The sequence below is a fragment of the Dromiciops gliroides genome, chromosome 2 (genome assembly GCF_019393635.1).
Source record: "Dromiciops gliroides isolate mDroGli1 chromosome 2, mDroGli1.pri, whole genome shotgun sequence".
In the NCBI taxonomy this organism is placed as follows: domain Eukaryota; kingdom Metazoa; phylum Chordata; class Mammalia; order Microbiotheria; family Microbiotheriidae; genus Dromiciops; species Dromiciops gliroides.
The window spans coordinates 295,591,555-296,079,141 of record NC_057862.1 but is presented as its reverse complement, the minus strand read 5'-3'; the positions used below and the strand labels follow the sequence as shown (position 1 = coordinate 296,079,141).

The window sequence follows — 487,587 nt, the reverse complement described above, 5'->3', positions numbered from 1 at the left end:
GACTATTATACTTCAAGGGGAAGGCTAGGATACATGTATGCTCACCGTCTGTAATCTTAAAGTACCACTGTCTGACCCAACAGGGTCTCCTGTGGAACATGCTGTCAACAATGCCTTTGGAACCCCCACAGGCCTGGGTCACTGGGGTGGATGGAGCCAGCCCAGGGGATGAGAGTATCATTGTAAACCTAAATCAAATGCCACTGCCACTATGGAGCCTTTAATGATGCCCCAGGGCAATAATGACCTTTCTCCTCAGGTCTAACTTAGCACTAGCAATAGTGTGTCAAAACCTGTGGTTTTGTTTAACTTGTCCATGAGGGTAGAAACCATGTCTAAACTAAACTTGGGAGTTCCCCCAGTGGTTGATATGATGGTCTGCATATTTGTTGTTGTTCAGTAGTTTCAGTCACACCCAATTCTTCATGACCCCAGTTGAGAGTTTTCTTGGCAAAGATACTGGAATGGTTTGTCATTTCCTTCTCCAGCTCATTTTACAGATGAAGGACTGAGACAAACAGGGTTAGGTGACTTGCCCAGGGTCACACAGCTAGTAAGTGTCTGAGGCCAGATTTGAACTCAGGAAAGAGTCTTTAGGCCCCCAGCACTCAGCTAGCTGCATATAGTAGATGCTTAATAAACATTTGTAGAATGAACAAGTCTTTGTCTACCTCCTGAACCCAGTGTTCAGAATTCCCATCCCCACCCTGCCTTTGGGCTCAGTTTTCTCTCTGCATTCATTGGGAAGCAACTCTTTCCTTTCCTGCCCACCCCATCCCACACAGTGGTATGTCTCTCCCCACTTAGTCTTCATTGTTGTTTTTGAGGGGAAGAAGTAATTCCATATCCCTGGGATAAGGCCAAAAACCAGACATCTCAAACTATGTCCACCAGTTTCTTTTATTAAGTAATGCAAAATACAGTACTAATTGGGACACTGCATGCATCATGGACGATATAAACGCAAGCCTACAGAAAATAGGTGACAAAGAACACCTCAATTATGCTTGAGGTAGTAGACAACTGAGAATAGGAAAGCAGAAACACGATGGGCTGGGAGAACAAAATACCTGCCTCACTTTGTGAAGTCAGGTTTCACTCAGAAATAGAATATATGAAAGACCTTGGGGCTTGTCTCTTATATACTTTTAAAAATAGACTCTCCCCTCCCCCCTGCCCTGCCCCTTTTCAATTCCCTTTCCTTTCAAGTTTTACTCAGGACAGTTCCTGGGATTGCTTTGTTCTGTGGTTTGTGGAATTTTCTATCGTGTGTGTGTGTGTGTGTGTGTGTGTGTGTGTGTGTGTGTTTCTCTACTGCAGTGGCTCCATCCTTTCCATCCAAGAGGTAGGCACAAATGGCCCTCATGCAGAAAAATAAAGGAGATTTTTGTTTGAAAATGCACTCAAAGGGAAAAGACAGCTCACTGTCCAGAGAGCTGGAGGCTGTGTATTAATAAATACCACTTTTCTTTATAAAAATAGTTTAGATCTATAAAAGGGGGTTCATCTCATAGGTGGAAAAGATGTTTGTGTGAAAAAAATGCTCTTGGTGCTGCAAACATTATCCCCAGGGGCAAATGGGTGGGAGTGGGGAACTGGAGGAAATGTTCACTCCCTTTCTCTTTCTCTCTTCTCTCTCACTCTCTCTCTCTCACTTGCTGCACTCTGGTATAGGTTGGCCCAAGCATTCCATATGTGATCCTTATTGCATTCTGGGGGAGGCTCAATTGAGGAGGGTCCCATAGAACTGTGCTTTGGTCAGACTGTCCTTCCGGCTGAGGCCGGTGCTCGGAGTCCGTTGGAACTGTTGCTGTTTGCTGTGGATGGATGAGTGGAGGCCTGGCTCCTTGGAAGACAGGTGGATTTCTGGGGATGCTTCCATGGAACTTGGCTCGAGGGAGCCAGCTGAGCTTGCGGGGCTCACATTGGCATAGCTGCCCCCCAGTCTGGGACTTCCCTCAGGGACGGGGCTTACCCTGCCATCCCCACACATCTGAACTGTGAGCCTCTCACTACTGGCCTCACTGGGCGCATAGGCAGGGAGTTGGTCTGGTGGGCGGCCAGGGCTTATGTTCAGATTCATGTTGCTGTCCTCAGGCAGGAAGCAGGAGTCTACCAGCTGGTTCTGGGAGAGGTCATCTCCCTCTGAGAAACTGTCTGTCTTATAACTTGGGTAGATGGGGCTGGCCCGGCTATCTGCCTTTTTGCCAGGACTGCCAGCAAAGTACTGCTCAGGGAAGCTGTGGGGGGAGATGCGGCCAGCCTCGGGGTAGGAGTAGGCACCGATGTCTTCGACGGTCAGAGGCCTCCACCGGCCTGGCAGCTCTTCATCTGAGCGGTGGGCACCACGGCTTTCGCTCCGAAGCTTCTGGGCCACCAGGGCTTGCTGGGCCTCCAGGGTGGCAGGGAAGCGGTAGGGATCCCCGGCGTATGGGGACATCGTCCTGACAAAAGGGGGTGTGGCCTGACCCTCTGGGCCCAGTTCCACGTGCTGCGGCGGCTGCACTGTGGCAAAGCAGGGGCTGCAGGGCCGCTCATAGGCAGCGCTGGCCTGGCGGTTGAAGATCTCATCCCGGCTATTCAGATAGATTGCCTGTTGAGATGCTGTTAGCGTGCTGGCCTGGGCGTGCTCCTTCTCCTCCGAGGTCACGCTGAAGCTGGAATAGGAGCTGGAGGTGGGCAGGGAGGCCACATACTCAGGGAAGGCCTCATGGGAGAAGCTCGAGTGGAAACCATCTTCCTCGGCCGTGCTGTCGGTGGAGTGCTGGGACCGGAGAAAGCCCACATCCTTCACCTGCATGTCCATGCTCGGCCGACGGTCCCTCCGGCGTTCCTCGGGGCAGTACAGGGCTGTGTCGCTGCAGTAGATGTCTGACTTGAACTGGGTTCGAGGGCTGGCTTTGTCGGCCGCGTCCCGGAAGGCCAGGTCCCTGGCGGAGGCATTGGACAGGTGGGAGGACAGGCTACTAGGGTCGGGCTTCTCCAGGACCTGGGAAATGACGCACGTGGGGATGGTGTCGGCAAAGGACGGGTGGCAGAGGGGGGCCGGCAGGCCGCAGCCATGTTTTTCCATGTGGAGGCTGACCCGCTCCTGAAAGTCAGAAGGCAGCTGGAACACAGGGAGGGGAGGCAGGGAGGGGAAAGAGGGGGTAAGACAAGAGGTAAAGTCAGCCTCGGCTTCCAACATGGCCACCATATAAACTGGCAGGTGGTGCTCATAAAGCAGCATGGGGTCACGCTGAGGATCGTTGGGGAGTACAATCTAAAACAAAAGCCTTCGGAGATTTCTGGGGGCTCTGGAACTAGACCTAGATTTCAAGAAAAAAGTTCTTCTCTACCCCTTTGTCTCCTTTTCGCCCCCTACTTCCCCAACTATGACAGAGGAGTCTAACCTTCACCAACAGCATGGGAGTATTTAAAAATAAAACAAAGAACCGCAGGGAGCTCTTTTAGGGTTTTCAGGCAGGAACATAAATGTCAGGAGTCAGGAGACCTGGGCTCTTCCAGGGATTTGCTGGAAAACCTTGTTTCTTCCCTTCTCCAGGTCTTAGTTTTGCTATTTTAAAATGACAGGGTCGAACTGGATGATCTCTAAGACCCTTTCCAACACTGATTTATTTTCTATGATTCGAAGGGCCTTTTTTGACTTAAACTTCTATTAATGTACAAAATCTAGTCATTATCCACAGCACTTAGCTAGGTGCTTGTCAGATAAGTGCTTAATAAATGATTTTTATTCCTTCATTCACCTTCCCACCTCTTTCTCTGCTCCAGTAGAACTGGAGCATCTATAGCAGAATTCCAGACCAAAAGACTAGCCAAGAGAAGGCTTTCTGCCTTTCCAAACACAGAACCCTCTGAGAGTCCCCTCTACTCACTACCCCCAGCTCTTTTCTAGACACACCTCATCCCCTGACTCTCAGGCCAAACTCCCATCCCATCCCTACTTCCCCTATTCCCCTCCCTCAATCACCTCCACCTGAAATAAGGCAGGTAATATTGCTGACACCACAGCCAGGAGGCAGGCTCTGCCGGCAGCAATATTAAATACAGCAACTACAGATGCAACAAAGATTGAAGGCAAGCGAAATGAGACTGAGGGCTTCACCACCAAGGACAAAATTAAGAGAACTGTGCCTGCGACACCCCAGGGGAGTGTGTGTGTGTGTGTGTGAGACACAGAGAGAGAGAGAGAGAGAGAGACTGATTGATTTGGGGCAGGCACACTGCAATCATCACACTACTGTTTGATCTATTTGTCTGTGCTTTGGGCATGCTCCTTCCCAGATATCCCAAACATCTTGATTTATCAGAAAGAACACTAGGTCGTGGCATCAGGGTTTGAATCCTGGGCCTACTGTGTACTAGCTGCAAAATGGGCACCACCCTGCCCCGCAGAGTTGTTCTGAAGAAAGTACTTCATAAAACTGAAAGTGTTAAGAGAAGTGTGAGCCATTGCTGTTTAATACTTCAAGGACTGACACAGATTGCAACTTATCCAAGTGATAGTTAAGAGTTGCCTTGGTGAAAAAAAAATGTTGACTGCTCTTCTGGTGATGAAGACTAGTGAATGGATCTGTGATATCACTTGTACAGTGAACTCCCAGGTGAGGGAATTCCCTCTACCAGTGCAAGTTAGTTCTTTTTCTGCAAGTGATATAGTCTTAAGAGAATCACCTGGAGTACTGAGAGGTTAAGAGATTTGCTTAAAGTCACACAGCCAGTATGTGTCAGAGGCAGGACCCGAACCCAGGTCTTTCTGGCTTCGAAGGCCAATTCTCTATCTACTATGTCATGATGTCTCTCTGATGATGAGGATCATAAGAACAGTAATAATGATGAAAAGTTTAAAAAGGTATGAATTATGTTGACTACAGCAACCTCTATAGTTGTTATTTGTCCTTCCTTCTCTAAGAGGATTGTGACATTGGGGGCGATGTTATGACTTGCACTGAATTGGATTTAAGTGAGAGAGGGCTGTGCAAAGTCACCAACCTCCTTCTCTTCTCCAGAGCCATCTAGGTCCAGTGGAAAGATATACATCAGGATGACCAGAGACTGCCCTGGATGTTTAAGGCAATTGGGGTTAACTAACTTGCCCTGGGGTCATACCAGCTAGTAAGTGTCTGAGGTGAGATTTGAACTCTAGTGTTCTATCTACTGTACCACCTAGCTGCCCCTTCAGGACATTGTGATCTGTGTCAGCAGCAAAGAATGAATGGGGGGGGGGCGGTCCAGACAAAGTCTTGAAGTATTAATGTGTGTGTATATATAAACATATGGTATACATATGTGTATATACACTTACAATATATGTGTGTATATGTTAATATATACACACTTACATATACATACTATATGTGTGTATATGTTAATATGTACACACTCACATATACATACTATGTGTGTGTATCTAAACTGTTTTTCTGCCTTTCTTTGTATCCTCAGCACTTAGCACAGTGACTGACACATAGTAGGTACTTAATAAATGTTGGCTTCCTTATTGACTGAGAAATTTGAATAGTTCCACTGTCATAGCCTTCAGGGGCCCAGGAATACCTCCACACCACAGACTGAGGCATCTGAGGAGGACTTTAATTATTTTGGGTATTTCTGGTAGTTTGTCCTCTCTTAGACCAATGATATCAAACTCTAATAGAAATGGTCCCTGCTGGCCACATATTGACTTATAAAACTACAATTATCTATGTTGTATTTTGATTTATTTTGTTAAACATTTCCCAATTACATTTTAATGTGGCTTTGGCCACTCTCAGTAGCCTGCTATGAATTTTGACACATCTGTTCTAGACCATTAATAATGATAATAATGAAATACTTATAATAAAAATAACAAATGGTTACCAACATCAGGGTCTGTCCACCCTAGCCTTGGTTATTTGAGGCCAACTGGATTAGGAATTTAATACTCCTAGGTGGAAGAAGGATTTTACAGGAAGTTTGATTTCAGGGGAAGGCTTAGCCCCTTTATAGGGCCAATAAAGGTCTTTTAAGAAACCTGGAATTTTACCTAGGCCTTGACTTCCCCCGTTTTCCCTTTCTTTAGGGTATTGGTGTCTATTAAGGAAAAGGAGAATCAGGACCCTCAAAGCTTCATCTCTGACAGGTTCTCTGCCCCGATCCCCAAACCCCCTCCCCACCATGGCAGTCTGCTCTCTCTAAACTCCCCTCTCATACCCCCCACCTTCACCAGATGCCAGGTCTGGCTGGGGTAAGATCCCAGGGAGGTACCACACAGTGCCCACAGCCCAGGCAACACGGTTTCTTGGCAAAGGCACGAAGGTTGTTCACGTTACCTCTGACACCGTGTGGGACCTGTCGTAGGTCTTGCTGCACTGAAGCAGCTGAGCAGCTAGATTGCAGTCCTTCCTATAGAGTTCCTAAAAAAACAAGAGAAGGCTGATTGGCATGTGGGGCTCAAGATGGCCCACTGTTGGTAGTGACCAATGAGAGCAAGGCTCCTGGGTAGGAAACAGCCCATGCTGCATTTCCTCTGCTCTTGGGCTCAGCACTAGAACCTGGCTTTCCCAGAACAGAGAAATTCTTTGTAATAGAAAAAAAAATTTAAAAAGAAAGCAACATGATTAATAATTAGAAGGTTTTTACATGGAAAAAATATAACCACTTTTATTTTCTGCTAAATATGTGTGACCTTGGGCAAGCCCTTGTCCTTCCCATGTCTTTATTCATTTTGTCCAATGAAGTAGCTGTGCTAGCTAATGTCTAAGTCTCCTTTAAGCTCTATTATTTTATGTTCTGAAGTCCCTTTGAACTTTGATGTTCTAAAGTTCCTTTGAACTCTGAACTTATATGTTCTGAAAAGGATTCAGGAAGAATTTTTATCTTATGATTTAGAACTACAAGAGATCTCAGAAGTCATGTGGTCCAGTCTCATTTTATAGATGAGGAAACTGAGGCTAAGGAAGGGGAAATGCCCAAGGTTATACAGGGAGGAAGACTGGGATTTGAGCCCAGGTCCTCTGATGCCAAGTCCAGTGCACTTCCCACTATACCTCACTGGCTCCCACAGGATGGTTAAATAAGGTGAGGACCAGGAGAGCCAGGAGAGCCAGGAGAGCCACTGCATTGCAGTAACAGTATTATCAGAGACATAGAGGCAGGAGGAGTGTATCGTGGGGACAGGGGAAGCAGGCCATTCCAGTATCTGACACCAAGGGTCAGTTTAGGAATGTCTCCTGGAATCCCTTGTAGACTGAGATTTGTGCCTTTCTGGTCTTCTTGGGGTTGAGGCACTGCGCCCAAAGAAGTCTCCATTCCTCCCTGGGTGCCCATGACCTTCTAGGTCAAGCTGGCAGGGTCTGTTCCAGGCCCCTCCCTTGCTCAAGTACAGGCTACAGAGGCCTAAACCCCGGCTTTTAAAGGCCCTGTCATGGGCCACCAAAGCAGCATTTCCTCTTCCCAAACTTTCATCTCTCAGACTCACAAAATCTCAGATTTGGAAGTAACTTCAGAGGTTCTCTCTCCAGTCTAATTTCTGAGCAGAGTTTCTCTCTATAACATCCCTGTGCCACGCCAGCCCAGCTACCAGGATTCCCAAGAAGGAGCTGCTTTCTCGTCCTTGGTTCTTGTGGGAGGTAGGGTAGAGAATGTGGATATTTCCAAATTCTTCTGGGCTCTTTCTAAATGTTTTCCTAAAATTTCCTAGAAATTTCCAAAAATTCTAAAAAAAAAAGAAAATAATCAGCAGAAGCCACAAGGGAAGGGAAAAGAGCCAGATGTATTTGTGTTTCTCTGAGAGAAACCTCTCCTGTTCTCTCTGGGGCTTAGGAGTGTCATTACTGGGCTGAGTGAAGGGTCACTCTCTATTCATGTCTTATACTCCTCTATGCCAAGAAAGTTGCATCCTAGGAGTTAGTGGTAAAGGGGGAAGAACATTGGATTTGGACTTAGATTCAGAAGGCCATGGATTCAAGTCCTGACAATGATATTTGCTTACCATAAATAACTTTGGGTAAGTCAATACCTCTCTGAGTCTCTATTTGCTCCTCTGTAAAATGGATGAAATAAATACTTGGACAACCTGCTAGACCTGTGCCTGACAGATCTGTTGTGGGGAAAGCATTCTTTATACAGGGAAGTGCTATAGAAAGATATGAGCTATTATTTTATTTCTATTATTATTATTTTATTGTTATTATATAAAAGTGACAGATGAGAATATTGGGGAGGAAATGAAAAAGGGAAAAACTGATTTTAATGCCACCCAGATCTAAGCCAGTGAACCTATATGTTACTATCAGCCTTCTGGGTGCTGGGAAAACAGATGCAAACAGTAGGAACACCAACAATTAAATTTATAGATAGATTTTTAAAATCTCTGTTGCATGTGCACATAGTTTTGGCTGTTACCCTCACATAGCTGTTTGATGGGCTTGGATGGAGATCCACCCCTGGTGATGTCACGACCCCCACCCCCACATAGTTGCTAGGAAATGAACTCCATCCAAAGCTTATTCCTTATTTCAAGGCTTGATGGTCCCAGTATAGTCCAGAGGGCACCAGACTTGGTATTCCAGATTTGGCCTTTGGACAATAAGGGCATCCATCACGTAGTAGCACTATCCCTTGGAAATATCACCAAGAAGCCCCATTGGTGTCTTGAGGCCACCTCACCTGTCCTATGTTCCTTTTGCCTGCTCCCTTCCCCCCACGTAGCTGGTGAAACTTGACCTCTTTGCCCACTATTACATCCACCCCCATTTTGATCCAAATCTGCTACTAGATCCTTCATGTATGATCAAATATCAAAAACTGAAAAGAGATTACCATAGGTTTCTCCAAAGATATGATGATATGGTGAAAAGGGAATTGGATCTGGACCCAGAGAACCTAAGTTCAATGTACTTCTGATTCCTTTCTATAAAACAGAACTAGATCAACTCTAATATCCTTTCTGTCTCTAACATTTCATGAACTTCCTTCACATCCTAGGAATATGACATAGAACTTCTCCGTAACACGTGTCTAAGTCTTCAGTTAAAAGGATGAAACCTTAATGGCAGATCTTTGGGCACCTGCTGATAGGTAGGGAGAGATTTTCTTGGCTATCAGGACATTGCTGGTGTCCCTGAAATCATTCCATAGATAGATACCTGTCTATTCTACCCACGGGCAAGGCCAGCTCTGATTTAGAGCAATGGGGTAACTCTTTTGCAATTAGAAAAAAATTGTTCTATCTCAGTAAATATTTTTTTTCTAAATGTGAAACTTAAAAAAAAATTTCCCTCATTTTTGGGTCTGGCCCAGTATAACCTCCCCAAAACCAAGAATAGCTATAATGAGAACATTTTCTTCCATGTTCTAGATGTGCTCTTGGAACTGTCCTGTGCTAGTTAGCTCTTTTATGTCTCCCGAGTAGCCATGGAACTTTACCAAATGAGAATTTCCTCAGTGTCCTTGAGAGTTAGAAACTTCCTCCCATGGCCCAAATCCTGAGTTCCCTTCCCTGAACATCCTCACCTTGCAAGGATTGGGCAGATTTAGATAATCAACCATGAATGAGTATCTGTGTGGGGAAGGAGTAGATACAATGACTGGCTGTCCCCACAGCTACCTTGGGTACTTGGGGAAGGGTTTCCAAATCAATACTTACATTGTCCTCTGACAACTTATCTATTGTCACCTTGGCTTCTAGGAGGTGGTTGTTGAGGGCTACAATCTCATGGCTCAGGGCCCTTTTCTCCTCTTCGTAGTGTTGACCCTGGGCACAGAAAGGGAGCAATGGTCAGTGGGGATGCTCCAGGAGAGAGGCTGCTGCTGAGGGCTCCTTCCTGCCTGAGGGAAACTGTGGGAGAAAAGTGCTATCTGTGCCCAGGGCCTCATTGCTTATGGTGAAACAATACCAAGATCATGTTTTCCAAGATGTTGAGGGAATCTCGGGAGGTCACCTTGCTCAGTCCCCAGCTGAAATGCAGAATGGCCTAGACACAGATAGGCAAATTTGCAGAGTACACAAATCTGGAAGGGATGGACAACATGTTGTTAGATGAAATAATCAGGTTCCAAAAAGTTATGGCCAAGCCATAACTGGTTAGGGATAAAAGATGAAATCTTGCAGATGTACATGTAAATTCTGAGGAGCAACTGACCCAGAAGGCCAGCTCAGTCAAGGTTACCTGAGTTGAACACATACTGGCTAGGTGACCTTCCTAAGGAAAAAGATTATAAGTTATAGGACAGTTGCCCATATGTACCAATAGAGGGAATTTAATGAATTATTATAGTAAGGAAAGACACAACAGAACATTTCCTACATGAACCTAGAGTAGATTTTCCCTCAAATGCACATACCACCAGTGGGCCAAATAGACACGGGCACATCCACAGAAGAACACACACTTAGGAAACACATGTGGCCAGGGAATACAGATAGAGAATACATGTGGCCAACGTGCATAGGTGGAGACTTTGGTATGATAGGGCCAGGGAAGTCTCTGGGCCATGTTCTTATTCTGGTTTCACTGGGCCTGTTCCCCACTGGTCTCTGCCAGATGGTAGTCTCTGTTGGGTGAGGGCATGGAGTCCAGTTTCTGTTGGGCATTGTTCCATACTGGTCTCCTGAGGCCCCTGTTTGACCATGCTCTGCTGGTCTGTGGTCACTGCTGGAGGATGCCAAGTATGTTTTCACTGGGGAAATTATTTCTAGATTCTAGTTCCAGCTGGACTCAACAGTTGAGATACAGTCTCTTCCCCATAATAGAAATAGTTGGCTCTTCCATCTTTCTTTTTTTCACTGTTAAAAAAAAATTTTAAATTAAAAAAATTCTTTTTAATAGTATTTTATTTTTTTTCAATTACATATAAAGATAGTTTCCAACATTCATTTTTTTAAGTTTTTAAGTTCCAAATTTTTCTCCCTCCCTCCCCACTCCTGAAGCCAGCAAGCAATCTGATATAGGCTATTTATTACAATGCTGTTAAACATATTTCCACATCAGTCATGTTGTGAGAGAAGAATCAGAAGAAAAGGGAAAAATCACAAGAAGAAACAAAAATCCAACATCAACAAAAGTGAAAATAGTATGCTTCAATCTGCAGTCAGACTCCATACTTATTTTTCTGGATGTGGAGAGCATTTTCCATCAAGAGTCTTTTGGAATTGTCTTAGATCATTGTATTGAGGAGAAAAGCTAGGTCTATCACAGTTGATCATCACACAGTGTTGCTGTTACTGTGTACAATGTTCTCCTGGTTCTGCTCACTTCACTTAGCGTTATTCTACTTAAGTCTTTCCAGGTTTTTCTGAAATCTGCTTGCTCATCATTTCTTATGGTCCAGTAGTATTCCATTACATTCATATACCACAGCTTGTTCAGCCATTCTCCAATTGATGAGCATCTCCTCAATTTCCAATTCTTCACCACTACAAAAAGAGCAGCTATAAAGGTTTTTGTACATGTGGGTCCTTTTCCTTTTTTAATGATTTCTTTGGGATATAGATCTAGTAGTGGTATTGCTGGGTCAAAGGGTATAGACAGTTTCATAAGTCTTTGTGGCATAGTTCCAAATTGCTCTCCCAAATGGTTGAATCAGTTCACAACTCCATCAACAATACATTAGTGTTCCAATTTTCCCATATATCCAACATCTGGGGGCAGTTAGGTGGTACAGTGGATAAAGCACTGGCCCTGAAGTCAGGAGCACCTGAGTTCAAATCTGACCTCAGACACTAACTGTGTCACCCTAGGCAAGTCACTTAAGCCCAATTGCCTTAAACATCCAGGGCCATCTCTAGTTGTCCTGATGTTTATCTTGCCACTGGATCCAGATGGCTCTGGAGCAAAGAGTGAGGTTGCTGACTTTGCCTCCCTCACTTAAATCCAATTTACTGCAAGTCATGACATCACCCAGAACCTATGGTCCTCTTTGAGAATGAAGGACAAACATATATCTCCAATATTTATCATTTTCCTTTTTTGTCATATTAGCCAATCTGATACCCGTGAGGTGGTACCTCAGAGTGGTTTTAATGTGTATTTCTCTAATCAATAATGATTGAGAATATTTTTTTCATATGGCCATAGATAGCTTTAATTTCTTCACCTGAAAATTGCCTATTCATACCCTCTATCTTTCAGTTGGGGAATGACTTGTATTCTTTTAAATTTGATTCAGTTCTCTATATATTTGAGAAAGGAGGCCTTTATCAGAAACACTGGCTTTAAAGATTGTTCCCCAGCTTTCTGCTTTCCTTCTCATCTTGGTTTCTGCCATCTTTCTTTTAGCTCAAAGTTCATAGGCTCTAGGGATACCTCTCTTTTGGAAAGGCAACGACCTCACATGCTTTGTCAGTAGACTTGAGAAAAATTGTTAGTAGATTAGCTTTTTCTCCTTTGGTTTATAAAGAATCTGTTAGTTCTCACAGCCATCATTGTAATAGACATTTCTTCTCCAACCACCAAAAAAACTCCATCCTTCTCAGGAATCAGGCTCACAGAACACAGAATAACCACCAAGAGAGGTAGAACCCTCAGACTTTAGTCTATTTTTTAAGCCCAACTTCCTGCTTACCAAAGACAAGGTGTCTGTCAGAAGCATCAATCTGACTTGGTTTTAGACATTCCTTGTAGCTCCTAATTGCTCATATTCTGCATGGTTCAAGGCCCTTTACTTTGAGACAGAGTAAAGGAAACTGACCTCATATGAACCCAGATTCTGGGTTCATATGAGGTCAGTTTCCTTTACTCTGTCTCAAAGTAAATAAAACTCAAATAAATAAAAACTCTAGAAAATAAAAGATAAATCTCTGAAACAAAACTTACATATGGCTCACAATTAAGGTGTCCCCAAATGTGATCCCCACCACAGCATATGTATTCAGTGTTCAATATGAGTTATCAAGTATGGGGTAGCTTGTATTTCATTCACCACCAAAAAAAAAAAAAAAGCCTATGATGCTAAGGTCTCAGAGAAGCCCACAAACTAATACAGGAGCACAGAGTCCTCAAATGGTTCCCTCTCTCTTCTCCAGGAAGAGAACTGGGGATGCTCTCAGGGTGATCTTCTACCATTGAAGTTAGTCCCTCTCTACCCCACAGACTCCTTAAACGTTGGTCAGAACTATCCTGTGGTTTAGATTCATTGGCAAGGTAAACACACTTTGAAGCTTGCTGAGCAAATAAATCCCTTCTCATTGAAAACTTGCACCATATGCATAACATACTGGCTTTACTTGGAAAATGGGGTACTCTACAAAAACCAAATGGACTATTATCCTCCAACAAGTGTGGCCATTTTGTAGAAACTTTGCAAAGCATTCCACCTGCTGCTGGAAACATGAATTTATTCCCTCAAGAAAAGTTATTTTTGCTAAGACACTGTAGTTCTCACTGCCCTGGCACTCCTACAACCTCTATAGAGTCTTCAGACAATTTTTATTTTCTAACACCATTGAAATGATTTCATTCTTGAGCATCTGTCCTATATTTTCCTATATTTTTTGCAGTCCAGAAATCCAAATCTTATTGTCAGGTATCACCTTCTTAGCCAACTGTTCAAAGCCTGAATTCATTTTTCTTTTCTAGATCTCTTGCCTTTTTTTAAAAAATGGTATTCCCCCTCCAATTATATGTAAAGACAATTTTTAGCATTCATTTAAAAAAAATCGAGTTCCAAATTTTGATCTCTTGCCTTTAATGGGCAGTAGTGAGGGGAAAAGACAACAACCTGTAGCCCTGTGGTCTTCAGGTTCTTGTCTAAAACTTTGTCATTTTGGGGGGGCAGAACAATGAGGGTTAAGTGATTTGCCCAGGGTCACACAGCTAGTGTGTCAAATGTCTGAGGCCGGATTTGAATGCAGGTCCTCCTTAATCCAGGGTTGGTGCTTTATCCACTGCACCACATAGCTGCCTCTGACTTAATCATTTTTGTCAATACTTTCTGGATTCCTTCTGTCACTATCACATGTGATCACACAAATCAAAGAAGTGGATACTAGTTAGCCATGTTGGCAAGTCTTAGGAGGGTCTGTCCCACCCTGACTAACTGTCTTAGCTATATAAGCTAGGAAAACAATACCTCTACTTTCATCAGGTGGACATATAGGTGGTACCTCAGGACCTCTAAGCAGGGAGTCCCTAATCAATCCTATTATTACCCTTACTTGATGAACTTATCACTTCTGTGGTTCTACTATGTCATTCCTTGAAGGATGAATAACTCCTTCTACCTCCGGGTTCATTTCCTGCTCTTCAAGAAGAGCCTCAAATTTATTATGTGAAAGAGAGATGCGACTCATTCTGCTTGGCTCCAGAGGACAGAACTGGGCACCACGGATGTGAGTTTTAGGGAGGAAAAGTTTCCTCAAGGTGGAAGGGGCTGCCTTGGCAGGCAGTTGGCTCCCTCTTCCTGAAGGCCTTCAAGTTGAAGCCAGATATATTGAAGAAGATATTCATATCAGGGCATGGTCTGGACAAATAGCCTCTGAGATAACTTCCAACTCTCAGATTCTGTATGCCAAGGATTGGGAGAGTAATTAAAGGTTTATCACAGCAACTTTGCCTTAGAAATCTTGTTTACAGCAATTTACCCTCTCCCAAATGCCAAAGCCACAGGCAATGCTACTGTCTGCACAGCCCAAGCTGGAGAATTTATGAGCATAAAATATACACATTTCTTTCAAAGCTTGGAAGACATAATTTGATAATCAGCTTTTGGCCAGAGGGCCCTTTCTGCTTTGAATAGAGAATTTGCTATTCTTCAGGCTGCTGAGTTCCCTGTCACAGGAATCATATGCAAAAAATAATAATAATAATTAAATTAAATAAATACAATTAAAACTGGAAGGTACAACACCATGTAGTTCACCACTCACTTGACAGAGGAACCTGAGACCCAAAGGCCTGGAATCAATTGCAGATATTCACCCATCGAGTTTTTGACAGAGCTGAGACTTGAACCCTGATCTGTTAACCCTTGTCCAGGGCTCCTTCCCCGACACTACACTGAAGAGAGGAGAAACCTATAAGAGGCAGAGATACCGGAGGTTGCCAGGCTGAGTATTTGTCTTATTAGGGAAATAGAACCTTGGTTCATGTAAGCTCAGTTAAAAAAAAAAAAAAGTCCAACCTCTTCTGTTCTTCCCCACCAGGTTCACAGGACCTAGAGCCCCAGGGGGACTTTAGAGCTCACCCAATCCAATCCCCTCATTTTATAGACAAGGAAAGGGAGGCCCAGAGCAGAAGTTAAATAACTTGTCCAAGGTCATACAAATGGGAAGAGACAAAGCTAGGGTTTCAATTCAGGTCTTCTGACCTTTTTTCCACACTGTACCATACTCATTTCCTCCAAAGCACTTTAAAACCAGAGTTCCAAGACCCCAGCTCTGTACTCCTGGTGCCCAGGGAGCTGCTTCAATCAATCACGACTGTTTTTCTTGCTGAGAATGGCCAAATCAGGTGGCAGGTCTGTACTGAGCTTTGTATGGAGCTGCGTCCCTGTCCTGTGTACGATAGGAAATGCTGAGACACGCTAGAGAGAGTGCTTGCCCTGGGGGGGCTCTGAGGGTGTCATGAAGACATGACTGCCTGCTATAGGAGAAAGAACATTGGGTCAGGAACTAGGGACATTTTGATTTACAGCCCAGACCTGTGCCTCATTTCCTATATGGCTCTGACCAAGGTACTCTGATTCTTTGGGCCTCAGTTCCCTCCTCTGTCAAATGAGGGAGTTGGGCCAGTTTTATTTTTATTTTTGTTTGCAGGGCAATGAGGGTTAAGTGACTTGCCCAGGGTCACACAGCTAGTACGTGTCAAGTGTCTGAGGCCGGATTTGAACTCAGGTCCTCCTGAATCCAGGGCTGGTGCTTTATCTACTGTGCCACCTAGCTGTCCCCTGGGCCAGTCTTTTAAAGACTGCTCTCCCAGCTAGTGCTAAACCCATAACAGGAGTTAAAAATTACTCTTATTAATTTTATTCTACATATAATTATTGTGTGTTTGGCACAACAGGAAATACCAAAAATGATTATGTATTTTTCTCCCCTCAGGGAGGTAACAGTCTAGCCCCTGAAGATAAGGCAAGTACATGGATAACTACAATACAATAATCAAACATAAGTGCAGAAGAGAGGTAAAGAGCACTGGGGGTGGGGTTCTCATCTTCCTTGGTTGGGGTGTGAGGGATCACTTTTTTTGTCATCTCTGTTTTCTTTTCTTTTCTTTTTTTGGTTAAACATTACCCATCATATTTTAATCTGGCTCAGGCTGCAGGGTGAGTATGGGGGGGGCACATATTCTACCTCTCAGAGCTTCTTCATCCTGGATGAGGGATCACTTCTTATTTGGGGTAGGTATAATCAGAACAACAGAATGTTACAGGTGGAGGAGCATTAGATTGTAGATTTAGGGCTGGAAGAGACCGTAGAGATAATTTAATCCCATGCCCTCCCCTTTTACAGATGAAAAAATCAAAGCCTAAAAAAGAAATTGCTCAAGTTTACACAAACTGAACGACTTAAACCTAGGATTTAGTACCTTGTCATCTGACTCCAAACCTAGCCTTCTTTCTGCTGTTTGGCACTGGGGAAGCTCAGACCCGGGTAGCGCTGGGCCTAAGATGTCCCCAGGGGCCTATGAAAAGCCAGCCTTGCTTTCAGACTCCGACTCAGCAGAGAATGCTCTGACAACTGGTGCCCTGATGTTCCCATGGAAACTGATAAGCATCGGAAGAGAGCGAGGGTGGGTGGGAACCTTGTGTGAAAGAACAGAGGTTCCCAGCAGGGGTACCTCTTCTCTGCCTTCCCCTACTGTCTTCAGTCAGTGGGACCTACACGGCACTGGAGGCACAGGCCACCGCTAAAAGGAACTAGCAGCTTTACATGCTTCAGTTCCCTGCCCATCCCTCCTCCTCCTCCTTCTTTCAGGGGTAGCACTAAGCATCAATCTAGGCTTCTGTGTTAGACATTTTCAGTTACAGGTCTAGGCACCACAGAGAAGTCTTTGCAGTGTGCAGGGATGAGCCAGAAGGCCAGGCTTTGTGACCTTAGGTAAACTACTTCCCCTCTCCGGGCATTTCCTTACCTATAAAATGTGAAAAATGATACCTAAATTATCTCCCTCCCATTGTGAGGATGGAATGAAGTTAAGAGGTGGCAAGCCCTTTGTGAAGTGGAATTATAGCATTCCAAGCTGGGAGGGGTCTAAAAGGGCTTAGCATAGCACCTGGCAAATAATAGGTACTTAATAAATGCTTGTTGACATGACTTCAGAAGTCATCTGGGGCAACCTATATCTGAAGAGAAATCTATAAAGAGATGTTAGAGGCCATCTAATCCGGGGCTTTTTAAACTCTTCTCACTCATGGCCCCTTTTTACCGGAGAAATTATTATGCAACCCCAGGTATATAGGTCTATCAAATAGGTATACATACATAACCTTTTACTGGTGCCAAATTTTTCATGACCCCCACATTCAGCTATGTGACCCCATATGGGATTGCAATACACAATTTAAGAAGCTTTGATCTAATCCAACCATTCTATAGATTGAGAAAATGAGACTCAAGGAGATTAAGTGACCTGCTCAAGGTCTGGACAATGAGTTTCAGAGATGATATTTGAACCCATATCCTCTTACTCCAGAGTCAATGTTATTTCCCCATACTCTGCTGCTCTCCCTCACTGACAAGGGGTCATCTATCTCTACCTCTATATCTACCCTCCAATGACAGGAATCTCACTCTCTCCCAATTTACTCAATTTCAATTATATACAGCTCTGATTGTTAGGAAGTTTTTCCTTTAATACTAATTCAGAATTTCTCATACCAAAGTTTCCCCCACGGTTCCAATGCCTGTCCTCTGTAGACAAGCCAAACCTGTTTAGATCCACTTCCGTGCTACAGACCCTTTTAAATAGTCATAAACTTAAAGGTGGTGACCATATCCTCCCTAAGTCTTTCCTTCGACAAGTTAAAAAACAGTTCTAGTTCCTACAACCAATCCATGCATGTCATGGCTTCTACTTTCCTCCCCTTCTTGGTCCAGCTTCATTTTGTTAATTTCCTTCCTAAAATGCGGCATCTAAAAAAGAACACGATTTTCCAGATTGTGGTTTGGACACAGCAGAAAACCACAGACCTCTTATACCTCTTGGTGGGGCCACTAATGAAGTCTAGAAAAGATTTAGTTTGGATTTGAAGGACGCTTGCTCCCTCACATTGGCTCCAGCCTCTCCCCTTCCAATCTGCTTTTTACACAGTTTCAAGGTGAAATTTCCCTAAATAACACACTTCACCACTTTAGCCTTGGCCCAAGAACATATTATGGCTCACTATTTTCTATCACATCAAGTCTAAATTTTTCTGCCTGGTTTTCAAAGCTGCCTATTTGGCACCACCCAACCTCTCCCAATTCCTCCGGCCTTCTTTTGTGTGTGTGTGTGGTTTTTAAAAAAAATCATATTCCCTCCACACCAGCTGGGCCACTAAGCTTCCACCACCCCACATTTGCTCCATACTTAACAAACATTTGAAATGTCCCCTCCCCTTCCTTCCTTTCTCTTCTCCCATTGGCTCCCATCCTCTCTCCTTTGTTCTCCTTCTTTCCCTTCCCCTTCCCTCTGTTCTCCTCTCCTCTCCTCTCCTCTCCCCTCCCTTCCCCTCCCTAACCCTCCTGTCCCCTCCCCTCCCCTCCTCCCCTCCCCTCTCCTCCTCCCCTCCTCTCCTCTCCCCTCCCCTCCCCTCCCCTCTCCTCCCCCCTCCCCTCTCCTCCCCTCCCTCCTCCCCTCCCCTCCCCCCCTCCCCTCCCCTCCTCCCCTCCTCTCCTCCCCTCTCCTCTCCTCCCCTCCCCTCTCCTCTCCTCAACTCTCCTCTCCTCTCTTCTCCTCTCCTCTCCTCTCCTCTCCTCTCCTCTCCTCTCCTCTCCTCTCCCCTTCCCTCTGTATATCCAAATACTGCACAGACTAATTGCAGGCTGCTAAGTGGCACAGTGAATAGATCACTGGGCCTGAAGTCAGGAAGAATTGAGTTCAAATCTATCCTCATACATTTCCTAGCTGGGTGACCTTGGACAAGTGACTTAACCTCTTTCTGCCCCAGTTTCCCTATCATAAAATGGGGATAAAAATAGCATTACCCCTACAGAGTTGTTGTGAGGACCAAGTGAAATAATATTTGTAAAGTGCTTAACACAGGGTCTGACATGGCAGAGGTCCTTAATAAATACCTATTCTCTCCCTTCCTCCCATCCTTCCAAGCTCAGCTAAAGTTACACCCCTTTCAAGAAACCCTTTGTGATTACCTCAGCCTGATGTGATCTCTCCTCCCACTCCACCTTTCTATACTACTTACTCTTTGTACCCCACTACCCAGCACGCCATCATATTGTATTGTTCTGTGTTTCCCAGGTATCAAACTTGTGAATTCAGTGGGTTTATTCTTCCTTCTGTCTTCCCTACAACACAGTCACCTAACACCTAACTGTGTAAACAGGGTATTGTTGTTCAGTCATTTCAGTAGTGTCTGACTCTTCATGATCCCATTTGGGGTTTTCTTGGCAGAGATACTGGAGTGGTTTGCCATTTCCTTCTCCAGTTCATTTTATGGATGAGGAAACTGAGGGAAACAGGCGTAAGTGACTTGCCCAGGGTCACATAGCCTGTAAGTGTCTGAGGCTGGATTTGAACTCCAGGCCTGGCATTCTACTGTGCCACCTAACACCATCCCACTCCCCCTACCAGGGAATAGCCTATAAATATTTGTCAAATAACTGACAGATCAATGTGATAGAAGCTAAAATACTTGGCTCACCTATGATAAGCTTTGTGGGAAAAAGAGCAATGTCATCTGGAAGCAGCTGGCATCACAAAGTCATTGGTGACTTCTTTTCCTATATGGGAACTCTTGTACTAATGTGTACAGATCCGAGTTGTGTCATATTCTGGAGGACCCTGGAAAAGGTGCTTTAAGGGTTATTATATGTGGTCTCTGTGTGAACCTTTCTGGGTGGGACTATCTATGTGTGTGTGTGTGCCTGTGTTGTATATGTGAATCTTGTTCTTGGTGTATTTGTATATGTGGGTGAACATGTGCATTACTCTGCAAATCCAAGTCTCTGTGCCGCTGTCTCTATGTGTATGGGAATGTGTAGGTGAGTCTGAGACACCCTGGGTATGCTGATGATGGAGAGGGAGAGAGGGAGGGGGAGAATAAAAGGAAGGGAGGGAGAAAGGAAATAATAGAGGGGAGAGAGGGAAGAAAAGAAGAAAGAGTGGGGGAGGGGAAGGGAAGAGAACAAAAATGGGGGAAGGGAAGGAGAAAAGAGAGGGAGGGTGGGAGAGAAAGAAAGGAGAAAGGGAGGTAGAAATTGAGAGGGGGAAGGGGAAGATAGGAGAGGAGAGGAAGATAGGAAGAAAGGGAAGGGAGGGGAGAAGGAAGGAAAGGGGGTAAGGGAGGGAAAGAGGGAATAAAAGGGGGAGAAGAGGGAGAAAGTAAAGGGAATGAAGTGGAAAGATAAAGAGAGGAAGAGGGTGTGTGTGTATACACATGAATACGTACAGGGGAATGGGGAGAAGTGCTTTCCATAGTTATGCTTTTTCAGGGGAAAAAAAAAAAAGCATTCAAAACATCAGCTAGTCTCAGACGCCCAAGGTGCCATTCTCTCTCTACCTGCCCCTCACAGCTTTTCTTAATGAATGATCCTTTTTAGAAATGACATTTAAAGTTGACAATATGTTTAATAAATTAGCTCCCATTTCTTAAGCAATTTATGGCTTACACTGGTGCTTTCCTCATAACTGTGAGGTACCACACTGTCAGGTTGGCGGGACAAGTACTGTTTCATCATCCCTATTTCCAGATGAAGAAGTAGAGACTCAGGGGTGAAAGTGCATTGCCCAGGAGGACTGATTGGCTAGTAAAGATCAGGACTGAGACTTACACTTAGTTAGTCAGTCAACAACCGTTTATTAAATGCTTATTGTACGCCACAGGTTTCCAGGCTCTAAGACTGTTGTTGCCATGCTTGATTTGGTAGCAGAATAGAGGTGAGTTGGGGAGGGTTAAAGTGAGAAAGAAACGTCAGAGGTGACTGAGGAATCCAGACTAAGTGACTAGGGGGATGGTAGTACCATTGACAGAGAAAGATAATTAGAACACAGAACCTTCAAGTTTGAGAGTTAGACCTTAGAGGCCATCTGGTCATTTTACAAATGGGAAACTGAGGCATAGAGAAAGTATCAACCTTGGTTCAAGGTGACACATGGAGTCCAAGACAGAACCAGATGAAGAACACTCACTCCCAGGCCAACTTCCTACCCGCCCCTCCCCACTATTTCAAGCTATTCTCTAAGAGAAGAAATCTGAGACTGAATCCCAGTTCTCACCACACTAGGGCACATTAAAGATTAAATCACCCATCTAGCTCCTGAAAGGCTCTGTCCCAGCCCAGGAAAAGGATTTCAGGCACCTCTGAACAAGAAGGAATCCGTTTAGTGGCCCGTTTAGGGCCACTGAACTACACAGCCCATGGAAGCCAGGCCCTCTTCATCCCTGAGATGCTTTGGAGAACCCTAGGGCATAGGACAATTAGCTACCTCTACTGGGACAGTCCTGGCATCTGTGTTAGGAAGCTTAAGACTGCGAGGGGCAGGGATATGGAAATGTCAGCTCATTACTGTCAAGCCTTTTGAAAGAGGAAGGATGTGTAAGCTGGGAATAGCTGGCACAGCAGCTCAGCCTTACGGAGATGTTTGCATAGGGAAAGAGGAAGCTCATTGGGAAGCCTTAGGCAGGTTGTTTTCCATCTCTGGGCTACAGTTTTCCCATGTGTAAAATGAGAGGATTGGATCAGATGATTTCAAAGGGTTCTCCAGCTCTGACATTCTATGTTCTAGGATCCCAAGGCCCCTCCAAGCTCTAACTTTCTTCATTCTAGGATCCTGCTCTCACATTCTGTGTTCTAAGATTCCAAGACCCCTTTCATCTCTGACATTCTGAGGCCCTAGGAGAGAGGCCACAGCCTAGCTCAGCTGAATTTTAATAGCTGTGTTATTAATATGAATCAGAAGCCAGTTGACATGCAAATATAGCAGGCACGTATAATTAGCTTCAGGTAGAAGAGTTAAGGTCAGACTCCTCCTCAAACACATTCTTTTTAAAAGAGCAGTGAGGATGTTCCTTCTTTCCTGTAATCCCAAATTCCCTGCTTCTCAAATGAGCATGCTCCTTGGCTGGTTATTTTTAGTTGCAACTGAGAACCTTTTGAGAAAACAGTCTATTTCTCCTACAACGAGCACATCTTCCAAACAGGGAAACTAATAGTCAGCCAACATGCTCAGTGGGAAGCCTGGGCATCACCTCACCTGGGCAGGCCAGGCCAGGCCAATGTCTTTCCTGCATTACTGTTTGAGTGGGGGAGGGAGAAAGGGGAGAGAAAAGGAGAGGAGATGAGCAGAGAGGCCTTTCCAAGGTAGAAAGGAGGACTTGCAATTTCCCTAGGCCCTGTACTACCTTGGGACCAGGTAGTTGGAGATGGTCAGGTACTCAGGGAGGCAACAGGTGATTTACAGGTGGACTTGCTTTTCTGAAGCTTTGCTTACTGAAGGCCTACCTAGAGCTGGGGGAGGCTCTAGACTAGAGCCAAGAACTCATAAATCCTTAGACTGTAAGAGCCGAAAGGGATCTTAGAGTTCATCTAGTCATTTGACAAATGAGAAAATGAAGGCTCAGAGAGGTCAAGTCAAGGAGCAGTTGTTAAGTTCTACTATGTTCCAGGCACTGTGCTAAGTGCTTGGTGATACAAAAAGAGGCAAAAGGCAGCCCTTGCCCCCAAGGAGCTCACAATCCTTACAAACAAGCTATAGACAGGATAAACAGGGAATAATTAACAGAGGAAAGGCACTTCCTGTAGAAGGTAGGATTTTAGTTAAGGAAGGTGGGAAAGTCAGTAGGTAAAGCTGAGGAATGAGAGAGGGTTCTAGGAACAGGGAACAGCACTTTAAAACCTCAAAAGAGTTATAGAAATGTGAGTTGTTATACAAGACACTCCATATGCTGACTGAGTGTTTTCATTAGCTGTCCCCCATGCCTGGAATTCTCTTCCTCCTGGCACTTAATATATGCTTATTGATTGACACAAACCTGTTGAAGTATAAGTGTTATGAGCCCCATTTTATTAGATGAAGTGCCAGACCTGGAGTTGGGAAGATCAGAATCTTTCTCAGATACTAGCTTAGTGACCTTTGGCAAATCACTCAACCTTTGCTTGCCTCAATTTCTTCTGTAAAATGGAGATAATAATAGCACCTGCCTTCCAGGGTTGTGGTAAAGAAACCTTACAGCACTACATGTTAACTATTGTTATAATAATAATAATAATAATATTTTTGCAGGGCAATGAGGGTTAGGTGACTTGCCCAGGGTCACACAGCTAGTAAGCGTCAAGTGTCTGAGGCCAGATTTTAACTCAGGTCCTCCTGAATCAAGGGCTGATGCTTTATCCATTGCACCACCTAGCTGCCCCAATTATTATTATTAAGAAACCAAAACTCAATGAGATTAAACGATTTGACTTAGATCACACAGCTAGTAATTGTAGGAACTGAGGTTTAAACCCAGGACTCTTGACTCCAGGTCCAGTACTGTTTTTATCTCATAGCTTCTTATAATGTTCATGTGTTATGAAGAGAGATATACAGTATGCATCTCCCACAAATCTACTTTCTCTTCCCTGGGTCTCCTATTTCTTCCTGTCATATATCTATCTCTATCTTTAGATATTACACAGAATAATCTCTAAGCTCATCTGCCATGGTGACTTTCTGTGATTCTCCTTTCACAAAGCTACAGATATTAGAGGCCAGCAGGTACAAAACTAGACAATACAGCCCTGGGCAATGACAATTCAGATGCATGAGGCACTTAACATGCCTGACCTCACTGATGTCTTACAACAGCGCTGTGATGGAGGAAGTACATTAACCCACTTGAGCCACTCAAACAGGGGAAGTGATTTGCCCAATGTCACACAGCTAATTAAGTGTTGTATAATGGATAGAGTGCTGTATTCAGGAGTCAGGAGACCTGGGTTACAACTCATCTCTGACATTTGCCAGATGTGTGACCCTGGGTCACCCTAATGTCTCTGAGCATGAGTGCCTCTCAGTGAAAGGAAAATGAGTTGGTCTAGACGGCTCCTCAGTTCGTTTCGGCTCTAAATCTATGATGTTGTAAGTCTCCTGATTCCAGGCCTGGTTCTTCTTCCCATCATTCTTTGCTGTGTGGTGGCTGATATTTAAAAAGCTTCTGGTTTGATGAGGCTGAACAACATGAAGGTCAGGAGAACTGGGTTCTCTTCCAAGTTCCGTCATCGATGTTCTATCATCTTATGCAAGTCAATTCTCTTCTGTGCTTTAGTTTTTTAATCTGTAAACTGGGGAACAAGACCATCTGCCTCACACATAGAGTGTGAAGGTTGATAGTACATGAGTGAAACACTTCAGTGTTGTAAATAAACTCCAGGGTGGCAGTCAGCCTTGATCAAAATATTCCCTCAACACTCCCATTCTTGCATGGCTAGAAGGGAGAAAGAAGTGGCAGGTTGGAGAGTGGGTTGTTCAGACACTGTTTCTGCCAAGGTCCAGATCATACATGTCTACTTTATCCTTACCTAAGACTGGATGGAAGGACTTTTTCCTGAATGTAGAACCAGCTCAGTTCTACTGGTCACACTAGCTTCTTTGGTTTGAAATGCTGTTAGAATTGATAGGGCAGCTAAGTGGTGCTGTGGATAGAGTACCAGGCCTGGAGTCAGGAAGACCTGAGTTCAAATCCAGCCTCAGACACTTATTAGCTCTGTGACCCTGGGCAAGTCATTTGCCCCTATTTGCCTCAGTTTCTTCATCTATAAAATGAACTGGATAAGGAATTGGCAAACTACCCTAGTATCTTTGCCAATAACCCAAATGGGGTCACGAAGAATTGGACATGAGTGATCAACTAAACAACAACAAAGCTGTTAGAATTGAAGAGCTTCAGAGTCACAAGCTATAATCAAGACTAAAACATCCTGGTATTGTCTCTTGAGGAAGGAAGAGATGGCTCTGGTTCCAGAATGTGCCCAGAGGAGGGCGACCAAGATGGCAGGAGGAGTGAAGATTAAATCTAAAAGAACTTGTAATGTTGAGTCTGGAGAAGACATACTGGTATGGTATAAAGAGGACTGCATTTGGAGTCACAGGCATCAGCAGGATACTAAGGGAAGCATTGTGGTATGGAGAGAAATGCTGAACATGGAGTCATAGGACCTGGGCTTCATCTTCCTGTTATCTGCCTGTTTGACCATGGGCAACTCATCTTCTGTCTCTGGGCCTCAGCTATCTCATCTATAAAACGAGGAGGTTGGACAAGATGATTGGTCCAAGGCCCCTTCCTGCTTTGAATATCTCTGATCCTATGTCCTATATTCAATTCTCAGCTCTTCTAGTTATTACCTGTGTGATAACCCAAAAGGCACTTAGTCTCTCTGATTCTATTTCCTTGTCTGTAAAATGAGGGGGAGAGGGAAGTCCCTTCCAAATTTGTATTTATATGACCCTGTTAGGCTTGGGAGATAGTGGACTTCTTCCTCTCTGGCTCCCTCTTCCATAACCTCCTTGACAGCTGCCTTAATGTTCCATAAGTACCTATTCCTTCTTCAATTCTCTCTTCCTACTTCCCAGTTCATAGGATCATAGATCTGGAGCTGAAAGAGAACTCAGGGGTTGAATTCAACTCCCTCATTTTATAGATGGTCTTGAGAGGTTAAGTGACCTGCCCAGGATCCCATGGCTAGTGTCTGAAGTTGGATTTGAACTTAGGTCTTCCCAACTTCAAAGTCCAGTCACCTGTTTCTGAAACCAAGATCCATTCAGCTGTCACTGGACTTGGATGGGGTATATCAACCTCGTCCCTGATGATATTCCTGCCAGGTACTCCTCCCTGGCCACCACTATCCTGTACATGGTCTCCCTTAATAGAAGATAAACTCTTTGAGAGCACAATTATCTTTGCTGTTTGTATCTGTACTTCCAATGTTTAGCTTGGTGCATAACAAATGTTTTATAAATGCTATTCATTCATTCATTCATTCATCCACTTGCTTCAGAGGAAAGAACCAAGAACAGTTGATGACTTGCAAGAGAAGTAGCTTTCAGTTCTATATTATGAAAAACTTCCTGTCAAAGCTGTCCAAAAGTAGAATGAGGTATCATGTTGGGGTCTCCATAACTAGAAGTCTTCAATGATCTCATTACTCTAGCTCTTCTATGAGGCAGCTAGGTGGTACAATGAATACCAGGTGAATAGAGCACTGGACCTAGAGTCAAGAAGTCCTGAGTTCAAATTCAGCCTCAGGCACTTACTTTCTATGTGACCCTATGCTAGCTATTACTGTGACCCCGTGCTACCTTCTATTACTATTATAATTATTTGAGCAAAGATAAGATGGCCACTTGTCAGGGATACTGTAGAGAGCATTCCGCCCAGGTCAAGCTGAACATGATAATATCTGATGTCCCTTTCACCTGAAATTCTGTGATTAGAAGCAGAGAACCTAGTTAGGGGGGCTCTTGGAGCAGCCCAGGTTTGAGAGGTGTTGTGACCCTTATAATAGGATCATGACAGTGGGAATAGAGAAAAGAACAGGGACACCATGGAGGTGGTTCTGACATTGTGGAGGTGGTACTGACAGGAGTTTGTGATTGGTTAGATGTGAGGGTGAGGGAATAGTCAAAGCCTATAGCAAGATTTTCAATCTCTATGACTTGGAGTATGGTGCTTGCCATCAGCTGCAATGGGGATGCCAAGAGGTGTGTGGGCTTAGCAAAGTGAGAAGAGGAGCGCGGTTCTTAGATGTGCTGAGTCTGAGGTTCTGACAGGACAGTCTTCCTGTCAAGCAGGTGATTTACAATTTGAGTCTGGAGTCTGGGATAGTCATCAGAGTGGGAAAGTTAGAGATTTGGGAATGAGAGACAAAACACGGTGGGAAGGAAATGGGGCACAGTGGGAAGACTCCTGGTCTTGGAGGCAGGAGATCTGGGTGTGAGTATCATCTGTCTTTGTCATTTAGTGATTGTAGATAAGGTATGTCAGCAGTCTGAACTTTTTACTTCCCTTATCTGTAAAATGGAATAATAACACCTGTACACTGACAGGGAGCATGGCCTAGGGCAAAGCTTCTTAAACTGTGGGTAGTGACCCCATATGGGGTCATGTAACTGAATGTGGGAGTCACGAAAAATTTGGCAACAGAAAAAGGTTATATATACCTATTTTATATACCTGTATACCTGGGGTCACGTAAATATTTCTCAGGCAAAAAGGGGTGGAGAGTGGAAAAAGTTTAAGAAGCTCTGGCCTAGGCTACAGAGGTGGTCTCAGTGTCAGAAAGACTTGGGTTCAAGTCTAATTTCTGCTCCATACTAGTTGTGGGGCCCTGGGCAAGTCACTGAACTTCTTGGTAGTACCAGGCAATTCTCTAAGAGGCTAAGTTGCCAAGAAGATGCTGATCTGCATTGGCTGAGCAAATTTCTCCCCAGGAGCCACCAACAGTCTTGTTGAAATTAGAAGTCCAGTCCAAAAAAACCAAAACAAAACAAGTAAAAAAACCACTTGCACTCCCTACCTAACAAGGCTGTTTTTAGGGAAAGTCCTTGTTAACCCTTAAAGCACTATGACCAGGGCAGGTGTCTGCCCTTTGGAATACTCCAACTGCCCATGGGGCAGTGGGTTTTGTAACTGATATCATTCCATCAAGCAACAACACCCTATCCCCAACAATGGGGAGCCCCTGAAGACTCCTGAGCATGGATTCTTTTGGCATCTCTGTGGAGGGCATCTTAGAAAGGAGAGAAGCTGAAAGTGGGTAAGTGGTTGCCATAGGATAGGTAAAAGATGATGATGAGAGCCTAAACTAGGGGTTAGTTTGGTGAGGAAAAAATGGATGCAAAAGATATTGTGAAAAGTAGAAGTGCGAAGACTTGATGTTCTAGGCAGATGGGTGGTGCAATGGATAGAGTCAGGAAGACACATGTTCAAAGCCAGCCTCACACACTTCCTAGCTGTGGGATCCCAGGCAAGTCACTTCATTTAACTTCTGTTTGCCTCAGTTTCTGTAAAATGGGGATAATAATAGCACCTGCCTCACAGAGTTGTTGTGAGAATCAAATGAATTAATGATTGTAAAGCACTTACACAGTGCTTGGCACATACTAAGTGTTCTATAAATGTTAACTATTATTATTAATTATCCTTAGACAACTGATTGGAGATGGGAGGTGAGGGACATGGAAGAGTGGAAGTGAATCTAGGATCCTGGAAGAAGGGTGCTCCATAGAAACAGGGAAGTTGGGAAGGGGGGGTGGCATCTGGAAACAAGATACAGAATTCTGTTTTGGACATGTTTATTTTGAGATGCCTACAAGGGTAACCAGATGGAGACATCCAATAAGCAGCGGATAATTTAGGATGAGCACTCCGAAGAAACACTGAGACTAACTCATCTACTTAGTTTGGTAACCGGAGTTGGGATTTTCAGCATGGGAGCCAATGAGATCACTGAGAGAGGGAGGGAAAGGGAGGGGAGGGGAGAGGAGGGAAGGGAAGAAAAGAGGGCTTAGGACAGAGTCTTAGGAGATACTCATGGCAGGAGATGGATGAAGATGCAGCAAGTGAGACTGGGAAGTAATGGTCAGAGAGATAGGAGAAGAACCAGGAGAAAGCAGAGTCAGAAAAACCCAGGGCAGTGAGAGCAGTAGGATTGGAGGGTAATTAACAATGTTAAATGCTGCAGAGAGGTCAGGAAGGATAAGGACTGAGAAGAGGTCACTGGATTTACCTACTGAGAGAGAGCAGTTTCAGTTGAGTAGTGAGGTCAGAAGTCAGGTTGCAGCAGGTTGAGAAGTGGGTTTTATTGGATTGTAAATTCAATATGAGTCAGCACTAAACTGTGGGAGTCAAAAATGCAAATGTGATTCTGAGCTTCATTGAGAAGCATAGCTTCAAGGAATAAGAAGGCAATAGTCCCTCTGTCCTATGCCTTAGGGGGCAGCTAGATGGTGCAATGGATAGAGTGCTGGGAATGGATTCAGGAAGACCTGAGTTCAAGTGTGATCTCAGACACTTCCTAGCTTTGTGACCCTAGGCAAGTCACTTAACCCTGTTTGCCTCAGCTTCCACATCTGTAAAATGAGCTGGAGAAGGAAATGCCAAGAAAAAACAACTGAGCAACAACACTCTGCCTTAGTTAGACTACATGTGGATAATGTGTTCAGTTCTAGACACCACAGACTAAGAAGCAGAGCATCCGGAGGAAAGTATCCAAGATGGTGAAGGGGCCTTGAGTCCACGTCACATAAAGATCAGTTAAAGGAACTACAAATGCTTAGACCAGAGAAGAGAAGAATTGGTTGGGGAAGAGAGAAGAATTGTGTTCAAGTATTTGAAGGGTTAGAAGAATTAGAGGAACTGAAAGCGAGGCATCATGGTATGATGGAAAGAGTACTGGTTCTGGAGCCAGAGGACCTAGATTCAAATCCTGTTTCTGAAACATACAACCTTTGTGACCTTGGGCACAACTGTAAAATGAGCGAATTGGACTAGCTGAGTTCTCAAGTCCTTTCTAGCTCTAGATCTGTGACTGGACATGTTTTGCTTGGGTTCAGCATGCAGAATGAGTAGAAATTTTGTTTTTCAGTCATTTCAGTTGTGTCTGATTCTTCGTGACCCCATTTGGGGTTTTCTTGGAAAAGATACTAGAATGACTTGCCATTTCCTTCTCCAGCTCATTTGACAGATGAGGAAACTGAGGCAGAGTAAAGTGATTTGCCTAGGGTAGTAAGTATCTGAGGCTGAATTTGAACTCAGACTTTCCTGACTCCGGGCCTGCCACTCTATCCACCGCACCACCTAGATGCAAAGAGATATTGCTAATATTAGGCTTGATATCAGGAAGAACTTCCTAATAATTAGAGCTGTGCAAAAACAGAATGAGGTGCCTCAAGAGGTTGGGGGTTTCTTCTCTTTGGAGGTATTCAGACAAAGGATAGGTGAACATTTGTCAGGTATGTCACAGTGGAGATTTCTTTTACATATGGGTTGGAAAAGATGGTCACTGAAGTCCCTTCCTTCAATTCCATGATCTTGAGTCACAGTAGATGGAGGCAACAAGTGTAGATAGCTCTCCTAGGAGTTTGGCTGTGAAAGGAAGGTGAGATATAGGACAATAACTTGAGGACTCAAGAGTAGGTTTGTTAAGGAAGGGCAACACGTGGGCAGCAAAGAAAGGTCCAGTTGATAGGAGGAGACCGAAAATTAGAGAGAAAGGGGATGACCAAAGAAGCGTAGTCCCTCAGGTCACAAGAGGGAAGAAGGCTAAGAAGAGAGCCTTGGCAGAGCCTAGAGAAGAGGAAGAGAGAATAGTGAATGACAGAGCAGGATGGTTCTAATGCTCTTCTCTCTCCCATCAGGAGCACAACTGGCTTCTATTAAATGACTCTTGTGTGTCAGGCACTGTGCTAAATGAGGACACAAAGAAAGGCAAAATCAAAATTAACCTTTTCTGTGCCCTCACCCCCCATTCTCCAACAACTAAGATGCTAAATTGCCAGGAAGATGCTGATCTGCATTGACAGGGCAAGTTCCTCCCTGGGAACTCACAACACTCTTATTGAAATTAGAAGTGCCATCCAAAAAACCCCAAAACAACAACAACAACAACAAACTTGTACTCCCTGGCTCACGAGGCTGTTTTAAGGGAAGTCCTTGATAAGCCTTAAAGCACTATGACCAGGGCAGTTATCTGCCCTTTGGAATATTCCAGCTGCCCATGGGGCAATGGGTTGCTTTGGGGTTTCTATCATTCTAGCAAGCAACAACAAGCATGTTCCCTCTTCTCTCCCTTCCAACTATAGGAAGCCCCTGTAGGCTCCAAGGCAACAAACCCAAAGAGAAGAAGGGAACCACCATGTAGGCCTGCAGATTAATTCCTCCATTTACCTTGCTTCATTTCCCTCCTTGCTTGTTGTTCCATGCTGGTGTATCCATGGGGTTAGGAACAGAGAGAAGCCTTGCTAACTCTTCCCCTAAAACCTTCACAGGGGAGCCATCTGAAATTTTAGGGGTCTTACTGTAGATTGCTAAACTCCAGGTGGGTTGCAGTGAATCCTATGGGCTGTGCATCTGAGCCCCTTGCTCTTGCTGTAAGACTGGCCCATTTCCTTTTCTGGGCACATACTGCTTAGATAATAACTCTTACTCCAGTTATTGCTATTGATAGGATGCTGTAGCCTATTGTGCCCAACCACATAGCTCTGCACTTTTCTTTGAGTGACCCACAATTGTGTTTCTTCAGAGTATGCTAAAATTGGCAGCCATAAAGCATCCCCAAAAAGATATGTTTGGGTTCTATTCTTCTCCTGGGAGATGGGCTTGGGCAAACATTTATAGACATTATTTTATCACACTAACTGCGAAGTAGAGTGTAAGGTAATGTCAACCCCCTTTAAAAAAACAACCTGAGGTTCAGAGAGGTAACCAGAAGGAAGAAGGAAGCTGAAGCTGAATGGAAGGATGGCTCAAAGATTCTCCTTGGAAGAGTAAGTAAAATATTTAGCAGTTGGTCTTTATCATCTGCTTGAAGGCAGCTAGATGGCATGGTGTCACCCTGGAGTACCCGCCCTGGAGTCAGGAAGACCTGAGTTCAAATCCAGCCTCAGATGCTTGCTAGCTGTATGACCTTGGGCAAGTCTCACTTAACCCTGTTTGCCTCAGTTTCCTCATCTGTAAAATCAGCTGGAGAAGGAAATGGCAAACCACTCCAGTATCTTTGCCAAGAAGACCCCAAATGGTTTCAAAAAGAGTCAGATACAACTGAACTACAACAACAAAGGCAACAAGAAACATCATTTCATGAGACATCTTGTTCTAGAAAGCATTCTCCTTGGTGGTCATCTATTTGGTAAGCAAATCAGGTGTTTAAGGTTTTTTAAGGCTCTCTTTGCCTCCTTGTTTTGTCAATTGATTTATATCAGTTTGCACTTCTGTACAGAATTAATACCAATTGATGTTGATGTCCTCCATCCTTTTCTCATTTTCTGAAGTCAATATCTCATTTAAACAGGTTAGGTTGGAGTTGTTAACTGTATATCAGACTTTTTCTCATTTTAATTCTTTCTGATAGCCTACTAATTTTTGTCTTTGACCTAACAAAGTGGCCAGGCTGAATAAACAAATAGCTAATTCAGGCATGACTTTCATCAATAATGAACTCTTTCCTATCCATTAAAACATAATCAATTGTATTTTTTTTTGTGGAGCAATGAGGGTTAAGTGACTTGCCCAGAGTCACACAGCTAGTAAATGTCAAGCATCTGAGGCTGGATTTGAACTCAGGTTCTCCTGAATCCAGGGCCGGTGCTTTATCCACTGTGCCACCTAGCTGCCCCCATCAATTGTATTTTTGTTGAAGTTATTTGATTTCCATGCCCAGTATCTTCTTATTATTTTGTCAAAACACTTGTGATATCCAGGATGTCCCACAAGTCTCAAGAGCAGTTTTTAGCCTCTCTAAGACTTTTGGGACACCCTGTATGAGTCTGTTGTGTGGTATATGCAATTTTGGATTCTCTCATTTCTTATTCATTTAAAACAATATTTTCCAAAACATGAGGAAAATGAGCTCAGGGAATAAAAGTTTCCCGTCTCAAGGTTTCACAGGTAGCTAATAATAAAGCCAGGATATGAGCCAAAGTATCCTTGTCTTAGTATCCCAAGGCTTTCCCACCACGATACACTCGATCGACTGCTTCTCCATGTCAGTTCCCTCTCCACTGTCACAGTTGTGTTGTGACAGTCTTGGGTGCATTTAATAGACACTGTTATGATAAGGAGAGGACATAGCTCAGCAATTAGCTGAAAATCTTTCTCTGGAAGCCAATATTGATCTGGAGGTTCATCAAAGATGTGAGGTTGACTTTCACTTTCATGAAAGGAACCAGCTGAATTATGGATTCTCTAAATGTTCCCATTAGTGGGCAACTTAATCCAACAGCTGTTTATTCCAACAGCTCCAATTAGGTTGTGGGAGCCCCGAAGACAGTTTCTAATCCTCTCTGTAGAGAGTGTTGCTGTCACACTGATGTGATGAGCTATTCTGCTGCTTGGAAAGTTCCCCACCAGCCATTGGAATTCTTGGCCATTTCTCTCGGTTCTCCAAATAGGAAGGCCCATTAGTTCCAACGAATTACTACTGTGCCTGACCAGTGGGCAGAGCTTCAAGAGACCAGACATCTGGGGATTTGACAGTGATTCCATCACAATTGAGGGAAGACAGGGTGAAGTCAGGAGCTTGGATGAAGGAGAGTTGGGAGGGCACCATATTTTTTTCTCCCACCCATTTAATTGGAGGCAAATTCATACAATGTTAGTGCTAGAAGGATACCTTAGGACACAGAATGTTAGAATTATAGGACAGAGAATGTCAGATATAGAAGAAACCTTACATTCATAGAACCAGAGAATGTCAGAGCTGGAAAGGAATTTAGGATCAAAGAACAAAGAATGTTAGAGGAGACTTTAAAATCATAGAGCATAGAATATGAAGGCTGGGGCTTTAGACACCTTCTAAGGCTTTGTCCTCTCAAAATACCTTATGGTTTGCTTTTTATTTGTATTTATTCTGCATCTACCTATATATGTACCTGTTGTCTCCCCCTATAGAACACAGGCTCCATGTGAGTGGGGATTGTTTCATTTGATATATTTGTATGCTCAGAATCTAGCACAATGCCCAATCCATAACAGGTGTTTAACAAATATTGGTTGATTGATTTTACAGGTGGGGAAAGTGAGGCCCAGGGAATTAAAGTAACTTGACCAAGTTCAGAGAATAAGTTAACAATGGAGCCAGGCCCAGACTTAAGGTGTCCTAATGCCTAATTCAATGCCCTTTTCACTATATAATTCATAGGAACATATTATTATGCCATCTAGAGCTAGAATGAGGGTTTATAATTCAACAGTTTTGGCTTATAGGCAAGGCAGCCAAGGCCTAGAGAGGCAAGTGATTTCCCTTTGGTCACAGGAATTTGAAACCAGGTCCTCTGACTCTAAATTCAGTGTTGCTTTCATTCTATCAAGCTCCCGACTCTTTTTTTTTTTTGGGTGGGGGCAATGAAGTTTAAGTGACTTGCCCAAGGTGTCAAGTGTCTGAGGCCGGATTTGAACTCAGGTCCTTCTGAATCCAGAGCTGGTGCTTTATCCACTGTGCCACCTAGCTGCCCCCCAAGTTCCTGATTCTTAAAGGATGACCAATCCTAGGATGGGAGATAGTTACAAATAGGCCTATTTCAGAAGGAAGGGTTAAAAAAAAATCCCAACCTTCCATCCTGATGGATATTAAGAAGCTATACTGGGAACCCCCAGGGCCATGAAAATAGATACAAAGTATTACAGGTGCTCTAGATGGCACCATAGTTCACAGAGTGCCAGGCCTAGAGTCAAGAAGACCAGAGTTCAAATCCAACCTCAGACACTAGCTGTGTGACCCTGGGCAATTCACTTAATGCTGTTTGCCTTAGTTTTCTCATCTGTAAAATGACCTGGAGAAGGAAATGTCAAACCATTCCAGTATATCTGCCAAGAAAAACCCCAAACGTAGTCACAAAGAGTAGGCTATGACTGAAAATGACTAAACCACAAAAATACAGGTGCCCTCTTCACTTTTTTAAAAAAACTTAAATATGAATGAGAAAAGAAAAAAAAAACAATGTTGCCATGTACACAGCAGAACATAGAAGAGGAGTCATTATAAAACCATAAATTTCCATTTCAAGAAAACCTATGTAATAATGACTACACATTGTTTTCAAATCTGCCCAGCTTTTCTTTGCTTCCTTGTTGGTGTTCTTTTGTTCTCTGCTGTGTACTTCTTACTTTGTTATTTTTTCCCCTTCCCTCCCCTTTTCAGGTTCTAACAACACAGCGGGTAATAATCTTTCCAACAATGGCAGAACAATAACTGTTCCCCTGGTTACTCTATCCCTTTGGACCTAAGTTTCCTCTTTTGTAAATGAGGGTATTGGACAAAATGTGCTCTACTGTCCCTTCCATCTTGGACATCCTATGAGCCCAGGTCACTGAGCTTTGAAATGGATGGGGCTATGCTAGAGAAGCATTGGGGAAGAACATAAGCAATGATCGAAGCCTGAAAAATAGCATCATTTGGAAAAATTTAAGGAAATTTGATTTGCTTGGTTCAGGAAAGGTTGAAGGCTACAAGCACAGGAGATTGTGTTTTGTGTGTGGGTGGGTGGGGAGGTAGAAGGTGTAGCAAAACAGACAGGGGTGCAATGGATCTAGGGTGAGAGGATTTGGGTTTATGTCCTGGTTCTGTTTGTTTACTAGCTATATCACCTTGGAAAAAAATAATTGCATTTCTCTGGCCCACAGTTTCTTCATCTGTAGAATGGGGATAACCTATATATGACATACAATCTCAAAGGGTTTTGGTAAACCAAACACTTTTTGAACATTTATTGCCACAACAATGTGAGTTATTATTTTATAAAGGGAGTGTTTATCACATGCCCAGTAGGAAGGGAAATGAAAGCAGGAAATATAGCAAATATGGCAGGAAAGTAAGACAAATATAAGGAACGATTTTGTGATAATCACTAAGGAATGCTATGAAATCTCCAGAAGATCCTGAAGGATGATGTCGACAATGACCAATTTTGGATAGTTCGTTGAGACATTCAACTATTTAAGGCAAGAGGATGGGTTAGGTTACCTCTTTTGTTTTTGTTTTTGTTTTTGTTTTGTTTTTTTGGTGAGGCAATTGGGGTTAAGTGACTTGCCCAGGGTCACACAGCTAGTAAGTATCAAGTGTCTGAGGCCGGATTTGAACTCAGGTCCTCCTGAATCCAGGGCTGGTGCTCTATCCACTATACCACCTAGCTGCCCCTTAGGTTACCTCTTTTAAAAATTATTTGTTCAATAAATAAAAATCTACCTTTTCTCTGCCTCCCCTCACCAATAAGAAAAAGAAGAAAAACCATACCCCCATAACAAAAATGCGCAGCCAAGCAAAAAATAAAAATCTGTATTGACTTTATTAAAAAAAATTAGATGTTTCAAAATTTACCCAGAGTCCACAATCTTTCTGTCAGGAGGTGGGTTGCGTGAGTCCTCTGGAATTGTGATTGCTCATTGCACCCATTAGAGTTCTTAAGTCTTTCAAAGGTGTTTGTTTTTACAATGTTGTTATTCTATAAAGTGTTTTCCTGATTCTCATTTCACTCTGCATCAGTTCATACAAGTCTTCTCAGGTTTCTCTGAAACCATCCCCTTCCCCGTTTCTTACAGCCCAATAGTATTTCATCACACTCATATACCATAACTTGTTCCATTATTCCCTACCTTATGGGCACCTCCTCAGTTTCCAGGTCTTTGCCACCAAAAAAAAGACCTGCTATCAATCTAGATTACCTTATCAGATTCCCCTAGGCTCTAGAATTATAGAGGGGTCAGTTCTTTTATCTAAATTTGGCAATGGTAAAAAGAGAATGAGGATAGCCAACATGGAGAACTTTTTTGTTTGTTTTGCCTGCAGTCAAAGCTGAATTTGCAGCTTATAGCTGGTGTGATTTTGAAGGCAACTCACTTCACCTCTGTGGATCTGTTTTCTTCTCCAAAAACAAGGCAGTTGGATGAAACTGTCTCTCAGGTTCCTCCCAGCACTAACATTGTATTATAATCCTATGACTGTCTGGCTGTTCACATTCCCATTTTCTAGCCAAAGGAAGAGAAGGATTTCCTAGCAACATTTCTTCTCTGGTTCAGGATCCTTCTGGCCTGAAAGGAAGTAGCCAATCTGTAGCTACCTCTACCAGCATCAGAGACCAAGTCTGCAATCCTTCAGAGTCAGCAAACATCCCAAGTCCCAGCAGCAGAACCTGCTCAGGGAAGCTCAGCTTTCTATGAACTCCCCTCCTTCCCACACTAAGCCTGAGGGGATTAGCTGGGAAGGGGAATCATGGCAGCCTCAGGTGTCTGAAAACTTGTTCTGACATCTGTGCAGGAGCCAATTCAAGTTAACAAAGGCTTTTCAGGTGCATCCTTACTGCCTGTAGAATCCTATGCCAGCTACTTGGGGAGACAGATAGAGAGCTAAGATCACGGAGCTAACATTCTACTGAGGGGATATGGCACATACCCACATAACCACAATACAAAACAATACCCTCAGTACCTCTTTCCTGGAATTTTGCAATACCCTCCTAATTGATCTCTCTGCTTCAAATTTCTCCGCTCCCTAATACCTCCCCTACACAGCTGTCAGGGTAATATTTCTAAAGCATCAGTCTGACCATGTCTCTCTTCATTCAATAAACTTCAGCGGCTCCCTAATTACCTCTAGGATAAAAGAAAAAATTCCCCTGGCCTTAAAAGCCCTTCACAACCTGACTCCAACTTACATTTCCACCCTTGTTATTTTTTATTCCCCTCTTCATGCAATCTATATTCAGCAAAACTAGTATTCCTTTTTCTTTTCTTTTCTTTTCTTTTTTGGCAGGGCAATGAGGGTTAAGTGACTTGCCTAGGGTCACACAGCTAGTGAGTGTCAAATGTCTGAGGCCAGATTTGAACTCAGGTCCTCCTGAATCCAGGACTGGTGCTTTATCTACCAAACTAGTATTTCTTATGCAAGATACTCCATTTCCCATCCCTGTCCCTGTATAGTGGCTAACCTCATGCCTAGAATGCATTCTCTCCTCACCTCTGCGCTTGGAATTCCCTGTTTTCTTCAAAGCTCAGCTCAAGGGCCACATAAATCTCATCGGGTCACACTAGCTTCTAGTACCCCACCCCCTCTTACCTTATATTTATCAGATGTATATTTTGGATATGCTCCAAACAGACCCATTTCTGCCTCCTGATACAATGTAATCTTCCTGAAGGCAGGGACCATTACATTTTTTTGTCTTGGTTTTTCTAGCACCGTGCACAGTCCTTGACACACAGCAGGAACTGAATATTGATTGACTATAAACATACAAAGAAAGTTCTATTTGAAGGCCGGTAGGGGAAAGGCCATTACCCACTGAGAGAATCAGACATGGCTTCTTGGGGAAGATAGCATTTGAGCTGGGCTTGGAAGGATGGGTAGAAATTTACCAAGTAAAGAGGGGAAGGGAAGGCATCCCAGGCCCAGGGAACAGCTTAGACAAAGACACGGAAGCAGGAAAGTACAGGGGACACATTCACTTTGGATAGAGAATGGAATATCCAGGGGAACATACTGAACAATGTCAGATTATATCATATTTTAGGCAAAGGAGAATGAAAATTATTTGTTTAGACATTCATGAGTCAGTGTACGTTTCTGAGCAGGGGACTGAAAGATTTACCAATAAGGAAGGTTAGTCTGGATTACAGAGAGGAGAGAATGGAAAGATGTCATGAAGATGAATTCCTTAACTAACTCAGGCTTTTAAGCATTTTACACATTTACTTTTCTTGGGGTGGGGGGAGAGGAATGTCAAGATATGGAGTGGAGAAAAGACATCTTGGCTCTAATATTAATTCAGCAAATATTTTCCGAACACCTACTAGGTTTAAGGTCATGTGCTTGGCACAGGCTATGTTCAAATGTGGTCCTTGTTGTTGGGCAATTGAATTCATTAGGCTGTTCTGACTGGTCCTGTATAAGTTTATCAAGATCACCTTGGAGACAGGGTGCCCTAGAAAGACAAGCACTGGGTTTGGAGTCTGGAGACCTGTAATCAACTACTGGCTCTCATAGCTGCGTGACTTGGGGTCATGTTGCTTCTCTCTGAACCTCAGTTTCCTCATCTTTAGAATGGGGATTATAACACTTGCATGACCTAATTCACAGGGTTGTTTTCAGGAGTTTTTTTTTTAAAGGTAAATATGAGCCATGATTATTAATTGAATAACATGCTGTTTTACCTGTTTGTGACAGGGAGGCAGGAGACTACAAAGACAGAATACTGTCTAGACTGTCAGATGCAGCCACTCTATCAGGTGTTTTTGCTTAACTGTTTTATCCCAAGGGAGGGTTCGGTATGTATCAGGAGTAGTGATGTAAATATAAAAAAACATCAAAATACATTTAAAATATATATTAAAACAATTACAGTCTTACATCTTCAAAGCACTTATAAATTTCATCTAACCCTTCACAATGCCATTGAGTGGGGCTGGTGATTATTCCCATTTGGCAGATGTGAAAATGGAGACCTACAGCAGGATCTCTGTTCCCTCTGAGTGGCTACATCCAACAATCTAGACAATATTCAGTCTTCAGGGTCTCCTGCCTTTTTGATGTGAAGGGGTAAAATGATAATGCTATTCAATCAGTGAGGGGGATGGCTCATGATCAGTGAGATTCCTTTCATTGTCACTCTTGAGTCAGTGGCAGAGGAAGGATGAAGTCTACCACCTCCTACGAGAAGCCTTCCTTGATACCCCTTTTTAGTAAAAACACTGTCAGACCTCACATAGTAGTATTGTGCATGCAACTGATTAATAAATCATTGCATTTGTTTTCTAGTCATCTGAGTCTGTTGTTTTTCCTCTTCTACACTGAAAACTCCATGAGGGCAGGGATCATGTCTTATGAGTATTTTCTCTCTCCCAGAGGGCCCAGTAAAGGGGTCTGTGCACGGTAGACCAATATAAACATTTACCTCATTCACTCCTCAGCAAGTGCATTTTCTACTTCTCTGGCCTCTGGCATTAACTACTGATTAATAAGAACTCACATTTCTATACAATTAGCAAAGTACTTTACACCCATTATCTCATCTCATTTCATTTTCACAATCATCCTGGGAGAGTGTCTGCTATTATTACTGAGGGTGCAAAGTGATATGGTGGAGAAAGAATACCAAGCCCAGAGTCAGGAGAGACCCAGATTCAAATTCCAGCTCTGACTCAAGCTTCCTACCCACCAAATCCCTTAACCCTTTGAGCCTGTTTCCTCATCTGTAGTGGGAATAATTGTGCTTGTGAAAGTCAGGGTTGGGAGGAAAACACTGTGTAGATGGTGAGTCACTATACACATGAGTGATTGCCCCCATTTAAGGGATAAGAACTGGGCCCATGATTTCACTGGAATTGGGAACTTGGTGAATTAGCAAACTTCCTCTGCCTGTACAGGGTGCCTCTTTGATCTGCTGCTGCAGACAACTGGCCTCTTGTGAGGAAACTCCCTTAATCAACCCAATTAACCTAATTGACCCTACTAAAACCTATCAATAATCAAGCTGGTATGAGCCCCTCTTTCTTTGGTAACTCAGTATTCTCTTGGAGGGTATACCTCTCTATAATTGGCATAATTAGGGCAGGATAGTCTGCCCCCTTACAGTAGCCTTCACATTTGTGAAATTCCTTGTTCCCATAGTTATTTCCCATAGTTATTCACTGGTAGGAAGCTCGTATGTGAAGTTTCATGCTGGATGCCAAGACAGAAGTGAATTTGGGGCACCCATATTTATACCTCCATCTAAGTCATTTCTATGGACAATGGCTTTCCTTTTCTTCTACTTATAATTGCTTAGTACAGAGATAAAAAAATATTAATTTGGGGGAACAGCAGGGGAATGAAATCTTAAATGATCATCTAGGCCAAGGCAAAGGGGAATAACTTTTGCAGAGTACAAATTATTCATCAAGTAGAGACCAAATGGCATTTCTCATTTTTTGTTTGGTCACTTGACAGTCCAGAGCAAGGTTAAGCCTATACATGGGAAGATGTCTGGAGGGATATAAAGGACTTTGGGAAGCTCTCTTCTCTTCTCTAACAGAAGACAAATCTCATTTATATTGAGGTCTGAAATTCCATTATTAGAAATTTGAGTTAATCATTATTTGAAGTAATCATCACACTGTCCCTGTGGTTCTCTTTAAAAAGAAAACAACCACCCACTCCATCCGCATCAGCTAAGAGAGGGAGCATGACTGAGTTACAACTCAGTGTGTGTGAATTTGTAATAAGGTATTTCCTTCATAATCAGAGAGACATGGGATGGCACAAATATCCTTGCAATAGGAATTGAGAGATCAGGGAAAAGCCTGAAGAAACTGGGATATGGGTAAGCCAGGGACACCAAAGACAACTTCCAGCTTCCCAATATAGTCTTGCCCTTGAGGAAGAAAGGAAGGAAATGGGCAGCATTCATTAAGTACCAAGTATCTCCTAAGCATTTTAAAAATATGATCTCCTTTGATCCTCACAACCACCTCTGGGATGTAGGGACTATTATTATCCAAATCTTACAGTTGAGGAAACTGAGGCAAACAGGTTAAATGACTTATCTAGTATCACACAGCTATCAAGTGTCTGAGGATGGGTTTGAACTTGGGTCTTCCTGACTCCAGGTCCAGTGTTCTAATCTAGTGTGCCACCCAGCTGCCTCCCATTATAATACATCTATTCCAGGCCTCTACATTTGTGCTTGGTTTTGGTTCAGATCTGTAATTTCACAGCTGTGAGGAATGCCTCATGTGGAAACTTCTCTACTGATGGATATTAGCAGCTCTTCTATAATGTCTAGGTTTAGAAAGGGGATAAGTGATTTGCCCATGGTCACAGAGCTATTAAAATGATAGAGACAGGACTAGAAATCAGGATTGCCCAACTCTAAGGCCATCCTTCTTTCCCCTACACTACACACACTCTCTCTCTCTACCCTATTCTGCCAATGAAAAAGGTTTCATTTTTAAGCCACCAACACCAAATAGTGGTCTGGTACTTTGTTGGTCTCCTTGTGTGCTGAATTCTATAAGAGAAGGAGCTCATAGACCATGAATGAGGAGGCACCACTCCCCTTCCCCTGCCTTGATGCCAGCCCCTCCTTACTTATAAGGAGAACAATGATACTATCATGAACATAGCAGGTTGACCCCTTGACTCATGTCAGCTACTAAATACTATGTAGTACAAGGCTCATTCTTCCATTTATTTATTTATTTATTTGTTTGTTTGTTTGTTTATTTATTTGTGTATGTATGTATGTATTTATTTATTTACTTATTTATTTATTTATTTATTTATTTACTTACTTACTTATTTATTTATTTACTTACTTACTTATTTATTTATTTATTTATTTATTTATTTATTTATTTATTAATTATTTTATGAATTAGAACAGTGAGAGAACTAGTAACTTGAATGCTCATTTCCTTGTGAGTTTATCCAGGTCAAAGCCATATTTAGAATAATCCTTCCTTTTAAAAACTGTGTTGGTTTCTTTCTGTTTGGGAACCATCTAGACTCCAGCTGCATCCAAAGACAGGAGGGTGATAATATAATTCAGCACTGTCATTACTAAAAATGTTATCACACAGCTAGTTTCCCCAGAGGAAAAAATTTATTTGTACATACACATGCAGAGAGACACATTTGCAGAATCATACAAAATCACAGAGTCCCATCAGTCATTTAGATTAATCTGTGCTTGTCTAATCATCTGTTCTAAAACATACCTGACAAATGGTCATCCAGTCAGACCCTTTCCTACCTTACCAGTCTTCTTAAACTTTAGTCCCTTCAACACACTTTATAATTTAGCTATACTAGTCTATTTGCTGTTTCTTATACATGACACTTCATCTGCCATTTTCATTCCTTGGACCTAGCTATATACCACATCCCTAGCATATTTTTCCCCTTCTCACCCCTCCCTTAGTCAATGGCCTTCTTCAGGATTCAGGTTGGCTGCCACCTTCTGCAGGAAGCCTCTCCCTATTCCTCCAGCTGTTAGGGACTTTTATCTACTTTCTATGTATCACATAGTTACTGATTTGCATTTTGCCTGCCCATTAGAACCTAAGTTCAAGGGCTGTTTTTACCTTTATATCTTCAGCACTTAGGACAGTGCCTGGAGGAGTGAGCCCTAGCCTTTTTTTTTTCTTGATGGGGCTTAAGTTATAAAGACTCCATAGGTATTTGGGTAGGTGGGAAAGTGGCCCAGGAGGAGGTGTAGAGGGTCATCTCTTGGGCTCTGAGATGAGTCTTTTCATTGACTTTTACTGTATAAATAAAACTATTTCATATTTTTGAAGCCTTGTGAACCTGAATGCTTATAAGGGAAACTCATGGCTATTCCTGGGGGTATACCAGATGCTCAAGTTTCCATTGTAGCAAGGCCATTCATATTATGATGGAATCTCAGAGAAAATGATTACCTATAAGTGAATTCTTGAATTATCACAGAAGAGGCACTTAATAAATTCTTGTTGATTAACAATGAGTCACATGTCTATAGAACTTTGGGCTTTACAAGATGCTCAAATGAGTAACTGAATAAAGGAAAGAATGGTATGTAGCCTTTATTTTGATTTTGCCAGGCTCATCTTTACCCTCCCCTCCCTTCTTTTTCCTGGAGTGTTTGGGGTCTGAAAGAAGGAAATTTTGCAGCTGTCAGACTATGAAACAAGTTCATTTCAGCAAATCTGGCCATGTTCATTCACAAGGCGCCTCCAGTTTTGACAGTTAGTTCTTGGTTCTCAGCTTTTAGGTGTTAGACAGCTTTTAGGTGTTAGACTAATAATAGTCATCCCTCACATTCATATAATAATCCCTCATTAATTTACAGTTTACAAGGTACTTTCTCATTCATTATTTCCTTTGATCCTCAACAGTTGTTTGAGGGAGGAAAGGAAGGGATTATTTTGCCCATTTTACAAAGGAGAAAACTGAGTTTCCACACTTAACTTGGTCACAGAGCCAGGATCACTACGATGGATCTCTAACATAGAACCACAAATCATTAATTTCTTCAAGAAACCCAAATCAATGCATGAATTGTGTCTCTGATTTCTAGTTCTAGAACTCTGGGCTTCCAGCTCTGAGATCTCCACTGCTATGGGTGTCTTCAATTTCATTCTAATATTTGTTCATTTGAGGGCAATGACATTCCAAGTGGGTTCCTTCCTCCCGATGTAGTGATCCCTTAAGTATCTGAATCTTGTTGGTTTGTGAACCCCTTAACTTGTAAATAACTCATTAAAAAAGAAAACTCAACCACCCTCCAAGAAAACAGCATTCTATCAATTTGGCAATGGTCTAATAGGAAGTGACTGCAGCATAAAAAACACCTCCATGTTACAGGCAGGACACATGGGTCCCAGTCTCGGCTCTGCCATTAAATCTTTGTGTTATCTGGGGCAAATGACTTCCTATCTTTGACCATCAGCTTCCTCACATGTAAAATGAGAGAACTGAACTACATAATTTCCAAGGTCTATCTTAGTGCCCCCAGGGGCAGGCAAGCAGCCTAGCTGAAACGCCAAAGATTCCTGACAAAAAGACAGGAAGTGGCATGGGCCAGATGGGTAAAACCACCAATGCCACCTTGACCAACACTTTCCCTTAAACCCTGGTAAAGACAGGTGAAGACTGGAGCTCCAGAAATAATGAATGGTTTTCCCTAGACCACCTTTCCTACCTTTGGCCTGTGCCCTGTAGCCAAGGCTTCAGGGGAAGAAATGCAGGGAGAAGGGAACCACCATCCCAGCCACCACCAGTAACTTCCCTACTAACTGCTACCAATAGGTAGGCATGCCAACTTAGCTGAAGCATCCTGAGGGACAGATATGAGGTGGCATGTGCCAGATGAGACAATGCGGCAGCACCACCTTCCCTTGGATCCTAGTGGTCAGCTGAGAATATAGGGCCCCAAAGCCTTGGGAATGGCAGTACCTCCATGACCACTGGTTCTGCTTGCAGTCCCCCCCTCCCCCACCCGGCCACAATGGCCTTCAACCCTTGTTTGTTTTGTTTTGTTTTTTTGGTGAGTCAGTTGGGGTTAAGTGACTTGCCCAGGGTCACACAGCTAGTAAGTGTCAAGTGACTGAGACTGGATTTGAACTCAGGTCCTCTTGACTCCAGGGCTGGTGCTCTATCCACTGTACCACCTAGCTGCCCCTCAATGCTTGTTGAGATGTGAGCAGGTAACCACTTATGCAGGTTAACTTCCAGGGCTCTGGTGTTTATCTATCTGTTGGTAGCAAATGGTCAGTCACTCTGTCAATAAATACTTATTCAAGTGGCCTGGCACTGTGCTAAGTACTGGGAATAAGAAGAAAGGCAAACAACAGTCCCTTCTCTCAAGGAGCTTAAAGTCTAATGGAAGAGACAACATATAAATAGCAATTTAAGAACCAGATATAGGCAGGATACATTGGACATAGTTTTAGAGGGAAGGCGGTACCAGCCTCAAGGGGATCAGGAGAGGCTTCTTGTGGAAAGTGAAATTTTAGCTGGGTTGCACACACCATCGGCTTCTGAGGCAACCTGCCTTTGCTGCTCCCAGCTTGGGGGCAAGGGAGAGGAAGCCCCTTCCCCTATTTCTTGCTGCAAGGTACAAAGAGCAAGTTCTCAAGAGCTGCACTACTTCCATTGTGCTTTCACAGGACACTTCCTGAGCAGCTGCTCCTCAGTAAACCAATTGGAAGTTCCCTGTGCCCCATCACCTTGACTGGGGACTCTCCTGATTCATCCTCTGTAATATTCTTCCCCCAGTCAAGTACTTGCTTCTTTGAACAAGTCAGATGAGAGTGCTTTGGAGGACATTAGTCCATATCCCCAATTCTAGAAAAGTTTCCTGATGACTTGGGATGGATGGAGCAGGGATCATAGACTCTGTGCCCTCAGTAGCCACAACTACTGAAGAGCAGGAAAAGGAAGTTCTTACCACCAAAGTCCTTGGCACTCTCAAATGGTTCACCACAAGAAAGAGTTTTCTCAGTGGAAGTAACATGAAAGAAGATGCATTACCACAGTTCTCCAGGAGTAAGTACAAAACACTCTGGCATTCAAAGCCCTTCATGCCCCACCCCCTTCTTTCCTTTCTGGCCTTTTTACACCTTACCCCCAGCACATACTCTCTGATCCAGTGACACTGGCCTCCCGGCTGTTCCACAAGCAGGAGACTGTCTCGCTTTTCTGGGCATTGTCTCTGGCTGTCCTTCATATCTGGAACATTCTCCCTTCTCCTCTCTGACTACTGACCTCCCCGGCTTCCTTTAAATCCCAACTAAAATCTCATCTTCTACAGAAAGCCTTTCCTAACCTCTCTTGATTCCAGTGCCCTCCCTCTGTCAATTATTTCTTACTTATCCTGTTTATAGCTTGCTTTGAATATATTTGTTTGCATGTTCTCTCCCGTTAGATTGTAAACTCCTTGAGACCAGGGACTGTCTTTTGATTCTTTTGTTTTGTTTTTGGTATACCTGGTGCTTAGCAAAATGCCTGGCGCATAGTAGGTGCTTAATAAATGTTGACTGTTGATTGATTGCTTTGCTATGGGATCTTTCCCTCTGACTTCTTGGAGACCCCTCCTATGTGTGTTGATTCTCCCATTAGAATGTGGGCTTCTAAAAGCAGCAGCATCTTACTTTCTAATTTGTATCCCTGTTCATTAGCACAGTTCCTTGACGTAGTAAGTGCCTAATAAATGTTTTTTTTTTAATTTTCAGTTATATATTCTACCGTTTCCTTCTCTATAAAATGAGAGGGGGATTGGGCTAGATGAATTCTATCTCCTCCAGTTTCAAGTTTTATGATCTTTTGGGAACTCTTTACTATTTAAATAAAGTTCAAACCTCAAAAGTTCAAGTGCTACTTTCCCAGCATTTGAAGCCTTCTGCAAGCTAGTTGTGCCATTTTTTGCTAGTTTTATGGGGCAGGCACTAAGGGGGAGACGGGAGGCAGTGTGCACTAGGCAAGTCAAACTACCATCACCACTTTGACCACCATCTCCCCTTAGACCTTGATAGAGACAGCTGAGGACCCTGGACTCAACAGCCTTTGGATTGACAATGCTTGCAGATCAGTACCTTCATCCATCATCTCAGGAAGTACCTCCTGTATAGGTGCAGCCTGACATCTGCTCCTATAGGTGCTGAAGTTACTGAAGACCCAGAAAAATTTAATCCTTGCTATCAATATTTGTAGTACCATTAAAATGGTTTCACATTAAAAACCTATGTGACTTTTATCAGTGGAAATAATAATAATAATAGCTGACATTTATATAGTGCTTACTATGTTCCATGTCTCTGATAAGTGCTTTACAATTATTTCATTTGATTCTCTCAACAATCCTGCAAGGTAGGTGCTATTATTACCCCTATTTTACATATGAAGAAATTAAGGCAAACAGGAATTAAATGCTGAGGGTCACACAGCTAATAAGTGCCTTAGGCTGGATTTGAACTCAGGGCATACCTGAAATGACATTAAAGAAGAGCTATTCCCACCTACTTTGCTCCTGCACCCTAAGGACCACAGGACTTTTCCATCTGATTTGCATCTTAAACCTTCTCTATGTGTTGTCTCCCTCATTAAAATATGAGCTCAGGGCAGCTATGTGGCATAGTGCACCGGACCTGGAGTCAGGAGGACCTGAGTTCAAATCCGACCTCAGACACTTGACACTTACTAGCTGCGTGACTCTGGGCAAGTCACTTAACCCCAACTGCCTCACCAACCCCCCCCCCCAAACAAAACAAAACAAAAACAAAACATGAGCTCTTTGAGAGTAAGGACTGTCTTACTTTTCTATTAGTATCCTCAGCACTTAGCACAGTGCTTTGCACTTAGAAAGACTTTATTAAATTCTTCATTCACGCATGCATTCATGCATCCATCCATCCATATTACTCTCTTGCACACATTCTACTTTGTAGCCAAAACTCTTCCCTCCAAACATATCTTGCATGTTTCTGCCCCTACCTTTGCCTCATGCTCTGTTTCTTTCCAGCTGGAGACCTAGGCTCCCACTTTCCATCAGTGTTCAGCCACAGAAAGTCAGCACTTTATGTCTCGGAATACTAGCTAGACATACACTAGACTCCTTACTGCCAAGGAAGAAACTGGAGGAAATTTGGTGAGGAGCTTCTTCTTGTTTTCCATTTGCTTTTTGGATAATTATAAAAGTTATTTATTAACCCCACACTTGTGGAGCCGGCTAATCCTCCCCAAGGAACTCACTTTGAATGCACCAATCACTTTTTGGATAATGGGGTGATACTTATCCCCATGGAGCATGTAATGAAATCAAATGCACTCATTCATTCCCTCGTGCTCCCTCCCACAAGGTTCAGAAGAGAAGAGCCAGATCGGTCTCCTCCCCTCAAACAGATTACAATTCTACCATTAAAAACAACAGCCTGGAGACCTGGGGCTGCCTCTGATTCGCTGCATTCCTTTTGGGAGTTAAATTGATGTTTATTAAGGACTATTATAGGTAAGATTTGAAATTGTAGAAGACAGTCCATATTCAGAGCTTACAGTGCAGCAGGCTTCTCTGGGTCTCACTTTCCCCACCCATAAAAATAAGGGGGTTGGACTAGATGACCTCTAACATTCCTTCCAGCTCGGACATTCTATTTTATGTTTTCTTAGTCTAAGATCTTTTCCAGCTCTGGCATCCAATGTTGTATGATTCTAAGGACCCTTCCAGCTCTGACCTTCGATGTTCTATGATTCTACAGTCCTATCCCCACTCTAACATGATATATTCTACAATTCTAAGGTCTCGTTCAGTTTTGCTGGAATCCAATATTCTGGGTAACTAAAGATATAGTTTCTAAAGTAGTGGATTTCCACACTAGAGAAAATGTCCTCAGAGCTGTCCTGCTACCTCCATCGTGAGTTTATTTATGGCTCTTTCACTGCTCATGAGATCCTCATGGACAAGATGGTGAGATGTAGAGTTGATGATAGAGCAGTCTGGTGGATTTATGGCTGTTTGGACAAACATCCTGATTAATGGAAGGTTTTTTTTTTTTTTAACAGTGACTATGCACTGTGTTCTTGGCCCTGTTGTGTGTTCAGCATTTTAAATCACTGACTTAGATGAAAGGGACAAGCATGCTTATTAAATTTGTGAATAAGACAAAGATGGGAGAGATAAGTAGCTAACCCACTGAGCAACAAATCAAGGATCCAAAATTATTGCAAGAGCTATCTAATTTTTTTTTCCTGTTCAATGCCCCACAGGCTCATTCCATTCCCCATGAACCCTGTTGTATCTATTCTCCCCAAGTTCACAATCAACAGGCTAGAGAACCTGGCAATTTTACAAAAGACAAAAACAAAAACCAACACTGGATTCAGAATTACCTTTGGATTCCTTCCCATGATTTTCTCTCTTCTCAATGGAGCATTGCTCCATCAGTCATTTTTCCTTCCTTCTCTCTACACCATTTTAAAATTAACATACCCCATGCCCCAGTTTGATTTCTGGTCATTCTAAGAAGGCTCTGCACTCAGCCATTACTTAGTCAATAACTCAATTCAATTTCAGGAACATTTATCTTCTTTCAAGGCTTGGCTCCAGGCCCATATCATCCATAGAACTTTTTGCTGATCCTCTAAGGTGTGAGTATTCATTCCCCTTTAAGTCACCATCTAGCAAACTCATCTACATATGTGTTGGATCCCCTAGTAGAATGTAAACTCATTGAGGGCAGGGCCTTTTTTTTTTTTTTTGCTTGTGTCTTTGTATCCTCAGTCCCTCGGTTGCTTAAAGTAGGTACTAAATCAAGTTTGTGGAACTGAACATTCACCAAAAGCATGACAAGGTGCTTAGCACTAAGGATGTAAAGATGAAAAATAGCACAGTGTCTGTCCTCAAGCTGCTTACTCCCTCCTCATGGAGGGAGATGCCACGAGGCAGTAAGTATGATTTAAGGTAGATGTGATAGGGGCAAAGGAGAGATCCAGACAAGGTGCTCCAAGAAAATTCAGGTAAGGAGAGATTAGTAAAATGAGGAGGCTAGATCAAATGGGCCCTTTTAACTCTAAACCCTTTGATTTCATGACTTACTACCTAGGCAGTTGGGTGACATAGTGGATAGAGCACTAAGCTGGGAGTCAGGAGGACCTGAGTTCAAATCTGCCCTCAGACACTTAGTAGCTGTGTGACCCTGGGCAAGTCACTTAACTCTGTTTGCCTCCAAAACAAAAACCTAATATAATGGAAGAGACAACACTACCTCTTTCCCTAAGAGGCAGTGTACTTATCTGTAAAATGAGAGAGTTGGACTAAGATCCCTTCCTATGGGATTCGTATGGGATCTGTGATTCCATGATCTTATCATTTAATGCCTTAAGCAGATTTTGCTTAGAGAAAAGGTTATATGGCATAACATACAGGATGCTGGACTTGAAGTCAAGAAGACTGGGCTGAAGACTTTGCCTCTGATGTTATGTGGCTATGAGCACCTCCCTCACCTTTCTTTTTCTTTTTCTTTTCTTTTCTTTTTTTTTTTGTGTGTGGGGCAATGAGGGTTAAGTGACTTGCCCAGGGTCACACAGCTAGTGTTTAGTGTTTGAGGCTGGACTTGAACTCAGGTCCTCCTGAATCCAGGGCTGGTGCTTTATCTACTGTGCCACCTAGCTGCCCCCTCCCTTAACTTTCTAAGTTTGAATTTTGATCACCTGTAAAATGGGAATAATACATCTGGGGCTTATACTTGCAGGCTTGCTATGAAGCACAAAAGGTTATCATTATCATGTGTGTAAGATGCGTTGTGAAATTTAAAGTGCTATGTAAGGGCAAAGTCACTGACAGAAAGTGGTAGGACACCATAGTCTATTTGGGTGGGAACACTAGGTATGTGGCAGAGGGCTGCGCTAAAAACCTGACAATCTCCCATGGCCCTACTATGTGCGAAGTTTTGTGCAGGGAAATGTGGAAGCCAGATGTATGAGTGAGATACAATCTTTGCTCCCAAGGACTTCATAGTCTAACGAGGGAGAATAGGGCAGACATAAGGCAGACAGATGACATCAATGTAAGGCTGGACCACTAAGGGCCAAATCAGGTGTACATATAGTAGGTGAGTGCTGTAGGAAGTGAGATGAGGAAGTCCACCTTATGCAGGAAGGCTGCACAGCAGTCAGGGAAAGCCTTATGGAGAACTGATAGTTACTGGTCTTGAAAATGGGTAGAGTTTGTATGGAAGGAGAGGAGGGTAAGAGAGAGAATTCAAAAGGAAGTTGCTGGCTGGAGACAGGCCAAGACAAGCCCTGGGTGTCATTCAGGGCCATAGATGGAGAGTTGGGAGGGACCTTAGGCTCTACCCTCACTTCTCATCCCCATTTGACAGAAGAGGAAGCTAAGACCCAGAGGAGTGAATTTATTCAACCAAGATCACCCAGGTAGTAAAAGAAGAGCTGAGACTTGAAAGCATGTGCTCTGATTACAGATCTATCATTCTTTTTTTTGGGGGGGGGGAGGGGGAGGTAATTGGGCTTAAGTGACTTTCTTACAGTCACATAGCTAGTAAGTGTCTGAGGCAGGATTTGAACTCAGATCTTCCTGACTCCAGGGATAGTGCTCCATCCATTGCATCACCTAGCTGCCCCAAGATCCATCATTGTTGCCACTACATCTTCACACTCCCTCAATTTGGTCAAGCATGTATCCCCCATGGGGGCTATGTCTGGTTGAAGCTTATGCCTACTTTAACTGTCTGTGGCGTGGACTTGTGAATCAGATGTACTACTCATCCCAATAAATCTTCATTATAGTAGAAGGAGCTCATAAGCTCATATAGTAAATATTGTAGCCAATGAGATATAGGTGGGGCCCAGGCTATAGAAGGCCTTGAATGGAAAGTTAAGGAGTAAAATGAGGAGTTGCCATGGGTCTTGGATTCAGGAAATGACAAAATCATAACTGTGCTTTAGGAAGATTAATGACTGTGTTTGAAGGTAGATGGAGGGGAAGAAACTGGAGGCAAACAGATCAGCAGCAGGGTATTCCAGTAGTTAAGGAGAGAGGGTACAAAGGACCTGGGTGGCCCTGGGGACACAGAGGAAGGGATAGATGGATGTGTTGGTTGGCTAGACAGAAGGATTGAAAACAATCTTATTTTCCCAATTAACTGTACAGGCACTACCTCATCCTTTTTCATTACATAGGATTTGTACCTAATCTGCTTGGTCTGAGGACAGAGGGAAAAGAATTCTCCATCTTTTCCTAAGTCATCTATCTCTTTCAGATCTGTCCTCATCCTCTCTGCCCTGACTTCCAGGCAGAAGATGTTTCTTATCTGTTTCTAATGAGAGGAACTAACTGGCTTGGCTAACCTTGCCTCCAGCTGGGTTGGCAGCAGGATGCCAGCCTGAGTTGATAGGTCCTTTCATAGAGCTCCCCTCTCCATGGGCAGCTTCTTGGCTCATTAGCTAGGTTGTTCTGTAGAGCAAGCTTGCACTGACCTCATGCCTTGCACTCCCATATTGGGTGGCTCTGTGGAAATAGAGACAATGGCTTTGCATCTTCTACCAGGGCCAAAGGGATGAGGTCTGGTCTTGAAGAAGCCTGATTTCAATATCAGGGGCAGAATCTTTCCTGAGTTACCTGTATTCATCATTCATTCTTTCAACCAACATTTAGGATCATAAGATTTTAGGGTTGGAAGAGACCTCAGAGATTATAGGATTATATATAGACTATGAGCTGGAAGAGACCCTTGGAGCTCATCTAATCCAACCCTCTTATTTTACAGATGAGGGAAATGAGTTCTACAAAATGGAGCCTGTGACTTACCCAAGGTAGGATGTATCAAAGTTGGGATTTGAACCATGTTCCTCTGATTTCAATCCCAGTGCTGTGGTTTACTTCCCACTTGAAGCCCCTGAGTGGAACACATCCTGGGACTGACTCCACTCCCTGTAGGAACCATAAAAAGAGGCACTTTCCTCCTTCATTGTAAAACGACGGAGGCTAACTAGATGTCTTCTAAGGTCCCTTCTGGGCCTAGATCTATGATTCCATCATCTTTTAATTTAATATCTGAAGTAGGTTCTGCTTAGAGAATAGTATGGCATAGCAGTTGCATAAAAATCTTGCCTCTGACACTTTATAGCTATGTGCCCACGGGCAAATCACTTAGCCTTTCCAAGTCTTAATTTTTAGCACCTATAAAATGGGAATAGTAGCTCTAGTACTTATCTTGAAGGCTAGTTATGAAGCTCAAGTGTGATAATGTATGTAAAATGCTTCCTGAAATGCAAAGTACTATATAAGCAGCAGTTATTTTGGTTTCAAGATTTCATTCTCTATCTGAGCTGTTTGCTTAGTTTCTTGCCCCCTTTCCTTGCCTTGATACCCAACATTTGTGTATAGTTATCCCTTCCACATCACAGGGATTAGGAGAGTGGTGCCCCCTGTGATCTGGAAAATCCAAGTAAATATTTTTGGCCCTCCCTTTGTACCAGAGAAGTCTGAATTTTTTCTTTTTCTTTGATGGAGGTGTTTACAGTGTTAGGAGATAAAATATGTTGATATTATACAAAATGATACATATATTTTGTGTGTTTCTCAGTTTCTAAACTTCTTCTATGTCATCTGCTGGCTTTCACGTGCCATTTGCAGCTTTCACAAAACTCCCCCAAAATTTCCATTTAATTTCTTCTGCTTAACCTATAATACATTAAAACTGCAATGGGGAAAATTGAGAAGTGGAAGGGATAATTGTATTATTCATTCCTGTTTCTAGTTGACTGATGGCTTTGCCTAGATCTGTTGGTGCAGAACCCTCAACTCTCGGGGTCCCTGACTCCTGCTATTCCATGGGGATGCTTCTCTGGCTGCAGTCCCATTTAGGCTCTCAGGCTACCTCCTGGCTACATTGGGTACCACAAAGAAGAGATATGGGATAGAACCATGTCAGTGTCATTCCGTAAGGCTTCTTATATTCTGTGATGGAAGAAAGAATGTGGGATTTGTGTTTTGACTCTATGGACTTGTGTCCTCATTCAAAGCACAGGGAAGTGAATTCCTTTTTCTGAACCTCAGTTTTCTAACAGTAAAATAGGGTTAATCAGGGGGCAGCTAGGTAGCACAGTAGATAAAGCACTAGCCCTGGATTCAGGAGGACCTGAGTTCAAATCTGGCCTCAGACACTTGACACTTACTAGCTGTGTAGCCCTGGGCAAGTCACCTAAACCTCATTGCCCCGCAAAAAATAAGTAAATAAATAAATAAAAGAGGGTTCATTATATCTGTCTCAAAGGGTTCTTGTAAGGAAATCACTTTGTAAACTTAAAATGAAATAAAAATATGTTATTATAGTCAACTAGCCATACCGAAAAGTCAACAATATTTTTCTAAGAATGAAGAGAGGAAATAGTTCAAAAACATTTCGTAGGCAGTTCCTGAAGGCTGCTATCTAGTCAACAATTCAGTGTCATTGGGTGGGGCTAAAGAGGGAACAAAACCCCAAAGTAGTTATTGAAATATTTCCCTTTAGGCCTCAAAGGGAGAAGAGCAATCAATGGTTTTCAAGCATTCTTCAATCTGTGACACATAGGAACTTGATAAGAGGAAGACAACAAAGGGCATCAACATAGGCAATGGTATATGTTATAGACAAGGGGAATTAAAAATGAGTCTGGCCTGTGCAGGGGACAGAGGAGACTGGCTCTGGATAGAGTGGAGGGTCAAGCTTGATGGGTTTGCCTACTAAGAAATGAGACCTCTTCACTTCCTAGCTTCATTGATTGAGGGCTGCAAGGGGGGGGGGTTCTCTCTTTCTACAAATAAGGAAATTGAGGCCAGGGAGATTAATGTATCTGGCTGAAGTCACAGGACTGAGGCCACAGAACCAGGACTCTTGTGCCTTCTGTCCCACCATGCTTCTTGTCCAGGTTCCTCAGCTCCTAAGGGTTGTAAAACCCCATCTATCTTTGCAGCCCTCTCTCTGGCCTCCGCTTTACCTTCCAAATATTTGAGTCAGTTGTCACCAGCACTGTTAAATCCCAGACTCCGTCTCCATCTTCCTTTAAACACCCTCCTCCTACTGACTGCTAAGGAGCCTCAGGTGGAAAAAGCACTCCATGAAAACCTTCAGTGTCATTTTGCCTAGACCACAATAACATCCTCTAGGCTCATGTAGGCTCAGGAAGACTTATAGGACCTGAGGCAAAGTGAAGTAAACAGAACAAGGAAAACGACATACACGCTGGCCACAATGTAAATGCAAAGAACAACAATAGCCAAACAATTGAAACTGAACGGGGTGAGAGCATGATGACCAAAGTTAGCCCCAAAGAAGAGTTAGAATAAGGAGACACCTCTCTTCTTTGCAGAAGGCTGGGACGGTGAGTGTAGGACATCAGACTTGGTTTATGTGTTGGTTAGTTTTTCTCTCTTTTTTATTTTTTGCTATAAGGGATGGATCTCCAGAGAGGGAATATATAAGGAAAAATATATATGATACAAAGACAAAAGAAATGAACAGTTTTTAAAATTTAAATTAAAAAAAATCTGTGTTTTGGAACAATTGTTCCTAAGGTTGTTTAACTTCTGATTTAAACATACTCTAGTCATTCATTTATGCATTCATTCAGCACACTGCGAATTCTCCATGTGACCACCTAAATATGACTTAATTCCCTTGACTTTTGTTTCCTGTTTTGTAAAATGAGGAGGATGAGTTCTCAAAGGTACTTTCCGTCTCTGAAGTTTTGTGTCCTAAGATTCTAAGATCCCTTGAAGCTCTAGCATTCTTAATTTCATTCAAATGTCGCATCTAGCTCCAACATTCTGTGTTCTATGATTCTAAGGCCCTGGGTAGCTCTAATGCTTTTATCTTCTATGACTTAAAGGCCTTCTGCAGCTCTAATATTCTATGTTCTATAATTTTTTTCTTTTTCCCTTTTAAATAATATTTATTTTTTCTAATTACATGTAAAGAGAATTTTAACAATTCATTTTTTATAAAATTTTGTGTTCCAAATTTTTCCCCTCTCTCCTTCCCCTCCCACCTCCCTAAGATGGTAAGCAATTTGATATAAGCAATTATATATGTACAATCACATAAATATATAATATAATTTTAAGGTATTCTTGCAGCTCAGGCATTCTATATTCTATGATTCTAAAGTCACTCTCAGCTCTAACATTCTTTGGTTTTGTCACTCAGAGGGTGACAGTTATGGCTGATTAAAAAGAAGGACTTCTAACAGAACTGTCCAGGCATGAAAAGAGATGCTACTATAGGTAATGAGCCTGCTGTCACTGTAGGAATTCAGCTATCAGCAGAGGCTCTCAAAGGCCAGGCTAAGAAATCTTCATTGGTGATCAAAGGTACAGAGAGCTGCCATGAGTTGCTTCCTGTTCCTAGATGAATTTTGAATGGTATAGCCACAAAGACACCACCTGAAGTGATTTCTAGATTTCTAAATACCAAGTTCTATTTGGTCTACTCTGACATTGCCTTGGGGAAAAAAAAGGAGACTATTTCCCCTCCTAGAGTCTTTCTTGGCCAGGTTTACAAAGGACTCAGAGAGCTGTCTAATAAGGCATAAGAGGGCAGTGCTGTCCAGTCATGTAGAAGGGTGAACAATGGCAACTCCTCTGAGGTAGGATGGGCCACCTTCCTATTCATCCTTACCCGGCCATCTAAAGCCCACAATCATAAGATCATCCAGGTAGGGCCTGGCTGAGAACTTACCATTCGATATAACTTGTCTTCCAGCTCCTGGTTAATCCTCTGTAAGGCTAAGTAGTTGTTTTGTATTCTGAAAGGAGAGAATAAATATGATGTCATTGGGATAACTGGCCCCTCACAAGGGTCTGAGGATGGGGAAGGAGGCAAGTTAAAGATCACTGCTGCAGTTTCAGACTTCAAAGTCCTGCAGACCCATGTTATGACTCATAATGTTCTCTTTCAGGAAGGCTTCCAAGATCATGCCCATGTCACCCTGCTCACCTTTGTACCTAAAAGGCTTTTGATCACTCATTCAAAAAATTCTCCATTTCCCCAAACACAAAGTGTTTGGCATGGCTCAAGGCACCAGGAGAGGGAGGGGAAATCCAGAATTATACAGCACCTTTTGTGCCATCCATCTGTACTAGGTGTTCATGCACCCCAAGAATGTAGCTGACCCTTTTTTTTAATTTAAAAAAATTTTTAAATTTATTATTTTTTTTTCTGCAGCTGACCCTTTCCCACTGTGAATTCATGTGCCACTTGTGTATGTCATAGTTTAATGGCAAGAGAGATGAACCTTGGAGTTGAGATATGGGTTGGAATCTGGGCTCCAACCCTAACTAGTTGTGTGATATGGGCCAAGTCATGCTATCTCTCTGAAGCTTTCTTGAATTTCTGGTAAATAGGGAAAATTAGGCTTGTACTATGTACCTCAGAGGGTTGTCACCAGAAATATACCTCATAAACTCAGATACAGGTAAATGGAAGAGTGGAGAGAGCACTGGACTTTGAGTCAAGAAGACATGAGTTCAGATCTGGCCTCAGACACTTACTAGATGTGTGACCCTGGGAAAATCATTTAAACTCAGTCTGCCTCAGTTTCTTCATCTATAAAATGGGGATAATAATAGCACCTACCTCATAGGGTTGTTGTGAGGATCAAATCTAAAGTGCTTAGCACAGTGTTTGGCACATAGTAGGAACTTAATAAATATTTATTTCCTTCCGCCTTGAAAGTGCCATGGGAGTGGGAACTATAATCATTGTTGCTGTTCTTATTATACAAGAGTTCACATGGGCAGCCCTCTTGCCTTGCATGGAATGTACTCTTTCATGTGAATTTCTCAGAATCCTCAGCTTTGTTCAAGGTCCAGCTCAGGTGTCATCTCCTATATAAAGCCTCTCCCAGTTACCCCAGTTCTCAGTGTTCTCTCCCTTCTCTTACCTAGAGTTTCCTTATTTGTGTACGTCATATGCTCCAACTAAGCCCCAGTAGGACATAATCTCCCTGAGAGCAGGAACTGGTTCGGTGCTTTGCTTTATAGCCCCAGTGTTCAGGCTAGTTGAATGGAATGACATTTTCTGAATTCCTACAGTGACAGCAGGCTCATTACCTACAGTGGCATCTCTTTTCATGCCTGGACAGTTCTGTTAGAAGTCCTTCCTTTTAATCAGCCATAACTGATCTCCTTGTAACACCTCCCCAGTGGTCCTATCTCTGCCTTCTGCTTCTGCCTGCTGATGCTGTTAACTCAACTACAGAAAAACAGCTGAAAGTTAAGAAGGTAGGAAGAAAGGCTCTGAATATTCCTGATCACTGTTACAAAGCCTATAAACTGAAGCTTGTGAACTTCACTCATAGAAGCTCCTTTGCTGTCACTCAGAGCCTATTGATTCCTTTTTCACACATATTTTTAACAAGCTTGGTTACCTAGTTTCCCAGCTCATGGAAATTTAGAAGTAGAAAATCATAAGGAGGAAGGGGACTGCTAGAAGTAGTTACATTGAGAGTAGCTGGTCACTTCTCAGATGCGCCTTGCTCTTCTCAATTCTTTCCCTTTGATGTATAACAGTGATTGACTAAGCAAATGAGACCATCTTCTGCCTCATTTCTTACCTTGCCTTAAATCACTGAATAGGTGTTGCCTCAAACAAACTGAGACCTGGGAAAGACCTTAGCTTAAAAAGGCCAAGGTCTCCCACTGCATCTGGGACCTGAGTTCAAATCTCACCTCAGATACTTACTAGCTGTGTGACCCTAAGCAAGTCACTTGACCCTAATTGCCTTAAACATCCAGGGCCATCTCCAATCATCATGATATATATCTTACAACTGGACCCAGATGGCTCTGGAAGAGAATGAGGTAGGTGACCTTGCACAGCCCTGCCTCATTTAAATCCAATTCAGTGCAAGTCATGACATCACCCCCGTGTCAGGGTCCTCTTCAAGGATGAAGGACAAACAACAACTTTGGATTCAACACTAAACAAGGTTAAATTGCACATGTTTTATTTAAGATAGTAGGGAAATGTGTGACCTATTTCACAGATATTGTTATCTACATCAGTAACATTTTAAAATTTTGCTGTCTAAAGGTTTAAATCAGGACTTTTTAACCTGAGGTTCACAAACTTATTTTTAAAAATATGCTGATAACTATACTTCAATATAATTGCCTTCCTTTGTAATTCTATGTATTTTATCTTAAGAATTTAAAAACATTATTCTGAGGAGTCCTTAAGCTTCACCAGACTGCCAAAAGTATCCACAATACAAAAAAAAAAAAGTTAAAATCCCCCTATTTAAATTCTCACATTGGAAATGCCATTCTTTGAGGGTTCTTGGTTATAGGTGTGTGGAAAAGGGGACAGGGGCTCACTGTACTGTACCTAGCACACCTGGCAGGATGCATCAAATCAAGTTTGCCAATTTTCTTAGTACCCAGGTTTTTTCCCTTTCCTCAGAGACACAAATGACAACACTTTTTGAAAAGCATCATCTCAGAAGAGTTTGTTTTTGTTTCCTGGTCAAATTCAGAACACCTGAACTCACTGATGAAAACATGTCTCCCTCCAAGTAGCATGTATGTAGAACTGTAATCCCTCCTAACCAATTACCAGTGATGACAATTCCTATTTCCAAGGGGAATTAAGGGTCAAGTGCTTTTCTCACCCATAGTCCTGGGAGCTAAGTGACAATTATTTCATGATTCCCCTACTGTGGGGATGCCCTTCACCAGTCCAAGTCACAACTCCTTTCTGAGAGTTGAGGTGGCCAAAAAATTCATTATCATTTGGCCAAATGGGTGGTGAGAATCAACGGACTCAGCTAGGTTGGTGCTAGGACAAGAGACAGCAGTCAGTCAGTATGCATTTGGTAAATACCTACTACTATGTGCCAGACAGTGTGCTAAGCACTGGGGATTAAAAAAAGAAAAAGACAAGAAACTGTCCCTGCTCTCAAAGAGCTCATAATCTAATTGGGGAGATAGCATGCAAATCACTATGTACAAACAAGATCTAGACAGGATAAATTGGAGATAACCAATAGAAGAAAGGCACTAGCATTAAGGGGAATCAGGAAAGGTTTCATGATTTTAGCTGGGACTTGAAGGGAGCCAGAAAAGCCTGAAGGAAGAGATGAAGAGAGATCTTGCTCCAAGCATGGGGAATGGAGAGTAAAAAAAGACAGGAGTGTGGAGTTAGAGTGTGCTGTGTGAAGAGCAGCGAGGGGCTCAGTGTCGCTGGAATGCAGGGTATTGGGGATGAGCAGAGTAAGGTGTAAGAAGACTTTGTCACACAGAGGATTTTATATTTGATCCTGGAGGTGATATTTAAAGCTGAGGTTTGTTGGGCTATTTTTTTAATTTCTGTTTTTTAACGGTATTTTATTTTTTCCAATTACATGTAGAGACAATTTTTAACATTCATTTTTTAATAAGATTTTGAGTTCCAATTTTTTCCCCCTCCTTCTCTTCCCTCCCTCTTCCCTAAGACAGGAAGCAATTTGATATGGGTTGTATATGTGCAGTCATGTAAAACATATTTCCATATTAGTTGTATTGTGAAAGAAGAAACAGAATGAAAGGAAAAAGCTATGAAAAAAAATAAAGAAGGTGAAAATAGTATGCTTTGATCTGCATTCAGGGTCCATTAATTCTTTCTCTGGATGTGGATTTGCTGGGCTATTTGGCTTCAGATCAAAAACACTTCAGAAGTTTATAAAAACAAAACTCTGGTCAAACACAATGGTAAATATTAGCAACATGCTACCAATATTAAAGGATACCTCCCTTTATTCTGCTAAAAATGATTAACAAATTTTTTGGTGGGGGGGAGCTTCTTTGGACGTTTGTTGGTCATTATGAGTCAAAACAAATGACCAATAAGTAAACAAAAAGTTTATGCAACCAGAGACTGCACAGTCCACTTAGGGTCTAAAACCCAACTGAATGAGTCATAGAGTAGGGTTATAGAGTGGCTTCTGCAAACAAGAGCTGATAGTTTTTATAGACTAAAAGTTTAGTATCAATTCCTATTAACTGTATTAGCATTATTTAGTATTAACAATACTAATCACTAGTGTGATGTAGCAGCTAAAAACCCATCTCAACCGCAAGCTGCATTAATAGACTTGCAGTCCAAGGCCTAGAATGAAGCAGGCAGTTGGTTCCACTGTCCTCTGTGCTAGTTAGACTACCTCTGTGGTACTATTTTCAGTTCTTGGTACCCCCATTTTAGGAAAGTCAGCGACAACTCAGAGAACACCCAGGGGGAACCATGTCATCATAAGAATCAGTTTTGGAACAGTGGTTATTTTAACCTTATGAACAGAAGACTATAGGAGTGGAGAGAGGAGGGTAAGGGACATGGTGGGGATCATGACTGCTATCTTTAAATATCTAAAGGGGTATTGTTCTTCTTGGTCAAACAGAGCAGGAATACCAACAATGGGGTAGCAGTTGCAGAGAGGCCAATTTTAGCTTGGTATAAAGAAAAAAAACACTTCCCAACAATTAGAGCTATCCAAAAATGGAATGGACTGCTTTGGTATGTAATGTTTCCCATCACTGGAGGCCTTCAAACAGAGGCTGCATGACCACACTTTACAGGGACACTGTAAAGGAGATTCGGGCTTCAGGAAGCTGTTGTGACAGATTACAGAACCTCAGCATCTCAGAGGTAGAAGGAAGAAGCTGTCTGGTTCAACTTGTAGGGTAATTGCACCCCTCCCCAAATATCAGTGAGATGTGGTGGGAGATAACCACCTCCCCCAGGCAGTGCATTCCATTGTCTGGGCCAGCTTTAATTCATCAGGTTTATCCTGAGCCTAAATCAATTCTTTGCAGCTTCCAAACACTGCTTCTTGTTTTGCTCTCTGGGGCCAAACTGAGCAAATCTAACCCTTCTTACCTGCTCCAATGCTCAAAGACAAGTTACCAGGCCTCCTCAAGAAACAACATATCCATTTCCTTCATCTGGTCCTGGTTTCCCTATTAGCTTGGCCACCCACCCTGAGGCACACTGCAGACTGCCAACCTCCTTCCTTAGTGTGGTACCCAGTTCTGAACATAATTCTACCGATGAGGTCTGATCAAGGCAGAATACAGTGGGATGTTCTGGACACCATACCTAAAAAATACTCCTAGCTTTTTTAGGCCGCCATATTATAGTGTTAACTCCTATTGTTAAGTGATATTTATCTTGTGTTTTCTGTCTCCCCTCCACCTACCCCTCAATGTAAACTCAGTTTATGATTTCCATTTTGGTCTTACTATTCCTATAGCCTGACACAGCACGTGGCATGTAGCAATGTGACACAGTGGAAAGGTTAGGTGCCAGGTTAGGATTTGGTGGACCTGGGGTTCAAATCCTGACTCAACTCCTTACTACCTGTGTGATTTTGGGCAAGTCACTTAACCTCTATGGGCCTTCTCTGTAAAATGAGCTGGCTGGATTAGATTGCTTTTAAGATGCCTTGTCACATCAAATGGGATATCTGTAAAGCACTTAGCACAGTGCCTAGAACATAATAGGTACTAAATAAATGCTGTCCCTTTCCCCTTCTGGCTCTAAATTTATGATTCTATGAGTTTGATTCCATTAAAATCTCTAGTTTTAAAAATTAAAAATGGTGTTTTGAGTCACTTTTTCTTCTTTTTTTTTTTTTTTTTGCAGGGCAATGGAGGTTAAGTGACTTGCCCAGGGTCAGACAGCTGGTAAGTGTCTGAGGCCGGATTTGAACTCAGGTACTCCTGAATCCAGGGCTGGTGCTTTATCCACTGCGCCACCTAGCCGCCCCCTTGAGTCACTTTTAGCACCTTGTAGTTAGGAAGTGATTTTGGGGAACCACCTCTATAGTTCCTTCCACCCCTGGGATTCTATGGTACATGTGCTTCTGAGTCTCTAGCCCTGCTCACTACAAGGTGGAATTTGGTACAATGTGGGTCTATCAGGAACGATGTCAAAGGCTGGTCAGTGACTGAAGTCATGGAAGGCCTTTGTTTAAGGCGGTGGTCATGTGGCCTGGAGCTCAAGGACTGTGTCACAACAGGAGTCCAGTGGAGTTGTGCTATGGTCACTGAGCCAAAGCGGACAGTCAAAACCCAATGTATCTGGACATTTCTAACATGAGCAGCAGATGCCAAGCAGGAGAAGGAGCAGTGAGCTGAGAGTGGTGACCTGGGTTTAGATCCAAGGTCCTGTGTTAGTGTGGTTGATTCAGTTCAAGATACATTTGCTAAGTATCTACTAAACATATTTAAGGGCTCTGCAGTGGGCCCTAGAGACTTCAAGAGAAAAATAAAACATTGTCTGACTTTAAGGAATATATCCTTATGAGTAAACAATTCTGTTGCCTATCAGACATGTGGCCTTGGGTAAGTCATTTCACTTCCTCAGAAGTAAACTGGGGATATTTATACTTGTTCTACCTATTTTTTTTAAATAAAGGAGCTCTATATAAATGCAAAGTATTATTATTGTGACCCAGTGTGTGTTAAGTAACAAAAGAGCATTTATTAAGAACTATGTGGCAGGCACTAGAGACACAAATACAAACAAGCAAGGCAAGTCCCTGCCCTCAAAGAGCTTATATTTTAATAGGGGAAGATAACACAGGGAAGGGGGTGGGAGAGAAGAGCATACTGTCATGGTGTCAGGCATGGTGCCAAGGTGGGAAGATGGCTGAGAAGAAGCATGGAAATATCTATCTTTGCATGATGGAGGGGGAACTAGCCTATTTGAAGCAGTGGAGCCCGGTGATGGAATCCAAGGTGGTGGTGGTACAGGAAGATAAGGATGATGGCCTGAGTGTAGGCAGCACAATGAGGAGTGGTTTGGGAAGAAATGATACTGAAACCTGGATTCGTTACTTACTAGCTAAATGATTGCACATAAATCACTTCCATTTCCTCATCTATAAAAGGAGGAAAACTATATTTGCTCTACCCATCTCACAGGATCACTATAAGGAACAAATGAAATGATATGCATAAAGCACTGTGTCAGCAAGGCAGCCAGTTATAAGCATTTATTAGGCACTTTCTGTAAACCTTAAAGCACTGTCACAGAGCCTCAGAATCAAAGAGTTGGAAGGGACCACAGTCATTATATGGTCCAACCCATCCGTACTCAAACAAAAGTCCCCTTTCCAACAGAATTAACAAAAGGTCACTCAGCCTCTAGGGTCCTGAAAGCAAGTCAACCTCTCCTTTTGGATGACTAAAATTGTTAGGATGTTTTTTGTTATGTGAATTCTAAATTTGGCTCACTATGACTTGTACATACTTTCTTGCTTTTGCATCCAGGATCAAATGGAATGTTCAAATACTTGAAGTGAGCTGTCATGTCTCTCATACTAAGTCTTTTCTTCTCCAGGTGAGATATCCAGTTTCTTCCAATGAGTCGTCCATGGCATGATCTCAAATGTCTTCCCTATTCTAGATCCTGACCTGAAAACACTCTTACTTATCGATGTCTTTCCTAAAATGATGTGCAGAACTGTACACAATACTCCAGTTGTAGCCTGACCCAGGGCAGAGTGGGGGGAGAGGGGGATGATGATCACTTTCCTAGTTCTGGACACTGTACCTTCCTTAATGCAGCTTAAGACTAAATGACCTTTGTTGACTGCCATATTAACACACTCCTGATTCATATTGAGCTTACCATCTACTAAAACTCTTTAGATCTTCTCTCTCTCTCTCTCTCCCTCTACTCTCTTTTTCTTAAATGAACTGTGGTACAATCACATCTCCCTCCATCTGGTACTTGTGATGTTAAAACCTAGGCATAAGATATGACTTCTATCCCTATTAAATTTCTTCTTATCAAGATTGGTTGTTCAGATGTTCCAGGATATCAGTATTCTCTGGCCTTTGTAAACTGTAAATGACTTTGTAAACCAAGGTCCTTTGTCATTTACAAAGGGCTTTACAATTCACAAAGGATTGTAAAGTTGACAAATCCCTATAAAATTCATAAATTCTTTTGTGTAATTAATAAAGCTGAGTCTAACCCTGCCTGGGGCCATGGCAGTTGGTAGTCTCTTAGCCTGGCTCCTTTCCTAGCTGATTCATCCCCTTCTTCTGATCAGTGTTCATGATTTCCCACTGGAGCTAATGGGGTAAGACTGTGGCTTCCTCTTAACCTGGTTTAACTATGCTGATACAGCCAAGATAACATATACCAAGTGCTTTGCAAACTGTAATGTGCTATAAAAATGTCAGTTATTATTGGAATTATGATTTCCTCAAGGACTATAGCCTAGGCAGACCTAGGATGTCTAACTTTTACCTGGCAAGTTATGAGGCAATCCTGTCCCATTCATTAAATATGGCAGCTCCAGGATTTCTATGGGGATACAGTAAGAGTAGTAGCTGGCTAACAGGCTTCTAGATTGGTAAAGCTTCAATAAAATTTCCAGAATCATGGAAATCTCCAGTGTGCAGAAACCTACCTACCAAGTCAGCCTGTTTTACTTTTGGATGACTCTAATTGTTAGGAGGGTTTTAGTTTTTTTTACATTATCCCAGGGGGCAGCTAGGTGGTGCAGTGTATAAAGCACTGGCCCTGGATTCAGGAGGACCTGAGTTCAAATCTGCCCTCAGACGATTGACACTAGCTGTGAGACCCAGGGCAAGTCACTTAACTCTCATTGTCCTGCCCCCCCCCAAATTATCCCAGAAGGGAATTTCAAAGATCTTTTGCCTTCCCCTTTTGCTAACCCTCTGTAAGCATAGGAAGAAACTGGGATCTCAGGAGTGGAAATAACTTAAGTATTTTCAGTGTCACATAATCAATGTGCAGTACCTGAGTTGGGACCTACAGAGTATCATGGATTGAGAAATGGAGTCATGTGTTCTAACCCCTGATAGAAATGATTATTTCCTTTTTACATCAATAACCAATTAATATGGGGGTGGGGAAGGAATCCAGTTTTTTTTCCCCTTTCACTTTCCTCATTCAAAGTCCAGCTTCTCAAAGGCATTTATTTCTGAGCCTGCTCAAAGAATTCACCCCACCCAGAACATCTTATCTAGGTGGAATTCTTACCCCACCATTGTTCATTGACTGGGTGGGGAGGATGGATCCTTTCTTATAGCGGTAGGAATGGTCTGGCTTGAGATGAGCCTCTCTTTGTCCACGTGACATGAGTGACATGATCAGAGTTGAACTCAGCCCCTCATCAGAAATGATTTCTATCCGTTGGGAACAAGCATTGAGTGGCCTCTCTGATTTGTCTTTGAGAGAAAGCCAAATGGCCATCATTTTATTAATTATCTGCTAGCCATAATTAATAAAATTGAATATTAATTACCCAGAAATTATGTGTCTCGGACTTTTCATTTGTCACACCCCTTATTTGGCAGATGTAGAAACAAGAGTCTCAAAGAGGTTAAAGACCTTGACCAAGGTCACACAGGGCTGGAATCTGAATCTAGATCCTCACTATTTCTAAACCCAGCATGAATTCCTCTTACTCTGCCCTGCCTCCAGGTGTCTGAACATCCAGGACAGAGGACCTGCCACTATTTCCCATTGAGCCCTGGATGTCTAAGAAGGAGGAAGCCTCCTTCTTTTTGCTCTGTAAGCATTTTCCTGGGTGATAGGAGCTACATTTGAAAAAAAGACCTGCTGTAGGGTCTTGGCCCTTACTCAGCTTATGGCTCTACATTTCTGAAAAGCAGAGCTCAAGTCTTTGGTATATGACAACTTGGAATTGGTCTCTCAGTTTCTGCTGTTCTCTTGGAATAAGGATCGGCAGTGCATGTCAAGTGGGAAAAGTAGAGCGAATCATCCATGAAATACACACTGTCATAGAGAAGTGGGCGTATGATGATAATAACCACTCCTCTCATTTTGTTAATGCTATAAAGGTTTACAAAGCCCTTTTCTCACAACAAGCCTGTGAAGCAGAGTGGAAGTATTATTATGCCCATTCTAAATACCCTCACCCGCACAATGACCCAGCTGAAATGCCACCTGCTTACATAGCCTCTCCTCCCAGTCTGAAAGGATGATAATGATAGCTGACATTTATATCCTGCTTGAAGGTTTGCAAAAAGCACATTATATTTATTCAGGATCTAATCTTAGCCTCACAACAGCCCTGCAAAGTATGGGTATTATTATTTCCATTTTACAGATAAGAAAACTGAGGTCTGTATGGGGAAAGTGATTTACCTGTAGTCATATGGCCACTAAGTGCCAGAGATGGGATTCAAACCCACATCACTTCCAAATCGTGGTCCCACATTCTTTCTACTACACCCAGTTGACTAATCTGAAAGATGATGTTTCTTTCCTCAGACTTCACATAACTGGTTTTTGTTCTCTTCTTACTGGAGACTCTTCTATATTATAGTTATCCACATATTGAGCCCCTTATTAAAGAATAAGTCCCCTAAATAGACTGTCATCTTTTTATCCCTTCTAGAACCCTGCAGAGTACTTTGTATGCATAAGTCACATAATAAATGTTTGTTGATTTCAATAAATCCTCAGGTAACTGGACTGCTTGGGTAATGGAAAGTTTTAGCAGTTAGGTGACTTTCACCCATCTGAGCCTCATGATGGTCCTGTGAAGATGGCAGGGCAGTGCTTACTCTCTCCACCTTATAACTGGGGAAAATGGAGGCCCAAAGAAGTGACTTTTACAAAGGCATAAGGCCAATAAGTGGTAGAGATGAGTCTTAAAGTCAGGTCTCTCAACTCCCAGGCCAGTGGTTTTTCATCCCAAACTGCAGTAGCTACAGAGGGAGTAGGGCATGTATTCCATTGCCATAGATGGATGCTGTGAAGTCCAAGGAGAAAGGTCTTTTTTGATAGAGGGTTTCAGAAAAGGTTTCTTGGAAGAGGGGGCACACTGAGATTTTACAAAAGCATTTGATAAACTATCCCATAACATTCTTATGAATAAGATGAATGCATTCAAATTAACCAGACTCAAAAGAGTTGCTGTGAATGGTTCAAAGTCAACTTGGCAGGTCTCTATTGTCCCATGGACCTATGCTTGGCACTTTGATGCTGAAGATTTTTTCTTTTTTTTTTTTTTTATGCTGAAGATTTTTTAATCAGTAACTTGGATAAAGACATAGATGAAATGCTTATAAAAATCTATAAATGAATATTGAAAGGAAGGATAGATAACACAATGGACGTAGTTGTTCTTATGTCGAGCTGAATCAAATTAGGTGAAATTCAATAGGGTTAACTTACATTTGAGTTAGAAAAACCACCTTAAAAATATGGGATGGGAGAAGTCTGGCTAGACAGCAGCTTATCTGAAAAAGAACTGGTGGTCTTAGGTGTCTATTGTGGTAAAATATGAAAGTTTTTAACAGTCGGTTAGGATAACTGAAAGACGCCAGTTTTTCAAGGACCACTCTTTTGGGGAGGAGATGAACAGTCCGCCTGCTGCGCATGTCAGACTGCCTGCCGGGTACAGTCCGCCTGCTGCGCAGGTCAGACTGCCTGCCGGGTTTTTTTTTGACTTCCGGGGTGGAGAGAACGAGAGTAGGCCTTTTGCCTGCTTGGCGGGACTCCTGACGGCGCGGCACAGACTCTCTCTCTCCAAAGGTGGCCTTTTCGGTTTGGTGAGTTTTTATAAGGAATATAGACTAAGCTTAGACTTAAGACGATTTGTATTGTGTTTCTACTTTCCTATCCTTCTAATCAACATCACCTTGTGACTATCATAACTATAAATAAAAAGGTCTATCTAGAAAACCAAAAGCTTCTTCCATTTACTAGTTTGGGAGATAAATTAAGGGAAAGGTTAAGTAGGGGAGATTTATGATCTAATATCCAATTTTAAATCTCACACTATAAATTCAACAGGGGTTCCCAGTGGAATGCAGCAGCCCAAAAGGCTCTTTCTGTCTTGGTTGCATTGAGAAGCATAGCTCCTGGAATATGGAAATCACACAGAAGTCACTGTATTCTTCTCTGGTCAAGCCCCATCTGGAGTACCGGGTTTAGTTCTAGATGCCGTAGGTTAGGGAGGTCACCTGATAAGCTAGATTCAGAGGAAGACAACCAGGATGGTGAAGGGTATTGGGTTCATATCATCTGAGGATCTGTTCAAGGAGCTGGAAATGTCTGGCCTGGAGAAGGGGATGTTCAGATGGGACACTAGAACTGTGTCCTGGGGTCTGAAGGGCTGTCATGTAGATGAAGGATTGATTACACTTGGTATACTGGGCCCCAGTGGGCAGAACCTGAAAGCAGCAGGAAGGAGTTATAGAGAAGTTAATTGAGGTTTGATGACAGGAAAAACTTCCTAAATAATTAGAGTTTTCTCAAAGTGGAATGGGAGTTCTCCTTGGAGTTCTCCGAATAGAGGCTGTGCGACTGCTTTTCAGGTATGGTACAATAGGTACTCTTTTTGGACTTGGCTTGATCAAGATGGCCTGTTACGAGGCCCTTCCAAGTCTAATATTCTGTAATTCTGCCTCAGAATTCAACAGGTATAGATGGGAAGGGAGGGAATTATTTTTTTGGCTGATGGAGTACCTTAAGCAAAAGCAAGGAAACAGGAGAGCAACATTTGTATTCTGGAGGCAAAGAGTTACCTGGTTTGTTTAGAGAAGAGTGTATGAAGGGGACTAACATGAGAAAAAAGTCAGAGACTGAGGAGTTGGGCTAATGCCAAATTCTAGGGGGCCTTGAAAGACAAGCAAAAAAAAAAATGAACTTTATTCAGCAAGCAATAGGGGGCTAATGAAAATTCTTGAGCAGAGGAGTAACTGACAGATCTATAGATTAAAAACATTCTGGTAGCAGTGGGAAGACCAGTTTGATGATAGAGGTAAAAAAAAAAACCCAACCAACCAAACAACCAAAACCCCTCAAACCTGTAAGGAGGCTATTGGAACAGTCCAACCAGATAGTAATGAGGAAAGAGAGAGGGAAGAGGCATGGCTTGCCTTGAGGAATATGGAAGATAAACTAAATAGTTGTGCCAATGATGGAAAGAGTGATATATAAAGAGAAAGGAAAAAATAAATAGCTCACTTTGGTTGTACTGAGTATAAATTGCTGGTGGGACATCTAGGGAGAGATGTTTTCTACCTAAAGAACATTTTCAGGCAGCTGAAAACATGAGTGTGAGTTTAGAAGAATTCAGGAATGAAGACATAAAAATATCCACGGTAAAAGGACACATCTAGGGGCAGCTAGATGGCACAATGGTTAAAGCGCTGGCCCTGGATTCAGGAGTACCTGAGTTCAAATCCAGCCTCAGACACTTAACACTTACTAGCTGTGTGACCCTGGGCAAGTCACTTAACCCCCATTGCCCCGCAAAAAAAAAAAAAAAAGGACACATCTAAGAATGAAGAGCCAGAAGAGAATTGGTTATAGGAATAGGACAAAGAACCAGGAGTGTGATGTCTGTGAAGTTGAGATAAAGGTAGGAAGTAGGAAGGGCAAAGCCTGTGTGTGTGTGTTTGTGTATGTGTATGTGTCTAAATCTCATGTTATCTTTACAACATGACGAAATGAATGGTGTGAGTATTATTATTATCTTTATTGTTGTTGTTTCTCCTTTGTTCTTCGGGAGGACCAGTGACATCACGAGGGTGATGTCATGACTTACACCAAATTGGATTTAAGTAAGGAAGGGCTGTGCAAAGTCACCAACCTCACTCTCTCTTCCAGAGCCATCTGGGTCCAGTGACAAGATACATATCAGGATGGCTGGAGATGGCCTCAGATGCAGTGGGAGACCTTGGCCTTTTAAGCTAAGGCCTCATGCAAGCTGAGACCTATTATCTTTATTTGCTGGTGAAGACTCAGAAAGATGGAAAAGCTAAGCATCTTAAGCATTCAAACCAAGCTCTTTCCTGACTCTAAGTACAGAGCTTCTCCTACTGAACAGAGATCACAATAAAAGCAAAGTTTGGTGTGAGTTAGGGAGTAGGAGAAGGATAGGGCATTGTGGAAGTTTTGAGTTCTTTAGATGGTATCATTCTGAGATCAAAGGTGTGACTTGTGTTGGTCTGCAGCTGAAGTAGAACAGAGAAGGAGGTCCTAGAGTGGGGATGGCAGAGGGATTGAGAAATCAGGTTCTTAGAGGAGTGGTCAACATGAATACTATTACTAGCATGAGATGGGCTGGAGATTGTGAGTCTGGTTCTAAAGCTGATGGAAAAGTTAGAAGAATGACCTGGAGGCCGGTGGGTATTGGCAACAAGGATGTTAAAAGGTTAGTATAGAAAAACTGGATGTCAAAAAATGAGGGGTAATGGAAGGATGCTCTCCTGCCTCCCATGCTTGAGAACACACTCTCTCTGTCTTTGTTTCTGTCTGTCTGTCTGTCTGTCTGTCTCATTCTCAGGCCTGGGACTCACCTTCTCAGTTTCTCAGTAACTTTCTCCAGCTCCTCCTGAGCCCGCCGCAATTCTATTTCCAAGTAGTGCCGTGTGGAATCAAATTCAGTTTCAAGTTTCTCCAGCTTGTGGGTGGTGTAGGAGAGACGTTTCCGCAATTCTCCCTTCTGCTCTTGTAGAGTGCTGAGAGGGACCACAAAAAACAGAGAATCAGCTTTGAGCCCTTGGGAAGAGTTTTTGTGGCTAGTTTCAAGGTACTGCTCCAATGGGAGGGGTGGGGTGCTGTGTTTACTTATTTTCTGAAGGCAATATGACACTTAATAAAGAGTCAGATGAAAGGATGTGCTGGAGCCAACTCTTACCTTCTCTTACTAAATTTTCAGCCCAGAAAAGCTATGAATCAGAGATTGATTTGTTGAATTGTTGACTGTCTAGACTTGTGAAAGTAATGGAGAAAATATTAATTTTAATTAATTAAATTTAAAAGTGTGTTGTGCATTTTGGGGGAACCAGTTGTTAAACATTAACCAATTTACTCCCAGGTCAGACTTCATAGAATGTCAGAGGTGGAAAGGACCTTAGAATCAAAGATGTCAGAATTTGAAAGGGGCCTTAAAATGTCCACACCCAAACCTCTCACTTTACAGAGGAGAAAAGAGGATGAAAAGTGACTTGCTGAGTCATTCAGTGAGTTATTAGTACCTCTGGGACCACACTTCTAGAAACAGAGGCAGGTGCTCTTTTTCTGGGCTGAATGGTAAGTACTTTGAAGGGGGGGAGGGCGTTGCTTCTGTAGAACTTTGAAGAGATTAATTCATGAGCTCCAGCACTTACTGACTTAATCCTTTTACTAGAGCAAATGACAAGAACCCTTAGGAACCGGTGTGTGGCCTCTTTTTCCTTCTGCCTACCAAATTAATCACAGACTCTCAGAAGGAGAATTTCTCTACTTCAATCCAGAACTAAGTAGGAGTCTCCTCTGTGACATCCCAGTCATTCAGCTTTCACTTAAAGAACTCCAGGGATGAGACAGCCCATTTTGGACAGCTCTCACAGTCAGGCAGGTTCCCCTTATTCTGGCTGAAGTCGACTTTTCTGCAGCAGCTAAAAGAAATCTACATGCTACCTTTTCAGCTTCCTTTTGGGTTTGTCTATACTTATAAAAGAAATCTACATGTGACCTTTTTTTTCCTTTCAGATTCCTTAGAGGGAACTGAAATGCTATTAAGAACTGTAAAGATTAAGTTAATACTCTCTTTGAACAGACACCAAAAACTTAGCTCAGTTTGACAATGTTTGCTGCAGGAGAGGTTGACTGTTGGTTGGGTCAGAACTTTAGCTGAGTCACCCCTCTTATTGATGGGCTGCAATTTGGGGAAACCGTTCTGAGACCCATTCATAATTCAAGGGCTGCTTTTCTAGGAAATGGAGTCATCCTGACTCCCTGGGCTATTCTTCATCTCTTCCCTTGGCCATTGGCCACTGGACACTCCACTGTTTGTCAATCTTTCCTCAAGTTGTCTTTTTCATTTCTCGGGGAAAAGAGAGTACTGGCATATTTTCCTGAAACAAATAAGATTCAGTACCTGCCCTCTGGGGCCTGGCAGAATAATTTTGAACTCTTCCCAATAGGACAAACTCTTCAAATTCTTTCTTTTTCTTTCTTTCTTTTTTTTTTTTTTTTTTTTTGCTGGGCACTGAGGGTTAAGTGACTTGCCCAGGATCACACAACTAATAAGTGTCAAGTGTCTGAGGCCGGATTTGAACTCAGGTCCTCCTGAATTCAGGGCCAATGCTTTATCCACTGTGCCACCTAGCTGCTCCCAACTCTTCAAATTCTTGAAGAAAGCTTTGCATTCTCCCCTAGCTCTTCCCTTAAGGCAGTTTAGGTGGCACAGTGGATAGAGCATTGGCTTTGAAGTTAGGATGACCTGAGTTTAAATCTCACTTCAGACACTTACCAGCTGTGTGACCCTGGGCAAGTCACTTAACCTCTATTGCCTTAAACATCTGGGGTCATCTTTAGTTGTCCTGATATGTATCTTGCCACTGGATTCAGATGGCTCTAGAGGAGAGTATGAGGCTGGTGACTTTGCATAGCCCTGCCTCACTTAAATCCAATTCAAAGCAAGTCATGACATCGCCTTCCAATGTCATGGTCCTCTTCAAAAAATGAAAGACATGGGACAGCTAGGTGGCACAGTGGATAAAGCATCAGCCCTGGATTCAGGAGGACCTGAGTTCAAATCCAGCCTCAGACACTTGACATTTACTAGCTGTGTGACCCTGGGCAAGTCACTTAACCCTCATTGCCCCACCAAAAAAAAAACCAAAATGAAGGATATACAATAACAACATCAACAGCTCTTCCCTACTCCAGGTTAAACATCCCTGTTTCCTTCAAGAGGTTTGGCACAATCTCATGTCTTCTCACTGTTCTAATCATTTTCCTTTAGGGAACATTTTAGTTTGTCAATGTCCTTCCTAAAATGTTATATCCATTACTGGACAGAACACTTCACTTACGATCTGACCCTGTTCAATTGAAAAAATGCATTTATATGTCAGGAGAACAGACAAGGTGATAACTTCACCCATCCTGGTCACTATGTCTCTATTAATGCAGCCTAAGATGTTACTGGATTTTTTTGGCTTCCATATCACTTCTTATTCAGATTGAGCCTGTGGGATATTAAAATACTCTGATATTTTTCTGAAGAAACGCTCTCTAGCCTTTCCTGTCCCATCACATATTTGGGTAGATGCTTTTTTTAAGTCCAAGTGCTGGGCTTTACACACATCCTTGTCAGTTCAATTATATAAATATCTATCTATTCAGTGACTGCTGTGCTGAACCAGCACTCAACACGGTGACACACACAGTAGGTGCTTTATAAATGCTTGTTGACTGAGTACTGGAGAACACAAAGTGCAGATAATTGAATCCTTGAGCCTATGTGGTCTTGGATCATCTTCCAATTGTTTCATGCTCATATGCTTTGTCACCCTAATGAAACTGTAAACTCCTTTAGCTAACAGCAGCTATAATAATAACTAGCAATTACATAGCACTTTAAAGTTTACAAAGCACTTTACAAATGGTGTTCACAACACCTCTGAGAAGTAAGGGCTACTATTATATCCCCATTTTGCAGATGAGGAAACTGAAGAACAGAGAGGTTAAATGACATATGTAGGGATCACACAGATAGAAATGTGTCTGAGGTTGACAAAAGTCACGTTAGGAAATTCTACCCAATTAAAATGGCTGAAGTATGACATTAGCTGATCTCGAGTCAGGGGCATTCCTTTAGTTAGTTTTTTCCAGATCAATGACTCCTGAGTATGATGACATCTCCTTGCTGTATCCATCAAGCAAGTCCTATCAAGATACCCAGATGTACACACAGGCTCAATAACTTCTTTCAGCTGAGTTTTTCCATAAAAGAACAATGATAACTCAAGACTTTATTTCCCCAGATATATTTTCATCTTTGGAAAAACAAAAACAAACACAAACACAATGCTATCTCTGCTTTTTAAGGTCCAAACTTGTGTGTGCAATTTGGCCTAATATGTGAAGATTATGATATTTGTGTCTTTGAGTGACCAAAGAACAGAGGAAACTGGGTAGACAAGGCTCCATTGTTTAAAACTGAGCAGCTTTGCCACTAAACTGTAAGAAATCAGTCTATTTCATATTTATTTTAATGGCTATGCTAATCTCACCTGTCTCTCCGCCTCACCATTCCCTTTCCCTATTTCAATGAAATTCATTATGAGTCAAGAGTGGGACATGAAAGTCAGAAAAACTTATTTGATTTCAGGATGTACTAATGCATCCAAAAGAAGAAAGGCAACAATTTCTTTGTGTTCTGCCCTATTCAGACATCTGGAACACTGAGTTCATTTCTGGGTTCCAGATTTTAAGTGGGGCATCTAGAAGCCAGGATTAATACAAAGGAGGGTAGCCTGGATGGTGAAGGGGTATGTCATCCAAGGATCTGCTGACAGATTAGGGATGGTATAACCAGGAGAAAAGGAAGCCTGGGAGAGCAAGATAACTGCTTTAGAATATTAGAAGGGTTGTAGCATGTGTTAAAGGTGGGGTCCTGCTTCATGCTAGTCCACAAACAGAAGTGTTCAGGGAGGCAGATTTTGGCTCAATTGACTAACCATTAGAGCTGACTAGGAATGGAATGGGGCTGCTTTGTGGAGCTAGTGAGCTCCCTGATCATTGAAAATAGAAACACAGACAATGACTACTTGGTGAAGGGGCTGTGGAATGGATTTGTGCTTCAGGCACCAATTGGACTCGATGACTTCTAAAATCCCTTCCAATTCTAAGATTCCATGATTTGATTTGATTTGATTTTGATTCCATGGTTTTATGATTTGAACTAGGATTAATTCAATTTAGTTCCATTTGATAAGTATTTATTAAGTACAAACTGTATTCCAGGTGCCCTGCTAGGCAGTGAGGATTCAAAGGCAAAAAGAAAAAATAAATGACACCATCCCTACCCTCAAGGACCTTATTTTCCATGCAAAGATTTTAAAATTCTAGGCAACTTGGTGTGGTGGATAGAGCACTGGGCCTGGAGCCAGGAAGACCTGAGTTCAAATCCTACCTCAAACACGTTCTAGCTGTGTGACCTGGGTAAGTCACTTAACTCCTGTCTGTTTCTATTTTCTTATCTGCAAAATAGGGATAATAATAGTATATTCCTCTCAGGGATTTTGTGAGGGTAAGATAAGATAGTTAATTGTGAAGGGCTTTGCAAACCTTAAAATGCTATATAAATGCCACCCCTTATTATTAATATCAATATTAACTTAATTGTCATAAGTTAATATAGATACTAATGATTTAAACTATAAACAAAATAATTTACTGAGGAAGGGTATTACTATTTGGGAGGATTGGAATAAATTTCCTATAGATGGTGTTTCTCAGGCTGAGCTTTATATGGAAACCAGAATTCTATGAGAGAGAGAGAGAGAGAGAGAGAGAGAGAGAGAGAATATTGTAGGCATGGGGGATAGCCTACACAAAGGTAAGAGATGGGAGATGGAATGTTAGAGGGAAGAGTAAACAGACCAATTTGGCTGAGTTGTAAAGTATGGGGAGAGTAATGTGTATCTCTCCTACAAAGCTAGGCTTTGGGCAGATTGTGAAGACTTTAAAAGCCAAACAGAGAAGTTCATATTTTATCTTGAAAGGAAGGAGTAACCACTGGAGTTTCTTGGGCAGGATAGTGACATGGCCAGATTTATGTTTTAAGAACGGCAACTATGGAAGATGGATTGTAGAGGGTTGATAATGGAGGCAGGGAGACCACTTAGGAGGCTACTGTAATGTCTAAGCAAGAGGTGATAAAGTCATGAGCCCTGGAGGCGGCCCTGGGAATAGAGATAGACATGAGGATATGTTGTGATGGTAAGATTAACATGACTTGGCAACTGATTGGATATGAGGAATAAGGGAGTAAGAAGAGTTAAATATGATTCCAAAGTTTTAAATCTGACTAACTGGAAGGACTTCTTCCTCCACAGGAAGAAGATATAGATTGGGGGAAAAGATTGAAGTTACAGGAAGACTGATTTTAGCTGCTCAATTAAAACAAAATACTATTCAATAGATAATCAGTATACACTGTGTACAGAGCACTGTGCTAAGAAGTATACTGGAAAAGGTCAGGGGATACAATATTTAGATAAGACATACTTCCAGTTAGTTTTGTTCAATCATGGAATGGAGGGAATCTTCAAGTGAAGGATTACTTGTCAGAGATATTTTAGAGGAGACTTAAGAGATAAAAGTTGAACAAAAGGCCCTCTGGGGTCCCTTCCCACTCTGGGGATGCTAGGATCAATGGGTGGAAAATCCTGGGAAATAGATTTAGTGATCAGAGTTGTCAAAATGTGGAGTAGGATGATTCTCCCATCGATATGAATCAAGTAGAAACTGTGAGACCTTCATCAGAGATGGGGTAGAGGCAGAATTCCTGCATGGGTTGGGAGGTTGGACAAGGTAGTGGCAGAAATGAACAGTTTCTAGCAGAGACTTCAGACACTGGGGCTGCTGCTGTCTAGTTCTTTCCACAGAGAAAATTGGGCCCTGGGGCAAAATTGTTGTCCTTTGGTTGAGAACCCAGAGACTGTGATTAATCTGCCTACAAACATACACCATGAAGCTATTCTAAGTAATTCATCATCAAATGGAAGTATATGTGTATAAAGGGGGAGAGGAAGAGGGTGGGAAAGGAAGACGGAGTCCTTGGGCCCAGTCATTTTTCACACTTAGAGCGGCACAGCTTGACAGCAGACAACAGTGGAGTTTTCCTCCCTGTCCCCATTGAGATATATTTCCCTGATTTACCAAATTCACTTGCAAGGAGAACAAGGAACATAAAGACAGGAAAGGGATGCCATGGGGGCAAGGAAATGAGAAAGGATTCTTTGCTCTCCTATTTCTTCTATTCAGTAACATTAACATGTCTGCATCAACAGCTCTCTCTAACAACTAGACAAAAAACTCCCAAGCAGGGGTGCAGATAGCTCCTAAGCACACAGGAATCAGTCCAAAGATTCCCTCAAGCCTTCTCTGCTGTCTATTTTCACAGCAAAACCTCAGGGAAGGAAGGGACTAGGACACATTGTATAATCACAATTTAAGAATACTAGAAAGTCAGATCTGGAAGGGATCTCTAAATTATAAAACAGAACATCAGAGTACAAAGGGACTTTAAATCCTAGAATGTAGAATGTCAGAAGGAACCTTAAAATGTCCTCGGCCATCTCCAAGATTGTTCAGATGGGAAAAGTGAAAAATAATGGTGGGATTTGAGGCATGTGAACTCATTTAAACAGTCATGCTGTCTGTCAGGATTGGTTGTAAAGTGAATTGAAGGAAGTCTTTCTACATTTTTTTTGGAGGGGCTGGCTCCCACTCTTGGAATGTGTGCGGGTTAGAATTTCCTAGCCACTTCTTTTCTCCTTTCATAAGGATGGCTCTACTCCTTAGTCATCACTCATTCCACCCCTAAGGAGAGATGTCCTCTGAATATACTAGGGATGGAGTAAAACCAATGAGAAGGACATCTTGACTCAATATCTCCCATATCCTTTATCTGACAAATAATTAATGATTCTCTCTTTGAATAAATGAAAAACAAACCCAGGACAGCTTTGGGCCATTTATAAAAATTAATAAATCAGAATAATTTTCTCTCATTTAGCTGCTGAGCTCCCAGTTTGGTGAAGAATTAAGTGAAGAGGAATTAAGAAGCCTCTTGATGAGGGTCAAAGAGGAGAGTGTAAAAGCTAGCTTGAAATTTAACATAAAAAACAAAACAAAAGAAAAGACAATTAAGATCTCAGAAACTAAGGCAGCTAGGTGGCACAGCGGATAAAGCACCAGCATTGAATTCAGGAGTACCTGAGTTCAAATCTGGCCTCAGACACTTGACACTTACTAGCTGTGTGACCCTGGGCAAGTCACTTAACCCTCATTGCCCTGCAAAAAAAAAAAAAAAAGATCTCAGAAACTAGTCCCATCAATTCTTGGCAAATTGAGGGAGAAGAAAAGGAAGCAGTGTTCAATTTTAGATGGTGACTGCTGCCATGAAATTAAAATTATCTTGCTCCTTGGAGGCAAAGCTATGGCAAATCTGGACAGTGTACCAAAAAGCAGAGACATCACCTTGTTGACAAAGGTCCATATAGCAAAATTAAGGTTGGATTAAAAGCATTCAATCAATGCTTTTGAATTATAGTGCTGGAGGAGACTTTTGAGAGTCCCTTGGACAGCAAGGAGATCACATCAGTCTAAAAAATTAATTCATTGGAAAAGATCCTGATGTTGGGAAAGATTGAAGGAAAAAGGAAAAGGGGACAGCAGAAGATGAGATGGATAGATGGTGTCATGGAAACAATGAACATGAACTTGGACAAACTTTGAGGGATAATGAAGGACAGAAAGGCCTGGCATGCTACGGTCAGTGCATGGGGTCACAAAGGGTTGGGCATAGCTGAACAACAAAACCCCAACTCTGATGTGGTGCAGGAAGAACTCCCCTTTCCTACTTTTCTTTCAGACAAAAGCATCTGTTCTCTGTCACTCTTTTTTTTTTTTTTTTTTTGCAGTGAGGCAATTGGGGTTAAGTGACTTGCCCAGGGTCACACAGCTAGTAAGTGTCAAGTGTCTGAGGCCGGATTTGAACTCAGGTACTCCTGAATCCAGGGCCAGTGCTCTATCCACTGTGCCACCTAGCTGCCCCCGTCACTCTTAATATAGAAATACTAAACATTATTTTTCCCTTTTGCAACCCCCTTGTTCACAAATGAGGAAACACAGATAAAAGCAGTAATGATTCATTATAATTTTATGACTGGTAAGCCATCTTGAAAATACTAATCCAATTAGGAATTATGTACAATCTTAAAGAACACATACACTTTGGAATAAAAGTTTGCTATTATAGAATCATACATATAGTTAAAATGTCTTACAAACCCTAAAGCATTATATAAATTTTAGCTATGATTCTAAGTAGTAGATTCTTAACAGTTTAGTAGATTGATCCCCACAAAGGTCTAAATATAATGAAATTCCAAGCAAAGCTTTCAAACTTTCCACACTCAGCTGTTTCCCTTCAAGTTTCAATTTAGATCTTATAAGACAGTCCTTCTCTCATTTTCCCTTATCCCCTAGAATAGGGTTAGGCATTAATTTTGAAGCTTTAAATAAATGTTACCATTTTTTGGTCCTTTGTTCTCCAAGAGGACCAAGACATTGGGAAATGTCATAACTTACAGTGAATTGGATTTAAGTGAGGGAGGGCTGTGCAATGTCACCAAGCTCACTCTCTCCTCCAGAGCCATTTGGGTCTAGTGGCAAGTTACTATGTGCCTCAGTTTCCCTAACTCATTGTGTAACCTTGGGTATGTAACTTCTGTTTTCTAGTCCTTAGGTTCCTCATCTGTAAAATGAAGAGTTTGGAGTAGTTCAGGATTTCTTAACCTTTTTTTGTGTATCATAGACCTTTTTCACAGTCTGATGGAGCCCATGAACACCTTGCCTGAATAATGTTTTCAGATAATTGAAGGTAATGCTAAATTTTGGATGTAGGTTAATGAAAATAAAGGTGTAACTTTTTCCCATCCGAGCTCATAGACCCCTCTGAAATCTACTCATATCGGGGTGGGGGGTGTCTGTGGACTCCAAGATTTTCTGGGTTAGACACTATCCCAGGCCCTTTCTAATAATAACATTCTGTATTCTGTGTTTCTAGATCCTTCAGGCCTCTAATTGTTTGGGTTTTTTCTTGATAATGATGATGAAGAAGATGATGATGATAGTTATTTCATATACATTATCTATTCAATCCTCACAAAACTGTTGTGAGGATTGGGATTGTGTTAAATGAGATCAAATATGTGAAGGGTCTATGATAACCAACAGGAAAGCATCCTGTGAAGTGGTTAGCACAAGGAGGATTATCCCTATTAATAGGTGAAGGGACTTACCCATGGTCACACAACTATAAGGAGTACACAATAGGCCTAGAATTCAGGTTATTTGCCTCCAAGTTCAAGGCTCTTTTCACGACATGACACTGTCTTTTAGCTCATCTCAGGCAATCAAGTGATGGAAACTGCATGATGATTTTGTGTTGGGGAGAGAGGGTGGTAGAAGAAAGAGTGGGAAACAAGTAATAAATGGGCCACAGGCGGCAAAGCCCTCATTACAATCCTGTGTGTCCAGTTTTTACCAGTCATGTCCCCAAAAGCACCGTCCAGCTGGGTGTGTGAACAGCTGGAGCAGATGTGCTCATAAGACCAAATATAGCTTAACCCAGCCATTCTTGCAGAGGATGCACTATCCCTCTGCTCATCAATTCTTCAGGAAATGAAAAGTGGGGAAAAAACAACTATTGTAAAATACCCCAAAACAAACAGGAGCCAGGCATATGAATGTTGGAGACTGAGGTACTGGGCATTTACTAGCTAATGAATAATATCAAGGCACAAGCTCAGGAAGGCCTAGCTATCAAATCTGACAGTGGAGGCAAAGCTTTGCCTATAATGGTCTGAGTAGAGGGGCAAGGGAGGGGGACTACAGCATACTGGAAATACTTGAGGTATTTAAACCTTCTGCTTGGTCTTGGAGAAATAGTCCCAGGGCTAAGATTTGGGAGACCCGGGTTCTATGTTCCAGATTTTCCACCAAAAGACAATTCCATCAATTCTCTCAAGTTTTTAATATAAAATGGAGATAACACCACCTGCCTATCAAAACACACGGGTGATTTGAAAATCAAATAGATGACATACAAAATGAGATGAAAAACACCAGCTCACCCTCGTATAGAACTTTAAAGTTCACAAAGTACCCTGGGGGCAGTTACAAGAGTATTACTATCCCTCTTTTTGTAGATGAGGAAACTGAGGTTAATAGAAAGAAAAAGACATGTGCTAATGTTAAGCCAGGTCCTTGGGACTCAAAGACAAGTTCTTTTTTCTACCACATCCCATCTCCTCATAGGAACAGCCATAGGGATGCTGTAAGGCTCAAATGAGGTAATGAAGGCAAGGGTGTAGGTCTTCTACCCCTTCTCTTCCTTCTTTATTCAAGTTTTAATTAATGCCATTTGTCTGTCTAGCCTAGTGCTAGATGTATAACACAATAGGGACCCGTCTTTAAATAGGTGAGAGAAGGGGACTGTTTAGAGAAGAAAAGAAAAATCTAAAGGGCTCTAGTGGGGGAGAGGGATTAGCCTGTGTTTGTTTGGCTCAGGAGGGCAAAACCAAAGGAAAAAAGGTCAAAATTCTAGGCAGGCCAATTTTGACCTAATACAAAGAAAGACTCAGAGCTGTCCAGCAATGAAAACCTTAAAAGAAAGTACGCTCCCTGTCACTGAAAGTGTCCAAACAAAGGCTAGAGGCTCACCTGATATGACACTGTAGACGGGGTTTGAACTAGGTTATCTTCAAGGTACTTTCTAGTCCTGAAATTCTATGTAAAATTATCAAGCACCACAAGAAAAATTCTGCTGAGACCCTATGACTTTGCATGCATAGTAATGCATTGACCCAGTCTATTAAGGTGACTCCTTCTTGGGTCCAAGGGTCTGTGTTCTATGATTCTAATATCTTTAGCATTTTGGACCTTCCCATATTTCTATAATTCTAAGGTACCTTCCAGTTCTAACATTCTTTAAGTCTACTAGCCCCTCCTTAGGAGGTGATACTAGTCATTTAGATTCATGGGGCTCTAGGAAAACAGGAACCAAACAGAAATATAGTGAATTTTGCATACTTTTCAACATTAATCTTAAACTATAGCTAGGGTAAGAATGTTTAACCAAACAAGAGATAGGGGTGAACATAAAGGACAAAACAGACAATTTTTTATTACATAAATGTATTTATTTTTTTTTTTGCGGGGCAAAGGGGGTTAAGTGACTTGCCCAGGGTCACACAGCTATTAAGTATCAAGTGTCTGAGGCTGGATTTGAACTCAGGTACTCCTGAATCCAGGGCCAGTGCTTTATCCACTGCACCACCTAGCTGCCCCTACATAAAATTTTTCAAGCTTTTTTACATGAGCAAAATCAAGGCACTTAGATTAATAAAAGAAACTGTTGATTGGGAAAAAAATCATATTGAATATTTCTGATATTTAAGAGATATACAGATTTGATCCAAATATTTAAGAACAAGAATCACTCCTTAAGAATCAATTGTTGGGGCAGCTAGGTGACACAGTGACTAGCTTTGTGACCCTGGGCAAATCACTTAACTCCAATTGCCTCACTACCCCCCCTCCCCCAAATAAAAAAAGACTCAATTGTCAAATGATATGAACAGGTGGCTTTCAAAATACTAAATCCAACTTCAATGACTATATGAAAAAGGTGCTCTAAATCCATTCAAAATGTATAGAATGAAACAAATGTGGGCACTTTGGAGGTTGAAGTTTTAGATATCTAAAAAAAGTCACTCATGTAGAATAGTTCATTCCCAGAGCAGGCAAGATAAATGTGTTGTCACCATGTGTCTGCTCTCTGCATTAAGGTTATCCATCTGTGTTGATTAAAGTATTGTGATTGCTTCCTAAATACACATAGTCCTGATGGGAATGATTTGATTTCACTAATTATACTGCATTTTACAATGGAAAAAAAGAATGCTCCAAATCACTAATAATAAGAGAAATGCAAATTGAACAATTCTGAGGTTTTACCTCATATTCATCAGATTGACAAAGGTCACAAAAGATGAGAATGGTAAATGGTGCAGACTACAAAAAGGCACTGTTGACAGGACTGCAAATTGGCCCAACCATCCTGGAAAACAATTAGGAACTATACTAGAAAACCTTTTGATTCGGTAATTCCACAGCTGGGCATATAACCCTAAGAAAGTCAAAGACCCAGGAAAAGGTCTCAAATATATAGAAAACATTTATAACTAAACTCTTTCTAGTAGAAAGACCTAGAAACAAAATAAGTGTCCATTGGTTGGGGGAAGACTGTACAAATTATAGTAGATAAAACTATAACGAAAACTAATTGTATTGTAAGAATTGATCAATATGAAGAATTTAGATAAATGTAGGAAAATATGTGAATGGATGCAGAGCAAAGTAAGCAGAGCATGGAGAACAATATGTACATTGACTGTAACAATATCAATGAAAACAGCATTGAAAGGCTGTGGAATTCTGATTAATACAATTTCCAGTCTTGACTTTAGAGGACTGGCACAGAGAAGGATGTCCCAATGAGGTATGTGTTTTTGAATCATAATTTTTTATTATAAGGGAGGGTCCTAAGGGGGGGAAGGATCATTTTGAAGTGATAGTGATATAGAAAAAATTTTTAAAAGGGTTAATCTTCCTAAAGTTCAGTTCTGATCCTGAAACTTCCATGTTCAAGAATTTCCCATTGCGAAAATCAAGGCCCAGTTCCTTATCCTGGCATTTAATGTCTCCCAAAATCTGATTCTAATTGACCAATCAGCCAGACATTACACTGTTTTCTTTACTGGTAGGTGGTACAGTGGATAGAGTGCTGGATATGAAATCAGAAAGACCACCATTAAAATTCAACCTTAGACTCTTTGTAGTTGTATAACCCTGGTCAATTCACTTAATATCTACCTCAGTTTCCTGGTCTGTAACGAAGTGATAATAGTATCACGTACTTCTCAGGGTTGTGGTGAAGATCTGAATGAGATGAAATCAGTGAAGCACTTTGCAAATTTTAAAATGCCAGCCATTAAAATGCTACTTATTAACTATTATTACACAAACCCTACATGTAACCAACTTGGACAATTCAATGTCCACCAAACACATCTTGTAATTCTCTGTCTTTGTGCCTTTTCCCTAACTTATTCTCTCCTTTTAAAAATTAGACCCATCTTTTTTTTTAAGTCCAACTCAGATACCACCTCCTCCAGGAAGTCTTTCCTGATCCTCCCAAACAAAAACGAACCTCAGAGTACCTTTTCTGATCCTTATCATATTCAGCCATGTAGGCATACAATAGGCACTTAATAAATGTTTGGTGATTTAATGTGGACATGTCTAGTTTCCCTGCTAGAACGTAAGTTCCTTGAGGGCAGGAAATGTGTTGTATTTATCTGTTTCTCTCCTAGTGCCCAGCATAGGTCCTGAACATAGCAGCTGCTCAGGAAATATTTGCTAAAAGTTTGAATCTGTCCCTCAACCCTATGCAAGGTGCTGTGGGGGACAAAGTACTGTCAAAGTCTTTGAGCAACTCAGAGTGATGTTGAATGAAGACAGGATGCATAGAACAATCACATAATTCTCTAAGTGCCCAATGTAATCAGATACCAAAAGGGGACAATGCATGGAGTAGACATTATAGATAGATGGGAATGTGAGAGAACATGATGGGCTGTGGAAGTCAGGGAAGGCTACCTCGAGTTGGTGGGGATGTGAGATGGGCTCTGAAGGACAGGATGACATTTAAGCTGAAAATATGGAGGTATCTAGGTGGTGCAGTGGAGAGAGTGCCAGGTCTGGCGTCTCAGGAAAACTCTTCCTGAGTTCAAATCTGGCCTCAGACACTTACCAGCTGTTTACCTAAGAAAGTCACTTAACGCTGTTTACCTTAGTTTCCTCATCTTTAAAATGAGCTGGAGAAGGAATGTCAAATCACTCCAATATCTTTGCCAAGAAAATCCCAAATAGGGTCACAAAGAGTCAGACATGACTGAAACCACAACAAAAATCTCTCAGTAGTGGGACCAGTAGGAGGAAACAACCTAATCTTGTTTTTCTCAAAGTCATTCATTCAAAAAACCTTGACTAAGCCTTTGCTATATGCAAGGTCCTCCCTATGCTGAGGTTACAAAGATTAAAAATGACACATTCCTTTCCCACAGGGAGTTTATAATCTAATGAGGGGATATGCTATATACATAAATATATATATGGTACAAAGTAGTATGTGACAAAGGCAAAGATTATTTGTGCTCTAGGAAAATCTGAGAAGGGGAAAGATTACTTGCTAATGTCCTTTTTCACCAATGTCAGGGAGCATTGGCCCCACACTTTTTTGAAGTTGTGAAATTAAAAAAAAAGTGATTCCTTTTCCCAATACAAACCTGGGCAGGAGTCCAAGAATTCTTAATTGAGGTTCTCGCTCAGAACGTGTAAGAAATAATGAGGGTGATTTATTCACAAAGCAGAGGCCTAAAAATAGCTTGGTCGATTGAGCGTGGAGGGCAGCCCAGGGCTTTGTTGGGATACATGCGCCTGGATGCCCTGATTAACTCCAGAACGCAGCTGACTGTAAGAATGCCAGAGGAAGAGACGGCTGGCTCCCCTCCCCCTGCCCCACACTATCCACTGAGATCTTTGTCTAAGCTTGGTCTTCAGAGGGGGCACAGAGATGGACAGACACATTTGGCTTTTTGCTGGGGGGAAGGTGACTTTTTGGAATGGCTGAGTCAGGTGCAAAGCCTTCTCTGATCCTAGACAGCCCACAATGGCCTCTCCCTTTTCTAACCCTAAGAGCACTTAGCATATTAGGTAACTACTTGCATTTCCACAGTATTAGAAAGTTCATGAAGTTCTTTTCTCATTCTTTATTCCAGCAAGATAGGCTATGTATTCTCATCATCCCCAATCAATAGGCAAAGATACTGAGTCTCAGAGAGATAGTTACTTGTCCAATGTCAGACAGCTAATTACCTTGGGAGGTAGGATGGCAGACAGCTAGTTACCTTAGGAGGCAGGATGGCAGACAGCCAGTTCTCTTGGGAGGTGGGATGGCAGACAGCTAGTTACCATGGGAGGTGGGGTGTCAGACAGCCAGTTTACCTTGTGAGTCTGGGTCTTGTCTTCCCAACTAAAAGCTACTTGAAGGCTTCTCCTGTTGTCAGTCCCTAGCAAAGATTTATCTGAACACAAATGAAGGAATGGAATCTTATGGAGGGTTAAAAGAAGTATGTCTGGAATCTTTCAGACAGAACTTTTATCCTCATGAAGCATTTTCCCTAGAGTAGCTGCAGAAATTCAAACCTCCCCAGAGGGCAGCTAGGTGGCACAGTGGATAGAATGTTGAGCCTGGAGTAAGGAAGACCTGAATTCAGATCTGGCTTCAGACACTTAGTAGCTGTGTGTCCTTGGGTAGGGCACTTAACCTCTGTTTGCTCAGTTTCCTCATCTGTAAAATGGAGGTAATAATAGCACTTACCCCCCAGGGTTATTGTGAGGATCAAATGAGATAATTAAAAAGCACTTATCATGGTACCTGACACATAGTAAGTGCTACATAAATGTTAGCTACTATTATCTAACTCATCTTTACTGATCATATGAGTATCTGTACCTTTATATTTTCTTCCTTCCTATGTACCAAAGGGAAGATACCTAGGAGTGAATCACTGAAGAAATAGTCACCGGGACCTTCTAGGATTGTGGCTTTACTCTCTTGTTAAAAGGTACTTGTGTTTTAATAAAAATCAGTGCCTAAGTCCCCTCCACTGCCCACTGTGCAGCACTGGAAATTAATCCTGTTGGAAGTAAATCAATATTTAGTTAAAGTGAATTGATCGTCAAGTGTTAAATGGAATTTTCATCAAGCATTCCCCCTTACAGTTGAATCCTATGAAGGGAGGAAGGTCTGAAATCCCACAGAGAGAAAAGAGATGGGGCAGGATTCCCATGGAGGGTGAAGAAGATGAGCCTGGGAATCTTAATGATGGAGAAGGTTAACCTGGAAACCTTTTTGAAGGTGAAGAAAACAAGTTAGGAATCCCACAGAGTCACAGTCTCAGAATTAGAATCTTATCTTTGTGGCAATTATCCATGCAGGTGTTCTGACCCCCTTCCATCCCCAGTCCTTCATTGCAGAGATAGACTTCCTACCAGAGACCATGGGAAGGCCCTTCCTCCTTCCTTTGCTCTTTGGAATTGGAAATGAAATGAACTAAACCTTTCATTTCCAGGGCCCAGTTTGGGCTTAAATCACAAATCCCCTTGGGAGAGGGATCCTAGAGAATTGAATTCAATCAAGTATTTTCTCTAACATAAACAGGGGAAAGAGCCTGAGGATTTTAATAGTTTGGTGGGTGGTGGTGGTGGAAGCTAAGAGAATGGACATCTGGATTTTGAGAGTAATGTGCAGAGGACAGTAACATCCGACTTCATGACTTTGTCAAGTGCTTGGTAGGGTAGCTCGAGAGAAAGAGTACTTAGAATCACAGAAACTTACGGTTGAAAGGTTCCTTAGCAGTTATCTGATGGAGATGAGGAAACTGAGCCTCAGAAGAGAAGATTTCATTCTTTAAATTTGTGACCTCAGTGCCTAGCACAGTGCCTAACACACATTAAGCACTTAATAAATGCCTGTTTGGTTTTTTGTTGTTGTTGTTTGTTTGTTTTGGGGGGCTTTTCTTGGTGAGGCAATGAGTGTTAAGTGACTTGCCCAGGGTCACACAGCTAATAAGTATCAAGTGTCTGAGGCCAAATTTGAACTCAGGTCCTCCTGAATCCAGGGCCGGTGCTTTATCCACTGCACCACCTAGCTGCCCCATGCCTGTTGTTTTTGGCAGAGCTCAGACTAGAATCTGGGTCTCCTGAATCTTATTCTGATGTTCATTTCACATTAGCTTACCAGAAAACGCAAGTTCAAGTCTCAACTCTCCTGTTTCCTATGTAACCTTTTGTCAATCATTTCCTTTCTCTGAACCTCAGTTTTCTCTTCTGTAAAATGGGGATAAATATTTTTGCTACCTACTTCACAGAGTAATGTAATTATTATTATTAAGACACATGCTGATAGCTAAAAAGAATGGGTAGTTGGGCTCTTATGCCATCTGTCTGGACCCAGGAAAACAATTATGTTATTGCCACAAATGGAGGACATTCTTTCTAGTATCAAATTCCGGCAATTAATATTTTAATTGAAAGTGGTGAAGTTGTGGTTATTTATTAGATGCAAGAAAAGCTGGAGAACAAATAAATGCATGGATTTGTATTCAATTTCTGCATGTTAGACACAGTCTTGCTGAATTAGGGCTCAATGACAAGGCATTCCTGAACACATCTGCAATATCATATGAGACCAAGGCTTTCCTTTAGACCTCGAAGCTGTTCCAGGCCTCCAATGATTTGGAACCGTTTTTTGGAATGACAGGTAGATTTCTTTCTGACTTTATGCCTCCCCTAGAATGCTGGAAAGGTTTTTTGTGGTCAATGGTATTTGGTGGTACCTGTCTCTAGGGAACTAGAAATCCTTTCCAAACCTTCCTTTGTCTTTTATCACAGCAGAAACCCCAAGACAGGGAGAATGAAGTGTTCCTTGGGGGGAAAAATGAAAGAAAGTCATGAAAGGAAAAACTATGAAGAAAAAGGATCTGAACAGAATGCTGACCTACATCAGGAAGTGAGAGGGTAAAAAAAAATGATGCTGAGGAGAAAGGGAAGAAAAAAAGATTACCAAACACTTGAAGCTAAGTAATAGAAATAATGTTCTTATTATAAAGTGATGGGGGTAGGGAGTGTGGATAGGGTGGAGGGGGAGTTAGTCCCTTTGAGGAAGAAGTAGCTGCTTGTATTCCAAGGTATGATGAATGTGTATCTCCTGCTAGCAGAGGGAAAATCCAGGGAGGGTGTGAGAAAGAAAAAAATCATGGTGGTTGGTGACTCCCTGTTGAGGGGTACCAAGGCAACTATTTGTCAACTTGACATTAGCAATAAAGAGATCTGCTGTATTTCTAGGACCTACATATTGAGGATGTGATGGAAAGTCTCCTAAGGACTTGTCAAAAATGATGACAACTACTTACTTTTGATGATTCATGTGAGGACAAATGAGATTGCCAGAAAGAACTTAAGAAGCATTGTTAGGGCTGAGGAAATCCTCAGTGGAAAAAGTGAAGGCTTTAGGGGTACTAGTGGTATTTTATTTGTTCCTCTACAGCCAATTTAAGGGAGGGGATTCAGAAGAGAAAGGTGAATAGAAGTCAGCAGTTGGATAACGCGATGCTGTCTGAGAAGAAAATTCAGATTTCTGCAACGGAAATGTTTAAAATGTAGGAATGATGAGCTCTTCTTGGCTAGGGAAGGAGTGAACCTAATGAGGGATGGTAAAAAATATACTTGCCTAGAGTCTCGAAAATCTTATTAAGAAGGTTTCAATCTGAAAAGAAGAAGAGAAAAACTGCCTGTGTATATTTCCCAAGCTAGGTATGATATAGACTAGGAACTATATAACAAGGGAAAAAGCATCTCAATAGAATTGGGCAGTAATTTATAAGAGAAAAAAAATCCAAAAAGGGGACCAGTGATAAAACCCATGGATTCAGATGTTTTTCAACAAAAGTACAATGAATGGGAAGTAAGCAATAGAGGACCTAACACAGAGATTGAATCTCTACTCACTACACTACGCTACAACTTGTAACTGTAGCATAGTGTAGTGAGTAGAGATTCAGTTAACAAGTCTAGAAGACCTGAGTTCAGGTACTAGTGAACACACAGTGCAACCCTGGATTTCCCTAAATTGTCTCCAAGCTACTTTAGGAGATTAAGTTGCAGGACAGCTATTTATCTGCTTTGGTGGCGAGGTTTCTCTACTCAGAGTTTCTTATCCTGATGAAATTACTAGTCTTAGATTTGCCCCAAGATGGTGTACAAGAAAGGGAGAAAAAGAAACATATGCCTGGAATACAGTTCTGGGAAGTTTATACCTTACTTAAAAGGAACAGAATAGATTTGAAAAGTGTGTGTTTTGGGGGAAGAGAGTAATAGCACTGTGAATTAAGACAATGGACTCATAAGGGAAACAGAGGGAGAAAGCATGGTAGAGAATACTGGATGGAGGGGCAGCCAGGTGGTGCAGTGGATAGAGCACCGGCCCTGGATTCAGGAGGAGCTGAGTTCAAATCCGGCCTCAGACACTTGACACTTACTAGCTGTGTGACCCTGGGCAAGTCACTTAACCCAATTGCCTCACCAAAAAAATAAAAGAGAATATTGGATGGAGATTAACAAAGGGAGAAACAAATTATATTGTCACTTGGTTAGGAGGAGGCAATAAATAAAGAATTCAGATACCAATCTAATCCAATGGATAGCTATTAAGCACCTACTATGTTCCAGGCACTGTGCTAACCACTACAATGAATAAAAGGACAGTCCCTGTCCTCAAGGAGTTTACAATCTTAAGGGGGGAGACAACATATAAAAGGAGACAGGAAAGGGAGGGGGGGGCAGGGAGTACTCCCTACAGGGGCATCATGTTCCTGGAGCTGAAACCAGGCATAGCAGCAGGTGCAAACTGGAGTCAGCTGAGTCCAGTCTCTGCTCTCTATAAAGGAAGGCATTAGGAAAAGTTTGGTACTATGCCTCCCAGTCCTCCAATAAAAGGGGAGAGGAGGCTGAAGGAGGTAGTGGCAATGTATGTTTGAGTTAGGAGCAGGGTGATCAGATTAGAAGTGTCCTGGGAGGGACATCTTGTTCCACAGAGTTGCAATCAGGAAGAGCAACAGCAGATACAAAGTGGAGTGACAAATCAAAATTCTGGCCCAGATATGGTAGTGATAGGGGACTTCAATTCTCTGGCCATTGGTTGGACTTCTCTCTCTGCTAAAAAGGGTGGGTGGGGGGAAAGGCTAACTTTTTTTTGGCTTGCCTTAAAGATGATTCTGGCTTTTAAAAGGCAAAGGATGTACTTCCAACTTTTGAGTGGAATCTGCTCTTTTGGAGTAGATTATGGCTAACAAGGGTGAACTGGTTGAAAAAAGAATAGATAGGAACCTTGGATAGAAGTGGTCACTTTAATATGGACTTTTAAAAAGAGGTAGAGAGGAAATATGAACTTAAATTCAATTACTAGAAAAATTCTAGAACATGTTAAAGGGATGCTTAGTGAGCATTTGGAAAAGGAAGTAGCAATCAAGCAGAGCCAGCATGGCTTCATTAAGAATAGGCTATGCCAAACTAATTGTATTATCATTTTTTTATAGTTACTACATTAATAAAACAGACGAATGCCATACACAGTTTATCTAGATTTCAGCAGAACATTTGAGAGTCTGTGGTGGAAGGAAGGAAACAAGCATTTATTAAATGCCTATTATGTGCCAGGCATTGTGCTAAACATCTTGCAAATATTATCTCATTTGATCTTCACAACAACCCTGGGAGTTAGATGCTATTATTATTCAAATTTTATAGTTGAGGAAACTGAGACAGGCAAAGGTTAAATGACTCACCTGGGGTCATACAACTAGTAAATGCCTGAGGCTGGATTTGAACTAAGGTCTTCCTGACTCCAGGTTTAACACTGTCTACCATGGCATTTAGCTGTCCCTGTTATCTTTACGGACAAAGGGGAAAGATGTACACTAGATCATATTATCATTAAGTGTATGGTAAAAAGGGAGATGCAAAGAGCAGTCATAGGGATCATTCTGATGGTCTTGTCTTAGTTCTTTTTGGGTCTACCTGCTGCATTTGACACTGTTGATCATCTTCTCTTTGACACTTTCTCCTTTCTAGGTTTTTATGATATCACTCCTTCCTGGTTCTCCTCCTACTCTGACCACTCCCTTTTGGTCTCCTTTGCTGGCTATCATCCATATCATGCTACCTAACTATGGGTCTTTTCCAAGGCTCTGTTCTAGGTGTTATCTGTCTGTCTCTCTCAACTCAGCTCTGGGGGCTTTAATTATCATCTCCATGACAATGACTCTGATCCATACATATATGCATAATCTTTCCCTTGAGCTTCAGTCCCATATCACCAATCACCTGGTGATATTTCAAACTACATTTGGTGGGACAATGAGGGTTAAGTGACTTGCCCAGTGTCACAGAGCTAGTAAGTGTCAAGTGTCTGAGGCCAGATTTGAACTCAGGTCCTTCTGAATCCAAGGCTGGTACTTTATCCACTGCGCTACCTAGCTGCCCCATGAAACAATATTTGTAAAGAACTTTGCAAACCTTAAAATGCTATAAAAATGCTGGTTATTATTGTTATTTTTAATTACTTGTTTTTCATATACTTATGTACTTGTCCTACCCATTAGAAAGTAAGTAGACTCCTTGAGAGTAGGAATTATTTAATTCTTTATATTTGTACCCACAGCAGTTACTTGGCACATAGTAGGTGCTTAATAAATGCCTGCTGATTTGGCCGATTGAATGAATGACAACTTGGAAAGAGGTCTACTGTGTAGCTTCCAGGGATCTAAGGTTGGCTTTGTGCTGCTTAATGTTTTAATTAATGACTTGAAGATGGTAATCTGTCAAATTTGTAAATGATACAAAGCTTGGAAAGAGAGCTAACACACTGGCTATTAAAGTAATGATCCAAAGATTTTTATTGGCTAGAATTGGCTTCAGTCAAATAAGATGAAATTTAGTAGGATGAATGTAAAGCCTTACACTTGGGTTAAAAAAATTAATTTCACAAGTACCATACCTTGCCTTGGTTAGACCATGTTATATTCGGTTCTGGCTGCCCTATTTTAAGGATGAAATTGACAAGCTGAAGGGCATCCAGAGGAAGGTGATAAGAATCAAGAATCGTAAGACAACTAGAAATCACTCCATCTGAGGACCAGTTGAAAGAAAAAAGGCTGTTTAGTTAGAAGGCTGGGGTGGGGGGAAGGGTGTGTGGCTATTAGCTAACTTCAAGGATCTATCATGTGGAAGGAGGTTTATGATTGTTCTTTTGGCCTCAGAATACAGGAGCAGCAACAGGTTGAAATTGCATGAAAGTGATTAACCTCATTCCATTTTGCATCTATTGTAAAGGAAAAAGTCACTCCTCCCAGGATAAATTCATCACTTCTAAATTCACCATCATGCCCTGGTTGACCCCATCACCCTCAGCTTCCTCTCCTCTCAGATTGGAAGGCAGGAGGGTACCAAACTTCTCCAAATGCTTTCCTTTATAGAGAGAATAATCTGGAATCTCTCAGCTCATTCCAATCACATCAGCTGCTCTGTCTGTTTTCAATTCCACAGAACAAGGTCCTTCCCCCATCACCCCTTCCCAACACTCCCTGGTGTCTCATTTCTCACCTTTCCTCCTCATTTTGCACATTGTCTCCCCTTTTAGACTGTAAGTACTTTGAGGACAGAGATTATTTTTCTTTTTTATTAATTGTATTCTGGTGCTCAGTACAATGCCAGGAACGTATGAGGAATTTAATATTTATACTGGGTTAGAAGCAAATTTAGGCTTAACGTAAGGAATAATTTCCTTAAGAACAAAGCTCTTCAAAAGTGGAATGTGTAGTCTTGGGGGAGTTACGGGGCTCCCCTTCACTTCAGGGAGGATTTCTAGCAAAAGCTAAATAACCACAAGTACTGGGGATGCTGTTGAAACAGTTTTTGATTAGATCTTGCTTGGCCCCTGAGAACTATGTGATTCAATGTCACAGATTGATGAAACAAAGAATACCAGAATTGAGAAGTACCTCAGGATTATAGAATAGAGCCAGGTGTGGTGACACATGGCTCTAATCATAACTATTGGGGAAGCTGAGGATCTCATGGGCTTCAGAGTTCTGAGTTGCTATGGGATATGCCGATTAGATTTCTGTATTAAGTTAGGCATCCATATCTGATGAGTCCCTGGGAGAGTGTCTATGTATGTATCAGACTGCCCAAAGGAGGGAGAAAATACCCACTTGGAAAGGGAGCAGGTCAAATCTTCCATGATGATCAGTAGTGGGATTGGGTCCATGAGTGGCCCTAGCATTCCAGCCTAGGCAAGATGGTGAGACCCAGTCTTTTTTTTTTTTTTTGTATGGTCTGCAATGTGTTGATCTTTATGAGGGTCAGAAAGTTTCTTAGTAGTCAGCTAATATAATAACCCCTACTAGAAGCTTAAGTTTCATCTATACAACATCTTGAAACAAGTGATCATCTATTGTCTCCTTGAAAATCTCCAGTAAGAGATAACTCGTTATTCTTAGGAGGCAGCATACTGTGTTTCTAGAAAGCTCAAATTATTAAGAAGTTCTTCATTTTGTGGAGCTAACAAAAAGTCTCTTTACTCATCACTCTTTACTCTTAGTTCTCCCCTCTAGGACCAAGCAGAAAAAGACTCCTCCACTGGACCATCCTTCAAATATGTTCAGATAGCTCATCATGTCTATCTGCTTAAGCCTTCTCATCACCAGCTGAATTTTCCCTGACTGAATGTACTATTATTTAGCCTGTATCTCTTCATCTCATCCAAAAGAATATTGTGACTTTGTCAAATGGCTCATGGAAATTCAGAAATACAATCCTCACAGCACTGCTGGACAACTGCTTCTGAAGTTCTTCCTTACAATGAGCCGAAATCTTCCTCCCTGTTAACGATCCCCTCCCTCCTCACCCCCCTCCCCCAGTTCCTACTTCTTCATTCTAAGGGCCAATGGAAAAAACCCTGCTCTTTGTTCCTCATGACCTTCAGATAATGGAAAACAGCTTGTCCTGGAAACCATACCAATTTTTTTTTTTCCTTGGGAGATTAAAAGAAATAGATGTCAAAGGGAGATGGAAGGAAGACGGAACACAGAAGGGAAGATGCCTGGAATGTATATATGTCTGAAGCATCCTGATGAAGTGGATAGAACCCTGAAAGAGAACACTGGGGGACCTGGGCTCTTGTCCTGGCTTTGCCACCAACTCTTGTATTCTGGGGAAAGTGATTTCCTTTCTATGGTCTTAGTTCTCTGTGCATTTTTATTCCCTAGGGGCTCTCAAAGACTCAATGGAGTCAAACTATAAATCTAGAAAGATGAGTAATGGTGGGATTCATATTTCTTAGGTGGGGATCCTATATCAAATAGGAGATCATCTATCATGAGGTTGTGGGAAAACCCCGTTCTTAGAGCATGGAGACCTGGATCTTAGTTCTAGCTCCATCATTAACTCAATGTGTGACCTTGGGCAAGTCTTTCCTCCCACTTTGGGCTTTAATTTCATCTTCTAGAAGATAAGAGAGGTTGGAGTAGACCAGGGATTCTTAACCTTTATCTTTAATGGACCCCCATCTCAGAAGAATATTTTAAAATCCATAAAATAAAATTAATGGATTACAAAAGAAAATATATTGAAATTGTTATTAAATATTTTTGTTGTTGTTTCATTTTTGTGTGTGTGTTTTGTTTTGGTGGGGCAATGAGGGTTGAGTGACTTGCCCAGGGTCACACAGCTACTAAGTGTCAAGTATCTGAGGCCAGATTTGAACTCAGGTCCTTATGTATCCAGGGCCGGCGCATTAAATCTTTTTAAAACAAATGTCATGTCCCCCAGGTTAAGAACTCCTAAATTGGATGGCGTTTATGACCCTTTCTGCTCTCAAATTCATTAGTTCTAAGGTCCCATCAAGCTTGGAACTTCTATGGTTCTCAGGTCTATTTTAACTTTATACTGGAAATTCTATCAAACCTACCTCTGGTTCTTGAAGCAGACATTTGGGGGGCAGTTTGGAGGGGACTTATAGACGAGATGGAATGGAAAAGAGAAAAAAAAAGGTGGGAATGGAGGGGTCCAAGGAGAGCAAACGTCAAGGGTTTATTACCTGTCCCAGAGAGCGGGGGAGGACTTGGCCAGCCTGCCCTGGAGAATTCGAGGCTGCCACAGACAAGCGGGTACCCAGGAATTGCGCACCCTGCAGTATGAATAGAGGACAAACTGAGGCTCAGAGAGTTGAAGTGACCTCCACAAGGTCACTTATTAGCCTATTGAGCTAATATCTGCCTTGGGGTAAGGTTAGTAGTCATGAGTCAGTGAGAGCCCTGTGTATATTTTGGGGGTAGGCCAACAGGCTTGGGTTGTGTCACCAAGGAATAGTACAGTGGGGTTGGCCCAAGCCACCCTGCTAAGGTTCCTCAGAAACTCCCACTCCCAATCCAGTTCTCCTAATCCAAGCCTAAACTCATTAGGGAACACAGCTCTGAGACTCTGTCACACATCCCTGAAGGGTACCTCAAAGCAGCACCAAGGCCTAACACAACACCAGAAAACTCAATAAAGAACTGGGTTTCTGAGGAAAATCCTTTCCATCCCAGTGACTCTAGATACAGCCTGATACTTTGAGGAACAAAGTATTTGCTATTGAGGATCAAAAGTAAGAGGTAAAAACTGACCCTAGGCATAAAGAAAGACAGGCACCAATCAGTGACTGGTGATAAGAACAGCTCCAAGCCATATACCACATTTCTGAGCCATCTAAGACCATGGAGAGGGGAGAATTGGTGATTTCCTATCCCCTGGATGGCACTAGTTCCCATCATTGACAGAAGATGACATGGGTGAAGAAAGTAGCCCACACAATCTGCCCCAACATTTCATGTATGTCTCTCTACATAAATTATGTGTCTCTATGTGTATATGTATCTCTGTGGGTCTGGTTTTAAAAAAAATTAACCAACTAAGAAACTTGACTGAGCATCAGTTTTAAATGCCAAACACATAACAAATGCACCAAGCAACTGATTAATGGAATTCTGATTAATTCTCCTCTGAAGGAGTGGGTGGTGGCAGCGATGAATTGGGGGAAGGATGACAGGACAAATCAAATAAGATAATGCATGTGAAGTGCTTAGCAAACCTTAAAACACATAATATTTGGAGCCAACCTATGTTCTCTGATGACAGTCCCCAGCCATCTTTGGACAAGGATGCTATTTCTTTAGCTCTATAAGAGTAGGAATCATGATTTCCTACTCTTCGGATCTTTCACTATCTAATGCCCAGCACAGGACCCTGCACATATGTTCAGACTTTAATAGCCAGCTGTGGGGGTGTACCTTGCAGTCTCTGCTAATGGGAAAGGTAAGACTGGTAGATCACTTGAGTTCTGAGCTGCAGTAGAGCTAAGCCTATCAGGTGTCTACACTAAGTCTGGCATCAATATGATGAGCCTCCAGGAGTGGGGAGCAACTATGCCACCTAAAAAAGGACGAACTAAGCAGAGCAAATTAAAGCTTATGTGTCAATCAATATTGGAATTGGGATTATGAGTGGCTGTTGTACTTCTGGCCTGGGCAGGATAGAAGACCCAGCCTCAAAAAGAAAAGCTGAAACCTCCTCAAAAGTTTAATGGACTTGTGAGCTCATCCATGTAGGCATTCCCTCCTTTAGCACAGACTGCAATTCAGCCACGTCTGCTCACCCTATATGACTCTTTTTTTTGGGGTGGGGAGGTGATCTGGGTTAAATGACTTGCCCACACAGCTACTTAGTGTCTGAGGTTGAATTTGAACTCAGTTCTTTCTGACTCCAGGGCTGTGCTCCATCTCCTACCCTATGTGATTCTTATCCATGTTCTCTCACAGGTTGTCTATGAAGGATCTATAATAGTATGAGAAGTCTTCTCTTCCTCTATATATTTTTACTTTTTTATGGGCACTGTTACTGTTAGATGTCCTTCTCTTATCGTTGCTTTTCCCACATGAGTGACCAACCTCCTTTTAAAAAAATCATTTATTTATTTATTTATTCATTCATTCATTCATTCATTCATTCATTCATTTATTTGTTTGCTTGTTTATTTATTTATTTATTTATTTATTTATTTATTTATTTATTTTGCGCAGGGCAATGGGGGTCCTCCTGAATCCAGGGCCCGTGCTTTATCCACTGCGCCACCTAGCTGCCTCCCAACCTCCTTTTTATCAAATATTTTCTTGCTGATTTTCCTTACAATATTTCTTGTGCTCAAATTATCTTTGGAAATGTATTGCAGCTGACTTGCAACCAACATACACCTCTCCATTACCCCTGAGGTCACCTACAACTCTGATTCTTTTTTAGATGGAGGCTTGCTTTCTTTCTTAGATGGTGACTTCACAGCATCACTGGGAGAACTTTCATGTTAAAAAGGATTTCAGTGCCAGAAATCTGCTTAGGACTGCTGAAATCACAGAACAATTTCTCAAATGCAATTCAGCTTGCTCTCTTTCCCCTCTTCAATTCTGAGCTTAATTTGTTTAAACTGATGCGATATGAAATAAGCAGAACCAAGAGAACATTATACGCAATAATTAAAACAACACAAACGAAAAGACCACAGAAAGAAAACCAGATTGAGTGATGCTCTTGGAGAAGAGACAATAAAGAATAACTCCTTCCCATCCCTGAGAGACAAAGGACCACTGGCAAATAATGGTTGGATGTGGTCACTGTAGTCATTATTTTAGTTCAGTTGTTTTCCTTTGTTAAAAAAGAAAGTTTGATGAGAGATAGTAGTGTAGGGAATGGGGCAGGTTTTCCTCCACAAATAATTGATACAATGCTAAAGGCACCAATAAAAAATACTTTAAAAAATAAGAAATTCTGGGTCCAACTTCTGGTTCATCTTTATTGCTTATCTTAAACATATGTACTGAAGTGAAAACTCAGTGGACAGACCATCTAACTGCACTGTCATATAAGCTAGAGTCCAGGGATTGGCAAACCATTGGCCCAAGGGCCAAAGCTGGCCTGTTGCCTGTTTTTGTACCCCAAGGAGATAAAATGTTTTTTTTTTTTATAAATTAAAATAAATTTTATTGTATTAAAAATGGAAAAACCACAATCAAGCATGACTTGAAAGAAGAGATATGAGAGGATACTCTCAATCCATCCCTTTGTGGAGATAGGAGGTCCAGAGTTTGGATATTGCACATTTTTCTGACTTTTTCCATTCATTAGTCAGTTATTCTGATTTTTCTTTCTTTTCTTTTTAAAAAATATTATTTGTTATATGGGATGGCTCTCTGAGAGGTATGGGGGGAATCACAATTATGTAAAAAACAAAGACATCAATAAAAACTTTTTTTGAAAAAAGAAAAAAATGGATTCAGGCATGGATTTCCTCAGTAAGTACCTGGGCCAGTTCAGATATTTTTTCTAATTTGATTGCCAAGTGCCACTGCCACTTCCTAACATATATCACAATGGGGCTAGAGGTATTAGAGTCTAAGGGTGGTGTTCTACTGTCCTTAATGAAGCAAACAGATCTTAGATCTGTTCCAATTTCCATCCATTTGTTAGACCTGTCTATTTCATGTATGGATGATTTTATCTTGGGATAGTGTGATTCATGTGAGTCTAATGTCAAGTTTTCTGAAAACTTTTGACTTCTACTGGTTTTTATTATTTTATTAGGAGATACTATTTATAACCTTATTCCATTCTTTTCCACAGTGTAAAATTGCATTTGTATTCTAAACTTGTGTTGTCTTTAGCTGCCATCTGCCTATGATTGGCAGGCACAAGTATTTGCTGACACTTTTTGGCCTCCTTGTTGTAGTGACTGCCATATATCAGGTAAACTTTTGTAGAAAATGGTGATTTTATTTTCTCAATGTCTTTTTCCACTTGCCTTTTTTTTTTGGTGTGTGTGTGTGTGTGTGTGTGTGTGTGGGAAAGGAACAATGATTTATTTAAACAGATCATGCTTCAGTTGGTGCAATTATACACAATGTTTTCTCTTTTAAAAAAATTGGAGTTAATTTGGACATTGCTTCATTGTGTGACTTCACATGAATAGTGGATGGTAGTAGGATGACCTCATGAGAAATCATTTCCTGTCAAAATATAATCTATTTCATTTTTTTGGGAGGTCATATGGTGTTTACCATGTCTAGTGTTCTTGGACATTTTCCTAGCAGAAAATTATGACGTAAAAGTATAGGGCTTCTAAGTAGTCCATTAGTCTCTTCTTTCTTAAACCTGAGTCATATTATCCAACATTCTTTTTGCCATCCTCCCATAAGCCCACCTTCACACTGAGCTCAACAAGTATCAGAGTGTATATGTAACCTTGGACGATCTTGCCAAATCCTTTCTAGAATTTATCTCCTTCATTTGTCTGTACTGGTTCTTCATGCACAAGCTTCAATTATCTTTATATTTGTATTCTATTTATCAGGATCACTGTAAAATGGGATAATCATTAAATGTTTCTTTCTGTCTTTGTGTATATGAATCACACATCTCAGATTTGGAGCTGGAAGGGACCTTAGAGGTCATATAATCTAATCTAATCTAATTTTTCAGATGATGCAACTGAGGCACAGAGAGTTTAAATGACTTGTCCTAGGTTACCTGGACAGAATTTGAACTCAAGTCCTCTGCCTCCAAATCCAGCCCTCTTTGCACTGTGCCACACTGTAGAAACTCCTCTGCCTTTTCTAGGAGAGACTTTTAGTTATCCTTCCATTTAGCTGTGACTCCCTTTGTCTTTTAGTTTTATTTGTTGCAAGAATATCAATATAATGTGGTTCTTTTTTCAACAGTGCATTGATTTGTTGGTCATGCGACAAAGATCTCACATTTACAAACACTAATAATTATGTTAATGCTTATAGAGGATCTGAGAATTGTAATTCTTCACAACAACTGACCTCTCCCTCTTTCCTCTACCAATATTGCCAATGGTAGCTAGGTGGCACAGTGGATAGAGCACTGGCCCTGTAGGCAGGAGGAATTGAATTCAAATCTGTCCTCAGACACATACTAGCTGTGTGACCCTGGGCAAGTCACTTAATCCTGATTACCGGAAGGAAGGAAGGAAGGAAAGAAAGAAGGAAAGAAAGATTAGAATTGTTGGGCAGCCAGGTGGTGAAGTGTAGGAGCACTGGCCCTGAAGTTGGGAGGACCTGAGTTCAAATCTTACCATAGACATTTACTAGCTATGTGGCCCTGAGTAAGTCACTTAACTCCAATTGCCTTAAACATCTGGGGCCATCTCCAGTCATCCTGATAATATATCTTGCCACTGGACCCAGGAGGCTCTGGAGGAGAGTATGAGGCTGATGACTTTGCACAGCTCTTCCTCACTTAAATCCAAGTCATGACATCTGTCATGGTCCTCTCTGAGAACAAAGGACAAACAACAACCACCACCAACATCAATGAAATGGTAGGGGGCCACACAAGATTGAGGTATATTTAAACTTTTTTTTTCTTGGGTTGCTAGAGTTAAGGAAGTAATCATCTAAGACATTCCATACTTAGCTAGGCTGGTCTTTGGGGATGGAAGCTATTTTGAACCAGATTCTGGATAACTGGTGTCCAGCAAAATAGACTTTACAAAATAGACATGAACTTTTTGACATAGCATTTGAGAACCCAAGGTCACTTCCATGCCATGATGAGGAATCAGAGTAGGATTTTGTGAGGGAAAACAAGCATATATTAGTTGAACAAAATTTGATTAGCAGAAAAATTGCTGGATTGGGAATTGGAGAAAATGGGCTTAAATCCTGAGTCTATCATTCACTACCTCTGTAACCTTAGGTAATTTATTCAACCCTATGTGGACCTCAGCTTCCTGATCTTTAAAATGAAGGAAGTGGACTAGGTGAGATAACCTCCAAAGTCTCTTATGGTTTTAAACACATGATGTTATGAATCTGGGAAAGCTCACTAGATCCAGTGAGCTTTGCCTTCTTTTCTTGATCAATTCAGGCCTGAGCTCTGTGACTAAAAGACCCTGAGATGACTTACAAGTCCTTTTGACCTTTCCCTGTTAGACTTTCATAAGAAAACTAAAAATCCTGCCATGGGTATAGCAGGTCTTAGGCTACTGGTCTCTGATACACAAGTGGGTCCCACTGTTTTGGCTGTGCTGAACTCCTTGCCCAAGGATGGTCTCTCCCTTCCAATCCATCCATCCTTTAAAGTCTAATTCAAATCCTTTCTCCTCCATGAAACCTTTCCTGACTGCCCAGGCTCCAAGGAGATATCTCTTTCCTGAACTCCTTCCTATAGGGTTTATTTTTCTGGGGCAAATCATATGGGCATTTGTTCCTATAATCTCTTATATTAGAGGCAGAGAATAATGTTTCCAGCACATAGGAGATACTCAATAAATGTCTGTTGTTTTGTATGCATTTATTTTTTTCTCTTCATGGGGAGAGTTCGCATCTTGTCTCATAGGGGAGTAAAAAGATTACTAGGATACAAGGGATCAGACTTATAATTCTTTGAAAGAAAGGAATAGTTTCACCTATATCAAAAACATTTTTGGGGGAAGAGGGAAAGAAGCATAAGGAGGGGCAACGTAGGGGATTGGGGTTGCACTGAGGGTACAAACTGGCAGAGACCTATGGGGCACCGTTTCTCCAGGCACAAGGGTATCCAGAGTTTGTGTCTCTTGTCAGACTATCTTCTATACTGGGGAGATTTGGGAAGAGGGCAGGGAGAGAGAAGCAGGTCCCAGAAGAATAGCACCATAGACACAGGATCCTTCCTGATGGAGGGGAGGATGGTCTGGCAGCTGAGTGAAGAAGTGGGTTTCTGGACCACAAGGAAGGAGCTTCTGTTCTATTCTGGGGGGAAGTGTGACGACTGGGGCAAAACCCCAGTCAACTCACCATAGTTATATCTTTGCTAGGAGCATAGGCTCTATCTAGTCCCACTCTATTACTTACTAGTTTTGTGTACTGTTTTTCTCTTCTGAAAAAGGAGGAAGCTGGACCAAAGGATTTCTTAAAGTTCCTTCCATTTCTGGAAGCCTATGATATTAAGTTCCCTTTGAGGGTGCTGCTACATGGCACCATAGTGCATGGAGTGCCAGAACTGGAGTCAGGAAGTCCTGAGTTCAAATCTGACCTCAAGACACTTACTAGTAACCCTGGACAAATCACTTAACACAGTTTGCTTCAGTCTCCCCATCTGCAAAATGGGCTGGAAAAGGAAATGACTAACCACTCCAGTATCTTTTGGCAAAAAAACTCCAAATGGGCTCATGAAGAGCTGGACATAACTAGAATGACTGAACAATAACAACAAAGAACAGAATTCTAAAAGTCTACTGTCCCACTATTGAAAACCTTAGAACACGTTTTGGGTTTTTTTGTTTTTGTTTTTGTTTTTGTTTTTAGTGAGAATAAGGTGGTAGTTTATTGAGGAACAAGGGAAGGAAAGGGTGGGGGGAGGGAAACCATGAAAGAAATCCTTGGACTTTTTTCATGGGGAGATTGCGTAATTTCCTCTTTCTAAAACCAGCTGATGGTACCACACAGAGGAAATTGGATTTGGAGTAAGTGGGCCCGAATTAAAATCCTGTTTTCCTGTGTGATCTCAAGACAAATTCATAAAGCACGTGGCAAAACTTAAAGTGACATATAAGAACCAACTAATATCAACAACAACAACAACATCTCTATAATGATGTCTAGCTTCAAGATTCTATTCCTAAGGAACTAGATCAGTTGTGGGCTCACAGTAAGGGTCCATGATCTTTTTCTATGGAACTGTTTGATTCAGCACCAGTAAGAACACTAAGGGAACTCTTCGGAATGGATTATCTCAGACTATAGGTTGTCAGTATAATATACAAACCAGACATGACTCAGAATGTAATAAGCCTCCCGCTCGATATGATTCCCCCAAACTGCACAGAGCCATTGAAAATGTGGCAATCCCTCCTCAGGGGCAGCCCTGGAACTGACAGCCCAAATGAGGGCTCCCGTTTCAACGTTCTGAGTGACTCTGAAAAGCATCCAAACTGGGGACTGTGCCAGATCTCAAATCACCACCTGAAATGGACCCATTTGCCTTTCAGCTTCTCTCTCTCCTTTCCCCAACCTCCACTAATGTCATAAGCATTATAAACTGCCAAAATAATAGGAAAAGGTACTAGCAAGTGCCAGATTTTAGGTTCAAGAATCTCAGATGTAGAAGGGACTTCCAAGGGCATCTAGTCCAAACTCTACCTGAATGGGAATCCCTTCTACCGTATCCCCCCAAGTGGACATGCAGATTTTAGCTCAACACCTCCAGGGATGGGAAATCACTTCCAGAGCCAGCTCATTTCACTTTGGGATCACTCTTAATTGTTAGGAAGCCTTTTCTTATAATGGACCTAAATTTGTGTCCAGATCCCTTGTCCTAATCCAGTCCCTTATCATGTGAAAGGGCTTTATCAATATGGTATATATGACTTCTCAATGGGTTGGGGAGAGAGAATTTGGAACTTAAAAGTGAATTAAAAATATGCTATATAAATATAAACTGTTATGTATTATTATAATAGACTCCAAATCTATTCTTTCCCCTCCAACTCATTCTATTATATATGTTAATTGTTATTATTACATATGTTAATTGTTTTCCTCATGTTTTAAATAAATAACTTCCTTGCTCAGAAATCTTACAGAGGATAAAGTCCAAACCCCTTAGCCTGACATTGAAGGCCATATAGATCATGGAGGGCCTACCTTCCCAGGATCCTCTCTCCCTATATCCATCTCATGTTGTTGTTGTTTGTCCTTTCTGGAAGAGGACCATGATATTGGGAAGGTGATATCATGACTTTTAGTGAATTGGATTTAAGTGAGGCAGGGCTGATCCCTCTCATGTAAACTGCGTGAACCAAATTGGACTAGTTGACATCCCCAAACACATTCCCTGCTGTCTCACTTTTGTATCATTCCTCCTCCTCTTTTTTTTTTTTGTATATAATATTCCAAACTTTCCTTTCTTCTATTTGCTACACAGTCTTATGTGATCCTGACTCTGGTTCCTAGGTATTTGATTTGTTTATTCCTGGCTGTTTGTAGTCGTTTTTTTTCTTTACTCTGGAAGTTCTGGCATTTGGTAAATCATGTTTTGAAGTATGTTAAATTTAGGATTTCTTCAGGTAGTGATCTGTGAACTCTCTTTTCACTTTGTTCCCTAGAAGTTGTCTTTTATAATTTCTTGAAATATGGTATCCAGGGTTGGTTTTTTTTGTTTTGTTTCATTATAGTGTTTCAGCAAGGTTAGTGACTATTTTTTGTTTTGTTGTAGAATAAAGACCATCTCTAGGTTGGCAAGGCAGACTGCTCAAAGTCTTTTTTAGGTAACTGGACAGTTGAAGGCCTGTCCCTTTAGAAGACTGACCCAATGACTTGTTTGGGGTATCATCATACATCAATAAAAAAAGAAAAGAGAAAACAAAGAATGTGTATATGTGTGTGTGTGTATGGAGATATAGTTTTTTGGGTTTTTTTGGTGAGGCAATTGGGGTTAAGTGACTTGCCCAGGGTCACACAGCTAGTAAGTGTTAAGTGTCTGAGGCCGGATTTGAACTCAGGTACTCCTGACTCCAGGGCTGGTGCTCTATCCACTGTGCCACCTATCTGCCCCAAGATATAGTTCTTTTAGTTGCAAAGATAACTTTTCTAGTTCAGAGTTTCCTGAGTTATCAAAATTGGCACATCTTGGGAGAAAATAAAGAACAAATTGTTTTTGAAGCACTTAAGGGTCACCTAATGATCATTTAGACAGCTTCTATGGTGGGTAACACTGATCCCAGAAAAGAGAAACAATTTATGGCCACTACAGAAAAATCAAACAAATTCCAGTTATAGAGAAATGGAGAAAAACTAGAGTACATGCTCCCTGGTTTCAAGCCTAACGGAGGTCAGTTTTCAAAACTGGAAGTACTTGAATCAAACTGTTTTCTAGGGTTTTTATTATGAATTTAAACATAAAAAACAAATATTTCAACATGCAAACAACAGAAAATAGGATTATATATGAATCTGTGAACCTTTATTACAACTTTAAAAATATTAAATTTGATATAACAAAACTCTCCTGCTTGTCTGTTTCTTTGTGAACTTGCTCCTGCTTTTAGATATTTTTAAAATGTTTCACTTAAGTACTTTTATTTTTCTTTTTAAAAATCACTAACACTATCCAACTCTTTCCCATGTTTCCACTTTCCCCAATAGCTTCCTTGTTAGAAATAAGTATAGTCAAGCAAAATAAACCCATACATTGTCCATGTTTGAAAGTGTATGTCTATTTTTGCTGCTTTAGTCCATTTATCTTTCTGACAAGAGGTAGAAAACATGCTTCATCATTAGTCTTCTGAAGTCATGATTGCTTATTTCAACCATCAGAAGTCCTTAAGTCTTTGAAAGTTGTTTTCCCTTTACATTATGGTAGTCATTGAATAGATTATTCTCTAGGCTCTGTTCAATTCATGTAACATCAGTTCATATAGGTCTTTCCATGTTTCTTTGAATCCATCATATTCACCACTTCCTATAGTACAACAATATTCCATTGCATTCCATTCACACATCATGAGTTGTCTGGTTACCCTCTAATTGCTGGGCACCCACTTGTTTCCAGTTTTTTGCTAGAACAAGAGTACTGCTATAAATATTTTTGTACATATGAGTCCTTTGCCTTTGCCTTTGACTGTCTGGGGTCAAATGATTCTTAAATCATCTCTCTGTGTCCTATTTTCCAGGTCAGTTGTCTGCTACTTGGAAGAATAAACAGCTTAGAACAGAAACTGAAAAATCTCACCCAAGTTTTTTTCTTTTTCTTCAAGAGCTCTAATGTCATTCTTTATCATTTGCTTCAACTCTTCTTTCATTTCTTTTAGGAGGCCTTCCATCCACTCTTCAAGTTCTTGTGGCCAATCCATCCCTCCTCCCCAAACTAGGGTTCTATTTATAATTAGTATGGAATTATTTTCTTCTTCTGGAACTTTATCTTGGGGTTTTCTTAGCCCATATTTTTTCTTCTTCACTGTAGTACTTTTCTTTTGTAAGGTCATTCCTTCAGTCTTTCTACTAGGAATGGCTGGAAGTGGTTACTTGATATTTCTTATAAACTTATTTTTTCTCTGTAATTTTGGGGGTTATCATTATGGGATTTAGGTTCAAAGAGTCCCATTGAGCTCTCAGGGTTCAGTGCAGAGTAAAGCAGCCAGCAAGCCTGGATGAAAATGGCTTCTTGGTCATATACCCTTTCTTTGACTGGGATGATGTGGTGGAGATGGTGGTCTTAAGTGGGGAAGCTACACCTGGATAATTAATCCCCATGCTCTCTCTGTCCTTGAGTCCTTGGTGAGGTAGTTGAGCCGAGAGTTCTGTGGTCTATAGGCTATGTCCCTTGCCAAGAATGGTGCCCCCATTTCCTCTAAGATTCTTGGGTGGGGCTGCCTTGTTTATACTCTGCTTCCTCCCATAGTTCTAGAGATAGGCTTCCTGATCATCTTGAAGCTTCTTCAGAGGGTGGGGCAGTTGGGCATGGAGCCCTTTGAGATGGAGACCACAAAGCAGAGATCCTCATCTCTGGGGCCTGCCTCTTCCCAAGGTTCTGCATCAGTCTGTGTAAAGGGAGACTACTCCTCTTGACTCAAATCTGGATTTTATAGTGTGGTCCCTTCTTTTTGTGCCTTAAAAAAATTTTCTTTTTGGTGTGAATTATCTCAGTCTGAGTCATCTATTCTTTTGAAAGTGCTTAAATCTGCTTCCCTGGGCCCATGCCTGCCAAAATTCTTTGAGCCTACAAAAGCCAAGACCTCTGTTAAAGTAATCCTCTAAGGCCTCCAACTGGCATGAAGGTGACCCTGGATTCTCCAAAGCTACACTTGGGAAGCACAGTTTGTGTCAGGTTCTACCAAGTTAGAAAGATTTTTAATACAGGCCCAGTGGTGGAATATATCTCTGTCATCTGAGAAATAGTCTTCTAAATATGGAGAGATTCGTTACCAGAGGAATGGGCATCAGGGGATGACCAACTTTGGCCATTGCAACTCATCTAGTCAGCTATTGGTGTGAAATCTATACTGGGGGAAGGAGGACCCCAGAATAAAGAAAGGATGGATTTTAGAACTGAAATAAGTAAAGGGGTGAAAATGCAAGGGAAAACCAAGTAGCTCCACACTGTATCGTTTCTCTGGGCTATCTTGTTGTCTATTGCTAAGAAGTTTGGCATCATTAATTACCCATAAGTAAGTTAAACTTCAAAGAAGGGACCAAGCCCTGTTCCCAAGGGAACAAAGGCCAAATCAGAGGGACATCATAAGGGTCACTGGTAGGCACTCTGGCCAGCTGAATGCTGACCAGCGGAGAGAGCAGAGACTACATTTATCTCTTGGTCTGTGAGCTGTGACTTGAACACAAACTCAGCTGACAAGGACAAATTTCTGTGAGAGAGGACAAAAGAGGGGAAGAAAGAAAGTTGGGAAAGAAGAAGACACCCATTTGAATTCTCCCACCATGAAATTCTTTCAAGGTGTAGTTGATATGATACAATACCTCTAAGAGGCTGCCTTGGATTACTCCAGCCCACTCTGCTCTCTCACCCCTCAGAATTCTTAAGTCAGGATAAGATATTTTAGTACTTGAATACTCTCTGCTCTGTGTGTGTGTGTGTGTGTGTGTGTGTGTGAGAGAGAGAGAGAGAGAGAGAGAGAGAGAGAGAGAGAGAGATAATCTTTTTTCCCAATAAAACTGTGAACATCTCCAGGCCAGAGATCATGGATGAATATGTCTTCTATAGCCCTCAATACCCCTAGCAGAAAGCTGGCCACACAAAGCACTCTGTAAACCTGAAAGAGCTATGTAAATATGAGTAGTGATAATTGCTGATGCTCAATACAAACTTTTTGATTAGTGCTGGTAATATCTTCCAGGAGGCGCAGAAAACAGAATCTCCAGCTTTCTGGAGGCTTTTGGGAAGCAACCCTCCCTGGAGCAGGGGAGGACTTAACCCCTCCCCCTCCAGAGCTTGCTCCCCACACAATTCCATGTCTTCCCCCCATGAGGTGAATGTCTGCCCAAAGTACAGTAGTTCCTGCAGTTTGATTTCTCCACTTCTGCTATAATCTGACTGCCAAGTGTCACAGTTGAGCTTGTGGAGCGGAAAACTGCTTTGGAAATCTCCCAGCATCACACTACTGCTTGTCTCCTCCCCTCCTCTTCTGGCTCTTATCTCTCCCTTGCAGGAGAGCTGGCCTGGCCCCTTATATCAGGTTCACCCCATCCCATCCCCTTGATAAAATTGGGAGGTCCTAGAAGTTTATCTTCAGGGTCTCATACTCCTCTCATCTTTCCTCCCCTCCCCGTTCTTCTCATCATTTTCCCCCATACCTTGCCATCCCCATAATGACTCCTGTTCCCCTAACCAGTGTTTTAACTGGCTGTCCCACTTGCTTGGAACTCCTTCCCTCCTTATAGCTGCCTCCTAGATTCCCGGGCTTCACCCACTTTCTGTAAGAAGTCTTTCCACAGTCCTCCTTAATCTTAGTGCCTTCCTCCTAAGACCACCCCCAATTTATCTGGTATATATCTGTACATAAATGTTTGCATGTTGTATCCTCCATTAGCCTGAGGAACTTGAGATCGGGGACTGGTTTGGGGTTTTGTTTTAGGCCTTTCTTTGTATTCCTAGCACTTAGCACAGTGGATAGCACATGGCAGGTGCTTAATCAACGCCAATTGACTCTAATCTCTCTCTCTCTCTCTCTCTCTCTCTCTCTCTCTCTCTCTCTCTCTCTCTCTCAGTTCTCCAAGTATAATATATAGTATGTATGCATACATGTCCTATATGTTATACTACACACACACACACACACACACACACACACATATGTTTATACATATATTACACTACACTCAAGGACAGACAGAGAAGCCATACCTAATCACAATACAAAGTAAAGTATTCTAAGGGCTATAAGAGAGGTATAGACAAAATGCTATAAAGGAACCAGAGGGAGGGAAGATCCCTTCTGGCTGTGAGTGGGGAGTGATTGGAGGAGCTTAGGGAAGTCTTTAGGAAGGCAATTTATACAAGATAGGTAGGATTTCAACAACCACCGAGGAAAGTGTATGGAATATTTTCAGAAGGGCAAATAGTTCCCTTTAGCTGAAACAGAAAGTTGAGGAGGAATAAAGTTAAATCAAATTGGGTACAAGGAAAGATTCAGGGGATTTGGAGGTCATATCAGGAAATGACTGTGCTATAAAAAAACCCAAAAGGCATCAATAAAACTTTTTAAAAGTATAAAAAAAAATCTAAGCTGGGTCAATGAAAAATAAAAGAGGCAGCTGCCAAAGCTGGCTTTGAACAAGTCACTCAATGTCTCTGTGCTCCAGGCTAGTCTCCAACTGATGAGTTGCCTTTTGCATTAATGCAGGGGGTTTCCATACTAGGAATTCCCTATACCCATGAAATCATAGGTCTAGACTGAAAACTAAAACATAATCATAATTTTTAAGAAACCTGAAGAAATGTGGGCAGGATTCAGGTCATGAAAGGCCTTGAATTCAAAAGTTAAATGGCTCATATTTTATCTTGTTGACCACAGCTGTGAACCACTGAAGATTCATGGGGCAGAAAAATGAAAGGTTCTGATCTATTCTTTGGTAAGTAAGATGAATCCAGAAGAATGTGCCAGAGTGGGAGGGGCTGTTAGTGGTGAGGAAGGGAAAGCAGACAAGAGGAGCTCCTCTTGGAGTTAGCCGTCTAACTGGGGAGAGGAGCCTAATAAATACACTGACCCCACAAAGTCATATGTGCCAAGGGGCACCTGAGGGCTACAGACAATAACTGCTATGAGGCCTCAGAGAAGATGCTTACCACCGTGGATGGGAGCATTCTGAGAAGACATGGAGGACATGTGATTTGAGAGGGAGAATTGAACTATGCATAAGACTAGAGTCAATAAGGGGAGAGCCTTCCCTTTGGGGCTATTTGGGAACAGGGAATGTTTGGGAAATGCTGATCTCCTGATCAGTGTGGATGCAGCAAAGGAGTCACAGAGCTTAGAGCTGGTAGGGACCTTTGAGATCACCTCATCTGACCCCATTCATCTTACAAATGAGGAAACTGAGGCCCAGAGAAGTACAGTGATTTGTCCATGGTCACACAGTTTGTAAGAAAGCAGATTTAGTATTCAGACCCGGATCCTGTGAGTGCAGATTCACTCCTGAGACTACAAACCAACAGCCTGTTCTCAGAGGAGATAAGGTTGCTAAGTTCATGGTGTGTGTTCTTCTGGAAGGAGGTGAGCCAATAATTAGACACGGTTAGCTAAGAACCCTAGTAATAATGGCTCACATTTCTATGGTACTTTATAGAGTACTTCTCTCCCAATGAACCCTAGGAGATTAACAATGTGGGACTTATTAATCCCATTTTAAAGGTGAGGAAACTGAGGATGTAATAAAAGGCAAAGTGATCCATCCAATGTCATTTAACCAATCCATGGCAGAACCTAGATACATGACCCAGATCTTCTGAGTCTGGTGAGTTCCCACAACACCACAGTGGCTATCAACCTACACCAAGTAAAAGCAGCTTGAAAAGCTTCATCCTAGCCCCAATGGGTCACCTCTCTCTAGTTCCCTGATGAGTTCAGTGAGTCCAAGCCTGGCTCTGCTTTCTGCTTATCTGTTTTTTGGCCTGAGAACAGCTAAAGTTAGAACTGATCCTGTCTACTTGATCTCAAAGCTTGGGAGTACCAGTATTAGCTCTGAGTGTCTGAAAGGTTTCTGATTTTCATAAGATGAATGTTATAAAAAAAACACACCGAATCCAAACTAAAACTACCTAGTCCAGTGCAACAGGAGCAGGATTATCAAATCCTGAAGCTGGAGGGAACTTTGGAGATCATTCGAGTCATTTCAGCAACTATTAAAAAATGCTGAGTACCTACTGTGTGCAAGGCACTGCACTAGGGGCTGGGACGGGGTTCAAAAAGCTAAAACTAAATAGTTCCTGCCTTCAGGAAACTTCCATGGAGAAGAAGTAGAGATGAGTCATCTTGTCCAACCCCGCCCCGCCCCGCCAATATTATGAATGAGACAACTTGAGGCCCAAAGTTTAAGTTGAACCATCTGAAGTGAAGAATAAGTGTCAGAGCTAGAACTTTGAAAATTTTTATCCAAGAGACTTTCATAAAGGGCCTACTTTGTACAAGGGGTCTGAAGATGAGCCAGAAACACCCCACTACCACCACCAAGGTATAAGAGTTGCATGGCCAGACTCCAACATTGATTATTGTTTTTTTCCTCAAATTCAACTCTCAAAATGCCTCCTCTTCTTGGGAGGTTGCCAAACTGATTAAAGGAAAACCAACTACCAACATAGCAACATATGGAACTCCCATGCCAACCCCTTCCTCCACCGTCAATGACTCACCCCCAGAAGTATGTACTGACCCTTGGCACAAATATATGCATTACCTATTCAGGGGTTGTTTTTGATCTGAAGCCAACTCTAGAGTTCCCAAAATACCTTTACTTTATCCTGATCCTTGCCTCTCCAAATTCCACACATCTTTCTTTTTTTGTTTGTTTGTTAGTTTTTTGCGGGGCAATGGAGGTTAAGTGACTTACCCAGGGTCACACAGCTAGTAAGTGTCAAGTGTCTGAGGCCAGATTTGAACTCAGGTACTCCTGAATCCAGGACCGGTGCTTTATCCACTGCACTACCTAGCTGCCCTGCCACACATCTTTCAAAGACTGGCTCAGGTCTTACTTCCTCAAGAAAGCCATCCCAGCCCACAGTGATCTCTACTGCCTCTGACTTGACTTGGAATCAGGAAAACCTGAGTTGACATCTGGCCTCAGATACTTACTAGCTGTGTGACCCTGGGCAAGTCACTTAACTTCTGCTGCCTCAATTTCCTCATCTGTAAAATGGAAATAATACTAGAAATGAGATAATATTTGCAGAATGATAATGTGGGTTAATTTTGCTCCTCTAATAAGAGAGGCATTGTGTTACAGTGGAAGGAGATAATAGGTATCTTCATACCTAGATCCTTGGATAATAATCACTAGGCTTGGTATGATCTGTTGGAATTTATGCTCTGTTGGCAGAGTCTTTGAGAATTCATGGTCCCCTCCATGTCACAATGAATGGAGAATACACTTAGAATATAATCAATAAATATTTGTTGACATGAATAAGCTTAACTGAGGCTTGTTTGCCATGATAAGCATGAGATCTAGAATGCCAGCCTCTTGATCAAACACATGTGAGAGTCACTATATTCTGTAAAGTAGAGCTAGAACAAGGAATGTTGTTCCTTTCTGACAGATGAGGAGACTAGAGCCATTTTTATATCTAATCTAATAATTTAATCAAAATAAAAGGCTCACGCTTGGATTCAAAGGAATCAACTTCATAGTACAAGATGGGAGAATTGATGGTCAAAATAGCAGTTTGTCTAGAAAGGTTTGGGGGCTTTTAGCAGACTACAAATTCAATATGAATAAACAGTGTGATTAAAAAACAAAAAGCTACAAAATATTTAGAAAATAAAAAGCTAAGGCAATAGTAAACTGCATTAAGATAGAGCATACAGGATTAGGCCCACTACACTCTGCTCTGATCAGATCACATCCAGAATGTTATGTTCATTTTCGGGTGCCATGTTATAGGAGGGACATTGATGGGCCAGACAATGGCCAGGGAAGGGCAACCAGGTTGATGAAAGGCTTCGAATTCTTGCCATGTGAGGATTGGTGGGAAAAACTGTGGATGTTCAGCTTGGAGCACAGAAGACTTAGGGGACAAATGGTAACTGCCTTTAGGTAGTTGAAGGGCTGACATGAAGAAGAGATTTTTTTTTTAACTTGGCCAATAGGCCTATTTGCAGGTTCCGCCCATTTGTTCCTAGTTCAGTTCCATAGTTTCTTTCTTTCTTCTTTCTTTCTTTTTTTTTGTGGGGCAATGAGGGTTAAGTGACTTGCCCAGGGTCACACAGCTAGTAAGTGTCAAGTGTCTGAAGCTGGATTTGAACTCAGGTCCTCCTGAATCCAAGGCCAGTGCTTTATCCACCGTGCCACCTAGCTGCCCCCAGTTCCATAGTTTCTTACTATGGAAGGAAAAAAATTCCTAATAATTAGAGCTGCCCCGAAGTGGTGTAGGCTGCCCTAGGACGTAGTGAGTTCTCCCTCAATGGAGGTCTTAAAGCAAAGACTATTTCAAGGGTGGACGTAGAGAGGATTCTCCTTAAGGTCCTTCCCAGTTCTGGGAACCTGACATTCTAAGATGGGATAGCGGGAAAAGAACTCAATTTGGACTCATAGCTGATAACCTGGTTTTGAACTTTAAAAGTGTTGATTATCAGCTGTATGACTGGGCAAATGGCTCCTTCTCTCTGGGCACCATCCATAGAACAAGAGGGTGGATGATTTCTGAGGCCTCTTTCAGCTCTACATTCTAGAGTCATTGGATTTTGAGCCACTTTGGGGAGGGTAATCCTTACAAATTAAAAATATATCAGTCATGACCAGTTTGAAGGAGTTTGTTTTGCTTGACTATCCATATTTGTCACAAAGACTTTGTGTTTTTTGTCTTTATTGGGGGGAATTGTAGGGGAAAGTGGGAGGAAGGAAAGGCAGATTTTGATTAATTGGAAAAAAACCTAATTAAAATATATATACAAATACACGTGTGATATGTGCACATAAATGTGTATAGTATATATCCATATATACCACACACAGATATATACATACCTATTATATGTGTACATATACATATATTATATGCACACACATACATGCATGCACATCAGATCCCTTCATTTACATTCTAAAATGTAAATTAATATTACATTTATATTCAAATATATGCATATTTGTACTCAGCACCTTTGCTTTATAGAGCTCCAAGTTAAGAGGAAAAAAATTTCCCATTTTATTTCTTGCCATCTGCCTTGACACACACATTGTGAAGAAGGGAGAGAAAACAATTACCTTCAATCCCTGGACACTGGCCTGTTCTGTGTACTCAAATAAACCAAGCTATCAAACCTTGAACATTTCCAGCTCAGATGACCTTTGCAACAACATCTGAATGGGACCAGCATCTGAATGAGAACATTTTGTGATTTAAAACACTTCATGCCCATCCTTCCCTTTTCTGGAACAAAGTCAGATGAGGCCTCATAGGGACTTGTCAGCTTCCATTCCATTCTACAGAGTGTAGTGAGCTGAACTTGGAGCCAGAAGATGAGTTCAAATCTTGCTCCTGACAGTTTTTGGCAGTCACCTTAGGCAAGTAATTTAGCAGCTGGAAGCCTCACGTCTTTCCATCTGCAAAATGGGTATTTTGGAGGTGAAAGGAAACTAGAAGAATACCTAGTACAATCCCTTCATTTTTCAGATGAGGAATCTGAGGCTATGAGTGATTTGTTCAAGGTCATACTTTCCCTGGAAAAGACCTGCTGTTCAATCTGACATCCAGAACATCCCCTATATGGCCCTACCCGAGCTCTCTGATATTTTTTCTACCATTCCCTGCAGAGATCCTTTGATCTAGTTAAACTGGATTCTTGCACACATTCCTATGTCTGTGCTTGTGCTCATGCGGATTCTGAAACCCTGTGACCCTTCCTGAATTGCTCCTTTCCCAGATGTAGTGCAGCCTGCTGAAGTCCCCCTCCACCCTGAAGTCTTCCCTGACTATCCAAACCCAGAGTCCCTATGGTCCTTGCCTTCTGGTTTTGGCAGTGGTGAATTAGAATGTTCATAATATAAACATCTCTCTCCTAGGGTGGTTGTGAGAATCAAATATAATTAGTATGATTAAGGCAATCTATGTAGGGCATTCATTGTTGGTTGTAGCATTAGGGACCTTGTACAAGGTACTTTTCCTCTCTGGGTCTATTTACTCCTTGGCAACATGAGGGTATTGGATTAGGTTATTGCATTAGTCCCTTCCAGCTCTAACATGCAACAACTCTAAGATTCTCAGGTTTCTTCCAAATCTGAAATGCTAGAATTCTGGGAAACCTAGCATTTCAGAACTGCAAGGCACCCAAGAAGTCCCTAGTTCAATCCATACCACAGTCGGGTGAACAACACACACAATGGCTACAACGTAAATGGAAATAACAGAGCCACATGTGAAAGTAAATGAATGTTGTAAAGTTACAAAGGACAAGCCCTGACCCCAAAGAAGACCCGTTGCTCAGGTGGGAGTTCCACAAGGGTGGTGCATCGTACATATCATCAGATATTCTCACTATTGATCGACTGTACTGATCTTTCTTCTTTTTTGTCTTTAAGATAATTTTTATATGGGATGATTCTCTGGGAGAGGAAAAGATACTGAGGGGAAATTGCTGTGATGTGAAAAAAAAAAGACACGAAGAAAGATTAAAAAAAGAAAGAAAGAAAGGAATTCCTCTTCATAATGTCTGTTACAAATGGTCTTGCTCTCTACTCAAATATGTCTATGATGGGGAATTCTTTATGTTCTGAATAGCTCATTCCACTTTTGTTTGAATCAGTAGGAAGCTTTTTATTATATTAAGCTAAAAAAATTCACAAAAACAATACCAACACAACACCAACAAACCCAAACACTGTAATGTCCACTCACTTTACTCTGGGCCCAAGGGAACAAGTCTAATCCCTCATTTATTTATTTATTTAGTCATTTTTCTAAAAGTCCCATTCCCCTACCAAATACCAATCTCCAAAGGGGCAGGGACTATGTTATTTTTTTCTTTTCATTCTCCACAGGGCTCATAGCAAAGTCTTAAAAATACTAATTGATGAATATCTAGTATGTGCCTTATCTCCCTGTCACCATGAACATCTGGAGGGCAGGGCTCTCTTAGTCTTCCCTAATGTTTCCCACAGCATTTCTCACATTTTATGAAAAATAAAAAGTTATCTAGTCTGTCCCTTTCCTTTAAATGGCCACAAGAGAATACATACTGGAATGAACAGGTGTGGCACATTCTCCAATTAAAGACTTCTATTTTTTTCATTCATTCTGGCTGGAAATGAGCTGCTGTTTATTTAACTAATTGGACCAAACCACTCCAGCTTACAATTGTAAACAGAGGTGGGCAAATGGAATTAATTTCAACAATGTGAGTGCGGCCTTTCTGGCTTAGCCAAGGATCATAAAGTTAATGTGGAATAACAGGATGATTAAGGCATCCAACCCCTTCATGAAGGGTAATTATACTCCCTCATTGCTGGCGCCTGGGAGAATTCATTCAGGTGTATAGGCAATTGTCTGCAGGGGAAGAGGGACACATCTGGAGAGAAAGCAGAACCATCCTTTCTCCAGTAAATCTGTGCAAATGTTTCTGTTTCTATCACCTAACAGTGGTCTTTGGGAATTAACTATGTTTTTTTTTCTTATTAAAATGTATATGTATAGAGATATATAGATATAACCTATATCAGATTACCTGCTGTCTAGGGGAGGGGGGAGGGAGGGAGAAAAATCTGAAATTGTAAAGCTTGTATAAACAAAAGTTGAGAACTATCTTTACATGTAATGGAAAAAATAAAATACCTTATACATTAAAAATTTTTTAAAAAAGAATAAAAAAAAATGAGATAGGTAGTGCAACCAACCACAATACCACTCAAGTCTTATGTTAATGTCTCATCATGGTCCCTCAAAGGCTGTACCAGAGGAGTGTCAGGTCTTACTAGACCAAATTGGAAAAGTTTTCTTCCCTCTGGTCCATATGATTCTCCCCACAACACAGAATGTTAGCTTGGACTCCCAGGTCTGCAATTCTCCCTCCCTTGAATTTCCTACAACACCACATTCTGTACCCAACTTTCGGCACACCATCACATACTGCTTATGACACATCTCTTATGTTATTGCTATTCAACTCTGGTATAGTTAATTAACTTTTCATGTGTTGATGTCTTGTTTCCCAACGTCTGTGAGAAGGGGGACTGTGTGGGATTTCTATCTGTCTCTCTCCAGTTGGCACCCAGAACAGGGCCCTCACACAGAAGGTGCTCAGTACATAGACACTAAATGATAAGTAAGTCATTCTTTGTGTGCCTTTCTCTGGTCTCTGCCCTCTGTCAAATCACAATGGTGTTGCCTACATCTTCAAGATAATAAGACACCAAGGATGATTTGAGTGCCTGCTGTGTGATATTTGACAAATTTGTTTTCATGTAATTTCCTATAATTTCACGAGAAATTACAGATACTTGAAATGTTGAAATATTGTTTTCCTCACTGGAGTAAACAAGAATCTTGGTTTGATGGGTAGTACCATGATGATTGGTACAGCTAAACAGGAGAGGCAACCCCTACTTATGGTTAACCAGAGAGGAGAGAACAGAACGTGTTTCACTCATTGGCATTTCCTGTAACATAGAATCACAGAACATTAGAGCTGGGACAGACTTTACTGTTTATCTGGACCAATGCCCTCATTTTAGAGAAGAGGAAACTGAGTCCTAGTGAAGGACTTATAATGTAATTTGGCTGGTCTGTGACCAGAGATAAGCAGTGACTCATGGGACTTTCAAGAAATCTCACTCATTCTCTATTCTTTTTTTCCTACCAACTATTACTCACCACTCCTCCCCTCAAAACCCAAGCTGGCATCCAAACCACTTGAGATATATAAATGCTACTCATACTTTTCAAGAGGTACCAGCACAGCAGAATAACAGGGGTCAGATATCCCTATCACTCTAAGCAGAGGCTAGATGACTATGTAGTCACTATATGACTATGACTATGACTATCCCTCTAATTCTCTCCTCCCCACAGCCATGGGCTTAGCATTTACAACTATTTGTGGGAGTTATCAGAGAGCAGGGGCTCATAACTTTAAGTACACAACTCACCAAGGGGTCCTTGGATAGATTTCAAGGTGGGGTGCATGAGCTTGGAACTTTTAATATTTTGACAACTGTATTTCAGTAAGATTAATTACCTTTATAATCCTAAATATTTTATTTTATGCATTATAAAACATTATTTTGAGAAGAAATCCATAGGTTTCATCAGATTGCCAAAGGGATCTATACTACACAAAGGTAAGGAACCCCTGTTAAGGAGGTAGACCTGTTTCAGGTAGAGATCTAAGGAGATGATACTAAAGTCTTTTCCAACTCTGAGATTTTATTATTTTAAGGGTTTTTGAATGTGACTCCTGAAAGGTTTCCACCTTCTGGAAATATACCACCTCACCTTAGAAAAACTAAACTTTTAGGCAACTGTGCCCATAAGTAATACAGCCAAGGGCTAGAATGAAAGCAAACAAAACTCCCAAAGATATTAACAGGCAATGACAGGATCATTGCTCTAGAGGTGGTAGGAACCTCAGAGGCCACTAGCTGCTCCCTTTCAAGGCTGTTTATCCCTCTTCTGAATAGTCCTACTTCTTCAGTGCTTTTTCCTTATCTAAAGAAAGCCTAAATATGCCTCTCTGCAACTTCTATCCATTATCATGAGCTCCATCCTCTGGGCTAAGGCAAACTAATCTGAGTCCAACCCTCTTCCATACGATTTGCAAGACTGTCCCCATTAAATCTTCTCCTCCTCAAACTAAACAAGCCCAGCTCCTTCAAACTGGCACAGTCTCTAGGTAAGTCATTCTCCTACTTACCCTTTCAACTGGACACTAGCAATTTTTTCGGTGACTGGGATGAAGGCTTAGAAAGCATTCTTGTCTAACTTGAAGATGGTACAAAGCAGGGAGAAGCAGCTAACAGAAATAGCTGACAGGGCTGTAGGTAGATCTCTGAGGTACTAAATCCCTTTCTTTAAGCTTAAAGTCTTTAATGACTACTCTCTGAATCCCCTTATTCAACAGGTTCAAAATACATTTAACTATAATAGGCCACGTGTCTTCATCTTTTCCAACCAGATAGCCTGAGAGATTTTGTCCAATGCTCTGCTGAAATCCTAGTATACTAAGTCTATGGTATTCCCCTGATTTACCAGTCTAGCAAACCTGTCAAAAGAGAAATAAGGTTAGCCTGATGTGATTTATTCTTGTTTAAGTAATGTTAGTGCTCTTTGTGATCTTTCATGCCCAGTAAAATTTAAAGGGGTGGTTTCTGAACATCTAGAAAAGGAAGAGGTGATCATTACTGCTCCAGTGTAAGCTATACCTTACAAACTCTACCCTTCTTCCTTTTCTTAAAACTGGAACAATATTTGCCCTCTTCCCAGTCCTACAACATTTCTTCATGATTTCTAAGCCATGCACTGTCAGTGACTCAATAATCACATATACGAGTTACTACCATACCCTAGATTTCATTTGGTCTGTTCTCAACGAGGAACTCATTGAGAGCATCAAGGTACTCTCTTATGATCTCCTCACATACCCTTTTTTTCAATCTCCATATAAACCACTTAGTTTCTCTCCTCTCACTCTTCAAAACCGTATATGATCTAACTTCTGGACTCATTATTCAAGTGCAGTGACTCTCCCCAGAGTTACTAGCATCTTTTAATTAATTTCCAGATCTAATGGACTCTTCTCAGTCCTCACTTTCTTGACCTCTCTGCAGCACTCTTAATCACCCTCACTTCTTGCATACTCTTTCCTTTCTGGGTTTGTGACAATGCTCTGTCCTTGTTCTCTGCTAACCTAATTGCTACTTCTCAATCTTCTTCGATGGATCACTATCCCTTTCATTCATACTAACTGTAGATTTACTCCAAGACTGTACTGCCTTCTTTTTTTTTCTCCTGAAACTCTCTTGTTTGTTGACCTCATCAGTTCCCACTGATTCAGTTACCATCTCTATGCCAGTGACTCCTAAATCTATATTTTCATGTTTAATCTCTCCCCTGATTTCCAGTCCCACATGATAACTGCCTATTTAACAAACTGAACTTAATGTCTGGTAGGCATTTCAAACTCAACATGTCCAGAACATAGCTCATCATTCCCCCATGCCATGCCATGCCATGCCATGCCACAATGACATCATTGCCCAACACACCCTTCTTCCAAATAGCTCTATTACTGTTGAAGGCACACCATCCTTTTAAGTTACATGGATTCACAATCTCAGTGTCATCTTTGACTTCTCACTGACATACCCAACATATCCAATCAATTGCCAAACCCTATCATGTCTGTGTCCACATCTTTATATTGAGGATATAAATCCTCTCCTCGCCACATACACAGTCATTGTCCCAATTCAAGTCCTCATCACTTCTTGGCTGGATTATTGTAGCTCTTTCCACTGTACCATGATACTTCCTATTTGCTCTGAATTGTTTCTCTTTGTGTTTTCAGAATTTCATTTTTAAAATTTTGAACTTAACTCTAAATAAAATGAGCATTTCCACATATGTTGTAGAAGAGACTGTACATGAAACTGAGATTCTCTACATATTAGAATGCACTTGCTTTTCTTTTTAAGTATAATATAGTTAATTTATAACTTTCAAAGCTATATTGCTTGTCTGGGGTTCCTTCTGGCATTCCTTCTATTCTCTTCTCAGTTTGGGTGGGAGTTCTATTCCTTTTCCATTTCTTCCTCTCACCTCCTCCTCCCTTTCCAAGAAGAAAAGAAAAGAAAAGAAAAACCTTTGTAACAAATATGCATAGTAAAGCAAAACAAATATCCACACTGGTCATTTTCAAAAAATATATATCCGGGGCAGCTAGGTGGTGCAGTGGATAAAGCACCGGCCCTGGAGTCAGAAGTACCTGAGTTCAAATCCGGCCTCAGACACTTAACACTTACTAGCTGTGTGACCCTGGGCAAGTCACTTAACCCCAATTGCCTCACTAAAAAAACCCAAAAAAACCCAAAAAACCCTATATATCTGGTTTCGGACCTTGTGTTCATTACCTCTCTGTCAAGAGGCACTTCACATACTTCATCATTTATCCTCTGAGATCATGAATGGTTGTTACATTGATTAGAGTTCTTAAGTTCAAAGGTTTTTTCTTTACATTATTGTTGTTATAAAATTTCATTCTTGAAACCTTCCCATCCCTTCCTAGTTAACTTTTATGTGGAATTCTAGGGCATAACATCTTTTACCTATGCATTCTTTTTTTTTTTTTTTGTGAGGCAATTGGGGTTAAGTGACTTGCCCAGGGTCACACAGCTAATAAGTGTTAAGTGTCTGAGGCTGGATTTGAACTCAGGTCCTCCTGAATCCAGGGCCGGTGTTCTATCCATTGCACCACCTAGCTGCCCCTACCTAGGTATTCTTTAAAAAAAACACATTTTTTTTCTTTTCTTAATTAACAATTTTCTCTCCCTCCAACCACCCCCACTTTGAAAAAGACAAAAAAAGAAAAACTAAACCCCTTAACAAATATGCAAAGTTAAGAAAAACAAATCTCCATTTTGGCCATATCCAAAAATGTATTTCCCATTCTGCATCTTGAGTCCATCACTTCTCTATGCAGAGGTGGACCATAGCATACCTCCTCAGTGGTCTTCTATCTATCCTTTTTAAAGAACCTTTTGAAATTCATTCTCTCAACAATCCATGGTACATATCAGACTATGAATGGCCTTTATCTCCTTTATCAAGGATTCTAAGGTGAGTGGTTATTTTCTGTTCTAAAGGTTCTATTATTTCTACTTCAGAAACTATTTTTTCCTTGTTGGTCCAAATCAGGCCCAGAATAACACTGCCCTTATTACCTAGGGTTTTTCTATATAAAGAATTACTCACTAGTTCCAAAGGCATTTGATAAGGCAGTCTACTCTATTTCCCACTTGGGGAACATCAAAGAGTCACTCTTGTAAGTCACAAGGTGAATTAAACTCCCATTCAAGGTAATGGTGTTAAATATAGTTCTTTACAAGATCTGGAGATCAGAAGATGTGAACATAAGTGCTGGCACCAACACTTAAGCCAGAAATTCAGGCAAGTTACTTTTACTATTTGGGATTCAAGTTTCCATAACTATAACCTTTGACATTCCTAATAATCTGTGATTTCATCGATACTTGTATTCCCTCCACCAATACAGATCATATGGCCTCCCACTTCTTAATGATTCCATTAGCGTTCCTGTGACTAAATTGCTAATGGCCAACCCTTTGATGGTGAGACTTTGCACACTTAACCAGAATGGTTTTTAAGCAACAAAGCCTATTTCTAGGCTCATACTCAAAATTTGAAACCATTTCTATCTTATAGGAACCTACTAGGGCTTGCACTTTTCCAGTTGAAAAACCTAAGGCTGCCTCAATGCTACAATGACATAATTGAAAAGGATTTTGTTCCTCATCTATAAAATGCGGATGATACTGTTTCTATACCTGTTTCACAGGACCATTTTTGAAGGACAGTGTAAGTGTCTGAGGCTATACTTGAACTCAGACCTTTCTGACTCCAAGCCCAGCACTCTACCTACCGAGCCACTTTAGCTACCTGATGGTTGGACTGGAAAACCTTTAAATCAACAAGCATTTATTAAGCCTTACCCTGTGCCAAACACTGTGCTAAATATTGGGGATACAAAGAAATTTGAACAAGGAGTTCAAAATCAAATAGGAGAGACAACATTCAAGTAATGATGCACAAATAATATAAATTGGGGATAGTCTCAGAGGGAAAACATTAAGAAGGAATAGGAAAGACTTCTTGCAGGTGAGATTTTACCTAAGATTTGAAGGTAGCCAAAAGGTAGAGAAAAGGAGGGAGAGCATTGTAGGCATGGGAGACAGCCAGTGAAAGTACGTGGAGATGGGAGATGGAATGTTTTGTCTGATGAACAGCATGAAAGACAGGGTCATGGAATTGTGGAATAAGTGGAAGGGAGTAGAGTATAGCGGTAAAGAAGGCACTCCAAAGTCCCTTCAAGTTTTAAATCTGCAATCCTACTAAAATCACTTTTTAAGCACATGTGAACTTTTGGTTGTTGAGTCATTGACCACATTTGGGATTTTCTTGGCAAAGACACTGGAGGGGTTTGCCATTTCCTTCTCCAGCTCACTTTACAAATGAGAAAACCGAGGCAAACAGGATTAAATGACTAGCCCAGGGTTACACAGATAGTAAGTGTCTGATACCGATTTTGAACTCAGGTCCTCCTGACTCCAGACCTGCTACTCTTATCCACTGAGCTGCCTAACAGCCCTACATGGGAATTATCTGTCTTCTTTTCAGGCTTCATCTTATAGTTGTCAGTGCTGGCCATGACTACAAGGACTGTGTTAGGAATTTCCATATTCCATTTTTTTCTTTTCTTTAAAAAATTTTCTTTCTATCCCATTTTTCTTACAGCTTGAACCAAACTGAAATCTTGGGGATTGCTTCTTTATGCCTTTACAATATGATGATGATGATAATAATAATAATGCTTATTCAAAGCAGTTTCCTCAACCATTCTATAAGGGAAGTATATGTACAGGCATCATCATCCCCTTCCTTCCCCATTTCCAAGATGAAGAAACTGAGGCTCAAGGAGTTTAAATCATTTGCTTAAGTCCACATACTTAGTAAATGTTAGAAACCTGAAGCACTTGAACTTGTGTACAGATTCACAGCCCAGCCCTCTTTCCATTATATCACTACTCCCTCTAACATCACTGTTTGTACCTTGAGAAAATTAACACAAAAGCAAGACTATAGGATCAAAGATTTAGAGCTGTGGGGGCATCATCCAATCCAGTGGTTCTCAAACTTTTGGGTCTCAAGACCCCTTTACCCTCTTAAAAAATAATATTGAAGACCTCTATCATAAGACCTTTTGTTGATGTGGATTATATCAATTGATACTTACCATATTAGAAATTGCTATTTACCATATTGGAAATTGATCATATTAGAAAACATCTTTGTATATGAAAATAACTTTGACATGGTAGACCTCCTAAAAGGGTTCCCAAGATTCCTTGGACTATGATTTCAGAACCACTTATCTAATTTACTCTCTCTCTCTTTTATTTTATTTTATTTTTGCAGGGCAATGAGGGTTAAGTGACTTGCTCAGGGTCACACAGCTAGGAAGTGTCAAGTGTCTGAGGCCAGATTTGAACTCAGGTCCTCCTGAATCCAGGGCTGGTTCTCTATCCACTGCGCCACCTAGCTGCCCCCTAATTTAATCTCTTTTTACTGAAGAGAAAATTGAAGCCCCCCAAAAGGAAGAGACTTGGCTCAAGGTCACCCAGGTGATCTGAATATGGGGCCTGAGACTTCAAATCTGTTATTATTTCCACTATACATGTCAACACATACTGTAAATAAAGTTACTCCAAAACCTAGGAAAATCTAGGAAACAAGGCCTACAACCCTTTCTTTGAAGGCCAATAATTCCCTCTGGCAATGTAGCCATTCACACATGAAACCTTTGCAGACATTAGCATTTCATAGACATAGTTCCTTCAAAGACTTCCTGACTGTGATCCCACTCTCAGGGGAAGAAGGGAAAAATATGACCCTGGTCTTTCTTCATGGGAACTCTATACCCAGTACTTACTGCTAACCCCAACTCTCTGGTTTTGCCATGGGGCTAAACAGATGGCTCTGATATGCAGCCTGGAGGAAATTATTGTTCAATGGAAGTTGAAGAAGAAAGCATTCAAGACTTCAGAGCCAGAAAGCTTTGAGTTGGAAGGGACCAAAGAGGCCACCTACTTGAACATCCTATCTGATCAGGAATTCCCTTTACCAACATTAGGACTACTAAAACTAGCTTTTCCTTCAAGGAGATTGCTATCATTATTTACCTTGGGACAGTTTGTCCCACATCTTATACATATCTTGTGCTTAATAAATGCCTTTTGGGTTGGCCTGGATCAATCAAGGGTCTTAAGACAGTGCTATAAGATGATGTGTTGAAATAACTGGAAATATTTAATTTGGAGAAGAAAAGGGTGAGGCATGGGGAAGAATAGGAGAGTTGTTGGAAGGGCTTTCCCTTGTTAGTGGGATTAGCTTCATTTTCTCATTGTCCCAGAGGGCAAAACTAAGAATATCCAGTGGAACTTTCAAAGAGGCAAATTTTGGCTTGATGGAAGGAAAAACTTCCCCCAGGTGAGAGCTATCCAGAAGTAGAATGGACTATCATGGGAGATGGTGGATTTACCCTCGCTAGAAGTCCTAGGAAAAGCTACCACTTGTTGGATATTTTATAGAGGAGATTCTTGATGGAGTATAGACTGGACTAGATGACCTCTGAGGTCCTTCCCAACTCCGAAATGATGTGATTTTGTGACGAACAGGAAGTAGTTAACAAGATATTATGATCTCTTTGTAGAAGCATATTTAATGCTTTAAGAATCATCTGTTTCCATAAAATCTCACAATCGAATGAAGAAAAATAGAAATAGTAAACACATCCTTTTCAGATTATAAGGCAATAAAAATTACATTCAATAATGGACAATTGAAAGAAATATTACAAATGATTTGGAAGTTAAATAATTTGGTCCTAAAAAACAAGTGGGTCAAAGAACAAATCATAGAAACAATTGATAATTTCATTAAAGAAAATAACAATGAGACAACATATCAAAAATGTATGGGATGCAGCCAAAGTGGTACTTAGGGGAAGATTTATATCCCTAACTGCTTACATCAATAAAATAGAGAAAAAGCAGGTCAATGAATTGGGCATGCAACTAAAGAAAAACTAAAAAATGAACAAATCAAAAATTCCCAATTAAATACCAAATTGGAAATCCTGAAAATCAAAGGACAGATTAATAAAATTGAACACAAAAATCAATAATTTCATCAATGTGAGTCCATTCAGAGTTCAACCTTACCATGGCCTTCATATTTGTGGTTTTGTTTGTGGCCAGAAAAATGCATTGGCCACAGACAAAATTTCTGGCAACAAGCTATGGTCTTTCAGGGACCAATATATAAGCCTTCATTGGACTGACCCATTCATAAAACTTCCCTTGCTTGATAATGCCTGCTAGTACTCTTATTCTGTGGGCATAGCCTTTGAGAGTCTACTACCATTTCTGTGCTAAAATGAGACACTGGGGGGAGATGTCAATGGAGAGTAGATTTCAGTTCTTCAATGGATCCACAATGCCAAGCACGATCTTTCCATGCTTTCACATCCTGTACAGTCCTGGTTTGTATGATCCCATAATTCCCCCTCCCCAACCCTCTCCATATGAGGTAACTGAAAAACTTGGTCACTCAATGCTTGAAACTCTTCCCTTCCAGCAAAGATGTGTTCTGGGCATGCATGGTCTGGTCCAGATAATCTTTTAGTTTCATCATCTTTACAATCTCTTCCACTTCCTCATATATCATGCATTCGGGATCGACAAACCGAGTCCAAATTTGCTATTTCCACTGCCACTTATGATGAGACTAGATTGCTATATAAATGATGGCAAATCTGTTCCATTTTTTAAAAAATCTGCCATTCTCCTTCCAGTTTGTTATTAAATTCTCCTAGGATCACCTGATTTAGTTGGGTCTTATATCAAGCTTTCTGTAGTTTCTCTTCTTTACCAAACTTTGCTATTTTAAAAAATGATACTGCTCATAAGATTTCACCATTCTCTTCCATGTTTTACAAATGTGTTTATAACCTAAACAAATGCTGACCATGACTACTCAAATTCTTGCCAAGCAGAGGCAACTATCTGCTTATTGAGGTGGTTTGGGGGCTCCTTTGCCCTCCCCCTTTCGTGTCAGCTGCTTTACATCAATTACTTATGTAAAAATGGTGATAACATGAGTTAATGTCCCTTTCTTCATCTGTTTCCTATTTTTACAGTCATCATTAGCTTGTTGGGTTAATTATACACACTATCTTCTTTTTTTTTTTAATTGTTTCCCAGCTTTCTGCCTCCCTTCTAATTTTGGATGCATTGCTTCTGTTTGTACAAAAATTTTTTAATTTAATGTAATCAAAACCATCCATTTTGCATTTTATAATATACTCTAACTCTTGTTTGGTCATAAACTGTTTTCCTTTCCAAAGATCTGATAGGTAGACTATTCTTTTCTCTCCTAATTTACCTATGGTATCACCTCTTATGTCTAAATTGTGTAACCATTTTGACCTTGTTTTAGTATAAGGTGTCTATGCCTAATTTCTGCCATACTATCTTCCAGTTTTCCCAGCAGTTTTTACACACTATCTTCTTACCTTTTATCCTTTCTTGAGATTTAGTCTCAATTAAAATCTGATGTAACTAGTCACTGGTCTAACTGTGTACAGAGAGCCAATTCAGAAACATAGCAACAACTAGTCCTTCCCTGTCTAGAATGATAGTCAATTTCCTTTTTTACGATGTTGTTTGGGGCTCACTACACTCGGTGCCTTTAAAGTCTCTTTTTGAATTAAGCATTTATGACACATGGGCATGAACTTGTGAGTAGACCACAATGTTTTGTCCTCTTTCTTTTCTTAATCTCAAAACATATTTTAAAATATAGCTTTTTGTCATGCTTCCCTGCATCCACATTTGCCCTGAAATTGCCAAGTATCAAAATATATTTGGACTTGGTTGGGAATATCCTGTCAAGTTCTTCCTAGAATACCTATATAGAGGAAGCATGGTATAGTGGGAAAAAACCACTGTCTCTGGAGTCAGGATCTGGATTCAAATTCTGATTCTGTTATTTACTAGCTGAATGATCTTGAGTAAATCACAATCTTTGGGGGTGGGGGGAAGAAAGCTCAGTTTCCTTGTTTGTAAAATAAGAGGTTTGGATTAGTTCTAGTTCTCTGTGTCAATTTAGACCTGATCTAACTGAAGTATATACACATACATGGAAAAGTATCTACATCTAGAGAGAAATCATACATATTGGATCATCTATACAATATGATATATGTATATTTCATGTATATCTACATCACACACATGTACACACATGACATCCTGCATGTGGATATCACACACATATACATAGTATATATCATAGGGATATATCATATATATGAACCAATATATATTTTCTTTTTCTCTGATATATGAGAGGATTGGATTATTTCTAATACTTTGTGTCAATTTAGACCTGATCTAACTGAAGTACATATACATGCATACATACATAGATACATGGAGAAGTATCTACATATCTAGAGAGAGATCACATATACTGGATCATATATACAATATGATATATGTATATTTCATGTATAGCTACATCACACATGAAATCATATATGTGGATAATCACATTATATATGTGTGTGCACATGTGTGTGTATATATGCATATATAAAAAATAGAGATTTATCATATATATATGTGAGCCTATATAAGATATATATTTTTTGGGGGGCAGGGCAATGAGGGTTAAGTGACTTGCCCAGGGTCACACAGCTAGTATGTGTCGAGTGTCTGAGGTTGGATTTGAACTCAGGTCCTCCTGGATCCGGGGCCGGTGCTTTATCCACTGCACCACCTAGCTGCCAACCAATATATATTCTTTCTTTCTCTGATACAAGAGGATTGGATTAGTTCTAATACTGTGTCATTTTAGACCTGATCTAACTGAAGTACACACACACACACACACACACACACACACACACAGAAGTATCTATATATCTAGAGACGTATTGGATCATGTATGTGTATATACACACATATATGTGTGATGTTATATATAGGAATATACCATATATCTATGAGCTAATATATGTGATCTCTCTAGGTATGTACATGTGTGTATGTATATATGTATACATGTATATGTGTATACACGTATATACATATACATACACATACACACATTTTGTGTGTGTGTGTGTGTGTGTTTGTGTTTATTCCAAGACCTTTTCATTTTCCTGCCACACTTCTTTGGCTAATAAGCTATAATTATCTTCCTAATGATCTTTTTGATTATATTCATCATGAACCCGATAGTGAAGAATAACCAGTGTCCTATCAAATGATGGTTCTTATTTGCCTTCTTTAATTCCTGCATTTCCTCTCCAAGGTGAACTTTTGAATCATCCTTCTTTTGAGCTGCAAACTTCTCTCTGGTCTTCTGGTTTTATTTATTTATATCCACCTGTGAAATAGTCTGCCAGACTTTAGGTATAAAGGATTAGTGGGACAGTAACTTGTCCTCCTGGTGTTTCTATCTGAACCCCATTAAAGAAACAAAGATGAGAATAACAAGTCAGAAACTGCAACAATACCTCCCATTCCTCCCATGCTTTAAAGTTTATGTAGCACCTTCTTCATAATAACTCTGTGAGTGAAAATGCTATTTAGATCTATTTTACAGGTCAGGCACCTAAGGTTCAGGGGTGTCATGCCTTGTCAGGTTGCTGCTGGTAAGCGTCAGGGGGGAATTCAAACTGAGATCTGCTGATTCCTAATATGGTGCACTTCCTACTATACTATGCTAACTTGCAAGATGCTACATATTACACCTATAAGCTGCTGCTGTTTTCCTGATAACACCTACACTTAAGCCTACCTCTGATGCTTTGTCATGGAGTGAAGGGGACCCTAGGTTCTCCAAGGCTGTGCCAACAGAGTGGTGACTTAAGCCAGAATAATGACTGTCTGCTTAAAGACTAGCACAAGTATGGCAAACCTCCTCCCCCTTCCCTCCCCCTCCCCCACCCCCGACTCCCCTCCCCACCCCACCCATATGTTGACTAATAAGTGAGGGATTCTCGGTCCATGGAGAAAAATACAGGTTGTGGAAGCACTTTTTTGTCTGCATTAACAGGGTAACAGTGGTTAAGGGGATGTGGGTGAGGGGAGAAAGGCCTAAGAACCACTTAGGTTTTAGATCATTTATCAACATTCATTAAGCTTGGTACTTTAAATCTGTGTTCAACAACCGGGACCTAAATGTTCTTGTTTGCAGGTAACTTTGTGCTCATTAGTCTCTGAGTAGTGTTGGGCCTCATCAGGAACATGTAAAGCCACTATGGCTGCTGGACTCTAAGGGAGAAAGAAGTGGTTTTAGCTTCTGCTTCTGACATTGGTTAGCTGTGTGACCATGCTTGGGTCAATTAATCTCTCTGAGTTCATATGCTGCTGAAGAAATTGGGCCATACCAATATTGATAGTATCACCACAAAGATTCATCTTCCTGATTTCAAATCTGGTCTTAGATACTTACTAGCTATGTGACCCTGGCCAAGTCACTTAATCCTGTTTGCCTCAGTTTCCTCATCTGTAAAATGAGCTAGAGAAGAAAATGGCAAACCACTCCAGTATCTCTGCCAAGCAAACCCCAAATGACATAAGCACAAGAGTTGGCCATAACTGAAAAATGGCTGAACATCCTATATGGTTTATTTTCTGAATTCTCAAGAATGTTTGGGGGAGGGGTTTGCATTTGTAATACTGGGATTTGTCCTATGTAACTTTAATTTAATTTAATTTAATTAATGAATTAATTTATTTTTGGTGGGGCAATGAGGGTTAAGTGACTTGCCCAGGGTCATACAGCTAGTAAGTGTCAAATGTCTGAGGCCAGATTTGAACTCAGGTCCTCCTGAATCCAGGGCCAGTGCTTTATCCACTGTACCACCTAGCTGCCCCCCTATGTAATTTTAGAAAGCATAGCAAGCTTCTAGGCTACCATTTTAACCACTGGTCTTGTTTTTCTACATCTCCAGGAGATGCTAAATTTTTGCACCCTGCAGCGATAGGTTACACAGTTTGCAGCACTTTGATGCATAATCTGTATTGATCAATAATTAGTGCAGGGGGGCAGCTAGGTGGCACAGTGGATAAAGCACCGGCCCTGGATTCAGGAGTACCTGAGTTCAAATCCAGCCTCAGACACTTGACACTAACTAGCTGTGTGACCCTGTGCAAGTCCCTTAATCTCCATTGCCTCACAAAAAAAAAAATAGGTGGGGAATAATTAGTGCAGGTTCCTTAAGGATAAGCTTTCTGCAATTTCTAGTGGCAATGACCTGACCCTGAATCACTGTAATGAACTCCTCTATCTCCATAACCAAAGCTGTATGGTGGCCTTTTGTTCGATGCCCCCAGTTCTCGTGGACATCACCTATGAAGTGCCTTTGGATTCTATGCCTGGATCTTAGTGGTTTCATAGGCTCTTTCTGAAGATAAACTACTTTCATTTCATTAGACAATTTCATCCATGTTACCAGCATTTACTACTGCTTTATGAAGCGAGGTTTGTTTGTTCTAAAAGTACTTCTTATAAAATGTTAACCTGTTTTTAGGGTGCTCTGAAAATATCTATCAATTGCCTTTGTCCTTTCTCAGGCAGAAGTATTAATTTTTTCTATAGTTGCCCTGGAGTGATGAGCTCTGTTTTTAATGAACATTTTATGGCTTTTTGTTTGTACACCTTCTAGATGTACTGTTTTTCATTTTACCATTCCAAAATTATACATTACACCCATATGGCAAGATGTCAATTCCTCTAAAGATGTTCTTTCTATTCGGTTTTGACTTTAAGATCCTAGTCAGTTTCTTAACATGCCTGGAGAAGAGTAAGGTACTTTTAAGTATCATTTCCATGCATTGCTTCAATTTGATCTCTGGATTCAAGCTCAAGGCATTCAGATTCTAATCTTTCCTGGCACACACTAAGAAGTTTTTCACTTATTAAGTCCAAATGACATTTTGATAATGTTGAAGAAGGTTTCCAGAGAATAAAGATGTCTAATGTGCTTTTCAATACAACCACATAATTTGATTTCATACAAGTACATCAAGCAGTTAATACAATATTGATGAAACCTTCCAATGTATTTCTACACATCTTTAATGGTTTTCTCAAGCCACTTCTGCTGTGATATTTAATTGCTGTCCTTTTAATATTCCTCCATAGCACACCTTCCTAAGGCAGCAACAGCAGCATCTGCATTCACTTTCAGATATGGGAGAATGTATTTGTTCATGACAGTTATAGCAGATTTTAGCTTTTTGGAATTACTCTGGTTTGGTATAATTGGTTTACTGGTTGGAATAATGAAAAGGGGCTTTTGGAAATGTCATTTCTAAGTCTTCCCACCTGCTTTTCAAAACCATTTGAGACACCAGCATTACTTTCCTTCTCTGTTTCATTTTGAGGTAGCACTTCTGGAGTTTGTGTTAAGTTTAGTGTTTGAACATTTTCAGGTTCTTCAGTATGTTCCTCTTCTTATCCACATTCATTTACCACCATTTTCAGTAATTTCATTAATGGAGGTTTAGGAATGAAGTCATTATTGCCTGAGATCTATCTACAAGAGGTTGTTATGAAGCTTGGGGCTGAAAGGATCAGCCAAAAGGATCACTGACCAAAAGCAGAATGAAGTCCTTGCCTATATTTTTTCCCGTCTTGTTAGGATGTAGTATTGGTGCATGACAGAAATATTCCTACCTTGAGTCTACTTCATGTACATCTGTGATTTGCTAGCTTTACTGCTGGGCACTATCTTCATTAGCGTGTATTTCCTACTTTTTCCAATCCAGGGCACCAGAACGGGAAGGGATGCCACTCATTCTGCTGGCTTCTACATTAAACTGGTCATCACAATGGTTCTGGTTGCAGCCCTGTGTCACCTCATCTATTTCTTAGAATCATGGGAGCAGTTACATCCTACTGGCTGGGGTGCTACCCCAAGCATAGGTAGCACCAGATGCCAATTGATTGGAATTTTAGGATTCCTGCTAGGTCTTCACAGATATCATAATAATCTCAGGGTGCACCAAGTCCCCAGTATCTATTAACCTGGCTGGCATGCTCATTGCCATTGTATATACCAACTCATGACATAAGTGAGGGATTGGACTTCAAGGGGGTTATTATCATAATCATTATTGATTTCAATTTTTATTATTGTTTCAGTTATGAAGCACTTTAAATTTGTGTTATCATTTAATTAATTATCTCTCTCTCTCTCTCTCTCTCTCTCTCTCTCTCTCTCTCTCTCTCGGCAGTCACACAACTAGTAAGTGTCAAGTGCCTGAGACTGTATTTGAACTCAGGTCCTCCTGACTCCAGGGCTGGTGCTCTATCCATTGTGCCACTTAGCTTCCCATTTAATTCTCTTAGCTTCCTAGAATGGCAGGCAGGGCACTTACTATTATCTTTATATTAAAAATGTCTCAGGAAAAGTGACTTGTCCAAGGTCACACATCAAATCAGTGGCAGGACTGAGACTAAAACTCAGGTCTCCTGACTCTTTTCTAGCTCAGTCCTTTTTCTACTCCATTACAATAACTCTATTGCACCAGCGGATATAATCAGTGTTAGAAGAGTTGAGAATCAAAGTAGAAAGTAGGAGAAACTGAGGCAAGAAGAAAAAATGAAATTGTCTAGCCATGATGACTTTCTTCAAAGTATGAATTCTGTGATTAAAGCCACTCCTCTCCTAATTCACCAAATAAGCAAATAAATGAACAAATAGATAGATAAATAACTAGACAAACAAATATAAATAAATAGCTCAATGATGATCAGGTATACAAAGCCTCATGGTCAGCACTGGAGACCAAGAGGAGTAAGAGAAAGCCCTTGTATTCAAAGAATCTATAGTATAGTGTTAAAACAGGCTACAAATAACTATCATACAAAGAAAAGTGTGACATAATCCTTCAAATCCTCATTACCTTTCATGTGAATTGCTATGATAACCTAATTTGTCTCACCTCCTTCTAATTTCTCTTGTCTCACCCATACTCTTCCTAAAGCACAAGTTTGCCCATACCTCTTCCCCCTTCTCAAGAAGCTTCAGCATAAATTCCCCAGATTGGTCATTAAGTTCCATCACAGCCTCTCTCCAACCATCCTTTCTCACCTTCTTTTGTTCTAATTTCTCACATGTATTCTAAGTTCCACGTGTCCTTTGAACTTGACATCTTCTCCCATCTAAAAACACTTGTATGTTTGGCCTCACCAGGGCTAAAACATACTTATTTTCATCTCAGTCGACTACAGTTTCATCTATTACTCACTTTCATCTATTAAAACTTTTCTCATCCTTAGAGGCCATTTTCCCCATGAAGCCTTCCCTGATACATCCAATTGAAAGTGACCTCTCCTCAAATTTACCTCAAGCATTGCACCTGGATTTCTGGTTATCTTTAGAACACCCTAGATTTGCTTATATGTAACTATGTACATGTTGTCCTCTTTGGTGAATTACCAAGCTTCTTGAGAACAGAGACAATGTCGTGATTTATCTTTGTGTCACGAGCATGAGCACAAGGACTTGCACAGAACTGGTACTTTATCAATGTGTGCTGAATTGCATATAAGAAATACAAAGAGTGACAACAGGTATGAGGAAGGAAAGATTATTTCTGACTGAGGGCATCCGGAAGTCTTTACAGAGGAGGTGGTATTGGACCGGGGTCTTGAATGAGGGTTAGGATTTCAACATTTAGAGCTGAGATTGGAATGGGGACGTGGGGGACATATTCCAGATATAAGGAACAATGATAATTATAGTAACCATTTTAATAATATTAACAACTCACATTTCTATTCTGTTTTCAGGTTTACAAAGCCCTTTCTTCACAATAACTTTGTATGGTAAGTAGGGGAAGTATTATTATTCCTTTTTGTAGATGAGGAAAGTGAGGCTCAGATAAGTGACCTCTCATGATTTTCAGTCAGTAGTTGTTGAGGCTAGAATTCAGAGCAGTGTGAACAAAAGCCCCAAGCACCCTTCTTCTTCCTCCTTGTCATCTCAATACCAATATTAGGCACATATCCCAAAGAGAACAGACAGAGAAAAAAATCTTCATATTTCCTGAAATATTTATAGTAGCACTTTATGTTGTGGCTAAGTGGGTTTGGAAACAAAGTGGATGATTATCAATTGGGGAATTACTGGGATATGAGTATAATTGAATATTATTATGCCCCAAGAGATGATGAAAGGGATGGATCTGAGAAACCAGGAAAACCCAAATGAATTAATACAAGGTGAAGGGGAAAGAGCCAGGACACCAATTTAAACAACAACATTATATAGAAAAACAACTCAGAATGACTTTGACTAAGGCAGTTATCAAATGAAACTCCAAAGGAGAGATGACGAATTGGGATTTGCAATTACTAACAGGGAGGTGATGGATCAGAGGTACAGGAAGAGACACAGAAGCAGAAATGATCATCATGAAGATTTCTTTACTTTACTCTTCTTCTTAGTTACAAGTGAAGGCCATTGGGGGTGTGGTGGGGAAGAGTTATGGAAGGGAATGAGTAGGTGGTTCAAAGAGAAAAGTCAATAAAATATCAGAAAATACACAGAAAAGAACAAAAGGAAGTTCAGAAGGGAACAGAGAAAAGCAGAGCAGTGTTGGTACATTAGACTGAACAGAATACAGAGACTGGTCCTGAGATTGTGGGTAGGACAGGTGGGTACACAGGATGTCATCAAAGAAATGCACAAGCAAGCAAGATGGACCAGTGAATGAGGGGTGTGAGGGAGAGCATGCACTCAACTGGCATCTTGTGATGACAAGAGGAGTCAAAGAAGGCCCCTGATATGATGGGTAGTCTACTTGTGAAGAATTTACAGAAACAGGAATTGCCAGCATGTGTATCAGTGGATGGGTTGTGACTTAATGTTCCCTGTTGGAGGGAATACTCCCATCAATGACACGGATTCATGAGAATCTGAGTATAATTGTGTTTGAAAATTTACAGTGATAGGGTAGAAATTCAGGCAATCTTAGTGTCATTAAATTTCAGTTCATGAAGGGGGTCTTAGAGATCTCATAGTGCATAACTTTACACATGAGGAAACTGAGGCCCAGGGTGATGAAGTGAATTGTCCAAGGTCACACAGCAAGTTAGTGGGAGAGCTTGCACTGGAACCCTTGCCAGCTCTCATATTTTCTGGGGAAATCCATCTCTGATGCTCTACAGTTCTATGGTGTTAAAGCCATTTCCAGGCTTAGCATTTAATGTTTTATGATTCTAAAGGTCTCTTCCAGTTCTGATATTTTATGTTCCATAAATCTCCCAATTCCCAAAGTAGGACTCTCTACACTGCATCACGCCACCTCCCTAGAGGGGACAGCTGCCAGGGAGCTCTCAAGCTTTCCCCATTCAGAATTTCACAAGGGCCAGAAAGATCTCCTATTCTAGGTGGTGGTAGGAAATACTTTGCAGATGCTCTGATTCTGGTATCACTTGAAACATACGGTTTCATCCAACAAGATCTTGCTTTAATTTGCAGAGGCAAAAAAATGAGATAAACAGTGAGAAGGGAGAGGGGAGAGGGGAAAAGGGAGAGAGAGGAGAGAGAGGAGAGAAAAGAGAAAGGAGAAAGGATATAGAAAGGAAAGAGACAGACAGAGACAGAGAGGGATAGACAGACTGGGAGACAAGGGAGAGAGAGACAAACACAGAGACAGAGACATAGAGATACCTAATGACAGAGACTGAGGGGAAAGGCAGAATTTTTCATCTGTGGCCATAATTTAAGCAAAGTTATACTAAATATTCCTTCCTTACTTTTTCTGTTTTCCAGATCAAACTGTAAGCTGAAAGTTACAATCCCACATTCAGCTGTTAAGCAACTGAGTGACCATAGCAGTGGGGCTTTCTTATAGCTGTTAACTGTGTGTTTTGAGCCAATGGATAAATCATCTTGATTCAAAACTAAGCAACCCCTAGAGCCAGAGGAACCTATAAAAGTGGGATCTTTATGACTTCAATTAGCCAGGAGTGCTGTGGTTTTAGATAGTCAGGGAGGGGAGATACACTAAGGCATTATTCATTTATCTTGCATAATATTATGAAAAAAATGATTAACTTAAGAGGTAAAGTTCACTCAGAAGAGAACTAAATTTCTTTCCTACAGGCTAAGGAAAGGTGGCCTCCATTCCCCTCAGCCCTATGGGATCTTGGCTGTTTACAACAAGGTCAACCCTCAACAAAATGGCAATGTATTTATTCCCTTTCTTCTCTCTCCAGTGAGGCAAAGGATGTCAAAGCTGGATGGGACCTCAGTGATCCTCTGACAAAATTACCACTTAACATCATCATATAAGCTTTACGGTCACATTGCTATTGTCTGCTTCGAAACCTACAGCAGGGAGGGAGGCAGGACAAGCATTATTGCAATTCTTTTATTGATGAAGAAACAGAGGCCTTGGAGACATGTCCAACATCAGACTCTTAAGAAAGGGGCCAAGCCAGTCTCCTCGCTCCAAGTCTAGTGCCCCTTTCACTATATCTACCATCATCCAAGTACAACTCATGTTACTTACCTAAATTAGGGGTCAAGGCTACTGAAGGTAATCAGATAAACTAATTCTTTCTAGGGTGTTAAAGCTTTGCAGTGGCTAAAAGTGATAGACTTGGAGTCAGAAGATGATTGTTAGGAGAGGAGAGAGGCATTAAAGACTCATGGAAGACGAACAGTATTTGGAGTCAGATAGCCTGGCTTCAAATCCTACCGCTGCCACTTACGCCCATGTGAATTGGTGTAAGTCCCTTAATCTCTGTAGGCCTCAGCTTCCCTATCTGGGAAATATGGCAGGTTGACTTAGATGGCTTCTGAGGTCCCTTATAGCTCCAGCATGATGATATATGATATGACCTCTGAGATTACTTCAGGCTCTAAACCTTTTAGTCTCTAAAAATTGTTGGAAAGCTCTAAGAATTTGAGTTCTATAAAACTGTACTTATTGGCCAATGAATGGCTTCTAAAGGCATTAAGTTCTCCTTCACTGGAGGTCTTTAAGCAAAGAATAGATGTCCACGTCTTAGGAATATTCTAGAGGGGACCCAGTCCATTGTGAACAAGCTCAGAGAATCTCAGTGATGGGAGAAATCCCAGAGATTATCTGGTTGTTGTTGAGTCATTTAGTTGTGTCCAACTCTCCATGACCCCATTTGGGGTTTTCTTGGCAAAGATGCTGGAGTGGTTTGACATTTCCTTCTCCTGCTTATTTTACAGGTGAGGAAACTGAGGCAAAAAGGGGTTAAGTGAGTTGCCTAGGATCACACCACTAGGAAGTATCTGAGGCCAGATTTGAACTCAGGAAGATGAGTCTTCCTGACTCCAGGCCTGGGACTCGCTTCACCATGCCACCTTTATCTAGTACAACCTAAATGGAAACAACAATTCTTTTATGACATACCTGACTAGAACTCAGATTGAACGTCATTGCCAGTTATAAGATTATCTGGTTCTGTGATTTTAAGAGGAAATCCACCTCTGCTATTCCAAGGCTTCAATGGGAGTAGGAACCCAGTAGCTTTCAAGACAGCCCATTCTGTTTTGTAAAAATAGCTCTAGGAGCAGCTAGGTGGTGCAGTGGATAGAGCACCAGCCCTGGAGTCATGAGGACCTGAGTTCAAATCCGGCCTCAGTCACTTGACACTTACTAGCTGTGTGACTCTGGGCAAGTCACTTAACCCCAGTTGCCTCACCAAAAGAAGAAAAAAAAAAGAAAAAAGAAAAATAGATTTAATCATCAAGTCTAATTTGCTTCTTCATAATTTCTACTAGTTCTTTGACTTCTTCCCTGTAGGGTCAATAAGGACCCATCCAAACTCTTCCATATGATAGCCTTTTAAATACTTGAAGGTAGCTGTTATATTCCTCTTTGAGTCTTTTCTCTGGCCCAAACATTCTCATTTCCTTCAATTGATCCTCAGGCAGCCAGTCATCATGGTGAATAGAGGACTGGACTTGGAGTGAGGAAGACATGAATTCAAATCCTGCCTCAGACACTTCTTAGCTCTTACCCTGGGTGAGTCATGTAACTTCTCTTATCCTCAGTTTACTCATCTGTAAAATGGGGAAATTAGCCCCTGCCTCATAGGGCTGTGGTGAGGATATGTAAAGCATTTTGCAAACTTTAAAGCACTATGTAAATGTTAGCTATATGGCATGATCTCAAGTCCCTTTTGTATTCTGGCTGTCCTAGCCTGGATCTTCTCCAGCTTCTCAATGTGATTCCTAAGACTTGGCATCTAGAACTGAACACAAAACTACAGGTGTGGTCTGACCAGGGCAAAACAAGATGAAATGATCATTTTCCTAGTCCTGGATTTGATGCCTTTCTTAATGAATTCCAAGACTTCTTTATTGCCATATCCCACTGTTAACTTAGACAGAGTTTACTAAAATCTCAAAATTCTCTTCAGACAAACTGCTATCGAGGTCCACTTCTTGTGAAATTGATTTTTTGAACCTAGGTAGCGAGGTGGTACAATGGATAGAGCACTGGACTTGGAATGAGGAAGACTCATCTTCCTGAGTTCAAATCCCACTTCAAAAATTACTAGCTGTGTGACCCTGGCTAAATCCTTTAACCCTGTTTGCTTCAGTTTCCTCATCAATAAAATGATCTGGAGAAGGAAATGGCAAAGAACTATAGTGTCTTTGCCAAGAAAACTCAAATGGGATCATAAAGAGTCAGATCCAACTGAAACAACTCAACAAAAGAAGACTTGACATTAAAAAAAATCCCTATGTAATTTAATCCCATTAGATTCAGTTTAATGTTCTGGGTTTTCACTGTAATCCATCCACTGACCTGGAAATCCCTCTCAGCTTTCTTATATTTGAAAAACTTAACAGCACACTTGGTCTTTACCTAAATTATCAACAAAATGATGGAGATAGGGATTGGACCTGTGATTTCATTTGGCATAAGCAACTACTGAGTGAAGAAACTCTCAACAATGCAGATTTATATCTTTTCTGTAATTTATAGTCTTCAAGATAAACCTGGAGAAGTGGTTTCCATTTAGTGGCGTTTAAGACTGTGGTCTAAAGGGTTCAAGCTAAAAATTATTTAATGATACTTGAAGCAGTAAATAATTGAAGAAAATTATGAGTAACATATTAAATTATGGGGAAGGGAATTAAAATATTTTTGCTGTTATTGTTAAAAAAGGTTCATAGAGCAAAAATTACTGATTACCACTGGCCTAGGGTGAGGTTAAGTGACTTTTCAAGGGTCACATAGACATGTATGTGTGAGATGTGGGCTTGAACCCTATTTTTTGGCTCCAAAGCCAACACTATGTAATATGCCGCACTTCCTCTCCATTAATAAAAATATTCGATAAAATGGGGCTAAGCACAGATCCCTGGGGCTCTTCCCTGGAGACCTCCTGCCAAGCCAACACTGAATCATTAACTACTGTCCTTTGTATCCAACTTCTGATTAGTTCTGAATCTCCTATCATTGTACCATTGTCTAACACATCATCTATTCACACAAAAAAAAATGTAGGAGAAACAATCAATTGCCAAGTTTGAATCTTGGTAAATGATTTGGACAATATTCCTCTGACTTCATCTAGGAACCCTGTTCTTTTAAAAAAAAATAGTAAAGGAAGCTACCCTGGCATAACCTTTTCTTCATGAAGCCATGCTGGTTGTTTGTGGTTACTGCATCCTTTTCTAAAACAGTGATATCCAAAGTGGGTCTTGGAGACCCCTGAAAGTGCCACAGGCTTTGCCCAGGGAACATGTGGACTGACAAGAAGGGGTGTGTGATCAATTAATTGGAGAATGGGAAGACAGATCACATTCCACATTTCATTGCAATGGTGAGTTGGTGGCTTATCCCCAACACAAGTACAACTACCCTGATCCTTCAACACCTCCAAGCCATTACTTTTCCATTCCTGAATCCAGAGCTGGCTACTTGGGCATCATTGGGGAAAATCTACTTCTGTTCTCTCTCCTCCAGAGTGTTTTCTGGATGGGTTGGGCCTCCTGGGAAGGGGAGGTTCTGTGCCCAGGGCAGTGCCTGGTGACTAAGAATCCTGCCCTTCATGACCCCCTTCCATTTTGGGTGAGACAGTGAGGCACACGTGATGAGCAGGCATGGATGGATCGTTATCTACACTGGAGATATCATTATATTATCTAGAATCCCCCCTCTACTTCCCTTATCTGCCTCTTTTCCAAAATTGCTATTACTGGTAAGGGCACAACCATCCTTTTAGTATCCTGGATTCTCACAATCTCGGTGTCATCTTGAACTCCTAATGCTCCATTATTTCCAATAGCCAATCTTATTGCTCTAACTACCTATCTTTCATATCCATCACCTCCTCATATAGCCACCATCCAAGTTCTGGTCCCATTTCTTCTTGCCTAGCCTACCTCAGTAGCCTCCTATTTGGCCTGTCTTTAGCCTCTCTTGCCTCCAATCCAGCCTCCACAAGTCTGCCAAATCATTTCTTAAGTGCAGATCTGACCATATCACTCCCTGACTCAAATACTAGTGACTCCCTATTGATTCTAGGACCAACTATTATTTTAGCTTTAGGTCATCTTCAAAAATTTCTATTTTCATGTAAATGTATGTAATTATTAGCACCATAACACATATTTATAGTTTAGAAATAAAAATAAGTAGTCATTGCTTTAGTGATGGGTTCTAGAATTTTACTAAGAATCAAAGTCAAGCTCACTGGCTCATAGTTTATCATTCACTGCCCTTTTTTTGAAGATCAGAACAGCATTTGTCCTCTGATCTTACAACCCCCCCCCCATTTCTCTGTGATCTTTTAGAGACTACCAAAGAAATTTCCATTTAAAATGGCAGCATGAAAGGTTGCAGAGGAGCCCAGTTCTCCCATATGTACTCACCAAAGATATGAAACTAGCACCCAACCGACTGCACAAATGATCAAGACATCCAAAGAGAAACTACTCCAAGGGCTGTCACATGCCTGAGGAGTGTATAAAAAGAAAGCCAGAAGTTTATAGGACCACTCCCTCAGGGAAGCCAGCTTGAGAGGTGCTACAGGGGCACCTGAAACCATCAGTGTTCAATACCTAGAGGGCAGGAAGCCCAGAGACAATGAATGGGAACACTTTGGGGATTTGGAAACCCCAAACACTCTGACAACAGATTCTGATGAGGGAGTAGGAGGAGGCAGCACGCAGATCATGAATACGATCATGAATTATGGTCTGGGATATTTCAGAGGTACCTTCTGCCTGCAGTGTTCTGTTGGGAGATGGTGGTGAGACCTGGGATGCTATGATAGAGAAGTCTCAGGTGGGATCAAAACCCACAGCATTCTGCCTGTGCAATACCACCATAATCTGATCTGTTGATGCTATAGAGGGTCCTAGAACCAGAACATTCCTAGAGGACCTGGAACCTGCCAGCACTCTGAGTGAAAACATACCAAGGGAAATGGAAGCTAGTATCAGGAGCCCAGAACCCCAAAGGACCATCCCATCTGAGACAGGAGAAGATGGAGCCCAGTCCTGAAATGAGGTTTCAGATGAAAGACTGAGACTGGATACATGAGAAAGCAAAAGAAGATGCTGAATACCATATAGGTCAAGAGATGCCTGCAAGTAAACCCAAGAGAAAACCAGTATTAAATATGTAAAAGAATTATTTATATGAATTACATATAGTAAAGAAACCCTAAGCCAGTAGAAACAGGATGTCCATTTTTTTTTTACCACTTTTGCAGGATATGGTTCTAGAAATGCTAGCTATAGCAACAAAACAACCAAAAAAAGGAGATTGAGAAAATGAGCACAAAGGAAACAAATGATCGATTTTTGCTGATGACATGATGATATAATTAAAGAATCATAGGGATTCAACTAAAAACTTTCACTTTTTTTCCCCTCTCCTCCAGTTTGACTGGATGGCAACCCTCCCATCAAGGCAAGAGGTTTCAACACAACACCTTTCACTTTTTTTTTTTAATATTTTTTTCAACTAAAAACTTAGGAGAACATAATTTCAGCAAAGTGGCAGGATATAAAATGAACTCTCATAAATCACCAGCTTTTCTAAATATTACTAACAATACCCAGGAGGAAGAGAAAAAGAAATCTCATTTAAAATAATAGCAGGAGGGGGCAGCTAGGTGGAGCAGTGGATAAAGTACTGACCCTGGATTCAGGAAGACCTGAGTTCAAATTTGGCCTCAAACACTTGAAACTTACTAGCTGTGTGACCCTGGGCAGGTCACTTAACCCTTATTGCCCCACAAATAAATAAAAAAACAAACAAATGAATGAATAAATAAATAAACAGACAAATAAACACATAGATAAATGAATGAATAAATAAATAAATAAAAATAATAGCAGCATATATGAAATACTTGAAAGTTCATCTGAAAAGAAACACATAGGAACTATATGAATCCATCTAAAAACACTTTAAAGGAATAAACACGAGCAAATAATTAGGTAAATATTAATTACTAATGTTCAGGTCATGTCAATGTGATAAAAATGACAATGTTACTTAAGTTCATTTACTTATTTTTTGCCATAGCAATAAATCCATCAAAAGGTTGCTTTATAGAACTAGAAAAAAAATAAGATTTATCTTTATAAAGAAAAAGTTAAATATCTCCAGGGAATTACTGAAATGAAGTAAGAAAGAAAGGAGCCTGGCAGGAACTGATATCAAACTATGCCACAAAGCAGTAATCATCAATAAAACTAATTGGTTCTGGTTAAAAAAAATAGAAAAATCAATAAGTGAAATAGATTAAGTACATAACAAATAAAAGCAAAGGAAGATAGTAGCCTGGTGTGCAATAAACCCAAAGACTTCAATACCTGGGGCAAGGACTGAATTATTCAAAATAGAAAAACTAGAAAGCAGATTAGTAGAAATTAGGAGTAGAAGAACATCTCTCCATATTATACAATAAGCTCCAAATAGATACAGGACTTAGATATAAAAGTTTACCTAACATACAAATTAGAGGAGAAGGGATAGAAATACCTTTCACAATTATGGGTAAAGGAAGTAATTTTAACAAACAAGGGATAGTGAGGATCTTAAGAGAGAAAACAGACAATTTTGATTACATAAAATTGCAAAGCTTTTATACAAACTGAATCAATGCAATTAAAATTAGAATGGAAACAGTTAACTGGTGGGAAAAAAAACAACAAACCTCTGTGGCAAGTTTTCCTGAGAAATGTCTGATAACCAAGATAGGAAAATTATTCAAATATATAAGAACAGGAGCTCAATAGATGAATTGTCAAAGGATATGAACAGTAAGTTCTCAAGGGAAAGAAACTCAAGTTATCAAGGACTGTATGAAAAAAGCTCTAAATCACAAATGATGCAAATTAAATGTAAAATGTAAATAATGCAAATTAAAACAACTCTGAGGTTCCACCTCAAAGTGGAATTAGATTGGCAAAGATAACAAAAGTGGGAAAACGGCAATTGTGGGAGGAAACTTAGGAAAGCAGACACACTAAAGCACCTTTGATAAAGCTGTGACTTGATTCCACCATTCTGGAAAGCAATTTAGAATCATACAGCCAAAGTCACTACATCGTGCATATGCTCATCCCCAAGAGGTCAAAGAAAGAGGGAAAGACCGAAATGAACAAAAATATTCAGAACATCAATTTTTGTTTTAGCAAAATATCAGAATCTGGGGAAGCATTCCTTCATCATTTGAGGAAGGGCTGAACAAATTGTGGTACACAAACATAATGGAATATTATTGTAATGTAAGAAATGATGATTTGGAGAACCTTTCGAAGACTTGTATGAAATAATGCAGAGTGAAGTGAGCAGAACCAGGAGAACTATTTTTTTGTTGTTGTTGTTGGCGGGGCAATGAGGATTAAGTGACTTGCCCAGGGTCACACAGCTAGTAAGTGTCAAGTGTTTGAGGTCACATTTGAACTCAGGTCCTCCTGAATCCAAGGTTGGTGCTTTATTCACTGCGCCACCTAGCTGCCCCCAGGAGAACTACTTTTTACAATGACTACACTGCTGTTGGTTTTTAAAATTTATTTATTTTGTTAAATATTTCCCAAGTATTTGTAAAAATTTAACATTCATTTTTAAAAAAATTGAGTTCCAAATTCTTTCCTTCCTTCTTGCCCCTCCCCCTCCTTGAGAAGGCAAGCAATTCAATAGCAATCATACATGTGAAGTCATACAAAACATATTTCCATATTAGCCATGTTGAAAAAACCCCACAAAAATGGAGAAAAATATAGTAAAAAAAAAAAAAGTATTCTTCGATCTGAATTCAGAGTTTATCAGTTCTCTCTCTGGAGGTGGATACCATTTTTCATCATGGGTCCTTTCTGGAATTGGATGACAACAACATTGTAAAGATAAAGAGTTTTGATAGACTTAAGAATTCTGACCAATGTAATCATCAGCCACAACTCTGTGGGTCCAATGATGAGTTTAACTATCCAACCCATCTCCTAATGGAGAAGGGACAGTCTACAAAGTGCAAAAGGAGACACACATTTTTGGACACAGCCTATATGTAGTTTGTTTGGCTTGACCATACTTATCTATTAAAAGGGAGGGTTTAAAAAAAAATTCAGGGGGCAGTGGTTAGAGCACTGACCCTGGATTCAGGAGGGCCTGAGTTCAAATCCAGCCTCAGACACTTAACACTTAACTAGCTGTGTGACCCTGAGAAAGTCACTTAACCCCAATTGCCTCACCAAAACAAAACAAAACACAAAAAACCAAAAATTCAGAAGGAAGGGAAGAACTGGAAGAAATGGATCAGTGATAAGACTGCAAAAAACAAAAAGAAAGCATTGTCACTGAAACATTTTGGAAATTCCAAGAGAGGGAGGCAGACGTGTCTCCTTGGTGGACAAAACAGAAGAAAAGTAAGAGAGGAGCAACTTGGCTTTTGTTCCCTCATCTGCTATCAATGTTCCATCCATCCTAAGCAGCAGGCTGATCCTTCTTTGATCTTCCCCTTTTCCCTAATGTAGATTAAAAAGACCCAAAACTCTTTGTTATCCCCAGTTTCCCTGCTACAGCCTAAGTTTACTCTGAGATTGAACATACTTGACACTTTCTTAGCGAACCCAGCTATGTATGCTTTGTATTCATTGTGCTTTCTCTTTTGCTTCTTCTTCTGTATCTTACATTTTAAAAAGTCTTTTAATTATTATCTTTTGCTTTTTACATCACCTACATTTCCCAACGTATCCTTCCCTTCTCTCCCTCCTAAAGGGCCATATAACAAAGAATAAAAAACAGGGAGGAGGGGGATAGTTCAGCAAGTCTAACCAAAACAGTACCCAATTCTGATATAATATGCATCTAGTATTCCACACCCATGACTACCCCCTTCTGCCCCCAAAGAAAGGAGGGAGGTAAAGACTTATAGCTTTTCTTCAGGTCAAGCTTAGTCCTTATAATTCCACAACACTCAATTTTCATTACTGGCTGTTAAAATCTAAGTTGGCTGATGGAGTCACCCTGTCTGTATACATTGGTCTCTTGGCACAACTAAATTGTTTCTTTGTCAGAATTTTTTCTTGTTGTTTCTTAAGAATTGAGAATTTACTCTCTCTCCTGAGCTAGTTTCTTCCAGAGAATTTTTTTCAACCCTGTCCTCCCCCCACTCCCATCCCCAATGGAGATAATTTATTATACAAGTACTATACACAGCTAGGTGGCACAGTGGATAGAGTCCCTGGAGTCAGGAAGGCCTAAGTTCAAATCCAGCCTTAGACACTTACTGCCTGTGTGACCTTGGGTAAGTCACTTAACTCTGTTTGCCTCAGGTTCCTCATCTGTAAAATGAGCTGGAGAAGGCAATGGCAAACCACTCCAGTATTTCTGCCAATGGGGTCAAAGAGACTCAGACATGACTGAAATGACTCAACAACAATAACAATGCTCAGCAAAAAAGAAAACAATCAGCCAAGAAAGCATAGAGGGTCCATAGCATATAACTTAAGTGAATAGATTTCAGGAAGGTAGACTTTGCATTAATAAATGGAATATCTGTTGTCATGGAGTAGTTAAGAGATGTTTGTGTTGTTGTTGTTGTTCAGTTGTTCTCAGTTGTGCCTGATTCTTCATAACCCCACTTGGGCATTTCTTGGCAAAGATACTATAGTGGTCTGCCATTTCCTTTTCTAGTTCATTTTACGTATGAGGAAACTGAGTCAAACAGGGGTAAGTGACTTGCTCAGGGGGTCATACTTCTAGTAAATGTCTGAGGCTGGATTTGAACTCAGGAAGTGAACTCTTCCTGACTCCAGGCCAGGCGCTCTATCCTCTTCGCCACCACACATGTTAGAGAGAAGAGTTCTAGATTAGGTGGGACAGAGCTGGTACCATCCTTCACAGAGAGATATCTCTGCCAAGTGTGACTGGGAGTCTGCCACTTCATACTTCTGTTCTTGGGACCTCTGTGGTCAACACAGTGAGGCTACCTGGGCCTGCCTCATCTTTCTCCTCTTGCACTTCAGTCTGTCTGTTAGCTTCTTCCTCCACTTGGTCCTCTTGGCAGAGTGGATATGGAACAAGACGGCAGTAGGACCAAGGGTCCCAATGGAATTTTGTTATATAGGATCCTCTATCTCCTTTCTCTGAGCCTACTCTCCTCAAAGCTAGGATAAAAATCTAGATGGCCTCTGAGTTCCCTCAAACTCTGGGATTCTACAGCTCCCTGGCTAGGGTCTCACCCCCAGCCAGGCTGCTTACTTTGTGACCTTGAACAAAGGTCCTTTTCTCTTCTCTGGATCTGTTTCCTCATCTATAATGTGGGAGGATTAGACTGACTATGAAAGCACACATGCTTTTCATGCTGTGATTCTAAATGTGCTCCCTCTCGCTAGGTGATTTTTGTCTTTCCAAAGGGGTCCTCTATGCTTTAAACTAGAGGTCCTTAACCTGTCTTAGATTGGTTTTAAAAATGTTTTGATAGCTCTATTTCAATAAAATTGATTTCCTTTGCAATCATACCATATTTTATTTTATGCATTTAAAAACATTACTCCAAGAAGAGATCCACAGGCTTTACCAGACTGACCAAAAATAGTTAAGAATCCTTGTCTTAAACCAAAGAAATGACTAATAGAAGGAAAAGAACCCAGGGCTGGGAGTTAGGAGATTTGGGTTTTAATTCTGGCTCTGCACATATTATCTGTTTGACTGTGGGCAAGTCACTTTCTCACTGTAGACCTCAGCTTCCTCCTATGTAAAATGAAGAGCCTAGACTAGATAGTAGCTACCAGTTAATGCTTCTAGATTTGTAAAGCCTCTCACACACATTATCTCCTTTGATCCTGATAACAACCCTGAGAGGTAGGTACTCTTCTTATCCACATTTTACAAGAGAGGAAACTGAGGCCGAGATAGGTCAATTGACTTGCCCAGGGTCATCTGGCTAGTAAATGTCTAGATCATCTGAAAGGTATCTTTCAGCTCTGGAGTTCTGTACTGTCATTCTAGGTGCTGACATTCTCTGTAATTAGATTCTTTCCAGGCATGGTAGTGAGCTAGTGGTAGAGATATCTTTGGATGAGCTTCCTTTTTTATTTTTCCCTGAGAAGTAGGATCAAATCCTATGAAATGAAAGGTTTCAGCACCCAATAGTCACAGTGGCCTCAAATCCATGACCTCATTGCCCTCCACAATACTTGTGGCCATTAATAAGCGTTTGCCAGTTCAAGAACTATTGATACTGTTATATCAGCAAGAGGTCTCCCTGCAATCAATGACAAGAGTTTTTAAAAAAAAAAAAAATAGGAGCCCGGGGGAGCTCTTCTGCAGGCCAGCTCCTTTGGAAGATGAGCATCAGAACACAGCCTGCACCCTGCTAATAATTCCAGCTCGGTCCCCTGGGGTTCTCCCATATTTCTGGAATTCATTGAGAAGTCTGAAGAAAATTTTTATTTCTCCGATGTCATTGGCTTTGAAGATTCAAAAGAAAGAATGACCCAGGGAGAGATTTAATCTCATGGGAACCCAAATTATTCAGGAGGCAACATTGAGAAATGCAACAGCATGTTAACAGCAGAGCCAGCTGTAGGATACCAGAGTCTAATTAGCAAATTCTCAAAATGACACTTCATTATTCAGACCAGTGAGGTGGAGACGATGCAGGCACAGAATCAGATTTTTGAGATCTTAGGACAGAGGCCCTGGCTCTGCAGAATCAACTGTTTTATAGTTTGGGGGAAGGGACCCAAGCAGTCCTATTCCCAGACGCTTTGAAACATTGCACTTAGCCATGACCGGGTGAAAACAGTCTATGTCTTTCCTTAAGGATCCCCAAAGAAATCCATGACCTCTCTTGGTTACAATCAGACAACAACCGCAGCAGCAGCAACAACTTGCATTTACATATGAATTTAAGGTTCACAAAGCACTTTACAAACATTAGTTCATCTTATCCTTACAATACCCCTGGGATGTAGGTACTATATTATCATCACCATTTTACAGATGAGGATAACAAATTATCACATGTGAGGAAACTGAGGCAAGCTGAGCTTAAGTGATTTGCCCAGATTCACACAGCTATTAAGTGTCTGAGGTAGGATTTGAATTTAGGGTTTTTTATTTTTGTATTTATCTATTGTGCCACCCAGCTGCCTTTATTTGGCAGAAGTACAGATTTGGAAGAGAATCAAAGACAAAGTAGTCCAACCCATAGCTGCAAATTTCTTTTTTATTTATTTGTTTATTTATTTTTTGCATTGTCTCCAACAAAAGATCATCTTGCTTTTGCATGAAGACCTCTGGTGCGGAGGAAGTCATAGCCTTGTGAAGTCCCTCCATTCCATTTTTGGATAGCTCCTATTATTAGAAAGTTTTTCCTTAAATTGAATTGAAATCTGCCTCTGCAATTTCTACCCATTTCTCCTAGATGTAACTTAGAGGGCAAAGTAAAAGTTTGACTTTTGTCTTTCTATCCCCAGCATATATGCATTTGCTAAGATGAACTAAAAATGAAAAAGGTGAATGTGATTTTATCATAAGGTGTTAACATTGACCTCAGAATACCTCTGGGACTTAGTGGAAAGTTCTTCATGACTAGAATATGATTCTGCCAAGGTATTACATATTCAAAGGGAATGAATTAAACAAAAAGAATTAAACAACTATACATTAAGAAATGATTTTCCTATGAAGACATCCCTCAATTAGAGTTAGCAGCATGGTAAAAAGCATTTGGGTATAAGAATCATTGCAGACAAATATTGTGGTGTTAATGTACTATAGACCCACCTGACTAGAAGGAGAACAGAGATGATGAAATCCTGAGAAGCTAGGATAGAAATAAGGTCTGGGAGATTTAATTACACGGACATATGCACTACTTTTCTTTCTGTCAAAGGAAGAATAGCTAGTGCATTCTTAATTTCCTTAAATGATTCAAAGCCCTCTCATTGAGATCTGTTACTGATACAGCTTTGTGAATCTGAGCAAGTCACATTCCCTCTGACCAACAATATTTTCATCCATAAAATGACAATAATAGCACCTTCATTATTTCAAAAGTTTCTTGAAAAGAAAGTGGTTTATAAACTTTAAATTACTACGGAATCATTTTTCCTTCCCCTTCAACTGGGATTTCATTGGCATGGAGAACCCCCAATGTGGAAAACTCCTTCCACTGATGTAGATTGGCTGCTCATTTATAACTTAGGGTCTTAGAATATCAATTGAAGCTCTGAAGGGTTAAGTGACTTTTCCTTGGTTACATAGCCAGCATATGTCAGAGGCAGGAACTGACCCCAGGTCTTCTAAATTCCTCTATCCATTATATGAACTGCATCTCATAGAAATGTTAGTGGTTATGATATGCAAGCATCCCTTCTTCCTGTCTCTGGGTCTCCATTTTTCACATTTGTAAAATGAGCAGCTGGAATAAATTCTTACTAAGGCCTCTTTCAGTTCTAAAATGAAAAGTCTATGATTCTAATTCAATGCTTCAACCAAATCCTGATGCAGACACCAGGGGCCACCTCCTTGGAGACAAGAGGCAAATGAGAAAAACAAGTAGCTATCCTGAGAATGTTAACCCCGAATGCTCCAAGTTCAGAAGAGCTATTCCTACATTAGCACAAGCTCAACCTTGTCTATGAGAAAGGGACAATCTGGGTTTTAAACAGCTTCACCTCCTGACTCTGGAGTGCTGGAAATAAGGGTAGGGAGTGGGTCAGGAAATGGGGAGTGTAATTTCTCTAGAGTTTGTTGGAACCTTCGAGAGAGAAGCATATTCATCGGTGCCAGGTGATATCTTTACCAAGAGTACAGTGGTGGGGTATGGCCCTGCCTGGATAGGAATAATGATTAGACAATCACATCAAGATAATCATTCTACTTTTGACAGAAAGAAAAGTAGTACATATGTCTGTGTAACTAACTCTCCCATAACCTGTTTCCACCCAAGCTTTTCAGGATTTCCTCATCCAAGTTCTCCTCATCACCACAATGTTTGTCTACAATGATTCTTATATCCAAATGCTTTTTTGCTATGCTGTTAACTCTAGTTGAGGGACTTCTTGATATGAAAATAATTTCTTAATGTGATTAACTAATGACAATAGCAATGACAACCATAACAATGTACCTGAGTATGGGGAACTAGGAGGAGCTCTCAGAACAGAGGAGATGACTAATGGGGAACAAGGGATGGAGCTGGACATGAGAGTTCTCTTCAAGTATTTGAAGAGATGCCATTTGGAAGAGTGATCCATTTTCTTTTATTTGATCCAAGAGTCCAGAATGAGGACAATAAGTGAAAGTCAGAGGGGGGCTAGTGTTGGTTTATTATAAGGGAGATAGTCCCTATTTGCAGAGCTATCACAGAATAGAATGGACTGCTCAAGAGCAGTTCTCCCTCTTTGGAGATGGGAGGAACAAGACTGTGAACAAATAAAAGGTCATGACTAAGCCTAATTCTCTTTCATCCCCTCAAAACAACAACAAAGCACAATGTACAACCAAAATGAAGAGAGAAAAGGAAAGAAGTCCTCACAGGGAAAACTAAAAGTGAAGAAATACAGGAAGATGTTTGTATTTGTCAAAAACTGCTGGGAAAATTCAAAAGCAATTTGGCAGTAATTGGGTTGTGGCCAACATTTTACACAATATATCAAAAATAAGTTCAAGGGGCAGCTAAGTGGCACAATGGATAGAGCACCAGCCTTGGAGTCAGGAGTACCTGAGTTCAAATCTGGCCTCAGACATTTAACACTTACTAGCTGTGTGACCCTGGGCAAGTCACTTAACCCCAATTGCCTCACTTAAAAAAATAAAATAAAAAAAAATAAGTTCAAAATGGATATGCAATTTGAATTAAATGTAGGTCACATCACCCCCCCCCCCCATGCAAGGTACCTTTCATAGCTATGGCTAGGGGGAATAGACCTTTAAGAGAGGGAAGTCATCAACCACAAAAAATAAAATAGATGATTTTGTCCTGGAAGGTAGGGACTGTCTCCTCCTCCTTATTATCTTCCTCCTCCTCCTCCTTCCTCTTCCTCTTCTTCTTCTTCCTCTTCTTCTCCTTCTCCTCCTCCTCCTCCTTCTTTTCTCCCACTCCCTAGGACTTAGCCCAGTGCCTTAGCACAATGTAGGTACTTAATAAATATCAATTGACTGATTATGTGATATTGAAATGCATGTGAAATTGACATTACTAATTGAAGAAGAAACCCTATGCATCAGATATCTCTGATAAGGGTCTGATATCCAAAATGTATAGTAAACCAAAACAAATATGAGACCCAGAGTCCTTCCTCAAAGTGTAAGGGGTCAAAGGATCGACATAAATAGCTCTTAAAAGAATTATAAACCCATACCAATCCAATGACCAAAGAATTATTTTATAGAAATAGAAAAAATATCAAAATTAATCTGAAAGAATTAAAGGTAAAAAATATCAATGAAATAAATGCAAAACAAAGGTGAAGGAAGGTACCAGATTTTAAATTATATTACAAAGTAGTATTTATGAGAACATTCTGGTACTGGCTAATAAACAGAGTGGTGGATTAGTGGAATGTATTGGGGTAGGTATGCACACACGCACACACACACTATATATATGTAAAAGTCTATAGTGATCTAGTGTTTAATAAACCTAAAGATACAAGCTTTGGGGGGTAAAAACTCACCATTTGCCGAAAACTGGAAAGTAGTTTGAAAGAAACTAGGCATAGACCAACATTTCACATTGTATACCAAGATAGAGTCAAAATAGATATATGATTTAAACACAATGGGTGATATCATAAGTAAATTACAGGAGTGTGGGAAAATGTATCTATTAGATCTATGGATAAGGGAAAAGTTTATGACCAAACAAGAGAGAGAGAGAGAGAGAGAGAGAGAGATCATTAAAGGAAGTAAAATGGATAATTTTGATAACCCTAAATGAAACAGGTTTTGTACAAACAAAACTAATGCAGCCAAAATTAGAAGGAAATCAGCAAACTGGGGAAAATTTTTTTTGAGCAAGTTTCTCTGATAAAGGTCTCATTTCTCAAATATATAGGAAACTGAGCCAAATTTATCAAAATATAAGTCATTTCACAATTGATAAATGGTCAAAGAATATAAGCAGGCTGTTTTCAAAAGAAGAAATAAAAGCCATCTATAATCACATAAAAATGCTCTAAACTACTATTGATTAGAAAAATGTAAATTGAAACAACTGAAATATCACCTCATACCTATCAGATTTGCTAAAATGACACAAAAGTAAAATGACAAATGCTGGAAGAATTGTGAAAAAATTGGAACACTAATGCACTATTGGTTGAGTTGTGAACTAGTCCAGCCACTCTGAAGAACAATTTGGAACTATACCCAAAGGGCTATAAAACTGTGTGTCCCCTTTGATGGAGCAATATCACTACAGGGTTTATACCCTAAAGAGATTTTTCAAAAAAGACAAAAGGACCTATTTGAACAAAAATATTCATAGAAATTATTTTTGTTGTGGCAAAGAATTGGAAATTGAGGGGATGTCCATCAACTGGGGAATGGCTGAACAAGTTGTGGTATATGATTGTGATGGAATACTATTGTGCTATAAGAAATGATGAGAGGGATGGTTTCAGAAAAAGGTGGGAAGATTTATATGAACTGCTGCAAAAAGAAGTGAGCAGAACCACGAAATACTGTATACAGTAACAGTAGTATTGTAACAAAGATCACTGTGAAAGACTTTGGTACTTTGATAATGACAATGATCCAAGATGGTTCCAAAGGTGAAAATGCTGGAAATAATGTCATTATGAAAAAAGCTATTCAATTCCAGAGAGAGAACTGTTGAATGAATGAATTGAAACACACCCTTAAAAAAAAACAAACAAAACACCAAAACTTTATTTTTCTTGTTTGTGTGTGTATGTTTTCTTTTGCAACATGGCTAATATAGAAATCTGTTTTGCATGACTTCACATGTATAATCAATCTATTGTTTGCCTTCTTAAGAGGTGGGGGAGGGAAGGAGAGAATTTTGAACTTAACATTTTAAAAAATTAATAATAAATTTTTTTATGTAACTGGGAAATATTTAATGAAATAAAATGTATTAAAAAGATTTGTAAACTATCAATCATATGAAAGATTGCTACAAATCACTAATAAGAGAAAAGAAAAGCAAAACAATTCAGGTTTTACCTAAAGTCCAGCAAATTTCTGGTGATGACAAAAGATGGAAATAATCATTATTGGAAGGCCTCGGAGGAACACTGAATAGCTGGAAGCTGTGACATGCATGGCCTGACCATTCTTGAAAGCAATTTGGACTCATCCTGAGAAATTGACTAAAATGTCTTTACTCTTCCACTAGGAGATCCCACTGCTAGGAACATAAAGGAAGTCAAAGTCATAAAGGTTCCATGTACACCAAAATATTCATTGTTCAGTTATTTCAGTCATATCTAACTCAAAGTAGGACTTTTTCTTGTGGTCGCAATGAATTAGAAATAAAGTAGATGCCAATCAAATGGAGAACATCTAGATAGATTATAATAAATTAATATAATAAATATTATCATACTTTAAGAGAATATGGAGAAATATGAACTTAGGTGAACAGATGGATATAAAGTAAGGTAAGCCGAACCAGGAAAACAATATACACAGCTATAACAATGTAAACAGAAACAATAACAACAAAAATGAAACTGGATGCCGTGTAATTATAATTTACAAGCTTGGGATCAACCAAAAAAAATATACCTCTCTCCCTTTTTTGCTGAGGTAAAGGATCATGAATTTGGAACACTGTCAAACTGAGCAGTTTTGCACAGTTGAGTTTCTTTTTTCTTTTTATAAGAGCTGGTCTCTTGGTAGGGAGTAAAAAGGAACATATTTAAAAATGAAGGTAATAGGAAAAGAGAAAATTCAATAAATTTTAGAAAATATAAAATAGAGATTCCCTATACAATGATTAAACACTATGTGGTAAAATAAAGTGAGAAATCTCCAGAAGGAAAAATAAGTTGGTAACAAAAACAATTAGGTCCCTGGAAAAAAAAAAAAAAGGACATTGATACAGTAAGAACCAACAGCATGTTTCAGAAATTCCATACAAGCTATAAAGGATGGAAATACGATGCTTGAATTAACTTTGAAAGAATTCAGGAAGATAAATGAGAATTGGCAGCTTGGAAAAGACCATGGAAAAACTCAAGAGTTGACTCCTTAAAGAATAGAATCAATCACTAAAATACTCAATGGCTCAATAGGAGATTGAATGATCAGTTGGTGGGGATAGTGCAGATTGGAGAACCCTATTTAGGTATGAGTTAAACTAAATGGCTTTTGAGCTCACTTCCAAGTATAAAATCTGTGATTCTGTGAGGGCAGAATGCTCAAGGACAGAGTAAAACAGAACACTAATATTCCAGGATTTTTAAAGCACCATCCCTTCAGAACTGTGTTTACAAAGGCATTCTGAGAAAAAAAAAAAAAGGAAACTGTGTGGCCTTGACCAAGTCACTTATTTATTCTGGGCCTCAGTTTCCTAATCTGGCAAATGAGATGTTGATGATCTCTAAGACCCTTCCAGGTCTGTTACCCTATGGTTCTGTTAGTCAAAGGCCCCTTCCAGCTCTAACACCTCATGGTCATATTTGCAACAAACAGAGTAGACTTTCCTTAGACAGTGTGAAAACAATTGTGGTTACAGGATAAAATCCAAACTGCCTTGCTCATTCCCCCTGTGCCTTTGTGAAGCTAGACAAATTTTATTTTCTGCTTCCATTTAATGGGGTGTGCTCACTTTGCAGCTGATTTCAGCCTTGACAGAAAGTACAATCATTCTGAAAGCATACTCCAGTGTCTCTAAATAAAAAGGTTTCTCTGAAAATGTGTACTGGGGGCAGAAGGATTTTTATGATTTTAAAAATAAGGACGCCGTTACCAGTGATCTTTACTGTTACCTCCTCTGGAGAAAATAGCACTCAATCTCACTCTGGGCTTGACCAGAGAGTTAGCTGTTTGTTCCTCTAAGAAGGTCTGATTTTGGGGAACAAAGATAGGTACCTCACCCTAACCCTAAATATGCCCCCAATTTTTCTTTCACCACCTTGTGATAATATTCCTGTAATTTAAGGATCCTGTGAATCCCCGAGTATTTACTGCATGCCAACCCTGGGCAGTCAAGAAACAGGGAAGGCTGAGGCCTATCCTCACAGAGCTCAAATTCACACTCAGAGAATCTCTGAGTTGAAAGAGACCTCACAGACTACCTGGCTCAACTAATGCCTAATCAAGAATATCCTCTACAACATTCCCTACTCACGGTCATCCTGTCTTTACTTTAAGACTTGCAGTGAGCAGTATCCTACTGCCTCCTAAAGTAACCATTCCATTTGGGGGCATGTTGAGTTGGGAAGCTTTCCTCACATCAGGCTACATTTTTCCACTCTGTTACTTATAGCTACTTCTTTCTGCCTTCTTCCATTTGATAATTTTTCAAATATATAACTATCACGTTTCTCCTAAGTCTTCTCTTTTCCAGGCTAAAGAACCTTTGATGTATCCTCATATAGTAAGTATGGTACCTTCACCATCCAGGTTTCCCTTCTCTGAAAGTTCTTCATATTATCAAATGCTTTTCTAAAATAGGGTGCTTAGAATTGAATCTGCTATTTCAGGTACGGTTTGGCCAGAGCAGAATACAATGAGACCATCTCCTCCCTAGCTCCAGATGTTAGACCTCTCTTAACTTGGCCTAAGACTGGATTAAATTTTTTAGCTGCTACCTTACACAATTGACCTATATTGATCTTAGAATCTACTAAAACGTCCAGATCTATTAAAATTATCTACTATATGAAGTTTATTTTTTTGAACCCCAATGTAAGACTTTATCCCTACTCAATTCCATCTGTTTGTATTTGGCTTGGCCCAATGTTCTAGGTCAGGAGTCAGCAAACTACAGCCCAAGGGCCTGACTCCTGCTGATCTCCTGTTTTTATATGGCCTGTGAACTATGAATGGGTTTTATATTTTTTAACTTAAATAATTTATATTTTACAATATTTTCATTTAGAAAATGTAAAAGCCATTCTTAACTCGAGGGTCATCCAAAAATGGGCAACCAGGACAATGTGGTCCATAGATTGCCAACACCTTTTCTAGAGTGTCAGGTTTATTTTTATCCTAACAGTTGTACAGTGTATAAGTTAGCCCTCCTAGATTTTCTGTTATCTGCAAATATGCTAAGTATGTCATCTATATTTTATTCAAATCATTGATAAAATGTTAAATAGCTCAGCATCAAATACAGATTCCTAGGGCATTCTACTGGAGGCCTCCTTCCAAGATGACATCAAATCATTAATCTGGATGGAGTTACTCAACCAGTTCTGAATCTATTTAATTGTACCATCATTTAACCCATATGCTCTTCATTTTCCTGCAAGAATAGCACAACAAAATCTGTCAATTCTTTGTGAAAATATAGGTAAATTCTACCTACTGTATTCCCCAGTCTATTAACCCTGCCAAAAACAAACAAACAAAAAAACCATCAGTCTGGCATAACCTCTCCTTGGTGAAGCCATGCTAACTGCCTGTTGGTGAACATGTCTTTGTGATCAACCATCATCAGTCTACTTGGAAGAAAGATGAAGATGGAAGTTTGCACTTCAAGTATAGGAGATAGTATAAGCTAAGGTATGGAAGCATGAACAGTACAGCTTAACTGGAATAGAAGATATGTAAAGGGGAATAGCAATAGATAAGTTACCCTGAGGGACAGAAATTATTCTGTACATAGTAAGAGCCATGGAAGAGTCATAAAATTGGTGCTGTTTATAAGTAAGACTATCAGCATGTATAGAATAGAGTGGAGGGATAGACAGTAGAGATAGAAAGACCAGTGATGTACCCAGCCAATTGATTTGTGATAGTCTATTGGTAAAGATATGAGGTCTTGAATATAGTTGGAGAAAGAGAGAAAGATGAAAAAGATATGTAAAATCTCTAAGTAGAGACCAGATAACCACTTGCTGAGCATATTTTAAACACACACACATGCATTTATACATACACATAAATAAAACACATTATATATCATATATAATTTGTACTTTAGGTAGAGATTGGACTGGTTGGAATTTTAACATTCTATGATGACCAAGCTCAGCTCCCCAAAAAGAGTAATGAGGATGTATTTCCCTCCTTTTATTGTAGAAGTTGATGAATATGGCATATCATGTCAGATTTGGTTGTGTTAGTTTTGCTGAAAAATTTTCTCTCTTTTGGGATATATTTGGATAAATGTAAAAACCAAACATATCTATAAAAATTTAAAAATGGATGCAAGAAAAATGAAACAAAAAAAGATTCTATGATTCTAAAATGAGGATACTAGAGTAAGGAAGGGATCCCTAAGGTCCTCTTGCACTCTAATGGAATGATATAGTGGGAAGAGGACTGGATTTGGAGTCGAGATCTAGGCTAAAGTCCTGACTCTAGAGCTTATGGGCTGTGTGAGCTGAGCGAATTATTTCTCTGAAATTCAGTTTCTGGCTGTAAGATGGGCTGGGAGTAGGGAGACAGGTAGTAATAATAATTGAACCACCAAAGGTTTTATAAAGCTCAAAGCAAGTGCAAACTCTCATCGAATTAGATGACAATAAGTTCTGTACAATTTAAAAGGAGTAAGTGATGGCATAAAGAAAAGGCTTCCTGGAGAAATGTGGGATTTGAGCCTTGAAGGATGGGTGGAGTTTTTAAAGGCAGAGAAGAGCAGGGATAGCTAAGGGATGCTGTAAACAGAGGGTTGAACTTGGAGTTAGGAAGACCTGAATTTGAATCAAGCTGCAACCACTTACCAGATATGTATCTCTGGGCAAGTCAATTAACTTCTCTCAACCTCAATTTCCTTTTCTGTAAAACAGGGTTAATAAAAGTATTTATCTCCCATGGTTGTTTGGAGGATCAAATGAGATAACATATATAGAGTGATATATATATAAATGCTATTTATCAGGCAGATTTCAGAAAAAAACCCTGGAAAGACTTAAGTGGACATGCTGAACCAGGAGGACATTGTACACAGTAACAGCAACATTGTGTGATGATCAACTGTGATAGACTTGGCTCTTCTCAGCAGTGTAATGATCCAAGACAATTCGAAAGAACTCATGATAGAAAATGTTCTCCACATGCAGAAAAAAGAACTGTGGATTCTGAATGCAGATTGAACCATACTATTTCTACTTTTTGGCTGTTTTTTTTCTTTTTGAGGTTTTTCCCTTGTGTTCTGATTCTTTTTTCACAATATGACTAATGCAGAAATATGTTTAATGTGATTGTAAATAAATAACCTATATCAAATTGCTTTCTGTCTTGGGGAGGGGAGTGGGAAGGGAGGGAGAGAGAAAAATTTGAAACTAGAAATCTTATGAAAACGAATGTTTAAAACTATCTTTATATGTAACTGGAAAATAATAAAATACTTTTATGATAAAAAATTTTAAATGCTATTTATATAGCTACAATTATTAGTTGGAGAAAACAGCAAAAATGAAGGTATGAATATTGTCTTTGGAGTATGCTACAGACCACCAGGACAGAAAGAAGAGGGAGATGAAGAGTATGAGAAACAAATCACAAGCTTGATATTATATAGCTGTAATAGAAGAGTTTAATTATTTAGGCATCTACTGGAGCTCTCCATCTGCCCCAAACCGAACAACTAATAAATTATTTACTCCCCCAAGTAATCATTTCACCCTTTAAAAGGTGGAGGAACCAACAAAGGGAAATTCAATTCTGGATCTGATTTTTGGTAATGGGAATGAACTGGATGTTAGGGTAGAAACGAAGAGAACCCTGAAGGGAGGGAATGGGCACACTGTCCATAGAACCTAGATTTTAAGAAAGCAGATTTCAAAGGATTCAGAGGAAAGATAGGATCTTATGGAGTGAAATGCTTTGAGTAAGTCATCTCAAGAAGGATAGAGGAATGCTCAAGAATGAAAAATTTTAAGGCACAAAGGGAAACAATCCCATTGAGGAGGAAAAGTGGTATTTCTTTTTTCTGAAGAGGCTGTTGTAGATGCATGGGGAACTTAGATTTTAAAAAGAAATATACAGAAGATGGAAGCAAAGCTGGGTAACAGGATGAATGTAAGAGTGTGGCACAGTTCTGTAAAAATAATGTCAGATATGCTAAAGCTCAAAATGAGCTGAGGCTATTGAAGGAAGCTAAGAACAACAAAAAAGGTTTGTTTTTTAGATGTGCTGGGAGAAAAAGGAGGATAAAAGGGATAGGACCTTAGCTTGGGGGTGGAAAGATGACAACTGACAACAGAGAAGGTAGAGCAGCTTAAATCTTGCTTCTATTTTCTCTGCAGAAGAGAAAAACCTTTACAATGGAAAGGGTAGAACAAAAATGTCTAAGAAACTGATACCCAGGATAAGTAAAGAGATTGTAAGAGGGCACCCACCTGCCCTTGATCAGTTGAAGTCACTTGACCCAGATGAACTATATCCTGGGTCCTAAAAGAACCTTGTGATTGCTGAGCCACTGTCAGCAGATTTTAAAAGATTGTGGAAAATAGGAGAGGTACCAGAATACTGTAGAAGGGCAAATGTTGTCCTGATTTAAAAACAAAAAAGAGAGAGAGAGAACAGTCAGCAAACTATAGGCCAGGGGGCTTGACTTCAATTCCTGGGAAGTTCTAGAATGGATCATTAAAGAGTTGGTTGATGAATATTTAGGAAGGGAAATAGTGATTACAAAGAGTTAGCATGATTCTACCAAGAGCAGGTCATGCTAGGCTAACCTCATTTCCTTTTTTGACAGGATTATTAAACTAATAGATGAAGGGAATATTGTGGATATAGTTTACCTTGATTTTAGTGATTTTTTTTGGATAAAGTATCTCATACTATTCTTGTGGAGAAGATGAAGAGATACAGTTTATACAATAATGCAATCAGATGGATTCAAAACTGCTTGGATGGCCAGGTTCAAAGTAGTTGTTAATGGTTTGATGCTAACATGGCAGGAGGTCTCCAGAAGAATGTTCTAGGGCTATGTCCTTGGCCCTGTGCTCTTTAATATTTTTATCAATGAATTGGAGAAAGGCATAGATAATGTCTCATCAAATAACACCAGCTAAACATTGGGCTGAATCTATTAAGATTCAACAGGGATACATGTAAAGCCTTGCACATGGGTACCAAAAAAACCATCTTCTCAAGTTTAAGATGGGGGAGGCATGGTTAGACCATTGTTCTAAAAAAGATCTGAGGGGTGTTTTTTTTTTTCCATTGGATCACAAGTTCTGAATGAGTCAGTGGCATTACGTGATAGCCAAAATAGCTAATGTGATCTTGGGGACAGTTTCCAGGAATATGAAAGCAATCATCTCAATGTACTCTGACCTTGTCAGACCTCACATGGAATATAGTATTCAAATCTGGGGAACATGGTCTAAAAAAGATACTAATAATCTGGTGTGTGTCCAAAGGGACTGGCATGGTGAAGGGCTTTGGTCCATGTTATAAAAGAATTAGTCTGAAGCAACTTGGACTAACCTAGGGGAGACATGATATCTATCTTCAAGTTATAAAGGTTATCATGTGGAAGAATGACTCCACTTGTTTAGTTGGGCTCTAGAGGGCAAAACCAGGAGGAGTGGGTGGAAGTTTCCGAGAAGCAAATTTAATGTCAGGAAAAGCTTCTTAACAATTAGAGATGTTTAAACAAAGAATGGTCTGCCTCAAGACGGAGTGCATTCCCTAATTGGAAGTGTTAACAAGAAGCTGACTATTTGTCAGGTATGTTGTAGTAGGGATTCTTTTCATGTATGACTTTCAATAGTCTGCTGCCAAAGTCCCTCCCATCTCTTAAATTCTGTGATCCTGTGAACGAGCTGGTCTAACGGGCCAAGGGGTTATCATTGCAGAAAACAAACAAACAAACAAACAAAAAAACTTCTCGATTTTCCTGGCTCCATAAGGCAGGAAGCTGGGACTCTCTCAAGGGCACATGGGGAATTTTCGTTTAAATCTGGAAATAGTGAGCTACTTGGAGAGAAGTATCAGGTTTCTGGAACTTCAAAGGAATGAACTCATTAAACTGGGTTCTGGTCCATGGCTTATTAAAGCCTTTGTCCAACTTGGGGCTATGGAACAAGACAGCCCTGGAAGGGGTCCAAGAGAGAGCCATCAGCATTATTAGAGGATGGAAAATGAGGACAAAAGAATTAGGAGCCAGGAAGAGAAGATGGTGAATGAAAAAGCCAGAGAAAACAAGGCTACTGCAACTTCACAATGGCCCTTCGAGTTCACCAAATGCTTTCTCTTTACAAGCATCCACTAAGATGCATGTATTATTATATGGATATCCACATTTTACAGATGCGGTCCTGAAGGTCCAGAAAGGATAAGTTACTTGCCTAGAGTCACACAGTAAATACCTTAAGAGAGAGAACATTCAGGCATTCTGATTCCAAGTTCTGGAATCTTTTCATTACTACTAATAGCTAACATTTATGTAGTGCTTATTATGGGGCAGGTACTTTAAAAATGTTATCTCATTTTTATCTTCACAAAAACCCAAGGAAGTAGGTGCTATGATCATCCCCATTTTACAGATGAGGAAACTGAGGTAGACAAAGGCTAAGTGATTTGCCAGGGTCACCTGGCTAGTAAGTATCTGATCTGAGACGAGATTTGAACTCAGGCTTTCCTGACCCCATGCCCTGTGCTCTATCTACTGCACCCCCTGGCTGCCCTACAGCAACCTGCCTATTCCATGACCCAATGGAATTACAGAATCTCAGAGATAAAGGGGATCTCAGAAACATTTTCTCTAGCCTATACTCGAGCAGTAATCCTTTATCTATATCATCATGCCCAAGTGGTCCCATCTCTATGGAGATGAAAGACATACAGAGGGTCATCCTTTTGTCTTCTCATAAGATTCTCTATGTGCTTAACTTTTTTTTTTTGAGGCAATTGGGGTTAAGTGACTTTCTCAGGGTCACACAGCCAGTAAGTGTCAAATGTCTGAGGCCTGATTTGAACTCAGGTCCTCCTGAATTCAGGGCCAGTGCTTTATCCACTGCACCACCTAGCTGCCCCTGTGCTTAACTTTTGACACACTGGGAGAGCATCTTTATGAAGATGGGCTGATGGAGTTGGGGATGGATAGTCTGCAAAAGAGGAGCCTTAGTAGTGAATATGGCAGCCATATTCAAGCTTGCAAAATTCTGTGGCAGAGAGGTTTGACTTGTTCCACCTGACCCCACACAGGAGGACCTGAAGCAGTGGGTGGGTGGAACAGGAAGGCAGATTTGAAGATCAGTGTAAACAAAGATTTCCTAACAATGAAAACTTCCTAAAAGTGAAATAGGCTAATTTGAATGGTAAGGGGGCTCTCCCTCCTTGGAGGTCTTGAAGAAAAGGTTGAGTGATCTACTGTCAGGTAATTGGTAGAAAACCTTCTTGTGCAGGTGCCAGCTGCACTAGATGGCATGCAAGGTCCCATCCAAATCTGATATTCTGTGACTTTTAATAAGTGTCTGTACGTGCACAGGGGTTTATTAGAAGTCAAAGGGACAGCCATCTGCTCTTCATCTGCACAGGGGAAACTGGGTGGCTGCCAGGAAAAGTCCTTTGACTAAGGGCTACAGGGAAGGCTTATCAGGAAGGCTGCTGACTTTCCGGATTTGGCACGACCTTCGTCGACAATTAACTTCCAAGCATCAGCAATGACATTAGTTAACTTTGTGCCACTAAGCGAGGTATTTTTCTTCTCTGGGCCTCAGTTCCATCATCTGTCAAATGGGGATAATACCTGATCCTACTTACCACTCTATTGTTCAAATGAACCAATTATGGGAAGTTGCTTTGTAAACCATAAATCATTCATTCAAAATTCAAATATGACAGGAATTTCTTAAGCAAGGCACCATGTATTGAGTGCTGGGGACACCAAATCAGAAAAAAAAAGAATTCCAGGTCTCACATATTCTTCCCAGGGGTGTAGGAGGGGATACAACATTACATAAATGAGCATAACCAAAGGTAGTCTGAGGAGGAAAGATCAGGGAAAACTTCAAGGCAGCTACTGAGCAGATAATTGAAGAAAGGAAAGGATTCTAAAAGGAAGAAATGAAGAAGGCTGCATTCCAGGCATGGGGAGCAGAATTTGGGGAATGAGATCGAATGAGAAGTGTGTTATGGTAGTCTTTGATCTTACATTTTCCTCTTCTGCTCAAGAACGATAATAATGTTTGTACAATCTTCCTAACAAGGCAATTGTGAGGAAAATGTGTTGTAAACCTTAAATGCTACAGAAATAGGTTATGTTTATAATAGAAAGGATAGAGATTGGATGGGGGTGTCAAGTGTAGCTTTCAAAGGAAAAGAAATCTAAGTCAGTTGGATGTTCTTTAAACAGAGAGAAGGTGGATAGTAGGGGCAGTGTGGTGAAGTGGAGAGAGCACTGGCTTTTGGGCCAGAGGACCTGAGTTTGAAGATTAGTTCTGTCGCTACCTTTGGAAAGTTGGGCAAGTTGTTGAACCTTTCTGGACCTCAAGTTCTTCATGTGAAAAATGAGGGGGGCAGCTAGGTGGTACAGTGGATAGAGCACCGGCCCTGGAGTCAGGAGTACCTGAGTTCAAATCCGGCCTCAGACACTTAACACTTACTAGCTGTGTGACCCTGGGCAAGTCACTTAACCCCAATTGCCACACTAAAAAACAAACAAACAAAACAAAACAAAAAGAAAAAAAAAGAAAAATGAGGGCATTGAGTCAGATCATCTCTTAGGTCCTTCCAGCTCTAAATCTATGGTCCTACATGATCCCAGTGTTGCCCAAATAAACTCTCCTAAAGTACCCACTAAATGTTTTGATTCATTAAATATTATTACAGTGTGCCACATGAGGCCTGACTCAATCTTCTAAGCAGCACCAGGCACAAATCAGCAAGGGATGTATTGGTTCTGCATTGGAAGCACAGGCTGCTGAATGATAGGGACCATTGGTAGTAGGGAACCTGGGTTCCAAACACGTTTCTATCACTAATATGCCACATCATCTTAAACAATCACCTTCTCACTCCTGTCTTAGTCTTATGAATGGATAATAATTTCTCTACCTCACCCTGGACATCATGAGGATCAGAATGAAAACATGTTGAAAAAATGAGCATTATAAAAATTCAAGCTATAATCTACCCATTCAGAAGTCAGACTTTGGGTAACTTCAATCCTTAGGAAAACATCCCTGAATATGAAGGGAAAAGTCCTCTGAGCACCTGAGAGAGTTGTTACAAAGTCAAAGCACTAAATTGCAGAATCTAGGAAGCTAGAGACCTCTAAGGTCATTTAGTTCAGTATGACAAGAATCTTTTCTATAATTCTTATCCTTGATAAGAGGTCATCCAGTAATGAGAATTCTACCATCTCCTGAGGCAGATCATTCTACTTCTTCTGTTGTTTAGTCATTTTTCAGTCATTTCTGACTCTTTGTGACCCCATTTGGAGTCTTCTTGGCAAAGATACTGGAGTGGTTTGCCATTTCTTCCTCCTTTTACAGATTAGGAGACGAAGGCAAACATGGTTAAGTGACTTCCCCAGGGTCACACAGTATCTGAGGTCAGATTTGAACTTAGGTCTTCATGCCTCTACTATGATTTCACTTCGTTAGGGAGCTCTTCTTTATACTAAGCAAATACCTGCATACTTCCAACTGTTTCTGGTTTTGCCTTTCAGGGTTATAAATGCCAAGTTTCAACCCTCTTTCACATGAGGTCCCTCCAAATACTTGAAAGGAGTAATAATGCCCCCTTCTAAACCTTCTCTTCTCCAGGCTAAAGATTCCCAGTTCCTTCTTCCATTTCTCATATGGCAATGACTTTGAATTCATTCACCAGAGCATACTCACAAGAATATTTTTGACAGCACTTTTTATGGTAGCAAGGAATGGGGAACAAAGTGCATGCCCACTGGTTGGGGAATGGCTAAATAAATCATGGTATGTGAATGTAATAGAATATTTTAAGTGGAAAGAACAATCATTTTAGTCGGAGGTCCTGGGTTCAAAATCTGCTCAGTCACTTACTACCTATATGACCTTGGGCAAATTACTTTCTGAGCTTTGGTTTGCTCATCTATAAAATAAAAGGATTAGACTAAAAGAAGATCTATTCTAAGTCATTGATCCTGTTTTTATTGTGCCACAGTAAACAACCAATATGAAGAATTTAAAGAAACTCTGGATGACATATGAATTGATACAGGGCAAAATAAGGAGAACCAGGATATAATAATGTAAAGGAAAACAACACTGAAGGACAACTACTTATATCCATGTAATGACTAATCTTGACTTCAAAGACCTGCCTTCCCTCTTCTAGTCAGAAAAACGGTGGATTCTAAGTGCAGAATGAGGCATATGTTGTCAGACAAGGCCAATGTCCCACCTGGTTGCTCACCTGGACTTCATCATTTTCACAGACCACATCAATTTTGAAACTTTCTCAATGCCCCCTTCCCCTTGGGTCCCTTAGAGAAGTGGAGGGTGGACATTAGAGTCTTCCTTCCAGACTCTCCTCTCCCTCATCTTCCTTTTATGTGCTATCTTTCCCCATTAGATTATAAGCTTCTCAAGGGCAGGGCCTGTCTTTTGCCTTTCTTAATATCTCTAGCACTTAGTACATGTTAATAAATGTTTATTGACTGACTAGCCAACATGTTGGTTTATTTTCCCTAACTATAGCTCTTTGTTGCAAGTAAGAGGCTAGGGGAGAGGGGATATGCACTAAGAAGTGATGGCAAGGTGAAAAAATTGCTCGGTAAAAGATTTAATTTTTTTAAAAGCAAGAAAATCAGTGGTGGGGGAGGAGGTTGGGAGCCAACCTGAGACACATATTCCACATATAATCAAGAAGAGAGGGCACTGAGATGATCACATCTCTCATTCTGAATATTGTCTATGATTTCATTAGCTTTTGGGGCTGCTATGTCATCCTGCCAGGCACTTCATTCTTGAGCTCTCACTCAGCATGATTGACTCCTACTCAACACACAATTCTAGTCAACTCAGTTACTGGCTCACATGACCACAGCAGATTAGAAGCCATAAAAGACTAAAGAACATGGGATCTATGAGAGGCTAACACCATGAAAACTGCCTCATATCTCTGAATCAGAGAGGGGGAAAAAATTTAAAAGACAGAGAAATACATTATTTACAATAAAACAATAGACATTTGTAATCATGACCTGAGTCATCAAGAAAAAGGTTAAATTATGAATCTTCCACTTGGGAAGTCTGGGATAAGTACAGCCCATTTTTAGAAAAGTTTCCATCCCAAATGCTTAAATATTAAATTAAAACAACAACAAACAAACAAGTTTTGGCACTGGAAGAGATAAGCTGCAGTGGTATGATCCACTACCAGAATCAGAGACATGGAAGCAATCTCAGGGATCCAACCTGCCCCTTCCGCATCTCTCCTACCTTTTTTACATATCAAAAAAAAAACAAAAACAAAAATAAAAAACCTGGTACCTGGAGAAGTGAAGAGGCATTCCTGAGGTGATGGTAGAAAGAGTACTTGACTGGCAGTAAGGAAACCTAGGTTGTGCTCTCAGGTGTTTTTTTTTTTTTTTTTGTGAGGCAATGAGGGTCAAGTGACTTGCCCAGGGTCACACAGCTAGTAAGTGTAAAGTATCTGAGGCTGGATTTGAACTCAGGTACTCCTGAATCCAGGGCCAGTGCTCTATCCACTGTGCCATCTAGCTGCCCCCATGTGCTCTCAGTTCTGATGCAAGCTAATGTGTGTGATCCTGGATGGGTTAATTCCCCTCTCCCTTTCAGCCCTGACATTCTAGGCTCCTATGATTTTCGGGAAAACTAATACCCTCCTTATTTAACACAAGCACATATCCTGTGTGAGAAAGGGCACAGAAACAGTCCCACTGAATCGGTTCTGCTGAGTCAGAGACAGAGAGAGACAGAGAGACAGAGAGAGAGATAGGAGAGGGGAGCACAGAATACAGCCTAAAGTCACCCACAAATGGAAAGGAAACTCCCACAGGTTACTCTTTAGAGCCCACAGCTCACACCTGGAGATAGAAGGAAATCCAGCAACGAGGGGGAGACCCTGGAGGTCAGATCCTCCAGGAAACTGGTCTGAATCCCAAGTCCCATAAGGACACATGCCACATTCTCCAGCACCTGAGGGCAGTTTCAGCTGTTGCCAAGCAGCAAAATAGTCATTTAGAGATGGAAACGTCAGAATGGAGATGCCTTATGTGCCGAGTGGTTTTCTCATCGGGAGTTTAGAGAACCCACCAACAAGAGAATCAGTCCTGAGCCAGAGCTTACTAAATGTTCTCCTGGTCTTGTGACTTACTAAACCCAGGTCAGCCTGGATGGATGGAAAATGGCCAGCCTAGTAAAATGGTGGAAAGGAGAAGATTTAGAAGGGGGATGGAAAGGCATAGTAAGAGAGTGAGGTGAATGAGAGTGGGTGGGAAAGAATGAATGGTTGTCTGAGGTTTGTAAGCTATTAGGAGGGGTGGGGGATATATTTCAGTAACTCTATTAAACATAACGTACCTGCACTGTAGTGCTTTCGAACAGCGATGGTGATACAAAGGGGATGTGTAAGGAAAGGAAAAACAAAAATTAGATCATAGATTTGGAATGTCAGAGCTGGGAGGGGCCTTAGGATCATAAAATACAGAATGTCAGAGAAGAATCATAGAACACAGAACGTCAGAGAAGGAAGGGCCTTAGAATCATAGAACACAGAATGTCAGAGAAGGAAGGACCTTAGAATCATAGAACACAGAATGTCAGAGAAGAATCATAGAACACAGAACGTCAGAGAAGGAAGGGCCTTAGAATCATAGAACACAGAATGTCAGAGAAGGAATCTACATGAAATCTACCTTCCCATAAGCTCTCCTCATATGTAACCTTAAAGGTTACGAAGTTGAATTACCTTATTTTATAGGTTCCATTCCCAGGCAATCTCCCACACTTGCTGACCATGGAGGCGTACATTTGCTATGATCTTCTGGCTTGGCTCAGTAGAAGGATTGGACTGTGTTTCTAGGTTCTAAGCTTGGCTCTGTTACTAATTCACTAAAACACTTCTGTTTTCCTGGGCATCAGTTGCCTCATCTGTAAAATGAGAGGTCAAAAATGTATGATCTCCATGATCCCTTCCAGCTCTGACATTCCAGGATTCACTGTTTGAATATTTACTAAATGTTCTCATTTTGCTGCCTATGAGTCCCAACAAGTTTATCAGTTGGTCTCTCTCTTCTCTGACTTTTTAACAGATGCTCTCACATGCAATGGGGCACTTACCATGATGTCTCCTCCACCAATCTTTCCCTCCCTGTGTAATCCCATACAGGAGTCTGCCCAGCTGGGGCAGACTGCCCTCTTCCTCTGTCTCTCTAAATGTCACCTATAGGGGGCAGCTAGGTGGCGCAGTGGATAAAGCACCAGCCCTGGATTCAGGAGGACCTGAGTTCAAATCCAGCCTCAGACACTTGACACTCACTAGCTGTGTGACCCTGGGCAAGTCACTTAACCCCCATTGCCCCACAAACAAACAAAAAAAGAGTATTGAAAACTAAATGTCACTTATTCTTCAACCCCAACCCACAAATTCTTCCACAAAATTCTCCCTGATGAAATGCTTCAACCAACCATGATCTCTCTTCATAGATGTTCATACAGTCTTCAAGTTGGAAGGCACCCAGTAGGTCATATCTAGTCCAGCTTAATACTTGACATCTACTACAACAGTGACAATAAGTGACCATTTGGCCTCTTTTTGAGTGCATGAAGTGACAGGGAAGTTCACTACCTACTGAAACTGCCCATTTTTATTCTCTCATGTCTCTGAGATAAAATGAAAATCCTTCACATTTAAAAGCCCTCTACAAAGGGCAGCTAGGTAGATGGAGCACTGACCCTGGAGTCAGGAGGACCTGAGTTCAAAGCCAGCCTCAGACACTTACTAGCTGTGTGACCCTGGTCAAGTCACTTAACCCCTCTACAATCTAAAAAGCCCTCTACAATCTAGCTATTCCCCTTCTCCCCAACACTTCCCTCTTAGGCTGGGGTAGTTCTATGATTTCTCTAGTAGGAGGAACTCTCTGGGGAGGAAATTCCTTCTATTGAAGTCTCAGAGAAAGCAGTGTCAATGCTTTCTCTGAAACTTCTATTCTTAGAAAGTTGTCTTGATCACTGAGATACTAAGTGACTTGCCCTGCACAGCCAGTGCCTTTCAGAGACAGGACTTGAACTCACATCTCTCTGGCTTTGAGGTTGGCTTTCTGTCTGTTAGTCTGTGCTCCCTCTCATTTCCTCTCAACTTCCTTTTCCAAGATTATTTCAAACCGCTCCCCTTCCTCTGCTCTGTCTGGCACGGTATCCCAACTGCTCCCTGAATCTGACGTTTCATCTTTCAACTCTGTCCTTTCATGCCTAGGTCACAATTCCCTTTCACTTCTGCCTTTAAATCCTTCAAAGGCTTAGAACTTTCTATTCAAATTCTTTATTTCTCCAAGTTGTTAGAGCTCTTGCCTCTTCAAATGACCTAGTTCTTACTTATCTGTGTACATGTGCTATCTACACCCACCAGTAGAAGGAATATAAGATCCTTGAGGGCAGGGGGCTATTTTTTAATCTTTGTATACCTGGTGCCCCCTACCACCACAGTAGGCACATAATAAATGTTTGTTCAGTTGGATTCCAGTCAGACAGCTTAAATTTAGAGGACTGTCCTAATTGGGGACCTCAGCCTCTGCTGGAAGGGCCTCTACAATTTTTACTTCTACATAGATTCAAAGGAACCTTAGTGGTTATCTAATTAAAACCCTTCATTTTACTGAGGAACAAACTGAAACCTAAAGATATTAAATGCCTTGACTCCGGTCATTGGGCCAGCAGGTACTGGAGTATCATGAAAATCCAGTGCCTTTTCAGGGAATTACCAAAGCTGAGCCACAAAGAACCTAGGAATCCATGAACTCAAGAGATCATCTAATATGTAACCCTCATTTTACCCAAGAGGAAGCTGGGGGCTCCACAACTGTATCTAGACCTCTATTTATATAAAAGTCTTATATCCACTCGTGCATGTAAATGACCTTACAAAACAACAATGACTCATACCGCCAAGCCTCTCATTTCTCACAATAAAGTAGAGAAGTTAGTAAAAATATTATCCTCCTCACTTTGCAGAGGAGAAAGGCTCAGAAGAAGGCTTCCTCCCAGTAATTATTATTATTATTGTTATTATTAATTATTAATATTAGAGACACCACTGGGAAACAAACAGAACACTGGGTCTGGATTCAGAGGAACAGGTTTGATTTCTGGCTTTATTGATTATTTATTGCCCACCTATCCATGTGAACTCAGGCACTTTCTGAGTCTCAGCTTCTTCGTTTATGAAATGAGGTTTTGACTGGATAACCTCAGAGGTCTCCATTCATACTCCTATGAAGGGTCAAAGTCTGGACCCAGATGCAGGCTGTTAAATGCAAATCTGGCTCTTCTATCTACTATAAGCCAAGCTGCCCAAATGAATCAGGCACAGTCTGACCACAGCATGGAAAACCCTATGGAAAAAAACTCCATGCTGAAGATACTTCATTCACATTAGGAGTCCTTGTATGGGGGTGTGATCTCAATGGGAGATTACAAGGCTCCCTGCAAAGCTTGGAAGTCCTGCCAGGAAGGAAAGCAATTTTTTTTCCCAAAGAGCTACACAATAAAAAATTTACACATGGATTTTATACTTTTTATCTGCATGTGTAGACATGGCCTTTAACCAAGAACATTCACTCACAAAATTGTAGCTACTATTGCCATTATCTAACTTTTTAGAAGAGACATTTTGTTAAATACCAGGATAGAAGGAGGAACACAAAAGCAATCAGTGGAGGCGACAAAAAAAAAAATTACAGCAATGGACAGTACATAGTCAGACACGACTGAAAAGCAACTGAACAACAAGACTTCCTGCCAAGATGCTCAGAGCTTGAAAGGATCTCAAGAGATTATCTGATGGAATATAAAGGATACTGGATTTGGGAGTCAGAGGCCCTGAATTCAAATCCCAGCTCTATTATCAAGCACCAACTTGATACTGGGCAAGAGAGTCAGCATGACTTAGAAGATAGGGAGTATGTGGATTCAAATACAATCTCAGGTTATTCATCAGTTATGTCCCCTCTCCATGCCTCAGTTTCCTTATCTGCAAAGTGGTAAGGGGTATATACTTGATGACCTTTAAGGTCCCTTCTGGAGCTAAATCTACAAACTCATAATAAGTCATACAACTGTGCTGGACTTCATTTTCCTCAATTCAACTCAACAAGGGTTTATTATACTTTCATTTCATGTAAAATTCTATGTTAGTCACTAGTGACACTAAGATAAAAAAAGGAAAATAGTCCTGGCCTTCAAGGAATTCACCTGTCAAACCAAGAGGTTAAACTATCAGAGATTCTCAACATGGAGTACATGATGTTGGGTTTTGGTTTTTTTTGCTTTGTTTTGTTTTGTTTTGGTTTTTTGGTGAGGCAATTGGGGTTAAGTGACTTGCCTAGGGTCACCCAGCTAGTAAGTGTCAAGTGTCTGAGGCAGGATTTGAACTCAGGTCCTCCTGACTCCAGAGCTGGTGCTCTATCCACTGTGCCACCTAGCTGCCTCAGTACATGATGTTTTTTTAAAAAAATATTTTGATAACTTATTTCAAAATAATTGGCTTTTTTTTGGTTATTGTTCAGTTGTGTTTGACCCAGAGTGATCTCCATTCCATTATAATGATCAACTAATGCCAATCAACATGTCTCTAATATGATTAGGTTAACAAAGCATGTTGTTCACAAAGATCCCGTGAGGTAGGTAGTGCAAATGTTAGTTCCTATTTTATAATGGGAAAACTGAGAATCAAAGAGGAGAGGGCACTTGCCAGGGTCACCCAGAGAGGAAGGGATACAGCAGAAGGTGGGTGTCATTGGTAGCCTTGTATACAGTAAAGACTAAGTGAACGTTCATTGAACTGAACTGAGCCCTAGGGATAGCCTGACTCAGTTTTAGAGGAGCCCCAGGTCCCATGTTAAGGATAGTAACTGAGAGGAAAGAATTCCCATCAGAAAAGCAGGCTGTCTTGCTTGAAAGACAGCTGAAAATGAGAGTGTCTTCTGAAAGAGTCAGCTAAGGCCTGCTCAGCAGAGCTGGGCATCTGTCCTCAAGGAGAAAAATAATCAATGGAAAATAGGAGAAGAACCAGGAGAGATGCCAATGAGAGTATACAGGTTTAATTAAGGCCATGTAGGAAGCTCTCATATCTAAGGCCAGTGAAAACCCAGATGGACCTAACGCTTCAAGGAGTTAAAAGCACAGCTCTTCAAAAGAATCATGAAAAGTCTGGGGGTGGGGAGAAGCTTCAAAAGAGGAAGTAAATCAGACAATGAAGGATGTAAATTCGACTGGAAGAGTGAACTCATCTTCAAGATGTGCCTTTCATCAACTCTAAAGGGCAAGAAGTGATCAGCTCAGCATTGATTTAAGAGACCCCACATATACTGCAAGGCCCAAGGCAGTGGCACATTTCCCTGTGAGGAGAATTTACTTACATTGGTATCTTTTGAAAACCATTCAACAAATTAGGTATTAAATATACAATCCATCTGGGGGCAGCTAGGTGGCACAGTGAATAGAGCACTGGGCTCAGAACCAAGACTCATCTTCATGAGTTCAAATCGAGCTTCAGACACTTACTAGCCATGTGACTCTAGGCAAGTCACTTAACCCTGTTTGCCTCATCTGTAAAATGAGGGAAAAGGCAAACCACTCCAGTATCTCTGCCAACCCAATGCTACCCAATGGGATCACGAAGAGTCGGATACTTCTGAAACAAGTGAACAGCAGCAAAAATATGATCAATCAATTTTTTAAAAGATTCCTTCTGTATGACGTTGAACAAGTGACCTGATCTCTCTGGACCTTAGTGCCCTCATAAGTAAACTGAGGAGAAAGCCTCACATGGAAGCAGTATGTAAGCATTGGCTCAGATCTCAGAGGGTGGAGGTTCAAATCCTGTGTTAGGTCTCACTTTCTAGTGGTGCAAAACTCCCCTCCCCAGTCCCCACTTCCCTTGCTCTCCCAATCTTTCCGGTCTGTTTTTTTTTTTTTCCCTAAGTCAAAGGGATTTTAAATGTTATCAGGTCTAATCTACTCATTTTACAGGGGAGGAATATAAAGGCCAGGAGATGTAACAACAACAAAACATTTATATAGTACTGTGTGCCAGGAACAAACAGAAATAAGTGGCCCAGGGTCACCTAGCTAGGAAGTGTCTGATGTTGGATTTGAACTCAGATCTTCCTGACTTGAGGCCTGGTGCTCTTTTGATTGTACTACTTACCTGCCCTAACACACATGTAAGTGGCAAAACTGGGGCTCTAACACAACCTACTGATTCCAAATTGAGCACACAATGATTCTTTATGGCTCCATGATTTTATACTACACACCTAGCCCTCTCAACCCTTGAGGAGATAAAGAAGTTAGAAAGCAAAGTTCTCACCTTTAATTAGCTTGGGGAGTGGGTAGGGAGACAAGAATAATACTTCTGAAATAATTAGAGAACAATTAAAGTATTTAAGTGTATTTTATTGATTTCAAGAGCAAGCTGAGGTCAGAGAGAAGGGAGTGAATGAACTGGGTTGGTATGGTCACCAAAGCTGGGACCCGAAAGAGATGAATAGGATTTGGAAAGACACTGGGGGAAGGACACAGGAACAAATGGAAGAGTAGGGAGGTGAATTCTAGGCAGGGAAATCATGGATCACATTTCTATAGTGCCTTAATGTTTATGAGACATTTTACCTCTGAGGTATATATTATTATTGTTCCCATTTTGCGGATAAGGAAACTGATGGAAAGCGAGAACAAGTGACACTTGTTCAAGGTCACAGAGCTAGTAAGGGTCTGAGACCTGATACAGGGTCCAGCCCTCTATCCATTCAACAGCAGAACACAATGAAGAAACCAGGCTGTATAAATAGGAAGGTGGGTGCTGGAAGTGTTGCAGAATAAAGCTGGATGGATAATAGATGTAGGGTGGCACATAATGGAGAGTGTGTTGGGATTCAGGTAGATCAAGGCTTAAAGACCAGCTCAGATACTTAGTTGCTGTGTAACTTTGGCCAAGTCAACATTGGATGAGACAATCTCTCAGTTTCCTTATTCCTAAAATGCAGGGGGTTGGACTCAATGACCTCAACATTGCCTTCTAATTTTAATTCTACGGTTCCATGGTTCCATGATAATAAAATATCCGTAGAATGCTTTGACATGTACAAAGCATTTTGTTTATACTTTTCTTTTCTTTGTGCCTCTCTACAACCTTGTGAGGTAGGTACTTCTTATGTGATTTAGATAATAAGGCTCCTGGAGGGTGAGTGACTTACCATAAAGCAGGTAAGTACACTTCTAAAGCAGAATTTACACCCAGGTCTTTCTGATTCTAGGTCACACGGCACCACATTCACTGCCTCTCCCAGGACATAGAAAGGCACTAATAACAGAGGGCTTTGAAAGCCAAAGAGAAGAGTTTATATGAGGAAAGCAATACAGAAGGAGCCACTAACTGGGAGCCAGGAGACTCAGCTCTGGCTTTTCCAGTAGCTGCATTTCTGGCTTTTAACAAGTCATTTGTCCCTTTGGGGTCCTCAGTTTTTTCACTGGAGCAATGAAGGGTTTTGAGTTAATTTGTCCCTGAGGTACTTTTCAGCTCCATAATTCAATGGACTGAGTTTCCTCCAGTTCTAACATTTAATAGGATCATATATAGAGGATCAAAGGTGACTTTAGAAGCCATTTAGTACAACCCCCCCAATACTATCATTAAAGATGCTGTTTATCCTTTTCTTCTTAAAGAGGACCAATGACATGGGGAAGGTGGTGTCTTGACTTGTAAGTGAATTGGATTTAAGTGAAGCAGGGCTGTGCAAAGTCATCAGCTACACTCTTTCCTCCAGAGTCATCAGAGTGCAGTGGCAGAACATAGGTCAGGATGACTGGCGATGACCCAGGATGCAGTGAGAGACCTTGGCCTTTTGAAGCTAGGATCTTTCCCAGGTCTCAGTTTGTCTGAAGTAATCCCCATTCAGTAATTAAAGGTTAGGTAAGAATTGAGGCAAAAGATAGCCTAGTTTGCCTTCTCAAAAGCATCAATCTGGGAGGAGAAGACCCTCAGATTTTTTGGCCAGAACAGAAAAAACTGCTATTTACCCTTGCTCTGAGCCATCAAAACCCAAACATTGAGCAAGTAAGGCTTGGGCTGGGACCTATTATTGAAAGGAATAGGGTAGTTAAGAGACTTGCTCAGTTAGCTACCAAGTCTCTGAGCCAAGATTAGAACTCAGGTCTTTCTGAATCCACTACCTTATCCACTAACTATATACCACGCTACCTACCTCTCACTGTTAGTTTACGAATGTATCTTTATACTTGCAGGTGAACCAGGCACTAGATAAGACTCTGTTGTTTGGAATAAGTAGCAGAAGTTCGTGGCTGAAAATCTCAGGCTGAATTCAGTAGAAAACTGACAAAGGGGTAATGGAGGGTGGGGGTGGGAGGGAGAAGATTAAAGGGAATGAAAGGATTGATTTGGGGAGGATTAATGACACTGACACAGCTCACTGCCAGGCTAAGAAATAAGCAAATAGATACAGGGATATCTACAAATATTTGAGAGTTGTAAGAGTTATTTAAGCAGACATGGAGGGCAAGAGAACTTTGGGGCAGAAGATAAATTCAACAAAAGAAAAGGTAGAGGATCAAAACAATTCAACCCTCAAGTAGGTACCTACCTATGATGTGTCTAGTTGGCCTTGCAGGATGCAAAAGGGTTAGTGGTCACTTAAATTTCTGGAAATATTTGCCTATGAACCATGAATATCAAGGGTTCTCTTGCTTACCCTACCATGCTCAGAGCATTGGTAGACAGCTTACGAGAGTGGAAAGAAAACTGGGTTTTGAGTCAGAGGACCTGGTTCTGACCTTTGCTACCTCTGCTGGACCTTGGTTTAGGGCTGAAGTGGCAGCTGGTAGCATTGGTAGAGGCAGCTAGTGGTACTGTGGATAGAGTAATAGGCCTGGAGTCAGGAAGACTTGAGTTCAAATGTGACCTCAGACCTTGGCTTGCTATGTGACCCTGGGTAAGTCACTTAACCTCTATATTTCTCAGTTTCCTCAATTGTAAAATGAGCATAATAATAGCACCTATCTCCCATGGCTGTTGTGAGGATCAAATGAATGAGATAATATTTGTAAAAAGCACTTAGCATAGTGACTGCCACATAGTATACATATATACATACACCTATACATACACACACAAATATATATATGTACACATACATACATACACATATTCTTTCCCTCCCTATATTAGAAAAAGTCCTGGATTTTGAGTCCAGGTAACTATGTTTGACTCTTAGCTCTGCCACTTATGTCTCTGTGACCCTGGGAAAGTCATTTAGACTCTCTGGGGCTCAGTTTCCACATTTGTAAAATGAGTAGGTTTGATGTGATAACCTCTTCTAGATCTAAGACACTAATTCCTTTATTCCTCTGATTAGATTATACAACCCGGGGAGGGGGTGGTGGAAGGGGGTGGGGTCCTCTCTGAACCAAGGTTTCTAAGTAAGTTTTGTGCTTTGCTTCAATAGCCTTCAAGGCTTTATAGCCTCAAGTGCTCTCTATGCTTAACAACTGCTTGTTGGTGGAATCCACTCCTCAAGGAGCATTACAGAACTGCTTCTGCTCTGAGCTGCTCTCCTGGAGTCACTAGGCTATCTGGGGCAACTCTGGTCATAAATGGAACCAAGTTCTTCTGGTTTCAAGTCTAGTTTTCTTGCTGTCTCTGATAAACTCCTAATGACTTTAGAAGCATTTGAGGGTGAGAAGGAAGGCCATAAGAAGAGTCCTGCGCCGTAAGGACATTTCTCAGAGCAAGAAGGCACATCCCCATTCTTGCTGGCACAATGGAATTTCTAACAACTGGTGGTCAAGAGCTTCATTCTAAAAAAATATCCCTTGGGGGCAGCTAGGTGGCACAGTGGATAGAGCACCAGCCTTGGATTCAGGAGGACCTAAGTTCAAATCCCATCTCAGACACTTGACACTTACTAGCTATGTGACCCTGGACAAGTCATTTAACCCTCATTGCACCACAAAAAAAACAAAAACCAAAAAACCAAAAATCCCAACCAACCAACCAAAAAATGTCTCATGTCACAATGCCTGGCACATAGTAAATGCTTAACAAATCCTTCATTTCCTGTTTCCTTGCTTACAAAATGAGGAAGTTGGATCAGATTATGGCTATGTAAAGGGATTTTGTCCCAGAAATACTTTGGAGGGCATGTAAAATTTGAGCACCAGGGAACAATGCCCCTCCCCTCAACCCCATTGCTTACTTGGGGATTGGCCTCAGTTCAGTGACTAGTGTGATCGCTCTGAGATTACCTCTTCCATGAAGCCTTCTCAGAAGAGGCAAGTTGAAAGGGATGTCTTTCTTCTCAAATTGCTCACAGTGCTTTGCCTGGATCCTTCTTGTGCACTCATTCTCCCTTCCCTCATAGTTATCTGTATACATGTCTTTAGATATGCTTCTCCAGAGCAATAGAAACCCCACAGTGGAGAGGTGGGCAACATGGGTTTGAGTACAAAGAGTGGCATTTATTTATTTGCAGGGAATGTGACCTTGGACAACCTTTCCAAATGTGTTTACTCATCTATAAAGGAAGACACTGGCACTAGATCTCTGAGGTTCCTTACCACTCCAACAACGTTCTGTAGTTTTGTAAGTGGAAGGCCCTTGCCAGCTCTGAAATCCCATAGCTCTAAGATGCCAAGGCCTGAGTTTAAAGTATTTTAATATCTCTTATACAAAGCCAAGCATGAATCCAACCCAATAAATATTTGTTGAATATTATTATTGATATATTTGATATTATTGATCCTGCTCAAGGGAGGGAGACCACTCTGGGACCCTAACAACTCCTGTTCACAGTTGGAATTTCCTTACAACCTCTAAGCACTTACTCTAGGAGTCTTCTATCTGAGTGAGTGGGTGGGTGTGGAGAGGGTGGAAAGGGGGAACTATGAATATTTAAATCAGCCTGATCCTAAGACTGAAAAAATGAGCTAAGTATATATTATAGTTCGCTGAAAGCTATGCATTCAAGGGCTGGGTTTAACACGGAGGGCTCTGAAAAGTCTCCCAACCTCTACACCAGGTATTTCCTCAGACACTTCCAATATCCCACGGGCCTTTACAAACCTCGCAGAAGTTCCCCACAGCAATTTAAGTAGAACAGTTATTGAGCTTATTATTATGGGGAAAGCACAAGAGGACACAAAAGGGGGGGGGGAGGAGAGGACACACAATCTTTGCCTTGTAGCTTACAATCTACTGATGTGTGTGGAGGCGATGTAGGTATACTGAAATGTGAGGGGCAGATGCATGCAAAGATATTTAAGAAAACTTTAGGAGGGGAATAAGATCGCTTCCAGCTGGGATGTTGGGTGGTAGGAATCAGGGAAGCTTCAGGGGGGAAACGGCACCTGAGCTGGGGCTGGATGGAAGAGAAAGATGTGAATGAGGGAGTAGAGGATAGTGCATTCCTGGGACAGAAGGGAGTGGGGTAGGGCTGGCTGTGTGAAAGCAAGGAGGCAGAAACGGCACAATGAGATGGGAAACAGCTCTGGATGGAGCGCCGAGTGAATGGAGGGAGAACCCACACTTGGGCATCAGACCACATAAACTCAGACGCCCACCAAAATAGCAACAACTTTGCTTCATGCAAAACCTGGGCTGGCAGATCCGAAGAGCTATCGCAGGATTTCAGAAAAGCAGAGAGAACTGGAGCTCCGAAGAGCTCCTAGGCGGGCGACGCGCTGCCCCTGCCTGGCCGAAACGACTCCCACCCCTTTACAATTCCCGAATGTCCGCAAATCCAAGGGCCTGGAGCAACTGCGGGCTCCTTCGGGTCTCATAAACCTAGCTCGTGGGGAGCCAGAAGCTGGGGAGGGGAGCACTGTTCCACATCCGCCACCATGGGCTGTGTAGACCCGCCCAATGGAGTGTGCAAAAGCCATACTCAGTAATAGCACCAGGGAAATTGGCTATTGTCTTCGGAGACCCCGAAGGTTCTCCCTCTCCCTCTCCCTCCCCGGGCATTGGCCCGCGCCCCCGGGAGATGCACTGTCCCCCTCCCCGGCCCTTGCCCTCTGCCCACCGAGGGCTCCCAGGAACACCGTAGTCTGTCCAAGAAATCTGGAACGACAAGAAGGCTGTGCAGCTTACCTGATTTTCTCCATGTCTGCGGCAGAGGCCTAGGAGGGAGAAACCAAACAAGAGCTTCAAGAGCAGGAAGGCTAGGGCTCAGCCCGCGGCGCGCGGCACGGGCTCAGCCCGGGCGCCGGGCTCCCGAGCAGGTGTGCCCGGCGCGCGGGGGAAGCCCTGCGGCTCAGCGGCCGCATCCCGACAAGCAGCCGCCGCCCCGCGCGCGGCTCTGCGGCCGGCCGGGGGAAGCCGGGGAGGGAGGCTGCAGGCGGGCGCTCGCTCGCTCGCTAGACCGCTCGCTCAGCCCACCCGACCGCCCGCCTCCCCTCCGGAGCCCCGCGCTACCGAATGACTCAGTGGGAGCGCCCGGGAGGGCCCGGCCAGAGCAAGTAACAGGTGACCGCGCTGATTGGCTCCCGGACAAAAAGTTGAAAGGCTTGGGCCGCCCGGGACGGGGAGACCCGCCCGCTGCCCCCAGCCCCCAGCCCCAGGTGCCAGGTAGAGGGGGGTTACTGAATTCTAAAGGGAATTGGAGGCTCGGTTCGCCACGGGGGAGGGGGGCGGGGGGGCGGGAGGCGGGGGGGATTTCGAGGCAAGGGTGTGACTAATGAGACAGTCACATAACAGAGGCAAGGCGCATACACCGGCACAGGAAGAGGCACACACCGACGGACGGACACACACACACACACACACACACACACACACACACACACACACACACACACACACACACACACACACACAGAGGCACGCACTCAGAGACACGCAAAGAGAGAGACACACGGAGGTAGAGAGATACAACTGCACAGAGAGAGAGAGTCAGAGACACGCAGGGCGAGACAGAGAGATAAGACTGAGGGAGATGGGCACCCGATGACAAAGGGAGAAAGACAGAAAAAGTGACTGACACACACACACAGAAAGACAGAGACACCCACAGAGCAAGAGTCGGGGATACACACAGAGGGACACAGAAAAAGCAAGAGGCAGAGGCGTAAGGAACAGCAAAACACCCAACAACAGAGAGGGATGCCAGGGGCTTGGGCTAAAAGCACCCACAGAAGCTCTGGACCGGGATCTGCTTCTTTGAGTGCTGCTGAGTCCTCTCTCCAGACCTCGCCCCAAAGGCGGCCAGCCTCTGTTTAACGTTTAACCCCTTCCCTACCATCCACGCGCTCTAACAGGCCCCGAAATGGGAGTGGAGGCTCTGGATTGTAGTCAACTGGGAAGCTGCGCCCCATTAACCCTTTACCAGCCGCTCTTTCCCAGCTCTAGTGTCTTCTATTCTGCGAATAAGGGTGGGGTTGGGGTGTGTGGTTATTAACTCTTCAGAGACTGGGTTATTTCCCCGGGGAAGGGACCATGTCTCCAAGGGTCTTAAAATCCCAGAGCCTCTGGGGTCCATCCCTCATCCTCTCCCACTCCTGCCTCCTTCCTCCCCTACCTTCCCAGATCACTGTCAGTCACTGGAGAAAGGGAAACCTTGACCTAGAATCACAAAATTTTAACACTGGAAGGGGGGGGGGCTTAGAACCTTAGAACCCTAATCATAAATTATTAGAAGTAGAAGGAGCCATAACTTTAATTTTTGTCTTTGCAAAGAGGTGTAAGGATCTTGGATCTGGAAAGGACCTTAAAGATCCCACCTTCCAAACCCAAATATTTTTGAGGAAACTAAGACTTGAAAGACAAAGTTACTTGCCAAAGGTTGTTATTCTTTAGTCTTTTTCATCGTGTCCGACTGTTCATGACCTTATTTGGGATTTTCTTGGCAAAGATACTGGAGTGGGGGCAGCTAGGTGGAGTACTGGATAAAGCACTGGCCTTGGATTCAAGAGGACCTGAGTTCAAATCCTGCCTCAGATACTTGACACTAGCCGTGTGACCTTGGGCAAGTCACTTAACCCTTTTTGTCCCACCAAAAAAAAAAGAAAGAAAAAGAAAGAAAAAAGATACTGGAGTGGTTTGCTATTTCTTTTTCCAACTCATTTTACAGATGAGGAAACTGAGGCAAACAGGGTGAAGTGACTTGCCCAGGGTCACACAGCTAGTAAATGTCTGAGGCCAGATCTGAATTCAGGAAGATGATTTTCCTGACTCCAGGCCTGGTACTCTATCTACTTCAGCTGCCCAATGCCTATTTTTATAGGTAAGGAAAATGAGGTTTGAAAAGGATTCAAGGACCTGCTTCAAGTCACAGTAAGTGGGGGGGCTGGAATTCAAATCCAGGTATACTCATTCCAAGGCCAATGTTCTTTCCACTCCAGTAAAGTAGCTAAGAATTACCAGGAAAGTCTTTAAAATATGAAATTCTGGAACTACTCAATCATTGCCAAAGGGCAGAAGTCATGGTCCTTAGAGGGGAGGGAGACCTCCCTTAAATTTCTGGCTTCCCTTAATAACCTGCAGTGACTGGGCTGCCCACACATTTATCTAAAATTAATTAGGGTGTATTAAGATTTCATGAATAATCTCAAATGAATTATTCATCTGGAATAGGCAGGCTCTGCCCAAAGACAACTGGAAGGGCAGTTTCTTAGATTCCTGTCCTCCCTGTTTCTCCAAAGTGCCTCTTGAGGTATGAGGCAGGAGGAGGAAAGGGGAAAGGGAAGAGTACAGAGAGTAGAGGAGAAAGTCAGGAGTGGAGAGGTTTTATGTAGCTTTTATTGGTTGACTAGTAGAGAATCAGGTGGGTTTTGAGAGTGGAAAGATTATTGGAATTAGAGTCAGAAGATCTGGACAATACATTTTCTGATTCCTTAGGGGAAGTCATTTGCCCAATCTGAGTCTTAGTTTCCTCATCTGTGAAATGGGGAGAGAGCTATATTGAATATGAAATGAACTAATGGATGGGAAGATGAATTTTAACTGCAAAGCATGATAAAATAGGGGATATTATTCATTCATATTATTTAAATAATGCTGGCTCCTTTGGCAGTTTGTAGTTTACAAAAGGCTCTGCAAATGATGGACCTGTGGGATAGCATAGTGTAGTGGAAAGATGCATGTGAGTTCTAGCTCAAGTACTTAGTAGCTGTATGCTTTTGCCTGTCACTTCCCCTCCCAGTTTCCTCATCTATAAAATAAAGGAATTTGTTCCACCCCTAAACATATGATTCTAGGTATGTGGTGAAAGTATTATTTCAATCTTATAGTTGAGGAAACAGACCCAGAGAGACATAAAATTACTACCTACCTCATGGAATGATTATCTGGAGAGTGGTTTTCAAACTGGAATATGGAAATATGTGCTGTTATTATAGACCATGGGATTTAGAACTAGACTGAACCTTGAAGGCAATCTCATATCCCTCCCCCCTTTATTTTACATATAAAAGAAAATGAGACTTCAGAAAGTATCTCCCATCATAGTGATTTCCTGATAGAACTAGGATGAGAACTTCCCCTGAACCACAGCCCAGTCCTCTTTCCACTCCTCTGATAGGTAATGGGGAGCCACTATAGGTTTTTGAGAGAGTGACATGATGAAGCTGGTATTTTTTTTTACAGCCAGTATCAATTGCATCTATGCCTCAAACCCACATCTCCCAATACCTAGATCAATGTTCTTTCTAGTACACTGTGCTCACTCTACCTGCTTCTCTAAATACTGACAAGGGATCCAAGATTTATCCACCTATGGAGCCATGTGTGTTGTCTCCTCCTCCCTTGCCATGGGAAACAGGGCAGTGCTGGGAAAATGGAGATTAGCCCTGTGCTGCCAGCTATGGGAGGCTACAAAAGATTGATTCCTTCTTTCCCAGAGCTCTGAGTTCAATGAGGGGATCCCTCTTTTTTCCATAATATTTTAAGATTTAGAAAACATTCTCATCACAACAGTCCTGTGGAAGTATTGCTTAGTCACTTAGGCAACTAAGTGGTATGGTCGATAGAGTGTTGGATCAGAGTCAAAAAGACCTGAATCAAAAGCCTGTCTCAGATACTTAAAAGCTGAATGGCTCTGGAAAATCACTTAACCTCACCATGCCTCAGTTTCCCCACCTGTAAAATAAGGATAATAGCAGGATTATTGTAAGAATGAATGAGATAACATGTAAAATGTTTTACAAACCTTCAAGTGCAATATTAATGCAATTATAATTATATTAAATTGTATTCTTATATAAGAAAAATATTACTATTGTATTGAAATGGAGACTCAGAGCAGTTAAATAACTTGCCCTAGGGTCACATAGTTTTTAAGTAGGGGGCAGCTAGGTGGTGCAGTGGATAAAGCACTGGCCCTGGAGTCAGGCGGACCTGAGTTCAAATCCAGCTTCAGACACTTGACACTTACTTGCTGTGTGACCCCGGGCAAGTCACTTAACCCCCATTGCCCTGCAAAAACCAAAAAAAACCCAAACAAACCCAAAACCCATAGTTATTAAGTGTCAGAGCCAGCATTCAAACCCAGTTCTTTTATATTTAAATTCATTGCCCTTTCCACTATACCATGTTTCCTTGGTTGAATGACTGGTATTTGATTGCCTCATGGTATTAGCATAGGGTGTTAGGACCCCTGAGCCTGGCCACCTTTTTTCTGCCCAACAGGAATTTTACCATCATCAGTAACCCCACCAACAAAGAATTTGCCCAGGCCCTATGAATACCCTCTTGGTGAACTCACTTGGTCCAGGTTGAAAAATCATAGGTCAGTATGATATGGTGATACCATCATAATGAGGATGATACCATCATGATGTCCTGATATCATAATATCATCATCATAATGACCATCTTGGTAGTGTCCTTCCAGGTTTACAAAGCCTTCTCCACACGCATACCCTCTCCTTTGGGCCTTGCCACAACCTTGTGCTTTAGGCAGTAAGGGCATCTTCATGGTGATTGTTCAGCCATTTCAGTCATGTGCCCATTTTACAGATGAGGAAACTCAGAGATGATCAATGATTCATCCATGGACACAAAGCTAATAATTGTCAGAGGCCAAATCTGAACTCAGATCTTTTTGACTTAAAGATCAACACTCTAGCCGCTATACTACACTATACTCTGCAGGATAAGATAGTTTAAAAATGGTGGATTTGAAATCAGACGACTGGATTCTAATCCTGGCTCTATTACGGACCAGTAATTATTGGTTTCTGAATAATTACTTATTGGTGTAACCTTAGGCAAGTTACTCAGATTCTTTGGACCTCCTTATTAGAAAATGAAGGAGTCAGACTATGTGATTTCAAAAGTTCCTTCCAGTTCTTGATCATATAAGTAGCCTGTGTTTACATGACTTTTTAGATGGGAGTTGTTTTTTGGGGTTTGTGGGTTTTGGGGGGGGCAGGGCAATGAGGGTTAAGTAACTTTCCCAGGATCACACAGCTAGTAAGTGTCAAGGGTCTGAGGCTGGATTTGAACTCAGGTCCTCCTGAATCCAGGACTGGTGCTTTATCTACTGCACCACCTAGCCACCCCTCTACATGACTTTTTAAAAATTGTGTGTGTGTGTGTGTGTGTGTGTGTGTGTGTGTGTGTGTGTGATATGAAAATCTGTAATTTTGTTGGCATAGTGAATAGAGTTCTGGACTTGAGGTCAGGAAGATTTGGATTCTAATACTGCCTCGGGCACTTCCTTGGATTTGTGACCCTCTTTTACCCTGAGTTTCCTCATCTATAAAGGATTTTTAATATAATTTAATTCCCAGCATTATGATGTCACTAGATGGCACCATAGTGCATAGAGTGCCAGGCCTGGAGTCAGGAAGACTCATTTTCCTGAGTTCGAATCCAGCCTCAGGCACTTACTAGCTGTGTGATACCAGGCAAGTCACTTAATCCTGATTGCCTTAGTTTCCTCATCTGTCAAATGAGTTGGAGAAGGAAATAGCAAATCATTTGCCAAGAAAATGCCGAATGGGGTTGAGTAGAGTTTGATAGAACTGAACAACTCTCAGGGTTGTAGTGAGGACACAATAAGTTATTGCAGAATAAAGCAGTTTTAGTACTTCACAAACTTCAACTACTCTTATGAGAGATACTAAAGAGACCATTATATTTAAATCAATCCTTAAACAGCTAAAGAGGCAGCTTGGCTGGTCTCTGGAGAGGAGAACCTGAGTTCAGGTTCTAACTCGGATAAACACAGGGCTCTGTGATCCTTGGCACATCCCTTAGTGCAGAAGGCAGCTCTCCAAGGTTTTGACCGCCATTGTTAGAGGAAAGTACCTTACTGGCTGCTCCTTATCCCAGTTAAACCACAGATTTACTCTTTAGCTCTTAAATGTCTAGTCATCCTCTTTGAGAGGGAGACTTTTGTTGAGTCATTTCCATCCTTTGGCTTTTTCTTCATTTAAAAGTGGTAGGCAAGGGGGCAGCTAGGTGGCGCAGTGGATGCAGCACTGGCCCTGGATTCAGCAGGACCTGAGTTCAGGTCTGACCTCAGACACGTGACACTTATTGGCTGTGTGACATTGGGCAAGTCACTTAACCCTCATTGTCCCACAAAATATATATATATTTTTAAATGGTAGGCAAGTGGTTTGGACTTAATGAGCTCCAAGATTCTATGTACTATAAGTCTAAGGTCTCTACCTGGCCTTGGCAGTGTATATTGAAACGTAAGTACTTGTTGATCTTTAAGAATTCCACCAAATAGTAAGTTCTTGTAGGGGGTCTAATGATGATGGTGATGGTGATGGTGGTAATCAGAGTGATGATGATAAGCTTCAAGTTTCCATGATTTGACCAGTCTGGTCAAATGTATAGATGTATAGACTCTCTATGCTTCAGTTGTTGATCTTTGAGAATTACCGTGGCCTAAAATGTATACCTTATGGTCAACTTTTGTACCTTTCTGCACTTAATTTGACAAGTTCTTGAAGGACAGGCACACAGTTCATTGACAGGCTCTTACTTGAAGACTTTTGGGTTTGGTATCATCTACTAATATTACATTCTGATGCCCCTCACTGGGTACCTAACCCATATTGAAGGAGTTGTTGGGGACTAAAGCCCACAAAATCAGCTAAGCAGCTCTAGGCTGGATCAGCGACAGTTTCATTGTTGATCCCTCCTTCATTCTACACTCTGGGACATAAAAAAGTATCATCACCTTGGACTACCATAGACCACAGATACCTCTAAAAGCCCTGAGCTTGCAGCAATGAAGACTCAAGTAGAAAAAAACCAAAATCACCTTCCCCACTGCAATGCCTCTTACTCCTAAGCCTTGCATGGCCTTTCTGCCTTTACTCACACCATATACTTAGTCTGAACAATGATATTCCAGCTCTGTCTCCTCTAAATACCCCAGCAAAAGTTCCAGTGTTATTATTGAGGCCTCTAGGAAAGAAAGAAGGAAGTAAGCAATTAGAAAACATTTATTATGTGTTGGGCACTGTGCTAATCATTTTACAAGTATTATCTCATTTGATCTTTACAACAATTTTAGGAGGTAGGTTCTGTTATTCTTATTTTACATTTGATGAAACTGAGGCAGCAAAGGTGAAGTGACTTGCCCAAGGTCACAGAGCTAGTATTTAAGGTTCTATTTGAACTCAGGTTTTCCTGACTTTGGACCCAAGGTGCCTAGGTGGCCCAGGGCATAGAACACTGGACCTGTGTGACCTCCAAATCCAATTCCAAATTAAACAATTTTACTCCCAATCTAATCTCACCATATCAGAATCTATCAAACTTCCCTTTCTGCAGTACAGCTGATCCATCTGCACTTCTATGTGTTGGTGTGGAGCTCAAGGATTTAGAAATGAAGGTATTGTACTCTGGACTCCAAGAACCCTTCCAGACCTTATTTTATAATCTTCTTCAGCATTATCTCCTGCCATTTTGCTGCCCAAGCATGTCTCCCTTCCCCCTCCCCACCCTCCAACCTCCAATATCAGTTGATCTATCTAATATTCCTTGTCACCTATACAGGATAAGGAAGGTACTGACTCCAAGTCTTTGTTTCCATTCCCACAGCCTGGATCCACCTCTACAAAGCTGGCTTTATGGCAGCTCCCTCCAGGAAGCCTTCTCTGACTAGTCCAGTCCAGCACATAGTGAACCCTTCTAACTCTTATGGTCTGCACCTCTCATTGCACACTGATTGAGTAATAATATTTCAGTGCTAGGCAAATGTCCTAGGACCCATGATTTCATCAGTGTAGCTCTTCCCTTCACCGATAGAGATAGTAACCCCTCCATTTTTTGGTAAAGAGTATCATTAATTGCTGTGGGTAAAAAAAAAAACAACATTCCCCTGGTGGCCAGTGCTTTCCGGATGAGCTTCTCTGAATTGGCCTCAGACAACCAAACCACAAACCATCTTTGGACATAATATCTGAAGTCCTTGATACCTTTCAGAATCCATGCTCTAGGAGCACAGCCTTTGAAAACCCAGGGTCATCCCCTTTCCCCCTCCCTTTCCACCCCAGGATGCCAGGAGGCATCAGAAGAGGCTGTAACTGTAATATCATCTCCCATTTTCAGGGCACTTTAAAGTTTACCATAAGCTTTCTCCATACCAACCCTGAGAGGCAGGGAGCTTTGAGTGTTATCCCCATTTTACAGGAGAGGAAACTGAGGCAGAGAGGTGAAGGAACTTGCCCTGAGTCACACAGCTGGTCAACTAGTACTTCAGTACTCTTCCCACTATATCAAATCACCTTCCTTTTATTGTCTTAAAATTTAAATTATCCTTTATGCGTATATGACATACTGCTCCTAAAAAATTAGCCTACATTTCTATAAAGGTTTGTAAAGCACTTCTTTATGGATATCCTATGAGGTAGGGAATATAAGGGTTATTAACCCCATTTTATAGGTAAACAAATTGGGATACTGAGAGGTTTTTTGTTTTGTTTTGTTTTTTTTTGCGGGGCATTGGGGGTTAAGTGACTTGCCCAGGGTCATACAGCTAGTCAGAGTCAAGTGTCTGAGGCCAGATTTGAACTCATGTACTCCTGAATCCAGGGCCGGTGCTCTATCCACTGTGCCACCTAGCTGCCCTGAGAGGTTTTATCATATAACCTAATAAGTACCAGAGCTAGGACTTGAACCCAGATCTCTCAACCTCAAGACCAATGTTCTTTCCATTATATTGTTTTTCCTACTAGACTATAAGTTTTCTTGGGGGTAGACAAACTATATTTAGTATCTTGGTATCTAGTAGATGCTCAGATGAATGCAAAACAGAAAATATGATATGATTTTATTACTTGGTGGAAGGGTAGGGTCTGAGGGATAGGGGAAGGGATGAAAAGGAAAAAAAAAAAGATCCTGTCAAAATTACTTTTCAAATGAAACAGAGCTCAGACTTTAGTCAATAGGCCAATGGAGTCACACAGAGGCTCAAGGCAAAGTGTCTTATTAGGAACCAGCCCACTTTAAGAAGTCTAGGCATTTCTTAATTGCCCAAACTTAGTCTTCCCCAAGGTCTGAAGGAGACCATTAGGGCTCTGGAGACCTATTCAGTTCCTGTAATAAAGTCTAAAAGATTACCTGGATACATACTTAGAAAACCGCTGAGTACCATCAAGACCAATAGAAATGCTTTTCTTCTCCCCCTCATCTCTTGGGTTCTTCTCAGGAGGTGAACAATCTAGCTGAGCTTGGTTTCAAGAACTGAAGGGTAATCACTTATCAGTCCATGCTCACTGTGTCCAGCTTAGATGAGACGACACGGATTTGCAAAATCACACAGTTTCCAAGGTGAAAGCTAAGGGGTGTGTGTGTGTGTGTGTGTGTGTGTGTGTGTGTGTGTGTGAGAGAGAGAGAGAGAGAGAGAGAGAGAGAGAGAGAGAGAGAGAGAGATCCTGTTTCCCAAAGATGGATAATTTCCTCCATGTGGGGATGGGGGGGTGGCACCCTTTAAGGACTCTAGGGGCAGGGGATGCTTTGGATGGCAATCAGACTTAAAAGGGTCTGGAGCGAAGGCATCATTGCCTCCTCAAGCCAAGGACTCAAGGAATTAGGAAACTCGGTTGAAACAGAGAAACTTGGAGTCTGGCTTCATTTTGCCTACTTACTCATTCAGGGACTTTGGGCAAGTCATCTTCCTTTTTTAAGCCTCGGTTCCCTCATTCATTCATTCATTCATTCATTCATTCATTCATTCATTCATTCATTCATTCATCTATCCATTTATTTATTTAATAATTCATTCATGCATGCATTCACTCACTTATTTATTGATTTATCTATGTATCTATTCATCTATATTTATCCATTTATCTATTTATTCATTCATCTATCAGTCTATTCATTTGTTTGTTCATTCCTTCCTTCATTCATTTATTTATAAGTGTCAAGTGTCTGAGGCCAGATTTCAACTCAGATCCTCCTGAATCCAGGATAGGTGATTTATCCACTGTACCACCTAGCTGCCCCTGTTTCCCTCATTTTTAAAATCAAGGGGCTCTGTGCTATATTATTTCCAAAGCCCATGAGGGCAGCTAGGTGGCACAGTAGATAAAGCACTGGCCCTGGATTCAGTAGGACCTGAGTTCAAATCCCATCTCAGACACTTGACACTTACTAGCTGTGTGACCCTGGGCAAGTCATTTAACCCTCATTGCCCTACAAAACAAAAACAAAACAAAGCCCATTCTATCTTGGATATGCTATATTTCTATATGTTTATTGTTTCTGTCACTTGAATCCAATTATGAGACTATGCAGTGGTTAGAAGTAAGGATCCGTTTAATGGAATTTTGGTTTCACTAAGACCTAAGGAGAAGCTTCATTCCATTGCAGATCTTACTAATAACAGTGGTTGGGGGGGGTCAGAAGACCTAAAACTTGGGGTTTCACACTCTCTATGTAAGCCATAAATATAAAGGTCATTGGACTTAGAACTAAGAGAATACTTAAAAGTCATCTAGTTCAGTCCCACCATATTACAGATAAAGAAACTAAGGCTCAGAGAAGGAAATTATATAGCACACATCCCATGTCCTCTGACTGGAAATCCAGATCTCTTTTCACTAGAAATGCTACCTTCCTGACAAGCCACAACCCCTTGGGGCCTTGGTTTCTTAATTTGTAAAATGGATATAATAATACTTGCTTATTGTTTTAAGAAAAGGGATCTATAAACTTGAAGCAGTATAGAAATGTGATTAGTAATCTTATAAATTCATTAGGGCATATGTGTGTCTGTGTGTGGTGTTGCACATGCACTCAGGATAGCAAATGCAGTCTCTGTTGCAGAGCAAGTGTTTTGGTTGGAGGGGGGTTTCCTGTGACAGGGGGGATATTTAACAGTCAACAAAACATCATCCCTGTATCCTAGGTGTTGTACAGTCTTGGGGAGCTAGGTGCTATTAGTTTAAAAACACATCAATTCCACCCTGCCTTTCTTTATTCTATTTCTCTCCCCATCTCTTATCTGTCATCTTTTCTCTGCTCCTGTCTTCTATTTTCCCTTTTCTTCCCTTCTTTCTTCTCTCTTCCTTTCTCTTTCCTTCTTCCCTTTTCTCCTTCCTCTCCCCTCCATTCAATGGGGTGGTAGAATGCCCATTTTCTGGCCCAGTTTTCCCAACATTTATCTCTTTCTCATAAAGAGAGCTGTGTCTGGAGTTAGACATGCAACAGTGAACTGGGTTGCCTTGTGAGGCAGCATAGTACAGTGGAAAGAGTGTTGGACTTGGAGTCAGGAGAGACCTCGGTTCAAATCCTGCCTCAAACACTTACTAGCTGTGTGACCTTGGGCAAGTTGCTTAGCCTCTCTGAGCCTCAGTTCCCTCATCTGTAAAATGGGGATAATAATACCGGTTGTACTTACTCCACAAAATACTGTGAGGTAAGTACTACAGGTATTATGCATCAAGTGATATAATGCATGGAAAGCTTCACAGACCTTCAAAGGCTGGAATGTTGATTATTTATTATTATTATTATTATTATGAGTATGAGTATGATTCTATTCTGAGGCTGGCTAACCCCCCAGGGATGAAGTTAAGGAGATCCTTGCAATGGAATGATCCTTTCCAGCTTTGGGATTTTATAAAATATCTATGTTTTACTTCATACACCCACTCATTTTAAGCAATGAGGGAGAGTCTCTTTGCAGACCCACCCTTAAGTTCAGAGGTTCAAGTTTAAGGGTTCAGCCTCCCTCGCTGGGACTGACAGGGGAGAGGAAAGGCTATGGGTCACAGTTGCTGTTGCAAATTTGGGGATCCTGATGATTTGAAGTTTATAAAGGCCAACTAGCAGCAGGAAGTATCAGAGTGGGACCTGAGAGATGGCTGCCTGGTTGCTGCTGTTTCCTGGGGATGGGGGCAGATGGATTGTAATGGGAACAGGCTTTGGTACAAAAGAATGCAGAACACTTCTGGGATCTGGGGCTTAGAAGATTACAGTTTTCAAAGGGAATGAGGGTAAACAGAGTGAGGCCTCCAGCTGTTCCTACATCATCCCTAGAGCCCATCAGTCTTGGATTTAGGGCCCATTTCAGGCAGTGAGTATGGGGATGGAAGGGACGCTGAGACTCTGCTGCACAGAAGACTTTACAGATGGGGGCTCAAGCTTTAGGAGGGACATTTCCCAGATACAAGACATACCTACCACATAGTAAAATGTCATCCCAACATCCAAACTGCTCCATAACGTGGTTCCTGCTCACTTCTACATAGATATCTCCCACTACTCCCTGACATGCATTTTCCCTACTCCACTCAGGCTAGTCTCCTACATAATATAGTCTGTTGTTGTTCAGTCCTGTCTGACCCTTTGTGACCCCATTTGAGGTTTTCTTGGCAAAATACTGGAGTGGTTTGCCATTTCCTTCTCCAGCTCATTTTACAGATGAGGCAAAAAGGGTTAAGTGACTTGCCCAGGGTCACACAGCTATATGAGTGTCTGAGGCACAGTGGATAGAGTGCTGGATCTATAGTTAGAAAGACTTTTCTTCCCAAGTTTAAATCTTGCCTCAGACAATAACAGTTATATAGCACTTTGTTTGCAAAGTGTTTTATATTCATTATCTCACTTGACCCCAACAACAACCCTGTGAGTTAGGTGTTATTGACATATCTGTTTTGTGGATTAGGAAACTAATGCTCAGAGACATTAGTTGACTTACTCAGAGTACATATCTAGTAAGGGTCAGAGGTGAGATTGAAGGGTTGTTCTATAGAAGGAGAGGGGTTAACCTTGTTCTATTTAGCCCAGGATTTAGAAGGAGGAACAATGAAAGTTACAGAAGGGAACTAAATGTATGAGATGTCAAGGAATAGAAACAAAGTCATGTACCAAAGAAATTCAACTCTAGGGTTTGTTGTTAATATACACAGACTAAAAAATTTGCAGAATTTTAAAACTGGAAGGGATCTCAGTGGTAAGGTTATGGAGTCCAACTCATACCCCAAAGGAATCACTATTTTGACATACCCAACAAAAGGTAATCTGGTTTCTGCTCTAAGACCTCTAGAACATGGGAATTTGCCACCTCAGGTAGCCTATTCTACCTTTGGAGGGCCATAATTTTCAGGAATTTTTCTTGCTATCAAGCTTAAATTTGCATTTTGGGAAGAGGAAGAGAAGGTAATAAGCATTTATGTATCGCTTACTATGTTCTTCTAGGTACTGTGCTAAGCATTTTAAACATATCTCATCTGACCCCACAAGAACTTTTCAACAGGTAGATGCTGTTATAGCCCCATTTTCTAGTTGAGGACACAGGCAAATAGAAATTTAATGACTTGCCCAAGGTCACAGAGTATGTGCCTGAGGCTATAATTTAATTCAATAATTACAGGCTACTACTAATGAATTCCTACACTACTGAATTCCTGACTACAGGCTCTACCCAGTGCACCACATAGGTGCCTCTAAGTCCCTTTTACCCATTATTGATGGTTCTTTATTCTGGAACCTAAGAGGATGAAAGTCTGGTTCCTCTTCTACAGGACAGTCCTTCAAATATTTGAAGGCAGCAACCATGTCCATCATGAGTCTTCTCTTCTTCAGGCTAACTCCCCCCGCCCCCCAAGTTCCTATTCTTGACTTTTATATGGCACGTACTCAAAGTCCTTTACTATACTATTTACTTGCCTCTGAATACCCCAGCTTATCAACATTCTACTTAAACTGTGCACCCATCACTGACCACAGTACTCCAGTTAGTCTTAATAGGGAAGAGTACAGAAGAACTCTCATCTCCTTATTCTCAGAAACTATGCTTCTCTTAATGCAATCCAAGATCATATTAAATTTTGGCTTCCTCATGATTCCTGTGTTAGCTTGGTTAGCTTGTAGTGCACAAAAAGCCCTACATCTTATTTAGACAAACTTCTTGTGAAGTTGAGTTTTTGAACCCAAGTATGTGTTTGCATTTATCTCTCTTAATCTCATCTGATTAGGATCATCCCAGTACTCAACCCTGTCAAGCTCATTTTGGATCTTGGGCTAGATGACTATCATCCAGTATATTAGCTTTCCCTCCCAGTTTTGTGTCATTTACAACATTAATAAGTGTGCCATATATGCTATTATTCAAGTCTTTGATTAGAAAAATGATAACATAAGACTAAGCACAGATCCCTGGGGCTTGCCACTTTGCCAGCTTGATTGAATGATTGACAACTACAGTTTGAGTCCTGTTATTCAATTACTTCAGAATCTATATAATGGCATAATTTTTTAGCCTATGTCTCTTCATATTTTCAACAAGAGTAATGTAAGATGCATGATCAAATGCTTTGATAAAAATCCAAGTAATCTAAATCCACAGCATTCCTCTGATGGTAATCCTGTCAAAAATGGAATAAGGTTAATCTGGCATGACCTGTTCCTGCTGAAGCCATGATTGTCCTTCATAATCACACTTTCTTAAATGTTCACTAGCCATCTCTTAAATGATCTTTTCTTCATAAGAACCAGTCAAGCTCACTGACACACAATTTGCAGATTTTGTTCTCTTTGTTTTCCTTCAAAATGGAGACATTTGCCCTTTCTCTTTCTCCAGTCTTTCAAATATCACTGACAGTGACTTAGCAACCATATCTATCAATTCTTTTGGTATCCAAGAATATTGTTTACTTGGGCTTGGTAACTTGAATTTAACAAGGGTAGCTAGGGGCCCTCTCATTATCTTCTTGTTTATTTTTGGCATCAACTTTTGTTTTTTTGCTCATCTTGGTTCTTTCCTTTCAAGAGCAGAAGTCATTCTCTTTGGCAGAGGAAGCAGAAGCACAATAAAAATTGGACAACTTTTGCTTTCTCTGTTTTCAATTATCCTTTCTTTTTTGTGTGTTCTTTTGTTTTCAGTTACTCTATCCTCCTCAGACAGTGGTCCTATCCCTTCTTTCCTCTTTATCTTTGCACTAATATAGCTAAAAATCCATTTTTTATTGTTCTTACCTTTTCTCACTATTCTCTGTTCATTCTGAATTTTAGCATTCCTGACACTACTTTTACAGGCGAGGAGCTCTGATATCTATTTTTTATTCCCTGTCCTTGCTTCCACCTTCTGAACATTGCTTCTAAAAATTAAACTTGGCTGGTGAGTTCTTTGTGTAATCACATCAGTTTCTTCAGGGAAATTCTAACTTTCTTCTTTATTAGAACTAATTCCCTTTGCGTCTTCAAATTTTCATTCTTTAGAGTTTCCCATCCCTCCCAGGACCAACTTTTTCTGTAGAATTTTAGTCCATAGGATTGTACCTATCATTCTCCTAGGAAATTTGCTTTCCCAAAATATAGGGCATCAAACTATATCTGACTTTGCTCTTCTCAAGGACTCTGGCGGGGGGGGAGTTGCCATCTCCTCCTATCATTTGGGGGAACATTCCTCCCAAATGTTTCCATCGTCTCCATTTTAACCTTGTTAGTAAGAATCAGATCTAGACTAGAATTTCTCCTTTTTGAATGTTAGTCTTTATAAGGAGGAAATTATAGTGTAGGCAAGTCAAGAAACTATTGGCTGTTCTGCTTTTAGCTACACACACACACACACACACACACACACACACACACACAACAGATGTCTGGATAACTGAGGTACCATATCACTATTATATAACATCTCTGTGTCAGGCTTGTGATTTCTTTCCCTAACTCCACATCTATCTCCTTTTCCTGGCTAGGTGGTCTATAGTATACACCAATGACAAAACTGCTTCTTGTTTTACTTCCATTTGTCTTCATACAAATGCTTTCAAACATGCTTTTCTCTTCTTGTTCCCAGATCTCCTTAAATCACTATACCTTCTTAATATTTTTCCTGTTTTCCTTCAGGGTTAGAGAGATTATACCTTCTTAATATTCAGGGGTACCTCACTTCCTTTTACCTATTCTGTTTCTTTTTAATAAGTTTGCCCAGTCAGAATCATATTGTAGTAGGATTTCATTCCACAATTTCAGTGATACCTTTGAGATGTAATTTCCCTCCATGAGTTAGGACCTCTACTTCTTGCCTGTTTAAACTTTTGACACTTGTATATAGGTATTTGAATCCAGAGGTTTTTACTTTTGACTCCTCTATTGGATTTTAAACTATCAATGGTACATACAAAAAGATTAAAAGATACATAAACAATTTAGATCCATTAACCACTTGTTTTCTTAGCTTTCTCTTTTTGTTTCTGAAAGGTAAAGTAGCATGTGTGGTTTCAGGAAACCCTATTGATAGCTATAATATAAGTGATATCAGAACAGCAGAATTAGTCAGTTGTTTTATACTCAGAAAAGCAAAGGGAGTTGGAACATTTTTCAAATGTACCAAGAGATAGCAGGTATTTTTGTAAATATACCAATCATGAATAAGGATGTACACAAGGGTTGATGGAGTTCCTTTGGTGTTATATGGTGGGGGTGGAGAGTGATGAATGTATCACCCAATCCATCTGCTTTTGTCTACCCATTTCTACCTCCCTTTTGGAGGAGAGGGTACAATCTGTAGAATTTTATTTTTTTGGTGAGGCAATTGGGGTTAAGTGACTTGCCCAAGGTCACACAGCTAGTAAGTGTCAAGTGTCTGAGGCCAAATTTGAACTCAGGTCCTCCTGACTCCAGGGCCTGTGCTCTATCCACTGCACCACCTAGCTGCCCCAGAGCACAATCTGTATAGCTGGCATGAGACATATTTCAAGGAGTTGAATAGGCTACCCTCATACATAATAATATGCATACAAATAATACTAACAATTACAGTTAATGCTAATATAGTCCTTTAAAATTTGCAAAATGCTTTACTTGTGTACTCTCACTTTGAACTTCATAATGGATGCTATTATTGTTGTTCTTCTTGTTGTTATCCTTATTTACAGAAAGGTAAAATGAGGTTGAAAGATTAAATGATTTATCCAAAGTCACAAAACTAGATAGTTTCTAATGGGATGTTTTGAATTCAGGTTTTCCCGACTCAAACTCCATCATTTTATTCACTAAGCAACTGGAGTTGGATAACTACTTGTTAGGGATAGTTTAGAGTGGATTCCTGGTTGAGACACAGGGTGGACTAGATTATCCTCGAAGTTCCATCCATCCCCAAGATTCTATGATTCTATTATAGCACCCATACTCTTGTCTACCAGCTGGTGGGGGAAACACAAAACTCACTATGCCAGGGGTGAAAAACACAAATTCAGGGGATACTTTGGTGGTGGGAATTCTTGGAGAACTGAGTCAAGCAAGGGCCTTTTAACTGGTATAAACATAATTTCAATAATATTAGCTCATCATCCTCAAGAGAGCTATTGTAGATAATATGAACTGGTCATTACAGTCAGCACTTATATTCATGGTAGATGGAACCCCAGCTCAATGTTAGTAGTTAACAATATTAACAGCCACGCTAGGGGAAATGAGGATTTGTTGGAAAATGAACAGTTTGTTTAGTGTAGAGGAAAGGGCACTGAACTTGGAAGGAGAAAAGCTGGGATTAAGTTCCAGCTATGTTACCAGTCTTGAACACATCACTTAGTTTCCTTATCTAAAAGAGAAAAGTAATGGCTTTTGTATGCCCTGCCTCGCAGAATTTCGTATGGAAAGCACTGTGCCAACCTTACACTGCTAGATAAATGTGAACATTTCCTATTATTTTCCCAAGGCTCATCAATATAGCTGAGGGATATTAAGGGAGCTAAGTCAGCACCATGGCTAGCGGTTTGCTCCTGGGCAACTCTGATGACATTTAGAGTTCAACATTACAAAAAATGTCCCTAAGAAAAGCTGAGCTTTCCCATAATGGAACAGCTGTCTTGGAAGTTAGGAAAGTTCTGATCTCTGGATATATTAAGTGAAGATGACTAATCACTTGTTGGGGATATTGTAGAAAGAATTCCCATTTTAGGGAATGGGTTGAGCTAGATGACTTCTGAGATCCCTTCCAGTTCTTAAGAATTTGTAATTCTTGAGCATGATAAATTCAGGATAATTTGCAAAGGTGTAACAATCTTAGCCTTCTTATTATGACTCCTTTTCTTGGTGTAATGGGAATAGTTGGACTGTTTTAAATTAGATACGTGAGCAGTCATTTAACCACTCTGAAACTTTCAGAGATACTTCCTCATCTCTCAAATGGGAACATGAATATTTGTACCATCTTCCTGATAGGGTTGCTTCGGGTTAAGTGATTTGCGAACCATAGAGCACTCTTCTGCCACAAACCTGCACTGGCTTGCAGAATGTCAAAGATGGCAATCCCCCCTATAGCATACCTAAAAAGTGATCATTTAGCTCCTGACTGAATAACTCCACTGGAAGAGAACCCATGACCTCATTATCATCATGGAGTAAAGTTCAAACTCCATTGCCAACCTCATTGCCTATTCCTCTCACATGATCTATGCTCCAAGCAAACTGGTCTACTTGCCATTTCCTGGATATGTAGGATACCTTCCTGCCTCCATGCCTTTGCTTATCTGATTCCCATTTCCTGGATATTATAAAAATGAAGGAATAGGAAGAGATGTCTAAAGTCTCTTTCAGTTTAACGCCATGTGATTATAAGCTTCAAGATCAAACATTTTATATTTCTGTGATTCTAAATCCCTTCAGGTTATAATGTTCAATGAATCATTGAGTAGGATAGGGCTAGATTAGGGAAGGCATTGAATATCAGGACAGAAATGCCAACCATGACCTTTTGAAATTTTCCTAATCTTGAGTACACTTGTAATTTTGGCTGTTTCCTATTTCCACAGTACTGAACTTTATTTTTTAACCTCTAATTTTTAACACAGCCCCAAGAGTTTATTGAAATGGCTCACCTGCTTCTTGCACCAAGTTCCCAAGCACCATTTGGGTTATATGCTTTTTTCTCTCCCCAGGTGGAAAGCTAATTAAATGCACTAATTACTTTCACTGTGGGTTTCACTGGATTACAGACTGTCAGGGAAGTCAGGCTACTATTTAAAAAATTATCCTCTAGCTGACCCTCTCTTCAACATCAGAATCTTGGCCCTGATACTTCCTCTTTGTAGGATCCTAGGAAAGTCACTTTCTACGCCATCCCCCCCACACCCCATGAGCCTCATCATCATCATCTATAAAATAAGAGGTTTGACCAGATGACTGCCAGCCATAAATCCTATAATCCTGTGGTCAGTCCCTACCATCACCTTGCATCTTTGCTAGCAATTGATTTTAATCTTCTTGGTAGATTTGAAAGTCTGTGTCCAAAATAAATTCATAAAGCAATCTCTGAGCACCTAATGAGATCATTTTAATAGCCTTCCAAGCATTCCAAGTCAGAGCAATATTGAACAAAAATGTAATCAATCCAAAGAATCATCCCTGTAACTCCCTGGAACATTCTTATGGAGATTACTTAGGCAGAAAAAAACACTTCCATAAAAATGGTTTCATTAATCTGTCCCCAAGCTGTAGTCAAGTACCACCAGCCTTTTATCAAGTTTTTTTTGGTAGTCTTTATTGAAACATTTCATCTTCTGTTGATCAAAATCAGATCTCACCTATTAGTGGGTTGGTCCGAGTTGGTCCCATTGGGAGTGGGGTTTATTTTGTATTTTGTTGATGCTGTTGTGAGTGTCAGATTGTGGATAGCTATTGGACAGGACAGGAAATGAGTAGCTGGGATCAAGGGGATGAAAGCTTATGTCTAGCAAACACTTATTCAAGTGCTATTTGAGATCTGAGGAGTTTATTACCTTCCAAAGGGAGGGAGCAAGGACAGCTTCATGGAGAAAGTAAGATCTCAGTTTGGCTTTAAAGGATATTTTAGATACAAAGAAGGAAGGAAGGAAACAAGGAACAACTTGTCCAGAGTCACATAGCTAGTAAGTGTCTGAGGCTTAATTTGAACTCAAGTCTTCCTTTCTCCAGACAGAGAACACTATACACTGTGTCACCTAGATGCAGAACAGTGTAAATAGACAAGGGAACCAATTTGCAGGGAAGAGCATAGTACCCTTTGGGTGTACCTTAGAGCGGTTGTATTGGAATAATATAAGGGGGCCAGAAAGGAATGACAGTAATAGGTAGTGGAAGGCTTTGATTTATTGGAAAATCAGCTGGAACTTTACTTGATAAACAAAAGAGTGTCACTGAAGATTTCTGAGCAAAGAAGTGACATGAACAGATTTGTGTCTAAGAAGGATTGTTCAAGCACTAGTATGAAGGATCTATTGAAGAAGGGCGGTAATAGACCTACTGCTCTTGGCCATAGTCCAAGTTGATGGTAATAAAGGCTTGTGATGGAAATAGAGAAAAGGGAACAATTTTTGTGTTTTTTTCCTAAACCTGTAATTTCAGTGGTATAAGGAACTCTGGGTAAGAAATCCTTTTTAGGCAATGCAGGTTTCCATCTGCTCTGCAACACAGTTGGCTGGCACACTGAGAGGTTCAGTGATTGTCCCAGCATCACATGACCAGCATATCTCAAAAGCAGGACTTGAGCTGAAGTCTCCCCAACTCTAAGGCTGGCTCACTATCCATGATACCATCTGACTGGGGACAAATGGAGAAATTCTGTAAAGGTAGACTCAACAATAATGGGTAACTTTTGAATAATGGAGGAAAAAAGAAAAACAACACACCAAAACTATGAACATAGAAGAATGAGCTAATGGTGGTACAGCAGGCATAAATAATGGAATTAGAATGAGAAGCATATTTAAGGGTAAAGATAAGCTCAGTTTAGGACATGTTCACTTTGAAGTGTCGATGGAAGATTGAGGTAAAGATGTCCTGTAGGCAGTCAGAAATGCTTAGAGTCTCTTCCAGTGTAAGAGCCTATGTCCCTATATAGTTATATGAGATGATAGATGTGAAAGCCTTTTTGCAAAAATGAAGTGAGCAGAACCATGAGAACATTGTACACAGTAACAGCAACACTGTACAACAATCAACTATGAATGACTTAGCTCTTCTCAGCAATACTAATCTAAGACAATTCCAAAGGGCTCATGATGACAAATGCTATCCACCTCCAGAGGAAGAACTGTTGAAGTCTAAATGCAGATTGAAACATACTATTTTCACTTTATTTTTTCATGGTGTTTTTCTTTTGGTCTGTTTCTTCTTTCACAACATGACTAATATGGAAATGTTTTATATGATTGCACATATGTGACCTACATCCAATTGCTTGCCATCTTAAGAAGGATGGAAGGGAGGAAAGGAGGGAGACAATTCGGAACTCAAAATTTAAAAAGAATGAATGTTAAAATTTATCTTTACATGTAATTATAAAAAATAAAATACTATTTAAAAAGAACTAAACTAAACAAAAAAAGCCTTTTGCATATTGTAAGGTACTACACACATTTGAAGGACCATCATTGTGATTATTCTTAACCATCACTGAGCTTAATTCCCAATTAAAAAAAAAAACAAGTTCAATATGCTGTCAAAGATGGCCTTAGGTATAGTTTACCACTCCTGTGGCAGAAAGTGAAGAGAAATTAAGAAGCCTCTTGATGAGGGTGAAAGAGATGAGTGTAAAAACTGAATTAAAGCTTAACCTTAAGAAATGGAGATCTTGGCAACTAGTCCCATCATTTCCTGGCAAATAGAGGGAGAATACATGGAAGCAGTATCAGATTCTATATTCAAAGCTCACTACAGATGGCAACTGTAGATGCAGCCATGAAATTAAAAGACACTTGCTCCTTGGAAGGAAAGCTATGAAAAATTTGGACAGCATACTAAAAAGTAGAGACATCACCTTACCAACAAAGATTCATATCCTCAAAGCTATGTTTTTTCCACTAGCAATGTGTGACTGTGAGAGCTGGACTATAAAAAAGCTGATTGTACAGAATTGATGCATTTGAATTGTGGTGCTGGAGAAGACTTTTGAGAGTCCCTTGAACAGCAAGGAGATCAAATATTAAATTAATTATGCTATTCACTGGAAGGTCAAATACTGAAGCTGTAGCTTAAATACTTTGGCCACATGATGAGAAGATGAGACTCATTGGAAAAGAACCTGATGCTGGGGAAGATTGAAGGCAAAAGGAAAAGAGGATGGTAGAGGATGAGATGGATAGATAGTATCATGGAAACAACAAATGTGGACTTTGAGAGATAGTAGATGATAGAGGGGCCTGGTGTGCTATGGTCCATGGGGTCATGAAAAGTTGGACATGACTGAACAACTGGACAATAACAATCATATTATAGGTTCTTCTCCCCACCTTACCCCCACATAAATATTTTCATCCTTTCATTGATGTTAGAAAGCCCTTTAAGAAGAGACAGAACCAAACTGGGAAACAATTATAGCAAGTTTCTCTGAGAAAGTCCCCATTTCTCAAATATATGGAGAACTGAGCCAAATTAGTTAGAATACAAGTCATTCCCCAATTGATAAATGGCCAAAGGATGTGAACAGGCAGTTTTCAGAAGTCAAAGCTATCTATAGTCATATAAAATGCTCTAAATAACTATTGATTAGAAAAATGTAAATTAAAATAACTTTGAGCTACCATCTCACACCTATCAGATTAGCTAATACGACATAAAAGGAAAATGACAAATGTTGGGGGTGGGGTAGAAAAATCTGTAGAGTAATGCATTATTGGTGGAGTTGTGACCTGATTCAACCTTTCTGGAGAGTAGTTTGGAACTATGCCCAAAGAGCTATAAAATTGTGCATGCCCTTTAACCCAGCAATACCACTATTAGGTCTGTAGCACAGAGAAAAGAAAGTTCAAAGGAAAGGACTTGTATGTACAAAAATATCCATAACAGCTTTTTTGTAGTGGCAAAGAATTGGAGATTGAAAGGATGCCCATACATTGGGGAATGGCTGAACAAGTTGTGATATATGATTGTGATGGAATACTATTGTGCTATAAGAAATGATGAGAGGGATGGTTTCAGAAATGTTTTGCATGACTGCACATGTATAATCTATATAAAATTACCTTCTCAAGGAGGGGTGAGGGGGATAGGGAGAGAGAATTTAGAACTTAAAGTTTTTAAAAAATGAATGTTAGGGGCAGCTAGGCAGCACAGCGGATAAACCACTGGCCCTGGATTCAGGAAGACCTGAGTTCAAATTTGGCCTCAGACACTTGACACTTACTAGCTGTGTGACCTTGGGCAAGTCACTTAATCCCAATTGCCCCACAAAAACAAAAACAAAAAAAGAATGTTAAAAATGTTGTTTACATGTAATTGAGAAAAAATAAATTTAAAGAAGGGACGGAACCTTCCATTCTACCAGTAGAGATAATAGCTGAACATGTAGATGATGTTTTGGATGACTCCAGTTCACTCAAACTAATGAATAATTGGCCCATAGGCTTTTAGAGCTGAAAGGACCCATGGATACCGTTTAGACTCGAAACAAAAACTCTCTCTACAGCTTACCTAAACTCCATTGTAATATTTCCAGTGATGGGGACCTCACTCTCTCTAGAGGCAGCTCATCCTATTTGAGGAAAGCTCTAAAAATCAGCAAATTGAACATGAATATATTAATGGATGTAAAAAACACATCAGAATGACTCCACGTTTTGATGAAGGTGAAGATTATAGGAGGGTAGTTGGCAGCTGGAGTGGTACTTAAGAAAAAGGGGGTAGGAACTTAAGGAAGAGAATCATAGAACCATGGAATATTAGAATTGAAGCACTCTCTGAGTTGCATTCCAGACTACCTCTACTATGCCACAGAATTGGCTACTCACCCCCACTCCCTTTCAGCTAGAACTAGAATCCAGATCTGACCTCTAGTCTGCTGCTCTATGATTTGTTGGAAAACCATTCTTCATTTGAAAAAAATAAATTCTATTTTGATCTCCTGATAGCAAGCCCTGTCTTTGAAAATGTAGACTGTCACTAGCTATGGAGGAAGAAGAAACTACAAAAATCAAATTAATGCATTATTTGTGTCAAGGCAACAAAAGGGTATAGTGGAGAACTGGATTTGGAGTAAGAGGACTGAAGGGACTAGAGACCATGGTCTATGAGAATTAGCTAAAGGAACTAGTGGCATAGTGGGTAGGCTAGACTTTGGAGTCAGGAAAATCTGAGTTCAAATTCTGCCACAGACACTAGTGGGGTGACCCTGAGCAAGTTACCTAACCTCTCTCAGTCTCAGTTTCCTCATATGCAGAATGGAGATAATTACAGCATCTAGAACATGGTTATTGGACAATGGGTGAATGGTGATATAACAGACATAAATAATGAAATGAGAAACAGATTTAAGGTTAAAGATAAGCTCAGTTTTAGACATTTTTAGTTTGAAGTGTCAATAAGAAATCAAGGTCAAGATGTCCTGTAGGCTCCTTGAAATGCTCAGTTCCTTCCAGGGTTACGAGCCTATGTCCCCATAGCCTATATATGAGAATTGAATGAAATAACTTATGCATAGCACTTTGCAAACCTTAAAGTGCTGGACAAATGCTAGTGAAGTGGATGGGTATTTGGGTTAAAGAAGAAAAGACTTAGGGAGGGCATGACCAAAGTCTTCAAGTGTATGAAGGCCAATTTCAGCTTAACATAAAAAGAAAAAAAATGTCTTCACTATTAGAGTTGTCCCAGAATAGAATGGGCTGCCTCAAGGATCCATGATTTTTCTCCATCACTGAAGGTTTTCAAACAGAGGCTGGAAACAATCGTTGTTGTGGCCATTGTCACAGATAATTTCTGTTCAAGTCTTGGCTGGACTACATGCCTTCATGGGTCCCTCCAATTTTGAGATTCTGGATCAAGTCACATAACCACATCGACTGGGTCCATAACAAATTGATGCTATCCAATCCCAATTGGGTCCTTGTCACTCCATGGCAATCTTTGTACTCTTCCCTGACTGATCTTCATTCTGCTACCCATAGAATTTAACAAATCTTTTTCTCTCTTTCTTTGCTTCCACTTCATCACATCCTACTCTCCTCTCCCTTGCAGTCTGGCTTCTGACCCTATCACTCAGTTGAAATGATCCTCTGACCCACATGTACAAAAATATTTATAGCTGCTCTTTTTGTGGTAGCAAAGAATTGGAAATTGAGGGCATGCCCATTAATTGGGGAATGAATGAACAAGTTGTGGTATATAAATGTAATGGAATACTATTGTGCTGTAAGAAACGTTGAGCAGGAAGAGTTCAGAGAAACCTGGAAGGACTTACTTACATGAACTGATGCTGAGTGAGTTGAGCAGAACTAGGAGAACATTGTACACAGTATCAACAACATTGTGTGGTGATCAACTGTGATAGACTGGCTCTTCTCAGCAATACAAAAGTTCAAGATAATTCTTTTTTGGGGGGTGGTGGTGGTGTAATGGGGGTTAAGTGACTTGCCCAGGGTCAAACAGCTAGTAAGTGTCAAGTGTCTGAGGTCAGATTTGAACTCAGGCCCTCCTGAATCCAGGGCCAGTGCTTTATCCACTGCGCCACCTAACTGCCTAGTCCAAGATAATTCTAAAGGACTCATGATGGAAAATGCTCTCCACGTCCAGAAAAAAGAACTGTGGAATCTGAATATGCATTGAACCATACTGTTTCTACTTTTTTTGGAGGTTTTTCCCTTTTGTTCTTATTCTTCTTTCACAACATGACTAATGCAGAAATATGTTTAATGTGATTATACATATATAACCTATATCAGATTGCTTGCTGTTTTGGGGAGGGGAGAGGGAAGGAAGGGAGGGAGAAAAATTGGAACTAAAAGTCTTATAAAAACAAATTTTGAAAACTATCTCTGCATGTAACTAGAAAATAATAAAATACTTTTTATGATAAAAAAATGAAAAAAAGAGAAATGATCCTCTGCCAGGTTATCAATGATTTTCTTGACGCTAAATTCAATGATCTTTTCTCATTTTTCATTCTTTTTGATGTTTATGTAACTATTGACCACTTCTACCTTGTAGACTCTCCATCCTCCCTGAGTTTATTCCATGCTGTACTTTCATGGCTCTCCCTTCAGTTGTCTGACCATTTCTTTTCCATTCCCTTGGATATGTTATCAGTCAGGTCAAGTCCCACGCTCTTTGAATGGATATATATATATATATACATATATGTATGTATGTATGTATGTATGTATGTATGTATGTATGTATGCTCCCCTAGGCTCAGTCACCATACATACCCATCCCTCATCCTCACCCTGAGCTACAATCCCTCATTACCAAGTGCTTGTAAATATCAATCTGGATAAGCATATCATAAGCATATAAAAAATGCTAGTTGTTTGGTATATCTAAAACAAAACATTCATTATCTTCCTTCTCCTTCCAAAACTGTCCCTTTCCTTAACTTTACTACTTCTTTCAAGGGTACCACTATTCTTCTAGTCACCTGGGTTTATAACCTCAGAGATGTCCTCTATTGATTCTGCCTACACAGACATCTCTCATATATGTCTCCCTTTTCACTCACAGAGCCACTGCCATAATTCACCTCTCACCTGGGCTATTGCAATAACCTCCTAATTGGTCACCAAGCCTCCAGGCTTTATTCACTCCCAATCCATCCTCCCCATGGCTGCACCACACTGGTATTCCTAAAGCACAAGGGCAGGGAAGTGGGGAAGAAGAAAAGCACTTATCAAGCAGCTACTATGATGTGCCAAGCTCTGTGAAAAGCGCTTTAATCAGGGGTAGCTAGGTTGCGCAGTGCGGGGGTGGGGGGGCAGCTAGGTTGTGCAGTGTATAAAGCATTGGCCCTAGATTCAGGAGAACCTGAGTTCAAATCCAGCCTCAGACACTTGACATTTACTATCTTTGTGACCTTGGGCAAGTCACTTAGCCATCATTGCCCTGCAAAAACAAACAAAAAGAAACCAAAACAAATAAAAAACAAACAAAAAAGTGCTTTAATCATCTCATTTGATTCACAACAACCCTATGAGGGATAGATACTATTATTATTAGGTACTGTTATTATATGGGCAGCTAGGTGGTGCAGTAAATAGAGCACTGGCCCTGGTGTCAGGAAGACCTCATTTCAAATCCAGCCCCAGACACTTACTAGCTGTGTAATCCTGTTTGCCTCAGTTTCCTCATCTGTAAAATGAGCTAGAGAAGGATATGGCAAACCACTCTAGTATCTTTGCCAAGAACAAACCAAACAGGATCACAGTCAGACACAATTGAAACTACTGATCAACAATAACAACTATTATTATAATTAAGTATTATTGCTTGTGAGATAGGTACTATTATTGTCCCCATTTTCCAATCAAGGAAACTTAGAAAGAGATTAAGTTATTTGCCCAGTGATTGTGTTTGAAGCCAGTCTTCCTGATTCCAGCCCCAGTATTCTGGCCATTGTGCTACCTAGCATAGGCCTGACCATTTTACTCCATGCTCAGACCTCTCTGGTGGATCCCTATCATCTCTAGGACAAAGTGCAAACTTGTCCATTTGATTAAAAAAACCTCTTCACCATCTATTTTTCTAGATGGATCCCACACTCTTCTCCTTTATGCAGTTCTAGGGAAATTGACTTATTATTGTTCTTTATACATGACATTCTCTGTCCCGTCCCCTTTGCAAAGATGCCCTCCCCCATGCCTTTAATGCTCCCCTTCTTCACTTTGGTCTTGTATAGCCCCTAGCTTCTTTCAAAGCACAGTTAAGGTATCACATCCTGCAAGAAGCTTTTCTGACCACCTCCTAAATTATTAATGCTTTTTCCCAAATTATTTCATATTTATTTTGTATCCTCTTGTATATACTTATTTGAATACATGCCATTTCCCTGCAGTAGATGTAACTTCCCTGAGGAGAGACATTTTTTAAAAATTCCATTTCCTAGAAACATCACTGTCCCACTCAGAGACTCACTTTCTCCTTCCGTAAAATGAGGAGGTCGGAATAATTCATCTTTTTTTTTATAATTCATCTTTAAGATATCTTCTTACTCTCAATCCTCTGATTCCGTGAGTGAGACTGTGCTTCTGAGTAGCCTGCATGATAAATGAACTAACCCATTAACACAGAAACAGAACATTTGTTGGCAAAATGGGCAAATAAAGATATGAGGTAATGAGCATGCTTAGAATACCAGAGCCTCAGAATTTTCCATTCTCTCAAAGGACTCAGGATAGGTTAATAGCCAACCTTCAACTTTTTCCCTCCCAGCTGCACCACTACCCAGAAATCTATTGTAACCCTCCTTCTTAAGCTTAATAACAGTCTTCAAGTCTTTGAAGGGTTATTAAATAGAGGGTGGCGACCAGCTGTTTTCCATCTCTATGGAGATCTGAAAAGGAAGGAGGAGGCTTAAGAAACAGTGTGAAGGAGTTAGGCTGGACACAATGAAGGACTTCCTGACTGGGGCAGGGATAGGGGAGGGATGAGAGTTTAGAATCCCTTCCCCAGCAGGCCTTTTTAACAAAAGGACTAGATTTCCATCTCTACCTGCTGCTGCCATAGTATTCTGCCATCCAAGGAAACACATGCTCAGACCAGAACAGTGGGATCTCAGGATCTCAGATTTGGAAGAGATCTCAGAGGTGAACTTTTCCAACCCATATGGACACAAGCATCCCATCTATGCGATCCCCAGCAAGTATTATTTAATATTTTTTCGAAGGCCTCCAGGAATGGGGAACCCACTTAATTCTACTTATGGATAACTCTTGCCTAGTGGTGAAAGTATTTGCATCAAACCAAAATTTGCCTCCTAACAACTTTTATATGTTGAGATTCTCTCCTCCAAGGACAAGCAGAACTGGTCTAATCCTTCTTGAAAACTACTACGACTATGACGATGATGATGACAACAACAACGATGACGAGGACGACTGATGGTGGTGGTGATGATTCTGCTGCTGATGCTGATTAATCACATTTCTCTAGCACTTCTATTTAACTGGGTCCTACAAAATCATAGAATCTCAAGAATTAAAAGGGATTTCAAAGCTCATTGAGCCCAACTAGGGCAAAGCATTTTCTTCATAAGAATGCTGTGAGGTGGGGCAGCTAGGTGGTGCAGTGGATAAAGCACTGGCCCTGGATTCAGGAGGACCTGAGTTGAAATCCGGCCTCAGACACTTGACACTTACTAGCTGTGTGACCTTGGGAAAATCACTTAACCCCCATTGCCCCACAAAAACAAACAAAAAACTATACAGTCATTCATTTGGGCAGCTAGGTGGCGCAGTGGATAGAGCACCGGCCCTGGATTCAGGAGTACCTGAGTTCAAATCCTGCTTCAGACACTTAACACTTACTAGCTGTGTGACCTTGGGCAAGTCACTTAACCCTAATTGCCTCACTAAAAAAGAAAAAAAAAAGAATGCTGTGAGGTGGGTAGTAAGAAGATGATTACTTTCATTTTAAAGATGAGGAGACAGATTTTGTCAATCGAAGTAACTTGCTACACAGTAAGGAGCAGAAATGAGATTTAGTCCCAGTTCCTCTGACTGCAAATCCAACACTCTTTCCATGACAGCAGAGGCATCAAACCTTTGGCCTGCCAGGTACATGAAGCCTGCCATACTCCCAAGCATGGCCTGAACCAGATTAAAATGTAAAGAGGAAATATTTAACAAGATTAAAATAAAATTAAACATAGATAATATATTGCATTTTATAACTAAGTCAATATGTAGCCTATGGTTTCTTTATAAACAAATTAATTGGCCTCCATTTCTATTTGAATTTTACATCACTATACTATATTATCTCTGTGAATCAGTTGATTCTTGGATGCAAATGAGTGGTGGCAAAGACTCCCCAGTAGCTTGGGAGTTAAAGCCCTGGTTCTGCCACCTTCCTACAGCATCTCTGGTTTTCTGTTTCCTCATCTGCAGAATAGGGGAAGGGCATCTGTTTTGCATGCCTCACAAGAGTGCTATCAGGATAAAATGAGATAATGGATGGGCACCTTTATAAATCCTTTGATTCAAATGATTCTGAGTCATTGAGAAAAGGCTGGATTAGGTTCGTTATTCTCTGTTTATGAAAGCAGGGAATTGTGTGCTCCATCTCAGAAAGATTTCTATTCAAAGAAAAGTGAAAAAGTTTACTTACTTAAAGGGGTAAACATTTCTAGCTTGTTTGAGCCAGCAGCTATAACTAGAGCAGGGGTTGGGGGAAAAAGCATGGTTCGCACAAGGGACTTCCAGTGAAACAAATTGTCTCCTCTACAGACCAACCCCCAGTAGCTCTGCCTGGCTTCCTAGTTCTCTGCTCCTGCTCTGTTCTTGTCTTGTCCCCTCATGACTGCTTATTTTAAACATCAGCCGCATCCTGGTGACAGCTTGTTTATATGGTTTACAATCACAGTTTGTGTCTGAGGATCTTATAATAATAAGACCATAATGGATATTATAGATTATTACAGAATCATAGATATTGAACTAGAAGGGGTTTGAGGGGCCATTGAATCTAAACTCATTTTACATGTGGAGAAGCTGAGGCATAGTGTGCCTAATGTCCTCTGACTTCAAATCCAGAGCTCCTTCTTCCACCTTGCCCCCCCTTTCACTCACACACACACACACAGACACACACACACACACACACCTGCCCCCATTATCTCCTCTCTCCTGTCCCTGAAGAAAAGAAAAGGGGTCTGTCCTTGCTAAGGAAGACCCCTCTATATATGTCCTTCTTGATACATGCTCTCCCACTTGAGAGGCTTGTCCCCACTATTAAACCCATTCTATCTTTAACTTCTATCTACTGGCTCTTTCCTTGTCATTTATAAATACATCCATATCTTCCTTTAAAAATCCTCACTTTATCTAATGATTTCTCTGTTGTCCAAAACCATCTCTCTGCTTCTTTGCTAAACTCTTTGAAAAATCATTTACATCAGATGTTTTCACTTCCTCTCTTCTTCCTCCCTTCTAAACCCTTTGCACTTTGGCTTCTATCTTCATCATTCAACTGAAACTGCCCTCTCTGAGCCACCAATAATCTTTTTTTTATTCTGAATAGAATTTTATTTTCCAAAATATATGTAAAAACAAAATTTTAGCATCAATTTAAAAAAAACTTTGTGTTCCAATTTCTTTTTCCCCCTCCATTCAAGCATTTGTGATGAAAAGACACCAATAATCTTAACATCCAAATCTAATAGCCTTTTACTCTACCTTAATTTTTCTTGACCTATTTGAAGTTCTTGACATTGTTTGATTACCATATCTTCCTCTTATATACTCTCTCCTCTTTAGGTTTTCATGATACAGTTCTTTCCTGGGTATCCTCCTAGAGAGGTTGGAAGATTTATCCAAGGTCTCAGGTTGTGAGTGGCTAAGCTGTAATTTGAACCTAGGTCTGCTGATTCCAAGGCTAACACTCTTTCTAATGTACCATAAGGAGATGTGGTTCTAGCCCTGGTTCTATTAACTTGCTGTGGGCATCGATTTTCCATTTATAAAATGAGGTGGTTAGATTAGGGTTCTTTCTCTGATGTTCTTTGGTTTATAATATGACACCACATTTGTACAATGTTTTGTGGTCTGAAAATTGAATTTCCAAACAAGAAAACTAAGATTCATAGATATTAAGCAATTTCCCCAAGATCAGGTAATTAGTGTCAGAAGCAGAATTTGAATACAGGTCTCTCCAAACTTTAAGTCTAGTACTCCTTCAACCATGCCATGGAAAGCTTCTATATTTCTAAGACCTCTTCTGGCTTTGACAATCTGTGATTCCAGGACATATTTTTGTTCCTTCAGTATTACTAGAACATCAGCTAATATATTTCTCATCTTGAGTGCTAAAGAGCTGTGCAGGGACTTGCAAGGGCTGATGTCCTTTTTTTGAAAGAACACAGAATTACATAATTCTGGAATTCAAAGGGAGCTAGGAGATCATTTGAGTCTAACCTCTTCTCAGGGTATGGATTCTGTCTACAACATTTCTGATAAGTGCTTATTTACCCTCTACTGAAAGACCTCCAGGGATAGAGAACTCACTACCATGCAAAGTGTGCATCCCACTTTGGGACAGCTAAAATAATTTGGATGCTTCCTTATATTTAACCAAAATATGTTTCCCTATAAGTTATATGCATTGGTCCTAATTCTGCCTTTGGGACCAAGCAGAACAAGAACTTTTCCCTCTGATAACTTTTTTTAAAAAGTGAGACAATTGGGGTTAAGTGACTTGCCCAGGGTCACACAGCTAGTAAGTGTTAAGTGTCTGAGGCTGGATTTGAACTCAGGTACTCCTGACTCCAGGGCCAGTGCTCCATCCACTTCGCCACCTAGCTGCCCCTCCCTCTGATAACTTTTTAAATACTTGAAGACAGCATTCATGTTTAAGTCCCATTTTCTCTAGAATAAAGATCTTCATTTTCTACAGCCTCATTTTGCTTCCCCTCACAATCCTGGGTACTCTTCCTTTTGGGCATATGCAATTTGTTAGTGTCTTTTAAAAAATACGGTGCCTAGAACTGGACAGAAACTCTGGATGTAATATGACTAAGGCAAAGGGTTTTCAAGCTATTGCTTCCCTCATTCTAGACCACTAAACTTCAAATAATGCAATACAAAGAACCATCCTTTTTTGACTATCATTTTCATGATGTGGACTCATATTGAACTTGCAGACCACTAAGAAATCCATGTCCTTTTCGTATGAACCATTGTCTAACCTTACTTTACCGAACCTATACTTGTAGAGTTGATTTTTTTAAACTCAAGAGTAGGATTTACATTTATCTCTATTAGATTTAATCTTATTATTCCTTTACTAGGCATATGCCCCAAGAGAGCCATTGATGAGAAGGAAGTTCCCATATATAGTAAAATATCTAGAGTATTACTTTTAATAGCAAAGAATTATAGAAAAGAAAACAAAGTAGTTGCTCATCAGTTGTGGAATGTATAAACAAACTCTAGTGTATTGATGTAATATGATATAAGAAATGGTAAATATGAGGAATATAGAGAAGTATGAAAAGATCTACATGAACTGATAAAGAATGAATTAAACAAATCCAAGGAAATAATATATGCAATAATCACAATGTAAAAATCAAAAATCAAAAATGAATTTTGCAAAATTATAAAGAATAAACATGTCTTGAAAGAAGAGACATGAGAAGGCACTCACAGCCCTTCCTTTGCATAAGTGGGAGGCCTTCAAGTATTGCACATTATACATATTTGAAGACTTTTTCAATGTATTGATCAGATATACTGAACTTTCTCTTCTCTTTCTTTTTTTGCCTTTAAAAATATTATTTGGGATTATATGGCATGGCTCTCTGAGAGAGGGAGATGGAGAGGTAAAGATGGTTGGTGACATAAAAGAAATACAAAATATTTCAATAAAACTTATTTTCAAGAGGAAAAATAGTGTTATTAACTTTAAACCTTTGCTATAGCTTGTTGAAGTCCTTTTGGATGCTGGCTGTCATCCAATGTGTTAGCTAACTCTTCCCATTTTGTATTGTCCAATGCCTTCTTTGATGTCATTGAAAAAAAATTTAAATAGATAGATCCCCATGGTGGTCCACTAGAAATCTCCATACAATTTAACATTGATCCATTAAAAAACAGTAATTGAATGTATTCATTCAATGATATTTGAGCCCACCAAATTCTACTATCACACAGTCTACAACTCTCAAAACTATTCATAAAAGTGTATTGAGATACTCAACAACCTTGCCACAATCTATAAATATAACATTAATTCCCTGAACTAATTGTCCAGGGGCCCTGGGGGAAAAAGAAGTTAGTTTGTTAAGACCTGCTTTTGATAAACATATTCTGATTCTTAGTGATCACCTTTATGTGCTCAGAAGATGTCTCTCTAATAATACATTTTGAAATTCTACCAGGAATAAATTTTCAAACTCACTGATAAATAATGTAAAGTAGTCACCTTGATCCCATTTTGAAAATGGATACATCCGCCCATCTCTGGTCCCATAGTACCTCTCCTGTTCTCCACATTTTTTCAGTGATCATCAGTGGTAGCTCAGCAATCACACCAGCCATTTCTTTTAGTAGCCTGAGATATAGTTTGATTGGGTCTGGTGACTAGATCTCACTGAAGACAGACAGCTGCCCTCTTACCATCCCCTCCCTTTTCTTAAGTTTCTATTCTTAATGATTTCCTGTCCCTCCCAGTCTAAGTTCACTGTTAGAAGCCAATTCAGCAAGCAGAACCTGACCCAGAGATGAACTGAAAAGCAGTAGCTAAACTAGAAGAATACTAGTCTATATTAAATTATGACAACCTGTTGAATTCAGCCCAATGGCCATTTTGGAGAACCTTTGTGATTCTTCACAATTTATCTGCTGGAACTTTTCATTTTCCAACTGAATGTTGTGGCATCCCAAAGACACAACCTGAAGTGAAGTGAGTCAAGCTTCATGGATGATGATCTGAATGGGGCTAAGCTCTGTTCAGGGGCAGACAAGTGTGTTTGGTTGGAGCTGTGGCAAGGAACCTACTTGGGAGGTCTGTGGGGGAATGCTAGGGAAAAAAATCATGATTCAGACCAGGTCTGTGAGTTATAAAGGAGAAGCTGCTAATGTGATATGTAGAGGGACAGAAGTCACCTAAGGAATTCTGGAATACATATTCCTGAGCCATAGATTCAATAGAAATGTTGAAGGGGCCGTTAGCTTTTGTCTCCTTAATGTTATAAACATTGAAAATGAGGCCCAGAGGGGCAGCTAGGTGGCGCAGTGGATAAAACACCAGCCCTGGATTCAGGAGTACCTGAGTTCAAATCCAGCCTCAGACACTTGACACTTACTAGCTGTGTGACCCTGGGCAAGTCACTTAACCTCCATTGCCCTGCAAAAAACAAACAAAAAAGAAAATGAGGCCCAGAGAGATTAAGTGACTTGCTAGATCGCCAAATTCTACCCCTGTGTATGTACCTCCCAAAAGTTCTGCTCTTGGTCCACTCCTCTCCATTCTTTCTCAGTGACCTCATTCATTTTGATGGGTTCAATTACCTCCACGCTGCTAATTGCCAGATCTATACACCTTGCTCTAGGCTCTCTTCCAAACTCCTGTTCTTCATCACCAATAGTCCATTAGACATTTTGAACTGGATGTCCTATATGCCTCTCAGACATATCCAAAACAGAATTCATTGTCTTTCCCCCATAACCAACCCTATTTCAAACATCTCTATTCTTGTAAAGGTCATCACCATCCTTTTAGTCACATAAGTTCACAACCTTGGTATTATCCTCAATACCTCACTCTCACTTGCCTCACTTGTCTAATCACCTTCCAATTTCTACTGATTTGATATCCATAAACTGGTTTCATTTCAGTCCCTTTCTCTCCACTCACAGAGTTATTGCCTTGACTCAGGTTTATCACCTCCACAGTCACTGCCATAATCAATAGATATCTCTGCCGAAGGGATATTCTTAAAGCACAGTTCTCACCATATTATTCCCCTGCTCCATAAACCCAGGTGCTCCCTATTACCTGGGGAATCAGATAAAAACATCTTTATTTGGCATTTAAATCCCTGGCTCCAACCCATCTCCTTTCTAAACTCTGCAGCCCAACCAAAGGAGATTCCTTTAGGCAGCTGGTTAGGCAGTAGAGAAGGCACTGGACCTGGAGTTAGGAAGACCTGAGTTCAAGTATGATCTCAGACAGGTACTAACTGTGGGATCTTTGCCAAGTCAAATGCTTATTCCCATCCCCCTGCTTCTTGCTGATCTTCACACATAATATTCTATTCCCCAGCTACTAAAGCCTAGCTCTTCAAAATCTTCCTGTCATTTCTTATAAAAGTACATGTTGTTTCTTCTTTGGTATATGAGATCCTCAATGGGAGGGACCGTGTTATTTTGGTCTGATTCCCCAGTGCCTAGCTCATCGCAGGTGATCAATTAAGTGCTTGTTGATTGATCGCCCAAGACTACAAAGCTTGTCAGTGGGAGCATCAGGACATCAACTTAGCACCTCTGACTCCAAATCCAGCATTCTTTCTACTGCACCAAGATAAGCCTTTGGGTTACGGAGAACAGTCAGTAAGTACAGGACAGGTTCCTTGTGTCAGAATCGGTAGGGAGAATCTTGGGAGATGGAGACCAGAGGCAGCCTGGGTTAGAAATCAGAGTATGTTAGTTGGAAGGTATGAAACAGAAGCACGTATGATCATAAAAACAAAGGGGAGAACAGAATTCTGAGCCTTTTAGCACACTCAAGAAACTGAGCTATGGAAGCAGGAAGACTGGAGTTATGAGCAAAAGCCTTAACAAAGTCACAGGGAGCAGATAAAAGCACAAAGAGCCAGAACCTCTGGTTTTGTCACACTTGCCCTTCCTACTAGTGTAACAGATCTGAGATAATGAGCCAGAGGGCTTCAAGTCTGAGCAGTATCATTGGTTGGGAGGAGAGGAGGGATAGAGAGATCCTGAGTGGTTCTCCGTGTGTGTGTGTGTGTGTGTGTGTGTGTGTATGTGTGTGTGTGTGTGTGTGTGTGTGTGTGTGTGTGTTTGTTTTCCCCTATGTTCTATGTGTCCCTGGGGAAGTCTTTTGCATTAGGCCATGCTGTGAACTGCTGAAGGGTTTGCCATTGCTGATTTGGTTTCACAATAGCTGTGTCTTTGATAATACATCCTTTGAGAATGTTTCAGGACCTCAGCAGAGCCAAGCTAGTGCTGTAGGAAATGGAAATCACGATGGACCGACTAATTAAAAGGAAGCTGAGCTCTGAGGGACTGCAAAATCAATACTGGTCCCAGAGGACAGATAATGAGATATGATTCCCTCATCTCAGGAGAGAGGCGGGGGACTACAGGGCAGAATGGTGGATATACTATCAGATAGTGCTTTTGCTCAACCCTGTTGTTGTTGTTGTGTGCCTGTTACAAGGGAGGGTTCACGACCATATTGGTCATCTCTAGAAATGATGGTTATATAAACACAAAAAGCAACAACAATGTGCTTTCCCCGCAAATGGACACAGATGAATTTTGAATGATTGCCAGTTAAATGGATCGGGGAAAAGCTAGACTCAGAGGAAGGACTAGTACTGTGAGCTCCTGGAGGGCAGGGCTGTGGTTTTGCTTTTTTGTTACATCCCCAACCTTCAGTGCAGTGGCTGGCACACAGTAGGTGTGCCTCATAAATGCTTGAGGATGATATTAATGTTGCTATAGTAGCTAGCTGGTGCAGTGGATAGAGCTTTGGTTCTGGAGCCCTTGAGTTCAAATCCAGCCTCAGATACTTACTAGTTTTGTGACCTTGGACAAGCCATTTATGTTTGGCTCAGTTCCTCATCTATAGACTGAGCTAGAGAAGGAAATGGCAAACCAGTCCAGTATCTTTGCCAAGAAAACCTCAAATGGGGTAATGGAGAGTTGGACTCAACCACAACAACCTGATTTTGTGTGGGAAATGACCAATCTTCTCTGCAGGGGAGTAAAGAACCTACATGCTAATCCCAGGGAGGTGACATTAGAGCTACCAAGCCAGGTTGGCAACAGAGGTGAGGAAACTTTCTGATGGGTGGCTTCTATTTGGTCTTCTAGGAATAAAATGTCTTCCCAAATTTTAATCAGATTTACTGAAGTTTGTGTTATGTGGTGCAAAAAATGTTTTAATAGTAACAATACTAGCTAGTATTTATATAGTACCTTAAGGCCTGCAGAGTACTTTAGGTACATTCTTTTGTTTGACACAACAATTCTGTAAGGTAGTTGCTGTGATTATTCCCATTTTACAAATGACTTAGGCAGAGAGAGTTAAATGACTTTCTTGGGGTCACATAACTAGGAAGTGTTTGAAACAGGATTTGAACTCAAATTTTCCTGACTCAAGGTCTGAGATGGCATAGATTCCATATAGAAAGAGAGGAGGAGGGAGAATAGCCCAGGAAAAGGGAAGGTGTCAGAGCAGTTGCAGATGCTGAGCAAAAGGACAGAGGTGGATGTGGTCAAGTCTGCTATGTTCTGTTGTTCTTGTTCAGTTGTTTCAGTCCTGTCCCACTCTTTGTGACCCCATTTGGGGTTTTTTGGGCAAAGATACTAGAGTAGTTTGCCCTTTCCTTTCTTCAGCTCATTTTACAGATGAGGAAACTGAAGCTAACAGGGTTAAGTGACTTTTCCAGGGCCACACAGTTAGCAAGTGTCTAAGGCCCTATTTGAACTTAGGTCTTCCTGACTCCAGGCCCAGCTCTCTTTCCACTGTACCACCTAGCTGCCAACAGTCAAGTACCTGACTATGTACAATTCAATCCTGCTAGTGAATAGACAAGCAGGTGAGTCAAATCTTCCAGGGGACTTCTCTATGTGGCTGACCCTTGTACCTAATTGGATTAACTCCCTGAAAACCCTACTTGGGCTTGTCACTCACCTCTAGGATTATGAAATTGTCCTGAGGTTGTTTGCCTCCCTTGAAGTCCAACTCCAGTGACTCATTGGAGCATAGAGGTGACCTTGGGCTCAACCAGGCTATGCCAGGGGAACACCAGCTTTGGCAAGTCCTCCCAAGTTGGAAAGGCTTGGAGTGCAGGCTTGGCAAAGGACTCCATGTCTTCCATATGTGGGCTCTTCACCAGCAGCTAGGCCACAAGGACACCATTTTTGTCCCTTCCTCCCTCCCTTCCTTCCTTCCTTCCTTCCTTCCTTCCTTCCTTCCTTCCTTCCTTCCTTCCTTCCTTCCTTCCTCCCTCCCTCCCTCCCTCCCTCCCTCCCTCCCTCCCTCCCTCCCTCCCTCCCTCCCTTCCTTCCTTCCTTCCTTCCTTCCTTCCTTCCTTCCTTCCTTCCTTTCCTCCTTCCTCCCTCCCTCCTTCTCTCCTTCCCTCCCTCTTTCTTTCCTTCCTTCCTTCTTTTTTTTCTTATCCACAGCAACTTTAAAAGTTCATCTATGAAAACCTTAGGATCTGGGCTAGTGGAGGGAGACCACACTGCTAACATCAGAGATGATTTGAAGACCTAAAACTTTATCTCCTTTCTGTTTGTTTCATGCTTCATAGGTGTGGATCTTTGGTAAAGGGCTCTGATTTCTGGACAACAACCAGAAACCATAACAGCATGTTCCTCTCAGCTTCCTTACCAGCCCCTAGGCAGAGATACTGCTGCTTCCACCCAACCTTAGCAATTACTGAACTGGAATTCCCAGGCCCCAGTAGCACTTCCCTCTCTGACTTGCCCCTGAGGCCCTGAACCAGACAGGAGCTGAAAAGACAAGACATATTTAGGGGATGATGAGGAGACCAGTCTGGCTAGTATAGATGTTTTAGTTCTAAGCAGTATTGGGTTTTTTTTGGGGGGGGAGGGGCAGTGTTTCAGAGAAAACCTTTGCATCAATACCCTATAGTCCAGGGTTTCTTAGCTTGGGATCTGTGAAGTTGGTGGGTGTTTTTAATTTGTTTAAATATTTTTATAACAGTATTTAAATATAATAGGTTTCCTCTGTAATCCACGTGTTTTATTTTGTGAATTTAATAATATTCTGATAAGAGGGCCTTAGGCTTGACCAGACTGCCAATGGAGTTCATGAGACAAAAAGATTAAAATCCTGCTCTAGCTCTAGCTAGGAAGTCATTCTTGGCCTGGAATCGGGAGGGAAGTAGGAGAGGGAACAACAGCAAAACATTTAGTACAGGGAGCAGCTAGGTGGTGCAGTGGATAAAGCACTGACCCTGGATTCAGGAGGACCTGAGTTCAAATCTGACCCCAGACACTTGACACTTACTAGCTGTGTGACCCCGGGCAAGTTATTTAACCTTCATTGCCCCACCCCCCAAAAAATTAGTACAAGTGTATACAATTGGAATAAATTCAATGTATTTAATGAAATGCTAAAATAGCTTCAAGTGTGCTATCTATAGCTGAAGCTCACAGGATAGAAGTCACCCATCACAAAAGGCACTTATCATAGAAGCCACCCATCACAAAAGGCACTTATTTCTGAGGATTTCTTCCCCATTGTACTCATGTGGACATTCCCATCCCCCCATACTTATCAATTGACACAGCATTTTGAAGCCAAGAATAAGACTACATTTTTAAGGGAATACACACAGACATATAATCCATCCATCCATCCATCCATCCATCCATCCATCCATCCATCCATCCATTCATCCTTACACACACATTTAAAATCAATGAAATTCACAACTAGTTGGTTGTCTTATTTCCCTCTCTTCTTCCTGGACTGGTCTTCTTACAATTTCCCTAATATGCTGTGGTTTTCACATATAATACCTTTTGCATACTTCTCTGGGCCTCAATTTCCTCTTTTGTAAAATAAGGCTGTTGAATTAGAAGGACTTTGAGATCCTTTACAGCTCTGACATCTATGGTTCTATATGTCCACCACTATTGTGGGTGGAGTATGCCATAGACTAAATCATCACCTTCAAAGGACTAAACATTGAGATTCACTTCTCTGCTCATCATCTTCTGCTACTTCTCCTACTGTCTTACTCCTTCTCAACCTTCATGTTACCCATTGTGTTACCTGATCTCTTGATCCATCACTTGGTTTTCCAGGTCAATAACCTCTGTTCAGATTTCACTTCCTTCCCTTCACAGCCTTGACTCTATATGAAGCCATTTAATTGGCATACCATCTTCCATCTTTGAATCCCCTGGCCTCTCTGTCTTGCCATTCCCATCCTGCTAATTTGCAAATTTGGGCCACACTTGCAGGCAATTGGGGTTAAGTGACTTGCCCAGGGTCACACAGCTAGTAGGTGTTAAGTGTCTGAGGCCGAATTTGAACTCGGGTCCTCCCGAATTCTGGGCCAGTGCTCTATCCACTGTGCCACCTAGCTGCCCCGCCCCTACCTTTTTTGTTCTTTCTTGAGTCATCCAATTTTTCTTGAGGAATGTTAAAAATCCATGTGGATTAGGTCAACTACAAATTCATATATTCATTCTATCAAACCTCAACTGGGCATTTGCCACAGCATGGCAACTGACTGACTCCCTATTTACTCCTCACAGTGACTACTCTAAATTTTTTCCTCCAGATTACAGTCCTTCTCTTTAAGCGAATGACCTTCCCTCCTACTTAATTGAGAAGGTTGAGACCATCAGTGGCAGGGTTCAATAGAAAGAGCTCTATCTCTTTCTATAGAAGACCTGGATTCAAATTCTACCTCTAATGCTAATTACTTGTGTATCCTTGGCTAAATCACAACTTCTTTGGGCCTCAATTTACTCACCTATAGAATTTGAGGGATCGATAAGATGTCTTCAGAGTTCTCTTCCAGCTCTAGGTATATGATACTATGACACCCTACTTGCTCCACATCTCTAAATTTTATTTAAATCATATTCACCTATCTTCAGCTTCCCTAGTCTCAGAGGGTGAGGCTGCCATCTTCCTTGCCAAGGCGAACCCTTGTGCATATGCCCATTCTTCTCAGACTATTCCATCAATCTATCAAACCATCTTCAATCTTTTCCCTTCTACTGTATCCTTCTCCTTTATCTCCAAAATGCTTCTTTGACCGATACTCTGCATATATCATCTTCTTTCTTTCTTCCCCCCTTCATTGCTATTTCCGTCACTTCACTTCTCACATCTCTAGCTCCTAGTTCCTGGCTCTAATACTTGACTAAAACTGTTCCTTTTTATGGTCAGTGAGTCAAGAAGCATTTATCAATTGTCTCCCATGTGCCATACACTGTGCTAAACATAGTCACCAATAGCCTCGACTGCCAAATCCAATTGCTTTCTTTCATTTCTCACACTCCTTGAACTTTCTATAGAATTTGATACCATCAATCACTCTCTCCTTCAACAAATCAACAAACATTTTATTAAGCTTCTATTTTCAAGGTTCACTGTGCTGGCTGTTACAGATACAAAAAGAAAAAAAAAACGAAAAAAGTCCCTGTCCTTCAAGAAATATTGATTAATTCTACTGAATATCCTCTCTGATACTCTTACCTTCTTCATGCTCTTTAACATCCCTCTCTCCTGGTTCTCCTCTTCTCTGACAAGTCTTTCTTAGTTTATGTTATTGGGTCAGCTTCCTGATCCCACTTTCTAAATGATTTTGTTTTCCAGGGCTCTATCCTGACCCCTTTTCTTTCTATACACTTTCCCTTTTGATGACTTAGGCAATAGAAGCACTGTTACTATCTTGGTGACTTTGGTCAAGTCATTTCCCTCCTTCCAGCACAGTTTTCTCCCCTATAAAAGATCTGCATTTACTGATTTCTCAGGTCCCTTCCAGCCCTTAATCCTATAATCCTCTGGAAATGGAACTACAGTAGAATGATTTGCTTTATGAAGTTGCCATAGCGGGAATATTTAGCAGAGGTCACTTACTAGGCTAGTTCTTTTCCTTAAAAGGTACTGAAAGCATCCTGGAGACTTAATTGGCTCAGGGGACTAAAGGTTTAGGCTGCTGTGGCTTCCTGGTTGATGTAGTACAAAAAAACAAGAGAAGCTCAAGCTCCTTCCTGATGCTCAACTTGCAGACAACTATGGCAACCACAGAGGCATGTTATTCATGTCTGGATGAATATTCTTGTTGAATATTTTTCCCCTGGCATGGACCTGGTTTGCAACCAGTCTAGCTACTGCTAGCCATGTTAGCTTGGGCAAGGTACTTTCCCTTTATAAACCTTGGTTTCCTTGTCTGAAAAACAAGGGGATGATAATATTTGCACTCCTACCCCACAGGGATATTGGGAGGGAAGTAATCATTAAAGCACTATAATAATCTCACATATAATAATGATAATTATAATAATAGCTAACACTTAAAGTGGTTACTATGTGGCAAGCATTTTACAATTATTATCTCATTTGTTTCTCACAATAATGTTGTGAGGTAGGTGTTATTATTATCTTCATCTTACGTATGAAGAAACTGAAGCAAAAAGGGGTTAAGTGACTTGCCCAGGGTCAGAGCTAGTAAGTGTCTGAGGCTGGATTTGAACTCAGGTCTTCCTGACTTTAGGCTTGAGTTCTATCCACTGTGGCCACCTAGCTGCCACAAGTTGCTAAGCATTTTAATATTTGCAATGCATTTTACATCTATGATCTCATTTGTTTCTCACAACAATCTTCTGAAGTCCCTATTACTATCCTCATTTGACAGATAAGGAAACTGAGGTTGAGAGGTTAAGTGACTTGCCCAGGGTCATACAATTAGCAAGTTACTGAGGCAGGATTTTAATTCAGATCTGTATTACAATTCCAGTGCTAAGCTATTATTATTAATTTTATGCTTCACAAAGCTTTGATCGATACTGTATATAAGAATAAAATGTATGACTGATTCAATACAGTGTTGGTGGTAATTTGATTTGAATTTCAACTTCTTAAGGGCAGGAATTGCTTTGTTCCCCCTGTATATCTCCCCTCTCTCCCTCCCAGTTCCTAGTACAAGCCTTCTATATGGTAGACAATTGCTAATTGAATTCCATCCTGAGGCTGATTCAATAATTGGTGAGTCCCTGACTGGAACCACAATAGCATGAGAAGACCTAGCCATGCTATTCACTCTTCACTCCTGGCTCACTGTCTAGACCTTCATACCCCCTGCCCCACTCATCCCAATTTTTGGTTCCCCTTTAAGTTTTGTTTCCCTCTCTAGAATTAAGTTTGTTGAGCATTGGGATTGCCTTGTTTCTTTGTCTATGTATCCCCAGAAGTTGGCACTATACCTGGAACATAGTTTCTCTCTCTCTCTCTCTCTCTCTCTCTCTCTCTCTCTCTCTCTCTCTCTCTCTCTCTGTCTCTGTCTCTGTCTCTGTCTCTCTTTCTCTCATCTATCTAATCTATCTAGCCCAAGGGTAGAAATGTAACTGCCTTTTGTTTCTTTGTTCCTATAGGAAAGTCAGATTCAACTTGCATCGTTTTGTCTCACAAGACCTTTCCAAAGAACATGTCACTAAGTTCAAGGACTGCCTGTAACCAGCTCAAAGAAGACCTCCAGATTCTCCTGCAGCTAAGCTATGGTTCTTGCCTTCTGTTCACTGTGCTAACAAGTTACCCTATCAGTGAACGACAACTGCACAACTGTTTTACCTACTGTACAGGCAAATTAGTTCTTTTGGAAAATGAAACAGGAAAATCTTTTCTTGCCAGAGGATGACCGTGATTATGTATGTAAGGGTGGGAGGAAGAATTTCCTTAGGTAAAATTAAGGCTGGGCTGTGGCCCATTTCACTAACCAACAAAATCAAAACAAATCTATAAAACAATGTGGACCAAAAGAAGTTATTTATTATTCAGTACAAATTCAACTCCCCAATTTGGCATTTCATTAACATTTTACATATATGCTTTTTAATTAATGCAATTAAGACATACACCCTGGCTACTTGTATAGGGCTCAAGAGAACATGACTGTTCTGGAAGTATGAAAGAGGTTGGCATCCATGCCTTCCTGGCAGCTACAGGCCTGGCATGCTTTCTCAGTCATCATAGCTCAGCTATCCCCCTCCTAGTACCTTCACAGCCCTGGGCCTCACTCATTTTATCTCCTTAGTCTGTCTGTCAAGGCACATTCTCTCTCTCTCTCTCTCTGCAGGGCTATGAGTGTTAAATGACTTGCCCAAGGTCACACAGCTAGTAAGTGTCAAGTATCTGAGGCAGGATTTGAACTCAGATCATCCTGAATCCAGGGCCAATGCTTTATCCACTTCACCACCTAGGTGCCCTGGCTTTCTCTCTGTCTTGTCCCCACTCTTACTTGCAGAACCATATCAACCTAGTGTAAAGAGCTATTGTACTTGAACTCAGTTCTGGCCAGTTCCAGGACACTCTGCCCAATCCCTGTGAGGAAAAAAAAAGGGTGTTTTTTCTTTCTTTCTTTTTTTTTTTTACAAACATGGGGGACTAATGGATGGAATGTTGGATATATTATCAAACTCAGTTGATGTGCTGATCAGTCACGTTGAAATCTCTGCCCCCCCTTTCTTCTTTACATTTTGTTATAAGGAATGGCTTGCTGGTTAGGAAAGTGGGTACAAGATATGTTTAGAAATAATGTTGATATAAAAACAAAAGATAGGGGCAGCTAGGTGGCACAGTGGATAGAGCCCCGGCCCTGGATTCAGGAGGACCTGAGTTCAAATCTGGGCCTCAGACACTTTACACTTACTAGCTGTGTGACCCTAGGCAAGTCAACCCCAATTGCCTCACAAAAAAGAAAAAAAAAGATATCAATAAAAATTAAAGAAACAAAAAATAAATAGTTAGTTGGACTAAATATTTTCCAAGGCCATTCTAGCTCTAAACATTATAAAACTATGACTGAACAGAGTACAGGCCAAACAGGTCTAGTGTCAGAGCCGGGAAGGGAATGGTGCACATAGAGAAAGGTCTGGAAATGCCATAGGAGAAGGCAAAGGTATTAGGTATCAGCCTTCCAGGGCAAAAGCACATCTGCCACACCCCTCCCTTCTTAGCTAGGTCTACCTGGCTGACTTTTTATATCATTCCAGGCAAATCAGTTCACTTCTCAGCCATCATTTTTCTCATTATTATTGATTATTTTATTAATGTGAATAACAGTCCCAATTAGCAATAAGACAATGTAGACAGGCAACCTGGGTACAAGTTCCACCTTTAATGCATACTGATTGTATGACCCTTAGCAAGTCAATTCACATCTCAGTGCAATACTCTGAGTCAGGGGTTCTTAACCTTTTTTTTTTTTTTTTTGTGGCACAGACCCCTTCAGAAACAATCTGATAAATCCAAGGGCCCCATTTCAGAACAATGTTTCTAAGTGCATAAAATAAAACACATAAGACTCCTCTCACTCACTCTCTCTCTCCATTCACACACACACACACACACATATAATATGTCTATAGAGTCTCTCCATATGTCTGTCTGTATGTTTGTCTCTCTCTGTCTCCCCAATTTCCAGGTTCTCAGACTCTAAATCTAAAAGTTGCAGATCTTCATTGGTAAAGAGTATTTCCTTATTGGGAGTGCCTGGCACTGAAGAAATCACAGGTGCACACAAAACAATATTAATCTTGATGATGATGAATCTGTAAAGCCATTCTGAAGAGTTTGGAATTAGTAACTGATGGGTGAAATGGACCATTTTGTTTCCTGTTTTCCTTTTTTTTTTTTTTTTGGTGAGGCAATTGGGGTTAAGTGACTTGCCCAGGGTCACACAGCTAGTAAGTGTTAAGTGTATGAGGCCAGATTTGAACCCAGGTCCTCCTGAATCCAGGGCCGGTGCTTTATTCACTGCACCACCTAGCTGCCCCTCTTATTTTCCTTTGTAAAAATCTGGGGAGAGGGGCTACTGATTTCTGGAGTCACAGCTTCTAAGCATTTTCCCCTTTTCTGGGAAAGGCTTCCTACCATTTCCCTTAGTTGTTCTTTTTTATAATAATGTTTTCCACCTTTGCTATGTTTGCCTCAAGCTGACACTAGCTCATGCTGGGTAATCCCATGGCCTCTGGCTCTATCAGGATAGATGCACGCTCTACACCATTAAGGGCCTGAGAATTCAGCTCCTTCCCTTTCCCCAGACACTGATCAAAGTCTTGGCTGCTCACAGTTGGTCCGGATCTCTGGATGGTCCTCATAATAGCATGGATTTCTTTCTGAAAAGACCCATGGGAAATAAATAGCCACTAAGATTTATAGAAGGATTTTCATCTATTATTTCATTTGTCGAGAAGTTGTGTGGCAAAGCGGGGCAGCTAGGTGATACAGTGGATAGAGAGCCAGGTCTGGAGTCAGGAAGACTCATCTTCATGAATTCAAATCCAGCCTCATACACTAACTATGTGACCCTGGGCAAGTCACTTACCACTGTTGGCCTTGGTTTCCTCATCTGTAAAATGATCTGGAGAAGGAAATGGCAAACCACTCCAGTTTTTTGCCAAGATAACCCCAAAAGGGGTCATGAAGAATCAGACTTGACTGAACAACAACTGAACAAACAAGCCAGTAACAATTGCACAAGTTTTCTCTTATCCAACCAACTTTTCACAACAAGGAATGTAAATAAGCTACCCTAGATACCAGCAACTTGAGGCATTAGGGGTAGAAAGCCATTAAATTCTGAGTAAGAGGACCCCCACGGGTTGACTACTTACTGACCCTACTAACTACCCACATGACCCTCATCCTTTACAAACTCCAGTCTCCACATCTATCAAAATGAAGAGGTTGGGGGCAGCTAGGTGGCGCAGTGGATAGAGCACTGGCCCTGGATTCAGGAGTACCTGAGTTCAAAATCCGGCCTCAGACACTTGACACTTACTAGCTGTGTGACCCTGGGCAAGTCACTTAACCCCCATTGCCCCGCAAAAAAAAAAAAAATGAAGAGGTTGGACATCATGACTTTTAAAGTCCCCTTCATCCAGCAATCTGCTCTTTCCATTCTGTGTAGACAAACACTGTCATTTATGAGCGGAGATGAGGTACTTTTGTGATTTGTACTGTAAGTCTGTGAAAGCCACGCCACAGGCTATTAAAATGGTCCCAAAATTAAATAGACCATTTCTCCATTACTGAATCACACCATCAGGACAAAAAGAGATGGTTAAGCCTAGAATTTGCTCTCTAGGGGAAAGGACACTAAACTAGGAACCGGGGGTAAGGGTCTGAGCTTCAGCTTTGCCACTAACTTACACTGTGGTTTTTTGAGCTTGATTGCTATTTGTCCTTTGTTCTTGGAGCGGACCATGACATTGGGGTGATGTCATGACTTGCACTGAATTGGATTTAAGTGAGGCAGGGCTGTCCAAGGTCACCAACCTCACTCTATCCTCCAGAGTCATTGGGATCCAGTGACAAGATACATATCAGGACTGGAGATGGCCCGGATGTTTAAGGGAATTGGGGTTAAGGGACTTGCCTAGGTTTACACAGTAAGTGGCTGAGGTGAGATTTGAACTCAGGTCCTCCTAACTTCAGGGCCAGTACTCTATCCACTGTGCCATCTAGCTGTCCACTATGTCTTTAAGGAAGTCATTTAACTCTCTTGGAGTTACGATTTGCCGTGATGGAGAGGATAAAGATGAGCTCACTGGTCCACAGAAGTACTGCCCATCAATTCAGAAATGGCTGAACAAGTTGTGGTATATGAGTGTGATGGAATACTGTTATGCTATAAGAAATGATGAGCTCAATGATCTTAAAAACATGAACAAAGTTGCATGAAATAATGAAGAGTGAATGAGCTGAACCAAGAGAACATTGTATACAATAACTGCAATATTGTTTAAGAGCAACTTTGATTGACAATGTCATTTTACCTACTATAAATACCCAAATTAACTACAAAGGACCTATGAAGGAAGACACAATCTCTATCCATAGAAAGAACTGATAAATATAAGTATGTTTAGAATGATTTTACATATAGATGTATATACATTTATATATGTATGTGTGTGTATACACACACACACATATACTTATTTGTATCTAATGGTGGTCATCTGGGGGTAGGGGAGAACAAAAAGAAATTTACATGATAACTATTATATATTTAAAAGGAATAGCAAGTTGCACATAATATATTTTCAGTTTCATGTGCAGTCATTTAACAAATAGTTATGGAAATGCTTGTTTTATTCCATTAATTAAAATGAAAAGAAACAACCCCCCACAATATGGAAATGTGTTTTTTTAAATCTTTTCTATATACGCAGTCATTTGCTAGGTCTGAGAAAGATATAAAGATGGACAACTGATTGTCCTATGATCTCATCTTGCCCTCTTGCCTTGCTCCAACCTACCTTTCTAACCTTATTTTATACTCTCTCCTATATTCATTCTATATTCTAGCTACTACTGGCTACTTCCTGATTTCCTTTACATCTCTGTGCTTTCACATACATGATCACTTATGTTTGGAACACATAAAAGAAAAGAGGAACCTCTTTTCTTTCTGCTGAAATCCTTCTCTTTTCTCAAGGCTCAGCTTAGAAGCTTCCTCTTTCATGAAACCTTCCTTGATGTTCTCAACTACAAGTGAAGTCTTTCTCCACCAAATTTTCTAGAGTATTTTTTTCTGGATATCTCCTTTGCTTTACTTTGTACTTATATGCATATGTGGGGGTGGGTTTGGCTACTCTCTACCTCCATCCTCATCTATGACAACTTATAGAGGTCATGTATGTATGTATGTAAGTATATAGGTATAGGTCCTTGACCAGTAGGAGAGAGAGAGAGAGAGAGAGAGAGAGAGAGAGAGAGAGAGAGAGAGAGAGAGAGAGAGAGAGAGAGAGAACACAAAGCAGTTTAGCAGCTTTGTATTCAAGTGAGAATTAGTCCTGGCAGCGAGGAGTCAAAATGCAGAGAAGATCAGGCTCAGGTAGCCTAGGTGAGCACCCTACAGCGTGGGGGCATCCTAGGAAGGCAAGGGATATTGGAGTCCTGCAGTACAGAGGTATGAGGTACTTTGGCAACAACATATGTTCCTCATTCCCAGTGTATTTTAGATTTGTGTCCATTCTTCCCATTGATGCTGGGCGTGTTTGTGGGAGAGAGCATCCCAGGTTTATGGGGGGAATATTTTGTAACTACTGTTCTTTTCCTTTGCCTTGAGCTATGTCTACTAACTGACTATTAAAGGTAAACATACTGGTGGGAGCTCATAAGCTATAGTTTTAGGAGTGCAGATCCTTAGTGTAATCTTGAATTAGAAGTGGTAGCCTCCCTCTGGAAGACCCAACCGATTAGTGTGAGCTCAAGTTGGGGGTGTGGTAGTCCATTATGCTGTACATGTCATATCTTTCCTATTAGATTGTAAGCAACCTGAGGCTAGAAACTAACATTTTTTATCTTTGTGCCCTTATTACCCAGACAAGGCTTTAGACATAATGATGTTGTTGTTGTTTTAAAACCAATCCTGTCATTCCATTAGGTTAGGAATCTCCTGGTGGGGAACTTCATCTACCATTGAATTTCAGCACCTTCTCTGCAATTTTAATCTCAGAAAGTAATCTGGGGCATTGAAAGGTTAGGAATTGGACTTCCAATTTCACTCCACTTTCCAACTGCAGCTCTGCTTGGTTTCAGATCTACAGAACAAGATGTTCCTGAGCTAGGTATTCCCTAGTATCTCCCTGCACCCCCCTCCCTGAAACTGGCTTTCCAGTTTCCAGCTTCTCAACTTTCCAGCTTTGTGTGTTGTCTTCTGCCATAAGATTGTAAGCTCTTTGAAGGCAGGGACTATCTTTCCTTTTCTTATATGTATCTCTGGTGCTTAGCACAGTGCCTGAAACACAGTAGGTATGTAGTAAATGTTTATTGAAATGCATTAAAAATAACCTCCCAAGTTTCACTTTTTTGTTGTTTCCTTCTTGTGGTTTTCCCCTTTTGTTCTGATTCTTCTCTCACAACACGACTAATGTGGAAATATGTTTAACATGATTGTAATGTATAACCAATATGACATTGCTTGCTATCCAAGGGAGGTGTGGAGGGAAAGGAGGAAGGGAGAAAAATATGGAACTCAATATGTTACCAAAATAAATGTTAAAAAGTGTCTTCGGGGGCAGCTAGGTGGTGCAGTGGATAAAGCACTGGCCCTGGATTCAGGAGGACCTGAGTTCAAATCCATCCTCAGATACTTGACACTTACTAGCTGTGTGACTCTGGGCAAGTCACTTAACCTTCAATGCCTCACAAAAAAGTATCTTCACATATAATTGGAATAAAATAAAAGAAAATACTATTAAAGACAAAAATGACCTCCCCAGGGTCGCTGAGCCCTGAAACCATGCTTCCCCTCCATGTTATAGATATCCAATAAATGTTTGTTGAATTGAATTGAATCAAAATTTGATTCTTGTTCTTAAGGAGTTTGAAGCCTAATAAAGGAGATAAAAGTATGAGGAACAATCAAAAGATATCAGAAGAGCCAAGTTTCAGTCCTAGGATATGATTCTGAAGTCTCTTCTAGCTCTGACATTCTATGGTTTTACGATTCTAAGGTCCCATCTGGTTCTGACTTTCTATTATATTTCTATATTCTCTTCAAGTGACTATAATACAAGGTTGAATGTTGGAGCACAATAACAGAAGTTCAAAGTGCTATGGGATTCAGAGAAGGGAGAAATAAAATGATAATAACTGCCTGCATTATACCATCAAAGTGTTGTGAAGATCAAATGAGATAATGGTTTGGAAAGCCCTGTAAAAAGTATAAAAGGCTATCCATATGCCAGGGATCATAATTAAGGCACACAACTGACCTGGTTTTGTCCAAATGTAAGAGAACCTCACCTGTAAAATAACCATCATCCACAGTGCACTTGCAGTCAAAGCCAACCTACCAACAGCACATTTACATGAAACCCATTCAGAAACAGGTAAAGAGGTGGCATCCTATCCTAGAGCCCACCCCCCAGCACTTGAAATCTGAAGATTTGTGACCTTGGTTAAGTCACTTAACATCTCTGGGCCTCAGTTTCTTCATCTGTTAAATGAGATGTCCTGCGAGATTCCTTCCGGCTCTACTTCCTGTGACTCCATCTTTTATATCCATTGGCTGTATAACTCTTAGAGGGTCACTTCCATCAGCCTTAGCCCCTTCATCTGTTACATGGGGACACTGACAATTGTTTGACTTAACTCACAGGAGTGGTTGTGAAGAAAACATTTTGTAAACCTTGATGCACTTATGGAAATGTGAGTTATTATTATTATATACCTCACAGAGTGGTTGTGAGGAGGGCACTTTGTCAGCCTGAAGGGCTGTTGGGTGTAAGAGAAGGTCAGACTTATTCTGGATAGCTTAAAGGACAGAATTAGGATTGAAGGATGGAGATGACAAGCAGGTGAATTTTAGTCCAGAGGAAGAACTTCCCAAAGATTACAGCTATCTGAAATTGGAATGTGTCTAGTGGAATATCGAGTTCTCCATCCCTGCAGTTGTTTAAGGGGAGCTGAATGAATACTTGTCACTATGATGGAATCAGAATTTAGGGTTCAGAGAGACCTCGGGGAATCTTCAGGAAGGCTATTGAGTTTGATGACCTCTGAGGTCCCTTCCAACTCTGAAAGTTCACGATGTCACAAAATTGTTTGATAAGAGGCAGCTAGAAGTCACAGTGTATATGGCATTGAGCTTGGAGTCAAGAAGACTTGAATTAAAATTCAACCTCAGATACTCAGATAGCTGTGTGACCCAGTACCAAATCACTTAACTACTGTCTGCCTCAGTTTCCTCAACTGTAAAATGGATCATAACATATAGATACTTAATAAATGTTTATTCCCTTTATTCCCCTCTAAGAGTCCCCCCCCCCCCGCCGATTTTTTTTCCTCTTTTTTCTCTCTCTTTTTTTTTGCGGGACAATGAGGGTTAACTGACTTGCCCAGGGTCACACAGCTAGTAGGTGTCAAGTGTACGAAGCTGGATTTGAACTCAGGTCCTCCTGAATCCAAGGCCAGTGCTTTATCCACTGCACCACCTAGCTGCACGCCCCCCCCTCCATAGATTTTTCAAGTTCAGACCTCTGATTCTTGTAGCATCCCAGTTGGGCATAATTTTAAAAAATAGATTGCTTACTTCCAACAACAGCAAGATTCTCAAAAGAAGCCACACTGTAAAAATATTCAAGTCATTTCCCCCTTCATTTTCTGCCTTGTAATCAGAGTAGTTACTTGGACAAATCTAATTAGGAGGACATAGCATCATCCCTATTTATTGTAATTTAAAATAAAACTCCAAACAAGACAAAACAGGGTTTGTTACTATCAAAAGGATGTTAACTGTGGGATTTCACTGGAAAGAAGGTTAAAAACCTGACAGGGTTAAAGTAGGGTCAGCCCTCAATAAAATGGTGATGGATGCATTGTTTGTCTCTAGTCTTTCCAGGTTCCCCTTATTGTGAGGCTTTGGGGGCTTCCCCTTGTCCATCTTCCTGCTTCTGTTACCTCAATCAGGACATCAGGGAGACCAATCTGTGGGGTAGGAAGGCAACAGACACTGAGAAGGGCAATCTCTCTTCTTTTCTGAGCCGGCCATATAAAAATGGAGGAAGCCCAAGCTTCTGGGCTGGTATTTTAAAGTTGGCCCTCCTACCTACTGTAGAGCTGACATGATCGACAGAATGGGAAGGCCAAGAGTCAATGAGCCCTGTTTGTGGAATAATAATATGACTATGAGGGCTTGGGTTACCAATGTGGCTTTCTCTGTGTGTCCCTGTGTTGTGTCTGGCCCTAGGGAAAGGTTGTTTGTTTGTTTCTTTTTTTTTTTAAGTCAGGCAATTGGGGTTAAGTGACTTGCCCAGGGTCACACAGCTAGTAAGTGTTAAATGTCTGAGGCCGGATTTGAACTCAGGTCCTCCTGACTCCAAGGCCAGTGCTTATCCACTTCGCCACCTAGCTGCCCCTTGTTTGTTTCTTTTCCACAGTGGGCTGTGCCACAAACTACTGGAGCTCTTAAGACAACATGCTCCTCAGGGCCGAGCATTAAGGAAATGCATGTAATAATGTAAGTAACAGCTGCACTCGTGGTCACAATCTCACCCTTTTCTAGTCTTTCAGACAGGTCTGTATGTGGTCTTTACTATTAATATAGTCATGAAACCCTTACGGTTTCACACTCAGTGATATCATCGTGATTCCTTAAGAAACAGAAAATCCCATTACACCAAAAGGTGACCTCTCCTCTATTAGGAGAATGAGCTCCATTGTCCCTTGACATAAAGTCTTTATTATCAGTCATGGATGAAAACCAGCCCTTTGAAGATTCAGCCTGGTGTAGTGGATGAGGGACTGAATTTGGAAGCAGGAAGACCTAGCTTTAAATCCCACCTCAGACAGTTACTAGCTGTGTGACCCTGGCTGAGTCACTAAATCTTTCTGTGCTTCATTTTGTAAAATAAGACTGAGGTCCTTTCAGGAAAACTGGAAACTTTTGTGGTGGCAAAAAAATCTTATGATTCTAAGAGCTGTACAGATGGAATATTGCAGATTTAGGATGAAGATAGTACTCCAGGCAGCACTCCTAACTCTCTGGACTTTTCCTATTAGATTACAGAAACACTGCAGAAACCTCTTAACTCTGGAAGTTCATTTTATCCCTGCACTTCTCACATTGGAAGTGCCTTTGGCTCCTTTACCCTCTTCCCTCTGTGAAGCTCCAAGAACCAGGGCTGGGTGTCTTCATCTCCTCCTCCATCTCCAACCCCATGCCCACTCCCAAGTCACTTCACCCTTTTCAGCTCCCTTTTATGTGTTATCTTTCTCCATTAGGATGTAAGCTCCTTGAAGGCAGGGACTGTCTTTCCACTTGCATTTGTATTCTCAGCTCTTAGGAAATCACTGCCATATAGTAAGCACTTAGTAAATGCTTGTTGACTTGACTCAACTGTTCTTGAAATGGAAATTCTCTGGAGTTTCTGTCACTGGCCTTTACAGACTCACAGTGATTATTTTCAGGGTCCAACAGTCTAATGAAAGCAAAACAAATCATAGGATCATGGATTTAAAACCAAAAGGTATTTTAAAAGTAATTTGCATCTAACATCCCTTCTCCTGACTTAGAGATGGGGAAAGTGAATCCTAGAGAAGTTAAGTGACTTGCCCATAGTCACACAGGTAAAAGCTAGAATTTAAAACCTTTTGGATTTGAATTCAAATTTTTATGGATTTCAAATTCAGTGTTCTTTCTGTTATACAAGAGGTGTCAAATATCCAACCTGCTCTACTCCAGAGTACTGCCCAAACCAGATTAAAATGTCATTTGGAAATATTTAAGAAAATAAATAAAAATACAATATAATATAGAGAATGTTAATATATGTTTTTCTAAGTCAATATGTGGTCTTCAGAGATTCATATATATACACTTGTACATATATACACATACATATATATATACACATACACACAAATATATATATATATATATATATTAGTGACCCCATTTCTTTTTGAGTTGGACACCACTGTACTAAGCAGCAGTGGAGCAAACAAGTCTACATTTTGCCCAGGGAAGGGCAGGGAGAAACAATCACTGAGTCTCGGAGTCAGAAGGAACCTCAGAAGCAATACAGTCCAACTCCTTTCTGAACAAGGATCTGTTTTTACAATGTAGCTTGACAAGTGGTCATTGGCTGAAGCCCTCCAGTTTGGGGGAGCCCTCTTTTCTCCTAAGGTAGCCCATCCTACTTTGTGAAAGCTCTAATCCTTTGGAGGTTTTCCTCATATCAAGCCTCAACGTGTACTTTGGCTGTTCTTAGGTCGGCCTGCCAGGGCCAAGCAGAACTAGTTTAATCCCATTTCTATATGAGCCTTTCAAATATTGTAAGACTGCTATCTTTTCTTTTTTTTTAGTGAGGCAATTGGGGTTAAGTGACTTGCCCAGGGTCACACAGCTAGTAAGTGTTAAGTGTCTGAGGCTGGATTTGAACTCAGGTACTCCTGACTCCAGGGCCGGTGCTCTATCCACTGCGCCACCTAGCTGCCCAAGCCTGCGATCTTGTTCCTTTATAAGTCTTCTATTCCTCCAGAGAAACATCCTTGGTTCCTTCAATGGATCCTGACCTGGGGGTTGGGAAACTGGCCAGCTAGCTATCAGGATGGACATACCTAAGAAGTAAGGGAGATAAACCCATTAGGCATGGCTGCTGCCTGATCAGGCACTAAGGGACAGAGATAACTCCAGAAGCCAGGACCACCACACTACTCAAGCTTTCCCCACCCCCACCATCCGTCCTCGATAAAGGCTTTGGCCTCCCTTCCTGTCCAGGAGAAATGCGACTCAGAGAATGTGATCTCTAAGCCATTTTCTCCTCTTGAGGGAAGTCTTTGATTTCTCTCTTGGTGACTTTCTCTAGTGCCCAAATAAAAGACTATTTTAATCTAACTGGATAGTGTATGAGAGAGTGTAATTCTTTACCTAAGGACTCCCACCACCTATTTTCCCCTTGACAATATGATTTCTAATCTCCTTGATTGCCCTCCTTGGGACACTCTTCAGCTAAATGTCTTTCCTAATATGTGGTGTCCAGAACTGAACACAATATTCTAGACATGGTCTGACAGGGGTGGAGTGCATGGAATGATTACCTCCTACTCCTGGAATTTTCCATCTGGAGTAGTTACCTAGGAAACTACAGTCAATTCTCCCTGGTCCAGCTCCATCAATCTGAATGGCAACCAGGCCCAGGAGGAACATTACTAGACTGGTAAACCAGGGGAATGCCAGATATACCTCAATTTCAGTGAACCATTTAACAAAGTCTCTTGTGCCCATGCTTTTGGATAAGATGGAGGGATGTGGATTAGATGATAATGTAGTTATATGGATTTGGAATTGGTTGAATGATCAGACGATGAATTGATTGATGTAAACCTTTTCTATCTTTGACTCTGTGATATTCCACATGTTATTAATGACTGGAATGAAGGCATACTTGTCAAGTCTGAAAATTATATAGGTTGGGAAGGAGAGATGACATACTTGTTGGCAAAATCAGGATCCCTCTTATAAAACACATGTTGAAAACTATCTCTACATGTAACTAGAAAATAATAAAATACTTTTATTAAAAAAAATCAGGATTGGGGCAGCTAGATAGCGCAGTGGATAAGCACCGGCCCTGGATTCAGGAGTACCTGAGTTCAAATCCGGCCTCAGACACTTACTAGCTGTGTGACCCTGGGCAAGTCACTTAACCCCAATTGCCTCACCAAAAAAAAGCAAAAAAAAAAAAAACCAACCAACCAAACAAACAAACAAAAAAAATCAGGATCCCTAAAAATCTTAATAAGTTGAAGTCTGAAGGAAGCAAGTTGGGAACCAATATGACACAGTGGAAGGAACTAAATTTGGAGCTGGTGGACTTTAATTCCAATCTTAGCTCTCTTATTTATTACCTGTGTGATATTGGCAAGTCACTTCACCTCTTTAGGCCTATTCCTGATTTGCAAAAGAGAGGGGTTGAACAAGATGATGTCTGAGGTCCCTTCTAGATCCAAATCAATGACCTTTAGATGAAAATGAATAGGTTCAAATATAAAATCTTATACTTGGACTTCCACTGTAGAAGTAGATGGATGACTAGACCATGACAAAGACCTTGGTGTTTTGCTGAGCTACAAATTCAAATTGGTTAATAGTATGACTGGGGAGCTAAAAAGAAATAATGTCGGGGGCGGCTAGGTGGCACAGTGGATAAAGCACCGGCCCTGGATTCAGGAGTACCTGAGTTCAAATCCGGCCTCAGACACTTGGCATTTAACTAGCTGTGTGACCCTGGGCAAGTCACTTAACCCCCATTGCCCCGCAAAAAAAGAGAAAGAAATAATGTCATTTTAGACTGCATTAACAGAAATATAGAGTCCAGAGCAAGGCAAAGGATATTCCCCTGTACCTTCCCCTGGTCACACCACAGCTAGAGAGCTGTATTCCAATGTGGTGACTATACTTTGGAAGGGCATTGAAAAGCTGGAGAATTCAGAGAGAGGTAAGCATTTCAATGAAAAGGTTAAAAATCATACTACATGAGGATTGGTTAACTGGCTAAAGGAACTTGGGTTGTTTAGGCTGGAGAAGAGAAGATACAATGTGTGTGTGTTTGTGAGAGACACACACACAGACAGAGCAAGAGAAACAGAGAGACAGAGATAGAGAGAGGCAGAGAGAGAATAGATCTCTTCTACTATATTAAGAGCTTCACGTGGAAGAAGGGTTAGACTTGATTTGCTTTGACCTTGTTGGCCATAACCAGGAGTGTTAGGTGTGAGTAGCTCATAAGCAGATACAGGTTCCAATATAGGAAAAATCTTCCTAAAAATGTGTTGTTCTTGTTCAGTTACTTCAGTAGTATCCAACTCTTCATGACCCCATTTGGGGTTTTCTTGACAGAGACAGTGGAGTGGTTTGCCATTTCCTTCTCCAGCTCATTTTGCAGATGAGGAAACTGAGGTAAGCAGGGTTAAGTGACTTGCCCAAGGTCCTACACTTAGTACTTGTCTGAGGCTGAATTTGAAATCAGATCTTCCTGAGTCCAGGCCTGATGCTCTATCCCACCTAGCTGCCCTAACAATTAGAGCTATCCAAAAGTGGAATGGACTGCCACGAGAGAGAGTGAGTGCCCCTGCTCTGTAAGTCTTCAAGCAATGGCCGAATAACCATTTATCAGCTTCTGTCAATGAAATTCCTTCTCACATCTGGGTTGGAGGTGGTGATCTCAGAGGTCCCTTCCAGAGAGACAGCATCGGGCTCCAGGGTCAGAGACCCTTAACATTTACTACCTGTGTTACTGAAGGAAAAGGGCCTCGGTTTCCTCACCTGCAAAATGAGGGGATTGGACTAGGTGGCCTCTGAGAGGTTTTATACCATGAAGCCTTCCTTGACTAGGACCTAACTAGAATACTTGTTGATTCATACAACCACATAATGCCAGGGATGAAAAAGACTACAATCCAACTCCCTCTGAGAGGGAGATAAATCAGATAGTAGGGAAGGCATTGTCAGCAGACAATAAGGGGTGGCATCTTGGTTATTTTGTTTATGTGACAATGGGCAGATCACCTCCCCACTCTGAGCTCAGTTATTCATCGGTAAAAAGGAAAAGATGTGACCCAATGACTTCTCAGGGACCTTCCAGCTTGAAATTCTATGGATCCTATGACTTTCTAAAGGTCACACAGTTTGTAGATAAGGTAGATAAGGACTCTTAACTCTCAAGTCAATGATCTTTCTGTTTATCCCAATTCTAGCTATGCCAGAATCTAAGGTGTAATACACCACACATGTGAAGGGTTTCAAGTTGGGTCTTCTGTCCTGAAATCTCTTCAGTACCTGAATCCACACCTTCCACCATTAGAGTCATTCCTCTGGCTCTTAAAGACCACTTAATCTTTCTAAATTGTTCATATAACTTAAACTTTATGCACTGATATTTTAGTGGAAGAAGTTGATGGTCAATTGAGAAATAGATCCTGGGGGAATGAGTGCCAGCAAGGAATCTGGGGGTGTAGGAGGCAGAGGAATATAGAAAAGGGAAGGTGGAAGGGCACCCCAAACAGGTTTTATTTCACTTCATTACCCTGGCTTATAGTAAAATCTGGGCTTGTCCCCCCTCACACCATTCTACCTGTTTTCATATTATAGGGAATTAAAAGTGAGCTATGTAGGTTTGGAGTTAAGACTCACCGAAGGAATGGACAGGTACAAGGAAGTTTTTGAGTCTCCCTGAAAATTGCTGGCTTGGAAAATGCTGGTTTGCTTTGCTGAGGTGGACTCCATGCCACACAAAGGGACAACAGCATCCTCCAGGAGGAAGGGAGGCTCAGGATCGGCAGCATAGTACTTAAACCTTTCCCTTTTGACCACCAGGCTCTTTTCATCTTTCCCAGTCACTATGCCAGCTTGGCCTCTGCCAGTTCCCTTTTGTCTCATTGCAGGTTCAGGGCTGTGTTGGCTTTCCAGGTAGTATCTTGGGGCTTGGGAAGAGGTCTTTGTTTTGGATATCCTGAATGCTTCAAGGCTCTGGGGATCCAGCACTTGGAAAGTGACTTCATCCAGGAACTGGGAGAATTGCTGCTTGGCTTTCTGTCTCTTGTCCATAATTGTAAAGGAGGGTTGGCTCGTCATGCTCAGATCTGAGGTGGATGAGTCTGTCCTCTTCAGAGCCTCTCCTGGAGGCCCCCAGCCCTGCTTGTCTCCTCTGATGGGATGTGACACAAGACGTTCCAAGCTCTTTGATCTGAAACTCCTTCTGGGACTACGTTTATGGGGACGGGGTAGCCTCCAGCTTTCACCTTCCTTCCTGCTTTGCAGCAAACTCTGAACTCCTACTCCGGGGCTTGGTGGGGAGTCATCATCATTCTTGCTAGAGCTGTCAGATTTTGAAAACAATCTCCATGACAAAACCCCAGAAAGGACCCTTCGAAGACTATAGAAGCTCTTCTCACTTCCTGCCTCCGAGGACCATGAAAATGGAGGAGAGCAATAAGATCTTTGCTCAGCCATTCTCTTGCTTCCCTCTACCCCTGCCAGGGGCATGAGCCTTCCCACCAGATGAGGCAGACCTTGGCTTAAATCCCAGCTCACATATCTTCAATGTCTTTCTGTCCACCACCTCCAGTGTGCAGGAATGAGTAGCACTCAGAACCACAGGACAGCCTCTCACTTCCACAAGGTCACTGGAGCCCAGTTAGAAACCTTCACTCGTTGGCATTGCAGGGTTAGGCACAACTCTTTGGCCCTGACCCTGCCCCCTTCTCATTGGATCAATCCCACATCCTCATTAACCAGGCTGAATGGCTAAATCCTGAGGATAAATCCATTGGCTAGGGTGGCAGAGGCCCTGCAGAGCTCCACATGCCCCCATCAATACTGATGAGCTAATAGTGAACTGGGTGGATGACCTCTGGCAATTCAGATCAATTTTCACTAAGCAGGACCTTGGTTTCTGAACAACTAGAAAAAAACCCAACAACTTCCACTAGATATCAGGGGTTGTGTGTCATTGCTACTATTCCAATGTGTTGAGGATTCAATTCAATTTAATACATATTTATCAAAAATCTACCATGTGGAAGGGTCTGTAATTGCTATGAGCTACCCCAGGACACTAACCTTTTCTCCATATGAAGAACAACTTAATAAAGTAGCCCCAAAATTTATTTTTGAGGCTGCCTCTAGTGATGGTGGGTTCTCTATCACCAGAAATTTTTAAGACTGGATGACCACTTGTTAAGGATGCCATAGAAGGGATTCCTATTCATAAAAGGTTGGATTAGATGGCCTCAGATCCTCCTGTCCAGCTCTAAGAATTTGTGATTCCAGCCTTGTTTTTCCTCCTACTCGTCTACTCCCAGCCATCGATCTGTAGCGCCAATAAGCTGTGTGTGTGTGTGTGTGTGTGTGTGTGTGTGTGTGTGTGAGACAATCAGTCAATAAACATTAAGTTCCTACTATATCACCAGGCACAGTGCTAAGCACCAGGCAGATACAAAGTGCAAAAGACAGTCTCTGTCCTCTGTCCACAGTCCAATGAGGGAGGTCATGTGAAAATGAGTATGTATTGGATTAACTGAATAAGGCATTAGCATTAAAAGCCATAGGGAAAGGCTTCATGTAAAAAATGGGATTTCAACCAGGAGGTGGAGGAATGTATATGTGTGTGTGTGTGTGTGTGTGTGTATGTGTGTGTGTGTGTGTTGATAGATTAACCCAATGATTGGCTGCCTACTCAGCTAGATATCATAATTTAGACAAAAAAATTATTCACTAAATCAAGGCCATTCCATGGCTTCCCTTCCCCTTCCTTCCCACTAGACTGCTATACACAAATGATCTGAACCACACAATTTGGGATCAGGTTGTGCATTGACCCACAATGCTCTCTAGTTTTTCCGCATGTGACCTTGGTCTCCCCAGCTAGAATGGAAGCTTTCTGAGGCAGTTGGTATGTGGCCTCTCCCCCAGTGTCACATGAAGCATCATGTACAGGGCTCAGTTCACTACAGGTATTCGATGAAGATTTCCTGATGTGGCTCAACATAAAGAATTTTATAGGAGGCCGTAAGGAATTTTGTTGTTTTTGTCTCTGTGTCTCTAGCACCTTACATGGTACCTTCCACGTAGCAGACACCAAAAGATGCTTGCTTACTGGACTAAATTCTTGACAAGCTACTCTGTTCAACAAAGAAGTGGAGAGCTCCAGATCATGGAGACTTGGCTGGTCTGGTTCTGGGAGGAACTAACCAATCAGAGGGAGAGGCCTCAGGGTGAAGAATATTTCCAATGTGAGAAGTTCAGGAGTGAGGTAAAGAAGTGAGGATACAGGACAAATAATTTAAGCTCTCAGTGATCTAGGCAACACTCTACAAATGTAAGTTGCTAAGAGGGTGTTGACTTGCATTTAATTATAGAGAAAGTTTCCCCAACTTGCAGTTTCCTATATCAACAAAATTATGACTCTAGTTCCTATTCCCATATAAGATAATGGATTTAGACCTGGAAAGGATCTTGGTGATCATTTTGTTCAACTTCCTTATTTAGAAATGAGGAAACATCAATCAATGGTACAGTGGATAGATCTCTGGGCCCAGAGTCAGGAGGACCTGAGTTCAAATCTGGCCTCAGGAACTTACTAGCTTATGGACCCTTGGTAGGTCACTTAACTCTCTTTGCATTAGTTTCCTCATCTATAAAATGAGCTAGAGAAAGAAATGGCAAACAGCTCCAGTATCCTTGCCAAAAAACCTCAAATGGGGTCACAGAGAGATGAGTTGGATACAACTGAAATGCCCTAACAATAATTACCTAATAATATGGGTCAGGTACTAGGAGAGAAGCTAAGGATTCCAAGATAAAAAAATGATATGGTCCCTACTCTCAAGGATCACACATTCTATTGGGGGAGACCCCCCCCACATACATATGATTATGCATACAAGGTGATTTTGGAGAGGGGAAACTAGCATCTGGGTTGAGGGGAGGGTCAGGATAGGCTTCATATAGGAGGTACCCACTTAAGCTGAGTTTGGAAGGAAATATCTGTCTGAACCTCTCCACTGATAGGGAGCTAGCTCGCCAATCAGTGAAGCATCTCATTCTATCTTTAGATGTATTTGTTCATTAATTCATCCAACAAAGCTGTGTCGAGTACCTGTTGTGTACCCAACCCTGTGCTGTATGAAAGACTGAAGGAGAAGGCATACTTCCACTCATTTAATAACAGAGAGCTTCCTCTGTGCAAGGTGTTGTAACTGAGAATTCTCCCTTGGCATCCAACCCGGAGCTGTGAATAGCTGGTCTCCAAGTTCTCCCTGAGTGTGAATATTCTTGGCAGTAAGATCTCTGACCAGAAAATAAGCACCTCTTCTGGAGATTCCTACTTTATCGGAAGCTTCCAGCTGTCACAATATCCCACTCATTCCTGCAGCCTGCATGGATAGGTCCCAATGATCTCTGGATGCTGTTAACAGCCAATGAAACCTTTCCAAAGCTCATAGCCTGAATGTGAGTTAGCAAGTAAGGGATGCTCACTTATGGTCTCTGGGCTACCTAAGTCTTCATGCATGGAAAAATTCAATTCACCAAGTATATTTTCATTGCCTACTATGTAGAAGGTACTGTCGTAGACACTGGGGTGGGATTGCAAAGAGAAAATTAAAATCAATACTTGATCTCAAGAAGTTGACATTATACTGGGGGTGGGGGAGGGAAACACCTCCTATGCAAATAAATTACAGGAAGGAGACATCCCTCACAATTAGGGATCAGGAAAGGCTTCCTGGAAGAAGTGGCCCCTGTAACAGATCTTTAAAAGAAACTAAAGATCCTAAGATGTAGAAAAAGTGAGGTTTCTCATACTCAGAGGTACATTCCAGGCATGGAAAATAATCTCTGCAAAGGTACCAAGGTGGGAGACGGAATACCAAGTCAAGAGAACAGAAAATTGATTCTTTTGCCCTGAAAGGAAAAGAATATTTTAGTCCAAACACAGAATGGAATAATTGAAATGAATCTGGAAAGTCAGGCCTGAACCCAACTGTGAAAGGGTTTAAATGCTAAGCTGAGAGCTTTGTATTTCATCTTCGGGGCAATGGGGAAATCACCAAAGGTTTCTGTTTTGGGGACTCACATGATCTCATCTGAGCTTCAGGGAGATTATTTGTTAACTGTCTTGAAGGTGGACAGAAAGAAGAAAGACTGACAGAAAGAGAAACCAATTAGGAGGCAATCGAAATAATTCAGGGGAGAGGTGTTTTGTTGTTATTCAGTTATTTTCAGTTGTGTTCAACTCTTCATGACACTAATTGGCTCTCTAGCTCATTTTACAGATGAGGAAACTGAAGCAAACAGGGTTAATTGACTTACCCAGGGTCACAGAGCTAGTAAGTGTCTGAGGTCAGATTTGAATTTAGGAAGATGAATCTTCCTGACTCCAAGACTGGCACTCCATCCACTGTTCCACATAGCTGTCCAGGAGAGGAGATAAGGGCCTGGATTAGGGTGTTTGCTATGTAAGTGAAGAAAAGGATGGATGAAAGATACATGAGTGGCTGGGAAAAGAGGTGGGTTGGTCATGTAACAAGAATGAGGGACAACACATAGACAGCACAAATGATACCCTAGTGCAGCAAAGATTGCTGGCCTTGTTGAGGGCATTAGACCTAGCTCCAAACCCCGACTCTCATATTGGCCAGCTGTGTGACCTTGGATAAATCTCTCTACTTCTCTAAACCTCAATTTCCTCATCTATAGAATGAGAACAATGACACTATTTTACACAGTTGTTATGAGGAAGGTGCGCTAAAACCGTAAAGAATGATAATGATGGATGATATTATATAGACTTTAAAGTTTTCCAAGTACTTTCCAGACATTTTATCCTTACAACAATATGTCTGTAAATTATTATTATCTCTAAACTATTAAAAATACTAGGAGGCTTCCAATATATCTTCTCTTAAGGATTTCTGGGAAAATGGACAAGAAACAAGGATAAGAGGGTGAGGATGGGTTCAATTCATTTCAATTCAACGCAACAAACATTTATCAAGCTCCTGCTGCATAAAGAGTATTGTACTAAAGTCTGGGAGGAATACAAAACTTGGATTACATACATTAAGTCCCTCTCCTCATAGAGTTTATAATCTAGAAGGGAGATAAAGTACAGAGATCATTGTAATATATAATATTAGATAAATGTATCCAAAAGGGTAAAAGAAAATACTACATGTGGTCTGCAAAGAGGACCCCCATTAAAGAAATTATAGGGGCAGCTAGATGACGTAGTGGATAGAGCACCAGCCCTGAAGTCAGGAGGACCTGAGTTCAGATCTGGCCTCAGACACTTAACACTTACTAGCTGTGTGACCCTAGGTAAGTCACTTAACCCCAATTGCCTCACCCCCCCAAAAAAAAAAGAAAGAAAGAAATTATAGATCTTTCAAATATTCATAGAACTATTGAATCTCTCTCTTCTATTTTTTCTAGCACTTTCCCTCAGTCTCTTCTGTATACTCCTCACTCTTCCTTGTATCAGTGATTTTTTAATATGTCTTTCCCCCCATTAGATTGTAAACTCTTGGAGAGTAGAGAATAAATACTATGTCATCAGTCTTGCAGACAGACTTCCATATGGCATGTGATTAATAACTATTTGTTGGATTGAATTGTTGGATCGAAGGGACCACTAAGGCCATTTAGTCTACCCTGAACCTGGACAGGGATGCATTTTACAACAATGACTATACCCATCCACTTTCTGAAAGATCCATAGGCATAGCCATAGCCATAAGAAAATTAGTGGTCATGGAAAAAATTACCTTTCAAATCTAAGAATAGGAAAAGAGTTCATGACCAAAAAAGAGACAGAGAGACTCATGGGAGGTAAAATAGATAATTTAAAAGTTTTTTCCTAAATAAAAGCAATACAGCCAAAATTAGAAGAAAAGCAGAAAATGGGGACAATAATCTTTGCAGCAAATTTCTGTAATAAAGGTTTCACTTCTAAGATATATATGGAATTGAGTCAAATTTACAAGAACAAAGAGCCATTCCCCAATTGACCGATGGTCAAAGGGGTATAAATAGGCATTTTTATAGGAAGAAATCCAAGTTATTAATAGCCATAAGAAAAATGCTCTTAATCACTAATAATTAGATAAATGAAAATAATAATTCTGAGATATCTCATACCCATAGGATTGGTTAACATGACAAAAAGGAAAATAAATGTTGGAGGGGATGTGGGAAAACAGGTACACTAATTCATCATTGATGGAGCTGTGAACTAGTTCAACTATTCTGGAAAGCAATTTGGAACTATTCCCCCAGAGCCATTAAACTGTGCATACCCTTTGACCTAGATCAAAATGTTTATAGCAGGGTTTTTGTTGTAGTGACAAAAATTTAAAAATGGAGAGGGTGTCCATCAACTAAACAATGACTAAACAAGTTTTGGTATATGTATCTGATGGAATACTATGTTACTATAATAAATGAAAGGGATAGTTTTAAAAAAAACCTGGGAAGACATATGAACTGATGATGAGATTAAGTGGGCAGATCAATTTATACAATGATAACAATAATAACAATAAAAGTATAAAGATAATGAACTTTGGAAGACTTTTAATTTGATTTAATTAAGAAAATGACAAACAACAATTCCAAAAAAACTCATAATGAAATGAGCTGTACACTTCCAGAGAGAGAGAATTGACTCAAGAGTACAAATTGAAACATATTTTCTGTCTTTCTTTTTTCTTGGACATAACGGGGGACTATTTATTGGACTGAATTGTTGTATTGAAGGGATCACTAAAGCCCTAATGGGGGAATTTGTTTTGCCTGACTACACATATTTGTAATGGATTTTGCTTTTGTTGCCTTCCCAATAGGTGGGAGAGGGGGAGAAAAGAGAAAGAATTTGGAACTGAAAATAAAATAAAACTGAATTTTAAAAAAATCTATAGGAATGGAGAACTGATTACCACCTCTAAATCAGCTCAGGTCATTTATAGGTTTATATAGGATTTAGAACTGGAAGACATCTTAGAAACTAGCTTCTTAAACTGTGGGTCTCGAGTAACTGAATGTGGGAGTTGTGAAAAATTTGGCAACAGTAAAAGGTTATGTATGCCTATTTTATATACCTATATATGTGGGGTTGCATAAAAATTTCTTGGGTGAAAAGGGGTTGCAATTGGAAACAATTTAAGAAGCCCTGCCTTAGAGGATCATCTAGTTCAGGGGTTTTTAACCTGGGCTCTATCCATGGATAGATTTAAGGGGTCTGTGTTCTTGTTTTTTAGAAAAAAGATTTTTACATAATTGCATTTCAGTGTAATTGGTTTCCTTTTTAATCCTATATATTTTATTCTAAGAAGGGATCCATTGGCTTCACCAAATGGTCAAGGGGTACATGGTATAAAAAAGTCAAGAACCCCAGATCCAACCTTCTCTTTTTACAGATGGGAAAGCTGGGGATTAGAGAATTAAATCATACAGGGAGTAGAATGAAGATTCACTCTATGCTAAAAATCTCTTCTCCCCCATTTCCACCTATTGAAATATCCCTTCAAGGCTCTACAGAAATATCATCCTTTCTGTGAAGCCTCCACCTTTGACTGGAATCTAAGTATATGAAAGTAGTACAGTGTGCTACTCAATAGATTGTACGCTCCTTTGAGGGAGGGAGACTTTTATCTATTTTTTCTCTCTTCCAGGGCTGTATCATTAGAGAGCAGCTCTTTTGCAAGTTCGTTAGTATATTGGTATAAGACTGGTTGATCTTAAACAGGTTATCTTGGTAAAGGATGGAGGTTTCAAGTAAGAATGAGCTCAGTTTAGCTTGTAGAATTCTAATAGGGAGTGTTCTTTCTGAGTCCTCTTTCTGCTGGATCTAGAAGACAGCAGTCTAATAAAACCCTCTCATTTTTCAGAACCTAAAGTCTTGAGAAGGGAAATGAAACTGGAACCCTTCCAGAAGTGGGAAAGCAGGATGGTGGGAAGACTAAAGACCACATCTTATGAGAAACTATTAAAACAACAACAACAAACCTGATGATATTTAGCCTGGAGAAGAAAAGATCTAGGGAGATGTGAAAACCAGTAACATAGAAGGATAAAAATTCAGTTTGGCCTCAGAGAACAGATCCAGAACTTATAAAGGAGGACTTTGGAGAGAGATAGAGAATTTTCAGCTCCATGTAAAACAAATCCTAAAAATTAGAGGTATCCAAAGGTGTAATGGGTTAAGTGGTGGTGAGTTGCCTTCCCTAAAGGTCTTGAAGCAACAGCAGGTTGATCCCTCACTGGGAATTCCTTTTCAGGAGGCAGCTAGGTGGAGCAGTGGATAAAGCACCAGCCCTGGAGTGAGGAGGACCTGAGTTCAAATCCAGCCTCGGACGCTTGACACTTATTAGCTGTGTGACCCTGGGCAAGTCACTTAACCCTCATTGCCCTCCGAAAAACAAACAAAAAAAACCCCGACCCAGAATTCCTTTTCAGTAATGGGTGGGATTTTGAGATCTTTCCCTCCTCTGAGATTCTATGACTTGCCAAGGTCTCAAAACTAATCCTTTTCAACTTTCTAGATCTGGAATATAGGCCTCCTTCACTAAGCCTTCTCTGACTATACCAGCCCACACTGTCCTCCCCACTTATCTGCTCTTCTACAGCACTTATGGTCTGTATCCCAGTTTATCACCATCATATACTGCTCTCTAATCATCTTCTCTAGATGAGTCTTGTTTCTTTAACTGCTCTCTAGGCTCTCTGAGGAGCCCATGCTTTATAAGCCTATCTCTCCCAGAGAGCCAGCCCAGCCCAGAGCCCAGCATGGTCTTGGCACCTGGTATAGATGTGATAATTAGATGATTGGTTCTGACAGAAAATCGTTAATTGTTAACATAGTGACAGAAAATTACTAATACCAAATGTAGTGCTACTAGCCACTCCCTTAAATGATTCTAAAAATGTCAGCATTTTCGTCATGGGATTACATTCCTACTCTTAATATATTTATTCTCAATTAGGTTGAGGTGAACCATGCCCTAAGTCCCCCACACCCTGGGATTTTACCTTGTAGAGGAACCTAGCTTAAGCTGGATCTCAGCTTCTCATGTCCTTGCCCCGCTCCATTGGGATTCATGGCATGAAGGGCAAAACAGCCAGAATAAAATGGTTTTCCTTGCTTGGATTGCCAAGGGGGGCTGGCATCTCATGACCAGACCTTGCTACCTTATACTACTTCCTCCCTCTTTTCTTCAAAGAGTGTAAGAATCCTTTTCATGGGTCTCTGGGTTGGAAGATTCATTTTGCTGTGCAGACACTCATGGGACATTTTTTTTGCTACCCCATTATCTCAATTAAAAATGCTTTATTCCTCAGCTGATGACTTTGATTTATTTCAGGACTTGACAGTTCTCTATCTCCTTTCTCACCCACCACCACCATTCTCCAGCCAACATTTGAGCTGAAGGTGCTGTCCCTTAGGGGAAAGTTTATTTTTGTAAAGAAGGCTCCAGGTCATTCCAACCAGCCACTCCATTGGAGGAAAAACCTTTGCTTTTTTTAAAAAATAAAGATAGTAAACATTTACAAAAACAACCAGATAAACATATAAGATGAAGGGCTTTATTTTTGGAGGATAAGGAACCTTCAATGACAAACCTAGGATTTTATTTATGCAGGAAACTTTTGGTGTGAAGGCTGCCTCTCTTCATACAAACTGGCAAAAATCAGTGTCAGAAGCAGGATTTGAATACAGGTCAACCTGACTTCAAGACCAGCCTTCTATCCATTATGTCACAGTTCTTCTAAAACTCTTAGGTTTTCTGGGTTTTTTCCTGTTTTTTTTTTTAACAAAAAGTGGCATACCTCACAGAGAAATATTTATTTGGGGATCTTATAATTGATTATCAGATAAGGTGGTTTCTTTCTCCCCCAATTGTAAATGTTTCTAATTAAATTTTGGTGTATGCTTACTCAATTAGCAAGCACTGCCAACTATGGCAAATTACCCAGCTCAATACTCCACAGCTGCTCAGTGTGCTGATTTGAGCCCAAAGCCAGTAGAGAAAGAACTGTCTTCCAGAAGGGATCTCCCTTGGTAGTGGGGAGGCCCTACTTGGGCCCCACATCTTTTGTTTTTTTTTTGGGGGGGGCAATGGGGGTTAAGTGACTTGCCCAGGGTCACACAGCTAGTAAGTATCAAGTGTCTGAGGCCGGATTTGAACTCAGGTACTCCTGAATCCAGGGCCAGTGCTTTACCCACTGTGCCACCTAGCTGCCCCTGGCCCCACATCTTGAAGCAGACAAGGTGCCATCCAGAACTGGAGGTGGGGAAGAGGAATTGGAAGAGCCAAGGCAGGTTCATCCTATTATCTCTAGAAAAGCCAAAGGCTTAACATTCTCTTCAGGTCCCTGTCAACTCAAACGATGCCACACTTTCCTTGGGGTAAGTTATTTGTTATTAATTTGCAAGACTAATGATGTGTGTGCTCTTTAAGATGAGCAAAACACCTTCCTGGCAAAAACTTTGCAAGATAGATAATACAAGACAATTTATAGATGAGAAAACAGAGATCTGGGCAAGTGAAGTGACTTTCCCAATAAATTGGTAGAGTCAAGAATCAGCCTAGATCCTCTGCCTCTTGAGATTGGTGTCCTTTTCACTATACCACACTTAGACAAAAGCCTACACTACCCAACTATTTTATCAGACACCCCAGGGGTCAAAATGAAGGGAGAAGAGAGAGCTTGCTATACAATCTCAGGTAATAAAATTAGTAACAATTAGTGAGTCAATTCCAGAATTGAAAATAACCACACAATCATAGAATATCTGAAGAGGCCTTAGAATGACCAAATTTCTAGGTGGGAACTTAAAGCCCATTTTACAGATAAGAGAACTGAGGACCAAAGAAGTAAAATACTTGACTGAACTCACACAACTAGTGAATTAATTGCATGGCTGAGACTAACAATTCTTACAAAACAGAACAAAAATACTTTAAAGGTCAGTTTCTAATATCTGTTCAAACTCAAGTCTTCTGGCTTCCAACCCTATGCTGCGTCCACCATAAAACACCTTGGATTTCTATAGGGTTTTAAAACCAAAAAGAACTTTACCCACAAGTGATGCAGAGTACTAGTTGTGAAATGAGAGAGACCTGAGTTTAAATCCTACCCCAGATACTTATTAGTTGTGTGACCCTTAGGCACATAGATAGGTCACTTAACCTTTCTGTGCCTCAGTTTCTTCATCTGTCGATTGAAGTGGTTGGACTTCATAGCATCTAAGGTCCCCTCTGTCTCTAAATCTAGGCTCCTTTGAACCACATGAGGTACTTAGTATCATTATTCCTACTTTAAAAGACTTTGGCAGAGTCACAGAGGTACCGTAACATCAAGGGTTCAAATTTAGGTCTCTGGATCTAGCAATCTTTGTACCAAAAACTGTGCTATTTCATGTGGCTCAGGAATCTACAAGTCTTCTTTGGGATCCCAGTAGAGAGCCACTATCCCACTAGAACTCCATCAACTAAAACCAAGGCAAGTGGCTGTGACAGCAAACCACCAGCATGTAATGTATATCTCATGCCCTGGCTTTTATGCTGGAATCGTTAACTCCTTCCAAGGAGGATATAGAATTATAGGGGCAACCAGGTGGTGCAGTGGATAGAGCACTGGCCCTGAAGCAGGGAGGACCCAAATTAAAATTTGACCTCAGACACTTACTAGCTATGTGACCCTGGGCAAGTCACTTAACCCCAATTGCCTTAAACATCTGGGGCCATCTCCAGTCATCCTGATGAATATCTTGCCACTGGACCCAGATGCCTCTGGAGGAGAGAAAGAGGTTGGTGACTTTGCACAGTCCTCCCTCACTTAAATCCAATTCAGTGCAAATCATGACATCACCCCAATGTCATGATCCCATTCAAGAACAAAGGACAAACAGCTGCTGATAGAAAAGGGGCTTAGAAATCACTGCTGTGCCTTGTGTCTCTCTGCCTTTGATAGAGACTGAAAACTGTCTGTGGTTTGTGTGGGAGGCTTGCTTTTTCCCCAGTATGTGTGTGGCCTGGTTTACTTCTCTGGGTTATGAGTCCCTGCCCTAGAGAAACCTGCCCTTAAAACCCTCTCAGAGAAAAATAATAACACAACAACTCCTTACATTCAGAGGGCATTTTAAGCCTTGTAAAGTGCTTTCCTTGCAACATTTTCTGTTAGGTAAATTATCATCACACTTACTTTATAGAAGAGGAAATGGAGGTTCTGAGAGGGTGGAAGAATCACTGTATTTGGTGCCAGAAGAGATCATCTACACTAATTCCTGAATTTAAAAAATGTGGAAACTAATGCGCAAGGCGACTTGAGAGACTTGCCCAAGATCACACAGGTAATGGAAACCAGGTTTCTGATTCCAAATTCAGTGTTTTCTCTTCCAATTAGCTAATGCCTCTTTCCCAAAAGTGGAATGGGCTTCCTTAAGGGGTGGATAGCTCCCCTTCCTTCATGGTCTCCAATGAGAGAATGGATGCCCAGTCAGGCATATTATACTGAGGATTTTTTTGAGGTATGGGTTAGACTAAATGACCTCTAAGGACCCTTCTAACTCAAATTTTATGATCCTATGACCTCCAGCAGTAACGGAAAACCCCATGGAGTTCCTAAGTGAGTTCCACTGGCCAAGCTGATAAAAGTGCCCCCAGTGCTGAGGCCTTGGGAGTGATGCTAAAATGAGAATGCAAAAGCAAGAGGAACCAAGAGCATTTTTATAATTTGGGGTAAAATGATATTCCAAATATCAGGCATCATAGCAACCAAGCCCCCCTAGATTTTTCTATCAATGCTATAAGTGACCCACTCATTCTACCTCCATGTAGGGCTGGTCCAGTAATGGTGAATGCATTGCAGAGGCTCTTGGAGTATGCAGAGCTATTGGGGAAGCTAGATGGCACAGTGGATAGAACACTGGCCCTGAAATTGGGAGGACCTGAGTTCGAATCTCACCTCAGACACTTACTAGTTGTGTGACCCTGGGCAAGTCCCTTAAACTCAGTTGCCTTAAACATCCAGGGCCATCTCCAGTCGTCCTGAAGTATATCTTGTCACTGGACCCATATGGCTCTGGAGGAGAGAGTGAGGCTGGTGACCCTGCACAGCCCTACTTCACTTAAATCCAATTCACTGAAAATCATGACATCACCTGATGTCATGATCTCTCCAAGAACAAAGGACAAACACAATGACTCAGAGCTATTTCAAACTCTTCCTTTGTCAATGTTGCTCCCAGAAACATATTAATCTTCTAATAGAGAAGAGGCAACACATACAAGTAGCCACATTTGACATGACTGGAATGCAGGAAGGATTGTAGTTTTAGGACAAAATTGAGGTATTTGAGTACCACGGAGATCCTGGGATGCAAAAGTAGGTCTGGTTCCAAATCTCCGATCTTTATTCCACCTCCTATTCAATTCCCTCCTCCAGCCCACAGCCATTCCACAGGCAACCCCTTTCAGATGCATCTATTATTGTACTGTTCTGACACAGGCAGGGTATGGGAAGAGATAAGACATAGAAGTTAGTTCCTAGGGGAAAAAAGTGTTGTGGTACAGTGGAAAGAACACAGTGCTAGAATTTAAAAGACCTGGGTTCTGCTCCTGGTTTTGCCTCTAATTCCACTAATAATCTGCCACCGATGCCACTAATAATTGCTAATTGTCATTAATTTGCCACTGACTTTGCAAATTTTCCCCCTTCTTTGAACCTGTATTTTTTTTTTGGGGGGGGGTGAGGCAATTGGGGTTAAGTGACTTGCCCAGGGTCACACAGCTAGTAAGTGTCAAGGATCTGAGGCCGGATTTGAACTCAGGTCCTCCTGAATCCAGGGCCGGTGCTCTATCCACTGTGCCACCCAGCTGCCCCTGAACCTGTATTTTCAATCTGTCAGATAAAGAAGTGGGGTAGAAGTGATCTCCAAAGCCCCTTCTAGCACTAATAGTATATGGTCCTATGGTTGATGGCATTGTATCTATCCACCTCTGTATTCTATGATTCAGTATTTAGCAGTTTCACTTTCTGGTCCTTAATGGGTGTGATCCACATTTCTCATTAGTAAGTGTGTGATACAGGTTCTCCCACCTGGGTAACAGGTTTGAAAATGAAAGTTGAAAGTAGAAGGCCTGACCTTATATAGGACTCCCTGGAGTAACCAGGAAGGAATTAGACCCCAAATCTCTGAGAAAGCCTTCTCCACATAACCTCAAACTACAATCCTGCTTCCTGTTTCTTGACACTACTTTGGGAAGGGACACTCAATTAGAAAGCTGCTTCCGATGCAAATCCAGTTGAAAAAGGGAAACAGAACTAAATTCTTTCACACTTTGATTATCAGGAAGAGAGCATTGGATATGAACTTCATGTCTGTCTTGGCAATGTGTCCCTCCCTCCCTAAAGCATCTCTGGAGGGCATATATGCTCCTCAGGGGCCCACCTTTTGCTTGGTTGGCTCCAATCATCTGCACTCCAAGTGAGGGAGCTATTAAGGTAAGAGGGGGACTGGTACCCTTCTCAGCTCACATTGCTTTCATGAGCAATCATTCCTCAGCTTCACAGACAGGACTGTGGCCCAAACCCTGAATCCCTGGAAGAAACAATTCCTTGTTTACAAGTTGAGCATCTTTAGAAGTTGCACTGATACTTCTGTGGTATAAGGTTTTACATCTCTGAATCTGGTGTGACTCCTGCTGGATTGGACAGCTCAATATTCTGAAAACATGATTTGTCCACAATCCCATCTCTTCAAATTTGTCCATGCTATCCCCTCCTCATGGAATATTCCCCTCCTCCATGTGTGTTTATTGATAACCAACCCATCCTTCAAGGCCTATTAAGATCCTAACTCCTCCAGGAAGCCTTCCCTGATCTGTCCAGCTAGAAGTGAACTTTCTGCCTCCTGCCCTGAAAGACCTTTGCCTGAACTGCTGCTTCTCCTTTTTAAAATCCCAACTCTTTTGAATGATAATTATGTGTTTGGGTATCACAGCTAGGTGGTAAAGTGGATAGAGTGCCAGGCCTAGAGTCAGGCAGACTCATCTTTTGAGTTCAAATCTTGTTTCTGACACTTAACTAGTTGTTTGACTCTAAGCAAGTCATTTAACCCTGTTTGCCTCAGTTTTCTCATCTGTAAAATGAGCTGGGGGGGGCAGCTAGGTGGTGCAGTGGATAAAGCACTGGCCCGGGATTCAGGAGGACCTGAGTTCAAATCCAGCCTCAGACACTTGACACTTATTAGCTGTGTGACTCTGGGCAAGTCGCTTAACCCTCATTGCCCTGCAAAAAACAAAAAACAAAAACAAAAAAATGAGCTGGAGAGGAAAATGGCAAACCACACCAGTATCTTTGCCAAGAAACCCCCAGATAGGGTCACAAAGTCATACATTACTGAAACAATTGAACAACAACCAAAAACCCCTTACCTTCCTCTCCTAGAGAGTGAACTCCTTGAAAGCAAGGGGTGGTATTTTATTAGTATCTATCCCTGGCCACAGTGCTCAGTAGTGGGTTTTGAACATAGCAAGTGCTCAGAGAATATTTGTCAAGTGAAGGATAATAATAATAATAGATGACATCTACACAGCTTGTTACAAAGCTTTTTGCATCCAATATCATATTCAGTTCTCAAAAACACCCTCTCACCTCCCCCCCAATAAGATTGGTCGTGCAAGGTACTGTGAGCCCCATTTTACAAAGAAGGAAACTGAGGTTCAAATATGGAAGGTGACTTAAATGACTCACCCAAGGTCATATAGCTAGGGCTTATCAGAGAGCAGACTGGAACCCATCCCCGTCTCCAAATCCTATTACAGCTCAGTTGAATAGAGTCATGCCTTCTTTGGGCAAAGAGCCCAGAAGCCCACTCAGTATTCCAGGGGTGAACAAGGGTTTTGCCAGTGGACTTAATACTCCAAACACCAATCTATAAATAGCCCCGTGAAAATAGCTCCTGAGGCTTAAGCAATGCTCCCTCTCACTCCTCACACAGCCTGCTGTGCAGTCCAAGGGGAGAGGAGCCCATATGTATTCCCTAACAGATTCTTCCCCCCTCTCCCCAGCACTGCTTGATTATAGTAATATTCAGGCAAATTGGAGGTTTTAAAGACAAAGCAAAGTCCTACTTGCATCTCCTCTCAGACTAGTTCAGGAGCTAAATTCGAAACTAGAGGTCTCTGAAGTGTGCCTCCATCAGTGTTAATATTACCTCCAAGGTGCCCAGAATCTGCCCACCCATCATCTCCTTCAGGAGGTCCCTGGGGCGGAGGAAGTAAGGGCAGGGATTGTCAGCTCCATTTCATTGATGGGGAACCATCCAAAGGAAGGAAAGGATTCTCCCAACACCCAAGGTATCAGGGAACCCAGTGGAACATTGCTAAAATTCAGGGCCAATGAGAACTGATGTCACGCTCCTCCTGAAGGGAAGCCCAAGATATGCTGGATGACCAATTTGGAAACAAAGGCCCTCAGTTCAAATCCTTGCTTTATTGTTTACCTAAGTGATATTGGTAAAGTCACTTAACTTTAATAGGCCTTAGTTTTCCCACTTTTTAAAGAAGGGGATTAGACTAGATGATCTCTTTGACCCCATAGTTGTTCTAAATTCTATGTTCTTCTTAATCTCTGTTGCTTTATCTTGGATAATCATCTCAAAGTACCAGGAACTAGAACACTATTATTACTAGCGGCTAATCATAGAATTGGTCTTGCTCTTCCTTTTCCTCTTATTCTGCCATTGGGGCCCTCCATAGGGAGCCCCATTCAGCCCATCCGATTTCACAACCTCCTCTGGCCCAGCGTGTAATCTTTTTCTCCAACCAGACACATTTTCTCATCCTCCAGTAGAAATTTTATTTATCCTTCAAGAGCTACTCTTCCTCAGCACAAATGTCACCTTCTCCAGGAAGTCTTCCCTGATAACTCCTGGCTTTAATGGTTTTCTTTAAAACCCATAGTATTGAGCAGCACTGGACAAGTAGATCACCATAGAATTCTGAAACCAGAAGGGACAATGCAACCAGCACCCAAATAGGGAATCTCATCCCCAACATACCTGACAAGTGCTCATTTAGCCTCTGCCTGAAGACTTCCTGTGATCTGGAGGGAATCTAATGTTTCCTGAGGCAATTTGTTGCATTTGTGGAATTTGTTATAAAGCTCCCCTCCCCACCTTATATTACCTTTCTGAACTTGTTCTTCCCTCTGCCTTTTGGTACCCAAGCAGAACAACAGTGGAAAGAGCTCTGCCTCTGGGATCAGAGAACTGGGTTCAGATCCTACCTCTGTGACCTTGGGCAAGTTCCTTAACTTATCTGGTCCTAGGTTTTCTCTTCTATAAAATGGGGGTGGAGGCCAACTACATGGTTTCTGAGGTCAAAGAGACCTATAAGATTTAGAGCTAAAAGATAGCTGTTAAGTCTGTTAACTCCTGATACTATAATCTCTTTTCCATATAACTATGATGTATAAAAGATTCGAGAGATGTAATTTCTGGGTAATTAATCATTTTTATTAATTATGGCTAGTGAATAATTAATAAAATGATGTTATTTGGTGTCTTCTGTAAACCAAAGACCCCTTCTGGATGCTTCTTGACACTTATATACTCTTGGAAGAGTGGGTGGTCCCAACAGGTCACAATCAACTGTGATTGCTTAACAACCCTGATTGCTTAACAATTAATGAAAGAATGAATATTATAACAAGAGGTAGATGTATTCTAATGAGGGACTGGGGAACATGACTTCGGTCTAGGACAAAGATTTATCTCTACTTAGACCACCCCCGACCGGACAATCTAGACAGAAGAGGTCCAGCTCCACTCAGACCTGTCTGACTAGAACACAATGTGCCAGAATTCACCTAGACTAGCCTTTTCATCAGATCTAAGCTTTCCTGGTTGGGTCTCACCCAAGATTTCATCTCATCATCAGCCCTGTCCCTCAGAGAACTAAGTTTTGACCTAATCTCCAAATGTGGAAATAAGAAGGGAAAAAAGTCCTGAATTTCTTTAATGTTAACAGTTGGTTATTTAATAATAATTTCTTTCATAACAGCCCTTCATATATGTGAAGACATCAATAATACTGTCCTAAGTCTTCTCTTTTCCAGGATAAATAGTCCTAGTTTCTGCAATCAATCCTTTGCTATATGGTCCCTTCACTGTCACAATCATTTCTCTTGATGCTCTTTAGTTTGTCAATATCAGTACAAAAATGTGCCCCCTCACTCCAGACTGAACATAGTGGTCTGACTGGAGTAGGGCCACTTATTGGAGCTATTATGGAGGGGATTTGGGTAGGAACTGGACTAGACAGCTTGGCTAATATCTGTTCTGAGCCTAAACGCAACTAGAATTTATTTAATGCCTACTTAAGCACTTAGTTTAGTGCTGAGGCAAATGAAGATGAAAGAGACAGGGGCACCTTGAGGTCCGGAACCTTAATCTCTTGCCGGCATGGTATGAGAGAATTGAGCCAAATGATCTGGGTGGAATCTTGGCTTTACTCCATCATATCTGTGGGTATGATGAGTCCCCTTTGGACCTCAGTTTCCTCATCTGTATAAAAGTGAAGCATCACTTGAATCACAGTGAGGAGAGCAGAAAGCATTGGAAAAATGTGAGCTGCTACTCTGAGAGTTACCTTGGGCCTCTGCCCCAGGGTTCTCCTTTCCTTCAGTGCTGAAAAACCGGCTGTTCCCCAGAGGCTCTTTCAGCATGGAAGTGGGGGCGGGGGACTGTCACATGGTGCAGTAACTGAATTGGAGCCACCAGCAGGGGCAGAGGATGGGGAAGCACAGGTTTTACTAAACAGGCTTTACTGCGACCTGGCTCAGCTGTTCTAGCTCCAGGGACTCCCTCCCTCCCTCCCTCCCTTCCTCCTTTCTGGACCTCCAGGGCTCACTTAAGGTAGCAGCATCTGCCTGCTTGAAACACTGACCCTCTGCTTCCTTCTGAACCCAAGACCACGTCCAGTGAAGTGCAAAGGGAGTTGGGAGCTGAAGTGCAAAGAACACTGGAATGGGAGTTGGGAGATAGGATTTCCGAGTGCTGATACTGCCATCAGTTACCTGGCTGTGTGACCTTAGTCAAATCCCTTTCTCTTTCTGGGCCTCAGTTTCCTTCTCTGTAAAATGATGAATGAGATTGGAGGAGATGGTCAATAAGGTTCCTCCAAGTTCTGACAGTCTATGATTGTGACCTGGGGGCAGGAGAGGAAGGTGGCAACCCTCAAACCAAAGTGGGTGGGAGATGAATGCCTGGTGATTGCCCTTGATTAGGGAGTCTGCCTCTAAGCATGTACGGGGGAATCCCGAAACTAAGGAGGCATTTAACTGAAGGTTGAGGCATGCATACTCTCCAGACCGAAAGCAGTCGGGGAGGGGAAAACATATATCCCATCCCTCCCCCTGCAAAAGCACAACTGCAGTTGTCTTCCCAGGGCTTTTCACGCACGCAGTGACCAGGGAAGACCCGGGGCGCCACTCCCGGGCCAGGGAGCCAGGAAAGAAATCAGGCGGAGGCGTTATTCAGTTAATGCGTCCATATGGCCGGTCTTTGGAAATCATCCCCGAATCGCCTCTATCCCAAGCCCGAGCACTCTTGTCAGACTACCCTAACTGGGGCTTTTCAGAAGGGAGATTCTCTAGGCTGGGGCTGGTGCTGGTGCGAACCGAGGGCGGCGTCCCGAGGGGAAGCCCTGCAGTCGCCGGGGGCTGGACAGCTCCTGTGGCGGGTTCCTTCTCCCTCCCTCCCTCCGCAGTCCCCCAAGACCACTGCGGGCGCACAGCAGAAGCTGGGGTGGGAGAAGTGGGTTGGGAGAGAAGGGGGTGAGGTAGGGAAAGGAGGAGGGAGGGGAGGAAGGGGGAGGGGAGAAGCGAGGGAGGGAAGGCAGGCTGGAAGGCAGGCGAGAAGGGGGAGGAAGAGCAGGGAGGGGGTGACGGGGAGCGGGAGGAGAAAGGAGGGGACGAGGAGGTACTCACGGCGCGGGGGAGCCGGCCGGCCCTTCGCCTGCCGCCGCCGCTGCTCCACATGGTGACCCGCGGGGACGAGGCGCGGCGGCTGGGGCGGCTCTGCTCCGGCGGCGGGGAGCGAGGCGGCCAAGCAGGCGCGCACGGGGCTGGCGCCGCGGCCCCGGCTCGGCCAGGCTGGGAGGCGCCCGCGCGGACTCCTCATGACGGAGCAGGCGAGAGGCTGGACCACCGCCCCACCCCCACCCCACCCCTGGCTCCCTTTCCACACACGCCCCCTCTCTGGTCCCCGACCCCTGGGGTGCGGCACGTTGGAGGCCAGCAGGGCGGAGAAACAACTAGGAGGAAACGCTGTGACAGGAGTTCGAGTCTCAGCCGCGATCCTCTAGAACTTGAGCCTCTGGGACTTCCCTCCATAAGCCTCAGTTTCCCCGTGTGTAATTGAGCCGGTGGGGCTAGCTGGCTTCTAAGGTCCCTTCCAGTCTGACATATAGGGTATGCACTCCTTCACCTGCACCTCAGAATCCTTAGATTTCTCTCCCTCCTAGGCTCCGGTCAAAGCTTCCTCCTCCACGAGGCCTTTCCTCATCCTCCAGTTGTGAGTGTTTCTCCTCCATTATTGTATACAGGCTTATTCGTATACTCAGTATTTTCTCCTAATAGAATATAAACTCTTTAAGGGAAGAGACTTTCTTTTGTCTTTTCTTTTTTTGTACCTTGCCTGGCTTCATTTTGCTTACTGAGACCCGTGAGTTCATTGGCATGTTCAAACTTCTGGTGAGGAAGTTTCTACTGTCAAGCATATCTGCAACTTTAAAACAACAAAAAAATATGGTCTCAGGGAGCTGCCTGGAAAAGGGAGAGATTACACGACTTGCCCAAGAGAAGTCTTAGTTTGGGGACAGAGGCAGAATTTTAACTCAGTTCTTCCTGAGTCCAAAGCCAGCCATTACTCTATGTTGCTTGGTGCAAATGAGATACCCAATAAAGGCTTGTTGAGTTAAATTGAATATTATATTTCTAAAAAGTAAGTTCATGACTTTTAGTCAGGTAGTTTGTAGGAACTTGTGGTTAGAGTAAGAATGATTAGGCCTAGGTGGAATTTAGGGAGGGAAAAAGCCTGAAATCCTAAATTCTTAGCCTGAGAGCCAAGGGAGGAAGGAGTCAGCTGGGATCTCCTGGTTCAATTGGGTCACACAATATTTATTATGACTCATTTTTCTATTGCGCCACTTTATTTGCAAAAAGCCCAGGTTCGTAGGTAATTCAAACATGATTATCCCTGATGTACAGATAAGGAAATGGAGCCTTGGACATTTGAAATGACTGACCTAAGGTGACACAAAAAGATGTCAGAGCTAAACCAGAAGCCTAGTCCAGTGACTTTTCTTTTACTATGTTGTATCTGAATGCAGAAGACCTGGGTTCAAATTATGACTCCGACATTATCTGAGTGCTTTCAGTCATTCTAATTTGATCTACCAATAAGCCTGGAAGGTAAGCAATGTTAGTGTTAACAGATGAGACAGCCCTTCCTCACTTAAATCCAACTCAATGCAAGTCATGATAGCTCTCTGATGTCATGGTTCTCTTTGAGAAGAAAGGACAAATAACAACAAAAAATGAGAAAACTAAAAATGGGAGAAATGAAAGGTTTGCTCAAGGTCACCCAGTTACCCAGTGGCAGAGGACTCACACTCAGCTTTCCTGTTGCCCTCCAGAACTCCATGTGCTAAGATACATGGTCTCCCAGCAATGAGGCAAGAAAGTAATTTCTATAAGTTCACAGGGCAAGCACATTGCTCCCATCCTGACACCAGCAGAAGCCTCCAGCGTTGGTCCCTGGTTGTCCTTGTTGACTTACATTCTTCCCATCTACATACTCTAATGGAAAGAGCCCTGGATTTGAAATGAGAAAACTTGGCTTCAGGTTTGAGCCCTGCTACATACTACCTATATCACCTAGGGAGCACCTTGCCTTCTTTGGGCCTTAATTTTATTAACTGTGTGGCTCATATAGATGCTGGGATTCCTTATCCCAACTCCCACTTCTAGAGTTGATTCTCTAGAGCAAAGCTTCTTAAACTGTGGGTCGCAACCCCATCTGGGGTCATATAACTGAATCATGTGGGGTTTATGAAAAATTTGGCAACAGTAAAAGGTTATGTATAGCTATTGTATATACCTATATACCTGGGTTGCATAAAAATGTCTCAGGTAAAAGGGGGTTGTGAATGGAAAAAGTTTAAGAAGCCCTGCTCTAGAGGGATTTCCACATTTCCCCTTCAAAGTTATAGGGGGAACATTGAAGGGTTGGAATATCTTTCTAATGCTATTCAAACCCCCAAACACTGTGTTTACCCCTCTCCCAATATCACCAGTGATTATCACTCCAATATCAGTTAACCAATCAAAATCAATGAACTTTTTTTGGGGGGTGTAGGGCAATGAGAATTAAGTGACTTGCCCAGGGTTACACAGCTAGTAAGTGTCAAGTGTTTGAGGCCAAATTTGAACTCAGGTCCTCCTGAATTCAGGGCCGGTGCTTTATCCACTGTGCCCCCCATCAAGGAACTTTTATAGACATATGTACTAAAAAAAATTAGCAAGAACCGAGATACCTCTGAACCTAGGACCATCTTTCCTTCTCTACATACCCCTCCATCCCAAACTTAAAGCAGCGGCTATAACACATTTCCACCAGTGAATTCATTTCTGAGTGTGGCATTGACAAGAAGTGTCCCTTGTGTACAGGACATAACTTTTCTACTGCCTGGTTGATCCACTGGTAGATGATTAAAGCAGGTCATTACTCGATGCTGGTTCCTTCTTGTCAGCTGCTTAACCTCTGGTGGTTCTTCCCACTTTTCAAAGCCCCAAAGGGTAAAACCTGGTCTCTTCTGTATTCAGTATTCATTCACTTAAGACCAAGAAAGAAGAAACACAAAAAAACCAGAGGTGCCAGATGTTTACAGCTAGTTATCTGCCCTGGTGGGGAGGATAGTCTGCTTGCTGGCTCTACCTCTTTTACTCTTCTGAAGTCTTACAGAAGTTCTTGTCTTGCTTGCTGCCAGAGAAAAGAGGGTTTCTCCATTGGAGGTTTTTTGTATGCAGTCTCATATCTTGTACAACAGCCACATAAAAGGATTTTCATGACACCACAGTAAATGGACAGGAAATATTTACTGAATACTTTGACGATAAGCACCGGGACCCTCCATTATAAGTTTTCAGGTGCTTATGGAGGCAAACTCCCCAAACTCATCATGTGGGTTAACAGTGGGAAGACCACTTGCCACACACCTAACTCACACACACCTAAATCCCACACATCTAAGTCCCACACACCTAACTCCCACACCTGCTCTGATGACTGAACACCCATTAGCCAGTGCCCTCATTACATCTCTTAAAATGAAGGGTTTGAACTAGATGCTTTCTCTGGTTCCTTTCTTAAAATATTATATCGACTCATAATAACTGGGGACTGGTTCTGAATATGTTTCTGACTTTTCCTACTGGACTTTGTTTATGTTGAATTTGCTTGCTTTCTACCTCAAATATGTTAGACCAAAGATTATAGAGCTAGCAAATCACAGATTCACAGAGTTATAATGGAGCTCAAAGGACATCAAATCATTCCTGTACAATTATCCTCCTACAATTTCACTTTAATTCAACAAACATTCCTAAGCATTTACTATATGATATGCTAGGTCCTTTGGATAGAGAGACTAAAAAATGAGAGAGAGAGAGAGAGAGAGAGAAGAAGAAGAAGAAGAAGAAGAAGAAGAAGAAGAAGAAGAAGAAGAAGAAGAAGAAGAAGAAGAAGAAGAAGAAGGAGGAGGAGGAGGAGGAGGAGGAGGAGGAGGAGGAGGAGGAGGAGGAGGAGGAGGAGGAGGAGGAGAAGGAGAAGGAGAAGGAGAGAGGAGGAAAGGGAGGAAGAGAGAGAGAGGGAGAGAGTCTCTGATCTCAAGGAGTTTATATTCTACTGGGCATGGCATTTATGCCAATAAGATAAATGCAAGATAATTTGAGGAGGGAGAGAGCATGATCAGCTGGAGGTATTGGAAAAGTTTTCAAGGAAGATGAACCACTCTAGTTGAGCCTTGAATAAAGAGAAAGATTCCAAGAAGCTAGACATGAGAAGGGAATCCATTCCAGGTATGGGTGAAAGCTTTGTGCTTATGCACAGAGGCAAAAATGAACTGTTCATTTTGGCTGGAATGAATAGTGTCCGAAGAGGAATAATGTGTGGCTGAAGAGTTGGTCCTTTATTCTAGTGGGAGTAGGGAGAAAAGAACAAGAATATTTACATAGAATGTACTATGTGCCAGGTATTGTGCTAAGCATTTTATTATTTCATTTGATCCTCACAACAACCCTGGGAGGTAGGCACTATTATTATCCAGAGTGACATAGTGAGAACAATGTCACTGGAAAATGATTTTGGCAGCAACATGGAGGATAGGTGAGAAAGGGGGAAACTGGAAACAGGACAAGCAACTAGGAAGATATTACTAAAGTGCTGGTGAGAAGTGATGAAGGTAGGTATGTTGGTGGTACCTATGTGAGTGGAGAGGAAGAAAAGATGTCATGGAATTGCAATTGGCAACTGACTGGCTAGGCAGAGTGAGACACAGATAAGAGCCATGGATTGCTCTGAGGTTGTTAATCTGGGTGATTGAGAAGAGGGTGATGCCCCCGACAGAAAAAGGAAGTTTAAGGGCAGAAACTAGTGAATATTTCCATCCAGCTTCTAGTCTGACAGAGCAAAATACAAAGAGATTGATTCTAAGTATATCTTTCCTGGCTCCCTTGGATAAATTCCATTCATTCCTTCTCATTTTCTTCACCACATGGTCCCCTCCTTGACATGCAGTCACCCCTAGTATCCCATACTGTGCAGAAGTCATCACAAACCTAAACATGTACACACACATGTACACACAAACAGACACCTCTCCTCCCAAACTTGAGAAACCCCAGAGGGGGCCCAGGTGTGAAGAGTTCACTTCCTTCTCTTGCCTGCACCTGTTCCAAGGCAGACAATGCCATTGTCAAAATGTTTTCCCAGGGTTGTTGGCAGGGAAAGCATTTTGTAAACCTTAAAGCAGTATGTAAACTGGTGATATTGTGATAAAAATAGCTAACATTTATACAACTCTTCAAATTCTGAAAGAGCTTTATGGATATTAGCTCATTTTATCCTTACAACCATCCTGGGAAGTAGGCACGATTATCACCCCCATTTTACAAATGAAGAGACAGATGCAGACAGAGATTAAGTAACTTGTCCAGGTTCACACAGCTAGCAAGATGTGAGGGAAGTGGAGGGGAGGGAGGAGATATACAATGTGTACATCAAGAAGTAGCTACAATGTAGATACTAAGCAATTTCATGAGAGACAAAGCCCCAAACAATTCAGTATCAGGAACTGTCTTGTGGTTCTTAAGAATCCCTGACTTCCCACACAGTCCAGAGCAGGTGCTGTTTCTCCAAAACTGAAGTGTTACAGAGTGTTCTCGCTTGGAAATACTTCAGAACTCAAGTCTTCCTCATTTCAAGTCCAGCACTCTAACCATTATTAAATGGCCTCTTAAAATCACCAAGGTCATCGTCATTGTCGTCTTCTTCTTCTTCTTCTTCTGGAACAGTAAAGAACTTGAAGATAGGTTTCATCAGGACCAAAGGCTGACCCTGTAATGGTCACTTTAAAATGCCTGCAAACTTATCTAAAAGTTATTATGATTATACATATGTTACATTTCCCCTATTAGACTATAAATACGTTGAGGACAGTTAGGTAGCTCAATGAATAGAGAGCCAGGCCTGGAGACAGGAAGACCTGAATTCAAATTCAGCCTCAGACACTTACTAGCTGTGTGACCCTTGGCAAGTCACTTAACTATGTTTGCTTCAGTTTCCTCATCTGTAAAATGATCTGGAGAAGGAAATGGCAAACCACTCCAGTATCTTTGCTAAGAAAACCCCAAATGAAGGGTTGGACTGAACAGGGGACAGCTAGGTGGCGCAGTGGATAAAGCACTGGCCTTGAATTCAGGAGGACCTGAGTTCAAATCCAGTCTCAAACACTTGACATTTAGTAAATGTGTGATCCTGGGCAAGTCACTTAACCTTCATTGTCCTGCAAAAGGAAAAAAAGGAAGGAAAAAAGAAAAATGACTGAGAAACAAAAAAACCTTAAAGGTCAGAGACAACATTATTTCCCTCATAGGGCATGCTGGAGTGACAGAGGCCTCTGACATTTCAACATTGGCTCCTAGGGACAAGCATCGTGTGTGTTGTCCACATGCTGACTCTCAGAACACTACAAATCTGTTTCCTTCAGTCCACTCACACAGCATCTAGCCTGTTTATCACTGTCTCTCACCTAGGCTATTCCAAGTACATCCCAATTCTCATTTCTCCCTTCTCTGATCCATCTTCCTTCACAGAGCTATGAAATTGGTATTCCTAAAACACATATTTGATCATGCCACTCTCTACTTAAACCATTCAATGACTTCCTATAGCATCTAGAATAAAACAGAAAATCTTCCACCTGGTATTTTAGGCTCTCTCTAGTTTGCCTTCTAGTTGGACCTTCCCAGTCTTTTACTCTCTATTCAAGTCAAACTGACCTGCTAGTGGTTCCCCATACATATATTGTCTCCCTCCTCCACGTCTTTTGTTTTTGTCAGCTCATTTTTAGAATGCACAGCCACCTCATCCCTGCCTCTTGGAATCCTTGACTTCTTATCCAGGGCAGTTTGGTGTCATGTCCTTCACAAGACTGTTCCTAGTACCTGAATTGATTACTGTTCTCTGTCTCTCTTGAGAAATGGTTTGGTACCTACTTTGTAGCCACTTCCCTGTGTATGTGTTGTATCTCTCCTCCCTCCCCTATCCCTCCTGTCCTGTCCTCTCCCCTCCCATCCCCTTTGGTTTTGTCTTTTCAGTCTCTAGCACAGTGCCTGGCACATAGGTGCTTAATGTTAAATTGACATTTAAACAGATTGTTAAATTGAAGTGAGGTGTTCCTGAAATATTTTCTGAATAGAAGAATGAAAAAGCATGTGTAACAACACCTCAGAAGACAGGCTTTAGAGAGGTGGGGACTAGGTTTATTTCTTCTAGTACTTTTTTTTTTTTTTAGTGAGGCAGTTGGGGTTAAGTGACTTGCCCAAGCTCACACAGCTAGTAAGAGTCAAGTGTCTGAGGCCGGATTTGAACTCAGGTACTCCTGATTCCAGGGCCGGTGCTCTATCCACTGCGCCACCTAGCTGGCCCTCTTCTAGTACTTTTAACAGAACCATTATCTTTATTTCCCATAGTACTTTCTACTGGGACACATACATAGTAGGTACTTAGGAGCTATTTGTTGAATAACTGAATGAACAAATGAAAGAAAGAATGAATGAATGGATGAATGAATGAGTGAGTGAATGAGTGAAGAATGAGAGTGAATACAAAACCCCTTTAGAGTATAGTCTCTAGTAGGCAGAGACTGTGTTGTAAGGTCCCCACAGCTGGGGAAAGGAACTTGTACACAGCCGATTTTCAGGAAATGTTTGTGAAACAGAAGAATGAATGAGTGTTATAGATGTACGGTGTGTGTAACACCACTTTAGACTAAAGGTTCTGCAGAGGAAGTGATTCTGCCCTGTAGTCTCTAGAGTAACCATCCCAGCTTCTCTCATCACCAACAGCCCCCTCATATTGCAAGGATGGAAGATTTAACAAGCCCACTCCAGAAATATCTGAGATCAGCAGCTAGTGGCTTTCAGTAGGGAGATTGTAAATGCTATGTAAGGCCTCCCTCCCTTCCTCTCCTGCCCAATATATATGTAGTGGAGGGGGTCAGGGGCAAAACCCACACAAGGAAAGGTTCCTAAGAACACTGGAGATGGAGTCAAAAGCCCTGGATGCAAATCCTTGCTCTTGCTGTGTGCCCTTGGGAAGTCACATAAATTCATTGGGCATCATTTTCAGGAACTGCAAAATGAAGGGCTGAGAAGAGATGATTTCTGAGGTCCTTTTCAGCTCTAAATCTGATGATCTTTTAAATACACACCAACTCCTTCCTCTCTGCTTAGGGAGAGGACATTTTGGGAGAGGGAAGGGAGAGAAACAAGGATAATACAACCACATTCCCCCAGATGGGTCCCTAGCAAAGCTCAGCTCCACTTGTTTTCTTAATAAAGTATTTGCTGGAGGAATTTCATTCTCTGCCGGAGGCTCTGGCTTTGAGTCATCGCTCTCATAAAGAGGCGGGTGGCTTCTGAAAGCTGGGAAACCTGCCTTCTGTGGAATGATGGAGAGGAACCATTTGGCTTCCATTTCCCAGGAAGCCATGGCCCCAGACAAAGGCCCCATCAAACATTCTCCTCTATTCTGTACCAAACTGAACCTCAGCTGAGTGAGGAGGGAGATTTTATGTTAAAAACACAAGCTTTAGAGCTAGAAAGGGGGCATTGGCAGTAATCTTGTTTAACCCTCTCATTTTGCAAATGAGGAAACTGAGGCCCATAGAGAAACTTTTTTTTTTTTTTTTTACCAAGGTCTACACAGAATCTAAAGCCTAGTAGAAAACTGTGTAATTTAGAATCAAAACATAATGAAGCACAAAGCCAACCGGTAAAGTGGAAATAATGCTGAATTGAGTCTAAAGAATCCCGACTGATAGTTGAAGGCTCAGATATGAGCTTGTTCTGTGTGTTTTGGGATTCAATAACACTTGTTCTATATTTGACATCTTGTTAGCTTGAATGCTTGCAAAAGAGCCCAGGACCACTTTGGGGAGGACCAAAGGAGTCTGATAAAGAGTCAGGTTTTTCCTAGATGAGGACACAAGCCAGAGAGATGTGGTGAGAGTGCTGACTCTCCCCAACTCCCTCAAAATTGTGCCTGAGTATATTGGGTCAGGGGCTAAGGATCAGCTTTGTTTCTCCCCTAACACCTCAGATAGGACTTTGCTCACAGTAAATGCTTAATAAATATTTGTTGAGTTTAATTCACTGGTCTTGCCCAGTGGCTCCCAGCAGCAATCATGTACTAATTAGAATCCCAGCAGTTGCCTGTGAGGTTTCCTAGCCTGGATCACATTCCATTCAGCCAGTAGGGAGGCCTTTGGCTCTGCCCAGTTTTCATTTCCTGGCATTTAGCCCATTAGAAGGCACCCATTTAATATTACGGACAAATAGGAAGCCACTTCAACATGGAGTGGTTATGAAGTTCCTCCCTATCCTATGTGATCAATAGTCTATAAATAAAGTACATGCCACCCAAAGATTAATGCAGTCACCCTCCAATGTCACCCACTGCAAAGCTCCTAAATACATCCTGTTCCTTCACAAATACAAATCCACATCAAAAGATCAACCATTATAAGACAACTTACAAGGTTTAATACAAACTATAGGGTGTCAGAGCTGGACAGGGCAGTAGAATTTTCTGGTTCAAATCTCCCATTTTACTGGTAGGGAAATTGAGGCCCACTAAGGGAAATAACTTGGCTTCTTGCCTTTCAGAACAGACCTCTTTCTACTGCTCTACAGTGTCAGTCTTATGACTAGTAGGTGAATCTATTAGTCTGTTCTCATCTGTTTCTGGAAGTCTAAGGAGAAAATCCAGAAAAGTCCAAACTTTGACTTTCCTTCTTTATTGAGTTTGGAAAACCCCAAACAACACTCAGAGTCAGGTGGAGAGCCCCACCTCCACCTCAACACACAAAGAAACACATGAAATACTCTAAGTAGAGATAGATAATTAAGGACTGATCTGTTAGCATTCAATCCTAATCTTCTCTCTACAGAGCATCACTATTTACAGCTAGAATGTGCTTTATCCCAGAAGTCCAGTGGTCCTTCTGCCTGTCCTTAAAATGTTAGCTGCTGCTGAACTCAGAGTTAAAACACAAATCCAGAGCTCTGCTCTGGAGGACAGAATCAAGATGGCAGTGTGAAAGGAAGCATTTTTGCTTAGCTCACTTAGCATATCTCCTCCACAACAAGCTAGAAAATGTACCAGACTGAATTTTGATTGGGGAAGCCAAGAAGAAGTTACAGTGAGTCATTTTTTCCCAGCCCAGAGGAGCTTATGAAGATAGAGGGGTCTAGGGATAGCGGTTAGGGAACAGGCCAGGAGCACAGCTGGTGTGGGACAAGAGCATTCCAATGCTCATAGAAGGAAGGGAAATAGAGATGGAGCACCACAATAGGAAGCACTGAGCAGAAAGAGATTCCTGAACTAGTACTGGGATCAGGAACAGATGCCATATGGCAACTCTGTTGCCCATTGCCCAGTTCACACATCCAGAGTGAAGAGGTACAGTCATGAGCAAATAGGGTACCTAGGTGAGTAGTGAACACCGAACAAGTCCTGGAAATGTAGCTATGTGGCTCTGAGTCTAGGAGCAGAGCAGTTCTAACCTTTAGTCCATCATATAAGATTGAAGTGAAATAACCAGAGTAGGAGACCAAGACTAAGGGTTCAGTCACTCTGAAATTGCAGAACTTCCCATGGGACTGAGTTCAGCAGCAGTCTGTGGAAACTCAACTGTGAATGATTGTATCAGACCCATACCTTTAGTCTTGAACTTGGCAAGCTCAGACTAGGAGGACAGTCTATTGACTTCTTTCCACATCATATCACTTTGGGGTCATTGAAAATGTTCAGGCCCCCAAACTGAGCTATAAAAGCAGCAGAAGAATGTGAAAGGACCAGTGCTCAGAACAGGCATTCCCACCCCTCCACTCCCAGAAGTGAGTAGAGCCCAACCCTAATACAAAGTCCAAAGTCAAAAAGTAGACTGGAAAAGTGAACACTCAAAAAAAGAGAGAGGGGGGGCAGCTAGGTGGCACAGTGGATAGAGCATCGGCCCTGGAGTCAGGAGTACCTGCGTTCAAATCCGGCCTCAGAAACTTAACATTTACTAGCTGTGTGACTCTGAGCAAGTCACTTAACCCCAATTGCCTCACTAAAAAAAAAAGAGAGAGAGAGAGAGAGAAAGAGAAAAGAATACAACCATAGACAGTTACTATAGTGATAGGAAAGCTCAGGACACAAGCACACCAGAAGATAATAACTTGAAAATGTCTACAAGCAAAGTCTCAAAGAAAAAGGCAGATGGATGCAAACCCAACAAGAACTTCTAAAAGACTTAAAGAGATTTTTTTAAAAAGAGCAATTAAAAAAAAAACAAATAAGAGGGGCAGCTAGGTGGCGCAGTGGATAGAGCACCGGCCCTGGAGTCAGGAGTACCTGAGTTCAAATCCGGCCTCAGACACTTAACACTTACTAGCTGTGTGCCCCTGGGCAAGTCACTTAACCCCAATTGCCTCACTTTAAAAAAAAAACACAAATAAGAACAACAAAGGAAAAAATGGGAAAAGAAATGGGAGCTATGCAAAAAAGTTATGGAAAGAGAGTTAACGGCTGCAAAAGGTCCAAAACGTTGCTAAAGAAAATAAGTGTGAAAATTAGAATCAGTCAAATGAAAACTAATGACTCTTTGAAACATAAAGAAATAATAAAATAAAGTCAAATAACTCTAGTCAATCTTACTGTCAAACTGATCTTCCTAAAGTACAGTTCTGATCATAACACTACCTCATCCCCATTAAATCAATTATAGTGACTTCCTACTACCTCTAGGACCAGATGTAAAATCATCTATTTGACTTCTGGCCTGTTCTTACCTATGAAGTCTTATGAAACCTAACTCCCTCCTCCCCACCCTTCTTCCCCATGTATTCTGTGGTCTAGTAATCCTGGCTCTTCTCATAAAATATTATCTATACACTCTGAACATTTTTCTCTGACTGTCCCCCATCCCTGGAAGTTTCTTCCTCCTCAGATACACCTTTTGACTTCTCTAGCTTCCTTCAAGTCTCAGCTAAAATCCTACCTTCTACAAGAGCCTTTCCCAGTCCTAATTAATATCTTAGTGTTTTCTCTCTGAGATTATCTCCAATTCATCTCATATATATTTTGTTTGTGCATAATTGTTTGCATGTTCTCTCCTCTATTAGACTGTGACCTCCATAAGGACAAGGATTGCCTTTTGCCTTTTTTTTTTTTTTTTTTTTTTTAGTGAGGCAATTGGGGTTAAGTGACTTGCCCAGGGTCACACAGCCAGTAAGTGTTAAGTGTCTGAGGCTGGATTTGAACTCAGGTACTCCTGACTCCAGGACCGGTGCTCTATGCCACCTAGCTGCCCCTTGCCTTTGTTTTTTAAGCACTTAACACAATGACTGGTACAGAGTCAACATTTAATAAATGCTTGTTCTTTTCCTCTTGCCTGCCTAGCTGAAGCCGCAAGTCAGGTTGATTTGGCTTGAATTGACTTGGTATGAATGTAAGTTGTAGACACAGAATATAAGAATAAGAAGGTAACAGTGATCATTTAGCCTATGCCCCTCATTTTACATATGTGGAAACTGATATGCAGAGAGGGAAATTTCTTGCCCATTGACATACAGTCCAAGTCTTCTTAAGTCCAAATTCAGAAATCGTACTATACCGTGGTGCTTGAATAATCAGTGATTCTAACCTAGCCTCCAAAGCTATAATCCTGTGGAAACCCTTGTGAAAAAGGGGCAAGACATTCCCACCAGCTGCTGACCAACTACTACTTATGGAGAGAGGGAGTCAGCCCAGCTAAAGCAATGAGATGCCCTCAGGTAGAGACCAGTGAGGCAAACCTTGACCATCATCTCCAATTACTGACCAAATGCCACCAATGGGCAAATGCTACAGTCCCTGCCTTCTCAGTAGTTTTATCTACTAGAGACCTGCAAAAGAAAGTTCTTGCCAACAAAGTCTTTGTCATTGTCAAATGGTTCAACATCAGAAATGTATATGATTTTTATCAGTGGAAATTGCGTTAAAGAAGATACATCACCAGGCAGCTAGATGGCACACTGGCCCTGGATTCAGGAGGACCTGAGTTCAAATCTGATCTCAAATACTTGACAGTAACTAGCTGTATGGCCTTGGGCAAGTCACTTAACCATCATTGCCCCCCCCTCCCCTCCAAAAAAAAGATACATCACAATCTGCTTTGCCTTCAAGCCCTAAGGACTAAGGGACCTTTCCATCTGATTTGCAGCTGAATGTTTTATGTATATTTTTTTCCCCTTTCAAATGTGACCTCCTAGAGCTTAGAGGTTTTCTATTTTTCTCTCCAGAGATTAGTACAGTGTTTTGCACATAGTATACACTTAATAAATACCTTTTATTTAATTCAGTTATTCAGTGTAGAATTTACTTAATTAAACATTTACTGAGCATCTACTGAATGTCAAAATTATGCTAAACCCTGGAGATACCAAGATAGATATAGGAAATATCTTGCTCTCAAGATGTTTACAATCTAATTATGGGAGGATGGTATGGAAAATGAGGTAAAGTAGGTCTACAAGTTAGAACTATATAGATGAACTATATAGAACTATATAGCCTATATATATAGAACTATATAGCCTAGACTCTCTCCTGAGCCTTCATGCTATAACACCATTGTTTATTGAACATTTTAACCTAGATGGTCCAGAAACATCTCCAAATCAATATCTCCAAAATAGGACCCTCTCTCTCCTCTGCCCCTTCCAAACTTTCCTTTATCTCTTGGGAGCATGACCATCCTTCTAGGCTCCCAGGTTCATAACCCCAGAATGATCCTCAACTCCTCTGTCTCTATCACCCCTAAATAGCCAATTCGTTACCCAACCTCATCATGTCTTCAGCCATTGCATTCTCACTATTCACAAGCTCATTATAAGGTGACAGTCTCTTAGAATTCATCCTCTTTGGCATGACCTATTCTTGCAACAACCTCCTAATTGGTCTCCCTGCCTCAGGTCTCTCCTCTTCAGTCCATCCTCCATGAAGCTACTATAGTGATTTTACTAAAGTCTAGTTCTGACCATATTACTCCCCTGTTCAGTAAAGTGTCTTCTTATTGACCCTAGAATCAAATACAGACTTCTGTGTTTGACATTTAAAGCCCTTCACAATCTGCCTTTCTAGGGTTATTATACCATACTCTCTTTCACCCACTCAATGGTGCAGACAAATTGGCTTTTTTGCTATTCTTCACACAGAATACCCTATCTCTTCTCTCCATGCCTTTGCACAGTCACTCCATGCCCGCAAGGCAATCCCTTCTTGCCTCTTAGAATTCCTAACTTTCTTCACAGCTCAGTTCCAGTATAAGACTTTCTTGATCTCTCCCCAAGCTTCTAGCACCTTCTCCACATACATCCCCCCAATTAATCTATAGAAACATACATCTACACATATTCATATACATATAATATATGTATGTGTGTATAGACATACTCATACATATGTACATATACTTACATGTATATACCTACATATATATGTGCGTGTGTGTGTGTGTGTGTGTGTGTGTGTATTCCCCACCCCCTAATAGAATATAAACTCCTTGGTGACAGTAACTATTTCATTTTTGTCTTTGCATCCCCAGCCTTTAGCACAAATGTCTAGGTCATAGTAGGTACTTAACAAATGCTTATTGATTGATGAGTTGACAAAAGACTAAGTGGAAGTAGAAGAATTCACCCTGTGAGGTAGATGGAGCTGAGCAGTCATACAGGGATAAAACTCAACTCTTGCCTTCCTCAAATTGAACACACACAACAAAGAGCGGTGTATTTGTTAATATTTCCATTCACTCTTCCCTGCCCTTCCACATTACAAGGTTTCCTTTCAGATGGTGCTGGAACATTCACAGCCTCTGTTTCATCTCTGGCTGCCAAAGCAGCAGATGGTTGGTGAGATGGTGGGGGTGGGGAGGAGGGAGGGACACAGGGGAGGGAGTTGAGGGGAACGGTTTTGACTGAGTTCTACTGGTTCAGACCATGTCCCATGTACTGTAGGGTTGTTCTGTATTTATAGAAGAATGACATTGCAGGCCTTCCATTAATAGCCCAGGATCAAAATGAATTGCTCCTTCTCTTGTGTCTCCAGTAACCAATCAGTCATCCACACCTGCTGATTCTAGAGATGCTGGTCCCAGACTTTAGTTAATGACTTTGCCACTAGCTTGCTGTGTGACCTTGGACAAGTTACCTCCCTTCAGTTTCCTAGTCTATAAAAAAGATCTGGTAGAACTCCGTCAGAAAAGTTCCTTCTAGCTCTGATGGTCTAATGATTCTAAAACAACAACATGAATCTTTACCACAAGGGCAGTCCCTGGTTTCCTTCAAGTATTATCTTAACCCCCATGTCCTTCTGGTCTTGCCCTTCAGGGTCTTTCCAGCTAATACTGCCTTTCCATCCAAGCACCTTGCTTTGCTTTATATGCATCTGGCTATGTGTCTGTGTGCATATGTGGTCTCTCTTATTAGAATGTAAGCTCCTTGAGGTCAGAAAATGACTTGGGTTTCTCTCTTCATCTTCAAAATTTGGTCTAGTGCCTGGCCCTGGGTAGCTATGTGGCACAGTGGATAGAGTTCCAGACCTGGAGTCAGGAAGATTCATCTTCTTGAGTTCAAATCTGGTCCCAGACACATTACTTGCCGTGTTGCCCTGGGAAATCTACATAACCCTGTTTGCCTCAATTTCCTCAACCATAAAATGAGCTGAAGAGGGAAATGGCAAACCACTCCAGTATCTTTGCCAAGAAAAACCCATGTGGGGGTCACAAAAAGTTAGAAATGACTGAACCTGGGGCAGCTAGATGACACAGTGGATAGAGCACCAGCCCTGGATTCAGAAGGACCTGAGTTCAAATCTGGCCATAGACACTTGACTCTTACCAGCTGTGTGACCCTGGGCAAGTCACTTAACCCCAATTGCCTCACCAAAAAAAAAAAAAAGAAAAGAAAAAAGAAATGACCGAACCCTTTAACATTCCTTACATTATGCTTTTTTAATATACATGTTGTATGAATGTTAATTTCCTTGAGGGCAGGCACCTCTTCATTTTTGTCTTTGTATCCTTAGCACCTTGCACAATATTTTATATATAATATATACTTGTTCAATGTATATTAGGCTGAGTGGAGAGAATCTATGATATAAAAATAGACCCCAGCAGGAAGTGAACTACAGGAACATAACATGTCTGTGGAATTGGGGAATAGAAGACCCACTGGAAAGGGGAAGTCAAGTCTAGGCTTGATTATGTTGGTTTGGGTATGAGTCCTTTCTACCTTATACCTGGATGACTGTAAACCTCCTAAATGGTATACTTTTCCTAGGTTTCTCCCCACTTCCATTCATGCCATACACTATTACTCAATAGGGTAGTTTCATGGTGGTGTGGTCACTCTTCCACCCTTATTCCTAAACTCTACCTTTGTTTATTTGAATGCTATCCAGCATGTGTCTCCTCCTCCACTGGTCATCAGTCCAAATTCTTTCTATCCTTAGCTCAAATTGCATGTCCTCTGTAGAGCCTTTCTTGAGACCTGCAGTGAGCCTTCAGCCTTTGAAAATCTTTGCCACGTGGGTACAGTTAAATGAACATTATTTTTTTCTCCCTTGGATAGTAACCTAATTTTATGTCTATTAGTTTAATTTCCTCAACTGGAATATAAACAATGCTTCTGTATATAGCTCCACACTTCCATCTTCATCACTTAACCCACTTCTGGAAACATATTGGGTGCCCAGGAAATGCTCACTGAGGCCGCGCTGACAGAAATGTATTCTATTCAGGGCAATGAAACTGAGAAACTGAGTAGGTAATATTAATAATAATATTAACACGAATATAGCACCTCCCATGTGCCAGGCTCAATGCTAAACACTTTAAAAATATCTCATTTGATTCTCACAACAGCTCTGGGAAGTAGGTGCTATCTATTATGATCCCCATTTTAAAGTTGAAGAAACTGAGGCAAAAAGTGACTTGCCTAAGGTCACACATATAATATGTATCTGGGGTTAGATTTGAACTTAGGTCTCCCTGACTGCCTGCCTGGCACTCAATCCATTGCACGATTTATCTGCCTCCTAACTAAAATAAAAAAGATAGTTCCTCAAGCTAAGTCTTTGAAGAGACTGTCCTTATTGTTATGGGGGAGCCTAAGATTTTAAATAGGCAATTAATGTATGTCATGGATAAATATTCACTTTTGAAGCCTGGAAAATCCCCTTCATCTCCTGTTGAGTTCAGTGATGAGGATGGCAGGAAGCCTTTAAAGCCAATGAGAACAATTTAAGCAAAGGTTTGCCCCCAGGAAAGTATCAGGCATAATAAAAGTAAGCTCTTTGGCTGGAACACTCAGTATGTAGACAGGAGCAATGCTTGATAAAGTTGGAGAGGTAAGCTAGAGCAAGATTTTTCTTTCTGCTGGTAATTGAGAGCCATTGAAAGTTCTTAAGTGAGAATGTGACATACTAGTTTATGTTTATCTAGCACTTTATCATTTACAATCTGTAAAATTAGGGGTTGGAGTAAATAATCATGAAGGTGCCTTCCAGTTCAAAATCTCTGATCCTGTGTGACCTTATTTGAGTCTCAAAATGGCCTCATAAGATATTCCTTTTTTTCAGGGCACCGAGGATTAAATGACTTGTCTAGGGTCACACAGCTAGTAAGTGTCAAGTGTCTGAGGTTGGATTTGAACTCAGGTCCTCTTGAATCCAGGGCTGGCGCTTTATCCACTGCATTACCTAGCTGTCCTGGCCTCATAAGATATTACAACTATTTTTTTTACTTTATGAATGAGCAAACTGGGGTGCAGAATAGTAAAGTGACTTGCCTAAGGTACTAAAGTGAAAAAGAGTCTGAGCCAACATTTGAACCCAGGTCTTCTGGCTCTGTATCCAATGCTGTTTCCCCTGATGTCTGTGTTTCAGGACACTTTGTCAGACAAAAGCTACAGGATAAAAGAGGGACTGGAGGGGGAAACTGTTCCAGTTGTGCTGGCAAGAGGCAATAAGGACTGAAGCAGGATGGTGATTGTGAGTGTGGAAGAGGGGATGGATGCTAGGGATATTTTGGGGGCAGAATCAATAGGACTTGATGACTGATTAGATGTTGGGGGTGAAGGAGAGGGAGTCAGCGATGACTCAGAGGTTGAGTCTGGGTGACTAGAAGAATGTTATTCACAGCAACAGGAAATTCAGAAGGAGAGGTCTTGGTGGGGAAGATGAGGCATTCTAATATATTGCATTTCAAGGGCTGGTGGGACATCTATGTAGGAGTGGATGTCAGGATCACAGTGGAGATGTGGAACTGAAGCTTGGGAGATAGCTCAAGGCTAGGGATTTGGGAACAAGCTACACAGAGGTGATACTTTAAAGTCTGGGAGTGAGATCTAGAGAGTATGTAGGGAGAAGAAGGCCAAGGATAGACCCTTAAGAAATACCCACTCACAGAGGGCAGGAGGAGGCTGAGGGAACCAAAGGAACATTCAGGCTTAGAAAGCTTATCAGGGAAGCCTTCTCTATCTTTGCCTGGCAGCTTAATTAATGTTGGTAGAAAATCTCTGGAGCAGAGAAGCATGAAGTATGATTAGTAGGGAAGGTACCTGCCATCACTCAGATGTATTTATTCCCTCTTTGACAAGGCACTAATGGGTTGACCCTCAATGGCGTGAATTTTCCAGAAAGGTCACCCCTCTTCATAAATGAAATATCTTCCTTTCAATCAAGTTTTCTCCCTGACAGGGACAGACAGGTGACCTATTACACCAACACCAGCTAAAGCTACTCTGTTCAATGTAATGAAACATTTTCTTCCTCTCTCCTCTTTTTAAAAACAGAAGCATGCAGAATAAAATCCCATCCATTAGTGTTAACGCAGACAGGCACTACCATACTCTTTTTTGGAATAGCATTTTGACTGATTGAAGTTTGCTTTTTTTTGCCCCCCCCCCCCCAGCCAAGGGGATTTTTCAGAACAGGTTGTCAATCTGATTTCTTAATTCATTTCAAAGCGAAGCTTTCTGGAAGGGTTAGTGGGAGTGACAAAACTTGACAATTGTCTGCACCTGGACAAGAGGGCCACATGTCTGGAGTGCGCAGAGGAGAAAAGACCGAGTTTGGGTTAGGCTTATTTTAGATAATTAATACGTACCTCAAAAGATCATAGGTTTTTAGAGCTAGAAAGACCTTCGGTGATTGTCTACTCCAACCTCACCATTTTACAGATAAAGAAACAAACTCAGAGAGGAGAAAGTCACTTCCTCGAGGTTCTCTTGGCTCAGTGATAGAACATGGACTTGAATCTAGTTTTCCCCCTATATATCTAAGGTTTTTTGAATTTATTTATTGAATGGGATCCCAAATGGTGGGTAGTAAATATTTTTTTTTTTACCATATTCCTATTTTCACAATGTTGTTTTCCTGCTGAAGAAACCCCTATGGCCTTTTGTTTTATTAATCCCAAAATCTCATATTAGGCCATCAGGACTTTCTATAGTCTGGCCTGGCCCTTCCAGAATGTTTTCTGCACCAGCCAGACCCATCTATTCACTGACCTCAAATATCATGCTTACCTCCTGAGGTGATACTTGCTTAGGAAGGCTTCAGATATGACAGTGAGTTTCCCATCACTAGAGCTATTGAAGCAATAGCTAGATATATACTTGTCAGGGATGTTTTCTATGGGTCTCATAATTTATGTAGAGGTTATGGACTAGATTTTCAACATTAACTAGTTGCATGATCTTTGACAAGTCACTTTATTTCTGACCCCAGTTTTCTTATATGTAAAAAAGTGACAATAGTCACACCTCCCTTACAGAGTTAGGAATTTAATAAAGTTAAATGGAGTTGCCCACACTCTCTTGTATCTTACCTTCAATATGCTACTTGACTCATTCCCTCATTTAATCTTATCATTCTAAGTTCTGGAACAATCCATGGACCTGTTTGGATATTTTCTCATTGGTTTTAATTGTAATAGCTCTCAATCAATTACAACTAATCTGAGCACCCCCACCTCAGTTCAAATATTATTAATTTAATAAACAGGAGAAATTGCCTTTCTTGTAAATAGGGGCTCATATCTATAGATTATAAACCCTAATCTCCTAGTATTGGCTTCTTAAAGAGATGATAACTGTTTTAGTAACTCTGTAGCAGAGACTTTTGAAATGGAAAGTTACATTTCTCACCATCACCAAAAATTTTCAATGCCCTGAAAAAATTGTTGAGTATGTCAATTCCACATTAATATTAAATGCAACAGACCTATAATACAAAGCACTACTTGGTAGCCTGATTTAAATATGGAAAGAAACAATTCAGCACTAGTGCTATTCAAATGTATCGGTGATCTCACTGATCTCATAGATATAAAAACCCATCCATTATGGGGCAGCTAGGTGGCGCAGTGGATAGAACACAGGCCCTGGAGTCAGGAGTACCTGAGTTCAAATCTGGCCTCCGACACTTAACACTCACTAGCTGTGTGACCCTGGGCAAGTCACTTAACCCCAATTGCCTCACTAAAAAAACAAAAACAAAACCCATCCATTTCTGCCCACACTTGTATGATGCCTTCCATGTCTTCTCAAATATTTACCTTAGGGGGTGCCACCCAAAATACTTCCAAGGAATACATCCTTACTTTCTCTAGATTAGCACTAGAAATGGTGATAATACAGATAGTTAAGTGTATAAGATAATAACAGTAATACATAATCCATTGAAAAGTACAAAACAGTATTGTGTATAATTCAGCAAAGAATTATACATGGCTTAAGGAATAACTACTTCTCCCGTAATATCACAATCTTATCTATTTGATTTAAAATGCGTTTTGGCCATATTGATCTTTCTATTATTTGTATCTAAGTGCGTTGATAAAATAGGCTCACTACCAGTATTTTTAACTTTTGTGGCCTGTTTCTTTACCCTAAGGGACTCTACAGCTGAAGTTCCAGGCATAAAAGGTATTACTGCTGTGTTCATTACTCCCCCCAACCCTCCTTGGTCCTGCTTAGTCTTAGGCAAAGTTATTTGGTTTCATTATGTGGTTTCTACTTTCCTCCAAGCAATGCTTTTCTCAGCAATTTTCTGTGCTGACTGAGAAGTGAGTTGGGGCATCCCCAGTCTTTATTAGCTGTTTCAATTTAGCATTTTCTTTTTAAGCATATTTTAATAATTCTTTTGTATCAAGGCTTACTTTATTTTTTACAAATGAAAGCCTTTCTGATTTCTTTTTCAAATGAAGTACCTTTGGCTCAATTTTTTTAAAACTTGCCCATCAAATCTGTTACATGTATTTCAAATTTCTTTAATATTCTCCAAATACCAAAGAATTTCAGCAGAACTTTTCATAATGCTTCAATTCTTGATAAATTCAGGCTTTTTACTGGCGCTTATTTCTCAATACTGTTTTGTTGGTCACCAGCTTCCTCTGAATGAAATGATAATTCTCTTGAGTGTATTTGACATATTTATAGCCATCGAGCCCACGGTTACAACAGAAAACATTTCTGCTTTCCCCATTGGTATTCTTGTATTAATTTTTTTAATCCAACAGATGATGATGTCATTTTAACCATTTTCCTTGTCTGAGATGACTGCCTCCTTGGCCTCATCTTTATTTCCTGAAGTTGATTTGCTTTGTAAAACTTAAGGTGTTATACAAATATTAACTCATGTTTCTTTTTGTAAACTAAATTTTATTTTTTCAATCAGAAAAAATCTACTTTCTGTCCTCACCCCTTTCCCAATTGAGAAAGAAAGAAAAATAAAGCCCTTGTATAAACATGCATTATTAAGAAAAAAAAATTCTACACTGGCTATGTCCAAAACAAAACAAAAATCACGTTTTTCATTCTGAATCTTTCATCTTTCTATCAGGAGATGGATAGTATGTTTCAGTGGGCAGCTAGGTAGTGCAATGGATAGAATTCCAGGCTTGGAGTCAAGAAAACTCATCTTGCATTCAAATCTGGCCACAGACATTTACTAGCTATGTGACCCTGAGCAAGTCACTTAACCTTATTTGCCTCAGTTTCTTCATCTGTATAATGAGGTGGAGAAGGAAATGTCAAACCACTCTCTGACAAGAAGACCCCAAATAGCTTCACAGAGTGTTGGATATGACTGAAAATGACTGAACAACAAAAGTATGTTTCAGTCCTCTGGAATCGTGACTGGTCATAATGCTGATCGGAGATTTCTAAGTCTTACAAAGTTGTTCAGCTTTACAATAGTGGTGTCTTTGTATGAATTGTTCTCTGGGTTCTTTCCTCTTCACTCTGCATAATTCATATCGTTCTTTCTACGTTTCTCTGAAACCATCCCATCCATCATTTCTGTTTTTTTCTTTTGCAGGGCAATGAGGGTTAAGTGACTTGCCCAGGGTCACACAGCTAGTAAGTGTCAAGTGTCTAAGGCTGGATTTGAATTCAGGACCTCCTGAATCCAGGGACAGTGTGCCACCTAGCCACCTGGCTGCCCCTCCATCATTTCTTACTGCACATTTGTGTCCCATAATTTGTTCAGCCATGCCACAATTGATAAACACTCTCAGTTTCCAATTCTTTGCCACCATAAAAGATGTTATAAGTATTTTTATATTTCCTTAGTTAGAGTTTGTTTCCCCCCCTTAGAATTAATTCCTTCCTCAATCTACCCTCTCTCTAATTTCCTTCTCTCCTTTCCCTCCCACTTCCCTGTAGAGTGAAAAGTATTTTGTGCATGTGTATGTGTGTGTTCTTCCCTCCTTTGACCCCAACTCACATTTGTACAGCATATGTTCTCAATAATTCTGTGAGCTAAGTAGTATAAAGAGCTGAGATGCAAAGAGATTGAAGAACTTGCTTGGGTTCATCCAGCAATTAAATATTGGAGCTGGGATTCAAACCTGGATCTCCTGACTCTAGTATTTTATATTATACTCTGTAAGATGCAATAACTCTTATTTGTCATTATTATTCAAAATCTAAGATTTCATAATTCCTACTTTAGACTTCCAGTTCATCTTATATTCCCTTTCTTCTTCTTTCCATCTCATGGAAATCCCATTTATCTTTCAATGTCTAGCTTAAACTTCATTTTTTCCTTCCTACCTGACTCTTCTAGCTCAGAATGAATACCCTCTTCTTTGGTTTCATCTCACTTAGTACCACCGAGTTTAAGCCCAAATCGTGTTATGACTATATCTTCACTTTCCAGTGAAATCTCCTGTAGGGCAAGGGGCCAAGTCTATTGTTATGTCATTTACTGCACCTAGTAGAGATCTGGGTATGCTGGAGACACTGAATGATATCTGGTTAAACCGGATGGCAACATCAAAGCTGGGTACTTTTTACAGGTGACAATTTGAATGAATCTTCACCAATTGGTCTGGCAAGACCTTGTGCCAACCTATTAAAGATTATTTCCTTGTCCAGGACCATAAGTATTGGTAAGGATTTATACTTGATATTGTTGGGTACATATAGACCTTAGGACATATCTCTTCATTTTTTGTTTTTAAGCAAACTCTCATTCAAAATCCATGAATAAAAGTAGTAAAAATGAAAACAAAAATAAAAACAAACAAATCAATCAGAAAAAGACAACAATTCTAGAGGAATCTTTTAGTTAATTGAAATAGTGTTTGTTGTTGTTCAGTCATTGCAGTCATGTTTGACTCTCCATGACTTCATTTGGGGTTTTCTTGGCAACGATACCAGAGTGGTTTTTGCCATTTCCTTCTCCAGCTCATTTTATAGATGAGCAAAAAGATTAGGTGACTTGCCCAGGGTTACATGGCTAGTAAGTGTCTGAGGCTAAATTTGAACTCAGGAAGATGTATCTGCTCTATCTCCTATGCCACCTAGCTGCCTTGCTGAAGCAGTGTATTCCTGGCGTAAAGCCCTAGCATGGGCATCAGGAGAGACTGGGATCCAGTCCCAGCTTGCTGTGTGACCTGGAGTTGGTTGTCCTTTATCCTCAAAAAGGACCAAAATGACAACACTATGTTGGAATCAAGTTATAGTATGTCATGTCTGACTGTGTCTGTTCAGGTCAATATGAGCTCGGAAGGCTCTACCACAGGTTGGGCACAAATAGTGCCCACATTTCACATTTCTTTTGAGCTACTGCAATTCTGTTTTACACATGGAGAATAAGAACCTTCTCTGATGCAGGCACACCATGCTGGGTGGCCTTTTGCCAGAGAGACCTTGAGAGTATCTTGGTATTGCTTTTTCTGACTTCCAAGTGAGCACTTGCCTTGTGTGAGTTCTCTGTAAAATAATCTTTGTACATTTGGCATTCAAACAGCCCATCAGAGTTTCACTATGAAATAGAGTTTGAATGCTTGGCAGTTTAGCTGAAGAAAGGACCTCAGTGTCTGGTACCTTATCTTGCCAGGTGGTCTTCTGAATCTTCCTAAGACAATGCAAATGGAAGCAATTCAGTTTCCTGGCATGGTGCTGGTAGACTGTTCCGGTTACATGGGCATACAGCAATGAGGTCAGCACAGTAGCTCTGTAGACCTTCGGTTTGGTAAGCTGCCCAATACCTCTTCTCTCCCACTCTTTCCTTCAGAGCCTCCCAAAACTGAGGTAGCTCTGGCAGTGTGCACCTCAACCTTATCATCTAGGTGTACATCCCTGGAGAATAGACTGCCAAGGGAAGTGAACTTATCCACAGCATTAAAAATGTCTTCATTGGCTGTAATCTACGGTTCCATGTATGGATGGCCTTGTGCTGACTGATGGAGAAGCTGTTTTCTTAGTGTTAATTGTTAGACCAAAATTAGCACAAGAAGCAGAGTATCGATGTTAACAAATAATCGATGATAGCAAATGTTTTGTTGCATCTTAGTTTCAGAGGCTGCATTGAATGCACAATCATCTGGAGACAAAGAGTCATGCACCAACTCTCCTTCTTGGAGTAACCCTCATCTGGGTGAGTTGTTTGGATATGTCACTCACTAGGGTTCCCACTAGTTCTCCCATGGATCACAGTTTATTGACGAAAGAAAGGTAGGGGCCAGAGCAGGAGAAGGACTAGTTTCTTCTTGCTATATTTAAACCTCTGAAGGCACGAATTGCCTTTTTTACACAACCCTCTCAAACTCCCTAGTCTAACCCTTGCCTCTTGCTCCCTCCATGATGGTGGATGAGAAAGAATTAAGGATCTTTGATACAGAGCTATAAGGAGCTTTAGAAGCTACCTAGTCCAATCCACTCATTTTATACATGAGGAAACTGAGGCCCAGCAAGTTTGTGAAGTGTTGGAAATCACTCAGGTAGTAACTGTTAGGAAGGGAGTCAGGTATGTGTGTGTGTGTGTGTGTGTGTGTGTGTGTGTGTGTGTGTGTGTGTGTACTTTGGATCCTCAGTCCTATTGCCTAAAAGCTTGAAAGCAGAGCACAACCTGAGTTCAAATCTGCCCTTCATCACTTGATACTTACTAGCTGTGTGACACTGGGCAGTCACTTAACCCTCATTACCCTGGAAAAAAAGATTCACGTGCCATCTCTTGGGGGCAGCTAGGTGGCACAGTGGATCAAGCACTGGCCCTGGATTCAGGAGGACCTGAGTTCAAATCCAACCTCAGACACTTGACACATACTAGCTGTGACCCTGAGCAAATCACTTAACCCTCATTGCTCTGCCAAAAAAAGAGAATGTATTACCCTGGGCAAGTCACTTAACTCTCATTGCCCTGTAAAAATATACAAACAAATAAATAAATTTCTTTTAAAAGAAAGAAAGCAGAGCAGGAGCTCTAAGGAGGGCTTAGGAAAACAAACAAAAAATAACAAACATGGTAAAAATCCCCTCACAAGGTTCTTCTAAGGCTGGCTATAGGCAATCCTTAAAGTGTAGAATCTTTAAATCCTAGTGTATACTTCATTATTATTGTTACTGACAAAAGTGGCTTATATTTCTACATCATTTGAAGCATGATGACATTTTCCTCATAACATCTGTAAAATGTGAATGAAGTGACTTCAAACTGGGGTATTCTAAGTCTTGTGTCTTTCCCACTATACAGCATCCACAATCCGACTTCCATCCTCTTGCACAGTGCAAAATCTCTTCTAAGTACTTGACAAGTGATAGATCACTGAGGCTCTAATTGAACTCTTTCAGGGCTTATTAGCTCACATTATATATAACAAACCAGCCCATTCCACTGCTGGACAGTTCTTCTTTATGTTGAAGATTCTCTAGCTGCTACTCTCTTGTCCTAGGTCTTCAAACCATTCGAATAAAAATTGGTTAAGGAGAGTTGTATGCTGGGAACTGAAGTATAAATACAACATGGTACCTGCCCTCAGGGAGCTCATAGTTGGGATGTGGCATATCCATATATAACCATAATGCAAATGAATACACAGCAAATGCATCACAGATACAAAATACTATTTGACATCTGCAGGCAGCAAAAATCAAGAAAGGTTTCACCAAGGACATGAAGGTAGAATATGAGAGTGAGAGCAAGAGCAAGAGCATTCAGAAAACTCAGGTTTTCTGACTCAAAATGTCTTTCTCCTATACCATAATTCCTGTTGAGATCTGGGTTCAATTCTCAGCTCTGGCATTAACTAGTTGTGTGACTCTGGCCAAGTTAACTTCCTGTCTCTGAAACTCAGTTTCCTCTTCTGTTTATATGGGAATAATGACAACCCAATAGGGTTGTTGGGGGAAAGTACCGTGGAAGCTATAAAATGCAATGGCAATGGTGACACTTATACTCTTATCTTCCTAGTTCTAACACTGGAAAAAGGCAAACCTGGAATTCTCTCCTTCATTGACTTGGCACAGTGCCTGACACCTAGTGGGCACTTAATAAATGTTTATTGAATGAATTTATTGGTGTGCGCGCGCGTGTGTGTGTGTGTGTGTGTGTGTGTGTGTGTGTGTGTGATCAGATGTCCATAATATAGATATAGCCCAAGATAGCTTGTCCTCCCAAATCATTCTGGGAGAACTTCTGGAAACATCTTTAACTCTTTTCTGAAGATTTCCCTGCCCATTCTTGTGTTTCCTTCCTCAAAGACCAGGGGTGCCCAAGGGTTCCCTCCCTCTCTTATCCCAAGCCCTTAAGGGGAAAATCAACCAAAAACTGTTATCCATAATGGTCTGGTCAGTGCTAGAACAGTGTTGTGGGTGTGAAAAGAAGACCACATAGTCCTTGGGCTCAAGGAATTTCTCTATAGAAAGGAGAGGCTAAAAACATACATCAGAGGGAATGTAGCATAGTGGAAAAGGGCAGCTATGTGGTACAGTCCTGGAGCTAGGAAGACCTGAGTTCCAATCCAACCTCAGACATTTACTAACTGTGACCCTGAGAAAGTCACTTAACCCTGTTTGCCTTAGTTTCTTCATCTGTAAAATGAGCCAAAGAAGGAAATGGCAAACTACTTCACTATCTTTGCCAAGATACTGAGGATAAAAACCCCAAATGGGGTTGTGAAGAGTCAGACACGACTAAAATGACTGGACGACAATGGCATATTGGAAAGAATGCCAAATTTGCAATCAGAGATGGTAGGTTCAACTTGTTATCTGTGTGACCTTGGACAAAGTACTTCTGTTCTCTAGGTTTCTTTCCCCTGTAAAATGAGGGGCTAACATTAGAGGATCTTTGAGGTCCCATTGCCCTCTAAAATTCTATAATTAGAATCACCTACCAGTTTTCTCTAGGTCTGGCTGATTTGAGAGCACTGGAGGCATTTTACACCCTGGAGCCAATTTATAATTTACTTGGCTGTCTTATCTTACTTTTCCTTTCACTTAAAAAGTTTGCCCTGTGCTCTTAGTCACCTCCCTTAATCCTATATCTAAGAAAGCCAATCTCCCTAAAGCTAGACATCAGCTAAGCAGACCTAAGGGGGAGTGTTCAGAAGTAAGATAAACAGTCATAGCACTACAAATTTAGGAATTTAGGAGTTTTCCATGGAAAGTCTTAAAAAGTGTTACATAATCAGACAGTTTGGCTAGAACTTGCCAGGAAAGAACTACGGTGGCAGTTTAGGAACCTACCCCATAGCTTAAAGCAGGGGCTATCTTTCTTTCTTTCTTTTTTGCAGGCAATGGGGGTTAAGTGACTTGCCCAGGGTCACACAGCTAGTAAATGGCAAGTGTCTGAGGCCGGATTTGAACTCAGGTACTCCTGAATCCAGGGCAGGTGCTTTAACCACTGCACCATCCAGCTGCCCCTGCAGGGGCTATTTTTCAATAAGCTTCCCTAGATAATTGTGATCTGGGACTGTCCCAGATAGAAAGGGGGAGGAAGAGGAATTAATCCTCTATTGACTCCTATCAACTAGTGGACTAGTGTGAAGGGCTCAAGGCCATCCATTGGATCTCATAAGGGTCCCTTTCCCCAATCCACACCAGCATCCCAGCAACAGCCTTAGAGAAGGTGAAGAATGACAGGAGAACAGTCTGGAAAGATGATAGGAGATTAGGAAATCTTTTTTCCTGAGGAAGTCTGGGTAGTTTATAGGCTTATTATAGAGAAACTGAGAGCTGGGAAAGACCTGAACTTAAAAAGGCCAAGGTCTCCCATTACCTCCAGGGCCATCACTAGTCACCCAGACCCGTGTCTTGCCACTGGACCCAGATGGTCTTGGAGGAGAGGGTGAGACTGGTGATTTTGCACAGTCCTCCCTCACTTAAATCCAATTCACCACAAGTCATGACATCACCTCCCGATGTCCTGGTCCTCTTTGAGAACAAAGGACAAACAACAACAATAACCACATATCTATAAATATACCTATGCACGAATCTGGTTACATCACTCCCCTACTCAAAAATCTTCTGTGTGGGGGCAGCTAGGTGGCGCAGTGGATAAAGCACCAGCCCTGGATTCAGGAGGATCTGAGTTCAAATCCAGCCTCAGACGCTTGACACTTACTAGCTTTGTGACCCTGGGCAAGTCACTTAACCCTCATTGCCCTACCAAAAAAGAAAAAGAAAGAAAGAAAAAATCTTCCGTGTTACAGAAGATGCCTCCACATTCTCATATCTAGATCCTTGGTTCAGAGGCTTCTCCATGTGCCTTCCCCCCTCCCCCCAACTCCACCCCTTCTTCCATTTACTGGGGACTCAGAACAATTGTGTCTGTTCTATCTGTCAAGTTTTGTCATCACAGTCCCTGTTGCTACCAACAGGGTCGGGGGTAATTGGCTACAGTCCCAGAACTATTAATCACTGGGACAGCTACTCAGGCAGAATTCAAAGCTTCTCCCCCGCCCCAACCAACCCCCGCTTCCCCACTCCCCCGAGCCCACCTTTTATGGCCTCTTTAGTGCTGGCTAGGCACCTGAGACTTATCCAGGGGTTCCCTATAGCAATAGAACTACAGGTCCAGTCCCTTTCCCTCTATAATACTCCATAGTAGCCAAAGGTTAAACAGTCCTCTAAATTTACCCAGGGATCTGAAGGTGGATGTATTTAGAAACATATTCATTACTTCCTTTTTTTTTTTTTTTTTTTGGTGTGGGGCAATGAGGGTTAAGTGACTTGATCAGGGTCACACAGTTAGTAAGTGTCAAGTGTCTGAAGCCAGATTTGAATTCAGGTACTCCTGAATCCAGGGCAGGTGCTCTATCCACTGCACCACCTAGCTGCCCCAATACTCATGACTTCCAATGACACACTTTCATGCTCCTTTTGGTTTTCAGTCCTTTCAGTCATGTCTGACTCTTCATGACCCCCTTTGGGGTTTTCTTGGCAGATACTGGAGAAGTTTGCAATTTCCTTCTCTGGCTCATTTTGCAGATAAGGAAACTGAGGCAAACAGGATGAAGTGACTTACTCAGGGTGACACAGCTAGTAAGTGTCCAAGGCCAAACTTGAACTCAGGAAGATGAGTCTACCTGATTCCAGGCCTGGCACTCTATCCACTGTGCCACCTAGCTGCTCTGAGGCTGTGTATCTTACCCAAAGTGCTTTGATCATGGTAGACATTTAATAAATGGTTGTAGAGTGGAATGTATAAGCCTCACAATTTCCTAAATACCAACTGCATGACATAGAGACTTAGTAAATACTAGTTGACTGAACTACTGCTACTTTCTCACTTCTAAGATGTATAGTGCCAAGAAAAGCTGAGAAATATGCCTCTCAAATAGCCCTAGGGTTTTTAAATAGATACATCCATAATTGAGCCACCTTACACTAAGGTCTTTGATCTTCAGTTTTTAGTTTCTGCCACTTAATCTTAGGCCAAGCAATTTCCCCAAATTAACTCTTTATTGTGATAGCTGGTGTCAGGGACATTTTCCTTAACACACGTTTATTGAATACCGACTGCATACAAGACCCTATTTGGGAATACAGAGATGACTCAGACAGTCTCTTACCTCAGGGTTTTTCTCACAGTACACGTGTGCTCACAATTATGCCTAGAAATCAAAAAGGAATAGGTTATTAGTGAGGCAACGAAATACTTTGAGGGTACAAAAAAGGTCAGTAAGAACAGGGTACATCTAAAAATAGGGACAATATGCATGTAAGTTGGATGTCAGACTGAACTTCTGAAATAAGGGCTAGCTAATATGTATATAGAGGCTGGTTTGCAAAGAAAGTACTTCCATATGTTCTCTCATTTGGTCCTCACAACAACTCTGTGAAGAAGGTGCTCTTGTTGTTCAGTCATGTCCAACTCCTCATGACCCCTTTTGGATTTTCTTGGCAGAGATACCAGAGTGGTTTGCCATTTTCTTCTCTGGCTTGTTTTACAGATGAGGAAACTGAGGCAAACAGGGTGAAGTGACTTGCTCAGGGTCACACAGCTAGTAAGTGTATAAGGCCAAGTTTGAACTCATGAGGATGAGTCTTTCTGGCTTCAGGCCTGGCACTCTATCCACTGAGCCAGATGAGGAAACTCATGCTGAGAGGGGTTAGGCCCAAAGTCACACAGCTGGTAGGTGTCTGAAATAGGATTTGAACACCAGTCTACTCAGGGTTGTGCTGATAAATATTTAGCAGTTGGCTCTCTGAAAAAAAAATATATATTCTTACCATACTTTTAAGTTGAATCTGCATGATTAACATTTCCTCCATCACTTTCTCAAGTGTAGGCAGTCAACAAAGCAATAAATCAAGCCATGATTTGTAGCATTTGCAGATTTCTGAGGTGTAAATGATCCCACTGAACATTTAACAACTGGATGAAGAGCTGTGATTAGCTCCAGGACATCCCTGGGATCTTCCTGATTCCAAGTCTAACATTCTATCGAAGGTGCCATCTAGCTGATAGACCCACTTTAATCTTGGGGATTTTACATAATATCTATTATTGTTCAGCTTACCTTCACCCACTGGGGAACATCGATGTCTAATTTCTTTCTTTTTTTTTTTTTTTGGTGGGCAATAAGGGTTAAGTGACTTGCCCAGGGTCACATAGCTAGTAATGTGAAGTATCTGAGGTCAAATTTGAACTCAGGTCCCTCTGAATTCATGGCCAGTGCTTTATCTACTGTCCCACCTAGCTGCCCCCTGGGAACATCATTGTAATGGGCCTAGGGGTAGGGCTGACTAATGAGGGCCCTGTTCCTTTTAAAAAATTAATTCTATTTTTAATTTATGGAATAAAATAAGCATTTTGATAACAATAAAATAAAAAGATGATTGCACATGAAACTGCAAATCTATTATGTACAACTTGCTATTCCTTTTAAATATTTAATAAAGTTATCATGAAAATTTCTTTTTCCTTTTTTTCCTTTTCTTCCCTTGCCCCTGCCCTAGAGATAGCAACCATTAGACACAAATAGGTGTGTGTGTGTATACACACACATATGCATATATATCATCTATCTATCTATCTATCTATCTATCTATCTATCTATCTATCTATCTATCTATCTATCTATCTATCTATCTACTATACATACCTCTATTTATCAGTCTTTTCTCTGGATACAGATAGCATCTTTCTTCATACGTCCTTTAGCTCAGGGCTTCTTAAACTTTTTCCACTTGCAACCCCTTTTCACCCAAGAATTTTTTTCTATGACCCCAGGTATATAGGTATATATAACCTTTTACTGTTGCCAAATTTTTCATGACCCCCACATTCAGGTACATAACCCACAGTTCAAGAAGCTAGGTTTTAGAGAATGTATAATGTGTTCTGCCTAGTACCATCCCACATGGAAGCTTGAGCAAGCTTGATTCTAGATAAACGAATGTAGCTTCTCTCTAAAAGATCCCCAGAAAGCACAAAGGCTTACAAGAGCCTTAACCAATGAACAGGTTTATCAAAGACAGGAAGGACAGAGAAGGACTTCTATCCATGCCTCTTCAACAAAGCCATATTTGCAGGGCTCACCAGAAAGTGGAGTTCAGTTTCCCTTCCCTGGGGTTCAGTCAAAGTTTCTGCAGAAACTCATTCGAACACTTAATAGAATTCCAGATACAGGATGAAGGACTTCAGGACAGCCCTCAAGTCTCAGTCCTTCTTTGTTTTCCTCTGGAGTCTTTCCCTTCATTTGGGCTGGAGTCCTTTACCATATCCTGGGTCTCTAGATCACAGCATTTTCCCAGCACTCTGCCTGTTACCACACTGGTGTTCATCTGAGTGTGATCACTTCCCCCAGCTATCTCTGTTCATAATCACTTCCTGTTTGGGACCAGCATTTTCTTTTTTTGCCATCACCCTTCTTCTGTTAAGGGAAGAAGATGCTTAAATCTGAATGGAATAAATTTGATTAGCCTGAGTCCTCTCAGTTTGATAGCTGCATTTAAATTTCATAGATAGAGCTAGTGCAGTGGCTAGGGTGGGTCAGCTTGGACTTTGCCCTGGGATGCCAAGCTTGGAGACTTTTGATAGTGTGTATAACCTTTCAGGAGTCTCTAATTAACAAGGTTAATTAGTTAAAATTAGTTAGTATACAAGTTACATATACCAGACCATGTACCAGATGATGTCTAGTGACAATTCTTCCTTCTCTTTTCTTTTAGTAGTCACTTAATAGATGTTTATTTATTGATTGATTCCCTCCCTTAACAGCCTTGTGCTGCCTCCCTCATGCTCCCTGTGCCCCATTCCCCCCAACATGCTTCATACCATTTGCCCTAGACATAAATGGTCTCTGATAGGATACTGATGGTGGTACCATCAGATGATTTATCATCAGAAATGGTATGGTTTTATCAGAGGAAATAACATTAAGAAGATACATTACCATTTGTTTTGTTGCTGTATCCTAAGGACCATGGAACTTTCCAACCTGACTTGTAGTGGAGAGTGCGAGTTCCTTGAGAGCAAGAAATGTCTTACCTATCTATCTATTAGCCCGGCACCTGACACGATAAATTATTAGTAAAAGCTTTTTCATTCATTCATTCATTCATTCATTCATTCATTCATTCATTCATTCATTCAGAAATGAGACCAAAGATTTTGTTCGGTTTGTTACCTAAGGGATGTCTCTTACCTCTAAGAGCTCCAATTCAGTGCCCACTCCCCCAAGATCATGACTTCAGAAAGCAGATTTGGTATAATTAAAATAATTATGGGTTTAGATTCCAGTTCTGACACTAGCCTTTTCACCTATAAGAAATATTTTGCTCTCTGAGCCTCAGTTTTCTCACCTGTAAGATGGGCATATACTTCTACTATTTACCTCACAGGATAGATATGGAGCAAGTTTTAAATTACTATAGAAATTATAAATTGTACCAATAATATACATTATATAGAGAAATTATTAACATAGAAATGAGAATTGGGGAGAATGACAAAATAAAAGTTACTCACAAAGACTCTGTATTATGTTCTTATCAAGACCTCTGTGCTGTTCTCCAATTTAAATATTTGGGGCCATCTTCAAAGGGCTAGTTCAGTCCTTCTCCCTAGCACCTACCTCTCTAGCACCTACCTCCCAGGGTTGTGGTGAGGATCAAATTTGAGTGCTTAGAACAGTGCCTAGCACATAGTAGGTTTTTTAAAAAATATTCCCTTCCCTCTTCTCTCTCCAGCTGATACCCTTATTTTGCTGCCTCCAGACAGTTTGAAGTATCATTAAGGACATGCATAGTACTTTAGTCATGAATAGCTAAAAGATCTGGAAACAAAAGAGCCCAGGGAATTACTGGACAGTGTCTAAAAGAAAGATACAAAAACACTTCTACAAAACAAATTAAATTCATTTGCTTATCAAATGAATATGAATAAACTCCAAGTAGAACACAAACAAGTGTGTCTAAAAGCCTATTTCTACATCAATCAACTGTGTTAGACTTGTTTTTGGTTTTTTTCTAAATCTATTCTAAGCCTCAAATTTATTAAAATATGTTGGTTTCTCAGTATAACAGAGAGATTTGGCATGTAGTAGTAGTAATAATAACAACAACAATAATTAACATTTATACAGCACTTTAAGCTTTGTAAATATTATCTCATTTGATCCTCACAAAGACTCTGGAAGGTAGCTGCTATTATTATATCCATTTTATAGATAAGGAAACTGAGGCAGACATTAGTTAATTGACTTGTTCAGGGTCAAACAGCTAGTAAATGTCTTAGGCTGATTTCAACTTGGGTCTTCCTGATTGTAGGTCCAGTGCACTATTGACTAGGCCACCTAACTCATCGATAGAGTTAGGAAGACTTGATTTATGTCCTTTATGACATTGGAGGATTGTATGTCCATGGGCAAGTTGCACAACCTTTCAGTGTTTTGGGAAACTGTCAAAAACACCCAATTAAAGATATTTTTCTGACCTGAATTAGCAGAGGGAGTTTTAATACTAAGATTTCCCTATGCTGATGAAATCATTTGTCCAGAATAAAAAAAAAGAGGCAGAGCTAGAAAGAGTGTTAAAACATTAAATGTTAACCTTGGGAGAGATCTTAGAATATTGAATATCAGAGCAGGGAGAAGCTTTCAAATCATAGCACCATAGGTGGTCAGAGATGCAAAGGACTTTCCAGATATTCTTGTCCGACATCTTTACATTACAGGTAAGGAAAGTAGGGCTTATAGAGGTCAAATAACATTTTTAAGGTCACATATCTACTAAGTACTAATGTAGAGACTAAAATGAAGTCCAGCCTTCTTTCTATAGACTAGAACACTTTGTTACTTGCTAAGTGGCTAAGAGCCACAGCTTAAGCTCTTAGCCCAACTTACTAAAGCTAACTTTGACTTTCAAAGCTTGAGATCATTTAAGATCTCCAAACCTGCTTGGTTTAAGTTGTCCTTGTGTGATAATAACTAGCCTCTTCAAAGTCCTGCCCTCATGGGATCTTCCCTGCTAGGCAAGACCTCTAAGAACAACAACTTTCCCTTCAGGTGCAAGACTAGAACAAGTCTCCTATCTGAATGTCTGGGAGGCCTTTTATATTGGAGGTCCCAGCTGCAAGCAATTAACTCCCTTTGGTTGTCATTGGGTGAATGACTCAACAATGTATATATGTGTGTGTGTGTGTGTGTGTGTGTGTGTGTGTATGTTTAGAGGGGCTAGACTCTTACCCTACAATCAACAGTTAAATACACTTAAGTTAAATACATTTAAACCATTTAACACAACAACTGGAAGTTAAACATAAACACTCTTTTTCCACAGCCACACCTGCCACATTTTAGTCACATATCCCTTCCCATAAACACTCTTTACCACCACATGTGCTAGTTAGTTCATCTGATGATTTGTTTTAGCAACAGGAAAGGCCCCTGGAGAAGGGGTCAATAGGGAAGGATCGTGAGATGAAGAAGTTCTGAGGGGCAGGCAGTATGACTCTGGAGTCACAGGTTTAAATCTTATCTCAGATGCTCATTATCTGTGTGATCTTGGGCAAGTTATCTACCTTCTCTACATCCTAGTTTCCTCATCTGTAAAACAAGGACAGGATAGGACTAGATGTCACCTTGCTGACAAAGGTCCACGTAGTCAGAGCTATGGTTTTTCCAGTAGCAATGCATGACTGTGAGAGTCGGACCATAAGGAAATCTGAGTGCTGCAGAATCAATGCTTTTGAGTTGTGGTTCTGGAGAAGACTTTTGATTATCTCTTGGACAGCAAGGAGATCAAATCAGTCAATACTTAAAGAGATGAATTTCGGCTATTTACTGGAAAGTAAAATACTGAAGCTTAAATATTTTGGCCACATGAGAAGATGGGACTCATTGGAAAAGACTCTGATGTTGGGAAAGATTGAAGGCAAAAGGAGAAGGGGATGGCAGGGGATGAGATGGATAGATGGAGATAGTGGAGGATAGAAGGGCCTGGTCTTCTATGTTTGGTCCAAGGGATAGGATACGATTGAACGAAAGAAAAAAACAACAAGGACTGGATGACCTCTGAGATTTCTTTTGACTAAGGATCTATGATCTTAATCTTTCTAAACCTCAGTTTCCTTAGGTAAAAAATGGGGGTAATAGAAGTGTACTTCACAGGGAAGTTGTGGAGATGCAATGGAAACAATGAACATTAACTTGGGCAGACTTTCAGGAGAAAGTGGAGTAGAGGGGGAGCTAGGTGGAGCAGTGGATAAAGCACCGGCCCTGGATTCAGGAGTACCTGAGTTCAAATCCGGCCTCAGACACTTGACACTTACTAGCTGTGTGACCCTGGGCAAGTCACTTAACCCCCATTGCCCCAAAAAACAAAAAAACCCCCAAACAAACAAAAGTGGAGTAGACTGAAGTCGGGGAGGTAATGGGTTCCCCCTTCTTGAAGGTCTCCAGGCAGAAGCTGTATAACAGATGTTTGTCTGTTATAGTAAGCATTCTTTTCATGGATGAAATGTCTGCTGAGATCCCTCCCAACTCTCAAACTCTGCAATTCTGTAATGTATTCATAAAAGGAAAAATTGCCCTCAGGTCCCCAGATTTTAGGGACACTAAGATCCATCTCACAATAAAATGATGATTTAAATTGATTTATTATTTATAGTAGGCTCTTCAAGTTTTCCCTGAGTTGGTATGAAGACATTGGATGCTAAAGGTTGGAGTTAGTCCAAAAAGGAGGAAAAATAAGTGTCAAAATCCAACTTGAGGAACTGAATTTTTCCAAGAGTGAGTTGGCCCAACCTATTAAAGCTAACTTTCTCCTTCAGAGCTTAAGGATAAGGTGATGGCCTCCATCTGTGGACATAGTACGGGAATTCTAGTCTTGGCTTTGTCATGAATCAATTATGGGACATAAGACAAGTCATTTTCCCTTTCTGAGCCCAGATTTTTTTCCATTTGTAAAATGAGACAATTGTACCAGAAGATCTCTAAGACGCTCGTCTCTAGCACATCTCAAGTGTCTTTGCTTGTACAAGCAATAGTTGCCTGCCAAGGATTCAAGCTGTCCACCTTCCAATGTTTATTCAGCAGATGTTTTGTGCATCTGGGACTGTGAGGATTACTCATCCATGAGCAAGCTTAGTGATTTGCTGTGAATATAATTGGCAAGTCTGATCTTAGCAGTTGAGCCATAGTCCCCATTCAGTAGATGCTGAAGCTTCTCCAGTCTTGAATGTGAACCTGTGTCGACAACAGGCATGGGATGTTTATCATGGCTAAGGGATTGAATCGTGGATGTAGTGGACCCTGTCTTAGAAGATGGAAGATGCAAACTCAGAGTTAGAAGAGCCTTTACAAGCATGAAGCCATGGAATATCAAAACTAGAAGGGGGCTGTAGCTCATTAAACATAAAGATTATTAGCTGGAATTATATGGTGCTTTTGAGGGTAATTAGGTGGTGAAGTGGTTAGAGTGTCAGGCCTGGAGTCAGGAAGACTCATCTTCTCGAGTTCAGATCTGGCCTCAGATACTTCCTGGATGTGTGATCCTGGGTGAATCACTTTACACTGTTTGTCTCAGTTTCCCTCATCTGTAAAATGATCTGGAGAAGGAAATGGCAAAACACTCCAGGATCTTTGCCAAGAAAACCCCAAATGGAGTCATGAAGAATTGCACATGACTGAAATGACTGAACAACAAAAAGGACTTTAAGGCCCCACCCAGATCTGATATTCTATATTTCAATTATCTGAAGGCCGTTTCCAGGTCTTACAATGTATGAGCCTATAGAAAGGCTATTTCGATTCTTCTCCTTAATATGATAGCTGATGATTTCCCATAGCACTTTACAGTTAAGAAGACAGTTTCTTCATAATCCCCCTGTAAAAAAAGAGGCAGAATGGAAATTTTTACCCACATTTTTTTTTTAAATGAGGCAATTGGGGTTAAGTGACTTGCCCAGGGTCACACAGCTAGTAAGTGTCAAGTGTCTGAGGCCGGATTTGAACTCAGGTCCTCCTGAATCCAGGGCCGGTGCTCTATCCACTGCACCACCTAGCTGCCCCCTTTTTACCCACATTTTTACAAATGCAGAAACAAAAGTTTAGAATAGGGTATAATTTATCCCAACCACATGGCTAATAAATCTCTATGCTAGAAATGGAACCCAGGTATTTCAAGTTTTTTGGAGGTAGCTAGGAGGCACAGTGGATAGAGTGCTGGACCTGGAAGCAGGAATACCTGAGTTAGAATCTCGCCTTACACACTTAGTGGCTGTATAATTTGGGATAAGCCAATTAACCTCTGTCAGTTTCTATATATGCAAAATTGGCATAATAATATGATAGCATCTACTTCACAGGGTGCTTATGAGTATCAAATAAGATAATATATGTAAAAGTGCTTTGCCAACCTTAAAGCACTGTATGAATATTATCTGATATTATTATTTGATAGCCTCAGAGGACAAAATGCTAGAATTAATGTGTTATAAGTTATAGAAAGAACAATAATAGGGGCATGGAGGTACAGGTTTAAGTTTCAGCTTTGTCACTCCATGTATATACTTGGGTCACATTTTTTCCCTTTGTGGACTTCAATTTCCTCAATTTGTAAAACAAGGGCATTATAGTAAGGTACCTTTCAGCTATAACCTATTATTCTAAAACTATGATTTTAAAGATGAGGAAATTAAGGCTCAGAAAGAAGGACATATTGTGCAAGGTAATGCAGCAATTTCATGGGAAAAGTGTCTAGAATGGAGGTTTTTTAACTTTTAGTTTTGTGTTCTCTTTTTTACTTTGCATCTTGTCTCTACTATTGGAGGGAGAAGAGTCCGGAGGGGACTCTGAATGTTCTGTACTGTTGTTGGCTGGCAACATCTCTGCCTTACTCACTCTGTAGTGAACCAAGAAAATTTTGGGTAGTGCAAGTCTGATGTAGCTTGTGGGATGGCTTATGCTCCTGATGGGGCCCAACGACCTTCAAGTGTTTTTGGTGGGGTATTCTTACCCAATTCCTATGATAATGAACTCCAGCAAATTATGGAGTACTAAGAGGAAGGAGGTAAAAATGATTGGGAAGGGAGGTGGGGAAAGGGAGAATGAAATAAAAAAAAGAGGAAAGGGAGGAAGGAAGAAAAAGAATAGAAAGGAGAGAAAGAGAAGATGGGCTAAAGAGAAGGAGAAAGAAGAAATGAGAGTAAAAGGGAGAGAAAAATTATTGGATTTTAGTATTGAGCGGTACCTCAGTGGCTATTTAGTCCCACTCACACACAAAGAGGAATCCCCTCTATAACATACCAAAGGAGTGACTATCCAGCCTCTGCTTGAAGATTTCCAGTGAGGCGAAAGGAGAGAAAGAAGGATTAAAAAAAAAAAAGGAAAAAGAGAGGAGACAGGAAATCAAGAGAGAAGAAAAAAAGGAAGGAGAGCAGAGACACCATCATCTCTGGACTATTATATTCAGTTCTGATTGTCATATATATACACATACATATATATGTATGTATGTATGTATATATGTATACACACACACATACATACCTAGTCATGTATATTGTGGTAAAATGATAGAATTTGGCAGATGCCTAGGGGTCCGACTTGATTGACTTAGTAGTGTTTGAATTGGGTGTGAATGAGAAACTACTAAGTACCTACTTAAGATGATTAGATTTTTGGCCACACCTGGCCTGCCCTGTTAAACCCAGTTTAAACTTGGCCAACCCTGAGGAGTGTCTTCAGAGACTGTGGAATGTGTCATTAACAGGGAACCAGTCTCAGCCACACAACTTGAAGGACCTCCCCTTTGGGGGAGGGAGAAAAAGGTAGAAAAAGGGGCCCCCAACAGGAAGTGGTGCGCTCTCTCTCTCTCTCTCTCTCTCTCTCTCTCTCTCTCTCTCTCTCTCTCTGGCCTTGGAGGAGCTTTTGGAACATACTGGAGACTGGCAGCAAAACTGACTCCCATAGAAATTACGGGGGTGAGTTAATAATAAAATCCAGCTTTTTGAATTAGCTGAGCTGAAAGCGAGTTTGGGGATTATATAGGCCTTTGCTAGAGTTAGGGAGATTATCCATTTTCCTCTTTCCCTATTCCCTTGTCATTGGCTTAATTAATTTCGCCTTTGCTGTGTATTATTTTTCCATTAATAAAACCTGATTTGTTTGTGGGAAAGAGGCTGTTAATCTCCTTTCTTATTGGCCTAGGAGAAATAACTAAAAAAAGGCAGTTTGGAGGGGAAGAAACTTTGGACCTAGAGGTCCCTCATTATTTCTGAACCCCAATATTTGGTGAGCCACCCAATTAACTCTCCCCATATTAAATTTACCACTTACAATATGTATATATACACATATACATATACATATATACACATATACATATTTATTCAAGTATTTGTGTTTTTTTAAGTAATACACATTTTTATTTATAGTTTTGACTTCTAATTTTATCTCTCCTTCCCTCCCTCCCTTTACCCTCCCTGAGGCAGTAAGCAATCATATATGGGTTATACATGTGTGATTTATACATGTATGTCATTTTGTACAAGGAAACTAGAATAAAAGGAAAAAATGAAAGAAAGAAAGTGAAAAATAGCATGCTTCGGTCTGTGTTCAGTCAGTATCAGTTCTTTCTTTGGAGGTGGATTGTGTTTTTCATCAATAGTTCTTTGGAATTGTCTTAGATCATTTTATTGTTGAGAATAGTTGTCATTCACAGTTCTTCATCAAACAATATTGCTGTCTCTGTGCACACTGTTCTCTTGGTTCTTCTCACTTCACTATACATCAGTTCATACAAGTCTTTCCAGGCCTTTCTGAAATCGTCCTGCTTCTCATATCATATATCCCAGCTTGTTTAGCCATTCCCCAATTGATGGGCATTCCTTTGATTTCTAATTCTTAGCCACCACAAAAACAGCTGCTACAAATATTTTTGTATAAATAGGTCTTTTTCTCTTTTGGGTTATGTCTTTGGGATGTAAACCTAGCAGTGGTATTGCTGGATCAAAGAGTATGAATAGTTTTATAGTCCTTTAGGCATAGTTCCAAATTGTTCTCCAGAATGGTTGTATCTTTTCACAACTCCACCAACAGTGAATTAGCATCTTAGCTTTCCCACATCCCCTCTAACATCCAATATTTTCCATTTTTGTTATATTTGCTACTCTGATATGTTTGAGGTGATACCTCAGAATTGTTTTAATTTACATTTCTCTGATCAATGGTGATCCAGAGCATTTTTTTCATATAATTATAGATAGCTTTTGTTTCTTTGTCTGAAAACTTCCTGTTCATATCCTTTGATCATTTATCAACTGGGAAATGCTGATTGTCATATTTTAAGACTAACAAAGATTCCAGAAGAGGAGGATCAGAATGGGGAGGGGGGAGGCTGCTAGGTGGCACAGTGGATAGAGCACCGGCCCTGGATTCAGGAGGACCTGAGTTCAAAGCCTGCCTCAGAGACTTAACACTTACTAGCTGTGTGACCCTGGGCAAGTCACTTAACCCCAACTGCCTCACCAAAAAAAAAAAAAAGAATGGGGAGGGGATTCAACATGTCCATAGAAGGATCAGTTGATAATTTTTATTAAGTATTTGAAAGATTGTCTTATGAGAAAAAGGGTTTAGATTGGTCCTCTTTGTATTCCCAGGGGTTTGCACAGTGCCTTAGACATAGTAAGCACTTAACAAATACTTATTGACTGACTTTTTGGCCTCTGGAAGGCAAAACTAGGATCAATGAGTAGAAATCAGAGGGAGGCAGATTATAGCTCAATTCAGCTGTTTGAAAATGCTTGGGCCTCCGTGTGTGTGTGTGTGTGTGTGTGTGTGTGTGTGTGTGTGTGTGTGTGTGTGTGTGTGTGTGTATGGCAATTGGGGTTAAGTGACATGCTCAGGGTCACACAGGTAGTAAGTGTTAAGTGGATGAGGCTGAATTTGAACTCAGGTACTCCTGACTCCAGGGCCTGGGCTCTATCCACTGTGCCACCTAGCTGCCCCAAGGGCCTCCCTTGTTATTCAAGGAGCTCTCCCTCATTGAAAGGGTTCAAACAGAGACTGGTTAACTAACTATCTATTAGGATGCTACCCTTCTAGTCAAACGTCTCAATTTTATCAATCTCAATCACTGTATACTCCTCTAGCCAAAGATGCAGAATGATAAACAAGGAGCAGATGTCCTGGGGGAGAGCCTTTCTATATTATACATGTTACCTTGGAAGAGAGCTCTTGGACTCTCTGAATGCTATGGGAAATAATAGTTTCAGGATACTTCACTCTTTTCTAAAGGTAAACAGCAGGTGTGACCCCCAAACAAAGTACAATTAGAAGAAAAACCTGTCGGTGAGAGGGAGGCTCTCCACTTCAGTGGGGAAGATTCAGGCATCTTCTACCCTGTGGGACTCACTCCAATTCAACAAGCAGTCTTGAGTGTAGGAGGAACCAGCTTTAATTTGCTCCAAACTGAGTAGGGGAGTGGGGGAAGTCACCCAAATATGTGTCTTCACGTGGAGAGGCAAAGAGGACATCAAGGGGAGGAGGAGAGGAGACCAAGGCCTGCTGAGAGATGAAAACTCCCCTCCAAGAGCAGTAACAATTGGAGAGAAGCCTTCTTTCATCAGACAGTTACCTCCTTTTAAGGTTGAAAAAAATCTTTCTCTACCTGAGATCTAGTCCATTCGGAAGGAAAGCTGAACTGTTCAAAAGGGGAATGGGCTCCTTCAGGTGGTAGTGAGTTTTTCTAGTCATTGGAAGTCTTCAGGTAGAAACAGAATGACTATTTGTTTTAGATATTGTACCTGGGCGTCCTTTTCAAAGTATCAGATTAGACTAGGAAATCTCTGTGGGCCCTCCTGAATATGAGGACTTGTGAATCTGAAAAAGGGAGTGAGGCATGAGGATAGTGGGGGGAGGATTAAAAGGATTGGCTGAAAGAATTGAAGATTTTTAGCCTGGAGAAGATTTAGGAAAGATATGATTGCCTTTTGAATATCTGAAAGATTGTCATGTAAAAGAGAAATGAGATGTTTTCTCTGGCCCCAGAGGGCAGAACTGGCAGCAGTGGGTACAAGTTATGGAGAAGAATCTTTGAGCTCATTGTAAAGAAATAACTTTTATTTTTAAGTAAATAGCATTTTATTTTTCCCAGTTACATGAAAAGATAGTCTTCAATACTCATTTTTATAAGATTTTGAGTTCTAAATTTTTCTCCTTTTCCTCCCTTCCTCCCTCCCCAAGACAGGAAGCAATCTGATATAGGTTATATATGTACAATCAGGTTAAACATATTTCCACATTAGTCACATGACAGAAACAGAACAAAAGGGGAAAAAAAACAACCATGAAAAAACCCAAAGAAAGTAAAAATACTATGCCTCAATCTACATTCAGATTCCATAGTTTTTTCTCTGGATGTGGCATTGTCTTGGATCATTGTATTGCTGAGAGGAGCTAAGTCTATCATAGTTGATCACTGCACAATGTTGTTGTTACTGTGTACAATCTTCTTTTCATTCTACTCACTTTTCTCAGCATCAGTTCATGTAATTCTTTCCAGATTTTTCTGAAATCATCCTGCTCATCATTTCTTATAGCATGATTGTATTCTAAGAAATAATTTCTTAAATCCTCTTTCAAGGCCCACCACCTATACTTTTCATCCATCTTTGTAAGTCACTTAATCTAGCTTTAGGGAAGTATTCCTGATGTACCAGCCAAAATCTCAATTGAATATTTTTTCTTAGCAAAACTATAGTATGCACATAAGCATATAAAAAACTCAATTATATTTTCATTACTCTGGCCCTAGTTAGAGTTTGGAGACAAGGCACAAAGTTTTTAAGTCATACATTAATTGAAAGGTGAACAAGGAACAAAATGAGAATGCTATCCTCTGGAACTTGCAAAGCGAGATGTTAAGTCAGGACCCTAATATGGAAAGAAGACATAGGAACTGGACAATTTTCTTATAGATTAGAAGAATCTTTGAGATCCTCTAGTTCAATTCCTTTATTTGAAGAGACTCAGGTTACATAGGTAGTTAAGCAACAGATCAAGATTTGGATCCAGGATCTGGTTCCAAATACCATGCTCTTTTAATGACACAAATTTCCTTCGCTTTTACTTTCTGAAACCATTTATTCTGACTTTCCATCTTTCCTTACTCTATCTACCTGGGGGCACCATATATAAGCATCATCACAGTATCAATAATGCTAAAGCTCAGAATAATCTGAGGCTAGAGAAAAAAAACACAAGGAATAATCAAAAGGGATTTTTAAAAGGCCAAATCAGGGAAAAGAGACAGATAAAAGGAAGGATCGGCCACTGCTTAGGGTTGAGGGGATGATTATAAATGACAGGAATAAGAAGGCAGAACTATTCATTTGGTCTTTTGTTAGTTTCTGTTTTCTCTGCTAATGAGAATAACTGTTGTACTGAAAATGACAGCAAAAATGACTGACAGGGAGTTGATACCCTGGGAAAGTAAGGAGATGGGAAGATGGAACTTAGATGCCTTTGATGAATTCAAGTCACCTGGCCCAGATAAACTACATACTTGGATGCTGAAAGAACTGACAGATGTAATTGCTGAGAGTAGGAGAAGTGTCACAGTCTTGGTAAAGAGCAAATATGCCTCTTTTCAAATAAGAGGAAGAAAGTAGACTCCGTAACGATAGGCCAGTGAACTTCTTTGTTTCTGACAAATTCTAGACTGGATCATTAAAGAAATGGTTAGTGATTGCCTACAAAAGAAGCAGTGATCATAACTAGCTAATATGGGTTCATCATCACTAGGTTATTCCACAGTAAACCTTATTTTCTATTTTGAAAGTGAGTTATTGAATTGAACAGGGGAATTCTATAGAAAGGAGCTTTTCTATATTTGGTGCAATGGATAGAGCATGGGACTTGAAACCATGAAGATTTTGAGTTTTAATCCTATCACAGATACTTATTAACTGTATGACCCTGGGCAAGTATTTTATCACCCTCAGTTTCCTCATTTGTAAAGTGGGAATAATAATAGCACCTAATAGCAATGGGTAGCATTTACATGGTGCTTTAAGGTTTGCAAAACAACTTTACAAATATTATCTCATTTGATCTTCATAACAACTCTGAGAGGAAGGTACTATTATCATCCCCACTTAACACATGAAGAAATTGAGACAAACAGAAGTTTAGTGACTTGACCATGGTCACATAACTAGTAAGTGTCTGAGGTCAAATTCTAACTCTGGTCTTCCTGATTCCAGGCTCTATCTACTGGATTATCTATTTCTGAAGGTTGTTGTGAGGATAAAAATAAGATAATGCTTGTAAAAGGCTTTGCAAACCTTAAAGCACTATATAAACACTAGGTATTATCAGTATTTTAGTAAAGCATTTGATAAAGTATCTCATATTATTCTTGTAGAAAAGATAGATAGAACATAAAAGCCAATTAGATGGATTCAGAGCTGGTTGGATGGCTTGACTCAACAAATAGTCATTAATAATTGGTTATCAACTCAGCAGGAGGTCTCTAGGAGACTGTCCCTGAGCTCTCAGTCCAACCTTGTGCTGTTTAACATTTTTATCAGTGACTTGAATAAAGGGATAGATGGTATGCTCATCAAATTTGCAGATGACCCAGAGCTGGAGGGAATAAGAATATAAAATGATCTTGACAGGCAAGACCACTGGGCTGAAACTAATAATAAAATGGAATTCAATAGAGATAAATGTCAAGTCTTGGGAGGGGGGGTCAGAAAATCAACCTTGCAAGCACAAGATGAGGGAAGTATGGTCCCACAGCAGTTTGCCTGGAAAAGAACCGGGCATTTTAGTGGACTGCAAAGTTCAATATGACTCAGCAGTGTGATGTGTCAGCCAAAATCTATTTGGATCATCTGTGTGAGAGGCACAGAGCTTCCAGGAAGAAGGGCATGGCAGTGCTACCTCCATCTGCTGCCTTCAGCAGATCCCATCAAGAGTTCTGAGTTCAATCCTTCATGGAACATTTTCAGAAGGACATTGATGAGCTGAAGGTCTAGAGGAGAAAAAACAGGATGGTGAATAGTCTCAAGTCCATGATGTGTAAGGATCAGTTGAAAGAACATTAAGTAGGAATTTAAGCTTGGAAAAGATAATTTTTGGGGTGGTAGTGGTATATAATAGTGGTCTTCCAGTATTTGAAGGACTACAGAGGAAAGAGTTGATTTATTCTGTTTGGTTCCAGAAAATACAGCCAGGAGTAAAGGGTGAAACTTATAAATTTGTAAAAGCAATTTAGGCCTAATGTCAGGAAAGACTTCTTATTAATTAGAACTGTGGAATGGACTTCCTCTAGATGCAGTATGACTTCCCTGTTAACAGAGGTTTTCAAGCAAAGGTCGGATGATCATGTTAGACATGTTGTAACAGGGATTCCTTTCAGGTATGGGTTCAACTAGATGAATGCTGAGATTCTTTCTACCTCTGATGGTCCATGGTTCTGCATCAGGACTCAGTTGGAGTGGAAGGAGGAATAGGAATGGAGAGGATGCCGCAGATTGGAGAGGATGCCTCAGGACAGAGACATGGAGGGATTAGAGTGGGTTCTTTGCTAAAGTAACTGTAGCACAGCTCTTCAGTTCCTCTATACTGCCAGCTTTGGACTCCATAGAGTATTCAAAGTATAGTTCTTCTAAATGTAATCTGAAATCTATGGAGAGATAGCTAGAGTAGGAGAAAGAACTTTAGACTAGGGATCAGGAGACGTAATATGCTGAGTTATTTCTTTTTTTGAATTTTAAATTAAATTATATACCAGTGAAAATCTGTCCTCTCTGTCTCTCTGTCTTTCTATCTCTCTCTCTCCTGTCTTCCTCTAATTCCCAACTAAAATCCCATCTATTATAGGAAACCTTTCCCAATCCTTCTTAATTCTAGTGCTTTCTCTACGTTAATTATCTCCTATTTTATTCTATATCAATAGCTTTCTTTCTTTCTATCATCTATCTATCTATCTATCATCTATCTGTCTGGCTGTCTATTTACATGTTTTTTCCCCCATTAGATTGTGAGCTCCTTGAGGGCAGGAACTATCTTTTGCCTCTTCTTATATCTCCAGCACTTAGCACAGTACCTGGCACATAGCAGGCACTTAATATTTGTTAATTGATTGATTGATTGATTGATTAGCTATTAATCTTTCCTGAAGATGAAAAAGGTTCAGAACACAACAGGGCACCATATGCACTGAGGAGCAACCCAGACCTATCCTTTTCCTGATACTGTTATTCAAGTGGATCCTAAAGAGAACCTTTGAAAAACTAGCCCCTATTAGTCTACAAGAGGGGAGAATCATTTGATGATGCCCTCTAGAAAGGAAAGATTGTTTATGGGCTTAGGTGGGAGTACTTTGCATTTTCTCTCAGGGGAAATAAAATGTGTTCTCTATTTGACATCAGCTTTAGTGCTTATATGTGAGCTGAGGACTCTTTTAGGGGGGGAAATTGAGCCAAATTTTTATTGCCTTTAGGGAAATCTGAGATGGGAGAATGAAGCAAAGAGATTTGTTAGACATGCATCACACAAGGTAAACTGGAATTGGAAATTTTCCTTCCTTCCTGCCCATCTTTCTTTCTTTCTTTCTTTCTTTCTTTCTTTCTTTCTTTCTTTCTTTCTTTCTTTCTTTCTTTCTTTCTTTCTTTCTTTCTTTCTTTCTTTCTTTCTTTCTTTCTTTCTTTCTTTCTTTCTTTCTTTCTTTCTCTCTCTCTCTTTCTTTCCTTCCTCCCTTCCCCCTCTCTCTCTCCCTCCCTCCCTTTCCCTTTCTTTCTTTTTCTCCTTCCCTCCCTTCCTTCTTTCCTTTTTGAAATCTTAAATTTCAACGGTCGAGGTCAGATTGACTCATGGGTTATGGTACTATGATTCTAAGGTCCTCTTCAATTCAGTCTGTGATCTGTCACCTCTGCTCCTAGTCAACATGAGATGAAAATAAAAGTACTGGTCTTGGAGTTCAAATCTAGCTTCTGTCTCTTACTACCCGTTCTACTGTGGGATATTCTGTTCCCTTCTCAGTTTCCTTATCTGTAAAATGGGGAGATTCATACTTGTACAATCACACTCACAGGTAGTGAGGAAAGTTCTTTACATACCTTATATTACATCATAGGAAAGTAGGCTATTCTTACCCACCATAGCATTTTCCTTTCCCCATCTTTGTTCAGAGGTTTTCATGCATAGCATTTTACTTGGAAGGAAATCACCATTATTCTGACTGTACAAAGTAAGGGTATGCTTTAATTACAGCCAAATAATTCGATGAAAGAAAAAAAAAAACTAAAATTATGTTCTCTGACATTTCCAGGCTCTGTCAAGCCAGGCGTGTAGCAAAGACATGGCAACAAAGCCAGGCGGGAAAATATACCTCTCTACTGTGTTATGTTTAATTATAGTACTTGCCCGTGGTTGTTATGGATAAATGCCTATTTCATCTTTTTAATCATTCAAGAATGTTGAGTTTGCAACAGCTTTTCCTCCACATGTCCACCCCTCAACTGATCCCACAGGGAAGAAATAAACCCAAATCTGTGGAAACGTCCTATCAATCTCTAGGAATGAGTACCAGCCTCTGTCATTGAGCCTACAGGAAGTAAGGGGGCTATGCAAGGCTCAGAGCTCCCAACTTGCTGACAGAGCCTTCTGAGATGGAGGCACACTTGGATAATTTTACTCTAGGGTACAAATTTGGGGAAACAGCCTATCAATCTCCAGGAATGAGTACCAGCCCCCGTTATTGAGCTCACAGGAAGTAAGGGGGCTATGGAAGGCTTAGAGTTTCCAACTTGCTGACAGAGCCTTCAGAGATGGAGGCATACTTGGATAATTTTACTCTAGGGTACAGTCACTTCTACATTCATCTTTTTTTCCCCTCAGTAGGAAATATGGATTTGCAATTGTTTATTTTGAAATCAAAATATGAAAAACATATCTTTGGCAAACAGACCTATTTATCATTCTGGCAAACCTTGATCAGGCAGTATCTTATGGTGATAATGTATGTCAAAGAACAGTGGCCACAGAACGTATCAATATAGAGAAATCTGGGCATCATTTACCACAGAAATGAAGACCTTTAACTGTTATTCCAACTATGACTCTTGAGTAAAGACTTAAAAATAGTGTGGTGTATCAGCAAGAATGCTGGAGTCCAGGTCAGGAGTCCTGGGTTCTAATCCTGACTTTGCCTACTTGCTATGCAAACTTTGGCAAGTCATTACCCTTTCTGAGACCCGGTATCCTCATCTGCAAAATGAAGTTGATAGTATTTAGGGTTGTTGTGAGGAAAATCCTTTATAACACTTATAGTAATACATATATATGTGTGTGTGTGTGTATACATATACATATACATATATAGTAATATATATGTGTGTGTATACATATACATATATGTGTATATGCATATATACACATGTGTATGGTTGTTATTTAAATGGTAAAGAGACAATTGGAAATAATTTTCTTTTAAAAATTTTTAAATTTATTTTGTTTTTAATTTATGGAATAAAAAAAGCACTTCCATAACATAGTATAATAAAAAAGATAATTGCACATGAAAGTGCAAATCTACTGTGTACAACTTGTTATTCCTTTTAGATATGTAATAAAATCATCATATAAATGTCTTTTTTTCTTCTCCCCCTACCTTGCTCTGGAGATGGCTACCATTAGACACCTGATCAGTTTCCAGAGTTATAAGACTCATAAATTTCATTTGGTGTAACCCTTGTAGAACTCAGTCTCCTCTTTGAAGATTGCACTAGATTCTCTCTAAGGTCCCTCCCAGCTTTCTCAGTGTTAGACTCACTGTTGTGCTCTTCTCAGTTACTCTTCTGCCCTCAAGTCACCTCAATAATCATCAAGTTCATCTCTAGTTGTCCTGATCTATGTGTTGCCACTGGACTCAGATGGCTCAGGAGGACAGAATGAGGCTGGTGACTTTGCACACCCCTGCCTCACTTAAATCCAATTCAGTACAATTCACCTTACTGATGTCATCGGTCATCTTTGAGAATGAAAGACAAACAACAACAACAACAACAGCACCTAGCTAACAATAATAACAAGCATTTATCGAGCACCTACCGTGTACCAGGCACTGTGTGAAGCCCTTAGGCTACAAGGGCAAAAATGTAATCCCTGCTTTTAAGGAGTTTACAAGCTAAAAGAACAGGTCAGAGAGGGCAGGCTGAAGACCATAAGTGTGTTCCCAGGCACTGATAGGGACACCTGGATGGAATGGGGTGTGTAGGGCTTAGGAACTAGGCATTTCTGGACAGGGGCCTGAAATCTGTCTGCATTTGTCTGTCAGTGTGTTTGGTAGGCTGTTGGGAATAATCTCTTGTGAAGAGAAACACGAAGGGTTTAGGAGCCAAGAGTCAAATCAGTAACGATTTGAAAAGGAAAAAAAAATCCCAAAAGAGGTCAATTCCTCAGCCTAAATGTTCTCTAAAGGGTCACTTTAGAGGACTTGGGGTCAGGAAACGTGGGTTTGAATCCTTGCTTCTGGATTACTTAGTAGCTGAGAACACGGCGGCAGTTACACAACCACTGTGAGCCTGTGGTGTTTACAAAGCGTTTGACATAAGATGTTTTATCTGATGCTCACAGCAACTCTGAGAGAGATGCTATTCTTGTTTCCATTTTACATTTGGCAAAACTGAGATCCAGATAAATAACCTGTCCATGGTCACACAGCTAGTAAGTGTCAGAGTTGAGCTTCAAACCTAGCTCTTCCTGACTTCAGTGCTAGGCAAAATGTAGGTATATACTACGTATTTGCTGAGTGTTTTTACTTCAGATTAGAATCTGAAAGGTTAACAACAACAACGACAATAAAAATAACAACATTTACTGAAGTAAGGTGGTGACACAGAGTATAAGAATTGTAATCAGGAAGACCTGAATTCAAATCCTGCCTCAGATATTTACTAGCTGGGTGATCCTGGGTAATTCATTTAATCTCTCTTTGCTTCTTCATCTGTAATATGGAGATAATAGCCTATTGTTCAGTGACCCACATATGGGGTTTTCTTGGCAAAGATACTGTTTTGCTCATTTTACAGATGAGAAAACTGAGGCAAACAGGATTAAGTGCCCAGGGTCACACAGCTAGTAAGTGTCAGATTTAAACTCAGGATGATGAATCTGCCTGATTTCAGGCCTAGCACTAAATCGCCTTCACCACCTTTTGGCCAACAATAATAGCCTTATATCTCCTAAAGGTTGTTATGAGAATCAAACGAGATTATGTTTGTAAAGTGCTTTGCAAACCTTAAAGCACTATGTAAATGCTAGGTATTACTGTTGTTGTTGCATAGTGCTTTAAAGTCTGCAAAATGCTTTATGTGTTATCTCAGATAATTAGAAACAAATATCCAAAGAGTATTGGATGTGCTGTTTGTCCTCAGCTTTTCCTGTCTTGATGGCATATGATAGAGAGTGCATTCTTCTGGGAATCAGGAGGCCTGGTTGGTAATCCTGTTTTTGCCATTAACTTGTGGAATGAACATGGGGAAGATATCACCTTCCTCTCTCTGGACCTCAGTTTTTTTTTCATCTGAAGAATGAGGGTGCTAGAATGAATGGTCCCTAAGACTCCTTTCAGCTCTAACACTTTTCTAGAATCTAAGAACCCTCACATCCCTGCTATTCCTTGGTTCATTTTGTCAATATGTATTGCTGGCCCAACAACACCTAAGGTAGAAGAATCATCTAGCAGAATCAATTTCCTCGTTAAATAGCTGTCAATCACACTACTTGCTTCATTGCCTTCCTCTTCAAGTTCCAAAAATGGAAAGAGTGTATTGTAATGTTGAGACTAAGCCCCAGAGGCCCACAGACAACTTGGGTGTAGGCCAAAGTATCTTCCAGTTGTATCATGATGCCCAGTGGGTATTTCTGAGCATCCACATTATTTAATCTCTGTCTCTCATCCTTTGAACAAACCCCAAATGATTTCACAATCTTCTTGTTTCTTTGCTTTCCCTCAACTTTGTTTCTTCCTCATTCTATCCTTCTTGTTATTCCCTCCACCCTCAGACAAATAAAACACTCCAGAGAAACTGATTCCAAAGAGATATAAGGATAGTCTCTGAGTTACTGCTGTGCTAGAAGAAAACAATGTCATTATTAGGGAAGGGTAGGGTAGGGAAAGGGAGCTCAGTTGTTCCCCTTTATTCTTCAAATTTCAAAAGAACTCTACACTGAAAGTCTAAGTCTATAGCTCTGAATTCCACTTAGGAGAAAAGCTTCAGAAACCACCTTTCTGGGAATCCGTTTCCCTCTCCAACAATTATACCAATTTTCTCTTTGGTCCTTCTCAGTTTCCCAGCTCTGTTCTAGCGTTCCTCCAGCTCTGACATTCTGTGGTTCTATGAATAATTTGTGGAATGTTTCCAAGGGGAATTGGGATTTTTTTGTCGCCAGAAAGTTTTTTTTATGATGTGGTTCTTATTGAAGAGAGACTAACTACTAAATAATTGACCAATGGTTTGCTGATCACCAGGTTGCTTTGGGCCCTCTTTTGATTGAATCATTCTAGCCTAGAAAGACTCTAGCCTCAGGCTCTCTGTTTGTTGGGTATGCTGCCTGAGGGGCACAATTTAGGGCCAGGCTTATCAAGTGGACCCTTATGGGCTTAGATGAAAATTCACTCTGGAAGCTTCTTTCGGAGTCTGGCCAAGCCAGGGCTGACTGAGTCCACTTTGGGAGGTGGGGGCAGATTTAGGTAGAAGATAGAAATCTATAAATGAGGGGTTGCCTTGAATTGGCCATTTTGGGACAGTGATATCTAAAGTACCCTCCCCCTATTCTTTCCAGACTTGACTTTTTTAGTCACACACTCTGGTATTGATCTTGGTCATGGGTAGCACATACAAGGAGTTGTATGATAAGTGGGCAGATAGGTGGTGCAGTGGATAGAATACCAGTCCTAGAGTCAGGAAGACCCGAGTTCAAATCCAGTCCCAGATATTTACTAGCTGTGTGACCCTGGGCAAGTCACTCCACCCTGTTTGCCTCAGTTTCCTCATTAACTCTAGGTTAATCCCAAGTTAAGAACTTCTGGAATAAATAAAATACTACCATGGTTCCTTTCTCCTTTTGAGATATTTTTTCCCCCACATGTGCCAGTCTGAGGTTAAAAAGACAGTTCATCTTATATTTAAATGCTGCAGTATTAGACTTGGTTTCAGGAGACTTCTAGCTGTGTGACCTTGGGCAAATCACTCCCCTGCTTTGAGCTTTAGATTCATCATCTGTAAAATGGAGATAGTAATATTTGCACTATTTTCCCCCATAAGATTGTTTTAAGGAAGGTGCTTTTCTTTGTTAGCATTATATAAACAGAGAAACGTCAGCTTGTCTGTTGCAAAGAACTTTTGCCTTCAGTTGTTCAAGGGAGGTGAGGAGATTATTGATGCTTAGATTTCAGTATATTGGAATCCCATGAGATTTATGCCTGGACACTGGAATGAGCCAGGAAGCAAAAGCTGGAGCTGAAAGAAAAAGAGACAAATGGAGAAGAAATGTTTCTGGAGGTGGCTAGTCCAGGAGAAGGAGGACCAACTTGCTGACAATAAGTAAAATGAGCTAAAGACACAAAAGATTTTCTGTTATCTCTGGTATCAAAGGAACAGAATTTTGAGTTGTGTTTAAAATCGGGCCTATTAGAAGAAAGAAGTACGTTTTATTTATTATAAATATAGAGGAGTCTGTGGGGAGAGTTTCACAGACCACAGTTTCCCAAGGACTCTGAGAAACAGAAAAGATGAAGTAGCTTGTATATTCTAAAAATTACCCAGGGTATCTATCTCAGGTTAGACACCTGCATATGGAACCTTGCAAAAGCAAAGAAAGCAAGTTATCCCAAGGACCCAATATCTCAAGTACCCTCAGCTGCAAGGCCTTAACTGCTGAAATTTCTAAACAAACGACTTCAATTCTTGCTGATAACAACTTCCAGCACAAGGAGCTTTTAGCTATAAAAAACACCACTAATTCCTTCTCTCTCCCCTGCTCCCCCCCTCCCCTTCACCACATCCCCTATGTCTGCCTTCAGGTATACACTTTGGCTGGTGAGGATTGAGGAGTACTTAATTTACTTCCACACTGGGAAGGGGAGTCTTTTTTCCAAACAAGGAAGGGGGTAAAAGGTCAAATGGTTAAGTTGGAACTTGTCTCCTACTCAGGAGCTCCAGAAGAATCCTAACTCCTCTGGATCCAGCGAGGTGAACTGGTTGTACGTGAGAGGTTTTGACACGTTTCTAGGGTGACTGTTGAGATTCAGCAGAGAGGAGGTTGGGAGCAGGAGGAGGGCTGATTTGTGTCTCCTTCCAGAATCTACCCCTACACATGGATTGTTTTCCATCCCCACCTACATTTTCCTATAAGTTTTCCTTCTCAGCTGACTCCTAGGTTTCCCTTATTTTTATGTATTGGAAGGGGGTGATAACTGAGAATGCTTTTGTTGCCAGTTTATTTTCCTGCAAGTTTCCTTGATATTCATGTGATTATATATCTAGACCTGGAAAGGCCCCCAGGAAACATCTAGTGTATCCTTCTTATTATGTAGATGAAGATTCTGAGGCTCAGAGATTTTAAATGGCTTGCTAAAGGTAATAAGTTATCAGAAGTAGAATTTGAACCCAGGTCCTCGGACTCCAGAGGAGTTTCCCATGTGCCATGCTGGTCCCTGATTTTCTAAGTGCGTCTATCATTTTCTCATCCTAAGTAATTAATTTTTAAAATTATATTCAATACATTTAGAAATACCCACAAAAATTAAAAGGAAGGATAACTGCAAATAACTAGGCCAAAAGATTAGTTTTTCAACAAAGTCAATCTCTTCCAACTTTTCAAATTCTTTGCAGTACAAGAATTGGACCATGAAATTGCTTTACTCTATCAAGCTCTCTACTTACATCTTAGTGATAATGAATATTTCATTTAAAAAAAGCCTGAAACAAATGACCTCTGGGTTTTGTTTTCTTTTTTTTTGGTTTAAATTTGGGTGGTTCCTTTCCCCAAGCTAAAAGATTTTTTTGTGTGTAGCCAAACAAAGTTGTTACCCTATTCATGTTTTATTCTTGCAAATTTAAAATGCTTCATTTCAGGCTTAATTTTCCCACCTGAGTGATCAAAAGATAAAATTGCTATTAAAATGGCCAATGAGACATGTAAAACAAAAGATAAATCTCTGGATTAAAACTATGATTCAAAAGAGCTCTCTGTGAAAAGAAAATATTTATCCCAATATTTTAACCCTCCTTTTGGCCTTACCCATAGGGAATAGTGACTCAGGAGATTTGGGGGAGGGAACCTGCCTGATAGTCAGGAGTGTTTATCTATTATTCTATAAGGTCATCTGTAGTCTCTCTTTCTGGTTGTGAACTGTAATGGGTTTATGAGGAGGATGTCAGAGAATCAGAGCTCCTATTGGTTGAGCCAATATGGGCAGAACAGTAGCCCAGGTCAGGGAATGATGGAGACACCTATCATTAACTATGGATTGAATGGAATTTGCATTGTTGTCCAAACAAGAGCTTGGAGAATGAAATGATATCCTTCTCCCCATCGCTTTCTCTCTCCAGGGAGAAGTTAATGCTAGTGATGTTGCTAGTGACTCCCTTTTAATTTCCTGTTTCCAGATAAGGTTTGAAAGCTTTGTTCTTTCCCCAAACATTTGCTTTCAAAATTAAATGGCTGGGGGGGGGGGAGGGCAGCTAGATGGCGCAGTGGCAAAGCACTGGCCCTGGATTCGGGAGGACCTGAGTTCTGATCTGGCCTCAGACATTTGACACTTGCTGGCTGTGTGACCCTGGGCAAATCACTTAACCCCAATTGCCTCACCCCCCCCAAAAAAAATTAAATGGCTGAGGGCAGCTAGGTGGTGCAGTGGATAGAGCACCAGCCCTGGATTCAGGAGTACCTGAGTTCAAATCTGGCCTCAGACACTTAACACTTACTGGCTGTGTGACCCTGGGCAAGTCACTTAACTCCAATTGCCTTGCAAAACAACAGTAACAACAACAACAACAAAAACCAAAAAAATTAAATGGCTAACTTGTAATAAACTTGTTGGCCAACAAGACCCCAGCTGTTTGTAGTATTTCTTTAATGCTCGTATAGAATGAGGAGAAAGGAAAGGTTTTTCCCTAATATTCAGGAGATATTTTGCTAAGCAAAGCTCAGCTGGTAGAGAGGACCAGTGTAAGTTTCTATAAGTCTTGAAGAAGGGACTAAATATAGAAAAAGTTCCCTAGATCTACTCCTTTTGATAAAAGATAGTGAATAAGAAAGCTGGGCTACATGGGAGAATTTCCATCTCTTTAGCCTGAAAGGCTTTAAGTAAGGGGCTTTCCGATATATGTTTCAGAACTAGTTTTTGGGGAAAGGAGACATGAGCAAGGGACTTGTAACAGTTCAGTGGCCAAGCTGGAGGGCTTTGAACCTGTGGATTTGATAACAATGTTACCATAGCAACATAGTGACTGACACTACCAGAGTCTGAACTAGCTCAGAAGGTCCACCTGGTGGTTAGATGTGGGTGGCATGGCCAGGAAGAGTTTGACATTTTATTCAGGTTTGTTTTGTTTTATATAGGCTCCTGAAGTGGCAAACCCAGGAATACTTCACTTTGCTAAGACATTTTTATACTTAAATGTGTTTTTGTTCCCAGTTAGAATGGATTTTTGTCCATAGTTTCTGGATTTTTATTTTGGAAGAAATCTTCCTACCTCTGACCTCTTATTTTTCAGATACTCATATTTGTGGAAAAAACGTTGATTCATTGAATTTTTCTAGTTCTGAAGTTTTGAAAAAAAATAGTTCAATTTAAAATTTCGATTTTGTTTTTTTCTTTCTGATAGTTTCAATACCTTTTAAAATTTGTCTTATTTTATGCTTTAAAAATATATATTTCCCATGGTTTACCAGGGTGGGGTCACTGCATAAGCCACAGCTTTTTGGAGCCACAGGTGAGAGGTGAGTGTCAGGTGGGAACCAAAGGTGGATGAGCAGCCCTGAAAAGAGCTCAGCAAGCCCTCACATCAAAGTTGCTAGTCCTCCTTGAACACCCATATACCCCATAATATTGTCAAAGCCTTTGCAAACCTTAAGGGGCTATATAAATGTTAGTTATTGATATTATTATTATTATTAACTACTATTAAATAATTATTAACTAATGACAATAATATTTATTATACTTACAATCCTAAACTTGAACTTATAGTAGGCAGGGGCTGGCTATCAGCATTTCTAGACTCTAGTGGTTGTCTCTCTTAATGTTAGGTAGGAAAGGTGTTATCTCAAGGTTAGTGGTCCTCTTTTCTGTCTGAGCTGAAGTTCACCTCCATCCAAGGCCAGGTTGTTGGATAAATGTTCTCTCCCAGCTTTGAGAGAGGCTGAAGGAGCTTACCACTTAGCTACAACTCCAGCTCAGAAAAATTCTGATAACAATGATGGATGGTATTGTATCCAAGTTCATTGTCAAGATCTTCTACAAAGAATAGAGTATTAGTAAGAAATATTGGTGTTCCGGGTTCCTGAATTAGAAGAACAACGGAGAGCTAATTAATACCAAGTTATTGAGAGATTGGACAACTTGTCTGTTTAAAGAATCTCCCCAGAAATTGGCAGGGGCCCTGCAAAGACAACTCATCTCAATGACATATAGCTCATAGAAGAGTTAGTTGGAGTCTGATGGACAAAGGGAAGGAAGTCATGTGCCCTTTTGTCTAAGTAAAAGAGACAGCTGGCCAATAGTTGTTTAACCAGACATTGCCTCAGAAAGTGACATTTCCAGTGAAGAAGACAGTGTACTGTAACCCAACGATGTTGCCTTGGATAAAGGTGAACTTCAGCTCAGTCAGGACAGAATACTCACTCTAGAGTCAGCACCTTCCGTAGTTAGAATTTGTACCATAGAGCCTCCCAGGGAACAGAGACAATTTCCAGAGCCTCGAAATAGAGATAGCCAGTCCTAGCCCTCAACAAATTCAGGGTTAGAAATATAGGGCTGATGCTGATGCTGATGCTGATAGAACATTTATAGAGCTCTTTAGATTTCACAAAGGCTTTACAAGTATTATCTCATGTTATCCCCCGTGAAGTAGGTGCTATTACCCTTATTTTACAAATGAGAAAATTGAGTTACTTGTCACTTGACAAGACAGAGTTACTTGTCTAGGATCACACAGCTAGTTAGTGCCTGAGGGAGGATTTGAAATCAGGTCTTCCTGACTCCAGGTCTACCACTGAATAGCCCATAACAACAACTAGCTCAAGTACAGGGGATCAAAATGTGTCAAGAGCTACAGTAGGTCTAGCTGACTTGTGACTGGACTAATCTGTGATGCTACAGATGAAACAAGAAAAGTGATTACACATGTTGCTAGGCAACAATAATGGGAATCACATAGTGATGACATTAAGGTAGAAGGGAGACAGGCAAGCTGGAATGATATTGTCAGGCATCTTTGCCTCAGTTTCCTCATCTGTAAAATGAGCTGGAGAAAAAAAAAACACTAGCAAACCACTCCAGTATCTTTGCCAAGAAAATCCCAAATTTGTGGAAGTGGTGGTTACAAAGCATTTGGCATGATTGAAAAACAACACAGTATGTTTATTCTGCTCTCCTTGTCCCTGGGCTCTAGTTTTGGCTGTCTTAACTTACCAGTTATGTGACCTTCAACAAATCATGTATCTCACAGTAAAATGAATGGTTCTGCTCCCCTCCTTTCTCTTCCCTCCCCACTACCCTTTGTGTGTCTTTCTCTTTGTCTCAGTCTCTGTGCCTCATTCTCTTTCTCTTTGGGTTCATGTCTCTGCCTGTCTCTTTTTTTTCCTCTGTCTCTCTGTCTCCCTCCATTTCTCTCTCTACCAATCCCACTCCCCCTCTTCTTTTAAATGAGGCTATTGTATTGCTTGATCTTTCAGGTAACTTTTCAGCTCTGACATTCTTGCTTTTATGATGCTAAACGTTGTTCTAACATTTGAGGACATTATAATATTTCCTCCCGGGGGGCCTGCTTTCTCCTCTGTTAAAATGGGGATAGTAATCCTTGTCCAGTCTCCCTCCAAGGGCTTTTTTAAAGGTCAAAGGAGGAATAATCTCTGATCCTACTTTAGAAAGTGTAGAATGCAACTTAACAATAAAACTCATATCTAAACTATATTTCCAATGATACTTTGAATTAACTGATACTTTTTTACCCCTCAACATTGTGAGGGAACAAAATATTCAATATGAGTCCATTTTTTCAGATAAATGAAGTATCTCTCTCTAAGCCCCAAACTTTGCTCATTTATTTATGTTTATTCATTTATTTAGACTCTCTTCCCTCCTACTTCCCAAAGGAGTTTAAGCAAGGAGACTTACAAAATTAAACGTAGAGTAGAGACAATTACAGATAAAAACAGGACAGAGACCATCTAAGATGAGCAGAGGGAGTAGACATTACCAGGCCCCTGAGATGAGTTAATTACTACTGTTGGGCACTGAATTTGGCTCTGAGGTTCCTAGCAGCTGATACAGAAAAGGAAACACAATAGAAATACGTAGTTTCCACAGTCTGGCAAGAGAGCTAACTCATATTTTGGCAGGGACCTGGTTAGAATTTAGGTAGGAGTGGGAGAGAAGAAAGGAGGGCAGGTACAGGAAGGGTCCTGGCCCAGAGGATACATGGAATTAGACAAAGATTTGTGGGATGCAGGGGTTAATATGGGGCTGAAGCTATGAGGCATTTGTTGAATCCCTGCCCCATGGACTTGGGGTGGGAGTTAGCCTAATGACAAATGCTGGTCTTAGGATCAGAACTCAGGTCCTCTGACTCAAGTTTCAATACTCTTGTCAAGGAAAAAGTAATCTTGGAGATGGAGGGCATGCCCCAAGCTGGGGCAAAAAAAAAGTAAACCAGGGATGCCATTGGGTCAAGATAGCATTCCTTGGGAATGTCAAATCTATAGGAGTTGGGGAGGGAATTGGTAATACTTTTTTGAAATCAGAGGAATCATGGGATTATAGATTTAGAGCTAGAGATACCATAGAGTCCCACCCCATCATGTTACAGATAAGGAAGCTGAGCCCTGGAGAAGTTGGATGACTGGCCCAAGGTCACAAAATGAATATGTATTTCAGAAAGCATTCAAACTCAGGTCTTCTTGATTGCAAGTTCAGGACTCCTATCTACTATCCCACCTACCTTCCCGTTAGGAGTCAGCCTGAAGTCTTGTCAGGGTGAACACATTATACAAAGGGAGTAGGCATTAGGGACATGAGGGTTTGTCTCTCAAAAATTCCCAACATCAAGACATGCACCCAACATGCATTCTTTTATGGTAATGGGTGTTGGGTGGTTGTTGTTGTTGATAATGATGATGGTGATAATTACAATGATGTTATTGTTGTTGTTTGGTCATTTGGTCATGTCTTTCCTTTTTTCTCCTTTTTAACATGGCTAATGCAGGAAATTGTTTTGCTTTATTATATACACTCTAGTGGACTTTGTTTTTCTTGTCTTCTTAGCAGGTGAGGAACAGGGAAGAGGGACAGAAAAAATTAAGAACTGAAAGGAAAAGAAAAATGAATTTTTTAAAAAGGAAGAATGGATATATGACTAAAATGAATTAAAATGCCAAGCACCATGATAAACAAAAGGGATTTAAGTGGCTTGGCAGATGGAAATATTTGTCCATTTTAGTATCAAAGGGATGATAAGGCCAGGAGCTCATCTCTTTGCCCACCAGGATGCTTATTATCCCCTGCACATCACTATCTCTCTGTTAATCTTCAATATTTCTAGAATGGCAGGATGCCCCAGACCTGTGGTTTTCCTAGTGTAAGGAGCTCCTCAGAAAGGAAACTCCTTCTATTAATGAAAGTTTACAACTTACAGTGTTAGAGAGGTATCTGGGGCACTGAGGAAGTTAAATAATGTGTGAAGTGTCACACAAACAGGACTTTGTGTCAGAAGCAGCACTTGAAACCATGTCATTGTTTCTTAGCAGTTCATTGTTAAAATGGAAGGCAAAGTGTTTCTTTCTTTCTTTTTTTTTTTTAGTGAGGCAATTGGGGTTAAGTGACTTGCCCAGGGTCACACAGATAGTAAGTGTTAAGTGTCTGAGGCCGGATTTGAACTCAGGTCCTCCTGACTCCAGGGCCGGTGCTCTATCCACTGCGCCACCTAGCTGCCCCTAAGTGTTTCTTTTTCATGAGTTTCTATCACCTGATAATTGTAGATGGACTTAGTATAACACCAACACCAACTCTAGTCACCACCACCAAATCCCTGTCCCCTTTGGCCCCCACAGCCCAAGGCTGTATTGGGCCCAGTTGTCCAATTCGTTGAAGATGGGTTTTACCTCCTTAGCAGTGGCTACAGAGATGAAAGCCAAGGCAACTGTTGTTAGATATTAGGGGCTGAGACTGAAGGCACCATGAAATAGTTATAACACAACATACCCATGCCTGCTATCACAGCCATTGTTGCAGCCATTCTTTGACTCTAGGGGGTAGGATGATGTCAGGTTCCTCTTACCAAACAACATATTACTGGAAGAATTGTAGTCAGTGATGCCCCATTCATCAAAATGGTTCACTAGGGCCTAAACCCACTCTGCCAGATTGCAAGTGTCTCCCATGTGCTTGTTTTCATGAGTAAGGGGTGATGTGAAGTTCAGAATTCTGTTGCTTGATTTTCTCTTATAATCTATCTTGCTCAAATGCTTCAGTGTATTCTATGTTCTCATCAAGGTGGCATTCCCTAAAATAATGCAGATAGGTATACGCTACCCATAACTACTCATCCTGTTCAATTCTTGTCCATGTTGTGCCATATATTTGCCAAGGGGTGTATAGCCAACTTGATGAGGATGATCCTCACTTTCTTCTGATGCCCTGAGGGTGCCAATACAATATGTGGCCAAGTTAACTCTAGTTCATGCTACATGACACACTTGGCTTCTTTTTTGAATGCACATATGTTTTGGATGATATATTTCATACCACTTCTTTGTAATTCCTTGTTTCCAGTGTATTTTAGCCTGCTCATCATGCATCCCTCCCTTGACCTTTGGATGAACCTTCATTTCAATTCTTCAGAGACTGTAGTATTCCATGACTTGCAGCTATACAATAACACTTGTAGAAAAGATGGGTTTTTATTTCAAGGACAAACTTTGAGTCATTTTTTAAAAAATGGAGTAAGCAGAGCCAGGAAAACAACATACACAACAATGACTACAATGTCAACAGAAAGAACAACCACTATAAAACAATTGAAACAGAATGGTGTGAAATTATAAAGGACAAGGTTGGCCCCAAAGACAACACATGAGAAGACAGCTTGCCCTCCTCTGCAGAGGTGTAGGGGCTCATGCTTGTACAACATGGCATATCAGAGTGTATTTTTTCAATATATCGATAGGTTTTACTGGATTTTTTCTCTTTTTCTTTAAAAATATTTGTTACAAGGATTGGTACACTAATAGGGAGAAGGGAAGGGATATAGGGGAAAATCTTGATGATATAAAAATAATAGACATCAATAAAACTGACTTTAAAACTGTTGTTTCCTGAAGAAAATCTAGCCTACTTTCCTTCTCCAATTCATTCTGGAACCAACTCATTGCTCAGCTCATGGATGATCTATGTAAGTTGTCCACCCAACTGTATATCACAGTCTGGATTATATTCATTCCTATTAGTGAACCAGTTAGAAGACCAGGACTTTAAAATAGCTTTGCAGTTGAAACCTTTCCGTGTGTGGTATCTTCTCCAATTAGATTGTGAGTCCCTTGAGTTCTTCTTCAGTCTTGCTTTTCCACTTAAATCACTTTTGTTTAGCATGGTGCTTGGTGTTTTATTTCATTTTGTATTCCTATATCTATTCTTTCTTTTAAAAATTCATTTATATTTTATTTTCGGTTCTGAATTTTCTCTGTCCCACTTCTCCCCCCACCCACTGAGAAAGCAAGAAAAACAAAATCCACTACAGTGTGTATATAGTAAAGCAAAACAAATTTCTGCACTGATCATGTCAAAAAGAAAAAAAAATTTTTTTAATTCACATTTTAAATCTATCATCTCTCTTAGAGATGGGTAGTATGTTTCACCATGAGTTCTTTGGAATTGTGACAGGTCATTGTGTTGATCACAAGTTTCTAAGTTTTTCAAAGGTGTTTCTTCTCCTGGTTAATTTTGTGTCAATTCATAGAGGTCTTCCCAGGTTTTTTGGAAGCCATCCCTTTAATTATGTCTTATAGCATAATAGTATTCCATCACATTCATATACCATAATTTGTTTAGTCATTTCCTAGTTGATGGGCACCTACTCAGTTCCTAATTGTCCTACCTCAAAAAGAACTGTTATAAGCATATTTTGCATATGAGTTCCTTTCCTCTTTCTTTGATCTTTTTGTTCATACACACTTACTTGTTGCTCAAGTGGAATGGTGATTTCAGAGTTGAGTTGCATACCCTTTGTAGAGGAGTTATGGGAAGTCATATAACTGGATAGGCAGATCTGGATGGGATTGTCAGCAATACCTTTGGAAAGAGTATCCACATTAGGGGGCCTATTGATTCATTGAGATATTTTGAAATATGACTTCTTTGTCATGGAAAAATACATGGAATTTCATCTATATGAAAATTCTTCAAATTCTGTAAATCTAGATTCAAAGCCCAGAAACCCCATCACATTTTCCATTTTTCTTCCCTTAAGTGTAACAAAAACTGTTGTGGCACGAAAGTGTAACTCTATCATCAGTCCCTGTCAGTTTTCATGTGGTTTGGTTAACAGCACTGCAGATGCCATATTCCTTTCCCTATCATGTGACTCCTGAAATGCACATTGATCAAAGGAGCTTGCTGAGAAGTCAAACATTTGGTGTGGAAGTGTTTGAAACACACCAAAGGTGGGCATCCCTTATATAGAAAGAACTGGCAGTTTTCTTATGGTAGGAAGATGATAAGGGTTTTATTACTGTCAGCCCTCTCCCAATTCTCAATAAAAGGCTGGGGCTGCAGCTTAGAGAAATAGAATTCTACTACACAGCTGTCAGTATTAGCTGAGCCTTAGAAGACAGTCTAAAAATATATCCATGTTCCTTCAAAAATAAGAATTAACTAAAGGATAAGAAAAAGAATTGTATTAAGAACCAGGCTAATTATCCCAAATCCCTAAAAATAAATAAAAAGAACAACCACCCTAACCTACAAAATTTACAACAATTAGGGCCTGAAGAAACAATTATATATCATTAATTGGACTATAGACCTAGGTAATTAAAGCAAACATATCTCAATTCCAAACATAGAAAGCTTTTCAGGAAATGTGGCGTATTTGAGCTACAAATGCTTATCTGGAATGAGATGGAATTGTTTTTGGCTGTTACAATAATCAGTATTATTTATCATAGGCTTATAGTTCTAGATATCCTCCTCATTGGCATTGTTTTTGGTTTAATAGGCTACATCACATGACTGTGTGATGACTTCTGTGAGGTAAAAGATACCACCAAGGACATATATGACCAAAAAACAGTAGGTGGACAGATAATGTAGCAAGAATGAGGGATGGCATTTCCTTTACTTTCCTTTATATTAACATTATTTGTAGGTTTGTTCCCTCTCTCCACCCTGTATCAACACTTTACTCTCCTCAAAAGCCGGGGTTGTGTTTTATCTATCTCTGTATCCAGTACCAAGGACAGCAATTTCCACATTCCCTGGTGCTTGGCAAGAGTTTGTTGAAATGAAATAATGAAGAGTCTCAGGTGAGGCGAACACATTGTCTCCCAATGTATTCTCTTTCTTCCTCTGTAAGACATCCTTTTTATTGGTTGACACAGTGGATAGGGTGCTAGGCCTGTAGTCAGGAAGACTTGAGTTCAAATCTGGATTTAGAAACTAGTTGTATGACCCTGGGCAAATCACCTCTTCTCTGTCTGCCTTAGTTTCCTCTACTATAAAATGAGGATAATGACAGTACCTATCTCCCAGGGTTGTTGTGAAGATCAAATGAGATAATATTTGTAAATTACTTAGCACAGTGCCTGACATATAGGAGGTGCATATTAAATGCTTGTTTCTTTCCATCCTTTTTTATTTGTATTATTTACTCAATTTACTCTGTGGGATAGGTAGTACATTTATTATCATCCTTATTTGATAATGAAACTGGTTCCCAGAGATGTATAGTGGCTTGTTGAGGGTCACCTAGTTAGAATTCAAACCAAGTCTCCTGATGTTAAGTGTAATTCTATCATGTTGTACTTTTAATAACAAAAACCTTGATATTTCCATTTCATAGATGAGAAAACTGAGGCAATGTTGGCAAGTGAGTTGCCCTTGGTCAGAGAGTTGGTAAGCAGCAAAGACTAGACTCCTAATTTAGTTCTCTGTCAACTGTAACATATAATGAATTTATACTTGATGCCTTTTAAAGTAGATATCCATTGAAAAAGGAGCAAAAGTAAGGTGAAAACAATATGCATGTTCAAGAATAAATTAGGGAATGCTACAGAGAAAAGGCCTAGAAGGGGGAAGAATGGATATCATGGTCTGTCTGTCAAAGGTAAGAATGTGTCACAGTTGGCTGGTAGCTCTGATCCATCCACTTTTATCTGTTCTGATGTAGAGATGAGCACTGTACCTCAGATAAGATTTCTTAGCTCTATTCAGACACTGCTAATCTATTGGTGGCTTGGTTGATAGAAAACAACATTCTGATGAACCCACCACATATTTGTGGCCCCATGGAGATACACAAGAGGACCTTTTCCCAGGGACACACATGAGGAAAGAATGCCTTGCTCTCTCTCTCTCTCTCTCTCTCTCTCTCTCTCTCTCTCTCTCGTATCCTTATATGATCCCTATGAGGTAGGGAATATAAGTATTATCTCCATTAATTTGACAGATGAAGAAATGGAGACTCAGAAAAGTAAAATAACTTGAGTAGATTGGAGAGTTTATGAGTTGTAATATAAATTTATGAGTTTCTGCATGAGTCTGAAAGCCTGTGAATGAGTATGCTTTTAAAAACAAAATATTTTATCTTTTTAAAATAAATTTTTATTATCTTTTCATTTCATATCCCTAAATTCTCACTATAACTCTCTCCACTCAGAGAACCATCTCATGTAACAGAGTATTTTTTTGAAGAACAAGAAGAGAAAAAACAAGCAAACCCAAACAATACATTGGTAAAATCTGAAAATAACACACATTGTTCCATGCTCTTGGACATCTTTCCTCTGCAAAGGACTGGAGGAATGTATTGTCTCATATCTCTTCATTGAGGTCATGTTTGCTCTTTGTAATTTTGCAAAATTCACCTTTGATTGGTGTGTGGTGCTGAGTTTTTCCATTGACATCATAGTAGTCTGTATATATTGTTTTCTTGGCTCTGTTCCCTTCACTCTTCATCAGTTCATGACAGTCTGTCCCAAATTCATCATATTGACAATTTCTTACAGCACAGTGATATTCCATTATATTCATGTACCCACAATTTTTGGAGCCATTCCCAAATCAATGGACATCTACCTGGAAGCGAAAGATTTTCAAGTGGACTTTTGTTTCTTGGGAATTTTCTGGGAGAGGGAAGGGAGTACATAAGGGCAGAAATAACAACAAAAATAAGACAAGGGCATTGAAATAGGGTTGGTGGTGGAAACTGTTGCCTCAGAACAAAAGTGCATTTTGCTGAGCCCTTATTCATTTTTTTCTCAAAAGAAGAATCCATTTTTCCTGGTGTTTTTCAAGAGTCAATGCTGGCAGCGGCTCAGCATAAACACGAGCCTCTTCACCCAGGCAGTACTATGGGGAAAACTGCTTTTCCAAAACCATCTGCAGAATCACTGACACTTCCATTATCCAGAAGGCTGGCAATGATTATTATGTGGCCTAGAGTGTCAGGCAGGAACAAGGCTCTGAGAGACAGCATTGGGAAGAGTAGGGACAACATTTGATCCTGTCCTTATTTGGGGAAAGAAGAGTACAAGAATCCTTCTTGGTAGACAATGAGGTGAGACCCTTTGAAGCTGCTGCACCAACACTCTTCTGTGCTCTGACTCTGTCCAAATAAAGAGCACAGAACCCCAGGAACACAGAATGCTAAAACTGGAAGGGAACTTATGTTATCACAATATGGAGAACAAGGCAGTTGATCTGTGGGGCAGGAAGGCAGTTGCTGTTGTCAGTAGCCCTAAAAGGGCACCGGCCTTTCTCCCATTCTGCAGCTGCCTGTAGACAGTAGATAAAAAGAAAAAAAAAAGGTGAGGTGAAAGGAGCTTGGGATTGGTGTCCTCAATCAGCCCTTATATTGTTGCTGCAGAGCTGGCTGTCTTAGCTAAAAAGGAGAAGCAAATGAAGCCTTTTCATAGCAAAGCAGTGTGTCTCCAGGGGTTCTGCTGATCCTGAGTGTCTACGTTTGTGTTCCCCTGTGCAGTAATGTGTGTGTGTCTTGGGGAAGCCTTCTGTGCTGGCTTATGCCTTAACATGCTTGCAACCTCATGCCCAACAAACACCAGAAATTGAGTAATGATTCTGCATCACAAAATCAGTCACACTTGTGTCCTTCTCTCTTCTGTCAAAGGATGTTGATCCCTTGGACACTAGACTATAGAATGTCAGAATTGTAAGTAAGGGTTGTTGGAAACCCACTAGTATTTTCCTTTCTTTTTTCAAATAAGAAAACTGAGCCCAAGAGAAGGAAAGTGATCCTCTCACATTTGCAGAGCTGGCTCTCCTCACTTCTACCTCCTATCTTGTCTCACTTCCTTCAAGTCAGCTCCCATCCCACCTATTACAAGAATCCTTTCCCAATCACCCTTAATGTAGTGCCTTGCCTCTGAGATTGTCTCCAGTTTATCTTGTTTATATCTTGTTTGTACACAGCTGTTTACATGTTATCTCCCCCATTAGAATGTAAGCTCCTTGAAGACGCAGAATGTTTTTTGCCTCTTTTTTTTTTGTATCCCTCATGCTTAGCACATTGGAGACATTCAATGAGTGCCTGTTATTCATCTTGACTTGGATAATGACAACGACACAACATTTCTGGTTTGCAAAGCACTTTCCCAATAATATCATTTTATCTTCACAACAATACTGAGAAGTATGTCCTATTGTTATCTCCATTTTACAAATGCAAAAACTGAGGCAGATAACAGTGAAGTTACTTGCCCAGGGTCTTACAACTAGTAAGTTGGAACTAGAATGCAGGTTTCCTCAATCCAAATTACTTTCCTGTTTCTAAACAATCTACAAAGGAGTCCAGAATCCCCCCAGACTGGGTCTCCTTAGTCCATGGATCATTATGTCCCATCTGCAAACTTTTCCAAAATGCTTAAAATAAACATATTTTTTCAAATAGATTTAAATTTATACTCACAGATTATCAGAGCTGGAAGGTACCTTAGGCATTATATAGTCCAACTCCACTTTTTATAAATTGATTTTATCACTTTTTTCTTTTAAATTATTTTTTCCCTTTTTTTCTTTTTTGCGGGGCAATGAGGGTTAAGTGACTTTCCCAGGGTCACACAGCTAGTAAGTGTCAAGTGTCTGAGGTCGGATTTGAACTCAGGTCCTCCTGAATCCAAGACCAGTGCTTTATTCACTGTGCTAGGCTGAGTATTAATAATAGCATCTATGTAACTGGTTGGCGGTTATAATAATAATAACAACAACAATAATAGCTAGCATGTATTGGCAGGGCATTTAGGTAGTAGAGTGGATAGAGCTTTGGACCTGGAGTAAGGAAGACTCACTCATCTGTCTGACTTCAAATCCGTCCTCAGACATTTACTAGCTACGTCACCCTGGACAAGTCACTTTACCCTGTTTGCCTCCGTTTCCTCATCTCTAAAATGAGCTGGAGAAGGAAATGGCAAACCACTCCAGCATCTTTGCCAAGAAAACCCCAAATGGGGTCACAAAGAGTCAGATGTGACTGAAAAATGAACAAAACATTTACATAGTGATTATTACATGTACTGTTCTAAGCACTTTACAATTATTATCTCATTTGATCCTCCCAACAAGCCTATTAGGTAGGTATTGTTATGATTCCCATTTTAGAGTTAAGGAAACTGAGGCACTTAGCCTGAGGCTAGGTTACATAGATATTAAATGTTTGAACTCACATCTTCCTGACTCTAGGCCTATCACTCTGCCATCTATCTAGCTGCCTATCCTGCCTCTTGAGAAATTGTATCAGGGTTGTAGAAAGTGAGGGAAAATCAAAGTTACCAGGTGTAGGGCGGGGGGGGGGGAGGGAGGAAGAGAGAGGTATGAGCAGTGTGGTTATGGATGGTTGGTTGGGTGATGTCCGAGTGGGTGCATGTATGTGTAGAAAGGAGGAGTCTCCCTTCAGTTGTGGAACCCTCAAGTCCCTCCCATGTCCCAGTGGAACTAGCTCAGTTCTGCTTGGAGTGTAGAACTCTGTGTAGCCCACAGCAGAAACTCTTGCCAGTAGATGCTATAAAAGAATGAGAGGGTCCTGATGCTGAGCAATTCCAGTTGAGATAGACTTAGGATGATGACAGTGCTTGATCACACTGAGGTCTGAGGTAGAACTTCTCCCCACCCTCCCTCTCCCATCCCCAAAGTCTCCAAGAGGAGTAAGAAAATGTTCAGGGAACAGCCAAGAGTCAGAATGCATTGTTATGATTGAGGGGTGTGTGTGTGTGTGTGTGTGTGTGTGTGTGTGTGTGTGTGTGTGTGTGTGTGTGTGTGTGTGTGTGTGTGTTGAGGAGTGGGGGTAGGGGTGTCTAAGTCCTAAACACTGCTAGGCAGCATGGGGAAATAGAACAAATATTGGTCTTGAATCTAGACAGCCTTTGTCCAAATTCTGACATCTGGCATTTGTGTGACTATGTAATTCATTTCACCTCTAGGAAGCTTTGTTTCCTCATCTATAAAATGGAAATAATAAATCCTTATACTTGTCACTCTCACAGGACTATTCCAGAGAAAGTACTTTGTAAGCCTTAAAGCACTGGAAAAAAATTATTCTTTTGAGTTTTGTATACAGCCTGAAACCAGGACCCACACCATTAGGTTTGCAGGGAGTCCTCTCAATCTGGGGGATGTCTCACAAATCACTCTTTTCAGTTCACATTCCTAGGGATTTCTGCTGGAAACAGCAGAATCTGGCATATATGGGCTCCTTGAATACATATTGGAATATAACTTGTGTCCAGGTTTTTACAGAAAGATAAAAAGAGCCTCAACTTCCATGTCAGGAAAACAATATATCAGATATAGTTTAGGTTTTTCTTAGTGAACCTAACAAAAATGCAAAGCAGATAGAATCCACACTTGAGACCACAAATAGTCAAAACAATTCTCCTCTCCCTGGTGGGTCTGAACTTTCCCCATAGACCTATATTGTCCTTCAGTCCTCCCCCCACCCCCCGGGGGGGGGCAATGAGGGTTAAGTGACTTGCCCAGGGTCACACAGCTAGTAAGTGTCAAGTGTCTGAGGCTGGATTTGAACTCAGGGCCTACTGAATCCAGAGCCGGTGCTTTATCCACTGTGCCACCTAGCTGTCCCTTTCAGTCTTATAGTACTGCCTGAGGGTTCAGAGATCACCAAGGTGAAAGGACTTGGGGACACTGTCCCATCTACTGAAAATACTCATGGTACTAATGAAAAGCAAAATCTAAGGTTTATTACTTTACATTATGACTCTGTCCTGGACTCTGCTTTCCGATTGGTTCCCCTCACTCTCCACTTGGTCCATGAATTTGGCATTTTCTGGGAAGTCTTCTCTTTTCCTCCAAAGGCTTGGTCCATGATTAGCATGGTCCAGGAATTCCTCCTCCAGGGCCTGGTCCCTGAATGGATCTGGATGGAGGAGAGTGCTCCACTGTTCTACTACTGTTCTTCCATGTTCAGCTTGTTGTAGCAACTCCATCTCCTTCAGCTGCTGCCCTGTGCCCCTGCCTTCTCTGGGGTCGTGGGCTCTTGGAGGGGCTTTGCAGATGGATGGAGAGCTTTTGCCTCTAGGGAACTGAGTTGGAGTGTCTGGGTGTAGCCACCCTCCAATCTATGGCTCACAATTCTGTTTTTTTCTCCTTCTCTCTCAGCCCTTTAAAGGCCAATCCAAAAGTGTGACTCAGGTGCATGACTAGCCATGACTCAAGCAATCATCCCTAAACATGGAGTCAATGGGGACATTTATTCTTAGCATATGGAAACATTTTAATGGTATGATGAAGACCTCATCAGCAGGTGGCAATGAGTGCCCCAGACAGTACACTTAGACCCATCTTAGAGAAAAGCTGTTCATAGAATTTATTTGGCTGCAGGGAAAAAATTAAGTCATGCAATGATTAAGGTAATCTTATAAAAATTAATTTTGGTTTTTCACTGAACAATTTTTTTCTCTTTCCTACTTTCCTCTCCACAATCAAAACACTTATAACATAGAAAACTCTTACAACAAATATTCACAGGCAAGCAAAACAAATTCTTTTGTTGGTCTTGTCTCAAAAATAAGTGTCTCATTTAGTATCCTGAATCCATTATCTCTCTGTTTGGAGGTGAGTCACATGCTTTATCATGGGTCCTCTGGAATCCTTTTTGGCAAATAGGCTGATCAGCGTTTCTAAGTCTTTTAAATTGATGTAGATTATGTTTTAGAAAGGCCTTCAAAATGGTAATTTTTTGTTAGTTTGTTTTTTTCTGGCCAAATAGGACAATTTCTAAAGTGCTGTTTTTCATTTAAATGTTAAGCAGAGAAAGGAAACTTTGTTATTTAAACAAAAAAAATCAGTTTACACTAACTGAAATTTGTAGAGGGCTTTAAAGTTTATGGAACACCTCATATAATTCATCTCATTTGAGCCTCACAACAAGTCTGTGAAATAGGTATAACAGGTAGCATCACACTTTACAGATGAAGAAACTGAGGCTCAGATAAACAGAATGACTTACCCAGGCTTACTTAGCCAATATGTGCAAAGGTAGGAATCAAACCTAGTTCTACCTGACTCCAGTTTCTTAATTCAAACACTAAGTAATTCATGCTTTATTTCCCCAAATTGGACTGAGGGGAGGGAGGGTAATTATTTCTGCGACCAGTTCTAATTTTTAGGAATTTTTTTGGTATCCATTGAGTGACGGAATGACTAATTTCCTTATCACTGTTATGGAAGTTAACAATTGGACTTTAATTCATGTTGCTAATGATGTAGCCAGATTGTGGAATGGTGTTAAGTACCAGGCTAAGCAGTTTGCTTTTTATCCTAGAACCATTAGGAAGTCATTAAAGAATTTTTAGTAAGGGAGTGATGGTCAATCCAGAACCTTGAGAAGATTCTTTTGGTGGTTTTGGGAATGGTTTTGGTGGGTTAGAGGAGAGAAACTGGAGACAAGAAAATGAATCAGGAGACTATTGGAACCTGGGTAAGTAGTAGTAAAAGTCTGAATGAGGGGAGTCACTTGTGAGAAGAGGGCACAAATGTGAGAGATATTGTGTAGGTAGAATTGGAAACTGATTGGATATAAGGGCAAGAGGAGTCAAGGATGATATTTATATACACCTAGATGATGGAAAAGATGGTAGGACCATCAAAAGAAATAAGCAAGTTTGGAAGCTGGGAAGTGGGGAGCTGGGTGGGTGAAGATCATTTTTTTTTATTCAGTCATTTCAATACTGTCCAACTTTTCATGACCAAATTTTGGTGTTTTCTTGGCAAAGATATTGGAGTACTTTGTCATTTTCTTCTCTGACCCATTTTTCAGATGAGGAAACTGAGGTAAACAGGGTTAAGTGACTTAGGGTCACACAGCGAGTAAGTGTGTGAGGCTGGATTTGAACTCATGGTGATGATTCTTCCTGATTCCAAGCCTGGTGCTCTATCCACTGGGCCACCTAGAGGCCCAATGTGTTACATTTGAGATTCTGATGGGAAATATATATATATATATATATGGAAATCATCAGAACAGATAATAATTGAACTTATGGGGACATATGAGAATCAAGAAACTTATATTAAATTCCTAACTTCATTAAGTATTGAGGATAGAAAGACAGAGACATCTGCTCTTAAGGAGCTTGCATTCTGTCAGAGGAAGTGCATGTACATATAAAAATAAGTACAAAATATATGCAGAAAAATTATATATATATATATATATATATATATATATATATATATATATATGAGAAGGCCCAGAACAGAGCCTTAGGGAGCTCCCACTGGTGATTCAGTAAAGGATACTGAGATGGAGTGGTCAAGGGAGGGAGTATCCAGGAGGTTTTGTTGTAGTTGTTCAGTAGTGTCTGATTCTTTGTGAACCCATTTGAGGTTTTCTTGATAAAGATATTGGAGTGGTTTGTCATTTCCTTCTCCAGCTCATTTTACAGATGAGGAAACTGAGGCAAAGTGACTTGCCCAGGGTCATACAACTAGTAATCTGAGGCTGGGTTTGAACTCAGGTCCTCCTCACTCCAGAGTTGGCACTCCATCCACCTAGTTGCTCTCAGCAGGAGGGAGTGATAAATGATGGGAAAAACTGCAGAGAGGTCAAGCAGCATAAGGGCTGAGAAAATGTAATTGGATTTTGTTTTAGCAGTTAGATCAATGATAACCTCAGAGAGGGTAATTTTACTCAAGCAGTGGGGTCAAGAACTAAATTGCAAAGGGTTCATGAGTGGGGGGTGAGGAAGTGGAGGAAATGAGTGTGGGTGATCTTTGTGAAAGAAAGAGAGATAAAGCGTTATAACTGCCCAAGAGTGGTAGCTTTCCTTTTCCTTTTTAAAGGACAGGAGAGATTTGGCTGTTTGTTTAGCCATTTCCAGTCATGTCCAATTCTTCGTGACCCCCTTTGAAGTTTTCTCAGGAAAGATACTGGAATGATTTGCCATTTCCTTCTCCAGCTCATTTTATAGCTGAAGAAACTGAGACAAATAGGGTTAAGTGACTAGTAAGTGGCTGATGCTGGATTTGAACTCAGGGAGAGGAGTCCTCCTGACTTGAGACTAGGCAATATATTAAATGAACCACCTAGCTGCCCTGTTTGTAGTTAGCAGGGAAAAATAAAAGCCTTTGTATAAGGAGGGAGTAAAGCTGATAGAGAATGATGGATGGTGATAAGTTTCTAGAGAAGATGAGTGAGGAAAGAATCAAAGAAACCAATAGAAAGGCTGGTTCTTGGAAAGGAGAAAGACCATCCCCTTTTTTGGAATCTGAGTCAAAGAACAGGGGACAGCATAGATGTGTTTTGAATTATGGAATATTAAGGAAGAGGAAGCTTACAGTAGATGACCACAATTTTCTTGAAGGCAGGAGATAAAGTTCTCCTCCTGCCCAGGGGTGGGGGATTAGGAGGGGAAGCAATGCAGAAGGTTCAGGAAAGAAGAAAAAATTTTCAATAGTTACCATGGGGAGAATAACAGAGAATAAACAGATGATAATCAGAGAAGAACAAAAATATTATCATGTAGCAGTGAGGCCCAGGTGAGATTATGTAACACAAATTTTGAGTGGACCCTGTAGACACAGTGATATAACATTTTCCCCAGTATCATTTAGTAGCATGCAAGCAAGAACATTGAAGTTAGATGGTGAAGTTCACCTTCGGTTGGGGTTTGCAATGATATAGATGGTTCTAGGACAAGAGATTAATATATGTTTTTATATCCTTTCCCCCTATATACCCTTCCAATCTTCCCTATTAACATCAAGGAAGCACTAGTCTCCCAGGTTCCCAGGCTTAGAACCTAGGTGTCATTCTTGACTCCTCTCCATCTCTCATCTCCCATATCTAATCTGTGGCCAAGACCTGTTGATTTGTCCAGACATGATGTGATGAGGGTGTGTACTGGAGTGGTGGCAGTGTCAGACAAGAGAAGGGAGCATGTAGGAGAGATGTTGTAGAGGTAAAATTGACAGGTGAAATGCAGTATCTCTCCTCTATGCCCCCTGCTCTCCTCTGACACTGCCACCATTCTACTTCAGGCCTTTATCACCTCATCCTTGATTGTTGTAATCATGTGATGTGTGTCTGCCTGCCTCAAGTCTCTCCCCACTCCAACCCACCCTCCATTCGTCCACGGAAGTAATTTTCCTAAAGTGCACATCTGATCATGTCATCCTTCCTCCACCCCAACTCTCAACTCCAGGGTCCCCCTACCTCCTGACTTCCCTGGATTCCTTCAGGTCCCCCCATTCTATAGGAAAACTTTCCTAATCACTGCTAACTCCAGTGCCTCCCTCTGCTGCTGATTTCCAGTGTATGCTGCCTATAGATTGTACAAAGTTTGCATATTGTCTCCCCCATTAAAATTTGAGCTCCTCAAGGGAAGGGACTTTTACCTTTCTTTTGTATTCTATGCACTTAGTGCAGTTCCTGGCACATAGTAGGCACTTAATAAATACTTGTTGACTGACTGACTCAAGGTACTCAAGGATAAAGGGGAAAAAAGACAATTAAACTGGTCATTCTTTGTTTTAAGACTGAAGGGGACAAAATAAAACCAGAGTAGGGTTAATTAATGGGAAGGATGGGAAGGAGTGGAGGTCATGGTGAGGACAAAAAACAAGTTTATGAGAAGGGAGGGAGAGATATTAGGGTAGGACACTGATCAAAGAAGGAAATTTCAGAGTTTGGGATTATAGAGGTATTGGTGAGGGTGAGATCTCAGGTACAAGCATTCTTATTGGTAGCTGTGACAGAGAGAAGATGCATACACACACACACACGTGTATCCACACATGCATATCCATACATGCACTCACACAATTCATACATACACATATACATATACAATGTAGATAGATGTGTGTACACATGCACATATATGTAAACACAATGTATATGCACACAAAAATATATACATATACATGTATACATACATGCAGGTAGATATACATATGTGGATACATCTATATCTATGCCTAGATAGATATAGATATAGATATAGTTGAAGAGGTTAATGAAGTAGGAAATCAGGTAGCATAAAGGAAGCATCATTTTTTATGTTGAAATCCCTAAGTACGAGGGGACAGGGGCTGGTGTGGAGCAGAAGACCGAGCTATGCTACCAAATTCCTTGAGAAAGGAAGGAGGATGATCTGGAGGCCAGTAGATTAAGGCAACAAGGATCTGGACTGGGAGACTATGGTGGTCATTACCCTTCCTGATGTTTCTGCCTCATCCATGGCCTAAGCTTCTTTCCACTTTGGCAACACCCATGGTTTTATCTCTTCTCTGACTTTTCACATTCCAATTTGGAGGTGTTGATGACTGCCCCAGTTTGCGGGGTAGATACTACTCTACTCTTTCCCTTGTTGCCCTCTTCCTCCCCTTCTGTATTCCCTTTTCTTAAGTCTTAGTGTCTTCCCTTAAATTTAACCAACAAAAAGGACCTATTGCTTTGAGCATCAACTCTCACCTAACTCTTCTGTGAAGAAGTTAGATGGAATAAACTTCAAAAAAAGAAGGGTTGCTGAGTGTTGTCAGGAGGTGAGGGGGAAGTGTGCAAAAGGCCATGAACTATAATGAGTGAGCCTGCTTCTCCCGCTGGCTCATTGTGTTGGGGGTGGAGTATGAGAGAAAGTACATTAAATAATTGAGAGGGCTGCCAGATGCAGTCCTTTATGGAGGGAAATCGTTTTCTGTAAATGCTAGGAGATAGAAGGAGTGTGAGAGGAGTCTTCCCTCCCTCCGTCCCTCCCTCCCTTCCTTCCTTCCTATCAGCCAACATTATTAAGTGCCTACTATGTGCTAATCACTGTGCTAAGTGTTGAGAGGATACAAAGAAGAGGTGAGAGACCTTGTCTTGCTCTCAAGAAGGGGAGATAACAAGCAAACAAATATGTACAAACAAGCTATATATGAAATAAATAGGAAATAATTAAAAGAGGGAAGGAGCTATAGTTAAGAGGGATTGAGAAAGACCTTTGGTAGTAGGTGAGATTTTAGTTGGGGCTTGAAGCCTGGGATGTCAAGTGATGGAGATGAGGAGGGAAAACATTCCAGGAATGGAGGACATCCAGAGAAAATGCTCAGAGCTGAGAGATGAAATGTCTTATTTGTGGAACAGAAAGGAGGACAGTTTCACTGGATCAAAGAGTACATAGTAGGCAATAAGGTGTAAGACTGAAAAGTGGTAGTAGATTATGAAGGGCTTTGAATGTCAGAGCATTTTGTATTTATCTTGGAGGCAATAGGGAGCCATGGAGTTTATTGACTGAAGGGGAGAGTGACATTGTCAGACCTGAGTTTTAGGAAAATTATGTTGGCAGCTGAATGAAGGATTATTAGAGTTGGAAGAGACATAGCAGGAAGACCAACTGGTAGGCTATTGAAATTGTCCAGGCATAAGGAGATAGGCAGTAGCAGACCATATTGCAATGGTGAAATCGACAGGCTCTGATAATATCTTGGTTATGAAACTTGAGAGATAGTGAAGAGTCAAGGATAATACTTGAGCCTGAAGGACTGGGAGGATGGTGTTGCCCTGAACAATAATAGGGAAGTTATGGAGGGTGGTTTAGGGGAAAAGATAATGAATTCCATTTTGGATATGTTGAATTTAAGATGTGTACTGGACTTTCAGTTTGGGATGTCTGAAAGGCAGGTAGAGATATAAGACTGGAGGTCAGCAGAAAGGATAGGGCAGGATAGAAAGACTTAAGGATCTTCAGCATACAGATGATAGTTAATTCCATGGGAGCTGATGAGACCACCAAGTAAAATAGTACAGAGGGAGAAGAAAATATGGCCCAGGACAGAGCCCTGTGGGGTGCCTATAGTAAGTGGGCATGATCTGGATGAGGATCCAACAAAGAAGAATGAGTGCTCAGATACATAGGAAGAGAACCTGGAGAGAGTAGTGTCCTGAAAACCTAGAGGGAAGAGAGTATCAAGGAGAAGGTTATCAACAGTATCAAAGACTGCAGAGAGACCAAGAAGAGTAAGGATTGAGAACGGCCCTTCATTCGATTGTCAATTAAGAAATCATTGGTAACTTTGGAAAGAGCTATTTTAGTAGAATGATACAGTTAAGAAAAGAATGAGTAGGGGCAGCTAGGTGGCTCAGTGGATTAAGCACTGGCCCTGGATTCAGGAGGAACTGAGTTCAAATCCGGGATCAGACACTTGGTACTTACTAGCTGTATGACCCTGGGCAAGTCACTTAACCCCCATTGCCCCACAAAAAAAAAATGAGAAGAAAATAAAAATAGAGGGATCAAATTTTAATGGCCGCAAAAGGCAGAACAGATAGAGGATGATAGTGGGTATGGAAACATCAAGTGAGACTTTTGGGGGGATGGAGGAAATAAGGGCATGTTTCTAGTAGGGATGAGACAGGAGACAGGGAGAGATTGAACAGAAATGACAGAGTGGAGATGACAGGGGGCAATCTATTGCACCCTAATCCCATGGTCAAGAAATCTCTTCCAGGGCAAAGGAAGATAAAACTTTGGGATTTGGGGAAACATGCCCCAAATATTTTCCTATCATCACCGTTGTCTCATGGATCTGTCTCCCTCAGTCCAAACTTCTGGGAGGGGCATATGGCTTTCATGAGCAGCTCCCACATATGTTTATATCTTATTTTCCCCTTCGATTTAAGGTATATGAAGAAATATGTCTTTTAGGATCATAAATCTAAAGCTAGAAGATGCTACAGAGGTTGTCTAATCCAATTCCCTCATTTTATAGGTGAGGCCACTGAACATTTGAGGTTGAGATGACTTGTACAAGTTCAATTAATAGTAAATGGGCCTCTCACCCCAAGCCATTTCTCTTTCCTCTGCAAACTATTTTGCACATAGTAGGAGTTTGATATTTGTTGAATGAATCATTTAGGCTTAATTGGGCCCCAGATAAAACAGTTTTAACAAACCCTCTCCTTTGTGCAGCATTTCCCCATTTCAATATTACCTGCTATTTCATTAGGTCCTTGGGACAGTCCTGTCAGCAGGGCAGGGCAGGGCAGGGCAGGTATTATCCCTGTTATGCCAAGGAGGAAATTGCCATTGAGGGACTTCCTCTTCCCAATCCTCAGGCAATTCTCAGGTCTGCTTCTCTTGGGTCAATTCCAACACTTAAGAGATCCAGAGGGATAGAGTGCAGTAGGCGGCCACAGTCTCCGCAACCTGCTTCATCGAAGGCCTTCTTAGAGGAGCTGATGCCTGTTTGCTGAGCAAAGCTGATGTTTTTGACTTTGGATTTTTCCATCAAAACATGTCTGTGACTCGTGCTAATCTCCCCCAGCTGTGCGCGATGCAGGCAAATACTGAGTCAGGAATTTTAAAATAGACACTTCAGAGGTAGAGAAAGCAGTCCTTCAACAGTCCCTCAGCTCACCCCACCCCATCCCCTTCCCCCACATGCTAGGACAGCTCCTGCAGCCATGGTGACTTTGTTTCCTCTACAGTCTCCAGTCCTGACCTAGTATGGCCCATTAGACTGAACATTAGACTCATAGGGTGGAGAACCTCAGCTTAAGTCTCAGCTCTGTCACCTATTTGTTATGTGATTTAGTTAGCATTAGCTGGTCAGCTTCCAGATAGACCAACACAGTCTGACTATAACTGTTATAATTAAGGAACTTGCCCATGGTCACACAGCTAGCAAATATCAGAGACAGGACTTGATTCCAGGTCTTCCTGACTCTCCAGGTCAGGTAGCAAGGGAAAGTGAGGAATAAAGGATAATACCAAGGCTGGGATCTTGAGAAGAATGATATAGCTGCCATATTAGCTAGTGTTTTAAGGTTTGTAAAATGCTTTGCAAATATCTTATTTGATCCTTACATAAACCCTGAGAGGTAGGTACTATTATTATTATTCCCATTTCACAGAAAAGAGAATTGAGGCAGACACTGGTTAAATGATTTACCCAGGGTCACACCTAAGTATCTGAAGCTGGATTTGAACTCAGAAATTCCTGACTTCAGTCTCTCCACTGCTCTATGTAGCTGGTCAACAGAAATATGGAAAAAAAATTTTTTAAGAGATATTTTATTTTTTCTGTTACATGTAAAGATAGTTCTCAACTTTTGTTTATACATGTTTTACAATTTCAGATTTTTCTCCCTCCCTCCCCTCCCTCCCCCCTCCCCTAGACAGCAGGTAATCTGATATAGGTTATATCTATATATCTCTATACATATACATATATATATATATATATACACAGACACATATATATACACATAATAACATTAATCCTATTTCTGCATTAATCCTGTTACAAGAGAAAGAATCAGAGCAGTGATGCAAAACCTCAAAATAGAAAAAAAAACCAACAGCATTTGGAGATCCTCTTCTATCATGAGTTCCCTGGAACTCTTCTGTACCATTGCATTGGTGAGAAGAATATAGTCCGTCACAGTAGGTCAACACTCAATGTTGATGATACTGTGTACAATGTTCTTCTGGTTCTGTTCATCTCACTCATCATCAGCTCACGTAAGACCCTCCAGGTTTCTCTGAACTCTTCCTGCTCATCATTTCTTACAGCACAATAGTATTCCATTGTATTCATATACCACAACTTGTCCAGCCATTCCCCAATTGATGGGCACCCCCTCAACTTCCAATTCCTTGCTACCACGTAAAGAGCAGCTATAAATATTTTTGTACATGTGGGTCCCTTTCCCCCTTCCATGATTTCTTTGGGCAAAAGACCTAAAAGTGGGATTGCTGGGTCAAAGGGTATGCACAGCTTTATCGCCCTTTGGGCATAATTCCAAATTGCTCTCCAGAATGGTTGGATCAGCTCACAACTCCACCAACAATGCATTAGTGTTCCAATTTTCCCACAGCCCCTCCAACATTTATTATCTTCCTTTTTTGTCATTTTAGCCAATCTGATAGGTGTCAGGTGGTACCTCAGAGTTGTTTTAATTTGCATCTCTCTAATCATTAGAGATTTAGAGCATTTTTTCATATGGGAATAGATAGCTTTGGTTTCTTCATCAGAAAACTGCCTGTTCATATCCTTTGACCATTTCTCAATTGGGGAATGACTTGGATTCTTATAAATTTGATTTAATTCCCTATATATTTTAGAGATGAGGCCTTTATCAGAAGCACTGGCCTCAAAAATTGTTTCCCAGCTTTCTGCCTCCCTTCCAATTTTGGATGCATTGCTTCTGTTTGTACAAAAGTTTTTTAATTTAATATAATCAAAACCATCCACTTTGCATTTTATAATATACTCTATCTCATGTTTGGTCAAAAACTGTTCTCCTTTCCAAAGATCTGATAGGTACACTATTCCTTTCTCTCCTAATTTACCTATGGTATCACCTCTTATGTCTAAATCATGTATCCATTTTGACCTTATTTTAGTATAAGGTGTAAGATGTTGGTCTAAGCCTAATTTCTGCCATACTATCTTCCAGTTTTCCCAGCAGTTTTTGTCAGATACTGAGTTCCTATCCCAGAAGCTGGAGTCTTTGGGTTTATCAAACACTACATTAACTAGTGTCATTTACTACTGCATTTCCTGAGCCTAGCCTATTCCATTGATCTACCACTCTATTTTTTAGCCAGTACCAGATAGTTTTGATGACTGCCACTTTATAGTAAAGCTCCAGGTTTGGTACCACTAACCCACCTTCCTGTGAATTTTTTTTCATTATTTCCCTGGATATTCTTGATTTTTTGTTTTTCCAGATGAATTTTGTTATTATTTTTTCTAGCTGTATAAAATAATTTTTAGGTAGCCTGATTGGTATGGCACTGAATAAGTAAATTAATTTAGCCAGTATTGTCATTTTTACTATATTAGCTCTGCCTATCCATGAGCAATTGATATCTTTCCAATTATTTAGATCTGATTTGATTTGTGTGAAGAGTGTTTGGTAGTTGTGTTCATAGAGTTCCTGGGTTTGTCTTGGCAAGTAGACTCCCAAGTATTTTATATTACCTACCGTTACTTTAAATGGAATTTCTCTTTCTATCTCTTGCTGCTGGACTTTGTTGGTCATGTATAGAAATGCTGATGATTTATGTGGATTTATTTTATATCCTGCTACTTTGCTAAAGTTGTTAATTGTTTCAAGTAATTTTTGAGTTGATTCTCTAGGATTCTTTAAGTATACCATCTTATCATCTTCAAAGAGTAATAGTTTTGTTTCCTCCTTGCCTATTCTAATTCCTTTAATTCCTTTCTCTTCTCTGATTGCTAAAGCTAACATTTCTAGAACAATATTAAATAATAGGGGTGATAATGGACATCCCTGTTTCACCCCTGATCTTATTGGGAAGGCCTCTAATTTATCTCCATTGCATATAATACTTGCTGATGGCTTTAGGTAGATACTGTTTATTATTCTAAGGAAAGCTCCCCCTATTCCTAAACTCTCTAGTGTTTTTATTAGGAATGGGTGCTGTACTTTGTCAAAAGCTTTCTCTGCATCTATTGAGATAATCATATGATTTTGGTTGGTTTTCTTATTGATGTGGTTGATTATGTTAATAGTTTTCCTAATGTTGAACCAGCCATATATTCCTGGTATAAATCCTACCTGGTCATAGTGTATTATCCTGGTGATCACTTGCTGTAATCTCCTTGCTAATATCTTATTTAAGATTTTAGCATCAATATTCATTAGGGAAATTGGTCTATAATTTTCTTTCTCTGTTTTTGCTTTGCCTGGTTTTGGTATCACCACCATATTTGTGTCATAAAACGAATTTGGTAGAACTCCTTCTTCACCTATTTTTCCAAATAATTTGTATAATATTGGAATTAATTGTTCTTTAAATGTTTGGTAAAATTCACCCGTAAACCCATCTGGCCCTGGGGATTTTTTCTTAGGGAGTTCATTAATAGCTTGTTCAATTTCTTTTTATAATATGGGTTTATTTAAGGATTTTATTTCCTCTTCAGTTAACCTGGGCAGTTTGTATTTTTGTAAATATTCATCCATTTCATTTAGATTGTCAAATTTATTGGCATACAGTTGGGCAAAATATTTCCTAATTATTGCTTTAATTTCCACTTCATTGGTGGTAACATCACCCTTTTCATTTTTGATACTGGTAATTTGGTTTTCTTCTTTCTTTTTTTTAATCAAATTAACCAATATTTTATTTATTTTATTGGTTTTTTCATAAAACCAGCTCTTAGTTTTATTGATTAATTCTATAGTTTTTTTGCTTTCAATCTTATTGATTTCTCCTTTAATTTTCAGGATCTCTAATTTAGTGTCTAATTGGGGATTTCTAATTTGTTCTTTTTCTAGCTTTTTAAGTTGCATGCCCAATTCCTTAATCTCCTCTTTCTCTTTCTTATTCATGTAAGCATTTAGAGCTATAAATTTTCCCCTAAGCACTGCTTTGGCTGCATCCCATAGATTTTGGTATGTTGTCTCATTATTATCATTCTCTTGGATAAAGTTATTGATTGTTTCTATGATTTCTTGTTTGGCCCATTCATTCTTTAGAATGAAATTATTTAGTTTCCAATTGATTTCCATTCTACTTTTCCCTGGCTCTTTCTTACATGTAATTTTTATTGTATCATGATCTGAGAAGGATGCATTTACTATTTCTGCCTTTCTACATTTGACTATGATGTTTTTGTGCCCTAATACATGGTCAATTTTTGAAAATGTGCCATGTACTGCTGAGAAAAAGGTATATTCCTTTCTATCCCCATTCAATTTTCTCCAGACATCTATCATGTCTAACTTTTCTAGTAATCTATTCACCTCTTTCACTTCTTTCTTATTTATTTTTTGGCTAGATTTATCTAATTCTGAGAGGGGGAGATTCAGATCCCCCACTAGTATAGTATTACTATCTAATTCCTCTTGTAACTCATTTAACTTCTCCTCTAAGAACTTGGATGCTATACCACTTGGCACATACATATTCAATATTGATATTACTTCATTATCTATAGTACCTTTAAGTAAGATGTAATTTCCTTCCTTATCTCTTTTAATGAGATCTATTTTTGCCTGCACTTTGTCTGAGATAAGGATTGCTACCCCTGCCTTTTTTACTTTAGCTGAGGCATAATATATTCTGCTCCAGCCTTTTACCTTTACTCTGTGTGTATCTCTCTGCTTCAAATGTGTTTCTTGTAAACAGCATATTGTAGGGTTCTGGTTTTTAATCCACTCTGCAATTCGCTTCCATTTTATAGCAGAGTTCATCCCATTCACATTCACAGTTATTATTACTGACTGTCTATTCCCCTCCATTCTATTTACCCCCTTTGTACTTTTCCCCCCTTCTTTCACCCTATTCCTCCTCACCGATGTTTTGCTTCTTACTCCTGCCTCCCCCAATCTGCCCTCCCTTTTTATCACCCCCCTCTCTTTTCTTTACCCTTTTCTCCCTTGCTTTTGTCCTCCCTTCTATCAGTCCCCCCCTTTCCCTTCCCCTTTTGTTTCCCTAAAGAATGAGTTAAGTTTCTTTATCCCAATGAACGTATATGTTATTCCCTCTTTGAGTCAAATCTAATGAGAATAGGGTTGAAACCATGTTCCCCCCTCCTTTCTTTCCCTCTATTATAATAGGTTTTTTTCCACCTCTTCATATGATATAATTCATCCCATTCCACCTCCCCTTTCCTCTCCTCCCCATAGACTCCCTTTTTATCCCCTTAATTCTTTTGTATCATCACATCAAAGACAATTTATATTTATACCCTCTATATAAAGTCCTTCTCTCTGCCCAAATACATTTACAGTTCTTAAGAGTTATGAGTATTATCTTCCTGTGTAGGGATATAAACAGTTTAACCTAATAGGGTAACTTTTTTTTTTCCCCTCTGTTTACCTTTTTAAACTTCTCTTGAGTCTTGTATGTTGAGATCAAATTTTCTATTCAGTTCTGGTCTTTTCACCAGGAAAGATTGAAAGTCCCCAATGTCATTAAATGTCCATCTTTTCCCCTGAAAGAAAATGCACATTTTTGCTGGGTAATAGATTCTCGGCTGCAATCCAATCTCCTTTGCCTTCCGGAATATCATATTCCAAGCCTTGCGGTCCTTTAATGTTGAAGCTGCCAGGTCCTGAGCAATCCTGACTGTGGCTCCATGATATTTAAATTGCTTCTTTCTGGCTGCTTGGAGTATTTTCTCCTTCACCTGATAATTCTGGAATTTGGCTACAATATTCCTTGGAGTTTTCCTTTTGGGGTCTCTTTCAGGAGGTGATCGATGGATTCTTTCAATGATGATTTTATCCTCTGATTCTATGATATCAGGGCAGTTCTCCTTAATAATTTCCTGGAATATGGCATCTAGATTCTTTTTCTGGTCATGGATTTCAGGCAGTCCAATGATTCTCAAATTGTCTCTCCTCGATCTGTTTTCCAGATCAGTTGTCTTTCCAATGAGGTATTTCACATTTTCTTCTATTTTTTCATTTTTTTTATTCTGCTTGACTGATTCTTGGTGTCTCATGGATTCCTTATCTTCCAACTGTCCCACTTTAATTTTTAAGGCATTGTTTTCTTCAGTGAGATTATGCATCTTTTTTTCCATTTGGTTAAGTAAATTTTTTAAGGTACTGTTTTCTTCAGTGAGATTATGCACCTTTTTTTCCATTTGGCTAAGTTAATTTTTTAAGGTATTGTTTTCTTCAGTGAGATTATGCAGCTTTTTTTCCATTTGGCCAAATGAATTTTTTAAGGCTTTGTTTTCTTCAGCTTCCTTTTCCAAGCTGCTGATTCTTTTTTCATAGTTTTTTTGTTTTGCTTTCATTTCTCTCCCCATTTTTTCTTCTACCTCTTGCAATTGATTTTTAAAATCCTTTTTGAGCTCTTCCAGGAAGGCTTTTTGTTCTTGAGACCAATTCACCTTCCCTTGTGAGGCTTTAGATGTAGACAATTTGAGGCTATTGTCCTCATCTGAGTTTGTGTTGGCTTCTTCCCTATTGATACAGAAGCTCTCAATGGAGAGGGCTCTTTTATGCTTCTTACTCATTATTGCAGCTTATTTATTTATTCTTTAAGTTGAGGTCTGCTCTGGGGGCACCAGGGTCCCTGTTTTGGGCTTCTTGTGCAGGTGTATAGGTGCTGTGTGTGACCGGGCTTTTACTCTGAGGCCTTTATGGTGTGTGGAGATGCCCCGCCCTGCACTTCCTGTATGATTGTGCTCGGCCAGCCAGGCGCCAGACCCTGGCGTCTGATCCCGCCATTCGTGGCCCTCTCGGCCGGTGCAGGTAAGTTTTTCCACTGTCCTTCTTGGCCACCAGATTTTTGAACCAGGTTCCGGGAGCCTCAGTTGTTCGGCTGTGGCCCGCAGCTCCTGCTGACTTGCCCCGTCCCCCTCGGTGCTGGGTTGCTGCCCTGCGCTGGGCCTCCCTTTTGCCCAAGTCAGACCGACCTTTTCCTGAAGTCTTCTAAATTATCTCTGGTTGGAGGACTGTGTCTCTCTGTCTCTTTGCAGGTTCTGTAGTTTCAGAATCCATCCAGAGGCTTGATTTAATGTTCGTTTTGAGGGAACAGAAGGAGAGCTCAGGCAGCTTGCTGCTTCCTCTCCGCCATCTTGGCTCCGCCCCCCGAAAAATTTTAAAAATAGTGTTTTTTGGCTGGGGGTGGAGAGGATAAGCTAATTAGTTCTATTAAATTTGAGTCACCTACAAGACATCTAGTCTTGTCGGTAGAGGGGGCAGCTAGGTGGCACAATGGATAAAACACCGGCCCTGGATTCAGGAGGACCTGAATTCAAACCTGATCTCAGACTCTTGACACTTACTAGCTGTGTAACCCTGGGCAAGTCACTGAACCCTCATTGCCTCTCCAAAAAACAAAACCAAACAAAGATAAACAAAGTGTCCAGTAGATAGATGATGATGTAAGACTAACACTTAGGACAGAGGCTAAGGCTGTATATATATAAATTTTGCAGCTATTTACACAGGAATGATAAGTAACTGATAAAAGTTAATAACATCACCAAGCAAATCACCAGGTATAGGTTAGGTGTCTACTACATGCCAAGTACTGTAAAAGGCTCTGGGAATGCAGAGACAAAACAATGAAAGATTCCCTGACCTCAGAGAGTTTATGTTCTAACAGGGGAGACAATATATAGAAATAAAAATATATAAGGTGTAAACACAGGGTAGTTAGGAAGAGAAAGCATTAGCAATTGGGGGAATCAGGAAAGACTTCAGGGAGAAAATAGTACTTGAGATGTATGTGTCTTAAAGAAAGAGAGAAGTAGAGGAGGCATTGGTGAGGGGAGAGTCTATTCTAGGCAAAGTGGATGGCTAGGGCAAAAATCCAGTGATGGGAGATGCAGTGCTATATGTGAGGAAGGGAGAGAAGGCAAATTTTGGTTGGAACATAAAGTATGGAGAGGAAAATAATATAGGAAGCTAGAAAGATAAGTTGGGTCCAAGTTGTTAAGGATTTAAAAAAACAAATCAAGGAGTTCCTATTTTATACAAGCAGCAGTAGGGAATCACTAGAGCTTACTGAATAATGGCAAGTATGAGGATTTCAGAAAAACCTGGAAAGACTTATATGAACTGATACAAAGTGCAGTGAGCAGAACCAGGAGAACATTGTACACAGTAACTGTAATATTGTAATAATGATCAGCTGTAAATGACTTAGCTACTCTGATCAATACAATGATTCAAGAAAATTCCAAAGGACTTGTGTTAAAAAATACTATCCACCTCCAGAGAGAGAATTGATGAACTCTGAATGCAGATTGAAGCATATCTTTTCCATTTTCTTTTTCTTTCTTTTTAAAACAACATGGCTAATGTGGAAATATATTTTGTATGACTTCCCCCCAAAATCCCCAAACATTTTCCATTAACATTTCAATGTGGTTCTGTACTTGCACTCAAGAGTTTTGTGGGCTGCTTGCTGCTCACTGGCTTTGAGTTTGACATTTTTGGTATAGAGAATTCACACTGAGGAAACTCCCCCTGCCAGTGCAGGTCAGCTTATTCTCTGTAATTGATAGTTCTAGAGAGAAGCCTGAGGTCCTGAGAGATTAAATTACTTGCCCAGCCTCAGACAGCCAAGATATATGGGGGTAGGATTTGAACCCAGTGCTTTCTGGTTCAGAGACAAGCTATATATCCCCTGCTCCACATTCTCTTTCTTTATCTTGTTACTGTCCTGAGTAAGTATTCCTTGTCTCCATTCTGATTGGAAGTCTCTTGTGTTTGCAGAAGACAGTATGATTTTCTGTAAAGAGAACAGGGATATAGGCATAAGTTATAAAGATATCATAGAAAATATAAAATATTCTTAATAAGCTTTCAAGACTAAATGTGGAGGTCCATATGCCTTTTGGTGTTCTCATTCTGGACACTGAGATATACTCATTTTATTTATTCACCTCATAATTTTTTATGAGAAATAGACTTTATAAACCATAAAGAGATAGGGATGAAGATTGGATATCCCAGATAAGAAAACTCTATCAATGCCGGTCAGCACCTATTAGTTCAGCTACTTGGCATCTTTGAGAGTTGCCTAGGGGCACTGAGTGGTTGAGTGACTTCCCTAGGGTTGTATGTGTCAGTGGCAGGACTTGAAGCCAATTTCAGGGCAGCTCTCTGACTACTATGTCATGGCTTCATTAAAGTGCTATAGAAGTGAGAGTTATTGTATAAAGAACACCAGTGAGCAGAGAGGCACCTCATTACTGATGGAGGCATGTGAGAACAGAACAGGAAGCCAGGTCCATATGTTGCTCTGTCTTATAACTTGTCAGCATTCTATGGATGTCACATATGTTCAATAGCAACACCCATTACTAGGTCTATTTCCAAAGATGATTAGGGAAAAAGGAAAAGAATTGAGATATTCTAAGATGTTCTAAGATAGCAGCTTTCTATGGTGACAAAGAACTGGAAATTAAAGGAATGCCCATCAATTGGGGAATAGCTAAATAAATTGTGCTATAGGATTGTTATGGAATATTGCTGTGCTATAAGAAATAATAAGCAGATCATTGAAAGTTTCTTTGGTGACAAGGCAGATCAAAATACGCCATCAGAAGAAGATAACAATGTCAAAGTTCCTACATCCAAAGCTTCCAAGAAAATATGAATTGTCTCAGGCCATTGAAGCTCTCATAAAGGACTTTGAATAGAAAGTAAGATAAGTAAAGGGAAAAGTAAGAGAGGTAGAGGAAAAAATGGAAAGAGAAATGAGAGTGATGCAGGAGGGTCATGAAAGAAAAAGTCAAAAGCTTGAAAAACCAAATTGGCCGAATGGAAAAGGAGGTACAAAAGCTCTCTGAATAAAATAATTTCTTAAAAATTAGTATTCACCAAGTAAAAGCTAATGACTTTATGAGAAATCAAGACACAATAAAGGAAATCCAAATGAATAAAAAATAGAGGGCAATGTAAGATATCTCCTTGGAAAACAGCTGACCTGGAAAATAGAACCAGGAGAGAGAATTTGAAAATTATTGAACTGCCTGAAAACCATGATAAAAAAAAGAACTTAGACATCACCTTCCAAGAAATTGTCAGGGAAAATTGCCCTGATATTCTAGAAGCAGAAGGTAAAATAGAAATAATCCACTGATCACCTCCAGAAAGAGATCTCAAAATGAAAACTTCCAGGAATATTATAGCCAAATTCCAGAGCTCCCATGTCCAGGAGAAAATATTGCAAGCAGGTAGAAAGAAATGATTGAAGTACTGTGACTCTATAGTCAGGATAAAACAAGATCTAGCAGCTTCTACATTAAAGGATTCTAGGGCATGGAATATGATATTCTGGAGGGGAAAGGAACTGGGATTACAACCAAGAATCACCTACCCAGCAAAACTGTGTATAATCTTTCAGAGGAAAAAATGGGACTTTAATGAAAAAGCAGACTTTCAGGCATTTGTGATGAAAAGACCTGAATTGAATAGAAAATGTGCTTTTCAAATACAAGACCCTAGAGAAGCATAAAAAGATAAACAGGAAAAAAATCATGAGGGATGTTAAAAGGTTAAACTGTTTACATTCATACATGGGAAGATGATACTTCTAACTCATAAGAACTTTCTCAGTATTAGGGAAGCTGAAAGGAATATACTTAGATGGAGTGCACAGGTATGAATTGAGTATGAAGAGATTATATCTGTAAAGCATTTTTTTGTTTATCCTTTTTTGTGGGTAGGTGGGGTGGGGTGGCTTGTGTCTGGGGCCAGATTTGGGCTCTGGGTCTCCTGGGTCCAGGGCTGGTGCTTTGTCCACTGTGTCACCTAGCTGCCCCATGATGACATCTTTAAAATAAAATTAATGCATGAGAGGAATGTACTGGAAGAAAAGGAAAGGAATAGGTGGAATGGGTAAAGTAGCTCATATAAAAGAAACAAGAAAAGGCTTATGGAGTGGAGTGGAAGATGGGGAAGGAGTGGGGGAGTGAGTGAGCTTTACTCTCACCAGAAATAGCTCAAAGAGGGAATAATATACACACTTAACTAGGTATAGTAATATATTTTGCCCTGAAGGAAAGTGAGAGGGGAAGGGGACAAGGGGGGAGAAGTGAAGGAAGGGAGGGCAGATTGGTGGTAGGGGGCAGTAAAAAGCAAAACACTTTTGAGGAGGCATAGGTTGAAAGAAGATATAAAATACAGGGGATGGAGGGTAATACAGTTAGCAATAGTACCTGTGAAAGAAATGATGAGCAGAATGCTATCAGAAGGACTTATGAAAAATGCAATCCATCTACAGAGAAAGCAATGATGGTATCTGAATACAGATTGAAGTATAATTTTTTTGTTAGTTTCTCTTTCTAAAGTTATATTGTCTGTTTTCTTTCACAACCTAACTAATGTGGAAATGTTTTGCATGACTACACATGTATTATAACTTATAATGAATTGCTTGATTTCTTTGGGATGGGTAGGAAGGGAGTGAGGAAGAAAATTTGGAACAGAAAAATTTTAAAAATGAATGTGAAAATTTGTTTTCATATGTAACTTGGGGAAAATTCTAAATAAATACATTTATTATTTCTAAAAAAGACTTTGAGAAAATAAGTTATTTTGTCTATTATAAATGCCCAAATTAACTACCAAGGACATATGAAGAAAGATGCTATCTGTATCCAGAGAAAGAACTGATAAATAGCAGTGTGTTTAAAATAATTATATAAACATATACATACACATACCCCCTTCAGATTCCAGATGCCAGAGGTCACTTGACTGCCCTCACCCAGCTGCCAGTCATAGCAGGCCTGCCCTCATTATAATTTGGCCAGGCTCATGCAGGTATGCAAGTGCGCACTGGAGTGAGGTCAGGGCACATGTGCAATTATACATGTGTAAAATATTACTATATTAGTCACTTTGTACAAGAAAACTCAAATAAAAGAAAAAAATGAAAGAAAGAAAGTGGAAAACAGCATGTTTCAGTGTGTTCAATCAATATCGGGTTTTTTTTTTCTTTGGAGGTGGATAGTATGTTTTATTATTAGTCCTTTGGGATTGCCTTAGATCATGATATTACTGAGTATAGCTAAGTCATTCACAGTACTTCATCAAACAATATTGCTCTCATTGTGCATGATGTTCTCCTGTTTCTGCTCATTTCACTATACATCAGTTCATACAAGCCTTTCCAGGCCTTTCTGAAATCATCCTGTTCATCATTTCTTACAGCACAATAATATTCTATTAAAATCCTATACAAGAACTTGTTTAGCCATTCTCCAATTGATGGGCATTCCTTTGAATTCCAACTCTTAGTTACTACAAAAAGAGCTGCTATCAATATTTTTGTACAAATAGGTCTTTTACTCTTTTTGGGGATGTCTTTGGGATATAAACCAAGCAGTGGTATTGCTGGATCAAAGGGCATGCACAGTTCAATAGCCCTTTGGACATTGTTCCAAATTGCTCTCCAGAGTGTTCGTATCTTTTCACAACTCCACCAACAGTGGATTAGCATCCCAGTTTTCCCACATCTCCTCCAGCATCCAATATTTTCCTTTTTTGTTATAGTTGCCACTTTGATAGGTGTGAGGTGATACCTCAGAGTTGTTTTAATTTACATTTCTCTGATCAATAGTGATCTAGGGAATTTTTCATATATTATAGATAGCTTTGATTTCTTTGTCTGAAAACAGCCTGTTCATATATATTGACCATTTATCAATTGGTGAATGACTTGTATTTTTATGAATTTGATTCAGTTCTCTATATATTTGAGAAATGAGCCCTTTTACAGATTCTTGTTTCAAAAATTCTTCCCGTTTTCTGCTTCCCTTATAATCTTGATTACATTAGTTTTGTTTGTGCAAAACTTTTTAATTTATATAATTAAAATGATCTCTTTTACATTTTGTATTGCTCTCCATATCTTCTTTGGTCCTAAATTCTTCATCTGTCTATAAATCTGACAAATAAATTACTCCACACTCTCTTAATTTGCTTATTGTTTCACCCTTTATGTGTAAGTCATGTACCCATTTTGACCTTATTTTACTATACAGTTTAAGACGTTGGTCTATACCTAGTTTCTGAATGGACAGGTTTCTTGGTTTGGTTAGGCATTAAATCAGATGAGATCATAATTCTATGTTTTTAATCCAATATTTTCATGTAGCAGAAAACGAAACTGAGGTCCAATGGGATAAAGTGACTTGTCCAAAGCCACAAAGCCAATTAATAGCAGAGCCTGTACTATAAGCCAGAGTTCCTGAGTCTTAGGCCCTCTTTGTTGTGCTATGTGTTTTTACTTTTTCCATGCTGTCGGAGAGTCTTCTCTTAATGGAAGAAGGACCATAAATTATTCCTTAGGGAACAAAAAGAACTAAATTAAATTCAGCAATACCTACCTGGGTCCCCTTGCTGGCATCTCCATCTCTGTGACAACTTGAATGGAGATTACTGGCATATTTCAGGTACCTCATTGAAAATTCATTTTGTGAATGAATTCAGTCATAATAATTCATGCTAGACTCCTCATAGCTCATGTGTATATATAATGCATGAATTCCCAAGAGTTTAGTTAGTATTTTTTTTTAAAGACAGAACCTGTGGCCACGTGTAAGTACCTGTTTTTAATAGCTATGCTATCATCCCTCTCCTAGTCAGGCAGGATAGACACTTACATAACTGCTTTCACTTAAAGGCTCAGGGTTGCCTATGCCCTAAGAGGAAGCATAGAAGAAGCCTTTGGCTGAATTAGACTCTAGTCTCAGTATCAAAGAATCTCAAAGGGCTCTGGTTTTCAGCAAAGCATTAAGAAAAAATCTTTCATGATCTTTGGAGATGGAGGGAGAGATTTAGGCTATGTGACAGTGTAGGCAAGTGGACTCAATGCTGGTTGAAAGACAAGATAAAAGAAGTAGTAATCAATGGGGGCTACATCAACCCAGAGAGCAGTCTTTAGTGGGAGACCCAAGGGATCTGTACTTGGCCTCAGGCTGTTTAGCACAGAATCAAAGAATCAAGGGACCTAGACTTAGAAGAGGTCTCAGAGGCAGTACAGTCGAAAGAGTATCTGAAATGAATTCCCTCTATAACCCCCACCAAGTGATAATTTTGTCCTTCTTCAAAATGTCTAGTAAGGGCAAACCTATTACTTCTGAAGTATGGCTTGGGATAGCTAAAATTATTAGGAAATTTCCCCTTATATCAACCCTACCTCTGTTTCTGCAATTTACACCTAGTGAACTGGTTCTGCCTTCTGGGGCAGAACTGTGGAATATGTGGAATCCCTCTTCCACATGACAATTAATCGGCAAGAGAATAAGCATTTACTAAACATCTGCTATATGTCAGATACTTTGTTAAGCACTTTACAAATATTATCTCATTTGATCCTCACAACCATGGGACATAGGTCCTATGATTACTATGGTTACAGTTGGGGAAATTGAGACAGACAAAGGTTAAATGATCTGCCTATGGTCATACTGCTGTTAGATGTTTGAGGTCACATTTGAACTCAGGTCTTCCTGACTCCAGACCCTGCGCTCTATTTATCTATCTATCTAAAATACAGTGTATGGGGGGCAGCTAGGTGGCGCAGTAGATAGAGCACTAGCCTTGGATTCAGGAGGACCTGAGTTCAAATCCGACCTCAGACACTTGACACTTACTAGCTGTGTGACCCTGGGCAAGTCACTTAACCCCCGTTGCTCCGTAATAATAATAATAATAATAATAATAATAATAATAATAATAATAATAATAATAATAATAATAATAATACAGTGTGTGGCGCCAGCACCTCCCCACACACTTATATTTCTTATTTTGAAAATTGCTTTGCATACGCTTTGGCAAAGTTGACAGGTTGTTGTTCTTGTTGTTCAGTCATTCAGCTGTGTCTAACTCTTCACGACCCCATGTACCAAAACATACCAGCCCTTTCTATCCTCCACTGTCTCCCAAAGTGTTTCAAAGCTCATGTTTGTTGTTTCTATGACACTATCCATCTACTTCTTCCTGCTGTGTGCCAGGCACTGTGCTAAGTTCTAAGGATACAAATGCTTGAAGTCTCATTTCTCCAGGTTTAAGATCCCTAGTTCCTTTAACTGATTTTCATATGGCATGATATTTAGACCCTTCACCATCCTTAGCATCTTCTGGATGCTACCTGGTTTATTAACGTACTTCTTAAAATGTGGATCCTGGTACAGAATGGAGTGGCCAAGGATGGCCTGGCCAGGGTCGAATACAGTGTAGACTTTTTGTCACCTTCTCTTTTTTGGATACTAGGTATCTCTTACTACAGGCCCTTAGTTTTTTATTCTGTCTTCTCTATCACAATGTTGATTTGTATTGAGCTTCTTGTTGGTCAGTCTTTCAGTGATGTCTGACTCTTTGTGACCCCCATGTGGAGTTTTCTTGATAAAGATACTGGAGTAGTTTTCCATTTCCTCCTCTGGCTCTTTTTACAGGTGAGAAAACTGAGGCAAACTGGGTTAAGTGACTTGCCCAGGGTCACACAGCTAGTAAGTAAGTGTCTGAGGCTAGATTTGAACTCAGGAAGATGAATCTTTCTGACTCCAGGTCTGGTACTTTTTGTACTATGGCGCCACCTGGTTGCAACTTAGTGGAGCTTCTAGTCTACTAAAACCCAAAGATAAATAGATAGAGGTCTATTTAGATAGATGGACAGATAGATCATAGATGATAGATAGAAATATAGATAGATAGATAGATACAGATCTACAGATAGATATAGAGATAGAGATATAAATAGAGAGACAGATTAGATATAGATATAGATATATAGATATAGATAGGTATAGATATTTTATTCAAATAAACTGCTGTCTAATGCTGCCTCTGCAATCTTGTCCTTGGGGAGTTGACTTTATTTGAACTCATTATCCCTATAACATTTAATTCCATTAAACTTGAATCTTTTTTGGATACTGACATTGACAGTTAATGGGGTGGCTCTCCCTCTCCCTGTAGTTTTGTGCCATCAACAAATTTGATAGACTTGGCCTTTATCCAAGTCATTGATTGAAAAGGTTAAACAACCCAGGGCCAAATAAAGATCCCCAAGGCACTTCATTAGATACATCCCTTCAAGTGAACATTAATGCATTAACAAAAACTCTTTGGGGGCAGTGAGGTGGTGTAGTGGATAAAGCACCAGCCCTGGATTCAGGAGGACCTGAGTTCAAATCTGGCCTCAGACACTTGACACTTGCTAGCTGTGTGACCCTGGGCAAGTCACTTAACCCTCATTGCCTTGAACAAAAAGGAAAAAACAAACAAAAAACACCTTTGGGTACATCCATTAGATCCATTCCCAATCTGCCTAACTATACTATTGTGTAATCTAAATTTCTTCATCTTTGTACACAAAAATACAGTGAAAGGCTATCAGATTCTTTGCTGTGTATGAAAGCTATGCCTACAGTACTCTCTTATCTAGTCTAGTGACCCTATCAAAAAGGAAAATAAGTTTAGTCTGGCATAAGTTTAGTACTTACTCCTTTTTCTAGGCATTTATTTATCATCTCCTTAATAATACATGGCATATTCTTTCCCAGGGATTGAAGTTAAGCTCAATAGTCTATATTTGTGTAGACACAATTCTTTTACTTTTTTTTTTAACAAAACTGAAATGTTTCCTTTTTTCTTTTAATTCGATAGCACCTTGCCCTCTACAATCCTTACCTTCTCTACAGTCATTCAAAGAATAGTCAATAATTTATGAATCCCATAATGGATATTTTTGTATCACTTTAACATTTACAAAGTTATTTACACTGCTTATATAATATCCTTAGAACTATGTGCTATTTTAATTTTATTATCCCATTTTACAAGTGGGATAACTGAGAGACTCAAAAGAACTTACCTATGGTCATATGACCAAAAAGTTCCAGAGTCAGGATTCGAACCCACATATCTCTGATTCCAAGTCTGGTATTCTTTATACAAAGTTAGAAGGGTAGGTAAAATGTTGGGCAATGATGTTGAGAGGCAAGAACAATACCCTGAATCCAAAAAGGGGAACTACTATATGAGGATAAAGACAAAATAATAAAGTCTTCTACTTGAGTTCAAAATCAGCTGCACAACTACAGGAATAGGGGAGACATAGCTAAACAACAGCTTGTGTGAAAAAGGTGTGCAGGTTTCAGTGAATAGAAGTTCTTCTTTATTATGGAGCAGTGAGGTGGCACGGTGGATAGAGTGTAAGGTCTGGAGTCAGAAAAGTCTGAGTTCAAATCCACTCACACACTTGCTAACTGTGTGACCCTGGGCAAATCACTTAATATCTGTTTGCCTCAGTTTCTCAGCTATAAAATGGGGATAATAGCACCTCCCTCCCAGTGTTGTGAGGATTGAATTAAGTAATAATTGTAAAGCACTTAGCATAGTCCCTGGCACATAGAAGGCACCTTATAAATGTTAGCTATTATAATCATTGCCATTGCCACCATCCTAGGCCAAGCCCTCATGACTTATAGCCTGAGCTATGGCAATAACTTTCTCATAGTTCCCATCACTCCACTCTTTTTTCCTGTCCAATTCATCCCTCATACCACAGCCAGACTGATATTTTCTCTATACAGATCTTGTCATATTTCTCTTCTTTCAAAGTATTTAGTGTCTTCATGTTGCTTACCCAATGAAGTTCAAATTCCTGATTGCCAAACATACATTCACCAACTAGTGAATTGAGAAAGGCTTCCCAGAGGAAATGATGTTCGAGTTGGGCTGGCTGGGTAGGAATTCAACAGGCAAAGAGAAGGAAGGAGATTATTCTTCCACTGATACAATATGGCTCATGGTACCCTATTTATTAGCTCAGAAGAATCACAATTTCTAATAGCTTGAAGGGCAGTGGAGGGATGCATGGTGGGTGGAAATAGGTAAAAGTATGTTACTAATGATAACTTACATTCAAGAAGTGGAATAAAAATATCATTGGGCATATATTTGCTTGGAAAAGGAGGTCAACTGGTCATGAAGCAAGAGTGATAAATAACAGTAAGGCAGCCTGAGAACTATCCACAAGACATTCAACCAACAAACAAGAAGGACTGCTCCAGTGTTTGTTAGCTCTTTTACAGAAGATTTATGGCAGGATGGGCATGAGAATTACATCGCACAGGAAGGCATGGGTGAGTTATGAGTTGTACTGGTGAAAGGAGTATCTACAGTGATGAAATCATATATCCATTGAAATAGAATGTTATCACCTAGATGCAAAAATGTCTGGAAGAAAGAGGTAGCTGGGTGGTGTAGGAGATAGAGTGTTGGGTCTGAAGTCAGGAAGACCTGAGTTCAATCCAGCCTCAGATACTTACTAGCTGTGTGACACTGGGCAAGTCACTTAACCTTTGTCTGTCTCAGTTTCCTTATCTGTAAAATGGGGATAATAATAGGATCTATCTCCTAGGGTGGTGGTGAGGATCAAATGAGAATATATTTGTAAAGCTCTTATCACAGTGCCTATCACATAGTAGTGTTTACAACTTTCCTTCATTGATATATATGCATATATGTATTTATAGACATACATATATGCATACATATATACATAGACTTCTCCACATATATAAATGTGTGTGTTTTCTTAGAGAAAGTTTGCATTCCTCAGGGAGGACCTCCAATCTTCCTCTAGGGATTGCTCTGGTTTTAAAGTTCCCCAAAGGAACACTTGTAAGTGATAGGGTCCAAGTCTAATCAAGGTTTGCCATTCTCAGGGGATTTCAGGTCCTACAATCTCTCCAGTGACTTTCCCCATAAATAACCAACTCTTTCTGGGTTTTGGCTTTTGAGCTTGTCCCATTTTCCTCACCTTTGCTGAAGACAGCCTGGTTATTTGAGGCTGTTCCTCAAACCTCCTGTTATCATTAATGCTTTAATATTCTATGGCATTATCTCTTTCTCTAAGGAGAGAATGAGAGAAAAGCCATTACAAATTAGATATGAAATGCTGGCCAGTCATTTAATGAGATATATTTGGAGGCCTGGGGATGTAGACAATGACCTGTAAATAATTCATCTCCTTCGAATGGTTGTCCAAACACAACATTCTCATTGGTTTAAAAAAGTGTTTTGTGTTCTCTGACATTGCCCAGTTCCCTGGCTGAGCAAGAGGGAAGCATCACATTTAAAACTAGTTTGCACCATAATATGGAGGGCAGAACAAGGTCTAGTTGGGGAGATGCATATTTTCTCATGGTGTGTTTATCCCTTAGAACATCGTATGCATTGGACTGTACTCTAAGTTGTTTGAAGTCTTAGATGCAATATACGTTTTTAACTCTGTCACATGGTCATTAATATACACACATACACACACACACACACACACACACACACAAACCTTATGATTCCTTTTTTATTCTCTTAGGCTTGCTTATGTCAGAGATCAAGGGCCATTGCAGTTAGAAGTTGAGTAAGTCCCTTCATATTTCTTCCTTGTCATCCTTCCTTACCCACCTCTGCCAACCAAAATCTATCCCAGATATCTCATTGACGTTGAGGTTCTTGAGAAACTGAGAACAGCCAAATGTAGAGACTACCTAGGGGATGCTGCAATTAAACAAAAATTAAGGTCTTCAGATAAAAGGATCCAGTGATGGGAATTCCGATATCATTCAGAGGATAGAGAAGGACATGGGGTAAGGGATTGAGGAAGCAGAGAGATTTATTTTTTCCAGTCATTTAACAATAAAATGGAGAGAATATGAGAAGATGTGGGTTAAAGTCCCAATGCCACCATGTTCCTCCTCTGACCTTGAGTAAATCACTTCCTATTTCTTGTCCTTAGTCTCTTCATCTATTTAAAGAAAAGGGGGGGGGTGTCCTAGATGATTTCTAAGATTCTTTCCAGCACTAACATTCTCTGATTCCATTATTCTGTGATGCCCATCAGAGGCCCCCATGCTTGAAATTCCCACCAATTTTCTGTCATAGCAAGCATCTCCCGGAGTGCCACCTGTCTCTTCAGCAGCAAGTGCTTGTGAGGCAATGACAGTTTTGTTCAGATAGTGAGTTATTCCCACTTCTATGGTGAGTATCAGAATGAACAATTCTTTCCTTCAGAAACTCTGACTGCTGAGTCATATTCTATTTTTCTTGCCTCTATTTCCTGTAATAATCCAAGCGTGTTAACTTACAGGGAACTCATAGCTTGTGAATCAGAGCCTGGGAAGTATAATGGATATATTCTCTTCCTCTTGTAATCCCCAAAGATGAAGTACCAGAGAAGATGAACCCAGTCTACAAAGGGCTACGTACCAGGGTGCATATGAGAAAGGATACAGGTGTGGTAAAGGAGGTGACACACTCAACACACTTGAACATGGTTCAGGGAGCCATGCTTCAAAATGACCAAACTCTCTAAATAGGGGGACAAAAGAATTAGGGAACATTGGTAGGACACAAAACACTTGGGCTTGTTATATCCTCTCTCTCTCTCCCTCTTTCCCTCCCTCTCCCTTCCTTGCTCCTCTCTCCACATACATACATGTATCTATAAAATAAAATGTTATAATGTTATATACATTTGTTTACATGTGGAGATAGGCCATATATACACGTGTGTGGATACATGCCTGTTATATATGTACATATCCATATACACATGCTTCTCTATATCTATGCACATATCTGTATTGTTATTTTTCATTCAGGCATATCTGGCTCTTCATGACCCCATGGACCATAGCCTACTGAAAATGTCCATGGGGCTTTCTTTTTTCTTTCTTTCTTTCTCTTTCTTTCTTTCTTTCTTTCTTTCTTTCTTTCTTTCTTTCTTTCTTTCTTTCTTTTTTTAGTGAGGCAATTGGGGTTAAGTGACTTGCCCAGGGTCACACAGCTAGTAAGTGTTACGTGTCTGAGGCCGGATTTGAACTCAGGTCCTCCTGACTCCAGGGCCGGTGCTCTATCCACTGCATCACCTAGCTGCCCCCATGGTGCTTTCTTGGCAAAGAAACCACTGGGGTGGTTTGTCATTTCCTTCTCCAATAGATTAAGGCAAACAGGGTCACATAGCTCAGAAGTGTCCGAGGCTAAATTTGAACTCAGGTCTTTTTGACCCCAGGCCCAGCACTCTATCCACTGAGCCACTTAGCTGCTGTATGTTGTGTGTATATCTATGCCTATGCCTAAATCTATATCTACATCGATATTAATCCTTACCATATATTGGGAGCAGTTCTACCTCCTTAGCATTTCTCATGTTGGTTCCTTCATTCTAGTCACACTGCCACAACCTTTTTAAAGACCTGGATCTTTTTGGTCATCAGGTAGCTAGGTCATGCCATGGATAGAGCACTGGGCCTGGAGTTAGAAAGACCTGATTTCAAATCTGGTCTCAGACACTTAGTTTTGTGACTCTGGGCAGACCTCTACCTGCCTCAGTCTCCTCAGTTGTAAAAAGGGAGTGATAAAAGGACCTATGTCCCAGGGTTAATGTGAGGATCAAATGAGATAATATATGTAAATGCTTGGCACAGTGCCTCTCATATAGTAGGTGCTTAATAAATGCTCATTTCCTGTAAGCCTGCCTAATGTTAGTTTCCAACTCTAGTCTCTTCCCTCATTTCATAGATTCATCTCTCATAGCTGTCAAAATCAGTATATCCTAGTGTCTAGTAAGGCACAAGTTTAACCATGTCATTCCCCTGCCTAAAAAACCTTCATGACTTCTAAAATGTAATAGAAACCTCTTACCATTCTTATACCATCTGGCTTTAACCCATCGGTCCAGTTTTATCTCATCCTTCTCTTCAGCTCTCAGTGGTCAAATTGGTGGTCAAATCTTTTCCTGTCTTCTCCTGCATGCATGCTATCATCTCTTATACTTGGAACCAACACCTGCAATTATCTATTGAAATCCTTCAGTCTTTCAGAACCCAGTTCAGGTGTCCTCCACGAGGTCTCCTCTATGAGGATAGCTTAGTGGCACAGGGGAGAAATGTTTGGCCTCAGAATAAGGAAGATAAGAGTTTGAATCCTGTTTCAGACACTTGCTAGTTGTGTGACCCTGGACAGTCACTTCATCTTTCTCAACCTCAGTTTCTTCCTCTGTCAGATGAGGATAATAATAGCACCTACCTCATAGAACTGTTGTAAGTTTAACAGATGTTTGAGTGGACACCTTTCCTTGTTGGGTCCAAACAGCTGTCATATAAGGATCAAAAGAGATGACATGTATATATGAACATGTCTACATATATTCATATGGATATATATACCAGATATTATTGTTAAATTGGCTCTGTACTGCTAGAAGTGATTCTTCCTGCTCAAATTCCTTATCTGTTTGACTTCTACATACTTAACATATTCTGTCTTGCATTGGGGTCATTTGTCTATGTCTTATACCTCTATTCAATTATAAACTCCTGAAGGGTAGGGAGTAATTAGTCCTATGAGATGCATTTGTTCTTTGCTACCATACAGCCACCAGAATGGTAGGCCTGGCCATGTCCCACTGGACCTTAACAAATTCCACTGGTTCCTTATTATCTCTATGATCAAATGTAAACTCCTCTGTCATGTAAGACAACTCACCAACTGTCCCCAACCTACCTTTCTGGCCTTACAATTTATCTCTCTTTATATATATTTCCCATCTGGGACATCACCTCCACACATAGGAAGTCCCTTGGGAGGATGTTAGTGGAGAAATAATAATAACTCAAATTTTAAAATGCTTTCTCTCTTATCATAACAAGCCTGTAAAGTAGGATAATGTCAGAACTGGAAGGGACTGTAATGGTTATCTAGCCTATTCCCTGTCAGCTGTAGATACAATGATCATTTTACATATGAAGAAACAGGCTCAGAAAGGACAAGTTATTTGCTCACAATCATATGGCTGTAAGCTGACACATTTCCCAACTCACTGTTCTGAAATGCTTGCCATTTTTGCCTCCTTCTCTCCCTCTCTCCTTTTTCCCTTTCCTTCTTCCCTTCTTCCTCTCCCTTCTTCCTTCCCTTCCCTTCCCTTCCCTTCCCTTCCCTTCCCTTCCCTTCCCTTTCCCCTTTCCCCTTTCCCCTTTCCCCTTTCCCCTTTCCCTTTCCCTTTCCCTTTCCCTTTCCCTTTCCCTTTCCCTTTCCCTTTCCCTTTCCCTTTCCCTTTCCCTTTCCCTTCCTTTTTTTATTTCTACTCTGTTTAATACTCTTTCCACTATACCACTGGTAGTGCTATCCCTAGGAATATTGGAATATTAAAAAAGAACCACAGGGAAGAGTTCAGCACACAAACTAGAGGAACCCCTTGGGCTGTAGCAGTCTGATACAAGCAAGTGTGGGGAGGAGTCTCAGACTAGCCTTGCTAGTGCAACTTGGGGAGTGCAGAGTTTTATCCCTCATGTGTGAATTTCTGTAGCCTTATGGGGATGCATTTGACTTGGCAGGACTCACCAAATGAGTCCTGTATCTGTGTTCCCCTAGGAAAGTGAGCTCTAGGATATTAATCCTGCCTGTCTGAGACTTTGGGAGTGGTGGAGCAGGGACCAGGACATTCTTATTACCAGGGAAGATGCCAGTAAGCAAACTGTTGCCCTCCAGACTCAGCAGCTTACAGCATGCTGGAAGGAGCCCTTCCTCCAGGAATAACAATAGAATTCTGTTGTAATTACAACAGAAAACCACAGGCCTTATCCAGTTAGACAGCTGGTGTCACAAATGGGCTAGACCCAGAGTCAAGGAGTCCTGAGTTGAAATCCTGCCTCAGACACTTACTAGCTGCATGTCTCTAGGCAAGTCACTTGACCTCTCTTAGCCTCAATTTCCTCATCTGCAAAATGAGGATAATAAGAGCACCTCCCTCCCAGGGCTTTTGTGAGCATAAAATGAGATAGCATTTGTAAGGTGCTTTACAAACTGTACAATTCTATAGAAATATTATTATTATTATTATTATTATTATTATTATTATTATTATTATCATGGTTAAAGAACTCCGCTGAGATTCTTTAGCTGCAAGGGATCAGACTCAAGCCTACTGGAGAACCAGAGGTAGCTCAGTAACTTTTGCAAATAAAGAATGTCATCGATGCCTCTCATGTCTGTCCTTGTCTGCCTTATTCAGACTGGGGACAGAGATGATGTCTCTTCTTTAGAGAAGCATCCTTAGGGAGTGGCAAAAACACTGGAAGTTGGAAAATCTGGATTTGCATCACACAGTTGCTTCTTAGCTAAATGGTGCAGATAGAGTGCTGGGCCTTAAGTCAGGAAGACCTGAGTTCAAATACAGCCCCATTACTTACTAGCTGTGTGACCCTGAATAAGTCATTTAACCCTGTTTGCCTCAGTTTCCTCATCTGTAAAATAGACTGGAGAAAGAAATGGCAAACCACTCCAGGATCTTTGCCAATAAAATCCCATCTGGGGTCACAAAGAGTCAGATGTGAATGAACAACAAAAGTACTCTGTATTTACTTATACATTTATGTGTTGTTTCCCCTGATAGTATGTAAGCTTCTTGAAGGCAGGGATTGTTTCTATTCCTGTACCTAGTATAGTGCCTATCACATAGTAGACAACAATACTTGTTGACTAGTTTATTGAATTCATCTTCCTGGGCATGAGTTTCTCTTCTAAAAAAATGTAGCTGATAGTATTTATACTGCTTACTGTTTAGTGTCATTATGGGCTGTAAAGGAGATGATGGGTGTGAAAGTGCATTTGTGATTATAATTGATGTCAGTGTAAATTATCATTGTCAGTTATTTTTAGTATTATTACTTTCAACATTGAGGGTCCAAAACTGAGCTATAAACTCATATTTATTTTCTGAGAACAACAGATTACACTCTAATTAGCAGATGGAAACCCCTCATATATATGCCACTCATCTCATCACCTCTTATTCTATCCCCACAAAGCCCAGGAATGTGATTTCTGAAAGACAATCTCTTTTGTTGAATTAGACTCAGGGGTTCTTTAGAGGGAAAGTCAGCACAGGAAGGATTGGTGCTATGGAAAAATCAATGGAGGGGCTTTTGGGCATCAGGTATCTAGGGATAGCTCTGCTGCAACTTCACTGACCTTGGGTAAAATGCCTTCCTTTTGGGGTTTTATTTTCCTTTAGTATAAAATGAGGAAGCTCCATTAGATTCAAATTAATAAACATTTATTAAACCCCTACTGTGTACAAAGCACTGTGCTAGTCACTAAAGATATAAAAATGGATATGACACAGCTCTTTCAAGGGATTTATAATCTAAAGAAAGGAAAGAAAGCAAACAAATAAATATGATACATAGGAGTGTGAAGTAAGTGCAAAGGCTAGAGCTACATGGACTGTATACACTTATATGTGTGTGTTTCTCCCATCATATGTGAGTAGTTTGATTACTGAAGGGGGCAGAAAAATACCTTTGTGAAAAAAATTAATAAAATCCACTTGTGAAAGAATATTCTCTTCAGATAAAATATGAAGGAGAGGCACAAGCTGTTAGGTGAACAGAAGAGGGATTTCTCCTCAGATGAAATGTACTGAATTGATCTATGCCCTCAAGGGCATGGAGTTGCTGGGGTTGCAGGGTGTTATGGTCCCTCAGTACATTCACATATAACTGTTTTTAGAAGCTTGGAAGGATATACCTCTCCAGTTTGTAAATCAAATAATTGGTTGAAGACTATGGGAACATTCAACAAAGACTATTGGGTTCATAGTAGAAGGGTGGATTTCATAAGTTTTACCTTATAAGGAAAAAATGAGTCACTAATATCTTTGTCTTTCCACTTTATCTAGTTTTGAAATATCTTTCCCCACCTCCCCAGTGAGCCATCCCTAATAACAAAGAATAAAAAAGAAAGCATATGCCTGTTCTCCCTACAGACACTAGAAACATTGGAAAGAGAGTATGACTTAAGTTTGTGTCTAGACTGTGATGTTTTTTATTATTACTGCATTTGCCTTATATTGAGTAATTGTGGTATTACAATTATGTTTGCTTCTGCCTAATTGTTATGTAACTGTTTTATGTTTGAGTTAATGGTGTCATTGTGACTTATTTCATGTAAATGGAAAGGATGCCGGTGGGGGCTCAGGAGCTACATTGATGAATAGGTAGGAACATATCCCCACACAACAGGATTAATTCTAGGACCCTGAGAGAGATTGAGTCTTAGCTTTGGTAACCTACTCTGAGAACCCTAAACCTGCCAGTGTGAGGGCAGGTGCAGACAATGAGCTAGCCCATTGAGTAAGATTTGGTAGTCACATCACATCTGATACTACATATGCAATCTATGAAAAAATTGAAGAGGAAGAGTCCTTTCAATTGGGGTAGGGGGAAGAATCATGGAAGTGTTGATGAAGGAGTTGACAGCTGAATTGGATCTTTTTTTTTTTTTTTTGGTGAGGCAATTGGGGTTAAGTGACTTGCCCAGGGTCACACAGCTAGTAAGTGTCAAGTGTCTGAGGCTGGATTTGAACTCAGGTCCTCCTGACTCCAAAGCCAGTGCTCAATCCACTGCACCACCTAGCTGCCCCTTGAATTGGATCTTAAAGAATTGGAGGGTATTAAAACATTTATTAGGGACTTACTGTGTACAAAGCACAAATAGGTAACAAATAGATTTGGAATTAGGAGACCTGGGTCTGAATACTGCCTTTAATATTTACTACTGTTTTACTATGGGTGGTCACAACCTCTCTGAACTTGAATTTCTTCATTTATAAAATAGGATATTAATGTCCTATTTCTCTGTTAGATAAGCAAGCCCAGTAGACACTGTCATTTAGAATTCAGAGTGGTGGCTAGACAGAGAGTACTGTGAAGTCAGACAGAGGCAGCGTGGCTCAGTGGAAAGAGTTGGTTCTGAAGTCAGAGGATCCTGGGGATATTTGCCATATCTACTTCACAGGGCTATTGTAGGGAATGCAAATACTCATAATGGACCTTTGATCTTTGTTTGTTTGCTTGTTTTTTTGGCAGGGCAATGAGGGTTAAGTGACTTGCCCAGGGTCACACAGCTAGTAAGTGTCAAGGATCTGAGGCTGGATTTGAACTCAGGTCCTACTGAAACCAGGGCTGGTGCTTTATCCACTGCACCACCTAGGTACCCTTTTTATTTTTATTTTTATTTTTTGTTGGACCTTTGATCTTATCAATGAGGATAGTAAACCATCCACACCTGTCCGTTCTATGTAACTCTTGTTCATGTCCTCCCATAAGTTTGACTCAGGGAGTCTATGCAATGTGAAGGAGGGCTTCCTAGCTTTCTCTTGACATTTAAGTATAGCAGTGTAGCACACAGGTCTTGCTCTCACCCATTGACCAATTTATTTTTTGATCACACATTTCTCTGATGACATCCTTACTCCTGTCCTTAGCTCCTTCTTCTTCATCTAGTAAAACCTGCTTACGTTCACCATATGTCTCTCCATTGCCCTCTGGTGATACTCTTTCGATTCTTCAGAGACTGCAATATTCCATGGGAATGTGCTTTGGAAACTTTAAAATGCTTTAGAAAGGGGAAATATCATTACTATGATATCTGTTTCACTTAGAAGTTTTAATCATTAATGACTCTAATTACATTATCTCACTCTCGTTCCTTGTATTTCTGAGTACATGGACATTTTTCTGAGACATCCAACATCACAGTGAATGCTTGTTAGACAAATGGGCCCAGTAGACACTATCAGCTTCAACTGGTGCTGGTGCCTGGACAGATAGGACTGCTCTGTGAGGACAGACATAGAGGCAGTATGGCTCAGTGAAAGGAGTGTTAGATGGTAGAATAAAAGGACCCAGGTTCAAATTCTGGCTCTACTACTTTCTAGCTGTGTGAACTCTTAAAATGAGGGGGTTGGACTAGATCATGTCAAAGATCCCTTACAGCTCTAGATCAATGATCCCATATTATTGATTTAAACACAGGAGAAGCAGAATACTTGTCTCCTTTTAAATAATAGACTGGCTCTTTAATGACAGAGATTATTTTTTCATTTTCCCTTAGTGTTATTAGCACAATGCTTGACACATAGTAGGTACTTATCAACATCAGATTTAATTACTGAATTGACAGCTCTTGTAGCTCCTACTTCAACCTTCCCCTACACAATCAATCAACATTATTAATGTGTCAGGAACTGTCCTAATCATTAGACTTACAAAAAGAGGCAAAAGAGTCTCTGACCTTATAGGAGCTCACAGCTGAATGGGGGAGACAACAAACAAACAAATATGGATCAATAAGATATATATTATATATGATATATAAGATATATATGATATGAGATATATAAGATATATACAGGATAAATAATAAATAACAGAGAGAAGGCACCAGAATTAAGAGGAATTGGGAAAGGCTTCCTCTAGAAGGTAGGATTTCAGTTGTAACTTTCAAAAAATCAGGGAAAGCAGGAGATAAAGAAGAGGAGGGAGGGCATGCAGAGAGACAATACACAGAGCCAAGAAATGTAGTATCTTATTCATGGAATAGCAAGGAGGCAGGTTCCTCTGGATCTAGGACTGAACTGTAAGGTGTAAAAGGACTTAAAAGGTAGGAAGGAGCTAGGTTTCGAAATAAAGTTACAGACTGTTTTGTATTGTCATTTAACTGTTTCAGGTAGGGTTAGATTTATTTTCTTTATGTGACAAAGGCTCATTTATTTCCTTCTCATGAGAAAGGGGCACTCATGCAGCTAGTGAGGGCCAAGAATGGGGGCTCTCAGGCCCTGTTTTAAACCCTAGTCCCTAATGCGAATGAACCCTCCCCTTTTTCATCATTGGTCCGATTACTCGAGGGTTACAATCTACATGCAAAAACTAGCTAATCGGAAGGCAGTATTCCTATCCTTAATCAATTCTTCCTCATATGGGCATAACTCAGGAGTGGACCTTGGAATAGACTTATTCTTGGTAGAAGAATAAGGATTTATGGGTAGGGATTCTAAGGATGCAGATTTTAGCTTTATATAATGATAAACTTCTTAACAATTAGAGTTATCTAAAAATGGAATGGATTGTTCTGTGAAGGAGTGAATTCCTGATCACTGAGGTTGTTTAGACTAGGAAATTGCATGTTAGTGATGCTATAGAGGAGATTCACCTATTGGTCACTGGGGTAGTAGTAAACAATCAGGGTAGTGAAGGTCCTACTAAGCTCTGCTCTGGTCTGACTACATCTGAAATATTGTGTTCACTTCTAGGTACCACAGTTTAAGAAGAGTATCAATAAGTTAGTATCCAAAGGTCAACAGCCAAGATGGCAAAATGGCAAAAGCTGGAAAGAACATTATATATATATATATATATATATTAATGATTGGAATGACGCCACCTGCTGGAAACTTACTATAGAAAAGCTTCACCATGAAGTGAAGGTCTTTGAGGGCAAGACCAGGAGTCTTTTCTTTGGCATCAGGAAGTGACTTTGGCTTGTGGGAGGAAGAAGGGGGGAGCCTGGTGCTCTGACTGGGGCACTTTCCTGTGGACTTGGTGGAGAGCAGAGCTAGAAATGTGCTCTCCCTTTAATAGATAGATGAATGTAGGCCTTTCCCTCTCTCTTTATCAAATTCTTATTCTCCTTAATAAATGCTTAAAAGTCTAACTCTTGCTAAAGCTTATAATTTATTGGCGACCACTCATTAGATATTTTAGACAGACTAGCTAGAATTTTAGCCCTTAACTATATATATATATATATATATATATATTTGTGTCTGTGTATTTGTCAATTCTTGAAGAGGACAATGATATTGGGGTGATGTCATGACTTGCAGTGAATTGAAGTGAGTGGGAGGGGGGCTGTACAAGGTCACTAATCTCACTCTCTCTTCCAGAGCCATTTGGGTCTAGTGACAAGATATACATTAGGATGACTGGAGATGGCCCCAGATGTTTTAAGGCAATTGTGCTTAAGTGACTTGCCCAAGGTCACACAGCTAGTAAGTGTCTCAAATGAGATGGAAAAGGAGCTGTGAATGCTTTGCTTAGAAAAGCGCATACACGATAGGTGTCTTCAAGTATTTTATAGGGTATCTCATGGAGGAGAGATTTCTGTTTTTCCCGTGAGTAGTACTAGAAACGATGGGTGGACATAGGCAAATTTAGACTCTGAATTAAAAAGAAAAACCTCTTAAACAATTAGAGTTATAAAAAAATGGACCACCCTGCCTCAGGAGGTATTGGGATCCCTCCTCACTAGAAGTCTTCAAGCAGAGTCTGTATGACCAATTCTTGCAAAGCAGATGTATCAAATACCCAGTCTGCAACACTCCCCAGAGCTACTGAACCAGCTGAAAATTTAATCGGGAAATATTTAACAAAATAAATAAAAAATACAATAGAAAGAAGATAATGTTAACATGTGGTATGCATGGTTTAGAGGCCCCCTTATTTCTTTTTGAGTTTGGTACTATTGGTGGAAAGGGGATTGTTGTTCATGTAGGGGTTGGACTAGAGGACCTCTGAGGTCAGTCAATCAATCAATGAACATTTATTAATTGCTTTGTGCCAGGCACCGTGCTAAGTATTGGGGATATAAAAAAAGGAAAAAGACAATTCCTGCCCTCAAGGAGTTTATAATTTAATGGAGGGGCAGCTAGGTGGCGCAGTGGATAGAGCACCTGCCCTGGAGTCAGGAGTACCTAAGTTCAAGTCTGGCCTCAGACACTTAACACTTACTAGCTGTGTGACCCTGGGCAAGTCGCTTAACCCCAATTGCCTCACTAAAAAAAAAATAATAATAATTTAATGGAAGAGGTGACAGGGCTCCTCAGAGTTGGAATTCCAAGATTCTCTCATTTGCATGTGACCCTTCCAGCTTTAGAATTCTATGTCTTTCAGTACATTATGTGGTCTCCCTGTAATCTCATTCAGATCTGAAACTCTGTCTCTCCCATGGAATTTAACAATTGCCATGAATACTTGTTGAATTTAACTGATTCAAACATTCAATACTATATTTAGACCTGGAAAACCAAGACCTCAAATTTGTAAATGCTGCATAAATGTGTTTGACATTATTTTATCTCATTGACCCTTATAATAAGCCTGTGTGGTAGATGGGGTGGCGTTTATTATCCCCATTTTACAGATGAAGAAACTGAAGCCCAGAGGGGTCGAGTGATTTGTCTAAGATTTATGAGATCATATAATTTAAAGCGCAAAGTAATTTTAGACATTATCTTGCCCAACCATCTTCTTTTTAACAAGTATAACCCTTATGTCAGAGGCTTCCTCCTGACACAAAGAATCCAGGTACAATTTGAGAGATTTCTCTGACTCATTGCTCCCACTCACATAATCAGGGAACGTCTTGTCTGACAGCATCTCATGTTGTCACCAATTTCTTTTACAAGTACCTAGCTCAAAGTTCTCACAATACCTTCAGGGACTCTGCTGATTAGGTCTATTAGAAATTTGGTGACTGTCCTTAATGCTTGATTGGTCATAGCATCAACAGTTTCCCTAGAGTCACAGACATATGGATCAGATTGAAAGTGTGTTAGGGCATCCTGTGAAGTAAGAGGGTGTGTCTTTAAGGCCCTTGAGTGTCACAGGGGAACAGAGTACAGCTTGCCCCTGGAAAGGTGAAGTGTTTCTGGACTCAGGAGTTCTCAGCATCACTGGTCTATCACCTTGGAGAGGAGCAACAGTGCTGGAAGGTAACAGGTAGGGATCTTTAGGCAAAGCAAGGTAGGGGAAGGAGAAAGAGACCAGTTCTCAAGAGTGGGTGAGTTAAGGACTCCTTTGCTCTCGCCCACAATCCCTCCCACCTACTCTATCTGTATCATGAAATCAAGGGCTGGCAGCTTTGAAAGGATCAATGTTTTCATGATCCCATGGAAGTTAGATCCTTTCAGTATAGCTGAAAGAGTATTGGCCTAGGAAATCTGGCTTGAATACTAATTCAAAGTTTATTTCAGGGGCAGCTAGGTGGCGCAGTGGATAGAGTACCAGCCCTGGATTCAGGAGGACCTGAGTTCAAATCCCACCTTAGACACTTGACACTTACTAGCTGTGTGACCCTGCGCAAGTCACTTAACCCCAATTGCCTCACACACACACAAAAAACAAAACAAAAAGTTTATTTCCTCCTTGGTAAAATGAAAGACTTAGATGGTGTGGTATCTAGTGTCCCTTCTAGCTTTACTAGTCTCTCAGACTGAGATTTGGGGTCCATCTGACTCCATCTCTGATCACCCTCAATTTTTTTTAAAAATTGGTATCTCTTGTTTTTATATTACCCTCACTTCCAAATATCTATCCTTACCTCCCCAGTGAGCCATCCCTTATAACAAAGAATAAAAAAGAGGGAGAAAAAGAACTTCAGAAAACTAATATATCATCTGCAATTTCACATGTGCATTGTTCCATGCCTCTGAAAAGAAAAGAGGAAGGCACACTTCTGTCTTCTTTGGAGCCAACCTTGATTTATAATTATGGGGGCAGCTAGGTGGTGCAGTGGATAGAGCACTGGCCCTGGATTCAGGAGGACCTGAGTTCAAATCCAGCCTCGAACACTTAACACTTACTAGCTGTGTGACCTTGGGCAAGTCACTTAACCCTCATTGCCTTAGCCCCCCCCAAAAAAAATTCTTTAAAAATTATAATTAAATTTAATTATAATTTAAATTTAAAAATTATAATTAAATTTAGTAGTAATTTAGTAGTAATTGTGTATATTATTTTCCTACTTCTACCTGTTTCCCTTTGTATCAGTTCCTATAAGTCTTCTCAAGTTTCTCTGTATCCTTCACAGTCATTGTTTCTTGCAACTGATGGAAATGAACTTTGTTTCCAGGTCTTTGCTACTACAAAAGTGTTGTTATAAATACTTTGATGTATATGGAGCCTTTCTTTCTATCTGTGATCTGCTTGGGATATATATTCTCTGGGTATAGACATTTTAGTCTCTTTTTTGTTTTAGTTTTTTTGTTTTTGTTGTTTGTTTTTTGCAGGGCAGTGAGGGTTAAGTGACTTGCCCAGGGTCACAGAGCTAGTGTCAAGTGTCTGAGGTCACATTTGAACTCAGGTCTTCCTGAATCCAAGGCCAGTGCTTTATCCACTGTGCCACCTAGCTGCCCCAATGCCTTTGCCTCTTTCAAGAAACTTTTTTGTTTTGTTTTTGGTGGGTGTCAGATGAAACATTTAGCTTCATTTCCATTATTTTGAGTAAGTCATTTCCCCTCTTTGGTGCCTTAGTACTTTCCTTTGTAAAATGTAGGAGTTGAAAGAGATGATTGCTAATGTTCCTTCTAGTCTGATTATGATGCTATAAGAGTTTGGGGGAAGGGCTGGCTTCTTTTGATCCCCTCCTCCAAAGCATCCATTTGTTTGCTTACTTCTCCAGAAATTGAACTTTTTTTGGTGTAAAGAAATAACTGATGATCTAATTATCAAGAACAATTAAAGTAGGAAGCTACAAAATAGCCTGTTCTCCCTAGAAGTAGCTTCCACAAAAGTGGTCTTGTGATATTCTATATTCCCCTTCACCCTCCAACTGAGGTTGCCTTTCATTTGTCTTGACCTGGGCACAGTTTGTAGAGCTTGCCTCAGGTACATACATTCATAGCAGCATTTGCTATGAATAACTTCTTGGGCTGCTCTTTGTTGTTGAATCATTTTGGTCGTGTCTAACTCTTTGTAACCCCATTTGGGGTTTTTTTGGCAAAGATCCTGGAGGGGTTTACCATTTCCTTCTCCAGCTCATTTTGCTGATGAAAAACCTGAGTTAAACAGAGTTAAATGACTTACCCAGTGTCACACAGCTACTAAGTATCTCAGGTCAGATTTGAACTCAGCATGATGAGTCTTCCTCACTTCAGGATTGGCAGTCTATACACTGCACCACCTTGCTGCTGTAGAAGCTCAAAATTGTGATTTTCTAGCTTAAAAAGGACTGCTATTCCAATTAAGAGCTGGGGGCAGCTAGGTGGCACAGTGGATAAAGCGCCAGTCCTGGATTCAGGAGGACCTGAGTTCAAATTCGGCCTTAGACACTTGACACTTACTAGCTGTGTGACCCTGGGCAAGTCACTTAACCCTCATTGCCCTTCAAAAAAACCCACAAACAAAACAAAACAACAAAAACAACAACAAAAAACAATTAAGAGCTAACATTTTCCACGTGCTGTTAAAGGACTTGTTAAGATGATTGGGCTTGGGGGTATGCTGGGCATGACACAAAGTAGTTAGTAAGGTTTGGTGGTCATCCATCTTATCAGAAAGAAGGGGGTTATTGATTGCCATCTCATTTGAGCCCAGAGAATAGTCAAATAACTGGTTCTAAGGAGATGGGGTTGTTGTTCTTTGTTGTTTGTTCTTGAAGAGGACCGTGACATTGGGGTGATGTCATGACTTGCCATGAATTTCTTTTAAGTGAGGGAGGGCTGTGCAAGGTCAGCAACCTCACTCTCTCCTCCAGAGACATCTGGGTCCAATGGCAAGATATACATCAGGATGACTGGAGATGGCCCTGGATGTTTTAAGGCAATTGGGGTTAAGTGACTGGACCAGGGTTACAAAGTAAGTGTCTGAGGTGAGGTTTGAACTCAGTTGCTTCCAACTTCAGGGCCAATGCTCTATCTATTGCACCAGCTAGCTTCCCAAGAAGATGGGATAGACAGGAGAAAAATCCTTGTAATGAAGTTCTTTCTGATAAGCTGAGGGGGCAAGGAGGGAGGTGGTAAGACAAGGGGATGGATCACCCCTAGCCTCACAACAACACTAGGATGTAGATTCTATTATTATCTCTAATTTAAATATAGGCTATTTCAGCTGTAAATCACATGGAAAGGACTATCGGCCTTTAGGGTACAAAGCCAAAGCAGATGGTAATTCATTTTCTCTAATGAAATTTCCATTAATAAAACCATATCTGTTTCTAAAGTTGAATCCTTTGAAAGTGTCAAGGATTTGGGGAGCTAAAATGTTCTTTTCTGGGTTTTGTGTCATGTCTTCTGTGTCATTCCTGCAGTTCTCAACTTCCAGGGCACAGTGTTAGACACGTCTACTTGCTCAACCTGACCATCAGAGATTTACCTCAACCTCTCTGGGTAGGACTCAGGGTAGCTGCCTCCTCCTATCAGTCCCTGTCCTGGGTTAACTGCCCTTCAGATGAAACTCTCCCTTGCTGGCTGACATCTCCCCATGTTGAGATCAGCTCTCCTGCAGTGCTGGCAAGAACCCTGATCTAGGCAGTGCAGTCCTTTCAACTTTTCTCCTCATGGTGAGGGTTAGAGAAGGGAATGAGCATGTATACAGCACCAACTATCAGCCAGGTGCTGTGCTAAGTGCTTTTTAAAAATATTATCTTATTCGATCCTCACAACAACCTTTCAAGGTAGGTGCAGATCCAGCACTCTATCAATTGCTTCATCTATCTAGTTGGGGTGATAGTCTGGCCTATAAAGGGATTTACTTTTCTCCCACTTGGGATTTGGCTTACTGTCCCTCCCTGCTCACTTCACAGCATCTTTTATAGATCTACTGGATCTCAGCCTTAGGGAGGAAGTCACATACAATCTGGGTAGCTAGGTGGCACAGTGGATAGAGTGTTGGGCCTGGAGTCAGGAAGACTCAACTTCCTGAATTCAAATCTGGCCGCAGACGCTTACTAGCTGTGTGACCCTGGGCAAGTCACTTAATCCTATTTACCTCAGTTTCCTAATTTGTAAAATGAGCAGGAGAAGGAAATGGCAAACCACTCTAGGATATTTGCTAAGAAAACCCCAAATAGGTTCATGAAGAATAGGACATGACAACAAAATGACTAAACAACAACAACAACACGTACAATCCCAGGGTCTTCTGGCAATCCTCTTATGTCTGAAGGGTTGGAGGTTGTCAGAGTGGAGGGTTGGGGGTAGTCAGAGAAAACAAGCCCAGGCCCTCTTCCTCCCCATCCTAGATGAGAAGACAAGAGATACAGAGAAGTTAAATGATCATCCCACCCATATCCCAAGATCCTGCTACATAAATGAGGAGAATGAGGCTCTAAGAGGTTAAATGGAACAGAGATTTGAACTCAGGTCCTCTTAATTACAAATCCAACTACTTTTTTCTTCAGTTCACTATACTACCTCTTGAACTTTGATCTTTTTACTTTCATTCCAATATTCTTCCCTCTCCACTCCCTAACCCCCTCATCAAAGTGCTGAAAGGATGGGAAATTGGAGGAGATATAAAAGGAACTCAATAGGAGCTTCAAGCTTCAGAAAAATAATGGTGTGGAAAATGATGATTATCATTAATAACTTTTTTATGTCAACTGTTCACTAGTAATTAAGTCAGAAGTAAATTTTACTGGGTAGGGCTGAGCAATTAACAGAGCCTATTATTATCTGAAACTTTCAGCTGAACTGCTAAAACCTCGTCAGAAAATAGGTAAACACACAGCAGAGTCCTGGTGTCCAAGATGTGCCAAGCATTAAACTTTCAGTGGTGAATTTTAAAGGGGGAGGGGGAGGGGGAGGGGAAAGCCAGAGAGAGAATGAGCTTTGTTTTCATTGTTCCTATCACATTTACATAAGGTGAAAAATGTTTCCATAGAAACAGCTGGAGTATATAATTTTTAAATAACAATTTCTTGACAAAGTATAACCTACTCCCTTCTCCCCTCCTTTTGCAATTTTGATATTCTATATGCTGACCCCTGAAAAGACAGACTTCACCGCAAAGATGTGAAGGGTTGCAGTGGGTGATTCTGATTTTAGGTTCAACTCAGCTCAGGGAATCTTGACTTAATCTGAGAACAATAGCTACAGTTAAACGAGCAGAATTAATAACTGCTTTAGAGAAAAACAACCCGCACAAATATTTTGCTAGAATCTGAAGGTCACCGAGTCTGTGCCTGGGTGCAACTGCCCCCTGGTGGCCAGAAGGTGCAAGGCAGTTTCCCTTGGGGCTTGAATCACATATCTAATTCATCCATTCACAGAATCAGAGACCCATCATTCAATGTAAGAGCTGGAAGAGACTTAAGAATCAGAACATAGACTGTGAGAGCTGGAAGAAGCTTTAAGATGACACTGTAGGGGGCAGCTAGATGGTGCAGTGGTTAAAGCACCAGCCCTGGATTCAGGAGTTCAAATCCCAAAGCTGGACGAGACTTGAAAATAGAAAAAAAACAAAACAAAACAAAAACAGCCCATGGACTATTACCGCTGATAGAAAATTTAGAGTAGTGGGTTGTTGTCCATACTAGAAGAGGACAGAAATGATGTCACTATCTTGGGGTCAAGGTACAGTGTATCTGACTATGGCTGATCAGAAGAATATGAGCTCTGAAGACTCTACCACAGGTCAGGAACAAATAATCCACATGAACATTTGGAGTGGAGTTGTCTCTACATATGGTCAAATGGTATAGGTAACGTCTTTTGACTCACGCACAATTAGATTTAAGTGAGGCAGAGTTGCACAAAATCATCAGTCTCATTTTCTCTTCCAGAGCGATTGGAGTCCAGTCACAAGACAAAAGTCAAGACAACTGGTGACGACCCAGGATTCATCAGGTGAACTTGGAGCCTTTGCTGCCTAACCACGCTGTAACTGTTCTTCCATCACCTTCATGGCTTGTTGGGACACATTGTTCACATCTATCTCTTCCACTTGGGGAAATCTTCACATGCTTGGGGTGGATGCCCCACTAACTCACTGATGGTTTTGAGGCCACTCCCCCTCAACTCGGTTTAGCTCTTCAGCCCGGATGGTTTTTCAGAATGTGGCTACCTCTCCTTGGAGGCAGAGGGGAGTATGGGGTGGCAGGTGAGCACCAACGGTGAATGAGCAGCCCTGAAAAGGGCTCAGCAAGCCTTCACACCAGAGCTTCTGGTATTTCCTGAACACCTGTACACCTGCCCCTTGAAGTTTACATATGGAGTTAGAGGCAGAGCTTGGGATATAACCCAAAGTTTCTGAAACCCAGACTTGTCATTTTTCATTCAGCAAGTCTTTACAGGCTTTTGGGTGTATCCTCATCACAGCCAGGTGGTACAGTGGCTAGAGAGCTGTACCTTAGGTTAAGTTCAAATCATGTTTCAGATATTAGTAGCTGTGTGACTCTGAGCAAGTCACTTTACCTCCATCTGACTCAGTTTCCTTATCTCTAAAATGGCGATAATAACAGCATCTGCTTCCCTGGATTGCTATGAAGACCAAGTGAGATGAGTTGTAAAGCACTTTGAACCTCTAAATTGATACATAAAATTTGCATGACTACACATGTATAACTTATATTGAATTGCTTGAGTTCTTAAGGGGAGTTGGGAAGGGAGGGAGAAAGAGAATTTGGAACACAAAGTTTTAAAAATGGATGTTAAAATGCATTTTTAAAAATTAAAATTCTAAATTGAAAAAATAAATTGCTATGTAAAGTCTGGTTATTATGAATATTCCAACTCTGCTCTGTCTTCAGAGCGAGGAGAGGGGTAGTAGGTGGGGGAAGGACAAAAACCAGAGAAGACACAATCGCTGTCCTTGGAAAAACCCACCATCTCTCAGGGTAGATGAAATACTCTCACACAAACTAGGAACAATTAGACAACAATACAAGGCATTATTGTCTGCACCCTAGGGAGAGCTGGAATTATATCCTGAAGTGTCTCTCAGCTGACAAATGCACAAATCTCCCTACTGTTCTGAGAACACTTTGTTTCATGATCTAAAGGTGATTGTATATTTTCAGGTCATCCTAGCGATCAACGGGATGTATTGTTCAAGTTTTAATAAGAGCTTGGGCTTTATTTAATCTCTTTATGTTACCATAGGTTTAAAGACTGGGCTACAAAAACAAAGCCAGGAAGACTGAGAATCTTGTATTCATTGATTTAATTATAGAGTGGCAGGGAGGAGGGAGGAGGAAGCTTTGCAAGAGCTCTACGTTCTTCATGGCTGCATAAAATACTTTAGAAAAGGACTTGATAGGGCTGCCTGTTCATTTCTTAAAGCGTCTCAAACCTCAACCAGAAAAAGAGAAAATGCCCAGCAGACATCGGGTTGTAAGAGTCACCCTTTTCCTTCAAAATCTGTTTTAAGACCCCCTCATCCCCATGACACTGCCTTTCCTAGTTCACTCCACTCTGTGCATCTTCAATGTCCAATAAATTATTTTTGATGAATTTGATGTCATACAATTAGTGAATCTTAATTTCCTTCCCAGTGTGGGAGCTCCCTCTATGTGGGGGGCGCCTCTAATGAGCTTCTGCTGAAATCCTTCCAGGACTCACTATGGGGGTGGGGGCGGAACAATGCAGGTCATGGTGGTTTTTTTTTCTTTTTTTCCCAGCTCTAACTGCAATGGTGCTGAAGAAGAAATCTGCCTCCCTCTAATTTTTATTCATTAGACCCCTTTCTGTGCTCTGGAACTAAGTGATGTAATAAATACTTAACCCTCTTCCATGTGACAACCTTTTAGATATTTAGAATATCAGAGCTTAAGTCTTCTCTTCTCCAAGTTAAATATCACCAATTATTTGCTTGTTTGTTTTCTCAGATCAATAGAGTTTTAATTAAACAGCCAAGCAAAATAAATGACAAGGAAAACCCCTTGACCCTTCATGCCCTCAGGGGTCCGTTCTTTCACCCATTACCATGCCACCAGGGGGAAAGAATACCCCTGAGCTAATTCCACCATTGGCTTCCAGACCCCTCAGCATCTTAGTTATCATTTTTTTCAATGTACCTTAGTTTGTTGATGTCTTTCTAAAATCTGTCCAGAACTGAAAAATGATATGAAAATAATAAGGGCACTGAGAATAATAATGGAATTACTGCCTGACCAGGGTGGAGAATAGAGGAAGGAAAGGGAACATTCATTATAAGCACTGACTGTGTACTAACCACTAGGATAAGTGCTTTACAGATATCTCATTTGATCCTGACAACAGCCCTGTGAGGTAGATGCTTTTATGATCCCCATTTCACAGATGAAGAGACTGAGGTAGCCAGAAGTTACATGACTTTGCCTAAGATCACTCAGCTAGTTAAATGTGTGGTCTGGATTTGAACTCAGTTCTTCCTTGTTCTGTCCACTGTACCATGTAGCTACCTCTAGAGAAAATAACAGGACTGTCACTTCATCCCAGCCCCTAGATGTCTGTTTATAGAAAGGGAGAAAAATTATTAACACCTCCCCCTACACCAAGTTTCTTATATTTCCAGGGATATGCATGTTCCAAGTTGGGAACCCCTAATTTAAGTCACTGAGACAACTGTTAAATAGAAGAGGGTTGAGGAAGGAGATCTGTGACATGCCACCAGGGGCCTGTCCCCAAAATGACATTGATCAAAATTCTTTGGCCAGTCTTTTGACTAGCGGTGAATCCAACTAACTTACTAACCATAATTCTTCATCTTGGCAATAATGATGTTGCATGAGAAACTTTGTAAAATGTTTTCCTGAAATTCATTATGTACATTATCTACATCATTTCCCCAAAGCACTTCATACTGACATTCTGTCCAAAAAAGGAAAGGAAATCACCCTGTTATGATTTGTTTTTACATTTTATGTTATATTTTAATGAACCTATTCTGCCTTCTGGTAATCACTCATTCCCTAAATGTCCCCAAAATGATTTGTTTCAGAATCTGTACATTTCTTGTAATTAGCGTCAGTCTATTGACATTTTTAAGTATCTGCTATATTCTGGGGATTGTGCTCAGCACCAGGAGTACAAAGACAGGCAAAGACATCCCCTGATCTCAAAGATCTCCCAATCTGAGGAGAGAGACAAAATATAAACAATTACATATAAATAAGATATATACAGGAAAGATTGAAGGCAATCTCAGAAGGAAGGTAGTAAGATTAATGAGGGTGTGGAAGTTCTGCTTACAGAAGGTGGGACTTAAACCGAATAGACACACACATACATACACACAGAAGGTGGGACTTAATCCAGGGAAACTAAGAAGAGAAGATGAGGGACAGAGTTCCTTCCAGGGAGAGGGAGTAGGTCTAGAAAACAGTCAGGAAATGGGGATCTTATGCAATGAACATCAAGGAAGCTGGTGTCACTGGCTTGAGAAGTAGGTAGAAAGGAATAAAGTGTAAGAAGACTGCAGAGGTAAGATTGGGCCAGTTATGAAGGGCTTTGAAAGCAAAGTAGAGTATTTTATATTTGATGCTGGAGTTAATAGGGAACTACTAGAGTTTATTGAATGGTGATGGGGCAGGTAGGTGATATAATCAGACCTGTGTGGATGAAGGCCTACATTTTAGGAAGGTCAATTTGACAGATGAGTGGGTCAGAGACTTGAAGTAGGGAGACCAACCAGCATCCTGCTGCAATCATCCAGTTGTGGGGCAGCTAGGTGGCGCAGTGGATAGAGCACTGGCCCTAGAGTCAGGAGGACCCGAGTTCAAATCTGAGCCCAGAGACTCTACACTTACTAGCTGTGTGACCCTGGGCAAGTCACTTAACCCCAATTGCCTCACTAAAAAAACAAAAAATCAGCCAGGTGTGAGATGATGAAGGCCTGCATCAGAGTGGTTACATTGTCAGAGGAGAGAAGGTATGTATGTGAGAGATGTCACAAAGGTAAGAATGACAGGACTTGACCACTAATTGGATGTGGGGGAGGTGAGAGAGAAGAGTAGAATATATAACTCAAACAAACAAATAAATAAATAATGTGCCACTAACTAACTAAATAACTAAATAAGTACCCCAATAAATAACCCAAACCTGTTCTCCCCCTCTTCCCACAACTTTTGAAAATGAGGTAAAAAAGAAAACAAGGTGAGCAGTTGCTGATTCCAATCCTACAGAACCTCTTTCATTCCCTACAATTTCTGAAATATCTGACTAATTTTATCAATCACTGTCTACAAGTTCTTTCAGTACCTTGGGGATATAATTTTTCTAGGCCAATGGACTTGAATGCACTTAGGGAAGCTGGGTGCTATCCTACTATCTTCTCACTTATACTGGGCTTCAATTCCCTTTTCATCACATTTATTCTGCTCTGTTTGAAAAGTTTTCCAGTTGACAGTGACTAAAACCTAAAGAAGAGCTAATTTCTCTTTTTCTCCATTATTTCTCTGTTATACCACCTAGCTGCTTATCAAATGATAATTTTATTTACATATATGTATACATATGCAAATATACACATACACATACATATATGTACACACATATGTGTATATATATATAGTGTTTTGAAAACTTTAAAGCACTATATAAATATTAGCTATTATTATTATTATCATTTCCTATCATTGCTCCATCTTCTAGCCTTTCCCTTCCATGTTATTTCCCCAATGGAGCTAAAAAATAATAACCCAGACTTACTAGCTCTGTGACCCTGGGCAAGACACTTAACTCTCATTGCTCTACCAAAAAAATTAAATAAATAATCCAAACCTAATTGCTTCTTTTATAATATTTAGTAGGTTTTTTAAAAAAAGTCCCATCCCTTACTGTGATTTAGCCTTTCTAACAATATTCTTAAATTGTGCCACTCTTTTTTACTCATTAACAATTACCTGACTTTTTTCCCCCCATCTCTTGTTCATAACTTTTAAAATGTGAGCTCATCAGAGAGCTCCTCATGGAGCCACATTATACCCAAGGTTTTTTTTTAGAAACCTTTGTTTCTAATTGCACTATCAAAATGAACTGATTCTAATTTCACTCACAGAATCATAGAATTTGAAATTTCAAAGGGACCACAATAACCATTTATTTCAACACATACTTAAAAGGAATGCATGGGATTCCCAACCTTCTTCAATCAATTTGTTTTGTAGACTCAGATCATCAAATCCTTCCTGTCTTTTCTCCAAATTCTTGAAACTCTTTTAAAGTCTAGAGTACCTGTCAGAGTATGCCCAGTGTTCCCCTTGTTAACTGTCATGAATTCTAAAGTGCCTCGCCAGAGTCTCCAAACATTTTGTTACTTCCACTTCACCAACTAGCTCTACTTTCTTGGTCAGAATTAAATACAGGATAGTAGTGCCCCTCATTGTTATCACTAATGAAATTGTCAATAATGCAAGTCAGGGAGTTATCAAATCATCTGCTTATCATTCAATCCAGTTGGATGCAATTCAGAGACATTTAATAGACCATTAAATGCCTACTCTGTGTTCCATGCTGTTCTTAGGCATTGGTGATACAGAGAAAGATATCACATCCCTGATCTTAAGGACCTTACAATCTAAGGAGAAAAGAACAAGTATATAAGTAAGAGTAAGAAAAGAGCCAGAGAGAGAGAGATCCAGGCAAAATATTATGAGAAAAGTTGGGAAAGGGAAACTCCTTTCACCTGGAGGAAGAGTAAACTCAGAGGAGAATATGGCATCTGAGTTCAGCTTTGAAAGAAGAAGAGGACTTTAACATAAGAAAATAAGGAGAAGGAGATGTCTAGCAGATGTCCAGATAGCGGAAATGCATTTTGACTAGTGTATATTGCCTCTGCTCAAGTTTTTTGAAATCTGTATTAGAAAAATATTATTCATTCCCTCCATCTGGTCAGTGGCATACATTCACAGTTACATAACCTCTTTTTCCCTTTTTTCTTATGTCATTTATCATATGTCCTCTTTAGGGTTCATATGTTTTTTGTTTGTTAGTTTGTTTTTGTGTTGTTCTTGTTTGTTTTAGTGAGGCAATTGGGGTTAAGTGACTTGCTTGGGGTCACACAGCTAGTAAGTGTTAAGTGTCTGAGTTCGGATTTCAACTCAGGTCCTCCTGAATCCAGAGCCAGTGCTCTATCCACTGTGCCACCTAACTGCCCCAGTTTTTTTTTAAATGAAGATATACAGTAAATCTTTTTAACATACTGTTGAAGCCCCTTTGTCAATCAGAGAGACCTTAATATAGGTTCGTGGGGTAATTGGTCTCATGAGTTCACTCACCTTTTCCCCATTCCCAGCTTTCTGCTCTGTCCAATACTTATTCAGAATACTCCATTATGGAAGTATAGGCAGCAAATAAACAAGGTTTAAAGAGAGCAGGAAATTCCTGAGTGTCAGTGATGCCAGTTCACCAGGCAGTAATAAGGCAAGGTCTGAAGAGGAGGAAGAGGTAGAGAGTAGATACATTCACCAGGTCCCAGCCAAGGCAGTGACAGTCAGGGAAACAGCAAAATTCTGTCCAGACAGAATGAATATTCCTTTATGTCAGACAAATATTTAATTATACATGATTATATTCAATTTAGGATAGTAACATGTATGGAACCTCCCATGATCCTAAGATCCCTACTTCTATCTGGGAAATTTGATATTCCCAGAGGGCCCCTTTCTGATCCCGTATTAATACCCTCCTCAGCTTCTGAACAAGATATAATCTCAGGATCATACATTTTAGCCCTGGAAGGAATTCCAGTGCCATATTATTGTTATGAGATATATCTACTGTTAAAAGGAAAATTCTTTGTTCAGACTTTCTCCCTGATTAACGAGGCAGAACTCAGGACAAAGAATTAAAAGAGTTATTGAATATACACGAAAGTACCAACACATTGATGGGCTGGTCACTGGAGATCAGCAAGGGATTCAAGATGAAGCCAACTTTTATTGATAACTTTTGTAATGACATAAAGACAGGTCCAGATCAGCAAAAGGGAATGGGCCATTGCATCTCAGTTCTTCCCCAATTGCTTATACGTGATGTTTAACAGATTCAAACAGGTAGGGGGTGACTTGCTGCAGACTGGGTGATGCCTCCTCCAATACTGATTGACAAGCGGGGTTGGGAACAATGAGTCAGCATAACTTTCAATACTACCAAACTTATGGGCTATTTATGAGATGATATATATGCATGCACATGTATACAAGTACACACATACACATGTGTGAATATATGTCTAGACACATAGACATGTATGTACATATGCATGTATCTAAAGTATACACATATACATGTCATATTTACAAACACACATGCCAGATACATATCTGGCAGATAGATATATAGACAGACAAACAGATAGATGATAGACAGACAGACAGATAGATAGACAAACAGAAAGACAGACAGATAATCTGCCAGATATGTCACTGCTCTACCTACAATGTATCCTGCAGGCATTGCAGCCTTATTTGATGTTTCTCACATACAACCTTCCATCTTTAGACACTGTCTCTTTGCACAGGCTGTTTCCCAGGCTGGAATGTCCTTTGTCCTCACTGCTGCCTCTTAGAATCACTGACTTCCTTCAAAGGCCAGTTCAAGTACTACCTTCTCTATGAGCTGTATTTACCCTGTAGACTTTGTTTATTTACTTATATGTTTCTGTACTTTTTCTTTGACAGAATAGGGCAAAGACTATTTTATTTTTGTGTTTGTACCCCAGAGTCTGATGCAGTATTTGGCATATAGTAGGTGCTTAATAAAAGCTTAAGGATGGGAAAAAGCATTGTGTTGTCAGTTCTGAAGACCAGCCTTAGTCATTTAGCAGCAGCCATGCATTCTGGATGATGAAAATATTTTAAAACAGAAGTGTCAAACACTCCAGGAAATGTGACTTAAATATAATTGGGAAATGTTTAACAAAATATAGATGTTAATTTGTGGTTTTTTAGTCAATATGCTTCCTCAAGAATCCATTTCTCTTTGGGTTTGGTGCCACTGTTTTAAATGATCAACAAGACATTACAATACTTGTAACATACTTGTAAAAAACCCCCAATAATTATATCAAGAAACTTACCAACAGACTCAATTGTATGTGAAAAGAGAACAATCATGATTCTCCTTTAACATGCAAAGAAAATTAAATTAATTTAATGTTTAATTTTTAAAAAATCAAAATGCTTCATGATTTGTTTCCCCCTGGCAAAACAAAGGCTAATGGGATTTTTAACATGAAAGTTTATGGGTAGAAACAGACTTTTAATGATTTTGGAGAAAAGACAATGACAAAAAAGTAAAGGCCTCTAATTAAAGGCCTCTAAATTATTCTATTTAGATTCTACTACTCAGGAGGGTAGGTGACAGAATCCACTAATAGGTTGAGATTTCCTGTGGACATGTGCCTTAAGGAATATCATATTCATTATGTGTGGGAAAGCGCCAATGAAAAATGCACACACCAAAATAGGAGCAATCACTAGAGGTGCTTGGAAATGCTTCATGGGATCGAGCCAAAGGGCATGAAGCTAATGGCAAACCAGCAAGGGAATGGGCTTTGACATTTGGGTTCTAAAGGTTAAAAAGTAGAAAACATTAGTCAACTGCAGAGAGACCTCTGGGCCGGTGTCCACTTGCCACTGGACCTGCATCTTTGGAGGTCTTTCATAAATTGGACTGCCTTTGGGGATTAGATTTTTTCCTTATTTTTTTTCTGAAATTAGACTCATAGATGGGACTACTTCTGAGTAAAATGGTAAAGGAGGCAAAATTTAACTTTAGGGCCCTGCTCCTATCTTTGTAGTGCATTTTATTATCACCAATAATATCCATTCCCATTGTACAACTTTATAGTTTATAGAATGCTCTTAATTCCACTAATTTATTTGATCTTGGCCCCTAGGTTAAGAGGCATCCTGGCTTAATGGACTCAGTCAGGAAAATGGGGTTTGAGTCAATGCTTCTGAAGCTGTGAGATGATGGACAAATAGGTTCAATAGCCTCAGTGTCCTTATCTGTAACATGGAATGAATAATATTTGCACTCTATTTCATAGGGTTGTTGCAAGGGAAGTGCTTTTTAAACTTTAAATCCCTATATACATATGAGTTATTATTGCCATAGTCTTGTGAAGTAGACAATACAGGCATCATTCTTAACATTTAGCAAATGAGAAAGTTTGAGGCCTATTGGGTGAAGCAATTTGCCCAGTGTCAGACATTAAGTGGTTAAGTGAGACTAGGAATTCAAGTGTCTTCATCTTTAGACCAGGAGTCCCCAATCCCGCTGTATATTCACCATCCTCCCCTTCCTTTTTTCCCATAGTCAATTTGTTTACAAAGAAAAATGAATGATCTGGGGGCAGCTAGGCAGTGCAGTGGATACAGCACCAGCCCTGGAGTCAGGAGGACCTGAGTTCAAATCCAGCCTCAATCACTTGACACTTACTAGCTGTGTGACCCTGGGCAAGTCACTTAACCCCAATTGCCTCACCAAAACCAAACAAAATGAATGATCTGCCCAGCTCTTTCACTTCAAATCCAGTGTAGTCATAGCTGCCTTTAAGAGGGTCACATTTACATGGAACTTTTGGGAACAACTATGTTTTGCACATATAATTCAGTGATTTAAAAGATTATTTAATTGAAGGTAGGTACTTTGTAATCCATTTATCCTTTATTATTATTAGTAGTAGTAGTTATGAATTGCTGTGACTATATATGTATATATGTAGTAGGCCTCCACCAGTCACGGACGACCATGGATCAGTGCCTTGAAGAGCCACAGGCCACAGTGTGGCTGTGCAGTCCGATAGGGGAGCCGCAGCTCCTGAGTGACTTATAACTGGTAACTGCTGCATCCCGTGTTGTATCTACCCCATGAGGAGTAGCTGGAGTGTCCTCTCCAGGTTGCTGGCCTGGGCAGATCAATTGGAAAACAAGCTGTTGCCCATGCAGCAGGTTTTCCCTCTCTGCGACATTGGTGGATGCAAAGGAGAGGCAGAGCCAATACAGTTTGGCACCAGTGCCGCTGCAGGAGTCGCCAGAGGGATGTGATGTCCAACATCCAACTGCCTAAGGGACTCCGACTCTTGATTTTTCCTCGTGGTTAACTCCCGAAGCCTTTCCCATATATGGGTATAGCCGCAAGGCAGCAGAGGTTTAAAATCAGGGTTTCCTTCCCCTAGGTGAGTTGCCTGCCAAGGCTAATGAGCCCCACCTGCCCGAAGCGACTGGTTTTAAGGCGCCAGTGACTCACCTTCACCCCTTCTCCTGTTAGTGGAAACAGTTCCACCAGGAGAAGGCCAGGAGTTGGGCTTCGGTTGTCAGAGGCTATTTGAGACACATGCTATTGGAGCATTTTACAGAGAGTGGGAGCTTATCCCCACTCCAACATGAGAAAACTTTGGAACTATATATATATAGGTGTAGGTGGTGTGTGTGTATGTGTGCGTGTATGTGTGCACGTGTGTGCATGCGCATGTGCGTATATGTGTGTGTATATGTGTGTATATATGTACAGATAGATATGGATATATGTACTCAACTTTTTGCAAGGAGCCCCTCTGCTCTTAGAATCACTGGTCCCTCCTCTTTAGCTAGGTCTTTGAAGAATTCATCCTAACAACTCCCTTCCATTCATCTAACTTCAAGAAACATGTAGTTAAACAGCTACTGTATAGAGAACACTGTGCTAGGTGCTGAAGGAGATAAGAAACTTTTCATAGACTGGAGCCTTATCCCCAAGGGACTAGGGTGCCTAGTCTGTAGTGAATGCTCAATAACCACGAGATAAATGTTCAATGTGCTATCTTCAGGGAACATCTGTATTTAATGTCATTAGATGTAAAGAGACCAAGTCTCCATTGCCCCTTGCACACCCTGTCAGAGGAAAAGTAGATTCATTTTTATGTCATGGATTTGTCCTGGCCAAGGGAGTTGTAGTTTTCCACCATCTGGGAACTAGAAACAGCTGTCCCAGTGACCATGTCACCCCTGGCCCTGCCAAACAGCTTTCCAAATGGGTCACGTTCCATCTCTCTAAAAATATGGTGGGAATTGAGGGCCAAAAGGTTAATGGAGACTGGATGGGCCTCAGGCAAAGGTAATCCAAGGGTGTGGGTACTTCTACTCCAGGAAAACAGACCTAAATTAAAATAGATTAAAATGAGTTGGAAAGGACTTTAGAGGTTAAATCACACTGCTCTACCACCCCACCTCCTTGTACATATGAGGGAACTGGGGCACAAAGAGGGGATGGCATCCAGGGCAGATTTAAGTTGGAACCAAGGAAAAGTTTCCCAACAATAAGAGCTATCAAAAATAAGGCTCCAGAATTATTGAGTATTCAGTCATCACTGGAAAGTCTTCAAAACAAAGCTGGATAAGCACCAGTAAGGGCAACTTATTCCTGTGTTACTGGATGACTGGCTCCTAAAGTCTCTAACTCAGATTCTAAAATTCTATGAACCACTGGACAGAGCAAATTGGCTATCTTTTCATTTTTTTTTTTTACAACAGAATAAACACAAATTTTTCTCCAGCTAGAGGTCCTACCCACAGTCCATTTTTTTTTTAGCAGACTTTCCCTGAGCTCCTGCCTCTGGACTTGGGTGACCAGGAATAATCTCTCACAATCCCTATAGGCTTTACATATTTTTAGAAAGCCCTCCATGGCTCCCCCTCCCAACCATACTGTATTCAGGAATTCATTGCATCTAATCAGCCTCTTTACCGTTTCAAGTCCAATGAGGTGCCTTCATTTGACAGTCAGCCAATCAACAAACTTTTATTAACCTTCTACTGTGAACCTGGCACTTTGCTAAGCACTAGAGAGAGCCACAAAGAAAGTTAAAAGATAATGCCTAGTTGAGAACTATCTTTACATGTAATGGAAAAAATAAAATATCTCATTAAAAAAAAAAGATAATGCCTGCTCTCAAAGAGCTCACAGTTGAATGAAGGAGACAATGTGCAGACAACCAGGTACAAATAAGCCATATATAGGATAAATGGGAAATAATTAGCAGAAGGAGGGCCCTAGAATGAAAGGGGATTGGGAAAGTGAAGAGGTAGAGATGAGGAGTGAGGACATTCTAGGCATGGAAAAATGGGGACCAGCCTTTATTTGAATGGATGAATTTTTTCATTTGTTTGTTTGGTTTTTTTTGCAGGGCAATGAGGGTTAAGTGACTTGTCCAGGGTCACATAGCTAGTGTCAAGTGTTTGAGGCTGGATTTGAACTCAGGTCCTCCTGAATCCAAGGTCAGTGCTTTATCTACTGTGCCACCTAGCTGCCCCCAAATGAATGAATTTAATAAAGAATGTGTTAAGCACTTTCTCTTGTACAAATTACTCTGTGCTGTCTCAGTACAGGTTTGGGGATCCCAGAGAATGGTCAGAGAAAAGGTGGTAATCTCCATTATCTGCCACTTGTTTTGCTAGGGGAAATGGTCAAGGGCCATGTGGCTTACTTCAGGGCCTCTAGGCACAGCCTTGGTGTCTGGGAGAAGGAGAGAGGCTCTGCCACTGGGGCACAGAGTTCCTGATCCAGTCCTTGTGTTCTACCTTTCCCAAGCAGAGGCTTAAGGGGTGGCTGTGGCCGCTAAGACCATTAGTCACAGTCATAGGTGACAAGGATGGTTCTAAGGAAAAAACTGCTGGATAAAACTTAGCACAAGAAGAGAGCAAACAAGAGATAAGGTGAAGCAGGCAAGCTTCATTGAAGGGAGATACTCACAATACAAAGGGGCCGTTGGGGAAGATGGACACAGGTTAGCCTGCTGGGTTTCTGGATGGAGTTAGGGACCCAAAATAGAAAAACAAAACAAAACAGGGTGGGTTTTTATAGAGTTCTTACCTGAATCAAACGGGACCAGGCATTGGTGGGGAAAGGGGGTGAGGGGAGAGTGATGAACCAGAACCTGGTGTGTAGATCAAGGTTTGAGACTGGTGCTGGTTCATGGGAGGGGAGCAGAGAATGCCTGGACAATTGGTAGTTAGTTGACATTCAGACTCTGGTCTGGCAGAAAGGGCTTTCCTCTGCTACTGCTGCTCTTACTCTGAAAGAGGGATTCAGGGCTTTCAAGTTTCCCCAGGACTTCTTTATTTTGCAGTATCGAGACTACTGTATTCCTTATACCCTGGGGGTACAAATAGAACATCAAGATGGTCCCTGCTCTCAGGAGACTTACATTCTAACAGCGAGACAATAATCTGTGGCTATTTTAGCTATAATTGAGATGGAAAGGTCCTGTAGTTCTTAAGGTAAAAAGGCAAAGCAGATAATAGTTTTTAATGATATTTCATTGATAAAGCCATTTCAATTTCTGAGTTGAACCATTTATCATTGGCAAGGACTTTGGTGGTGAGCACTTTCTTTTCTAGGTCTGCTGGCAAAGAGTAGGGGAAGTGGTGTGTGTGTGTGCGTGCCTGTGCGTTGCGTGCCTGTGTGTACACATGTGAGATTGAACAACCTGCAGTCTGTCCATTTGTCCAATCTACCTCTGGATAGTGACCGTGGGGGATCAGGCAGCTAGATGCTACAGTGGATAGAGTGCTGGGCCTGGAATCAAGAAGAACTCATCTCCCTGAGTTCAAATATAGCCTCAGACACTAGATATGTGACTCTGGGCAAGTCACTTAACCCTATTTGGCTCAGTTTCCTCATCTGTAAAATGAACTGGAAAAGGAAATGGCAAACTACTCCAGCATCTATGCCCAGAGAACTGAAAAAATAACTCGGCAATAAGGATCAGCAGTCTGGAGAAGCATAGGACGCTATTTCTGTGACTCTTTTTTACTTGCTCATCAGTGGCAGTTGGTCATCGGTTAGTGTTGGTGGTGGCTAATTATTTTACTCATTCTGGCTTCACCGTTCCCTTAACCGCTGCCCTCTGAAGCAGTCTTTGCACATGCATCATGAATTCAGAGAGATCCTCCTCTTCACACTGGTATATGTTGGGGAATTTAGCATAAGCTCTTTGCAAGTATTTCAATATTGTGACACCAAGGTCCTCTGATTTCAAAGCACATAAGCAGATTGAAATCTGTTCCCTGAAAACAGCTTAGAAATTTCCTCTACGGGGCTGCTAGGTGGCGCAGTGGATAGAGCACCGGCCCTGGATTCAGGAGGACCTGAGTTCAAATCCGGCCTCAGACACTTGACACTTATAAGCTGTGTGACCCTGGGCAAGTCACATAACCCCAATTGTCTCACAAAAAAAGAAAGAAATTTCCTCTACTTCTTTTGGTGCTGCTGAAATGGCTTTGAGGAATACTCTATCTAGAACTCCAATGGTCCCTCATCGGTTGGACACTGAATATGTTGAACTTCTTTGTACATTAGCACCTCTCCTGAAAAGGACTGTGACTTGCTTTGCTGTTGTTCAGTCATGTCCTCCTCTCCGTGACCCCATTTGGGGTTTTCTTGGCACAGACACTGGAGTAGTTTGCCATTTCCTTCTCCAGCTCATTTTACAGATGAGGGAACTGAGGCAAACATGGTTAAGTGACTTGCCCAGGATAAGTCTCTAGTGAGTCTGAGGACAGATTCGAACTCAGAAAGTGAGTCTTCTTGACTCCAGGCACAGCACTCTATCCACTGCACCACTTAGCTGCCCAACAAGTACTTACATCTCTTCAAATCAAAAGCTTTCTCTATAGCTCCATCCTCAGTGTCATTAGGGACTCCCTACATTAGAAGCTCTCAATGGAGCTCCAGTTCCGATGCCTCACAACAATTCTCTAAAGTCGTAACATCCATATGGCTCATTTTAAGTTAGATGATACAAGGTACACGGCATTGCACCAAATAGCCATACTGGAGAACATAACAGGGAACTCCATAGCTACCGCATAAAGCCAGAGCATTAAATCTTGCTCATTATCATAAATTCAGGGTACCATACAACAATGAAAACTAATAGGCCAACTGTACAGCTGTGGCATAAAATTAGTTCATTAGAATAAAGTCAAGGGATAACGAAACCCAGAAGTTCACTTCCAAAGGGGAGTCCCAGGAGGAAAACAAAAGAAAGGGAAAAAAAAATTCCTTAAGAGTTGTAAAATGTCCTTCAAATGTAAACGTTCCAGAGAAATCCAGAGAATTCTAAGAAAATCTTTAGCTAGCGCTCTCTCTCTCTCTCTCTCTCTCTCTCTCTCTCTCTCTCTCTCTCTCTCTCTTTGTTTTTTGTTTTTGTCTTTAGGTTTCTCTTAAGCAGACTTGGGAAAATCCACACTGAAAAAAATAATTGTTCCCAGATAAAGGTTTCTCATATACTAATTGTCATCCTGTTGCCAGACAAAGTGGTTGCATAGTTGGGTGAGAGGCCATGTGGCAAAGATGATAGAGAGCTTGCTAGGAAAGGAGACTGGGGTTCATGTGCTTCCTCTGACATGAATTGGCTTTGTGACCCTTGATAAGTCACTTAATTGGGGTAGCTAAGTGACACAGTAGATAAAGCACCGGCCCTGGATTCAGGAGGACCTGAGTTCAAATCTGGCTTCAGACACTTGGCACTTACTAGCTGTGTGACCCTGGGCAAGTCACTTAACCCTCCTTGCCCCACAAAAACAAATGAACAAAAAGATAAGTCACTTAATCTACAGTATCTCAGGTAATTATCTAAGACTATAACTTTTAGAGAAGTTGCTGATTTTCACTGGTAGGAAGAGTTTGCACATCAGGAATTCACTACATCGGACTTCCTGCCAAGATGCCAAGCTTGGCAGATAAAATGCCAAACTTTATCTGAATAGGAGGCTTACAGTTCACACTATACTGAAAAATGATCAAGAAAGGTGGTAGGAAAACAGAGTAAGTTAGCTTCTTTTACCCCCAGAACGGTGCCGGAAAAAAAAAAAAAAAGCCAGAAGGAAAGGATGGAAAAAGGAAAGGCAGAGCCAGCTTTACCAAAGAATCGACATGTATAGCTTACAAGACTCTGTGTCAGATGTAGACAAGAGTAAGGACACCCCTGAGAAAACCAGAGGATGGTCAGTAAGTCTCAGGGTGAGGATCCTGGAAGCTCTAGGGAGCAGCAGCAAGCTATAAGTAGTGACCAGTGACCAGCCCTGGTCCAGGTTTAGAGACTAGGGGGTCCCTTAGCACTGTGTGCAGTGCCAGAGAGGGCCCCAAAGACTCAGTGTTCTGAACCTCCAAGATCCAGGGGGACATATACCCTAGAGATAGAGATGAACACAAGAACTCAGAGAGCCCAGGATGAGATCGTATGGGCATAGTGATCCAATTCAAAAGCATAGCAGGTAATGGAGCCTGTCCCTAGCAGTAAAAAATAAGATAGGTAAATCAAAGAAATAAGTAAATCAAAGAAAGTATTGACCATTATAAAAAAATTTTTGCGGGGCAGCTAGGTGGCGCAGTGGATAGAGCACCGGCCCTGGAGTCAGGAATACCCGAGTTCAAATGCGGCCTCAGACACATAACACTTACTAGCTGTGTGACCCTGGGCAAGTCACTTAACCCCAATTGCCTCACCAAAAAAAAAAAAAAATTATTGCAAATATAAATATCCCCCAAGAGAAAGAAATTCCATAACATCTCTAAAGAAAGATTCAAAATTTTTAAAAAAGAGATTTTCCATAAGGAAAAAGGATTACATGAATACCTTGAAGAAGCAAGAGAGTTTAAAAATGAAGTGAAAGCTCTTGAGGAAAGAATTGAAAAGAACTCCGAAGAGAAAGTGGTAAACCTTTCCACAAAAATTGGCTCCCTGGAAACTAGATAAGCCAAACAGAAATCAATGATTCTAATAACCATCAAGAAACATCAAGAACAAAATCAAAGGATTAAAAAAATAGAAGGAAATGTTAGATGTCTATTATTTAAAAAGTGGTTAGAAAAACAATTTTAGGAGAGAGAATTTAAGAAATATTTGAACCACTGAAAACCATGATATTAAAAAACAAAGCTTGAAACCTGTGTAATGAGGTATGCTCCTTCACATGTAGCACAGAGGTATTGTTGTGTGGTCTGAAGGAAGGCAGAATAGACATCTCTAGCTTCTTTCCTCCCAGCCCTTCTCCAAGGGAGACTTGAAGTCCTGCTAGGAGGGGAAGTAGAAAGTTGGGGGAGCTCTGCTCTTCTCAGAGAGAGGGAAGAGGTACTGGGGTAGAATTACATCCTTTAAATATAATTAGTCTAAGAGATGTGATTTTCAGGTTCAAACTAATTGCTGATTGCAGTTTCATTCATGGAGGAAACAGGATCCCAAAATGTATATCCGAGGTCTGGCTCCTTTGTACCAAATACCCGTTCCACAATGAACATAAATAAGAAGTATCAAAGAAACCTATTTATTCAACTCCATGGTAAAATGAAAAGCAGAGAAAGCATACATATGAAAATATATAGCAGACATACAAAATGAAGGAGTTCGTCCATTGGAAGAAAGGTAACTCAGCTCAACCAAGGGACTTCTAGACCTCACCCAATGGGGAATTCCCCAAAGTCTCCAGTGTAACAAACTAGGGACAGGGACAGGAATGTGATGGGGACTGCCAAGTCTTCTTCCAAGTCTTTTCCTTCAGCAACCTGAAGTGGGGTTGGCATTGTCTGTCTTCTCTTTCAAATATTCCAATTGTTCAAATAAATTTGCCTTTCTAGGTTTCTCTGGACTCTTGTCTTTGTATTTTAAAGTTCTGTCACACACACACACACACACACACGTGTGTGTGTATGTTATATATTTATATTCAAATATGTATACACAATATTTATTTCTCTATACTTGTCTCTCTATCTACATATATATGTATGCATATCTATCTATATAATATCTCACTATACAAATTTATAGCTATATCTACATATATACAATTGATGAAAAGTATTTGAAGAACAGAAGGCACTTAGCAGCTGGAAGATCTGGGAAAGACCTTCTGCAGAAGTTGGGATTTGAATAAAGTTTTGAAGGAAACCAGTTAAACTGAGAGACAGAGGTGAGAGGGCAGAGCATCCCACACATGGGGAATAGCCAGTATGAATGCTTTGAGAGGGGAAATGAGCTGTTTTGTGTGAGGAACCATAATTGGGTAGGTGCTGCTGGATCACAGAGTTTGTGAAAGGAAGGAAAATGGAAAGGTAAGAAAACAGGTTGTAAAGAGCTTTAAATGGCAAAAAGAGAAGTATTATTCAATACTTGAGATAGTAAGGAGCCAGCAAAGCCTAATGAACAGAGGTTGTTATGGTCAGACCTGGGTTTTAGAAAAATCACCCAGAAGAGAAGTAGACAATGAATGATTAGACTGTGGAAAGACTTGAGGAAGAGAGAGGCTATGGAAGTAGTTCAAGTGACAAGGGCCTGAAAAAAGAAAAAATGAAAAAAATCAAGTGATAAGGTAATAAGGGCCTGAAAAAAGGGACAGAGGATGCTACGAAGCACACTATTTTTCTATCATCTATGAACATTGACTTAGTTGTTGGTGACATCAGTGGGATTTTCAGAACTGAGGAAGGATACTGCCTCTTCCTTTACAGTGAAAGATTAAGAAAAAACAGAAGGGGCAGCTAGGTGGCGCAGTGGATAAAACACCGGCCCTGGATTCAGGAGGACCTGAGTTCAAATCTGGCCTCAGACATTTGATACTTACTAGCTGTATGACCTTGGGCAAGCCACTTAACCCTCATTGCCCTGCCAAAAAAAAAAAAAAAGACAGAAAAAGAAAAAACAGAAACCGAATCATCTTGTAATGTGATTGGCTATCCCCGCACTCTCTGGGTCAGGCCAGTTATATTTTTACTCCCTTTCAGGGCTCTTTAGTGTCTTGAGGAGTTTTTCTTCACTGCTATTGGCTTGATCCCCTGCTGATTATTTCCTCCTATTTTTAGGGACCCAGTGACTAGCAGCCTAGTTCCATTTAACTACTTAACACCAACTTAACTTTTACAAAGAAATATTTACTTCCAATATATATCAGAAACAAGTAAACATTTTCCCCAATATCTCAAATCTGTTGGGGGTGGGTAGGGTTGAATTAGATTCATAGTTTAATTCAGTTCTGCAAAAAAAATCAATTATTCGCTATATCTATAACTAACCTGGGAAAATTATATAACTGTACTTATGAAAAATAAGTATGTGAAAAATGATAAGTTTAGAAAAATTATAATTGGGCCGTAAGTCCTGCCATGGTCGCCATTCAAATGTAAAAATATTTTGAATTGACTAGGGCTAATTTGGGGGGACTACTTTGACTGGAGGACTAAACTGGGAACTTTTGACTATTTGGCTATCTGACTTCGTTAATTTAATGTGGGCCGTTTATAAAGTTCCCCCACACTGCTCTACTCCCAAATTGATAAACTAAAGGATTAAGAAGACTGTTAACTAAATAATCAAAGCAGAGTTTATTTATAAGATACTATTGAAAATTAAGAATACAGGGAAATAAAATGTACAACCTGACTGCTTTCCTGTGGTCTCTTTCCCACCTGCTGCACTTCGAACTTCTTGAATACAATAAGGGCATTAGCTGCCTCCGGCCTCAGGGCATGTTACACTTTCTCTGCTCAGCTGCTTTCTTCTAACTCCTCTTAATCTTCACTTTCTCCAACCTGTACCCTGTGCTGACCTGTTCTGTGCTCTCCACTGCCTCCTATTCAGTCTGTCTTCTGCTGCCTTTGATCCTAGTCCTGCGTTGCTGTTCGTATCGTTCCCTCGTCTCTCTCCTTTCTAATCTCATCAGCCGCCCTCTTGACCTCTTCTCAGCCCCGTCTCCTTGTCCGCCCCAAACCCTCAGCCTCTCTCATCCGTACTTGTCCAACTGAACCCCTTGCTGTCTAACTCCCAGGTCTACATATACCTTTTCTTCTCTCCACTCAAATCTTGGGGTTTCCTGCGCCCCCACAGACCAAGCTAATCTGCCAGTCAGGGCTGTGGCGGCGGCTGGGGGTGATGCTCCAGCATCACGTGCCTCACCAGAGCCCAGCCTGGACAAGCCCGGTATCTCTCAGATCCCTCCGCTCAGGTCGGAGGGAGCTGGGGCTTTTTCCCCACAGCTGTCTGACCTGGGGTCTTATACAGCCCACGGGGCTTTTTCGCTCAGCTGAAGCTGAGGAGGAGGGGGAGAGACCCTGAGGGCCTAAGGCTTTCTAATCTCAGCCTAAAGGTAGGGTCCCCAAATCAAAATACATTTCCACAGTTCCTACATAGCATTGATCCCACCAAATGCCAGTCCAAATCCCAGGTAGGATAGCATCCCCAGACCCTTGCTTGTCAAGAGTTTCACTAGCAGTGGATATTACTAGAATAACTCTTAACAGCTGGCCTGTATTTTTGGATTCTCAGATCTCCATGCCCCAAACTTCCAGGCTCAGGCAGAGATTCCACTTCCTACACTTAGAATGGAAAGGGGTGAAAGAAAAGGCCCAAACCCCAAGTTCTTGGGGCTAAATGGCCTGATGGGAAGAGAGGAGAAGGAGGAAGAGGAACAGGAGGAGGAGGAGGAGGCAATTCTGAGATTCTCCCCCCTCACTGTATGGTATCACCTGCTATGAATGAAGGCCTCCTTCACCCTCAGATATCCATGTAGGAAAAAGCAACCTAAGTGGCCAAGTAAGACTATTTTAAAGATGATGACCTTTCCAGCTACACGGCCAATGGGAAAAACTGTTCCCAACCACGTGGTAGGCAAATTTCGAATGTCAACGAATGTTCCACTACTCCATTCTCCTAGAAGTAGATCCCAGCATCATCTGTGTGGGTTACACCATCTTACATTTTCCAGACATGTGACAAACCTCCGTTACAATGATGTAGAGTCATATTTAGAGCCTTCTCAATGGGAGGCCTACAAATCTTAGCTAGGAAAAGCAGGAAGGGACCCTAGATATAATCAAGCCAAATACTTTTATTTTATTTTATTTTATTTTATTTTATTTTATTTTATTTTATTTTATTTTATTTTATTTTGGTAAGGCAACTGGGGTTAAGTGACTTGCCCAGGGTCACACAGCTAGTAAGTGTTAAGTGTCTGAGGCCAGATTTGAACTCAGGTACTCCTGACTCCAGGGCCAGTGGTCTATCCACTGCACCACCTAGCTGCCCCAAATACTTTTATTTTAAAGAGAAGGAAACTAAGGTCTAGATTGGAGGAATGACTCATCCATGGTCCTATAGGAAGTTTGTGGCCCATTTAGGCCTGGGACCCATATTCTCCTGACTTTCTGGTCAGAGCTCCCTGATCTCTCTCATCTTCATTAAAAATCAAATGTCTAGGGGCAGCTAGGTGGCGCAGTGGATAGAGCACCGGCCCTGGAGTCAGGAATACCTGAGTTCAAATCCGGCCTCAGACACATAACACTTACTAGCTGTGTGACCCTGGGCAAGTCACTTAACCCCAATTGCCTCACTAAACAAAACAAAACAAAACAAAAAATCAAATGTCTAAATATGAGGATAGTGAAAAGGACATCGGACTGGGCATCAGAAGACAAGGTTTTAAGTCTAGATCTTGTCTCTTACTAGCTATGAGACCTTCACTTTTTGAGAATCAGTCCTTTTATCTGTACAGTGGAGACATGAACATTTATGATTTATTTCCTATTACCTTTTAACTACCTACTTCCAGAGCCATAACTAGGAATTTTTTTGGAAAAATCCATACTGGGGGAGTTCATCTGGGGTGTAGGTTACATTGGCATCCTACTTTGTCTGGCACACATTGACATCATCATTGATCCAAGGTGAAAAGCACGGTCCAGGCCTAGGAACGGTGCAACCCTAGTTGTGTGCAATGATGTTAGGAAAGGGGATTGTTCCAATCCTAAGGAAGTAGAGACTATGGCCCCATAGCATAGTCAATGATATCAGCTTCTTAGAGGATACAAATGATCTAGGCTGTAGGGGTATGTGTGTGTATAGGGTATGTGTGAAGGTATGTGTATATTTATATGCATATGCGTGTGTATGTGAGGGTGTGTATGTATGTGTTTGGGTATGTATGTATATATGGGGGTGTGGGTACATATACATAATACACATACATATATGTGTATATATGTGTGTATGTGTATATATATATATACACACACACATATATATATATATATATATTTTTTTGTTGTTGTTGGGTATGTATGTGTGAGGGTATGTGTGTATGTATGGGTATGTGGGAAGGAAAGGGGTGATGGTGCATTGGTGGGGAAGGTGGTACTTAGTTGGTTTATGCTGGTTACTGGAACCTCAGTGTGGCAGCCTGAGTGTGGAAGTGAGAGCAAGGGTACTTATTCCTTTAGCAAGACATTGGCAGAGGCCCACAAGAATTGGGTTGGGGTGGGGCAGAGTGGTCCCGGGGAGAAAGTGTTCCCTTTGATGTAGCAGGCCATGATTGTCTGACTCCAGATAGGATTCTGCCTGTTTCTCATGGTTGTTGTGAGGAGAGCATCTTTAATCTTAAAAGCACCAGACAACCACAAACCATCTGGTTAACCAGTTCTGTCTCCTCTCAGAGAGAGGACCAGAGATTTCTCTGGCAGACTTACTTGGTCAACTAGCTGCTCATGGCACAGGGGAGACTCCTTAAGTAGATAGATGTAAATGACAATAATAAATGTAAATGACACTTATTATGAACCTCTCTTCTTAATGGGCTAGGTGTTTATGATTTTTTAAAAAGTCTCATCGAAGAAAATGCAATAATGATGCTTCTGAGCTAAGAGAGAAGCTTTAGAAATGATGAATTATTCACATTGGAGATGAAATGGGAATCTTCCTGACTTGGGCCTTTGAAGTCAGTGTTAATCTGGACTATTTTTATCTTTCTTTTGTTGGCTTTCATCTAGGGAGATACACAGTTCTGAAAGTGTGGGGAGCCCACAGCTCAGAGTGTAGACTGGCAAGATGTCAAAACAAGGAGAGGGTGAGCCTCTGGGCCTATTAGCATTGTGAAGAAATTAACAATCATGAGGAATTTGTTTAAAAAGAGTTGTGAGCAATATTAATTTTGATTGTCGCAGGCTCTGTGGATTCAATTATTTTCTCCATTTTTTGGCACATCGGGAGGTCTAGCTTCCAATCTGTGATACTGGAGAGTTCAGTGAAGTCTTTCATCCTCCTATTTCCTTGTAACCTAATTATTCTTTACAAGCTTGAGAAATGAGTTATAGCTCCACGAATTAAAAGAACCAACTAATGGAAATGTAAAAACCAGCCTGCTCTAATCTATAGGCAGTCCTTTTGCTTAAATACACCCAATTTATGTGCTTCTATCATATCCAAAATGCTACCCAGACTGGCCATCCAAATGGGTGGCCACAGTAACTTTTTCCCTTTCCACTGTGGCATAGGGATTCTATCTCCTCCTCTTCTTCCTCCTCCTCCTTATCTTTTATTTCTTTCTTTCAGGGATAGCCCCCTAATTTCAGGCCATCTGTCTTCTCTCCTCACATCACCTCAAGGTTTTTGGAGGGGAAAAGTGAAAGAAGTAATGTTATCTGCCCACTGTGACTTCTCCTTTCCCTGATGTTAAACCTTAATACTTTATGCTGGGTACTCCTTCTTTAGGGTGGCAAAGTGGCACAATGAATTGAGCACCAGGCCTAGAATCAGGAAAACCTGAGTTCAGATTTGTCCTCAGACACTTACTAGCTATGTGACCCTGAGCAAATCATAACCCTGTTTGCCTTAGTTTTCTCATCTGTAAAATGAGCTACAGAAGAAAAAGGTAAACCACTCTAGTACCTTTGCCAGGGAAACCCCAAATGGGGTCAGGATGAGTTAGACATGATAGATCAACAAAAACAATAATCCCTTCCTTAGCAATAGGGGACTGAGAATAAACTTGGTAAAAATTGGTTAAGTAGATGTAGGCTGGATCTACCTTATAGTTCGATCATTACTTACTCCTCTTTCTAGTATGAATTATATATGGCTTTTGTATACTCTGCAATGTCATGAGCCATGACCCTTGGACCTATGGAGACACCTCTGGCATTTAAAGCCCTTCACAACCTGGTTCTTTCTTGCCTTTCCAAGCATTCTTCCAGTTACTCTAGCGGCTCCTTAAACCAGATTATTTCATCTCCTGTTCTCCATGCCTGGAATGTTTTTTCTTATCTCCTTTGCTTTTAGTTTCTCTGGCTTCCTTCAAGACTGAACAGGAGGCTTTTCCTGGTCCTATGCCAAGAAAACACCAAATGGGGTCATGAAGAGTCAGACACAACTGAAAAGTGACTGCCTGAAAAGGACTGGCAACACCTATGTGTGATATTATCTTTTACCAGAGGTACTAAGCATGTGAGGAGAATTGAGATGGGGGAAGTCTATGAGAAGGAGCTCTTTCTCCTCTGCCAATTTCCCATTTGTTGCTAGCAAGGGAAAAAAAAGACGTTCAAAAATCCCCAAAGGACTATGAGTTAACCACAAGAATGAGATAGAGGAGATTAGCTATGGTTGTGCATTAAAGATGATTCTCAGAGGTCCCACCAATATCTAAAGGGGCAGGGGCAATAGGTATGGAAGTCAATTTTGCACTGCCATCAGTGCTGGTGTACTTGCCAACCTGCCTAAGTTGTTTCAGACCTGCCCAGTGTTTTCCTCTGAGTAAAATCAGAGATGGAAGATGAAGCTTCATGTCTGAGAAAGCCAGTTTGTCTGAAAAATATATAGCATTAAGGGGGATTATGTATAACAAAGCTTGGAAGGTAGCTTGGAACCATCTTGTGAAAGGCTTTAAATTCAAGAAGAGATTGTATGTGATCCTAGAAGGAATAGGGAGGTATTGGAGTTCTTTGAACATGAAGCTGTAGAAAAAAATCACTTTGGCTCTTGTGTGGAGGATGGATCAGAGAGAAGAGAGATTTGAGGCAGGGAGACCAGGGTTTCCATATAAGGGTCCTTAGAAAGGCATTGCAATAGTTCAGGCAAAAGGGTGATGAGGACTTGTATCTATATGGCAGACATGAGCAGAGAGATGGGTATGAATTTGAGAAATGTCATGGACATAGGATTGATTAGACTTGGTAACTGATTGGTTATGTGGGGTGAAAGAGAGTCAGGGATCAGTCAATCAGCAAATAATTAAGTGATAACTATGTACCAACTGCAGCTGAGTGGTGAGATGGAGAGAGTGCTGGACCTGGAGTGAGGAAGACCTAAATTCAAATCCAGCCTCAAACACTTACTAGCTCCATGATCCGGAGCAAGTTACTTAACTCTGTTTACCTTAGTTTCCTCATCTGTAAAATGAGCTAGAGAAAGAAATGGCAAACCACTCAAGTGTCTTTGTCAAGAAAACCCCAAATGGGATTAAAAAGAGTTAGACATGACTGAAACAACTAAAGAACAAAATTTTGTCTGCCAAAAATTGTGTTGGATTACTCTAGAGGTTATGATCCTGGGAGAATAGTAGGATGGTGGTGTTCTTGACAAAAATTGGGAAACTGAGAAAAGGAGTATATTAGTGGGGGGAAATAAGCTCAATTTGGAACAGGTTGGTTTTGAGATGCCTATGGTATATCCAGTTTGAAATATCCAATAAACTAGTTGCTGATGGGCAGACAGGAAAGAGAATAAGGCTAAATCTATAGATCTGGTTATCATTGGCATAGAGATGATAATTAAACCTATGGGACCTAATGAGGTCAGCAAAAGAGAGATAATGCAGGGAAAATTAAAAATGGTTTAGTACAAAGCCTTGGAGTGCCCCTATGATTAGGGAATGGGTTATTGATAATGATTTAGTAAACGGATATGAGACAGGTGTGGTAGGAGAATTAAGACAGAACAGCGGCATAAAAACCCATAGAAGAGAGACTATATGGAAGGCTCATAAATGAGCTTACCAAGAAATTGAAAAATTAATCCTTTAACATCTGACTTTACTGACTGGCTTACACCATACGCTTCCATTTAACATTTTGGAGAAAGCTACTGAACCATATCTTAGCTCCAGGGCCTGAGTTTTGCACAGATGATATGAACTCTCTAAAGGCAGCAAAGTTCTATACTTTTCTAACATTTTGTGGAAATGCAGTGAAGAAAAAGGATATTTTTTATTGCTGTAAATATGTGCAAGAAGTGTTGTGGTGGAAGAAATATATTCTGAATTATTTGCTTTTCTTGGATTTTGAAAAATGTTTTCTTACTAAGGCAAGGCATCAGCAGAAAAATTAGACAATAACAAGAGTGACAACAAATAGAGCCAATATTAAACTATATTTCTTATTTTGATAGCATAATGTAACGAGTCATGCTACCTTTGGGATTTAGTCAAAACCTGTATTTTTTCATTATTTACAACTCTTACCTAGGCATGTCAACATCCCGACTTCCCTCTGGGTTGGCTCACCCTCTCCAACCTATGTTCAACCTGGCAGGTTTAGATTCCCAGACACAGACTACCAATAAATGGTTACATTTAAAACTCGCTCAAGGTTTTAGGGGCAATCCTGTTGATGAGAAATACTCTCCCCTTATTCACCATTCAAACTTTTGAGCCCCCATCTGATGATACATTTTCTAGCTATAAAACCAATCACTTACAAGGTAATTAACCCACATTGTATATGATATTTACATGTCCAGACACTTATAAACATAAGGACACTTTTAGATCTGAAACATAACCATCCATCTAACAGGAAAGCCAAAGAAATAATATATTTTTTTGATATCGTTGTTCAGTTGTTTCAGTCATGTCCAACTCTTTCTGAACCCATTTGGGGTAAAGATATTAAAGAAGTTTGCCATTTACTTCTAGTTCATTGTACAGATGAAGAAAACTGAGGCAAACAGGGTCTGAGACTAGATTTGAACTCAGGAAGATGAGTCTTCTTGACTGCAGGCCTGGTGTTCTACCCACTACAACACCTATTAAAACAAATGCATAAATATTAAAATACATTGCAATAAACATTAAAAAAACAGCTCAAAAAACCCATTCCAATCAATGCACTGAGTATCTATGCTGAAGAGTGGGAACAAACTTGGAGGGAAGCACACAAGAGAGGAAAACTCATGTGCTTAGAGTAAATCACAATTCTGGACTGGAGAATTCAATATGATTGGTCTATTCAGGACCATTGTCACTATATGGAAATGCTTCTCTGATCACTTCTTTTTCTTCTTTTTTTTGTGAGGCAATTGAGGTTAAATGATTTGCCCAGGGTCACATAGCTAGTAAGTGTCAAGTGTCTGAGGCCAGATTTTAATTCAGGTCCTCCTGAATCCAGGGCTGGTGCTCTATCCACCATGACAACTAGCTGCCCCTCTGATTACTTCTTGACTGTTGATTCTTACTATTTTGCAGGTAGGGAAATATTCTTTTCTTCTTTACGTGAAGAAAGCATTTACAGTCTCTTCCAATGAACTATCACCCTTAAAAGGGCATTTAAAAATGTTCGCTTGATGTGAATTTAACAGGTCTTCTTAAGAACAAGAACATCAAAGTTAATCAAATTGGCTCTCTCTGGGCTGTATACCCAGATATTATATTAGATAACAAAATATCAGAATGGTGCTCACATCAATATAGCTGAGGTTGATTCTCTATTTAAGCAGACCATGATGCAAAAAAACAGCCACAAAGCCCTCCTATTTTCCTTCTCAAGTCTAATGTGGAAGCAGCAAGTGAAAAGCATTTGTAAAAAACAGTACCTTGGGGGCAGCTAGGTGGCGCAGTGGATAGAGCACCGGCCCTGGAGTCAGGAGGACCTGAGTTCAAATCCGGCCTCAGACACTTAACACTTACTAGCTGTGTGACCCTGGGCAAGTCACTTAACCCCAATTGCCTCACTAAAAAAAACAAAACAAAAGCAAAAACAAAACAAAACAAAAAAAACAACAGTACATTTCTCCAATTGTAGTTAGCACTAAGAGGCAAAAGCAGACACTGGAGCAATTATTGGCCATCAAAGACAATTCTTTATCTCTGACTAATAATCAAACACTAAAAAGGAAGCCTTCTTTCAGCTGATGGCTTCTAGCTACCTCTGCCTCTAACCCTAACCTAAACCTAAACCTAATTCTGACTCTAAACCTAAGCCTAGTCCTAATCCTAGATCTGAGCCTCCAGCCCTAACCCTAATGCTAACCCTAAATCTAAACAGAACCCTAACAGTAAACCTAACTCTAAATGCCTGGTACTCTAATTCCCCCACCGCAACCCTAACCCTAACTTTAACACTAACCCTATATGCTTCTAACCCTAAGGCAATCCCTAATCTTAACTTCCTGCACATCTAACTCTAACCCTAACCCTAACCCTAACCCTAACCCTAACCCTAATCCCAACTCTAAATTCATGCTTCCAACTCTAACCCTAGACCTAATGCTAAATACCTCCAACTTCACCTATGACCCTAACTCTAATCATAAACATAAAATGTTTCCAACTCTGGCTCTGCGTCCTCTTCCAACACTAACCCTAAGCCTCCTACGTTTCTCAGAATCAGACATTAACCCTAACTCTAGGAAAGCTAACCCTTAATTTGAGCCTCTGCCACTAACCATATCCCTAACCGTAAATACCTCTGTCTCCAACTCTAACCCTATCTCTACCCTAACCATCTTATTAACCCTAACCGTAACCGTAACACTAACTTAAAACCTAACAATAACCCTAACCCTAATGGGAACCCTAAAAGCCTGGGACTCTAACCCTCATAATCTGACCCTAATCCTAACCCTAAAAGCTTCCAACTCTGAGCACCAATCCCTATGTCTAAACCTAATCCTAAAACTAACCCTTAGGCTATAACCCTAACCCTAAACCTAACCCTAACCCAAAAACTAACCCTAAAGATGTAACCCTAAAACTAACCCTAACCATGTAACCCGAAAACTAAACCTAACCATGTAACCCTAAAACTAACCCTAACCATGTAACCCGAAAACTAACCCTAACCATGTAACCCGAAAACTAACCCTAACCATGTAACCCGAAAACTAACCCTAACCATGTAACCCTAACCCTAACCCTAAAACTAACCCTAACCATGAAACCCTAACCCTAAAACTAACCCTTACCATGAAACCCTAACCCTAACCCTAAAACGAACCCTAACCATGTAACCCTAACCCTAACCCTAAAACGAACCCTAACCATGTAACCCTAACCCTAACCACGTAACCCTAACCCTGTAACCCTAAAACTAACCCTAACCATGTAACCCTAAAACTAACCCTAACCATGTAACCCTAAAACTAACCCTAAGCATGTAACCCTAAAACTAACCCTAACCATTTAACCCTAAGCCTAACCCTAAAACTAACCCTAACCATGCAACTGTAACCCTAACCATGTAACCCTAAAACTAACCCAAACCCTGTAAACCTAAAACTAACCCTAAAACTAACCCTAACCATGTAACCCTAACCCTAACCCTGCAACCGTAACCCTAACCATGTAACCCTAAAACTAACTCTAACCATGTAACCCTAACCCTAACCCTAAAACTAACCCTAACCCTAAAACTAACCCTAACCATGCAACCGTAACCCTAACCCTAACCCTAAAACTAACCCTAACCATGCAACCGTAACCATAACCATGTAACCCTAAAACTAACCCTAACCCCGTAACCCTAAGCCTAACCCTAAAACTAACACTAACCATATAACCCTAACCCTAACCCTGCAACCGTAACCCTAACCATGTAACACTAACCCTAAAACTAACCCTAACCATGCAACCGTAACCCTAACCCTAACCCTAAAACTAACCCTAACCATGCAACCGTAACCATAACCATGTAACCCTAAAACTAACCCTAACCCTGTAACCCTAAGCCTAACCCTAAAACTAACACTAACGATGTAACCCTAACCCTAACCCTGCAACCGTAACCCTAACCATGTAACCCTAAAACTAACTCTAACCATGTAACCCTAACCCTAACCCTAAAACTAACCCTAACCCTAAAACTAACCCTAACCATGTAACCCTAACCCTAACCCTAAAACTAACCCTAACCATGCAACCGTAACCCTAACCCTAACCCTAAAACTAACCCTAACCATGCAACCGTAACCCTAACCATGTAACCCTAAAACTAACCCTAACCCTGTAACCCTAACCCTAAAACTAACACTAACCATGTAACCCTAACCCTAACCCTGCAACCGTAACCCTAACCATGTAACCCTAAAACTAACTCTAACCATGTAACCCTAACCCTAAAACTAACCCTAACCATGTAACCCTAACCCTAACCCTAACCCTAAAACTAACCCTAACCATGCAACCCTAACCCTAACCCTGTAACCCTAAAACTAACCCTAACCATGCAACCGTAACCCTAACCATGTAACCCTAAAACTAACCCTAACCATGTAACCCTAACCCTAACCATGTAACGCTAAAACGATAACCCTAACCATGTAACGCTAAAACGATAACCCTAACCATGTAACCCTAAAACGATAACCCTAACCATGTAACCCTAAAACGATAACCCTAACCATGCAACCATAACCCTAACCATGCAACCATAACCCTAACCATGCAACCAAAACCCTAACCATGCAACCAAAACCCTAACCATGCAACCAAAACCCTAACCATGCAACCAAAACCCTAACCATGCAACCAAAACCCTAACCATGCAACCAAAACCCTAACCATGCAACCAAAACCCTAACCATGCAACCAAAACCCTAACCATGCAACCAAAACCCTAACCATGCAACCATAACCCTAACCATGCAACCATAACCCTAACCATGCAACCAAAACCCTAACCATGCAACCAAAACCCTAACCATGCAACCCTAAAACTAACCCTAACCATGCAACCCTAAAACTAACCCTAACCATGCAACCCTAAAACTAACCCTAACCATGCAACCCTAAAACTAACCCTAACCATGCAACCCTAAAACTAACCCTAACCATGCAACCCTAAAACTAACCCTAACCATGTAACCCTAAAACTAACCCTAACCATGTAACCCTAAAACTAACCCTAACCATGCAACCCTAAAACTAACCCTAACCATGTAACCCTAAAACTAACCCTAACCATGTAACCCTAAAACTAACCCTAACCATGCAACCCTAACCCTAACCATGCAACCCTAACCCTAACCATGCAACCCTAACCCTAACCATGCAACCCTAACCCTAACCATGCAACCCTAACCCTAACCCTAACCCTAACTGTAACCCTAACCCTAAAACGAACCCTAAAACACATCCTAACCCTAAAATGAACCCTAACCAACCCTGTAACCCTAACCCTGTAACCCTAACCCTGTAACCCTAACCCTGTAACCCTAACCCTGTAACCCTAACCCTAACCCTATATGCCTCTGACTGTAGCCATAATACTCAATTCAAGGCTCTGCCTCTAACTCTAACCCTAACCCTAATGTTAGGGCATTTTTTTTATATGGCTATAGGTAGCTTTGATTATTTTATTTGAAAACTTCATATCTTTTGATCATCTATCAATTGGGGAATGGCCCTTATTTTAACAAATTTGACTCAGTTCTCTATGTGTTTGAGAAACGAGGTCTATCAGACAAACTTGTTTCAAATTTTTTTCAGTTACTATTGCTAACTATATTTCCCTCCATCCTATTCCCTCTTCATGATATTTCTTGCAGAGTAAGATAGGTATGCTCAATTGAGTGTGTATGTTATTCCCTCTTTGAGCCAATTCTGATTAGAGTAAGGCTCACTCACTCCCCTGCACCTCCCCCATCTTCCCCTCTATTCCATAAGCTTTTTCTTCCTTCCTTTATGTGAGATACTTTACTCCATTCCATCTCTCCCTTTCCCTTTCTCCCAATGCATTCCTCTCACCCATTAATTTTATTTTTTTAAAGATATCATCCCTTCATATTCAACTCACACCTGTGCCCTCTATCTAACTATACTCTGCCCAGCTGCCCTAATAATGAGAAAGTTCTAATGAATTACAAGTATCATCTTCCCATGTAGAAATGTAAACAGTTTAATCTTTTAATATCCCTTTTGATTTCTTTTTCCTATTTACCTTTTTATGCTTCTCTAGGGTCTTGTATTTGAAAGTCAAATTTTCTATTCAGCTTAGGTCTTTTTATAACAAATGCCTGAAAGTCCTCTCATTGAATTCCCATTTCCTCCCCTGAAGGATTATACTAAGTTTTGCTGGGTAGGTGATTCTTGGTTGTAATCCCAGTTCCTTCACCCTCCTGAATCCAATGTAATTGGCAAAAAATTTAAATAAGTAACAATCACAACCGGCACTCACCCCCTATTCTCCTATATCTTTGTGACTGATCTTTCTCTTGCCCCTTTGCTATCTTTTCCTCTTTCTCTTGCCCCTTAAATTTGAGTGTTCCCTAAACAATCTTCTTTCTTTATATTCTTCTTCCATAATGACCCCATCTACTCCCACATTTTTTATAATCTAACTGTTACTCATGATTCCCAAATCTATATCCCTATCCCTTCTCCCCCAAATTCTAGTCTTATATTTAAAACTGCTTGTGAGGTAGCTCCATTTGGATCAACAGCTGGCATATCAAGCTGAAATTCTTCCTTCCTTTCCCTACCAACCTGTAGAACCACAATCCTTCTAATAACCTAGACCTGAAGTTATGGAATCAGCTTCCCTCCCTCCCTCCCTTCCTTCCTTCCTTCCTTCTGTAATGTTTAAAATCTATATTGTGTGATAGCCTTAAATTAAAAGCTTCAGCACCAGTCTTTGGGCATTAAACATTTATTAAAACATACAGATATTCACAAGGAGTTCAGAAAGTTAAGAAAAAAGAAGTCTTACCTAGCCCAGAGTTCTAGCCCGGCTGGGTTCTTCCTCCAGTCCTCCTCCACGAGCCTGCTTCAATCAGGAACTCACTTCAGTAAACTGAGTGTGGAAGCTGTTTATAGGTCTGGAATAGAGGCAGTCCTTGCACACTGCTTCAAGATGATTGGTTGGCATCATCCAAATCCGTTGGTTCTAATGGTGTTCTCAAGGTGTGATTATAATCCAGTTAACCTGAAGTAGGCTAATCAGCAGTTAATCACTCTCACTTGATTCAATCAGTCTAGATTAATCTCCAGGTGGGTCTTTGAGTATCTGCTAAATCCCATTATTTCATCACACTTCCTTCCTTCCTTCCTTCCTTCCTTCCTTCCTTCCTTCCTTCCTTCCTTCCTTCCTTCCTTCCTTCCTTCCTTCCTTCCTTCCTTCCTTCCTTCCTTCCTTCCTTCCTTCCTTCCTTCCTTCCTTCCTTCCTTCTTTCCTTCCTTCTTTCCTTCCTCCTACATATTCAACCAATTTTAAAGTTCTTTTAATTCTACTTCCATAATCTCTCTCACACTTATCCCCTTCTTTCCCCTTGCACTACAATTCCTTTAGTTAACATCCTCATTTTTTCTAGCCTAAACTATTTTAAGGGTTTAATTAGTCTTTGTGACTTCAGTCATTCTCATCTCCTTTCCATCCTTGACACCACTTCTTGAGGATTCTTCCTAGCATACCAATCGATAGTTAGTGTTATACTAAAAAAACCCCCCAAAAACCACTTTCACTGGCTCCCAATTATATACTGAATAGATGATAAACTCCTGGTTATGACATCATGGCTTTCCCATCTGACTCCTACTTACTTTGCATGTCTTTTATCATCTAGATCCTCTATTTTCCAGCCAAAATGGACCATTTTCTGTCTCCTAGGTTTTTTTTCCTGCCCTTTGTTCCCTCTTTATTGTACAAACACCTTTTGGACATTCTTTGACTTCTTTTTTAGTATCTTTTTTAACTTTATTATTTTATTTTAATAAACTTTATACTTTTGAGTTCCAAATTTTATCCCTCCTGTCACTCCTCTCCCCCTTTCCTGAGGCAGCAAGCAATCAGATATAGGTTATACATGTGCAATTATGTAAAATATAACCATATTAGTCATTTTGTATAAGAGAACTCAAAGGAAAAAAAATGAAAGAAAGTGAAAAATAGCATGCTTCAGTCTGTGTTCAATATCAGTTCTTTCTTTGGAGGTAGATAGTATTCTTCATCATTGGTCCTTTGGGATTGTCTTGGATCATTGTATTGCTGAGAATTGTTGTCATTTACAATTCTTCATTGAAAAATATTGTTGTCACTACACAGTGTTCTCCTGGTTCTGCTTACTTTACTATACATTAGTTCATATAAATCTTTCCAGGCCTTCCTGAAATCATCCTGCCTGTAATTTCTTATAGCACAATAATATTCCATTGCAATCATATACCACAGCTTGTTTAGCCATTCTCCAATTGATGGCCATTCCTTTGACTTCCAATTCTTAGCCACCACAAAAAGAGCTACTATAAATATTTTTGTACAAATAGATATTTTTCTTTTTTCTTTTTTTTGGAGATGTCTTTGGGATATAAACCTAGCAGTGGTACTGCTGGATGAAGCGTATGCAAAGTTCTATAGCCCATTAGGCATAGTTCCAAATTGCTCTCCAGAATGGTTGGATCAGTTCACAATTCCACCAACAGTATTTTCCTTCTTTTAGACCCAGTTAAAGTGGCATATTTTTCTTGAAGCCTTCTCTGAGTTCCTCCCCATCTTCTGTCCCCATTTGAGTGTGATCTCTTTCTCTACAAATTTCTGTTAATATTCTTTATGGACTTTTTCTTTTAACTTCATTATATTTTAAAACATAATTATCTGTGCTTCTTTCTCTTACCTTTGCCTTCAATATAGTGGACCCTTCTTGAAAGGAGGGACTGTGTCATATTTGTCTTTATATTTATTGAGTTAGAATTTTTCTTAATAAATGTTTACAGTATTAAACCGAGCAGTGTTACAAATTAATTAGGTGACCAGTAATGTCCCTTGGAGTTCTAAAATTTAATTGTCTGTGTCTTAATTTCCTTTTGAACTCTGATCAAAGCCTCTACTAGAGTAGGATAAGGGAGGTTGCCCTTAGTGCTGACATCTTGCTTGCAGGGTTATGTACTCTCTCCTCACAGTAGTTTTCTAGCTTTCTTTCTCTGCACTTTGTATTTCTCTATCAATTCCATGTAACTGCCCCTGCTCCCTTGCTCAGGGATGGGTCACCCACTTACAGTGTTCTCCCCTCCCAGCAGCCCTTCTCCTGGTATCCTTCTTCTCCTTCTGTCACACTCCATGCCTCTTCCTGAGAGATGTGCTGTGGGACAGAACCATTGGCTGAGCTGTAGTGGTATCCGCTAGACTCTCTATTCATCTTCTATCCTGATAGGATTGCATTCAGTCTGGGAGACTCTCTTGTTATGCTTAGCGTAGACAGACTCCTTTAGCTCTACCCTTTTCTCAGAGTACCTAGGTGTGCTCCTTACTTTATCTCTCCCCTTCCTGGCCCTGTTCTGCTTCCTTCCCCAGAGTGTTCTTCTAACAATGGTGTCCTTGGGTTTCCTTCCTCTGGGACCATTTTGGAGTCTCTGTATCCCTACCCACTCTGCACATACAAGTGCTCCAGGGCCCACTCCCCCTACAAGGTCTTTTTATGTCTCAAGTCCTAAGTCCCTCTTTAGGTGTGGCCCATCTCCCATGCTCCCCCTACTGAATTTGCCCCAGGCTGCAGAATTCCTCATTGTGTCTCCATCTGACAGTATTCTTTCATTCTTAGGTAACTTCTGACTCTAACATCCTATATTCTATTAATTTCTGGCTGCTCTCATCCCTTCCTTTTCCTTTATGTGCTTTTCTGAATCATCAGTCTGATCCCTTTCATTTGTTCATAGCTATGTAAGAACAATTTATGGCTGTGGCTATGGCTATCCCAGTTTTTCTGGAATTGGAGTTCAATTCTGCCTTCTCAGAAAGCAAGCTACCTTCACAACCTTCTAATGCTATCACCTACTGCTACCAGTGCTTGAGGGAAAAACCAAAGGAGACCCAGTCCCTGCCTTTAAGGATTTCATAGTCCAGGGGGATGTATACACATGAAAAGAAAGATAACCATGTGAGGTGGTGAACAAAAGTCAGATGATAGCATAGACTATAAGTGTTCGAAGGAGAGAGTGGTGACTTCTGGGGTAGGGTAGGGGGTTAGGGAAGAATGAGAACCTTAGAATGTCAAAGCTGGAAGAGGACTTAGAATCATAAAACATTAGATGTAGATGGGGCTGCAGTATCATCTATAGTCATGGCCTAGTGAGTAGAGTTCTAGAGCAGGAGACAAGACCTGAGTTCAAGTACTAACATATACTTTAATCAATTCATCAGTCACCAAGTCTTACTCACCACCCATTGTGTGCTGGGCTTTGGGAAGATAAAGGCACAAATGAAATTGTCCCTGCTTTCAAGGAGCTCACCTTGTGGCAGGTGAAACAAAAATCACATGTTAATATATATGAAAAAAATTCAAAGTAATTTTGTGGGGGAGATACTAGCACATGGGGGAATCAGGAAAGACCTCGTTATGAAGTGGTGGCATTTGAGTAGAAATTGGAAAGAAACAAGAGGAAGAGAGGAGACAAGAATGCAGGACATCCTGGGCGAAGGCATGGAGACTAAATATGGATATCCTATATGAGAAATAGCGAGAAAGTTATTTTTGCTTGGACCATAGAGTGTGAAGGGAGAGAGTATATGGTAAGCCTGAGAAGGGAAATTGTAACTAGGTTATGAAAGGTCTTAAATAATGAACAGAGGAGTTTATATTTGATCCTACAGGTAATAGGGAACCTCTGGAGTTTTATTGGGCAAAGGAGTGACATAGTCAGATCTGTTATGTTATAGGAATGTTACTTTATCAACTGCATGTAGGTTAGATTGAAGAAGACAAATAGTAGAGACAAGGCAACCAGATAGAAGACTGTTATAATAGAGTATCTGAATATAGGTAATAGCTAGCTAGGTGAAGATAAGGGAGCAGGTGCCAAAGAAGTTAGAGGGGGAGAACTAATAGAATTTGACAGATAATTGGTTATAGGGAGCGAGGGAGAGGGTAAAGTCAAAGTGAGGTTATGTACAGGAAAAGTGAGTAGTGGTGCCCTCTAAAGAGATGAGGATATTTGGAGAAAGGGTAGATTTGTTGCAGAAGATGATGAAGTCAGTTTTGGAAATGTTTGGATTGCCAATGAGGATATCCAAGTAAAGATTCTAGCAGGCAGTTCTCACTGTGGGATTATGATTCAGGAGAAATATTAGGGCTAGATAAATAGATTGGGAATAATAGAGAATTAGGAATTACTGAGAATAAGGAATAGAGGCAATTACTAAGATAAAATAGATAATATTACATACATGAAATTGAAAAACTGTGCAAGCAAAATGAATACATCTATGATGAGAGGGGAAGTAATTGAATGTGAAAAAATCTTTGTATCAGATTTCTCAGGTAATGGTTTGGTATCCAAGATATATAGGCAGCTAGCAGATACACATATATATTTACCTTTTGACTGTACCTTCTTCCTCACTTTTGCACATAGGTATACATATTTGTATACATATATGTATGTATGAGATATAAGACCAAAAGTCATTCCTCTATAGCTAAGTGGTCAAAAGATATGAATAGTTCTTAAAAAATCACAAACTGTTAATGACCATATGAAAGAATGCTTTGCATCATTAATAAGAAGAAAAATGAAAATGGAAACAAGCCTGGAATTTTCTCTCATACCTAATGAATGAACATATATTATACAATATGGAATTGGTCAACAATGCAGAGGTTGTAGAAGACAGTTGCATTGCAAATAGAACCATGAATCAGGGCAACCATTTTGGAATTATGGAAATAAACTGGTAAAAATATCTTACCATTTTACCCAGAAATTCTACTAGGCATATATGCCCCAAGTAGATTATTGAAAAGAAAGAAGTCCTTATATATACCAAAATATTTATATCAGTGTTTTTTTGTGGTAGCAAAGAACTAGAAACAAAGTAGATGCACATTGATTGAGGAATGGCTAAGCAAAATTAATGTTATGGAATATGATTATGCTATAATAAATTATTGAGGTGATAAATTCAGAGAAGCATAGGAAGGTCTACATAAAGTGATGCAGAGTGAAGTAAGTAATGACAAGAAAATAATATGCAAAATGACCACAATAATGTAAGTGGAAAGAACAACCACCAAAAAAAAATTGAAAGTATATGTTGCAAAATTACAAAGAATAAACATGGCTCCCAAGATGTGAAGACACCTACCCCTCATTTGCAGAGGTGGGAGATCTATAAGTATGGAACCTTGCACATCTTTTCAGATTTTTGGTTTTGATGTATTGATTAGTTCTGCTGATTTTTTTCTTCCTTTTCTTCTGTCTGGGATGAGGGGAAGGAGAGAGATACTGGGGGAAAGGTAGTTGATATAAAAACAAAACATAACAGTAAAATTGTATTTTAAAAAGATATGTTGGGGGGGCAGCTAGGTGGCACAGTGGATAGAGCACCGGCTCTGGAGTCAGGAGTACCTGAGTTCAAATCCTGCCTCAGACACTTAACACTTACTAGCTGTGTGACCTTAGGCAAGTCACTTGACCCCAATTGCCTCACTAAAAAAAAAAAAAGATATGTGGGGCAGCTATGTGATACATTGGATGGAGCTCTAGCCCTGGAATGAGAAGGACCTAAGTAAAAAATCCATCCTGAGATACTAGCCAAATGACCGTGGGCAAGTCCCTTAACCTTAATTGCCTCCTCTCACCAAAAAAAAAAAAAAGGTATGTAGACTGGGGAGATAAGTGAATCTGTGGGAGGATGAAAACATTGAGAAAAAGTAGAGAAAAGAGGTCCTTGGACAGAGGTTTGGGAGACACTCACACATAAGAAGCATGGAGGATGGTCCAGAAAGTAGTCAGACAAGTAGGAGGAAAACCAAGAGAAAGCAATTCCATAGTAGCCAAGGGAGGAGAGAATTGTTGACTGTGTCAAAAGCTACAGAGACATCTAGTAGGATTGCGAGAGAACTGTTTCACCCCAGTCAGGTTAGAGGTTGGATTCCAAGGGCTTAAAAAGTAAGGGGGAGGCATGAAAGTAGAGGGAGAGTGTAAATATTTTTTTCCCTAAGAGTCTGTTTATTAAAGTGAGAAGAGAGATGTAGGATAATATCTTCAGGGGATATCAAGATTTTTTTTAAAGGATAGAAGACAATTGAGCAGGTTTGCACACAGCAGGAAATGATTCAAAAGACAAAGAGAGATTGAAGGGAGTAGGAATGGGGAAGGTGATCCCACTGGAACGCACCTAGGGGAGACAGAATGGGAAGGGACAGGATTCTATGATGTATGCAAAGTTTGAAAGACATAGTAATTGTAATTGGGTAATTAATCATTTTATTAGTCATGCTAGTGGATAATTAATGAAAGGGGTCAGTGACACTTTCAAAAACCAAAGACCCCTCATGGAACTCACTCAACGTTTATATAACCTTGGAAGAATGGATGTTCCTGAGGGGGGAAATCAACTCTGATTGGTTCATAATTAATGAGAAGAATAAATATTCTAATGAGAGATGGGCTTATTTTAATGAGGGTCTCAGGGACAAGACTCATCACTCAGTTTTGGTCAAAGAAACTTATCTCTACCCATATCATCCTGTCTTGGGTAATCTAGACAAAAGGGGAATCCACTTCTATCTAGACCTGCCTGACTAAAACACAATGGGCCCAAATCCACCAGTTCACCTAAAATAAAATTTCTTTACCTTTTGATTAGATCTGACTTTTTCAGTTGAGTTAGTTTCACCTAAGATTTCATCTCATTTTGAACACTGCACTTCAAAGACTGCCTGAATAGCCTGCAGGGGCTTATTTCTAAATGAGGAAAAGGAAGGGGAAAAACCTTAGTCCTAATTCAATAACTGGCTATTAATATAGGAGAGAGATAATCATTTCTCTCAATTCAATTGAATTCAATTTAAGAAGCATTTATTGAGCATCTGCTATGTGCCTTGCTTTGTACTAAACTCTGGAGATACAAAGATTAAAAAACAAAACAAAACAATCCCTGCCCTCACAGACCTTACATTCTACTGGAAGAAAATGAAATGTGCATATATAAGTAAATACAAAACAAATAGTAAACATCAAGGAATGTGACGTTGTATGAGGAAAGCATTAACAATGGTGGGAATGAGGAAAGGGCTCATGAAGTAGGTTAAACCTAAGCTTAGCCTTGAAGAGAGCTAGAGATTTCGAGAAGTGGCAGTGAGGAGAGCAGAAATTCTAGACATCGGAAACATTCTGGGCAAAGGCAGGAAAGGGAATGTTATGTATAGGAAACAGCAAATAGGTCATTTTGGTGGGGAAAAAAAGCAGATGATATGAAATCAATTTAGAAATGTAGGCTAGAATCAGGTTGTGAAAAGCCTTGAATGTCAAGCAGAAGAGTTTGAATTTTATTGTAGAGGCAATAGTGAGCCAAGAGTTTATTGAATGACAAGCAAAAGGCCATGTGTCTGGTTGTTAGATGGCTATTGAGAATTGAGACATTGCTTTTCTCAAGATATTTTGGTTGAACAGAGTTGTACAAATAATGCCTCTAGGTAAGACAAAACTTTCTGGGACAACTAGAAGCTTTGATGTTTACAAAGTTCAAGAGACACAGTTTCTGTGTAATTAATCATTTTATTAAAAATGCTAGCATCTGGGGCAGCTAGATGGTGCAGTGGATAGAACACCGGCCCTAGATTCAGGAGTACCTGAGTTCAAATCTGGCCTCAGACACTTAACACTTACTAGCTATGTGACCCTGGGCAAGTCACTTAACCCCAGTTGCCTCACTAAAAAAAAAAAAAATGCTAGCATCTTATTTATAGAAGGGGTGGTTATTTGATTAACACTCTTAGACCCAAGATGAATCATGGCAGTGGCCTCACAGTTTATATGTCCTTGCAAGAGTAGGTGACCCTAAAAAAAAAAAAAACGAAAAAGAGTAGGTGACCCCGAGGGTGGCAATCAATTCTGATTGGTTCACAATTAAGGAAAAGAATGAATGTTATAATGAGAAGTGGACCTATTCTAATGAGGGGCTAGGGGCCATGACTTTGATCAAATTGTAAAATTCCAAATCTTTCCCAGCCTTAGGGAAATCTAGACAAAGGAACTCTATCCCGAGCCCAAGTCTGAGTAGAACACAATAGGCTCGAATTTCACTTTAGATTTAATTCCTTGTAAGGTTTGGTGGGGTAGCAATACCTAGATTGAGGAGAATGTTAATTCTATCCACTATCATCTGTCCTGCCCTTCAGAAGCTGAACCTTGAAATGAGGACTTTAGAAAAAAATGACAAAACTCTGGATCTCCCCAAATCATTTGTTACTAATAATCATTTCTCTCAAATAAAAAACAAACAAACAAACAAAAAACCCCACTGGCTCTAGAGTTAAGAGGACCTGAATTCAAATCCTACCTCAGATACTTATTACCTTGGGTGATGTTGGACAAGAGACTTCACCTCTCTTGGTCTCAACTTCCACATATGTAATGTGAAAGGACTAGACCGACTGGATGACCTCAGAGATCCTTTCTGGCTAAAATCCTGTAACATCATCTTAGGGAGGTGCCCAGAATCTGAACCCTACCCTTAGGGTCCAATGATAGCCAATGAAAGAGTTAGGGCAGGCACAGGAAGTTTAGTGTCAGAAGCAGGGCCCTTCACTTAGCCAGGTTCTCCTAGTAATAGAAGACTGAGGTGGTATTTTTTAGATGGATTCAGTGACACTGGGTAGAATCCAGTGTCTCTCAAAATGACAGTACTATCCTATGGTCCAGAGAGAAGCCAGGGAGTATATAGATTCTGAAAGAAATGATGATTTCTCTCTCATATTAATAATTATTTATTCTTGGAGAGAGTCAGGACTTTTTTCCTTCCTATTTCCTTACTCTCTGCTAGGTCAAACCAGCTCCTGAAGATTAGGGCTGGTAATGAGATTGGATTTAACATTCACCTCAATCTTATTCAGACCCTGCCCAAATGGAAAAGTTTAGATCTGATCAAAAGGTAAAGAGATGTTAATCTAGGTGAAATAGGTGTCTCAGTCAGACAGGGCTGAATGGAGGTGGACTCCCTTTGGCTAGATTGCCCTACTCAGCTTGGTCTGAGTGACTGGAGGCAGGTCCCCAACCCCTCATTAGATTAAGTCCACCTCTCATTATAATATTCTTTTCATCAATCGTTAACCCCTCAGAGTTGATTGCTGCTGGTTGGGAACATCCACTCTTCCAAGGACATATAAGAGTCAAGAAGCCTCTGTGATCTGTCTTTGATCCATGAGAGACAACCAAATGGCCATCCTTTTATTAATTGCTCTGTAGCCATAATTAATAGAATGATTAATTACATAGAAGGTATGTCTCTTGAACTTTGTATATGCCACAGTTTCTACATTTCCCTCTTTTCCCTCTACCCTGTATTTCAGAGTCTGATAATTTCATCAGTGAACTCTAATAGAATAGGTTTAAAAGCCACAACTGATTCCGTGTGCTTTAGGGGTTTTCTACAACCAAATGGGAGTAATCTGGTGCTCCCTGATGTATTTCAGGGTTTCTGGGGAGGGGGTTGGGCTGTGGACTAGATAGTCATGTGTCTCCATTATGTTATTGCTGGGAAAAGCAAAGAAACAAAAAAAAATGCATAATATAAGGACAGATCCAATCAGCATGCAGGTCCTAAAGGTATGGCCAAGTTTTGAATGCTTCTCTGAGAATATATACTTTGTGGGGGCAGCTAGGTGGCCCAGTGGATAAAGCACCAGACCTGGATTTAGGAGGACCTGAGTTTAAATCTGGCCTCAGACATTTGATACTTTACTAGCTGTGTGACCCTGGGCAACTCACTTAACTCTCATTGACCAACAAAAAACAAACAAACAAACAAACAAACAAACAACAAAAAATATATACCTTGATTCCTCTAAAGCAGTGGTCCTCAAAATGTGATCTGAAGACCCTCCCCCCACAATGGGTCTTTGAGACCCTTTCACAGTGTCCACAAGGTCAAAATCATTTTCATAAAAATAAGATGTTTTAATTCCTAATATGGTAAATACTGATTAGATATAATCCACAACAAAAAAAACTTCTTTTGGCCATCCTCAGTGATTTTTTTTGGTGGGGCAATGGGGGTTAAGTGACTTGCCCAGGGTCACACAGCTAGTATGTGTCAAGTGTCTGAGGCCGGATTTGAACTCAGGTACTCCTGAATCCAGGGCTGGTGCTTTATCCACTGCATCACCTAGCTGCCCCCATCCTCAGTGATTTTTAAGGGCATAATGGGATCCTGAGCCCAAAAGTTTGAGAAACATTGCTCTAAAGTTGCACAAGCAGAATTTAGGGAAGATAAATGGACAAGAAGAGACAGGTTCAAAGGATGCTCAGGCTTACAACCTCATTTCTGAATTGATGAAAGAGAAAGTGCTATATGAAGGATTCTGAGGAATTTGTTAGTTTTCCAAACCAATTTTCTTTCTTTTTTTTTTTTTTTTGGCGGGGCAATGGGGGTTAAGTGACTTGCCCAGGGTCACACAGCTAGTATGTGTCAAGTGTCTGAGGCCGGATTTGAACTCAGGTACTCCTGAATCCAGGGCCGGTGCTTTATCCACTGCGCCACCTAGCCGCCCCCTCCAAACCAATTTTCAAACCCAATCATCAGTTTGTAAAGTGAGCCTCAGAACCTTAGTCCAGGATACCAGGATATCACTTGTTCATACTTGCCAATACTAATATTAGTACTAACACTGATACTGATGCTAGTGCCAGTGCTGGTGCTAATGCTGGTTTTGTTGCAACTGCTGATACTGAGAATGAGATGGAGGCTGATGCTGGTGCTGATGCCAGTACTGGTATTGGTACTGATGTTAATTCTGATGCTGTTGACTATGCTGATATTCACAATGCTACTAACAACAGTATTTCAAGGATCAGCAATCAGCATGGGTACTTCTTGTAACAAGACAGATTACTGACACTTACCTTACCTTAGATGGTCTTCATGAGTTCCTCTGGGAGATAAAATTCATTGCCTGATGTCCCCGTCTCCTCAGACAAGAGATACAGAGCTCATCGTTATGTCCATACCCAAAGTAGTTTCAACTATATAAACCTAGGCAAAGCTGGCTAAACCCTGGAATAGTCTTTGAAAACCCAGGGCCATATCCACAGTCTGATGAGGCACATAGGGAAATATTAGCAACAGCAATAACAGAAAAAATAACTTGCATTTATTATATCATTTAAAAATTTACAAAGCACTTTTATTATTAGATCTATGAGATAAGTAGTACAACTGTTATTTTCCCCATTTCCCAAATTATGAAATTGAAATTCACCAAGGCAGATTTAATCACTCACAGTCACATAGCTAGTAAAGTGACAGAGAATCAGAATTACATCCAGGTTTTTTACTCCTTTGATGTTTTGGTCATACAGTTGTGTCTGGTCTTCATGATCCCATTTGGCGTTTTCTTGGCAAAGGTACTGGAATGGTTTGCCATTTCTTTCTCCAGTGGATCAAGGCAAACAGAGGTTAAGTGGCTTGCCAGGGTCACATGGGGTCTAAAGTCACATTTGAACACTGGTCTTCCTGACTCTAGGTCCAGGGCTCTAATCCACTGAGCCCCCTACCTGCCTTTGATTCTTAACCTTGGACTTCCATTCACTTCTATTCTTTCTTCTTCCTGATCATTTCTTATTCGTGGGTCTGCCGGATCCTTTAAAAGAGAGGAGGGAACCCCCTACGAATTGTTACAAAATCACAAATAAAAGAGTCATACACAGTACCTACCAGTATGTGGCACCTTGTCATTCTTTCACGTGTCCTTTCTATTTTATTTTGTTTTGCATTTTATCTGCTCTTAGAATAGTTATCCTCAGCTTGTGGATGGTTCTTGATTCTCTGATGTTCTGACTTTGGAAAATAGTCGATCTAGGAACAATATATGGGAGTTAGAGACGTAAAATTCAGGGTTTTTTTTTTTTCTCAATGAGAACTGTGACTCATTGGTAGAGATAACTTTTGATAAGAAAATGTAACTTGATAGCTTTTCTGCTACTGGAAGTCTTAGGGAATTGCCCAAGGGCATTGAGAAGTCAAGTAACTTCCCTAGCATCACACAGTATGTGAGAGGCAGGATTTGAACCCGGATCTTACAAACTTTAAATCTGGCTCTCTGAACACTGTGCCATGTGGTCTCTAAGATTTCATGTTGTTGTAAGGAAAAAAAAATAAATCTAATAATTAGAGTTAGGAAATAGATTTGGCTGCCTCGGGATGTAGCAGGTAGGATTTTCCCTTACCATTTTCTCATTTATTTTTAGGTTTTAATTCCTCTGATCAATTGTCTTTTCTACTTCTTAGTCTGAAGATCATTCTCCTTGGTAAAGAAAACAGAATCAGATTAGCAGCTGAATAATTCTTTCCTCCCTCAATCACCTGTTATTTTTATTCCATCTATCCCAGCAGTAACCATATTCCTTCTTTGATCTTCCACTTGGCCCCAACATGGCTAAAACATTTCCTTTTTTGTTTCCTTAGGATTCATCGTAAGCCTCAGCTCAAGATGAGCATGAGTCTTTCTGAAAATAACATTACAGAGCCATGTCATTCATTTGTATTCATCCTCAGCTAGACCTCTTCTGGTTTTCATCTTCTTTATAAATGTCTTTTTTTTGGATGGGGCAATGAGGGTTAAGTGACTTGCCCAGGGTCACACAGCTAGTAAGTGTCAAGTGTCTGAGGCCAGATTTGAACTCAGGTCCTACTGAATTCAGGGCTGGTGCTTTAGCCACTGTACCTCCTAGCTGCCCTACAAATGTATTTTAAAAATGTGAATTTGCTAGTGAATTTACTGTGTATCTGCCTCTCTGTGCCTTCCTGTGCATTGGTCTCTTTAAGCCTTTTATTCCTTTCTTCTTTATGGTACTTTGAAAGGTGTAAGCAAAGGTACGGTCCTGGATAAACATGAGACAGACTACCTTACAGTGAGGAGTCTAGGGAACTGAAGCATGACACAAAGATAGGGGAGCATCATGAGGTAAAATTAGAAAGATAAGGAAGGTCTAAGGAAATTGAACTTAACTCAAAAGGTTTGGAGCAGGCTTGGAGCAAAGGAGTGACTAGATCTATTCAGAAAGAATAATCTTCCAGGTATGTGATTTGAGAGTCAGAGAGAATGGCGACAGAAAGACTTTTCTTTCTGGCAGAGTAGAAAGAGAACTGAGGGATCTTCTATTCTAGCTCAATCTTCTGAGTTTCTAGGTGAGGAAACTGAGTTTCAGAAAAGAGAAGTAACTTGTCCCATGTCCCACAAAAAGCCAGTGGCAGAGATGGAGGTAGAAATGCAAGTCTTCTGGCTCCCAGCCCAATGTGCTTCCACCGCTTCTTACTTCCTTAGTTGCATTTACTCTTGTAACTCTAATTGAGGCACAGAGAATTATAATGCTTTAAGTCTTAAAGAATGGGAGGTTAGACTTTCCACAACTCCCCACACTTGTCCATGCATGGCACGTGTTTTTCAGGCACCAAATGTGCATTGGCCAAATGATCATAGGTCTTCTAAATGCCTTTCTAAGTAGATTCATGATGAGAACAATGTTTCCAGATGGCTAGATATATTAGAAAGGGGGCCCAATCTGCATAGGCATGAGGCAAATTTCTTTTTCTTTCTTTTTTTTTCAAAAGAAAGAAATTTTCTTTATGTCTGCAAATAGAAGTGGGAGCATTGGGTGGAATTTACAGAGAAGAGGATTTTGGCTTAAATGAAGACCATTTAACAATGGGAGCTCTTCAAAAATAGAATCAACTATTTTATGTTCTTATGAGTTTCTGATGAACAGGGTATTTAAGCAAAGGGTAGATGGTCATTTATTGGGAATATTGTAGAATTATGTTGCTTCAGGTAGGGTTTAGTGTAGACTCCAGATCACATCTAAATTCTTTCCAAATCTATAATTCCAATTTTCTACAAATAAATACACCACGATTCTAAGATTCTAAGTTTCTGTGGCTCTTTATTTAAACAATATATGGCAAGTGCCACAACAAATAGTCCAAAAGACCCAAGATTTAACCATTAAACCCTTAATCTCTTTGCCAAGTAGACCTACTAGCTGAAAATTTAAACCTTATGGAAAAGGCTGTTGGAAGACTATGATAAGTATTACCTTAGAAATAGCAAAAAATAGGGAAGGAAAAGCAAGCTTGAACAAAAATTGACCCATTTTTAAGACAGATCATCCAAGAAGTACTTGAAGATGAAATGACCAGGGCGGGCAATAGACAAAAACAATGGAAAATAACTGTCAATGTTTCTATTAAAAAAATCTATTTTCTCATGCAAAGATAGTAGTCAGTACATTTGAACCCTGGAATCTTGGATTATTATTATCAAAATGAGGCACAAAACAGAGATGCTTGCCAAAGATGTTTTCTGTTGTCTTGGAAAATGCCATGGGGAATCCAAATATAAGAGGATTTGCCAATAGATGCTAAGCTTCCCCAGGTGCTCCTGTTTTGGGTTGACATTTTGCTGAATGCATTAAGTCTCAGTACATTATTGAGCTTCTCAAAAGTGGGCCACAAATACCAAAAAAAATTTTCCCCTGGCAATCCACAAGGAACAACCAAGTAAATGAAGAATGCCTATTGTCTTTGATAGTTGCATATGCAGCCCATTGAGTGAGTTCATCAAATATATATCTTGGACAGATACAACATATGAACAATGGGCTAAGCCCAAAATTGAATAGGAGGAAGAAAGTAGGCTAGATTGAATTCTCAATATCCCAAGGTTTTTTGAAATAAAAATCCAACTTCTTAAACCACTCAACTTCTGGTGATGCTCATTTGAGAGTATGGTGATGCTGTGAATATTGGCGGAATGGTAACAGTAGTACTAGTAATAATAATAATAACGGACATTTACACATCACTTTAAAATTTGTGACATACTTTGCATGTATTATCTCATTTGAACTTCACAACAATCCTGTGAGGTAGGAAGTAAAGGTGTTATTGTTCTCATTTCATAGATGAAGAAATTGAAGATCAGAGAGATAAAGTCATATGCCTATGGCCACACAGCTAGTATATGTCTGTAACCACATTCAGATCAAGATCTTCCTGACTACAATTTGAACACTCATATATTAATTACACTGAATTGAACACCACCGTTTCTGAGGAATAAAGATTGCAGGCCACCCAAAGTCCATTGGAAAGATGCATTGGTGAAATAAACTGGAAGCCTCATATGAACAATGATGATTTGTATCTAAGAATTGCTATAAAAACATTATCTAGAGATAAATGAGAAGGATACTAAAGAAGGAGATTTTTATTTATTTATTTATTTTTAGTGAGGCAATTGGGGTTAAGTGACTTGCCCAGGGTCACACAGCTAGTAAGTATTAAGTGTCTGAGGCCAGATTTGAACTCAGGTACTCCTGACTCCAGGGCCAGTGCTCTATCCACTATGCCACCTAGCCGTCCCAAGAAGGAGATTTTTTTAAAACCCTGAAAGTGATAACTGATGTGCTGTGTTGATACCCTTGCTGCATGAAAATGAAAGAATGAAAATTCATTAAATGCTTACTATGTGCCAACACTCCTGAGGTGCCAAGGAGTACTATTTTATTCCAGAAAATTACATGGTGGAGAATGAGGCCATAGGGAAGTAGATTTGACACATTTCTTCTAGAAACAATGAATTTATTTTAATTTATTTGATCATGGTCCCAATAATGGAGTGTTAGGAGGTATGTTTACAATGCAAGTCAGTAGTCAAGAAGATGACCAATGGATCAAGGAATGACATGAAGCTTGGCCAAGACCTGTCTGAAATATGGACCATGTCTTCCATTCACACTTTAGGATGGTGAGCCCTATGAGGCCAAAAGTTATGGAGGTGAAAGAGTTAAAACCACCAGGGCACATTGTCTGCTCTAGGTGACAAGGGAAGTAGGGTGAAGATATTTGGGGAGTGTTAAAATATTTTGGAAATGCCAAGAATTTATATAGGTACTTAAATGAAATTGCTCTTTCCAAGGAATGAATGGGGAAAAACCCCAAAACATTTAAGTGCTTATATATTCCTTTATTTTTGGTGGGGCAATGGGGATTAAGTAATTTGCCCAGGGTCACACAGCTAGTGAGTGTCAAGTGTCTGAGGCTGGATTTGAACTCAGGTCCTCCTGATTCCAGGGCGGTGCTCTATCCACTGCTCCACCTAGCTGCCTCCAAAGTGCTTATATATTCCAAGCATTATGATAAGCATTACAGAAAAAAAAGGAAGACAGTTCTTGTTTTCAAGGAGTTCATGCTTTACTTGGGGAATACAACACATAGGGCGGTAAATGGCAGCTAGGTGGTGCAGTGGATAGAGTGCTGACCCTGGAGTCAGGAGTACCCAAAGCAGAGCCTTAAAGTACAACTACAGTTAGGGGGTGGAACAAAGATAATGATCTAGCAAAAGAAGCTAAGAAGTAACAGTAAGACAGAGCACTGTCTCTAAAACCCTGAAAGGAGAGATTATATAAGGAAAGAGGGTTGACAATAGTGTCAAATGTTCATAAAGGTTAAAAGGGATGAGGACTGAGAAAAATCCATCATATTTGCCAATTAAGAGTTCATTTTTTGGATGGGCGGAGCCAAGATGGTGGAGAGGAAGCAGCAAGCTGCCTGAGCTCTCCTTCTGTTCCCTCAAAAAGAACATTAAATCAAGCCTCTGGACAGATTCTGAAACTACAGAACCTGCAAAGAGACAGAGAGACACAGTCTTCCAACCAGAGATAATTTAGAAGACTTCAGGAAAAGGTCAGTCTGACTCAGGAAAAAGGGAGGCCCAGCACAGGGCAGCAACCCAGCGCCAAGGGGGACGGGGCAAGTCTGCAGGAGCTGCGGGCCACAGCCGAACAACTGAGGCCCCTGGAACCTGGCTAAAAAATCTGGTGGCCAAGCAGGACAGTGGAAAAACCTACCTGCACAGGCCGGGAGGGCCACAAATGGGTCAGTCGGGATTGGGCGCCGGGATCGGGCGCCTGGCTGAGCGCTCAGACTGGAAGTGCAGGGGGGGCGAACTGCACACACTTTAAAGGCCTCAGAGTAAAAAGCCGGTCACACAGCACCTATACCCCTGCACGAGAAGACCAAAACAGGGACCCTGGTGCCCCCAGAGCAGACCTCAACTGAACTTAAAAAATAAATAAATAAGCTGCAATAATGAGTAAGAAGCAAAAAAGAGCCCTCTCCATTGAGAGCTTCTGTATCAATAGGGAAGAAGCCAACACAAACTCAGATGAGGACAATACCCTCAAATTGCCTACATGTGAAGCCTCACAAGGGAAGGTGAATTGGTCTCAAGAACAAAAAGCCTTCCTGGAAGAGCTCAAAAAGGATTTTAAAAATCAATTGAGACAGGTAGAAGAAAAAATGGGGAGAGAAATGAAAGCAAAACAAGAAAACTATGAAAAAAGAATCAGCAGCTTGGAAAAGGAAGCACAAAGATTGACTGCAGGAAACAATTCCTTAAAAAATTCATCTGGCCAAATGGAAAAAAAAGGTGCATAATCTCATTGAAGAAAACAATGCCTTAAAAATTAAAATTGGACAGTTGGAAGATAAGGAATCCATGAGACACCAGGAATCAGTCAAGCAGAATCAAAAGAATGAAAAAATAGAAGAAAGTGAGAAATACCTCATTGGAAAGACAACTGATCTGGAAAACAGATCCAGGAGAGACAATTTGAGAATCATTGGACTGCCTGAAAGCCATGATCAGAAAAAGAATCTAGACACCATATTCCAGGAAATTATTAAGGAGAACTGCCCTGATATAATAGAATCAGAGGATAAAATCATTATTGAAAGAATCCACCAATAACCTCCTGAAAGAGACCCCAAAAGGAAAACTCCAAGGAATATTGTAGCCAAATTCCAGAATTATCAGGTGAAGGAGAAAATACTCCAAGCAGCCAGAAAGAAGCAATTTAAATATCATGGAGCCACAGTCAGGATTGCTCAGGACCTGGCAGCTTCAATATTAAAGGACAGCAAGGCTTGGAATATGATATTCCAGAAGGCAAAGGAGCTTGGATTGCAGCCAAGAATCTATTACCCAGCAAAACTGAGCATTCTCTTTCAGGGGAAAAGATGGACATTTAATGACATTGGGGACTTTCAATCTTTCCTGAAGAAAAGACCAGAACTGAATAGAAAATTCGATCTTAACATACAAGACTCAAGATAATTTTAAAAAGGTAAACAGAAGGGGAAAAAAGTTACTCAATTAGGTTAAACTGTTTACATCCCTACATGGGAAGATAATACTCATAACTCTTAAGAACTATAAATATATTTGGGCAGAGAGAAGGAGTTTACATAGAGGGTATAAATATAAATTGTCTTTGATGTGATGATACAAAGAAAATTAAGGGGTTAAAAAGGGAGTCTATGGGGAGGAGAGGAGAGGGGAGGTGGAATTGGACGAATTATATCATATGAAGAGGTTAAAAAAAAACCTATTACAAGAGAGGGAAAGAAAGGATGGGTGAACATTGTTTCAACCCTACTCTCTTTAGATTTGACTCAAAGAGGGAATAACATATACATTCATTGGGATAAAGAAACTTAGAGCATTCTTTAGGGAAGCAAAAGGGGAAGGGAAAGGGGGGACTGATAGAAGGGAGGACCAAAGCAATGGAGAAAAGGATAAAGAAAAGAGAGGGGGGTGATAAAAAGGGAGGGCAGATTGGGGGAGAAAGGGGTAAGAAGTAAAACGTCGGTTGAGGAGGAATAGGGTGAAAGAAGGGGGGAAAAGTACAAAGGGGGTAAATAGAATGGAGGGGAATAGACAGTCAGAATAATAACTGTGAATGTGAATGGGATGAACTCTGCTATAAAACGGAAGCGAATTGCAGAGTGGAAAGAAACACATTTAAAGCATAGAGATACACACAGAGTAAATATATTATAAATTATATACACACAGAGCAGAATATATTATGCTTCAGCTAAAGTAAAAAAAAACAGGGGTAGCAATCCTTATCTCAGACAAAGTGCAGGCAAAAATAGATCTCATTAAAAGAGATAAGGAAGGAAACTACATCTTGCTAAAAGGTACTATAGATAATGAAGTAATATCAATATTAAATATGTATGTGCCAAGTAGTATAGCACCCAAATTCTTAGAGAAGATAAATGAGTTATAAGAGGAATTAGACAGTAATACTATACTAGTGGGGTATCTGAATCTCCCCCTCTCAGAATTAGATAAATCTAGCCTAAAAATAAATAAGAAAGAAGTGAAAGAGGTGAATAGATTACTAGAAAAGTTAGACATGATAGATGTCTGGAGAAAATTGAATGGGGAAAGAAAGGAATATACCTTTTTTCTCAGCAGTACATGGCACATTTTCAAAAATTGACCATGTATTAGGGCACAAAAACATCATAGTCAAATGTAGAAAGGCAGAAATAGTAAATGCATCCTTCTCAGATCATGATGCAATAAAAATTACATGTAAGAAAGAGCAAGGGAAAAGTAGAATGGAAATCAATTGGAAACTAAATAATTTCATTCTAAAGAATGAATGGGCCAAACAACAAATCATAGAAACAATCCATAACTATATCCAAGAGAATGATGATAATGAGACAATATCCAAAAATCTATGGGATGCAGCCAAAGCAGTACTTAGGGGAAAATTTATAGCTCTAAATGCTTACATGAATAAAAAAGAGAAAGAGGAGATTAATGAATTGGGCAAGCAACTTAAAAAGCTAGAAAAAGAACAAATTAGAAATCCCCAATTAGATACTAAACTAGATATCCTGAAAATTAAAGGAGAAATTAATAAGATTGAAAGCAAAAAAAACCCTATAGAAATAATCAATAAAACCATGAACTGGTTTTATGAAAAAAACCCAATAAAATAGATAAAATATTGGTTAATTTGATTAAAAAAAAGAAAGAATAAAACCAAATCACCAGTATCAAAAATGAAAAGGGTGATGTTACCACCAATGAAGTAGAAATTAAATCAATAATTAGGAATTATTTTGCCCAACTGTATGCCAATAAATTTGACAATCTAAATGAAATGGATGAATATCTACAAAAATACAAACTGCCCAGGTTAACTGAAGAGGAAATAAAATCCTCAAATAAACTCATATTAGAAAAATAAATTGAACAAGCCATTAATGAACTCCCTAAGAAAAAATCCCCAGGGCCAGAGGGGTTTACAGGTGAATTTTACCAAACATTTAAAGAACAATTAATTCCAATATTATACAAATTATTTGGAAAAATATAGGTGAAGAAGGAGTTCTACCAAAAATTACTTGAAACAATTAACAACTTTAGCAAAGTAGCAGGATATAAAATAAATCCACATAAATCATCAGCATTTCTATACATGACCAATAAAGTTCAGCAGCAAGAGATAGAAAGAGAAATTCCATTTAAAGTAACGGTAGATAATATAAAATACTTGGGAGTCTACTTGCCAAGACAAACCCAGGAACTCTATGAACACAACTACCAAACACTCTTCACACAAATCAAATCAGATCTAAATAATTGGAAAGACATTAATTGCTCATGGATAGTCAGAGCTAATATAGTAAAAATGACAATACTGCCTAAATTAATTTACTTATTCAGTGCCATACCAATCAGACTACCTAAAAATTATTTTATAGAGCTAGAAAAAATAATAAAAAAATTCGTCTGGAAAAACAAAAATCAAGAATATCCAGGGAAATAATGAAAAAAAAATTCAAAGGAAGGTGGGTTAGCGGTACCAAACCTGGAGCTTTACTATAAAGTGGCAGTCATCAAAACTATCTGGTACTGGCTAAAAAATAGAGTGGTAAATCAATGGAATAGGCTAGGCACAGGAAATGCAGTAGTAAAAGACACTAGAAATGTAGTGTTTGACAAACCCAAAGACTCCAGCTTCTGGGATAGGAACTCAGTATTTGACAAAAACTGCTGGGAAAACTGGAAGATAGTATGGTAGAAATTAGGCATAGACCAAAATCTTATACTAAAATAAGGTCAAAATGGATACATGATTTAGACATAAGAGGTGATTCCATAGGTAAATTAGGAGAGAAAGGAATAGTCTACCCATCAGATCTTTGGAAAGGAAAACAGTTTATGACCAAACAAGAGATAGAGAATATTATAAAATGCAAAATGGATGATTTTGATTACATTAAATTAAAAAAAATTTTGTACAAACAGAAGCAATGCATCCAAAATTAGAAGGGAGGCAGAAAGCTGGGAAACAATTTTTGTGGCCAGTACTTCTGATAAAGTTCTCATTTCTAAAATATATAGGGAACTAAATCAAATTTATAAGAATCCAAGTCATTCCCCAATTGAGAAATGGTCAAAGGATATGAACAGGCAGTTTTTCTGATGAAGAAACCAAAGCTATCTATTCCCATATGAAAAAATGCTCTAAATCACTATTGATTAGAGAGATGCAAATTCAAACAACTCTGAGGTACCACCTGACACCTATCAGATTGGCTAAAATGACAAAAAAGGAAAATAATAAATGTTGGAGAAGCTGTGGAGAAATTGGAACACTAATGCATTGTTGGTGGAGCTGTGAACTCATCCAACCATTCTGGAGAGCAATTTGGAATTATGCCCAAAGGGCGATAAAACTGCACATACCCTTTGACCCAGCAATACCACTTTTGGGTCTTTTGACCAAAGAGATCATGGAAAGGGGAGAGGGAACCACATGTATAAAAATATTTATAGCTGCTCTTTATGTGGTGGCAAGGAATTGGAAATTGAGGGGATGCCCATCAATTGGGGAATGGCTAGACAAGTTGTTGTATATGAATGCAATGGAATACTATTGTGCTGTAAGAAACGATGAGCAGGAGGAGTTCAGAGAAACCTGGAGGGTCTTGCGTGGGCTGATGATGAGTGAGATGAGCAGAACCAGAGCATTGTACACAGTATCATCAACATTGAGTGTTGATCTACTGTGATGGACTATATTCTTCTCTCCAGTGCAATGGTACAGAAGAGTTCCAGGGAACTCATGATAGAAGAGGATCTCCAAATCCAAGAAAAAAAAAAAAAGAACTGTGGAGTATAGATGCTGAATGAACCATCCTATTTCTTTGTTTTTGGTGCTATTGTTTTTTCTATTTTGAGGTTTTTCATCATTGCTCTGATTTTTCTCTTGTAACATGGCTAATGCAGAAATAGTATTAATGTTATTATGTGTATATATATATATATATATATATATATATATATATATATATATAACCTATATCAGATTACCTGCTGTCTAGGGGAGGGGAGAGGGAGAGGAGGAAGGGAGAAAAATCTGAAATTGGAAAGCTTATATAAACAAAAGTTGAGAACTATCTTTACATGTAACGGAAAAAAAATAAAAACTTTTTAAAAAGAGTTCATTTTTTGGGGGGGGAGGGCAGCTAGGTGGCACAGTGGATAAAGCACTGGCCCTGGATTCAGGAAGACCTGAGTTCAAATCCGGCCTCAGACACTTGACACTTCCTAGGTGTGTGAACCTGGGCAAATCATTTAACCTTCATTGCCTGACCAAAAAAAAAAAAAAAAGAGTTCATTGGTAGTGCTGCAAAGCCCTAGTCAGAGCTAGCACCAAACAGGGCTGCCCTCTCCTCCCCTGCTTCAATCCATCCAGATCCCCATCTCCTGCCCTCTTTTTCACTTTTGATTAGATATTAATCCTTCCTCCCAACCCTTGCTCAGGGGAGCCCAGAATCCCTGCTCCACTTAGGCCCACTACCTCTCCTCAGTGGTGAAGAACCCTTCCAGGCTCCCTGATGTGCCCAAATGAGTAGGGAGTCTTACCACCCACCTTGGAACTTTGTTGTTGTTCAGTCGTTTCAGTCATGTCCAACTTTTTGTGATCCCATTTAGGGTTTTTTTGGCAACGGTCCTAGAGCATCATTTCCTTCTCCACCTAATTTTACAGATGAGGAAACTGAGGCAAACAGGGTAAAATGACTTGCGCAGGGTCATATATCTATCAAGTGTCTAGGGTTGGATTTGAACTCAAGAGGATGAGTCTCCCTCATTCCTAGTCCAGCACTCTATCCTATCTACTGCAACACCTAGCTGCCCCAAAGTGTTACTTTCTACACCAAGCTTTTTGCAATCTCTCCAACTGCTAATGTGCCCTGAATTTATCTCCTATATATTTAGCATTTGCATATACCTTTTTACCTACAAAATAGAGAAAATTTATATCGCACTTCAGGCTTGCCAAGTACTTTACATGTCACATCTTGTTTGGTCCTTGTGCTATGTCCCTCCATAGTCCGCAAGCTCCTTAGGGTAGGAGTTATTTCCTTTTTGTCTTTTCATCACCAGTGCATAGAATGGTACCTGGCTTAAAGTAGACTGAAGAGCTAAGTGATTGGTTGATTGACTGATGCATAGAAAAGTATCACATAGGATGATGACAAGACTTAGCTTGGGGACAGCTAGGTGGCGCAGTGGATAAAGCACTGGCCCTGGATTCAGGAGGACCTGAGTTCAAATCTGGCCTCAGAAACTTGACACTTATTAGCTGTGTGACCCTGGGCAAGTCACTTAATCTTCATTGCCCTGCCTCTCCCCCCAAAAAAGCTGTAAAAAAAGAGACTTAGGTTAGAATCTTTACCATTGAAAGGAGTACTCACATCAATGAGATGCATAGAGCTGAAAGATATAATTAATTACACTTTTAAGATTCTGAGATTAGGGGGGTTTATTATGCTGCCTTGGATAAGTCACTCAGCCTCCTTAGGCCTTAGTTTCTTTATCTGTAAAATGACGGGGTTTGGACTAGGTGGCCAAGAGGTTCATAATTCTATATCTATGATAATGTGATTCTATAGTTTTGTGATTCAGACTTTGGCTGATTTCTCCCCTACTCAGTAAATTGAATTAATCAAGAAAAATCCTCAACTCATTCTCTATCACTCCCTTCCTTTGCTTTCAACCACTAAAATTAAATGAAGAAATCCTGAACAATAAAGCAATGATGTGAATGGACCCTGTTGTCAGTCTCCATTTCCTGTGTGTGGGTGTATTTTTTAAAAAAAATTTCAAATACATTTCCCTAAATAAGCTCTTTCCAGGAATTCCTAGGCAAAGTTGCATCAAGTGGATTCACCCATGTATTATAGGTGGAGAGAACCTACACAATAATGACCTTGTTTTCATATGTGTCCAGAGATAATCAGTGCTATTGTGTTTTACCCTTAAGGAGAATGAGCTATTTCTGAGCCCTATGTATCAGAAAGTCATCCTCACAAACAGTCCTTAGCTGGCAAATTATACCAAAGAAAATCTGTTGTTCCTCATGTGCGAAGGGAATACTAATGGCCTATCAACAGCTAGACATAATCTGAGTTGTTTTTCTTGTAATAGGGAATGTACTGAGTTATATGTACTTTTTTCCTGGGTCCTCATTGTGATCAGTGAATGACACAGAATCAGAGAATCATAGGAATTTAGAGCTGGGAAGGTTCTTAAAAGTTACCTTTTTTCAAACCTCTCAGTAGTACCTGTGTTGTTGTTCAGTCATTTTAGTCATATCTGACTCTTCATGACTCTATTTTGGGTTTTCTTAGCAAAGATACTGGAGGGGTATCCAGCTCATTTTATGCATGAGGACACTGAGGCAAATGGAGTGAAGTGACTTCCCCAGTGTCACATAGCTAGTGTCTGAGGCCAAATTTGAACTCAAGTCTTCCTGACTCCACTATGCCATCAAGTGCCCCTAGTACCTGTGGGTACCCCCTAAATTTATAGTGTTGGTTCCCTAGAGATGACTATACTAGATTCAAGAAAATCTGTGGGCCCTAATCCACTAAAACCCTAGCCCATGAGCTCATACCAATATGTATATCTTTAAGAATTACCCAGGGGGCACATTTAATTAAAGAAAAAGAAAGACAGTTAATGAAATGGTGTAATAAAAAAGGAGCAAAAAAGCATTTTCCACATAAACCTAGGTCCCAATTTCCTTAAAATATACCTAGCATTAATGGAGAATGGACACACATAGGAGTTTTATATACCCATGTAGGCAGAGCACACATTAGAGGGACAACTCATACCTCCAATGTTGTTGGGCTGATTATGTTTTCTAGTGATGCTATTTCATTGCTCCTGCCATACCAGGTGATGATATCTGTTGGAAACTGCTTCATTGTATACCTCTTTGCCCATGTAGCACCCCTTCTGGGTGGCATAGACTGGGTCCCAAGGGGCAAGTACATCCAGGTTCAAAGTACTCTGAGAGTCTTTACTATATATAACTATAGCTCATGGACCCCCCACTGGTACACTTACCTTTTTTTTTTTTTTTTTTTTTTTTGCGGGGCAATGGGGGTTAAGTGGCTTGTCCAGGGTCACACAGCTAGTAAGTGTCAAGTGTCTGAGGCCAGATTTGAACTCAGGTCCTCCTGACTCCAGGGCCAGTGCTCTATCCACTGTGCCACCTAGCTGCCCCACAACATTTGATCATCCAGTAGATACAATTAGTGTCTACTAATTAGTGTCTACTAAAGGGATTTACTGAGAGGGTGTTTAAAGAACAATAACATCAAAACACCTTTCTACTCCCCCCAACTGGTGTGCTAAATATAACATTTTTGGAAATATTGGTATATATTGAGAGAACACTGGTAGAGAAATATACACTTAGGGAACACATGTGGCTCCCTCAAGCTATACCGCTGGCACTTCTAATGCTATGTGTTCGATATCAAGCCTCACTCAGACTGTGCTTGTGGTTCAAGCAATAATATATTAGAAATTAGAAATAGGAGACTTGTAGACAATATGGCATTTAACAGAAAAGAAGGGTACTTAAAATAGTGTAGAAAAGCTATTCAGTGTTAATTCAGTTAGATACATCTCTCCTCATCTTCAAATAGAAACACACATGGTCAGAAGCATGTGTTGATTCATAGAGTTATGTTGACATCTATTAAATGTGAGGGGCTTAGGGCAGCTAGGTGGCACAGTGGATAAAGCACCAGCTCTGGATTCAGGAGGACCTGAGTTCAAATCTAGCCTCAGACACTTGACACTTACTAGCTGTGTGACCCTGGGCAAGTCACTTAACCCTCATTGCCTCGACAAAAAAAAAAAAATTCCTTCCCCCCCATCCATTCCACCCCTCCCCGGGCCCAGCATCTTTCCTGGGCAGATCACTCAGCTGAGCCCTCTGGGACTGTTCATTTATGCTGCTTAACTTATAAAGGGTAGGGTTCCCTCTCTTAATTTACAGAAGTTATATTCCTTGGAGCTGCAGCTTGTCTTGACTCATCATCTGTTGTGTCTCTCACTGGGAAGGTAGCTCCATAAGAGGTCATGGTTCACTGGAAGGGAGGGGAGACCTATCCACACCAGCCCCCCCCCCTCCCCGAAAGGGGCAAAGAATAATTTTTTTTTTCGAAAGCTAAATTCTTTCAGGGTTGACTTTCTACTTCATTGTCAGAATTCACATTCTTTGCAGCAGTTTCCTATCTCTACTGACTCCTTAGAGAGTATTTCACTTTCTGAAGGGCCACTAGAGGCATGGTTGAATCTTGGTTAGCCAATGGTCAGTTGCCCTGTATTTTCATCAATTTTTATTGGAAGATTTTATAGGTCATAAAGGGGTAACAAAGTCTAAGCTTCCTCTCTTTTGCATTTTGCATAAGACCTTAATACCTCATTTCTCTGTTATCATTCCCTTATCATCTATGATTTCATCAACTGAGCTGTGAGGAGAAAATGAATATCATGGTTATCCTGATACACACACACACGTCTGAGGGCATTAGCTAGCAGAGCACACCTTGCTCTGTGACCTGGTGAGCTTGGCACCTGGGGTAAAGAAATCCCTTCTGGAGATGAAATGCCTTCTTCTCTCTTGTATCCACTCCTGAAAAGCAGCACTAGATATATAGCTTCTGCTGCATGCTGCTTTCCTGGTTATAACCTCTGCTGGACACTCTCTGGCAGGGCCCCACTGGACACGTAACTGCAGAGCTTCTCTCTTGTGTATAGTTTCTGGTTTCAGCTGAAGTCTTTTGTCAGAGCAATAACCCTAGGGGAAAAATCATTCTCTCTCCTTTTTTCTTTTAAATTTATGGAATCATCTGGGTTTTTTTTTTTTTTTTTGCAGAGTCTTGGCAAGAAGATATTTCAACTCCGTAAGGGATTTCTTTACCCCAGGTGCCATGCTTACTGGGTCACAAAGCAAGGCATCCTCAGCTGGCTAAGGCCTTTAGGCTATATATAAATATATAAACCTGTATCTATAAATACATGTACACACATATAGGCATATATATCTTTCTATATGCATATGTATATACATATGCCTGTGTGTATGCATTGTATATGTGCACACATTTGTGTATATACATTTGTATATATACATACATATACATCTGTCTCTATATATCTATGTAGTTACATGTATATATGTACACACACACACACACATATATATATATATATGCACACATACATATTTGTATGTATTCAACTTTTTAGTCCAAAGATTTGGATCTTTTTATCAGATACCTGACCCTGATGTCATCAGTTTTCAAACTTTTGGGTCTCAGGACCCCTTTATACTCTTGTTTTTTGTTTTTTTTTAGGGAGGCAATTGGGGTTAAGTGACTTGCCCAGGGTCACACAGCTAGTAAGTGTTAAGTGTCTGAGGTCGGATTTGAACTCAGGTCCTCCTGAATCCAGGGCCGGTGCTCTATCCACTGCGCCACCTAGCTGCACTCCCCCCTTTATACTCTTAAAAGTTATTGAGGATCAGGGCAGCTAGATGGCACAGTGGATAAAGCACTGGCCCTGGATTCAGGAGGACATAGACCCTGGGCAAGTCACTTAACCCTCATTGTCCCCCCTTCCCCCCAAAAAAGTTCTTGAGGACTGCCCCTTCCACTGCTGAATATTTTTAATGAGCTATTGGTATTTACTGTATTAAAAATAAAAATGTTAATATTATTACAAAAATAGTTTTCATCTCATGGACTATGAATCTCTGGATGAGAGATCCTTACCCTGGGGCTGCTGGCCATACTTTGAGAACTGTTGCCCTAGATTAGGCTCATATTTCCTTTTCTTGATTATTTTAGTCTCTCAAGAACACATTACAATACTTATCATCTATATGTATGTATATGTATACTTATACACATGCATATGTATATATGTATGTATATGTATATATATGTGACACACATGTATGAGACAATTAAAATCTGAGAGATGTGGGAATTTAATAATTTTATTAATATGCCCAGTGGGTTATTAATAAAATGAGGTCTATGGTGTCTCTCTCAGACCAAAGACACCCTTTCTTGTGGTTGGATTTCAGTTCATATACCCTTCCCAGTGTAGGAGGTCCATCAAACAGTAATCAAATCTAATTGGTTAACATCATTCATATCTAATTGGGTGACATGATTGGAGGTGGGTTGTATTAAAATGAAATCTGGAGAGACATGACTCAGGTCACTCACCTCTTGGGGAAGATGACATCACAAAAAGAATGTAAGACCTCCCCCCCAAAACTATTTTCCACTTAGGTGTGGTATAATCTCATCAGTAACAGGTCCTTGGGGTATCTAGACAAAAGGATTTGTCTCCAGCCAAGACTCCTTTGTTAGCCTGTGTCTGGTATGACTCAGATGAATCTTATTTTTAAGGACTTAGATCTTGAGTGGAGGTAGAAGATAGGACTAAGAAAGAAGGGGAGGTCACTGAGTCCCCTAAGATATTGATGATTAATAATTATTTCTCACATATATATGTTATTTACTCAATAATTCTCATATCAATAAGTAGTGTTTGTGAGTCCCTAGATTCTCAATTACAAAAACATCTTCTCTTATTCCATGTAGATAAAGGGGTGGGAAAAGGTGGGGTACAGTCATTATTTCTTCTGTCTGTCCATCCACATTCTTAGCTTTTCATATGTAGATATAGCCAGCAAAGACTGAAAAGTCTTTGAGATGGCCCTGGTACAACTCATGGGAGTATAACTGTGGAGTTAGAATCAATCAGTTAACCAACAAATATTTATTAAGTGGCTATTATGTACCAGACACTGTGCCAAGCCCTAGAGACATACATTTAAAAGGGGATTTTAGAGGCTCTAGTAGACCTTTTCTTAAGATAGTTGAAGCTGGAAATCATGCAGGTAGTAAAAGAACTAATGATAGAATCAGGGTCCAAAAGAAGGTCATGGGATTCTAAATTCAGTCTTTCCACCATGCCACGTCACTTCATTCATTCATTCATTCATTCATTCATTCATTCATTCATTCATTCATTCATTTATGTATGTATTTATTTATTTATTTATTTGTGGGGCCATGAGGGTCACACAGCTAGTAAGTGTCAAGTGTCTGAGGTCAAATTTGACCTCAGGTCCTCCTGAATCCAGGGCCAGTGCTCTATCCACTGCACCACCAACTGCCCCCCCCCATTCATTTATTTACACATTTATTTATCCATCTATTTGTTAAATCTAGTTACTATGTGCCCGAAACCATTAAACCAGGGAGTCTAAACGTTTCATAGCTGGACAGGGGAAACTTTAGAAATCATCTCATCTTGACCTCTTCATTTTCTCAAAGAGAAAGCTGAGGTATTGGGAGTGGAAAGGACCTGTCTAAGGTCATAGAACTAAGGCAGTTGCAGATAAGGGATTAGAACCCAGGTCTTCTGATTGCCAGTCTACAGTACTTTCTAATGCACTGAACCACACTGTGCCATACAATGTGGGCAGGGGTGTGCTGATGAGTGTTTAAGAATAGATTCTGAAAAAAATTGCATATGAAAAACTTACTTAACCAACTTAATTTGGATCATTTATATTTTTTCCATCTATTTCTTAAGTCTAGACAATCAACAAAACAATAAATCAAGCCCTGACTTGTCACATTTGATGTCTTCTGAGGTAGAAATGCTTACACCGAAAACAACATACTCCTGGTTATGAGTGATGCAAAAGTGTATCAGGAATTTTCAACTTTATTTAGGCGTTAAATAGTAGCAACAAAAGGTTCTTTAAATAAAAGAGTGACATGTCCAGAGCAGCCCATTAGGAAGATTAATTGGGAAGCAATGGGAAGAATGAATTGGAGATGGGAAAGACTATCAGCCAGAAGACCAATTAGGAAGCTGTTAAAATGGTTCTGTAGAGAAGAGATAAGGGGTTGGGTAAAAACAGGATGGAAAACAGTGGATGGATATAATAAATATTATAGAGGTAGGACTGACACTCTCTGGCAACTGATTGGATATGAAGTATAAGAAGCAGGGAAGAGTCAAAGAGAAATCTAAGTTTATAAGACTAAGGAATGGGGAAGATTCATTAATTGAAATACTATTGGGAGAGACAGTTAACTAGCTGAGAGAATATATATAGCTAAGCACAGAACTCTGGTCAATGTTTATAGAAAGGGAAGAATAATCTGGAAATTGATGAAGCACCCCTCTGTATAACTTTTTATTTCCCAGACTAATGGGTCATTAATTTTAGGTATGGGGTTCTGTTTTTCTTTGTGGCCAAATCTTACTACCATGGCTTTAAAACATGAATAATGTGATATTAATAACAATATAAATAATAGGATGATAATATAAACTTACATTCTCGAGAGACAAAGTTTGATAAAGTGATTTCTTTCTTTCTTTCTTTCTTTTATTTTTAATTTATGGAATAAAATAAGTGTTTCCATAACATAGTAGAATAAAAAAAGATGATTGCACATGAAACTGCAAATCTGTTATGAACAACTGGCTGCTATTCCTTTTAAATGTATGATAAGGTTATTGTGTAATGTTCTTTTTCCCCCACCTAGAGACAGCTACCATTAGACATAAATATGTATATACATATTCTATGTACATATGTATACATATGCATATATATATGCATATATATATATATGCATATATATATATATATATGTAAAATTGGGGGCAGCTAGGTGGCACAGTGGATAAAGCACTGACCCTGGATTCAGGAGGACCTGAGTTCAAATCCAGATTCAGACCCTTGACACTAGATGTGTGATCCTGGGCAAGTCACTTAACCCTGATTGCCCCACCAAAAAAAATCACATAAATATATATATATATATATATGTAAAATCATTCTATATATACTTCTATTTATTAATTCTTTCTCTGGATACACATATCATCTTCCTTCAGGTCCTTTGTAGTTAATATGGGTATTTCTAATAGTCAAAATGACTTAGTCACTCAAAGTTGTTCTTAAAATAATATTGCTGTTGGGGGCAGCTAGGTGGAGCAGTGGATAAAGCACTGGCCTTAGATTCAGGAGTACCAGAGTTCAAATCCAGCCTCAGACACTTGACACTTAACTAGCTGTGTGACCCTGGGCAAGTCACTTAACCCTCATTGCCCTGCAAAAATTACAATAATAATAATAATAATAATAATAATAATATTGCTGTTACTGTAGACAACATTCTTTTGGTTCTTCTCATTTCATTCTTCATTATTTCATTCAAGTTTATCCATTTTTTTCTAAAACCAATGAGCTCATCATTTCTTACTGCACAGTAATATTCCATCATGATCATATACCACAATTTGTTCAGCCATTCCCCAACTGACAGGCATCCCCAAAATTTCCAGTTCTTTGCTACCACAAAGAAGGCTGCTATAAGTATTTTAGAACACATAGGTTCTTTTCCTTTTTTCCCTTAATCATGTTTGGAAATATACTTAGTAGTATTGCTGGGTCAAAGCGTATAGGCAGTTTAATAATTCTTTTTGCATAATTCCAGATTGTTCACCAAAATGGTTGGATCAGTTTACAGTTCCATCAACAATGAATTAGTGTCCCAATTTTTCAACATCCCATCCAACACTTGTCACTTTCCTCTTCAATGATTTTAGTCAATCTGATAGGTGGAAAATGATATATCATGGTTGTTTTAATTTGCGTTTCTCTAATCAATAATGATTTAGAGCATTTTCATGTGTTTATAAATTGTTTTGATTTCTTCATCAGAAAACTGGCTGTTTGTATTGTAAAAATAATTTTATTAACTAGGCCTAATTTGGGGGCTAATCTGACTGGAGTACTAATCTGGGCACTGTTGACTAACTGGATATCTGACTGCTATTAATTTAATGTGGGCCATTTATAAAGTTCTACCACACTGCTCCACTCCCAAAATTGATAAGCAAAAGATTAAGAAGCCTCTTAACTAAATAATCAAAGCAGAGTTTATTTATGAGATACTATTTAAAATTAAGAATACAGGGGAATAAAATGTAAACCTGACTGCATTGCAGTGCGTCTCTTTCCACTGCGTTTCTTTCCCACCTGCTGCACCTGGAACTTCTAATCTTGTCCGCCCAGTCTCTCTATCTTGTCCTTCCCCCATCTGAGTCTTGTCTGCCAGCCTCCTCCTCTTGTTGGTCCTAGTCCTTTAGCCTTCTCCTGCGTCCTTTTAGCCCCATCTCTCATCTGCCACCTTCCAACCTTTCTAATCTTGTCAGCCGCCCCACTGAGTCTAACCCCTAGGTCTATATATACTTTCTTATCTCCACTCAAATCTCGGGGCTTTTTGGAACCACACACCAAGCCAATCCGCCAGTCAGGGCTGCGGCTGGGGCTGGGGGTATGCTCGAGCATCCCGTGCCTCAGCACAGGCTATGCCAGAGCCAGGCCTGGACGAGTCCGGGATCTCTCGGATAGCTCCACTCAGGTCGGAGGGAGCTGGGGGCTTTTTTCCCCCAGCTGTCTGACCTGGTATCCTGTACAGCCCACGGGGCTTTTTGGCTCAGCTGAAACTGAGGGGGAGGGGCACCAGCACCTCCCACACAGAAGAGACCCTGAGGGCCTAAGGCTTTCTAATCTCAGCCTAAAGATAGGGTCCCCAAATCAAAATAAATTTCCACAGTATCCTTTGTCCATTTATCAAATGGGGAATGACTCATTCTTACAGACAAAATTTGTCATATATTTGAGATGTGAGACCTTTATCTGAGAAACTGTCTATAAAAATCTCCCCTTCCCCAATTTTCTGTTTTCCTTCTGAACTTGGCTCTATTTGTTTCATTTATTTAAAAAAAAACTTTTTTAATTTAATGCAATAGAAATTATCCATTCTATGCCTCACTCTGCTCTCTGTTTCTTGTTTATTCATGAATTGTTTTGCCTACCCATAAATCTGATAAATAATATGTTCCACAGTCTTCCAGTTTCTTATAATATCTCTCTTTATATCTAGGTCATGTACCCTTTTGACCTTATCTTGGTAAATGGTGTAAGATATTGGTCTGCACCCAGTTTCTGCCATACTGCTTTCCAGTTTTCCTAACAATTTTTGCTTTCAGGAGCAACGGGGGTTAAGTGACTTGCCCAGGGTCACACATCTAGTAAGTGTCAAGTGTCTGAGGCCGGATTTGAACTCAGATTCTCTTGAATCCAGGGCCAGTGCTTTATCCACTGCATCACCTAGCTGCCCTGTTTCCTAACAATTGTTATCAAATAATGAATTCTTTTCCCCAAATCCTGTCTTCGCACTTGTCAAATACAAATTTACTACATTCATTTGCTTTTATAAATTATATATTTACTCTGTTCTACTGATCTACCTTCCTATTTTTTAGCCAGTACTAGATAGTTTTGATAATTATTGCCTTATAATATAATTTTAGATCTGGTACTGCTAAACCTCCTTCCTTTACATTTTTTTTCATTAGTTCCCTTGATACTCTTGACTTTTTGTTCTTCCAAATGAATTTTGTTACTATTTTCCTAATTCAGTAAAATTATTTTGGGCAATTATTTTTTTTCCTCCCTTTAATGGATTTGTGATTTCCTGACTGTGATTTCCTTACTTACTTGATGGGACCCCAATTCAAAATGCCTCCATGCCTTGTCATCTGTGGACTTCTTATCTGTATCTTCCCATAAATTCTCCATGAAGAATCCACCTAACTTCATGGAAGCCTTTGCAGCATCACAGAATTTGAGAGTTGTAAGGGACCTCAGTGGTCATCTAGTCCAACCCATATACAGAGAGACTTGCATCTGTAATACCCTTCACAGTGGTCGTCTAGCCTCTACTTGGAGATCTCCAAGATAGGGGCACCCACCGCCTTTCTCTGGTCTATTCACTATCTCAGAGGCATTGATGTAATCTTTCCCTGAAAGCAAGAAAGAAGTGATTTACTTTTTTATATATTTCCCTTAACAAAAACTGACAGCCTCCCTGCGGGATATTTGGTATTCTCGCTGGCTCACTTGTCAAAATTTCAGCCCACTGACAGTGTTGCGCCTTTTCAGTGGAGAGTTTGATTACAAGCTGGTTCGGAAGGGGCTGGAGGAGGAAACAAATTACCTTCAGGGTGACTGGAAAGTAAAGAACAAGGGCCCACAATTCAATTTACCGAATCAGCTGTTTCTATTCCAGAAGCAATTTGCTTCCATTATGAAAGCTGAAACATATCGTGTTTGCAGGAAGGCTCAGGCTTTCTTTCAGGTTTATTACTGGAAGACTTTCCTTAATTATTTTTTTATAGACCAGTGTTGATAGCTCTATGGCTATTATATTATCCTGGCTGGGTGTTAGAGTTATAAGGCTGAAAGAATCATGAATAAAACTTTGCTTGGTATTCAAAGTATCCACAATCATCTTGATACATGGGCTGAATTGAATAGTTGGCACTATTCACAGTTTCTATTCCTTCTTCCCTCCCACCCTCATCTCTCACCAAGTCAGCACATCATTCATCTTTTCCTTCATTTCAGTTGCTCTTTTACTGGATGGAGAATTCATTTTAGATTCTTGCATCTAGACTTGTTTACTTGTAAAAAAATTCATCTTAATGCAGATATATTGACGTTGGAAGTGTGCTAGTTCTGGAGTTGGAGGACTGGGCTCAGTTCTCCCTGGGCCTCATTTCTTATTGGACTAAATGACCTTGAAGATCTGTTCTAAATCTATGATTTTATGATGATGCAGTCAACAAGAACTTAGGTCTTTTCTTCCTTTTTTTTTTTTTTTTGGTGGGGCGATAAGGGTTAAGTGACTTGCCCAGGGTCACACAGCCAGTCAGTGTCAAATGCCTGAGGCCGGATTTGAACTCAGGTCCTCCTGAATCCATGGCCGGTGCTTTATCCACTGTGCCACCTAACTTTACCAATATTTTCTTCCTTTTTCAAGTTTTATATAGCTTTTCCAGGAGGGTTACACCAGAGAATCCCATAACCATAGAATTGGAAGAGATCCCTCTGAGATCATTTAGTTGAACCTGCACCTGAGCAGGGATCCCCTCTGCAACATTATTAACAAGTGACTATCTAACTTCTGCTTGAAGGCCCCCAAAGCCAGTCCAACCAAAGTCCTTCATAACCCATTTCCTTCCTACCTTTTTAGTCTTCTTATACCTTGTTATTCCATCCTAAGGCTATTTGTGCTCAATTTGTGGTAGAGCCTTCTGAGCTTGTATTGGACTGATCAGCCACAGTTGGGACACACTGTACAATGGCCCTGACAGAGATGTCATTTTGGTCCTCTTTGAGTACAAAGGACAAACACTACTACCTTCCTCTCTGCTACTCTCTTTTACCTTCTGGGGCCAATAAAAAATTAAAAAAATTACTCTTTTTCCCCAATGGTGACCTTCCATGTACTTGAAGACATGCCCATGTTCTCCTCAAACCTCTTCTCTAAGTTAAACATACCTAGTCCATATGATCTCCAAGCTCTCCTGCCATATTGATCATTGTCCTCCAAAATTGTCCCAGGGTGTTATCATCAAGTCAACAAGTGTTTATTAATTATCTACTGGGGGCAGCTAGGTGGTACAGTGGATAAAGCACCGGCCCTGGATTCAGGAGGACCTGAGTTCAAATCCAGCCTCAGATACTTGACACTAGCTGTGTGACCCTAGGCAAGTCACTTAACCCTCATTGCCCCGCAAAATCAAAACAAAACAAAAACAAAAAACAAGAACCTACTGTGCACCAGGTACTGTAATAAGCACTTTCTATACAAAGTGAGGTAAAACATGATCTAATAGGGGAGACAACATGTAGACAACTACATACAAACAAGTTGTAGACTTGATGAATGGGAGATGATCTCAGAGAGTAGCTGCTGGCATTAAGGCACTAGTGGGGAAAGTGTTTTCCTTTAAGTGGACCTTCCAGAACTGAATATAATCCTTCAGATATAATCCAACCAGGGCAGAGGACATAAGGCTACTATAATGTTATAAATACTGACCTCTTTGCAATGTGCTTTAGGACATTTTCTTTTTCTTTTTCCTCCTATAAAAGTATTTTATTATTTTCTAGTTACATGTAGAGATGGTTTTCAACATTTGTTTTTTTTTCCTTTTTTTTTTCCTGGGGCAATGGGGGTTAAGTGACTTGCCCAGGGTCACACAGCCAGTAAGTGTCAAGTGTCTGAGGCCGGATTTGAACTCAGGAACTCCTGAATCCAGGGCCGGTACTTTATCCACTGCACCACCTAGCCGCCCCCTCAACATTTGTTTTTATAAGATTTCTAGTTTCAAATTTTTCTCCCTCTTTCGTCTCCCTCCGCCATCCCTAAGATAGCAAGCAATCTGACATAGGTTATATATGTACAATCACATTAAACATATTTCTGCATTAGTCATGTTGTGAAAGAAGAATCACAGAAAAAGGGAAAAACTTCAAAAAAGAAAAAGAAAAATAATAGAAATAGTATGGTTCAATCTGCATCTAGATTCTATAGTTCTTTTTTCCTGGATTTGGAGAGCCTTTTGCATCATGAGTCCTTTGGAACTTTCTTGTTCCGTTGGATTGGTGAGAAGAATCTAGTCTATCATAGATGATCAACACACAATGTTGTTGATACTGTGTACTATGCTTACCTGGTTCTGCTCATCTCACTTAGCATCAGTTCATGTAAGTCTTTCCAGGATTCTCTGAAATCTGCCTGCACATTGTTTCTTACAGCATAATAGTATTCCATTACATTCATATACTACAACTTGTTCAGCCATTCACTAATTGATGGGGATCTCCTCAATTTCCAATTCCTTGACACCGCAAAAAGAGCAGCTATAAATATTTTGTACATGTGGGTCCTTTCCCCTTTTTATGATCTCTTTGGGGAAAAGACCTAATAGTGGTATTGCTGGGTCAAAGGGTAGGCACAGCTTTATAGCCCTTTGGGCATATTTCCAAGTTGCACTCCAGAATGGTTGGATCAGTTCGAAGCTCCGCCAACAATGCATTAGTGTTCCAATTTTTCCACATCTTCTTCAACATTTATTATTTTCCTTTTTTGTCATTTTAGCCAATCTGATAGGTGTTAGGTGGTACCTCAGAGTTGTTTTGATTTGCATTTCCCTAATCAATAGTGATTTAGAGCATTTTTTCATATGGCAATAGATAGCGTTGATTTCTTCATCAGAAAACTGCCTGTTCATATCCTTTGACCATTTCTCAATTGGGGAATGACTTGGATTCATATAAATTTGATTTAGTTCCCTATATATTTTAGAAATGAGAACTTTATCAGAAGAACTGGCCATAAAATTGTTTCCAAGCTTTCTGCATTCCTTCTAATTTGGGATGCATTGCTTCTGTTTGTACAAAACCTTTTTAATTTAATGTAATCGAAATCATCCATTTTGCATTTTATAATATTCTCTATCTCTTGTTTGGTCATAAACTGTTCTCCTTTCCACAAATCTGAGAGCTAAACTATTCCTTCTTCTCCTAATTTACCTATGGTATTACCCTTTATCTCTAAATCATGTACCCATTTTGACCTTATTTTAGTATAAGGTGTAAGATGTTGGTCCATGCCTAGTTTCTGCCATACTCTCTTCCAGTTTTCCCAGCAGTTTTTGTCAAATCCTGAGTTCCTATCCCAGAAGCTGGAGTCTTTGGATTTATCAAATAGTACATTACTAAAGTCATTTACTACTGTGTCTCCTGTGCCTAACCTTTGCCATTGATCCACCACTCTATTTCTTAGCCAGTACCAAATAGTTTTGATGGCTGCTACTTTATAGTAAAGCTTCAGATTTGGTACACCTAGCCCACTTTCCCGTGCATTTTTTCATTAATTTCCTTGATATTACTGACCTTTTGTTTTTCCTGATGAATTTTGTCATTATTTTTTCTAGCTCTATAAAACAATTTTTAAGTAGTCTGATTGGTATAGCACTGAATAAGTAAATTAATTTAGGCAGAATTGTCATTTTTATTATATTATCTCACCCTGTCCATGAGCAATTTATATCTTTCCAATTATTTAGATCTGATTTGATTTGTGTGAAAAGTGTTTTTGTAATTGTGTTCATAGGGTTCCTTGGTTTGTCTTGGCAAGTAGGCTCCCAAGTATTTTATATCGTCTACTGTTACTTTACATGGTATTTCTCTTTCTATCTCTTGCTGCTGGACTTTGTTGGTCATATATAGAAATGCTGATGATTTATGTGCATTTATTTTATATCTTGCAATTTTGATAAAGTTGTTAATTGTTTCAAGTAACTTTTTAGTTGATCCTCTAGGTTTCTCTAAGTATATCTGCAAGGAGTGATAGTTTTGTTTCCTCCTTGCCTATTCTAATTCTTTTAATTCAGTTCAGGACATTTTGAAAGGAAAATATTATATACTAGAGCAGGTTATCTAATTCAGACCCTTACTACCAGACCTTACTTGTCATAATTCAATCTCATATCTTCCTTAAATACCTACAGTGTGACTAGCCCTGCACTAGGAATTATAGGAGAGGAAGGGAGACAAAAGAAGTAAAAGTCTCTGTCCATAAAACATTTTCAGTCTCTTTAGGAAGACCAAATAAAATGCAGCTTCTAATCATGGCATTCAAGGCCCTTCTCAGTTTGTCTCCATCCCACCTTTACAGACTTATTTTGTACTGCTTCCCTCCATGAATGCTTCATTTTTGCCAAACCAAACTATTTCCCTTGCCCTGTTCTTTTTGTACTCTCTTCCATGTCTATGTCTTTCCTCATATCATCTCCTAAGCTTGTAATGGGCCTCCATTATAATAAGATTTACCTCTTTTTTAGATCTCTTGACACCTCTTTCATGAAGCCTTCCTGGATTCTCCCCAGTTGGAGCAGTTCTCTCCCTATTATCAACTCCCTAAAGTAATGGTCTCCAAGTGGGAGTCATAGCCCCTTTAAAGGCATTAACATCACCCTCATGGGGGGGGGCATAATCTGACCCCAAGGGTGCCTTAACAACCAATTAAAGAATGGGAAGATGGATCACATCCCAATCTTAGGGTTTGTCTCTTTCACAACCACACCTACACCCATCCCCAACCCTTCTTTATCCTGTTTCCTTTCTCTGTTGTGCCACTTCCTAGTCTCCTTCCATCTGAGCAGGGCACTGGCTCTTCAGTGTGATCATTATTAGACAGGTGCAATTGGGAAAGTTCTCCCAAAATCAAATACAAAATGCTCTGTTTGATATTCAAAGCTTAGCCCCCACCCACCTTTCCAATCTCCTTATTCTGTGCTCTGCAACACATTCTCCTTTGACATGGGACACTTGGCTGTTGACCAAACAAGATATTCCATCTCTCAGCTCTAGGTATTTGTAGGTGCTTGTAACATTCTCCCTCTTCCATTCCACCTACTGACCTACCTAGCCTCCTTTGAATCCCAACTAAAAGCCTTTCCCAACTCCTCTTAATTCTAGCACCTCCCTCTGTTAATTATTTCCTATTTATCTTGTATATAGTTTGCTTTGTATACATTTATTTGCCTTTTGTTTTTCCCAGTAGATCCTTGAGGACAGGAATTGTCTTTTGCCTCTCTTTGCATTCCTAGAGCTTAGCACAGTATCTGACACATAGTAGGCACTTAATAAATGTTTATTAATTGATATTGATAGGTTGAAGTATATAAACATGTTTTTAAAGTAAACATATTTTAAGTAAACAGAGGTCTCTGCTGAAATTTTTTTTAAACTGATGGAATATATGACCAAAGAAGTTTGGGTTCCACTGTCCCAAAGCACTCTATTCATACTTATGCTGTGTTTTATCATATTGTCATTTGTCTTGCATCTATTTGTGCAATGGATATCTCACCTCCTGGACTGTGAGCTCAATGAGGGCAAAGATGGTGTCTCGTCTACATCCTAAATGCAGGGCTCAGCACAATGTATCCCTAATTGATGTTCATTCTTGATAGGCTTGAATCTAAAGATTTTGGAGCATCAGACTTAAACTTGTAACTATATTATCTTAAAGCCAAATTAGCCCTTGTTCATAAGTAGGGGAATTTAAAAAACCCAACATCTTTAACTCAATCCTTACGTTTCTAAGCTTTTAGGCCTGAAAGAGTTAATATAGTTTCTACAGCCATCTTACTTCCTCCCAGGTAACCGCTTAGACAGTCATATAATGCAGCTCATTAGGCACCAGACCATTTATGACAACAACTTAATTCCCCTTTTCAAGTGCTGTGAAGAGTCTTCCCAAGTCCTTTGGCTTCTCAAAATGTTTTGCTAGATATCTCTGGATGCTCCCTAGTCATTTGTTCATTCATTCCTGAGGATCATACATTTAGATATTAATTCAACAAACTTACTGAAGTCTCACTGTATCATGCATGGAATCTTGTAATTCAGTCTACCCATCAATGGACATTAATTAAGTGCTCACATACTGTATATGTTAAATACGTGGTATGTGTCACATGTCATGCTAAGTTCTAGGGATCCAAAGAAAAGCAGAAATATGGTTTCTCCCCTCAAGGAGCATTGGAAAGATGATGTACAAGTCAAGAGGATCTGGATTTTAATCCACTGTTGCCATTTAATAACTGTCTCTTCATCTCTCTGGGCCCCAGTTTTCTCCTTTGTAAAATGTAGGGATTGGACTTTCTAAGGTTTCCTTTAAGTCTATATTTATATGACTTTCCTAAAATTATAATATATATAAAAATCATACTTGAAATTATTATGTCTCTGTCATTGGCCTTCATAATGACCTTCAACAGACAAATATATATATTTATATATTCATATATATAATATATATATATATATGTGTGTGTATTTACAAGTATATATTTATATTTATATAAATTAAGTGAAGAAAAGTAAGCTACTCTTGGGCACAATCATGAAGCATATCCAAGTCTTCCTCATTCAGACTTGCTATCAGAATGGGCTTCTAGACATGTGAGGACATAGCAATACATCCTGCTACAAGGCCAAAAAATTGAAGGATGTGCTAAAAATTAAAGACTTGGGTCCTAGGGCTCAAGATTTGAATCTTCCAATCACTTGCCTTCGATATTGTGCCTGGATTCTACACTCAAATACTAGCACCACCTCTTGTTCTCCTCAAGCCAGTGATATTCCTGCTCTGACTACATTCTTCTCCCTTTCCAATCTCTACCACTTGGTAGGCCAGTTAAATGGTACACTATGGCATCTAGGTGGCTCAGTAGATAGAGTACTGGCTCTGAAGTTAGGGAAATCTGAGTTCAAATATCATCTCAGACACTTACTAACTGTGTGACCCTGGGCAAGTCACTTAACTGCAATTGCCTTAAACATCCAGGGCCATCTCCAGTCATCCTGATATATATCTTGCCACTGCACCCAGATGACTCTGGAGGAGAGAGTGAGGTTGGTGACCTTGCACAGCCTTCCCTCATTTAAATCCAATTCAGTGCAAGTCATGCTATCACTCTGATGTCATGGTCCTCTTCAAGAACAAAGGGAAAAAAACAAAACAACAACAACAACAACAAATGCTACATTATCCTCTACTCCCAAATCTCTTATCCCCTTATCCTTTTGCCAGTCATGCCTTTCCAAAGCCCAATCCTGGATTACCCCTACCATGTACACCTTACACTTTCATGCTGCTGAATGGAGATGAAGTAAGTCAGGCTACTGTACTGACTGGGTCCACTCCAAACAACTGAATCATTGCCACAGTAAGGCTATCCTTATATATCTCTCTAATTTATTCTTTATCTTACTCACTATAATTGCTGTTCCTAACTTTCCATTTTTTTCCTCAAGCCTCCTATATGTCTCTCACTCTATACTGTTAAGGGCTAAAATTCTAACTAAACTGTCTAAAATATCTAATGAATGGTCGCCAATAAATTATAAGCTTTAGCAAGAGTTAGACTTTTAAGCATTTATTAAGGAGAATAAGAATTTGGTGAAGAGAGAGAGAAAGGCCTAGATTCCTCTATCTATTAAAGGGAGAGTGCCTTTCTAGCTGCCTTCTCCACCAGCCTCCCCAGGAAAAAGAGTGAGACCAAGTGCCAGTCTCTTCCTTCCTCCTCCCACTAGCCCACGTCACTTCCTTACGCCCAAGAAAAGACGCCTGGTCTTGCCCTCAAAGACCTTTGCTTCATGGGCGGAACTCTTCTACAGTAAGTCTCCAGCAGGTGGTGTCATTCCAATCGTTACAATACTCTCTTAGCCAAGGACCTTGTTCAATATTTACCCAACCTGGAGATAATTATTATTCAAGTGCTCCCTCTTTTCCCCTTCTCATCTCATATTCCTCTCTCCACACCACCCCCCAATCTTGCAATTATCTCCTCTTTCACTCCAGTCTTTGGTGAAGAGATGACCCGTCCACTATACATGTACCCTTGATCCTATGCCCTTCAATCTTCTCTAGCAGATTACTCCTACTATTGCACCACTCCCCCCATCTTCAGTCTTTCCCTATCATCTGGTCCCTTTCTTTATATCTACAAAAAAGTCCAAATCTCCCCTTCCTTAAACACAAGCTCCTCTCACTAAATCTTACTATCCCCACTAACTATCATCCTGTATGCTCCACAATCTCATTTGCTATATCTTCATCTATTGCCTCTAACATATGGTTATACCCCAGTGTTCTATCCTGAGCCCTCTTCTTATTTCTCTTTTTATTTACTTGGTGATTTCAGTTCCCTTGGGTTCAACTGCCAACTCTATGGAGAGTTGGCATATTTACATATTTAACCCTCATCTCTCTTCTGAGTCCCAGTCCTGCACTACCAATTGCCTATTGGAAATTAGAAATGGATGCCACTTCTATTCCTTTAGGTGAAATTGGAGACCAAGAGGAAAAGAAGGAGAATATCAGCAGTGTGTAGTGTTTACTGTTATCATGCTAAGTACAGCTGTTAAATGGGGTGTGGAGGTGGATTTAAAAGATGGTGTGACCTGGTGATGCAGCAAAACTATTTTTGCTGTTTGCTGAATTGGTACCAGCACCAAAGATGGCAAAAGTTGTTCAAGACAATACAAGGAACACAAAGGGTTTGGAATGAGATCGGGTTTTTTTGCTTCTGGATTTTATTAGTTATTCTGTTGAGGGTTTGCTTACAATGACTGGATGTGTTTATTTATACCTTCCAAGAAAGACAAACAACACAGCAAAGAATTCCTTTCTTCAAAAACAAACAAAAAATGCTCTCCTAGAAAGTACTCCAGTTGAGTCCTTAACCAGTATCCAAATAAATTCAAGCTACATTTTTTAAAAAAGAAATGAATACCCAATTGACACCTTAAACTCAACAGAACTTATCATCCTTCCCTGCCAATCTACTCCTTTTCTGAACGTTCTTATCATTGCCCCAATAACCCAGGTTCACAATCTCAGTGTCATTCTTGACTCTTTACTCTCACTTGCCCAGATAAATTGCCAAATCTTATTCTTTCTCCACAGTATCTCTCATATGTCCCCTATCATCCACCTACTGTAATAGCTTCCTAATTGGTTTCTCTTCCTCATCTAAACTCATCACTGGCCCCAAATTGATTTTTCCAGAGTATAGGTCCATGTTCTTTTTCTTTTTCTTTTTTTTTTTTGTGGGGCAATGAGAGTTAAGTGACTTGTTCAAGGTCACACAGCTAGTAAGTGTCAAGTGTCTGAGGTCAGATTTGAATTCAGGTCCTCCTGAATCCAGGGCCGGTGCTTTATCCACTGTGCCACCTAGCTGCCCACCCATGTTATTTTTCTATTCAATTCAATAAACTCCAATGCCTCTATAGTTTTCTAGGATCAAACATAAATGCCTTTGCTTGGTATTTAAGGTTCTTCCCAACTTGGCTTTTCCTACATTTCAGTTTTCTTATCCATTATTCCCCTTCACACACTCTATGGCTTAGTCATATGGGTATACTTGCTATTGTGATGTGATGCCTGGAATGCTCTACCACTTAGAATCCCTGGCTTCCTTCAATCCTCGACTAAAATACTAGCTTCTACAGGACACCTTTCAGGGTGTCCCAAGCTGCTTTCCCACCTAATATTACCTTGTGGGTATTCTGTATGTATCTTGTATGTACCCATTTATGTACATGTTGTCGTCCCATTAGAACGTAAGCTCCTTGAGGGCAGGGGCTGTTTTTTTCTTTCTTTTTCTTTTTGTATCCCTAGTACTTCGTATACTGCCCGCACATCATAATCATAATCATAATACTTAATAAATGCTTAGGGATTGATTGAATAAACATTTATTGAGCACCTACTATATGTGAGACCCCGAGTTTTATACTTTAAAACCCTTAATTCTTTTGTCAAAAATCAGTGACATAATATTTTTATTGTTCACTTGTATCTGACTCTTTGTAACCCCATGGACAATAGATAACATGCCAGGGCTGTCCATGGGGTTTTCTTGACAAAGATACCAAAGCAGTTTGCTATTTCTTTTTCTGGTGGATTAAGGGAAACAGAGATTAAGTGACTTGTCCAGCTAATAAGTGTCTGAGTCTGGATTTGAACTCAAGTCTTCCTGAGTCCAGGCCAAGCACATTATGCATTGAGCCACCTAACTGCTTCCAGTACAATATTTTAATGGCAGTTGAATAGCCCAACTTCACATAAACTTCGTATTGAAAGCACAGTATATATTTGATGAAATGCCAAACAAATGTTAGAAATGACTTAGACACATAAAAACCATGAACTCTTAAAGTTGGTTGTGTTCTTCAGTCTTATCTGGAATGATTTTCTTCCTGGTACAGGAAAATACCATCTCTGTTCCATTCCTGACATACAGACAAATTATTTTTTTCTTTTATATTTTCTTATTTGTAATCTTTACCAACATTATAGATACTGAAGTACAATTTCTCATAATTAAAGAACAACATTTAATAGGTATAAATGTTGCCATATACTTGGGATATATATATATATATATATATATATATATATATACACACACACATACATATATATTCATTTATAAGTACAAAGTGGGGGAGTTAACATTGAATTATCCATTTTTCAAGTGAAGGTGACCTGGAGGCTTTAAGGGCCTTGCAAATTCAAAAGGAATTAAAGTTGTTATATAACAATAAGAGTGAATATATTATCAAGTTGCTTTAATTAAAATCTACTATCCAGAAAGAGAAAGAGGAGTTTCCATTATATCCTGCTCTGCTCAGACCATATCAAGAGAATAATTTCCAGTTTTGAGGGAGTTATTTTTGAAAGGACACTAAGGGAGGCAGAACCAAGATGGCAGAGAAAAATCAGCAAGCTGCCTGAGCTCTCCTTCTGTTCCCTCAAAAAGAACATTAAATCAAGCCTCTGGACAGATTCTGAAACTACAGAACCTGCAAAGAGACAGAAAGACACAGTCTTCCAAACAGAGATAATTTAGAAGACTTCAGGAAAAGGTTGACCTGACTCGGGCAAAAGGGAGGCACAGCACAGGGCAGCAGCCCAGTGCCAAGGGGGTCAGGCAAGTCAGCAGGAGCTGCGGGCCACAGCCGAACAACTGAGGCCCCTGGAACCAGGCTCAAAAATCTGGTGGCCAAGCAGGACAGTGGAAAAATCTACCTGCACCAGTCAAGAGGACAAGTTGCCAGCTGTAGGGCCACGAACAGGGCAATCACGACTAGGCCCACTGCTCAGACAGGAAGTGCCGGGGGTGGGGGAGGGGGGGGTGAAACTGCACACATGTAAAGTCCTCAGTGTAAAAAGCTGGTGAAACAGCACTTATACCCCTGCACAAGAAGCCCAAAACAGGGACCCTGGTGCCCCCAGAGCAGACCTCAACTTCAAAAATAAATAAATAAGCTGCAATAATGAGTAAGAAGCAAAAAAGAGCCCTCTCCATTGAGAGCTTCTGTATCAATAGGGAAGAAGCCAACACAAACTCAGATGGGGACAATACCTTCAAATTGCCTACATGTGAAGCCTCACAAGGGAAGGTGAATTGGTCTCAAGAACAAAAAGCCTTCCTGGAAGAGCTCAAAAAGGATTTTAAAAATCAATTGAGACAGGTAGAAGAAAAAATGGGGAGAGAAATGAAAGCAAAACAAGAAAACTATGAAAAAAGAATCAGCAGCTTGGAAAAGGAAGCACAAAGATTGACTGCAGGAAACAATTCCTTAAAAAATTCATCTGGCCAAATGGAAAAAAAAGGTGCATAATCTCATTGAAGAAAACAATGCCTTAAAAATTAAAATTGGACAGTTGGAAGATAAGGAATCCATTAGACACCAGGAATCAGTCAAGCAGAATCAAAATAATGGAAAAATAGAAGAAAGTGAGAAATACCTCATTGGAAAGACAACTGATCTGGAAAACAGATCCAGGAGAGACAATTTGAGAATCATTGGACTGCCTGAAAGCCATGATCAGAAAAAGAATCTAGACACCATATTCCAGGAAATTATTAAGGAGAACTGCCCTGATATAATAGAATCAGAGGATAAAATCATTATTGAAAGAATCCACCAATCACCTCCTGAAAGAGACCCCAAAAGGAAAACTCCAGGGAATATTGTAGCCAAATTCCAGAATTATCAGGTGAAGGAGAAAATACTCCAAGCTGCCAGAAAGAAGCAATTTAAATATCATGGAGCCACAGTCAGGATTGCTCAGGACCTGGCAGCTTCAATATTAAAGGACAGCAAGGCTTGGAATATGATATTCCAGAAGGCAAAGGAGCTTGGATTGCCGCCAAGAATCTATTACCCAGCAAAACTGAGCATTCTCTTTCAGGGGAAAAGATGGACATTTAATGACATTGAGGACTTTCAATCTTTCCTGAAGAAAAGACCAGAACTGAATAGAAAATTCGATCTTAACATACAAGACTCAAGATAATTTTAAAAAGGTAAACAGAAGGGGAAAAAAGTTACTCAATTAGGTTAAACTGTTTCCATCCCTACATGGGAAGATAATACTCATAACTCTTAAGAACTATAAATATATTTGGGCAGAGAGAAGGAGTTTACATAGAGGGTATAAATATAAATTGTCTTTGATGTGATGATACAAAGAAAATTAAGGGGTTAAAAAGGGAGTCTATGGGGAGGAGAGGAGAGGGGAGGTGGAATTGGATGAATTATATCATATGAAGAGGTTAAAAAAAAACCTATTACAAGAGAGGGAAAGAAAGGATGGGTGAACATTGTTTCAACCCTACTCTCTTTAGATTTGACTCAAAGAGGGAATAACATATACATTCATTGGGATAAAGAAACTTAGCGCATTCTTTAGGGAAGCAAAAGGGGAAGGGAAAGGGGGGACTGATAGAAGGGAGGACCAAAGCAATGGAGAAAAGGATAAAGAAAAGAGAGGGGGGTGATAAAAAGGGAGGGCATATTGGGGGAGGCAGGAGTAAGAAGCAAAACATCGGTGAGGAGGAATAGGGTGAAAGAAGGGGGAAAAAGTACAAAGGGGGTAAATAGAATGGAGGGGAATAGCCAGTCAGTAATAATAACAGTGAATGTGATTGGGATGAACTCTGCTATAAAATAGAAGCGAATTGCAGAGTGGATTAAAAACCAGAATCCTGAAATATGCTGTTTACAAGAAACACATTTGAAGCAGAGAGATACACACAGAGTAAAGGTAAAAGGCTTGAGCAGAATATATTATGCTTCAGCTAAAGTAAAAAAAAGCAGGGGTAGCAATCCTTATCTCAGAGAAAGCACAGAAAAAAATAGATCTCATTAAAAGAGATAAGGAAGGAAATTACATCTTGCTAAAAGGTACTATAGATAATGAAGTAATATCAATATTAAATATGTATGCACCAAGTGGTATAGCATCCAAATTCTTATAGAAGCTAAATGAGTTATAAGAGGAATTAGACAGTAATACTATACTAGTGGGGCTTCTGAATCTCCCCCTCTCAGAATTAGATAAATCTAGCCTAAAAATAAATAAGAAAGAAGTGAAAGAGGTGAATAGATTATTAGAAAAGTTAGACATGATAGATGTCTGGAGAAAATTGAATGGGGATAGAAAGGAATATACCTTTTTTCTCAGTAGTACATGGCACATTTTCAAAAATTGACCATGTATTAGGGCAAAAAACATCATAGTCAAATGTAGAAAGGCAGAAATAGTAAATGCATCCTTCTCAGATCATGATGCAATAAAAATTACATGTAAGAAAGAGCCAGGGAAAAGTAGAATGAAAATCAATTGGAAACTAAATAATTTCATTCTAAAGAATGAATGGGCCAAACAACAAATCATAGAAAAAATCCATAACTATATCCAAGAGAATGACAATAATGAGACAACATAACAAAATCTATGGGATGCAGCCAAAGCAGTGCTTAGGGGAAAATTTATAGCTCTAAATGCTTACATGAATAAAAAAGAGAAAGAGGAGATTAATGAATTGGGCATGCCACTTAAAAAGCTAGAAAAAGAACAAATTAGAAATCCCCAATTAGATACTAAACTAGATATCCTGAAAACTTAAGGAGAAATTAATCAGATTGAAAGCAAAAAACCCCCAACCCTATAGAATTAATCAATAAAATTAAGAGCTGGTTTTATGAAAAAATCAATAAGATAGATAAAATATTGGTTAATTTGACTAAAAAAAAGAAAGAAGAAAACCAAATTACCAGTATGAACAATGAAAAGGGTGATGTTACCACCAATGAAGTGGAAATTAAATCAATAATTAGGAATTATTTTGCCCAACTGTATGCCAATACATTTGACAATCTAAATGAAATGGATGAATATTTACAAAAATACAAACTGCCCACGTTAGCTGAAGAGGAAATATAATCCTTAAATAAACCCATATTAGAAAAAGAAATTGAACCAGCCATTAATGAACTCCCTAAGAAAAAATCCCCAGGGCCAGAGGGGTTTACGGGTGAATTTTACCAAACATTTAAAGAACAATTAATTCCAATATTATACAAATTATTTGGAAAAATATAGGTGAAGAAGGAGTTCTACCAAATTCATTTTATGATACAAATATGGTGGTGATACCAAAACCAGAGAAAGAAAATTATAGACCAATTTCCCTAATGAATATGGATGCTAAAATATTAAATAAGATATTAGCAAGGAGATTACAGCAAGTGATCACCAGGATAATACACTATGACCAGGTGGGATTTATACCAGGAATACAGGGCTGGTTCAACATTAGGAAAACTATTAACATAATCAACCACTTCAATAAGAAAACTAACCAAAATCATATGATTATCTCAATAGATGCAGAGAAAACTTTTGACAAAATATAGCACCCATTCCTAATAAAAACACCAGAGAGTTTAGGAATAGGGGGAGCTTTCCTTAAAATAATAAACAGTATCTACCTAAACCCATCAGCAAGCATTATATGCAATGGAGATAAATTAGGGGCCTTCCCAATAAAATCAGGGGTGAAACAGGGATGTCCATTATCACCCCTATAATATTGTACTCGAAATGTTAGCTTTAGCAATCAGAGAAGAGAAAGGAATTAAAGGAATTAGAACAGTCAAGGAGGAAACAAAACTGTCACTCTTTGCAGATGATAAAATGGTATACTTAAAGAATCCTAGAGAATCACTCAAAAATTACTTGAAACAATTAACAACTTTAGCAAAGTAGCAGGATATAAAATAAATCCAATAAATCATCAACGTTTCTATACATAACCAACAAAGTCCTGCAGCAGGGGATAGAAAGAGAAATTCTATTTAAAGTAACAGTAGATAATATAAAATACTTGGGAGTCTACTTGCCAAGGCAAACCCAGGAACTCTATGAACACAACTACCAAACACTCTTCACACAAATCAAATCAGATCTAAATAATTGGAAACATATCAATTGCTCATGGATAGGCAGAGCTAATGTAGTAAAAATGACAATACTATCTAAATTAATTTACTTATTCAGTGCCATATCAATCAGACTACCTAAAAATTATTTTATAGAGCTAGAAAAAATAATAGCAAAATTCATCTGGAAAAACAAAAAAATCAAGAATATCCAAGGAAATAATGAAAAAAAAATTGCACAGGAAGGTGGGTTAGTGGAACCAAACCTGGAGCTTTACTATAAAGTGACAGTCATCAAAACTATCTGGTACTGGCTTAAAAATAGAGTGGAGGATATATGGAATAGGCTAGACACAGGAAACACAGTAGTAAATTACTTTAGTAATGTACTATTTGATAAATCCAAAGACTCCAGCTTCTGGAATAGGAACTCAGTATTTGACAAAAACTGCCAGGAAAACTGGAAGATAGTATGGTAGAAATTAGGCATAGACCAACATCTTACACCTTATACTAAAATAAGGTCAAAATGGATACATGATTTAGACGTAAGAGGTGATACCATAGGTAAATTAGGAGAGAAAGGAATAGTCTACCTATCAGATCTTTGGAAAGGAAAACAGTTTATGACCAAACAAGAAATAGAGAATATTATAAAATGCGAAATGGATGATTTTGATTACATTAAATTAAAAAAATTTTGTACAAACAGAAGCAATGCATCCAAAATTAGAAGGGAGGCAGAAAGCTGGGAAACAATTTTTGTGGCCAGTACTTCTGATAAAGTTCTCATTTCTAAAATATATAGGGAACTAAATCAAATTTATAAGAATCCAAGTCATTCCCCAATTGAGAAATGGTCAAAGGATATGAACAGGCAGTTTTTCTGATGAAGAAACCAAAGCTATCTATTCCCATATGAAAAAATGCTCTAAATCACTATTGATTAGAGAGATGCAAATTCAAACAACTCTGAGGTACCACCTGACACCTATCAGATTGGCTATAATGACAAAAAAGGAAAATAATAAATGTTGGAGAAGCTGTGGAGAAATTGGAACACTAATGCATTGTTGGTGGAGCTGTGAACTGATCTAATCATTCTGGAGAGCAATTTGGAATTATGTCCAAAGGGCGATAAAGCTGTGTATACCCTTTGATCCAGCAATACCACTTTTGGTTCTTTTTCCCAAAGAGATCATGGAAAGGGGAAAGGGACCCACATGTATAAAAATATTTATAGCTGCTCTTTATGTGGTGGCAAGGAATTGGAAGTTATGGGGATGCCCATCAATTGGGGAATGGCTGGACAAGTTGTGGTACATGAATGCAATGGAATACTATTGTGCTGTAAGAAACGATGAGCAGGAGGAGTTCAGAGAAACCTGGAGGGTCTTGCATAGGCTGATGATGAGTGAGATGAGCAGAACCAGAAGAACATTGTACACAGTGTCATCAACATTGTGTGTTGATCTACTGTGATGGACTATATTCTTCTTACCAGTGCAATAATACAGAAGAGTTCCAGGGAACTCATGATAGAAGAGAATCTCCAAATCCAGAAAAAAAAGAACTGTGGAGTATAGATGCTGAATTAGCCATAATATTTCTTTTGTTTTCTGGTGCTGTTGTTTTTCTATTTTGAGGTTTTTCGTCATTGCTCGGACTTTTCTCTTAAACATGACTAATGCAGAAATATGTTTAATGTTATTATGTATATATATAACCTATATCAGAATACCTGCTGTCTAGGGGAGGGGAGAAGGAGGGGAGGGAGGGAGAAAAATCTGAAATTGGAAAGCTTGTATAAACAAGAGCTGAGAACTATCTTTACATGTAACAGGAAAAAAAATACTTTATTACAAAAAAAAAAGAAAGGACACTAAGAAGATTGAAGATTGTTTCCAAAGAGATGTGATATCACTTCCCCCACCCTCCTCCCCAAAAAAACTCCACCAAAGCTCACTCTAGTCAAGCTAAACTAGCATACAACACAAAATCTGACTTTGTATGCAAAGTAACATTCACATAGTCTCCTGACTTCTACAGAAAAAAAATGTGTCTGTATGTGCCTTCTCATAGTTCTTCTTTAGAGCCAAACTTGGTCATAATTCATTTTCAGTTGTTTTATTGTTCTTTTCCATTTGAATTGTTATAATCATTGAATGGATATTATTTTCCCAGGACTATTCACTTTACTATGTATCAGTTCGTATTAGTCTTCTATGGTTCTTTGAATTCATCATATTCATTATTTATTACAGCAAAGTAATATTCCATGATATTTATGTACATCAACTTGTTTAGACAGCCCCCAATTGGTGGATATGTACTTTGTCCTAGTCTGAAGTCTTTACTCCCTCCAGATTTCACTTCAGATGGAATCTATCAGTTCTCTCCATTTGTATTCCCTTGGAGACAGGGTACTTCATAACCCTATCTTGTCAGTATCTCACCTGGAGAATAGATTCAATGAGTGTTTGTTGAGTGCCTTAAAATATTTCAGGAATTATCATGTGGTAAAGGAATTGGATTTTTTCTGTTTGGCTCCAGAGAGTAGAACTAAGAATAGCAGGTGAAAGTTACTGAGAGGCAAATTTCAGTTCAATTTAGGAAATTTGTAACAATTTCAAAAAGCGGAATAGGTTGTTTCATGGAAAAGTCAATTGTCTGATATTGTAAACACTCAAGTAGAGGCTGGATGACTACCTATTTTGGATGGTGTAGAAGGGAGATCCTTTTTTGGGTAATGTGATGGAGCACCAATTATATGCTAGAAGCAACCTGGATGGGAAGGTGAGAATGAGTTAGATTAGAATGACTGAATTCTCTAAGGTTCTGTATATTTGGGGAATTCTATGATTTATCACCAAGAACTCTGTAAAAGTTCAGAGAAGAAAGCGATCAGTTAGAATAATAAAGCCTTTGCTAATTAACAGTAAGCATGGACCATTTGTTTCAGTCATGGATGACTTTCCAGCTCTCTTTGTGGCATTCTGACGGTTTCCATTACCATTCATCTCCCTTCTCACTCTGAAATATTCTTCCACTCCTATCACCTCCTTCTTTTTGGAGATTCCTTTTGGGGGAGGGGTCCAGGCCAGCCATGCTTCATTTATCTCCCACCTCTGCATATGATTCTGCATATTTTACCACTATGCTTCGTTTCTCTCTCCTGCTTCACTTTTCAGTCCCCTTTTGTGTCTTTTCATCCCCATTAGAATGAAAGCTTCTTGAGGGCAAGGACTGAGGAAAATTAATATTGTGAATATCAAATATTTCTCTGTGATCAAGCCTTTTCCTCATTTTTACTGACCTCACTTCTGAAGGGCAGGCAGTTTCTAAAAGGTGTTATTAAAGTGACTACTCCGAGGGGAAGCTAGGTGGTGCAGTGGATACAGCACCGGCCCTGGATTCAGGAGAACCTGAATTCAAATCCGGCCTCAGACATTTGACACTAACTGACTGTGTGACCCTGGGCAAGTCACTTACCCCCAATTGCCTCACCAAAAAAAAAAGTGACTACTCTGAGCCCCCAAGGCATCTTCTTACCCTCCTGGACAGGGCTCTTGCTTCTATTTGCCCATAAACAAAAGCCAGTTTGAGCTGGGCCCTCCCCAATTGGTGCCTCTTGCATCCCTGCTTTTCCTAAACTGCCCCTCCCCCCAATAATGAAGTAATAGGGAGGAGCCAAGAACTCAGCTCATCATCTCTTTAAAAAGTCCACCAGTCAGGATTGCCTTACATTTGCCAAATGATATGTGGTCCAGCCAATCAGAAGGAAGACAAATCTATGTTTAAAAGGGGTAAAAGTTGCTATTAGGCCTTGCTCCAGTTCTTTGCATGCAAATGAAGGCTAGCTATGAGACCCCTTTATTACCAGGCTACATGCCCTTGCTAATAAAGGATACCTCACTCAGATAATTGCCTCAGTCTGTTCTTTGTTAAATTCCATTCTTGACATGACTGTCTGTTTGCTTACTTGTTTTTGTGTCTACAGCACTCAACACAGTACCTGGCACCTCTCTCTCTCTCTCTCTCTCTCTCTCTCTCTCTCTCTCTCTCTCTCTCTCTCTGTATATATATATTTAGATAGATAGATAGATCTATATCTATATATGGTGGCATTAAGTGGGTTCATTAATACAGATATCAAGGGAAGGCATTGGAGATGGACAATGAGCTGGGTCTAGAATTAAATGGGAATGTGCTATATTATATTTCAGAAATTGTGTGGCATTTTTAATAGTCCCCAGCTACTTCTGGATTAAAAAATCCTATTATTTTGGCACCAGAGTTCTCCTGTTGGTACTGTTTAATTATGAATCATGCAACATCAAAAACTGGAAAGAATCAAAACTGCAGATGACCCAAAGGGCAATGAAGGAACTACTTAAGCTGCAGAATATTTCCAATGATGACCCATGTGCAAAAAGTGGTATGGTGGTATATGCGATTGGACCATGTTTCCACGATGCAGTTTCTTTCCTCTCACCTATAATATGGGGAGGCTTTACTTTAAAAAAAGGCAAAGCTGTCCATGGGACCTGAGTGGCCCATCCTCAAGTTCAGAATACTTGTTAGCCTTTGGCTCAAACCTCGGACCTTCATGGCTTCTGAGCCTGCTGGGCTCCCAGGTTCAGAAAGGTACAGCATGCAAGGAAATCTCAATTGCATTTGCACTTTCATCTTCTGTGGCTTCCACTGTAATGAACGCCTGAATCTAACACCTACTCTCTCTTTCCCTGCAATATTTGAACTGTCAAGGATACTTATTTACAAAGCAAAAGAGAATATAATTTTTGAAATTTAAGGTGATTGGAAGTACTTTAAGTTCTACCTAGTTAAGTTGTGCAACAGACTATACAGATTTGCCTGTCAAATACACTATTGTCGATAATAACTCACATTATTGCAGCACATTAAGGTTTACCCCAGAGAAGCAGGAAACACAGGCTGTATATGATTCCACTGACCAGAGCAGGACTTATTTCTTCCTGTTACTTATTCAAAAGGCATTTAAGGAGCGCTTACTATATCTCAAGCACTGTGCTAAGCACTGCGGATACAAATCTAAGCCCCTCTTTCCCCAGACACAAATGATAGTCTGTGCCCTCAATTTCAAGTTAATGGGGAAGACAACAGAAGAAGCTTTAAGTGTGTGTGTGTGTGTGTGTGTGTGTGTGTGTAGGTATGCTGTGGCATAGGGTATTGATAGAAGAGTCTTAGCGGGGTGTCATCTGGTAGGAAATGGAGCATAGCTATAGACTTCTTGGCATTCTTTCAAGATCCCTACTGTTAGAAGATGACAGGTAGCTTTCAAGGCTAAGCTCATTCATTCATTAATCCACAAACTTTTAAAAAGGATTAATATATTCCAGGCATTCTGTTATGCCCTGTGAATAAGAAGAAAGACAAAAATACTGTCCCTGCCCTCAAAGAGCTCTTATTTGATTGAGAGAGACAACATGTAAATTACTGTACATACATGACATATCCAGAAGAGATAGGACATCTCAGAACTATGTCCAAAGGGCTATGGGACTGTGCATACCCTTTGACCCAGTAATAGCGCTACTAGGTCTGTTTCCCAAAGAGATCATAGAAGAGGGAAAAGGACCCACATGTGCAAAAATATTTACAGTGGCTCTCTTTGTGGTGGCAAAGAATTGGAAATGGAGGGAATGTCCATCAATTGGGGAATGGCTAAACAAGTTGTGATATATGAATGTAATGGGACACTACTGTGCTGTAAGAAATGAGGAGCAGGAGGATTTCAGAGAAACCTGGAAGGACTTACATGAACTGGTGCTGAATGAGAGGAGCAGAACCAGGAGAACACTGTACACAGTAACAACAACATTGTGTGATGATCAACTGTGGTAGACTTGGCTCTTCTCAGCAATACAATGATCCAAAACAATTTCAAAGTACTCATGATAGAAAATGTTCTCCACATCCAGAAAAAAGATTGCTTTTCTAGGCCATTCAGTCCACTCTTCTCATTTGCCATGAAGAATCCAAGGACCAGAGAAGTTAAGTGATTTGACCAGTTGATTACCTCCAGTACAATGTAAGCTCTCTGAGGGCAGGGACTGATGTTTCTATCTTCATATCCTGGCACATACAACAGCCATTGCACATTTAGGTACTTTATTGTTGTTGTTGTTTGTCCTTTGTTTTGGAAGAGGACCAATGATATCACCGCGTGATGTGACAGGCTGGAGGCCTGTCAGTTCCCTTTAGCTTGGTTTGGCCCATCCACCTAGGTGGTTTTACCAAGGTGGGGATGCAATGCATGCCATAGTTTCTTGGAGCCACAGCTGAGAGTTGAGTGTCAGGTGGACACCAAAAGTGGATAAGCAGCCCTGAAAAGGGCTTGGCAAGCCCTCACTCCAGAGGTGTGAGCCATCCTTAAATACCCCAGACACCCTGGCACTTTATAAACACTGGTTGAATTGCATGAAAAGATCTTGATCCAATTTAACTGGATAGCTTTCAGTTTTTTGGTCTAGCTATCTTCCTAAAGTTGCTCTCACTCATTCTGTGATCAGCATGTTTGCCTTTCTAGCCAGAAGACCTTTCAGGCTCCCCCAAAGAAATGATTGATTCTCCTTCTAGGTCATTAAATACCATTTTAGTATTTACCCATGTGGGAAACATGGTTCCCATCAACTGGGGAATGACTGAACCAATTATGGTCTGTGAATGAAGTAGAATACTATTGTCCTATGAGAAATGATGAGATTTTTTCCAGTGAAATCTGGGAAGGCTTGTACGAACTGATACAGAATGAAAGGAGCAGAACCAGGAGAACAATTTATGTTTTAAAATGACATTATGAAGACAAACAACTTCATAATGGACACTGGGTATAGAAAATGCCACGTATTTTGTAGTCAGTGTAGGAATTTGTTTTATTTGACTATGCAAATTTGTTTCAAAGGTTTTATTTTGTTTTCCATGCAGAGAGGTGGAAAGGGGAAAGGTGGGAATGAGAGAGAGAAAGCAGATTTTTTTTAACAGAAAAAGATAAAATAAAATGTAAAACAAAATCTGTTCCCCAAAAGGCAAAGTTTTTAAAAAGCTTTGAACTTGGACTCAAGAGAGATCTGGTTTCCCATTCCCACTCTGTCATTAGTTGTATGATCTTTGGCCAGTCATTCACCCCTCTGATCTTCAACTTTATCATATATAAAATGGGAATAGTGATATCTGTGTTATATAACTTAGAGCATTGTAAAAAATAAGCATTTTGTAAACTTTAAGCTACTGTATAAATGTGAGTTATTGTTATTAAGTACTGACATTCTTACATAGTCATTAAGTAACTGTTTCTTCTTCACAAAGCAGGGAGGGAATACATTTCTCATAAAAGAAAATTATTATACTTGTATCCTTTGTTCTGACAAACAATTAATTTAATGATACCCGTTTCACCTCTAGGGTTCAACTAAATTTCATAAAGCAAATATAATAATTGCTAACATTTATTTAGTGCCTTAAAGTTTGTAAAGTGTTTTATATACATTATTTCATTTTGATTTTCATAACTCTGGGAGGTAGGTGCTATTATTAGTCTTATTTCACAGATGTGTAAACTGAGCCCAAGAGATTAAGTGATTTGCCAAGTAGCTATTAGGCACCTTCAGAGGGATTTGAACTCAGGGCTTCCTTACTCCAGGTCCTGAATCTTAGCACCATGCTTAGCACCATGGTCACAAAGGTGAAAAAATGATATAGTCCCTGCCCTCTTAGAACATGTCCTCTTATGGAGAAGGGATGATGGTGGAGTATATGACAATTACCATAATAACTATTGTAGAGAACCCCTCTGCTGCTTCAGAGACAGCATGAGGCAGTGTTCCTCCCCTCTCTAGGGGCCTCATAGAGGTCTGAGAACAGGCAGCCTTAGCAGTTGCTGAAAAAATGATAAGGCCCAAAGACTAAGTTGTTTTGTCTTGGCTTGCTTGCAATTCTCATGCAAAAAATGCAAGGAGATGCTGAAGTTGTCTGTTGGGAAAAAAGGTTCTTTCCCATGAGAAAGTGTATTCATGGCTTGTGTTTTTTTTATTATTTAAGCTAGCTTGTTTCAACAATAAATGATTCAGTGCTCAGTACTATCAAGCTGCCACTGTGTCTGCTTCTCTCTCTCTCTCTCTCTCTCTCTCTCTCTCTCTCTCTCTCTCATCTCCAACAAACTATGATATCAGATACAATGTGATCTAGGAAAAGGAGAAAATCCAGGCAATATACCTAAAAATACTTGGAAGAGTGACCACTTTTAGCTGGGGGAAACAAAGCAAGCTTCGTGGAGGATATAGCAAATGAATTGGACCTTTAAGGAAAAAACTTTTTTTCTGTTTTAAATTTTAATGTTTTTTTTTCTAATTACATGTATTTTTTTTAACTTTTGTTTTCTAAAATTTTGAGTTCCAAATTCTCATGACCCTGTTTTCCCTCACCTCTTACTGAGAAAGGAAGCAGTTTGATAAAGGATGTACATATACAGTCATGCAAAACATATTTCTAAATTAGTCATATTGTGGGAAAAAACACAGATTAAAAAAAACCAAGAAAAATAAAGTTTAAAAACCCCACCATTATATGTCAATCTGCATTCAGATTCCATCACTTCCTTCTCTGGAAGTGGATAGTATTTTTCACTATAGGTCCTTCATATTTGTCTTGTATCTCTATATTACTGGGAATAGCTAGATCATTCATAGTTGATCATCATACATTATTACTGCGTACAGTGGTCTCCTGGTTCTGCTCACCTCACTTTGCATCAGTTAATATAAGTCTGTTCAGGTTTTTCTGAAAGCATCCTGCTCATCATTTCTTGTAGTACAATAGTATTCTATCACAATCATTGCTACAACATGTTCAGCCATTTCCCAATTGATGGCATTCTCTCAATTTTCCAATTCTTTGCCACCACAGAAAAGAACTGCTATAAATATTTTTGTTCAAAGAAGTCCTTTTTAAAAATCTCTTTGAGATATAGACCTAGTAGTGGTATTGCTGGGTCAAAGGGTATGGACAATTTTATAGCCCTTTGGGCACAGTTCCTAATTGTTCTACAGAATGGTTGGTTCAGTTCACAATTCCACCAATAGTATATTAGTGTCCCAACTTTTCCACATCCCCTCAAACATTTGTCATTTTCCCTTTTTTGTCATATTTAATCTTATAGATGTGAGGTGGTACTTTAGAGTTGTTTTAATTTGCATTTCCCCAATCAATAGTGATTTAGAAGTTTTTTAAAAAATATATTACTATACATAGCTTTCATTTCTCTGAAAATTATCTGTTCATACCCTTTAACATTTATCAATTTAGGAATGACTTTTATTCTTATCAGAGAAGCTTGTAAATTTTTTCTCCATTTTTCTACTTTCCTTCTAATCTTGGCTGCATTGGTTTTGTTTGTGCAAAACCTTTTAAATTTAATGTTATCAAAATTATTCATTTCACATCCTGTAATACTCTCTATTTCTTATCTGGGTCATAAATTCTCCCCTCATCCATTGATCTGACAGGTAAACTATTTCAAACACCTCCAATTTGCTTATGGTATCACCCTTTATGTTTAAATCATGCACCATATCTTGCTATACAGTGTGAGGTGTTGGTCTATACCTAGTTTTTGCCAAACTGCTTTCCAGTTTTCCCAGTAGTTTTTTTCAAATAGTGAGTTCTCCCCAAATTTTGGATTTTTCAGATTATCAAACACAAAATTACTGTGGTTCTTTCCTACTGTGTATTGTATATGTAATCTATTCCACTGATCCACCACTCTATTTCTTAGCTAGTACTAAATGTTTTTTTGATGGCTACCACTTTGTAATACAGTTTGAAATCTGGTATGGCTATGTCACGTTCCTTCACATTTTCCCCCCATTAATTCCCTTGTTATGGAAGAAAAGATTTTCAACAGGTGAGAATATTTTCTAGGTATGGGAATGTATACTATGTTAATGCATGTAAGTGGAAGATGCCAGGAAGACACCGAGTAAAAATTAGCAGTCTCTGTATGTACAGTATGTGAAAGGGGAATAGAATAAAGCAAAGCTACAAAGGTTGATTGGTTGGAGCCAGATTATAGAAAGCCTTAAATGCCAGGCTGAACCCATTGCTCATTCTGTGCAATTCTTGTGTTCCACCCATAAAAGGCAAAGGGGGAGGTGGAGCTTAAGACCAAGCCTGCAGCAGCCATAAGATGACCTAAGAAGTAGGAGGCAGATATGCTGTGCTTGTGAGTCAGGAGGGAGGGGGGATGAGGCTCTTGGAATTTTCCTAATGGTATCTCAACAGTTGCTGCTCTAGGTACCCTGTGGGGCTAGGCTATTAACTGGGCAGCTAGGTAGCAACTAGTGTTGGTCATAGAGTCGAGAAGACTCATCTTCCTCAGCTTAAATCCAGCTTCAGACACTTACTAGTTGTGTGACCCTTGGCAAGTCACTTAAACCCTGTGTGCCTCAGTTTCCTCATCTGCAAAATTAACTCAAGAAGGAAATCGTAAACCACTCCAGTATCTTTGTTTAAGAAAACCTCAAATGGGGTCAGGAAGAGTCAGTCACCACTGAGCAACAAAAACAAAATCAGGGCTAGGTTTTAACAATTGCTCTAAGGGATGGTTGCCCAGTTTAGAAGGGGAGTGGTCATGAACTTGCATCACAGGAGGGAACCGAGTGGGAAATATTGGGAATTAAGGGTAGAAGTGATTGTGTTAAAGATGGGTTTGTTTCAGGGAGGATGGATTACAACCCATATTCCCATCCTCTGGTTAATCACAGATCCTCCCCTCTCCCACAGTCAGGAAGTGGAGACTACTGGGCTAGGGAATTTAGCATTAAAGAAAATAATACTCATCAGGACCTCTTATTAGCTGCTTTATCATTAAAGAATAAAAGATTTAGGGCTCAACAAATAAATTAGAAAAGGAAACCTTTCCCAGGACCTTGATTTATGGTTTCTCCCTTTGGTACACACTGATGAGACCTCTTTCTGTGTGCAAGTCCAATCAAATTCGAAAGGCCAGAGGTCCCCAGAACTATAATTTATGGCAGCCTCTCCTAGCAACTGCCACCCTCATTCAGTAAATATGAAGAGTCAGTAGCAGCTTCATTTCTCTGCCCAAAACACCCACACAGGATGAGGTCTGAGGATGAATCTTGTTCTGGTTGGCCCCCAGGGGGTGGAAACTGGAGCAACAGAGTAGCTCTGGTCCTTAGCCTAGGTGTCTTTCTACTTCATGTTGATTTTAAGTCTTAGTATTTTTCTAGAGACAGTGGGACGGACATCTTAACATTTGGAGGGTTCTTTCACCTCCCAACCTGATCTGCATAATTTTCCTTTGCAATCAAAAAGCTTCAGCATGCTTTTAAATGGGATATAGAACCATATACTGCCCTGGGAGACAGATTTCAGCTTGCTAGAAGAAGTCCCTAACAATAAAAGCAGCCTGAAACGTGGAATGAAAAGTCTGGGGATAAAATGAGTCCCTCCAAATGAAAGTCTTCAGTTGGAAAGTGAATAAGCATTTATTGGGGATTTTTGTCTAAGAAATCCCTGTTCAGGTATAGAGTGAACTAGATCAGGGCTTCTTATACTTTTTCCACTCATGACCCCTTTTCACCCAAGATATTTTTATGTGACCCTGGGTATATAGGTATATAAAAAAGATATAAACGACCTTTTACTGTTGCCAAATTTTTCATGACCCCCACATTCAGTTACATCACCCCATATGGAGTGATGGCCCACAGTTTAAGAAGCTTTGGACTGATGACCTGTAACATCCATTCTATCCGTGAGATTCTATGATCTGCCTACTTTAAAAATTATCTGGTCCATGATACTAAACCTGAGACCTTTTAGCTGGAAAGGCAAATTCTACAGATTGGGCTTGAAAGTGGATAAGCCTTCCAAAGGTCAAGCAGTCTATCCCTCTGTTTCTAGCTAAGCACTGAAATCATCCTGGTGAAGTGGAAAGGGAGTTAGACTAGAAGCTGGATCTGTTCTACTCTTTAGTAACTGTGCAACTTTGAGCAAGTTATTTTAAATTCCTTGGACTGTTTCCATACCTATAAAATGGGAATAATTTTTACTTGGTTTCCCTCATGGGGGTATTTGTGAGAATCAATTGAGTTGGTGTATGAGGATAATCTTATAAGGTAAAATCAATAAAACAAGTGATTGCCACTATTGATTAGAGAAATAGAAATTAAAACAACTCTGAGGTAGTACCTCACACCTATCAGATTGGCTAATATGCAGAAAAGAAAAATGACATGCTGGAGGTGATGCGGGAAAACTGAGACTCTAATATACTACTTGTGGAGTTATGAACTGATCCAACCATTCTGAAGATCAATTTAGAACTATGCCCAAAGGGCTATAAAACTGTGCATACCCTTTGACACAGCAATACCACTACTAGGTCTGTATCCCAAAGAGATCATAAAAAAGGGAAAAGGAACCATGTCTACAAAAATATTTATAACGGCCCCTTTTTTTGGTGACAACGAATTAGAAATGGAGAGGATGCCCACTAATTGAGGAATGACTGAACATGTAATGACAATGATTGTGATAGAACATTATTGCACTACAAGGATTAGTAGGATGCTTCCAGAAAACCCTGGATAGACTTATATGAACTGATACAAAGTGAATTGAATAGAATCAGGAGAACATGGTACATAGTAATGGCAATATCATATGATGATCAACTGTGAATGACTTAGCTACAATGATCTAATACAATTACAAAGAATTTATGATGAAAAATGCTATACACCTTCAGAGAAAGAACTGATGTAATCTGAATGTATATTTTTATTTTATTTTCTTGTGTTTTTTAAAACAGTATGACTAATATGGAAATATGTTTTGTATCACTGCACACGTATAACCTATGGCAAATTGCTTGCCTTCTCAATGAGGGGGAAGGGAGAAGGGAAGAGATAGAATTTTAAATTCAAACTTAAAAAATGTTAAAAATTATTTTACACATAATTGGGAAAAAACAAAATGTTTTTAAAAATAAATGGTTGTTAATGTTGTTGTTAAGTTGTTTCAGTTGTGTCTGATCTTTTGTAACCCCATTTGGGGTTTTCTTGGCAAAGAAACTGAAGTGGCTTACCATTTTCTTCTCCAACTCATTTTACAGGTGAAGAAGCTGAGGCAAACAGCGTTAAACTGACTTGCATTGGGTCACACAGCTAATTAGTGTCTGAGGCCGGATTTGAACTCAGATCTTCCTAAGTCCAGGCCCAGCCTTCTATTACTGCACTAAGAAATGATCTTCCTAATCTAGTTTTAGAGATCTTCCCAGTAAGGAGAGCAATGTAGTTCTTGCAAGTAACTCACATTTATTCAAATTTTTTTTTTGCTTCTCACACACCCAGCTTCTGTATTGATTCTCTCTCTCTCTCTCTTTAAAAAAACAAACAAAAAAAATCTTCTCCACAGTGCTGACAAAGTATTTTTCCTAAAGTACAGTTCTAATCACTTCACTCACTTACTAAATGAATTCTATTGCCTCCTAGTAATGTAAACTCTTTTTTGCAGTTTTCCCTTCACAACCTGGTCCCACGCTACACTTACTTTCTTTTTTTTTCTTTTTTTTTTTGGTGAGGCAATTGGGATTAAGTGACTTGTCCAGGGTCACACAGCTAGTATGTGTCAAGTGTCTGAGGTTGGACTTGAACTCAGGTCCTCCTGACTCCAGGGCCAGTACTTTATCCACTGTACCACCTAGCTGCCCCTCAAGCTACACTTTCAACCCAACTATAAACATTACTCCCTAGAAACAGGCCTTTTTATTGTTCTTCACTCATGACATTCCATCTCCTGTGCTGACAGTGCAGGAAGTATTCCCCAAGCCTAGAAGGCACTTCCTTCTCACCACTGCCACTTGGAATCCCTTTTTATTTTTGTTTTTGTATTCCCAGCACATAGTAGGCATTTAAAATTGCTTTTTGGTTGATTGATTCAGTACAGCTCTTCCTTGAGATCAAGGAGGGCCTATTCTTTGAATCCTGTATTCATTAATAACCCAGGCACCCAGCCTGGTTTATGGTTCACATTTGCTGGGTGTAAATATCTCAGCATTATACAATCTTCCCCCCCTCCCCCACTCTTCTCTTCATTTCCAAGAATCATACATCTCAGGAGGCTGCTATGGGGAGACAATTTTTACTTTCTTAGTTTTCTCCTATAAATGTGTGCATGACCTATTTTCACCTGCTTCCACATTCTCTGAGTGCCTGGGAAAAGCGGGAAAAGTGATGTTTGGGGCTGCCAGAAAGTCAATGCATGCCCCGGGGTTGTTCTGGGAATGGGATTCTATAGCCAGTTCTAAATTACCCTGGACACTGAGGCAGTTTTTATATAAGCCCCAGAGAGTTTGCCTTTGCTGGCCTTGCTGAGTGGAATAGTTATGACTTTGGTTAGCTTCATGTGGAAGGCCATGGGTGCCATTTTCTTCAGAGCTAAGGGACTCCACACAGGCCAGGCTGCATTAGTATTCTCAACATAAGTGTTTAGGAATGAATGAGTCCCCCAGATTGACTAATTAGAAATTAGATTGCTTTTGCTAAAAAAAAACAAACAAAAAGTCTAGTAACATAAAAAAAAAGGAAAAGATATTTTAATTTCTCATCAAGGGCCCTTCCTTAGGCCAAGAGGTAAACACAATCATTTTCTGTGTTTGCTAATAGCACGCTGCTTTTCTATAGTGCTTTACTTATAAAAACTCCGTGAGGTGCATAGTACAAGGATTATTAATCCCATTTTTAGATATGAGGAGATTAAGAATTAGAGAAGTTAATTTGCTCAGTGTCAATGATTAGAATTGACTTGAACTCTTATCTTTTAATGTCCAAAGTCTACGCCCAATCTATTTTTACCCAGCTGCCTCTTAAGTAAAGTATGGGGGGGAGAGATGAATGCTAATAGCACCCGTTTGCTATTTCTTCAGATATTGATTACTGGAAACACATATTGGACAGCTAAGGGGTTAACAATAGTTAATTTCTTCTCCTGTTCTCACTCAGGAGTAGGAGAGGTATTGTCACAACCCAATGGCAGTGTGGGGACCAATTTTTAATTAACTAAGCGGCTCTCCGCAATATTGGGCCCAGGAAGAAGACCGGCAGCCTCCCTCAAAACAGAACAAGACTTATTTTAACAAGAAAGAACTTAAAACACACACACACACACAAACAGGGTCAGTAGGATCAAGGGAATGGAAATAAAATGGGGAAAGGGAAATTCTAATACCTGAAAAAATACCACCACCCAGGAATCATCTGAAAATACGCAGCAGAACGTCTGTCACTTTCCAGCTTCCACCTAGAATGCCCAATTCTCCTCCCCCAAATCTAGAAACCCCCACACCACCTCAGCCAATGGGATGGCCACTCTGACAGTCACATGACTGCCCTCACTAGGCTTTCAATCATTATGATTTTGCCAAGCCCATGTAGGCGTCGGTGAGTGGTGATGACATGAGGGGCCAGAGCCCTGGCAACGGCTACAACCAGTGGGTAGAGCACCATGCGGTTTGCAGAGTCCCAGGCCCATGCGCGCCGAAGCATAAAAACCTTAACAATTAATTCTTTACAGCAGAAAGTTAAAACTTAGCGGTCAGCAGCAACAGTCAGCTCCAAGTTATTTCTTATCCAGAGAAGGAGTTCAGGCATCAAAATTAGAAAAGAGAAGAATCATAGAAACTTGGAGCTGGAGAGTACTTGAAAGGTCATTTATTCCTGTCCTCCCTGAAGCATGAATCCCTTCTTCAACATCAATGACAAATGGTCATTCAGTTTGAATACTTGTATGCCCAGTATCTAGCATATAGTACGTGCTTAACAAATGTTTATGGACTAGTTCCAGTGATGGGGAACTCCCTTCTCTCATGACAGCTCATTCCACATTTAGATAACTCTAATTGTTAAGAAATTTCTCCTTACTCCAAACTGACATCTGCATCAATGCAACTTTCACTCATTATTCCCAGTTCTACCCTCTTAGGATAAGTGGTATATCTCTCATCTCTCTTCCACAATACCATTCCTCAAATACTTGAGGAGAGCTATTCTGTACTCATCTCCTCCCATCCCCTCCCTCCAATATGTTCTCTTCGAGGTTAAACATCTTCAGTTCTGGAAACCAATTCTTGTATAGCATGGCTCCCAGACTTCTTATCTTCCTCTCTACTCTCTTATGAATGTGCTCCAGATTGTCATCGTCCTTCCCAGATTGCAGCACGTAGAACGAAGCACACTATATCAGATACGACTGGACCACGGTGAGTTGATATCTTGAAGAATCAATATTTGGTCAAAACCAGAAGTCAGAAAAGGTCATCACTAGAGGGTCAGCCAGAAAAGAGGTTGGCAAGTTGCAAAGTTGGACCAGACTACTTGAATCCTCAGTCAGGAATGGTGCCCAGAGATTATACACGATGTTAAGGATGAATCAGAGGCAAAATTGCCAGAGAAATAGTTTAGATAGAGGGTTTGAGGTGATCGTGAAGAATCATGCATGGCTATTGGATCAAATGGCCATGGGTAAAAATGGGAAGGAATCTTAGAGTTCATCTAGTCTAACTCTTTTACTTTACACATGGGGTAACTGAGGCACAGGGAGGTTAAGTCCAATGTACCATTATTTAGAAAAAATAATAAACAATTTTACTTAATGTTTTGAGTTCCAAATTCCATTCTACCTCCCCTCCCTCCTCTCCTCACTCTCTGAGGTGACAAGAAATCAGATATAGGTTATGCATGTGTAATTACAACCTAACATTCTTTAAAGACTGTTTTCGGTAGCTCCTCATCATCATAATCCCACCAAGTCAGAACTTAATAAATGCTTTTGACTGATCCTTAAAAAGAGCATCTCAGAAACTGAAAAGCAGATATCATTCAGTCTCCAATATATGGTGGGGGGGGAGAGAGAGAGAGAGAGAGAGAGAGAGAGAGAGAGAATCATCTCTTTCCCTCTATTTATTCAATTATAAAATGAATTGGTCACTATGAGGCATGGCTGTCTATGTTTTATATCCTGGTCATCAAGAGAGTTGACCCTGAACTTTCATTCCATCTATGAGAAGACTCCCCTTCCCCCAACAAGGAAGAGTGCTGGAGAGGAGATGCCTAGCCAGAGATGCAGATGGATAAGAAGTGGAAGAAATACATACACACATATGCCTATGAGCACGTTTATATTTCTAAAACTGGCTCGAGAATACAAAGACACAAGTTCCTTTAGCAGCTAGGCATTTCTCTCATCTGAAGAGCTCTAATATTTATCTAATTGATATTCATCATTCATTCTACAAATATTTACTAAGCAAGATACAAAGTTTAAGAAATCCATAATCCCTTGCTTCATGGAGCTCACAGTCTAGTTTGGGGATAAGATGCAAACACAAAGCTGACTGCGCATTTGATGATAAATGTATTAGAGATGATTTTCCCCATCCCTCTTCTGCGCTCCCCAACCCCAACCACCCCATCACAAACTCTTTCGTAAGGTGCAAAGGATATCTTTCCTTATTGAGCTGATGTCTGTGTTCCTGTAGCTCCCATCCATTTTTCCTAGTTGTGATCTATGAGGACAAATAGAACAAATATAAGGCCTCTTCCACATCACTGCCCTTTATATGCTTAAAGGTACTGGTCGTGACCTTCAGGGGAATACAGGGGAATAACCACAACTTCCTTTAACTAACCCTAATATTGCAGAATTTCCTATCCCTTCCCCATCCTGGCTGATTTTCTATCTCAATTGGTTTATTGGGTGATCTCTATTCGTGATAAACAGAGATATTGGCAAATATTTCATTTTGTGGTTTTGAGCTTACCTGAGCTTATTTTCAAATATAGCTTGAGCATAGTTACCCAGTTAGACCTCTGGGTGGCTCCACTTGCCCAAGGCATGAATGTCACCAGGCTTCTTGCTATAACAAAGGCAGCTGTAGAAACAGCGTCATCAAACTTTATGCTTTACCTGGAAGGGACCTTTGAGGTCGTACCAGTTATCAGTGGCCTCTCAGAGGTGGCTTGTGAAAGGTGCACTTAATGCGTCTTGATTTAAGGTTTGAAAGTTATGCCCAAATTTGACCTGGTATCACTAGACTTAGGCTTTCACTCCTCTTGAATCTCCGTGGATGGCAATTACCTTCTTGCCCAGAGTCAGGGAAATTACAGAGGTGCTCATGTTTGTCTGGAGAAGACAAGAGGCCCAGAAAATGCAGGTGGCCCCCCTCACCTTTGTCTCTTTCTCCCCACTCACAAGTAGGCTGATGATGGAATTGTAGTTTTAAAGGAACTTGAATAGTTTCTAGAACCTAAGAATTGGAGGAAGGGGTAAAAAAGTATTCCTTTTAAGGAAACTGAGCCCTAAGCACACAGAAGCATAGAACTGAAAAATGTCACAGACTGTCACTGCTCGAAGACACCTTAGAATTATAGAGCCATGGGATTTCTTTTCTTTTTTAAATATTTAACTTTTAATTATCTTTATTGATATCTTTTGCTTTTATATCACATTCATTTCCAAAGATATCCCTGCTCTTCTACTACTCTGTAAACCTTGTCTTGCATCAAAGAATTTAAAAGGGGGGGGGAAGTTTAGTGGAACAAGCATATACACACATATATATACACATATATACATATACATGAACACATATATGTGTGTGTATACATCCATAGATATACATATATATCACTTGAGTTTGACAATATAAACTGATATTTTATCAGGTGTCCCCCACCTCTGAAAAAAAAAGAAAAGGAAGGAGCTGGATTCTCAACACAACCTTATACTTTCTCTGAAACCAAACTTTGTCTTTTTAATTACACAGAGTTCAGATTTGTTGTATATTATTTTCTTCCCCTTAACATATATATTCTTTCCTGAGAATTTCACCATTTCCAAGATGGAACAGACCTGGCAGGTGATTTAGTCCAAATTCCTAATTTAACATCCTGCCCATGGCCTCAGGGGTTGCCCCTCTCCCATAGAAAAACCTGGCATTAGGCTTAAACTGGTCTTATTCAGTCCCAGAGTAGCTCTCTGAAAGAAGGTGGGGTACTTTTTCTTTCATTCTTTGGCTCTTCATGTTCCCAAGTAAGAGGTTCTTAACCTGTGGTCCATGATTTTTTAAGAATATATATAATTTGGGGCAGCTAGGTGGTGCAGTGGATAGAGTACCAGTCCTGGAGTCAGGAGGACCTGAGTTCAAACTCGGCCTCAGACAGTTAATACTAGCTGTGTGACCCTGGGCAAGTCACTTAACCACAATTGCCTCACACACACACACACACACACACACACACACACACACACAAGAATATATGTAATTGGATAATTGTGTTTTAATTAAATGGGTTTCCTTTGGGATCCTTTCATTTTATCTTAAGAATTTCAAAACATTAGTCTGGGAAGGGGTGCATAGGCTTTAACAGATTGCCGAAGAGATTTGTGACACAACAAGGGTTAAGAATTCCTGCTCTAGGAGATGGTACCTGCTATAGATGGTTAAGAAAACCAAAGGTCCCAAAAGGTGAATTTCCATAGGGAGTTAAGTACTAAGACTGGATACCCTCCTGCCCCTCTCTAGCTCTCAAGATAGTTTTCTTCCTCCCACATAAGGAACTATTCTGTTGATATGACAGGGCAAGCATAGGAGAAGACTGAAATGCATGCAACCTCATTACCCTTGCAATCGTTTTCCTTTGTTCTTGCCATGACCTTTGCAGAAAGTAGTAAATGAATCCGTTCGTCTGCCTTTGCATAGATGATAAATTGGATTCAAAGTCCAACTCCAGGTAGATATGTAGAAAAGGAAGATGTCCAAAGGTTAGCGTCCACAAAGACAGGTCAAATCGGCATACGAAATCCATTCCTAGAAATCAGGGCACAGTTCAGTGTAACATAGTTTGAGGCAGGCAGCACAAGGTTTCCAATGCTACAATCATTTTAAAGGGCTTGCAGAGAATCTACTAGATGCTTGCATGTGCAGCAGTGGCCAGCATGGTGAATCTTTCTCCAAAATGAGAATTCTTGAAGAAAAATGGCATAAATGGGATGGCTAATTTTCTATGTTTAATATGTTTTAAGGAGGAAGAATTAGAATTAAACTCCTTCTTGGTCCCAGATTTGGTCTCAAATGACAAAACTAGGTTCAATGGAGTGGTCATATAGAGTCAAATTTGAGCTCAAAGGAACAATTTTTGACCCATCAGAGATGGCCTTGTGTCAGGGATATTGGAGAAGGGATTTCTGCTCAGGTATGGGTTGAATTGGGTGCCTTCTGAATTTCCTCTTAACTCTGAGATTCTGGGATACAAACTTAAATGTTTTTGGTTTTGGAAACTCATCCAGAAGAGAAATTTGGTTTTGAAAGTTCACACTCTTCCCTTTTTTTTTGCAGGGCAATGAGGGTTAAGTGACTTGCCAAGGGTCACACAGCTAGTTAAGTATCAAGTGTCTGAGGCTGGATTTGAACTCAGGTCCTCCTGAATCCAAGGCCAGTGCTTTATTCACTGCACCACCTAGCTGCCCCTCACACTCTTCCCTTTTGGACATTAGTTCCCTTTACATTTTAATTACAGGAAATCCATTTATCCTGGAAATCCCATGGGGAAGAATCTAAAGGGAAAATGTGACATTAATGGATGGTAGAGCACTTGATTCCAGAAGAATTAGACTCCTAGAAAGGATTAAAATGAGGGTGTCAATAAGTCTTCCTTCCAAAATTTCCCATCCCTCCCCCCACTCCAAATAATCAATGAATTTGCTCAATTAAAAACAAAATAGCTGTACACTCATCCTTTTTCATAAGATTTATTGTTATCTTAGAGATTATCTAGTTTACTTAATACTCAAATTTTACAGATGAGTAAACTGAGTTCCAGAAAGGTGAATAAGTTGTCCAAGGTCACACAGAAGTAAAAGGCAGGTCAAAGTCTGGGGGTGTTTTTCTAGCAAGGGACAGTAGTTTTGATCTGATAAATTAGTCAGCTATGTTAAGCAAATTTATTTCAATTTAGACCAAGTTTGGAAGCCTTCCCTAATCCTTTCTCTCTCTCTCTCTCTCTCTCTCTCTCTCTCTCTCTCTCTCTCTCTCTCTCTCTCTCTCTCTCTCTCTCTCTCTCTCTTTCCAGGGCAATGAGGGTTAAGTGACTTGTCCAAGGTCACACAGCTAGTAAATGAACTCAGGACCTCCTAAATCCAGGACTGGTACTTTATCCACTGCACCACCTAGCTGCCCCACCCACATCCCTCTTAATTTCCTTCTCTACAAATGTCCTATTTATCCTGCATATGGCTTGTTTTGTATGTATTTGCTTACATGTTGTCTCCCCTATTAGATGGTGATCTGCTTGAGGGCAGACACTGTCTTTTGCCTCTTTTTGTATCCCCAGAGCTTAACACAGTCCCTGGCACACAGTAGGTGCTTAATAAATGTTTATTGATTGGATGAATTCTTGGTAAAGTGACAGATTAATTACCTAAAATGACTTATTCAATTATTTTCCCCCTTAGTCTTTTTGGAAATAAAAGGCCAGCAAAGTAGTTTTTTGGCACACTGTACAGTCTAACCTAAAATTTATTTGTCATCAGTTCTTTTGACAACCTTTGTTTACAACCCAATTCATGTTGGAGTCCCTGTTCTTGGAATGAGGGATTCTGTGTTGGTGTTTCTGATATGATTATGAGATAGAAAGATACAGACACCTCTACAACTCTTGTCACTACTTGCTTTGCATGGTTAACATTGAGGAGGCTACAAGCAATCAAAACTTGCACTTCTATGTCCTATGTGCCTCCAAATGCTAGACTGAACCATCTCCGGATAAAATTACCTGGTAAGCCCTTCAATATGCAAGGATCCCCACCTTCACCTTCATGGGCTGCTAGCTTCTATGCTCTAGTCACTTCCCAAATAGTCCACTGTGAATTCAAACACTCCCCTCTTGCCTTCATAAATTCTCTGCTCTCATTTCCTCTCAGAGTGCTCCCAATATCCACACTTACTTGCACAGACTCTCTGTCCTGACACAAAAAGGTAGATCCATGTTCCTGGACTTATAGTACATAGGCCATATCCCAAGCTTCTCAAAGCTACATAGAACAGAACTCTGACTATTTCCTGGTTTTCCTAAATATCCCCTGGGTCTTGAGCTACCCCTGCAATGGTGGGATATAGGAAGGACACTCCCTATGGAAAGAGGAAAACTTATAAACAACTTCCACTCAATGTGCCAATCTCCTCCCATATACGTAATTGAGATAAATTATCACATAAAGAGTAGGTCATGTAGCAAGAATAGTTGATAACAGATGGAGTATATATCTTGGGTCTACTAATTGGGAAACCAAAGACTTGGCAGGATGAGCCAAGTATCTAGCTTTTCCAGTAGCTAAACAACACATTTCTAGTGTTCAGAGAATCTAGATACTACCATTGCAATGACAGGATATTCTAATTAATGGATTGATAAATGGAGGCAACATAGTAAAATTGGATAGTGCTGTTTTTGGTATCAAAGCCCCCAGCTCTGCTTTTTTACCACTTCAGCAAATCATTTAGCCTCACTGGCTCTTAGTTTCCCCATTCGTAAAATGGGAATGATACTTTTGTTGTCTAGGACAATGTGTAGTGTCTCCACCCACACTCTCTGGGCTGGCACATTCACCTCAATCTGCAATCACTCTGGCAAGTCTGGGATTCCAAGAGAGAGGCTGCCACCATGTGGCTACTCTGTCTCAGAATTCCAGGGAAGAAGCCTGGTGTGTGATGGATACACTCTTACTACTTAATATAATAACTCAAGCCCCCATTGGTGTGCTTCCCATTCATTCAAAATCACTAACCAGAACACTACTAAATCAAACACAAACTATTTACTAAATGATAAGACAAAAGCAACAATAATCACAGCATTTATTCAATAGAAGCCCAAAACAAGAATAATTAAACATCAGAATCCAAATATAAACCTGGGGCATATTATTCCACCAATGAAAGCAGTTTCCATGGAAGACAGTAAGCACACATTCATAAAACCTTAGCAGAGATGCATAGGAATGGGAAAATTATTTTCTCCTAGAACAACTCACTATTCTACAATGCAGGCCTTGATCCCTTCAGGAATTGTCTGTACCTCATGAAGTTGCTTCTTTAGTACCTACTCACCTTTTGAGTTCTCACCATTCTCCTATTGGGTAAAGTCATTCCTTTCTTTTTTTCAAGCCAAAGTGATAAGCTCTTTTCATTTCCCAGATACCTTCAACAGGAGACTAAGAAAATATTCCACTCTTTCAGTGATATAAAGTTAACTTAAGCAAGAGGACTACCAATCTCCTTGGATCCTCAAAAAGCAGAAGATTTGATTTTTACCCGATCATCTCCAAATTTCTTCACACAGAAAAGTGGAACAAACAGCAAAATAGGTGAAAAGGCTATCTTCTTTCCCGTGTTTCTTCCTCTCCCACAAGAGAGTGAAGTAAAGAGGCAAGGCAGGAACCCTTGAAAAGTGTTCTTTTCAGCTGTAGAATAATAGTCCTAATAGCTCTTCACCTAGCAGCAAGATTTAACTCTCTTCCAATGAGCTTCCAGCAGCCACTCAAACCTTTGTCCAGCCAATCAACAAAGCAATGTCTCTCCTCTGAACAGCAAGTTCTTAGTGAAGTAGCTGAAGAATCAGCTGGATCAGCTCAAAACCTTCTGGGTTTTCTGTTTCCAGCTTCTTGTGACTCCCTCTGCTCTCAGCTCACTCTTCTGCTTCTGTGTATTTCATTGTATACCTTCATCTAAGAGCTTCTCTTCCTGCTGACTACTTAATTCTAACTGATGCTTCATATCAGAGTCTCCTATTGGTCAGTTCCTCATCTTTGCCTTAGGAGATGAAACTTAAGAAATCCATCAGGTATGAATGAAGCAGTCCTTATGTCACTTTCCCATAGTCACCAAATAATTATTTGATTTATAATTTTCTGAGTTATACATTTAAAAACTCTAAAAGTAGTCATATGCAAATGAGTTAATGGACCATAATTCCCCACAGCAATCTGTAGCTCATTCATTATTCTGCTTTCAAACAGAAACTTTTTTAAAAGTAATAAACATTTTATTTACAGTTATGAGTTCCAATTTTTATCCTTCCTTTCTTCCCTCCCCACCCCCTTCCCTGAGGCAGTAAGCAATCAGATACAGGTTATACATGTACAATTATGTAAAACATTGCCATATTGGTAATTTTGTACAAGAAAACTTGAATAAGAGAAAAAAATAAAAGAAAGTGAAAAATAGCATGCTTCAGTCTGCATTCCATCAATATCAGTTCTTTCTTTGGAGGTGGATAGTATGTTTCATCAATAGTCCTTTGGGATTATCTTGCATCATTGTATTGTTGAGAATAGCAAACAGAATCTTTTATATATTCATCTGAGGTGCAGTTCTCTATCCAGTCCTCAGAATAGTCAGTAACTCTCAACATTTTATCTGAAACTATGTTTTTTCACAAGTTGATTTTATCAGTTGCACTTAAGTAAAAGCTTTTTTCTGCCCTTTGTTCAGTCACCATACTGATAATACGCTTTTGCCACCCATGTCACAAGAATGGTATGAGATCATCTATGTAAAGCTACCAAGATCTATACAAACACGATCTTGTAACAATTCATTCCTGGACTTAAGGGAGAGATACAATTCTAAAATTATGATTTTATGAATGAATGAAAGAATGAATCGGATATTTCTTAATTTCCCAACCATTTTCACATTGGATCTCATTTCATTCACACATCAACCTTGTAAAGCAGGTGAGGAAAGCATCACTTTCAATTTTATTGTAACATATGGGGAAGTTGAGACCAAGATCAGTCAAGTGTTGTGGCCAAGGTCACAGAGTGACTCAGTGTTGGGGACTGGTCCTTCAAACTTGTCTCCTGAATCAGTATCTTCTCCTTCATAGAGACTGGCTTGTTAAAGATCTTTCAGACCCGTGGACTTATTTAGAATGATGGAAAAGAATGTGGTAACATCTGGAGAAGCATCTCTTGGCTGAATAATCCAATATTACTTGTTCTAGAAATATAGTATTCAGGTTGGCTAATTAGTCAGGGAAAAAAAACCACACACACACACAACCAGAGAGAAATGTGTCTGCTAATTACATGATCTACTGTCAAGTACTAAATTTCTCCTCTTCTCAGCAAGTGCTAGAACAAAATTCCAGCAACTTAATATACTGAGGAATAACTCACAGATGTTTAGGAAAATAAAACGAAGAAAATATAAGAATAAATACCAAGGGTTTATGCTTGAAACACCTCCCCTGCCTGTCTCTGTCTTGATAAACAGGGGGAAAGCAAGGGAGACAGATGTAAAAACTGGGAAGTTTTCCAATTTGTGTTAAATAAAAATGTTTCTTATCATAGGCTGAACTAAGCAGCATGAAAAAGCAATAGTAGTACACTTAACAAACAATGTGGTGGTGGAGGAAAGCACCAGTAGTCCCAAATAGATAGCTTATCAGCCAGTAGTTGAATAGAATCTCCAAGACAAATGGTGCATGCTTTCAGATTGCCCTGTGTGTATCTCTTGCTCCCACTAAAAAATGAAGCCATTCATTTATCCATCAAAATTTAAGTACCTGACTAATATTCATTGCATTGTATTGAGTGCTGGGGAACACAAGATAATTAAGAAACTGATTTCTTATCCTCCCAATCACTTAGAGTGTGGTAGGGGATAAGACAAATATGCAAAAATATAATAATATAATGTGTCCACAAGTCATAACAAAATGTCATGGTGGCCCATTAGAGATTTGACATTGGTAAAGACCTTGGATATACCATAATTCAACTTCTTCATTTTATAGAGAAGAAAAACTAGGTCCAATGACTCATTCAAAGTGACACAGTTTAGAATTGAACATAAGTCCTTTTCCTCCAAATCCAGTGTCAAAATGTTATGAGGAAGGAAGGGTCTGGAAGTCTTTATGGAAGAGAGAGCAATTTTTGAACTTGGTACAAGGAGGGATGGGAAGAGATTTTCTGGGGTATATCTGTCAAGAAGTGCTTCTGGGGACTAGTGATGTTTCTATGCTGCTCAAAGACATCTGTTTCTGGGGATAAGAATAAGG

General features: G+C 40.4%; 1 protein-coding gene across 7 annotated transcripts; it reads right to left on the bottom strand.

Moving 5' to 3' along the window:
- Positions 1 to 893: 893 nt before the first annotated feature.
- Positions 894 to 261,466, bottom strand: BEGAIN (brain enriched guanylate kinase associated). 7 transcript variants are annotated; one of them, XM_043988983.1, is made up of 8 exons: positions 261,319 to 261,466; positions 181,614 to 181,642; positions 96,191 to 96,280; positions 71,136 to 71,297; positions 56,521 to 56,587; positions 9,635 to 9,742; positions 6,318 to 6,401; positions 894 to 3,109 (listed from the first exon to the last, which is right to left on the bottom strand). In XM_043988983.1, the coding sequence occupies exons 1-8, from the start codon at positions 261,367 to 261,369 to the stop codon at positions 1,724 to 1,726; spliced, it is 1,977 nt and encodes a 658-aa protein (XP_043844918.1). In that variant the 5' UTR covers positions 261,370 to 261,466; the 3' UTR covers positions 894 to 1,723. The 7 variants fall into 7 exon arrangements, with proteins under 7 accessions (XP_043844918.1, XP_043844919.1, XP_043844920.1 ...); XM_043988984.1 differs by lacking the exon at positions 261,319 to 261,466 and adding an exon at positions 182,655 to 182,764; XM_043988985.1 differs by lacking the exon at positions 261,319 to 261,466 and adding an exon at positions 181,938 to 182,064.
- Positions 261,467 to 487,587: the final 226,121 nt, after the last annotated feature.

What these genes read in the sequence shown, in the direction of transcription:
- BEGAIN (XM_043988983.1), bottom strand. Translation starts at nt 261,369, where the DNA reads ATGTGGAGCAGCGGCGGCGGCAGGCGAAGGGCCGGCCGGCTCCCCCGC. An exon ending in GCAGACATGGAGAAAATCAG is followed by an intron (nt 96,281 to 181,613) that starts GTAAGCTGCACA and finishes TTCATACTGCAG; the next exon opens with GGTGCGCAATTCCTGGGTAC. An exon ending in TCCCCCGCTCTCTGGGACAG is followed by an intron (nt 71,298 to 96,190) that starts GTAATAAACCCT and finishes GGTCCCTCTCAG; the next exon opens with CACTCTACAAGAGCAGAAGG.